The sequence below is a fragment of the Amblyomma americanum genome, chromosome 2 (assembly GCF_052857255.1).
Source record: "Amblyomma americanum isolate KBUSLIRL-KWMA chromosome 2, ASM5285725v1, whole genome shotgun sequence".
NCBI lineage: Eukaryota > Metazoa > Arthropoda > Arachnida > Ixodida > Ixodidae > Amblyomma > Amblyomma americanum.
Window position 1 is genome coordinate 1,273,015 of NC_135498.1, and position 576,716 is coordinate 1,849,730.

Consider the following 576,716-nt stretch of genomic DNA (forward strand, 5'->3'; position numbering starts at 1 on the left):
TCTCCATGCCCGAAAACCGTTTTTATTGGAATTTTATTGCTGATTTTTTGGAGGACTATGGTAGCTGTGCAGTTGTTTTAGATGACTTCCAGCATTTTCACATAAGACTCATCTACACCTGATTCCGCAAGGCCTGCTGACTGCTAAGGCTTCCACTGAGTCAATTGCTTTCTCGTAATCGTTGAAGGCTATATAAAGGGGAAGGGTATATTCTGCGCATTTCCCTACTACCTTATTGATAGTGGGAGTATTGCCTATTGTCGAGTATATTTTATGGAAGGCTGCCTGATCCTTTCGTTGATTGAAGTCTAAGGTGGTACTCACTCTTTTAACGATTAACTTAGTAAATAGCTTGTAGTCAACGGACTGTAAGCTGATAGGCCTGTAATTCTTCGTCCTTCACATCTCGTTTGTTACGGATTAAGATTATATTAGCGTGCGTTCTTCCAAGCCTCTAGTACGCTCTAGGTCTAAGGCATTTCGTATTCAGAGTGGCTAGTTTTTCTAGCAGTCTCCTCTCCGACCTTAAGCCGATCTGCTGTTACCTGGTCCTCACCTGCCGCTTTCCCTCTTTGCATTGCTCTTAAGGCTTTCCTTACTTCCTCTTTCGTTACTGGCGGGATGTCCTATTGCTGTGCGCTACTGCCTCTCTCATTAACGTTTTGACTACATTGGCTAGAATAGACAGAAGCGTAGCCACACGGCTACAAAAAAGGCTATACAGCTTTCTCATAAATTTCCTTGTTAAAGAAAAATTCGTCTTGGTCCGGTGTTCGAGCCCGTAACCACCGCTTCACCAGAGCAGTCGCTCTACCAACTCAGCTAACCGGTACGGCTACCCCCCGGATGGAATAAGTTTGTAACACGGTAGTAATCGCTCATTGGCATCCACCCAAGCGCAGCCATACGGCTCCAAAAGAAAGCTGTACTCCTGGTCTGGAGTAATTGCTTCCCTTTTGCAAATTTGCTCTACCTTGGGGCATTCCGCTAAACATTTGGCTAGTTCCTCTGTAATATTCTTTTAGTCATCGTCCACGCGTGTTTCTGAAACAGCTGCCTCCAGACGGGAAACTTAACGAACGGCCGGTGCAGGAACCAACTTTGTGACGCACCCTTACCTGGCTACCTCTGCCCTCCCTCACCTTGCCCTCAGAAATTTTTCCACGCTAATCCTCTCTCACCCTCACCTAACCGACTGAATCCCTCATTAGGTGAGGGTGAAGACTCCCTCATGAGGGCGTGCACTCGTAAGAGTGTCCATGTCTGCACCCATCCTCATGATTAAAAAAAAAAGAAAAAAGTTTTTTTTTCTCTTACACGTTTCAAGGGGGGCCTTGGTGCCAGGCGGTGCTGACAGCAAAGCGTACGCAGTTTGTATGTGCCTGTCCCGCCCACTGTGGTCGGATAAGAATCATGAACGCAGGGGCATTTCGCCTTCCAACCATCGGCGTCAGCCGATTCTCATGACCTTGCTGACAGGACAGCCCAGGGAGTGGTAGATGAAAGGGGATAATCCCTTCCCTCTATGTTCGGTCATAGACCCCTCTCTGCATTGTGGTGCTGCACACCCCGCCTTTCATTTCATTTTATCCTTAAAGGCACCAAAAATCGTCACGCTAGCAAAGTCGTGAGAATCGGCCTACGCCGTTGGTTGGAGGGGGGTCTTTTGACGGGGAAAACCCGCTGCGTTCTGGAGTTTTATCCGACTATAGCATATTTCAGTCACGTGAAAGGCCACTATACGTCGATGGATTGCTAAATGTTAACTACTGCAAAAACAGTAGGACTTCTTCGCTCAGTGCGAGTCTGGTGGCTTCTAAATTTGGTGGTACGAACTGAAACCAAAGGGCCTGAAGGTGTTAAGCAAACGCTTTTCTTCAATAAAACGTAAACCGCGTACATAACCGGAACAAGTCTTGTACAATTCATCAACTAATTTCTCACTGCCATCACGCTTATGATGTATTCCTCTTTCGGACACTGTGTTTGAATGCAGTTGCGAGCTGCATTTTCAAATGTGCGAGAATTCCATAGTGCTTCATCATTTTTCACGATTTTGTAGATTCCTCTTCCTTAAATTTCACCGGAGAGCATCAGGTCTTGTTTCCATGCATATTCACTCTCAGCATTGCGCACTTACCGTGCTAACAAGTTTGCGTTTCGGATTTTTTTTCTCGTACAAGTTTTGCCGTCAAGTGCCACCTCTCGTTTTCATGTACGGGGGCGAGGACCAATCCAGTGGCAGCTTTTAGCCTCGTCCCATCTCATCAGAGATTGAAAACGAAGCTTGTATCTATCTATGTAGGTTGCTCTTAACGCGACAGGGCGCCGTGGATTGTAATACCCTCGCCTTGTAATACCTCGTAATACCCTCGAGACAATGCGCCTGCATATATTATTCGTAAGCGCGGCCGCCGCAGACTTCCGCACCGCGTCTGCGCCGGTGAGCAACGGGAAACAGCGAGGCAAATATCGACAACCACCACGCGAGTCTCGCAGATTGCATTCAGCGGTGTAGAACGTCGTCTTGCATCCATTCGTTTGCTCGATGTAGCGGAGGAACGTTAAACGTGCTGCCATTTTCAAGTGTTGTTCATTTGTATTGTTCAGGTTCCCTATTTACAAGTGGCGTTCTGCATGCACCGTGTCCCAACGGACACTGAAAAAGGGATAGGTGTTGCTAGGGGGCACGGGAAAGAACTAAAAAGCACAAGTGCTCATAACGCATCACGCAGTTCAAGAGGTTAAGTGATGTGTTCCTGACTATTACTGTCTTGCTTGGGGCACTTGTTCTACAAGGTAGCAAAATGGCCGCGAAATCTGAAGAAGAGGCTTATAACCGGAAAGAATGCTTGACAGTTTGAATGCTGATGAAACGTTTTATGTCCCGAGGCAAATGACGTATACAGATTAGCTTCCCATTTGTGTAGCTGAGGTGGAAGAGGATGGGGATGGAAGACGAGTCCTGGGAACTTGCGTCATCTGCAGCATAATTTGTATTTAGGGTGTACAGGTTTCAAGAATTTTTGGAATAGCATTTAGGCAAAAACAGGAAGGGACGTCTGCTGCAGGGCACAATTTCGTTTCAAACATCACTTTTTTCTCAGTACTCTAGTTGGACACGAGTCGAGAACCAAGCGGCAGATGCCCGGCAATGGAGACCTTGCACTCGATAGGCATCTGCAATGCCACGCTGCCAACTGAAGGATTGCGTCATTATGACAACAGGTCGATGCTGTTGGCTGGGGGGCCTCGTTTGAGGGGCGATTGCTGCCTCCTTCTGACTGCGCCTGACCGCGATCTTGCGGACCCCTACACCTCTATGCGCACACTACTACACATGTCTTTGGGCCGTCTAGCTTCCCTGTATTTGTCTAGAGGTGACTTCACGGGCGCAATGAAGACACATCGAAAAGTATAGTTGTCACTTCTGGTCTTGTGACGTCAATGCCATCGAAACAGTGGTCGAATTTTATGACCGACATTACATTTTTTTCCTGATGAGGTCGCATCAAAAATTCCAAGTTACAGCTTCACAAGCTCGAGCTTACACCAAAAGGAGATTAAATTCAGTGCGTAGAAAAACAAGATAGACACCATTAGGAAAAAAATAAAAGCATTGCCCTAAAAACGAAGCGCAGTAGATAAAAGTGTTAAAATAAAGAGAATAGCAAAGCTGAGCACTCGGAAGGTGCATAATATTGGTCTATAACAAAGAAATAAAGAGGTGGCAAGTTAAGGAGAAAACCAGAAGCAAAATCAAAGCACCTCAGAGAGACTACAGAGGAGAGCCTGCTTGGTAATGAAAACCCGTGCACTTTCACGAGCCGTTCTTTGGGGCGCTTCTTGCTTCTTACCTGGCTATTTTAATTCGCACCCCACTCGCCATCCTTTTAATTAGGAGGAGCCAAAGACGCGCAGAAGAGCCCTTCCCCCCTCCTCCGGCCGGCGTGCATACAAGCGACTCGCAGCAATTAGTAGGAGTCCTCGAGGAGAAACAGGCCGGCCTAATGAAATCTCGAAACGTGAGTGGCTCGCTTATGCTGCTGTGCAGTTGCGAGCGCCAAACCCCGGGCACCTTCCGCTCGAGCGCGCACGTGCGCTGTGTATTTAAGCATCAAATGCTTTCAGCTCCCATTCTTGGCGAATTCAGGCGAACATAGCCCGCGAACTTCGGCGAACCTGGTGTTGAACACTAAGCCTAACTTATCCAGGGATCTCCGAACATCTCCGTCCGGACGTCACCTGTAAATTTTCCCTTTATTTCCGGTTCCCTTTATTCGGAGGGGCCCAAACCTCTCCAAACATGGTGATTTAACGGTGACGAACGCACTGACGATGATGCACATCATGAAGAAATATATTTAGAAAAGTATGCGACGGTAAACTAAGTTGAACAAACTTGATGAGAAAACAACCTCAGACAGAGAAACGCTTACAGAGCCTCACTCTCTGACTGATTAGCAGTTGAAGCAGTTAAAGTCCTAGTCCCTGTCGAAGAACGTGCTAAGCACGGAGCCTCCACCTAGGCTGCTGTTCGGGGCTTTTCTTCCGTTTTTAAAGACTTGGGAAAATAAGTTCGGGCGGCCATTCCCTGATACCTCCCATGCAGCCCCTGAAGGTTGAGCGTCACATCGAACACAGGGCGCTCATAATTAAAAATAAAAACAATATTTCCACACGTGGGTTTCTACCTTCCTCCACCCTCAGGCGCTGGATATTGGCGGCGTACATTTTCCGAGTCCCGCACGGTTGTCAGAGTGTTGCACACGTGAGGCCTTAGAGAAGTTGGCTACTCAGTTACTTTAGCGCCGATTGCCATGTCACAAAAGAAGTCTTGCATACCCTGCTGTTCTTGCAGCTCCTGGAAGGGGGGCCCGCTAGGAGACTGCCGATCGACAGCAGCCATCTTTAGTCACGCGTCGTGTGAGCTCCTTCCTTGATGCTAGCGACGCACCCGCTTTCACTGTGCAAGGGCACCCTACTCACAGCGGCGCCGTTGAGCCGATAATGGCTTCGGAATGCGCCGCTCATTTGGGCATGCCGGCGCTGGCCATGCGGGCGGGTAGCCTCGAGAAAGTTCTGCAGAGTACGGAGGGATATAGCGACCTCGTGCCAACGCAATGAAAACAAACCTAACGAGGCAGTAAATGAGGTGGAACCATACGACCCCGATCAAAAAAAAAAAATTGAGAACGCATTGGTAATCCCAATGAGAACTGAATGCGACAGCGATGAAGATAATGATGATGATCTGTGGCTGTGCACTTCGTATTGGGTGGGCGCAAGACTGTCACCAGGGCAGGGTGCCTCGATGCGCGCCCCCCTCCGCCGCGACGAGAGGGCGCGCGCCATCGAGGTGCCCTACCCGGGGTTGCTTACCCGAGCGTCAAGGGACTTTACGCGGGCATCGAGGCACCCTAAGGCAATCGGGCTGGATGGATGGAAAGTAGGAGCGTCCCCTTTGAAACGGGGCAGTGGTAGTTGCCACCATGCTCAATTTTTTTCCTTTATTTTTGTTTAACTCTGCTGTAAGTTGTTAATAAAATTCGCCATTTTCTTTAAGATACGTCTTCCTACTCTTTAAAACTTATGTCACCTCTCTGCTTTTGTGCCACCAATCCTACAATCCGGTTTTTGCTAATTTCTACCGCAGATTTATTTACATGACTATTGTTATCTCCAAACCGTAAGGTCTCAGGAAGAGTGACTGTGCCTGCATCGACATCGGGATGGATACAATCACATTTTAGAATGAGGTGTTCTATTCCTTCTACAGATTTAACACGCACAGCACACGTGTCATCTTCTTCGTTAAATTTGTTTTTGTAGCTGCTCGTTCTAAGACACCCTGACCTAGCTTCAAAGAGGAGGGCACTGAATCTTGAGTTATCATAGAACGTTTCCTTCCTGATCTGCCTTTTCCAGCATCGATATAGTTCTACACTATGCTTCTTTTCCATAGAATCTATCCAATTTTTACCTTCGATGTTTTTAACGTGTCGTTTAATGCTATTTCTTTCTCCTTCCTCGCCTCTGGCAAACTTACTGGCCAGCTGTCTAGTTCGTTTCCGCCACTGTGTGTCAACGCTCTTCCTGGATCCAGGATCTTGCGCGCCATCTCTTGGTGCTGCGGCGAAATACCACACGTCATGCGGATTTTAGTTGTTCGTATAAGCATAGGCTGCTTTGCTGGCGACAAGAATTGGTGATGGTAGTTGGTCACCTCAATTAACTAGATTTTGTTGCCCGCTCTGTAGCATACTCTACGACGCGAGACGTTCACACAAGGCCTCATTTTGTTTCACTGACATAAAAGGAGAAGTTGATGCCTGATCATGGCGCCGGCTACTCCTTTTCGCATAAATTACTTATTATTATTAATTTATTACTACCGTAAAGACCACATTCGAGAGGTATTACACCAGGGAGTGGGTTGAAGGGCATAACGTTGCTTCGATTGAACATTTCAATAGCGATGGGTCAGTATGGTCGCCATGCAAGTCATTCCAGTCTTTCACAGTGCGTGCAAAAAATAAGACAGATGTGGAGATGTGCGCGGGATAGGTGGGCCTTTCATGGTTCGTGCGGCTGGAGGTGCGATAGGCAGGGATGATAACAGACTCGTGCGGAACATGATAATAGAATTTGGAAGAACATAATAATGCAAGACACTGGGACGGGCTACATAACGTTCAACATAGGACAGCTACAAAACACACAATTCGCAATACAAATAATACAAAGGGCACGCCAGAAGTGCTAACATAAAGTATAAAAGTAAAGGATATTCGCTAATGACACTGAATGAGAATATACTACAAGCAATGATACATCCTGATGCAAGCAAACGGTATAAAGACCACATATACAAGAACAGAAAGAGAAACAACGAGTAGCAACAATAACGATAGCAGATACACCAGTTATATGATAGAAATACTTAAACATGACTGCCAGTGCACTGGAGAGTACGAGCCGAGGCGAAAAATCACAGATTTTACTCAAGCAACATCCAGTATACCTCCCGTGTCCTTGAGAAAAAATTTCAGCGCTGTTATCGCCTCTTTCTGTAGCGCATGCATCGACCATGGACCTGATGCCTTTTTGTTCCTTACTGTTTCTTTGGCAATACGCGGGCACTGCCTACGTGGCAGGACTAAAATAGGCCTCCTCACTGGGTCTCGACCCAACAGGGCGCACCAACAGTGATGTACCAACGCAAACAACATATAATGCATGCATTCAGTAGAACGAACAGTTTTAATCAGCACTTAGAGAGATTCGTAGTAATTGTATCCAGAGTACAATAAGAAGATATGGCACACGTGGAAGACAAAATGTGTTTTACTTGCGGCTCATACAAAATTAATATGAATCTATGAAAATGCGAGACTGAATTGGAGACACGATATAAGGTACAAAAAAGGCAGACCAAGAAGACAAATGAGGATATAGTACACAAAATGAACTTTACGACAAGCCAATTGTTTGTGGCGAAATACAGGACAGAATGCAACAAGAAAACGACAAATAATTTTGACTCGTTGAGGCTAGTGTCTGAAAGAAACTTGTTTGCACGAACTGCAAAACTATATCAAAGAATGGCATAGATGTCAATATAATCACGTGCACTTTTACCGCACAATGAGGAAAATCAATCAGTCAGATTATTTTGCACTAAGAAAGCCCGCATTTTATATTTGAAGCATTTAGCCGTGAAACCACTTTTTGCTGCTTCAATTATGCTTGGATATTCGCTGATAGGAGCATGATTTGATGGTCAGTCTTTTGTTTGCCGTAATCAGTCCGTGGAATGTCAGTAATAATCGAAGTTGTACATAACTAATGACCTGCACTTCTGCTGTGATATTTCTGCTGCTATGCCATAAATCCATAGTATTCGGTTCTAATTTTCTGAAATATGCACACATCCTGTTCACGCCTGTAGACATCGCTGAATGTTGGAATATTATGTCTATGCAATTAATGCCGTGGCAGTCACGCGTTCCTTCCGAGACTTTAGTGTCCGAACTGCCCTCCTTTGCAACCTAGAAAACCTGTCTGTGTCAGTGCAGTTGCTGGTTCCCAATACTAATGCTCAATACCTGAGATGAGAGTGAACCATCGGAAAGTAAGCATGTTCTTTTAGCCACAAGGGTAACAAAAATTGCACCGCATGCAACAAACCAATGGGCTTAGCTATTTTTACACGTCCGTTCTGTGCATGACGTGGCCAGCTCAAGCTAGACTTAAAGGCAACGCCAAGAAGGGAATGATTGCCTACAATTTGCAACGGAAAGCCACCGGAAAATAGATTTATGTTGTATTCTATTGTCTTTATTCTTTGGGTGAAAAAGCATGATAAGTTCTAGCTTTGAACCAAGCGTCAGCAGCACACTCTAGTCCTTGTAAGTTGCTACCAGAAAAGAAAGCGTTTGTATCGCCCGCGTAAAATGTTATCTTACCTCTCTTAGGAATGTTTACAATGTCATTTATATAAACGAGAAAGAGTAACGGGCCTAGAATTGATTCCTGTGGGACACCGGACTTAAAACTTTTGCACGAATTACAGCCGTGTACATATGGCTAACTTTCAAGGTCATGTCCACAAAACGTGTCCGCAGAAAATTTGTTCGCAAAAAACGCACCATGTTATGTCACAAGTAGACGTCATGCCTAGTCACGTGATCGGTGTATATGTCGTGAGAGGAAACTTATGAGTGGTGCAACACGTCGTGATGAAGACGATGACGCTACATCATTAACACTAATTAGCACACATATATTTACGATAATTAACACGCCTACTCAATGAATATAGGCAACGCAAATACTAATTAGTATAATTAGTGAGGCATCGTGAGTGTGACGTGATAACAAGTCACGTGACAACGATGTAGTGTAACGTCATATTAAGTCACGTGACATCACTCCAATGTGGTGTCGTTCCACGTCACGTGACAACGATGTAATGCGACGTCATATCAAATCACGTGACAACAATGTAATGCGACGTCATATCAAGCCTTGTGACAACGATGTAATGTGACATCATACCAAGTCACGTGGCAGATGACTGCAAAGAGCTCAGGCCACGTGACAAGTTAGAGAGACAGAAACAACTTTATTGAGAAAGATTTGTGAATCGTGGGCGACTGCACCTCAGTGTGACCCCCATACAGGGCTGACCTTCAAGGCCCCGTTAACAAGCGCCTTCTGTATTGTCTTCTCCTGCTTCAGCAGCAGTTGATCCCAGCTCCCTTCGGAGGGAGCTGGCAGGGGCGTACGAGGTGGAGGCTTGACCTCATATCCCCATAATATATGGTCTTGGGTTGCCAATTGCTGGCATTTTAGGCAGGCGGGGTTATGCTCCCTGTTCGTAATAAATGATAACCTGTGGGGGCTTAGAATGGATCGAGTCTGGACCCTCCTTGACATCGTGACCTGTGCTGTGCTAAGGTCCGCATGCGGATAAATCCGTCCTCTTATCCGTCTTTATAGTAGTTACGCGTAGTTATGCCATGGTACCTGGTCAGTGCTTCAACTCGGAGGCCCGAGTCTGAGGTGCTGATCTCCCGGTTCGTCAGACCTCGGACTATACGATCTGTCTCCTCGTTCCCCGGATGCCCTGAATGAGCTGGGACCCATGCCAATTCTATTAAATATTGTGCAGTACAACCCGTCTTGCCTACGCCGTCTTTAGCGGAATTCGTAATGCCCGCTTGGAGTCGCTTGGCCTTTCACTGCAGCTGAGGCTGCTTTAAGCACAGCCGCGCTCTTTATTCTTCCTTCCCCGGCATGGAGGAAGAAAAAAAACTAGGAGGGAGCGTGACGTCATAATTTTGAAGCCTAGTCATAAAAAATATAATGGAAAGCATCATGGAAAATAGGCCCTTACGTGACAAGGCAGCGGAAGCTCTTAGCCGGATTTCGGTTTCGGTGTCGCTCTCTCGCTGTGCTGCGTCAGGCTAAAAAGCACTGCGATCCAAGCTGGCTGGCGGTCTGGCAACTGTGGAGGGCCTATTTCCCAAGAGTCAGTGCGCAAAAGGGCCCTCGAGGCGTCAGAGGAGGGTGGCTTGCAGAGGCTGAGCGCGTGACGTCATGCTCCCTCCTAGCTTTTTTCTTCCTCCATGTTCCCCGGTCACTACACAAACTATGAATTTCTGGTAGGTTTGCTTAGCGGCATTACGTATACTGCATGGGGGTTGTAGCCATACTCAACTTTCAACGCATCAGCTCTCGCTGTTCCTCTGCCTCGAAGCATATTCTTAGGAATTGGTTTGACGATTAACTGATGTCGGAAGACGTGGCGTTCGGCCTTCCGATTCCATTGCAGGATTAATGTTGTGTTTGCTTAGTATGCGTCTCCCAGCCTCAGTACGAGAGAGCCTTTCATCTGTGATATGTGTAATGGGCCTTCAGGTCATGTAGGTATTGTAAACGCCTAGCCTGAGAAGTCTTTCAGTGCTGGCAAATTTGGGCAGTCCGAGAGCAGCTTTATACGCCGTACGTATGACACTGTTCACAGATTCCTGCCCGTTAAGACGAAGGTGATCGTATGGGAAGGAGTAAGGGATTTCAGTAACAAGAAAAGCCTGGTTTTGCGTGCGCAAATCCTTCTCCACCCCACAGTGCTTTGTTGCCACTCTCTTAAGGAGTCCGGCAGTTTGGCGCGCGGTCGTCTGTAGTCATTTGATGGCTTCACCATTGTACGTGTTACGCTGAATTAACACACCTAACGCCGTGATAACCGGGACTTCCGGCACAGGATTCCCAGCCACAGTGATGTTTATGCTCTCCGTGCTATCGTTTTGTTCATTTTTCTTTGCTCAGCCTCGAATAATCAGGAGCTCAGATTTCTTAGGCGAGGCCGTTTTGTTGCAAAAATTTAAGCCTGAACATCTGTCGCACTCTGCAGGGCCTCACAAATTTCTCCGTCCGATCCGCTGTTTGCCCAGACCGTGTAAAGTAAGCTATATATGCCCTGATCCCCGCCCCGTAATTCAAGAAGGTGTCGACGAAATCCCAGCGATGGCATCACTGGCTGACCTCAATGTGGTGACAGTATTCCCGACTACATACGCACCAAATTTTTGAGCAACCGTACGTTGTACAGCGTTCTGGGTGAAAGTCGTAGCATTTCTTTTTGCATATAGCGTACACGTTTTAGTGAAGTTGCAGACCGGCTTGCGGCAGGAGTTCGAACCGATGAAAATTGGAAATTATAATAGTTAATAATTGGTTTTTGGGGAAAGGAAAATGGCGCAGTATCTGTCATAATAATAATTGGTTTTTGAGGGAAAGGAAGTGGCGCAGTATCTGTCTCATATATCGTTGGACACCTGAACCGCGCCTTAAGGGAAGGGATAAAAGAGGGAGTGAAAGAAGAAAGGAAGAAGAGGTGCCGTAGTGGAGGGCTCCGGAATAATTTCGACCACCTGGGGATCTTTAACGTGCACTGACATCACACAGCACACGGGCGCCTTAGCGTTTTTCCTTGATAAAAACGCAGCCGCCGCGGTCGGGTTCGAACCCGGGAACTCCGGATCAGTAGTCGAGCGCCCTAACCACTGAGCCACCGCGGCGGGGATCAGTATCTGTTTCATATATCTTTGGACACCTGAACCGCGCCGTAAGGGAAGAGATAAAGGAGGGAGTGAAAGAAGAAAGGAAGAATAGGTGCCCTAGTGGAGGGCTCCGGAATAATTTCGACCACCTGGGGATCTTTAACGTGCACTGACATCGCACAGCACACGGGCGCCTTAGCGTTTTTTCCTCCATAAAAACGCAGCCGCCGCGGTCGGGTTCGAGCCCGGGAACTCCGGATTAGTAGGCGAGCGCCCTAACCACTGAGCCACCGCGGCGGGGCAAAATTGGAAATTGAAAATTGGTTTTTGGGGGAAGGAAATGGCATAGTATCTGTCTCACGTATCGGCGGACACCTGAACCGCGCCGTAAGGGAAGGGGTAAAGGAGGCACTGAGAGAATAAAGGAAGAAACAGGTGCCGTAGGGGAAGGCTCCGGAATAATTTCGACCACCTGGGGATCTTTAACGTTCACTGCGATCGCACAGCACATGGCACGGGCGCCCTTGCGTTACGCCTCCATCGAAACGCGGCCGCCAGAGTCGGGTTCGAGCCCGGGTACTCCGGATCAGTACCTAACCACTGAGCCACCACGGCGATGACATATGCACTTTCAGTTGCATGCTTTAAGGCGCGGTTGAGGTGTCCACCGGGATGTCGAGATGTGAGAGCTACGGCGCCCTTTGCTTTCCTCAAAAAGTATTCCTTTCCTTAAAAGACATCCTTTCGCATTCCTCCACGTAAGCAGGCTTAAGTGCCCTCAGAATTTTTGCAGCACCCCTGATACCAGATAATAGTTTTTTTCAACAGTATGCTGTGTTTTTTGTAATCAAAAGCTTTTCTGAAGTCAAGGAATATGCCGAGTGTAAAAAGACGTTCAATATTTTGGAGAATTTCTTTCACCTGTAAAAGGGCTGCCTTCTTTCTTTTCTTTTTCTTTTTTTATAAACGTATTGTTGTTCAGAAATTGCGTGTCTGACTGAAAAATAGCTTATCAAGCTTGCATGCACTATGCGTTTTGTTATTTTCGAAGCAAAGTGGCAGCACCAATATTGGTCGGTAACCATCTAGGTCATCATACTGGCCACCTTTGTGTATGACTGTTACACGGACAACTTTCAATGCTTTAGGAAAAATACCGCATTCTAACATTTTGACGCATATATGCGTTGGGGGACCAGGGATTTCGTGCGTGGCCTCCTTAGTGCTAAAGGCTTGATATCATCATAGCCAGCAGCCGATCTGTTGTCACGCCATACCAGCGATGCAAGGATCTCATCCTCACACGTGGGTCTAAGAAACAGAGCCAGCTTTGTTATTGATAACATGTGTAGCCTCGGTGAATCGGTGGACGCGGTACGGATTTGGCTGCACCGCCATTTGTGAAATGTTCCTTAAATAAATTGGCCAGGGCTAAATTAGCATAACGTTGGCGATCAGTTTGTAACTGACGAGGCGCACTATTTATGCTAGACTATTTGGAGACTGAAAGGTCTTTTATCAGGGGTGGTCGTCTCTCTTCAGTCGGGTTCTAAAACTGTATGAATTATGCCCTCCAGTTTTTCAGTCTGCAGCTATTCTTCAAAAGCGGCCACGTACGTTGTATGTATTCACCAAGGTCACAGAAACCGGGGCTAAATTATTCACCTGGGCACTCGAAGATTCTCAAAAACGGAATTGCGGCGTGCTGGAATCCCCCGAGCCTAACAAACTCTTGGCCATCATTGTATTCATGATATTGTGCAACTACAAGTTCGCAGGCGCAAAACAGCAGGTTTTCCAGATTGTGTTATCTCCGCAACTTGTGAAAAGCTTTTGCGAGTTGTGAGGGCGAGGTATGTAAATCTAAAAAAAAAACAAGAAAATCGCAAAGTAGCTATAATTCTATACGTATACATAAAATTGCTCACAATTTGAAGAATGTGGCTGGACGTTTTGAGGCGGACATCGCTTTTCGGCGCCACATAAGTTGAGCGGGCTCTGCCGTGCCATCGGGGATCACCGCGAGAGGGCGATTAACTCGATCGCCAGGTATCACACGGGTCAAGGTTAGTAGATTGCGCAGTAGTTTATCAGCTTCCTCCGTCAAGCATTAAAGCCTATATATAGGCCAGACTAGCCGTTGTATTAGCATACGTCTGCGAGGGCCATCTCGGTTTACGGCCAGATTCTAGATATTCCACTTAAAAGTCCACTGCGGCGATTGCGGGAAAGGAAGTTGAAGCGCATACAGAGACAGACAGGTCGGAGTCGAAAGGAAAAGTCGAACGTATGGGCGTATGAGTTGGAGGACCATATTGCGCATGACAAGAGAAAAATATTTTAGTACAACACTGCCATCCATTATTAAAACGCCACCCGACAAATTCTGGAGGCTGGTGAGCCCGAAGTCCTGCTCAACCGACGGATGTGTGCTTGATCGTGACTGTATGCAGGAAGTGAGTGAGTGAGTAAAAACTTTATTGAAAGAAAGTGTAGATTCGTGGTCAGTAAGTGAGGTCCAGACCATGTAGGTCTCGTACCGCACAGGCCCATTCGACAGCCTTGACTTGAGTGCCTCGGTCGTCGCTGACCTTTACTGAAAGCCACGCGTCAGGTGAGGGAGCAGCCATGAGATCTAGGGGTGGGGGATGTGCTTTACAGTCCCAGATTATGTGGTCTAAAGTAGCTTTTGCACCGCAGAAGCGGCAGTTAGGGCTGGAGGTTGTAATAAATATGTGCGAGTACACATTTGGATTGGGGAAAGAGTCGGTTTGTAGTCTTCTCCACGCCACCTGCTGCTCCCTTGACAGGGAGGGGTGCGGCGGCGGGAACTGCCTACGTGCGAGTCTAAAATGGGTGGTGTGGTCGTGATAGGAGGTTAGCGCTTCACCGGTTGCCTCCGGGTTCGGACCGTCTACTGCTCGGCCGGCTTTAACTCGAGCTTGTGCGTTGGCGGCCTCGTTTCCGGTGTTTCCGGCGTGCGCCGGGACCCATACCAGGTCAATGTCTCGGAGGGGGGATGTGTCTTTAACATTTTCTAGGATATTTCTGGCCGTGAGTGAGATGCGGCCTTTGGCAAAGTTCGAAATGGCATATTTGGAATCGCTAACGATGGTTGTAGCGTCCGTAAAGGCGATAGCAGCTGCAATTGCAGCTTCTTCCGCGGTTTCCGCGTTCTTGGTAAATACTGTAGCGGCCATGAGTGGAGTGGCCGGGTCCGGGTCCTGAGGATGAGATACCCCACAGATGGCGAATCTGTGGGGGCTGTCTTGGTAGTTGGCTGCATCGACGTAGATGACGTCTTGAAGACTCTGCAAGCGTCGATGCAGAGCTCTGGCTCTTGCTTCCCGCCGACCCTGTTGGGTTTGCGGGTTCATGTTCTTGGGTAGAGGTAATATTTTTATCTTTTTTTCGGATATGGCTAGGAACGGGGCCTGGATGGTCCGCCATAGGCTCCCCTTCGATGCCAAGTCTGTCCAGGATGATTCTGCCCGCTGCAGTGCTGGAGAGTCGAGCCGTCTGTGTTGTTCGGTGTGCTTCCTTAAGTTCAGAAAAGGTATTGTGTACTCCCAGGGCGAGGAGTTTCTCGTTGGCTGTGAATTTAGGAAGGCCCAACGCCGTTTTGTATGCATGCCGTATTAGGGTATCGATCTTTTGTTCTTCTCCTTTCTTGAGATGGAGATATGGGAAGGCATATGTAATTTTGCTGATGACGAATGCTTGAAGGAGTTTGTATAGGTCGTGCTCCTTCATGCCTCGTCTCTTGTTGGCGATGCGCCTGATCATGCGCGCCACCCGGTGTACTGAGCTTTCGAGTCTCCCCAGTGCTACAGTGTTGCGGGAGGTGTTGGAGATGTGGAGTCCTAAGACCCGTATGTTCTCCACTTCATCTATGTTCTTGCCTTGGATCTTAATGTTGATGGGGATCCTGTCTTCAGGTTTCTTGCTCCGCCGTACGATTAGGAGTTCTGATTTTGGTTGGGAACACTCGAGGCCGGCTCTCCTTGCCTCCAACTCAACCGTTTCAGCCGCTGCTTGGAGAGCTTCTTCAATTTGTCCATCGGAGCCGCGGTTCGTTCAGATAGTTATGTCGTCTGCGTACAGAGTGTGATGGATGTTTTGAATTGCGTTGAGCCTGTCTGGAAGCTTGATTAAAGCCAGATTAAAGAGGAAGGGCGACAAGACTGCTCCTTGTGGTGTCCCTCTGTTACCGAGCCTGATTGGGGTGGATTTCAGTGGTCCAACGGTGATCTCCACCGTTCTATTTTCTAGGAAGGCTTTAACATAATTGTACGCCCGTTCGCCTGGGTTGAGGTCGGCTAGGTGTTTCAGAATGGTATTGTGTGACACGTTGTCGAATGCCTTTTTGAGATCGAGGCTCAATATTGCTCTTGTGTTCTTAATGGAGGGGTCGAGTATGTCACGTGATAGCTGGAGCATGACGTCTTGGGTGGAGAGTCCTCTTCGGAAGCCCACCATGGAGTGTGGCATGAGGTTGTGGTCTTCGGTGTAGTCCCGTAGTCTGTTCAGAACCACGTGCTCCATGAGTTTCCCGAGACAGGATGTGAGGGAAATGGGTCTTAGGTTGTCCACGTTGAGTTTCTTGTTGGGTTTTGGAATAAATGTCACTCGGGCATGTTTCCAGCTGCTGGGAATGATTCCTGTCTCCCAGCATACGTTGAAGTAATCTGTGACTGCAGTGACAGATTTCAGGTCCAGGTTACGGAGGACCTTATTCGTAATCAGATCTGGTCCTGCCGCTGAGGTTGTTCTAAGCTGGAAGATGCAGCTGTTTCCGCGCCTTTAATAACAACTTCAAAAATGTGTTCACAAAAGATCTTCCGCCTTTTAGAGTCTGCGTGTGGTGATAAATGTGGTGATAAATGAACACGGCAGCTTAAATCGGCTGTTGAACCTTGAAGTAGAAATGTCTCTCGGGCCGGACAATATCCCAAATGTTTTCTTGAAGCCTGATGTTGAATGGTGTGCAAAATATTTGCACGTTCTGTACACTAGGTTCCTAAATGAAGCTGTACTATCTGATGGCTGGCGGGATGCCAGGATCAAGCCTTTGCATGATCGAATCTCGTGACAAGATACTCGTCAAGAATTACCGTCTAATTTCACTAACTTCAACAGCTTGTAAAATCTTGGAGCATTCATTCATAAACATATAACTGCTTTTATTGAGGAACATAAGCTACTTACCCGCATGCAGCACAATTTTTGGGCTAGGATTTTCAATAAGTACACAACTTGTCGAAATCATTCATTACTTTGCAGCAGCCATAAACGAGGGTAAACAAACAGACGCATTTTCATGGATTTTCGTAAGGCATTTGATAAAGTTTCACATAAAAAATTGCTGGATAAACTTGGGTACAAAATAACAAACTGCTCGCCTGGATAAGAGGTTATTTGACTCACCGGCATCAATTTGTAGCACTAAATTCAGCCTATTCTGATAAGGTGCCTGTTGATTCTGGCGTCCCCCAGGAATCAGTTTTAGGTCCGCTTTTGTTTTTATTAGATAGAAATGATATTGTTGATCACATTTCCGTTGGTATCAGGCTCTTCGCTGAGGACTGTGTGCTGTACGAAAAAAATTTTTTTTGTTCGTGTACGATCGAAACAGGCTCAATCATGACTTCAATAAGGCAATAACATCTTGTAATGAATAACAAATGAAAATTAACTTTGATAAAACAATCATCTTGAGGATATCTTTAAAAAATAACCCTTTTCTGTACCACTACAATGCTGACAGGGTTGTTCTCTCAGAAAAAAGCGAATACAAATACTTGGCCTCTGGATTACAGACACTCTGTCGTGGAACAAACATGTCGACATTGTCACAGCTAACTGCCTCTGAAAGCTATTCTTCTTAAGACGTTCTGTAAAATTTTCTACACCTGCTGTGCGTTTTCTTGCCCGCAGTGCGATCGTTCGTCGAATCTATGGGATAGCCGTATGGGATCCTTTTACTAACAGAAATATCATTAAATTAGAAAAAAAGTTAAAAAGGGCAGTAAGATTTATTTACAACTCACACGACCGCACTTTGATCACTGAGCTCCTCGAGAGAAGTGGGTTGCCATCCGTGACACAAATGAGCCGAACATGCCACTTAAAGTTTTTCTTTCAGCTTATAAAGATACGCTACAACATTGACACATTGCGGATCCTCCTCACTTTTTCCAGTGGTTGTGCTTCACGACGACGGCACAGCCTGACAATAACACCGCCAGCTACGAGAAATAACTGCTTCAGAACTAAGGAAAAGGAGCAGCGCAAAAGCATGCAACCACACAAGAAGAAAGGACAAGACACAAGCGCTTGTGTCTTGTCCTTTCTTCTTGTGTGGTTGCATGCTTTTGCGCTGCTCCTTTTCCTTGGTTCAAAATGCACCAACTAGCCCACAAAGAAGTTTTACTGAACTGCTTCAAGTTTTCGTTTTTCGCCCGAAATATTAATGAATGGAATAATCTTAGTGACGAGGTTTTATCCCAAGGTCCATTGAGCTTATTTGAGTCGCATTGGTACTTATGTACCGAGTGATTTTATTATGTGATTCGCATTTTGTCTTCTTAAGTCGCAAGTGTCTTTATGTACCGAGTGATTTTATTGTGTGCTCTCATCCTTGCGTTTTGTGCGTTGCGTCGCATTACAGATATTGCTTACCTTAGAATGTAGCGAGTGACCTCATGTGTCTTCAGTTATGTACCACTGCATTTTGTACATTTCGTTTTTGAGGCGAAAGCCTTTATAGGCTCACGACTAGCCAGCGGGGATGTTCGCCGAAAAGTGTCACACTATACATGTAAATCACACTGATGACGTCATCAGTGGTGTTGAAAGATAAGTGGGTTATCAATCAAACGCGGTAAGCGAAGCCCTTGCACAGAACGCTTTGCAAACTTGCTCGCATATAAAAATGACATCGTTCGAGAGGAGTGCTCCCCAGGTGACCTTTCCAGACGCCTCCTGATTGGAGGACGCTTAAGCTTCGTCTTTAAGAGTGGGACACGACAGCGTGTTGCAGCGTTGCCAAGGAATCCACGGAACGCCATTGCCCGTTCGGCGCGACGCCTTTCCTGTTGGAAAGAAAATGACGCCTATCTCACATATCTCGGAGGACACCTGAAGCGCGCCGTAAGGGAAGGGAGATGAAATGAAAATTGGTTTCAAGGAAAGGAAATGACGCCTGGAAGAATGCCGCCTTGTTCAACTTCCCAAACCACTCAGACGGCAAAACTGTAAGGTAGTCCCAGTTCCACAGGCGTCCAGCAGAATGTTTTGTTTGTTTCTATTTTAATCCGTTTCAAAGCAAAAATCGACTCTGCCAAATTAACATATCAAATAGCATGCGCACCGAACACACACACAAAAAAGCTACACCACACTGATGATTGTTCTTTTCTATACCTCAAATATAGCGCTAGCTTTTTGCTGCCGGGTTTTAGGCCCGAATAATACCACAAGTAATTCAGCTCTCCACCGGTGTCGCTATATATACTTCAGGTAATGATGTGTACGCTGCATCCTGATGTCGGTGTCGAGGAAAGCAGCCGTAAACAATGCAAGCGGCAACATATCCGTAGATCACCACAACAGCAGCTCGTGCTTTTTGGTTTTGAGTCTTGAAGTCAACAACGTAGAAAGCATAGATGAGGCTGGGAGAAGCAGAAACAGCACTTGTGCCCATTTCTCCAGTCCTCGTCCTTGCTGTCTGCGCTGCGAATTTCAAGGGGCGTGCAGAGTACTCATTAGAGTTCAAAAAAAATGACGAAGCGAAAAGTTTAGAGGAAGCCTTCACCAGCACAGTATAGGACCTTAACGCGAACTGAGAAATAAATGAGGAGGTATAAAACAAGAGGAGAGAAAAAAAAATATGTGGAAAATAATGGCCAAAAGAACGGTTGGGTTCTTTCTTCGCTGGCAAAACGAGTTGCTTTCACTTTTTTATATTGTAAGAGCAGATGGCGAAGGGGTTAGCAAACATGGGCAAGCAGCTCAAGAAGAGCGCAGGCAGAGGGGACCAGTAGGCGAGGCTTCAGAGGGGCTGTTTAGTTCGCCTTGAGGGACACGACTCAACAGCTCTAACAGACGGGACAGGAAAGAAGTGTGTGTCTTCTCTTAACAAACAACGCAAGTGAAGATGGGCACGAGAGGCACTCCACAAGGGGCAGTACTATTCCCACTTCTCTTCTACATTGCACACCTAAATCTCCCACCCCTTCTCAATCAGGTACAGGGCATACGCCACGCCCTGTACGCTGATGATATAACCATCTGGACAACCACGGGAAGTATGGCAATGATTGAGGAACTACAAACAGCGGCAACAACAGTTCAGAATTATGCACGGGCGTGTGGACTAACGTGCTCTCCCGACAAATCTGAACTCAGTCATCCGTCAACGCAAGAATCAGGAGACCATCGACATCCACGTTGACAACTAAGTTCAGACCCTCAAGATACTGGATCTGTACGTAAATAGCAACGGCAACAACCTCCTCACCCTCCAGAAACTCCGGCTTGTGAGCGAGCAAGTCGCCAGGATAACGACGCGGAAATCAGGGATGCGAGTAGAAGATACTCTGCGACTTGTGCAAGTGTTCGTCGTACGCCGCGTCGTCTACGCAGCACCCTACTTCGGCTTCAAGAAGGTTGACATCAAGAACCTCCACGTCATAATCATAACAGCCAAAAAGGAGGCCCTGGGCCTCCCTCTTGAGACATCGACGGACCGGCTCTTAGGAGTGGGCGTCCACAACACGATAGACGCGATGATAGAGGCACACCTCACGGCGCAGGTGGTACGGCTCTCCACTACTCGGACTGGCCGACAAGTCCTCACTGATTTAAACATCAATTGCCCCCGACAGCTAGACACCAAAAACGACATCCCAGCCTCATGGAGAGGGCAATTCAAGGCAGCTCCACTACCCAGGAATATGCACCCCAATTTTCTCCAGTCAAGACGACAAGCACGAGCCGAAGCTATGAAAAGGCACTACGGCAGGCGCGAGGGCGTCTTCTATGTCGATGCCGCGGGTCCCGAGCAGGGAATGAAAGCTGTCGTGGTTGTGCACCAATACAAAACAATGCACGGCCTAGCACTGGCTAGCCAGGTCATACTGGCTGCAAAAGATGTGGCGATTGCTCTAGCTGCAACACACACAACCTCGGAACACATTCTTGCAGATTCACAGACAGCGTGTCGCAACTACTTCAGGGACAGGATCGCACCGCTAGCAGCTAAAATCCTGTAAGATAGCTACACCCGTGGCTACCAACCTACACACAAATACTCAATATCGGTACCAGGTCAGCAGGGCATCCCAGGGAGCGAAAGCGCACATGCCTCAGACCGAGCATTTCTCCCCCGAGCACCGAGTACGGATGTCGTGGAACCTGCTACGCCACTACTGACATACTTCAGCACTTAAGATTATCCCGTCGGGTCTACCCTCCGCCGGCTAAGGCACTAGACAGAGGGGAGGAACTACACCTCCGAAAGCTACAGACCAACTCTTGCAACAACCCACGAAGACTACAGGCAATAGATCCGGAGTCATTTGACTCACAATGCAAATTCTGCGGTGAGGAGGCGGACCTGCACCATATGGTACGGGCCTGCCAATGAAATCAGGCAACAACTTCATTAAATATTTTCACCACCACCACCACCACTACCACCACCACCACCACCTCCTCTTAGTGAAAGGGTTACTGAAGGGTGTACATTCGATAAAGTCGAGGAAAAATTTAGAAAGGAAGTGCCGATCGAATGAGGCACCATGTCGCCACTTGTTAGCAATTTTCGGGAATTTACCTGACCAGGTTTAGTGCAGGCAGTAATCAGCACTGAAAAAAGCGTCACGGACTATCTTCCTCGGGTACCCGCATGGGAGAGGATGAAGAGGCGTTCTCCATGGCATGCAGAACCACCGAACGCTGACTCTCGAAAGCAGCTGCCACCCTCCAGCACTCATGAACCTTGTCTGCCTTTCCTTTCCGTCTGTGTGCCGTAGCAACGTTTGCGCCGTGCCCATCCCCTGCGGGTGCAATTCAAACTTCTCCGTGGGGGGGGCGGGGGGGGGGGGGGGGGCAAATGACAGCGCCGCACCTGATTAGTCTCCACAGGACAGTCGCTGGCCTTCGAGCAGCTGCGGTCTGGGGCGGAGAACACCGGTCGGCGATTGACCCGCGCTCGAAGGCTGGAGGAGTCCATTCGCTGGCACACGGCTTTCTCGTTGGTCTCGGCGTTCGAGCGGCGGCACAAAGCGGGCCCTCCTTGCGCGTTTATTAGCGAGGATCACGAAGGCCCCTTTTAATCAGACGCTGCTGCTGCCGGAACGGCTCAACATGGGCCGCTTCATTAATCGGCGGCGGTGTCTGAGCTTCCAAAGCGCCTGTTGCGGGAATGATCGGCCGAAGAGGAGGCAGGCCTGCGGCGACGCCCGAGTGACACCGGAAGCGAGCAGCGCCGCCGTAACAACGGGCTCTTTCAGCGGCCCGACTAGTCGGAGTTGCGACCTTCGCTGAGATGCGGCGTGACAGAGCATTCATTTGCGAAATAATGACCATACACGCCTGAGATGCTGTGCATCGGATTTAAAAAGCGCCCCTCCTGCTCGTCATATTTTGCGCCCATATTTCCGTCTCCCGCTGGACCCCTCGGCGCATTCGACGCCCACTCATCGCAAAACAACGCTTTTAGTAAATGCTCGTCCTTAAGCCAAGCGACAGGACTAGAGTCAAAACAACGGGCTGCCTACCAAGGGCCGCCTGGCTGGCGTCTTAACATTCTGAAATTGGTCACTGATCGGGCAGCATAGTGCACGAAATTGCGTGTGTGTGAGTGTTTAGCTGACATTGCAAAGAGTGCACTAATTGACGTGTACTACGGAAATGCGGGAGCGGTAGACATTACCAACTACTCGTGTCGTCCTCCCTTCATCGTCCTCTTTCCCTGCGCTAAATTAATGTCATGAATCCGACCCAATCAGCCCAGCAGGGTGTTCTGTTAAATTGCGAAATACGCGTGTCATTGACCACGCACCGATTTATTTTTATTTTCCTCTATTTTTCATTTCTGGTGTCTTCCTTTTCGGCATCGCCTTTTAGCGCTACAACACCGGTAATGCTCTACTCTACAGTGATAGATTCCTGGCAATCCTAACACGACTCCAGGCGCAGTGGTTATGCGATGCGCCCTGAGATGGCTGGCACCGGTGTGCGACCCAGGTTGCCCTTCCCGGCCAACCTCTCGCACCAATGATTAATTTAACCACGTTGGGCAGTTTGCTCAGAATCCGGTGGCCAGGGCTCCACTTTCTCCGCGTCGTGTCCCCTCCAATACTCACGCATTAATGAAATGTCTGAGCCACTCGCGGCCTGTGTCAACCGCGGCGGAGCCTCTGTTTTTTATTCGGCGGGAAAGAAAAACAGAGCACCCGAGAGAGACTACGCGCGCGGGGACAGAGTCGAGGCACGAACAGCTGCTATATCGACGCTCCTTTTCGTGGCCTGCTTTTTCTGCGTCATAATTGTGCACGCAGTGCGTCCGAATAAATTGTTCGCTCAGTGCTACGGCGAACCGCCGCCGCCGCGTTGCTGTTGTTGATTATGGTGATCTTGATTAGTTGTGAAGAAAACGAATATACTTGAGAGAGGGAAATAAAAACAATAGCGATAGTGTAAATAAATACCGCATGTGTTCGATGTTTAGGGAAGCCCCTAAGGTGAAGTAGACTTTTAATAAGGTGATCATTGCTCATGAGCATCCACCCAAGCGCAGCCATACGGCTACGAAGGAAAGACCTGCCCTGGAAACGCGGTGGGGTCCCGGCACGAAACTTCTTGTGAAGAAAACGAATATACTTGAGAGAGGGAAATAAAAACAATAGCGATAGTGTAAATAAATACCGCATGTGTTCGATGTTTAGGGAAGCCCCTAAGGTGAAGTAGACTTTTAATAAGGTGATCATTGCTCATGAGCATCCACCCAAGCGCAGCCATACGGCTACGAAGGAAAGACCTGCCCTGGAAACGCGGTGGGGTCCCGGCACGAAACTTCGGACCAGGACGAATTTTTCTTCATCTACAAAGTTCGTGTGGAAGCTGTCCAGCTTTCCGTTGTAGCCGCAGTGGTGCGCTCGAGCGAATGGTAACGAATAATTACTACCTTGTTATAAATAAATAAAGACCACTCGGGGGTAATGTTGATTCTGGACGACCAAGTTCGCGTAATTAAGACGGAGAAAGCAAGACCCTCTCAGCTGGCGATTCGGAGTCAGCGGTGGCAACTGAGGCAGCCACGTGCCTGGTAACACCCCGGCTTCAGTATCCAAGGTGTTAAATGGGTAGTTCTTAGATACACCCCTGGCGATCATTGGGGTGCAAGTAAAAACAGTACGGTCGCTTGCCCTCGCGGTGCGACCAGCGATCAGATCGCGTAGTGATTGATAGAATGATGACGGCAAGCATCACTGCCACGAAGTGACCTCCACCGCTGTCCGGTTGATAAGTTCCTGCCGCAGGTTCGTTCCATCACTTTTTGGTGATCGCCATTCAGTCCTTACACCGCGTTCTCGACTCGCCAACTAGCCTAACAGCGCATCGTTATGCGACACAGGTATTCGCGCTGCTGAGTGACAGCCCCTAAGATCTCCACGAGTAGCGATTATTTATTTTGCCAAGTTCTTGCTGTGCATCGCGCTGGGGGTGCGCCGCCCCTTGCATCGAGGCGAGGTGAGCGAGCCCGCTGGAACGAAAAATACGAAATGAAAACAAGAATTCGTGCGCCGAGAAGCTCTGCGGACCGCGTTCACCGCCGCTGTTGCGTACTCGAAAGATTCTCTACGCATGCTTTCTTGCTTCCAGCTTTGTTCCTCTCACACTCGCTGCGATGCGCCTGGACCGTCCGTGGACCCTTTTCCAGTAGCGCGCCGCTTTATCAGCCGTTAGCCGCCTGTGAAAAAGGGATGCCCACGGTATTGGCCATTATAAATCCTTTCACAATTGCCTCTTGCGTTTACTTTGGTAAAGGACAGCGTCTTGCCAGAAAAAGTGTATGTACCACGGCGCAGACATGCCTGTGGCACAGTACAATCTCAGTGCTGCACTTAATCCGCTTAATCCAAGACTAAAAGACCCGCATGGGTAGGGCATTCTTTTATATACGCTGCGGAGAGGACAGAAGCAGAGGACTCCACCGCTTTCTCTTTCTCCGCCTCGTCTTTGTGCTCCGTACCTATGGAGATCGCGCCAAGCCACGTCTGCGCATGCGCAAAGGGTGCTGAGGTAGAAGCGTCGCAATTTCTACTTGCTTGTTGTAGGCTTTGCTGCCTGCCGCTGCCACCACAGAGTTTCTTACTGTTCTGTAGAGGGAAGGTTGGCGGCTCTGCACTTCATCCATGGAGGAAAAAACATTCTCCATCACCACTGCCTCAGTGTTATACTTAAGAGCGTTAGCTACCGAAGCTTCAAGTGTTTGCATCGGTGCGCTAGGCAAACGTAGAGAAGACCAAATCGAAACATCCCCTATAAGGCACAAGCAGCGCCATCTACTTCATGGGTTCTGCACTACTTTTGCGATTTACAACCACTCTCGCTATATTCGGTATATTTGCTCGTTATAGCCCTTAATAAATTTTATAAACGTAAGCATCAAAACACGGCGAATCGTTTACACCACCCGGAACCCCCCGCGACAAGCGGTTCGGCCGTAATCGCCGGCTGAAGGTCTTTGGAATGCACGGTTTGGGGGCGAAAAGGTCATCGGTGCCAATCTCGCACATATTTCGGGCTTCATCGCAATTAGTAATTTTATCCTCAGGGACATGAAGTCATTTTGCAACAATTCTAATATTCTGCGTCAAACAGGTGGCCCCCACATTTTATGCAAATGGTGGTCCCGGGGGGGGGGGGGGGAGGTGGAGAGGGAGGGAGGTGCCCTACTTTGATTGCCGCTATAATAGCACATACTTAACGAATCGAAAAAATTGGTATCACTTAAGGTGCTACGCGCCCACTGTAGCTATGTAATATAGTCTGATCACGCGGTTACTGTTTTGGTCAATTCGACCTTCACGGCAGACAGACGCGTCCTTGACAAACGTAAGAGCTACGCTCCTAAAAAGCTCCTTATACCATAGAAGCCCGAGGCATGGCGAGAAGACGGCGGTTTCGTACTGACATCTGGTGCATTGTTAACTGCGCTACGGATTGGCATTTCTTGGTTGTTCAGTTTCGTTTTCACCGCTGTAGTTTCACTGATGTTTTGTGCGCTTTGTGGTGGTGTAGGCATCCAACTGCGCACGCAATTCATTTGAGATCCGTAGGCTCTCGAAGTGAGCCGAGCTGAGTGTCTGGTGTCTGCCAGGCCGGAAGACCGTTTGCCCCCTTCGCTTGGAGCCATTTGCGCAGCAAACTGGCTTTGTCCAGCAGAAGCCTGCGCATTTTAACGCGTTAAGGGCCCCGTGTCGCAGAAAAGCCGGTGTCGTCGTCGGAGGCGCTGGCCGTGAGCGGAAAATCCCAGGAACATTAATAAATAAAACCGAGTAGGAAATTGGTCGAATTTGGGAGTCGAGCCACGGCCTCCGGAGTGCGAGACGAGCGCGCTAACCACTCCGCCACGCCAGCTTTTTTAGTCTTTTTTGCCTCTTTTGACAGTTTACAACAGATCACAAACATGTTCTGCGCTGCACTCTCAAGCATGAAGAGCGGACATGTGCTTCACTCCCGTCAGAAAATGAAAACTGTTTCAAGGAACACAACTCTCCCATCAACTCGATAACTTCATCTCGAAAGCATAGCTCCTTGTACACTTTACGCTGCTTAAATATGTTTTCTTTGAAGTATTCTCGGACAGACCGCGCATCTTCATCGCAGTGTCGTACAGCCATCCTGCTTCGCCAAATGCTGTGCAGGCCAAGAAGGAAAATTACGTCGTATTTATAAAGATCCGTCTCAAGGTCCAGGAATCGTGTCCCATACGGCGTCAAGGATAAGCCTTTATTGTACGCTGGAGCACGTCCCGAAAGAGCAGCGTATCCTAGCAATTAATAAAGACGTGTTCGATTGACGCACGATGGTTTTGCACGAACAAAGGAGCGTCTAGTGAATACGGTGTTGTCTAAGAAGGGTGTTTTAGAGACATGTACTGTGGTGTATATTAGTAATTATGAGCATGGAAATTAGAAGTCGCAGTGAAGCGAGCAGCAAAGTACGTTTCCGCTACTTTTCCTCTTCGCTTGGCGCGCACGTAGCGCCATCAGGCGGCGCCCACAAAAACCACTCCCTTCTCCTCATCCTCGCAATGTACGCTAGTGCGCTAACAGTAAGCGCGCGACAGCAGCGCCTCCCGCTCGTCTCGTTCGGGCGCAGTGGGGCCGTGCGGGGACGCAGGAATCGCGCGGTTAGCGGCGAACAATGCAGCGCACATCCAAGGCGCGTTCACCACGTAGCTTGCGGCTTGCTGCCCGTTCGTTCGGCGCGGAAGCTATGCTGTCGTTCGTGGCATCTGGTTGGTCAAGAACGATGTGACGACGAACTACGAATGCAACTTGAGTCCCGCGCGTTTCTGCAAGGCGCTTTGTTGCCTTGCCAAGGTCCATGTACAATGAAAAAGCTACATAATGCAAAAAAACAGCGCGAACAAACGGGGACTAGACGAAGAATACACAGGAACAAGCGCTGACTCTCAACTAAAGTTTAATCACAGGAAGCACACTTATAAAAGGAAACAGAAAACGAAAAAAACACAAAATCAGAACGCATGTGTTACTATGTGATGTCCAGATATGCAACCTCACAGTCACGCGTTCTGATTTTGTGTTTTTTTCGTTTTCTGTTTCCTTTTATAAGTGTGCTTCCTGTGATTAAACTTTAGTTGAGAGTCAGCGCTTGTTCCTGTGTATTCTTCGTCTAGTCCCCGTTTGTTCGCGCTGTTTTTTTGCATTATGTATCACCAACTCGCCCGCTTATCTATCCTGTTGAAAAAGCTACATTGGCCGTTAACAAGAACTTCACTCGAGTGAAAAAGGGGCAAACTAGAATTAAGACTAAAGCAGTCGAGTTTTGCAAGCGTTTAGATCTTCAGAAGCTTGCAAGAGATATGACTGTTAGTGAAAGTGGTGCGCTGCGTGTTTTCTTTAGCGTTAAGACACATAAACCGTTTTGTACCATTGTGAACGAAGGTGGCACGTGGCAGCACTGTGTTAGTAAGTTAGTAAGTCGAACAAGCAGCACTGTGCTTGTTCGACTCGTGTAGTGTACAAGTTACCTCTGTCATGTGGTAGGGTGTACACGGGCCAAACTGGCAGATGTGTTAATGACCGCGCACGCGAACATAGCAATTCCCTCAGAAATGCGTCTGATCCAAATAACCTCCCACGTCACTGCAGGAGTTGTAAAGATTGTGTTCCGGCTTTTAACAACACGTCAGTCATCGGAAACGGAAAAACCAAGGAGGAGAGGGAAATCCCGGAGGCCTACCATATCAGGTTGCAAGGCAGTGACACATGCGTCAGTGCACCGTCTTTGCATCTCACTACCAAGGAATTTAGCTTCCTATGCAAAAGTGTGCAAGTTTGACAGGCAAAGTATGTGCTTTTTGTTGTTTGCCAGTTATGGTGCGTGTGTCCACTCCTGGGTTAGTCGCCACTTATGCATTTGCTTTTTTTTAGTTTTTTGTGTGTCTGATACGCATGCGTCTTCTGGTGTCCTAAGTTGGCCGTTTCTCGATTAAACTTCAGTTGTTAGTCTAGCGTTGTCCTGTGTTCTTCTTCTCCTGGTGTGTCGTGCTTTCGCTGGTGAAGTTATGTCTGTTAGTAAATTCCTTTTGAAAGTTTTGAATGTCCTCAATATAAGTGGCCCCTTCCTGGTAAAGAATTCAACTGACATTGTTCGTTTCTTTCAAGATCACAGTGAAGTAGATAGCGCTCGTGTTTGTCCCTGTTCTGTGTGTTCCTGTCCTGGTTGCGCTAAAAATATGTATAATTTGTTCACAAAACCTCTTTGGTCCCATAGCTTGACCGGCTAGTAGCGGGGCCAATTGTTCAATGTACCATAAAGAATTCAAAAAGCGGCTACAATTATGAAAAATAAATACTAAATACAGACACAGAGCATCCATGTACCAATACTCAATAGGGTGACATCAAGTGAATGCATGGTGACCATTGTTCCGATTAACCTGCTTGCTCCCTAAGCAAGAAACGCTTCATGGACACGGAAAAACTGCGTGCTGCTTTCACATCTGTTGGTATGGAATTCCAAATAATATCACAATGAAACTGTTTCAGCCTCCGACCGCAAGCACTTCTGAAAGTTGGTAAGTTAGAGCAGTTGTTCGCAGCAGCCCTTGTACAGTGTGCAGGTAGCGTACAGGGGTTTAATGGGAGAGGGCCATCCTTCGCTAATATTCTATGTATTACGCCAGCGACACTTAACGCACGAACAGAGTCGAGCAGAAGTATATGCACCAGGTGAAGCAATAGTTTCCTGCTATCCGCCCTGTTTGAAAATGTAATAATTCTTATTGCCCTCTTTTGCACGCCACTAACAGATTTCAAGTACGTTTTGTATGTGTTGCCCCATGATGCTATGCAGTAACTCGGATGACTGTGCGCAAAAGCGAAATATAAAATACGCAAGACCATGGCGCCAAAACATTCACGGGGTTTAAGTAACATGTGGCAACCATAAGATAGTTTTGAACAAGTCTTGCTTATATGTGACTGCCAGTTCACATCTGAATCAAACATGACCCTCAGATATTTAAATGTGGCTACTCGCTGTAGCAGAGCAGTTTCTAAAAATAAATTAAGCCTGTCAAAATTGCGCAGTTTCTTCCTTGAGTTAGAAAACATGTATTGAGTTTTTTGTTAGCATTAATAATCAAGTGGTTTCTTTTAAAAAATGAATTAACACGCTGCAGTTCTTCGTTGGTTTTACTTTCCATCGCATCTAAACCGTCACCGACAAATATTACTGCCGTATTATTGGCGTACATTAAAACTTCGGAGTATTGTAAAACGGAGAGAAAATCGTTAACATCGAGTGCGAAAAGAGTGGGCTCGATAACTGAGCCTTGTGGTACCCCAGAGACTAGTGACGGTGTAGTGGTACGGTGTAGTGGGTTGAGGACACTGCACCGCCCATCACTACTCGTTGCTGCTGATCGGAAATGTAGATTTTAAGAAGCTGGTGGATTTTGCATCTGAAGCCATAGTCCTGAAGCTTAGTTAACAGAATATTGTGATTGATGGAATCGAAGGCTTTCCTTACGTCTAGAGCAATGTTATTATCGTGCAGGGCTTTGTTAATTTGTTGCGTCAGTACCAGAACTGCAGTTGATGTAGATCTGTGTGACCGGAAACAATGTTTGTTAGGACATATAATACTATTTTTGGATGCGAATGACGTAATTTGCTCTGAGAGTATTTTTTTCAAGAAGTGTATTAATCACACTCAAGACGGATATCGATCGGTAATACCCCTGTCACACGGGCACTTTCGATCCTCATTGAGCTCGATCTGCATCGAGATTTTCGAGCACGCTCGAAACATCAGTTGCTACACGGGCATTTTCAATGCTCATTGAGAAGTTTCCCTCATGTGTGTTAGGTGGCGCCAAATGTTCCGCCGACAGCCATAACATGGCGATGTCCGGCAACACTGTGCAGTCGGGGGCAGCGGCAGCCAAATCCGTAGCCAAATCTGTACATTGCGTATCTGCGCCAGGTTTTTGTGGCGCACCTCTGCTGCTGTGCGATGCAACCCAAGGGCCCGCAACGCCTCCGCGATTTCTGCATAGACTGCGGCGTTTCTCTTCTGGCGCCGCAAATCATTTAGGCGGTACTGTCAGCAGTCGATGAGAGCGGCTGTCTCGCGCTCGCTCCACAGTTTCCGCTCCGACGAGCAGGAGGACGCCATCTTTGTTTACACTGACGGCGAAGCGTGGAGCGTGATGTCGAGATTACTTTCAAATGTTTGCATATAAGCAGGCGTAGTACCTGAAAAATGTTCTGTATTACATTTTAATCGATCACAACAACAACAATTGTGGTTTGGTTTTGTTAACTTGTGTTTATTTTTATAGCTTCATGAGAGCGAGAGTTCTCGATTGTGCTTGGAACCTCAAGCACTCTTGAGGAATCGGCATCGAGTCAAGCAGGATCGAGCTCGATTGCGCTTGAAAGTGGCCGTGTGACAACCGTCGATCTGCATTGAGTTCGATGAGCATTGACTCAATGAGGATCGAAAGTGCCCGTGTGACAGGGGTATAACTTGAGGCCCCTGAACGGTCTCCATCTTCTTATACGGGCACGACTTTGGCTAACTTAAGTTCAGTCGGGTACACACCGCACTGCTGCCAATGATGAAACATATGCAGAAGGTGGACTGATAAAATATCTATATTGTTTTTATTAACTTATCAAGCCCGGCCGCTCTATTAACGTGTATATTGCTTACTACTGATGCGTTATGAGCCATTTCAATTTCAAACATAACAAGGCTATCAGGAACGGATCTTGAGGGGCGCGTAAGATCCGAATTAAGCATCAGGAAATTGCGCAGCCAAAGCTCTCTCTGCGCCTGCAAAATAGGTGTTGAAGCTGTCCAGCGTGTCTTCAGTTATAACATGAGGCATTACACGTCTTTCAGAGTCAAGGCCAACGGCAGCTTTCGCTTCCTCCTAAACTTGTTGATGTTGCCCTCGGCTTCTCGATGAGCTTGGTATACTAGTACTCCTTTTTTCGTTTCCTCACCAAGGAAGCTGACCTATTTCTAAAACGTTTGAATTGGTTTAGAATGTACTAATTATTTCTATGCTGCTTCCATTGTGGCACCAGCTGTCTTTTTATTTCAATGTTTCCAGAATACTTGGTGACATGCAGGGACGAATTGGATTAGTATATTCGGTTTTGGTAGTGGTGGTGCTCTGTAATACTGCATTTTTAACGGAGCCTATGAAGCTGCTGTGTTCCATACTGACATCCTCATCATACATGGCACGGAAATCTACATGCCTTATTTTGCCCTACAAGTTATAATCAGCCTTTTTAATTCGCCCTCCCACTTAAAGCTTTTGTAATGAGAGGCTCGATTTTGATCGAAACAAAGATGGGGCAAGTGGTCGGCCCCCGGAACAGAAAGCGCACCAGCGCACACACCATTATCAACGCTGCATAGTAGGGCGTGGTCAACAAGGGTACTTGACGTGTTAGAGATACGCGTATAGGCTCTGTTATTACATTGTGTAAGTTAAAAGATTTCAAGAGAAGCGTATATTCATTCAAGGTATCACAAGACAAGTCAATGTTATAGTCTCCGACAACCACAATATGATTACAGTGCAAGCAAGAAACACTCATGAGCACAGACTCAAATTCCTTCAGAGACGTTTTGATCGAAGAGCGTGGCGGGCGGTACGCAACACCAATGACTGATCCTCCTTCAATCTTGGTAAAAAAGTGTTGCTAGGATTCCATTAGCAACAGATGCATCAACTATGACATTGCAAACGATATTCTCTTGTACAAACAAGGAAACTCGGCGCCTTCGGACACGCGAGTACCGTGGTCGCGATAACAGCCGGAAACCCTGCGTCTTGTCAGCCTTCAACCCTGTTTCGCTCACAGCAGTAATGTCAAAAGGAACATCAAGACGCGTTATATAGGTGACCAGGGCATTTAGATTCCTACGCAGACTTGGCATATTGCTGTGTAAGACTCAAAAATAATTACATTCCTGTTCTTTAAGATCTGAAAGGTTGAGCATATTGAAGGATAGATGGATAGGTGCTAAGCACGAGGGCCTACACATTTTTCGCAAGGTCACCTTCAGACTGAATGTGTAGAACCATCGAGTTTTCATATTTTCGCATCAGAATCCGGCCCTGTGATACCCATGCGAACTTGCATTTTTTCGGTGTTTTCGCCTCAGCGACTTTTCTAAACAGTATCTTGTATTCTAAGCAGAGGGGCTCATTTATCTAGATTGCGTCAGTGTCCTTCAAGGCCAGATGACCAGTGTTCAGTCTTGTTTTCTTTGGTGCGGACAAAACTCTGCCTCGGGATGTCCGGCTTGAGAATCTTAACACAACAGCAACACTTGGTTTTTCCTTGTCCTTAAATGACACACGATGGGCCACGTCCAAGCTCTCATCTGAGATTTCTACATTCATGCTCCTTCCGTGCTCCTTAAGTTCAATTATTTCCCCCTTCGCATCAGGCAGGTGTCTGGCTATCGCTTGGTTTTGTTTTACAGTCTCTTGGTTTTGAAGCTTCACCTCTGTTAGCTCTCATCGAGAGCTCTCCACATCTGACATGAATTCTTCAAAGCTCACACTCATGAACTGAAGTCATTCACAGACAACCACTTTGATTTCCGTGCTGGAGATCTTAACTTTGCCGATGTCAGCTTTAATGTGAACAGCAAAGGCGTCAAGCTTAATGGCTAATTCACCTTGACAACCTTTTTGATGCTAGTAGGCGCCTAGTGAGCGAGCGCCTTCACTACTTCGCCAATGCGGCCAGGATGTGCACCAGCCATATAGTTAGGAAAGCCCAGCTATAGGTGATCAGCAGATGACCACAATGGCCACACAAAGATGCAGCACCAGTTACAGGAGATACTTATGGCAGCGGCAGCATCGACATTGCGCGGTATACGTAATCACGAATGTGAAGCGCGAAATGTGTAACCAACCTGAAAAACAGACGAGAGTTGTTAGCCTTCGTCCGTGAGCCGCTGCCGCCGCTGCCAAAGTGAAGAGTTCCACGGTGCGGTCCCAGAAATAATGACATTTTTACGGTAAAAAAAGCTACCATGACGGTATGCCCATCTTATAAGACCGCCCTAATTGATTGATGAATATCTTAAAGCTTATTGCGCTCTGGCAGGTTGTTTAAACTGTGTTAGTCTCGAATCAATACGGTCTTCAAGATAGGCATTGCAACATGCAATATGAAAATAATAATTATCGACATCTATCACTTATCATCTATCGTCTCTCACTTCTCACTTCTTTATTTGTTTAGAATTTCACTATCTCATTGTGCTGTAGGAAGGCAATACGCTGTTATTTACATGCGGGTGCCATAACAGACGTCCATAGCATAGTCAGAATACTCCCACAGTTTTGATAGCCCCAGAAACAACGATTTTTAGATTTTTAGCACGAGTGCCTAAATAACCTTTGTCTTCTAATAATTCTCAGCTTAAAACCTGAAACACAATGCTCATTAGTTCCCACTTACACTTTCCTTTTTTTTTACTGACTGTAAGTTTTTAAACCGTGCTAAAAACTTTGTTGCAACTCCAGCACGATAGTTTCGTATTTTGCACTGCCTATTTGCCGCAGGCAGAGAGGAGTCACAACGACCTCTCCGAGTGTGTTGTTGCGGAGAATAACAACTGAAACAGGCGAAGGAACAAAGTTCGTCGCTGAGTACCTTGTTTTTTTGTTTTTAGCTGCATTCGGCCAGAATTGCAACCAGTGAAGGAAGCTTCAGAGCTGAGCGGAAGAAAAAGAACTGGCCTTCCTTTTTCATCGGCCCGGAAAAATACGTGAGATGGTTCAAAGAGTTTGTTGTGTGCGCAGGTGCGCTCGACTCTGCCAGAATAAGAATGGCAGGCCCTTCCAATTTTCTTCCTCTCTGCTTCTTTATCTGCGTAGATTTGCTGAGACAAGAAATTTCGCAATTTATGTCCCAGAAAGAAAAAAAATAGGAGGGTAAGGAATCCGGTCGACATTGTGCTTTGTACTTCTGCTTATTTGATTTCTGTGATGGGGGGGGGGGGGCAGTTATTTGTGGCGCAGCTATCATTTGAAGCTTCCTTGTTATGTGAAAAAGGCTGTAAGGTTGCAAGAACTCTAACCATTCTCCTCTTCGAAATGTTAGTTACTGCAGAAATCTGACTGGCTTCCAGGGAGCCTTTCATTAAGGACGGAAAAGAAACTCCGCAACAAACCTGTTTCCGTTTAGCGCTTCGCTGCAAACAAGCGAAACCGAAATGTTTGGCAGCGACACTCGACGTGCTTCGTAAAAAGGACTGAGTTACATTTGTTAGCTGACTGAATTGCTGTGGCTAGTCTCACACCTGTTTTCTTTCTTGTGCTTGTAATCCAGTCATGCCTCACGCCCACACTGAGACCTGCGGTTGGTTCAATAGAGTTGTTGAAAGTTAAGCGCTCCAGAATGCAAAAGCGCTACAGTTTGTGTTTTCGTATAGGCTTGGCGAACGCGTGGTTCCCGCCACTGAGCAGAACGACTCGGCGTGCAAATAAAATCACATGTGCAGGATTCGCTTTGAGCCCCTTTGCCAGCGCTATACTGCACCTTGCAAGGGCCCCGCTTGACAGGCACCAGCTTATGGAGCCACCAATACACTGTGAGGGCGATTAACTAGACAACAGAGAGGTCTGGAGAAGGAGGCGGCACCTGAAGATTTTTTCTCTTTAACTTGGGAGCTTGTTGATCGGGGGGCGTGTTTTTGGTTTCTGTTTGTCGCCGCGTCCCCGCCAGACACGAGCCTGCGCAACCTGTTGTGTTTGAACGCAGTGCTAGTGCGCCGTTCACCCTTCGCTCGGGACTCTCCTTCCTGTCTTCGCTTCCCGGACGGGGCGCAACCTGGGTCCGGGGTAGTCATCTTGCGGGGGGTTCGACAACCTGCATGTATAGTAGAAAAATGTCGCACGTTTTCGTGTTATAAATATTCGATTCGAGAGCGGGACGCCGAAACGTTGTTCGCTATACGGTGGCTCCAGGAACACGTGTGATCCGGCAGCAGATGGCGAACCATGGCAACTGCTTTGACGAGCTTCGGACTGTATGTGTCTAGTCACCTAAAGCCCAATCATGCTCCTTTAAGGTGCTCATCTCTGCGCGCAAAGGTCACTGCGTCGCTGGCAAAATTCCAGGCTCCATGATTTCGTTCGTTTTGTCCCTGAGATCTATCGGGCAATGAGAACGGAGACCGATGAGGGAGCCCTTTTTAATCATCAAATCGCACGCCAGTACTGTGTACTGCGAAGCCTATAGCTGAGCCCCCTTGATGGAGGAAAGCCCTCTTCTCAAGCCACTGAGCGGCCTCACCGTTCGGAAATGGCGTGCACGACGACTTCGAGCAGGCCGACTGGGCGGAATACCAGCTGACCGACGCTGCGCACTTCTCGGCAGCACCGCTTTCCTGTGGAGAAAGCACTTCCTGTGTGAAGCCAGCGAGCACGCTGTGACCGGCCAACAATGCCAGCTAAGGATTCGCTTGAGCATAAAAATGGAAATGAAAATTGGCGCTTGAGGAAAGGAAATGGCGCAGTTAATGTCTCACGTACCTCGGTGGACGCCAGAAACGCGCCGTGTACGGAAGGGATAAAAGGGGGGGAGTGAAAGAAGAAAGGAAGAAAAAGGTGCAGTAGTGGAGGTCTGCGGAGTAATTTCGACCACCTGGAGATCTTTAACGTGCACTGACATCGCACAGCACACGACGCCTCCATCGAAACGCGGTCGGGTTCGAACCCAGGAACTCCGGATCAGTAGCCGGGCGCTCTATCCACTGAGCCACCGCAGCGGAGCGCTTGAGCAGGCCCAGTTAGCGGAATTTTCGGAGAGCTTTACTGCAGCCTTGGTGGCTTGCCTGGCATCTGTTCTCGGATTTGTCTGCAATCTTATGACGCTACTCTTTCAATGCAGTTGGATTAAGTATTCGCCTTCCTTCTGGTGCGGAGTAAATGCTATTGCGATTACACGACGCCAGTTAAAGAAGGAAAGAATACGCTTAAACTCGACAGAAGGGAAGGAGGTATTGCGACATAAGCGCTATTATCGGCCTAGGTATAAGCTCACTCAGACTGCGTTCACAAATCCTCTGCTTAGAAAAATTTCTGTCACAATCAGTTCTGTAGTTAAGGTTCACAGCCTGCGGACCGGTCCTGGTATTAACTTTGACAACACCCTTCCCAGAAATGCAAAGAATTTGCCTGCAAATGTTTTAAACGGCCTCATAGAAGAGTATCTGGACAGATTTTCAACAAATACTGCAATTTTCACGCATGGCTCTCGGCTAAAGGAAAAGGCAGCTATTGACATCTATTCCAGGGCTCTTGATTGTAGTTATTCCTTTCGGGCCCCTGATTGTACGACAAGTGGCGCATCGGATCTTCGGCGAATGGAGCAACCGCGAGCAACGCGCCAAGCGCACGGGACGTCGTCTTCCTCCTCACCCTCGTATGAACGCGTAGCAGACGACTACGCGCGTCACGAGCGTCGCCTCTCAATCTGCTACGCAGCAGGCCTATCGCTGTATTCTTAGTAACCGAACCTGTGTAGCCTACACTGTAAACAAGAATCAACACAAATGGGAGTTTAATTAGTCTGCGTCAAAGTTATTTAAATTTCATAGGCGGAAACATTTACTCCATCAATATGGAGTAAAAATGCACTAAATGACCTATTTTTCCCCCCTGCACTCAATAATGGGGCATAAATGAGGATTCTCCTCCTTATAACTCCCATTTTTAAACGCAGTTTCTTGGTATCAAAGCCCCTCAAGTCCCCAATGGAGTAAAAAGAGCAGTATGTTGCGCCATCTGCCCCGCTATATAGCGTCTCGTCTGCTTCTGGTCAGTCGTCTGACAATGGCGGTGAGTGACGACCCCTGGGTTACCGTCGTCGCTGGATCTCTGCTCACTTCTGCTCCCTCACGAGCGCCTGCCACAGTACAAGATATCGGGCTGTCGCCGTTTTGCACTACAGCATGCTACATAATTGAACTGCTCTTGTGAATACTCCAGTGCTCTAACCATACCTGACTTTCATTCGCTAGTGTCGCAACTCCGTTAGAGCCCCCGCTTAGGCCTGATTCTCACAGCTTTTTTAAGTGCGGTTCTCGCGGTGTGTTTCAGCAGATTATAGTGCGTTGCATAAACATGGAACTGTGGTAGAACATAGTTGCAACGCTGAGCTCTTGATTGAGTTGATGAGGTTACCTGTTTTCTCAGTCGTATTGAGAAGTCAAGCCTTGAAGAAGTGAATATTAGCCAAACATTGCCACGAACAACTACCTTCAGGGATGTTTTTATTTTAAACTTATTCTGCTCTGGTTTTTAATCAAATATAGCGTGGTGCATGACCATGACTACTCCGCGACTCCTTTTCAGTTCTGAACTATTGATTCCTATGTTACACCCATTTACCCTCGAACATAGACAACCAAACGAGCTTGTGCAACAAAAGCAGGCGACTCCTGCCGCCTACGCCGCTGCTGGGCTTGCCGACGGAGGAAAGAACGCGTGGCGCGGGGTCACATTAGGGCAGCGCAGTTTCCCTAGCTGGGTTGCAGGCTGCCCCGCAGCTACCTGCCCGTTTCCGCCGCGGGCACTGAGAACTTTAAGAATGAGTCTTAGTGAGGATAAATAAGCATGACACCATATTTGGGATCAATTTCTGTGGCTAGCAAAAATTTCACTCCCATGTACTCCTAAATACCTGACTTGTACAAGGGAGTAAATAAAATACTTTTGGGTGTGCGCTAGAGGTCGAGCCGTTTGCTCCCATTTGAGCGTTTTTTTTTTGTTAAGAGAGTAGACAGGAATCCAACTCCTGACCCTCGGTTTGCGAGTCATACACGCTACCCCCACGCCACGTAGGCACGACTTGGTTAAAGCGGGGCTATATATGTATGTCCTACGGTCTTTCGCATAATTACTGTGACCGTGAACGAGCAAACCGTGTCTGCGTTAGCAAGAGGAACCGCTGTCGCGTCATATCTTTAAAGGTGGAGCGTAAGTGTTGGCCAAATTTTTGTTCGCCGTTTTTGCAGACAGAGGGAATTTCTGATTAATGCTGCCTGTATCAGGCAAGCAACCTCTAAAGGTATCCAACCACAAGCTGCACTGAAGCGTGGACACGAGGAAGCCGAAACAAATGCACTGTGCAACAAAGCAGACGCACGTCAAACACGTCCACTTTCGTGCGGTCCGTGCTGGCGATAACTTGCGATGGGTGGGGTTGACGTCACATTCCGAATTATCGGAGATTTCAGAGGCGGCCGCTTGGTGCGGCCGGTTCTGGATATTCATAAAATAATTACTTTTCACTCATTTCTGTTTCGAAAGAGTGTTGCTCTGACCACTTTCAATGCACCCTGCAGATTTTATTTTGGCCACAAATCGCGGCGGAAAATATCGATGACGAGGGTGTGTGTGTGTGTGTGTGGAGGGGGGGGGGGGGGTGCTCGACAAGGGAGAAAAAGAAGCCGCAAAAGTAAACATAGTTTACAATTTAACAGTACGTAGTGTTGGGCAAGTTGGAATTGATTCATATTGTGGACCAGCGCAAAACGGACTGGTCCACAATATGCATGTTTTACAAGCTAGGAAGCTTTAAAAACAGGGAGACGGGTGCAGGGGGCGCAGGAAGAATAGCAGCACGGACGCGGCCTGAGCTGCAGGGCTAATTGCAAGTGTCTTGATAGGGAAGAAAGTAATTAACTTCTCAAAGAACAGCGATGAAATGCTCAAGGCGTAGTTGATTAAGAATCGGGAGTAAAACAGCAAATGTTGTTAATTAGGGAAACAGCGTGAGGAAGTGCCTTTCAGCCGGCTAATACGACTTCACCACTGGCGCACTGCTCAATTTTCGCTTTTCCTCGCCTTTTCATTATGGCGCTGCCCGTTTCCTTTCTTAATTAGAGGCCGTCCGGATCACAGTGCTTGGAAACGACGAGCAAAACAAGGCGTAGATCAGGGGACGGCGGAGAGAATGTTCAGACGATGTTTCGGGGAACGTGCATAAGCAGGCAATTAAGAGGAGTCGTCCAGAACAAACACGCCGGAGGCTACCGAAATCTCGTAACGTCAGTGGCGAAGCTAGGCTTCTCGCCATGCTGGCGTTCTGTCTTCTTTTTCTTTTCTTTTTGTGTGCGCGCAAAACAAACCTCTCGTGTTGTTTTCAGCAGTGTGTGTTAGGTGTTTGTGCTCGTGTGAGCACGTTTCTTCAGGTTCCCCTTGGGTACGGGACACAAAAAAAGGGCAAGATACTATAACGCGCGTTTCTAATTACCGAGGATTTAATTTTGCCCATACGGTGTTAACACCCACGACAGCGTGAATGGGAAGAAGCCCGAGGATGACATGTCGCTGCTGAGAATCTTGCTTGGCGACACTGTCCGGGCAGGTAACGAGATTTACGCAACAACGGGATAGTACTCAGACCAGAATGGATTAACAGAACTAAACAAATGCAAGCGTACAAGCTCGAACTGTGTACAGCATGGGTAGAGCATATTTCAATGCTATTTATATTATAAGAATCTCTTATTTCTTAATAAGAGATAAGTCCGACGGCCTGTGCGAATTTAAGGTGTTGCCCTTTGGTCTCTGCTCGGTGCCGGCGATGTTCCAGCGAATGGTCGACACTCTCCTCCCTGGCCTTAAGTGGCAAACCTGTTTGAACATGTCCAGTTTATCTCGATGACGGGGTCGTGTTTTCGGAAACCTTTGAGCACCATCTTGAATGCCTACGGGCTGTGTTAAATGCTCTGCGGGCTGCCGACTTAACGCTATAGACAAAAAAATGCCACTTTGGCTACGAACTGAAGTTTCTCGGCCGCGTTCTGAGTGCCGACAATGTCCGGCCCGATCCCGACAAAACTGCTACCGTAGCTGAGTTTCCCGTTCCTACTACAAAGAAAGCGCTAAAATGCTTCTGTGCGCGCCTACTACCGTCGCCTTATCGCCGACTTCTGCCAGATTGCCGAACCCTTGACCCGTTCGCCTGGACTACCGAGCAACAGGAGGGTTTCGCTGACGCCGCCATCGACCCCCACAACAGTCTCTCTATGATTACATAAATGTTTTCACCACCACCCCACCGATATCCACACCGAGGGCCTGGGTGCTGCCCAACTTCAAGATGGCGAGAGATTGCGCATGCGAGCCGCGTCCTGTCTCACGCCGACATCAACAACTACACATCTGAAAAGGAGTGCCTCGCGATCGTGTGGGCAACGGCCTTACCTCTACGGCCGCCATTCCGCACGCGTGACAGACCGCCGTTCCTTGTGCTGGCTGTCCAGTGCCCATCGGGCGCCTGGAGCCTGCGCTTCTGGTAATTTGGATACACAACTGCGACGCAAGTACGAAAATGCCGACATACCCGTCGAGCTAACTGATGACAGCACGGAGGCTGACACTCGTCTCCTTTAAGGGATCAGGGATTCCGACGTAAAGGCAAGGCAGCGAGCTGACGTAGACTTAAAGGGACACTGATGAGAAATTGACGTTGGCTTCTACCGACAGAATACCAGCACTCTTACGGGCAACAAAGCTCTTGTAAGGTACAAAAGAGCACCAACTAAAATATAGGCATCGCCCTCACAGGCCAGTCTTGTAAGTACAAGCGTGATGACAAAATTGGTTTAAGGAATCCACGAATCTCGGAAGCTGACGGACGAAGGTTACGCGGCTGAATATTGAAGTAAGTAATGTTTTCAATCCTCTAGTGAACGTTTACCACGCAAGGAAGAGAGAAAACGGCTACCTGAATTTTGGAAGACAAAGAAAACCGATACTTGGCGGCGCCACAGGCGGCCAGGTGAATTTCAGTACGTTTTGGCACTTCGCGGCTATGCGCTTTGCGTGCCCGCATGATTTAGTTTTTGACACGCTTCGATTCACAAACGCGGAATAAACGAGCAACTCCGAACGCCCCTTCCAAGTGCTAGTTAACTTTCGAAGGGGCCTGCTAAGGTTGGTCAGGTGATCGCCACGATCGATGTAGAACGACGATGGCACGATGGACGATGATCGTATACAAAGCAGGTATGAAGAGCACCTTGCGTCTTCGTACGCTCGCCTGACGAAACGGTGTCGGTTGGGGCAGTCAACTTTGAGCTTTGTGACAGAAATGGTTGATTTGGGACGGAATACAAGATCCAAGGCAGTTAAGGAAAGACAATTTGGAAGCTGCCGAGACGCGGCTCCATTTAATAGCTTCGGTAGTTGTGCGCAGCCGTACTACTGCCCGATTTAATCCGTCCACAGTACACATCGGAAGGTGCGTGCATGTATATAGGTGGACGGTCCCTAAGCCTCCTCAGAGCCAGACCCAGTGGACCCCGTACCTGCGAGAACGCGCAGGGTGTGCGGTTTCGTGTATACTGCTTATTTGTCAAGTGCGGAACCCGTTGAGGCGTCCTGCGTCGGCTTTACTTTCAAGCCACTAACTTTAATTGCGAGTATTCGCCCTTTATTATTCGGCCGTTTCTTGTCGCGAAAAGGTCTTTGGCCTTTTGCAACTGCTGGGAATATCCTCGACGTCGCCTGCGTAGCGTGCAACAGCGCCTTTCATGGCATCACAAACCATTCGGCCCAAAGCCTCGGATAGCCTCTGAAGCGCTCGACAGTCAGTTAGTTATGAAACTTTATTATAGGTACTGGGAGGGATGGGTTCTGTCGACCCCACCAGATGGCTCTCAGTCGGTGCCGAAGGCGACGTCTTGGGCTCTTGCTGTAACCCGTACTTGTACTTCCGGATCAGTGCTGGAAAGCAGGGTCTCCCACTTTTGCGAGCCTATAAGCTTCTGGATTTCTTCGGGCGGTAGATCTGCCCCAAGATCCAAAGGATGGGTTCAGTCGTGGCTCTCTGGCCACATTTCGAGCTATCGCGTTTGAATTCGTCTAGGTTGATGCGTCGCATTTTTGTTGGAGGGTATTGATTTCCAGTTGTCTCCATCTATACTCTTGGGCTTTGGTAAGACTTCTGTTAGGTGGTGGTAGCGTTTGTCTAGCTAGATTAAGAGTATTGGGTGATTGATTCCCGGTAGCTGATGAGGCGTTCCGGGCTCCAGTAGTTGCTTACGGCTCGGCCGATAGGCCCTCGAGCCATATTGTGAGCTGCCTCGTTCCCAGGGTTGCCAGAGTGAGTCGGTACCGAGGTCTGTTCCACGTCCCCCCTTTTTTTCGGGGTAGTTTCGCAGGATTTTGAGAGAGACTTTGAGAGCGCTTATCACACTGTTCGGTCGGTTTTGTTTCAATCCCATGCCGTTTGGGATCAGCTCAGCTCCAGAGCACTTCCAGAGATGCATGACTGAGCTTCTGCAAGACCTGGACGGAATCGTCTGCCATATAGATGACATTCCTATCTGGGGATCTATAGTGCCACAGAACGACCAAAGGCTCCGGGCAACTCCGGAATGTGTTCGGAAAGCTGCGGTCACAATGATCAAAGACAGGAGTCGATTCGGAGTCTCCAAGATATTATTATACGGACACACACTTCGAGGCGGCTGAATTTACCCCGACGACAACATCTTGTAAGCCATCAAGGAAAGGCAGAACTTGGGGTCCTAAAGGGGAATGGCTGAGTCCCCACACTGCGATCCAGCACGAACACTCTCCAGCATGCTTTCGACCAAATAGGACTTGATCTGGGCCAAGCGAGTGCGTTCTCTAACTGACCGTGTACTCTTCAAGCAGAGAAACTCGTCTGACGGCCGACGCCGCATCGTACGGACTAGGAGCAGCGTGAGGGCACAAGCAGGACGACGGACGCATCTCAGCGATCGCCTCGACGGGACACCGAGAGGTAGACAACGAGTGTGTCGCTCTTACTTGTGAGGTCCTTTCAGCTGGGGACGGATCAAAAGCCTATCTTTTCTTTATTTTCAACCAAGTTGGTCGGACTGCATGACTCCAAAAGATGCTTTTGCACCTCATGCGCTACAACTACAACATCGTCTACGCGCAGTCATGGCCAAAAGTTTTCGGGATTCGAGAAAAAAAATAATCTTCTGTTGTCTCTCCAGCCGGCCTATTGGTGTTTATTCCTGTGTATGGAGCAGGCATGTCCCTTCATGTCTGCAGGCGACCTTCTTTTACTGACCGTCCGCGCACCCGCAAGCTTTTGTGTATGTCAGGCAAGGAGCTCAGAGCAACAGGCGCTCTACCGAAGCCTCCTCTGAATTACAAAGAAGCGTACAAACATGCCGAAGAGATACCTCTGCGAAATCGCCTCGGCACTACTTATTTCAAGCTCGTCGTTGGAGAAAGGAGAAATACGCCGATGAAGTCTGCATGAAGTTCCGGACACACGCTAGAGCTGGTTGGCGTCGTGACGCTCTTCGACGCTGAAAGAATGCACGGTGTTGTTCATGTGCGGGTCGCAGCTATTCTTCGCCTGTACTGGCGAGGGCACATGGAGAGTCTGGTGGCCGCCGGCAAAGGTAAACGCCTACGACACAGGAGAACAAGCCGGAAAGGCAACGACTCACGCAGTGGACTTGTTTCAACTCCTGAGCTCCTCTACGCGATCGACACGGCATACCGGAATTGGTTGTGGGTGACGATGGGTTCAAAGGTTCCGTTGCAGACGCTGCGCGTTGATATAACTTCGTGCAGTTTACGGCCAACTACAGATATCCACAAAGCAATGCCCTCGTCAAAGCAGCTGTGAAGATTCTCAAACCTTCCATGAAGAGCACGGGAGACCCTTACTAAACGCAAATGGCCTACGGCGGAACTCTCTTAAGAACGGATACTTGCCAGCAGAGGTGTTGCTAGAAAGAAGACTCAGAACTGCGCTCTCGGAAGTTTCGGAAACACTTCTCCGACATCGCCCCGAGGGGCTGAAGTTACAAGCAGAGATGGGCATCCTCACGAGGGTGTCCTCACCCTCACCTCACGAGGATGTTACTCGGTGAGGTGACAGAGGATGGGCGCATGAAAATTCGTGAGGACGAGGGCGAGGGAGGAAAGACATCATGAGGTGAGGGCGAGGGAGGGAAGGATGCATTGTCTGAGGGCGACGGTGGTGGCCCGAAACGTACTCCGGGCTAACGTTTTTTTGTCAGTGTAGCCCGTTATGAGTTAACGTTTTAAAACGCTAGTTCGGGTGAAGGTTTCCGGGGAAGACGTTTCTGCAGGCTGGAAGTACACGAGGCGACCAGGAAAGGCGGGGAGCCGCACGCCTTCTCCCTCGCCGCGATGTACTACACCGCTGACATTGCTATGCCGGAAAAAGCGCTCTTCTAACTCAAAAAGCCTATTTTTAAAAACTGTGAAAAGACTTCGGTGAAATAGCCTGTATACTGCGCTAACAGGGACGCACTGCAAGGTCGGGCCGTGCGGGTGGCCGCCTGTCCAACGGGAACCGTGGTGCCACAGTCAAAATTTTCATTATCAGCCCCGAGTCTGCCGAATGATCAGAGTCTAGAGTAAAACATAAATTATACCTAGTAAGGCTATTGAATTTGCACGCTTAAGACTTGTTTCCCGGAACCAAGTCCGATTTCATCTTAGGGAGGATTCAAATAACTGCCTGCAGCGCAAAAACTGCTTCTACGAAATTCCACTGTCAAATCAAAGCATGTTGGTGGCAATGGTGTGAAATTTTTTTCATTCATACTGTGAGGAGTTCAGTATAGTCGTATCTTTCTATTTTCGCTGGAATTGCGGTATATGAAAGCGGTTCCGAAATGTGGGGGGCAAAGGCAACCACTGCAGTCTTATGTAAATAAAGCAGCAGCTTAACCACCCTTGTCTGAATCATCTCTCGCTCCGCCTTGTACGAGGTGCTAAAGAAGAAAAAGTTGTACTGCTCTCCAAATAACAGGAACATCTCTTGGTTTATTTCTGTCCCTGTTGAGTCGTGTGACCGTGCACGTAATCTCGCACCTGATTATACGAACCAAGTTTCTTGCAGGCATGGTAGGGGATTGACCCTCAGCGTATGGGTAATGCCTAGACGTGCAAGGAAAAAAAGCACGGGTGGCTTTGCTTGGGATTAACCACGAATTATCGTGCGCTAGTACCATTAGCCCTGGCTTTGCATGGTGTATCTTGACTTTCTATGCTTTTGCTTGACCTGAACTGGCTTACTTCGGTTGATATATCATATGGTGTAAGTTTGCATGATATTGCATCATTTTATACACTTGCTGCGGTAGAATTGGTCAATTCTCTACATGCACAAATCCATTGGTGTCCTGATTACGCTCCTGCCGCAGAGGTGCAGCGGCTAAGCCACGCGCCACTACCTTGCGATGGCAGGTGCTGCCATCGATGGGGCTTATGAGACTCTTGTTGTTCCTGAGGGATCTCTCGCGACTAATTAGTAATTGAACTGCCACGGTGGTCAGTTTGCTCCCAATCCGTTGGGCAGCTTGTGATAACGTAACAACTTCACGTTACCAAGGTGGCTCACGTGCTAGAAGCAGGCTTCGGACAGACAAACAACCGCTTCTCGGAGCAGTGGCAGCACTAAGGGACTAAAATAGGAACCACGGGAATCGTTCACTGCAGACTCGGGAAGTTAGTGATTGCCATTATTCAGCCCAAATGACGTGTTTTAGTGGCCCGTTTGATGTTGAAGTGGCCTGAATATTTTATATTAGCGCGAAAGCTTTACTACGCCAGCCAGCGAGCTATTTCGGCTCGTCGCGCACTTCAGCCGTATGCCGTATGCGGTGGCGGACGAACGACCTTGAGCCGGCGTTACCTAGCAACGCCGCAGCCGCGCTCCAACAGATGGCGCCGTCGTCGACGCCACTGCCATCGCCGCTCGCTCTACCAGATGTGTCCCAGCATTCCTTTTGTTATACGCGGAAGAATGCTGAATAAAGACTTGATTTGATTTGCTCCGCTGGGGTAGAGGGAGAGGTGTCGCCTCGCGGGATATATATATATATATATATATATTAGCAGACAAACAAATGAAATGAGGGGCTCGTTTGACAAACATATTAAGGAAACCAACAATATATATATATATATATATATATATATATATATATATATATATATATATATATATATATATATATATATATGTCCTTCGCCTCAGTGTATTGGTTTGGTTTATGGGGGTTTAACGTCCCAAAGCGACTCGGGCTATTAGAGACGCCGTAGTGAAGGGCTCCGGGAATTTCGACCACCTGGGGTTCTTTAACGTGCCCTGACATCGCACAGTACACGGGCCTCTAGAATTTCGGCCTCAGTGTATTGTAGTCCTTATGGAGAGCGCGAAAGAGACGCAACAACGACAGAACGAAGCTAGGAAGAGACAACGCGTTCAAGAGACGCCAGAAGAACGCGCCGCATGACTCGAGAAGCGTCGTAACGAAGATGCGGCTAGAAGAAATCGTGCCACGTCCTCCTGGAGTGATTCTTCAACTGCGGAAGAGACCGGTTTGAGTTCTCGAGAGCGTCGGAATGAGACGCTGCGTAGACGACGTGCCGAGGAAACGAAGCTTTCGCAATTCAACTAGGGTTAACCAGAGCTAAACCACAGCCAATTTTTATTTTAAGCGACAGCATAAGAGCCTAACATCAGTGGAAAGCCGTCACCGCAGTGGGGAAGACATTAAGAAATAAAAAAAAAACTTCATAGCTAAGGGAGCGGTATCCGAACCCGCGGCTGCGGTAGAAAATCAGTTCTGCCCGCTGCTTCAGACCACTGCACCATGGCCACAGCTTTTTTAAAGCATAATGTTTATGACATTAAAATATATTCTTTTTACATTAACTAAATTATTTAGAAAAGCTTTTAGGAAAATCCACGAAACACATCGCAAAAAGACAGAGCAACAGAGCACTAGTCGCGAGGTAATTGGCGGAGCACATGACCAAGAGGGAATGCCACTGCGATTTAAAGTTGCTCGGTTCATACGCTCCCCTCAGATGAACCATTAATCAGTTGGGAGAAATGTGAGCATCCTGCCTCTATGCACTGCTAAGCAATGTCGTCGTCGTCTTGGGCATGTACCCGCGTCTGCGCCTGTTGAACTGCCAGTCTATCACGCTGTAGTTTGAAAGCATGGTCTTCATCTTCCATCCGTGTGCGTGGAAGCGTCATCAGACGAACATGCAGCAAACCGCACGTGAGGGATTTGAAGCGGTGAAATTCAGAAGACCCAGTGCTATCGCAATGTCATCGGGTAATGAGAATTACGCGACCTACAAACTTTCCTTGTTCTGAGTCTATTGTGTGCTTAGCATTTATTGTAATTGTCGTGGTAAACGCTACTGCATTGTTTTCTAAATACTACTGGCGTACGTTATTTCTCGTTCACAGATACAACGCGCTGTCTCGTTTCAGCAGTGCATATAGATAACAATGAAATGTTATAAGTGCAAGACACATGTATGCATGCAGTGCGTGGCAGAAGTAAAGGCAGAGTGATATTTTGGGGCTCAACTCGTAGCTTTCTCCGTTTCGTCTCACCTATTAGCTCAAACAACGCAGACACACGTACACGCAGACACACAACAATATAAGCATCTAGCCTGTCTTCCAATAATGACTTGAGGGCTTGTCTTATTACTGTTTATGTTTATTACTGTTGTGTTTATTACTCAGTAATGTCGCCAGAAGCTGCCGACTACAAAAAATAACTCGATTTTTAAAACGACTGTTAGTGGGGGTGAGGGAGGGCCGGATAACTTTTCGAAGTGAGGGCGAGGATGAGGGGGGGGGGGGGGGGCATGGATTCAAAAGTGAGGGAGGAAAAGTAAAAATGAGGGCATTTGCCCACCGCTGGTTACGAGCATTCAAAGAAAGCGTTCGACGGAGGCAGCAACAAAACTATGATGTACGTCACGGCCACTACCGCACTTCAAATACCCCACGGATGCCTGGACTGTCGACCTCGCAAGAACAGGTGTAGTTCAGCGAAAGACGGACGAACCGAGCTCGTCATACAAGGTGGACACAGATGGCGTATAAATCCGACGCAACAGGACACAACTGGTTCCTCTGCCGGCCGCCGCTACAGGAAGGGAGCCACCTGTCGGCCGCTTCCATACACTTATGGTGAACTGCGGCATACAGCGAGCACCGTCGACGCGAGATTTTAGCTCAAATTTCGGACGCCTCTACGCAGCCGGTGTGAACGAAGCGCAGCGCCAGCGGCTTTCCTTAAGCAGCGCAAACGGCCGACAGTGTAGCAGGCCTCGTGAGTGCGACATTTTTATGCTGTCGAAAAGGACAATTTTTTTCCTCCTTACTAAGCCGCGGCACCATGTTTATGCGGCCCGCCGGCGAATTCTTTCGAGGAAAAGGTTTTCGTGCATTTCTGGGACCACCCGCGGCCAAGTATTGCTGTTCACAGACACATGTAATGCACACATACACTTACGAATACACAACATCAACGGCATCAAACACACCAATGCACACAAGTTGGCTTCGAACACTGGGCCACAGTGTGAGAGGCGAGCACACTTACCACTGCACCACAAATCGACACACCGAACGATGACGTTATTGGTCTTAAATAAGTACACCGGGGCCAAAAACCATACGAATGTGTGAAATGAAAAAGTACGAAGCCCAGTAGATGCATCTGATCCCATGGAACCTCATCCAGGTGTTGTACACGAACTGCATTGATATCTCGGACAGCATGAACGTGACGGAATAAATATCCGAGGCGTATTTTCTTCCTATACAAACGCGCTCCATGTTGCTGAAAGGTTACTGGCACATCTCTGGCAACAACATACACAAACACAAACAACGCAACAGCGCTGTCAAATATAATAAAATTTTTAGTTTTAAATCAAATCTCTGACAGCATGTTTTCCCCAGGCCAGTAATGACTTAAGTGGGCCTCCCATGTTTGCATCTCCATTCAGTGAAAACACTTGCATATAAAGGGAAGGGAAAAAGAGCAGTTTGGGTGCTGGCATTAATTAGGTCTGTCCTGCGACGTCACATGGTCGCTGCTCCTCCGAACTGCACCAAGAAGCGATTGAGCTAGGTGTCCCGCCAAAATGTCCCCCAGGAAGATCAGGAGCCTCTGATGCTGCTATTTCTGCAATCTGACAAGACAAAATACGAATCAGCACAATTACATCCGCAGTACAGCAGGGGATCGTCGTGGCAACACAACATACATTAAGAGACTGGTATCTATTGCACCGTAATTTTAGACCTACGTTCGCATCAGATCTATTCACTTGCAAAGGAAAACAATACGTTGCATGAATAAAACTGGCAGACAGCTGGCCCTCTCAAGGTTTAATACGCCACGAGAGTTCCACAACAACCTGCCCCCCCCCCCCCCCCCCCCCCCCCCCCCCCACCGTTCTCGAGACTGCGGTCACTCTAAAGCTCACCTGTACCATGCGAACTCAGATGGCACGTACTCCAAAGCGCCGACGACCCGTATGTCCCTTGATGCTCAAGCCCGCATGGCAAAACATTTCATGTCCAAAATATTTATGTTTGCTCAGCAGGTGAACGCCGGAGTTCTCGCTGGCGACAGAACACGACGCAGTTTAAACCCGGACAAAGCCTCTCCTAGCGCAACGCTGTGAAGGATAAAATGCACATAAAATATAATGTCATTAATAAATAAATCACGATGACTAGGTATTGATCAAGTAATGTCTGAAATTTCGGTTACTGCAGCTCCTTTAGGGGCCATCTGACTGTAGGTGTTTAAAAAAATATCCCTTGTTCCCTTTGCAAAATACGCCACGAGCATAAAAAATTGTGCACGTTGATTAACATCTCCTTATCAGTGATGTATTTAAACAGGTATCACTATGCATTGAAAACATATGTTTATCGGGCAGGAGCTTACTGTCGCCGCTTGATAACATGCATGGTTTCATTAAAATCGGATGCCCACGCACCAAGATAACATACTGGAAAGGCACAGGAAGCTTTAAACGCATCTTTATAGCCCATCAATGTACGAAGAGCTTGCTCTAAGTGCAAAAGTCACTATCACCCTTAATTCTTTAGGGTGATAGTGAAAACGCAATAACACGTTCCCCTGTGCGCTTCCTAATTGCTTTCAGAGCACTCTCCCATTGTCGCACAGACAGCTGGTCATCACGGCAGATTACGAAAACTGAGTGCGACTTCGTTGAACGATATCGTTGTAATTTCTGTGAATCCCAGAGGCAGTTTCCTATGAACGCGCTTTGGCTCTGGCAAATACGCAACTACGTGCTTGCGAACACACGAAAAAAAAAAAACACTCACCATCGTGTCTGTGCTGCCGAGCGCTCCTAACAATCCGTGCAGTTTTGCCGGCCGACACGACGACGGTTCGACAGCGTCGCCAGGCCTCACTTCCCCTGAAATTATCGCCACGCCAGGGCCCCTGCCCCGCCTTGATCCACGTGCTGTGTCCCACCCGCGACTAGAGGCTACCGTTTCCTAGGCCTTGTTGGGATTCGGGCAGGGTGGTCGGTCCGGATAAGGGACGAGGAATTCGGAGACGTGGTTACGAAGGAGACACGGAAAATTTTGTGCAACTATTTACATTTGGTACAAGTAAAGAGCAACTGAGACTGCCTCTCAGATACAGGGAGCGTCTTAGGAGAAGGAGAGAGAGAGAGAAAACTTTATTGTCAGGAAGATGGCGATCTTCTTGGGACACTTTTGCCGCTCCGGGTGGCCGCCAGTTAAAGTCTGTCGGCGACCTGCGGCGCTCTTGCCGTGGCGCTTGAAAAATGGGAAGCTGTTCTCGCCAGCCCGGACCTGGGCATTCAGTCCCGGGCTGGCGAGAACAGCTTCGCATTTTTCAAGCGTGGGGGATGTGACTAGATCTGCCGAAGGCGGATCCTCCGTGCAGTCCCACATTATGTGATCTATAAGGTGGCAGGCTCACCGCACAGCTGACAATACGGATTTACCAAATTGGGAAAGATATTGGAACACGTTCACGGGTTTGGTTGCGACCGCGTTTGCAGAAGCCTCCACGTGGTATTACAGCCTGTTCGCGGCTAAGCGAAACGTGTGGAGGAGGCAGGCTCGCTCTAAGCTCCCTGTAATAGTCGGTTATGGCCTGATATGTAACTGGCGTCCCACCCCTGGGGACATCCGGGTCCGAGACCCCCTCACCGGCTCGGCTGACAAAACCTCGAGCATACTCGTGAGCAGCCTCGTTTCCTGGAACACCCGCGTGGGTCGGGACCCATTCCAGAACCACTTCCTTCCTATCCTTTGGCATCTTACGAACAATTTTGTATGCAGTGGAGGAAATACGGCCCCTCCCGAAGTTGCGAATGGCCGTTTTAGAATCACTGAGAATTGTGCTGGTGCCTTTCTGAACGATGCCTAGTGCTATTGCAGCCTCTTCCACTCGGTCCGTGACCACCGTATACGCGCTGCTCACTGCGCTCACAGCGAAAGCACCTTTGCCTGTAATGTTATAATGTGCCGCATCAATGCATACACGGCACTATCAACCCCTCGATACTTTTTGCTTAACGTCTTTGCCCTGGTCCATCCCCGTTTATCGTGACGGTCGGCTTGCATCTTCTTGGGGATAGGTTTGACCCGAATGCGTTCGCGCATCTCTGTAGGCATGATCACCTGGCCTGAAGGGTCCTCGCCCCGTAGCCCGTTGTGCCACTGGCAGTGCGGGCTGGGTAACATTATTTTTCTTTCTTTTTTTCTCTGCCCACACTAATATATGTACGGCTAAGTTTCGCAAAATCTAGAGCCCCGTATCTGTCTGCCTGAGCCGCGCGCTGCTCTTGTTATGCCTCAATGAGCTCTTCAAGGATGTTGTGGACCCCAGGAGAAAGGATTCTCGCGATGGACGTGTTCCTGGGGAGGCCGAGAGCCGCCCTGCGCGCCTGCCTTATCAGGCAGCTCAGCTTTTCACTCTCTGCTCTCTTGGGATCCAGGTGAGGAATGGCCGACTGAAGACGAAAGCCTGAACGAGCCGACATGTGTCGCGCTCTGTCATGCCCTGTCGCCGAGTGGCCACGCGCTTAGTGAGCTTTATGGTCTGCTGGACCGAAGTCGTAAACCTGTTCAGCGTTACTTTGTTGCATCTGTTGGATTGTATAAGCATTGCAAGCACCCGTATCATGTTTACTTGCGAAATTTCGTTGCCTTGGATTTTCAGTTGCATCTGTTCGGCTTCGTTTTGCAGGCCCATCCGATATTACGGATGACCAGCAGTCCAGACTTTTGTGGGGAGCAATCCAGTCCTCCCCAATGGGCGTGGGCGTCTACGACGTCCACCGCCTCTTGTAGGGCCGTCTCGATCTGCCCGTCCGATCCGTGATTCATTCAAATCGTGACGTCATCAGCATATCGGGTATTTCTAATACCCTCTATGCCGTCAAGTTTTCTAGGAAACGTGATCAGTGCAGTGTTAAACAAAAAAAACGATAAAACTGACCCCTGCGGGGTATACCCCGCAGGGGTCAGTTTTATCGTTTTAAGGGTATACCCTTATTTCCCAGTGGTATGTTTTCAGATTTGAGTTTCCCTGTGCTGTCCTGTTACACTAAAAATCTTTTATGTGCGCGTCGCCCTACGTTTAATTTTGAGAGGTTGGCGCGTATCGCCTCGTGCGAGACGTTATCAAACGCTTTCTTCAAATCCAACCCTTGTGGAAATATGGGGGGACAAAGCCTTTCGCACCGCCCGCACTCCCACTCCGCGGATGCAGCGTTCCCGCTCGCTAACCGAGGAGGGGTTCGTGCTCGAGGGACAAAGGGAAGGGACGACACAGCGTTAACACTCATATGCTATTTATTACACTTGCAATTAATACATTGAGCGGGCCAGCTAGCTACAAAACATCAACGAGGCATTCCTCGGAAATAGAAGGCTACGTAAGAAGGACTTCCGACTTACCGGCTGGGGCGCTACTTCGGAGGTATCGGCGGCGAACGTTTGTATGCGCCGATAATGGCGGCCGGGTTTTCCCGTGCGCGCCGCATTCTTGGGGCAAAGCCACTCCCTAGCATTTGCTGGGGAAGTCAACCAGAGCGCGCGTCTGCTGCGCTCGCTTCTCTGCCTGGAACCAGAAGTCCAGCGGCAAGGCACAACGGATCCCCGTGCGCCTGCCGCGGAAGGTGACGGGAGCGTGCGGCTCCAACCGCTCAAGACGCTGGCCGGATCCCGAAGGGCTTCTCTCCGGTTCCGCAGAATTCCGCGTAACCTACGAGGTGGCGCTCCCTTCGCCGTTCCCTTTCCCCCATGAGGGAGACTTCCCTCCTCGCCCAGCCGGGGCTGCCCGTCCCGACGGCCGACGATGAAGATGGGCCGCATCGAAACGGAGGGGGGAAACAGGTTCTCCACACCCTAGGATGGCCCGCGTACCGTGGCCGTTCCCGGGGTCTACGATATCTCTAGAGAGTGGCAGCATTGCGTCCTGCGTGTACAAATGCAGCCTAAATCCGATCATCGCGTGCGGCATGAGGCGATGGATCTCTACAAAGTTCTGCAAACGCGTGAGAAACACGTGCTCCATGACCTTACCCAGGCACGACGTGAGGGATCGATATAGGTCGAAGGTTGTCGATGTTCAGCTTCGTGGCGGGTTTTGGTATGAAAGTGACTCTTGCATGTTTCCATGCTGGTGGGAGGCGCCCTCCTTTCCAGCACTTGTTCATGTAGTCTGTTAGAACCTGAACTGAGTCGTCATCCAGATTTCTGAGGATTTTTTCAGTTACTCCGTCCAGCCCCGCGGCCAAGGACGTCCTAAGTCTCCCCATCACAGCCATCAGTTCCGTGGCAGTGATGTCCGCGTCTGGTGCCTCATTCTCTACCCCAGTATACACCGCGGTTGCGTTCCCACCCTGTGCCGTGTTGAGGTACTTATCCTTCAAGCCCTTAGCAGAAGGAAGTCTCTGAAAGAGGGTACCAAGAAAATTCAAACAGCGCTAGACAACAGGACCAGAAATCAGTTGTAAGTTCCGCGCCGTGTTTGTCTCCTCCTCTTTCCGGTCCTGTTGTCTAGCGCTGTTTGAATTTTTTTGTAACCATGAAACACCAACTCGCCCAATCTGCCGTCCTTCTCGGAGAGAGGGGGCGGCCGCACTCGCTGCTGAGTTTTCCTTGCCTAAATAATCAAAGATGGAGGCTGCATGCGCCTGCCGAGGAAGGAGTGTCCTGAAAAGTGCACTGTGACAATTATAACTCACTCTCTCATTAGGGAATACGCCCGCGTCACGTGTTGAGCTTGTGGGTGAGGAGGATGCCATCTGTGCCGCGCAGACAGCTGAAGGTCCGCCAGTGGCGTTCCCAGGTTTTGCAGGCGGTCGCACGTGTGGTCTGCACTCTTCTTCATCAGTGCAAGGACACGAGCGGTACTGAAACCGCACGCCGGAAACTGCTCCTTGGACGACGGATGGCGCGGCCAAACAGAGGGTGCACTAGCAAAGGTGCGCTGGCTGCTTTCAGAGGAGGCTTGCTGTCGTCGCTGCCGTGGCTATGCCGGGAGAGAGCCCGCGTTGTAATCCACTTATGCTAGAGGGCATCCCGGGCATAATAGCCTACCGGCATCCACGGACCTCCTCTTTCCAGCCTGCAACCAGATGCAGCCCTTCGTCTCCTGCTGGAGTACCTCCTGACAACTGGACTACTGTCCGGACTATAAGCTGCCAGGCATATTCTAGCAGGACTTCTTCGGGCCACTCGGTGCCGGCAGCCACTGCGCGCTGCGATGCAAAATGCCCCCCCCCCCCCCCCCCCTCCCAGATCCGTCATCCCCGCTCCAAGCGGTGCCTCATCAGAAGGGTGGCACACGAAGGCTATCCCCCGATGTAGTCCCAACTAGTTGTAGTTGAAATTATGCATGTCACACACCGTCCATTTGATGTCAAAAGACGAACACAAAGGAGAAGAAGCAATGATCAAAATAAGCCGCATTAATATTGGCATGCTTGATAGGTTTTACGCATACTCTGATTAGCTACGGGACAACCATCCTTTGCATCGCGTTTAAAGCGCGGAGTCTATTCTCATTGGGCTTACTCGAACTTGAAAGAGAATAAAAGAGCTGAGTCCGGGCAGTCTTTGTCTCGGCGACTGTAGAGCGCCCCGTTAAATGAACAGAAACCTGTGAGTGTGTTGAGCGCAGAGGGAAAGAGCATAGACGCCGAGGGCGCATCGGCCGCCTTGCCTCCTTCTTCTCGACGTAGCCCAAGAAGAGCAAAGTGTCGATAACGTCAAGGCTTGGGGGCGACAGAACGGCGGCTTACAGGATGAGCCTCTGGCAACGCTGAGTTGGGAAGCTCAGCTTCTGCTCGTAGACGCTTCTAAGCTGGGTTTTAAGCAGCCCCGGAGTGTGCTTCTTATATCTACGATATTAACCAGGGCGTTGCTAATACTACAGAAACCTGTGGAACGAAGCACTACGTCGCTGTGCAGTGGCAGCGCTGATCCCAATCCCGTTCACGCCAGGAGCGGCAGGTGTGTTGTGGCGCCCGGAGTGACTCTTTCTCGACCACTCGGTGAGCATGAAGGTCTCGGGCCCCGCTGGCATCCCTCCCACAGGGACATAATGCCGCGAGACTTTTCCCTCGTTCTCGCTGCCAGCTCGTGGCTTTATCACTGTGTTGAATACGCGAGCCGCTGCTAACAGTTAGGCGCTCTGCAACTGCCATGGTCACGTCCGGCATTTTCCACGATGTTGCAGGTTGTCGACTCCCGAGTACATTTCTGTTTGCGTGCACAAGCTGGCGCAGTAAACAGTATGCGTCATGCTTTTGTCTGCCCTCTTCGTACTGATGTCAGCCACCACGTGAGAATACGTTCACGGAGTGTAATACGATAGCTTATCGTAAATCACCCATATGGGAAGCTCTTATGGGATAGTGCGCTATTGGCCATGCAGTGTCGCTGTGGAGACCGGGTGTGATACGGGTTCCGCAGCCTCGGTGTAAAGTGTTCAGGCCACAGGGTTTGCTTTTGAGTTCCGAATCTCCGCAAGGGAAGGAAGACAGCTGCTCCTCCGGACTCTTGGGTCTTCGGAGCGGCCGTGACAACAGCGCAAACAAGGCCCGAAGAGTGTGTACGTGACTGCCTCCTCTGACGTGTCGTGTGTGTGGGCGACATGCGAGAAGCAAAGGCGGCGCCGTTGAAAGGGCGAGCGTGGCGTGAGGCGCCAGACGACCCGGCGCAAGGTTGACGGGGCAAACAGCGCGGATCCGAAGCGTTGTCGCCTCAGCGAAAGGTGAGCGCGCGCGGCGCTTCTGATGGGCGCCAACCAAAACAGCAGCCGCTCGCTCCGATTCCTGCGGCGCGTGCGCATAGGCGGTCGTGGTAAACAATGGGACCTTGCTGCAGGACGCCAGTTGCTGTTGGCGACAGCGGCATTTAGAGCCGGCCTGAGATGCACTGCGGGGTGGTGCGAATACGACCGACCCGCGCCGCGCGTCAAAACCCGCCATGCGAAAGTTCCACCTGTTTGGAGAGGTTGCGAGCCTCTGTCCGAGGCCCTCTGAGAAAGCAGTCGAAACATGCCGAGGAGTAGTCTCGAATGCGCATACAGCCAGCTGACTGATTGCGCCGACCTTTTTCACTCGCTCGGGGAAAAGTGCGCGGGAAAAGCGCGATTATGACGTTCCGCTATACTGAACACGCGTGCGAAAAAACAATCTGCTTTGCTCGGGCAGCATTGTTTGTTTGCGTGAACCCCGTGCGGTCAAAATAAATACAGATCCCTCAGCTATGCGTCATGCCTCATGGACAAATGGGCATTTTTGGCACCTAATAAACATGGCACACATGAACTGAGTGTTCAACGAGAGCGCCCGAAACGAAAGCATTCTTCACATGAACCAGTGAATAGGTGAAGTGCTGTTAGTCGCATGCGCGGTTTGCTCCTCAGCACAGCATTACGTACTGCGCCTGTGGCGTTTTACATAACGAGTTATTTTTTGAGGAAAATGGCTCAGTAATTGTTTCACTTCTCGGTGGACACCTCTACCGCGCCGCGAGGGAAGGAAGAGAGGAAAAGTGCCGTATTGGAGCGCAGAGTTTTACGTAACGCGCTACAAGTAATAGGTTACCTGTAATCAATTACATTTTCTTGTAATTATATAATTAATCGATTACTTTTTGAAACGGTAACGTTTCGCGTAATTGCGTCTTTGTGTTATCGCCTGTCCGGACCGTGGAGCGCTGTTCATTGAGAGGTATGCATTGCTTGTTGCGGGTAGATGCTTGCTTGGTGCGCGCCGTGGACAGCAACGTTTCACCAGAAATGTTTTGTAACGCTATAGACTGGAGCACGGGACGGTTGTCAAAATTACAGTCAAGCGCGGCGCTTGAGGAAAGCTTAGAGTGTGATGGATGAATAAAAATTGTTGCCAGCGCGACTGGCCAGCGTGTGCAAAACACCTACGAGCTGCATCCCGTCACCCCTTTCGCTGCACACGTAAGGATTCGTCCATCCATGTTATCCGTGCTGTTGGCCGCCGCCGGCCTGCGGGAACTTCGTTTTGAAAGCTGAGTAAAGGTGGCCTCGACGAGATATGGCTTACATTTCGTTCCGAGAGGCTCGTTCATGAACCCCGCTCACGCGTGCACAAATCTCTCCTTGTAGCATTTGTGCTAGAGAGAGAGAGAGTACGCGTTTTCGATGTCAGCCTTTTACATTACTAAAACGCCAATGCAACTGGGCGCTAATTTGCGCAGACGAATGCAATTCAGCTCGCGCTGTGTTATTTTGGCGGCGCCTGTTGATGAAGACGCTAATTGTTTCAATGAAACAGTTCCTACTTTGAGCACGTTCGCTGCTTTCGTTCATTTTTCTAGCAGCGTTAGGTTAAGGTGCCTGCATGCAAGAACCACCTCTTTACTGCTCTGTTCGGGCTGCACTTGAAGGAAAAACTAAGCGAGTTTGGGACAGTAATTAATCGCAACAATACTGCGTACGTTGTATAAAGCTCACGTCTGCTTTTGAAACGGCGCAGCTCCAGACACTATGTGCTGTAAGAGTTATTCTGGGTAATGAGCGTGGCATGGAAGAGCTGCAACCCGCTTGTTTCTAAAAGCGTGGGCTGATGTATGAGTATGCTGTTGCGTTTTCGTGCTTCAAGTTATGGGCACAATTTGTGGTTAACTGGTTCGCGTCGGCTTGGTAGGTTTTGCATGGCTTGTGCCCGTATGAGTACCGGCGTACGTACGAGGCTTCACGCAGGGTATTTTGAAGCGCGTGTCCAATAGCGGGTATAAGAAAAAACGCTGCAATATTCTCCTCTTGGGATCCCTGTGTAAGAAGCACTCAATGTGCATTTTATGGAGGTGACATTCTCAACAGCTCGTAGCGAGTTAATGCTCATATGTGGCACAATTCTTCGGAGTCTTCTGTTCCAATTAATGTAAAAGGAATGCCATATAGAGATCAGTATTGGCAGTAGGTATTCAGTGTTGAAGTAGAGTGATCCAAGGATTAAGGGTCTTAGTTACAATGTTTTATGAAAACTACTTTGAGTTTGCGATGCATATTTACTGAAATGATGAAACTAGCGCGGTGGCTCAGTGGTTATCGTGTTCATGTGGTGACCTGAAAGATGCAGCTAGGTTTGATCCCGGCCTTTGCGGTTGCATTTTGATAGAGGTCAAATGCTAGTGGCTCGTGTGTAGTATGCGGTGTCAGTGCACGCTAAAAAACCGCAGGTGGTCAAAATTATCCGCATCCTTTCACTACAACGCCTCTCAAAGCCTGAGTCACCTTGGGTCTTTCAACCCCATGAAACCAAAAGATCAAGATTACTTTTCTAGAATGGGATAGCCCGGGTATGCCTTGCGTTGTAAAGCACGTGCAGATGAAGTGATAATTTTTTATTTCCCCTTATATTATTTTTCCCTTTGCGCTGTACAGGTCCACATGCCTGGATGACTGACTATAGCAGAAGTTTTATAGCATTGCCAGGGCACATACCTATGGAATGTCTATAGACAGTCTATAAACCTATGTTTACTGGACTAGTGGACTTCTATAGACAGTCTATAGACATTCGATAAGTACATGGCCTGGCAGTGCTTGACGGTCGCCTCTTATACTTACACTGTATGTAACAAGAAAAGTGCCGCCATTTAACGATGGGACAAGCGTAGCACGATGCGCTGCACTCTTCCCGTGATTAGCCGCTGCAATATACGAGCTCTCCATGTCACGTGAACCAATGGGGCCACCAGAGCAACCTGCCTCTTAACAGAAACACCAGTCTGTTGCGAATGTGTCTTTCTAATGGGAAACCGTAATGCGGCTCACCGGCAACGAAACCCGGCGTCGGCGTTGACCAGCAGCAGTGGTCGCAAAAATTCCAGATGACGTCAGCGTGGTACCAAAAATGAAATTTCTTCTGCGGGGAATGGAACCCCAGCGGGACTGTGAGAACACGAGGTGAGCACGCCACCCACAAAACCGCGTTGCTTGTTGGCTAACAAAGGTGGACCTCGCGTTCTCTTACGACAGTACGTTAATGAGTAGGTGTGCCATTAGTAAGAAAGAGAAAAGAAATTAAAGTGAATAAAAATATCGCAAAAAAATCTTTTTTTTTTTGCATTCAAAGGACCTATGTAATTTTTCGGTGCTCGGTTAAGACCCGTTGCAAATCAGCTCGTCTCTATAAAGATAGGGGCACACTTTGTTCGAATAGTTGCCGTCAGAGTCACCTTCGTCAGCGCTGCACGTACTTCTGCTGGAGACTGTCAGCGGTGGAGTCCGATGGCACTGCGTCGAGTCGCGAAGCTGCGATATTGTTCATGGAACGCCCCGGCGTCCGCCAGGCGCCTAAGTTGTTAGAGCGGCGGCAAAATTTTAGCAACGGCGACCTGCCTGTGACGCGAAGTCGGGACGATAAATCATACCGCGGAAGTCACCTGCTGGCAGCGCAAAAGGACGAAGAAGGGTCTTGAAGGAAGGGCGAAGTTGCTTGCTTGGAAAAATAGACAAGAGAGCAGGAGCGAAAGGGGAGCGAAAGGCTTAAAGCCCGACGCCGGAGGACCGCCCAGGTATAGCTACTCGTCGATCAAAAGTTGTCACTCTTGCTTTCTTTGGTTGGCTGCCAGTAGTGGTGTGGTACGACTAAACGAAGAAGTGGCTCAAGTTCCTTTTTCTTTTTCGTGAGACTATGGACGAGTTCAGATGGAACACCGAGACTTTGCAGACTAAACACAAACCGCCACTACTGCTCAGCAAGCGAATGTAAAGGATTCTGGAAGTGGAAATCGTTTTTTTAAGCGGCGCCGCTCGACTTGTTATAGCCACCTGAAATATTGCCTTCATTTCCCGGCAGAACATTCTGCAGCCGCTCTCTTGAGCGAAGCGCCTGACTGAGCCCAGTCTTCGGCCACTACGTTGCTCGTCTTGGAAAAGCGCACGCAAGCTGTTACGCGGGCGCGAGACTGGATGCGCATGATCGCGTTTTCCTACGGCACGAGGACTTCATTGACGGGAGCAAAGACTTCAGCACCGTCGTATGTCTCAAGAGTTAAAAACATGGGAAGAATTGCACGTCCGCGGTGAGAGTTGTCCCCGAGGTCTGTTCTGCGAGGATATTTCTGGAACTCGGTTTCTTTGTTAGGCGTCGTATGTGGCAACACAGTGGTGGGTTGAGCTCCTCCTGGCATGCCGGGAAGAATGCTGTCCGCCATAAAGAGCCGCCACAAAGGGTCGTGGAGGTGTAATGCCACCACCGACAGCGACGCCGCAGAGGCGAGAGATCTGCTCCTGTTTATAATACCCTTGCTGCAAGGGGCTTTCGAATGCCTTCCCACTGAATGTCATTCGACTTGACTTACGCTGCTAAACCAAGTATTTCAACGGCGTTCGGAATTCAGGCGGCATTTGAGTCGACGGAGCTCCGCGGAGACATTCCACATTTTAGAATGCCTTCCGAGTGTCTACAAAATGTTTCCGAGTGTCTACAAAACAGTTTCCGAGTGTCTACAAAATGTCAAGTAACCCCCCATTGTGCAAAAATTTCCTTTTCCACCATCCACATCTGCAGACAGGACCTTCAGACGCAGTTTAAATAATACCGGTTTCACAGCAGGCTGTACAGGCATTCGTTTCCCGCGTTTCTATATATTTTGCTCCCGCCCAAAAGGGCGCAATGTCAGGTGCACAGGACCAGCCAAGACTGCATCAATGTTTGTGTAAACTCGTCTTCTGGTGACACTGCGTAAACGTTCCATTGGAAATTGGCCACATAAAGAACGGGTTGCTTGGACAATTCGGATCCCACTGGCTGCATGTACTTGTTTTTGCTCCTGCTTCCTTACAAATTATCTTCAAGCCATAAAAATATTTGCACTATTAATTTGCAATTAATCGACACCAAAAATTGGAAAAAGCCATGCCGTATGCTTCTTAGTTTCGGTGATTGTTGGCTTCCCTCGTGTATCTCTTAAAGAGCACTTCTTTTCCCTTTGACGAGACAAACAGTCGACACAACAAACGTGCCAAGCTTACCTGAGAAAAAGAACAGAGGAAAGTATTCTCGTGAGATGAACAACGCTGACGCAAGAATAAGTGCGACAAAGAAAGGCCGCCCCAGCCTACGCGGCGGAAATGGTTCGTTCCATTTGTTTTCTCGTACCGGGGTAATTGGAGAGGTGTGGGAAAGGCTTCTTCCCAGCAGTGGGTGCAGTCAGGCTGATCATGATGAAGCAAGTGAGGCTAAGATTAACGCTGAAAAGATCCTGTGTAGCTTTCCTATGTTCATCCTTGAATAGCGTGAAGCCTGCAGCACATACCGCAATTTGCTGACAAAAATGCAAATTGCATGTGGTTGTGCGAGCGAACACTGACATTTTTGTTTTGTCCCCCATTTTACTGCCATGTTCCGCAATTCCTCCGTCTGCTGTCGCGAGTATGGCTCGCTGTCTATATTTTTTAGTCGGACTCCAAAGTAGTTTGTTCTAGTCGATAACCGAGTCACATTCTCCATATCCGAGGCTTCCTTGCCCAGTCCCCTTGCCAAAACATGAAGTTTTTGCAAATTGACAGCACTTCTACGAACAATTTTTGATCGTATTTACTGCCTGATTAACGATGTGCTTGTGGTCACAGAATATGGCTTTATCATTTATGCCAGCACTCGTACTTCGCATGACTTCAACACAAGTCCATGCCAAAAGGATTAGGTGTTTCAGGAAATTCCACTAATATGCGTTGTGGGGCTAGTGGGTCCATTCTCAGAATTCTTTTTCGCGCACACAATGGCGACACAATGCAGATGCGTCCGTCCTCTCTTCCTCATCTTTATTGTGTTGTCTTTGTGCGCGCAAAAAAAAAACATGCCTTTTTTTTGCGCGCCACTAATTAAAAAGCGCGCCACTAATTAAAAAAGTTGAGGTGCACAGACATCCTTTTGACGCCCACTTAAGTGTTCACGGTCAAAACTCGCTCACGTGCAAACACATCATCACCAAGTACAGGGACCCAACCTAATATATCCTGACAATTAACAAGAGGCATTGGTGAGCCTTCTTGAATTTGACGCGTCCCATTTAATTTTACACGCATCCGCAGCGTCCTGAAGGAACCCGATCAACTAAACTTTGTTCATGCGCAAGTGACGCTGACATCGCTGTTCTTACTGAGACGTGGCTCAGCGCTGAACTTTTAAGCACGGAAATTTTCCAGGGACCGAAGAAATACACTGTACACCGCGACGATCGAGAATCTCGACACGGCGCGGCACAATGATAGCCGTATGAAACAATATTCCCCCTTTTCCTATCTTTGCTATCTGCGATCTCGAAATAGTCTCGATCTGTGCTACCGTCAAGAACAACCGCATGATTTTGGGCTCACGCTACCGCCCTCCGAACGCTCCTGCAGCTTTTGTTGGCAATCTTTATGATGCCATCAATACAGCGGTTTCTCGTTATCCCTAAGCCCCCATTTTTGTCTTCGGCGATGTTAGCTTGCCTGACATCGTCAGGTCGGCCCCTTATCCCTATCTCAAATCAACGTCTTCGCAGCGTAAAGATTTCCTAGATTTATGTTCAGTTTTTCACCTAACACAAGCTATAACGTACTGCAAAAGATATAATGCGCACTCAGGTAACACACTCGATTTAATCCTTTGTACGCACCCGGAATTAGCATTTCCTATCACCTACTTACCTGGCTTCAGTGATCACCCACTTCTGCATTTCGACCTCACCATTTTTCCCCAATGTGGCATTTAAGCGGCTAAACCAGTTCGTGATTACAGAAAGAAAAATTTTGATGCCATAAACTCTAATCTGGCTACTTATTTAGACTCGTACCTTGCAGAATTCGACCAGCGTAGTGTCCAACAAAACTACGACTTCTTTCGCAACAAAATAAATGAACTCACGAATGCGCATGTTCCTTTTTTAAAACATTTCTGATCTAACTGAAATGCACCATGATACACAAACACAGTGAGATGGCCTTGCAACAAAAAGAACGACTTTTCTGTTTAGCGAAGCGTACGAGCAGTGTCGATAGCTGGAAAGCGTACTGGACTGTTGAGGTGCTTTACCCCAAAGCGGTGCGTGATGCTAATGACCTTTTTATTTAAAAAAAAAATAACGCTCTTCCTTCAGTGCTTTAAGACAGTCCGAGATAATTCTGGAATATTGTGGATACACGTGACAATATTGCGATTTTGCATAACAGTGATGAAGGGGAACCCCTGTTGTCACCTGAGTGTGCCTGTGTACTGAACGATGCGTTTTATTCTCTATCAGCTGGAAGTACGCTTGAAACTACTTTAAGCCATAATTTTTCTCCCATGCCGCCCGTTGTCGGCGATTCTGCTGGAATTGTGAAATTATTTAATCCATTAAAAATTTTTTCATAATGTGGCACTGCTAAAATCCATTGAATGTTTTTGAAACAAACAAAAATGTATCCATCTAGTTTTCTTGAAAAATTAATTATTCAAGCACTCGCTCGACCAAGGGATTTTGCCGAGGGAGGGGAAAATCGTCAAGGTGGTTGCTCTTTATAAATCAGGTAGCAAGTCAACTTCTTTAAATTATCGACCCGTATTGCCTGCCAGTGTTCCGTGTAAATTATTGGCGCATATATTAATTCCCACATCTATCATTTTTGAACTCATTTTTTTTTTGCATCTGCTCAACATGGTTTTCGCCCTTCCCACTTGTGCGAAACCCAGGTACTTCATTTAACACACTCATTACATGACATACTTGATTATCAATCAATCAATCAATTTTATTTCTGCCTCAAAAAAGTGACAGAGGAGCTGCAGAAAAAGCTGTCATAGACAGCTTGACTGAGCCGCAGCCCCCATTATACCGGGCAGCAGTGACAGGCAACGAGAAAAAATAACAAAACAAACAAAAGAAAACAATTCAGAGAAAAACACATTAACACCAAAAAAAAAAAAATCTACCACTAGATTGTACATGTGGGCAATTTACATGTTCATCCAAACATCATTGCATAAGTATCTTTCAGCAGTACAACAAAAGCACAATGAATCAAACAATACAAATTAAACAAAACAAAAACACCTCTTAGTGCAGTTTAAAGAAAAAAAAATCATTTTGTAACACAGTCTATGTATAAGCAACGCAGCTCACGATTAGTACAGGTAGACAAGTTGAAATTGGCAGATTTGTATGTGTTTAGAAGAGAAGGAAGTCTATATTGCAGGCGCTGTTTACCGGTATTTATGCGTGGTGTAGGCACCAACCAGGTTTCAGGCTCTCTAAAAGGGTAACTCGCTTCTTTTTCTTTCAAATTTGCCAGACGTCGAATATAATTTATGTTATTTTTGGTTTCAAGTTTAAAACGCACACTCAGTCGATATTGATATAAATCAAAGATTTTGATTATGCCCGTTTCACGAAAGAACGCTTTGCTGGGTGCTCCATAGTCCGCATTAAAGACGTAGCGAAGAAACTTTTTTTGCAGAACATAAATTTTTTGTAATAAAGAATACGTTGCAGTGCCCCATACAAGCTGGCAGTAGTTAATGTGGGCACAGAACAGTGTGTTATAGAGAAGTAGTTTAATTGATTTAGGAAGAATGTATCTAATGCAGCCAATCGTGCCTGTTACCCTGGCTAACTGCCGGACAACATGATTTGTGTGATCTTCCCAAGACATGTGCGAAGAAAATACTGCACCTAGGCATTTGAAGTGATCAACTATTTCTATTTCTCTCGAGTTAAAGGTAATACTATCGTGTGGGGTGATCGGTTTGTTTCTTGGTCGAAATATTACAGCTTTAGTCTTTTTTTCATTCACGCGCATATAGTTTGATTGTGACCATCTTTCCAGTGTGATCATTGTTGTGTTGCACATTTGTATCAGGTCATGAATGTTGCTTCCGGAGAAAAAAATGCTAGTATCATCGGCATATATGATAAACCTGACATTTGGGTTAATGTTCACAATATCATTAAGGTAAATGTTGAAAAGTAGGGGCCCAAGTATGCTTCCCTGTGGGACACCAGAATAAATTTCTTTTATTTCTGAATATGTATTATCTATGTTGACAGTTTGTTTCCTTTTTGACAGGTAAGATTTTATTAGTTCTGCAGCCTGGCCCCGAATTCCGTAGTGCCATAGCTTCTCTAGATGTAACTTATGATTAACCAAGTCAAATGCCTTTGAGAAGTCTATGAATATTCCTATTACGAGCTCTTTGTGTTCAAACTGTGTCAGAATATATTCTTTTTGCTGTAAGAGTGCTAGTTCAGTAGACTTGTTTTTCCGGAATCCGAACTGATATGGTGTGAGCAAGTTGTATTTATCTAAAAATTTATTCAGTCTAGAGTGTAGAATTTTCTCCAATGCTTTAGAGAAAACAGGCAATACAGAGATGGGTCTATAATTACCCAAGTCATTTCGGTCTTCTTTTTTAAATAAAACAGTTATTTTAGCAATCTGCATTTTTTCTGGGAATACTGATGTAGCTAAACAAACATTAAAAATATGTGCCACAGCTGGAGCTATAATATCGGCTACATATTTTATGGGCTTTATCTGGATGTCGTCAATATCTCGACTGCTGCTATTTTTTAGGCTGAGTATGACCGATGCTACTTCATCCGTCGTGACAGGTTCAAGAAATATTGTATTATCGTTATGAAAGTCTAAGTAATCGCATGCATTCCGTGCATACCCATCCGTTTTCTTTTTCGTGAAAAAGTCGTTGAAAGCATTTGCCAGCTCTGTCCCTGAAAGTTCTTTATCATCGATCTTAAGATTCCGCACTTGGCCATGTGACTGGTTACGGTGCAGCAATGAGTTTAAACGGGTCCAAACCACATCATGACGACCCTTCTTGACGTCTAGAAATGCAGAGTAATATTCTGTTCGTGCTGATCGCAATTTCTTTGTTAATTTATTTCTAAATTCTTTAAATAACCTCAAATCTTCAACTGAACGTGTGGTTAGAAATGTTCTATACAGCTTGTTTTTCATTTTTATTTCTTTTCGTAACTCATGGTTGATCCATGGTTTCCGAGTTTTTCGTGCGGCTTTATATGTTGTAGAGGGAAAATACAATTGGTATAGTTGTTTGAAAATACCAAGGAACTTATTATAAACTTCATTAGCATCATTGAGGTGAGCTATGTGGGCCAGGTCAACTTGTTTAAGAGCATCGCGAAAAGCTTTCAGTGTAACACTGGTTATACGCTGGTATCTAATACCTTCTGGCTCTTTCAGTGTAGGGGTTAGCTCATTCATGCACAAGAACACTGGGAGGTGGTCACTGATAGAACATGATAAGGCACCGGTCTCAATTTTTGGATGGGCAAGATTGGTAATGAACAAGTCTAAAGTGGATTGACTTCCTGTTGTAACTCTGGTAGGGACTTCTATTACACTAATGAAACCATTTGAAGCCAAAACAGTCCTAAATTCTCTCGTAGAAAAATTGTTACTGCTCATGTCGATGTTGAAATCGCCTCCAGCAATAAGCGTATAACCTCCATCAGCTACAAAAGACAAAAAGTGTTCATAGAATTTAAGAAAAACGGATAAATCTCCACTGGGTGGGCGGTAACAGACAGAGTAAATACATTTCTTTGCGCATAATGATATTATCTCGTAGTCCGGCGTAACCACACTGTATGGGTTTAACATTTCGCCAGTTACATTTTCATTCAGAAGTAAAGCCACTCCCCCGCCACGCCCAACGGGTCTGTTGAGATAGTAGGTTTTGTAATTGGTCATTCTGAAAACATTGTGCGCGCTGGTGCTCCATGTTTCACTCAGCATTATCACTGAAAACATAAACCGAAATTCGCTAAAAAATTCATCTAGCAAGACCATTTTATTTTTTACTGAGCGTGCGTTAACATGTATAGCTTTAACGGATGCGGATGAGAAAGAGGAAGCGATGTGGTTCAAGTCATGCGGAAGGTGATACGGGCACTGTGCCATTTTTCTTTTCCATTTTCCTTTGGTACTGAGCTTGCGCAGTGCTACGTAAGCTGGTCCAGATCGCTTGCTCCTTTGATATGTATTGCAGTCATTCCTTGATCTTTACGAACGAGAATTTTCCCATTCGTATACCAGACAAAACGATAACCTGTATCTTTTGCCTTCTGCTTCGCATTTCGAAGCAAGTCTCTGTGATACCGTGTCAGGTTTTCCTGAATGACAATGCTCGGTTCATTATCTTTTACTTTGCTCCTAGCGTTCAGCCACGAATCTCTTGTCGTCTGTCTGGTGAAACGAGCGAGTATTCCTTGCGTCTTATCCCGTCGGGCAGGCAGTCTGTGTATTGTTTGAATGTCTGCTGTCGTCAGGGGTGGTACTTCAAGCTTCGGGGCGATGTCATTTAACAAAGTAAGCAGATTTTCATCGGGCAGAGCAGCAATACCGTGTATCTCTAGATTAAGTTTCCTGCTTCGGTATTCAAGATCATTAACATCTTGTTGAAGTTGCGTTTGCACAACTTGCGTCATGTCATCTTTTTCTTCTAGTTCTGCTACTCTTTTCTTCAGTACCTTGATCTCATTGTCCTGGCGGGAAACATGTCTTTCAAATTCATCAAATTTCTTAGACATATGTTGGACAGATTCTTCCATTTCTGCCACCTTTTTTGTTAGCTCTGGCAAGCTCTCAAGTTTCTCTAGTATAGAGGCAAGAGCTAGCTTAACATCTAGTTCTGATTCACTGTCTGCTCTACTACTCGTGTGCGACCCATTTTCCCGGCATGTGAGGCAGCGCCACGCTTTCTTTGAAGCATTGTTTTTTGCTTTAAAAGATTTCTCCGTCACCCCCGCACATTTACCGAAATGGTAAGCGCTTTGGCACTCCGTGCATGTCACACTCGGCACATTGACATGAATAGTTCCCTCGCAGGACGAACACACACTAGACATTTCTTTTCGTAGGCGGACACTTCACCAAACGACATAAAAGCACGCTTCACCAAAATACAATGGCAGCAGTGGCAGCAGCAGCGACAGACACAATGGCATGAACCACAAAAACTATGACAATTCAACGTAGTGCTGCACTAACCTGCAACAAGGGCGAAGCGCGTTACCGATGTAGCCGCGTCGCTGCCGCTGCTGCCAAGTGACCGCTGGTCCGATTGCTTGCGTTTATCTTGCAGGGCCTTCCGGTCGGCGTCTGCGCAGATTGTCCCCGAAGCGTGCCAAACGTCCGATGGTTGAGCTTGATGATGGAAAGGCGTAGCTTTGGCGTAGGCATAAGAAGGCGTACAGCAGAAGCGGTTGCCGGTTCCTAGCAGCAGGATCACTTGAGAACGGGGAGCTCGATCTGCAACAAGGGCGAAGCGCGTTACCGATGTAGCCGCGTCGCTGCCGCTGCTGCCAACTGCCGCTGCCGCTGATGACATACTGCATATTTCTAGATTTTTGCAGGGCGTTTGATAAAGTTCATCATCAGCTATTAATGATTAACCTCCATGCATTGAATCTTGATCCTGCTTTACTAAACTGGTTGGAATATTTTCTCATTAACCGCTCTCAGTACGTTTTAGTAACGGTTGCAATTCTGTCTTAGTCGAAGATACATCAGGCGTGCCCCAAGCCTCCTTTTTATGGACACTTTTGTTTCTAGTATATATTTACTATTTGCCGAGTTGCGTCTCTTCTTGCATGCACTTATATGCTGACGACTGTTGTTTATTGCGAGGCTCGTAATGATGATGACATATTAATACTTCAGTCCGATTTAAATAACATTGCTCTTTGGTGCATAATATGGCATACGGAACTAAACATTAAAAAATTTCAAATAATGCGTGTCTCTCGACAAAGTGAATGTACCTCGGTGTACACGCTCAACAACATTCTGCTTCAGCCCGTGTCATCATACTGACACCTTAGCTTAACCATTTCTTCCACATTGAATTGGAAAGTTCACAATGGCTAAATTACAAGCAGCGCCAACCGCACGTTAGGATACTTGAGACGTAATTTGAGCAAAGTCCCTATATCATTAAAACTTCCTCTATATAAAACTGTCGTCCAACCCAAACTTGAATACGCTGCTGCCATCCGGGATCCATCGTATTAAGAACTATCGTATTAAAAACTCGTCCAACCCTCAGTTCTTCTACAGGCCGTCTGAGAGTCTAATCAAAATACTTCATCTCATGCTATTGAAATGGCTCAAAATAATGCTATTCGATTTTTACTCTCTAATTATAACCGAACAGATCTTTCGGTTATGCTCTCTTTAGGCAGTCATTGTTCACGCTTTTTGGGATGTCAGCTAAGTGCTTATCATTCCCTTCTTTCCCTTTTTCTTATTTATTATTATCTTTATTCGTGTCTTCTTTCCGCTTTTGATTTCTTATTATTGCAGTTATATCCTCTTTTTCTCTGACATATCCAGACTGAAAAATTTTTATCATACAATAAACTCGTACAGTTTGAAAGCACGGACTGATGGGCGAGTTGGTGGTGCATGATATACGTGAAACAGCCCAAGGCCTATGGAGATATCAGAGGAAAGGGAGGAAACGGACGCAACACAGCTCCGAACTAACAACTGACATATATTTGGCACGATTGTGCGTATTGATACATTTTGGCACCAAAATAGAAAAACACCGCAAAGAGCACTCTCATGCGCTCGCATACCAGCGAGACAACACAAGCTAAGGAACAAAGATCAGCTGCGTCGTGAAGTAATCGAGGCCACCGATATCAAGAAGTACGGTGATTCCTGTGTAAGTGCTCCATCGCTATCTTTATCAGAAAAAGTATCTCGCTTCCTGAATTGCACATCTTAGCTTGTGTTGTCTTGTTGATATCCGGGCGCATAAGTGTGCTCTTTGCGGTGTTTTTCTGTTTTGGTGCCAAAATGTATTTATACGCACAATCGTGCCAAATATATGTCAGTTGTTAGTTCGGAGCTGTGTTGTGTCCGTCTCCTAGTTTCCTCTGCTCTCTCCTTAGGCCTTGGGCCTTGCGCTTTTTCACGTATATCATACAACTATCATACAAGCTCATCATACAATTATCATCCAAACTCATACAGTTTGTAATGCAAATACCATACAAATGCCATTCATTTTTAAAAATAATACATTGCCATACAGAGCTCACACAAATCATACAAATTGTACGACATTTGTATGACGAAGCATCTATGAGGTTATTGCATCATACAACTTTTTTCAGCAGGGATATATGACGCTACCTATTCTTATTTTGTATTTTCTGTACTGTACGTCTGCAACTTTTATGTTGTATTTTTTGCTTCTTATAACCTACTCCCCTCTACAATGCTTCGGCTATTGAGGGTATGCGAAACAGATAAATAAATGTACTGCAAGAGTAATGAAAATATCAAATTTGCGCATATTTTTAGGCACATGGTTATAAAGCAGCAAGAGTAAGTTGGGATTGCGGCAATACACGGGATAGCAATGTTGCTGCAGTGTGCTTCAATATTTACTGCAGAATTTTACGCCGTATCCATGGCTATAGAAAAAGTAATAAAAAACATTTAGAACAATATTATTGAAAAGGGGTTTAATTTCCCTGAAAGAACCAGGCACTGAACGGTGTTCTTCTGGCCGTTGGCGGTAGTTCTTTAGAGCCAGCCAGCAGCGCGCGCTCAGCGATAGCACTGCCGCTACCGCGTTGACCTATCTTCGTCGTTACATTATCTACACTGACTACCTGGGTGGGATCAGAGCACTACACTCGAGAAACGGAGTCGAACCCTCAATAGGAAACATAATACATGATGTGATAACAGCTGAAACACATGAAAAAAAAAGTTTTGCCGGCTTCCTAGCCATGTGGGAATCAGCAATAGTGAGAGAGCTGATTGATGCATGTGCTGTAGCAGGCCGAAGTGCAAAAATACTACAAATAAGTATATACACATAAAGATGTCCTAAAATGTATACAGAGAAAACAGAACAAATTGGGAGACTTCGTGCGAAATTGAAGCAAACAATAAATTACACCTTATGAAGCGGATCATCGAATAATGGAAATCGAGTAATGACCAAGAGCACTTCATTGAGATAATTTGATGGCACCTTCGTATTGGACAGACTTATTTAACGCATAGATTCATTCTTAAAAAAAAAGATGAACCTACATGTGAAATATGCGCAGAGGCGGCGACAACAAGCCACATCTTAAAGGGATACTGAGGAGAACTCTATCAGATTTTTTTCGTTAGCCAAATCTGATAGTTTGGCATTTCATGGCTTCGTTGCCGCTTGTCCGGGAGCGAAAGATGCATTTTTTCAAAGAAATTTGGACTCGAAGTTGAAAAAGTTTTTCCCGCCGCTCAGATTCAAACCCGAGAACTCTTATGACGTCGTAGGACGGAGCGACGTCAAACATGACGTAAACGCAGACTTCGTGATTTCTGGTGGCTAGCGGTGCGGTCTAGCAGCTGCCGAAATGAAAGCTACCGCCGCCGCGCGTTTAATGCACCTATCGGGGGTCGCTGCCATCGCTTCGTTTACGTTTGCACCGGCGTCTTGCCAGCGTTACGATGGACCCCGTTCCCGAACCCGACGACGAAGTTCTCGCAAAAACTCCGGCCTGCATTTCAGCGACCTCAGCCCCAGAAAGCGTGCGATGCTTTTGAGGGAGCACGCTTAGGTTAGGCGCCGGCGGGTGGTTTCCTCCTTCCTCAGAGAGCAGCCGTTGAAAACTAAATATCATAACCCCAGTGCGGGGAGTCGCAAGGGGCCACGACAAGGTCGGCGCGTTGCACGCAACGGAGGCTGGCCGGGGCTTTGGGGCCAACGGTTGTGATTCCTTGAACGGCGCGGAAGGGCCAAGTTATTTATTTATTTATTTATTTATTTATTTATTTATTTATTTATTTATTTATTTATTTATTTTGCCACAAAAAACGGGTGGTGCTCAAGGGCGGTCGCGTTTAAAGTTGGCGGCTTGAAACTAAAGCCGGCGCACGACGCTTCAACGGCTTCCGCTGGATCCAACGGGTCCACTGGATCGGGCTCTCTCGCTCACTTGCATGTACCTTCAGATGTTTACTGTGAATTGATTAAATTAGCCGAGAGCTCGAAAAGAACAGCTCCGCCCAACTGCCGAAGGTATTGAATTACGTCACAAAGCGCACCTCACCGCGGAGCCGAATCAGTCTCGCCGTGCCGGCGGCGGCTGGCGCACTCGGCGCGAAATGGAAACACGCTCCAAATCTCCGCCAGTGCGCTCCGAGTGTGCCGAAGCCACCGAACGCGTCGGCGGTCAAGCGCATTTGGAGTATAGAGGGTCTTGCTTTGGCCGACTTGACGTCGCCGTGAAGCGCGCGCGCGCGCGTAACGCCGGAGCATAAACGCGCCTTAACAGAGCCTGCGCTTAACCGCTAACCAACGTATTCGGTGGCCGCATCTATGGGAGCCACTGGAACCCCCCGCCCACTCACTGAATAAAAAAAATCCTGTGCTGAGGCTGGGAATCGAAACAGAGCCTTTGCTGTTTAAGGCGGAGACGCTACCACTCCGCCACGACGGCTCAAGTTGCAACCGTCAATAAAGGCGCATCTAGTGAATGCACTTTTCCGATGCGGAAGTCTCCACGCTTTCGCTAGGTATATCCTGGCCTAACAGAGATAGGCCATCAGCAATTTTTCTTAACAGCCTGGTATACCATGTCTCCCGTCCCTAATAAACGATTTCCGTTCAGTAGTTTGAAGTTGACTGGCACAGCCGGGAATGTTTCGCCGGGCGAGCGTGCGAAGACACAAGTGCTCTTTATACTGCGAGCTGCCTTGTACGATCACCGACCATCGTGCCATCATCGTTTTTCATCGACCGCGGAGATCATGTGACAAGCCTTAACAGGATCCTTCAATGGTTAACCAGCACTTGAAGCGGCACTTGGAGTTCCTCTGCTGTTCGGCGCTTGTAAATCGAGGCGCGTGAAAAACATAACCACGGAGCACGCAAAGCTCATAGACGCGAAGCGCCATAAAAAATCGAAACTCTCCTGGCCGCCTGTGGCGGCGCCAAGCATCGGTTTTCTTTGCTTCCAACATTCAGGTTGTCTTTCGTCTCTCTTCCTTGTGTGATAAAAGTGCACTATCGGTTTCAAAACAAAACTTACTTCCATATTGAACTGCGTAACCTTCTTTTGTCAGCCTCAGAGATTAGTGGCCTCCATGTAGGAAGGAAAATTCCTCCAAGCTGGCGTCTCTTGTCCTATGACGTCGCCACGCTTGTTGTTGCGAGATTGGCCTGTGGTGGCGATACCTGTATTTCGGTTCTCTATATTTTCTACCTTACAAGAGCTTTGTTTTTAGTAAGAGCGGCGTTTTTGTGATCAGGAGCGGGTATTCTATCGATACAAGCCAACTTCAATTTCTCCTCAGTGGCCCTTTAATTTCATGTACGAAACTTGAAAAAACTAAGAAAAAAGAGCTTCGAAAACTGTTATGTTTAACACATCCCATTCCATCCAAACTTAGTCTTAGGGAGAAGGGCATAGGAAGCCCAGTACGGGAGAACGGTGCAGTCGCTCTTCCAGGCCAACTTGAGTCCCTTCGCCTCGCAGGCAAAGCCCCTGCTCGAGCGACACTGCACCGGACGCGAGAGTCATTCTCTTTTCCTCTCACTGCGCGTACACCCAACGCAGCGCATCTCGGAAAAAACCAGCCTCGAGGACCACGTAATAGAAGGGGTTTGTGCGGTGAAGCATGGCGAGGGAGGCCTGCTCCTCCCGCGCTGTCTGAAAACCGTTGGGGAGCGGCGCAGACCCAGCACGGCTAACGGATCGTGCACAAAGGCAACTTGAAAGACAGTGCAGTGCGCATGCATACAGTGAACGTATAATGAAGAACACTTCCTCCAGCCGGCTGGCTAACGGGAAGCCGCATAGCATGGAGGTATCGAGGTACTATTTTCCGGTACATTTTGTATGCCACGGTATTAGGTACCTCTTGACAAATTGAAAGTATCCAAAACACATTCTCAGCGTATTAACGCGAGAGTGTTAAGGAACTCGTGTCGCATAATAGGCGGCGTTGTGTCTTCAGAACCTTCAAATAAAAAGTATTGTGGAGATGGGGGAATCGAACCCATGCACTTCACACTGCGAGGCGAGCACGTGCAGAACACGCTACGAAGGCTTCTTTTTTTATTGCATGGAAATCAAACCCGCTAAGCTTCCAATTGTGCTTTACGTACACGCACACTATTCCGCGACTCAGACACACATTCTCATGCGCGCGTACGCTGCCCTCCACGAGCACACCAAAATGGCCGGGAGACATGTGTCAAGAACCGGCAACCATTCAGTTGGCCGGTCCTGCGCGGCTTAAACCCCCCGCACCAGGGCGCACTGTTCACTGCACAGAGACTTCGATGAACGAGGTGTCGATCCAACACGCGGCTCTTTCACAGGCTCAAAAGTCCAATTGGCCTTAACAGATCGCACGGAATCGCACGGAGCTTGTTTGTTTGTCTACGTTCGTAGATACAGGAATATAGAATTAGAATAAATAGTTCAGAACTTAAAAGGAGTCGCGGAGTTGTTTCCACGGTCAGGCATCACACTATATTTGACTAGATACCAGAGCAGAATAAGTTGAAAATGAAAACACCCCTGAAGGTTATATGGTGTGACTGTGTTTGCTTTCATATTCAGTTCTTTAAGGCTTCGATTTTCACTGAGGAACTGAGGAGTATGACTGAGGAAAAATGCAGCCTCATCAGCTCACTCAAGAGCTCAGCGTTGAAACTATGTTCTATCACCGTTCCATGTTCATGCAACGCATTACATCTGCTGCAACACACCGCGAGAACCACAATGAAAAAAGCTGTGAGAATTAGGCCTAAGCGGAGGCTCTAACGGGGCGGCGACGCTAACAAAAGAAGGTCAGTAAGGTTAGAGCACTGGAGGCTTCTCAAGAGGAGTTAAATTATGTAGCTTACTGTAGCGAAAAACGGCAATCATACCTTGTTTCACGCCCTCCTTTATCCCTTCCCTTACGGCGCGGTTCAGGTGTCCAACGATATATGAGGCAGATACTGCACCATTTGCTTTCCTCAAAAAGAAATTATTATATTATTATTATTATTATTATTATTATTATTATATTATTATTATTATTATTATTATTATTATTATTATTATTATTATTATTATTATTATTATTATTATTATTATTATTATTATTATTATTATTATTATTATTATTATTATTATTATTATTATTATTATTCATACCTTGTACCACGGTAGGTGCCCGTGAAGGCGGAGAAGCGAGCAGGGATCTAGCGACGAGGGTAACCATGGGGTCATCACTCGCCGCCATTATCAGACGACTGACCAGAAACAGACGAGACGCTATAGGTGGCGGGGCGAATGGCGCAAAATGGCGTTTTTTTTTTACTCCTTTGGGGACTTGGGGCGCATTGAGACCAATAAACTCCATTTAAAAATGGGAGTTACAAGAAGAAGAATCCTCGTTTATACTTCATTATTTAGTGCAGGGAGTAAAATAGGTCATTTAGCACATTTTTACTCTATATTCATGGAGTAAATGTTTCCGCATATGAAGTATAAAGGGTGGAGCCAACCATTTAAACCACCATTTGGGTTGATTATATTGTTTACAGTGTAGTCTTGATTCGAAGTAAATAAAATCGGACCTAGTGAATGCGTTGTGGTCTTTGACTTCGTGAAGTGTCTGAGTACTGATGCGTACATGTATAATACCCTGGCAGCGCTGCAACACGCTGTCGCGATTCACTCTAAAAGGCGATGCTTAAGCGTGTTTCAATTTTTAAACCATAATCGATACCCCAAAAAAAGAAGAAAAAGGAGTTGCCGCAGCTTTATTCCGACTTTGAGTCCGAATTGGGGCCGACTTTGGGCCCTCGCTGAGGCACAATGAAAAATCGGAAGAATTAAGAAGAGACGATAGTAGACCCAGTCTTTCTTATTTGTTGGGCAGATTAATTTGCGCTTCTGCACACGCGATGGCAGAACGGACGGCACACCGTTACGTAGAAGCAACGCCCCTTCACCGCTATCTTAAGTTGCGGTCGTTGCGAACAGAATTGGAAGACCTTCGGTTTCATGCTCTGGAACTTACAGAAGATTTGTAGTTTATTTTTTAGCCCGACAAAAGTGCCGCGGTTTCCTACACAGGGCCAATGGAGTCTTCACCGTGGACAACGTGAACTGCATCAGCAAACGCATTTCTTCCGTTTGGTAGCAACGCTAGAAGCCGTAGTTCTGAAGAGGCGGTAGTAAAACTTCCGTTTCTTAATTATACCTCAAGGTCCTCCAGTCGACGTTGCTATGCTTCAACCTTATTTGTTGATAAAAGACACCTTCAGAAATAAGAACAAAATCAAGGCAACGTGTTAGTACGCTCCTGCAGACGTCGCCCCCCCCCCCTTTTTTTTTTTTCATTTGCTTCGCTTAAAGCACGGTCGCATCACGGAGCTCTTTCCGACCGGCGCTTTGAAGGAATGCTCAAGAAGGACTTTGGTTTGGGCTAGTTGGTGCATAGCATAGGACGGCGCGAAAGCAACAAGGACCAAAGGCACACGAACACAACAGGACAGGCGCCAACTTGCAACTGAGGTTTATTCGCCCAAGCCCTTACATTTTATGAAGCACCCGAGCCGTATCGCAGAAGCCTATCACACAGGAATAAGATATTGTGAACAATAATCACAATTCAGGAAGTAGGTGCTACTTCTTACAGACCGTAAGATACATTCATGCATTCATCACTACACTCCTGATAAAAGCAAACAGGCCCCAAGATTATCCAAGCTCAAAACCAACAGGAAAGCATCTCATCCTCTCAACAACATCTTCAAAAAGTAAGGCTGTTACTTGGTACCGTTAAGTAAACAAAAAAGAACATGTAAATGAAGGATTAGCAAAACCTGTTTTGCTTCACCTGATAAATTTTTAGCCCTTTATTTTTTGTTTTCATTCTAGCCTTTAGTCAAGAATGCTCCACTTCAAATGTTTGTTAAACACAGTACTGCGGAAATAACCGTTCGGTTTTCCGGGGCGATTGCACCTTTTAGCACAGGGCAAATGCAACCGGTAAATAGAGCAGTAAAAAGCGAAGAGTATCAGAAGCAGTTTCAAGTTTATTCACATAGTAAAGCGCTCAGAGATAGGTTCCCATGAAACATAAGCTTTAAAAAAGATTTTTCTTTGCTGCTTGTGGAATGTTCCTTCCAACGCCGCCATAGCATTACTCCAACGCTAAAGTTATAACGAAACCAGTTGCGCCGACAGTGGCGCTTCAAAGAAATACGTGTGGGCTGATTCGTTTAAACCGCTTAAAATCCAGTGCGCTATATAAAACAAACTAAATATTCCAGAAACCACACACAAACCTCTTGACTTAGCAAATCATATTACCATCTTATTAATATTGGCGATATCAGCGGCGAATCGAATTATCGTCGATGCAGTATCGAATATCTGCAACATAAGTACGATTTCTGAGGCTATAGGGCAACAATACCGAATATACTTTTTTTTTTTCAAGTATCGTGACCAGCCCTGTCATCGGCATGCTGTGGGCTGCTGGAAGTTCATTGATAGCTTAAGATAGCTTCTTGTTCGGCTAGATGGTAACTGATCATTATAATTTAAAGGCGCCAAAGACCACACACACACGCACGCGCGCGCGAGTAGGTAACGAGACAGCGCCATTCACAACTGGTATATATTACAGAACCCACATATATATATATATAGTCAGCCATGGAGCGCTTGCACAAGGAACATATTCGCGCATCAAGACGTCAGCTCGCTTAACTCCATTGCGCGTCCTGCACTGATGTTACAGCCCCTGGGCCCTGAGACCATGCTGCACGGTGTGTTTGCGGTGGCTGGAGCAAGCTCGTGGCCTGCTTCCTCCCTATAGTATAGTCTCAGACCCAGCGGCCCACGCCCAGCGGTGCTAATGTCAGTGGAAGGCACGCGCTCGAGCGTTCTGACGGTGATACACGATAAACATCGCTCAAGCTTTTTCTCAGCCCTGTACAAAGCTATCGATGTTTCGCTAAGGCACAAACTACCTTTCATGCTGATAAGACAGCTTTTCTTGCTTTTGCATTGCTACTTCTGGCAAGAATCCGCATGTTTGAAAAACATGGCTCACAAGCACATGAAAGGCAGTATCTGGTATTGTATAGTGAATTTGAGCCCTCTTCATTTTGCTCTACGTTTCGTTCATGTTCTCTGATTCGCTCATTAACACAGCGCTCTATTTGTCCCACATAGGAGCGACCGCACGGGAGAAGAATTTCATAAACTACCGCTCCAGTAATCTCGTGAATGGTCGCCCATGCATGGTTCCGCAGCCTCTTTCTTTTTCGACTCGAACCCAAGCGCTTCCGACCTTCAGGGAGCTGTAAAGACGAGCGGGACACCATGCCTGCTCGCAGCCTTCTTCAAGTTGTGCACATACGGCACTGTCCCATCTCTTCTCGAGGGACCTCTGCCCCACCTCACACTGCCCGAGTCTTCATCTTCTGAAAGAGGCTTTCGGCGACCCCTGTCACGAGCGAACCAGGGAACCCGGCTGGAGCCAGCCTGGCCAATTGGTTTTGAAAACTCGGGTCCATCTTGTGAACTCATCACTTCCTTAGCGCAGACTCGAGGCAAAGTGAGGCAATAGCTCTTTCACTAATTTTGAATGCGAGGCGTCAAATGGCAGAAGCCGTTCTTTTGCTTGCGGAGCCTAAGCCCAGCATATCTGATCCTGTGTGTGTGTGTAGTTTTTGGCGCCTTTAAACTGCGGTGTTCATTGCCAGGTTGCCTTATACAGACAGTAGGATTTCGTCGAGGCGCAACTATGGAGCTCCTTTCAGTATATTGCATGCATAAGGGCCTCAAGCTGGGTGAAGTGGTTTCGACCGACGCGCGCGCACCGACGACGCAGGGGTGCGCGCCCCGAAAGCCTTCTGCTGCTGGCACACACAAGGGATGAGGCCAAAGGGGGGGCCTCCTCCGTCTGGCTTGGGTAACAGAAGAAGCCAGGAGGACGGGCTGTCCCTTCCGGGTCTGCGATGCAGTCTCAGGCGCCCAAGAAAGGGTTGCGTGCTGCCGTCTGCTGATGCGGCGAGACAATTTCTCGGGGGCGTTCCGTCTGGCTGCATTCAGGTATGCACGCCATGGACGCGTGCCAAGCGGCGAGGCCTACTTTTGCTTCCTCCAGCTGCTTCGCTCATCTGACGCCCCCTTGCGTCGTAATTACTCCGACGACCTCCTCGCGTCCGTCAATTGCACCAGCCTCCGCGTCGGAAAGAAGAGACTTCTCTCACGATCCGACGTCGGCCGCCTTATGCTGGCCGCCTCAACGATAGGGGCGTTTATCTTGCGCTCGTAATCCCTGCCCTGTAATCCCTGCCCTGTAATCCCGTCTGGTCGCAACGTGCGTACAACACACCAATTGAGCAGGGACGTCAATTTTGTCATCAGGAGCTCGTCTCGTCAGCACGGCCGTGAGCCCAAGAAATGTCAACGTGACTGCGTCCGGCGAATGACTCGCGTGGTCCATCAGAGCACTGCAGTGCAGTGAACGATTTTCATAGCAGGACCGCGTCGTCCGAATCACCTTCTAATTCAGCGCTTTTTCACTTCTTCAGCGCAATACCGTGTGTATGAAACACTTCGCAACATACTCAAGGCCACATTTAGGCAAACGTGCTCGCAGATCTCATACTGAGCCGCCGCCTATTCTCTCCGATATGTAGGCCCTTAAATACTCGATTTTCTTTCCTGTCCCACAAGGTAGAGAGCCCATAATAAACAGAGCCCTGAAATTAATTGTAACTACATTTTTGAGATCTCTTCCGAGCAGAGTGAACTCTTCCAGCTTTAAGAGACTAACGTTCTTCCTACTTCGTGTTCGTCATGTTGCTACCAACAAGACGACCACCAAGCGGGCAGACGCGCAGGACGGAGCGCTCACGCTGCGACCAAAGATTTAAAAATATATTTCGCCCTGTTCTGTCGCTTGTCGCCGGGTAACGTTTGGTGGAGGTGCGGACGTTCTACTCATACAGGCCTGCAACATTATTCATTCGTTGCGATTGCCGCTCTGCTGGCATGCGTGCTCCTAGTGCATTAAAACGACGAAGCAGCGATTATACAGCGGTTTTTTCATGCCTCTTTTCCCTTCCTTAACAACCCAATTCCTTCAACAAACGGCCTTGAGCCTATTTTATAAATAGACAGCTCATTCTTTCATTTCATGCCGCAACTTTTACGTCACAGCCATCGCTCAGCTTTTGAAGCCGAAACGAAAACAACGCGAGAAATTCGATTATACCTTATTTAGCGGTTAGGCGAATATCACGTGGTAATCAGTGTATACTAAAGCAGTAAGCATCGTTCATCATCATCAAATCATCCTGATTACGCCCACTGCAGGGCAAAGGCATCTCCCATATCTCTCCAATTAACCCTGTTCTTCGCCAGCTGCGGTCACCCTATCCACACAAACTTTTTAATCTCATCCGCCCACCTAACTGTCCGGCGCTCACAGCCACGCTTGCGTTGTTTTGGATCCAGACTACCGGACTGAACCGGAAGGAGTTTGTTTATAGGATCAGTAAATATAAAACTGCGCGAAGACGGGACGGGAGAACCTTTGTGTTCCCCTCCCGTCCCGTCTTTTTCGCGCAGCTTCATATTCGCTGAACAGTGCACCTAAAGGGCTAACTCGAAGGACACATCCTCGGCCAGGCCCACGCGCACGGGCGTACGCTGGAGCCTCTCTGCGCATGCGCGAGGCGTGGCGCGCGAGAGGGGCGCAGATATCTGTGCATGTCAGATACCGGCGCCTGCACACACGCGCGCGCGTAGGAAGCCGGGTCCGGTTAGCAGCAGTCGGAGGACCGCGGGGCTCTCGGTGATGCGAAGCTCTTTCAGGTTCCCGGAACTTTTCTTCGCGCTTTAAGGGTGCAAGTTTTCCTCTCAGCGCCTCCCCCCTTTCCTTCATGGCTTGAAATTCCTTGCGTCAGCTCGAGAGGGTGAGCGAGCCTGCACAGGGAACATGAAGATGCATGCCCCTTTCCGACGTCCATCGCGGCGCGGCGCTGGGCGCAGGTTGTGTGGAGAAGAGGAGGAAACGGCTGAACACTTGATACTTTTCTGTAAAGGGCTCTTCACCTTACAGTGGAAAGCAGCGGGGCTGATTTATCCAAGGCATTGGGGTTTAAGGGCAGTGAAGGAAAGATAGATTTGAAGCGGGTAGAAGTAACCAAGTGAACGTTATCTGATTGGTGGCTAAAATCAAGACAAGAGTAAAATTTAACGAGTCAAGGCTAGGTGGCTTGAGCCACCGCCCGATTTAAAGGGTTCAGCCTTATCCATCCTCCCCACGTATGCCGTGGAAATGTTCAACGAGTTGCTGCTTTACACGCCCGCGAGGAAGGCTACCCCATGAGTCCCAGCGCAGCTCCGACGCCTGCTCCGCGCGCGCAATCCTGCGCCGCATCCACGAATGAACCAAATGAACGCTGTTGGAGGGCGCGCGCTAGCCGAGGTGACGACACACGAAGCCATCCCGACGACGTCATGCCCAGGAGCGGCGCTGCGCCGCGTGACGTCACGTACGGTACCGTGACATCACTGAGCGCGAGGCGGCGCGCGCGCGCGAGCCGGAGCGCGTCGGAGCCGGCCGCCCCTCGTCGGCTAGTTGATGTCGACAGCGTGCTCGGGCGCGCGGCAGCTAGCGAGTGCCTGTGCGGGGAGGATTACGCGCCGTGCGAAGACCGCGCTCTCCCGTGATGGTGGTGATGCGTGCTCTCGTGGTGCTCGTGCTCTTCGCGGTGGGCACCGCCGAGGCAGCGCGGCGTCGCACCGGCAGCGGCAAGCCGCCCATCGTCGAGGAGGCCACGCGGAGGAAGCTCAACCGGCAGACGCGTGAGTGGTTCCCAAAGTGCGCGCGTACTTTATAGCGCGAATCCGCGCGCGGCGCACGACGAAGGTCGTGAGCGGCCGGTTTATAATAATAATAATAATAATAATAATAATAATAATAATAATAATAATAATAATAATAATAATAATAATAATAATAATAATAATAATAGTTGTAAGTTTCAAAAATACGCGCGTGCACAAAGCTACGAGCGTATTTTCAGCCCTTTTCAACGAACATGTCGCTTGCTTGTGACAGGGCTGCACTCCGTGTCCCGCTCCATGAGTGAGCGACAGGATTCGTCTTCGTCTTGGATACGTGAAATTCGCGTAGATCCCTTTGCGTTATCAGAGAGGTGTAGCAAGCCGTAAACGTCCAGGGAAGGCTGTCCTGTTGCTGGTCGGCGATGTTAGTCGGCTGCAGCCGCTGATCCGATGCATTCTCTCGTCAGCCAAGGCATGTCCCTGTGAACTGACCGCAGCGATTACATGTGCGGGTGGTTAACCCTCTCATTTCTGCTAAAGTGAAACTTGTCACTTCCTGGGTTCAGCGCAGACAGCTTCATTCATTTCAGACCAGCTGCTCCTGGCTGAATCCTGTTGAAAGCAATTGAGGTGAGCACATAGGGGCATCCATTTACCATGCGGTCGCGCTGTTTGAGCACAGCGCTGGATGACAGCTCACTCAATGAGCGCATCCTCGGGCGCATGTTGAGCGGTCGCTGACACTCTCGCGTTGGCCGCACTCAGCGCACGCCGCGAGTCGGTTGGAGGGGGCGCGGCGTCTCTCTTGTTTTCTCTGCGGCGTCGGTGGCGTCACTCTGGCGGTGCGACGCGGCCACGAAACGGGGTATCGCGTTGCGTCGGCGCCTCGGGAGCGCTGCTAGCGGGCCAAGTGCTTGCGCTGCCGCTCGCCGGGGAGCCGTGTTTATTCCCGGGACGCGTTATGCGCATTTAGCGTGAGACAAAGAAAGCATTCGGCATTGTAAAATAGCCTACCACGGTCATCCACTAGCTCTCATGGAAGTCCGCTCATCAGTGATGAATGACAGGGCCGGTCAAAAGTTCCCAGGCCACGAGGTCTGCTTTTGAGCACCATAGTCACACAGTTAGTATACTTCCCCGAAGCTATAAAATATCTGTGGAGTATCGGTATAACCTCTGAGAACCTTGATAACTTTATCGGCATCTTAGGGGCCAGGATGTATACCGGTGAAGAGCAGACCCTGTGGCCTGGGAACATTTGATCACCCCCCCCCACACACACACACACACGCACGCACGCACGCACACACGCACACACACACACACACACACACACACACACACACACACACACACACACACACACACACACACACACACACACACACACACACACACACACACACACACACACACACACACATGAGCGCCTAGGACAACTGTTGAGTCTTCAGAGTAAGTAAGCCTGGATGGCGCTCTCCTAATGCGCGCAGACTTGCGCAGGTTTGCCAAATCGTCAGCCACACCGGGTGCGTGTGGACTATACTGGTTTTCGCCATCATACGACTCGTCTGACTTGGCCCGTGTCATCGGCTCATGTGAAATGCCGCGATCTGGCGAGTTATGCGCAGAAGCTGGCCGCCGTGCTGTACCAGTTTTGCCACCTTCGCCGCTACGCCCATGCTCTGCCGAACTTGGGCACAGACCGGGAGGAATACCTCGGATTGGGCTCTGGTCTTCATGCTCCACGCTCGCGTCTCTTTGTCGGCTGTGTTGCCGTCTTTTGTCCTAAGAAGATTGGATCGCGGAGCTACTTGGTCTTGAAAATTCTGCCTTCGTTGTCCATCCGGAGTCGTCCCGAATGCGTCTCCCCTCGAGAGGACAGGAAGTGGTGTGGCTGGCCCAGGTCTGCGTACGTGCTTCTTGAGCTCCGCTGCAGCTGGGATCAGGGAGGCGTCCTCTCAGTCGTCGCCCATTAGCACCGTCTTCCAAGGGCGATAAACGATCGTTCACTAGTTCTACCGAGAAGAGTTCTCGAGCATCTTTAGTCTCTCTCCTTCAGGAGACGATTGAATGATCTCGGCTACTGTTTCGGCAAGGCCATTGGCTCGTGGAAATCTTGGGCTGCACACGACGTGCTTGAAATCGTATATTCGGGCAAAGTCGCGAAAGGCACTGAGCTGAATTGCGGACCCCCGTTGATGTATGCACGTCGTGTTGAATGCCATGCCAAGTAAAAATCATTTCGAGCTTCTTGATTACGCTTTCACTTGAGGTCTGCTCCGGACGTTCCACTTGGGGGTAATTTGAGTGCACATCATGGACGACCAGGTAGGAAGCCCCTGAGCGGTGGATTCCAACTCTTTCCCAGGGGAATAGCGCTGCAGGGCTTTTGATGACTCGCTCTTCTGGTTCACGGTAGGCCAAACGGCAGCACGTGCGGCACTTTGAAATCGTGCCGCCTGTCTCTTCCTGCATTCCGGGCATCAGCAGCTGTGCCCTCGCTTTCATTTTGTTTATACCAAAATGCCCTTGATGAAGGCGTTCCAGCATATCCTTTCATCAATATTAGTGCGCAAGCAGTAATCCGATTTCTAGCGACCCGACCAGAATCGTCCGTTGTCTGTTCCCTTGTCTATTCGCAGCTGGCCTAGCTCGAGCGCCCCGTGGATACCGCGGCACTGCCCGCTCTTATGCGTACCACTAATGCGTGCTATCGCACTGATTCGAATGTAGTAAACATTCTCTGTAGTTTTTCCATCAACGTAGGATAACTCTGATTGGAAACGTTTGATTTACCCAAGTCCAAACCTCTTATGACTTCCTTCAGTTCTATGTCGTTCTGCGTTTCTGGCTGCAATGTTTGCTTCGCGTCTTCACTTGCGATGCTTGCCAGTATTTGCGTCCCGTGTACCTTAACGCCTTCCCCTCCCCTTCGCTAGGCGAAACACTGTGGGGAAGCTGCTATCCGGGATAAAGCATCGGACAGCAGCACCTCCTTGCCAGGCACGAACTGCATGTCGTATTCAAATCGCATCAGTCGAAAAAAGAAAAAAAATCCCTGCAAACGAGGCAGCATTTCGGCGATATCCTTTGCTATCGCCAACAACGGCTGATGACCAGTCTCCACCGTTATCTTAGTGCAAACTATGAGCTCGCAAAACCTTTCACACCCAAACGTGATTACAAGCGGCTCTTTTTCTATCTTGTTTCGGCTTACGTGAGTGCCTGTAAAGCGTATGCCACTCCCTTTCAAGCTCTGCTCGACGCATCTGTGCTAATCTTGGTCGGCTTTCGCGGGTCGAAGAGGATGGGTTGTCAGCAAGAGAGACGTAGGCTCTTGCACTCTTTTTTTTATGCTCCTGCCTGATTAAACTCTGCAAGGCTTTTGTCTTTTCCGGCGAACAGGGAATGTACTTCCCGAGGTAATTCACTGCTCCCAAGAACCTTTGCACATAATGCCTTGGACGATGGGTTTGGAAAGTTGACAACACACTGATGAGATTTTCATCCGAATTGATTCCTGCCCGAGTGATGACATCTCCAAGAGATTTGATTTCTTGGGCACCAAATATAGATTTCCCATTGTTCAGGCCTTAAGCGCCGCCCTCAAATGACTGTCGTGCTCAGCCTTTGTTGCGCCCCAGATCAATACGTCGCCTGTGTAAACTCTCACGCCAGGCAGCCTATGCAGTGCTTGAATGATTTTCCTTGGAAGTGTTTCTGATGCGGAGCTTCAGCCAAATGGCAATCTCAGGAACCTGTGCCGCCCGTATGGTGTATACTGAAGGTGCAGATTTTGAACGATTGGTCGTCTGACGGTATCTGATGAGACCCACGGTTGGCGTCAAGTTTGCCGAAATAAGTGGCACCAGTCAACTCTGCTTCGATATCCTCTCTTCTGGGAAGCTGGTACCTCTCGCAATTGAGGTTTTCGTTGATATACCGCGGGTCCATGCAGACGCGAATGCTTCTTTTCGGCAATAGCAATCAACACACGTCTTTCTCAATATCTCGACAAAAACCGTGTCATCTCCAAGCAACAGTACGGATTTCAAAAAAACAAAACAACTGAGGCCTCCTTACTGGAAATCAAAGAAAAGCTAATTGGAAACATAGAAAATAAACTGCTAACAGTTGGCATATTCCTTGATATGAGGAAAGCGTTTGACTCGGTTAACCATAAGATATTGCTTGAAAAAATGCAGTGTTATGGAATACGAGGCGTTCCTTTAACCTTATTTGCTAGCTACCTTGACAACCGATTTCAAACAACTATCATTAACGGTATTTCATCTGGGATTGGTCAGATTGTGTCTGGTGTGCCACAGGGCTCCGTTCTAGGACCAACGTTGTTCTTATTATATATTAATGATATCGTCAACCTTCGTCCAGCAGACAACATTATAATCTATGCAGACGATATTAACGTATTTTTTTCAGGGCAAGATAGTAATATTTTGCAAGCAGCCTCCAATAGTTGGTTATCCCAATTGTCTGTTTGGTTAAAATCAAATAGGCTAGAACTTAATGTCAGGAAAACAAAGTACATACTGTTTAGAGCCAAAAATAAGGAAGTTCCGAACAACTTCCAAGTTCACTTCGAACAAGCTCCTATAACTCGTGTCAGCTCTACAATGTTCCTTGGAGTCATTTTTGAAGAACACTTACTCTGGACAGATCATGTAAACTACGTTTGCACTAAAATGGCTCGCTCTGTTGGTATCCTAAATAAATTTCGCACAATACTGCCTCGAAAATTCAAACTACAAATTTATTTCTCTCTAGTCTTTTCGCATGTACAATATTGTTTGTTGATCTGGGGAACGACTACCTCAACCAATCTTGTGAAAGTACTTACTTTACAAAAAAGAGCTGTACGAGCGATTGATAATTTACATTACAGTGAGAGCACGGGTCCTTCCTTCCTCAACCATAGACTGCTAACCATCACGGCCGCTTACCACAAGAAGCTTGCTGTTTATATCAGAGACCTTATGAAAGGAAACTGGCAGACTTTCGAGAGCGCATATTTAATTGCCCAAACAGCTTACAGTCTAAGGCACCCTCAATACCATGCATCAAAATCCCGTACAAACTATGGGTTCCAAAAACTAACTCACATAATTCCTCATACATTAAACACCTATCCATACTTAACAGAATTGTCAGTACAAAATATGTCCGAGGTCAGATTTAGGAAATCTGTTCATGAATATTTTTGTTATAGCTAGTTGTGGTGTGTTTTTACCTAATCAGTTTTTGTCTTTGTTATGTTTTGCTCTTAGTTTTGTTGTGCTTAGCTCTGTGCATGACTGATTTCTGTTTCGTTGTCAATATATCCGCTGCTTTTCTAGTTTCTGTTACTTATGGAAATTTTGTACCATTGCCAAGTGCCACTTTGTTTTTTTTTACATGGGGAGGGCAGGCCTCTGTCAGGCGCTACTAGGCGCCTTTAGCTTGCTCTCCCTTGTTTGCAGTCTCTGTACTGGCCAAACAAAACCAATAAATGAAATGAAACATACAATCAGCGGGCTCCTCCATTTTCCATCGGTTTCAAAGCGTTCCAGCTCCTCGCGCAGAGAAGCTTGTCTTGCGTGTGGCACATGCACAGCTACAGGCCTCGCGGTTTCCTTCATCTGGATTGAGTAAGGACGCTTGACATATCCGAGTCCCTTAAACAAGTCCGGAAATTCTGCGGGGATCCAATGTTTGAGATTTGACTCACTTGAAATCGACTTAGTGCGAGATACGATACGCTCGCAGGACACGTTGAGTCCGTTTTTTTTTTTTTAAATAAAACAAGTTTGTGGTAACCTTTATGTCCCCAACTGAGGTCGGTAAAGAGGCAGTACCAATGTGCTGAAGGACATTTACTTCCTAGCTGTTAGGTATCGAAACATAAATGATCGTACTCTGCAGCAGTTTGGTAATGAAATAACTTAAACATAGTGGGAAAATGTATCGCTCAGTGATATTGCCGATATAGCAATGAAGCCTTCATCGAAAAGTTTAAAAGTATTTATTTCCTCTGCTTTCCCTACGTAGAAAAATATATGCCGCGAAAGGCCCGCTAGCCATGGGTTAGTGCAGACTGCATAAAAGCAATCAACGACAAAAATCGCCTCTATGAACGCTTCATAACAACAAAAAGCTCTGATGACCTTAAAGCTTTTAAGCGGCACAGAAATAAAACAAATCGAGTGCTCCGCAAAAGCAAGCCGCCTTATTTTGAAACTCTATTTAACGCCGACGCTGTAAAACAGATAGATGTGCTCTGGAAGCGAATAAATTCTTTGATAAATCCCAGCCGAACCAAAGATACCCTTCCGTCTACAATGATAATCGATAAAAAAATCTGTCACGGGTGATGAGTTAGCCACCCTCTTCAACGAGTATCTTATCTCCATCTCAAGCACTACTTATGACACGCATTCAATGGACTTAATGAAATGCAGCACACGTGATAGTGCTTTTAACCACGGCGGAAGTTCAAACTTTTTGTTCCTTGGGAACAGCAGAAGCTGGGATGTTGACGGATTGCAGATAGCTCCGATAAAGCATATGCTTCACATTATAAGCCATATTGAACACATGCAATTAATTGAATATTCGTAGCAGTCATTTTCCCTGAAAGACTTAAGGTCGCTAAAGTTTCGGTTATTTTCAAAGGGGGCGATCGAGGCTGCATATCTAACTACAGGCCAATATCAGTTCTTCCTGTTTTTGTAGCGAAAGCTACATGGGCCACGAACTCGCAGCTTCGCGGTGCTCGCAGCCCCGCCGTGGTCGCACCGCACCACGTGACCAACCGCGTGACGAACCACGTGGCCAGCCACGGACTAACCTGGACTTGCAATCAAGATTAACCAAGCTATGTCTTAGCTTTCGCTACGCATATCCTGGCATAGCCGAGCTAAGCCACTGCCAACTTTTTCCAAGGGCATAGAAAAATTAATTCATGAGAGAATGAGTAGTTTTTTAAACAAACATAACGTCATTACACCTTATCAGTTTGGATTCACAAAAAAAAAACGCTCTATAGAAAGGGCACTGCTCCTCCAGAAAATTAATTTTGAAAGCCTCTGAGCGTAAAGAGTACAATGCTTGCATTATTTATTGATTTTTCAAAGGCATTCGACCGCATTAACCACAGAGCTATTGCTGAAAAACTAGAATATTACGGATTTCACAGTATCTTTTTTATCCTTCTGGAGAGCTACTTGCGGAACCGCCAGCAACAGGTCCAAATTAATGACTTCAAATCTGAACGGTCCTGTGCGGTGTCTCGTAGGACACCATTTTAGGCCCCCTATTTTTAACATCTGCATTAATGACGTAGTTAACATCGACTCAACTAGCCACTTCATAATTTATGCTAATGACACTACCTTGCTTTTTCCCGGCCCGTCTTTACCCGAACTGCAAGTTAAAGCTAATAATGTTCTCGATTTGATACACAACTGGAGCATTTCAAATTTACTGATTCTTAACACCTCCAAAACAAAAGCCGTATTATGTCGTCCTCGCAACTTGAAAATAGATACTGATGTCAACCTCTATATTGGCTCTAATAACATAGAGATAACGTCACAAGTAAAAGGCTTATGCGTCATTTTCCATGATAATATGTGTTGGAACTCGCAGATCACCCTCATTCGTTCCAAACTCGCTCGCACAATCGGCTTGTTGTCGCGACTATGGTTTCTTTTGGCATAAAAAATTAAATTTGTACTCTATAATTCATCGTTTTTTTTTCCACGCTGAGCAACTGTTTTCTGATTTCGTGCACTGCCACGCTAACTAATATGAACATTATTTTTAGGTTACAGAAAAAAGCAATACGTGTCATTAAAAATGGTAACCTTAACGCCCACACAAAACCAATCTTTGATGAATTGCAGCTTCTACCCGTCACCGCATTGCACAATTCAATGCTTACTTCACGCTACCACTGCGGCATATTCAAAAATGACACATACCTCAAAGGTCTTGTCTCATTAACATTGTGAACCAATGTATAAAACACGCGTAGCACTGACCGCTGGGCAGTTCCTCGCACCCGAACAAATTACGGGCGTCAAATGTTAAAATACTGTTTGCCAACTACTCTTAACTCGGAATGTATTTCCTGGCTATGAAAGCAGATTGCACGTCATTTGTTTTTTTTTTCTTTCGTGTTCTCCAGAATTTTCGTATTGTTTTGTGTTCATTCCTAATATAGTGATCATCACTGCAGTTTCAGCCAAGTGTTTGTTAGTAGTGTGTAGGTCTTGTCAAGCCTCCTGAAGGCTTTTTTTCTGCACCCGCAGCATTCCAATGTATTGTACGTTGTGATGTTGAAATAAATTTGTTTTGATTTGATTTAACTTTTTTCCTTCAATCCTGTGAACTTCTTGATATCCGTCAGTGTGGTTTTAAAAAGGGATGCTGCACAAAAGATCACCTAGTTCGTCTTGAAAATACTGTTCGAGAAGCTTTTGTACACAAACAACACTGTCTTGCTGTCTTTTTCGATTTAGAGAAGGCATATGACACAACCTGGATGTTCGGGATTCTTCAGGACTTAGCTGTACTTGGCAATCCATGGCAGAATGTTGACCTGCCTATGGGCTTCCTGTCTAACGGTTAATTTATTGTCCGCCTAGGCTCAACCCTGTCGAGGAATTTTATTTAGGAAAATGGAGTACGTCAGGGGTATATATTTAGCACAACTCTCTTTGTTGTAAATATGAATTCTCAGTAAAATAATCCCAAGGTCCCTTATGTACGCAGTCTGTGTAGACAATCTCAGATAGCTTGAACATCCTTCAACATGTCAACATGCGAAAGACAAATACAGTCAACAATAAACTGGCAACATGGACAGATACAAATGGTTTCCAGTTTTCTCCACAGAAAACAGTGGCCTTTCTTTTCTCACTCAAACGAGGCTTACAAGCAGATCCCACTCTACACATGGACAAAGCAGAGCTGGCTTTAAAAAAACTAACATAAATTTCTAGGCATAACATTTGACGGAAATTTCACTTTCCTGCCTCATCTACACGCACTGAAAAAAACCTCTCGAGCGCCGAAAATACTGAAAGTATTGTCAAGAAAACACTGGGAGACCGATAGGACATGTCTATGGATGTATACCCTAGATTATGGATGTATAGTGTATGGGTCAGCAAGACCATCATACCTTAAACGATTAGATCCAGTGCATAATTTAGGCTAGCGTCTTTCCACTGGTGCACACAGGGCGTCGCCCATAAACAGTCCATGTTGAAACTAACGTACCATCACTTACAGACAGAAGCATGCTCACATGCTCATACATTCTAAAAATCTGTTCCCTACCGAAACATATCTGTAACGAAATAATCACGGAATGCCCATCTAGAACATTCTTTAGCAACAAACCGCAAACTACCAGGCCACTCCTCTTGAGTTTTTAAGAGATTTGCCAGAATCTCGGCGTACTGCACACATTACCCAGCATTGCGCTAAGAAGAGGTCCTCTGCCTCCGTGGTACAATTTTACTGTGATATGCGATTTCACTGTTACACAGTTCCACAAAAAGCAGACTCCACAACAACATATAGTGCAAGAATTAATTCTCAAGAAAAAAAAAATTTGCTGGTGGTTTAGCTCTGGTTAAACCTGGCCGAAAGCGAAAAGCTGCATCTTCCTGGCTACGTTTGTGGTGAGCGACTGGCTGTATCCCTAGATAGCCATACTGACACACACAGTAGTATGAATTAAAGGCGCTTACACAAGACAGTGTATATAGCTTGGGTGATATTTACAACCGTATTATTCCTATTATTATTATTATGCTATTATTGCTGTTGTTATGCTATTATTATTATGCTAGTATTATTATTATGCCAAGGTATGGAAACAAATCCGGTTCCAAATGACGCGCAAACCCTAAGATAATTTCAGAAAGCCAAATTTAAAAAGAAATTGTTTTTTTCTGGGGGGGGGGGGGGGAGGAAATAGCGCAATGTGAGACAGGCGTCATTTGCTTTCCCTAAAAACAACTTTCTTTTTCCTTCCCTTACGGGCGCGGTCTGGGTATCCACCGAGATACGTGTGACAGGCGTAATTTCCTTTCGTTAAAACCAATTTTGATTTCATTTTCCTTCCCATATGGGCGCGGTCCGGCTGTCGGTCTCCACGGCAGGCGTCGCATCGATCACACCTCGCGTTCGGTTGAACGCATCAAAGTGCACCGGCATTTTATGCAGAACCCACTTTCATGACCTGCGCATATGCGATGCCGGCAGACGCTTTCCCGCTTTACCGGAAGTCAAATGTCAAAGGTCGGAGGTCAAAGTCGAGATGGTGTAACAGCTGCTGGTGTCGCTGCTGTAGCTGACGTCATGTGTCGAACCTGACTACCACCAGTTATGCTCATGGTTTGACCTCTACCTACATTCAAGGTGAAACTTGCGGCCCCGCTGATGGTTCGAAAAGCTGGCGTAGTGAAGCTTTTCGCTTAAAAATACAATGGTTTTACAGAATTTTACACTGATGATTCAAAAACGGATGCCTACGTAGGAAGCGTAGCAGTACGAGGGCGTGAGAGGGAAATAAGACTTCCACAGTGTGCGTCTGTTTTCACAGCCGATAGTTACGCCGTGTGCCTAGCCGTAAGAAAAATAGTAAACGAGAACCTCAGAAACAGTATTATTTATACAGACTCCCTGAGTGCACCTACAGCTCTCCAATGCAGAAATGAAATCACTCCGATGCTTGGTGATATCATACATGACATAACAAAAGCCATAGCTCAAGAAGACGACGAAGTTGTTCTGTATCAGAGCGCTGCATTCACGTCTCTGCAGTTTTTTGGTAATTTCTGCTATAATCAGGGAGGCGCCGCTCCCTTTTTGCCACGGCGATGGAAGTGGAGGCTGCTGGGCCTCTATTGGAACCCGGTGGGTCGGCATCCGCCCAGAGGAAGCGCCTGCATCGCCAGAGTGACTCGAGCAGCCAGGGCACTGTTGTGAACTCGGTGCCAAGTGAAGACTCCTCTTCCATGGCCGACGACGGTTTCATACCGGTTGTTGGCAAGAAGGCCAAGCGCAGACTGCGTAGACAAGCCGAATCGTCCTCATCGAGCACGTCAACGGTGGCCTCATCAAGAACGCCAACGATCATCACGACGCGAAGTTCCTCGGCGCATACAGCCTTGTTTGTGCCATTGAACCCAACGGACAACTTGAACCTCCTGAACAGGCAAGCCGTCTCTATTTATCTGGACAGCCTCGTACCGGGAGGCATTAAAGATGTCAGAATAAACCTGTTCAAAAACGTCATTGCCATTGATGTGGTGGAGCGAAGTGCACTAGAGAGTTTAACCGCAATCAGCAAACTCGGCAACATCAGTGTTCGCCCCGTTATTCTCCAGGACAGCGGCACTACGGCTGGCGATATCCACAACGTCGACATCGCCATCAGTGACGCAGATTTACCCATGTTGATCAAGCCGGCAACCAACGGCATTTCCATCATTCAAGTTCAGCGGTTAGGAAGGTCTACATGCATCAAGCTGACCTTCAAGAGTGACTGCATACCATCGTACGTGAAGGTTGGACACTTTCGTCATCCAGTTCGACCTTTTGTGCCTAAGCCCCTTCAATGCAGGTAGTGCATGAGGATCGGCCACGTGAGCGGCGTCTGCATCAACTCCATCGTGTGCCCGCGATGCTCAGAGTCACACAGCGGTGACGTTTGCCGCGCGACTACCTTGAAGTGCGCCAACTGCCACGGCCCTCATGACTCTTCCTCGAAAGACTGCCCCTGTCTAAAGACCGAGCGGGCGGTACTGAAGCAAATGGTGCGAGACCATTCTACGCACAAAGAGGCCGCCGCAAAGGTGCGACGACGTCGTTCGCGCCGCCGTAGGCCGTCAAAGAAAGCAGTCACATTTGAGAAGAACGCCCCAAACGCAACTGCAGCTTGTCCGCCTCCACCAAAAACCGTACCAAATCAAGGGAGCCCGGCGCTTGGTGAGGCTGGACCCGCTGCCTCAGATGCAACTTTGCCACTACGCCTACTGTGTCAGGGATGTTGGCGCACTCAAGGCAGTGTGCAGCGCATATACGACTGATCCGGCCAACAGGCACGATTAAGGCCATGGCCCAGATATGTAAGTGATTGCAATGCTGACGTCACTAATGAATGCCATCCGTGCTCTGCTTTCCAGCCTACGCGCGCCAGCAGCAAATAGCGCACTTCAAGTGCTGGACGCGCTACATCCAGTATTTGCGGCTCTACAGTAGAAGGCATCATGGCTCCTTCGAACCTGTCTTTTCAAAAGAAAGTCAAACAAGCTTTCATTTTCGAATGGAGTGCTCGTGGACTCCAGTCGCGGATTTCCGATTTACGGCACTACGTCTACGAGAATCACTTCCCCATTCTTGTGATTTGTGAACCGAAGACCCCTGCAATTTTGCGAATATCAGCTTATGAGGCATTTGCATCACCCACACGCAACAGATTCAACAAAGTCATCGTCTACATTCGACGTGAACTTACATATGTGCAACATTCAGTTCCTCCGAACGAAGACAATCAGTACGTTTGCCTGAAAGTGAAGAGCCGAGACTTGACGTTTACGCTACTGGCGGTGCGCTTGGCGCCATCAAGTCGTTTCGACGCCAGGAGGTTGAGTGGTCTCATGGCAGCTACACCTGCTCCGTGGGTCATTATGGGTGACTTCAATGCTCATCACACCATGTGGGGAGGCGTTAGGATGGGCGTTAGGGGAAGACAGCTTGTGTCCTTCGCCTCTGACCATGACCTCCAGTGCATTAATGACGGAAGCCCGACCTATATTCGAGGGGTGACTTATAGCAGCTGCTTGGACTTGACTTTCGTTTCACGGTGCCTTACCAACAGCGTCCGGTGGTTTTCGGATGTAGAAACCCATGGCAGCGACCATATCCCAACCTATCTGATTATTACCGGCCATTCCACATATTCCCCAGACACGTGTAGGCAGCGCATTGACTGGACAGTTTTTAAATTGCTTATGGAGGCTGCTTGCACAGAGGGCTTCTCTACTGGTCTTGAACAAAAAATTAAGAAGGTCATGGAACACGCCACCTGCCCCTTTAACCCTGTCGCTGACTACACCGATTTTTACTTCGAATTGCAGCGACTGCGATCACCGACGCACAAAGTCGCGCCTAGACCTAAGAGATGCTAGGCGCATACAGAAGAAGATTCAGCGCAGAATTCAGGCACTGCAAACACAACACTGGAGGACATTTTGCCAAACACTTGATCCACGGAAGGCTTTGTCACGAGTTTGGAGTGCAATTCGGGGTCTTCGCAGGTCCCCTCAACAGCGCCACCCGTTCAAATCCGAAGCGCTCCACCAAAGGCGCAGTGTGGTTGAGGTAGCCGAAGATTTCTGGGCAAGAATAACAGGCCCTCCGAATCCAGGAGCAACGATGCACTGCAACAATATTCCACCCTCACGGGATTCTCGGATGGATGTACTATTCTACATGGAATAACTTGATGCTGCGCTGGCTTGTTGGTAGAAGGTCATCGTCACCAGGGCCCGATGGTGTGACGTACTCCGCACTTGCCAACCTTGGCCAAGAAGCTCGACGGACTCTTTTGGACACTTATAACAAGTCATGGACTGCTGGCATTGTTCCTCATAATTGGAAGACCAGTCGTCTGGTTCCACTTCTTAAACCGGGGAAATCACCGCTCGACCTTTCATCATATCGTCCAATTGCACTCGCCAGCTACGTCGGCAAAGTCATGGAAAGAATGCTGCTCACACGCGTGGAATGGTACTTGGAGCGATATCAGATTTATCCAACCTTCATGTCTGGCTTCCGACAAGGCAGCTCTTCTATCGACAACGTGGTTGACCATGTAACGTCGGTGCAACACAGCAAAAGTTTGAAGATTGACTGTGTCATTGTTTTTGGATATCAAGGGCGCGTACGACAACGCAACGCATCAGGCCATTTTGAACGCAATGGAAGCTGCTGAGATCAAAGGCCGCACGTTCAGCTGGATACGCAGCTATTTATCAGAGAGGTCGTTTTTTGTCCTGACTGCGGACGGACCAACGTCCTTACACCGAAATTCGCGCGGAGTCCCTCAGGGTGGAGTGTTGAGCCCAGTTCTCTTCAACCTTGCTCTCATCGGCCTGGTCGACGTATTGCCACCATCTGCTCAGATCTCTGTAGATGCTGATGATATCTGTATTAGGGCATCAGGGGTGACCCGTCCTCAAGTTCGTGCAATACTTCAAAAGGCGGCATCGATATTGACATCTTCGCTTGCAGGGCCTGAACATTTCGACCGAAAAGTGTTCACTTGTGGCGTTCGCACGCAAAATAATATCACGTTACACCATTCGCATGAATGGCGAAGCCATTCCCTATGAGAGAAACCACAGATTCCTTGGTGTTGTCAACGACAGGAACCTCTCGTGGAGTCCACATATCTACGACATGAGAAAGAGACTAATTGCGATTGTCCACGTCCTCTCCTTCCTCGGGGGAAAGTCCTGGGACGCATCAGTGCGCTCGATGCTACAACTGTACCGTTCCCTATTTCTGGGCTGCATGCGGTACAGTCTTCTGATATTCAGTTCCATTAGAAAGACAAATATCAAGACTCTTCAAAGTGTGCAAGCGCAAGCTCTCCGTGTCTGCCTTGGACTGCCTAAATGTGCATCAACAGCAGCAACTGTTCTTGTTGCCCGGGAACATCCTGTTACTACATACATTGCTGTTGACACCATGATAACACATATTCGGCACCTCACACGGGTTCTCTGTGATCACCTCGCAACACTCTCAATAATTAGGCCGCGTACTGCATTCGCCAAAGTCATTGAAGCCCATCGCGCATATCTTCCATCGGAGTTCACCCGTGCGTCAAGACCGTGCTCACTCTTATGGAGTCATCAGGAACCTCGGGTTCACCTCTATATTCCTGGCATTACGAAGAAAGCTGGTGTATCACTGCCCGCTCTCAAACAACTGACATTGAATCACCTGCATTCTTACCACAGTCACTGCATACATGTTTACACAGATGGATCAGTTCACTCGACCAGTTCTGCGGAGTCGGTGGTGATACCGGCCAGATCCATCTTCATGAAAGTTAAGACGACCTATCCAACATCCTCCACTGGTGCGGAACTCGCAGCCTTACGGGCTGCGGTAGAGTTCATCAGTCAAGAACCTCCACATGACTGGACGGTTTTCACGGACTCTAAAGCAGCCCTGCAAGCTGCGCTACGCCGCGGGTCGCAGGAACAACTTGTTGCTGAGATCCGTCTACTGTACCACGGCACCGTATCCAAAGGTCATGACATCATATTTCAATGGCTGCCAGGACACTGTGGTATTAACGGTAATCACCAGGCCGATGCGGCTGCGCGTTCTGCTCACAACGACGGACTTCCAGTGAGGATCCCAATATCGAGACCTGACGCTGCGTGTGGGCTTCGCCCTTTGGCGCTGGAGCTCACACTTTCAGAGTGGAACACGGGAGAGTTTTGCAACCTCCGCCTCAAGGCACTGGACCCTGGACTGCGCCTTCGTCTTCCACGTAACTTAGCACGTCGCGAATCAACATTGTTATGCCGTTTATGGATCGGTGTTGCTTTTACCAACCACTACGCTTTCCGGATGGGTATGGCCGACAGACCTGCCTGTGAAAGCTGCGGTTGTGAGGAGACCATCGCTCATCTTCTCTGTGAGTGCCGTGCATTTGCGAGTGCAAGACATACACTGTGTTGTGCCCTGGACCGCCTCGATCCTCGCCTATTAACAGAGCAAAAAACATCCTCGGTCCGTGGCCACAGCAGTCGACTGACCTCGAGGCATACAAGGCACTCTTTGCCTACTTGAGTGCGACTGTGTGTGTGTGTGTGTGTTTTATGCCTTTTTCCCCTTCTCTCTTCCTCCTTTTAGTCCCCTAATTCCTCTTCCCCAGTGCAGGGTAGCCAACCGGAACCCCTTTCTGGTTAACATCCCTGCCTTTTCCTCCTCCTCTTTATCTATCTATCTGTAGCTCAAGGACAGAAAAAAACAATTAAGGGGGGCACTTTGTTGACCTAAAGCGCGGTGTCGGGCGCCGCATTTATATTCAGGTGGTCGCATGGCAGCGTGTACTCGGAGAAGCTCCACTGTAGCAGGATCCCGCACTGCCTTTGGCAGTGGATTAATTGAAGACTGCTGTTGCAGCAACGCACAGGGGGGGGGGGGGGGGGGTAGAGTCACAACACCATTCGTGATCTCTTCGGGCGGCGCATGGGCTGTTTTCAGAGGCGTCCTAAAAACTCCGAGCGATTTGTCCAGTGGGCAAGGCGTCGCGTCGAACGGGCGATGACGCTCCGTGGACTCCGTGGCAGCGCTGCAACACGCTGTCGCGTTCCACTCTTAAAGGCGAAGCTTAAGCGTCTTCCAACTTCTGAAGCGAATGCTTCACTATGCTAGGTAAAGCCGATTTCGCCGTGCGTTGCCGGTTGACCTTCAAGTGAGCCAGAGGTCAAGTGTAGCTATAGGCCTTACCATATGTGGTCTACAATGGTGTCGCACCTCTTGACCTTTGGCCTCGACCTTTGACCTTTCGATTCGCCGGTAGAGGGCGGTAGAGCAGTCACGTGACAATTGTGTGATGTCGCCCGATGGAAACTGCCGTTGTGACGTCAGCCTGGGGGGAGGGGGGTGTATATAGGCCGCAGCGTTTATTAGGTGACGAACCTCTCGCGATCACCCACTAAGTGCGACCTGCCAGGGTGGACCCGCTGCCTATCCAATGCGCGGAACACAACGTTACAGACGCCGAGCCGCGTCTACTTTTCCGATACACCACAGGTTTCGTCCTCTAACCAGGTTCAGCAGTAGCTAAACCGCAGGTAATTTTTTCGAACGGATACCCTAGTAACCCCCCCTAACCTCCGTTCCCCTATCCCCACTCCGCAGGAGAGTTGGAATGTTTTGTTGTTTTCCGCGGTGGATCAGCGGTTAGGGTGCTCGGATACAGAGCCGGAGTTCCGGGTTCGAAACCGACCGCGGCGGCTGCGTTTCGATGGAGGCGAAACGCAAAAGCGCCGGTGTGCTGTACGATCTGAGTGCACGTGAAAAATCCCCAGGTAATCATTATCATTCCGGAGCCCTCCACTACGGCAGCTCTTTCTCCCTTTCTCATTTTACTCCCTCTTTTATCCCTTCCCTTACGGCGCGGTTCATATGTCCAACGATATATGAGACAGATACTGCGCCATTTCCTTTCCTGAAAAACCAATTTTAAATTTATTTAATTGAAACAGACTTGAGAGGAAAGATTGAAAGAGGAGACCCTCGTCGCAACAACCGCGTCCGCCGAAGCAATATAGCGCAATTCACGTCCTTGTAATGAGAAATTTGGGAGCGTTAGACCCAGTTGTCGAGACTAGCTCCGGGCATGTCTCGAGGCCTGCAGGAGAGTGCTGGCCTCTGGGAATTCGATAATTATCGATATTTCAGGAAATACGGATGAGCATCATTCGTACTAGAAAGTAACTTGTTTTGTCATTGGCAAAAGAAGCAAAGGTCCTGCGTCGGCGGCAACTGCACTTACACATTGCCCCAATTCTCAGCCAATTCCTCACTGTGGGCATTTGCCGTTTTATGCCTGGAAAACATCGCCACGCACTACCCTCGGCCGAAGGACCTCCCCTGCGGCGCGTGTTGGCCTGTTTCGACGATGAAGCAGCCAGAAGAGACCTCGCGCGTTCCTCTAAGCGTAGGCCTATGAAACGGCTCATTGATATATAGTGTGCAATTCCTCTTACGTGGTTTTTTGAGTCACTTAGCCGCCTGGGGCCGCTTCGGTCATAAAAGGAGGCGGACAGAGGCATGTGGCGTGGGCTTAGAGTGGTGTCGCCGTTGTGGGCCGTTGGCGTTGTGACACGAAACAACACGAGACCAACACTTTGTTGTGTCCTGCAATAGAAGACCAATTTGACCCCAAAATTTATGGGCGCTGTCCTCACTGTGGTGAAGTGTCCGATAACCTCCACATGGTTTGGGCCTGTCAGAAGAATCCTTCCCTCTCCCAAACTCTTCCCGAGAGCTATACGGGAGGCAGCCCTGCTCAACTGTTCGAGGCAGGAGTCTCAAAAGGCTCTATAGTCCAACGGACACGAGCATACGTCCAGCGGGTTCTTGGACTAAGGACTCCACATTTGTAAACGGTCATTAAAACTCTCTTTCTTCACTAAATAAAGTTTTCACCACCACCACCACCATCCCTAGACCCCAGCCCAGGAAGCCACACACCTCTCCCCTCTTGCCGTTCAAATGCGTTGCTTTTTTTCCTTACCCCGTGGTCTGGCCACTGTGCACAGACGACCACAGCGCAGCCCGCTACATATCGATACAACATCCGCAGTAAAAAAAAACAAATTATGGAGCTCGTTCGATCGTTCGCGAAGGGAGGCATGTCTTCACGTTGAATGATGCACCATGCAATTCGCATCTAGAAATTAAGTTGCGTATGTCTATCTCGGGCTTCGTGCAAGGATGGCGATTAATTCAGTGTTGTCGCAAATATGGGCGTGCCATAAACTTTTGACCGTGGGTGTGCGGGCGGAGGCGCGGTCGTAAGTTTTTAGCACTGACTGCTGCTGCAAAAGAGAGCGAGCGAACCACCCTTAACGTAACACAGCAAAACATAACATGACCAAACACTAAATAAAGTAACATGGCATGGCATAAGACATCTTAACCTAAGCAAACGAGGGCCGGTTTCCTCGCACCGCTGCCCCTTTGGCCATCCGGTAGAGCATCGGAAAAATCATTCTCACCACGGGCGCCTCAAATTAATCGGGTTTGGAAGCAGCCGCCTTGCTGCTCCTCTAACTGGGAAGGGGGTAGACGCTTGAGGAGCTACCACGGCGTGAGCAAAGTGATGTATGCCGAATCGGGACGGAAAAGCCAGCTTGGCATTGCGACAAAATATGACGGTGTGCGTAGACCGCCTTCTCTAGGGCCTCTACAACTCACGGCAGCGCATCGGTTCCTTTGAAAATAACACGTTCGCTGTTTCCCAAGGGCTCTCAAGGTGAGCGCTAATCTCAGACAGCAGCGGTAGCCGTTGCATAATGGCTACAGCGGAAGAGAATTCGAGTCAAACAGATCCCATCGCTGGCTGAAGTTCTGTGTACATATTCGTGCAGGGAAATAAAAGCGAGCCCATGTCAAGGGGGCAGCGAAGTGTGGTGGTTGCGTTGAGACCGGCTCATTTTTTATATTCTACGGACTGCGCGAAGAGGCTATAGTGCAGCACGAACAGGCGCCTATTGCACGTACGGTGTAGCGCGTTAAGGCAGCTTTTTAAAGAAGGCGTTTCATATGCATGTAGGCAGCAGCGTGCTCACGCCACCCGGCCTTGGCCGTAACGAATTACAGCCGCGCGTGGTGCTTTCAGTGCTCGCTGCAGCAGAAGCGGCGCGTAAACAAAGCGCGCGCTTATCTTTCGAGCGTTGCTGCAGACCTTTTGTGGCTTCCCTCCTCGCATCGCTGCCGCAGTAGAGCCGTGCAGCGATAGGACAGCTGCCGAGCCCTCAGTGCTGGCACCAACGATTCGTTCTCGTGGATGCTGAGGTGCCAGCAGTGTGCTGTGTCACTCAACTGCTACGGGAGACGTAAGTTGGACTCGTAAGCAGCTCTGGCTTTCATGCGGGCCACAGCGCAGTTTTTTTCTTTTCAGTGAGGCTCCTTGGTGTATAGCCGTGTCTGGCCCAAGGACGGATGACATCACCCGCTGGGCGCCTTCTTGTGTTACTCTTTGCCCTTGGGCTGAGCGTGTGTGCACAGCGCCCTTTCGAGCCGACAAGCCGAATGAAGTCGGCCAAGAGATAGTATTATTTTCCGCCTTTGTCTAGCACGCGTGCCTTTGTCCTCGCTTCTTTGTGCGCCGTCCGCCTCTGCGCAGAGCAGACTACAGCTCGTCTTTAAAAGCACGTCTGCTGTGGCCACGCGCTGGATGGCATCGTTCGTTAAAAAGCAACCCGCTCTAGAGAAAAGAAACCGCACTGTGGCTTACCAATCAGCAACCTCGGAGCATTTCCCACCGGTGAAGCGGCGCAGGCCTGCTACCGTCCCTGCTCATGTGAGCGACGGCGGCTCCGGTTATCACTCTGGCTTACCGCTTCACTCATCGGGGCGCTGTCATACCCCCCTCACCTTCCACACACAAAAGCAGCGGGGCTGCGGGAAAAGAAGGCTCACTTATAATACATCCTCGCGCCTCCCTTTCATCTGCCTTGGTTTATTTAGCTTTGATACTTGAAACGAACACAGCGCAAAGACATTGGCAGTGGCTTAGCTCAGCTGTGACAGGATATATGTAGCGAGAGCTGTAGTTCTCCGCTGGTTACGCATGTTGTCGAGTTTGTTGTGACTAAAATGCTAAGCATTGAAGAAGTGTTCGGTGAGACACATTGTTTATTTATTCCATTGTTTTGACAGAGATAAACACTGCTTGATGATCGGTAAAGTAACGCGCAGTTGTCTCAATGCTGCCTACACAGTATTTAGACTGGTTGCTTTCTCTCAGATACACAAGGTCAATCCTTCCGGTCAAGGATCCGAAGTACCCAGGTTCGAACCCGACCGCGGCGGCTGCGTTTCGATGGAGGCAAAACGCTAAGGCGCCGTGCGCTCTGCGATGTCAGTGCACTTTAAAGATCTCTAGGTGGTTGAAATTATTCCGGAGCCTTCCACTACGGCACCTCTTTCTTCCTTTCTTCTCTCAGTCCCTACTTTATCCCTTCCCTTACGACGCGGTTCAGGTGTCCGCCGATAGAGTGAGACAGATACTGCGCCATTTCTTTTCCCCCAGAACCAAATGTTCATAAAACGCCGGTGCACATTGATGCGTTCAGCGGAACGGTAGGTGGGATCCATGCGCTGCTGCCGTGGAGACCGACACCGCGGACTGCGGCCGTAAGGTTAAATTGGTTTTGGGGGAAAAGAAATGGCGCAGTATCTGTCTCACATATCGGTGGACACCTGAACCGCGCCATAAGGGAAGGGATAAAAAAGGGACCCCGGAAGAAAGAGTGGCGACGAAGCCGCGGCGCACCCACTGCTCCTCTGCGGTTGCCATGGTAACGGCGCATGCACACAACTGGCCTCTCGCGTGTACCGCGAAATGCTCGACTGGTAGCCTAGTGTAGCTCCCGCTACAATACAAATAAAAAAGAAACTACCACAGAAGAGAAAACACGACACAACGAGAGCTTCGGCTGAAAGTTTAATGGCGGACAACTGCATTGAGCTTTCCTTGTCGGTAAAAATCGGCTGGACGGCTCTTTTTGGCTACGCTCAACTTTATTCGGTAGCAGAAGACAAATGTATTGTCGAGAAAATTCCATTCAGAAACGGGACGCCTCTTCCTGCCACTCGCATAAAAATCAGGTCCACCGAAAAGGGAACGCCAGAAAGAAACGCTCTGATTCGCGTGGCTGGCTTCTGGGCCACGATAGCAGCGGCGTGAATAAAGTAAAGAACAAAAGAAATTACATTGCACGCAAAAGAAGGTGTTGGCAGGAATCCAGTGCAATGAAATCACAAAAATAGTACCAAGTATCACAAATTAGTCGCAAGAACTGGACATGATGGGAAGGAAGAAAAATTGGCAGTGGCTTAGCTCCGCTATGCCAGGATATACGTAGCGGGGGGTACGTTTCCCTGGCTGAGGCTGTTGTTGGCACTGTATGTTTAGCAATGAGCTAGAGACATGTCCGCTTGAAATGTCCGGGTCGCAGATGCACTTTCGGAAACTCCAATGGTGCGATCAGTCACACGACAGGCCTTCACATCCTCTTCGGTTGGTTGCCGTTGACTGACGCCTTCCATAGGCTCCATCTCGGCCGCTGTGCAGCGTCTATTACGCTCGGCAGTCTGGCGTCTCCGTTTGGCAAGGCGTTCCTCCCTCTGTTCCGGCGTCTCCTTTGCTCTCTTAGCCTTCTGACGCTCATTCTCTCTTTGTTGAGTAGCCAACTGCCAGGCGACAACCTCATGATCGGAAGAGTTAATGTTCTCTTGTGTATACCGTCGTTTAGCAGCGGCTGGACTCTCCTTCTGTTCATCCATATCAAGCGTTGCGTAACAGCCGTCGATTACATCTCCGCTTTTTATACGCAATGCTGCGCATGCGACGACGCGCGGTTCGGGTGATGAACGCGGTGTGACGTCATACCAAACGGCGGCGTGCTGCGTGGTGTGACGTCATGCCAGATGGCGCCGCGAGCGCGCAAAGCAGAGTAACCGTCTCAGATATCTCGGTGGACACCCGAACTGCGCCGTAAAGGAAAGAATAAAGGGGGAGGGGAACGACAAAGCGCGCGGCGCACCCACTCCTCCCCGGTTGCCATGGTAACGGCGCAGGCGCACAACCGGTCCTCTCCCATGTAACCATGGTAACGGCGCATGCGCTCAACTGGCGTCTCGCCTGTAGCGCGAAATGCTCGACCGGTAGCCTAGTGTAGCTCCCGATACAAAATATCGAGTCTCCAGTGCAGGCATTACAATAAAGCAGAAAACTGTGTTAATGTCAACCTGCTGACACGATTTAAGAGAACTTGAAGATAGCCCAGCTGGTCTACGTTTTCAGGAAGCATTATGGCGCACACAAAAAAACGCAGAAAAGAGGATGGACAGGCGCCTGTCTCTTGTGCTTGTCTGCTGTATGCGCTCCTAGACCAATCGTGTCTGCAAGAATGTTCCAAATAATGCTAATAATGATAATGCTTCCTTATGACGTAGACTCGCTGATAAAAAGGTGACACTTGATATGTACAAAGTACAGAATAGGTGATGAAAACGGTGGATACAATTCTTAAGGCGCTGAGAGAACGCAGTAAATCAGCTTTAAGAAGGAGGCAGGCCGTTATAGGAAAGACTATATATACAAAGGGATGGGATAGAACGATACACCATCTGTGCGCCACAGTTACTTCGCTGTGTAGGCATACAAAACAGCTCCATTCGGCGCAGTGAGTACATCGGTAAGTATCGGTTGCAAGTTCAGCCAAGGTATAAATAAAAACGATATTTTTTTTTCGGTTCCTTGCTTGTAATCTTGAGCGAAGCGTATGCTGTAGAGGTGGAATAAGTTTATTACTAATTCTTTTGTGCGATAGTCCTCAGGGCGATTGAATACCACTCGAAGAGCGTCTCTTTGTAGAGGTCAATGTTTCTGTATGTATGACATGACAAAAATTTAAACGGGAGTAGTGTACTTCGAGGTGGAAGTATATGATGGTCGACACTGTAGGCCGAAGACAAGGCACCTTTTAAGGATGCCTACTTTACATGTTCGTGTAAGAGTAATTTGCTTGCCAAACACGCTACAAGCGTTTTCGAGGTATTGGCAGCTGCAGTGTGGTTTGAGTTGAAACAAATTGATCGGATGTTATTTATGACTTTTACCGTTTGGTAAGAAGATTGCCTGAGTTTCATTTGCATTTACTTTTAAAGAATTACAGTGACTCCAAAGCACAAGCATAGACAGCGTATCATTCACTGTTTCGAACATTGTATCAAGATCGTCTGCAATGATGATGATGGTGATGATGAAGACGATGATTTTTTATGGCGCAAGAGCATCTGAGGCCAAAGAGCGCCATGGCACAAGGTATTTTCGATTTCTCAAGGTGAGGTCAAAGACCGCTTTCCCAAGCATTTCACCCTAAATAAGCCGATCACCAGACCAGGGGAAAGCTTGTGCCCATTGTATCACCGGTGGGTACACGGCGGCACTGGAGATCGAACCCCGCACCTCCCGCATGCGAGGCGGATGCTCAACCACTCACTCGGCCACCGCTGCGGTCCCCATCTGCACTGAACAACAGAGCTGCATCATCAAAAGCTTCCTTTGGTTTATTAATAATATTGCAACGGATCACCCCCCAACGAACGGCCTCACGGAGCGCCTCAACCGCACTCTCACCGATATGCTCAACATGTACATCCCCGCAGGGGGGCGTCTGCAGCCTGCAGGCGTCGCGACGGTGTGTGGCGACACCGCGGGTTCCCGAGCATCCGCAGGGACATCCCCGCAAGGGGATGATGGTGAACAGTGCATCACCACGGACCCGAGCACCCACGTTTCGCCGTGCGTGGCATCGCCGTGTCCGGGGAAAAGGGGATCCTGGTGGTTGAGCCGATGCCGAGCGTTTGGACCCTTAAGGCCCCTCGGCGGAGGCAACACACCACTTTGGCCCCAGCTTCCTGTAGACGGCACCTTCGGCCTGATCCGACCGGGGGAAATCGGCAGGCGCCTTTTCCTATTCTCCACTTCATCTTTCACTTTCCTACCCCTTTCTCACAACTCTCCTGTCTCCCACTCATTTCTTGGTTTTTTCCTTTTTCCTGGCGGCGAGGGTTAACCTTGTGTGGCTGACAAACCTTTGTTACGCCATATTTGGTTATAGTGATGGTGTACAGCTGGCGCAGACAGGGCTTTTTAAAGGCACCTGTCCCGTCCCCATGTAGGGCTCCATGGTGGGTGGCTGCCACCATTGCCGAACAAAGAACACATTCCATGTCTTCTCATTTTTTTCAACCCGATCTCCCTCGAAAAAGAGGGCGCACCGAGACAGATAAATTCTTCAAAAAAAAAACGCTACAAGCTTCCCTCGATTCCACGTTGTTCACAGCGAACACGAGGAACAAACTGCTAGACAAGTGTCACCATTCATTGTTACCAGGACTTTAACAAGTGCCATAGGAGAAGGGTACAAGATCAAAAAACTAGCAAACGGAGACCTTCTTTTAGAAGTTTTATACAACCACCAACAAGAGAAATTGTCAGAAGTGAAGTCATTCGGAGATATACCGGTCACAATCAGCACACACCGATCTTTGAATACTGTTAGGGGAGTTATCTCAGATGATGACCTCAAATATGTAACTGATGAAGAACTTCTGGAAGGTTTGAAGGAGCAAAACGTGACCAACGTGTACAGGATAAAAATGAGACGAGATAATAAAGAAATCCCCACAAAGCACATTGCCCTGACATTTGCATCTAGTATCCTCCCCGACTCCGTAGAAATAGGCTACATAAAGCTCCAACTAAGACAGTACATACCAAACCCACGACGCTGCTTCAAATGCCAACGTTACGGCCACAGCTCTCAGAGTTGCCGGGGCCAACTCACATGTGCTAAATGCTCTTCCCATGAACACGATTCCGTAAACTGTGCAGTTGAACCACACCTATGTGTAAATTGTGAGGGCAGCCATCCTGCATACTCACGCGCATGTCCAGTTTGGAAACAAGAAAAGGAGATTGTCACAATCAAAGTCAAAGAAAACATAACATTTAGGGAAGCGCGAAAGAGGGTAGCTTCAATACACAAACCTACTTTCTCCGATGTGGTGCAAAGGGGCACAGCACCACAGCCGCTTTTGGCTCCCACTCAGGCCACACGCAGTGAGCCTGCGTGTGAGCCTTTGATATTACAGCAAAGTTTGCATTTTTAGCAAAGTTTGCATTTTTAGCAAAGTTTGACAATACGTTGCAAGGCGTTCTTTTTGACAAACGTGTGCAGAATATTTAGATATGTTGATGATTTCCTGATTCTTTTGAATCTTTCACCCAGTGACTCATTGCATGTGGTTGTAAACCAGATTTTGACAGCTTTTAAAGCTTGCTCGAGTGCCCTCAATTTTACATACGAACTACCCGCTAACCACTCGATTAGATTTTCAGAACTTCAATTAACATTTCGTGACGATGGCCATGTTTGCTGGTGCTTCATGCCTAGAACTAAGAAGTCCTTATTACCGTACTCGTCAGCTCATTCCAAGATTGTCAAGAGAGGGATTGCTACGAACTGCTTCCGTAATGCACTGCAAAAGAGTTGCCACCACAGCATGAAGACTAGCTTCGATATCCAGTATGAACGTTTGGAGGCGGCCGGTTTTCCAAAAGAACTTCTGAGGGCAGTGGCCGGAACTCTCTTGCAAAAGATAAAGGTTCGTGACGTCAAAAGGGTTGACCCAAAGACAGTGGGAAAGAGAAATTTTGAAGTCATGCCTTATGTGCATAAAGTCGCCCACACCACCAAAAAGGTCGCCGGAAAGCAGGGCGTCAATGTTGTGTTTTCAGCTCCCTGCAAGCGTTCACGCCTGTGCTCACGTGTTGCACCTGGCAGGACTTATCGGCCGGTTTGTTCGACGCAGCATTAAAACCGCTACGTCAACTGTGCCACAGGTGTTGTTTACAAAATTCCGTTGACCTGCGAAAAAGTGTACATTGGGCAAACAGGCCGATGTATTAATGACAGACTAAGAGAACACCACAACTCTCTGTCCCCTACTGACGGCGCTAACTTGCCTCGACATTGCCGGGAATGCGGTTGCTACCCGCTATTTTCCAATGTTAGTATTGTCGGCAGAGGCAAGGGAAAAGTTGAGCACGAAATCCTCGAAGCGTTCTTCATTAGTATTCAAGGAGATGATTGCACCAGCAGTCCTTCTATCTACCTCATGCAGAAGGAACTAAGCTTCCTTTCGCAACGGCGTTAGATCACAGCTTATCTTTAGATGTCGATTGTTGTTAACTGAGCTGCGCAAACTTTGCCACTTTTCCTGGGAGTCTGTTTTCTTCTATAAAACACAGTTGCTAGTCCAGTCGTCGTGTGTGTGCCTCGTCTCTTCGCTGTGTTCCGTCTTTTGGCTGGTTTTACTCCTGAACATGTACCAACTGACCCAGATTTCAACACTACTACTATTACAGTAGACGTTACACGCAAACAACGCGAAAAACTGAGGACGGAAGGGTGAAAGACGCGAGTTTTTTCATTGAAATACACAGCAGACACCGAACTTCCGGGACATGCCATCCAACTTCCGGTGGCTTCACTTGCGCCCACTTCAGAAAGCGGGAATGCGGCATCCATCCACCTAGTGGAGATCAGTGGTACGCACACGACGCAATTTCCCGGGCCGACCACGCCTGCCAACTGGCGCGATCCCGACTATGCACTAGCATCGCAGGCCTCACAGCAGGCCTTACAGCGTGGTCTCCTGCTCGCCCTCGTCTGGCTTTGGTCGCCATTTCGCCGCGTCGGGCTTTCCCAAAATGCCTCCGTCCCGATATGTAGACCGATACCGTGTGCTCACCTGTGAGATCGTCCTGGCCTTCCCGGAGACCACCTCCCGTGAAGCTCAGCGTGATGTTGTCCACGCCCTAATGTCCACCGCGACGGGGGCCGTGCAGCGGGTAATGTGAACGAAGGCAAGGTGAAAGAAGTGTCTCGGTGGGGCGCGTGCCCTGCTCTGTGCGGGCCCTGCGCTCTCGGTCTGTGCGCTGTGCCCGGTGCGTTCTTGCGTCGGCTTCGCCTTGGGCCACGTAACAATATCATTAATATGTAAAATAAGTAAAACCGGCCTGAAGTGTCACACCGCATGCGACTTGTAGTATCAGTGACGAAATTCCGTTGACCTCTACATACTGACGACGCTAGGAGAGATTCTTGCGGCCATCTTGGCGAGTAACAGGAAACTCTTCAAATGTATGGGGAATGAACACTTGGTTATCGCAGTACCAGATTTACACAGTCATGAAAGTTAAAACCGAAACCGTCTATTGACATTCAAAGGTGATCAGACTTGTTGCACAACAACGTTTGAAAGGGTACGTACTTGCGCGAAGAACATGGCCAGGACGCAACACAGAAACACACACGACATGTACAGAGTATCACTACAACAACGTTGCAACATTTCAATCATTTTAAACGTTTCAAACATGTGCTGTTTTGATGGAGCACCCCCTTCCCGGGTCGTTATAAGGCACTCGGAAGTTACTAGTGACGTCATTCTGCTTGTTTGCCTGCGAAACTTGGAAACAGGTGCAACGCACATCTTAGTCAAACGGCTTAGCAAGAAGCCATCTCAGATGCCAAAGTTGAGAATAAAATTAGTGCATCTACTTCTGAGTGTTCAATGCATTAGCAATTTTTTTGCTCACAATTTTGAGATAAATACATTTCAAGTCTGATTAATGCACGCTCGCTTAGGCTACAAAAATAAGCCGACTTGGTCTCGTTCTAGTTAAGTCAACATTGTATCAAGGTCGCCTAAAGCTCGTGCACCCCAAACACTGTCCCACAATGGAGGAGAAAAGAAAGCTGGTGAGATGCGAACTGGGGTCGAATATAATCGTGGAAGAATGCAGAAGAATTCCTTCGATCCTGGCTGGAGGTGTTGCCATCAAAGTGACATTATTATGCTTCGCTTAGTTATGCCCGCAACACATTCTTTCACGGCGATAGTTGCGTCTGGAGGTCGGAGTACGGTAGCACTATGGCATAACAGAAACCCCGGTGGCGTAATCCCTCCTCTGTTGAATGGGGATGTGAGTCACTGGGGCGACAGCATCCTCGTTTCGCTCTGGGCGGTTTCGCTTCCCCACGACACAGGCCGCAGCTGCGCAGCGAGAAAGGCCGCCCGAGGAGTTTGCGCAATTGACTGCGTCGTCATGTCGCGACGAGACGGCTTGGCAGCAACGCTAGCGCGCCCGTCAATTTCGCCTCACGCGCCATTTCTGCCTGCTTCGACGCTTTTTTCGTTTCCTCGTCCCGGCTGTGAGGACGTCTTTTCCTGCTGCGGGTGGTCGAAATGCGCCGCGCCTTTCCTCCTCACGAGGAGCGTGGTGGCTGTGATCCCTCAGCAGCTGCGATGGCAAGGCGAGAAAAGTGTCACAGTGCGTAGGAGTGTACTCGACATGCACGAAGGGTCGTGTGCTGCTGCGACGGTGTCGGGCGCGGCGGCGTCGCTTCTCGCGTCCGCTGTCATTAATCAAAGCGCCGTGGTGGCAGCGAGGGATACCTGCGTGGCGTTGCGTGTCGATCAAGATCCAAGTTTCTGGTGCAGACAGCAGCAGCGGATGAAGCGGGGCCGCCAAGATTCTTCCTTTCTTTACGGGCACATACGAATGAACACTCAGGGCCGACTTCCTGCTTTGGCATTTTGAAGGGATATCGAGAGAGAGTTTTGAAGCCGAGTTCCTTGGCCCAGTTGGCGCCGGTGTCGTTAAGATTAATCGGTGTTATGAAGCGGATACGAGGGGAAGTTACTATACCAATTACTATTACTTTTTTTTTGCCCCTGAGGCAGCATTTAGAAGCTCCATCAATTCCGGATATGACGCGAAAGCTGCGCGCTGGCCTGGCTTGCCCACCGCCACAACCAGCCCCCGGCGCGCTTTTACCCGCTTCGTTCACCTGTATGCATGCACGCCTCAAAATTCAGCACTCGCACCTGCGCAGTTGTACTGCGACCCACTGGGACCGCGCTAACTGTTAGGGCGCCTGGTAGTATGTGCAGCACCGTAGAGCCGGCAACTGCTTGATGTATTAGCCGCGTATAGTGTATGTTTCGCGCATTACACGCTCCTGTCTTCTGTGCACCTCATCTCGGTCTACTTTCCCTCTCGAAGCCCATAGCCGGCCTTGGCACCGTTTGCGTTGCTATGGAGAGTTATGGGGTGTGTATAATTTCCTTTCTTTTCCTTTCCGACAAAAAGGCTTTACTTTTCTTGTCAGGCTTTGAACAGACGAAAGATGAGATGAACACACCTAGTATAGGTCGCCGGTTCGAATCCGCCTGCCGTGAGCTAGACGCTAACTTAATAAGTTTATGCTGCACGAAACGCGAAATCCTATGCCACCCCCAACACACTGCTGCAAACGGTTCAGCCGCAATGTTCATATGAAGATTCGTAAAGACGTGGAACTGGGGGTACATAGGTCGCCGGTTCGAATCCCTGCCGCAAGCTACGCTCTAACGTAACTAGTACGTTTATGCTGCACGAAACGCTGAATCGTATGGCACCATACGGAAAATTCTGCGGCAAACGGCTGGTTCGCAAGTTTTACACGAATGTCGGGACTATGTAGCCCGACTTTGACGCCTACCAAACAGGGTTATATATCGGGTCGACAAAGTTTTGTCTCCAGTTGTGGTGCCCATGCATTATGCTGTCGTCTGGTATCATTGTATGCCATTATGTAACCACTTCGACTACCATGGCAACCGCTGGGAATCAATGCCGTTGCTACGCTGGCTAGAAGAGTAGGTGTGCCGGCCAATATGCGATGAAGCGTAGTTCCCCCGCTTCATGACAATTCTGGCGCTGCTGTTCTCTGCCCGCCTCGCAGCGGCTGCATTTGGCTTTTTCACTCACCTCAATTTGGCTCACAACGTTACTTTTTGTGTTGACTATCTCTAGGCACTACTCCTGAAGCACATATTCACGATATGGCATTGAAACGCTAAAGGTAGCAGACAGCAGCAGCTACTTAATCGTCTTCTGTTTCCGTCAGCTCTAGCGCAGTGCACTTCGCAACAGACACTGCGGTCGTCGTCACCTCGGCGGCTTTAAAAGGCAAATCTTTAGAGCGGTTGGATACAAGTTTTCACGAGTACGTGGATGCCAACCACTAGGATTCGAGTCCAGAACCTGGACTCACATATGGGGCCGTATTACGGAACTGTCAATTAGCAAAGTTGTCAAAAACTTGTCAGAAAGGTGTCAATTAGCCTCGCTCCTATCGGTCGGTCGTGGCCGGCGGCTATTTTGTTTTTTGCGTCATGGGTGGCTGCCGATTACGTCACGCATATGGCAGAAGTGGTGAAGTTGCACACATAATTATGCAGGCGCTAATTGACAGTTTTCTGTGACAGTCTCGAGGCGGTCAGTTTGACCGTTGCGTTTTTGATAGAAAATGGCGGCGGTGTACGCGGCGATACGACTCAGGCGGCTGCGCTGGCGCGAGCAACGGTGAAGGAGAGCGCACGAAGACACGTTTGATTATGTTTGACTTGCCGGACGAGCTGTTTCGACGGCTTTTTCGACTGGAGAAGCAGACTGTGGAGTGGCTATGCGACGAAGTCGCCGATGAACTGGGAGGAAATTTTCTTGCGAGCGCGCTGTCGGTGTGGCGACAGGTGCTGTGTGCACTGCGCGGTTATTTGCCATGGGCGGCTTTCAAGCTGCCGTTGGTTACGAGGCGCACGTCGGCATCGCACAACCGATGGTAAGCGAATGCGTGCGGCAGTTGTTGGAGGCAATCTGCAAAAGTAGAGCGCAGAAAGGGTTGGTTCCCGCGGCCACCTCTTCGCCACATAAATAAAACACGCTTATGCTGGCAAAGCACTTTATTTTTCCCAGATAATCGCACTTCGTGGTCGTCTTCTGTTTCCCAGGGGAAAAGAAACAGACAACCACACATCACATACTGCAACACCTTACCTTTTGGCATATTTGTCATCGGCACTGTAGCACAACTTCGAACACTTTTTGGTTTGCTTAATAATTTACAGCTTTAAACACAATGCTTTGGCAAAATATAATATTAGTTATTTTGATCGCTGCGTATTTATTAAGTCTTTTTACAAAAATTTAGCAGATGGTCTCTCACCGTGCAAATAGATGCTTTCGGGGCGCCGCCCTGCTGTAATTGGCTGATTCCTCGTTCGTCACGCGGTCACGTCTCTTCGTTTCGTCATTTTGACGTCACTGTCAATTACTTTTGATAAAATTTGTGACAGTTACGTAATACGGTCCCTGGAAACAAACGACAAACTCTAACATTTGTGAGCAGAAATTCAGGATTCCGTGAATCATTATGAGGGAGACGGAGAAGTTGCGCGACCTAGGAGTTGCAAAGCGCAGGGAGCCGAGGCCCAGAAGACTAGATTCGAGGCGGTCGCAGGCGGCGGCCAAAGATCAAGCAGCCGCTCGCGGTCGGGCAGCTGGGCGCCAAGCGAAAGAAGCAGAGGCGGAGCGATGCAAGGAGAAGGCCGCGGAGAAAAGTGCGGAAAAGGTGAGCTGGGCAGCGCGAGTTACCTCGGGTCCGCAGGAACTGAAAAACGAACTGGAAGAGCTTAGGAGAGAAAGTCGCAAACTTAAGGAGGAAATGGAAAATTGAAAAAAGATTAACGAAATTCGATAGTGCGGGGCCTGGCCTTCAAAACTCCGAGCCCGAAAAAAAAGCCTTAAATAAATCAAGGATATGATCATGTAGATAAAATCAGAATTTAGAGAGGGAAGTTTGCAGATGCGCTTTAGCCTGGAGCAAATGCGACTCGACATCCAGCAGATACAGTTCAACCAGAAAAAACTGAGGCCTAAGTACAGTCCCAGAGGTTTTTGAAAAAAATGAGGCCCAAGTACAGTCCCACAGGTTTTTTTGAAAAAAAAAAAAAACTGAAGCCTACGTGCAGTCCTACAGGTCATCTTATGGAAATCAGTTCAGTTTTACAAAAATGGTATTTCATTATCATGCAGTACAGAAGATGGTGCGCTGATACATTGACTGCCTGCTAATCGGATATGATATCCCCCCACGCTTTCTCTTTCGATTTGGACTTTTCCACGCCCGAGAAATTTTGTTTTTCGAAATATGGGTTTGCATTTGCAGTCCCGACAATGCACGGTAAGGTGCCCACTCTTCCCTTCTTTGGCCGAATTGCGGTGCTCTTTCATTAAAACAGCGTCCTATTTGCCCGATGTGTACTTTATTACAGGTAAGAGGAATGCTGTAAACTACATTAATTGTACACTGCGTGAAAAGGAGTTGGTGCTTGATAGCGCGTACCGGCCTTTTATTTTTTACCATCAGTGGAGAAATTTTTGCAAGCTTGCTGGGAGCGGAGAAAAACACATCTACACTGTGTCTTCTTGCTTTAGGTTGTGGTGTAAGGACGTGGTATGGCAACTGTGGTGTAATTGAGGCAATCGTGGCAATTGCGGTGTGAGGACGTAAAATTCTGTCAAAGAACTTCTCTCGAACCGGAGAGCTAGGCTCAATGTCGGAGAAGTATTCACGCGGCTGGGAAGTATAGGGGCACACCGCAGGGGGCAATTCTGTCCCCTTTGTCCTATTAGGACTACCGAGTAGGTTGGAACACGCGATGTGTGCTGACGACATTACGACGTGGACCTCCGGATGGCCAAGTGGTCAAGTTGGAGCATGCAGGAAAGACTAGAACGTGCGGCGGATACCGTGCAAGAATGCGCTAATAGCTGCGGACTCCAATGTGCACCCAACAAATCGGAGTTACTTATGTTTAGGAAGGCAGGAGACTGTGACCCGGTTGTATACTATTTGTGGGAGGGAGCGCAAATTCAAGAGGTGCCACTTGCGAAAATCTTAGGTCTGTTAATAGACGTCAAGGACAACAACGCGGACGTGATTAGGTGATTGCAGGCAACGAATGAGCAAATGGTGAGAATGATTAGTACGGTATCAAAACTACAACCATGGACTTAAAGAAAAAGAAACCATAAAGTTAATATAGGCTTTTATTGTGAGCAGGATAACTTGCGCAGCACCTTGTCTGAAATGGAAGAAAAGTGAGGAGAATAACGTGGACGTCATAATACGCAAATTGTATGAAATAGCACTTGGCATCCCGGTGAGTGCAGGAAGAGAAAGATTACTACAGATGGGCATTCACAATACTGTAGATGAAATTACTGAAGGCCATTCGATATTGCAGAGGATACGGCTGTCAGGAAACAGGACAGGAAGGGACGTACCCGAGTGAGTAGGGCTCCCATGCATTTGATATACGGAGGACAGAGGGGACTTGCGAGATCAGCTTAGAAGCAAGATTGAGGTGCAGCCCATTCCGAGGAATACGCACCCCGAATATCTTAAGAAAAGAAGAAAGGCTAGGGCACACGCCATCAGGAGAATATGCATGGGGCGCGATGGAAGAGACAATTTACGTGGACACGGCAGGACCGGTCAACGGGATATCAACGATAGCATGCACGGATGCGTAAGGGAAATTAGTTAATGCGGCATTAATTGGATGCCAGAGAATCGTCAAGGCTGAGCAAGCGGCGACAGCTTTGGCGATGGTTTCCAGGATGGTCTCGTGTGTAATTATGGACTCCCAGACTGCATGTCGTAACTATACAAGAGGAAGGATTGGTAAACACGCAAACAGAATACTCAGAACAAAAAAAGATACAGACTTTAAATCCGCAGTCATATGGGCTCCAGGACACTCTCTGGATGTTGGAAACGAACGCGCTCTCGCCGCTACCCGCGCTCTATTACCCCGGGTCCCCCAGCATTCGCAGGAACATAATTATTCTGAACCACTATTAAGCTACAGGGATTTACTCCAACATTTGAGATTAACGAGGAAAGTATACGCCGAACCGCAAAATAATCTAAACATGGTGCAAGGGGTCATTTTAAAGAAATTGCGATCCTGTCGCATTCAACTATATGTTTTCAAATTCGTACGATCCGCACTGCGCCTTCTGCTGTGAAGCGGCTGACTTATATATACCATATGGGATGGGCATGCCCGAAAAACCCAGCTACACCAAGAATCAATAACCCAACAACTGAGGACTGGGAGGCGGCGCTGTCCAGCTCACATTCGGACGACCAGCTTTCGCTGGTGAACCGGGCAAGAGCGGCGGCAAAACCCAATGGGCTCCTGGAATGAGGGCCCGTCCAAACATTATATGCATTAAACGTTTCTCTCTCTCTCTCTCCCTCTCTACTACTTTATGGTAAAGATTAAAAAAAGAACCTTATAGCCAGCTTAGAACGGGCCAGGAAGAGGCCTAAATTTTCATTGCCCTCGTGCCATGGCGTCACAAGCTGTTTAGGAAATTCTAGTTGAGCTCCATCTGGCCAAGTAGGTACTGCACTTCGCCTTGTGTGTGAATGCAACCTAGAATAGCGGTTCACCGAACGTACGGGACTGCACACTTGTCATTGAAGCTATTGCTATGCAGCGCAAATGCTATGGGGGAGTGCTATAGCCTGTATTGGGGCCGGCGCTCCCATTCTATCTGTGACCTCGACCACATGCCAGCCTAACTGCGTGAAAATGGGACGCCTCCTACTCCCATCTGCTGCTGCACCTTCGCGACTGCTTGCACGTTCCCTAGTTCGGATAGTGTGACAAAGCGTATGGGCAAGTTTGCCTGACACTTAGCTATTTCCCACGGCGAGGGCTTTCAAAATGATTTGAAATTAGGGGGGGGGGGGGGGGGGGGGAGCGTTGATCCAGGCAGTATGCTTTCGTTCGGGCACAGCCCGAAATGAGTTGTTGAGACTTCCAATTGTCATACTTTACTTTGTTCGTTTACTCATTCGATTCAGTATCGAATTTAAATATTAGGTCATATTCTGTCGATCGTTTCCAATTAGCCTGATCCTTGTTCTTCGGGCAAGTAAGTGCACTAAGCATGCATTTCGTTAAAATACATGAAATACTCACGGTTACATGATGCTGCAGACATTTTCAGAGGAAAACTAGAAAAAATTGCCGCAATATGGCGTTTCATTTTGTGCTGAGGGCAGAGCCTTATAGAGCACAGTACTCAGGGGAAAATTGATACTGCACCTATCACGGTCAAGCTGAACGAGTCGGGTATTCCAATAAACTCTGCTTGCCCGACACTGTAATACGCTCACGTCTGTCTTTATTCCTACCCACAAAGTCATATAGCGCAGTAATATCGATAGTAATATTCAAGTGAATCGGCTCCATACATGCATAGGAAAGGCCGGAGGAAGCGAACCGGGATTTCGCCGGCGGCGCCACCCCTGCGTCATGAAAAAAGTGGCGCGCGCTTTCCCCGCCGGTCGGCACACCCACTCATCCCGGCACACGCTATCGTTGCCATGGGGGCCGCCATCTTGGACTCTGTCCGTGGAATGCGCACAACTCGGAGGCTCGAAACGCGACTAGTAGAGCTAACGCTATAAAACTAGGCGATCGAAAATGGCTCTCCTTCTTCAGTCTTAAGGAAAAGCATGGACAGCGACGAAGTAAACGCCTTTCTAAAAAGCAATGGAAATGCTTAATGGAAATCACCCCCCCCCCCCTCCCCACCGCCCGCACAGGATGCATTTTCGACGGTTCCATTGAAAGCGGCGTTTCGTACTGAGTATTCTGTTTAATATTCTCCAAAGCGCTCTTCAAAAGCTCGGGCGTTCTCTTTTAAACTGCACACCAGCTAACACCGGCCCCTTTTGCCCGGGCGTCCGTCCGCGTTTTTCGCGCGGGTAAATTATGCTTCCTCACTGAAGCTGTGCGAAGCTGCTCGTCTTACTGGCTCGAATGGTAAGCAAATGCGCTGCGTGTGTTTTGTTGCATAAATTACGGGAAAACCCTCGTTGCCATGGAAACGGACTGCTAATGGCCGCCGGACACGACCGAAGCGAACCACGAAAAAACTGTTCCTAATGTTGTTCTTCGCGTCGTGTCTTGCAGAATTCGTGGCTGCAAAATGCAAAGCGGGAGGCGGTTTGTTTCACCCAGCGGCGGCATGCAGTTTACATGCACGCCATGAAAGTACGTCCGTGCGGAAAAAAGAGCGCGTCAGCACTTTCCCAAGCGCCATCATTGCCGGATGAAGCATGCAGTGGAGGACCAGCTCGGCGGAGCCTCTATCTTTCTGATCATTTGAAAAATTAGTCCTTCCCTTTGTACACACTTACGCCATGTTTTGTGGGTCCCAAGTGGTTGAATGCTACCGTTTTCCTGCTTACTAAATTCCGTGCAAAATCTCAACTGGGTCTGACACTTTACCTTACAAGATACGCCTGTTGAAAAATTAAAGGCAACAAAAGAGGAAGTATGTGGAGGTGACAGCATTTATTTACAGCCCGGATCGAGTGTAGACCATATGCACGCATCCTTTGGAAGGACTGCATGACTGTGAACCTTGGGTAATGCCTATCAACGTGGTTGTTCTCCTTAGTCAGCTTGCTTTCCTGCTGTAGCACCGGGCGCCGGATTCTCGCGTGGTTGGCTTTCCTTGCAGCCTACGCGCCGCCCATGCAGTCGCGCGAGCCGAAGCCAACCGCACCGGAGTCCGGCCCCTGGGCTGGAGATCTTCAGAGGCGATTTGAGCGACGCAGCCGCTGGCGTTTATCTCGGAACCGAAAGCATCACAGGGCAGCACGAAGCCATTTGCCAAGACGCTGATGAGAGCGCTGTAATCGCGGCGCATTCGGGCGCACGCTTTCACGTGGTACTTTAAAAAAGAAAATGTCGCCAGCTTTCATTTTTGCTGAATAGAAAGGGCTACGCTAAGGCTACCTCGTCGGAGGCTCCTGGCTCGGGCCATTTACGTCGCGCACGACCACTTTCCTGTTCACATCTCAGCGTGTAAACTCATATTTCAAGAAGCAATGCCAACTAATTATTGAAGTAGGCGATAAAAATATACTAGGCGGCACTTTACGTTACTTCTAACAAAATTCATTCGATTCTAATTCGGAAGAACGTTCTCGTTTTCTTGAAATCCTAATTCCTTCTAGCTGGGAAACCGTGCAATGCGTGAACATTATCCGGTACCCTTGGGAACTGCGTGGCTGCGACGATTCGATAGTCAGCGAACCAGTGGCACGACCTCTAAGGGGGTGCGGTCGCTTTGGACGTAGCCAGAAAATTAGCAGCGAACTCTCTGCAGCACTCTCTGACTCGGTAGGCAGACAAGGGAAGCGAAAGAGCCACCGAAACCAAAGAGCATAGGGGAGTTGTTTTTATTTTATTATCGGTAGTTGGAAATTAATAAAAGCAGATGCAAAAGCAACGACAGGCCACCAGGGGGATCTGAACCCATGACAGGTGAATTTCACGTCCGGTGGACCAACCGAGCTACGGCGGCGGCTGCCGGCCAATCTTTTGCTTTCGGGGGTATTTATGCGTAGTGTAACCGAACCTTGACAGTGTCCACCAGCGCCACCCTCGTCCATAGCGGCGGACGTAGTACGTCCTGTAATACCGCGATTGCCACCTAGGGACGTGAGCGACAGGTGAAGGCGGAAGCTGTGCGAGAACCCCCTTATGGCATCAAGACTGCCAGATTCGAGGCCCTCTACTGAGCAGAGAAAAGAAGGGAAAAGAGGTGCTCTTTATGGCATACATGAAGGATGCCAACAGCCACCGAATCCAGCGCGAAATTCGGAGGTCATAGGTTCGGATCCCATCGGCGACAAGTGGTCGTTTTTTTTCTTCTGCATCTATGAATCCCCCAGTGATGAAAACTATAAATAACAATAAAAAGACATCCCTTGTACTCCTTGGTTTCGGTGACTGTTGACTGACACAGTAACTCACTCAGTCCATCGCTTAATCGCACACTCTCACTATATATATACGTTACGACTGCAACCGTTCGTTGTAGCAGAGGCGCAGCCTTGTTTCATCGGCGACGGGGCTCAATATCTGTCGTCATCGTCGCCCGGTGGGTTGGTGTCTTCTACATCATTCGCAGTCGATGGTAAAGCAGCGCTGTGGAAGGAACAAATGAAACCGCGCTCGGAACAGTCCACGCGGTGAGCCTCAAGCTGAAAAACGAAGGCTCTCGCGAGTGGTTTCGATCCGTGTATGAGCAGCACCTGGCTCACACAACTGGTCACTTTTCATTCCCACAGCTTTTGCAAAGGTACGATCCAGTGATGAGGTCCATTACAGCAAATTTTGACTTATTTTCGGTTTCTTGATTTGGCTCTTTTCGAAAAAAAAAATCTCCATGTACGACCAGATTTCTTGAGAAATGCTCGTTTGTAAAAAATGTTCTTCTGAGCTCAGATCCCAATGTTTACGCCATAAAATAATAGTGCACTGGCTTTGTTAATAATGTTTTGGGTGGGGCTCTTGTCTGATGGCATCGGGCCTATCGACAGAGCTCGCAGCTTAGAGATCTGACCTGGCAGATTACGCGGGTGAGTTCAGCCGCTACACTGGTCTGGTATCGTCCGTGCTGGATTACCCACGGAACCGCCGTATCGAAAGCGACGCTGTTATGTTCCCGGCTGTCAAAAGAATTGGCTTTGCCTGCTCTCAAAGAGCGGCAAGGGAAACATCGATGCTCCTTTTCTTCTATACAGTCCGATAATTTGCGCAGTCCCGTGCGCTCTTTGTCTGCGGAGTTTTAGCCCCGCCCTTTGGCTCCGCCGGACGAGACGTCCTGCGGACACGCATGCGGTGACCTTCTCGTCCCCTTTCGCGACCGCCGACGCGTGTAGCGCGAGCGGCTCTCGTGGGACGGAGCAAAACAAGAGGCGTACGCTGGCCAGATCGGCTTATCTCTCGCGTTCCGTAGTAGAGATCCCGTGCTCAGCCGCGATCGACGTCAGCGGTTTATCTGTTTCTTTCGGCCGGTTGTTATTTTCGCGAGTCTAGCGTCGCCTTTTCGCGCGCTTTGATCCCGAGTTTAAGGGCGCGCTATCTGGAAGACTTGAGTAAGCGCTGACGCCACCTCAGCGCCCCTAGAACAAGCGCGCAAGGAAGCCGACGTAGTAGACGGGAAACTCATGGAGCACGTCGTGCAGACCCGCTTAAACAAATATATGGTAGATCATGATTTCTATCCTGATGCGATGATTGGTTTTCGCCCGCACCTGTCTGCGTGCGACGTAATGTTGCCTTTAAAGCATCAAGTACTGGACAAACAGACGAGAGATACCAGGGTGACAGTCGGACTGGACGTGGCGAAAGCCTTCGATAACGTCAGTCATGCGGCCATCCCGGAAAACCTGCAAGAACTGAATGCAGGAAAAATAATGTACAACTACATCCGTAACTTCCTCACCGGGAGAAAGGCGCACATCACGCTGGCAGAAAGCGTCTTAAAGCATATCATGCTTGACAGCAAGAACACCCCGCAAGGGTCGGTGTTGCCTCCGATGCTTTCAACATTGCCACGACAGGACACCCGAAGAGACTCGAGAAGATAGAAAACCTGGGCCTCAGCCTGTACGCCCTGGATAGACAAGGGCAGCGACGGGCAAATTGAGGAAGCCTTGCAGTGAGCGTGATAGAAGAGTACCTAGAAAGCAAAGCACTGAAATGTTCGGCGGAGAAATCGGAACTGCTAGTGCTAAGGCCCTCCAGACAGCTGCGGAGGGTGGCAGAACCCAACCTCGAAATGTCGGTTGGCGGAGTCAGGATTCCCAGGGTGCAGTCTACACGCATCCTGGGACTCCGACTGTAGGAAAACGAGAGAAACACTGCGACTATTGCGAGGCTGGAGAGCAGCGCTCAGAAGACGTGCACACTTATTCGGAGCATAGCCAGCAAGAACGCCGGCATGAGAGAGGCCAATCCCCTAAGATTGATACAAGGATTTGTAATCAGTCGCATAGTATGTACTGTGCCGTATCTGAAACTGAGCAGAGAAGAGAGCTGGGTGCACTCATCCGCAAGAACACGAGGACAGCACTAGGGTGGCTAGAACTTTTTGAGGTGTGCAAAGCGTCTGCCGGAAGCTGCCCCCAAGACGCACCGATGCCGCGCGGGGGCGCTGAAGACAGCGGCTCCGTCACAGGAGCGTTTGGGGCACAGGAGAGTTCTGGTGGTCGGGGACTCGAATGTAGCGAGGGTTGAGGGAGGCGTTCTGACGGCAGTGAAGGCAGACAGGCGGGTGCAGGTGGAGGCTCAGTCGGGAAAGTGCATGGTGGATGCAATGGCCAGAGCCCGGGAGGTGGTGGTGGGTAGCATGGATGGCGAACACCTTGTGGTCATCCATGCTGGTCTCAATGATGTACTGCAGGGGAGGAGCCAGAATCTTGAGACGCAGTTGGAGGTGGGGATGCGTAGGCTTAGAGAGGCCTCTGAGAGTGTGCATGTGACCATATGCACAATCCCAGAGGTCCAGAGGCAGGCTCGCGAAACGGAAAGGAGGGTCGTGGAGACTAATCGGGTAATTAGGCTATTGAGTCGACGACTAAGATACGAGGTGATGGAGGTCAACAGGGAAGTGTACGAGGTTAGGCCCCACCCTTTTGCACAGGATGGCATCCACTACGGTGGTGCCACTGGCAAGAAGGTGGGTAGTAGGATAGGTCGCCAGGCAACAGCTTTTTTGGGGGGACCCAGAGCTCTGAAGGAACCAGTGTAGAGAAGGAAGAATTAAGATCAAACGGACAATGGAACCATAGGGGAAGAAAGAGACGCAAGCGCCAGGGCCAAGTTAATTCAGATATAGGTTTCATTAACATGCAAGGTGGCAGGAATAGACTGAAATGGGAGGAAATAGAAGAAGAGTTAAGACAGGAGGAATTAATGGTATATGGTTTAGCGGAAACACATCTTAGAGACATGGAGCAACCACCCTGTAACCCAGACTACGCATGGGAATATTGCAATAGAACAGAGGGCAGCAGAAAGGGAGGTGGAATTGGGGCATTCATTCATAAAAGTATGAATTTTCAAAGGGTTAGACTGGGATGCAGGGAACATTTATGGCTAAAAGGAACAGTGGCAGGCAAGCAAACACTCCTTGGCTTTGTATACCTGTGGACAGGGGTTAATGCCAAAGAGGAAAACAGGAAAATGTTAGAATGTATTGCAAGCGACATTGATGAGCTAGGAGGAAAGGGCGAGATAATTATATTAGGCGACATGAATGCACACATAGAAGACCTGGATGGGTACACGGATTCGACAGGAAGCATGCTGCAGGACATGTGTGACAGGCATGATTTAGTTGTATGCAACAGCACCGAGAAGTGTGAAGGGCTCATAACATGGGAGGCGGGGAGTCTGCACTCGACGATAGATTATGCACTAATGTCACAGAGGATGTATAACAGATTAGGGGTAATGAGCATAGATGAAGATGGTTCCAGAAGTCTAGGTAGTGACCACAAGCGTATCAAGTTGAGCTTCAGAAGAAAAAGCAATGTAGGACTGAATCAAGATAAACAATCAGGGGGAAATTTTTACTCAGAAAAGCAATTGGAAGTAGCAGCCAAACAAATCGAGAAAGTAATTTTTGAGGATAGTGAAACAGAATGGACTTATACCAAATTAACTCGATTACTGGAGCTAGAGCTAGCTAAGGTGGGAGTAAAGCTAAAAGGGAAAAGATGCAAACCCAAGAGTTGGTGGGATGAGGAGGTCAAGAGGGCAATAGAAAAGCGCAAGGAAGCATCCAGGGAACACAGATATTCCAAGAAGAGGGGGGAACCAAAACCCGAAGTAGACAGAAAATGGGATACCTTCATAAAGTGTAGAAGGGACGCATCCTATTTGATTAATGAGAAAATTAGAAGAAAGGGTGCCCAATGGATGTCAAAAGTAAATAAAAAGGATAGAAAAGCAGCCCAAAAATTCTGGAAACATCTAAATGCAATGAGTAATAAAACTAGGCTAGAACAAAGGTTTATTGTTACAGATGAGGGTATTCGACTAGAAGGGGATGAAGCAATAAAACACATAGGAACAAGGATGACGGAAAAATTTTCAGCAAAGCACGTGGTACATAATTTATCGAAGGAGGATAGACCGGTTACAGCAATAGCTTCACTTGAGCAAGGAGAGTGGGAAAGGGCAGAGAAGAAGGTTCCTAGTGGCACATCAACAGGACCAGATGGTATCCCGATTATGTTGATAAAGAAGTTAGGACCAAAATCCAAGCAAACATTAATACAGGTAGTGAACAAAACGATAGTGGATGAGAAAGTCCCCGATGAATGGCGATTAAGTAGAATGAACATGATATATAAGGGAAAGGGGGACAAAGCAGACGTAAGTAACTATCGCCCCATAACAGTGACGTCTGTGGTTTACAGGGTGGTGATGCAAATTATAAAGGATAGACTGCAGGCTTGGGTGGAGAACGAGGGGGTGCTAGGGGAACTACAGAATGGGTTCCGGAAACAAAGGAGGTTGGAGGACAATCTATTTTCATTGACACAGTGTATAGAAATTGCGGAAAAGGAACATAGGCCCTTATTGCTAGCATTTCTGGATATTAGGGGAGCCTATGACAACGTTACTCAGGAGCATTTGTGGGACATATTGGGCACATTGGATGTGGAAAATGGAGTAATTAATCTTTTAAAAGATATATATAGAGGTAACAGAGTGCTCATAAAATGGGAAAAAAATGTATCAGGGCCTGTAGAGATACAGCGGGGGCTTAGACAAGGATGTCCTCTGTCCCCTTTGTTGTTCATGTTGTACCTGCAAGGTTTGGAGGCCAAGCTAGAGGGGAGCGGACTAGGTTTCAACCTATCTTTTTTCAAGCAAGGGGAATTGATTAAACAGACATTACCGGGACTAATATATGCGGACGATATAGTGATAATGGCTGACAACAAGGAAGACCTGCAGAAGTTGTTAGACATATGCAGTACAGAGGGAGATAGATTAGGCTTCAAGTATAGTAAGGAAAAATCTGCAGTCATGACATTTAATGAAGAGGGCGGCGAGCATAGAATACAGGAGTTCGTGCTAAAGGTAGTGAATGAGTACAAGTATCTTGGGGTGTGGATAAATAACAGTGTTGAGTATCTGACAGAGCATGAAAAATATGTAATGAATAAAGCTAGTAGGAATGCAGCTGTCATGAAAAATAGGGCACTGTGGAATTACAATAGGTATGAGGTGGTAAGAGGGATCTGGAAAGGGGTGATGGTCCCTAGCCTGACCTTCGGGAATGCGGTCCTGTGTATGAGGCCAGATGTTCAAGCAAGGCTGGAAATTAGGCAACGGGGAGTAGGGAGGTTAGCTTTGGGAGCACATGGCAATACACCAAATCAGGGGGTACAGGGTGATATGGGATGGGCGTCTTTCGAGAGCAGAGAGGCTAGCAGTAAGATAGCATTTGAGGAACGATTGAGAAGGATGGAGGAAAAGCGGTGGGCTAGGAAAGTTTTCAGATACCTGTATATAAAGAATGTTGACACGAAATGGAGAAAGCGAACTAGAAAATTGACAAGCAAATATCTGGACAGCAGTAAGGGGGCAAATCAGCAATTATCGGTTAAGAAAAAGGTTAAAGGAACAGAGAGAGCTTTGTGGAAAACAGGGATGCTGACGAAATCGGCACTAGAAACATACCGGACCTTTAAACAGGAAATTGTCAAAGAAAATATCTATGATAATTGTAGGGGAAGTTCTTTGTTGTTTGAGGCCAGGACTGGAGTTTTGCGGACTAAGACGTATAGAGTCAGGTACCAGGCGATAGACACTTTGTGCATTGCGTGCGGAGAGGAGGAGGAAACGGCTGAACACTTGATACTTTTCTGTAAAGGGCTTCACCCTACAGTGGAAGGCAGCGGGGCTGACTTACCCAAGGCATTGGGGTTTAGGGATAGTGAAGGGAAAGTGGATTTTAAGAGGTTAGAAGTAACCAAGCGAAGGTTATCTGATTGGTGGCTAAAAGCAAGACAGGAGTAAAATTTCACAAGACATGGCTAGGTGGCTTGAGCCACCGCCCGATGTAAAGGGTTCAGCCGTATCCATCCATCCATCCATCCATCCGTCAGAGCGAGCCATCGGAGCATTGCGCGCAGCAAGAAAGCATCGCTCGCGCTGATTGTTGCTTTCCGAAGCAGGTAAAGTTAAGGTGCATGGACCACTAGATGCGTTATTTCTGCCGCGAGATTTGAGAATGCCACAATGAGCAAAAGACAAAAAACAAACTAACTAAGCGTTGGTGTTTCGTGCCTCAAGTGAAGTTTTACTGCTTATAACACGGGTTCACTTTTTTTAAGGAGTAAATCGAAAGGAAGACGAAAGGAAAGAAAAAACCGTGAAGCCATGCGTTCTTTAGCGGGCTTATCATGCTTTTGTGTATCTATCAGCAACGAATGAAACGCGAACAAGAAAACTGAGACGGCAACACAAAAACGGGAAGATATTAGCTCCTGTATTCGAACTACAAGCCAGGTTGAAAAACATTTCTGAAGAAGAGTCTTCACTCCTTCGAAATTAAAATAGTAGGAACTAGTATTTAGCTCCTCCTGGCTAAGAGTGGCGTATCTTGCAGTCTGTGGTTCAATTGTCTTGTTCGCCTTTCATTTCTTGCTGATAGTACGTGGATGAACAACTGAAAATAAGTGTTCTTCCAGAAACGCGTCTTTTTCTTACTGTGCTGTTTTACTGTGGAAGCGCCCTCGTCACAATTCTATGCTTCATGAACTGCACTTCTTGAGAGCGTTTCTTTGAAAAGGGAATTCTCGTTTGCTCAGATTACAACGCATGTAAAAACTCCACGCCGCGGAAAATTAATCCGGAGCTCTCCACTACGGTTTTACTATGGCTTTTCGGCTTCGGCACGTAAAAACCCACTAAATCTTTCACTGTACGAACGTGTATGCGACACAATGTAGTCTTGACATACATTGGTCTAAGGAGCAGAATAAAAAGCATGAAACACTTTCCGAATCTGTTAACCATTTTCCACACAGTAGCAGCGCAAATCTACATGCTTTGTTTAGAGCGTGTGGGCTTCAAATAGAAGCTCGACATGCGTACCTTAGCGAACCCCATCGCAGGAGGCAAGAGAAGGTGCTGACGCAAAACACTCACTTCCCACTTCATGTACTTCAACGTCCCAAAGCGACCGAGGCCATGAGGGACGCCGTAGAGAAGGGCTCCGGAAATTTCATCCACCTGGGCTTCTTTAACGTGCACTGACATCGCACAGTACGGGGGTCTCTCGAATTTCGCCTCCATCGAAATTCGACCGCCACGGCCGGTATCGAACCCGCGTCTTTCGCGTCAGCAGCTGACTGTCATAACCACTCAGCCACCACGGCGGCTGGTGACGCAAAACAAAAATACCACACATTATTGAGGAAGGAAGCCCAGCTGAAAGCAAAAGAATTTACTAAAACTGAAAGGCAAAAAGCAGCGCGAGCGAACCGCTCTAGCGGCGCGGAAAAAGAAGGGAGGGGGGAGGAGCAAACTTCTGGCACTCCTTTTCATGTTACAAACGAACAGCCGAGCGCGTTCTTGAAAAGTGTGTGAACGTATGCGCAGCAGCTTTTCATGCCAGCCCACAAATCGAACCTGATGAGTGCTCCAGTTCCCTTTAAATCAGATCTCCGCAAATTCTACTTTAGAAACAAAAAGCGAAGTGATTCCAGCAACTGGTTGTCGTCTGCTGCGCAAGAAAGCAGTTCTGCTTGGTGAATAATTCTTCAGAACTCGGAGCTCATAACTTCATCGAGTGTACAAACCACCCTCGCGAAGCCATTTTCATCTTCAGCGGCCTCCCAAAAGCAAAGCACAGCGCGCAAATCACGCAATTAAACGCGGTCCGCGTGCTTTCCACCGTGCATGATCAGCGACCGCGCGACGGCGCCTTTAGCATCAGCGCCCCTGGCGGCATCGGTGGGCAGCGGTGCCACTTCCGGCAAGGGAAACGCGCCGCGCTTTTCACACCTGAAACAGTTCTAGCCACCCTAATAGCACTGGCACTGCCGGTCTGCGCGTCCACAGAAAGGGCGAAGAAGTTTGGAGTCTGAAACACACTCGACAAACTCATGGAGGCGGCCTCCATGGCGTAGCATCAAATACCTCTGACAACAAAAACGGGAAGGGGTATACTGGACAAGGTAGGCCTCACAAGCGAGTGCGAACAGGGAAGAAGGGCGGATATTCTCGGTGATATATAGGGGACGCGGTCAAGATTCAGCCACTTCCCAAGAACATGAATCCGGCCTTCCACGAAGGGATATGAAGGGATCGAGCGGAAACCGTGCAAAAGAAGTACGGGGGACGTGGTGTATGCGGACGCAGCCGAGTACCGGCATCGGACGACGGCGGTGGTGGGAGATGAAGACGAGAACATAAAAGCGTGCTGTACTGTCAGGGGCGGATCTATTCCCGCGGCATAGGAGGTTGCGATAGCTCTAGCGGCTGTTCAGAAAGGGAGCAAAGCGATTATTAGTGACTAGAAGAGCGCTGTACACAACTTCAGCACAGGCAGAGTCCCAGCAGAAGCGGTTAGGATTCTGAAGGCAGCAAAAGGGGTAGATATTGCTGTTCTGGACACTCGTACATCCAACACTACGAGGGACTGAAGGAACACACGAGCTTGTCGAGGATTCATTTTTTAGCTGAAGCTCTCCTCCAAAGGAACTGATAGGAACAGAAAAGGATAGGATGCTCATATCGTGAAATCGCGCAGTACTACAGAGTAACTACAACGGAATATCCGCAAGCGGATAATAAACTTAGTAGAAAGGAGGAGACAGCCTGGAGGAAACTCCAGGTCGGGGTATTTCCAAACCCATGGATTTATAGTAAAATACATCCAGGGAAATTCGGTGCTAGATGTAAACACGGTGATGGATGTTCACCGTGAACCTATATATTATGTGTTTCTTTCAATAAAAAATCAGTTGTCAGTAGCGCGTTGTCTTGTCCATCTTTCTTGTGATGGTCTCTTATTTTTGCGCTAACATTTGTACATAGAAATATTTATTGCATGCTTAGAAACGAATATAAAAAGCCGGTTTGAACGGGAGTGGAATTTCAAAAGCTGCTGCTTTCTGAAGGCCCTCTGTCCGCAAACTTTCGTCTCCTGTTTGTGGGCTTGACCACATTGTTACTGAGCTGAGAAAATACAGCCACAGTACGAATCCATCCAGTGACGCCGTACCGCGGCCGAACTGTTTTAGCTGGCACTTGCCATGCTTTGGGCATTCAAGGGGCTATAGGTTTTTGTCATCTTCATCGCTCGAGCTCCCTGCTCGAGAGGCCTGAGCGACCTGATACCTGATATCTGATTTAATATCTGCTGCTGGTCTTTGGACACAAGATATTAGGCTTATTATTTTTGGAATATGGCAGAGTGCTCGACGCACTGTGGCACTGGTCGGCCCGGTATTGCACTGCATCCGGGATCGGCACGGGGCCTATGGACCTATTAGGGCGCGGTGCCTTTTCTTTCCATATTTCCTCTCCTATCCTTTAAGTCTCCTACTTTCAGCACGCGGCAGCGAGCGTAGCTCGGCTTGAGCCAGTAGGCAGTCCCGTGCTCTTTCCTGTTCCTACTTCCTATCAGAAACATCAGTCAGTCAGTCAGTCCCTGCTGTCTTGCACTCTCAGCACGTCTAATTAAACCTGTTCTCTGTGCGACATATTTGGTGGAGCAGCTGGGCAGCGTCCCATGCACTCTGACTACGAGGACACTCTTGACGCGTGTCCTCCACGCGTGGACTCAACACCCGTCCACAACGCGAGCCGCCGTATGCGAGGCCTACAACCGGAGTTCGGCCAACTGACAGCGCCGGTAAGGGCCATGCCATCCACCATGGCTAGCCAGATAACTCAGCATTCTGGGAATGCCCCGCCATTCGTCCTTCACGCACCTCGGTCGGCGCCACCTTTCCACGGGGACAGGTTCGAGGACGTTGAAGACTGGTTGGCGAGCTTTGACCAAGTGGCGGGTTTCAATGAGTGGGACGGCGAGCGCAAATTGCGCAACGTCTACTTTGTGCTGCAGGACTCTGCCAAAACGTGGTTTGAGAACCACGAAGTTTCCTTTACCACCTGGGAAGTTTTTCGTCTAGAGTTGCTAGCGACATTTACTACCAGCGAAAGAAAAGAGAAGGCTGAAATCGCCCTGCACTCGAGATCACAGCAGCCAAACGAGAGCGTCGAGATGTTCATCGAGGACACGACGCGACTGTTCAATCGGGTCGACCCTGTTATGCCCGAGGCCAAGAAGGTACGCCACTTAATGCGCGGCGTAAAAGAGCAGCTGTTTGCCGGACTGGTCCTGATCCGCCAGGAGCAGTGCCAGACTTCACCTAGGAGGCAACTGGTATCGAGCGCTCTCTGCAGAAACGGGGCGCGCACTACGGACGTCAGGTTACTGTAGCAGCCGCTTCCCAGTACAGGCCCACGTCGCTGCCAGCCGAGGAGCTTCGGCAGCTTGTGAGAAGCCTTGTACGCGAGAACTGGCGAAACTTCGCCCTGAAGGTCCACAGCGTCGCTGCAGTAACGGACGTGGTCCGTGATGAAATCCGGCGAGTTGTGCAGCCACCACCCACAGCCGACGCCCTACGTGATGACGTACAGCGACGCACTCCGAAGTCCTGGGCCAGCGGTGCGAGCCTTTTCCCCCGTCACGCCTGTGCCATTTCTGCAGTATTCAGTCGCAGCAGTACCCTCCGTGCCGCAGGAGTCCAGGCCCCCCATGAGTAAAGCACACGTGTGGCGTACGCCAAACAATCGGCCGCTCTGTTACCACTGCAGGGAGCCCGGCCACATCCTCCGCCACTGCCCCTACCGCAGAATGGGCTTAAGAGGGCTTTCACCTGACGCACCTCGACCGCGCTACGATGAACGACCATGGGATATCTAGCTTTACCTGGCTCATAACGTGCCGTCCTCGACCTCGAAGCGACGCCAGTCCCGATCGTCATCCCCAAAGCGGTTGTCTTCGCCCGGCCGCCCGTCGTTATCTGGCCAGTTCAGAGGTACGTCCCCACATCGGGAAAACTGAACACTGCGTCCTCCGGGGGTAGTGACGCTGCTACTGGACCGAGTCAAGAGCCTCCACCCGAAGATTTGCCGCGACGCTTCGACCGACGACGTCCTGACCCGACGACCTCAACGACGGGCTACGACCAACTGGTTTCCGCTGAAATTCCGGTATCCGCCGACAGCCACGATGTTACCGCACTCGTGGATACCGGTGCCGATTTTTTTGTAATGAGAAGTCGGTTAGTCATGGCCCCGAGGAAGCTTCTGAGCCCTTGGTGTAGGCCGCAGATCCAGACAGCTGGCGGCCATGCGGTAACTCCGATTGGTGTCTGCACTTCGCGAATCCAGATCCGCGGTGTTAGTTTCCCTGGTTGCTTTGCTGTGTCACTCGTGTGCTCCAAGGACCTCATTCTCGGTTTGGATTTCCTTAAAGAGTACGGTGCCGTTATCAACCTTCAGGAGCTAATCGTGTCGTTTTTCACCCAAGGCCTTGTCGATGACGTTACCGAGCCACGCAGGGCTAAGTTATGCACCTGTGACAACCTCGTATTGATCCAGTCAAGAGCCAGCATGTTTGTTACCGTAGAGTGCGATAACGGCCCCAGCACTCGTGTCATCGCTGAAAGCAGTATCTCGCTGCTCATGGGTCGGCAAGTCCGTGTAGCTCGCGGAATAATTGAATTGAACAGTGGGCGAGCCGAACTTTTGGTGACCAATTTTGTTTCTGAACCTCAGCGTTTGCCTGGCAAAACAGCTATTGCGTATTTCGAAGAACTTGGTGAATTCGCGGGACAGCACGCGTTGTCCAAAATCCCTGCCTGGAGAGCATTATGGAATCTTTCCGCTACTGTTTTGCCTCGACCTCCAAGGTTAGGCAGAATACGCTCACAAAGCACCACATTATGGTGGACGCAAGCCAGCGACTGTCATGCCTGCCGCCTTATCGGATCTCTTTGAAAGAACGTGACGCCATTCGCCGCCAAGTTCAAGAAATGCTCCAGGACGACGTGATACAGCCGTCGACGAGCCCGTGGGCATCGGCGCGCATCGCCTGCTATTGTAGTGGCGAATAAGATGTGCGCCTATAGTTCTGTGTTGACGTCTAAACAAAGTCGCCAAAAAAGACGTTTAGCCTCTGCCACGCATTGACGACTCCTTGGACCTGCATTGCCACGACACGTACTTCTTTCTCGTCACTAGATTTACGCAGTGGCTATTGGCAAATCGAGGTGGACGAACGCGACCGGGAAAAGACCGCCTTTATTACACCGGATGGTCTGTACAAATTCGGGGTGTTTCCTTTCGGCCTGTGCTCGGCTCCTGCCACCTTCCAGCGGATGATGGACACCGTGCTGGCCGATCTAAAATGGCAGTCCTGCCTCGTGTACCTGGATGACGTCATTTTCTTAGCCACGTTCGAAGAGCACCTGAGGCGCCTGCGCGCTGTGTTCCCAGCAATTCATTCGTCCTGTCTTTCCCTCAAGCCCGAAAAGGGTCACTTCGCTTTCCAGCTGTTCAAGTTTCTGGGCCACATCTTCACCGCTAAGGGAGTGAGCCCTGACTCCGATTAGACAGCCGACGTCGCTGCTTTTCCCGTGCCAACCGACAAGCGAAATGTGCGCCACTTTCTGAGTCTCTGCGCCTATTATCGGCATTTCGTGCAGAACTTCTCCCAGATCTCTGAGCCCCTTACCCGCCTCGCGAAAGATGCCGAACCGTTCTTCTGGGGCCAGGAGCAACAACAGGCCTTCGAAGACCTCCGCATTCGTCTCCAAAGTACGCCCATCCTTGGCCACTTCGACGTGTCAGCTGACACTGAACTGCGCACAGACGCCAGCAACATTGGCCTCATTATGGTCCCTGTGCAGTGGCAGGATAGTCTCGAACGCGTAATCGCATACGCAAGCCGCACCTTGTCACGCTCGGAGGCGAACTATTCCACCACTGAAAAAGAATGCCTGACAATTGTGTGGGCAGTGACCAAATTTCGCCCGTATTTATACGGCCGCCCTTTTAGAGTCATCAGTGATCACAATTCGCTGTGTTGGCTGGCGAACCTCAAAGACCCGTCGGGACGGCTGGAGCGCTGGCGCCTTCGCCTTCGAGAGTTCGATGTCACCATCGTTTATAAGTCCGGTAGGAAGCACAGTGATGCCGACTGTTTGTCTCGTGTTCCTATCGAGGACAACCGAGCTGATGTCGACGACGATTCTGTTTTTCTCGGCGCCATCTCCACGTCCATCCTCACTCAACCCCAAGGAGACGGCAATGAACTACGGCCTCTCATTGAGCATCTTGAAGGAAGCGCTGAGTCGCCCCCGTGAATCTTCTCACGTGGACTATCGTCATTCTGTTTGCGCGATGGCGTTCTGTATAAGAAAAACTACTACCCGACGGAAACTATCTGCTCGTCATAGCTGCGGCCTTACGCGACGAAATCCTGCAGGCGTGCCATGATGACCCATCTTCTGGTCACCTGGGTTTTTCTAGCGTTTTGGCGCGGATACGCCAAAAGTACTACTGGTCCAGGGTTGCTGCAGTTGTCCTGCGTTGCGTAAAACTTGCCGCGAGTGCCAACGTCGCAAGACGCCGCGGGCTAAGCCAGCCAAACTACTGCAGCCTATTGATCCGCCACAAGTCCCCTTCCACCAAATCGGCATGGACTTACTCGGCTCAATTCCGGAGTCCTCGCTGGGTAACTGCTACATTGTGGTCGTCACCGACTACGTCTGCCGGTACTACTGAAGCTCTCCCTCGTGGTACCGCTGACGAAATTGCGAACTTTTTCGTTCAAAACATTGTGCTTCGTCACGGTGCACCCATCATCATCGTTGTAACTGGCAGGGGAACGGCGTTCACCTCGGCCCTTACGCAGGAGGTTATGCGCCTTAGCGGCACAAGTCACCGCAAAACAACCGCTTACCACCCTCAAACGAAACGGACTCACCGAACGGCTCAACAAGACGATCGCCGACATGATTTCCATGTATGTTGACGCAGACCACCGCAACTGGGACGCCATACTCCCTTACGTCACATTTGCATATAATACTGCTCTACTCCATTTCGTTTAGTGCATGGTCGCGAAGCCACAACCATGCTGGACGCCATGCTGCTCCCGACTAGTAGTACCTCATCTGTTATGGGTGCTGCCCAATTCGTTCGTCACGCCGAGGCCGTCCGCCAACTCGCTCGACAGCGCATCCGGCACCAGCAAGCCCACGACGCTCGCCGCTATAACCTCCGCCACAGAGCTGTTCGTTACCAGCCCGGCGAACAAGTCTGGGTTTGGAGCCCAATCAGCATGCGTGGGCGCTCCGAAAAGCTTCTGAGAAGATATTTCGGCACCTACGAGGTACTCCGCCAACTAAGTGAGGTGAACTACAAATTTATCCCCCAAGGAACACTTCACTCCTCTAGAGGGCCGACCTCCGAAGTCGTCCATGTCGCACGGATGAAGCCATACCACGCCCGCTAGCGCTTCAGGCCTGTCAGACACACGCGACGTGCCTTGTGTTCCTGCTTCTCTTCTCATTGCTGCGGCACCGACTCGGTGCCATTCAGAGAGGGGGAGTAATGCCACAGCACGAATCCATCCAGTGGCGCCGTACCGCGGCCGAACTGCTTTAGCTTGGACTTGCCATGCCTTGGGAATTGTAGGGGCTAGAGTATAGTGAACTAGGATACTGGTCTTGTGGCGCGAACGGAGGCGCGCGGCAGCGGCGCGGCTGAAGCAAAACGCGTCTCCTCGCCGAAGGGGGCGCGGCCGCGCCTTTTACTAGCACCGCGCCCCTGCCGCCGTGCTGGCCGGGGAGTAGGAAAGGCTCTCCAATTTCGACCACTTGGGGATCATTAACCACATGTGTTGCAGTACCGTCTGCGACAGTATTCTAGCTCACTATTGGCTAGAGGTTTTTGTCATCTTCCTCGCTCGAGCTCCCCGCTGCCTTGCACGCTCAGCACGTATAATTAAACCTGTTCTGTGTGCTTCAACCGTTTATCAGGGACATTACTTAATCAGTGCCAATGAACTTGCAGCCGCACCCTAACCTATGTTGCCCTAAACCATTTGCCTCGTTTAAAAAGCAGATGCCTGAGGAATACTCTCTCATTCGGGAAGGCGACCGGAAGTCGTCGAGTGTTGCAGGAGGCCTCAAACGATAGCCGCCGCGAATAGCGTTCCAGGACACCGACAGAGGAAGGCTCCGAGGGTGCTGTGCAAGAAGGTGCTTGGGCGCCGATTCCGCTCTTCCCAGTGGCGCCGCTGAGAAATCGGCTACTACCGAAGGAACTCTTTTTTCGCCTCGCTTAAGAAGTGTCTCCATTGTGGTGTCAGACCAAGAGGGGAGCTTTGCTATTCTACCGCAGAGCCTTAATTTTAAATGAAAAAGCGGCTTCAGCTGTGAACAAGCTTTTCAAGAGAACCAGGCTTAAGAAAGAATCTGTGTCCGCTGTACTCACGCACAACTCGGAGAGGCTCGCGTTGTCATTTCGAAATTTGCGTTGAACTGCCAAGACGTCCCATTTCCCTTTCGTTCTGTTGTTTCAGAGGCCAACACGTGGCAATACGCCATAGCTTCCTATTTTCAGAGCCACCTGAATTCGTACTCGATAGTTAATTTCTTAAGAAACCAGAACGCCATACTTTCAATGTTGAGGATCTTTGTTATTCGATACGTCATTCTGAATTGATGGAGTGCATGCGACAAACATGGAGCACCCTAGACAGTGACAAAGTTGTTTTCATAGGAAGATGCGGCGCATGAGTTTTGATACGGTTTTTGAACTGCCGTTTTTCTATTCCGCATCTACTCTGGCATAGTAGTATGGCCAGCACTTCATTCAAGTCAGGTGTATAAAGATCGTCCCAGGCAGCACCTGTGATTAGCAATTTTTTTCAGCGCATGCAAGACAAATTTGCGTGCCCTGCAAGCTATACAAGGTCAGGCACTTCCCACATGCCTGGGTCTCCCTCGCAGCGCATCAACAATCGCCCAGGAATACCCACTGTCGACGTATATAACCCTTGAAACCCTGCGGATCCACATACGGCATCTAACAAGGATTCCGCAGCACCACCTTGTGTCAGTGGCGGTTCAATGACCACGCGCAGCGTTTTCAAAGGTTATAGCAGCCCACCAGTCGTCCATCCCATCACAGTTCACCCCGGCAGCACGGCCTTCCCCTGCGCTGTGGTGTCTGCGGGAGCCATGCATGCGCCTTACAATTCCGGGCATAACGAAAAAATGAACCTATCGACACCGGCCATTAAACAGTTGACACTCGGCCTACTCCACGCCGCATATAGTGACCGCACTCATGTGTATACAGATGGTTCGGTCTCAGGTACAAGTTCAACCTACGCCGTGGTGATTCCTGCGAGACAGACCAGTATTATTCAGCAAACTTCGCATCGGACAACCTCCACCGGGTCAGAAATGGCCGCTCTTCGTGCGGCTGTGCAGTACATCGGTGCGCAAACACCCCACAAATGAGCTGTGTTCTGTGACTCAAAAGCAGCCTTACAGTGTCTTAATTCTGCTTTACGCCATGGCGATTACGATCAGCTCGTAGCTGAATTAAGACATCTCCAACACCAGTCGCAGGAAGAGGGAAATGACATCGTCTTCCAGTGGATACCGGGACACTCTGGCATTGTTGGAAACGATGCAGCTGACGCTGCAGCTCGAGGGGCTCACGGCAGTGCCAACATTGTCCACATACCGTTGACAAGAGCCGACGCAGCAAGACATCTGCGAATGATTGGCCGAAGAGAGCTTTTAGCGTCATGATCCTCTACTAGCAGCTCCGCATGCCGTCTGCACCGCCTAGACCCCTTACTCCGACTCAGTCCTCCGTCCGGCCTCTCCCGCTGCGATGCTACGCTGTTGTGTCGCCTGTGGCTGGGAGTGGCGATCATAAATGATTACTCCCACTTAATGGCAATGGCAGACTCTCCTGCGTGTGAGATGTGTGGGTGCGCCGAAACTATAGAACACCTTCTTTGTAACTGCCCTCGGTTTCAGCGTGAGCGTGCCCTCCTGGCTGCAACGCTGTGCCGTTTAGGTCCTCGGCCCCTTACTGAAGCCAAGATTCTGGGTCCTTGGAGTAAGCCTTCATCGCAGAGGACAGCTTTGAAGGCACTTTTAAAGTTCTTGAACGACTCAGGACTGAGTGCGAGATTGTGAACAATCAGTGTGTGCCCTGTGTACCCTACAAGTAACGGCCAACGGACACGTGGAAAAGTGATCATATTCCTTTGTTCTCTCCCTTTTCTATCTCTCCCACCGTTCCCTTTCCCACGTGTAGGGTAGCATACCGGGCGCTGCCTAGTTAACCTCCCTGCCTTTCCGTGTCTCTCTCTTTCTCTCTTTTCACCTACCTGATAGGTACATCAATGGTAGTTTCCATGGCTGGTTTCTAAAATATTGCTTTTTTTTTGCTAACGAATCCTTTATATTATTCCAGGCACCAGGCTTCAACCTTTACCTTCAGAACATCATTAAGTTGTTCAGAAAAAAATGGAGGCTGTTGAACTTCACCACGGAAATTTGGAAAAACGACAGAATCCAGTTTCTGCACCTCAGCGTATGAGTTCTTCCTAACCACATGTGTTGCAGCACCGTCTGTGATCTGTGAAAGCATTACTAGATTAATACTCAAGCCACTCGAACAAGTTAGGGAAGGTAGCGTAGCGTCATGCGTCGGGTCAGCAGTTTACACTTCATGTGTTCAACTTATCGATGACGCGTCTTTTAGGAGCGAGTGGCAAGGCTGAAAAAACTGGTTATCCTGATAACAATATCCTTATAAAGGAAAGGGCACGGGAGGAGGTTATGAGAATCGGCCAAAGGAAGTTAGAGCAAGAGCTCTTGGTGGTTGTTTTTTTCTAGGGGAGGGGGAGGGGGATGAAGTGGCGGAGTATGTGTCTCACACCTGCGGACACCTGAAATGCGCCGTAAGGGAAGGGATAAAGGAGGGAGTGAAAGAAGAAAGGAAGAAAGAGGTGACGTAGCGGAGGTCTCCGGATTAATTTAGACCACCTGAGGATCCTTAACGTGCACTGACATCGAACAGAACACGGGCGAGTTTGCGTTCCGCCTCCATCGAAACGCTGCCACCGCGGTCGGGTTAGAACCCGAGTACTCTGGTTCAGTAGCCGAGCGCCCTAACCACGAGCCACCGCAGCGGGTACCAAAAGCTCTTTCGCAATGACCCAAATAAGCTGTCTGTTGTGCTGTATGTGAACAGAATGTCCCTTGGACTGAACGGGGCAGCAGGAATCTATGGCATCAGCGCCGTCTTTTCGGGATCTAGTAACTTGAGTAGCATTTATTCGCATCTGCAGAGGAAATCTGGGGCAAATTCGCACGCAATGAATGAAGGTTCTCTGATGAGGCACCGTCCGGCGCCTGTTCCATGCACTGTTCGCATGGTGTACGGGCAGCCACCTTCCTGTCGAGTGTTTGTGTCGGACAGATTAGACGCTGCGTTAACCCTTCGACTCACGTGATACTTGGAATTCGTCCATGGATCTGGCCTTGCGCGTTCGCTCCTCGTGCAAATGCGCCCTTATCGTTTCAGGCACTGTCATTCATTTGTGACATAAAAACCGGCTGGCCAGAGAGAAGCTTTTCGCATTAACCTATCCCTGCCTCAGTCTCCCATCAACTGTTGCTTCCAAAAATGAGCTAGATTTCTTAGGAAGTACCTATATCGCTCATAGTGATGTAAAGGAACTTAACAGTGCTTTCTTGAGCTCGCCAGTGCTGCTCTGTGGTTTCTTTTTTTTTGGGCACGTGAACTGCTTTGTCGGTTAGGCGCAATGCTTGTTGGGGTTCTGTGTTTTCTTGTTTCTCAGTCCGTGATGTATGTATCTGCATTTCCTGTAGTAGAGCTAAGTTGAAATCGGCCTTGTTCCGCCTTGCTGTTGTTCACAGCGAATCCATGCCAACCTACCTCATCTCTAAATATGGGTCTTATGACTCGCAGGAAGAAAATTGTATGGGCTTCTATAGGACCAGCGGTTGAAATACTTCACATTAAACGAACTGCTTTGTAGTGGAGAAACTGCAGGTTTCGAGCAGGCGGGCAGTGCGGCTTACCAGGGCACGTGGAGCGATTGAATGGGTTGAAATGCATGTTACAATCTGAACTATCAGCTATAAATGCAGAACAAGGAGCTGTCGACGCGCAGCACTGCTGCAACCAGCTGATAATTTTTTTTCATTATTCCAGCCGCGAATGCATGACGAAAGAGCGTAACAGTCAAGAAACGGATGGACGAACAGTGCTTTGCCACGCCACTGCTGTAAGGAATTAATCGAGTCGGATACGACATTTATTTCTTTCAAATGCCTCTGAGCAGAAGCTCTGAGCAGAAGACGAGCACGCAGAACAAAGTATAGAGAAGACATCAGAGTTGCTAGGCGCGCACAGACACATGTTCATCGTCATTTGGACAAGCTGGCAATACGGGAAGGGCGATCCTTTTGTGCGAAGCTGGATCCCAGAAAGCCTCTTTCTAAGGTATGGAGCATTGTACGCAGCCTCAGTAGCCACCCCACTAAATCCTTTTGAATGCGTAGCTGTAAACGCGAACATTTCTCGTCTTGATGCAGCGGAGGCTTTCTGTTCTAAGATCACTGCTCGATTAACGGCCATATCGGTGCCATTGCCTCTCCAAAACTTTACCCCTTTACCTAATACTGCCCTCCTCGATGAACCGTTCACTTGGAAGAACTTCTTGCGGCTTTGGCACCTACCAATAAAAATCTTTCCCTGGACCGGACGGTGTAAGCTACACTGCCCTTTCTCACCTGAGAAGTAAGGCCAAGGTTCAGCTGCTCGCAGTTTAGAACACCTCCTGGGAGACCGGCAGCCTTGAAACGTGTTGGAAGCGTGCGAGTGTGATACCTATCCTCAAGCCTGGAAAACCATCAATTGACTTAAACGCTTACCGCCCCATTGCGCTTCTAAGCTGCGTCGGAAAACTGATGGAGAAAATGGAACACTCCCGCCTTACCTGGGACCTGACGAACAGAGGAATTTACCTTTCGGCCATGTCTGATTTCCGAAAAGGACGCAGCAGCATTGACAATGTTATTGCCCTCACAAATTGTGTCAAACGCAGCAAAAGAGAGTGGTCTATGATCATTGCTGTGTTTCTTGGCGTGAAGGAGCCTTTGACAACGTCACATATGAAGCAATTCACTCAGCCTTAAAATCAATTGGCATTGCTGGACGGATGTATAACTGGTTGTGCAATTACCTGCGTGAAAGATCGATTTTCATGTCAACAAGTGAAGGTGACACAGCTCTGCATAAAATATCTCGCGGAGTGCCTCGGGGGGGAGGGGGGGGGGATTTTAATTCCTACCCTTTTCAATATCTCACTTGTTGGCTTGGAAAAATGCTTGCCTCCTACAGTTGAAATATCCCTGTACGCCGATGAGATCTGTATATGGTGTTCCGGACGCAACAGGCGCATTGTGCATGCCCGATTACAGAGGGAAATAAGCTGCATCGAATAGTTTTTAAGTAAGCGCGGTCTCGTCATGTCGCCAGATAAAAGCTCTGCACTGGCATTTTCGAGGCGCGATCTTTCACGCTACGTGCGGAAAGTTGCTGGTACCCCAATACCATACGTTACAAGCCATAAATTCCTAGGGGTGACATTTGACAGGTCACTTTCATAGTCCCCACATGCACAACAGCTTAAAATCAAGCTCTGCTCTTACGCCCCTATCTTTCTACACCTTCATTACTGCGGCTGTATGGTGTGCTCTGTGAAGGCCTCCTACGCTGCAGTCTTCCATCTCTTCAGGGTATCTCACAAACAAATATGAAACTCCTTGAAGCTATGCAAGCTAAGGCCTTGAGAATCTGCCTCGGCCTTCCCAAGAACACCTCCACAGTGGGTACTCTAGCAGAGAGCAGACGTCTATCTGCATCAGTACTGCTAACCCAGGAGTTGCTTCGTGCCCAGATGTGGTTCGTGGCTCGTGTACCTCACCACCCACTTGCAGCGCACTGCATAGAGGAAATTTCTGACCTTTTCCCACCACGCTACCAGCGCCCTGTCACGACCTCCTCCCCACCTTGGAGGTACACAGCATGGCAAATCAAAACAACAGTTGCTGGTGTCAAAAGAAAACAAACACCCCCTGTCCTGCACTTAAATATTTTTCTCTTGAACACATTAATGGATGCTACAGTGCGTACCGTCATATCTACAGTGATGGCTCTCTCACATCCGTCTCATCAGCGATTGGCGTCTGGGTTCCGTCAACGCGCATCACAGTTTCGGCGTTACTCAGTCACCGCACCTCGACTACTGCTACCGAGCTGGCTGCTCTGCGAGCAGCATTCACTTACATTCTCCAACAACCGCCAACAGCGTTGGTTATTTTCAGTGATTCTCGGGCAGCATTACAATCTATAAAGTCATCAGAAAGCCTTCAGGAGCCGATCGTCGATGACTTAAACAGATTCCACTCCGAGGCCTGTGAGCTTGGCCACCGTGTTGTGTTGCAGTGGTTACCCGCTCACTGTGGCCTTGCAGGCAACGATCACGCTGACGGTGCAGCGAGGTCGACGCATGGCGACACCACCTTGCTGCTATCTATACCATTTTCTCGCAGTGATGGCGCTAGGCTTCTAGCTACAAAATCCTGGCAGACGCAGCGCTCTTTGTGGTGTGATCCGCAGCATCAATAGAGACCCCTTCTTCGTATCGACCCCACTAGTGACTTCCGCATGCCACGCAATATAGCTAGACGTGATCAAAATTGCCTCCACCGAATTCGCCTGGACGCTGCCTTCACTAAATTCTATTTACATAAAATTGGTGCATCAAGTAGCCCTCTGTGCCCCACATGTGGTGTACCCGAGGATCTGCCAACTCTTCAACAATCATCGCAACGCACATTTAGGTGCTTTAGGATTCCGACAGGATGGCCCCGTGCACCTGGAGCATGTCCTTGGACCCTGGAGGGACGCGGCTTCGGGCGTGCGCGGGACAGAGGCATTTTTGGTGTTTTTAAAAGTGACGGGTTTGGTGGACATTCTTATACAATTATGCGTGTGTGTGTGTGTGTGTGTGTGTGTGTGTGTATGTGTGTGTGTGTGTGTGTGTGTGTGTGTGTGTGTGTGTGTGTGTGTGTGTGTGTGTGTGTGTGTGTGTGTGTGTGTGTGTGTGTGTGTGTGTGTGTGTGTGTGTGTGTTTGATTTCACAATTCACCCTTTATTTATTTTAAAGCGAAATTTATTGCCCCAGAGCATCAATGATGGGTGAAGGCGCGATTAATGATATAGTAGAGATTAAATGAATGGAAAAAGGTTAGCTGATTTGATGAAGTCCAGTAGAGAACGATGGTACGGTCCCTGCGTCCAGGCAATGTATGAAGAAGGGTTGCTTGGTGAAAGATCTGCTACCATCAGGTGCCGGATCCTTGTAGGCTTGAGAGCTGGGCAGTCCCACAGTAAGTGATGAATGTCGGCCTCAATGTCCTCGTGTTTACATATCGGACACCCTGGCCGAGGAAACAATTCTTGGTACTGGGGCCACTTCTGAGTGATGGCTGGTGTGAGGGCAACCCCGACCCGGATCCTCCTAAGCGCAACCTCCTCTGCACGGGTAAGACCGCGGGGGAGGGTTACCGCACACGGAGGGATGAGAGCACGTTTGCGGCGCCGGAGGAGTTCCTTTCTTGATGAAAGGAGGGTAAAATTGTCCAAATGAAGGAGCCGAGGCTCCTCTACTCTTCTCTGCTCTTCTCTTCTGCCACCCTCACCTGGAATAGCATGCCAGGCCGACAACCAGGCAGACCTCTCCTGTTCCATTAAAGTTCCCCCCTCCTCCTCCTCCTCTTCCTCCTCCGCGGTTTTCAAGCGTCTGTGGAAAGTGAACGGCTACCGGGTTTTTGGCGGCCGGTCCTCGCCATTGGCTGCCGCTGCCTGCCTGCGATATGCGGTGAGGTCCGGTCGCCTTCTAGCCAATGCCCGGGCCGCTTTCCATTGACGCCTGGATTCAGCTGAAAGCTGGAAAGTTTACAGTATGGCCCGAGGAGGGGCAAGATAAGGTTGGCAAAGCGTGCCTCCTGACGAGGCCTGCACCCCGGTTTACTCATCAGGACACCGGTGGCAAAATGGCATCGCGTATGTAGAATTAGAAAAAAATCACTTTACAACAAAACAACAGCATACTTTAGGATAGACAAAATAGAAAACATTGCTGACTTTTTTTTTCAGAGAAAAAGATTTGTTAATCAGTTTTATTGCAGATACCCCACACTAGACAGCGATATACCAGATGACAGTAAGCCAGAGTAAAATATAATTGTTTTTTTAACCTGCTGTGGCAGAAGGCGCTTTATTCGATAAATCACACAAAGATCTGACCTGAAAAGAAGACATTTGTGTCATCGGCATAGAACACAATATTAGTAGTTAGTGGAACGATAACAATGTTGTTGATATATACAATGAACAAAAAGGGTCTCAGCATAGAACCGTGGGGGACGCCAAAGTTTACGAAACAAAATTCAGATGTTACATCATGTACATTTGTGTATTGCCTCCTTGAATTTAAATAACTCTCTAATGGTGTATTGTCAGTGCCACGAATTCCGTATATCTTTAATCTTTTAAGTAATATTGAATGCTTAACTAGATCAAAAGCCTTGCAAAAATCTAGAAAGATTCCAACAGTGTAAAGGATGTTTTCAAAATTCCGAATTAAACAGTTTTAATGTCTAGTAGTGCTGTTTTGGTTGATTACCTTGCTGAAAGCCATACCGCTCTTAACAAATTAAATTTGTAGCTTGCACGAAGCTATTCAGCCGCTTGAAAAGTATACACTCAGCTACTTTCGAAAACAGCGGCAGTACTGAAATGGGGCGGTAATTGTGCGGGTCATTTTTCTTCCGCGCATTGAAGCGCACTACAACACGCGCACCTTTGAGTTTGTCAGGAAAAAGTTCTGTGAGTAACAATGTAGTACAGATATGAACGAGAGGGCCAGCTATACTAGTAACAATACATTTGATCGGAAAAACAGTTATATATATCATCATAAGTCATATAGTCATCACCAGGTGAACAAGGTTTCCTAAGAGCATTGATTATGGATTCGACTTTATCAATTGAAGTCGATGATAGAAATATGGAATCATCACTTCTTGAAAGCATGTATGACTCTACCGTTCTAGTTGCATGCGAATGAACAGCCCCGTGATGAGCTCCAGCTACTTTGAAACGATGGTTGAGTTTATTTGCAAGTGAAACTTCTGCGTAATTAACTCCATTAATTCGTAGTTCCGAGGGTAGACCATTTTTTTATTCCCCATGATTGCATTAATACCTTGCCAAATCAATTTATGGTTACGTGAGACTGCCGAAGACTTGTTTTTATAAAATAGAGACTTGGCCTTCTTTAATTGTGTGTTTAGTGCGTTTCAGAACTTCTTAGGCTCAGTTAAATATCTGGGTTTCTCGTTTCGTGAAAACGAGACATTTTTTTTTCTTTTCTTCAGTTTGTTTCAGGAGGGCGCTTGTAATCCATTCTTTCCCGGCCTTCCTATACATTTCTATACTCATCATAGGGGAGGCTGCATCGTAGTTTTGTTTTTCAATAAACATTTCGTGTGCTTGTGACGAGTACGTTTCATGACATATTTCGTCCAAATTAGTAGACGTCCTCAAATTAACAAATCGGGCCATGTTATTATCATCATAAATTCTCCGTATGCGAACAGGACCAATAATGTTATTTTTCTCTTAAGGAAATGAAAAGATGGGCAGATGATCACTAATGATTGATGAAAAAAAAACACCTGATGTAGTTCTGTTTGCCGGAATGTTTGTAAAACATAAATCACGGAGTATTTCGATATGAGCGCGTGTAAATCTGTGGTATTCTCACAACCATTGCAAACCATCTTTACTTAATGTCACCTTTGACGGAATATATTTCATGAATTTAGTGTTAAATACCTAAGTACAATAATGCGCCACTTACTCAGGTTTGGGAGCTTGAGGAAGGACTCAGTACACCGGAAGAACTTACCCGAATCTCCTTGAGGCGGGCGACACAGAGCCGTTATGGCGATGTGACGAAAAAGTATGCATACCGCTTCAGTCATTGTGTGCACGGGAATAATCTGGCACGATATGAAAATATAAGTGGTTCTGGACATATAGTCGCAACACCACCACGCATTCCGCCTCTAAAAACTGAAATCGGTTGGTAGACGCCAAACTGAATAACATTTGAATTAAACCATGTTTCTGTGAAAGCAATAAAATCTAAATTCAGGTGTAGTTTGCGCAATTCTGCTTCTAGCTCTTGAGTTTTGTTTCTTTTGGCTCTGAGAATTGAAATGAAAAAACTAAGAAGTGTTTCGCGAGTTGTACGCATTACTCTTCAACTTTTCATTGAATGACTCAGAAGTAGAGTATGTTATTTTCAAGCAAGTTCACGGCACAGCCTCACAGCTTGATGCATTTAAACGATTTTATCGACGTCTTCCTCGCAAGCGATCCTGATAACCCGAGCGCCAGGCTGTTTCTGAGCACTTTTCCTTCCCTTGACCAGACAAACTCATGGTTCATTTCTTTAGCTTTCCTTTTAGTGAGCCACATTAGTTTCTTGTTGAAAGCGGTCAGGTCGTCAAACAACCTGACGTCGTTATCACATTCTTTTCGCTTCAGGAACCAGTCTGCCTTAGTAGATCGTTTGACAAAACAGATTAGAGCTACGGGCACCCTGTCTGCTTCGAAAGAAGGATGATCTAGCCCTTCTACGTCGCTTTCTGCAGTGGAGGGCAATTCAAGCTTCCTTGCAAGATCATCTTGAGAAAACGAAGCAGCACAAAAAAAAACGGGGAAAAAATGCAAGATCATTAACTCTGTCTAGCAGCTTTTCACAGGCACTGCATGAATGTCATATTTTGACGTCTACTCTATTGATTTAGGTCGTTCAGTTCTTGGCGCAGTCTTGAATTTCTAGCCTGTCGTGGTTTTCCTCAGTGTTGTCAACTCTCTTGTGAAGGAACATCTTTTTCCCTTTCATGCCTCTCCGATGTTTCTAGCAGTTGGTGTCAGACATGTGTTGTAGGGAGGGTTCGGTTTTCGACACAGTTTCGTTCAAGGTTGTCAAGTCTTCTATATCTGCTGTGGGGTATGCCAATGGTTTACTTATATCACTAAGCTGTTTGCGTAAAGCGACAGGAGTCTTGATTACTCTGAAATCCGCCGGCACTACCGGTGCCGTCGGAACCACGTGACGACGCGGGTGCACAGCAGCCGTCGTTCTGGTTACGCTTGCAGCTTCAGATTTGCGAACACCGCTTGCCACCGAGAAAGATGAGCTGAGGAGCTTCGCACAGCGCCATGCACTCGCCGTTTTCGCCGTCAGCACGCCAATTCTCAAGCAGCTGCCAGGAGCCCCAGCGAGACGAAGGTTTACCCTCGGAATCCTCCAATGCCAGACTGATTTACTCCCAAGCGCCGCGGCATTGCAGTCGAGGAAGCACAAATAGGAAGGGGGAGAGAGAGAGAGGAGCTTCGATGGTGGTGGCTGGAGGCGAATACAACAAATGAATGCGCTCTCGTCCTCCGGCCCTGAGCTGGACCGGAAGAAAAGCCGCTTCAGCAATTTCCTGTTTTCTGTTGGCGAAACGCAAAGAGGAAGAGAAATGTTCGACCTAAGTTCAACAAAAGCAGCGAAGGAAATGAGCTAAGAAATTCCGCGCCGTTGGGCGAGGAGGAGAGGCTGCCATCGGCGGTGCGGAATGAAAGAGTCACTGCGCAGGGGCTCGTTCCTAAAAAGAAGATACTTGTAAATCGTCACCGCGTGGCGTAGGCTGTATATTTCTCGCCGCGGTTGGCGCAGAGCGTAATCCGAGCCCACTCTGCTTAGCTCCTTATTTCCATCTAATTCTTCTACGACACACGCCTGCCTCTGTTAGGGAGAGGAGACATGAATTTTAAATTTTCTGAGTGTGCTTGTTGACCTTGAAGGAGGCCTACGGACCTAGTAATCTTGAAACTGAGCTCAAAGCACGAGTGCACAGCGTTAATTAATAATTGCATAATTACAAATCATTTTGTGCCTGCAGTTTCGGTCTCGGTCGGCGCCGGTTCTGAAGTGCACACCTTGACGTCAGGGCCGACCGTCCAACCTGGACTTGCACAATATTGATGACGTCGGCGTTGCCGACTGTTGTTGCTGCGAACAACCACTGAGTTCGGTGACGTCACAGCAATCACTGGCGCCAGTAGACTTTAACGTCACTCGATGCGGGTGGAAAGATGTCATAAATTGTTTCACTCTCCGACTAGGGGGCATGCCCATGAACATATCACAGGGACGCGTAATTCATTTGTCTGCTGGCAATGGAACAGCATGCGAGGGTGCATTTGCCAGGTTGGTCTTCGCGTACGCCACCTACCACATTTGGCAGGCGGAGGCTTCGCACACATATTCTGGTGACGTCACTTCGCTTTAGCCAGTGCACACCTTCTGGTGTGATGACGTCACGTGCCTCCAGTGGGATTTCTCCGCTCTGGCGACATCACGGTGACGTCACGGCCGCTAGCCAATAGCATTATTCTAAGCGATGCCGGGCGGCTGCCGCCGGCTTTTTGCTTTGCCAAGGCTTCTCTTATCGGAAAAATTGATAGAGAGCGGGTTGGAATAGGCTGTAGTCACACTGATAATTCGGCCAGTATGTGTGGGGAGAATAGCACCGTTGGGCACAGCACGTTGCATCTTCGAGCTGCTAGTCGTCAACTTATTAATGCCTTTCGAGGCTCGGTTTACGCCTCTCTAACTCGAGGCCTGTGTTGACGTGCTGAAATTTCGACGGTCGGAACACCGGGTGCGGTGGAGCATTGCGTCGTGGGGTGGATGACTTGGTCGAACGGCACCGGGACAGTCAAGCACTGACGACGAAGGAACGAGAGCCTTGTGAATGATTGAGCTGACGCTGTGAAAATCAGTGGAGCAAACATATCCGCAGAAAATTCAAACAGTGTCTGAGCATGTCGAAACGCGTGAGGGTGAAGAAGGGAACCAGGAGGGAGTTCACGGGGGGAAGACAGCAACGCACCTCGATGCGACCGGATAGCAGTGTATCTAAACATTGTCGTCACTGCTAACACTACGCTACACCCCCCTCCTCAAAGATGTCAGAATCATCGACCGCGGAAAAGCGCAGATAGAACAGGAAATCCCAGAAGCGACAGTCTGGTCCGCTTTACTGCAAGAGATTACTATTTCATGAGCGGGACATAATTTATCACTTGCAAGGAGGTGACAGCAACTGCACTATGAAATATTTTTTCTCGTTTCTTTTTTGTCGGAGTTGTTGCTTACGCGCGCCTGCGCCGGGCTCTGTTGAGACAATGCTCACCGATTAAAAATAAGTGATGTTTCCAGCGTCCTCCTGTCTTATTCTGAACGCGTCCTTTTCTGCTGCTGTTTTTTTTTCTTTTCCGTAGCCGTGCCTCAGCAGGCTACGCTTCTCCAGTGCAGTGCCGACTCCTCTTGATGGACGGCAAACTCGTAAAGGCCGCCCAATTGAGTGCCACACTGAGCATCAACCGCGCTAGAACAGACAGATTAAGGAGGTGAACGTTTCACGCATATTTAGACAGGCTCAGCGTATGCTGGGTTAAGCGACCGCTTGCATCACCTGCTTTGCCGAGCTCCGTGCTGCATGGGTGCGAGGCCACAACGGAGCGAGCGAAGCGGTGCCCAAGGCTGCGCTTGCCCGAAAAAACAACGCCGGCGCCAAGCAGACCGTTTTGTCGACTGTGCAGACGGCGCTTTCGGAGTTGTGTGCCTTGCAGGCAGGCAGTGTTCTCGCATGCGTGCCCTCAGATGCGAGCGTTGCTCTCGCTGCGACGCCCTTTCAGGTGCGACGAGTCACGCTCGCGGGCGAGTTTTCGTAGTACTTGAGACCAGGGGTCTTATTTAACGTGTGCCGCTTTCGCACATTCCGTCCCCTTGGCCGTGTGCTGTGCAGCCGGGCTAGAAGCGGACTGTTATGGACTGATCCATGTTGAATGACACGACAAAATTTCTTGCGACAAACTTGGCGCGCTCGTATATACGGCTGCCATCTGTCGTTCACAGTTGAATGGAAACATTTTTCTTCAGTGTCCAGCAAGACAGTGGCAGGCAGTGGAAAGAAATGAAACACGGACTGTTGGCGCCATGTAGAATCGGCGGCCGCTGGAATTCGCTGCGCCGTCGGCGGCCGGGAATAGCAGCGGCGGCGGCAGACCTTGCCGCGCTGACCTTGACCGCTGCAGTGGCGGCTGCATCAGAGCAGCAGCACTGCCAAACCCCTGTCTCCGAAATAGCCGGCCAACACACGTTCGCCTCGGGCATTTTACTCTGCAGCTCTGCCAGTGCAAGCGGGGATCGCCGGCGCAGGGCTAAAACGCCGGCCGGCTTCACTTACGGCAGCTCACCTCAGCCCCAATCGTTCGCGGCTGAAATTGTTGCCACGAGTGGCGGTGGAGAAGGGGGCAGTGCCTCTCAGCTCCACAAAGACCGCGCAGGCGTCACTGCAACTACTGCCGCTGATAATCTGGCCGCTGCAGCGTTACAAAAAAGTGATAGACGATCCGACGTAAATGGACTTTCTTCTGGCCTGCATGAGACGACACATCACACACCTTTCTTTACATCCACCTTTATTGCACACTTAATCTTCTTGGTACTTCTTGACTCCCTTTATTCCACGTCTGATCTCCATCGGTTCCTTAGGTGGCTCGCACTGCGACGAAAGGCTGCACGCGCGCCGCTGTATCGCGCAGCTGGTGCACTTACAGCCACCCCCGCCGGGTGGCAGTGCATTCCTCCGTTCACGGGTCTTACCGGGTACTTCTTGTGGCAGCCCTAGCTCCTCTCCTCTACTTTTTCCCCTAATTTTTTTTCACTTTTGCTTCCAGCCTGTAACAGACCCGTCGCCGGGCAAATTTTGGTTGGTTCATGGGGGTTTAACTTCCCAAAGTGACCCGGGATATGAGGGACGCCGTAGTGAACGGGTCTGGAAATTTCCACCACCTGGGATTCTTTGACTTGCGCTGATATCGCACAGTACACGGGCCTGGTAAACTGATTTTCACTCAGAAGGCTGCGCTATTGCTCGTTTAATTATGGCCGATTGCCCGCATTCGTAGTGAAGTCTGATGCTCACGCATGAACCGTGTGACTCGAGCTGCTGTAAGCGAAACGGGCCACCGCTAGAGGTCGACGCCGCATGGGTTGCGCTTTGCCGTTTGCGGGTATGACTATGGTGCACGACCTACTGCATGGTAGGTCACCCCTTGCGTTGCGCCGTGGTGGCTCAGTGGTGATGGTGCTCGGCTGCTGACCCGAGAGACGCTGGTTCGATCCCGGCCGCAGCGGTCGTATTTCGATGTGGGCGAAATCCTAGAGGCCCCCGTGTACTGCGCGATGCCAGTGCACGTTAAAGAACCCCAGGTGGTCGAAATCATCCGGAGCCCTCCTTTGCGATGTCCCCTCATAGCCTCAGTCGCTTTGGGACGTAAAGTCCGATAAACAACAAGGAAGCAAGTGCTGAGCTGTGCTGTTTTTTTCCGTCGTGCTGCTTTTTTGCGGTGCTGTTTTGTAGGGTGCTCTTTTTTTTGTTGCCCCCTCTAACGGTGGGTTCACTAAAAGCGATAGCTGAGGAATGCCGCGAAGAACGCCATGATTTCCTCAATGCGTTGCACGCGTGTTCTACAGCAGGAGTCCTGTTGAATTACTTCTTCGCTGACATATGGAGTATGCTGAACACTTACATGTCAAGCGAATATACGTGTCATTGTTACAGGCCGGCGCATCACATTGAGGGTGGAAGGACCGCCCACAAGGAAGTTATGCGCAAGAAAAACTGCGTGAGCTCTCGAAGCAGACCGCCGTCGTTTCGGGTTTACGGCGGCGGCAGACGCATCCCGTCGCAGGAAGCGTGACCGTCCCAGACTCGTCCGCATGCGGCGCACTACAGTGGCGCCCCTCAGAGCGACAAGGACGGCGCAACCGAAACCGCGCTGGCCGTCTGTAGCTCGAGCGTATGCGGACAGACTCCTTGCATTCGCGCCAAAGGACAACACCGAGTGTGTCGTCTGGCGGCGCTCTCTTCTGAGAAGACTGAATTAATTGCTCTCGCGGTCACGTGCCCGCGATGGGAGGCTTGCCTGGGTTCAGTTTACACAAGGCTGCCGCGGCGGCACGGCGATGCGGACTCTTGGTGGGGCAGCATCGTTTGTGTGTACATCACTGCTGCAGCTTGCGATTCATCGGAATACGCAGCGCTTCTTTGGTGCAGCTTGGCAAGTGTGTCAAACCTCGTGCACCGATTGATGAGACAAACTGGGGCAGGCTTGAAAGGCTCAGAAGGATTAGGTGGCGTTAGGATGAAAATGAGGCAATAAACTTTGATAAGTGCTACATGTAAAGTTCACGAAACAAGTTCTGTTCACGATGAAACGACGGGGCACTGGTCAGCGTAAAGAGTTGTTTTTCAAGCAGAGATCAGGGTTCTTATATACTTACGATCCACGCAGTCTCTCTCTCGGCGTACTTTAAATTCGGTCTCACGACTGCTCATATTTTATATACCGAGCATCGCTCTCGAACCACGTTTTCCTATCGAGCAGAAATGCTCGTTATTGTTTAAGAATTGGTCACAAAAGTGATTTTGCTCTGTGTGGTCCAGTGAGAGACAACTTGGCGTCTCCTTTATGCTTTGCGGTCTCCTTCACTGAAGGGCTGCAAGAGATAGAGTGCGCGTGTGGAGCTGCAATACAACTCAAAAGCTTATAGCAACCAAGAAACGGAGGAACATTCAGTTGCTCACAGAGACGCGGTGGCGTGGTCACACCCTGCTCGACCGATATACATGCGTGCGTCTCACTGCCGTGACGCTTTTGCCTTCATTTTTTTTTTAAATTTTATTCTGTGTCGGCGCCAGCCACTGTTTACACTCTACCCGGGCGCGCAGCGTGTTTCAACCAATGCAGATTTCTTTCAACCAGCTGCCTGCACGTAAATAGCGTCCACGGCGGCTTCACGAAGACAGGTTGAATTGGTGCGCTGTTGGCTTTTGGCCGAGCGTCAAAGCTACCGAAGTCACACTCTAGGAATTTTTACAAATAAATGTTGCAAATTAATTTCAAGGATAGACGGAATTACGGGTGAGTGATTGCGAACCCATGCTGGCGAAGCACATGCGCATAATATTGGCAATGTGTGACGTTATGCGCGAGCGCACGCCTGTAATGTACGCGCTTGTGATTTAGACGTGTGCGAGCGAGTGTGCCATGTGCGTCGTTCTGGACGCTGATCAGTGCAGCCCACTGCACTCTGACACTCCCGTCGTGTCGAACTGTGCGGGCTGGAGAGACACTCCACCGCTGAAGCCTTTTCTTTCTGCCCTGTAGATACCCACGGATCGCAAGGGAGCAGGATTTCACTCAGGGGCGGAAATCATCAGGTCGGCTGACGCTGAGCGCGAGAAAGCAGTTTGCGAGCGGCTAAACATCCTTGGGCACCTCGGGCAGAAGCTTAAAGCCCCCTTCAAAAGTGAGCGCATCCTGCTATAGGCCAAGAAAGCTGTAAGAAACGTTAAAAGCAGCGCAGCGAGCGGTGGAAATGAAATAACGTAGTGGCACAAAAAAGGGATTAGGGAACGACCTCGCGTTAGTAATAGTCCAGTCAAATAGCAACGATCTGGAGATGTGACCGGTGGTTTATTAGTTTCACTGAACGGACGCCAGAGGTAGCGATACAAGAGCTCAGGTTAGTAATTTTGATGTAATAGGCCGCCCGGCCTGGAACGGGGCTCTGGGGGTCAGTGCCTTTGTCTCGTTTAAAGATGTACGGAAGGAGTGATGCTCAAAGACGGCAAATGTTGTAGTGGCGGCCGCGTCTTCGTTTTTCAAATTCCAGCAGACACACTCTCTAATGTTCAAAACTCATGTTCCTATCTGGCGTAGCGCCAATTGACGTTCCAGAGCTTTGAAAGACGTTCCAGAGCTCCAAAGATTGCTGCGGTTCTGATCAAGCTCTGACTAAGGAACGCCATGAATTGCATCGAAATACGCTTGGTTATTGCCCTGAACAAAATTTTTTAGAGCTGAAAACATTCTGAAAGTTTTGATGACCGCAACCTGTGGAACCCGGGGCGATGTCCAGAATGGCGAGAGCGCAGTGCAACGCTGTTGCAGGCTATCAGAGCGCCCTTACAAAAATGGTTTCTGTTGAACAGGAAGCCTAATGTTTCGAAAGGATCTCTATAGCAGTTCTCTGCCTATCGAACCAGCTCATTGAAAAGTTCATTCACCATTTAACGGGACTTGAATGTAAAATTTCGACAAGTACGCCGTCAAGAGGGATTCTATAAAATTGGCTCGGTAAGAGTTCGTAACGAGTCAAATTTTGTAGAGCTTGTTATTAGTCTTCACTATAGCAAAGTGGCTTGCTTGTCTATGATCATGGCTAAGGAATGCAGCGCGACAAAAACGAGGACAGGCGCTGACTACAACGCATTTGTTTAGAGCAATGAGCAGCTTTTTTAGTGCCATCCAAGACCTACGTGAAGACAGCAAGCGTGGGAAAACTATTTCACAAAAAAAAACACATCACTGCACGGAACACCAAGGAAGCACCACGAGGCGACGCCACGTCGGCCCCGAGTCAAACTGGTTGCCAAAGCAGGAGACCAGTGCGTGAGCACTCCGTCAGTTTTGCTTTCAGACAAGGAGCAGAGTTTTTGAGAACGATTGCAATATCGGCTCTGCTTTGTACTTTTTTTTTATCTATGACACAGCTTTCGTATCGTGCTTCGTATTGTTCTTCGACAGGCATCTTTGACACTGCTTTGTTCCGACTTTTCACTCAGTTTTCGCGGTGTTTTTTCCTTTAGTCTTTCTGTTTCGGTGAATTGCCTTGTGTTCCTTAGGCAGCCATAGCCGTTAACTTATCTTTGCTTCCGGTGTCTTTTGGCTCATCCTTGGTTTGTTTATAGTTTTTCCTTTGACTCGTGTCCGACGTTGCGTCGCCTCCTCGTGCTTCCTTGCTGTTCCGTGCAGTGATGTGTATTTTGTGTGAAACAGTTTTCCCACGCTTGCTGTTTTATCAGGTAACGTGGGTCCTGGATGACTTTAAGAAGGAACTTTGTGCTGTGAATAAATGCGTCGATAGTCAGCGCCTGTCCTGTCCACTTCTTCGTTCGTCCTCTTTATTCCTTAACCATGTTCACTATACCAATTCTTTCTGTTGGCGGTAAAAACGGATTCTGTAGAATTGGTGCACTGAGACTTCATAGTGAGTCAAATTTATAGAGCGTGTTTTCTGCCTTCACTGGGTGAACTCGCTCGATACAGGTGCGATAGACATATTTGGACTGTGCACTCTATGAATTATAAGCGTTAATAATGAGTCCATTGGATAATAATATTGCACACCCTTTCTGCAGGTGACATGCAGATGAAGCGTAGTGCGTAAGTTACTACACTTTGTCTTGGGCACATATCACGAAGGTTCGTCCGCATTGAAGCATCGGCGCCGACGCAATGGCGCGAGTTCTCTACAGCCTCGATCCAGAGCGTCTCATTGTCGCTCCGGCTTTGGTTATTGATATAATAGGCTGTCAATGATGCTGACATGACAAATGACCTGATGTCGCTGTGCGTACAGGCTTTGAGTCCTGTGACGCGTCGAAAAACTACGAAACCAGTCTGCGGATCGCCTTCAGGGGAGCAGCTTGCGGTACGAATACATTTGTCAAACGAAATCCTGGCTTTGTAGATCGCATTGTCGGCAAAGGCAATAAAGTCCCGGCACTAAAAAATTGTAATAATTGTGAACTGCAACACTGGCTGCCCCTCGCCCAGCGAAAAGAAGCTTAAATGTGCGGCCAAGTGTTTGTGAAAGCTTCGCGGAAGTCAAACTATCTCCGAAAGCGTTTCTCCGCTGTGACGAGGCGGAGATTGTATCTCTAGTGGACGATAGCCACTTAATAGACCTTTAATGTGGACCACAAAATTAGCAACGCTGGCACGTGGAGGAACACGCGAGGCACAGGGAGGTTGACTGGAAGTCCGAAAAGAAGGACGGGGCATGCTGCGTGATGTATCGAGCGTAAACGGGTACCTTGGTGCATCTTCAAGTGCAAAAAACAACGCGAAAGGAACCAAATTCATACGAGAAAGGAAATGACTAAGGATCCAGCGCCCGTATCGCGCGATTTTTTTCGTGCTTCTGACTTTTTTGCTCCTTTTGTCCAACTGTCTGCTGTCGAGCAATTCAAAGTGTGTTTACAGTTCTAAATGTCGACGTGCATTTTAGTTACGTGGGCCTTGCCCCGCTGACCAATTACAAAGCTACATGAAGCAGTATGCCAGGAATCCGTGCGGTAGAACTGAGTTTGCACCAGCATGTCGAAAATGTCGCTCTTTTTTTCTTTCCATCAAGCCTGCGGAGCGCGTTAGAAGCGTGACTGCAAGTCTTAGGAGAAGATACATACGGGATACACACAGATATCCGCTTCGCCCTGTCGGTGTTCGTGAGTGCGCGCTTCGGCGAAAGCGGAATACGCACGAGAGGCGTTATCTAATCGCGCTTGTTAACGAGGCCAGTCCTTCGCCCAGTTAGATAAGAGGCAGTCTCCCTCGTCGGCAACCTTACCGCGAGCAGCGTTGGACGCTCCTCTGTAGCCTTCGCCTAATCGGCCGAGGCGGGCCCGTATACGCTGACACGCGCGCAGATAGCAGCGATGGTATGCAAGAAACGTCCTGTTTACTGGACCGTGGCTGCGGCGTCAAAGGGGAAATATTACGTCACTGCTTGACGGGACGGAATCGTCGCTCCTGTGATGTCCAGTGCCACTAAACCTACTTTCTGCGATGTGCAAAGAAGGAAGCCAAAAAATGGAACGGTCAAGGCGCGATGACTTGAACCCAGTTCTTTCAGACCGTCAGCAAGACTGCGTAGCCTGTTTGGCAGTCCTCTCTGGGAAGGCAGTGAGCGGCGTCACGTTCCTGCCTCAGATCAGCGATGCCGGACAGCCTGGGGCTGGGCAGTGTGAGGCGAGTACTTCCAGCATGCAGCAGATCCGACAGCGGTTGAACTTTTTGTTCACACTGACATTATTGTGGTTGTTGTTTGGAGGCTGTTCTATCCTCAGTATGGGTAATAAACCTCCATCAGTACAGTGTTGGGTAACTGCCACTCTTGCGTTAATGCTTATTGATCAATATTATACCGAGCTCTCGCTTTTCCGCTGAACCGCGTGCATACGCACTATCAAGTTCCCGGGACGTGTTCTGTTGCAAAAATGTTTATTGTAGCTCTGCTTTCGCGATCCATTCGCGTGGTATTGTGTCTAGCGCGTAGATTATGTACGTACCACACCAGCATACTTCAGGCGACTGGATAAAGAGGCTGCGCCGAAACAATTTTTTTTTTCCGCATAATCGCGTCGCGTGATTTTTTGTTCGCGACGTTATGTAAACCACGTGTAGTGCGTGCCCGCCCTATAAACAGTGTATCGGCATCATATGGCCGACCAACCTTGCTAAGCCCTATGATATATGCAACGCCCTTCGTTCTGGGTAAAAACCCGGCTTTATCCAATTTTTTCACCTCAGGTTTCCTGGAAAAAAAGCGGTAAACATGATTTCTGCCCGAAAATGGAAACTCATATAAATGTAGTTTATCAGTGCACCAAGCGCAGAAACTTGTCGATGCCTTGTACTTATTGCAAAGCGGTTGTTCAATTCTTTGTTGATGGTTTTCGGTATCTTGCTGTGTGTCTTGCCCACGCCATGGGCTAACTTAAGTAGAAGTTGGAAAATTAGGTCTTAAAATTATAAGACATGACCGCAGGTGATGGCCGAACGTCATAGTAGGTATTTGTGTATGAAGCGGTATGCCCACGCTGTTGGTATTGATTGGTTGCTGCAGGTATAGTGTGCTTCGAACGGCCGCTGTGTTGCTGAGCGAACCTTGTCGCAGTGTAGGCAGGTAAGTCTAACGCCAACGCACAAGTGGGCCAAATGGCGATGGTAACGTACGGCGGAGTAATGTGTAAAAAGTCAGAAAGAAGGACTGTCATGTCACTCAATAAAGAAAACACATAATAGTCGTTCAGAGACTCACTGGCATCCGTCCAACCGGGAGGAACTGTTCCAACTGCCAAGTTTCTGTAAAATTTGTTTTGCGTTCTTATGTAGCCGCACGTCTGCGTTTGTGCAGATGCTAATGAATAATTGCTTTTCTTATAACGGAAGCCGGATTTGTACCCGAAGGCGACGAAGTAAACTGAAAGCGCCACACATTTACCTCCCGAATTCCAAAAAAAAAATAGCATTGGTGTTACTACTGTTGAACCTTTTTACAGAGCAAAAGCTGTGGAGTAACGGGCAACTAGGCGCGGCTTGGCGTCTGTAACGTTGAGTGCGTTCCGGACTACTTCGCTACTCGCTTAATTGAAACGCCGCAGCGGTGGACCAGTGGTTATGGTGCTCGGCTGCTGACTCGAAAGACGCGGGTTCGATTCCGGCCGCGGCGGTCGAATATCGATGGAGGCGAAAATCTGTCTGTCTGTTGTTGCCAGGAAGAAAGAAAAGGAAAGTGCACAGGCCTGCCCACTGGCTCAAGCCGAGCCCCAATCGCTACCACGTGCTGATAGTAGAAGAGTTGAAAGATGTGATAGAAAGGATAGTAAAGACGCGCTAAAGACAAGGCCGATCCCGGAGGTAGTGCAATACCGGGCCAACCGATGGCGGGAGTGAAGCATCCTTCAAACTCTCCGCCACATTTCCAGAAATAAGTCCCATTGGACCCGTAACAGATACTCTACGGGGTCCGGACATTCGCGAAATTCTAGAGGCCCGTGTACTGTGCGATGTCAGTGCACGTTAAAGAACTACATACATACATACATACATACATACATACATACATACATACATACATACATACATACATACATACATACATACATACATACATACATACACGCATACATACATACACGCATACATACACGCATACATACACGCATACATACACGCATACATACATACACGCATACATACATACACGCATACATACATACACGCATACATACATACACGCATACATACACGCATACATACACGCATACATACATACACGCATGCATACATACATGCATGCATACATGCATGCATACATGCATGCATACATGCATGCATACATGCATGCATACATGCATGCATACATACATACATACATACATACATACATACATACATGCATGCATGCATGCATACATACATACATACACGTAGTAATTTCACCGAAAACTTACTTCGCTACTCGCTTAGTTGCGATATCTGTAATTTGCATACTCACAATCAAAGTATTCATGCACGGTTCAGCACATATCTCGGAGACGTTTATGAGACATCCGTGCATTCACTAGACGCGCCTTCATTCACTTCCAAGAGTCCAACGTTTCTTTTTCCGTGACCGCTCCCATCCAGTTATCAGAGCATCCTTGCAAACTAACTTTGCGAACCTTCTTCACACCGTAGTGATCTCTTCTAATTTTATCGAACAGCCCATATTATTTGGTTTTATGAAGGTAGTTATTACTTAGTGGGTTTTTCTGGCAGTTCGCTTTTCTTATGAATACTTATTTTGTGTTTCACGTAAAAATTTATACGAAGAATTGATACCTATGCTCTTTGTGCCCCATTTTATCAGTCTCTCTAATTGCATTGGTAATGATGTGCTGACACGATTGCGTAAAATGCCGATTTCGCCTTGTACTAAAATGCTTTTTTTTTAACTTCACGCCGAAGTTTTATCTCTTAAAATATGGCTTCACAAAAAAAGTAGTTTTGTTTCTTTTGTTAATTGTCCCCTATGTGACGCACCTGAAGCCATCGAACACTGCCTTATTGGCTGAAAAGACGCGATATTATATTGGGACGTTCTACAAAGGACACCGAAGAAAGACTTTGTTTTGAATTCTCACAGTGTGCGTTGCCTAATGGCCACCCAAAATGACCACGGATCTTTGACATGATTTCCCTGCTCGGACTGCACAGCCTGTGGAAAACGCGCATATTGGACCGGAATGCTGAGCCTGTCGTCTCCCCCCGCACACATTTCGGGCAGATGGATGCACCAAGCGAAAATCACTTAGGAAGACCGTGACTATCAATCAGACTGGTTCCCGTTGTTGATGTCTTTTCTTGCCATCGTTTTAGTTCAGTTGTGTTAAGACGTGTGTTTTAGTTGTGTTGTGTTGTGGTGTGGCGTGGTGTGCTAATGAGCTAATGCCCATATATGCGGAATTGGTAATTCTCTGTTTTGCACTCATAGATCTCTGGGAGTCGTCACACCACCCCTGGCGCATTGGCGCGGCTGTTATACCAGGTCTTTCAGGGGAGACTTTCAGTAATTCTCAAAAATAGGTTCCAAAATCGACAGCTTTTACTACTCCCCTCCGTAGCTTCTTCGCCGTGTGCGCGAGTTTGACCTTGAACTGAGGAGAAAACACTTGACAGCGACGTCACTCAGCCGCCGCCGCCGAAACCGAACGCTCGCCTTTGCCTAGTCACGTGACCACCATGACGTCACTCAACCGCAGCTACGCCCGAGCCGTGCACTCGCTCTGTATACATAGCCTCCGCTGCCTCTTTGAAACAGCTCTCGACAATTAAGCGGCAGCAGTCGTCATTATGATCCAGGCGAGACGCCTCGCGAACTGTCTGCGTCTCAGGGGTTGCGAAGACGACAGGCCGAATCCGATCATCCGGTGGGGGTAGCTCGCCGAGAGGCTGCCGCACAGAGACGAAGAGAGTAACCAAACCGAATGCTAAGCCTGGTACACCTTGGCTAAACGTCAGTCATTACCACCAAGCGACAACCAAGTCTAGCGAAGCTTTACCAGGTCTAATTTTCAAGCTTTTTCTTTGGTTATAAACATAGGTTTAGCCGGGTTAAACCTGAGCTTCATTTTTTTAGGTAAAAAATATGGCTTTTTCAGCATTGTATTACCTATGCTGGCGGACACCAAAAAACCGCTGAATCGCCTTAAGTAGTATTCTGGTTGACTAATTTTAATAATGAACTTTTTAACTAGTAGACTTAGGCGCCTAGTTGCAATTAGAGATTTGTAGCCGGTTGTTGTTAATAGCCATATCAGTTTTTAAATTTCGAAAGCGCGATTATCCTTGGCGCTGTGGCTGGACAAAATTTGGCGTTTTTACTAGTTACGTGCACTTGAAACGTTGCTTTGCCAGCATGCTTCTCTAAAGCGCATGTATTTTGGCACGTTCTAGGTAAATAATTAAAAAAACAAAAAAGCGGCACGTCTTAAAGGAGCCTCAGCCAAGATCATTAAATGCACATTGCTGTAATCTCGTACTAACCAATGAAGACAACCTCCCGAACATTAACAAAATAAAATAAAACTTGTGCATCGTAGAACAAAGTGACCTCCTTTCCAAACTTTTCTCAACGGTCCTCCAGGTAGCGTACAGAAGGCCCAAAATTTACAGAATCATTCAACAATTAACTCACCAAGGCCTGTCAGTTGCGACCATGCGGAAAAAAGCCGATGCCAAGTTTGTAAACACATGCAAACAGCGCTCGCTAAAAGCAGACATTCAAATTTGAAACGTTTTATCCCGAAACAGTTAAAATGCGATTCCAGAAACGCTGTTTACTTGGTGCAGTGTGGCCGAAGAGACAATTCCTTGCCATTTAGATTTAACAGGGAGCTTGCACGAGCGCCGGCGGCGCTATGCGTTGTGGGAAGTCCGCCATCTTGCCGTCCTAGGCAGCACTCGACGCCGAGCAGCCTGCACCGAGTGCCAACAGTCCGCCAAGCAAACGCGTGGGGCCGCCCCTACGTGTGTGGAAGATTTATTTATTTATTTTATTTATTGTACTAGGCTATGTCGGCGGTTTCGTGCCATCAAAGCGTGTCCGCGAGAATTGCGGGGAACTAGAAAGAGAGGACGTCTAAAAAGTGGTTGTAATCGAAGGATGATGATGTGAGGATGCGGCGCAAAACATTTGGGGACGATCGGATGAATAGTTAATTGCAGCTAAAAATGTGAAAAAATTGGCCGTGGCTAGGACAAAAGCGGCGCCAAATTTTGAAACGCGGAAAGTATAGTACCACGTTACCAAAAGTGTGGGCGGAGCCAACGCGCGGCGCCAGATTTGAAAGTTTGGAACGAAGCGTGGTGGCAAATTAGACAAATTCCACAAATGCTGAGGCAAATAGGAGCACATAGAGGCGACGAGTGCCGAGGAGACGTCAATGCTTTCGCATTACTCCAATGCGCGTTACCGCAGCGATCTCGAATTTTTTACAAATACAGCTAATAGCATTTGAGATTGTGGCAGGAGGGCATAGTTAAGTCAGCGAGAGAGCGGTCTAGTATTAACGAGAACGTTCAACAGCTCAACATGTTGAGAAAAAGCAAAAACGGTACAACGCATATACAACAATCTATGACTCAAACAATGAATTAATGCATGAAATAAAGCTATTGTCGGTAGCATTATACAAAGAATAACAATATGTGGAAGATGGTGCTACTTTTTAGAATATACAGACACGTAAACAAATATTATCAACGCAAAGCCATTGACATAGTATAGTGTAATTATTTTCGCAACACTGAATAGATTAAATAAGATGTTTTAACATATCACAAAAAACTACATAACCATAGGTATAATAACAGAACAGAAACAGTCCGGAGTTAATACCGCCACATGGTGTCAGCATCAATGCTAACTTTTGTCATTTTTGTCATTGGTGTGCTATTAGTAATGGATAGATTAAGGCTGTTCCATTCTCTAATTGCTAATGGGGAAAATGAGTATTTGAAGCAGTCGGTATGCAAATGATACTCACTTAACACATGTGAATGTTTATGACGCGTTGATCTTGCTTTGGAAAGTGAAATGCGTTTAGTAGCGCCTAATTTTTGATGTCGACTAATTAGTTGAAACATTATTTTTAACCGTGTTAGTTTAGCACCAGTCTGAGATGATTTGATTCCTTCTGCTCTCATTATTTCAGTAGGCGAATCAGTTATTTCGTATATGTTAAATATTGATCTGACTGCTTTTTTCTGAACTGCTTCAAGTTTGGTTATATCTTGATTAGTATAAAGAAACCACACGACGTTAGCATGCTCGAGGAGATGTAAATAAGGCACTGTAGGCTAATAGCTCAGTTTCAGAAGGGGCTGATCAGAGGCGTCCTTTAATAAAAAAAGAGACCTTTTATAGCTGTTGAGGTGATTCCTTCCACGTGAACGTTACACGTGAGGTCATGGGTAAATAGTACGCCTACATACTTGTCTTCAGTTATTGCAGTAAGTCATTTATAGTGGACTAAGAGTAGGAGTTATGCTTCTCCCTACAAACTGTCATAATAGCAGATTTAGTAGCGTTAAGTGTCACCTGCCAGTCGGTGCGCCATTGAGTTATAGTTTCAAGTGCATTTATGTTAAGAGCTCCATGATCCTGTATTGTAATAATTTCCCGTTAAATTATGAAATCATCTGCGGACAGTGTTATATTAACGTTAAGATTAGTCTCTAGATCATTTATAAAAATTAGACAGGGAACAGGCGCCAAGACGCAACCCTGGGGTACACCAGACACAACATTTACTGTATTGGAGGCTTGATTATTAATTTGAACAAATTGTGTTCTCTCTGATAACTAGTTGCTAATCTATTTAACTATAGAACCATGAGCTAGTGTCGATTCTTGTTCATTAATTAGTTTAATGTGCGTAACCCGGTCAAATGCCTTCGAAAAATGTAGTATAAGATCGGTTTGTTTTTGTCTGTCTATGCTGTCGGATAAGTTGTGAACTAAATCTAATAACTCTGTTACTGTACAAAGGCCTTGGCAGAATCCGTGCTGAAATGGGGATAGTATGCTTAGGAAAACTTTTATGTGTTCTAGGGTGATGTGTTCAAGTACTTTAGAGGCTGCATAGGTTATGCAGATAGTGACGTCAGTCCTGTTTCCTGTATTGTGTACTGGAATAATTTTGGCTTTTTTCCATTCCTTTGGAAGAGTGCACGTTGACAGGGATTTATTGAAAATTAAGCACAAATACATAGCCATCCACTCAGCGTATCTTTTTAAAAATATATTTTGGATTTTACCTGGCCCTGCTCTCTTTTTTATGTCTAGGTTTAGTTACAGGTTAAGCACCCCACTCTCAGCTGCAGTTAGTGATTCAATGTGCGTCGCCGTTTCTGAGCTCAGTTGATTGACTACATCATTATCGTTAGTAAAAACAGACGCAAAATAATTATCATGGGTAAATAGTACGCCTACATACTTGTCTTCAGTTATTGCAGTAAGTCATTTATAGTGGACTAAGAGTAGGAGTTATGCTTCTCCCTACAAACTGTCATAATAGCAGATTTAGTAGCGTTAAGTGTCACCTGCCAGTCGGTGCGCCATTGAGTTATAGTTTCAAGTGCATTTATGTTAAGAGCTCCATGATCCTGTATTGTAATAATTTCCCGTTAAATTATGAAATCATCTGCGGACAGTGTTATATTAACGTTAAGATTAGTCTCTAGATCATTTATAAAAATTAGACAGGGAACAGGCGCCAAGACGCAACCCTGGGGTACACCAGACACAACATTTACTGTATTGGAGGCTTGATTATTAATTTGAACAAATTGTGTTCTCTCTGATAACTAGTTGCTAATCTATTTAACTATAGAACCATGAGCTAGTGTCGATTCTTGTTCATTAATTAGTTTAATGTGCGTAACCCGGTCAAATGCCTTCGAAAAATGTAGTATAAGATCGGTTTGTTTTTGTCTGTCTATGCTGTCGGATAAGTTGTGAACTAAATCTAATAACTCTGTTACTGTACAAAGGCCTTGGCAGAATCCGTGCTGAAATGGGGATAGTATGCTTAGGAAAACTTTTATGTGTTCTAGGGTGATGTGTTCAAGTACTTTAGAGGCTGCATAGGTTATGCAGATAGTGACGTCAGTCCTGTTTCCTGTATTGTGTACTGGAATAATTTTGGCTTTTTTCCATTCCTTTGGAAGAGTGCACGTTGACAGGGATTTATTGAAAATTAAGCACAAATACATAGCCATCCACTCAGCGTATCTTTTTAAAAATATATTTTGGATTTTACCTGGCCCTGCTCTCTTTTTTATGTCTAGGTTTAGTTACAGGTTAAGCACCCCACTCTCAGCTGCAGTTAGTGATTCAATGTGCGTCGCCGTTCCTGAGCTCAGTTGATTGACTACATCATTATCGTTAGTAAAAACAGACGCAAAATAATTATTCACTTAATTGACCATCTCAAGGCTCTCTTCTTTTGAGGCTGGGTTTTCAGTTTGTCTTTTGGGCTTTAGGTAACACCAAAATTTCGATGGGGACGTTCTTATGAAATAATTGAGTGGTATTAAAGTAGTGCAGTTTAGAAGCCTTTATTGGATGCCTCATGGTCTTCGTTGCAGGGGTAAGATTGGTGCTTGTTTTTGCGCGAGTTTTCAACTGTAGACGTCAGCAGTTTCGTCAGCGACGGGTGCGTCCACGCTGTGGCCGAAAGATGGGGCGCGCTATGAGGAAAAGGCACCATTCACGCTACGCGCGCATGATTGCACCGTGGATGGGGGCCGCCTGTCGACGTCGTCGCAATTCATGAATTTCTAGTTCGGAGAGCTACATTTGTCACTCCGCAGCAAGCAAAGACCAGAGAAGCAGTTGAAGGACATAGCACTCACAAGTGGATGCATACGCAAGCCATGCGTGAAGACGGTCACAGCCGACAGCGTGATCCTCACAACACAGGCAAAGGTTCTTCTCGCTGTTTATGTGGACTATGGTGTGCGCGCACGTCAAAAGCAGTCACTCATAGGCAGCGCTAACACCTGGCTGCCGGCCAGCGATGGGATCGTGCTTTGCGACGGTGATAGCGCGATTTATTTGGGGATTTCAAGGCATAACGCAGGTGCGGCAATGGGTCCCAGTCGGGGCTGCAATCGTCTAAAAGTTTCGGCAGTGGACCTGAAAAATGCAGGCGCGTAACCAAGAATGGTCAGTGTCCGCCGCAATTCTAAACTTTTAAGTGCATTCGAGGCGCTAATGTCTAAAAAACTGCTGATACGCGTCGCCAGGTACCCACATACCTGCCTTGCGACTCGTAGAACGCTGGGGTGCAGTAAATATATCGGCTATCAAACTCGCCGTAGTCGCAGATCGTTTACGCAGATCACACGGAGTGGCGTCAACAGACTTGTTACTTGTCCGGACTGGCGTCGATCTCGCGTCTATTAATTCGAGCGAGCCATTCGCGCAGGCGTCGCTCTGACTGCATACCCGCACTCGTGGCGGAGTATTTATTTATTTATTTTATTATTTATTTATTAATACTGCAATCCCAGGAAGGGATTTTCGCAGGGTGAGCATACAGAAAATAGGTAAGTACAAATATTAAGAAAAAAAAGTACAAAGGCCACAAATTAATAATAAGCAACGAAACACAACAGCAAAAATGAAAGGCTCAATGACGTAACACAACAAAAAAGTACACTAAGGTTTGGGGCATATAAATACACTACTATCAAGTCATCAGTGAACATGGTCAACAGGGAATTAATTAAATGAAGAAAGAGCACCAAAACGATCACAATATTAAATTCAGTTCAAGAATCGGAACCGGGAATGCATGACAGATGACATTATTGTGCACTGAGGTTGCCGATGAATGATGTTACAGATAGCTGTAAGACTTCGTCGTTAGTAAGTTGATTCCACTCCGTTACTGTTCGCGGAAAAAAAGAATATTTAAAGCAGTTATTACGCTGGGTGAAAGGGGTGATTGTAAGATTGTGACGTTGTCTTGTAGAATAACCTGAAGAGAAAGATATTAGTCCATCAATGTTAATTTTAAAATGACCTTTGACCAATTGGTATAAGAACTTTAGTCGAGAAACGCGATTCCTTTCGGTTATAGATATTAAAGCAGCCCTGTTTAAGAGGTCACTTACTGATGTGCGTCCATAGCTATTGTAAACAAAACGTACTGCTTTCTTTTGTATTTTTTCAATTTTATTTACGCTATCCGGAATAACCTCCTGCCTTTCGCTTAGGCTGTTGCAGTTTCCACGCGCTACGCGACCGTGTAGACCTGGCTGTTCGTGTTGCACGTGCGGTGGCTGCGTCGACTGCTGCCCAGGACGGCACGATGGTGGACTACCCAGAGTGCCCAGCGTTGCCAGCGTTCGTGCAAGCTCGCTGTAACCACCGCTCACATGCTCAATCCCTCCCCAGCCTCTCTTTTTCCAACACCTCCGCGAAAAAGGCCATGAGTTCGATAAACTCATAGTAACAGTATTACAAAGCGTCTTCAGAAGCTTATATTTTTTTTTTAAATTTAGAACTCTGCAAGCGTGCATAAACGGAAGCAACGGCACGCTCTCCACTCTTCAGAGGTCAGAGACCTACGAAAATTCCAACTCTAATACACACAGCACCCCTGACTGCATCGTCTTAGCTAATGCCCCTTTTGCATGCCACATCTGGAGAGTTATTAGTCATGTCCACCTGACGTTTAACTCACCTTCCTGTTTCACTTCCTGTTTAACTCACGCCGCTCTCTCATACAGTTCGCAGTCACCGAGACTAGCGGCAAGGTGTTTCCTGCGAAGGCGAAAACAAACTTCACTAATGATGGGTGGCTAGACCTACTTCTGTGTTTACCAATCTATTAACAGCTATGAAAACACTGCAGGCAAGGTGCCGAGCCAGGCAAAGTTATCGCTTTCCTCGGAGGTAGTGCATCCTTGCAGCAGGTCTACTGGAAATCGGTCCATTGAGGAACTAAATTAATGAGGGGGAACTGGGAAAGGCACAACATGTCTGGGATGTTGACATCGCAGCTTCCTGTGGTGATTCGGGCTGCCGACGTGGTGGCCAAGAGAGACGTGAATGTTCCGAGTGGGACCGCGCCGGGGTGCAGGGACAGGGGGTCCAAATTCACTTGCCTCGTGAAAGTTTTGGGTCGTCCAACTTCGTTTCTTGCTTTTTGCGTGTGTGTTTGTGTGCTGTGGGTGCGACGTCCTACCACTCAGAGGTTTGATGTATGTGATACAGAAAGTGGTTTAAATTCTTGTATATTTCTTGCATTTCACAGCGTCGCAAAACCCTTTCTGGAGTTAAAAGTATTTGTCATTAAATAGAAAAATGCAACCAAAACGTTACGTGAGAGAACAGGCCGTTGGGAGTCACTTAATTGGTGCCTCCATGAAATAGCTAAAATAAAAGTCCTCTAACTGTGGAACATTCCTTGCTTATGAATAACAAACTGGCTCTTGATCCTGCACTCTAGTTATCATTTTTAGCTACACGCATCATACGGCACCATCATCCCGGTTCACTCACCACGTACTTTGCTAGAACTGGCACATTTAAAATTTCCTTTTTTTTCCGTGTCCATAAGCGAGTGGAATTCACCGACACGATGAATGTCAGCGCGTAGTCATTCTGCATGCCTTCTTTCTCTTTTGTACTTGTTGACCTTGGATCTGTAATAGCTACATATGTATTTGTTCTGCTTGGATTTGTAACATGGTCTGCAGTATATAATAAATGTTCAGCCACGGCCAGTGTGAAGCGGCGCGCGCCGCCGCTCTTCGAGTCCTGCCGTGACTCGGCAAGAAATGCATCGTGTTTTTGCATGCTTAGAGCTATGCTTCTCTGAGGGGAATACACATAAAGCAAAGCAGTGTCAGTCCTCAGGACGGAGAGCATTAACATCTGTGCGTGGCAAGAATGCGTTCTTCGCGATTCTACCTGACCATTCACATATAGCGGAGGTAAGGGACACGGCTGATTGCATTATCTGGGTCATTCAGACACTTGTTTCTCAACCTGTAGGGCCATTTAATCTGATTAAGTTGAACTGCGCTGCCGGATGTTGCAATGCCGTGGGGACTGCAACAACATCATGGCTGCTCGGAATCGGTGACCAGCCTGAAAGAAATTGAATTTAAATGCAGCAGCGGTGACGCAGAGGCGGTGTGAGGACTTGCAATGCGTTGAAATCTGCAGAAAAAGTAAATGGCTGCGGCTTAGCTCGCCTAGGCCCGGTTAAGCAAGCGAAAGCTTAGCCAACCGAACGATAGGGCCAGTCGAACGTCCCGTACTGCGAGCACCCGCTGCCGTCGTTTCGTCATCAGTTTCCGAAGCTCTCGGCGAAGTCGAAGGCCCATTGCCGCCTCTATGCAAAGCTCGTCGCCGCCGTCTTTCGGCATCCTTCTCCCGGCGTTCAGCTGGCCGAAGTTGCCGTTCCTCACTCTTTTCCGCTTTTACTCATTAGCAAGCCGAACGACATCTGCAGGGCGGTCCGACGCAGCTTTCCGCTTCCGCCACTGGGACCGCGCCCGCTTCCACGCTAGGAGGACAGTATTTCTACGTGCCCGCGGGGCTCTTTCAGTGATGGGCGGACGAGGCAGACCTGTTGTCGTTTAATGCGTGTCTCTGGACGAGAGCCACTGCTGCCAGCAAGCGAGGCGGTGGGTTCGGGGAATGGAGAGCACTGCATCAGAGCAGCAGGGCCATCCTCCGCACTCGGGGTGGAGAAGGAGGGCGGACTGCCGCACGTGGTCGTGCCCGTTTTGATATGCGTAGTTGTGGCTGTCAGCGTCGTTTTCAGTGGACACCTCAGCCGCGCCGTAAGAGGAAGGGGTTGAAACAAGGTATAGAGACAGTTGAGGACTACGAATAAACTCCGTCTACCCGGAGGCGCTTAACATCGCGCACAGCATGGGAGCGTCTTTTCGTCTCCATCGAAGCGGGGCCGTCGCGGCCTGACTAGCATTGCGTACGAAAGCGTGGTGCTCTATGAAATAATCACACCTGATCCATAGCCTTTTTGTGCATCATGGAGACTGCCCCATCCTTCGTGCAACAGTCCAAGTGTCCGCCCAGTGTGAGAATGCTACTGCAGGGTTTTATAGCTACCAATAACCAAGACGCAGACGGGCAGTCTGTGCTTGTCGCTGCTTTAGACGGACGTACGCAGCTTGCGCAGAGAAACGCTCGCGTCCGGACCTACCACGGCCGTTCGTGAAACAATGCTAGGCTATCTGGGTTGGGCGCTGCCCTAGGAGCGACGTCAGTGCCGGAGCTGGCATGCACGTGAAGGGTGGCGCTTTTAGGCGAACGACGCTCCAAGGGTTCGCAGCCACATGGTCTGGGCCTGCCGACACGAAGATATCATAGATCCGACCTCATATCAATGGGAGGCCGCCCTGCTCAACTCTGCATCGGGCAAGCAGCGCAAGCAGTATGATGCTGAAATGGGGCTCCCAGACACGACTCCTCCCGTTTTGGACAAGGCTCGCAAGCGGAGCAGGGTGGTCTGCCGAAGCGACCATAATTTGTTATTTGGGCTATGAGGGACGCTCTTTGACATGAGCTCACATCGAAACACAGCCGCCGGGATCGCGTCTGCCTGTGCGGGTCCTCAATTACGGGCTCGCCGAGTAGAACGCGCCCATTCAAAATCTCAAGTTGATCCACCTGCACTGGTGGTGTAGTTGCCACGCGAACTAAATGATAAATGCCTAAATCATTCGCAAAAGCACATTGCTGCTAGCGCTCATCGTCCGCACTGCCACCCTTGCGAGTCCCCAAGCGCATACTGCATTAAGCGCCGTCAAGTGAGCAGCCCCCATGGAAAAAGAAAAACTGACAAGCTCTTCGGCCAGCTCAGTAATGGACAGCCGAATGCCGAAGATCTAGAAGAGGGGCTTCAAACGAAGTCTCTGAGAAGCGCCATCTTTCGTGGCTGGCTACATTCAGAGGCGTGCGAACGACCATGGCTGCTGGGCTCCACCTTTACTGGCAAAAAAGGCCGAGAGATGGAGCGCAGTGTTGTCGGCATCAACGATGCATTCACTGCTTGAACGGCTAGCAGACGACGCAGTGCCGCTACTGTGCAGCGAGCAGACGGCGGCACGGAAGGCCGGAACCGAGAGCTATAGGCACTGAATTAAGAGCTCGCAGTTGTGCGCAGCGTTGACAAAAGTAATTGGCCGCAATTAAGCAGCGCGCGTTTAATTGGCCGAGGCCGTAAGAGAACGCCTCCGACTGCCGAGGCGGCAACGGCACGCGCTGCCGCCTGTTGCCACGAGGAGTGCACGGAGCGGAGCAGCAGTGAATAATAATAATAATAATTGGTTTTGGGGGGAAAGGAAATGGCGCAGTATCTGTCTCATATATCGTTGGACACCTGAACAGCGCCGTAAGGGAAGGGATAAGAGAGGGAGTGAAAGAAGAAAGGAAGAGAGAGGTGCCGTAGTGGAGGGCTCCGGAATAATTTCGACCACCTGGGGATCTTTAACGTGCACTGACATCGCACAGCACACGGGCGCCTTAGCGTTTTTCCTCCATAAAAACGCAGCCGCCGCGGTCGGGTTCGAACCGGGGAACTCCGGATCAGTAGTCGAGCGCCCTAACCACTGAGCCACCGCGGCGGGGGAGCAGCAGTGAAGCCGAGGCTCTTTTGGGGACTTGCGAGTGCGCGCCCGGGTAATCACGGTAACTGCTGATGCGCCGAGGCTTAAAACTTCTGTCGCATCACATTGGCGCGAAGCTTTCCGATAGCGAGGATCACGATTGCGCGGCTGTTCTCACAGCGAACCTCGTCCTGCTCGCAACCGTGTGTTGGCTGAATTTAGTGCGCAGAAATTAGTTTGACGTGGCTTTCCAGGCTGCATATTTTGTATTGGAGGAAAATATGAGAAATCAGTGCGTGGCAAAGGTGAGATGAATTACAGGCTTAGGAAGTGCTCTAAGAATGGCAGACCGCAAATTGAAACGAAACGAAAAAAAAAAAAAGAACCGTGTTCAAAGCTCGCATTCTGTTTGATGTCTGTCTCCTTCCATTTTCCCCTTTAAACTACAACCTAGTTAAGGCATTCATTTTATGTGGAACTACGCTCTTTGTCAAAAACCTCAGCATCTTCACAACAGAACTTTGTCCAAGGAAGGCCTGTCCGCCAAACAGATGCGGTTCTCGGGAGCATGCGAACAAAGCAGTATTCACTTGTCGGAAGGGGCGTCACCCAGGACTCATCAATATCGTCAGCCCGACTATACCCACTGCAGGGCAAAGGCCTCTCCCATGTCTCTCCAATTAACCGTGTCTTTTGCCAGCGGCGCCCACCCTATGCCTGCAAATTTCCTAATCCCGTCCGCCCAGCTAACCTTCTACCGCCCCCTGACACGCTTGTCTTCTCTTGGAATCCACTCCGTTACCCTTTAGGGCCAGCGGTTATCTTGCCTTCGCATTACATGCCCTGCCCAAGCCTATTTCTTCCTCTTGATTTCGACCAGGATGTCATTAACACGCGTTTGTTCCCTCACCCATTCTGCCCGCTTCCGGTCTCTTAACGTTACACCTATCATTTTCCTTTCCATGGAGTACCGGCAAGGTACCGGCTGTTGTACACTTTTCTTTTGAGGGATATTGGGAACCTGCTATTAATGATCTGAGAGAACCTGCCATATGCGCTCCACCCCATTCTTATCCTTCTAGTTATTTCCCTCTCATGATCCGTATCAGCCGTCACTACCTGCCCTAAGTAGACGTATTCCGTCACAACTTCTAGGCTCTCGCTGCCAATTGTGAACTGCTGTTCCCTTGCTAGACTGTTGAACATTAATTTGGTTTTCTGCATGTTAATTTTTAGACCCACCGTACTGCTTTGTCTGTCTAACTCATTGATCATGATTTGCAGCTCATCTCCTGAGTGACTCAGCAAGGCAAGTCATCAGCCAATCTCAAATTATTTAGGTATTCTCCAGTAATTTTTATCCCCAACTGTTCCCAATTCAGGCCTCGGAATACCTCCTGTAAACATGCGGTGAATAGCATTGGCGAGATCGTGTCTCCTTGCCTGACGCCCTTCCTTATTGGAATTTTATTGCTGACTTTATGGAGGACTATAGTAGCTGTGCAGTTGCTATATATATCTTCCAGTATTTTGACATACGGCTCTTCTGCCCCCTGATTATGCAATGCCTGTACGACTGCTGAGGTTTCCACTGAGTCGAATGCTTTCTCGTCATCAACGAAAGCTATATATAGAGGTTGGTTATATTCTGCGCATTTCTCTATCACCTGATTGCGAGTGTGAATATGATCTATTGTGGAATATCCTTTACGAAAGCCCGCCTGATCATTTGGTTGATTAAAGTCTAAGGTTGCCGTGACTCTATTAGCGATTACCTTAGTAAATACTTTGTAGGCCACGGATAGTAAGCTGATTTGCTTGTAATCTTTCAAGTCCTTGGCGTCTCCCTTCTTATGAATTAAGATAATGTTTGCATTCTTTCAAGCTTCTGGTACAGTCGAGGTCCTAAGGCATTGCGTATACAGGGTGGGTAGTTTTTCTAGCATATTCTCCCCTCCGTCTTTCAGCAGATCTGCTGTTGCTTGATCCTCACCGGCTGCTTTTCCCCTTGGCATTGATCCTAAGGCTTTCTTTATTTCCTCTTTCGTTACTGGCGGGATGACGCATTGCTGTGCGCTACTGTCTCTATCATTAACGTTCTGATTACATTCGCTACTGTATAGATTTGTGGAACTCTTCGGCTACTTTAACTATCTTATCCATATTGCTAATGTCATTGCCCTCCTTGTCTCTTAACGCATACATCTGGTTTTTACCTATGCCTAGTTTCCTATTCACCGCTTTTAGGCTACCTCCGTTCTTTAGAGCTTGCTCGATTCTCTCTATATTAAACTTCCTTATGTGGGCTACCTTGCGCTTATTTATCAACTTCGATAGCTCTGCTAGTTCTATTCTGTCCGTAGGGTTAGACGCCCTCATGCTTTGACGTTTCCTAATGAGATCTTTCGTCTCCTGAGATAACTTTCCGATATCCTGTCGAACCGTCCTACCGCGGTTGGAATTCAGGTAGCAGCATCCCACCGCTGCCACCAGTTGGTATTCAGGTAGCGTGACTGGGCCGGAGAAGAGGCGAGGACGATCGGAGGAAGAAAACTAGGAAAACTTTATACAAGGACTATTTACATTATGTACAAGTACGGGCAACTGAGAGTGCTTCTCAGTAAAGAGAGAGCTTCTTAGGAGTCGGGAGTCTCTGATACCTCTCAAGAAGGGGGCTCTCTTGGCATCAAACCAGCAGCTCCTTAAATACTCTTCGTATTCCCCAGATCCCTAGCTGGGGAATACAGTTCGAAGAATGATGTCCAATCACACGATGGCCCTGATGGTACCACCCACGGCAGGGCAGTCCTGATGCTTCTTTGCAGCTCGGTCGAGGGAAAGGGCACAGGACCCGGTCACGTTGTCGTCCCCGCGGCTTCCAGGTGGCCGCGCACGTGCGTCCGGAGGGCAGCTGCATGACACAGGAATGCTGGCTGTCTCCCCGCAGGTGTCGAAAGATCCTGCACTGGTGACCGGAACGAATACGCTTATGGTCGTCGCTGGCATTCCTGTTGAACACTATCGTTGCTATGCTATCGTCGCTGCTTCCGTCATTCCTGTTCGAACAGGTGGGGACGCTATTGTTGTCGTTCCCTCTGGCAGTCCTGCAGTCACGTCTCTTCGCCGAATTCCACAGCAGGAAGAAAGCGCGATCACAACACCGCCTACTTCTACTGCGCACTCCTTAATGATAGCTGTCAGATTATCGTTCCTTGTGTCAACATTAAGATCGTCTTCCTTAGTTAAAGTAATAATAATAATTGGTTTTTGGTGGAAAGGAAATGGCGCAGTATCTGTCTCATATATCGTTGGACACCTGAACCGCGCCGTAATTTAAGGGATAAAGGAGGGAGGGAAAGAAGAAAGAGAGAATAATATCTGTTTTGCAGCGCTATCCTAAACTTCTTTACTTTCCCTCTTACGGCTAACTCATTAATGGACTTCCTCTTCACTAGCTTCTTCTGTTCCCTCTTGAAGTCTAAGCTAATTCGAGACCTTACCATTCTGTGGTCGCTACAACGCACCTTTCCGAGGACCTCCCCATCCTGCACGATACCAGCGTGAGTGCATAGTATGAAGTGTTTCATTTTTAGACTCACCGTTAGGGCTCTTTCAGGTCCACTTCCTGTTCTCTCGTTTGGGGAACAAGGTATTCATGATCCGTAAATTATTTCTATCTGCGAACTCTGCTAATAGCTCTCCCCTGCTATTCCTAGAACATATCCCATAGTCGCCTACCGCCTGGTCGCCAGCCTGCTTCTTGCCCACTTTCGCATTGAAGTCGCCCATCAGTGCAGTGTACTGTGTTTTTACTTTGTTCATTGCCAATTCCACGTCTTCATAGAAGCTTTCAACAATCTGGTCATCATGACTAGATGTAGACGCGTATGCCTGCACCACCTTCAGCTTGTACCTCTTATTAAGCCTAATTATGATAGCTGCCACATTTTCGTTAATACTGTAGAGCTCCTCTACGTTGCCAGCTATATCCGGATTAATGAGGAATCCCACACCTAGTTCTCGTCTATCCGCTAATCCGCGATAGCACAGTATGTGCCCGTCCTTTAGTACTGTATACGCCTCACCTGTCCCCCTAACTTCACTTAGCCCTATGGCATCCCATTTAATGCTCGCTAGTTCCTCGGACAGCACTGCTAGGCTGGCCTCACTAGATAAGGTTCTAGCGTTAAACGTTGCCAGGTTCAGATTCCAATGGCGTCCTGTCCGGAGCCAGAGATTTTTCGCTCCCTTTGCTGCGTCACAGGTCTCGCCGCCGCCTTCGTCAGTTGCACCGCAGCCGCTGAGGTCCCAGGGCTGAGGGTCAATTGATTTGTTCATTGAAGGTTGTGGCCAAGTACTACACCAGGGTGGCCAGATCCTGTTCTGGTGAGGGAGTGCGTTGTCGGTTCTGGTCACCGAGATCAGGCCGCACCCCAGGCCTGCTTATGCAATTCCATCGACACGCGGAGTTTTCTTTTTTTATTCAAAGCTGGTGGAGAATTTCGCGGCACCGGGATTCGAACCGCGGTCCTCTTGCACGCGAGGCGGACGCTGTACCTCTACGCCATCGCTGCAATCACCCAGGGCTACCAATAAACTTTTTTCCGATGGCCTGCTGACTACCCACTACCCGCAGCTATGGCTAGGTTACCCTGGCGGTATAGGCTGCTGTGTTCATTCGTCGCCATGCTGTTTGTTTCGTGTGCTGTTCTTTCGTGTCCCCCTGCCCAGCCTTGCCGTACTATCACAACACTATAGTGTCTAGGCGATACAGCCAGTGCTGTGAGCAGAACGATGGAGATAACATGTCCGGCATTTTGGGGGAAAAGATTTTTATATTAGAAAATTGTAAGCTACTCTTATGGAAATATTGAAAGCAATGGTACATCCTTGCGATGCGTAACGAAATCTTTAAAGTTTTTCCATCGCTCGCATCGAGGAGTTCATACTGCCATAGAAAACCAATGGGCAAGTTTTTAATGATAACAAGACACATTAATAGCAAAAAAATGAAAGCTTGCCGAGGGGAGATCTGAAGATATATTGCTTGTTATGGTGAAATCTTAAGACGTGAAAAAATTGCATTCATAAACTATTTCCTGTTGAAAAATGCTTTTGTGCAGAATTGCTGGGCACGTAGTGGGGGGGGAGTGGCATCGGGAAGTGTTCGCCGTTTCGCTCCCTGTTCTCGCATTCGCCACAGATATCCGGTAGCATAAATCTCCCAACCTGTGCACCGTGCGACGCCTCACAGCCCTCTCGAGGGCGCTCTGTGGCCGCATTTGCAGTCGGCCATAGCTCCTGCCATGACGTGTTTGTTTCGGCCGGTAACGCGGTCTGTCAACATGTCTGTTTATCCGCACGCGCCGCGAGCTTTTTTCTCTCCTGTTTGCCCTTGAGCTCATTCATGAGGCCGCGCCTGCCTGCCTGGCTGGCCGCCCACCGCAGCTTCCGTAAAGGCGCCTGGCTGGCGTGCCACTTGAAGAAAAGCTCCTACTTATTTACTGGCACGCCTGACTGCGTAGCGTATCATGTCGCGTGACGCATACGACTTGGTTGCGCAGCCTCAAAGGTCTTACTACCTCGCACTAACCATGCAAGTTGCCGTTGGGCTGTGCTGTATCCCGGGGCCACTAGGAGGATCGCGCTCCTCATTGGTTGGTGGCAAGCGCAGCTTCCGTTTTGGACAGGTGGCACCGGGCGAGCAGCCCCATGTTCGATCCGCAGCTCGTGGGACTCAAGCGCAAGCGTCACAAGGCCCGCACGAGAGAGTGAAATCCTATTAAAGCTTTCCGTCTCAGTTTTTCTCTCTCTTCGCTGCGCTATGTTGACTGTGCTTCGGGGCCTGTTTGGTGCTTATTGACATGTCCTAGAATTGAGCGCAGCTGAGCTAGGGCGTTCTATTTTCCAAGACGCAACAACTTGAGCTTTTCAGCTCGAGGCCGGACTGTGCAGTCTCCTTCAGACGCGGCTTCGCTCGGCTAAAATTGAACAGGCTTCTCACACTGCAACGAATCAAACTCCGTTATTCCCATTTAGAGCGCAGCGATGCTCAGGGTTACATCGCATAGTGAAGGAAGGAATGCAAGTAAAAAAAGATAGAAGTAGACTGGATCTCTTGTGAGGCTGCGAGAGCTCTCCATTGCTCGAGCCCGCAACGGAACGCCAGTACTGTAATGCTGTGACACCTGTAAGTATCTGCAGCATAACAATGACAGGCCAGGATAGGGGCAGCTCTTTTTTATTTTGCATGTCCTCATCAAGTGAATGCAAAGAAATAGCGTGCGTGGTGTTGGACCAGGTGGGGCCAATCAAGTGATTTAATTCTAATCCGCCGGCTTAGGGATGTGGGCAACAGAACTGGCCACTGCCTTGATCGCTCTGAAAAGAAAAAAAAGAACGGTATACAGGGAGCATTCTTCATCTCATGTGGCGGTAGTTCCTTATGTCACGTATAAATACGAATGCGTCAATTTCAATGCTTGGTGCGAGCTAAGGGACGGAACCCGGAATACTGTAGACTGCACTGGCACGCTTGCGCGGAGTGAAGGCTGAAGACGGAGTTCGAGGCTCCTGCAGCGGGGAGCGCATGCTTACGCACAGAGCAGTTGAATCTGTCCAGCACGACGTGCCAAGGGCCGCATTGTAGTCCACCTGATGCGGGCCTGGCCGAAGGGCACCAGAGCATTACGGGAGAGAACGGATACGATAAGCACGAAATTTGGCTCAGGTGTTCGGCCTCCGCCAAGGCGCTGACCCTCCCTCCCTGTCGCGTTTGCGCAATCTTTAAAGGGGGAGAATTTAAAGCTGGCTCGTATCGATAGAATACCAGCTCCTAACCACATAAAGTCCACTCTTTCTGAACACTTGTCAGGTAGAAAAGAGCAACAACTAAAATACACCTGGTACGCCGCCGCCGCAGGCCAGTGTCGCAAGTGCAGGCGTCCACACACCTGTCACTCGAGCTGCACACCGGAGAGCATACTTGCGTCATTTACGAGTGGCTCGAAATGAGACGTTATGGTGCTTGCACATTCACATAGATCGTCCTTAGCTCATGTGTTTGAATGCGATGTTTAGCCCGCCGGGAAGCGGTGATTGCCTTACAACACAGCGTGCCGCACTAGACAGGTGTGTGGACGACTGCAAAAGCGCGATGACGAAGGACCCGAAGCCGCAGACGTCAAACGCGCGTCAAGGCTACGCATCATAAATTCTGAATTAATACTTTCGTTTGGGCGAGTTGATTTATTTCGACTGGTAAGGGACGCATTTGCGCGAGGAAGACAGGACACAACAGAAAGGTGCCTGACTAGCTTCTCAAGTATAAAAGTTTTGTTTTGAAATCGCACTTTTATCACTCGAGGAAGACGGAAAAAATACAACGTGAATTTTGCAGGCCAAAATATCCTCTACTTTGTGGCGTAGCAGGCGGCCAGCTCAGATCCGGTGCTTCGCGGCTATGCGCTCTGCGTGCCCACGTAGTTTAGTGTTTCACGAGTGCTCTCCTCGGACGACGTTCTTGTTCCGAGACGAGGAAAGGGGCGAGCCTCCGCGCTAGCGAACGCACCGCTCCTTTTGTAAACGTACCAATATTATGCTGGGCTCCACAACCAGCGCTACGAGGAGTATTATTACAGAATTCAAATATGTCCGTACGTGCCAGTCTCTACTCCTCAGTCTCGACGGTGACAGCTGCCGCACGAGTGCTGTGGCTTGCTGCAGACGCCGCCGACTCCTCGGCGCTCGGACTATCCTGCCAGAACCCCCGCGTCCGCGTTCAAAAGCATCGTAAGTTCCGTGCAGTTCAAAGTGTAGGCCGCGGTTCTTTGCGAGAAATTCGTTGTCGGAATCGGGATCCATCGTAAGGCTGGCACAAGCGTAAACGGAGCGACGGTAGCGACGGCTGATAGAGGCCTTCAATGTCCGGCTTTTCATATCGGCTCCTGCTATAGGCTGCACCGCTCGCCACAGGGTCCACGTTTACGCCAGTTTACGTCACTTTTCAGCCATTTTGGCAGCAGAGAGTACCGAGTTTGAATCAAAGCGGTGGGAAAAAAGATTTTCAACTTGGAATCGAAATCTTTTGCAGTAAATGCATCTTTCGCCCTCGGACAAGCGACAATAAAGCCAAGAAATTCCAAACTATCTGACTCTGCTAAAAAGAGAAAGAATTTGATAGGGTTGTCCCCAGTGTCGCAGTAATTCCGCCTCGGCGTCCAGCACTTCTTCTGGTTATCGGGCGCATTCACGGGCCCCCTTACTTGAACGCCTATTTTGATTCGTGGTGGTAGTGCACGGAGGGAATCCCTCGTCCCGTGGGCACTGATAGGATCGTCTGTGACCGGACCGCCTGGTTATTGATGAAAGCGCGAGAAGGCGTGTTGCATGTTCTCACTCGCGACGAGAAAAATCGGGTGGGAGCACTTTTGAATACTGTGAAGCTAAGGGTGGCACACTATCTCTCAGAGAACGTGGACAGAGAACATAGTAACTCCACTCAACCTGGTTGAATGCGGTGTTTTTTTTATGCATTATGACAAGCACAGTACGTGATACCAACCGCAAAGGCGGCTGCGCTTCACCAAAGTTAAGGAACCTTTCGAGGCAGGCCCTCCTGCGCATCGTGTTGAGGCGGCCGGCTCCTCTGGGGTTCTGCAGCGCTGTGCATGGAAGTGCGTGTCGACGGGAAAGAAGAAGCACTTGTTGATCGCGTGAGGAGGATGCGGGGGCGTCTGCCACTCGTCTGTGGTGTGACAGCACTGCACATTTCCGTCTGCCAGGCCTTCCTGAGCACAGGCTGTGCCTTCTCCCTCCGCTGCACCCTCGTTAAATCACTCTGACGCCGGCGACAGGCGCTGGCGGAGGGCGACGCGGATTGTCAGGGGGGACACGGAGGACGTCTTGAACGCCGCTGTCACTCCCTTCTCTCCAGCATCTGCCACTGGCTACCTGCGCTTCCCCTCTAGGACGAGCCGCTTCTCATGGTTTCGCAGGCTTGCGTGTGCCTAAACCAGAGTTATCCACAGCAGTGCGTGTCCTAAGACTGTCACCGTCTCTTAGGGTATCGAGATAGTGTAATGGCAATTATACGGTATGGAGAGAGTGCGCTGTATCTGCTGAAATATGCCACGACACACTTGTGTGTGTGTGTGTGTGTGTGTGTGTGTGTGTGTGTGTGTGTGTGTGTGTGTGTGTGTGTGTGTGTGTGTGTGCGTGTGTGCGTGTGTGCGTGTGTGTGTGTGTGTGTGTGTGTGTGTGTGTGTGTGTGTGTGTGTGTGTGTGTGTGTGTGTGTGTGTGTGTGTGTGTGTGTGTTGCAGGCTAGGGGACCGGGTAGTCGGAATCTGGTGGTTATCCTGCGTCGACGCGGAGCGTTGACGCGGTAGGCGTCAAGCTTGTAGTCAGGCAACAAAGCAAAGCTTGGTTGTGTCTGCTTTTTCTCCCCGGCCCTGCACCAGCATGACAGTGCCGTACAGTTCGCTTTCAACCCGTTCGGATGCTTCGCAGCAGCATGGCGCAAAAAGAGGACTGACTTTCCCACCCTGCTCGCGACAGTCGCGGACGCCGGACAGTTCGCGGCGCCGCAGGGTTCACTTTTTCTCTCTCCCTCTCCGATTCAGCGCGCATTGGAAGCAAACTGCGGACGAAGAACCCTTGTTTTCTGTGAGGTTTTGTGCGGCCTGCGTGTCGCGTTCCCGAAAGAGCGTTCGCGTCGGCGCCCCCTTTTCTGTCGTCGGCTCCCTTTAGAGTGGAAGAGGAGGAGGGCAAGTTGTTTTTAAGCCAGCGACGACAGCCAGAGGCGCGGCGGCTCTTATTGGGGGTGCTAAAAGCTGGTGTCCACAGACAGAAGCAGCCGAGCGTCGCCTCCACGGAGTGTGTGCGCCAAGGTCAACGACCAGCAGTCGCAGCACGTGGGGCTGCGTCTCCTTGTTTACCACCTCTGGCGATTCGACGCGCTTGCGTCAGGAGGGTTACCTCGCATCGTTATGGCAGCTGTCGTGAGCAGAGGTGGGCAACCTCATGAGGTCTACCTCAACCTCACGCGTAAGTTCGAGGTTGAGTGAGGTCGTCATTCAGTGAGGTCAAAATGTTGAGGTCAAAATGTAGCTTCCAGTGCTGCGCTGTAATGCCCCTTCAGTCCGAGACTACAGGAAGACGCGCCCCTTTGGTCTTGGTCTTCCCGGAAGGAGTGTTACTGTCCCAGCACGCCACTCCCCCCCCCCCCCCCTTCCCCCCCCCCCCCCCTTGCCCCGCTGGCGTAGCTGCCTGCCGGTCGACTCAATCTCCAGGGAGCGCCCAAAGTACGTAACTCACGTTGACCCGCGGTAGCGTTGTTTGATGCCGCAAATAAATAAGTTCAGCCCAACAAGCACGCAATAAATTCGTCGCAGCGCGGATGGCCCCAAGCAAGAATGCTTGGTGTTCATGCTCGTTGCCGGCGCGGACGTCACGGCTCTTGCCTTGCAGTCGAATAAAGGGGATCCTGCTGTACATTACAAGCTGACTTAACAGAAACTGGAGTAGTCGGCACAGCCGAGAGAATGTGATCCAGGTAGTTCCTAACAAGGGCACCTGCTGATTGGATTAAAAAAGCACGAAGCCAGAAAAATATAACACCGTCGAAGCTTTTGATCGGTGACTTCCCCTTTCGAATCTCACACTAATTCTGCATATTCCAGTTTCGTAATGCAAGCAGATGCAAATATAATTTTACTTTTTATCCTTCCGGATACCGTCTCTTTTGGTCTCCGGTTCCTTGTTCCTTCTCGGAAATTCGCTTATTACGCCGAAACACCGCACACGAGGCGAACGCGCCAGCATAGCGGTGTTACAGCGGCGAAAGAATGCAAAACTATAATGAATGTATGGTGATGTGGTAGCTGATTCCTTTTCCCTTTTTTTTAATGAAGATGTGTGAATATAACTGATTACATGTTCGCGATGTGCCGCTGAGTCGCTCTTTCAAAGCTTCTAATATGACTTTTAATGGAAAATGGAAAAAATGGAAAAATATTTCGCTGCGGGGAAATTTGAACGGATAGCCATGGTGCTCTTGACAGAGAGAGCGGTTCACGCTGCCCACTCTAGGCCAGTTGTTTTGATCCGTGCGATTTTAATAGTTGGCACAGTGTTCAAAGACGTAATCTAGCCCTTTCTTTCAAAATGCCGTGGGTTCACCGAGTCATCGAAGAATTCGCAGGATTTCGAAACCATTACCATCGCCATCTAAAGGGAAGTGGCGGAAACGGGGGAGGGTCTTAACCTCCCAAGAACATCAACATCATCACTCTTAATTATTAGCTGCAGTTATTCCTATTTTCCCGCACAATAACTGTGCTCGGTTGCTGGGTAATGTATAATATTTAATCAATATTCTGGCAACCTTTAATTTGGTAGCGGTACATCAGACTTCCCCGGGCTCACAAGGGTGCACTGTTAGCATCATCATCATCGCCATCATCTCGAGAGTCAAAGGCATGTGTCGCTGCATGATCTTTGTACTATGCCACACATGAGAGCTGGCGCGTTTACGTGCTGGACAATCCGAATGTGATTAATGTGGACCGGGTTGTGGGCACTCTTTGTAATGCATCATACGCGCATGTGTAGTAATGTGGGATCCATATGGATCTTGAAATGGGGGTGGAAGGGGGGTGGATGGGGGCCTGGTACGACGAGAAATTACATCGTTGTCACATGAGTGGGTATCATGTCATATTACAGCATCGTCACGTGACTAGGTTTGATGGCACATTACATCGCTGTCACGTGACCTGGCATGGCGTCACACTCACATGAAGCAATCACTAATCATACTAATCAGTCTTAGCCTTACCTAATTATATTAATTAGCATTAATTAATTATGTGACGTCATCATCTTCGTCACGTGACTCGTCGACTCGTGACGCCACATGGCTCAGGTTCTTGCGGACATTTTTTTGCGGATATGACCTTGAAAGTGAGCCATCTAATGCTTTCGCATTAATAAAAGAAGCCGCTCGCTTCTACACAGACATAGATACAACGCGGCTCTGTTGGTGTACTACAGTCGCAGCTTGTTAACTGTTTTCGAAGGCAACATACAGAGGACTGAAAAGAGCATTCTCGCTATGCCGGATAGAACTAAATCGAAATATACTGATATGCGTCTGCATAACCGTCGCATTGGAAACTCCATCGGCGACCAGTTGCTTTACATTGGGTAACTATTGTCAAGCCTGAAAATAGTATCGTGAATACCTCCCCCCTCCTCCCAATTTCTGGTAGATGGCGTAGAAGGGCTGTGTTTGTCAATTGCCGGTTCGTGCGTGAATGAGCGAGAGGCTTCCAATATGAACAAGTATACACGAAGCAGTTGCCGAGTATTGACACATATAAAGTGCTCACCGGCGTACTGGTGGTAACCGCATATGGGACACCCCTGCCCGCAGGCCATATACTCTCGGGGGGTTCATCCCAGATTATAAGCTTCTCCTATTGCGTGCACATCAATAGTGTCTGTACACACCTAATTAAATAATACCATCATCATTCTGGCTTTCCTCTCTCACAGGATTCTCAGAATTGTTTTTAACTGAAAAACTTCTTAATCGCCTTTTGTTTTCTTTTTCGTTTGTTTTCTGAGATCAAGCAGCCGACCTCAACCTCATAATTTGAGGTAGAGGTGAGGTTGCGTGAGGTCAGCAGTGGCCTCAGGAAAAGGGAGGTGAGGGCGTCTAAGGAGACCTTAACCTCAACTGATGAGGTTAAGGTTGAGTGAGGTCGGTAAATTCTTTTTGAGGTTGAGCTGAGGTCCAGATTTTTGAGGTCAAATGCCCACCTCTGGTCGTGAGCGTATTCCCTTCACGAGGGAATATGTCTGGGCGTGTTGGTTCACCGTCGCACAGAAAGCACAGCGCGGTAACAACAGTGGACGAGGCGCTTGTCCTGACCTCGCCTCGTTCGTCCTCTCACCGCGCTGTGATTTCTGTTTGCGAGGTAGGGATGACTGTGCGCCGAAGGCCAGTGATAGCAAATTACCTTTCTATACAGGAAGTATAGTTTCACATCATCGTTTCACTGGTAGTCAGTTATGTCACCAAAAGATTCAGCTTATGACAGCTTCATTTCTGTTTATAATTTTTTAAAGAATCCTCGAACCCATCAGGGACTTTGGTCAAAATGCCGCGCTGCACTAAAAACTGATAACGTACGACCACAGTTCTGGGCCTCCAGGAACAGAGTGGCAGCTTTTCTGCGGTCCTCAAAAAGACGCCAGCTAGTCTAACTATGAGGTTGCTGCTAAAACTTAGGCTATCGTCAACGAGCTGCGTGGGCGTCGGCTTAAGCCGACGCGGTAAACACATCTTTGGGTGCGTGACATAATCTTTAGCAGGCGATTTTAATGACTTCTGAGAAGCAGCGCATCACGATCGCCGCTGCTTTTTTCCTCTGGTCTTTTGCAGCATTTCTGCCTCATAATTTGGAGCCTAGAGCAGAGAAAATGGACCGGTATTGATGGTGTAGAGATGATAACAGAAACTTTCAAGGTGTAAAGTATGTCCTATTCTGTATGTTAAATAATACTGCCACCTGGTGGTTTCAGGTGGCGCCCGAAAGACAACGAAGTTGGAGACTCTCCTGCCCTTCTTCGATCTGGGGCTTGCAGAAGAACTGCTCCAGGTAATGCCGTAGAACAATCCGGTTCGTGAAGAATTGGGAGGACGTGTCAGATCGATAGTCCATTTATTGCCGGCTGACGAAAAACGAAAAGGGCCGTGAGGATACAGACCGATTTGGCCAAACGGTGGTGGTGGTACACAGGCTGCAGGGAACCAACCTGGCCGGAATGGTGGTGTCTTGCGTGGCTGGCCGGTGGTCGAAGTGGACTCTTAAGGGTCGGTGCTGGGGAGCAAGGCTCCGGCTACCCTGGCTGACGTGATGCCCACAGGCAAAAGCTCGGTGTCGTTTGTGTGTGCGACATCGAGAGACCAAAATACCCACCCAGCTGCCTCCACCAGAAATATGTCCGGGCAGTGCACAGAAAGGGCAGACACAGAGGCCCGTGTACTGTGCGATGCCAGTGCACGTTAAAAAATCCCAGGTGGTCGAAATTTCCGGAGCCCTTCACTGCGGCTTCCCCCACAGCCTGAGTCGCTTTGGGACGTTACACCCCCATACACCAAACAGAGTCGAGAGGTGTTCTGCGGCAAGGAGAAGCGCAAGACAGTCTCCAGCTTCGTCGTCTTTCGGGCGCCACCTGAAACTAACAGGTGGCAATGCGGCTGAAGTTTTTGTGCAAGTGCCTGTCGGGCTGCGAAGACAGAACTGGGCGAGCGAGACGGCGAAGAGGCACGCAGACGCAGAGTCTGCGTTTGCGTCTTTTTCCTCCTTGCCGTCCGTGTGCTTTCTCCGCATCTATGATTAAAAGTGGCTGCGTACCATATTCCCCGAAACAAGCGTGTGTTTTACCTCTTTGCAAGGATGAAAAAAAAATTATATTTCAAACTGTCGCCTAGTATTTCTTGTAGCATGCATCTCACAAGTATTAGTAAAACATTTATCTGTAATGTCAACAGTTTTTTTTAAGCACAATCTCCATGGCCATGGATTTGTTGCCGGTGCTGGTACCGAAACTTTAGTAGAAAAGCTGTCCGATTCCCTTCATTCCTGTTTCGATAAAGAGTAAGTGTCATTTGGTCTTTTTCCTGATGTTAAATCACGCTAGTCTCTGTGAAAAACTGTCTCGCTATGGGTTTCGTGGTTCTTTTCGATGTGTTTGAGAAACTGTCTGAGTGATCGCAAGTAGTGCTACTTGCATCTGTGCAAAGCTGGATTATTAATTTGCGTGCATCCATCTTATCACCTATCTTATTTAATCTTTTTGTTTAAGGGCTAGAGAAACACCAAATTTCTCGCCTTTCGTTTTTGCCCTGAACGATGCGTATTGATGCTGTAAGCATAGAAAGCAGTTAAGAAGCATGAGCAGGCGTTATCACGAACGCGCATTATATAATTTATTATTGTATTAGTTGCAGCGAGCCGTTTCGGTTTCTGTTCGTGGCTGCCAGGTTTTTGCGTGATGTCATAAGCAGGAAGACGCGCCAGTGACCTTGTGACGTAGGTACACAAAAATGAGTCAAACGGGCATTTTTAGGTCTGTCTTCGCGTGGTTTTAGAAACGCAGCTTCCCACCGCGACAAAAGCGAAAAAAGAAATTGATCGCCTACGCAGCGTCGCTTTCCCATCCACGTCGTGAGATCGGGATTTCACTTCGGAAGACACGCACTCACAGAACGGAAGAGAGTTCTGGCCCGTCGTCACCACGACGGAAACATCGGCTCCCCAGACCCGTCTGTTGAACAGCGCCACAGAGGCGAGCTTATCGAGCGAGCTTATGCTCCACCTGTAGGCTACGCCTTTTCAATTGACGTTAAAAACCTGTTCTTTTCAATACCCCACGATGCCCTGTTTTGCTCCGTCAGGTCTTGTATTGAAGATAGGGGTGTAATAGCTTTTCAGAATGCCTGCGGTATAACGCTGAACAATTTTATGTCTTTACTTGAGTTTTATCTTGGTTCTACCTTTGTATCTTTTAACGATCAGGTCCTTGTTCAGCGCAAAGGAATTTGCATTGGTTCCTGTGTGGCACCTGTACTGGCTGACATCTTCTTGTCCAGCATTGACTGTGATCTGGTGCGCTATTTTGACGATGAGACAACTCTGAAAATATTTAGGTACGTTGATGACTATTTAGTGTCTCTTAAAGATCGACCTGGAGCGACGCACACTGTGATTGTGGAAGAATTTTTGTCGATTTTCAGACGACATGGGAAGGGTCTGACCTTTACTCACGAGTTACCGGAACATGACAAGCTACAGTTTTTAGATATTAACCTGACTTTAACACCAGATCACGTTTGCTGGATGTACTTACCACGTGCACGGAAAGACCTGTTGCCTTTCAGGTCAGTACATTCCAAGACTGTTAAACGGGCTATCGGGACGTATTGCTTACAGGGCGCCTTGTCTAAGTCTTGCGCTCACCTGATGCACGAGAGCCTCAATAATCAGGTAATTAGGATGACGAAGGCTGGTTTTCCTGCTTCAATCATTGTTGCAGTGGCAGAGAAGCTTCTGCGCAAACTGAAAGATAGGACGTGCCGGGATAGTGGCCGTTCTAAGGAAATGAGGCCAGTGGTTCTACCGTATATCCACAGAATTTCCCACAACTTGAAGAACGTGGCGAAACGCTACGGAGTGCCGGTAGTTTTTACCGCCCCATGCAAGTTGGCCTCATTGTGCCCTCAGGTCATGTCCGGGGGGAAGAGGAAAGCGGACTGCGACAAGCGTCATGCCACTCGTTTTGTCAGGTGCCAGACGGGTGTTGTATACCAGATTCCCCTCACCTGTGGCAGGGTATACATCGGTCAGACAGGCCGATGTCTGAATGAGCGCTTAAGGGAACACCAGCGTTCCATGAAATCAGGGACAGGGTCGAATTTACCCCTGCATTGTGGCGCATGCCCGGATGCTACGCGCAATAACCCTTGCCTGCCTTTGCTGACAGATACAAAAGTTTTGAGGAGGAGCCGTGACCAGGTGGCGCGTGAGTTGGCGGAGGCGTTTTGTATCAAACAGAAGGATAAAGATTGCGTAAGTGACCCTTCTATCAAACTGTATCAGAATGAAGACAAGTTTTTGGTTTCCACATGTGTGTGATGTGACAGTTTGAAACTATTATCAGAATGAAACTGTATCAGAATGAAACTATCAGAATGAAGACAAGTTTTTGGTTTCCACATGTGTGTGATGTGACAGTTTGAAACTATTATCAGAATGAAACTGTATCAGAATGAAACTGTATCAGAATGAAGACAAGTTTTTGGTTTCCACATGTGTGTGATGTGACAGTTTGAAGCTATTATCAGAATGAAACTGTATCAGAATGAAACTGTATCAGAATGAAGACAAGTTTTTGGTTTCCACATGTGTTTGATGTGACAGTTTGAAACTATTTAAGGAGTGTCGTGTTGTCAATAAAGTTAGTCGCGAGTCTGCGCCTGTTGTGTTATCTTCTTGTCCTTGTCTTTTTGTGCGCAGTACCCCCCTCCTTGTATTTACTTATCGCCGCCAAGTCTTTTACCGGCGGCAGCCGGGAAGCGAAGCGTTGGCAATCTGCTGCTCCAACTCCCGCTGCTGCATTGCGTCGTATACCTGAGTGCGGTGTGACCTCATAACCGTCGCGCTAAGCTGGGTTCTGCTGACGCAGGAATTCCCCTCTGGCGCCGGGACCCAAGAGTGGATGAGGAGAAAAAAAAAACGGGGAAGCTGCACACGGGAAGGTGGTGCAGCTAATGTCTGAGTTGAGTTTATTAAAACATTTTAGTTTTCACATTACAGGAAAAACTAAGGACCGGGGAGAAAAGGCTTTAACACGGTCCCCTGACACCTCAACAGTGTTCACAGCGATGCCACATGACTGGAAGCAATCGAAATCAAGGCTTAACAGAAAAAAAAAATCTTCCAACAGAACAAAAAATATTATACACGCATACGTTACGCAACAGTCGTAACAATAACTGAAAACACATAAAATTCGTTCAAACGAAAACCAGTTATTATAAGAAGAAAAAGGCAGATTAAAACGCTTTTAATCTCTAGAGACAGAACTAAAGGTATCAATCAAACAGAGTCCATTGAGGTGATACATAATCACTATAGCAAACAAACAGTACACATCAGACCATCCAGAACCAAAACAAAGCATCAGGTAAATTTCCGCTAAAACTGTGTTTTCTTTTAAAGCGTTAGGCATAAGTTGTTTTATACTATGTAGCCTCTAGTGAGTCCGAATACGTGGTAATATGTAATTAATTCTTCTCAAGAATAAGCTCTCGTTTTTTACGAGATATTCGTTTTCAAAACTGCGAGTATTTTGTTTTCTTTGGGCGTGTATGTATATTGCAAGTTTGTGTAAATAGAGCCTATCGAGATAGAAATGTCTATGTTTCTCAAAGAAATGCCTCGTGCTTTTTTTGTAATTTAGGCTTTCTATAGCTCTAATGACTTTCTTTGGCATGATAGTTAATTTTTTAACGTTAGAAAGCGTTGTTGTCCCCCATATCAAAAGATAGTAAATTAAATGTGATTGTATCATTGCATAATATATATTTAAGATATACTTACGGGGGATTAAATTTTTCACCTTCCACAATGCGCCAACTACGTTCGACAACCTTACTTTTAGATGATCCACGTGTTTGTTCTTCCTCAGACACTCTTCGAAGTGCACACCAAGGGAATTTCATAGTTTCTGTTTGCTGAATACATTCACTGCGGAAGTTGAGTTTATATTCCGACTCAATGGGTGTGTTTCTTGTTCTGAAGATGATATATTTGGTTTTCGGCATATTTAGCTGCAAGTCATTACTAATAAGCCAATTTGATAACTGATCCAGCCAAGTATTTGCGGCGGCTTCTAGTTCATTCAATTTTGATCCAGAGAAAAAAAAGCATTGGTATTGTCAGCATACAAGAAAATGTCTTGGGCTAAAAAGGTATTTTCAATATCATTAGCATATAAAGAAACGAGCCACGCATTTCGGCCGTCAGCAATGCTTGTCTCGCTAGGTTTGCGCCTGCAGCAACTGCGGGTTGTGGGTAACGTGAGTGGGTACACGTTGCCCCCAAAGTCATCCGCGCACTGCTTTTGGCCAGTTCGTCGGTTCACCGTGTGGCGCCCTTATTGCTGCCGCTCGTCGCTTTCGATTCGCGCCCTGCTTTTAAAGACGAGGCAAAGAGAAATTGGAAAGGTCCAGAATTTAGCTGGTTCGTTTGGGGCAGGGATTTGCAGCAGAGGTGCCGTGAGCTTGAAAGAAAGACTGAATTGGGAGCACTTGGAAAACCGTCGAATATTGAAACTCTCTCGTGCAGTTTACCATTTTATGCTGGTATTTAGAAGGCAAAATATGAGCCTCACTATGTCTCAGACGCCGTAGATCATAGGTTCAAGGTACGGGAGATCGCATGCAAACCTGATGTACTTCGATTTTCCTTTATTCCAAGAACAATCTGCGACTGGAACAAATTGCCTTCAACCACTGCTTGCAACATGCCTAATGATGTTTTCTTGTCTATGTTACCATCACCAATTTGAAAATTTTCAGTGACGTGTGGTTTTGTGACTGCTGTGTTTGTTTTTTGTTTTTTCTTCCATTGCGTTGATTCTTGATTTTCTATTGATGAGTTATCCGGCTAACACTTCTTAATCTCTTGCCCTTTTGTATATCCTATCCCACTGTAATGTCTGTTGGCGCTGGGGGTAAATAAATAAATAAATAAAAACCGACAGTGTTAATGGTCTCGTGTAGCAGAAAAGCCGATGTTCTCGTCGGTCGTGAGCGAAAAACCTCGATGGGATCTAAGGATTATTACAATTGAGCTGAAAAGAAAAATCGGGCTTTGGGTGGGAATCAAACCCAGGGCCTTCGGACTTCCAGGTGGGCGCCGTAGGCAGCGAAGGCTCGTTGAATAAAGCGGCGTATAGGTGGATCTGGAGAATGTGTCGCGGTCTCTGACTTAGTGCAGTGTCTTAGAGGCACGTACTGATGCGTACTTGATGCCAGTTAGGAATTGGGTGATTGAGTAGGGACCCGATAACTCTATCCCGCAATACTCTTGAAGGCGGAGCTCAAGCGTCTCCCAAGTTTTCCTTTTCAGGCTGTTGTCCTCGGAGTGCGTGAAAACTGCGATTTTCGCCGCTTTCTCACTAATGCTATCGCCCTTTCTTCCAAGGTCAATTGTTTCGGGCTTCGGTCGATTCGCCCGAATGCTTCGGTTTATTGTCGGTGTAACACCCTGGCAACGTCGACTCATTTCATTTTTAATTTTTCTCTTCTTCATGTTTTTGTATTTTACAAAAAAAAAAGTATTCCTCACTTACGGAATTCGTAGCATGGACCTCTGCCTTCGCCGTTATTCGCGTTGTCTCGAATTGTTCGTCATTTTGACTGCGTACGAAGACAGCGCGGCGACAACCCGCTGCCTGTGCGCGGATCATTTCATTTAACAGCCTCGTTTTCATTTCGCCTGTTTCGCTTTCTCCCTCAAAATATGGGGCTGATACATAGCTGCCCCTTCTCTGCGCCTTCCATTCGTGGAAATATCTGAACGCGACGAAGAAAAAAATAGCGGCGAATATATTTTTGTGCATGATCCCGAAAAAGCATTGGAGCTGACCCCCAATGCTAAATGCGCTCGAATAAAGAAGAAGTGGCCGCCATGTAGAAGGCGGGCACCTTAATAAAGTGACGCGAAAGCATCGCTGCCGGAGACCGGGTCGACGGCATGAAAAGGGGGCTTCCATGGGAACGGGCCCCGATGCCTCTTCTCCTTCCACGCCTGAAAAGAATGCAAAGTCCGGCAGTCGCTCGTGCGTGACACGCTGCTTTTCCGTGTCTGTCGATTCCTCCTCCTCCTTTGCGTCTTCTATTCTGACGCATCCGTACTTTGGAAATCGGTGACTCAGTTTGCCGCTTACTGGAAACTCTCCGCGTAGTGTGCCAACAGCTGGGAAAACTTTTTCGGTGCAAAGAGAGACTACTTGAAAGGCAGAGAAATCGTCGAGATGTGATTTCAGACTTTTTTAATGAGGGCAACAGCTCAGCTACATTTTCCGAGTCGCCTTTCTTGAGTGTGTGAGCGAGCGATCAGCTGATCCCGGGATTGCAGAGCGGCATCGGCAGTTACTGGCTTCTGCCTTACTGAACGTAATTGAAAGGGAGGGTGCGCGCAGCAGTGGCGAAGAACGGATGCGAACGAAGCACAAGTTGGACGTAGTACCACAAGCGCACACCGTACTAGCTCCGACGAAAGCGCAGCTGAGTCGGCGAGCAACGCCGCCAAGTGCATGCATTGGGCTTCTCCCTCTTGTTCGCATTTTTCCCGCTGATTGGACGAGCACGTTCGGATGGCCTTTCTGCTGTTCTTGTTGGTTTGATTCGAGCCAGTCTTGTTGAGTCCTTGGAATCCGCAGGGAGGGCGTAACTCATGCGGGCTCCGGAGGGAAAAAGAGCCGACAACAGCGAACGAAAGAGGTGCCCTCTTTACGCTCGTGCAATCTCCATTTGCGCATGCGCAAGTGCACTCTTGCTGCGCATCTAGTGCGTTTCCTTTTTGCTTAAGCAGGTAACCGGATTCTCTCCGGTTCCAACTGAATCTCTCGATTCGTCTTCGCATTCTCTTTTCTTTGGTGTCTGAGCAGCGGAAGAATGGTAACGCGCTGAACTGTGTTCTTTCTTCTGCATGTGATTGGCTGCTGATACCGAAGGGCCTTAACTGAGGAATGCGTTTTAAATTTCGAGACGCTGTGAACCGTGCGGAAGTGTGGGGCGCTCCAAGCGGAATGTGGCGTCGCCAAAGCGGCATTCCAATGGGAGGGCACGGTGCAGCATTTGGAGGCCATTCCGGAGAAACGCATGATGCAGCGACTTCCCTGAGCATGCTTACAGCACCCACGCGTTTTGTGTTTATTGGGAAGCGTCCCACTCTGCCATCCTTTTCTCGCGCAGCGTTCTTGTCCGTGCACTCCAGTATGGCGGCCTTATGGAGGACATGTGTGGCCGGCCTGGGTAGAGTCGCGCCGCTTTAAAGATTCCGCGATAAACTGGCCCATTCACACCTGCTGCTTTATGTAAACAGAAATCAAACTAATGTCCCCAACGCACAAGTATACTCAAGAAATATAAAGTCCTTCTGGAGAATTGAAAAACTGATTATAGAGGATTTTATTCGGTGTAATAACATTTGCTTACTGAACACTGGTAAACCTATATACCGCTCCCCGATCTCGTGAAAAATGACCTGTATATATATATATATATATATATATATATATATATATATATATATATATATATATATATATATATATATACATATATATATATATATATATATATATATATATATATATATATATATATATATATATATATATATATATATATATATATAGTTCACCCTCTGTGTTTACCGATTTTAAATTGGATGTCGTCGACAACCCATATTGGAGCGATCACCTTCCTGTACTTATTGACCTAACACCTGCACGAGAAGTCATGCCAACAAAACTACGACTTTGGAAGCTGCATTTAGTCGACTGGGGCACTGTTTAGAGAAAAGGGCCAGCCTAGATCAAATAGTTTCGGATAACTGCATTGTATCCGCTGCGCGCCTAGCCTAATCATCTGGATTAGAAAAACAAAGTCACAATGTTCGGTATACAAAATAATAGAAAGAAGCAAAAAGAAACAAAATAAAGCCTGGGGAATTTTTCGTCGATACCCAACACAAGAGAATTTCATAAATTTTAAAAAGACGAGCGCAAGAGCCCGATATATGCATCGCAGTGCCGAGCAAACTTCGCGGCAAAAATGCGCGTCGTCCATTAACAGCTCAACACCTTAAAAACAAATTTGGGAGAATTTTCGAAAGCTGAATGGCAGCTAAACCTAATTCACACTGCCCCTTCTGACAGCCCCTGAGAAACTCCCCATTTCAGAAACTCCCTGTTGAAGAAACTCTGTTTGAGAAATTCCCTGTTGGAGAAACTCCTTGTTAGAGCCTGGTACAGGTATAAAGGAACAAGTGGATGACTTGGGTGAATATTTTTTTTTTTGCAGTTTCCACTTCATCGCACTGCACAGGATCATTTATAGAACACAAAAATACAGCTGAAAAAAAGGGCTGCCGAGAAGGGGTAGTACAAACGAACCTTATAATATTTTAATTACTGTTCACGAAATCCGTACAGTATTGCCCACTGGTAAGCTGACTGCACCTGGCTCTGACGAAATACGTTATCAAATGCTAGCCCACCTCTTAGAAGCTGCGATACAGGCACTTTTAATATTTTGAACGAAGTTTGTATGTGGGGGAAAATACCCAAAGCCTGGAAGAAAGCTATTATTGTTCCATTTAAAAAAAGAATGGCTGTGGTTTAGCTCCGGTTAAACCTGGGGTGACGCGGTAGCTACATATGAATTCACTCTCTCCCCCCCCACTCCCCTACCCCCCCCCCCCCCCCCCACTCGGTTTTGCCTGCGCGCCGCGCAGCCGGCAACTGCTCCGCACCACGTGACCAACTACGTGACCAGCCACGGAGCCGCCACGGAGCTCAGGGGCGGCCACACAGCTCAAGGGGTGCCAAGGTGAAGGCTCAAAATGCTATATATATATAGCGTAATGTAGCAATCGCTACAAAACCGGAAAACCTCCTACCCCTCCTAGTAGTTATAGGCTTATAGCCCTAATCAGCACTCTTGCGAAATCACTTGAAAGTGTCCTGAACATGAGAGTAACTTTTGTCCTTCAATCCCGTGAACTCATCGACATCCATCAATGTGGTTTCAAAAAGTCATGTTCTGCAACCAACCATCTGGTTCGTCTTGAAAAACAACCATCTGTTCGTCTTATGGTAGGGCTCTCTCCCTACCATAAGCTTGCCGTCCCGGTTAGCTCAGTTGGTAGAGCGACTGCTCCGGTGTAGCGGTGGTCCCGGGTTCGAGCCCCGGACCAGGACGAATTTTTCTTAAATTGCGAAGTGTCTGAGAAAGCTGTATAGCTTTCCTTTGTAGCTGTTTGGCAGCGCTTGGGTTGATGTCAATGAGTAATTACTCCCTTATTACAAATTCTACTCAACCTTGGGGGGGATTCCCCTAAAAACATTTGAACAGTCCGAGAAGCTTTTGTACTCAAACAGCACTCTCTTGCTCTCTTTTTCGACTTATATAGAGAAGGCATATGACACAACATGGAGGTTCGGGATTCTTCAAGACCATGTTGTGCTTGGCATCTGTGGCAGGATGTTGCAATGCCCAAAAGACTTCTTTTCTAACCGTTCATTCCATGAAGGCCTATGTTCAATCCTTTCGAGGAATTTCGTTGATGTCAATGGGGTTTCTCAGGGGTGTATTTTAAGCACACAGCTCTTTGTTTAAAGATGAATTCTATTAGCAAACTAATTCCAAGGTCCATTATGTAATGTAGATGATCTGCAGATAGCTCGCACGTCGTGCAGCATATCAACATGCGAAAGACAAATACAGCTAACAATAAACAAACTGCCAACTTGGGCAGACAGGAATTGTTTCCGGTTTTCTGCTCAGAAAAAAAGGGGCCATTCTTTTCTCACTCAAACGAGGCTTACAGACAGACCTCGCACTAAACCTGAATGAAACTGAATTAGAAGTAAAAAATGAACATAAATTTCTTGGCATAACTTACGAAAAAACACTCACTTTCCTACCTCGTATAAACGCACTGAAAAAGAAGGCTTCCTGATCTCTCACCATACTTAATGTCCTTTCACGCAAACATTGGGGTTCTGATAGGGCATGCCTTTTGCAGATTTATCGCTCCTGTTTAGACTACGGTTGCATAATGTGTGGTACAGCAAGGCCGTCATATTTAAAGCGACTGGACCCTAGTGCACAGTTTAAGTATGCGTCTTTCAACTTGTGCATACAGAACGCCATCCATAAATAGTCTGTAGGCAGAAACCAGAGAGCCCCCACTTGCGGACAGAAGAGCAGTGCTCACATGCTCATGCATTCAAAAAATCCGTTCATACGCATTTGTCCGTAAAATTCCGAGACTGAGTTCATTAAAAAAAATGCGTTTAACATTGAAACCATTTGTGTAGCACCCCTTCGAAGTAGTCTCCCTTGAAGTCTATACACAGCTTCCAACGCTTCTTGAGATCTTGTAAACAGTTGGGAAAACGCTTCTTTTGGCAGGTCTGTCAGCTCCTTTGTCGTGGCATCTTGAATGGCCTCCACGCTCCTCATCCAGCGACCTTTTATGGCTCCCTTCACACGAGGGAACAGGAAAAAATAGCAGGGAGAGAGGTCAGGCGAGAATGGCGCATGGGGAAGTACGGTGATGCTGTGCTTGGCGAGAAATTTTGTCACGCTGGGAGCAGTGTGCGGCCTTGCGTTATAGTGGAGAAGGCTCCATAGTCCAGATGCCGATAAGTCATGCCGACGGCATCGCAGTGCATCGCGCATGTGTTGGAGCACGCGGATATAAAACTCCTGATTCACCGTCTGCCCTTGTGGGACGAACTCGTGGTGTATGAGACCTCTGGCATCGGAAAAAAAACTATCAACATCGTCTTTGTTTCGGTCTTCTGTCGCCTCACCTTTCTCGACGCCGGAGAGCTTGTGAACCGCCATTCGGCGCTCTGCCTCTTTTTTTGAGGATAGTATTGAAAATACCATGTTCCGTCTTCAGCAGTGATGCTGTCGACGAATGCAGCATCCTTGTCTGCCTCGGAAAACAAATCAGCGCTCACTGAAGCCCTCGTATCCACCTGGTCCTGTGTGAAGGAGTGCGGCACAAGTCTGGCATTCAGCTTTCGTTTCCCCAACTTCTGACGCAAAATTTGGTGGCATGTTGGCTTACTAATGTCGAGAGCATCTGATAGCTTGCGGACTGTAATGGTGCGGTTTCGCTGTACGATTTCTCTGATCCGAGCCACGTTGTTTTCATTCCGTGAGGTTGAAGGGCGCCTCTGCCTTGTGTCGTCTTCCACTGACGTTCTCCACGAAACGAACCTCTTGTGCCACTCGAAAAGTCGCGCTCGCGATAATGACCCGTTGCCGTAAGCGTCACGAAGGAGCTCATGCGTCTGTGTGGTTGTGTTGCCAAGCTTCACGCAGAATTTTATGTTTACACGCTGTTCAAGGTGGACGTCCATCTCTCCACATTCACTCACAGTAGATTGTGCAGACGACCAGTGACAACTGTATTTTTTTTTACATGTTGTGCCAAGTAGCGGCTGCCACAGCAACTAACATAAATAGATCCGGTTAGCACGAAAAAGATGGCGCTACACGTAAGTACCAACATTTGTTTTGGGGAACCATTTCTAGAGAATAAAATAAATCAGTCTCGAAACTTGACGGACAAAGGTTGTCTCTGGCACCCAGTAGTTATAAAGTGCTCATCTCGAACACTTTACCAACAAGCCCCAAGCAATGAGAGCACTGCTTCTCCGCTTTGAAGAGAAATGGCAAGGATTGCACGAATTGACGCATTGCCTAATATTGGCCGGAAATCTGATCTTCTCTCGCCTTGGTACTGCCTGTTTTGTGTATGGGACTTCACATGAACACCACTTCAGTAAAAAGAAACGCCACATGAACATATATTACAAGAATGTTTAGCACTGAACGAAAGTACAAGGAATACACTGCATCTTCTATGGTCGGATCAAAATCAGCCACTACGTTGGAAGTGCAGTAATGCAAAACAAATGGGAGAAGACAGTAATGCTGCCACAGCGTGCGTCCATTTTCACGGCCTACTCTTACGCAGTCTCTGGGGCTGTAGAAAAAATAATACATGACAATATTTTGAGCAGTATAATTTCCACCGGTTCTTTAAGCATTCTCGGTGCACTTCACCCTGTGAATGCAGTTATGCCAATAATCGGTGATATCATATACAACATAACAAAAGACACAACAAAGGACCAAGAGATAACATTTTGCTGGGTTCTGAGCGACTTCGGAATCAGTGGAAATAAGAAAGCAGGTGTATGTGCTGCACAAGCACGGCACGAAGAAATCAAGAATGTAAGCGTCCCCTAAAGAGATGAAATAAAGCTGGCACGATGTAAGCTGAACGATAAATGGCAATCTAAATGGAATACTGAAGTAAATAGTAAGCTACACGAAACCCTTCATAGGAGAATGGAAGTCATGCTCAAAGCAAGAACGTTTCACTGAAGTCATTTCATGTCAGAGCGTAACGGACGGAAGGACAGACGGAGCATGAGCCATTAAGGGGACACTGAGGAGAAATTGAAGTTGGCTTGCATCGTTAGAATACCAGCTCCTGATCACAAAAACAACACTCTTACTGAAAACAAAGCTCTTGTAAGGTAGAAAATTGCAAGAACCAAAATGCAGGTATCGCCGCAAGAGGCCAATCTCGCAAGTACAAGCGTGATTACGTCATAGGACAAGAGACGCCACCTTGGAGGAATTTTCCTTCCTACATGGAATCCACTAATCTCTGAGGCTGACAAAAGAAGGTTACGCGGTTCAGTATGGAAGTAAGTTTTGTTTTGAAACCGAGAGTGCACTTTTATCACACAGGGAAGAGAGACGAAAGACAACCTGAATGTTGGAAGCAAAGAAAACCGATGCTTGATGGCGCCACAGGCGGCCAGGAGAGTTTCAGTTTGTTATGGCGCTTCGCGTCTATGAGCTTTGCGTGCCCCGTAGTTTTGTTTTTAACGCGCCTCGATTTACAAGCGACGAACAGTAGAGGAACTGCAAGTGCCGCTTCAAGTGCTAGTTAACCTTTGAAGGAGCCTGTTAAGGCTGGTCAGATGATCGCCACGGTCGATGAAAAACTATGATGGCACGATGGTCGGTGATCGTACAAAGCAGTCAGCAGTATAAAGAGCACTTGTGTCTTCGTACGCTTGCCCGGCGAAACGTTCCCGGCTGTGCAAGTCAACAGCGAACTACTTAACGGAAATAGCTTATTAGGGAAGGGAGACAAGATACAAGGCAGTTAAGAAAAAAAAGTTGATGGCCTAGCTCTGTTAGTCCAGGATATGCGAAAGCGCGGAGACTTCTGCATCGGAAGAGTGCATTTACTAGATGTGCATTTATTCACGGTCGATGCTTGAGCCGCCGTGGCGGAATGGTAGCGTCTCTGCCTCAAACGCCGAAGGCCCTGGTTCAGTTCCAACCCTCGGCGCAGATTTTTTTTTTTTTTCAGTGAGTGTGCGGGGGGTATCAGTGGCTCCTATAGCCGCCACCAGAGAATACGTTGGTTAGCGGTTTAGCGCAAGCTCTGTTGAATGCGCGGTTATACTGCGATGTAACGCGCGCGCGTGTGCGCGCGCGGCACGGCGACGTCACGTCGGAAAAACGCGACCATCTACACTCCAGCGGCGCCTGACCGCCGGCGTTTTCGACGGTTTCCAGTGCGTTCCGACGGCTCCCGGCGCCGAATGCAGCAGGCTGCTTTTTGCGCGGGCCGCGCCGGCCGACCGGACCGGTTCCTCCTTTCGTTGAGGCACGGCCGGCCTGGAGGATGGGCCGCGCTGTTTTGCGAATCCACGACAGAGGGCGTGTCGGACGTTCTGCGCATGCGCTTCTCCAGACGCAGCGGCTGCGTCGCGTCGGAGCAGTCGGACTGTAGGCAGGCTAAATTTGCGCCTGGCGCGGCGTTGCTGACTTGACCTGGCCGACCGCCACCGACGCTCGCCCGCGCGCCGAGGACGTCGTAGTATAAGGCGCGTTTATACTCCGGCGTAGCGCGCACGCGCGCACTGCACGGCGACGTCACGTTGGCCAAAGCGAGACCCTCTATACTCCAACTGCGCTTGACCGCTGACACGTTCGGTGGCTTCGGCGCACTGTGACCGCACTGGCGGAGACTTGGAGCACGTCTCTATTTCGCGCCGAGTGCGCCAGCCGCCGGCGGCCTGGCCAGACCGGCTCGACTCCGCGGCGAGGCACGCGCTGTGACCTCATGTGCCTCCTCGGAGCACCGCCACGGCGAAATCGCAAGTTCGCGGCCTGTAAAGCTGTCGCTTTAAAAGAGATTTGGAACCTGCAGAGACCGTGACTCCACTCTCCCCCAACTCGTTTGTTTGCGGCTCCATTCAATAGCTTCGGCAGTTGGGTGGAGCTGTTCTCTTCGAGCTCTCGGCTAATTTAATCCATTCACAGTACACATCTGAAAATACATGCAGGTGGGCGAGAGAAGCCGATCCAGTGGTCCCCGTACCTCCGGAAACACGCGGAACCCGTTGAAGCGTCGTGCATCGGCTTTACTTTCAAGCCGCCAACTTTAAACGCGAGCGCCCTTGAGCACTGTGGGGCTGAATGGGGAGATAAGTACGTTCTCCCCACTCAATCGCGGCTGACACGGTTCAAAGCCTCCCGGACCCCACCCCGTGATCGCGTACGCTACCGAGCGCACGCCGACCACGGCGGGCCTTGCTCTGAGGGAACAAAGGAACGACACATTGGCTGACACAAACAGGCATTTATTGCTACAGCAACAATACCGCAAGCTAGCAACAAGGTACGCTAATGAATCAAGGTCATCCGACTCACCAGCAAGGTTCCGAACGAATGTTCGCCCGCGCTAGGGCAAGGGATATATACTCTGAAGGCCGGTCGGGACGATATACGGGAGCGGGTCTCCCCGTTGCTTCCTCGCCCCGTCGGCGAAGTGCGGAGCCGCGAGCGACACGTCCGCTCGGGCCGACGATCCCAGCCGAAGAGCCCCATCTCCCGCGCGCGGGCTTCAGCAGTCTCCCGCGCCGCGACGCTGGCGCTCTCCCTTGCCAGTTAATGTAACTGGAAAAGGAATGCGTTCATCCTCGGGGTGAGACTGCTGCTGCATGGTGCCTCGCGGGAAAGCAAACAGGGGGCTGCAGAGCAGGTCCCCACAGCACCCATCCGTCTTTTGTGGAAAAAAAATAAACAGCCTGGCCCTTGCAACCGTGAGAAACCTCCTTGACGCCGCCTGCTGCACCGTGCAACAGCGCCTTTCAAGGAATCACAATCCATTTACCCCAAAAGCCTCGGCCAGCCTCCGATGGGCGCGACGTGCCGACCGTGTCCTCGCCCCTCGCGACTCCCCGCACTGGGGTTAATATATTTGATTAGCAACGGCTGCTCACTGGGGAAGGGGGAAACGACCCGCCGGCGCCTAACCTAGACTAGGGCCGGTCTTGACGCGAGCGCGCGCTCCCCTCGAGACCGGCCTTGCCTAGACGTGCTCCCTCAAAAGCATCGCACGCTCTGTGGGGCTTGAGGTCGCTGAAATGCAGGCCGGAGTTTTTGCGTGAACTTCGCTGACGGGTTCAGGAACGGGATCCATCGTAAGACGCCGGTGCAAACGTAAACGAAGCGACGGTAGCGACCCCCGATAGATGCCTTCAACGAGCGGCCGGGGTAGCTTTCGTTTCTGCTGCTGCTAGACCGCACCGCTATCTTCCAGAAATCATGGAGTCTGCGTTTACGTCATGTTTCACGTCACTCCGTCCTGTGACGTCATAAGAGTCGCCGTGACGTCATAATAGTGCGCCGAGTTTGAATGCGAGGGCGGGAAAAGCTTTTTCAACTTCGAATCCAAATTTCTTTGAAATAAATGCATCTTTCGCTCCCGTACAAGCGGCAACAAAGCCATGAAATGCCGAACTGTCAGATTTTGCTAACAAAAAAATTAATAGAGTTCTCCTCACTGTAATTTTAAAGGCTTTCGCCTTAAAATAATTGTTGCCGCGACTTGGTTTCGAATCCACAGCGGCGCGAATAGATCCGCTTCGCTGGTCACTGCACGAGAACATTGTGCTATCGCCGCAGCTGTCACGCCTAGTGTAAAACCGCAACACCTCTGGCGATGTGCATTGCACGCCTTCTTCTTCAACTTCCAACTGTGCGCAAGACACGAAAGGAAAGGAAACACGCTTTCAATCGAGTTTTGTGGGACGTGGCTTTGGTGTTCATTTGCAAAAACCTGTTTTCCCACAATGCTTCGCGGTTAGCAATGCTAAACCTCCAGCATTTTTCTTCTTTTTTTTTTACGCGCATAGGCATCACGCAGCACCCGGGCGAATTCTGGATTTCGCCTGCACCGCGAAGAGTAAGCCGCGCCCGGAGATTCGAACGGATGTCCTCCGGCCCAGAAGCCTAACCTTGCGACCACTGAGTTCAATTCAAATCTGTTCTGTTTATTTGCCAGAACGTTGCAATGACTTCCAATTTCAGATACTGCATCTAGCACGGGACATTTTTGCTCACGCATCACATTGCGACGCTCTGCTGCCGCTGCTCGCGCGGCTCCTGTGCACGCGCGGCGCCGTCAGGGAAACCTCTTCCGCGTGGTGGTTTCGAATCTGGTTCGTTTAGTGGTGCGCGATTTCGGTCATATAAACTTCTTTTTTTTTGGGGGGGGGGGGGGGGGGCTTTTTGGTTACATCTTCTCCTCCTTGGGTAGATAACATACGAGAGGCCTTTACGGTTTTCTCGAGAGCCGTCTGCCAATGGCGTAATTGACGGCCATCTCAAGGGCAGTGCATCCAGTAGAAGACAGTGCCGTTCGTCATGTCGGATTGCTCAGCGGGTTGGTGCAGGAACGATCAGTGCGTGAGCAGTGTAGCCGGGACGACGAACCACTAGTAGTCAATAAATTCGCAAAGAAAAAGCTGATGACTAAAGAAAGTGTGGTATGGCTCCTCCAGCCCATTCACGCAAAATGGACGACGCCAGGGAAGCTGCCGCAGCGCGGCGGCAGTTGAGGCGCACCGTGGGAATTTCGTGCTAAGTGGCTCGGAGGCGAATTAAGGTGTCCCCTGTTTATCCAGTTTGGAAGGTGCGGTAGCAACATTCGGCGCATTTCCCGATTTCGGGTATACAGTCCCGGGCGTATTAGCACGCCTCGCCGATTAAACTCTTGTCACTCTTGTGACACCTTCGCTAATGAACGCGTCAGAAAATTGCAAACACCGAAGCGTGCTCCGTGGTATTCTGGCTGCACCTGTACGTACGTAAGTACATGCGTCCCTGAAGCCTGCTTCGTGGCAAGCAACCCACCTGCCGACCGGGTTGTGGCTAACCTGCCAGGTGTGTACACCTGGCATACCGTCCCCTGGGTGAAGGTTTGAAGGCAACATTCCATCATGGTAAAGGCTTTTAGGCAAAAGAACTTTGCGGTAAATGCCTTTAGGCCAAGGGCCTTTAGGGTGAAGTCCTTCATGATAAATGCCTTCCGGCTGAAGACATTAAGGTCAAAGGGCTTTGGGTTTAGACCTTTAGTGTAAAGGCCTTTTAGGTCAATAAATATTTTGGCATTCACAGCACGTAAGGACCTTAAAGAGACTGAAAGGGGCTCTAATAAAGTTGCGGTATGCCGGAGATGTTAAAGCACAGCGCTTCACGAATATTGTCCAGCAAGGATATTTTTAATTTGCTTTGTACAAGCCGAGTTATCTGTTGTCAGAGTCTGAATTTCAGCATCTTCGCGCATTTCCCTCTCCTCTCGTGACTTTTTGTACGCTGGAAAGTCGACGCTCCTCCGCCGGCCCCACCTCCGGGGGAGAGCTTCCTGACCACCCGGAGCAACGCGGCTTACTGGCCGCTGCCATGGTGGCTGCCTGACGTCTGAAAGAATCTAGCCAATAGCCATCTTTCAACTTGTACACGCATATGAGAGCGACGGAGGAGGGTGCGAGCACGAAAACGTCTCTTGGAAGGGCTCGCCAACTTTCGCGCGTGATTGCGGGTTCTCTGCTGCGTGTAGAAGTGAATTACTGACTCAGGTGTTGATGACAACAGAATGCAGTGATTGAGCGAGTTTGTGTGCTTTCCTCGATAGGTGCTTCAGAACCCTTCTAGGTGCCCATCGTAACTAGTGACACTGCACTAGCGATGCTGAACCGTCTGCTAATTTTTTTCACTGGGGGCCCAGAAGCGACTATGAACGGCCGTCTCAGTTGGCTAAATAAAAGAACAGAATGAAATAAAATAAAATCTATGCGCTGCCAGGTAATCAAACCCCGGCCGCAAGAATGGGAGCCTTGTATATCCGCCTCTATCCCGATGACGCCAGTGGGCAATATAAGTGGGCCTTCTCGTCAAGCGTCCCCAGGGGGCTTGTGCGAGATGGGGCTAGATGGTGTGTGGGGGGTCCAGTCCCAACCAGTTTTTCTTAGTGCTTTTTTTTAGTGTGCTAGCACTTATAGTGGCCATTCCTCGCATTTAGTCGCTGTGTGTTTGTCTGAAGCCTCTTTTGTGACAGGCTGCTCACCTGCCCACCATGTGGTGGGCAACCTGGCCAGGTATATATATACCTATCAAAATGCCCACTGCGTCACATGGCAGCTTATCTAATTGTGACAGGCAGCTCTGGAAGAGCAAGCTTGATCGCAACCCAACCCAAGCAACCAAGTCCCAGCGATGGCAGCACCTGCCATAGAAGGGCAGTGACGCATCCCTTTACCGCTGCACCACTGCCCCAGGAGTGGTAGGAAGAATCCCAGGTGTAGATGAATGGAGATAATGACCAATTCCGCATATATGGACATTAACCCATTATCGCTCTGTGAACAGCTGCCATCCGTGAACACTGGATCCCAGCACCGGAACCGAAGTGATAACCGAACTGCTAGCGCACCTAATTCGCATTTTGCCTAACTACGCAGATCAACCATCTTTTTTTTCTCTCGCCCGTCGGCGCGTCGGATTTGAGAAGGCGATGAAAAGCATCATTATGAATCGCCAATATGATCGCTGTTCATAAAGCTAGTTAAAACATTCTGCGGTGCGGTGATTACTGATGGTATACCTATAGCTCCTAGGCTTTTTCTAACCCCAGTAAATATCGTTTCGTGGTTCCTTTAAAGGTGGCGACAAAGACGACGGAAATAATCAGGGGCCCATATCCGAATTCCGTGATTTTTCGCGAGGTTTAGAGAAAATTACAATTCTACGACGCTTTGTTCTCATCGCATATTAGCTACGGTACTTTGATGCGGGCCACCACCACGCTGGAAAGCATTAACGCTAGTCTGTTTCTAGAAAAAAGAAAAAGCGTTGCGTTACTCTGTCAATGTGCTTCGCGTCTACCCTTGCGAACAATTGTTTTTTGGACACCGGATAACACGCGTTAAAATTTCCGGGAGGCTTTCTTGTTCGAAATGCATTCTCCAGCACAAAAGCCACGCAGCAAAACCACCGTCAGTGGGAAACAACGAGGCAAGCTGCGCGATGGGGAGAGCGTGCATCGAGAACAGTGCTGCTGCATGTGGGCTTCGACCGCACGAACTTCTGCTCGGTGTTTCTTGAGATCGTTGTTAGTGTGCGCACGTTTGCTTGCGTGGATGCATTCGTGTGCAGATGCATGCATATCCAGCCGCCATAGTGGCGTAGGCGCGAGTTCGATCCCGGCCGCGGCGGTCGTATTTCGATGGAGGCGAAACGCTAAAGGCGCCCGTGTGCTGTGCGATGTCAGTGCACGTTCAAGAGCCCCAGGTGGTCGAATTATCCAGACCCTCCACTACGGCGTTCCTCTAAGAGTCACTTTGGGACGTTAAACCCCATAAAGCGTGCAGTCTGTGGCCGTCCGCGGTGGTCAACGTGTGAGTCGAAACAGGTGACGCTCTCTCTTCGCTCGTCTGCTTGCTCTGCTGCAAAAGCAGCAAAACCAGCGAGCGCACAGAGCAACGAAGCCAGGTGGACAGACTGCCGCGGGTCCTGCTCTCGTGTGTGCACGTTCGAATGTAGCGGAGGGTGCGGCAGCGGGCGCTTTTCGCTGCCGCACGTTGTGTCCTTTCTGTTCGAAAGTGGAAGGGAGGGTGGTAACAAAGAAGAGCGCCAGGAGACGCCGGCCGGAAATTGAATCCAGCGGCGCGAAGGCGGCAGATGTTCCTGCCGGCCGACGATGATGGTCGCGGCCTGCCGTTGGTCATGGAAGGAGCGCGGCTGCAGACGGCGACGACACGACGCAGTTGCAGGGTCTCCCATTCCTCCCCTCCTTGTGCGTGTCCAAGAGTATTCGCTTTCCCGCACACGTCTTCCTTCCTTCCTTCCTCCCTCCCTCGCTCCCTTCCTTTCTTCCTTCCTTCCTCCCTCCCTCCCTCCCTCCCTCCCTTCCTTCCTTCCTTCCTTCCTTCCTTCCTTCCTTCCTTCCTTCCTTCCTTCCTTCCTTCCTTCCTTCCTTCCTTCCTTCCTTCCTTCCTTCCTCCCTTCAACTCTGTCTTATTCCGTCGTTCCTTCCCTCGCGGCGCAGTTCCAAGGTGACGCGGGTAGTGCAGCATGCTTAGGGGCACGGCGGCTGGAGGTGCGGAGGTAGTGCCACCTCAAGATTAGTGACAACTAAACGATGACGCCATAATTAAAAACAAACATAACAGCGCACGTCTCGTTAGGCGGAAAAAAGAAACGAACGCCTCCTCTCCATCTACTCCAGCGGAGTACACAGCGCTGGATTAAGGGGGGGGGGGGGGGCTAAGGGTGCTGCAGCCCAGGGCCTCACTTCGGATAGTAGGAGAAGGGGACCCATTTATACTAACCTGCTTAGTATATGGAACCATGGGCAACGGAGCTTCGATCGACATGTATGAAGCGAGAAAACCAGAACGAGCAGACGGGGCCCCCTGCCTAATGTAACAGCATGCGTTTATACTGATCATTTGGAGAGAGCTTGTCGAGCTGCAAAAACAGGAAACCCCGGCGGGGCCCTCTTTCTTACGAAGTGAGGTGCGTTTGCTTGGAAGAGTTTTCGTGCTTGGTTTCCTGTCAGTTTGTCTGTCCAGTGCTGTCTGGAGAGGAGGGGCACGGGGGAAACACCTAAAACATGTAATGTGGCATGAGGACCTAAATCTTCCTTGCCCCTCGTCACCACCACGCCACCCTCCACCTCTCAAATAGTTCCGCCGCTGTCCTCATAAAAAGGATGTGCTGCAGTACCCAACAGAGCCTCCCATTCGACTTTTCTTTACCGTGATGGTAATTTTGGCGGGGGAGGATGAGTCCTATAGCAGATGATGATGAGTCTGATGGCAGAGTCTAGGCAGGAAAGGAAAGAAGACGTCACACGTGCTTTTGTCCACGTGCCATGGGGCATGGAACGTTCACTGTTCGGGCTAGGGTTGTGGAAGAGTGAAGGGGGAAGTTGGAGAGCTGGACACAAAGGCCTGTCTCCAGGGCCCATTCCTGCCTAGTGTGGCTGCACACCCTCGCGCGCGCTCGACGGAAAAAGTAGGTCAGACTGGCTGCCGAACTTTCCAGAAAGAAGTAGAAAAAGATGACTCAGAGGCGACGGAGGGCGCGTAACTTCGCCCACGCTAGGAGTCGCCCTCTCCCCTTCGTTCTCGCGCTCGGCGTCGACGGGGCGAAAGAAAAATCGAGAACCTCCAAGAACAGACGATTGCTCCTAGCTAATAGGAAGACGAGACCGGAACGGGAGAAGGAGGGAGTTTGTACAAGGGACTCTATGCGTATGGGAACGCCTGCTTTGGCGCTAGTAATAGACAGACGCGGCGCGTGTCTATGAAAGGAAGTTGGTCGCGGGCCGGTTAAGCTTGCATAAGCCGCCCGCTGAGGAGCTCCCGGGGGACGCACCACTCTCGGCCAGCCACGGACCATCCAGGCAGCGTGGGCCAGTCATCGGGACGGCCACCGTTGGGCACCTGCGGTCGCGTCGGACTGACGAAGTGCCCGGGCGGTGAACAATTAGCATCCATTCATGCGAAAATGCTCGGTCGGAAGCATCAAAGTGGTGCGTCTAAACAAAAGGCGAAGTTAGAAAGAGAAGAGCGTGAAAAGAAGCTACCAAAGATGACAAAGTACCTACTGAATGCAGCTTCCGCGGAGCAGTATGATCGCTCTACCCAGAGTCCGTGTCAAACTCCCAGTAGTACCGACTGTGCTTCTGTGGAGGGCTTGCCAACACCATCACCACGGTTTCCTGGCAAGAAGCAAGGTTTGACTCATCTTGGTTGTCTGGATCCTGTGAAAACGGTGCAAACCTCGGTCGTCCATATTTCTGAGCAACCAACGCTAACCGAGCCCTGTACTGTTCCTTAGTCAGCAACGTTTATGCTAATTGGCCGGGCCCCTGCCACAGAGCTCCAGGTGTCCGGTCCGCCACGCCCGATTTCTACTACTGCTGATCAACAGGTGCGAAACCTCTCTGATGAGCCTCCTTCTACTGACGAGCGCCAGGAAGCAACACTCCAAGAACCGACTCACTTGTTTCCTGTTTGGCTTCAAATAATCATGTTCCCACCCACAAAGTGTGCCTCGAGAGAACGAATGAGACGGCTTCTCGTTGCGGTAACAAAGAAGTGCAGACAACCCGCAGCAAGAGGTACGTTGCGAGATTCTCCGAAGTAACCCTGCTAAGTGGCCGGACGTTATTACTGACAGCTTTCGGAGTGTATGCCTTGAGAAAGGGCCATTGTATTTTCAAAATCGGGCAGAAAATTTTCTATCTTCCGAAAGGCAATACAAAACTCAGAAAAGCTATATGTCGCCTCATCTTTTCGTGCGAAATGCTGTAAATGGGGAGGCGTACGAGCGACACTGGTTAATGTACTCGTAGTCCAAAGGTTCCGTTTACTGTTTCATGTGCAAACTATTTTCTATTTCTAGCAACCCCACTGCTTTCACCACGCACGGCTTTTCTGATTGGAAAAGAGCAGAAGAATGGTTTACGCACATGAAAATAGCGTCGAGCACCGGAACTACGCGGCAGCATGCCTCGCCCGCCCTAACTCGAGCAGCACAACTGACAAGGAGATGGTTAAGCATCTTGCCCCTGAGACCGCTTACTGGACAGAGGTGTTGAAGAGCGTAGCCGTAGTTAAGCTTCTAGCTGAGCGCAACCTAGCGTTTAGGGGCAGTGAGGAGATTTTTGGTTCACCAAGAAATGGCAATTATATGGGAGTGCTTGAGGCCATTGCCAAGTTTGATCCCTTTCTAGGGGAGCACATCAAACGCTACAGGAACGAAGGAAAAGGTCACCTATCGTATCTGTCAAAAACCATTTGTGATGAATTTATCGAGCATATGACAAAGGCTGTCAAGGAACGTCTCGTTGACGAAGTGAAACGCGCAAAAAACTTCTCTTTAATTGTTGATTTGACTCCAGACCTTACTCACGTTGATCAGCTGTCAGTTGTTTTACGATACTATTTAAATGGGAAAAAAGCCGCCGCGGTGGCGCAGTGGTTATGACGCTCGGCTGCTGACCCGAAAGACGCGGGTTCGATCCCGGCCGCGGCGGTGGAATTTCGATGGAGGCGAAATTCTAGAGGCCCGTGTACTGTGCGATGTCAGTGCACGTTAAAGAATCCCAGGTGGTCGAAATTTCCGGAGCTCTTCACTACGGCGTCTCTCATAGCCTGCATGAGTCGCTTTGGTACGTTAAACACCCATAAACCAAACCGAACCATTTAAATGGGAAAGTGTAAGAACGCTTTCTTGGATTTGTTCCAATCGAATTGCATACCGGCTTGTATCTTTGCGATACCGTGATGTCCCTCTTGACGACCAATGGCATCTCAATTGATAATTGTAGGGGCCAAGCTTATGATAATGCCTGTAATATGTCAGGAAAATACAAAGGACTGCAAGCTCAAATAAAACACCTGAACGAATTGGCAGTCTACGTCCCTTGTGCTGGTCATTCACTGAACTTTGTTGGCGCGTGTAGAGTTGGCAGTTGCCTTGAGGCAGTCAAAATTTTCACTGTAATTCAGAGACTGTATGTGTTCTTTGCTGCCTCACCTAAGTGATGGAGGTATCCTTTGGACAGCATTGGCAAAACTGGCCAGCAGCTTGTTTTGAAAAGTCTCTCTGAGACCAGGTGGTCAAGACACGTTGAATCATGTAAGGCCGATCTGTAAAAATTTCAATGCATTTGTGTTGCCTTGAAGCTATATCAAAGAACGAGGAAGAAAACGGTGACACTAGGAACGAAGCGCACTCGCTCTTGAAGAAAATGACAAAACTAGAGACTGCATTCATGGCGATTTTCTGGAGTGAAATCTTGGAGCGCTTTGACAAAACGAGCGTAGCACTTCAGAAACCAGGCCTAGACATTTCAGCTGCTGTAGACCTGCTGAGCTCTCTAGAAGGCTTTGTTAATTCTTTGCGACGTCTTTGATACGTTCGAAGAGAGAGCACGCACGCTAAGTACCAATCAATGCTATCAGGATCAGGGCAAACGCATCGTTTTGAGTAAACACCCGGACGGAAAAAGCGATAGTGCGCTACAAGGTAGAAAAAAGTTTATCGCAGAGACCTACAATGTTGTACTTGACAGCTCTGCTTTGCGAGTGCGAAAGGCTGCCTTCACTGAACTCTGCGAAAGGTTCGGATTCTTAAAATTGCTGACAGAAGTTGGGAGCGAGGCTTGTCTGGCACAGCAGGCTGAGAAGTTGGTGAAAACCTACAAAAATGATTTGGAGCCAACATTTTCCGCTGAAATCGTTCAGTTTGCGAACTTTCTGCACAACTGTGTGTGCCAGGACACGAGTGTCCTGGGAATAATGAAGTTGCTGCACGAAAGAAAGCTTATTGATGTGTTTCCGAACCGTCCTATTGCTTTGCGAATGTACTTAAGCATACCAGTGGCAAACTGTGAGACCGAACGATCGTTTTCTAAGCTGTCGTTGATAAAAAAAAAACGCATTCGTTCGAGCCTCCTTGACGACAAGGTGAACTCTCCTGCTATCATGTCCATTGAAAGTGACCTCCTCCGCGATCTATCCTTCGGACAGACTATATCTGATTTCGCCAAAGCGAAGGCGCGAAAGATGCCATGTTAAACGAGGACTGTTTGCGCTATACATGAATAGTTCCAATAAGTTCGCTTTGTCGCCTCCCAGCCTCCACGTTACGAATGAAACGCTGAGCAGTGTAATTCAAGATATGCAAATATTCGTTGTTCGTCTCTTGTTTGTTCTTCTTGTGATATTTATCGTGCGTATAAAGAACTGTACTTTCGTTGTTTTTGATAGTGCCACGTTTATTTGGTGTCGTCCTTGCTTGTCTTACCTTTAACGAAAATATTTTCAAATAATGTTTTGTAATTACAGTTGGTAATTTTCATCTGTATTCTAGTGTATTTTTATGTTGTTTGTATTGCATTAAATATTGTATATATCTATTGCATATTTATAGCGTAACGTGCATAATGATTCCTGCAGTCTGATGCTTGAATTTTAATACAGAAAGTTTTGGCTACAACCATGCGTCTCCGCACGGGATTAAACTTAGTGATGCAAACAAAGCCTAGCTTCAGAAGGATCGACATCTGAGCTGTGTTGTCTTTTCTACGTTCTTGTTCGTCTTGAGTGCACTAAACGCTTCCTTATAAAGCCTAGCTTTTGCTGAAAACAGAATGCAGATTAATCACAAAGTGAACATATTCAATTCAATTCAATTCTATTTATTTTCCAGAAAATTCTGGCGGCTGCCTGGACTAAAAGCTGTAGGTATACAGCTTGACGAGGCCCAGGCAGCCGTTACAAGGCATAGAAGCAGACTTTGTTGAGAACATTTACATACACACACAAAAAAACGAACACATAGTCAGGTTACAGTTTTCACAAAAAACAGGACAGCCAGAAAGCACAAAATCATCAATAAATTACAATAGGGAAATACAGAAAACATATTTACATAAGATACAAGGGAGCAGCTGTACTTGGGCGCGAATTATACGTCAGGAATTATTTTTGAAGAAATAATTCACGCAATGCTTTCTTAGTAGGGTTATTTATGTCTTTATATCTATTTAAAATTACTGGAAGATTGTGCTGTAGTGCTTGGAGCTTATAGTCAGTGCGAAAATGGGGAACTAACCAAGTGTCTGTGTTGCGAGTATTAACTGTGTGATCGTTCGGTTTCAGTAGCGCAGTGCCTTCTATCATAGACCTAAAGGATGACGACAGATGAAATGAAAGCAATATTCGGAATTCATACATACTTTGAATTTTTAACACACTGAATGTTTCAAAAGCTTGCCGTGTGTGGCTTAGGTAATCAAGATTGGCAATGTGACGTATACCTTTCTTTTGCAGAAGGTAAATTTTTCTAGGTTGGTCTTAGTTGTTGTCGACCAGACTAATGAGCAATAGCTTATTTGCGAGACAAATAATGCATTATATATTTGTAGCTTTATTTTACCAGGAAGGAACGCGCGGCAACGAGCAATTGCACCTGTTACCAACGAGAGGTTTTTTATTATCTTCTCAACATGCGAATCCTATGTAAGGTGTGAAGAAAATGTTACACCTAGTATGGTGTGTTGGTGTATGTGTTGGTATGTGTTGGTGTTCACAACAGCACGCGTTTCAAGCAAGTTTTGTTGTTTTCCTTGTAATAATAACAATAATAATAATAATCCCGTTGATCGCACTTCGTTCTTTTTAATTTGGTGGAAATAAAATGAAACATGGCATATTTCCAGTAGCGTAGCAGGCGACAGGGGGGGGGGGGGTCAGTATAGGGAAAGGGGGCCTGCATGCGCATTAGCCCAGGGCCCCGATTTTTCTTAATCCGGCCCTGGGAGCGCATCTGGTGGAGCGAGCGACGACGGCAGCAGCGGCGGCTCAAGGTCGTTCGTCGGCCACGGCATACGGCTGAAGTGCGCGACGAGCCGAAATGGCTCGCTGGCTGGCGTAGTGTGGCTTTCGCAACAAAATGCTAAAACACAAACACACAGCACAAAACGCTGGAAGGCACACATTCCATTCCAGTGGGGTTTCCAATAAATTCATTGTCCGTAGCAGGTGGTGCCTTGGTCAAAACACGTTTTCTTGATGGGATTAAAGCCCCTCTATTGTCGCTGGCGCTTTTTTAAGTAACGCCAAACTGTGAAGCGCGCCGCTGCCTTCTTTCCGTATCCGCATATGGTTTTTCAGGTTCCGATTTCCGTTTTGCGTCGGAAGTCGGCGTCCATTTTGTATGTGCTCGCACTGACATCGGGCCCCGTCAAGTCGTCATCCGTCGCACAGTGTAATCGCGGTCGCGCATATCGTTTTGCCGCGACGTTGATCAACCGAATACATGTCTGCGATGCGCCGGTGTTGTCAACGTGGTGCGAAGGCGCACCACGGCATCAGCAAGCAGCGGCTCCGACCCCTGTCTCAGAAATTTCGAAGCTTTTTACACCGTGTAATCATCGCATGTGAACACGAACCGCTGTGCTTCTTTTTCCGACACTCTTTTAAAAAATACCTCCCAAACAGCAATACGGCGATGGATGAAAACAGCAGCTACGCAACGCAGCCACAGACTCGCCCCGTGAACCGAGAAAAAAAATGGCGGCGCTTCCGCCCAAGACCGGAAGTCGGAAACCTATGTGAGGAGTGAGCGCCGTGGGGAAGAGAGGTTGGCGCTACTTAACCTGGTCGGCAGGAAACGTCACGGAGGGGCTTTAGATCGGATAAGTGCTTTCTTTGCTTGAAGGAAGGAATTGCTTCAGACGGACAGTTTCCGGGAAGAGCTGTAACTATTGTCGGAAGGGGGACACCGGTCTTCGAGTAAGGCAAGGCCCTGACGATCATGTCCAGGGAGCACGCCACACCTAGCTTTACCCAGAATCTTTACCACAGACATGTGTATACAGCCTGGCCAAAGGCCTAATGATGATGGGTGGAAAAAAGAGCCGAAGCGCAGGCTTTGCGCCCTTACTTCCTGGTGTACACAGTAGAGGTGCCTCGGGGCGTCGCGTCAACCCAGTGACTCACCCGAGTGTGTGCAGCACAGCTGGAAATGATAGTAAAGGTGACCGGTGCCCAAGAGAGAGGAAATAGAAACGAAATTGTAAATAGTAAAGAACTAATCAAGACTGTAAAATAAACTTGGAAATAAATTAAAAAATGAAAAACAAATAAATAGAAACTCTTGTGGAGTTGCTCCAGTCTTGCGGCTCATGACTAAGAACAGGGAATATCATGTTTTCTGTACGAAACTACGCATTTACATCACGGAAAAAATAGCGCACTAAGGACAACGGACAAGGAAGACCAAACAACACAAGCGCTTTACTCGCAACTGGGCGTTTATTCAAAAAACACAAAAAAAGAAAAAAGGACGATAAAAACCACAAACAAAACAGCCTTCACGCAGGCGCACCAAGTTAAGAATTCATGCAGGCGCGTCAAGATACGAAAACTCTTTCATTCAGGACCACCATTGGGTCAGCAACACACGTGTGCTTATTCTAACGGATGTGATAGGCCTCTGAAACCTCTCTAGTTAGTTGATTTGAGTGCCCAAAGAAGATTGTGGTTTTGATCAAGCAAAGGCTTGCAACCACTGCATTTCGAGCAAGATTGGATGAAGGCGGCTTTTTCAAGGACAAAAAATGCTCGTGCAGGCGAACATTAAGGCAGCGCCCCGTTTGACCAATGTAGGTCCGGCCAAAAGAGAAAGGAATGTTCTACACCACTCCTTTTGCTCATCTGACACAGCGGTTCCCGTGGTTCATAGTGCACCGCTTCCCTTTATCACTCAAGCCGCTGCTGGAGCGCGCGGCAACATTCACACAAATGCTGCTAATTCTTTGGGGGGCAGGAAAGACAACATTAACACCATAACTGTTACCCGCATTTTTTGCTTGATGCGAAAACCTATAAACATTTGGAAGAACTGCAACATTTTTCTTTTTCTTCTCCTCCTCTGAACCCGTAGAAAGTGACCTATTGACATCTTTAACATTTTTAAGCACGTTGCTAGAGGCTAGAGGCAACACATCCTCTGGAAACCCAGTCACTCTTACTCTATTCACTTGCTCACAGAAGCTATCTTTCATTGCCTGAAGGCTCGGCTTGAGCAAATTGAAGAGGATTCTAAGCAGGCGACAGCAATGCCACATTTCACAATTTTTGAATGACTTGGCTTAAAATTTAAGAGTGGTTTCAGTGACCTCGGAGAACACATCCAGCACACATGACCCTGCATAAAACGAAGTTTGATGCCCAGAAATTGCGAGGAATCATTTGCAGGCCTTTCAAAGCTAAACTCCAGTACCCTCTCATTCTTTAAAAATCTTGATAACGTCCACCACCCGCTTTGTAAATTCATATGTGCCAACAAACACCAGATAATCATCGGCATACCTGAAAATTTTTTTCAGAGGCCACTCAGATTCTTTTTAATACAGGAGTCAAGTCGAGATAGCAAGATATCACTGAGGATGGGAGCTGCTTTGGATCCGTAACATACGCCGGTCTTTTGAAGAAACAAACGCCCATTACAGTCAGCAAAGGTAGAAGCAAAATAAAAAGATAGCACTTCTAAAAACGAAGGAACCGAAATACGACCAGCATTAACAAATCGTTGTTCATCGTTCCCCTCAGTAATGCACTCACAAACAAATTTCATCAATATCATGCGGCAGCGAGTATAGCGGTTCTTAACATCAATACTGAATGCAGAAGCTCCTTTCGGATTATGCAACAGCCAAAGAATTCGGCGTCTGATTTGGGTCCGCTAAAGTAAGACCTTTTTAAGTGCTTTAGCAGTAAGCATGAAACGACATGTTGCCAAGTCGACCGCTCAGTGACAATAGCACGGTATGGTATGCCATCCTTATGAGTTTTGGCCGAAAAGAAGACTTCGAGCCTTAGGCCTTCAGCCTTTTTCACACCAGAGCGCAAATGCTCTAGGTTTAAACGTGCCAAAAGTTCCAAAGCGTGTTTCTTTACCTCTGTAACTTTGACTTTAACAGGTCTACAATTTGCTTCCATAGCACTATCGGCCTTTTTCTTGAATAAGTGCTCGCGTAACACAACGAAGTAGCCCTCTTTGTCGGAAACAACTACCCGCTGCTCACTGGATGTCATAAACTCTGCCAAAGGCTTCAAGCAACGTTTGCTCTTTATCCCAACGCCAGATCTTTCGGGGTCGGGGTAGAGAGCCAACGGCCGAGGAGGCGCGTATCTCGCCTCGGAAGGTGTGGCGGCGCAGAGGGCCGACGGAGCACTGTGTGCAGCTTCCTCAAGAGGGTCGGCGACAAGAGGCGCTGTAGTGGGACAGACGCTGCTGCGGCCGAGTCTGGGTTTGTGCGCCGCGGTGAAAGAGCGCTCACCAGACTATCACGAATACGTTTACCGCGGCCCGAGGAGATGCGCCCGGTTCGGGCACACAGTAAGGAAGGCGCTGCCGGACAGACTCTGCAAAATAAGGCTTGACTTTGCTGATGTAGCGATTATTGCGGCAACGCCGGAATAGGAGTCAGTCTACTAGAAAATATAAATAAAAGTACGTGTCTTGCGTTCAGTGGTTGGTGAGACTGTAATGGCCATACTTTCTCATAACTTCCCGGGTGCTGCTTAATATCAGTGAAGTAATTGTCTCCTTCCTTTTGTTCCTTCACAATAGTCGTGCGAATTCACCTGAGTAAACCGCGTGTGACATTCGGGGCACACCGTAGCGAAGACCTCCAGGCTAATTTGAACCACCTTTGTTTATCATTATTATTTTTGCTGTAGACACAATATACAATACGTAGACAAAGTCACAATATACGGGCGTTATCTGATTTGTTCAATATAAGGGCACCGTTGCCTGAAATCGAACCTGCTATCTCGTGTACTGCAGCAGAACGCTGTAGCCACTGAATTAGGGGAGTGTATCCTCCCGCATTTTGGGACGAGTGTCTGCGCTGAAACAAACGAGCGATGTACGGACAGGGAGAGCGAGCAGTGGCATGCCTAGCTGAATGAGTCTATGGTGCGGTCTGTAAGACACGTCAGTGAATTAATACTAACCTCAAAGCGAAAGGTTGGACTACGAACGAAATGGGTGCAATGAAGGAACAAGCTCGCTACAAGCTGAAGCCAAGTCAGAAGCATACAAGAACCGGTGCTTCGGCAGAGCTGCTTGGCTCTTCGATCGTATAGACGCACGCTTGGCGGAGGGCGCAGTTGAGTGCGTGGGGAGGGGGGGGGGGGGAGGAAATCCTAGGGTACAAATACAAGTCGTTAATCCCGCCGTCTCGATGAATGAGCGTTTGTTTCGGCGGTCCGCAGCCTAATCCGTTTCGACCGGCGCGCTCTCTCCGTGCTTTTTGTGGCATGGCGTTCTCCCAACTGCGCCGCTTCATGCCTCGTTTCCGGAGAGAAAGAAACGGAGAAGGGAGGAGCGGCGCATAATGCCGTTGTCGAATTTAGCGGGTTCTTCTCGCCTGGATTAGGTCCCCTGGCTGCCTCCCCTATGTGTTTCTTTTTCCTGGCCCTGGTGTTGACGCTGGGAAAAAAAAAAGTAGAAACAGTGAAGAGAAAGTAGCTTCATCGCGGTTACTTCTGCAACTTGCTTTTTCGTTTTGCCTTTTTCATCGCGTCGTCGTAACGACAACACGAAATTGCTTGTGTGCAGTGAAAACAAAATTACTCGCCGTTTTCTCGCCAGCCGTAGCCGGCTGTTGAGGTTGTTGCATCTCGTCCGCTCTGGATTTTGGCTTCACGAGTGGCGCCATCAATTTTGAAGATGAAAGAGACATCTGCTGCGGCCAAGTGAACAAGCCTGGTGTGGCTAGCGTAGGTTTTAAAGCCCGTTGCTTTTCTGTGTTAGCCATCGGAGAGCACGAAAGCAGCTTAAGGTTTATGCCATTGTGCGTCCTGCACTTTCTTACGCCTCTCGTTTCATTCAAATGCAGACCGTGCCTGGAAAAAGGTTGTCGCTGCTTGGCTTCATTCTGCTGTTGCATCAGGCACAGTGTCCCGTTCGTACTCTCTTACTGTTCAATCCCTTCGGTCCTGCCGTTCTTACATCGGAAGTATCAGCAGTGCAGCTTCAGCGCGCAAAACAAAATGCAGTTAGCATTCGCAACTCTGAATTTAATTTCACTTTTATTAAAGGGAGGTCAGCGCAGCGAGGTATGCAAAGGATCGGAGCAACGTTAAGAGACGGCAAGAAAGCGGAATAGGTGAGATAACAAGTGCGAGTGAGTGAAATTCTAGTCAAAACCGAGAAGAAGAAATGGACGCACGCAGAGCATGTAGTGCAAAGGTTATGGCTTGTGGGGGTTTAACGTCCCAAAGCGACTCAAACTATGCTGGACGCCGTGGTGAAGGGCTCCGGAAATTTCGACCACCTGGGGTTCTTTAACGTACACTGACATCGCACAGCACACGGGCCTCTAGAATTTCGCCTCCATTGAAGTTCGACCGCCGCGGCCGGGATCGAACTCGCGTGTTTCGTAATGCAAAGCGGATTTTACAGGGGCACCATGCAGATTACAAGAGAAGGGAAACGAGCGATGATACTAGGACGTTTTCGTGGTTTAAGATGGCACAAAGTTACGGGAGACTGGGGAAAAACGCAACACAAATTTGCAACTCGCCGCTAATATTCTTTTATTAATAGGTATTATAAAATAAATGCCACCGAGTTATTCCCTGCCGTCCTGGCGTCACGTTCAGCAAATACGAAAAGTCCAGCTGAATATACCCTCGTGAAATTAATGTGTCCCATAACTTTAAAGTTAGGGGGCGCTAGGGAACTAAACGTTGCATTTTGCCCCGCTCTCCCCAGATTGGAAATGTACGGGAGATGGCTTTGTGCTGCAGCGGACGTATCGTTCTCGTTTTGATGATCAATGTTTTCAATGCACCGATGTTGCTGGACCGTAGTCTTCATGGTTTGTGCAAAGAGTGCCGCAAGCGGTGCTCGCTGTCCAGGGTCGCCATAATACTGACCGCAGACTGGCGCGTGGGCCTCAGGTTTGGCTGCTTGCGCGCTGCAGCCAGGCGGCGCGGGTGGTGTTGCTGCCTGACTTAGCTTTGCGTGCGAGCAGCTTTGTTGGGCTCCGCTTCCTCACATCGTCCCGCTCCGCCAGGGAAACGATCCTCGTTGGCGCGAAGCTCCTCTTGCCGCCCGACGAGGAGGAGGAGGAGCATGTGCAAAGGCCCCCTCATTGCTTGAGGCGGTGCGTTTGTTGCGTCTGTGTCCTCCCGCTGTTTGCCGAGCTCGTTAGCCTTGTTTGCTGCAGCGGAGGGGGTAAGGAGGGAAACGTGAGCGTGCGTTTCACCCTCGCTTTCTCCGTCGCTGGCCCATTAAAGGATGCGGGAAGAAAAGAAGGAATAGAAGAGAGAAAACATAAATGGCTCTACTTATACGTGGCTGCCCTGGTCGTCGCTAGGCCTATAGCATTTCACATCGAAGCCGCACCGGACGCCGCTTCGTAAGTCATGCCTACTCTTAGCATCGCTTTACTCATGTAAACAGCGTCATCTCACAACAAAAAAATTTGCTCGATTTCCGCGACGCGCTCGGTAGCGCAGCTATGGACGGCGGGGCAGCGTCAGCTGCGAGGCGGTTGTGGCAAGAAATTTGCTCGTATCACAGTTGTGACTTCTACCAGCAAACCGGTATGGTTTGACGATCCCCAAAAATGATCTATTTTGCACATTTCTGTATGCCAGAATTTATTATTAGGTCAAGAGCAACTTTTATAGCTCATTTTTTACGACGCCGACGGACGGGATCCCGGCTGGCCGGGCATCCTGCAGGCACCGTGTATTTCACGCTCGCACTAGAAAAAGACAAAGCAGCCACCCTATCAGAAAGGCTGCCTGCTATATTCGAGCAACGGCAGCAGCCGAGCTTTGGGCAACGACGCCGCCTGCGGGCGCGCCGATTGATGAACTGCAAGGTTCCCTGGGTGCCCTGGTCGTCGCTATAGGCCTAGCTGGTTTCGCGTCGATGCCGCGGCTGGGGGAGCTTCGGAAGTGGTCAGCGCTGTAAAAGGTACTACTCTCGATCGTCACCCATCTGACTGTCAACCTGTACCATAATAAATTAAAAACATGCTCGATTTCCGCGACCGCCTTCAGCAGCGGAGCTAGCAGACGCCAGGCGAGCCGCGGCCAGCCAGCAAAGCGGATATATGGGATGAAATCTGCTTGTATCACAGTTATCGCTACTTGCAGCAACACGGAATTGGCCAGCGATCCTCAAAAATGATTTCTCACAATCTACCCCAGCGCTTGTTATGAACGTGAACACACAGTACTAGCGCATTTTTCCGACGTCGGCGGCCGGCATCCAAAACGGCAGGCCGGCCCCGAGAAACGCGCCCCTAGACGTCACCACGACGCTGGCGCTCTGAGCATTCTGCCCATTGTCGCGTGCGACCCGTCGTTGACATCGGTTGGAGCTGCTATCGGTCGTTGCTGTGCGGTTGGCAACGGCGCGTTGTGCACCCAACAACGTGCCGAGAGCGCGCGGCACAACCTCTCCCTGCCCCGACCGTGAGCCTCCCGAACCCGCGGTCGTGGACTCGACTCCTCATCTCCGTCGCAAGGGGTGGGTTGGCTCGCAGCCCCCTGCGAAAATCATACCCAATCGTTCTTCACGCCTGGAGAAAGCATTTCCTGCAGGGAGGAACAGGGGGCGCTTCAATACTCGTGCAGCCGCACCGCGCAGTGCGCCACGACAGCTGAGTCGTTCGTATCAAACAGAGAGTCGTCCAGATGGGCTGACCTTGCTCAACTCGATTCCCTGAATCAAGCCCCCGCTGTCGGGTTCATGAATCAACACCCAGATTGGTTCATGTAAGCGAGGCAGTGCCTATGGACTCTCGGGTACGGAGAAGCAGAACCGAAACCGGTGCCAGGTCAGTGACCGATCTGTGGCCACATTCTGTAGCTTAACGGAGTATAATTATGTGTGCAAATCATTGACAAGCTTTTTTTGGCTTTCTAACTTTAGCATAAATCTATTATTTTGGGGCAAACGATTGTCAAAGATAAGTCTGCGTTTCTAAAAGTCTTTAGATGACGCAGTCGAGTAATGCGTATGCCGGCCGACGGCGTCGCATGGTTCTTTTATGAACGCAAAAAGGCTACGATTTCAAACGGGCTTTACTAAATGCAGACTCAATATTACGCCGTACTATTTCGGAGTCGGTATGTCCAATGTTTATGGAAGCAATAAAAATTGCAACCAGGCAGCTTCATTTCCTTTCACAACCCCTTTAATGGCGTATTTTCGAGCTTTTTTAAAGCGTTGAAAAGACATATTTGCTTGGAACTGGCTCATTCCCACTACCTTCTAATGCATCCTGTAGTCATCAATTCTGGTCACATAGCTAAAATTTGTTGGAGGAACTTAGATATCTCTCAACTGCGGGAAGGCGAAAGCCGTTTGCGACTCATTGCACTGATTTGAATTTGCCGCGCTTGAATTCATTTCACGACAGAGGAGAAGAGCATCTGGCGCGAGCGTGGCAGAGATATCACGTGACATCACAAGGTCACGTGCTCCTAAGGTCACGTGACCTAAATAGTAACGCACGCAGGCGAGCTTGAGCCATCAAAGGCTATCACCTTAAAATAATTGACATCCTTAGGCGCCCTGCACTGCTGGTGTTGATTGAAGTCCTGAGAAATTCCTGATCAATAAAAACGTATTAATCCCTTACAGCCACTGAAAAAAATTAGCACTCATTGGACGACGGCGAACTACCGCTGATAGCAAGAGAGGTAAGCTTGTTCCTGTGTATAAATCTGGTAATAAACACTCTCCTTTTAAGTACCGCTCCATGTCTATTGCCATGCAGCATCCCTTGTTATACGTTGGACACTTGCTGTTTTATCATACTTTCACTTTCCTTGTATATGCTACTTTGTCCATAGAGTTTCGAGACTGAGTTTCGAGCCCGCACCGCCATTGGCACAACGGGCTTGCACATCGAAACAGTGAAACCACCTTCCGGCAGCCTCGGCCTATATACCTGATTTTGTAGTCTGTCGTCAGTTTCTGATGAGACTGATTTTATGTAACGCAACGAGTTATTCTGTTGTTTTTGCTTCGTCATGTTCATTTAGTGTTTTCATTGTACAGTTTCTGCGTTACATTTGCAGTTTATTTCATATTTCAGGTGCATTACTCCTTCTGCGTTTGGAATATTGTACTATCTCGAACGCGTTACATTTATTTTCATTTTCCAGCACTTTACTGTTAACTGTGTAGTTTTGCCACTTTTTATCTGCTTTTGTTGATTATTTCTCCACACCCCTCTGTATTCCGCGGATCTTGAGTGTTCCGTGAAAATAAACAAATAACTACCAGTAATCGACATTATTATTGGGAGAGAGGGTGCTCGCAGTTGAGGCGCACACTTAAGAATTGTGGTTAGCAGACTGCCGCCAGAAACTGGGATGGAAAAGCTGCGCCCCTGTTTCTGGTTTGCGAAGCATTCCCCGTCCATGGATTAATTGCAGAGCGAGTGACGTCGGCTCAATGGGCGCTCCGTCCGCTAAAAGAATCCGCGATTTCGTTCGTCCTATGGCTGGGCCTTCGGGAGCACACGGCGTCTTCCTCTGACGTAGATTCCACACACTCTAACACGCTTGCATGGCGGTCGCTACGTTCGCATTCGGCGCCCGTCGCTGCTTGCGGACGCGTGGCATCCACAACTGGTGCGTGGCATCCACTGACTGGTCCGCGGAAGCCATGCTGAACGCCACCGTGAACCAGTCTGACTGGTCCGCGGAAGCCATAGTGAACGCATCCGTGAACCTGCCTCGCTTGTCCGCAGAGACCAGACTGAACTCCACCGTGAACCTGTCTGAATGGTCCGCGCAAGCCATACTGAACGCCTCCGTGAACCTTCAAAAAGTCAGAGTCAAAGAGTTTATTCAGGCAACGTGTGGTACAGTTGCCTAGGGCGCAGACCAAACGGCAAATGGATGCCTGACAAAGATTCTGCTCTCTTCTTGCTCCCAGTAGAGAGCACAAGACATTCAGCACAAGACATTGAAACGAATTATTTCATATTGGACATTTTTGTGCAACAGTTGGGCAAATACTGTGAGAAAAACAGAATAAATACAAAAAGAGTGGCCATACCTGCAATGACAACAGATACATAGTGATGCTATTTTTGAAAGCTTTCAATGATTGACTTTCCTGAATAATACTTACAGCAGGATGGTGATCATTTAAAAAACTGGAAATTCTGTAGCTAAGTTTCTGGGTGCCGTAGTTTAATTGTACGTATTTTTTCCTTATTATAACATATGTGCCGGGTGTTGTAGGTTGTGTGTTTTCGTTAGATACCTGCCTCACTTGTCCCCAGAGGCCAGACTGAGTTCCACCGTGAACCTGTCTGACTGGTACGCAGAAGCCATACTGAACGCCTCCGTGAACCGGTCTGACTGGTCCGCGGAAGCCATACTGAACGCCTCCGTGAACCTACCTCACTTGTCCGCAGAGGCTAGACTTAACTCCACCGTGAACCGGTCTGACTGGTCCGCGGAAGCCATACTGAACGCCTCCGTGAACCTGTCTGACTGGTCCGCGTAGGCCATACTGAACGCCTCCGTGAACCTGCCTCACTTGTCCGCAGAGGCCAGACTGAAATCTACCGTGAACCTGTCTGAATGGTCCGCGGAAGCCATAGTGAACGCCTCCGTGAACCTGCCTCACTTGTCCGCAGAGGCCAGACTGAACTCCACCATGAACCTGTCTTACTGCTCCTCGGAAGCCATACTGAACGCCTCTGTGAACCTGCCTCACTTGTACGCAGAGGCCAGACTGTACTCCACCGTGAACCTGTCTGACAGGTCCGTGGAAGAACCCCTCCGTGAACCTGCCTCACTTGTCCGCAGAGGCCTAGACTGAACTCCACCCTGAACCTGTCTGACTGGTCCGCGTAAGCCATACTGAACGCCTCCGTGAACCTGCCTCACTCGTCTGCAGAGGCCAGACTAAACTACACCGTGAAACTGTCTGACTGGTCCGCGGCAGCCATACTGAACGCCACCGTGAACCTGCCTCACTTGTCCGCAAAGACCAGACTGAACTCCACCGCGAACCTGTTTGATTGGTCCGCGTAAGCCGTACTGAACGCCTCCGTGAATCTGGCTCACTTGTCTGCAGAGGCCAGACTGAACTCCACCGTGAACCTGTTTGACTGGTCCGCGTAAGCCATACTGAACGCCTCCGTGAACCTACCTCACTTGCCCGCAGAGGCCACACTGAACTCCACCTGAACCTGTCTGACTGGTCCGCGTAAGCCATACTGAACGCCTCTGTGAACCTGCCTCACTTGTCCGCAGAGGCCAGACTGAACTCCACCGTGAACGTGTCTGACTGGTCCGCGGAAGCCATACTGAACGCCACCGTGAACCTGTCTCACTTCAGCCAAAGCCACACTGAGCGCCACCGTGAACCTGTCTGACTGGACTGGTCCGCGTAAGCCACCGTGAACCTGCCTCAGTTGTCCGCAAAGGCCAGACTGACGTCACCGTGAACCTGCCTTACTGGTACGCGGAAGCCGTACTGAACGATGCCGCGAACCTGTATACACATCTCCCTAAATGGCACTCAGGGGGAAACACGCTGTTCAGCGGCGGCAGTTGGGGCTGATACATATACCCGTTTGCGTTTAGCGGTAGGCGGTGGCTGCGACGCTCCATCACCGGCTGCAGAGGTGATCGAGAGAGCGATTGCGTAATCTCGGGTGATCGTATGCCACACCCGAGGAGGACGAAGGTTGAGACGCGTTCAAAGGGTGCAGTGCGCCCATGTTCACAGCCTACCGAAAGCCATCGCGGCGGAGCTGCCTATAACGGTGTTTAATCTGAAAGCATTACTTGGCTAAGTTTGCAGTTACGTGTCCGCAGAGAGTGGACGCAAAACATGTCCGCAGCCCTTGCATCATTCAAGGAAGAGTTAGGAGAAGAAGAATGACCCATGTGATTGAGGATGACAAAATGTCGCTGTGCGTCGAATTTCGTTGCTGGGGATTTATTAGTTATTTAATTAGAAAAAAGTTGATTAAATGTTGAAATAGTTTCGTACGTCGATATAGTGGACGTCAAAAGTCGTGGACGTCGATATTGTGGGAAGATACGCAACCAAGCCGGATGAAGGTTCGAAATAGATGAAAAGTGCTTATTTAACATTAATTAAATAATAAAAAGCTAATTAGGGCAAAATGCCGAAACAATACCAAACGGCGTCAACGTTGTCACATCGCGTGACTCAGTGTCGCATGTGTCTTGACGTGGTTGCCGTGATGACTGTCGCCGTGACGTCATGGCGCATCTAGCAACAGCGTGACGTCATGAGAGAGATTGCGGTGGCGCAATGGCAGAGCGGTGGCGCGTTGGGGTGGTGGTCGCGCGATGGAAAAAGAGACTCCGAATGAAGCAAGAGAGGCGACTAACGGGGAAGTGGCGTCAGTGTTTCGCATTCCCTCAATGCGGTTGCCGCAGTGGTCTCTAACGTTTTTTGCTGTAAAAAGATAAAGAACAGTACTTGACCGCCAAGGAGAGCAAAATGTCAAACGGTTATAGCTCTGAGGAATGTCGATTTTAGAAAATGCGTCCGTGACGTGCATGCAGCCCGTATTCTGATTCTTACCATGGTAAGAGTGCCATAGTTTTCTCTATCCGGTCAATTTAATTGCAAGATAATTTCTTCGGTAAGCGAAAAAAATCCTGCTCAGATAAAAAAGAAAGGCGAGAGGAGACAATTTGTGATTAGTGTGTACCTAATATATCACTCTCCACGTGTATCGGTGGTACGCGAATACTTGTCGACATTCCGCGAGCCATTATGAATGGGACTCCTTAATAGCTGCCGACTGCTGTGGCTTGCATAGCGTTGCCCGCTTTCAGTGCGCAGAATTAGCAGTCCTGCGTCATTGAGTATCCTTTCCGTGTTCTTTTCTCGCAGACTGCCAGTTCGGCAACCTGACGTACGAGCTGGAGGAGCGGTGGCGTCCCGACCTCGGCCCTCCGTTCGGCGTGCTCTACTGCGTTCGCTGCGAGTGCACCCCTGTGAGTATGCAGCTTTTTCTGTCCGCACGGTTCGCCCACGTGGCCTGCCTTCGGAAGTGCTACAAGGCGAGAATATTTATTTCCATCGGCGATGGGGGAGGTGAGGCAAAAGGGTGCGGCAGCAGCTTGACAAGTCCCCTACAAAGCAGCAGCAGTACACGCCGCACAGCCCGACACACATTAGAGCCCGACACACATTAGTTCGAAAAAACAGAATGTACAACTTGTAAAATACAGCATTATACACAGAGGAACAGAGGAAAAATAGAACGTAATAAAAAGAAAATAGATTATACAGCTTGTACAAAACAAAATTTTACACACAAGAACGAATTCATTATAAGTAAAGGTACACACACTGAACACATTTCTATACTTTCGAAAGAGAAAAACTAAATGCCAGTCTCTGAGGGGAAAGTAAATTGGTTATGGAATATTTGACAAAGAAGCACTCAAAGCTGTATGCGCACTACAATAAACAAAATGCGAAGAAAAAGGAGCACACAAGGGTAATACAGCCAACAAAGGCAACATTGGTAGGTAGTGCAGATTTAGCAAACCGTTCAGAAGGGTATGTATTCCTGAAAAATTAATTAGGCACATTTTTTTACTATCCGTTAAAATACTTAGAGCACAAAAAGCTAGCGAAAAACAGTACACTGGAGGAACAAAATTTTCATTTCATATGGTTAACACTAAGGATATTAATGTTTCCATTTAATTATATCAGGAATTCGATACTTTAACGTTTCGAGTCAGTAATTAGTCCGGAGAGAATGCTGTTTCGAAAACTCGGGATAGCGTGTGGCGTAACGTGATGGATATTCCATGCTTAATGCGGCTAACCTTGTTAAAATATTGCATTTAACTTTTTTTTCTCTGATTAGCCCAAGGGAAAGATGATAATTGTGTATGTTTTCAATACGTAAAATTGTAAGGTTTTGCATTACTGAGTTGACGTACCAATTTTCAGCAAGGTTTCAGACGGGATTTTCTACAAGTACACATTTAGTTGAAGCTGTGCATGACTTTGCTCAGTCGATTAATCAGGGAAAGCAAACAGACGCAATTTTCATGGATTTCCGCAAAGCATTTGATAATGTGTCATATAAGGAACTAATTCATAAATTAGGTTATTATATTAAAAACGCCCGGATACTTCAACGGGTTACAGCTTACCTCTCAAACAGGTGTCAGTTCGTCACTCTAAACAATATTTCTTCTAGCAGTGTCCGGGTTATGTCTGGCGTCCCCCAGGGATCCGTTTTGGGACCACTCTTATTTCGATTGCTTATTAATGACATTGTGGCAGATCTTTCAGTCCGCCTGAAGCTGTGTGCGGATGACTGTATTTTGTATGAAGTGGTGTCTTCAGATGACGACCGGGTGCGTCGAAATAATGACGTAGCGAAGGAGGTTGCATGGTGCAACAAACAGCAGATGCGCATTAATTTTGAAAAAAAAAACCGTCTTTATGAAAATTACACACAAGAAAATACCTCTTCATTTTGTGTACGGTACTAACAACATATCATTATTAGAGGCGGCAGAGTATAAATATTTAGGCCTAATGATTACTAACAACCTTTCGGGGTCAAAACACACAGATGCTGTCGTAGCAAATTCAATGCGGAAACTCTTTTTCTTGAGGCGCTCACTAAAGTCATCCCCACCCAGTGTTTGTCTGTTGGCGTACAATTCCCTCATTCGTCCGTTACTAGAATATGCTGTAATCATTTGGGACCCTTTCACGGTAACAAACAATCAGAAATTAGAGCGAATGCAGCATAAAGTAGTTAGATTTGTTTTTAACTCATATGGCCGTGCATACTTGAGTGAGCTCGTGAGGCGAAGTGGGTTAACCCCAGTCGTTGAGCGCAATCTTGTTTGTCGATTAAAGTTTCTCTTCCAACTTATAAAGGTTATTATAAGGTTAATACTTCTAATTATTTTGCTTACTCCTTAGTTATAACACGAGACAAAGGCATGCACTAACAATAACCCCTTTGAACGCGGGAAATGACTGCTTTAAATATTCTTTTTTTTTCGAGGACAATTACCGAATGGAATAAACTTAATAGCGAGACTGTTAATCATAATTCTTTACTAATGTTTGAAAAGTGCCAGCAAATGTTATGAATCTGAGTGTGTTCATATGCTTGTATTTTGTTTGTTTTTCCCACCCTGCTATGATCTGTACTAGATCGTAGTATCTATAAATAAATAAATAAAATTAATAAATAAACAATACAGTCGTATTGAGAGTGTGTCATAAATCTAATAATCGTTTGTCGTAATATGTTCAGTTTGTTGATATTAGTTAGGGTAGTTGTACCCCAGACCAGACTACAGTATTGTAAATGAGAGACAGAATTATACAAGAGTAACTAGATGTTCTTGGGGAGGAAATTCATATGTCTGCACAAAATACCATTGATTGAAGCGAGTTTGTTTGAGATATAATGAATGTGTCTGTCTCATGGCATGTTTTTCGTGAAGACCACTCTTAACCTTTTAAATTCGCAAAGAATTTCTATCTCTATATTATTTAAATTCAGAGTTAAGTTGGATGGAATTTATCGTGTCTTAGCAAGAAAAATAATAGCTTTAGTTTTCGAAATACTAATTATTAAGCCGTTCTCCTGTGCCCAAGAAGCTACCTCATTGAGTACCGAGTTGGCTATCAAACAATTAAATGCAGTCGTCGGAAGAAAACAGTATGCTGGTATCATCGGCGTAAATCACGAACTTCGCTCGATCATCAAGACTGGCGATATTGTTTATGTATAAATTAAAAAAAGGGGGACCGAGGGCACTCCTTTGAGGAACTCCAGAATGTGTCTCTATTAAATGTTAGGGGTGGCCATTGACCTCAACAAACTGAGAATGGTGTGAGAGATAGGATTTGATTAATTCCAATGAATTCCACGGAATCTATAATGTTCTAAATTTTTCCAGGAGCACGCTTCTGTTTAGGTAATCAAAGGTTTTTGTGAAATCAATGAACACACCCAACACAAATTTGCGCGCTTCTATATTATGTAATATATATATATATATATATATATATATATATATATATATATATATATATATATATATATATATATATATATATATATATATATATATATATATATATATATATATATATATATATATATAACATAACATTCGGAATTTCGGGAACGCGTACTGAGCGCTCGATAGTGCATCTAACAACGATAGAAGGCGAACCAAAAGAAGTTTTTCTAATCCTTTAGAAAATGCTGGCAGAATTTATATGGGACGGTAAATGTTGAGGTTACTGTGATCTCCTAGAATTATGAACGCACTTCCTCAACTGAAATAGGCTTAAGAAATAAACCATTTGGCATGAGAATCTGTCTGGAAGCTCTGTGCGCCTAGATAGCTGAGGGGTTGGAAGGCTGGCGAAATGATCACTAAATGCGTCGGCTAGGGAAGCCCCATTAAGGATTTGTCCACTTATTAAGTTCTTCCACCGGGCTAGTTCCGTGTGAGCGGCACAGAACTTCATTGAGTTTCCTCCATGTAGATTTACTATTATTACTACCTGCGCTGAAAGTTTTTTCAAGATAGTGTGCTTTAGCTTTCTTAATGTCTTTATTTAGCTTGTTTCGATACTATTTGAATTCTCTCAGTAAGGTGATATGTTTAGTCTGAATGAACCTATGAATAATATCGTTCTCAATTTTTATCCTTGCCAATAGATGGACAGCAATCCATGGCTTTCTTATATTTCTTGATAAGTTAGTAGTCACAAAAGGAAAGTAGGATATTTAAGGGTTCATAAACTTTACAATGAAACAATCATACGCATACGCATACGCATACGGTAACACGTCCCCGACTTACCGAAGGGGAACGCTGTCGCGTGCAGGTTCGAACAAGAGAAGAGAACAAAGAGATCAAACAAAACGAAACGAAGCCGTATTTATAGTTTAAAGGAAAAGGGGCCAATAAGAAAGGGAAACGCCAAGAAAAACACACTCTCAACACGCGTACAACACTACAGAATAAAGGAAGGAGTTCACCAGATGTGGAGCGTGCCAGGTGAAGCGGGGATGCCTTGCAGACAGGGCGTACGCGGGTGGCTGTGGTGCGACGCGCCGCTGGCGATGTGTCGAAGGAAGCAGCGGAAGAGAGCCAGGTGGTGGTAGGAGCGATGAGGAACACAGGGAGACGCCGGTGGTCTTCAGTCAACAGCCCGAAGAACTTGGCAGCAGCAGGAAAAACGTAGCTAGGTCCCGTCGGCGGCTTCACGAAACGCCGGAGGCTTAAAGCACGCTATCCAAGAGTGCCTTTCGGCAACACGGACCCTCAGTCCATCGGCTGCTGCCTCCACGCTTGCAAGGAACGCAGGAGGCTTGCGTCGGTGATCCAAGGGAGGTCACGGCAGCACGGACCGAACGTCTGACGGCTGCGCCCTCCACGCTTGAATGACCCGATATCCGCTGCTCTGTCTTCCTTTACACCTCAGTTTTCTGACACGTCAGCTGTCCGCTCCTCGTGCTCGCCACGGTCGCCGAACGCTCGCGTTAACTGTCGCAGGAACTTGCATCATGCCCTGTTTTCGACAATAAACGCAGTAAAGCTGTTTTGGCTTAGAGCGACAGTCGGAAGCCTTGTGTCCGGGTAGGTTACAAATGAGGCACCTTCCTGACTGCCTATTTGATGGAACATCCTTTTCTCGCGGGATGCCCACCTCGAACGATTTTTTGAACGAAGACAAGTTTCTTTGCCGCTGGGCGTCTAGAAAGTTGTCTGCTGCCTCAGCCATTTTGTCCAGCGTCTTGCACCCTCTTTCTCGAAGGAAAGTCACCAGACGACTATGACAGTTCCTCATGAACTGTTCGGCCGCCACCAAGTCACGTAGATCATTGTACGCTGTGGCCGTTCCCGACATCTCGACCCATCGATCGAACAGAGTGAGCAAGCGTGCTGCGTATTGCGTGCCTGTTTCTTTATCTAGAGGCTTACTTTCACGACACCTTTCGCGATAACCATCTGCTGGGAATCGAAAATGTTGGAGCAGGGCTAGTTTTGCCTTATCATAATCCATTGAATCTGTGGGAGACAAACGACCTAACACACGGAGAGCCTCCCAAGTCAAAAGACATACTGAGCGCTGTAGCTCATTTTTCCTTGGGCCAGCTGTGCCCTTCCGCGATGCGCTCAAAACGTTTGAGGTATGCATTCAAGTCATCCCTGCGATCACCGAAAGGCGAGATCAACTTGTGTGAGCTAACCGCTACTGAGGGCCCAGTGCGGGTTCTCGATTACCCCCACCAGCTTCTGCGACCCTAAACCGAAGCTGCAATCTACGCTCTTCAGCCTCTGCTAGCGTCTTTGCATGCTCGCGTTCAGCTGGGCTGGCACGCGCAGCGCTCCGCTGTCCAGCGCACCACGTTCACAAATCCTCCGAAGATCTTTTGTGCACCTCACAAACTGTTGAAAACATCCGACCAGTCAACGCTCATTATATCTGTGCGGAATGCTTCAAGCTGTGAAGGCAAAATCTGTTTGAACGTAATTTTACGCTGCACTAATTTTTCTTTCTTTTGGAGTTTGACACAAAGAAGAATCGCAGATGGTCACTAATATTCTAAGCTAAGACGCAGGATTTAAGCTTATATGTCTGGTAATTAGTTAGAAAAAGATCAATTAGTGTAGACGAATGCAAGTAACTCTTGTTTGCAAATTGATCATGTTTCTAATACAGTACATTTCCAGCATTATCTTAAATTGTTTTACAGGACTAGCTGAGTCGAAAAAAATTTTAGGTTAAAATCTCTTCCGCGAATGAGACTGAGGCCGTTATCATTCGTGTGTTTCTTAGCTTCCTTGAGAAAACGGACTCAAGGAAGCTAAGAGACATGCCAGTGTTGCCTGCAGGTGGGCGATACACCGTATCAAAAAGCTTGCGGTTCGAGAGAACAGACATAACTTCATGATCGCTAGACGAACGTGTAAATGGAGGTAGTATTTCATAGTTTATATCTTTTCTTATTAACATCATAACACTGCTTCCCTGGTCATACTGTCGGTTAAGAATGCATGGATTATATTCAGGCAAGCAATAAAGATCATCTGTAGTATCGCACCATGTTTCCGTCAACATAAATGCATTGAACTGAGCATTTAATTGGCTCAAAAGGGCCTCTATAGAAGTGCTCTCATTTCTGGCGTACTCCACTTTTGCATGAAACACCTTAAAAGACGAATTTGAATCAGCACCAATAAACTTAGCTGCCTCATTGGGCGGTATGTAACTTTGATTAGGCATATTGAATAAACGAGAAACTGGAATCATTGAGTGATGTGTTTTCAGCCTCTGCTGGAATCTATCTTGTCTAGATCATTTAGCGACTTGATACGCAAAACGCGGTACCCTTCTATGCGATCCGGTCGCCGGGCCGCAGGTTCAGTTCCACTGCCGGTATGTGACGTGCTGCTCATTGACCAAGCTGTTGAACCGGCGCTGGGACGTGCCACTGCACTCGCACGAGCTCCGCTGCTCGGATGGCAGCGTCCAGCAGTCGGTGACGGGCACGCAGAGCCAGGACGACCTCAACAGCCACTGGGTGGCCAAGCGCCAGACAGAAACGAGCTGCTTGCGGGGCGAACCCATCAAATGCGTCGACATCTCGCGCCTGGAGCACTTATTGCCACTGAAGAGAAACCTACACAGCCACCACTTCCCGTCGTCCTTGGCCAACGATCTGAAGAGTGCCAACAGTTGCAGGTCACACCGGTCCCGCTCACGCTCCCCATCCAACCATCTTTCCCTCCCACCTCATACCCTCCTTCCTGTCACCGGGGTTTCCTACTCGGAGTGAAGCCCTATTTAAACCCAGCCAATGACGAACGCTTTGCCCAACGCAAGTCAAGTCCTCTTGCTAGCACCCCGAGGCTTCCCCCTTCGTTGTGCACTCTGTGTAATGGGGAAGCTTACAGACGAAAACTGCTGCATTGCGAAAATGAGAAATGCGCGCTTTTGACACACGAACGTTAGGGTGAAATTTAACCGTGCGGCGTCTACGCGCAGCCCGCTCTCTGTCCTGGCAGGAAGCGAGACGTCACTAAGCTACACATGCCACACGGACCCAACAGCACTGGGACGTATCGAAAGGTCGTAGGCACTGCGGCGAGAAAAGAGTTCCGCACAGCCAATGCTTGTTCAGAGAAAATCCGCCGGACGTCGGGAGGAATCGGGCAGAGGTATACGACAAAAAATGGCGGATAGTTCTTTCCCCGCGCCTGCATCATCCTCTTAGGATGCACTGTTCGTCGCTGCAAACGGCGCAATCGAGTTGTGGCGGCCGGTTCTTGCGCGTGGAGATGTGAACGAAGCTCCGCTTGAGAGGAAATTCGATGGCGGGGCTGCTGAGAGGGGCGAACGTCGCTAGGAGGTTTTCTTCTGCTGCTTGCTGGCTTCGGCTTTTGTGTCTCTAAAGGCGCAAGAAGACGGAAAACGAGCGACGAGAAGAATGAGCGTAAGGGGAGTGGAGGAGAGGTTCAACCTTTTCCTGTCAGAAAGTGACGTGATTTGGTTTTCAAATGGAGACCGCGCCGCCACCGTGCTCCTAGTCTTTTTAGGCCGATATGCTGCCAAGAATCGCGCTCTTCCCTCCCCCTTTCTTCTCTCTCTCTCTCTCCCTCCTCTGCACCCGACGTTTTCAGCAGAGCGCCTCAGTGGCCCTGCCGAAGTTTTGACACAACACCGGCTGTTCGGGAGTATTTCGTCCCCTTTCTTTCTATATTTTTGCTCCCTCGAACGTACGCTACTTCGTTCTATGTCCTCCTTCGAGCGTTCTCTTTCCTCTCTTCTTCGAGCCTTACAGCGCTCATATTCGGTCGTGTGCACCGCGTATCTTTTTGCTTTTAATGCGATAGCGTTAACGGCCGCGTTCACCAGAAGATCTTGTGTCAGCGTTCTGAGCGAAAAATCAGTCGGCCTAATCCGTGCTACGCCTAGTTTATTCCACTGCGGGAATGCATGCGTGCCGTATTTTCGCGATTCTAAGCACCCCCCGAATCTAAGCACCCCCCCTTATTTTCGGAAAAAAATTTCTGAAAAACTTTGCATGCGAATCTAAGCACCCCCCTTTTTGCGCGGAAGAGAGCGTTGCCGAGGCCGCCAAGTGCACTTGCTCTCTCTTTCGTCGAGCCTGTGCAGTCCCGAGGAGGCGCGGCCTGCGCGTTGTTGTTGTTGTGACTGAGAGAAGGATGAAAAGGAAATTGCACGGGCCTGCCTACTGGCTCGAGCCAAGCCACCACCGCGGCCACGTGCAGATAGAGGAGAGTTAAAAGATCAGAGGAAAGATAAAGAGAAAAGATAAGACGCGCGTCATGGGTCCGCCGGAGCGGACGCTGCTGAAAAAACAGATAAGCGGGCGAGGCCGCGGCCGCGCTCGCCGAAGCGAGGACAGAGGCGGCACAGAACGCAAAAAATAACCAAAAACCAGCCGAAAGCAACCGCGATAATTCTGTCAGTAGTAGTAATTATTTATTTATTTATTTATTTATTTTTGAGTAGTGTCGGGTCTGTCAGCCTGTTGTCACATGGGCCTGGTATCGGCGGCGCTCGGCAGGTTTCGCGGGCATCGCGGGCGCGCCTTGCTTTGTCTAGTGTCAGTTGCTTGATAGCCCTAACGCCTAACGTGCCTAACGCCCGTTTCATCGAGATTTCGCCGCGAAAAGAGGGGCCCGGGGGGGGGGGGGGGGTCTAGATTTTTCGAATCTAAGCACCCCCTCTCACTTTGGGCATCGCGATCGTGAAAAAAAGGGGGTGCTTAGAATCGAGTAAATACGGTATGTTCCGTTACCATAAACAAAGTACAGTGTTTGAAGAAACTTACTTTTAATCACGCGTGTGCTTTGGGCTGTCGCGCAGAGCAGCGAGTAACAGCATCTGGTAACTGAAGTAAAACACAGTTCATGCTGGTTAGGTCGACGTATCGTGCTCAGATGTTATCAATGTTCAAGCAGGAGCGCCAGTTTAGCCGAGTACAGAATTTCGAGCAGTCAGTGCACACGCACTCATTGGTTCCGGGAGATGATTTTCGGCCACCTCACGGAGAAGTGGTGCCATCTGGCGCGATTCTTGTTTGAACGGCTTTGCACCGCACAGCGGTGGCAATCCTTGGCGCCGGGGAGCACTCGCTAGAAACTCTCCCAGACTAACAATATGCTTTGCCTTCGCAGTGTCCTTATTGTGGGTAGAAATTAGAAACGTTTGCAGTTAGTACTGCTTCACTTGACGGTATTTGAAGTTATACTTGCAACAACAACGCTCGAGAAGATTTGAAACTTCTCTTAGCCTCACCATTCTCGCGGACAGCTTTTTGTGGCTATGCTGCGGAAGCTGCGGGCGCGCGCCGCCAGCTGTGGATGTACTGTAGCCTTGGCGGACGGAACCGTGACGGACAATAAGAGTGGACAATTTGTTCGTTGAATGCATTCCTGCATTAGAACCACGTGCATGGTTCTGGTCCCCAGAGAGCAACCTAGGAGGCAGGTGAGCCACTTAATTAGGTCACGTGACCTTGCGGCGTCATCGCAATCTACCCACCACTTAGTGGGCAAGCTGTCCAGCTTGACAGGCAGTTGATGTTTCGCTCGGGAAGCGCAACCTGGGTCGCACAAGGCTCACCGCTGGAAGCACCTGCCATCGCAGGGTAGTGGCGCATCGCTTAACCGCTGCACAACTGCGCCAGGAGGGGCATGAGGACTCCCACGGTTTTTTTTTTTTCATTGTTTCCCACACTTGGCCAAAAGGCATAATTTATGCTTATGCTTAATGGAGGCTTAACGTCCCAAAGTGACTCAGGCTATGAGGGACGCCCTAGTGAGGGGCTCCGGAAATTTCGACCACCTGGGGTTCTTTACCGCGCGCTGACATCGCACAGTACACGGGCCTCTAGAATTTCGCCTCTATCGAAATTCGACCGCCGTGGCCGGGATCGAAACCGCGTCTTTCGGGTCAGCAGCCGAGCGCCATAACCACTGAGCACCGCAGCGGCTAAAAAAGGCATAATTTGCGTTGGCTGTAAACTACTGGAAATCATGTGGCGTACTTTCGTGCAGGAACCCAAACAGGCTGCTGCTGTTATTGTTGTCGGACAGCCACTTTGAGAAATCCTTGTCGCCGTTAGTCCCACTTCCTGATCTATGAATGTTAAGCACCTACTGCATATATGGGCATTAACCCACTGAAGGTATCGCGTCATACCCTTAAGGCGGAACCTAAGAGACCCCTCCATTTTTTTGGCTTTCGGCTCGTCTATAGCATAAGCTATTAAAGCAAACATTGAGTCTTTATTTACGTTATGTGTGTTCACTACCACCTAGACATTTGCCGCTCCGTTCCTTGGCTTAAGATCTGTTTAATGCACCCGATGACGTCGTTTTATGCCAATCCGGCTGTCTTTTTTTTTTTTCGCGACGCCGTTTTCGCCTCATCTTTCCCAATTTTAAGGAGACAGTGTGAGCAACAAATTAAAAGAATCGATTAGTACTTTTGTTAATTCCTGATAGGACATTCTTTACTGCATCTTTTCTAGTATCGCTCTTCTTCCTGCGTTGTATATTTTTAAGCGGACGGCCAGGCCATCTTTCATGTGGAGGCAATGTCTTTCCAGCCATTTGAAATACAATGCCATGACAGAAACTGAGTGTTTGCAGTTCAGTAGGAGTAAAAAGATAATTATGAACAATCGTGCAGCTCTTGGGCTCCCTGATAGCATTTCAGTGCCTCATTCGCATCATGTCGGAGCAAAATCCGAAAAATGCCTCTCTACTACCAGATGCACAAGGATGCCAACATTAGATGCTGTGAGACATTAAACGTCGGTAACATAGCAAGAGCCAAGGTTCTAGAGCCATTTCAGTTAAAGTGAACTAATAACTCTCCCCGTCGGCCGAGAGTTGTGGGGCGACAAGTTTCCTCCACTCGCAGTGTAGCATACTAAGTAAAAAAAAAAAAAACGCCCAGGAAACTAAACGATTGGTAAAAAACACAAAGATGAGTTGGATAATAACTGTGGAGGTCGTGCCTGTGAAATAAATCGGTCAGGAACTATTGGCATGGCCATAAATTTTGTATTAAAGTTACCTTTTACTTTGAAACTAATTTATCTCAAACCAAGTTTTTGTTACGACGGCACCGTTATCTTCAAAACGGCACAAAGCTGAAGGCCAAATGTTTGCGTGTAATTTTGTGAGCATATGTGAACATACTGAACCCAAATTACTCATGTGCAATTAGCTGTTTTTATTCTATGTACAGGAACAAAGCCAAAAGTGGCCTTAAGTCTAGTCCTCAATAGAAGAAATTCAAAACAATTAATTCTTCACAGTGTAGCATAGCTTTGGTTCAGTCGGAAAGGCAGAAAGCGACGATAAAAATGACAGAAACAGGCAAGCAGGCGCTATGTGTATTGGTTGTTGAAGAAAGTTTACCCAAACATGCACTGAAATAGATGGGAAACATAAGGCTTACCCTGTCCCCTTAGCTTCCCTCCGCTCTTGCTTCCTTGTACCGGCGCTGTTTTTTCAGGGAACACCTCTCAACCACAAAGTCAGATAAGGCCCAACGTTGATCGACTCCGTCGCACGAGCACATCAGGGGCCCAGCGGCGCTGTCGTCGGTTTATCTATTTCCCTTCGTTCTCTGTACGGCTCTGCGAAAACTGCGCTCGTGGAAGAGGGAGGGAACAAAGCTCATTTCCCTCCCGCGAATGGCGCAGTCAGCCCAGCCGTCTACGAGTGTCGTGTCGCCGTTTCGTTGCTGAGAGAATTATGCCCAAGTGGCTCCTGTCTGATTGACTGGTCCTCCTTACGGTGGCAGTCGTTATATCGTTGGCTGTGCTGCTTCTTTCTTTTTCGCTTAATTTATCTCGGCGTGTTTCATTTTGCGGAGCCGTCTTCTCCAACAGCCTCTGTGCTCATAAGCTGTTCGGCTAATGTTGGCTTGGCATGTTTTTCTCTTCTCCTCTTCCTCTTTTGCGCGTCTCTCTGTCGGCGCCGCCCTTTTTATTTCGACATTCTTTCGGCGCAGACAACATCGCTTTGAAGATTGTCGACCTCGTTCCCCTACCTCTGCAGAGAGAACAGTTTTCCTTTTTCTTTCCTCCTCTTGGTCTTGCATCTGCCCTTTTTTTATGCTGGCAACAGGAATTTGCACTCGCCGAGAAAGCGTAGGGTCCACCTATCAGAATTGAAAAACTGCTGCAGATTGCTATGCGGTTGCTGTTGCTTTGATGCAGCGCTGGCAAAACCGAGGGTTGTTGAATGAAGAGTCTGGAAGGAACTGCGTGCTACTCTTTTCCAGAAATGAAAAACTTGCTTCACTGGCATCTTTGGAACGGTGCGTTCCAAATACGAATATAAACACAAGAAACGCGAACATACCGCGTTTCCGCACTTTCTACAAATGTCATGCTCTTAGCCATAACATATTCCTATGCAACTTAATAAACATACATTGTATTGATGGCCAGACTCTGAACCAGCTGCGGTCGCATTTTGTCCATGTATATTATCTGCTGTTCTTTCCTTTTTGCAAATTTAACCTATACTGATTCCGGGAGGAACATTTCCTACTGATGGTCTTCGTTCGGTCGTGATTAGAGGGCAGTCGTTTTGTCGGGGACCACAAGGTCGCCGCGAAGCTCCAGAAAAAGAGAACCAGCCTGGCAGCAGGCATTGACCGTGGCGTGCTTGCCCACACAGCAGGCGCCGCCCATATTTATTTTCGTCTCTTTCAGTGGCGTAGGTGGACGCTACAGGTTTTTCGTTGCATACCTGATCTGTGCATCGAAAGGGAACAGCACTTAATCATTGGTAGCGAGGTGCCAGAAGTGGTAAGGGTCTACTGAGGGCAGGTAGTGAGACCAGACGGGACCACCAGAATGAAATTACTAGAAGAGTAAGAATCGTGTGGAGCGCATTTGGAAGGTGCTGTCAGATTATGAAAGGCAGTATGTCAATATCGCCAAAGAAAAAAATTCGCGGTGGCTTAACTGTGCTATGCCTAGTATACGTAGCGAAAGGTGCCGCAACGAGCAAGGCTTCTCTTCTTCCACGGCTTGCAGCTGACGGCCGAGCGCATCGCCTCCCGTATTCATTCGACTCCACGCGCATGCGCAGGAAGGCGCATGGCTAGTCGTGGCGTGAACTCGCAGCGGGGGACAAGGCGGAGTCGGCGGCGGCGCACCTGTGTCGAAACTCGCGCTTGCGCAGTGGGAGCAGATGGCCACGACGGGCGAAATCGCTCCGGCTAGCGTAGTGCAGCTTTCGCTACGAAAGTATGTGACAGCTGCATCATATCAGTGCTCACCTATGGGGAAGAAACCTGGAGGCTAACCACAAGGGTTCAACCGAAATTGAGAACAACTCAGCGAGCTATGGAAAGGAAAACGGTAGGTGTAACGTTAAGAGATATGAAGAGAGCAGAGTGGGTAAGGGAACACACGCGGGTTAATGACATCCTTGCCGAAATTAAGAGACAGAAATGGGCATGGACATACATGTATGCCCACGCGCACGAGATGAAGCTTGCGGGGATGAGGTGGCCGCAGCTGGCACAGGACAGGGTTAATTGACAGGTATATATGGGAGACGCCTTTGTCCTGCAGTGAACGTAATTAGGCTGCTGCTGCTGCTGCTGCTGCTGCTGCTGCTGCTGCTGCTGCTGCTGCTGCTGATGATGATGATGATGATGGTACTGATGATGATGATGATGATGATGATGATGATGATGATGATGATGATGATGATGATGATGATGATACGTGTATGCGTGAGTGTGTGCGTAGATAAAAGGGGAGGTGTGCCTTTGCTCGCAGCCTGCGTTTTGATCCCTCTCTATTACATTTAGGAGAAAGAGTCTTTGCGATGCGCCAGCCCGGGAACGCAGTGCCTGTGGTGAGAGCGTGGCTAGATAGAGAACATAAGGTTCCTCTGCTAGTAGATGGTAACAACTTCAGGCCTGTAGTTTGCGGCGGTTCTTCTCTGGGCTCACTATTTTGCATATTTGGCGTCGGTGAATGCTGCCTACGATAGCAGAGCCGACGATATCTGCTGCTTTAACAACTTTTTCTCTTTTTTTTGCGAGCTGATTCTTCACTTTTTGCGGTAGATTTGTGCGTTGTATAGACTGCCGTGGGCCAGCTAAAGGAAGAACGGGGAAGGAATGAGAAAGATTGCTCTAGTTTTCTCGTTTGAAATGCAGTGAAGCGTTTAATAGCGGGTATAAAACAGTAAAAACCGGAATTGTTGTTTCATCGTTGTTTTCTGGTTTGTCCAAATCATGTGACGATTTGATTAATAAGAGCTTCAACGAACAGGCTAAAAGATTAAGAGAAGCAGGTTACCCCAATGATGCCATCTTGTTGGGCTGCAACGAGATAGCCAAAAAACTTAAAAGACTTGGCTGCTGTGCCTCGGTCAGACAGAGTGAAGGAAAGGAATAAGGTTGCAGTTCTCCCGTACGTACACCGCCTTTCGCATAACCTGAAAAAGGTGGCGAACAGTTATAAAATAGGGGTTGTCTTTTCAGCTCCTTAAAGACTTAGAAGGATGTGTGCTATGGGGGAAAGAAAGGCTGAAAAGAAAATGAATCCCAAAGTACCTGTGGAATTACACATAAAACTAAGTATGTTCCATGCTCTGAAGGAGTTGTTTATAAAATTCCTTTTTCCTGCGAACTAGTATACATTGACCAGACGGGTTTTTGTATTAACACGCGCCTAACTGGACATGCTAATGCCTTGGAGGCTAATAAATCTACCAATCTAGTCGGTCATGTTTCAGACTGCAAATCTTGCTTCCCTACTTTTCATCACAGTGATGTATTGTACAGTTACCCAACACAGTTAACCAGGGAGAATATGGAGGCTTTCTACATAAAGAAAAAGACTAAATTGTGCGTTAGCAGCCCGTCGGTATGCCTGCATGACAGTGAGGTTCGTTTCCTCGATTCCACATAGCTACACTTCTATTTGCTTCGCTATCTTGTTTGTTTGCCCTCTTTATATTCCTTGCTTCCTGTGACTAAACCTTCAGTTGTGAATTTTCTTTCCTTGTTGTCCTCGTTTTTTTTGCGCTATTTTCGCTTAAATAAAATACTCGTCTAGAGAGGTGAGCAAAAATTTGACTTGAGCGAGCTTCGAACGTGCATTCTTTACCGCCAACAGCCCGAGCACACGGGTTCAGCCTCCAGGCTGAATACACCGGAGGTTGTCTCCTTGAAGGCCGCCTTTTCGTCCTTGCGCACGGGTCGAACAGTGAGGCGCACGGTCGCATCCGGCCGGGCCGACCAAGCTGGTCAACTTTCGGGCGCACGAGAGGTTGGTCTCATCGCAGCTATTGACAGCTGTCCCGTTACGTGCCCGTCCCGCCTCCTGAAGGATGGCCGCCCGCGAAGCGGAGTCCGAAACCAGGCATAGTCTATACCGAGAAACATGACACTGGCCGCATGCAACTATGTTTCCAGCGACTTCCAACTTCGCCGTGTGGAACGGCGGCGAGCGCCAGTTTCGCCCCAGTTGTTTTGTCGCCGCTTGCGCTGAGCTGACCGAGTGGCCTACGCAAGACATGCACAGTGGCGGTGTCGCCGAGTGTTCATTTGGAGCCGTTTGGGATTGTTAGAGTTGTTTTTTGTTCGCGCGAAGATCTTCACTAAGTGCAGTGAGAAGCAGCTCCCCAGGGTGAATTCCCAGTGCGCACAGTAAGCTTCGCAGCTCTGTGACAAGTGCGAGTGTAGTGAAAGTGGTTGCTCTTGGAACGAGTTAGTAAAATCGCCTGCGAATATATATTACCTTTGTGAGGGTCACCACGCACGCCTTGTTTTCCGAATGTTGAAATGAACTTCGAGCTGCTCTGCTATATGGTCGCATTCGTATCGATGGCTGCCGTGATCCCGAGCGCAAGTATTCGTTCCTGCGACGTAACAGTCACCGATATTGATCGTGGTTCGCGTGTGTACTGTCTTGGAGAACCCCAGTCAGTGACCTTTCTGAAGGCTGTGTTTTGTGTATGCGAAACGATCTTGGCTGCACGGCCGTTGAGCTGTTTTCTGCCGGGAATACAGAAGCGTTATTGAAGAAGAAAGACTGACGGGCCAGTTCGTGCTTTCGATTCACTGCCTGAAACATGGAAACTAGCGCTAAAACAACACAAGCGTCGCCACCGTTCTGCGACATTGTGCTCCATGATGTGCATTTTGCGATTATGGGGGGGCCGGATTACGGTAGTGCCCCGTGAGCTATGACAGGGGGAGGGGGGGGGGGGAGGATAGAGACTGTACTCATTGAATCGGCATCTGATCCCATATTTATTGTTGTTTTCACTGCACTGCTGTTGCCGAACTGCTCGACAACTCGGCTTTATTGGTGCCGAACAGTTGTTAAGCAGCGCTTCCTCGGTAACCTGCACCAGCCAGTTTGAGACATTGTCGTGCCAACACATATATGAAGAAAGCATGAGTCAGTGAAGCCGAGAACAGTGTAGGGAAGCGTTTCAATTAAAAACAACAAACAAGCATTCTCTTATGCTCTCCTTGGTTTCAATGACTGTTGGCTCTTTTTCATACGCACAGTCTAGGATATTTACGCTGTAACATTTCTTCAGCATCACCTGCTAAGTTAGTGGATTTCAAAAATCCAGTGAAAATTTAGCTGTGGAATGCTAACGCCATATATAACTCAATTCTAACTTTGCTGAAGTCCTCGGTTCAGTTCAAAACCAAGCTGCTTGTTTTATTCTCTGAGCGTTCTTGAAGGTCCAGTGTTGCAGCACATGTCAAATTCTAAAATTTCTTCAATGCGGTTGGAAGCTGCAGGTTTTTCTACTCTGTACAACCGCACAACCAAATCATCCGTTGCAACTCATGGCTTCTCCTACACCAGCCGCACTTCCGCTGCTATGTCTCAGCTCATGCTACTGCATTTCAGCATCAGTTTTTGTCCACATAAGGGTGGAATGGTCTTCGTCCTGGTCTTTCACCCAGCTTTGCTTACTGACCCCAAAGTGGTCACTGCAGAAGCCCATCAAGTAAATTGTGAGCCGCGTAGCTCCTACTTGGTACACCGTTTCAGAGCTTGCCCCTTCAAGTTTTGTCATTTACGGCAGTTGAAGTTAAACAAATGCTAAAATCAATTGGCCTTATAAAATGCTTATTCTTTTACCCACCACGGCAAACCAATGCAGTCCTATCTGCATAACCTGTCCGTTGAGTATTTTCCTAATAATCCGTATCAAGCAATATCAAATTAGATTTACATAACAGTTGCGTTGTGGTCAACTTGCACTTTATGCACAGTCTGTCTCTGTATACCTTTATTCATACACTGTACATTCAGCTTGACAGCCATTACGAGCCCATATGTGTCAGTATTTCCTTTGTGCTTGTCTCCTACCCTGTGTCAGGCGAAGCAACGCGGAGACTTCCATTATGTGAAGAGGTTAAAATGCTAGGTGCTCATGTTACGCATGTGATTTTTGTGTGCGTGTCATTTGGTCGTGATCGTAATCTGAAATGGCCTGCCAGATATCTTACGGCGCTAGCATTTAAAGCGTTCATAAAAGAATGCCTTGTTTTCCTCTGTGATGAGACTAAATTACACATACAGTTCTGTTGTCCGGAGTGGAGTCAGATTACAGCTACTGTGCCATCTTACACTGACGGCAGTAGAACGCACCGAAAAGCACAAACCTGTACTCAATACTAAATTATTCATAGAGTTCCTGCTTTCCTTACATTAGTAACATGAATTGTTTTCATGTAAGGTCCTCAAGAGGATTATCATTTTGGTGCACAAATTTGTCAGAGGGAGCCACAACACAAGACTCTTGACTCCCTAATTACATGCAGCTATTCTAGCTAGCATGGTTTAAATTTACATAGACTGCCTATATGAAGCAGGAAAGTAGGCATAGCCGAGGCTAAAGACTTTCAAGCAATTTAGGTTAAAGACAGTTCTTTTTTTAACGTAAGCTGTGCCTAAAGAGAACTTTGACAGTTTAAAAACCAACTGGAAAGAAATTAGCTTTCTTTTGCTGAAGATGTTGCTAATAAGCAAGAGACAGCACGTTCCAAAATTTTATATGTAACAAGCGGTGCAGGCATTGCTACTTTTATCTGCTGCTTTGGGAACCGGAATCAACGTTACGATTCCTTTTTTTTTCTCTGGTAAGAAAAAAGTCTGAAAGATCACTGTACGAGAGGACATATGCATGTATGTCCCACACACACTTAATTGTATATTTTTTATTTCATTGTGTTTAGGGACAGCATAGTTTTGATCCTGTAAATATATTTCTACTAATTCTGCTTGAGATAACCGCTATGCATGGTCAATGTGTCTTGTTTTTCTGAATATACGAAGTATTCTTTCCCAGCATCAGCCAGGAGTCGTGCTGCTGGCCAGTTTACTAACTCCCGCGTCATGTTATGTTTATACTGAAGGTGGCATGTATAGCCTTTTACTCAGTACTAAGCAGCCACTTTGTTCTACAGTCACATAGGTTGTAGAATTATTTGGAGTTAGACAACATGCTAGCTTGTTTCTGCATGTGTCAACCATTGGTTGGCTTTTAGCACACCTCTCCAGGCTTGCTTGCACTAAAGCATTCCGGCTTGTGCAATTTTCATTGCAATATGAGCTCAGATATGAGCTCAGGCTGCTAAAATAAAACTGGTGGCCCGTTGTCACTGTACAAAAATAAAAAAGTGCATTTTAGCACAGAGGTACGTGGCTTGACCCCTTTAATTGCCACCACACTGTGCTATTTGTATTTTGTCTGTCTTTATGGACTCAAGAACATTTGAGAAAATGATGCGAATTTCACGGTTTCAATTACAAACGATTGAATAGTGCTGCTAACCTAGTTTGTTCTAGTCCCGTGGCGTTGCCTCCTAGATTTCGCGATACGTCGTTGTTTTGAATTCGTTATGGTACGTTTGGGGAGAGCGCATCAATGGGGGCGCTCTTCAAATATAAGGGGGCAAAAATCCCAGCGGTTTTTGAGACTGGCCGACTAGTCATCGAACGAGTTGTACACGAACGTGGTGTGGTGCCTTTTTCAGTTTCTGGAATAGAAATACCGCAAATGTTAATCGTTGGCCGCGACCGTGCTTCAGGTAAAGCGCGCCAGCGGTGTTTATTTATTTACTTACTTTATTTACAAATCATACAGGCTCTTTTCGGGCCCAAACAGGACTGGTTACAATGATATTAGCAAAAACTAAACAGTAGTTAAGGGCACTTGGGAAACAGCAGCGCAGGAATATACTGGGATGTGTGAAAAATGCTTAGGTGTAAATGAAAAGACAATGATAAAGATCAACATCAATGGCACTTGCAAATCGCTTCAAATCTCCATGTTTTGAATACGCTCCACAAAAGTGTCAAGACTACAACACTTCACTGCCACAGCCGGCAAAAAATTCCAAAGGGCGATCGCACATGGGAACAAAGATTATTTATATGAATTAATATGACTATTTGGTTGCAGTACTGTTTTGTTGTGGTAAGTGCGTGCAGAATACCTCAATGGTTCGTGAAGAAACACCGATCGGGATATCTTTAAATGGTGATGATAAAAATGATATATAAATTTCAGCCTGGAAATTGATATGCGCTGTGCCAGCGTTTCAAAGCTCGCCTATTATGTAGGCTAATAACGCTGGACTGGCGTAAGATGAGAATATGAAACGCAGTGCTAAATTCTGAATACGTTTTATCATGTTAACATATTTCTGATGAGGACTCCAGCTTAAATAAGCGTATTTTATTGTTGGCCTAAGAAGTGTTCTATAAGCATGAAATTTGATCTCAGAGGGAGCTTTACGCAACTTTCTCCGCAGAAAGCATATGCCTTCGACAGATGGTTTGTAAGTGAGGATTCCAGCTAAGGTTATTTGTGATTATTACACCTAAACACTTAACTGATCGCATTTCACGTGATGGTGGACGGTGTGCACAAGATACCGACGGCTACGCGAAACCGGGGTGGCCAGCCTAAAATACTGCCGCCGCAAACTTCACGCCATGGTTACGGCAGTGTAACCCAAAATTGCGCTACAGGTGGAGGCATCGCAACTGCTTAGCAGCAGGGCTGCCGGCTTTCCGATCGTACTTCTGAGAGGGCCGGCTTAGCCCGGAGCCCTTTCGCATCGTGCGTCGCCAGTAGCGACCAATCTCTGCACCGCAGCTGTCTTCGACATTTGTCACCGGCTTCACTGCACTTTTCCCCCGTCGCGGTGGCCGACTAGCTTTGGCTTTCGGCTGCTTATTCCAAGGTCGCGCTTTGGATCCCGACTGCGGCGGCCGTATCCCGGTGGAGGTGAAGTACAACAATCTGCTCGTGTGCTGTGCGTTGTCAGCGCTTGTTGAAGAAGTTAGACAACCCATGGTGGTCAAAATTATTCTGGAATCATCCACTGTGGCGTCCCTCATGGCCTGAGTTTGAAATCGCACAAGAACCCATACCGCAAGTTGAACTCCGAATTCTTTGCTTGCACACACAAGCGGATGGCAAAGCCCACTGGACGGTAAAAAATTCCTACACCGTCACTATCCAACTCACTCACATGTTGCGAAGAGTGAGCTCTGGCGGCCACGAGTTCCGACCTACTCCGCATGCATCACTCACAGGCGAATCCATGCCCTCTACCCTACCACAAACTCGCCCTACTGCAGAAGGCAAACAAACTGGCACTGGGCCTCCCACCACATGCTCCAACTGAGCGCTTGATGCGACTGGGAGCATACGAAAAGAAATCCCTCAAGCCCACCCAAATGTTAGCCCTCTGTGACGTCCCCGTTCCGTCAAGCGTAAAGATCCTCTCTGATATGCCGCAACAAATGCGCGACTGCACTGGCACTGCACCCCTGCCCGCTGGTAACTTGGCCCCCGGAGACAGAACAGCCATTTTGCTTAAGCGACGATGCGCCACCCACGCAGACATCCGCGGCGCGCATATGCAGTCACTGCCCTCTCACCCGCTCACAACTTTATCCATAGAAGACATCACCTGATTAGAAATATATACGCGACCGCACTAGCCACAACAACGCTCACAGCTGACTTCCTCTTGATCATGGCAAGACTTCGAAGCCAACAAAATCGCCCCAGCCGCACCCCAACTCCTCATGCGGCTCCCACTTGATCTGCATGTCAAACTCATCTGGACGACATTCGTTAGGTTGGGGCGACCTGAATAGAATAAAAAATAATAAGCCCCTGCCTGCACCACTGCCGTACAACAGGCTTAATCCAATCTGAAGATAAATGAAAAGGCCCGAAGGCAATCAGTGCACATAGGGCACAAACCGGTGCCCGTCGGGCACTCCAGCAAACTCAGTGATGCATAAACTCCCGCCAGTTTTGTATAGCGCATTTGAAGAGCGCCTCGACTACCACAGGGCCCCAGTATCCCCCTGCTTAACCGGCTCTCTGCCGAGAGGACGATGTCACATGCTTGAATTCGAACGCGAGATTTCGAAGGAGGCGAAACGCAAAAGGCGCCAGTGTGCTGTCAATGCACGTTGGTCATCACCAGGTGGTCGAAATTATTCTCTTTCTTGTTTCACTCCCCCTTCCCTCACAGCGCAGTTGAGGTGTTCACCGAGACAATTAGTTTATTTCCTCAAAACCAATTTTCTTTCAGTGCGCTAGCTGATTTCGCCAAATGTTTGTCAGGTGCCACCCGCCTAAGGGGCAGGTGGGCCACCTAGGTCACGTGACCTTGTGACATCATCACAACCTGCCTATTGGATGTGATCAAACTGAACAATGTGGCAGGTGGCAGTTAAATTAATAATCAGTCGCGAAAGGTTGCTCGGGAAAAGCAACCCGGGTCTCACAAGCCTCTCCGGTGGAAGCACCTGCTATCGCAGGGCGGTGGCTTAACCCCTGCACCTCTGCGCCATGACGAGTGGTATGGGGACTGTCAGCGACGTTTGATCGTTTAGCAGAGAATGACCGATGAGAGAATGAAAACCGAGATGTTAGCGCACGTAATTCGCATTTGGCCTAACCACGCTTAACGGTCCATTTTTTTCTCTCATGGCGCCTTCCACAAACTCACACTTTCCTCCAACGCCAGATGCCATCTCAGTTCTACCAGCAACCACCCATACTGTACCATTGCACCTGGACCCGCCCATACAGCTCACACTTCCGACTACTCCCTCGACCTCGCACCCCAACGGACGGCCACTCGGCAGCGCCAGCCTCGAGAGCCAGCAATAGCCGAGTGCGCTCCACGAGGAGCGTGTGCCCATGGGGTGCAGCGCCTCCTTCTGCCAAAAAAGTATTCAGCAGCAACACTTGTTTGCCGGACACAGCGCAAGAATCAATGGAGGACGACAGGACAGAGCGCTGAACAACTTTTATTTCGAAAACAGACGAAGCCGTATTTAAGAGGGGCACATCAGGCCACACCAAGGCAAAAAGGACAGCAGGGAACAAACAACAAAAACAACTGAAAAGACAAAAACCCCGCTGTAACAAAAAAAAACGTGGCTCAAGCAAAACAAAAGTCATGACCACAGGCCAACTGAAATCTTAACAGGGTGAAGCTCTGAAAAAGGATAAGGAAAGTTTTTTTTTTTTGCAGCAGGGTTTTTGCCTTTTTTGTTGTTGTTTGTTCCCTGCAGTCCCTTTTGCCTTAGCCTGATATGCCCCTCTTAAACACGGCTTCGTCTATTTTCGAAACAAAGTGGAGCTCTCCGTCCTGTCGCTGTCCTCGTGTTCCGTTCATTCTTGCGCTCTGTCCTGCACACTCCGCAGCAACAGCATCGGGATGTTAAAACCCCACAATCCACATCGTACGCCTGTCGGGACACACTATCGCCTTCCGCAGGCAGTTGGTTGGTTGGTTGAACAGAGCGTTGCTATATCGGGATTTTCACCGAAGATGTTCTGCAGTTCTTAAGAAACGATTTTTTGAATTACACGAGCGCTTTTTCGGTATAGCATTGTCAGCAATGTAGCGCATTAGAATACAGAAAAGTCGTGCTAACTAGTAGGCTGGTTAACTAGTATTGAGTAGCTAACTTTTTAACTATTGCTGTTAGTCTCCTTATTTATTCAGAGGCATGTAGCCCAAGTCATACCCATATCAGTTTTTTTTTTCCACCCCCTTGTGCCATGCGCACAACCCACTCTTGATTCTCCCACTTCACCTCCTTTCTTGCATATACCTGGCTTCGCTCCGCTCCTTTCATTGAAGTTGTGAGTCAGCGATTCGTTGTGTCTCCCCCTCGTCCCAACGTTCACGCTGGCCCTCTCAAATGGGATCGCACCAACTAGCCCGGAAAACTGCCTTATGTAGTTTTTAGAATTTGGCAGCCGCTGTTACCCGCGACGCTGTGGCTGGCCCAAGCTTTGTCTACTTCGCGCCAAAATACACGCTCTTTTGAGAAGCTTGCAGGCAAAGCAACCCCACCAGTGCAACTAATCCGTCGAAATGACCAACATTTGTTGGGCCATAGCGCTGAGGGTAACTGCGATTTCGAAACTCTAAAAAGTTATATGCTTGGTTTAGGTTTGGCTTTTGGCGTCTTAGCGTCCCAAAGCGACTCATACTATGAGGGAGGCCGTAGTGAAGGGCTCCGGAAATTCGACCACCTGGGGTTCCTTAACGTGCACTGACATCGCGCAGCACACGGGCCTCTAGAATTTTGCCTCCACCGAAATTCCACCGCCGCGCCTGGGATCGAACCCGCGTCTTTCGAGTACCATAACCACTGAGCCACCGCGGCGGAGCAAAAACCGTAATACGGATATTACGGTGGGCTTTTCAATGCACGCCTCTAAATTAATAAGGAGACTAGCAGTACTAGTAAAAATGTTAACTGTTACTACCCTATTAGTTAGACAGCCTACTAATTAGCAGGTCTTGGCTGTATGCTGAAGCGCGACACCGCTTCACAGGCGATTCTTCGCATGCGCAGACTTGCCTGAGGTGCCACCTGCCCGGGCGTTCTGCCACTAGGGGCGAGCGGCACACTATGTTAGAAGTCACTGTTTAGCATAGCGTGTACTGTGTTATGCTTAATAAAATGCATGGCGGTCCCATTCATGCCATGATGCGGCAAACACTGGGAAAATCACCCAAGATTTCCTGACTAATTAATGCGACGCTCAAGATTTCAGCGTTCGAGAGAATGCGGGACTGTACCAGTGGCTGCGACGCTATTAAACATTGCAAGGAAAACGTATTGCATCTGATCCGTCGCAACTGAGAAAAAGCAAGCGCAGTACCGTCGGCGATGCCCTAATCATGGCCACATTAAGAGAGCCACCTTCGCCCGACTCTGCTCCCCGAGGGAGCACGTATACTCAACTGACTGCGGGCTCGACTTCCTGCGCCACTACTGCCAGACTGTAGTCTTGGTTGGACCCGGTGCTACTGAGCCGGAGTGCCTGGGGTCCAACCCAGCCGCGGCGCCCGCATTCTGATGGAGGCGAGGCCGGTGCAATATCAGTGCACGCCAAAGTTCCGCAGGTGGTCGAGATTATTCCGGAGCCATCCACTACGGCACCTCTTTCACTCCATCCCTTCTCCGGCTGGGCTGCCCACCGAGATGTTAGACATTGGCCGCGCGTTTACTTTTCTCGAACCAATGCTTTAGTCGCGGTAACCTGGAGAAATGAGGCCTCCCGGTATACACGAAGGCGCGAAATTCAATTGCACGACCGCCGCCGTAAAAGGCGTGCGCGTCAGGCCACCTCTGGTGTGTCTGAGATGTGGCTGTCGTCTCTCGAATTCAAAGCGACTTTTTATTGCCTGGAAACGAACTTCTTATGTCTGTATATTTTCTTGAACCGGCATCACGTAAAAAGCGTACCCTTCGTGCTTCACATTGCAACCGCATACTTTATACAGACTACAAATGTGAATATATGATAACTATTGAAATTGTAGGAAATTCATTTTCCTAGTTGTGCTCTTCTTTATTCCACGTTTTTTAATTTGATTACAAGTTGATTTGTGTGTATTTATAGATTTATAGTCCATAGAGATGCTTGCAATGAATGTGCCTACTTTTTATATAACCAAAAATGTGTGTTTTTCTTCATGTTTCTCGCTCAAGTGTCTGCTTTTATTGAATGTAAATGAGGAAATTAGTCAAGCTATCTGTTCATCTTTCTTCCCCCACCTCCTCCATCACCGTGATGGAAAGAAAAGGTCATGATTATTTCCATATTTATTAAATATACGCGCCAAGGAGGTGATTGTATCGTTGCCCCCTTTGCATGGCCCCCCGTTCTCGCGGTGCGCTTATTGCTGCGTTCTGAAGCTTAATCTTGGTGTGTTCTCTCTCCCTCTTATGAAATTTCACGCTCGATGCTTCGCCGTGCCCACGCCAGTCAAATTTAACCGCCTAGGCATTCTTCACATCGGCCAGCGCCGTTGTCGATACGGGGTGGGGTGTGCGTGCGTGCGTATGCGTGCATGTGTAGTATATTATTTATACAGTGCGATGAGTGCAGTCGGAAGACCAAAATGCGAGCGCTGAAAGATATAGGTCGAGGGGATTTTTTTGCGGAGAGAGTGGGTTGCGCATATAGCAGCCAGTGCCGCCATTTGACCGAGGCAGGAGGGAAACAAGCGTTTCGGTGAGCTATTACAAAGAAAGAAAGAAGAAGTTTAAAAGCGGCGGCCGTGAGGAAATATCTGGAGGAGGCAAGAACGAAGAAAACTCGCCCATGAAGGTGAACAACGCGCTGCGGTGATGGGCGTGCGTTAGGGAGCAGCCGTGTAGTAGGCAAGGGGGGGGGGGGGGGGGGGGGGGGGGGGGGCTGCAAAAATAGAATGCCCAGGAATGCACGCTGACCTTCGCAGAGGGTAAGAGAGGCCGAAGAGAACCATTTACTTCAATTCGGCTCGGCCAGCTGACGGGCACGCGGCGTCGTAACGAAATTACGAAGAGCGGAAACAAAAGAGAAGGCAGTGGGGTGCCGATGATTGACGCCCTTCACGGCTAAGCGCCCGTGCTACGCGGGGAGGCCATCTTATTGAGACTACTTGGCGCCTATACCTTTTGTAGAGGATATTTTCACTCTATGTGCTTTATGCGCGTCGACGAAATTCAACCCAGATGTTATTGCGATTTCGGGAAAAGTGTGCGTGTTCGTCTCCATGGCTGCACTACTTGTTAGCGAAGGCGCGTGTCCGGAGATTGCATACTCATGGTGCGGCACATATGCGAAAGTAATGAGTGGGAAGCGTCGACTGTGTGCGAAACTCTGACACTGCGAACTTGTTTTCCTCACGCTGCGAATGCTCGAGTACGTTGATTTTGTTGCCCATTTGTTTTTCTGTGTGAAGCTGCATCTTAACCTGCTCATGCAGGCTCATTGACGAATTTTCACAATACCATTTTTTTTCCTTTTTCTTTTCTTTGTGAAACAGTTAATGAGATTTAATACAGCATTTTTGATTCCTGAATGCGCATTATGGGAGCTCGCTGGCAGTGGATTAATGCCTCCTCAGTATAGGCATTTAATGTATTTTCCATCCGCAGTGACGTCATCAGCTTCTTAACGCGCTCGGAGGTCTCTTGTTAGCTAAATCTTCAGTCTGCTCGCGCTCAACCAATCAGAGGAGTTGGACAAAATGCGTCAAGATTCTCGCCAGCGACGGCGGGGCTGCAGCACCGACACGCGTGACGACGACTGGTCGAAAGAAGTGCGTCAACGAGTTTGTGCTCGGAGATGGAAAGAGCAGAGACCGTGAAGAGAGAAGGGGGGCGACCACTTTCCCCGGAGCTCTTGTTTGTTTCGGCTTCGGTAGTTAAACAACGCAGACATCCCAGCCGCGACGGGAGGGACAAGCGAGCTGAATTCACCGGCTGGAAACGAGACGGCCTGTTCTGGAAGCGCTTATTGCCGCCTCTGGCTCGCCGGTAAACACCTACAACGCAGCCCGAACGCCTAATGAGTTGCATAATTAATTAATGGCGCACATGCCGCCCGTTCGTCTTCCGTGGCGTCCCCGTTGTGTGAATGCCGCCTTGTCCAATCACTCGCCGGAGTGCGCCGGCAGTTCTCCGCAGGCCGGTTCTGATTAGAGCAAAAATGGGAACCGAGGTAAGCGTACGCGTTCAGCACGGCTGCAGCATTAGTAGCGCTCAGCGCGGTGCGCGAGGAACCACATGTGGACACCAATGTGGCTGTGTTCTCCGAGTACTGCGCTGTGCTCTCAACTTTCCTTCTGCCTGTCTGCAGGACTTCAGACTTGTCGACAAACTCTCAAGCCTCTTTGTATTCCCTATTGATGTGCATTCGCCTTGCACATTTTTTTCCCTGTTTGTATGAAGAATGGACTTGTTTTCAGAATTTGAAACCGTCTTGCATTCCCCTTTCATATGTATTGATCTAGTTCAATGGCAGTATTGTTTGCTCGTTTTTTCTTTATTTCATACAAGTTTTCCCCGGCCCTTCTCCTAGCGCCTTTTTCTCCCAAATCCGTTCCGCAACACACAGTAGCATGTCAGCGCATTTCATACTTGGCCGGCTGAAATGTCCGGTTTTCATTAAAGGAGTTGCCTTGAAGCGCTGTATTTCGTCTCCTGAGATCGCTTGCCGGTATCCTGTCGACCCATCCTACCGCCTACTTCTACTGCGCACTCCGTAATCATAGCTGTCAGATTATCGTTCATTGTATGAACAGTAAGATCGTCTGCCTCACTTAAATCCGAATATCTGTTCTGCAACGATATCATGAATTCCTCTACTTTCCCTCTAACCGCTAACTCGTTAATGCGCTTCCTCCTCGCCGGTTTTTTGCGTTCCATCTTTATGTGAAGGCTGATTCGAGACCTTACCACCCTGTGGTCGCTACAGCGCACATTTTCCGAGGACTGCCACAACCTGCACAATGCTGCAGGATGAGCGCATAGGATTAAGTCGATTTCATTTTTAGTCTCACCATTGGGGCTCTTTTAGGTCCACTTCTTGTTCTTTCGTTTGTAGAAGAAGGTATTTATGATAAGTAAGTTACCTCTATCTGCAAACTCTGCTAATAACTTTAGCACCTATCCCACAGTCGCCTACCGCCTGGTCGCCAGCCTGCTTCTTGCCCACCTTTGCATTGAAGTCGCTTTTACTTTGCCTTCTTTGCCGCAGAAGCTTTCAACGGTCCGGTCATCATGGCACCTACACGTAGTGTCGGGGACAGAAGTCTCTGGACCACGATTTCCTCAAACGAAGCCTATAGCTCTACTATTAGCTCTCGGCTGGACACCGCACTTATGGAGATGAAAGAACGAAACTTTGACTTCCACCGCCACAAGTGTCGTCTCCAGCCGCCATCTAATAGCAGAGCTATCGGCTTCGTTTGAGGAACACGTGGTCCAGAGACTTTTGACCCTGGCGGTACCCGTACGAAAAAGAGCAGACGATATATAGCATCCTCGCGCTGCCGCTGTAGCCCATCCCACTGAAGAAGTTAACGGCGGGTACAGCGGTTTTAAGTCCTGGGCGTTTGACTGCCACGCAGCCTCGGTGATTATGCGCTGGGAGCGCTCGACGAAGCACAGAACATGCCACCTTGGCCACCAGATCCGTAACACGTGTCCCTGATGAGGAAGTCCATGCGGGGATGGCAGCGAGGCATAAATCTTGAGGCGGTGTGTCAGCAGCCGAGCGCGGTACCAACTTGATGAGCGGCCTTGTAGTCCATGCAGGTGCCGCGCTGCCCAGAAGCTGCGCGAAAAAGAATAGCCGATGTGTATAGCATCCTCGCGCTGCCGCTGCAGCCTGTTACCGAAAAAATCCGGCGTCTGTATTGTAGACGTCGCCGTCCTCGGCGTTGCGAGCGAAAAATCACGAGGATGACTCCGGCAGGTGGTGACCTGAGAGCAACGTAGGATGCAGGTAGGTCACCTAGGTCACGTGACCTTGCGGCGCCATCACAACCTGCCCAGCGGATAGTGAGGAAACTGGCAACCGTGGCAGGTGGCATTTGAATTAATGACTGGCCACTCGGAAGAGCAGCGTGGGTCTCACAAGGCCCACCGCTGGGAGCACCTGCCATGGCTGGGCGGTTGCGCATCGCTTAACCACTGCACCACTGCGCCAGGAGGGGTACGAGGACTCCCAGGAATCTCTGAATGTAAAGCAGAGAGTGGCCTTCTGCTTATATGGGAATAAGCCCATCACGCTATCTCGTCATGCCCTTGAGGCGAATCCTAAGTGACCCAGCAATTATTTTTAGCGCGATCATTTTTCGGAAAATGGGAACCCATAAAAAAATCTCTTGTTCGGATTTGGTGGCAGCCTCCCAGCCCGGAGCACAACATGGAGACGGGATAAAAACTTGAAAAAAAAGTGTTGCCGATTTCATGTCTTCATAGAACGATCTGGTCATTATGACTGTATGTTGGGCGTAGGCCTGCACCACCTTCAGCTTGTGCGTCTTTTTGAGTTTAATTACTATCGCTGCCGCCATCTCGTTAATACTATAGAGCTCCTGTATTTTGCCAGCTATATCCAGATTGATGAGGAATCCCACACCTAGCTTTTGTCTATCCGCTAATCCGCGATAGCACATTATATGCCCGGTGTTTAGTACTCTGTAAGCCTGATCTGTCCCCCTAATCTCACTAAGTCCTATGGCAACCCATTTACTTCATCTGGTTTCTCGAGCAGCACTATTTGGCTAGCCTCACTAGATAAGGTTCTAGCGTCAAACGTTGCCAGGATCAGGTTCCAAGGGCGTCCTGTCCGGAGCCAGAGATTCTTAGCACCCTCCGCTGCGTCACAGGTCTGACCGCCGCCTTGGTCAGTTGCTCCGCAGCCGCTGGGGACTGAGGGCCAAGGGTTAATCGGTTTGTTCATGGAAGGTCGCGGCCAAGTACTACACCATGATGGCCAAATCCTGCTGTGGTGAGTGAGTGCGTTGTCGGTTCTGGTCATTGATATCAGGCCGCACCCCAGGCCTGGATATGCAATTCCATCGACACGCGGAATTTTTTTTTTCTTTATTCAGTCCAGATGGAGAATAGCGCGAACCCGGGATTGGAAGCCAGGTCCCCTTGCACGCGAGACGGATTCTCTACCTCTTCGCTATCGCTGCCTCATACTGCTAAACAGTGTAGCAAACCGGAAAGCGCAGCAGCTGCCATTGCTACGAGGAGTTGGTGGAACGAACGTCACGCTCGCGAGACCCGCCGTGGACAAGACCCGGCCGTGATATTCTCCGAGTAAGTCGCCCATCTGCGGCGTAGCTATCTAGACCACGGAGCGACGGCCGCCTCGCAGGGGCGAACATTCCTCAACTGCTGCCTCTGACGAGGCCCGTGCTGTAGAACGGCCGCTTTGGAACGAGAGCGTCAGCGCAAAGAAGCCGCCGATTGTTTGCCCGGCCTACTTTAGTAAGTTTATTTTCTCCATTAAGTGCTCTGTGGCAGGAAGAACGCTTTCATAAATTCGGCCGTGGCAATTTTGCACTGTGACTGAGTAGAACCCTGAGATGGTTTTGGTGGTCATATTCTAGTGAGACTGATTTGTAAGGGCGCTCTCTGTCAGCATTCGAATAAGTTTAAGAGCTCTGAATGGACACTATAATCTGCAAATAATTTGTGAAAATTGCTGGTGGCAGTATCAATAGCTCGGAACCGACTGGGGCGACAACTCACTGCGCATTTTTCGCCGCTCTTTTCTCGATGACAATGCCGGGCGTGCTCAGGTGGCGCAGGAGGGGTGCAGGCCCGGCCTGTTTACTTAGTTTTTTTTTTCTGTCACGTCGGCGTCTATAAGCTGAGGGAGGAAGATAATTTGAAAGCACCGAGGTCTGCGGTGTTAATGTAGTTAGCTTCCAAATAATTGCGATGCGGTCACTACTAGTGGAGCACTGATCGCTTGTGCGCTTTTCCTAACCTCATTTCATGGTCCCTTTAAGGGAGGCCCCAATCTCTGAGAGCGAGCGGGTTTGGAATGTGAGGTTCTTTGATGCAGAGCTGGTCGATTTACCTTTGTTTCTTTTGAATCTATAAATTTTCGTTATTTCTGTACAAAACAGCATTGCAATAAAACGTAATGCTACATGTTATGATGAATTTACAGCACAATGTGTGATGCACGTTTCAGAGCAGGCCATAACTTTTCCATTGCGTCACTATTTTAGCTCGAACGCACTACTTCACGGAGTCAAACACAACCAAGAATCTTGTGGCGTCCCCGACCACCTTGAGGGTGCAGGAATGCAATAAATATTGCCTCGTCTGGGGTTCGAACCCGCGGCGGCGCGAACAGATCAGCTTCGCACTGCACGCGAGCACTATGGTATAGCCGCAGCTGATCACGCATCGGGTTAAACTGCAGCACTCTCGCGCTGATAATAATAATAATAATAATAATAATAATAATAATAATAATAATAATAATAATAATAATAATAATAATAATAATAATAATGACCTCGGGCTTTATGGCACATACCCACGGCGAGGGATCGGCCAGGCTGAATTGCGGATACAAACGAGCTCATGGACAAGGACTCCCGCGCTGTGCATTGCATATCGTCATCTTCATCAACTTGCATCTGTGGCACGAACCGATCAGATTAGCTTCACCTCGATCAGAGCTTAACCTGAGTCTAGTATTGTCGCCAGGCGTGCCGACAGCCCAGAAAAGCAAAACCATGAGCCAGTCAGGCTAAAGACATGCTCTCGCACGTCCGCATGGTTAAACTGCTTTGTAATCCTACCACTCTTTTGTTGCTGGTATTAGTACGAACATCAGAGCAGAGTCAGAATCAAAAATAAGTGCACATTTAGAACGGCTTGTAACGCTTATAATTTGCTGAAATAACATGATCCTCACTAATGGACATTTTCGCGCGTGTTCAACCACACGAAAGGTCCTCGTTCGCATTGTTTCACCGCGACGCTGGGGTGGGCACTCACTCTGCGGTACGAGATGGAGGACACTCCTCTTGGCCAAGTTCAGGATGCAAAGTTTGTAGAGCGTGAATTAATGTGATTTTATACGAAAAGGGCGGAACCTCAAGATATGGGTTGGTACATGAAGAGGGACGTGTACCGAGCTCGGCGGGCACTCGCTAGCGCCCCGTTTCAAAAGGGACGCTCTTATCATCCATCCATCATCTACCATCGTTGTCTCCTGTGCGCTCGAGGAGGCTGTGCGTTTTCAGCTGCCTTTGTGTCGAGTGCATGCATTGTCGGATATAGCTGAGATCTCTGTGCCGAGGCTGCGGCCGGGCGCATTTCGCTACGGCGAGGCGCAGCGGCGGCGTTGACGCCGAAATAGACGGCGCCCGCGGTCGTGCGCTACGGGGACAGCGCAAAAATAACGCCGCCGAGCCAGCGCGGTCTTGCGCGTGCCTGCGTACGCGTTGACGCCGCAGGCCGTCCCCTTTTGTTGGTACACTTCGCGTGCGACATCGCTACGGCCGCTTTCCTCGCCGACAGAGTTCGCGCGAGGCTGCAGTGAGCGCATCTCTCGCTTTCACGGGCCCATACTATAGCTGCCGCCGTGCCTCGACCGACCGCATGAGTGAACCAAACGCTCGCTGTCGAGTTCAGCTTGGGGCTGTCTCTTCGTTTCTCCTTTCGATACAAATGGGCCTGAGCTGCGCTTTCACTGCCGGATGGAAGGACGAGAGCGTCGCAGGGTTATCGTGTATGCGGAAGCGGACCTCGAGTTAAAACTTAAGCACACTGTCCAGTTTTTTTTTTTCGAAAGCTCAACGGTGCATGCAGAGCCTGCACGCGACTCATCTGTTAGGGAAGCGGTTCAAACCACTCTTCACCACGGAGTCATGTTGCGCTAGAGAGGAAATCCCAAAGCACAAAGAGCTGCCGCGAGAGAAACAAAGATAATAGGAGGTTGGTCTCACGACTACAATAACCACTAACTCCTCAAATATAAGAACCGAATTATAAATTAGCTCGTGGGGTCTAATCGGGACGGATACTTAGCGAAACACACCGATACCTGGGACATCGGCAGGCGACAAAGCAGGGAAGGAATGAGGAGCAGCCTCATAGAGAAATGACGTGGCATAAAAATGGAGGGATTAATACGAGGAATGGCCTCGGATTCCGGGACCCTTAAACTACTTTCCTGGCTACGTCCATAGTGTAAATAAAGGAACGGACGTATTGTTACTCCTAGCCGCCACGGTGGCAGTGTGGTTATGGCGCTCGACTGCTGGCCCGAATGACGCGGGTTCGATCCCGGCCGCGGCAGTCGAATTTCGATGGAGGCGAAATTCTAGAGGCCCGTGTACTGTGCGACGTCAGTGCACGGTAAAGAACCCCAGACGGTCGAAATTGCCGGAGTCCTTCACTACGGCGTCTCTCATCGCCTGAATCGCTTTGGGACGTTAAACCCCCATAAACCATGAACGTATTGTTACTTCCTGTGCGCGAAGCTGTTTTGCACGGGGAGTGAAGTGAGGTCGTATTGGAAGCCAGGGAATAATTTTGGACCACTTGGTGGTCCAAAACTGTATCATGAGCCGCTATGCCCGGCGCATGATACAGACTGTAAACATGTAAACTCTGCTAGTCTATGATCGGAAAGGTATATCAGTATTCCGAGAACCCCACCTCCGAACATATTTATCCAAGTGAAATGAAAGTGTCAGCTGCCATGGATGCCGGCAGCGTGCCGGTTGAATGCTCACTACAAAAGCTAAGCCTGCCGGCAAAATGAACTAACATCCACGCACACTCAACGAATAAAAAACCGGGCTCTAGACAGGGCACCGAATCAAGATATTTGGCGTTCGAGACGGGGACGCTTCCACTCCGCCGCAACGGTTTTTTTTTTCTTTACTGCATGGAAATAGTGCTGAAAAGAAAGATCTAAGCATGCTTAAGCCACAAAACACGGATCGACGCTTGAGCATGAATAAAGGCGCGTCTAGTGAATGCACGGGTTTCTTGGAAACGCATTTTCGAGATCTGTACTGAGGCGTTCGCGAGTAATTATGAGCAAGTACAATACACATGTCGGAATTAAGCGAGTACGATGCTTTTGCGGTAAACTTCCTCCATGCTTGGCGTGCAGTCGTAGCGCCATCTTGTGGCACCCATTGCCATCCCACTTCGCCATGCACGGCGCTCGCCCGGCAGATGGCGCGCTCGTCGGCGACCTTTTTGCGTCGGAGTAGTTTCGTTCTTTCTTTGATGGAACCGCAGCCGTTTACGAACGCTTGTGTGGAGCAGCGTCTGTGTTATGAGGTGCCTCCTAGAGCCCAATCCGTCGTTATGGGCTAGGTTTAGATGCTCTGCATCTTCGGCTATGCCGAGGAGGGCAGATTTCCCTGTCACTTCCATCTTATTTTCCACTCTGTTTAATATGCTGTAAATTTTGTAAATCTGTATATAAACTTCAGTTCTGTTTCCCGTCACTTCCGGCGGTTGCCAGTCGTCATTAAGGCGTTACCGACGGGGCACCTCCGGTGAAAGGAGAAGTACCTGCAATAACTTTACTGGGACAGCAGTGAGTCAGGTGAGCGGACTAGATGAGGAAATTTTCAGGGCTATTACTAGTCACAGAAGCACTGTAGGCACGGCTCAGATAACCGAAAATTGAGCGGGGAAGATGGGAAGTCGTATCGCGTGGCGGCGCCAGTAAGTGGCTATAACAAGGCGGCCATGGCTGGGATTAGGCAGGGATGCAATTTTATAATACGCGGCCTCCGCGATAAGTGTTTCGCCATGGTTCTAGGAGAGGAAGGAGTGCTTTGGCGACTCAAACTGGGCGAGTGTGCCTCGATGCTTCGTTCTCTAGAGAGAGAGAGGAGGGCTCAAGTAAGTGCCGACGTCCTTTCTGCGTCCTGCCTCTGGTGCGTACTTTACCGCGTTTCTCTTCCTCTTCTCATCTCGCTTCTGAACGGCACTCCGCGCTCAGAGTTTTCTCTGCCGCCGACACAAAGGAGCCGACAGGTTCAACGCACTTCTCCGGGAACGAACGGCGCTAAGCCGCGGACCTCGATATCCCGCCGCAGACAAGCGAAGCAATGTGCCACACCCTGCTGTCGTATGCAGCCGTCCATGCCTGTACTACGTTCTCGCTCCGAAAGGCAGCGTTCAGGTCTCTCACATGAATACTTGCCGGGCCCCTGTTCAGGCACGGAAGAGCTCCTCGAAGCCTCACTTGCGCGCATTCCTGCTTCCTTTGGGTTTCTGAAGGTTCTTAACGTCATGCGCTATCTCTTCCTTCCGTTGTGAGGAATTTAATGAGACTTTTAAGGGTGTAGCTGTATATGATTCGAATTAGATTTTTGCTGTGTTACGTAGGCTAACTCGTAAAACAAACGCACAGCAATATCACATGTCTTCATACTCTTGCTATTGCCACCTATCGCGTTCTCACTGCAATCCACCCAGCTATAGCAAGCACCTTATCTTATGTTTAAATGTGCCGAAACCGAAGGAAAAAAAAAAGGAATGCAAACACGACGCTTTTCTGCACCTAAAGCCGTTTTTCCGCGTTCAGTCGTCTAAGTGACGGCTTGGAAGTACTTGCTCACCGTGTTTGTTGCTTTTTTTTTCTCGAAAAGGGTCTATGGCAGTACTGCGGAGTCCCCCGCCTTGTCCCACTAGACAAGAGCAAGGTAGTACTCACAGAAATTACCGGCCACTCCATCGAGGACTTTGGAGCTACCAGACTTCTGAGTAGGCTTCTTGTGCAGTGAGAGCTACGCTGGGGCTACCAGTCGAGCATTTCGCGGTACATGGGAGAGGCCAGTTGTGCGCATGCGCCGTTAGCAACCGGAGAGGAGCAAAGTGCGGCGTGCTCTTCGCCGTCGCCGCGGCCAAGCGACCGCTCCACCATCGAAGCCGAGTGTGACGTCACGCGGATGAGCAGCTGTGCGCATGCGCCGAAACCATGGTAACCAGACAGACCCCACAGCTGCGCCGCACGCCCTCTATCACCCGAACCCCGCGTCGCATGCGCAGGATTGCGTATAAAAGGCGGAGATGTAGTGGGCGTCTGTATCACAACGTTTGACATGCATGCTAAACAGCGCTAAGGCTAAGCCGCTGCGAAACAGCGGCAAGGTAACGGCAGTATAGACGAGAGAAGATTAACTCTTCCGATCTTGAGGTCTTCGCCTGGCACTTGGCTTGAATCAAATAAGAACGCTGAAGTCTGTGTGTACGTGAAACAAGGTATCACCGCTGTCAGATATCTCCCTTCGGTTGCGGTGAATTAATGGTGAAGCCTGCTGTGTCCGGCTTCCGGAAAGCGGCATTATCAGCCAAGGACTTTAAGTGGCACCGGGAACATCTGTCAAGCAGACGATTTATGAGGTTGCCACGTGTATACCAGCCTACGGCACGGTTTCACAGTTGTGTGTGACTTTGGGTGATTACAATAGGAAACAGGACTCTCTTAGTTAGTGTATTAAAAAAAAGTTTGACTTTAATTTAGCTTCGGACCCTTACGTCTAGACTACACAATGGGGAACTTCTATAGACTTCTGTATACTAAAGAGGCTCTACCAAATCGAAATACTGTGTCGACAAAATTGAGACCGCTGCATGCAGCTTCACAGATCATCGGGCAGTCTTCGTCTCTGTCAAGCAAAATGAATAAAAGATGTGTATACCCAATGCCTCTCTTTGCTAAACATACAGTGACCCCAACAAGCTCAGCCAGGGAAACCCACCTCTCGCTACGTATATCCTGGCATAGCCGAGCTAAGCCACTGCCAATCTTTTTTTTTTTTGCACGCTTCCAACACTCTCAAGAAGGCAGCGCCCTCTCTATTCAACTGTTGCCTTGTCAGCCATCTTGTGCATGGACGCTAGAGGGTCGTACTTCTCCAGCATCGGTTCGAAGCGGTGCGCCCTTTAAGTTCAAGAGCAAGGCAATTGCTCTTTTAGAGGAACTGAACGCTGATAAAGCAGGTGTCGGGAACCCACAAAGATGCTTGTCCGTTCAGGGCCATTTTAACACAGAGAGGAATTTGGCAGGGCCAAGTCAGCAGGTTCCTGCAAACCCACCTGAAAAACCTAAAGCCAGAAGACCGTGTTTCAAAAATGACGGATCTGACCATTTGATTGAAGTACCGCCCTGTGCTGTCGCCTGCCTCTGTCCCGTCCTGTTTTGCGGTTTTGCTCCTGACGATGTCCTACCAACTGGCCTACAAGCCCGTCCTTCTAAGTAACTAATTTCTGATAATTAACTTTTTAACTATTACAGGTAGGCATCTGGTGGTCATTAGAGATTTGAAGCAGGCCGTTAGTAATTAGAGATTTGAAACAGGCCGTTAGTAATACCTATATAAGTTTTTATAATTTGCAAAAACGCGATCGCCCTCGGCGGTGTGGCCCAACAAATTTTGGCTACATGGTGTCAAAATAAATGCGCTTTCTAAAAGCATGCAGGCAAAGCAACCCCTCCAGTGCACGTATGAAGTCGAATAAGCCAAAACTTGTCGAGCCACAGTGTTAAGGGAAATCGAGTTTTCGAAATTCTAAACAAATGATATGAGTGTTACTAACGACCGGATACATATCTCTAATTGCATCCAGGTGTCTGCTGCAACAGTTCAAAAGTTAATTATCAAAAATTTGTTTAGCGCCTAACTAGTGAACATTATTCGCCTGCTATCTTTACACACACACACACACACACACACACACACACACACACACACACACACACACACACACACACACACACACACACACACACACACACACACACACACACACACACACACACACACACACACACACACACACACACACACACACACACACACACACACACACGCACGCACGCACGCACGCACGCACGCACGCACGCACGCACGCACGCACACTGACAACACCATTTTTTGCCGTTTTTCGTGGAAAATTGCAACTAAGAACAATTGTCCGAATCGGTTGCATGGGCGTGGAGCATCCGCCTCGCATTTGGGAGGTTCTGGGTTCGATCTCCAGTGCCGCCAGTTAACCACCGGTTTTCGTATGGGCGCAAGATTTGCCCATCCCTGGTGCTTGGCTCTTCTGGGGTAAATGCTTGGAAAAGGGCCTTTGGTCCTGTCACCCCTTCCTCGATGGAAAATCTACAGGGACCGAAATCCACCCTGTGCTTGTAAAGCCCACACCTTCTATGACTGCTGCTGTGCGCCAGCGGTTCAAGGTTCGACGAGGATTGTGCGTTCTGTCGAAAGCACTGCAAGCGACAGCCTCGCTCTCAGAGGGGGAGGCGTCGTCGCCGAGACACCGTGGCGCTGCGGTCACCACCTTCTCTGCGGGCGCGGAAGAGCTGCTTTGTCCTCACGAAGGATTATTATTGTTTGTAGCGCTAAATTTGTCACACGGCATCAAGGGCCTTAGCAGTAAGACGCCGTCTGTTGCGCGCTGGAGTCGTGCACACCTGAACTGTAAGACGGTACAGTGCAGCGGTGTGACCTGTGGCGATTTCGCCGTCTCCCTTGTCCGACACAGAGATGCACAGCAAACCACTGCTGCTCACGGAGGAGGAGAGGCCGTTGCGCTAAGGCGTGAGCGTGACAGTGCATTGCTCGCGTTCGAGCCGCGTTGTCCGAAGGGCGCCACCTTCAGCAGGCTGCGAGGTCGTTCGAAACTCGACTTTGCCCGCCAGGGGCCGCAGCGCTGTTTACGGAGATTCTAAGAAATCGCGTGCCAGGCCGGGGGACGCTTGCACCCAATTTTACCGATAGGGGTCCGCTGGTGGATATGTGCCTAAGCACACTTATAGGGGCGGGAAAACTCCCCTCTTGATAATTTAAACAAGATTTCGGATGTTTGGAATCGCTTTGCCGTCTTCACGGTATGATCTTTGTTCCCGAGTGGCGGATCGACTTTAAGTGAAAGCTTTTTGGCGCTCTGTTTCGTTTTCTTAGCCAGAAGGTGGAAGTCAAATTTTTTGGCTCTTGATGGTGGTCCGAGCGAGCTGTTCCTAAACATGCCGCTGTACTTTTTTTCCCTTTATTGGAGCAAGAGAAATCGACACTAGCGAGCATGCTGCTGTTATTGTATGCACTTGAGCCTTATAAACGATATCCGTTCACATAATTACATCGGGATCACGAAAGGCACGTGGTGTAAAAGCGAGCTGCATGATGTAGCACAAATAGGCCACGGATGGTAATGAACGGTTCAAACTTTTCATCTATTAAGTGAACACCAAGAATTCAGTGCAAAAGCAACCGTGTAGGAGGCTTATTCTTGGCGCCTCCTGTTTGCTTTGAGTGTCCCTTCTGCAACTCATGCGGCTCGTGAACATTTTTGCGATCTGAGTTGTGTAGTTGTATAAGGGCTTGCATCTATTTGTATGTCATAGTAAGAAGGTCTGCCCTGTCTGCTTTGTTTGTTTTGCATTTCGCATCAGGTTGTGATTTAACTGTTGACGTAGAGTACGACTACGGTTAAGGGGGCACGATAACTAGAGCATATGTTGGTGCACAGCTCTCTGCTGTTTGCTTTTTAATGTCGCAGCATTTTAAAACGACGTCAAAACAGGTTACAGTACCGACAAAAGCAGAAAATGGCTCGTACCATCACGTCATGACAGCAACTGTGCGACGTCCCCACTTTTAGTTAAAACGGCGGAATAGGGCGACGTGCTTCCGCGACAACGGTCGCTGTTGGATCATCCTCTCCTTTCAATGCGACAGCATTGGAGGGCCATGAAGACGAAAACTGTCGTGTCGGCGTCCGTGTCATTATTTAGGGGCGGTTGCCTCTCTTCACCTTCCACCTGTCAACCGTCCCCCTCTCGCTCTGCCCCCCTGCACGTCTCCACTCGTAGGGAAGGGAAGATGCCGGACAGCAGCAGGCCTACGTGTGAATTATGCAGCCCCTCGTGGAGCCGTCTGTGCAAAAATGACGATTGTGGGAGATATTGCTTCTCCCATTGCTCGGGAAGAACAACCTGGGCCTTACAAGCCCCGCCGGTGGCAGCCGCCTGCCAGTGCGGTGGAAAACATTTATTAACCATCAACTAGTTGCAGAGAGGCCAATGGTATTGGCCCCTTCCCCTCAGCATACTCGGCGGAGCCCCTATTCCGGGGCCCCAATGCGAAGCAACTCGAAGGTACAAGGCGCAGGAGTGGACAGGACGGACGAAGAACGAACGTGGACAAGGCGCTGACTAATAATAATAATAATTGGTTTTGGGGGAAAGGAAATGGCGCAGTATCTGTCTCATATATCGTTGGACACCTGAACCGCGCCGTAAGGGAAGGGATAAAGGAGGGAGTGAAAGAAGAAAGGAAGAAGAGGTGCCGTAGTGGAGGGCTCCGGAATAATTTCGACCACCTGGGGATCTTTAACGTGCACTGACATCGCACACCACACGGGCGCCTTAGCGTTTTTCCTCCATAAAAACGCAGCCGCCGCAGTCGGGTTCGAACCCGGGAACTCCGGATCAGTAGTCGAGCGCCCTAACCACTGAGCCACCGCGGCGGGGCAGGCGCTGACTGCCAATGTAGTTTATTGCACGAGCTCGCCTTTTCTAGCTAGGTGCAAGGAAAGGAGCAAACAAACAAAATACAGCCATGACTGTGACGACAGCTGTGTCGATATCAATTCACACTCTCGGCCAAATACACAAGTTGTGAAAGATATGGAGCGGGTGCTCCCACATTCCTCACCTGCTTTTATGATTAGGAAGGCTTCAGTTATTTCTCTGGTGTCATTTCCTTCAAGCTTACTAACGACACGTGCATCGGAAAACTTGGGACTACAATCTTTGCACCCCCTGCAGGGCAGCGGCAAGGTGGCCTTTTATGGCTACTTTTCGTACGTCGTTAAGATGCTCAAGCAGGTGTTCGTTAAAACATCTTTCAGTTTGATATATTCTTTGCCGCAAGACAAAGGAATACTGTACACAACCCCTACCCCACAAGGTACAAAGGGTTCACGGTATTTTGTGCAGCAGCGCTTAGGTGTTGCCTCTTCAGAGTTTACCTTCGCGCACAGTCTAGCGAGCTTCACAGGTGCAGGGAACAAATTCTGGAAACTAATAATAATAATAATAAAAAAACGGCCGTGGCTTCGCTTGGTTAAGCCTGGTGATTGCGAAGCAATAGCGTCTGTTGAATTCACGCGTTGCCGTCTCAAACTCCTTTACTCTTCTCGCATGTTCTTGACGTCGTTCTACTGCAATGTGTCCTTCGGTTTGAGTCGGGCCAGCCTTGGTGAGAGATTTCTCCTGTCTTTTCTTCGAACGCTCTTGTCTCTGCTGGGGTGTTTCTTCTGCACGCTGTTTTCTTCGCTTTTCGTTTTCCTTCTCTCGAAACGCACGTTCCTTCTCGAGCCGCTGTTCCGGGGTTTCTTGGACACGCCTCTGCCGTTTAGTCGCGTTCCAGCGTTCTGAACTAGTAGAAGGAGACTCACTGTCGGGCATAATTTCTTCCTTTGCTTCTGCTGTTTCCACAGAGGAGGTTGCACGTTGTCGCCGAGCTGCATACTGGGCACGCCGCTTAGAAAGTCGTTCTTCTTCCATCTCCGTAGCTCGCTGATGCTTCCTCTTTGCATTCTGCCGAGCTGCCTTGTTCGTAGGCACCATCGTAACATCTGGCTGTATGACTGCCTTGGCGAGAGGAGCGGAGCTGGTTTATACAGCTGGTGTGACGTCACTCTGACCGTAGCGCCCCTGGTGAGAGGAGCGGGAGTTAGGCCGCCGTTGGTGGCTACCGCCTCGCCTCGCGACGGCGTGAGATGGGGCCCCGTTTTTACACAGCTGGTGTGACGTCACTCTAGGTAACGTGGTGTGACGTCACGCAGCGAGGTCACGCTAAAGGTCAATGGTGCCTATACCACCGCCTCGCCACGGAACGGGCTGAAGTGCGACCTAAAGTAGTATTGCTTTGCAATAAAATAATTGGTTTTTCGGGGAAGGAAATGGCGCAGTATTTGTCTCATGTATCGTTGGACACGTGAACCGCACCGTAAGAGAAGGGATAAAGGAGGGAGTGAAGGAAGAAAGGAAGAAAGAGGCGCCGTAGTGGAGGGCTCCTGAATAATTTCGACCACCTGGGGATCTTTAACGTGCACTGACATCGCACAGCACACGGGGGCCTTAGCGTTTTGCCTCCATAAAAACGCAGCCGCCGCGGTCGGGTTCGAACTCGGGAACTCCGGATCAGTAGCCGAGCGCCCTAACCACTTAGTGAAAACAAATTGCAGAAAGGGGGGGGGGAGGAAGCATTGCCCCCTGGATAAATTTTGAGGGAGCGACCCCGCCCCCTTGTTCCGGAGTTGCTTGCTGCTCATAATTGTGATACAATCTGAACTGGAATGGATTGACGAGTGAAAGAAGAATGCTATCGGCGTTTCTTACGCATCAATCCAATTGATCGCACCTAACTTTATGGCTAAAGCGAACGCGGAATTCCCATCTCGTCGAAATCTTGCGCCTGTCAGATGCTTTTACGGCGTGTTCAAAACTCATGCAACAACTGCGACTGCGATGGGCCGCGGAAAAATTCCCTGCGAACGGAATTTGTTCTCTTTTTCTTCCCTAGTAACCTCGACAGCCGCCTGAAAGTGCACTTTGTGGACTCATCCGCAGTTTCGTCGCTGGAAAGTTACGTAATGAGGTGAGCACAGCTGGCCACCACCTTTGCTGGCGTAGCGAGGGCAGAGCGAGACCCACTGCTGTCCCAAAGTCTCGCGGCAGCTTTCTATGCTGGCGTTCGCGGCCTTTGTTTCGTCTTCAGCGATAAATCTAATTCTGCGCGGCCGGTTTCCGAGGAGGAAAGAAGACCGCTGTAGATCGCATGCATATACCTAGGTGCGCAGATTTTGAGAAGTTCTAAAATGCTAAAAAGTCAGAAAAGGATTCTCCGAAACCGCGAAGAACGTGCCGCAGGCTGCTGCTCAGAGATAGCAGGGGCTGCTGCATCTGCGCCGCCGGCAGAGATTTATAGAACGGCGCGGCGGAAACAAGGAAACACAAAGCCAGGAGGAGGACTAGGAGCGAGCGCCCGCGTGCAGGGCGCGGATGGGTGAGACCGCTGTCGGCGTCCTCCGCTTGTGCGGTTTTTCTTTTGTTCCTGCTTTGCTTTCCGCCCTGCCTCAATCCTCGAAACCCTCCTCCTCCTCCTCCTCCTCCTCCTCCTCCTCCTCCTTCTGAAGACTAGAATTTCTCCTTGTGCATCGTCACACTTTAACCCCCGGACGGCTTTTAGCGCGGCTACTGAGCGGGAGTACCCGGGTTCGAACGCGACCGTGGTGGCCGCGTTTCGATGGAGGTGAAACGCAAAAGGCGAACGTGTCCTGTGCTGCGATGTCATTGCGCGGTAAAGATCCCCATGTCGTCGAAATTTGCTATTCCGGAGCCCTCCACTACGGCACCTCTCTCTTGCTTTCTTCTCTTTGTCCTCTTTCGTCAATTCCCTTACGGCGCGGTTCGGGAGTCACCGAGAATTCCTCAAAAACTAATAATTGCTCGCTGTGCACCCTCTGAGGTGGGGGCGATGGCTACGGCGTTTTAATGCTCGCGAACACGAGATGGATGGATGGATGGATGGATGGATGGATGGATGGATGGATGGATGGATGGACGGACGGACGGACGGACGGACGGACGGACGGACGGACGGACGGACGGACGGACGGATTGACGGACGGATTGATGGATGGATGGATGGATGGATGGATGGATGGATGGATGGATGGATGGATGGATGGATGGATGGATGGATGGATGGACGGACGGACGGACGGACGGACGGACGGACGGGTTTTTTGTTGATGGATGAATTTATTTATTTATTTATTTATTTATTTATTTATGTATCCAAGATACCCCTAAAAGCCCTGCTTCAAGGGTATTACATAGGGGGGGGGGGGGGGGGGGGTGCTGTCAGTGTATAAAACGTGTACAATGAACATCATTACCGAGAAAAGGAACAATAGACAGGCTAGGTATAACATGGAAAATAATTAAGCACCAGAGAGTAAATAAATAACCAGGCGATAGAAAAAATACAACGCAAATTAGAAGTTTGAAGGGGCCATGACATGGTCGTCCTTCATACTGAAGTTTTGTGCTTCAATAACTAATACAAGAGCTTATGATTCAGTTTCCGAAATTTGGCTGCCTTGTACGCGCTGTATATTCCAAAAAAAGCGATCGAAATTGAGAACGGGGAACTCCTCCCACCGGCAGCGACCGCCATATTGAATGCTCTCGTGACATCACTAGCACATGCACGGAGCAACGTCGTCTGCTGTCGTTGCTGCAATTTCCGCAGTGAGGCCCCTTCCCCCCTGCACTTTCGCGGGCGATCGAAGTAGCAGTCGTCCCCCATATATGAGGGACTGGTGCCGCAAAAGCGTTAGTAACAGTAACGCGGTTGTCCTTCGGTATAGTTAGGGTCCGGTCACACTAGGCCGATGCGACGGCGATCGACGGTCGGTGGGCTGATCGGTACGCAAATGCCGTCGCTGACGCACTGGTCTGTCACGCTAGACCGACGACGACGCCAGCACGATCAACGATCACGTATCGTAGTAACGTTAAAGAGTCAGCTTAGTGGGAACCAGAAGAGAGTGGTAGGGGACTAGTTGGTATGACATTCTATAAACTTAAGAATTTTAAAACTTATTGGGCCTCATGCTAGCCACGGCGACATACGCGATGTGCGTGCACCAGCGAAGATGTGCTTTCATTCGGTGCCTGCGCATAGAACCGATCGGCGAGGCAAGCGACACGGGCAGAAAACGCCGCACGACGGTGCCGCTCGCCGCCGTCGCCTAGGCTTGTGCGGCCGAGCGAGAGCTTCACGCCCGGGGAATAGACGGCCCGGGGAATAGACGGCCCGAAAAACTGCGCTTGTGTACCTTATCCGTATCGAAAAAAGCGAAACGAGCGGTTGCATTTCATATCTTCAAACTTTCTTACTAATCAGCGGGGAACTCTTTCCAGATCCTTGAATTTCGCTCGACGGTGGACCACTGGCCCCTTTCGTGACGAGGCCTAGCGAGTACGCAGGATTCGTGTGTGCGATTTCGGCGATTGCGGAGAGCGAATTCGCAAGTTTTAGCGCCTGCAAATAGCTGTCGAGCGCAGTTTTCGCTACAGTGCCCTCAAAGCGACAACTGCCTACATCGCAGGGCGCGAGTATAATAAGCGGGAAGTGTCGGTACGTGACCCGGGCTTCACAGAATGTGCTGAAGGCAGCCGGCAGCAGCCGTCGGCGTCGACTATGGACAGCAAATCTGGTTGTTTTCATTAATTCAAGTAATCTCTGAACGTATTTTTAGCTAAAGCGATTAAAAATCTTATATTGATGACATAAGAGGAAGCATATACAAATAGCGGGAAGCGCCGGTCCTACGCGAAGCGTTTCCCAAGCAGGCGGTATATAGCATCACCGACGCTTATTGCAGTGCTATCATATAGTATGTAAATAGAGTAAAACTACAATTTGTGAGCAACACCACGTAAAATTTATGATAAGGAGAACACACCTTGCGTTTTATGCCACGCAAACGAGCAGTACTGTTTGCGCACAGCTATGTAAACAACACCAGCGCGGGGCTGCAGTTGTCGTAATCGTCGCACTCCTGCGGCACAATGCGCACGCATAGCAAAATGCTGTACTATTATTTCGAAGCACTCATTTAGACGGCGGCGACTATTCATCGGTGCGAACAGTGAAAGCATTCGAGTCACGTAGGGTTTTGCAAGCGGCTTGCTTCCTGTAAAAGGGTTCTATACGAACCGAAGGGAATGTATGTTCGACTTACAAATGCACACATGCAGCGGGGAAGTCTTCTCATTCGGCACTTTTTCCTCCTCCTTTCGTGCTTCAAGGTTACTCTAGTTCCACCTTGTGGTAATTTTAGTTGAATTATCGAGCCGATGAATAGCGGACAAGAAATTGGTAGCCAGCTACAAAACGCCGCGGCTTTCACGGCGCACATCGGTGAAGGCATGCACGGCACGTGCCGTTTTTCACATACGGGAGCACTTGACTGCTCAAAAGAAACCACACTCATAACATAAAAATAACATGTTTCTGAGCGTAAATAATAAAGCAGGGGCCCATCGATTTCTGTTTCCTCAATAATCACAAAACGGGCGCCACGAGCAAGTCCACTTTCTCAAGGATCACTCAGCTCGCGTACTAAGCTGAAGGCTTCCGAAAAGAGAACACGGAAAGTGCTTTTTATTTCGATAAGCCAAAAAAGATAACTTTTCGAGCAACCGCCGTCTACGGTGTGCATGCAAGCACCTCAACAGCGCGCAGCAGATGACGCGGGGCGGGCATGCCCCTGTGACGTCAGTGATCAGAGGTTTCCAGACCAGCAGGCAGTTCACAGAAGAAACGGAAAAAAACTCGTTTTAAAAATATTTACCGCACAGAATCAACTGAAACTTGTGGGAACTTTAAGTTAACGTGTTGAGAATTAAATGCGATAAGCAGGGTATGCGTGAAAATAGGCTGTCATGGCCCCTTTAAAGGAAACTGTTAGGCATAACGTAGATGGAAAATACGACACTGTACATATTAGGCGCGAAAAGAACAGAAGTAATCGCATAAGTACAGGAACTGTAAAACAAAACATTTCAAACATTTCAAATGCCGACGTCGCTGCGGATGGGAGCAAGAGATGTGGAGGCGTTAGATTCAATGGCTATGTGCGCTGGTAAATTGTTCCGCTCTATATGATAGTGATGACTTCGCAACTGCCGATGAACGACACGTGATGCGTTTAACTTTGTGCAGATGGTCGAGCCGCGGAAGGAAGGCTGATGGTGACTGGAAAAAATCGTGGTGAAGCGATGGATGTTGATACAGTTTATACAAAATGTGGCTCTAATCTACGCTGGGAAGGCGGTTGGACAGCGAAGCTGTAAAACAACACCCAATTACCCACTGCGACTTCACTTGAAAATTCACACACGTGAAACCAGAGGCAGGTGAAATGTACTTGAGCTGTATGCTGTATCCCTGATTTCAAAGGAGATATGCTGTTTGCATTCAATTTTTTAGCCTGGCGTTTTTCGCTCACGACAACGACACGAAAACGCAACCGTAGTCTTTACCGGGAAACACACCCGGGGGGAAGGAACGTGCTTCGCATTGCTTGCAGGCGGCGTTATCATACATTATGCGGTTGCACATCCCACGAGGACTTCGAATGACATCAACCCCTTTCGAAGCAGCTGCAAACCTAATGTTTACCGGGACGCGTAGTTGCAATTGTCGGCACCGCGCGTCGGAAATATTCCTTCCCTTACGGTGCGGTTTAGCTGTCGGATCCCTCCGAGATATGTGAGAAAGGAGTCATTTCCTCTCCTTAAAACTAACTTTAATTTCATTTTCCTTCCCTAACGGCGCGGTTCGGGTGTACACCAAGGTATGTGCTACAGGCGTCATTTCCTTTCCTTAAATTGTCCAATGGGCCAGGTGTCGCGCCGAACGGACGATGGCGTTACGTGTACCCCTTGGCAACGCGCTGTCGCGTCCCGCTCCTAAAGGGGCTCTGAAACACCTTGCGAGGAAAGCACATCAACTCGCTTAATCACTGCATTTTGTTGTCATGAAAACCTGGGCCAAATAGTACACTTCTACACGCAGCAGAGGACCCACAATCAGGCGTGAAAGTTCACGAGCCCTTCCCAGCGACTTTTGCATGCTCGCACCCTCCTCCGTCGCTCGCATCTACGTATACATGTTGAGAGGTGGCTACTGGTTAGGTTCAGACGTCAGGACATAGAGAAACATGCTTACGTAAAGAGCGGACTCTCCCGTAGGGCCCTGCGGCCTAGCTACTACACTGCCGCCAGCGCCCCGAGCGGGTGGTCAGACCGCTGATTTCATCCTCCGAGATTTTGGGCGAGTGCTTCAGCTCTGTTTCAGTTTCGGTTTCGATAGCAATGCTTTCGATTCTTATTTACCTTTGGCTATTAAAGTATTCAACTACATCGTCTAAGTGGAGCACAAGTGCTTTAATACTTCATTTCTAAGCATGTCATTACATATAGACGTAATAAACTCTCGGATCGCAGACTTTTACTGGAAATATCACCAAGCTTCTCGAATAACCTACGCAAGCTGAATTAGTTCATGCAGGTTGGAATAATGCAATCAGAGCTGTTTCTACTTTAATTTTGTGCCGTCATTGAGCCGCCTCTTTCAGTCGCGGACAGAGAAGGGAGTGGTTTCACACAGAGTTTATTTTTTCTTGTTTACAATTTGAACGGTACAGAAAAAAAATAGTGGATCACACACATTTTATAAAATACATCATAATACAAAGAGCAACAAGAAAGAAGGTGTGGTAAAGCCGGTGGCACCATGTCACGAACAGAAAAATATTGCACATACGTTCTGCGGGTTTGTCATCCAAAACATCACCCGTGCGAACAACGCAACAGGAGTTGTCAACAGCTAGACACAAGTAAGGGGTTAAAAAGGCACGTATAGCGCGCTGGATTCCTGCACATCAGCAGCTTTGAGCGATAGGTTCATAGGCTGTTCAGAAATACAAGCAAAACATATTCAAAACATAATTGTAACGCAATAGTAAGCATGCACTGTTCGTAAAATGTGATTAGTGCGATTCTTTGGTCAAGGTCTACACACCACGCAAAAAAGAATCCACATTCGTGCTGCACGCTCTTGTTCTAAAACGAGACAAATAAATGGCAAACAACAACAACGTAAATCGTCTCTTCGAAAAACGCTGCAGTTGCCTTCAAAAACAATGAAAAAATACAACTTTCTACAAGCATTGTCCTACATGTAGACAATTAAGTCCGTATTTTTACTAATTATCGAACCATGCAAAGGGAAGGAAAGACGTAGTGAATGATCAGCGCAATAACGAAATTCGCGATGGATATATGTAAGCGAACCCTTTGTTCTACTGGCAGCGATGAGGAACAATGAGACATCAGGCTTTAAATTTGTTCAGCTGTCTGCCAGACACTGATTTCTCGAAGCGAATGCTGTCTAAGTTTCTATTGATGAAACGTACATGCCAGAGAAGGCTAATTCTATATATTTTACTGAGAAACGTACGTTTCAATCGCCGGGATTTCATCGAGTGGGCTGTGTGGTAATCATAAATCGTAGCTAGAAAAAGAGAATTCAAAGCTTCATTGGCCGGGCGATTATGTCAAGCGTTTAAATACACGAGAAGCGCACACTGAAAATTGCCTTCAGCGAGCGGACAATCCGAGTATCCTGTAGGCTGAACAGTAGGAATAGCCGTTTTCTTCAGCGAAGTCATCGCGGGGTCCATGAAGTCATCTGTTTGGTTCTTATTTTCTTTTCGTTAAAAGAGAAATACAGGTTACCAGTTATAATGACATGATTAGAAAGTCTGTCCAGATGATTTAAGTCGGAGCAGATGTCTCGATTGGCTGTCAACACAAGGTCGAGAATATTAGCAGTGCTAGTTGTAGATCGCCTAGGCACATGAACGAGATGCGTTAATGAAAAATCAAGACAGGAGTGCAGAAAAGCATGAGCTTCAGTGCCACTCGGAGGGCGGCTAATGAGAGCCAGTGAATGCTGGGGAAGTTTAAATCGCCGAAGATGATCACGGATAAGAGCGCGGCTAAGCGAACGGTTAACCGTGTTATCCGTGTACGTGTTTTCGTTCCTTTTTATTGTCGTCTTGTAGTAACTTTGCAGCGCCAAAAAATGCGTATGAATGTTAACCAACTAGCCCGAGCCCAAGCTTTACTCTACGAGAACATCCTCTACCGGCGCGATACGTGGCCTGACGGCGCTGAGCTCTTGCTCGTGGTCTCTCAACACCTGCATTGCAGCGTTCTTGAACAATTCCATGATGTTCCCACGAAAGGTCATCTTAGCGTATCCCTCACGTACGACTGCGTGCGCCGCCGCGTCTCTTGGCCAGGTCTCTACCGCTCTGGCCGGCGCTATGTGGCCGCTTGCGAGCTCTGCCAACGCCGGAAGACGTCCTCGGTTCTCCCTCCAGGACACCTTCAGCCCCATTCCTATCCCGATACACCCGCGTTTTCCCGTGTCGGCCTGAACTTGCTTGGCCCTTTTCCGGTGACTGGCATGGGGAACAAATGGATCGCCGTCGCGACGGAATACTCGACGCGTTAGCGCCAACTCCAAGGGCCCTTCCTGGGCGTACGCGCTCAGCGTCGGCGCTCTTCGCGTATGCCAAACTGCTCTGCGCATGCGCACTGCAGAAGACGCCAGCGAGCTTCGGAAGAGGGGTCCGGTTTGTAGCAATGGGAGTTTCGCGAGGCCCTCGGTCACGACTCTTTTTTTCATGGCTTGAAGCTCTTTCAGGTTTCCCGGACTTTTCTTCGCGGTTTAAGTTGCCCTTTCATCGCACCCCCACGCTTCTCTTCACAGCTTGAAATTCCCTCCGTCGGCTCGAGAGGGGAAGCGAGCCAGCGCCAGGAACATGGAGATACATGCCACTTTTCGACGCCCGTTCCGGCGTACGCCAAGAGCGCCGACGCTGGACGCGTACGCCCAGGAAGGGCCCTTGGAGTTGGCACTTTACGCTATCCCCACCAACTGCGCCAGTGATGTCGCTGACTTCGTACTCCACCACGGTGCTCCCCATCACCGATCGCGGCCGGTGCTTTCCCTTCCAAGTGGCCGCCGAACTGCTGCGTCTGTCGTCAACTCGCCACGGCCTACCACCCACAGACGAACGGCCTGATTGAACGTCTGAACCGCACGTGATTTCGATGCATATCTCTGACCTTCACCGTGACTGGGATATTAGCCTCCCGTTTGTGACATTCGCGTACAATTCCGCACGTCACGGCACAGCAAGTTCCTCTCCTTCTTCCGTTCGGCAGCGATCCTTGGCCGCCCTTCGACAGTGTACTGCCCGCCACCGCCTCCACGAGTACTTGTGCTCGGTGGTCATCGCCCGGCCCGACGCCGCCCGTCTTGTCGCCCGCCAGCGGTTGTCGGCGCCCCAGTTAACTCAGAAACGCCGTCACGACTGTCGCCGACGCGACGTCACCTACTCTCCCGACTCCCTTGTCTTGCTGTGGGTCCCGTCCCGCCGAGTGGGCCTGTGTGAAAAACTTCTGCCGTGATATACAGGTCCTATACGTCGTCCTATACGTGACCGCGGGGACGTACGCCATTACCCCGCTGCATCCACCGTCCACCGTGCCCGCCCGCTACACCCTGCACCGACATCGCACGTGTGTCATGCATCAAGCCTTGCAACTCGCACTCTTCCTTTTCCTCTGTAGTGCGGCGCACTGTGCTTTTGCCGCAAGGGGGGGGGGGGGGGGGAGGGAGTGCTACGGACGCTGCCAGGTACGCGCTTGTGTGCTCTTCGGCTGTCCCGATTCTCTGCCTAGCAGATTTTACCTCCGCTGCGTACAGCCATTGCGCAACAATATGACCTCATTCCGCGACCAGACTAGATCTTGCGGTACCTCAGATTTCAAATAAAAATGCACTAAACACTCGCACATCGGGCCACAGTTGTTTTGTTTGTTTCAAATTTGCGCCCGCTGTGCTGTGCTGTGCTGCATCGGCGCCCGCTTTTCGCCTTTCTTGTCTTTCGCTGTCCTCCCACTTGGCTTGAATCGTCGTCCTGTCCCGTTCGTAACGGCTGTGCCCCATTTTGTCTCGCGCGCAATACTTGGCGGATAAAGCGAAACCTACGCAGTCGCCAAGAGAACGTATATTTGCATACGCAAGCGAGGAGGGCACCACGCGCACATGCGCTCCAAGAACTCTGGCTTGCTGGAACTCCGTGCGCGCATGCGCGGTCCTTTTTTAACTCGCCGGGGAGAATCCCCGCCTCACTCAGTCCTGCATTCCGGGGACGCGCTTAAGCGGCTTGAGCGTGAGCTCCCTGAACGCACCACGCGGTGTCTCCAAAGAAAGTGTTCGCCTCCGCCGGGTCCGTGAGACAAAGGTGGTTATTTTCCGCCTCGCTATAAAGACCGGTTACGGGGATGGCGGTCTCCTTTTTCCCTAATGGCGGTCGGTGCAGGAAAGGAATCGCGTTAGAGCGGAAACTCCAAATTTCGTCACTGTGGCTGCAACCGGTAGCTTCGCCAGGACATAGCATTTAGGCAGCCGCTTCTTAGAGGTGCCGGTCTTTGACACATTCTCCTGAGCACTCGTCGCGAACTAACGGGAAAGCGAGTAAGATAAAAATTAGAAGAAATCGTTAATTTCGAACTCGGCCAATGTCATCAGCATCCGTAGGTGGCGCCGTATGACTTCGAGCTGCAAAGCGGGAGCTCAATTAACGTTATCGCATAATACGTCTGCAGCACCAGACGGGCTGGGCGCATGCCCACCGAAAGTTTTTTTCTTTTTTCTGGCTCGATTGTGAGAGTTTTATTTTGGCGCAATAGGCGATTGCACTGGCCTCATTTTTTCAGTCGTCTGCCAAGTTTCTCGCCCATAAGGACAACTGCCCTGGCGTGAAAGCCTCGAGTTTGTTCCTGAATAAAAAATAAAAGCTCTTTAGTGGAATGTTCGGCGTCGCATTTGCTGTTTGTTGACTAGGAGCAAGTTCCTCGGCTTACGTTGTGCTTAATTCCAAAACAGCTGCTCCTTAACACTGACGTTTATCATTTCGTCCGCGTTGATTTTTTTTTTCTAAATAATACTGCGGTTTGTTCATTTTCAGTCGTCTGCCAAGTTTCTCGCTTATAAGGACAGCTACACTTGCCTGAAATGCTGCCGTTTGTTCCTGACTAAAAAGCAAAAGCAGTTTCGTGAAATGTTCGGCGTCACGTTGCCGTTTATAGATGAAGAGATAGTTCCCCAGTTTACGTTGGGTTTAGTTTCTAAACAGTTTTCGTAAACCGCGAATGTTTTTTTTTTCTTTTGCGTTCATCTCTTCTAAATAATACCGCTGTTCGTTTGTTTATTCGCTTCGCTTCTTTGATTGTTTATTTTCTTTAAAGAGTGAAATGCCTCCGCGAGAAAGGCAACGTAGAGAAAAAAAACTATTCAATATGAACTAAACCGCGCCGTCTTTAATTCGTGTATTAGTGCCCTCGCCTTAACAACATTCTCGGCTTTTTTCCAGCACTGCACTTCGTTCAGGACAGTGGCTGGGAAATGTTCTCGCAGAAGTTTTTGAGCGTCACAAAAAAAGCCACCACTCGATAATTATCTCAGATTATTCCACGATAGTTTTCCTCCTGGTTCCAAATGCCATCTTTATTTTTTTTTGTTGTTATGCTGGTGCCTTGACATTGTGGAGTTAGAGCAGCGCATTTATTTATCAATAAGAGTGCAGTGTGAGCAGTCACGGGTCTGCGGCTGGTGGTATTTTGAAGGAACTCACGCGGCGTCTCGCTCCCCCCTCTGACTGTGACGCGACGAGGAGAGGAAGCGCAGTGGTCTTTTTATCGAAGTTGCGTTCGTGCAAACTGCATCATATAATCATTTCTCGAACCGTATACCTTGAAATCATTGGGGACAGAATTAAACAGGACGAAAAATGATCGGAACCAACGCAGAAACTCTTTTCAAAGATGGATAGATGCAGAGAGGGGGGAAAGGCATGGATGTTAACCAGCGAGGCTTCTGGTTGGCTACCCTGTACTGGGGGAAGGGAATGAGGGGATCAAAAAGGGAAGAGAGAAGGAGCGGGAAACACAAGGTCTGTTCGATTCGGCCTGCGCGGCGTGAACCAGTTCACTTCAGTTCAGAAAAAGTTCCGCGTTCATGCAGCCCCAGTTCAGCAGTGCAGACCTAGCCGGACACTAGCGACGATCAGAAACGAACGTCAAAGTGCAGATGTCGTGCAAGCCTTCTGCTTTTGCCGCGCTGGCTGCGCTTGGATGTTGCGTCGTCCCACGGTCTTTCGTTGTTTACCTCTCCCGTTTACTGCGTGGAAGAAAACAAAATAAACGGTGGCTTACTGCCTACCGTCATGCAAGCGGCTATAGACCTGGTGGACCTCGAAAGCGAAGAAGAGGAGTTCGACGACTTAGTTGTGACGATTGCAATGAAGCTGGTGAGGCTGGACAGGAACCGTGAGCCGCGGTACTGCGAGGACGTTGCGAGTCGGTATTTTGACTTCGAGTTCAAGCGTCTTTTCCGCCTCTCACGAAGCACGTTTGACGCTCTCGTGGCGTCGTTTAGACAATCGCCGTTTTTCCCGCACCCCATAGGAGGCCGTCCGCAAATGAGCCCAGAAAAAAACATGCCTCGTCGTTTTCGGTTACCTGGGCACACAGTGTAGCATGTATTCATTAGCCGACCGCTTTGATGTTTCAGTGTCATCGGTGCATGCCTGCGTCGAAAGAGCGCTGGATTTTTTAAACAGCATCAGCTCCTCCGTCATCGTTTGGCCGAACCGTCAACAGCAAGAACGCAGCAAGGCTGGCTTTGTGGCGAAATCTGGTGGCAAGGGACCATGTAACACAATCGGCTGCCTGGACGGCTGCCACATTGAGATCAACAAGCATGATGTGTCACCGCAGTCTTACTACAATCGGAAGAAGTGGCCGTCAGTGATTCTTCAGGGCATTTGTGATGACAGAAATAGGTTAATTTATGTCGTTATCGGGTTCCCGGGCTCGGCCCACGACGCCAGGGTGCTTCGAGAGAGTCCATTTTTCGAAGATGCCGACGACAAATTCTCCTGGTCGTCGATCACAACCCGCAAGGCGTCTGCATCCATGGCGGCTGCACACACAATCGGCTGCACGATTTCGGCACTGGCTGCCAAGGAGGTGAAGAGTTTTCGTGAACCTTTCCTGAACTAGACCTGCACGACGTCGGCACTTTTTTGAAACGAACGACGTAGTGCAGAGGGCGCCATCTTGCACTGATGAAACGAATGGCAAAGTGCAGCACGAAGAGAACTAGTTCAGGGAGTGCAGGTGAATCGAACAGACCTACAGTCACAATCTGTCAATCAAGGTAGTCTCTCGTAAAAAAAAAGAAAAACACAGTGCCTTGTAAGCCTTGGTGGCAGTCGACTGTTGTGGCCACGGTTCAAGGCGGTCCACAGCACAACGCAGCGTACGTCTTTCGTTCACAAAGACAGGGCACTCACGCAGGAGATGACGGATTGTCCACGTGGCTTTGGCACCGGTTTTTGTCATTTTTTATGTGTTATAACACTGGCGCTGTTTTTCTCAAGGTTGAGGGGGGGGGGGGGGGGGGTGCAACCATGCGTGCCGCCCTTACTGGGGTGGAAAATGTGTAAATGACTGCGTGGTGGTAGCCGATAGAAATTTAGATGTCCGCTGACACCGGCCGGTTTTTGTTTTCTAACTGACGCTGGACTCCCGTCGTTCACGAAGTGCATGCGTTGCGGCGCTCGTGTAGGCAGCAGCCATAAGTGAACAACACAGTTGAAGTCACTGTGATTGAACCCCCGTGCACGGCGTTCAATCGGCTCGATTGTGGCTCGGCTAGAGCCAGTGAGCAGGCCTGTGCACTTTACTTTTCTTCCTTCCTGGCAACAACAGACAGACAGAGTGGGGGCAAGAGCGAGTCTCGTCTTCTTCCATTCTTCCCCTCAGTGAAGGCGACAAGCGTACCCGGTGATCGCATTTTCCAGCCCACGCCTTTTTTTCACCGCTTCCAATTTACCCGTGACCGCTGCTGGGTAGGGCAGAATCGTGAATTTCTTGCAGTGAAGAGCTGGGCCCAGCGCCTGCCAGCTGCGTGTTGCACTGTCGGCACACAGAACAGCGGCGATTTGGGCTTTTCGGTAGGACGTAATGGCAATGGAAATGTCACAGAAATACGGCGGCTTAAGCGAAGACCCGACGGGCCCTCGTCCTGAGCGTGTCTCCGCTTTCGTCCCCGTATTTTCGAGCCATTTCCTTTGCGACACTCGCATTCCGCTCGCATGTTCAGTTGTCTGCGTCTTACACTGATGCACCACCGCTGCTTTTCTTAAGCTCAGTTACCCCGTTTTGGGCTTCATGTTACCATTGTGATGAGGTGTTCAACTCAACAGGTGTGCCCTCACAAGAACATCTACCATCGCATATATGCATTTGATGGTTTGATGAATGTTGCGTATTCGCGTTTTTCGCTAGGGGGCAGCTAAAACCGAATTTGTCACTTATCGTACGTCCTCCTGTTCAAAAAACAGTGCTCACTCTGCTCGCTTCTCCGGTTCTTGTTTCTCGTCTAGCTGTAATCGAATAGCTGAACTTGCCTTGTTTGGAAACTGAAGTGTATGAGATCAGCCGACAGCAATTGGGGAATAGCTTCTTTTTTTTTTTGCACTGGAAGCTTCCGCACATTAAGCTTTCTGACCCCATGTACGAACGGAAGCTTTACAGTCTGCGTCGAAAGTATAAAGCCCAAGAGGTTTCCTGCTCAGCCCTGCAGCATGGCTCCTCTTGCATATTCAGCGTCCCTGATCTCACAAAGGCCAGGGGCATACTAGACCCTAGGACGGCCAAATGTGCTTGAGAGCCCCGCTATATTGCTATTTTTGGCATAGACTGTTAGTGGGTGTTTACGGGAAACTAGGCTTACGAGAAAAGGCACCCCTCGGTGCAGTTCACTGGCAATTGCGTGGGTGCACTTATGCGCCGCGCCTGGAAGTGCCCGTCGGCTCCGGGCTCTGACCAGCAGCCGGCTCGAAAGTAGCCACCTCTACTAATTTAGAAATAGAATACCTTCGTTCCCTGGAAATCTCATATTTTGCGACGTCAAGGTCACCTCGTCAGCGCTGCCTGCTTAACCGTGGCTGCCTCATTCGCGTTTTTTCTTCCGGTTTATTTTTCTGCGCCCTTTACTCCGTTGAGTCACGAAACAGACCTCTGGCTCGGCTGCTGGCAGCCGTCTGAAGGACGCGGACATGATTAGTTGAGAGGATAAGCCGGTTAATTAGTAAATAACGTATACCAATCAGTCTCGCCGACGCAATATTGTTAGGTTCTGTGGAACCATGAACGAAGGAAGACGAATCGTCGTACCCTCTCCCGGAGCGAGCGAGCAACAGTGGCTGCTGCGAGGCAGCTCTTATGTGTCCTCAGTCTGGAGCGGGATCTTTGCTAAGCGGCAGCTACGATGGTTGCAACACCTTTTGACAGCCATTCGGAACTCCGCGCAGCAACTACGGAGCCTATAGTTCTAACCTGGGAACAGCGGTCTTTTCAGATCATGTGGCGGTTCTAACCGGTGCCATCCACCCTGGAACTTTTGGTCATTCCTGCGACGTTTCTGCGCCTTTCAGGCATCGTAGTGCACAAATGTGAACATTGCGAAGCTTTTTGTGGGAGTTTGCTGCACCTCCAAACGATTTCTTTGGTTTCGAACGAGTTTAGCGCTCGTAAAAGCGAAGCAAGGGCGCCTTTAGTGCGAAAGCACTGTATACTTCACGAAATCTAACCGACTCGCCGAATTTATTTGAACGTTGACCTTGAAGGTGACCTTGTCCAAAACCTAGCATATCAGCTGCCCACGCAGAAATAAAATAAAAATGATTTTGCTTAACTCGTGCATTTGTTTTGTCCAAGTGTACTTCCTTAGCCGCACGTTTTTTATGCTGTCCGTGTGCTAGGGGGTCAGGGCTCCTCAAGCTGTTTCGCACAGCTTTTACCTGCCCTCCTCGTAACTTTTTTGTTGCGGAATAAATTTGATTTATTGAGTGATTGAAAAATTGCAGGGGACACTTAAGCTCCGCCTCGAGGATGTGACGCGATATACACTTAATGAATTAATGCTCGGGTATGCGGATTATTGGTCATTCTCAACACTACATTTATATGTCCTTGGGAGTCCTCGTACCACACCTCGAGCAATGGCGCAGCGGTTAAATGGTGCGCCACTGCAATGCGATGGCCAGTGCTGTGCTGCCACCGGTGGCTCTTGTGCGACCGAAGTTGCTCTTCCCGAGCAGCCTGTCGCAGTCAACCAATAATTTAACTGCCGCCTCCCAGAGTGGTTAGTTTGCTCACAATCCGGTGGGTAGGTGGTCACGTGACCTACGTTGCTTCTCCGGGGATGGCCACCCTGTATATCGCTTACTACGCCGACGCGGGATTTTCTGCATTGCGGGGCCTCTTGTAACGCTGCCGTATTAACGTTGCCGCAACTGGGTTTCGAGCCCGCGGTGACGCGAACAGAGCAGCTTCGCCGGCCACTGCGCGAGCGCACTGTGCCATCCCCGCAACCGATCACGCTTGTTGTTAAACTGTACCACACCCTCGCGCTGTGCATTGGACATCGTCGTCTTCATCAGCTGCTACTGGTACCGAACCAGTACCGTCGCCAGACGTGCCGACGACCCAGCAGAGCAAAACTATGAGCCAACCACGCTAAACGCATGATTTCACACGTCTACTCGGTTTCAAGAGTGTTTGCTGTTAAAAAAAAACACGAAGACAACGAGGACGGACGCGCGTCCTTGTCTTCACTCTCTGTTTTTTTTTTGTTGCTCAGTACCCATGTTTAAGTACTCGGTTTAGCTACGTTAAAACCGTACCACTTTATTTTATGTTCCCCAGTGAACGCAGTAATTGATATTCCTCAAAAGAGGGAGCTTTAAGGTAAACCTTTGGCATACTCTTGTAAAAAGGTTTTTTCACCCGTAGAGATATCGTCTTTTTTTTTCTGCTGGTCTATAGCGTCGTTCGCATGTTCCAAAAGTAATACATGATCCCTCGATCCGTTCAGTGCTCGTCTGGCAAACCACAATTTGCAAACATGGCGACACATTGTACCAGACTTTGCGTGTGTCAAAAAATAGCCGTTACTTAAGTAGGTTCTCTTTTTGCGTTGGAAACCGGAATATACAGGGTGTTTCACCTAACACTTTACACCATTTTTCTAGGCTTTTTTCAGTTAAGAGGAACGTTTCTTTCGGCATAGCATTGTCAGCGGTGTAGTACATCATAATGCAGCTAAACGTGCTAATTATCAGGCTGGTTCGCTGATATTCAATTGTTAATGTTTTAACTGTTGCTGTTAGGCTCCTCAATTTAGAGAGGTGTGTAGCCCACCGTAAGTAAAATCCTTATCAGTTTTTTTTAATTTCGAAAACGCGGCTACCCTCGGCGATGTGGGCCAACAATGTGTGGCTACATTGCGCCAAAATACATGCGCTTTCGAGAGGCATAACTCGTCGAAAGAGCTAAACTTTATTGCGTCACTACGCCGAGTGTAACCACGTTTTCGAAACTAGAAAAAAACAGATAAACACATTACTTACGGTAGGCTACATGCCTCACCATAATTAAGGAGCCTGGCAGTAATAGTTAAAAAGTAAAATATTCATTTTAGTTAACAAGATTGCTAGTTAGCACGTCTTAGCTGTTTTTCTATGTACTATATTTGTGACAGTGCTATGTGAAAAAAGCGCTCTTCTAATTCAAAAATCCATTTTTTAGGCGAAACAGCCTGTATAGTTGGCTTCCTCGAGGCCTGCACGCGGTGCTTGGGCGGAGAAGAAATGTCCCCGAGAGAAACGGCGAGAGGGTCGACGTCAGGTGCTCGCTCCTTGAAGCAGTGGGTCGCCAGTCTGGGTTGTCGCAAGCAGCGCGTTCGGGAAGAAATGCTTCCATCCACGGGGGGCGACGCTGGCCGTGACACAATGGAGCCGCTGGCTGTTGGTCCCCTCCGCGCACTTCGTCGCACATACGCCCGCTGTTCGAGAAAGTAAAAGAGGTGACGGTTTTCGACAGACAGCAAGGTTATTCGACTAAGATCACAAATAGAGCATGCATATTATAATTTCCGCCTTATTAGTGTTTTATATAAATGAAGCTGGGCGGGGCCGGTTGCAGCTCAGAAGTGACAGCGTAAGAATCTGGGTGTGTCGTTAGCCTGGTTGGATACGTAGCTCACGTACCCCTGGGGCTAGAGAGGAGACTGGTCACAACATAAAACAGAGTGCATAAAAATGAAGTAAAACTTTACACAAACAAGTTTTTCTCATCCATACACAGTTGGCTAAATTATTTCGAAATAGTTGGTAATCATCGACTGATGATTTCAGGGGGAGGGTGGTTCCATCCTCGTGATATAAGAATAAATGTCTAAAAAAGTTCTTGGCTTACACCTGTCGATACCGACTTTGTGAATGCGATCAGTGTGATCGGCCTGGTAGAGTGGTTCAGTAGTTAGTTCGCTGTGAAGTATACGGCATCGCGGAAGAAGTTGGGAAATGCAGTAAAGCGCGAAATTTTGCGACGAGAGAGTAAACACGGAAGCGAGAGGCTGTATGTCGCGGCTGTTCGGTTCTAATTAGAATGGCACGAACGACTGTGTGGGATGAGTGTGCCGTATATGATAATTACATTGTGCGGTGAAAGCCTAAGTATTAGTGTGTAAGCAATAATCCGATGGGTGCCAACCCCGAGCATAATGGTCCGTTGTCTGTTCCGTGATTTTCGCAGAATGTACCATCCACCTACTGGCAAATCTCTTTCTAAACTCTAGCAGGTAATATGAAGGCAACTCCAGAAGATGCTCTAGCCAATCCATATAAATGGTCCATCGTTTATTCCGGATCGTACTCTCCAATATGCAGATTGTGTGGCCGTCCCATGGCCCGTATAGCTCATCTATTACATAAATGCCCTGAGGACTCAGCTCCCACAGGCCTCTGCAGCCAAGCCGGTGGCCAGCTCGGACTCTCGAACCCGAAAAAAGACCGTGCATCGGGCTTTTCAAGTCGCAGCATGCCACTTCACAGATCCTCAAGGTCAAGGCGAAGGATAGGAAGAGAAACTCGACATCCCGCGAGCATCTGACAATTAATTGAGCGCTGACGAAATAAAGTTTTATCATAATCATCATCATCGCAGCTGGCCTAGCGCGAGCGCGCCCGCTCATAATCATATTCTGCATAGCAGAAATCCATGCTTCGCTGCTGATTGCAATTTATTTGACAGACGATTTCGTAATGTAGGTATGAAAACAGCGAGGGCCTTTATCACAAGGGCGGCTAGGGGTACGCACGTGTTTGTAATGAGTAGCGTTAAGCTTCATCAGCCTTTCTATGCACCATGGAAAACTGCGTTGAGCTCAGTTTGTAAGTACTCTTTGTGACAGGGATTAGTGGTTTTATCATATACCACACAGACGTCTGCAAAAAAAGTAATATATTGGACATTGCATTGTTCGGAAGGCCATTAATATACTTCGGAAACAAAATAGGCCCCATCGCATAACTTTGAGGTGCAACGGAAGTGACGAAAATAGGAGGCGGTCGAAACCATTAACTGAGACATATTGTCTACGGCTAGAGAGAGAACGGTTAATCCAGCCTATTACAAGGTTATCAACATTAAGAGCACCAAGTTTATGTAGCAGTAAGTCTGAGAAACAGCGTCAAGGGCCTTAACGAAGCCCTAAAGAAACGATTTAAGGCTGGGATTCTCAACGCGAAAGAAGACATTAGTGAAAGATTCAGTTCTGTTTCGCACAAGAAAGTTTTGCTGAAGCCGTGTTGACAAGGGCTAAAAAAAGTTCTGAAAAGCAACAAGGTTGGGTTCAATAAGTTTGCAGTGCACACTTGTTATTAAGATGGGCCGATAGTTGAGACACCTGATTTATGCAAAGAGACCGCCTTCTTTACGGTCCAATGGAACAACGCTGCAAGGACTGTACACAGGAGAGAGATAAAGAGGCAGAGGGAAGGTACCCTTCAAGCAGAGGATACGTCTTACTACGTACTCTTCAAGCAGAGGATACGTCTTACTACGTACTAATTTTTCTCTTTCTTATCTGGATAGATTGCGTCGTGTGCTGTAAGCACGCGGGGCTTACTGTCCATCCCGGTACCTCCTCGCAATGCTACCGCGGCTGCGATGAGTGCACAGGCAACGTTCTGACGCTGCGGAATGTAGCGCCAGGATTATTTAAGCACGCGGGAATATGGGATAGCATTCTCTAAAGTGCACACGCGCCAAACGCTGTTTCACATCGAGCCTTAACGTACGCTTACGTCACATACTCCGTGTCCCGAGTTTTGCGTGCGCCACTCTTGCGTGCTCTAAAACATCGTTTCCAAAATTGCGGTGCACTTCGAAGCAGGATCCCTCGTCTCGGACTGACTGACTTGGTCATTGCTGTTGCCGTTCTCAGTACGTTCATGAATGGGACGCCACGGTTTCGCTTCGTCTCATCTCGCCTATGGCAACACGAATTAGCGATAAGTCTGCTGTGTTATTTATGTAGAATTATGATTCTGCCGCTTGTGGTCCTACTGAGAAGCGTCGGTTTGTTGACAAAAAACTGTGGCTGTGGCTCAACTCACCTGAGCCAGGATGTTAAGCATGGTTTAGCTTTGGTTCATCTTTATTGTTTCAAGATTTCAGCGAGAGCGAACCACGTGATCACGTGCCGCAAGTGCAAGAGCGAGCGGCGGACGTGCTGCCAAGCGCAAGAGCGAACCACGTGACACATCACGTGCCACAAGTCGCGAGGAGAAGCGGCAGACAGCGCAGCGGCGGACGTGACTGCGCAGCTGCTGCGTCGATGAAGAAGTAGGAGGCAGCTGCCACGCGCGATTTTTCACATAAGGCGCGCCTCCCGTGAGAGGTCAAGGCTCAGCATGCGAGGAGTAGAGCTTTTCTCTCTAAAATGCTTGTTGTTTAACAACCAGATGACACCACTAGGCTGAGCTTATTTTTCTCCTTTCCATACGCTGAACTAAGAGTGCTAATGTGACAAATGGCCTAACCTCCCTTAAAATCGCTTGCGTTTAGCGTACGTGAGCGTGCTTACGTTTATGGTACTTAGACGCGTCGACTTGAGCTCCTTTTTAACCTCATCTATCGACACCTTGAGCTGACGACACTCAGACGAGTAGGCGAGAAGGAACACATTTGACGTGCTCTCCTGATTGGCTGAGAAAGTCTGCAAGTTGCTTATGGGATGGAGTATACCTATAGGCCGGAGGAGAGCTTGTGTGGAGGATGAGATGTAGCTGCTATTTCTCCGACCGCAGGACGATGGAAAGTGTGATTTTTTTTCTCGTGATACTGCTGAGCACTTCGCCATGGCGTACCTCGTAGCCTGCAGCCTTTCTTTTCGGCAGGTGACCAAATTAGTAATAAATAAATAATATTTATGCTGCCTGCTGCCATGCGTTTATTATCTTGTTGCTTCCTTTTAATCCGCGCATTTTGAGTCACCCCTAAGGCAACTATCACCACGAAAGATGGAGGGGGGGACCCACGTTCCACACTGTCCAGGTCCAGGCCATCGCGGAAAGTGAGCAAGGACTGCTGGAGTGCACAAGGACGATGCGAGGGGGGGGGGGGGTGCTTCCTGGCTGCTGCTTCCCCCCAAAGAGCGCAGGCACCCCACCCGACCAATAGCAGCCTGCGGCGACGGCGTCAGCCTCCGAAGAGGCGCAGAATTTATAGCATAACTCGGTGGCCCGTTAGCAGGAGACAGCGACCAAGCCGGGGGGGAGAGAGTGTTGGTTTGAACGGGGCGAGCCAGCGGCCGCGAAACCACGTTGTTTAGTGCCGCGCGCAGCAGTGCTTCTTTCCGCCGAGCTGCGAGAGCTCCGCCACTGGTGTCGGAGCAGCGGCAGTGCAGTCCGCCTAAAAAGAACGGCAACAGCAGCAGTACTACGTGTGCGCCGACACGCTGGCGGCGGCAGGGCACGTCACCGGCGAATTTCTCACGCGCTGGGTGGCGCGGTCGCCCCCGTGGCGGCCGCCGGAGTCGGGAGAGAGGGAGGGGGCGAGATGCCAGCGCATAGTTAATAGAGGCGCTTTTCCCTTCCTTTGCCACCTCTGGCCTTTGCTCCGTTCTGCTGCTGCTGCGCGTGTGGGACGGCTGCCTTCTTTGTCGCCGACCGCTTCTCTGTTTCCTTTGATCGCGCGGCGCCTCGGTCGCATTCCTTCCTTTTGTCCCCGCGCCGTGCAGGTGACGCAGCCTGGTAAACAGAGGAGGCAAAAGTGCCTTCCTCTCGCGGCTTCTCTTCTCCAAAGCGCGCCGACTGTCCTGGCATAGAAGGCGCACACCTGCGAAGTCATGGCGTCATCGCTCGGGCAGGGCTGGGATAACGTGATGTTCCCAGTCTAATTTTCCACTGTTCTTTCGTCTCCATGCTGCCTCCACTCAACCGATTCCTCTGCTATCGCTGACAAGGTGTGCACGCGATGCAGAACGGCTCAGAGCCGAAGCAAATCACTTTGTGTGCTTATAAAGAGGCTTCGCAGCCGACTGCTGGAGCCGGGCAGTCCCCTTGGCCGTTTCAGAAGGCGCAGAAAGGAGGGCGAGAACTGCACGCGACGGGCACGCACGGCTTCTACGCACCGTGTATTGGGCTGAACCTTGTCGTAAACCTGCAGGCGTGACGCGACATTCGCAGCACCTCCGGTGTGACCCGGTCTGAAGTTACCCGTTTTGCGAGGGCTTGTCATGTGGAGACAGGGCTTCCCCCGTTGAAGCTCACGGATTGGGCTTGCCTGAGAGTAACCCATTCCAGTGCATATCAGAGCTGGCAAATTCAGTCTGAAACGGAATTTGCCGCATCAATACGCCGCCGGAATGAGTCCACTGGCCATCATCGGCACGCTGACCGGATTTGGTGAATCGAAAGGATTTCATGGCAGACTCCGCGCATTGGCATTTCGGCGTGCAGCGATGCCAACTATTTCGCAACGGAGGTGGTGCAGGCTGAGCTATATACCCTGCAGAACACTCGATGGAAAAAAAGAATAGGAAAACCTCAAACGCGTTCGGCGTAGAGTGTGCTTGCGCCATTCTAGAGGAAGTGACGTCTTATACACAAGCAGGAACGCGTCCCTCGCCATTATGCACACATTTTGGCGTCTGGAAAGGGCGACTGCTGCGCGTAACCGTATTGCTCGCTGTACTGGCGTCACGGCGCCCAGAGCAAGTGATGGCACGAGTGCCCAGCACTTTAAAGAGCACCTTCTTTGCTGAAGTTCTTTTCTGATCCTCTAATCACTAGCGAAGAGACTGTTTCAGCGGCAACCTGCAGGACTCAGATGCTGCCAATGGGTCCACTTGGTAACAGGGCATGCCAGAGCAGAATGAACGTTTATTGATAGTAGCGGTTCGTTTTTATAGAGCCTTCCCGAAGCAGGCACGTGTCGGTGTCATCGGCAGCACACTACAACACTCCAAATTTTTGCTCTCCATTTTTGAAGTTTATTTTTTCAGTAAATATATTTCGTTCTGCGTGTATGTGCAGAGGAGAAAAGGCGAAAAAAAAAAAAGCAGTAATACTACCACTACAGTGATCATTGCGCTTACTCGTTCTAGAAGGAGTCGGTGACGAGGGGAAGAGTGCCGCTATTGCACCTCCGTTATTCTCTGATTTCGAAATATGAGCCGTTCTAGTCTCGCTGAATATGGACGAATTCTGACGAGTTCGCAGAAACGCGCGTCGCTGACCCGGATTCCTCCAGCGAGAGCTCTCCGGACGTGAGCGCGCGCGTACAGTGGCTGCGCAGAATCTGAATCGAAAGAGTTCTATGCCACGTCTTATGGAAAGCGGGCGTAAACTATCAGGAATGTCATACAATGACATAGTTAGTACCAATTCTTTTTAAGCACCCATCCATTTATTTTTGTCATTTGGAAGCAAAGCATAGGTCGCCTGTAACCTTCTCGGGCGCTTTCAAAAGTTGCCTGTCGTCATGTTCAGTGCGCTGGGCACTTTTCATTGCTTGTTTCACGCGAAAATGTGCATCTGTTTTCTCAAAATTCTCTTCACTTTTTATAATTTTTCTTAGTCTTGCGTTTGTATTGGCTGTTGTATAAATTTTTTCTTTCATGCATTTCTTGAGCAGTGTACGGTGGCTAAATGCGCGTATTCCGCAACTCGAAACGCGATCCGGGCTTACGTATTTAATTAGCAGCCTCGATTTGTGGCGGAAGTATGGGCAATACGACCTTTCTGCCACAAGCTGAACGTCGTTTTCCCGAGCGTCAATATATCAGAAAAGCAAAACGTGAAGCAGCAGCGATTATCCAAACTAAACTGAAAGAGAAAAAAAATATATAACATTCCGCTTACGCAGTAAATAGCCGCAAAGCTCGAGCAAGTGTCATTTTTATGGGAGCCGCCGCGGTGGCTGAGTGGTTATGGCGCTCGGCTGCCGGCCCTAAAGACGCGGGTTCGATCCCGGCCGCGGCGGTCGAATTTCGATGGAGGCGGAATTCTAGAGGCCCGTGTGCTGTGCGATGTCAGTGCACGTGAAAGAACCCCAGGTGGTCGAAATTTCCGGAGTCCTTCACTACGGCGTCCCTCATAGCCTGAGTCGCTTTGGGACGTTAAACCCCCATAAACCAAACCATTTTTATGGGAGGCATTGTCAGTGCGAAAAAATAAATATTTTAAAGGATAACAATTTAATGAACTCAGAAGCGAAGATAAAAAGTCGCAAGCACAGGCGAAGACAATCGCGCGAAAAAGAGCACTCGGGTCAAAGCAGTAGAAAAAAATCCTTGCGCCAAATAATGCGACTCGCGAGTAATAGGTGCCGTATGCACGCAATTCGAAAGCTGTGCCAGCCTTTCGCAGTGTTCGCTACCAAGAGTAGATTGGAAGAGCTCGTAAGTGCCCTTCATAATGATCTTGCGTACAAAATTATGACGATAACTCTGCGACTGTCTCGAAAGGTTCCGTTCCGACCACTGGTCGCCGTCAAATCCTCAATAGACGTGATTGCGCCCGGCATGCGTATATATTCAATCTAGTTTTAGAATCCGTTTTATTCCCAAGCAAGAGGAAGATGGCAAAGGTCTTCCTCACCTTTAAAGGTGGCGGCAAAGACGACGCATATAATCAGAGGCCCATATCCAACCTCGGTGTTTTTTTCGCAAGGTTTAGAGAAAATAATTACAAAATTACAAGTCTACGACGCTTTGTTCTCATCGCATATTAGCTGCTGTACTTTGGTGTGGGACACCACCACGCTGCAAAGCATTAACGCTAGTCTGTTTCTATGTTTCTAGAAAAAAGAAACAAATGACAGTGGCTTAGCTCAGCTATTCCAGGATATACGCAGCGAGAGCTGCAGTTCCCCCTGGTCTAATCGCGTGGTCAGTTATACGACGAGCCTTTACATCCTTTTCTTCAATTGTTGTTGGTGATGATGTTGTTGCCATTGCTTCATCTTGATTTTCTTGCGAAGGAACCATGCGAGCTGCTATGCGCCGCATGTTACGCTCCGCCTCTTGGCGTCTCTGCTTGGCAAGACGTCCTTCTCTTTGCTCAGGCGTCTCCACCGCTCGTTTAGCCATCTGATGTTCATTCTTTCTCTGTAGAGCGGCCAAGTGCCAGGCGATGACTTCTGGGTCCAAAGAATTGATCTTCTCCTGACGATCTTCTCATGATCTTCTCCTGACGAGTCTCCTTTTCGTCACCCATACGAAGTGATTGTGATACACCGAGTCGTATCACCTCAGCTTTTATGCACACAGCCGCACATACGCAGTTTATCCACACGACCCCACACGCGGCCACGGCGGTTGCTGACCTCTGACGTCATGCGCCACGCACGTGCTGCCCTTTTCCGGTTCCGCGCATGCGCATTCACACGCGGCGCCGGCGGGCGTAGTCGGGCCGGCGCGGCTCCTCGGGCGGCGGCAGCGTCGAACTCTGACGTCATGAGCCGCGCAACTGCTGCTCCTCTCTGGTTTCGCGCATGCGCACTATCGGCCTCCCAGGCTCACGGCGAAATGCTCGACTGGGTAGCGTAGTGTAGCTCTCGCTACAAAAGCGTTGCGTTACTTTGCCAACGTGCTTTACGCCTATCCTTAAGCGAACAATTGTTTTCTGGATACCGAATAATACGTGTTAAGGCGGAACCGCACGGCGCGATTTCAGGCGCGATTGACGCGCGGATGGTGGGACGCGCGCGTCATTTTGACGCGTGCCCAGTATGATCCGTCACGAAATCGCGCCGCCGCGTGCTCCTACTCGGAGGAGAAAAAAACGCCTCGCGCGGCGCGTCCGGGGTGCGTCCGCCAATCAGATTTCAAGTAAGTCACGTGGTATTTGGTCACGTGGCATTTTTGGTTTTTGGTTTTGCCACTAGATGGCCCTACTCTCTGCGCATCTCGACGGAACCTCTTCGGCGCATTTTTTTTTTCGCTCTGCAGAACCGGCGCGCACGTGAAAAACACGTGCTACTGTTTCGTGCGCGCATCGTGTTCATCGAAAATGGAGAAAGCAGTCTTCAACAAGGCCCTTATCACGGAAGTGGAGAGGCGTCGCGTCCTGTGGGATATACGCGACCGCCTCTTCTGCTCTGTAGTAAGCGCCCGACACTTCATTTTCGATGTCGAGTTGTAAACAAGCAGCGGCCTCTTGGCATGCAGAAAGTACATAGTCGCAGTTTCGCACACACTTTTCCTGCTTGAAATTAAGCTTGATAAATGTACTTGGGAAAAAAAATGTCGTTGTGTAATTACAATTAGATTATTTCTATTGCAGTGTTGTGTAAGTTTAAGGGCATATTACATATGCGGTAGCAGGGACAATTCATGTCGTTGGGAGTTACGTTGTCTGGCAACCCGGAAAACGCGCCGCGAAGGCGCCGCTTCCCTTTTTCGTGCGGGTGCTCGCGCGTTGACTGCAACGCGGGCGTCCACCGCGCGTCGCGTTTTTCGCTCGCGGAAAACGCGCCATGCGGTTCCGCCTTTAGAATTATTTGTACATTCGGTCTTATTTATTTTTCTTCTCCAGTAATATGGAAGAAATGCTTTTGAATCCGTATCGAAATTTACAGCGCACAGTAGTGATTGCCATACGCGCTCAGCGGCGATAAGTGATGAACGCCTTGACGCACTGCCTACGTGTGGCAGTGACTAAAAAACAGTCTATACCTTATTTACTAAATGTATTTACTCAATAAAGCGCTGAATGGACGGCTGCAACCCGAAAACAGATACCCGATTTCTTTTTGTCTAACTGACGACTGCCTTTAATATTCTCTTGTTAAAAAAAATGACGCTGTGTAATGATTTTTGTCCTTTGATTCCGATCCTGATGACTGTGCGAAAAAATTTCACTATTTTTTTATGTGGAATGGCAAATAACTGCGCTACTCTGTACACTGGTGCCTTGTTCGGGCCCAAGGCACAGCGGTTAGGTGGTAACCACATGGAAGCTATGGTTACGCGGTGCACGTCACTTATTTTGTCTGAAGAGCGGCAGACTGCGACAAGCCATACGTCCATGCGCGCCCAGAAATGAATGGGTTGCATTTGTGCACAATGCTGCAGTTGTGAGGGAGGCACTGGGGGGGGGGGGGGGGGGGGGGGGGGGGGGCTCCGCATTGACTTCGGCCTCCTTTTGCTACTTGAAGAGCGGGCTACCAGCTTTTCGTCGGGGCCGCTGCTCACCTTGGCGTGGGGTGGCTGCATGAGGCTGCTGTCGCTGGCCTGTCTGTCTCTCGACTCATCCGGCTTCGGCACTATACTGCCGCCGAGCGCAGGGACAAAAGGGGACGAAGACTCTAGCGAGTGCTATGTGCCATAGTGCTGTATACCAGTTGGCAGTTAGCGACTCTTGTGTTTCGTCCACGTTTTCTTGCACGGTGCACATTTCTCCACCTGTATGCTAACTACAACACGTGGCACGACAGCGCTTGGTGTGAGGCGCCGGGAAACGAAGCTGCTCACTATGCAGCTTCGTGAGCACTATGCGAAAGTTTTTTTCTCTGCTGGCTGCCATTGGGACGGATAGGTCCGCCTCAGGTCTGGCGCTCTTTCTAGACGACGCTGCCCTGAGTTTTCCAGAAGGAGGTAAAGGCAGATCATTGACATCCTCGACGTCATGAGCGACAACAGACCTTCAAAACAATCAGCACATCTGGCGGCTCGTGAGAATGCTGTGGCTTAATGGTGCGCTAAGCGAGTGAAATGACCTTCGAGCTTCGAAGATTGGGACCTGTCCCATGCGGTCTTGCTTTTGCTATTGCGGTCTTGCTTTTACTTGCTTGCATTCGACGGGGCTTTAACTCTGAAATGCCTGCCTTTTCTTCCCGCTTTTTTATCCTCTTCTTCTCTCCTGTACGGGTTCAGTCGCCCTGCGTGCAAGAATCACTATAGAAGGAAATTCCTTAGCGGTGCACGCCGCACCTACGAGTGATGAAGAAAGCACGCGGCGCGTGGAAAGGGGGGCAGCTGCCTGTTCCTCAACTCTGGTTGTGTCGTCGTCGGCGTCCGCAGAGAGGAGGTGAGCGCAAGGGGAGAGGGAGGGAGGGAGGGGAGAAGTCTCTCGTCATTGGTAGCCTGCAGGCGCCTGGCAGCGCAAGTCTCTTTAACAATTGGTTATAAGTGTGGCTATTTAAAGGCTCAAATTGGGCTAGTTGGGGGCTCGAATACAAAGGCATATTATCTAGCGTGAACAAGCGTAGACAAAGAACGGGGAAACGTCAGCACGAACGCTAGTCCTGACTTCACATCGTTTATAAGTTAAGGAAAGGCGATAGCACCTCACAGTGAACACCTGGGGGAGGGGAGGAAGGTGGGAGTGAAGCAAGATAGAGGTGCCGTAGCCGAGGGCTTCGTAATAATTTCGGCCACGTGGGATCGCAAGCAGACGGGTGCTTTCCTGCATTGACACGCGGCCAGTGTTGAAAGGGATGGAATCTAAGGGGGAGGAGAGAAAGAGGCGGCTACTTCAGCGTCAAGACCGCGCAGAGAGAGAGAAACTTTATTTTGCAGAGGAATTTGGGTCTCCCAGGCCCGCTGGGTCCCCGCATGACCCCGCCACAGTGAAACATTCATGCCTAAAAGGTCCATGACTGTGGCAGCGCGGCTGGCGACGATCTTCTGGCTTGCTGGGTCCATGGAGCGTAGTGAGGTCTCCCAGTCTTCCCATGTTTGAATGGCACCGGCCTGCCGGATGGAGGCGAAGCCGGATAGGCCAGGAGGTTATGAGTCAGGTTTGCCTTCTGAGCATTGCGCAGAGGGCGGGGAGGTGGGATGGATCGGCATTGAGAGAGGAGAGGGGGGTAGGTATAGACCCCGCTTGCAGACGGCGCCATACGTGTTGCTCTCTGGTAGTGAGGGAAGAGTCGGAGGTGCGTTTATTTGCCTTTCGGCGCGAGCATTCGCAATGAGTATAGAGGAGGTACACCAGGATCCTTTGGGAAACAACCATTAGGCCCGCCTGTGCCCGGTTTCTAGACCTCTGGCTAAAGAATCGGCCGCCTCATTGCCGGGTTTTCTAGAGTGCGCGGACACCGAGATGAGCTCAGTGCTGCAGGAGGAGGGGGTTCTACAGTTTCTGAATCACTGAGTATAGGGGTGGCACTGGAGCTGCCGAGCGCAAGCGCTATAGCTATTTCTTCTGCTTCCTCTGGGATTGTTCCCTGGGGTAATTATTTTATAATTGGAGGGATGTGTGGGGTGTACGCAACCGCTGCGACTCCGTGCTGGTCGCATGCAGCATCGTCCTGCTCATCGCTGCATCGTTCATGAAGGGCCGCTTGCCCTGCCTTCCCGTCGCTCGCGGTTCGGTCGGGGAGCATGCCACGAGGGAGTGTCGAATGCGTAGCCTTCGATGAATCTTTTTGGGGAGAGCTTTTAGGAACTTATGATTAGCGGGGATGCAAATTTGAAGTTTAGAGAGTATATGCCTGCCGGTAGGGGTCCTGGCTAGGCGCAGATATTGGGCTTGTAAATGCACTTCGGTTAATTGTTCTATGCTGTTATGCACACTTAACTCTGCCGGTCGTTCGTTGTTGGTGGTTTTGGGCAGGCAGACGCTGCCTTAGTAGCTTGTCTGATTATAGTGTTTATTATTTGGGTTTCTGTTACATTGAGTTCGAGGTATGGTGTAGAATACAGTACTCTACTCATAGTATAGGTTTGTGGCACTCGCATAGTATCCGCTTCCCTTAGTGCGTGAGCTTTACCTGTGACTCTACGTATTAACTGCGCAGTGGCTGCTAGCTTGGTCGTTAAACGTTTGATGGTTTTAGTATTTTTCCCATCTTCTTGGAGGTAGAGGCGCAGGATTCTAATGGTCCGCACCCTTGGGGCCTGCTTACCCTGTACGCAGATTCTGGTTTGAGTGTGGTACGTTCTACCCTGTGGCGGGATCAAGACGAGTTGAGATGTTTCTGGCGAGCAGGTGAGGCCTACCTTGGTGACGGCTTCCTGTATTACCGTTGCGGATGTTTGAGGTGCGTCTTCGATTTGGGCGTCAGATCCATATGTAGTCCCCAAGGTGATATCATGCGCATACACGGTATGGTCAAGATGGGGGATGTGCTGCAGCTTCCGCGAAAGCGGAATAAGTACTGCGTTAAAAAGGAAAGGTGACAGCGCGGAGCCTTGCGGGGTGCCTATGTTCGCTAATGTGTAGCGGCATGTAAAAGGCTGTGTACGCTCATGCTTGCCGTTCGGTTTTGCAGAAAAGCCAAGTCCGGGTTTTCTTGACATTCCCAAACTGCAATCGCGATCCGGCATATGAGCGCTCAGAGGCAACCCTTCATAGCCACAGTCCCCTCGACCAGAAATCGCTGGATGAGAGAGTCCGGATTACAATGGCGACCAACGGGTTCTGCTACTGAATCCACACAGTATTTATGCTCTTATTAAATGTTTTTCCTCCTCGTCCTGCAGCAAAGCCCTTCATGACATTTAGGATGGCCTCGTGCTTTACATTATCGAAGACCTTCTTCAGGTCAGCTGCCAGCACTGCTTTTAGTGAGTGTTGGTATAAGGGGGTCCATAATAGCTGTTGAACCATGACATCTTGAGTGGATAGGCCAGATCGGAAGCTGATCATTGAGTGGGGCTATCTTCCATGTGGGCGTGCAGTCTAACCAGAATGACTAGCACAAATAATTTGCCTAGGCTCGAGGTAAGGGAGATTTGGCGCATATTTTCTGCGGTGACTGGTTTGTTAGGTTCAGGTATAAGGATAACCCTTCATTGTGTCCACTCCTCTGGCATTGTGCCGCTCTGCCAATGCTTGTTGAAGATATCGGTAAGTTCTTGTAGGGAATGGTCACCTAGGTTCCTGAGGGTGGTATTTGTTATCCAATCTTCGCCTGGCGCTGTGTTCCGGAGTCTATGAAGTGCTGCTCGGACTCCTATTGCTATGTCCCTGTTCAGATCAATATTTGGGGGCCCGGCGAAATCCGGTAGAGGAGTAGGAGTGCCTGGTGAGGTATGTAGGCTCTTTAAGTTCTGCAGGAGTGCCTGTGTGTCATAATTATGGTTGCATGTTAGTCCAGTGACGAGATTCCTATTATGATAGGATCAATTAGATGTTTTCAAAGATGCCATACTCGGGAGGTACTCAGGTTGCCTCAGGCCCTCGCATATCTGCTGCCAATTTTGTCGACAATGTTGATGGCTGTATTCTTAAATTTGGTTTGCAAGCTCAGATATGTTGCTTTGGAGCATTCTGTAGCGTTTTTGCAAGGCATATCGTTTCATGAGACTTTTATGTGCTTCTATCATGTGGGCCAATTTCACATCCATAACTGGGACTTGTTCCTGGATACATTCCTTCGCGCACAACTAGTCTTCGAGGACCTGTGGTGCCCCCGTTTGCGCATCCCTCGGCCCTGCTTATTCTTTTGTTTCCCGCTTTTTTTCTAAAGCTATCCCAGTTTATTAGTGTGTGCTCTGTTCTCTTTCGGGACGCTTGTGGACCACAGAGTCGAACTTCAATAATACAGTGATCACTTCCTGAAGTATGTGTGGTTCTATTTCATTCCAAATTCTGGATCTGTCTGCCCATCGTAAGATCGGGAGTTTTGTCCATCATTCCTGTTGTACCTCGTCTTGTGGGATAATCAAAATTGTCCTATACCGCGAGCTGCGACTGTTAAGTTTGTGTCATCAAAACCTCACCTGTGCCAGACGTTGTCTGGTATCCCCAATCGATGCGTGCGCAAAGTCCCTGGCCACTGTGATCGGTGTCTTATTGGCCGCAGTGGCGATTTGAGCTATTAGGTTAGCGCAGCGCGAGGCTGGCATATTGGGAGGTTATAGATATTGCCGGTAAGTAAGAAGTCCTGTTGAATATCAACTGAGGCAACTTCAAGGACTGCGTTTTGGGCTATGTGTGGAAATGTAGGTTGCGTTTGCCGCATGATTCTCCTAATAAAGTTGGACACGAATGGAGCACTATCATTTGGAGAGTGATAAGCAGTATATGCAGGTAGCGATATGCTAGTTTTTAAGTCCTGTAACAAAATTATGTCCGTTGGGTGCGCCTCGTTTAATATGAGTTGGATTAGCGCTTCTCGCTTACTGCGTATGCTGCGACAGTTCCAGTGCCAGAGTTTTAAAAGAGGATGAGGAGTCTTAGAATTCGATGAATCACCTAGCATGTTTCTGCGCAGCAGTTTTTGAACTGGGGGGAGGATGGGTGACTTGGGGTAGTGGAGGGAGAAGTCTGCATTTGAGAGGTAGCCTCCGCCATCATTGTGCCTAATTGTTACCGGAGCTGGGTACAGAAGGTGTCGAGTTTCCTGTCAAATTTTGAAGCGTTCGTCAACGAAGCAATCCATTCGAGCCTCCAGCGTTCGGAGTCAAGCCTGAAGTGCTTGGAGGTGATTTTCTAAGAATTTTTGAAATTCATCACGCATCTGTGTTGGAAATCTTCTAGTTTTGCTGAAAATTTTGCCTCAACCTTTGCTTGAAACTAAGCTCAACTGCTTTGTCTGATGGCTCCAGCTCAGCTGTTTTGCCTGATAACGCAGGGACCTCTAAACTCTTCTTTCCTGTGGAAGGGGGACTCTGAGCGTTTAGTGGTAAAGGGGGGTGGGCGTCAGAGTTGGGTGACGGCCTGTCGCAAGCCCCTTACCGAAGGCGGTCCACCTCCTCGTCTCAGGTGTCTGGCTTGCAGATCACTCGTTCTGCGCTTCTCGTATGCCTTCGGTGGCGCTGATGGATCCAATCTAGGGAAATCATCTAGGTCTAGCGGTGGTCTTCCGGTAGTTCCGCTGCTTGCTTGTGGCTTCGTTTTTTGCGGTCCTTGCTTTGCTCTGCACCATCCCGTTCCTGTAAGGTGCTCTCCGCCGCACAGGCCGCATCGGGGTGCACACTGACGACTTTTCTCTTCTCCGTGATTGGCGCCACATCCTGGACATCTTGGTTGTTGCGGTCTGGCACACGCATCATATCTGTGTCCTGGGACGCGACAGTTCGTGCAGGCCTCTGGTGTAGCCCTATATGGCGAGAAAAGGGGGACGCACCCGTAGTCAATGATTCTACGGGGGATGGGACCCTGGGTAAATGTTATCAGGATGGACATGGATTTCCCCACCCGTCTTGCAAGTATAAAGCGTGCTTCTGGATTCCTCGTTCGCAGACCTTGCAGGAGCTCCTCTGCCGTTTCATCCCAAAAAAGAACGCGATTCGAGAGAGAGAGAGAAAAACTTTATTGTCCAGAGGAAATCGGGGCATGCTCCTGGGTCCCCGCACGACCCCACTTCACTCAAGTGTTTATGTCCCTAAGGTCCATAACACTGGCAGCCCGGCCTGTGGCGATGGTCTGCACGGCCGGGTCCTCTGAGTGCAGCAGGGTCTCCCATTCCTCCCAGGTCTTGAGGTCCTCTAGGCCGCGCGGGGGAGGGTCCGCCGGGCAGAGGGAGAGGATGTGGAGGGAGGAGGCGAAGGGTTCTGGGCACAAGGTGCAGGCAGGAGTGGGGAAGGAGGGATGATAGTGGGTTAGGGTCAGGGGTGAGGAGAGTGTGTGTGTCTGTAGTTTGCGCCAGAGTGTTGCGTGTTTGTTATCTAGGGAGGGGTGGGGCGGGGGGTAGAGCTGGCGCGAGGCTCTGTAGGCCTGCGTCATCTCGCTGAACGAGTGCATTCGCTCCCTAGCGAATCCCCGATCCGAGGCCACCTGAGCCCAGTTTAAAGAACCGCGGGCTAAAAGGTTGGCGGCCTCGTTTCCGGGATTCCCGGAGTGCGCAGGCACCCATATAAGCTCTACATGGCGGGGTGGGGGTGCATCGGGCGAGTCCAGTATGCGAAAAGCAGGGACGTGGACTCGGCCTCGCGCAAAATTTAGAATTGCAGTTTTTGAGTCTGTTAAAATATACCGGGCTTCCGTGCGGGTGATGGCAATTGCAATGGCGGCTTCCTCTGCAGCCTCTGGGGCGGTGTCTCGGGGGAGAGGTAGTGTGAGGAGGGCGGATGAAGAGGAGTCCACCACGGCTGCGGTTGCTTCGTCACCCGTGCAGGCGGCGTCCACCCATACGGCGTCCGCCTCGGAGCCGTATACTCGGTGGAGTGCCTTCGCACGGGCTCTGCGGCGTTGCTCATGGTGGGAAGGGTGCATATTTTTTGGCAGTGGCTTGATGACCAGCTCTCGGTGAAGGGATCGAGGAATGGGGAGGAGGGTTGGGTCGTTGGCCGGTATTCTGATTCCGAGAGAGTCCAGGATATACCGGCCTGTGGAGGTTTGTGTAAGCCTTATGTATTGGGCCTGTCGATCGTGTTGTGGACGGGTGCACAGCAGCAGGAAGCGCGCCACAAATAGGGATAACCAATTCTCGCCCTTCTCGTTGGCCGCTCATCATTTAATCGTCATTTATTTCACCCTTAAATACCCTTATAAGGGCATTACATACGGAGGGGGGGGGGAAATTAAATACAATGTACAGAGAAATATGCAATGGTAACAAAGTATAATCCAAGATAACACAATACAATAGAATGTAATATAAGAGATATGGTGTCAGTGATGCAATGCAGTGCTAGTCAGTGCAGAGTGGCAAATAAGCTATAGGAGGGAGGTACAATAAGATAAAAGATTTACTGCGTTGGATACAGGTATTCAATGTTGTTTATTGGCTGAAAAGGTCTACTAACGCCTGTTTAAAATTAGCAAGGTCGCGTTGTTGACAGTGTTGTAAGTACGTGGTTGGACTTTTCTATTGCAGTTGGCAAAAAAGGTTTATCGAACTCTCTTGTTGATCTATGTAAACGCTGATGGCTCAGGGAGTTAAACAGGCGACGTGATGTTCAGATAGGGGCTAGAAATAATGTCTATATAAATTATGAAAGAGGCATAGTTCTGCGATCTTTCGGCGGTGCTCAGGTGGTTGAAGGTGGTTGAAGAATTAATTCATACTTGACAGCGCAAAAAAACGAGGACAAAAGCGAACGAGGAGACACAACACAGTATGAATCCACACCAACTAGCCCAACTTTCTGTTCTTATTAAGAATTAATCCCGACTGCTCCTCCAGGGCGCACCGAACTGTGCGCTGTCGGTGGGCGCCGCGTGCGGCCCAAGTTGTCACCTGCCGAACAGACGTCTGGCTGAGTTGTGTCGCCTTCATCTCCTGACAGGCGGCGCGGTCCTGCTCCCTTTCGGAGCAGCGCCTTATTTGTCTGCGGCAGAGCTTCAACGTGCTCGCTCTGCCTTCGGAAGGCGTGCTTCCTGCCTGCACCATCTTGCCTTGTCTTCAAGCAGATTGAAGAACGCGGCCAAAGAAGCAGCACGCCGCTTGGCTCCACTTCTCCTGTGGTTCGTAGACGAGCAAATGGGAGTCAGCGGTGTTCGCTGGAATATTTTCATTGAGAAGAGAGCGTTCTCTTTCTCTTCAGAATAATGGTAGCAGTGGTAACCTGCGCCGTTTTAGTGTTGGAACGCATCGCGGCTTTCGATGTGAATAAAATAAAAATTTTACTCTGAACGTCATCTAAGATATTAATGTCACTTGACGGACCTCTTCCGAAGAGGTCCAAGGATGTCGGGAGGCACTCGGCTGTTCTCTGCTCTGTTTTGGCAGCTCTCGGTGAAAGTGAGAAAAAAAGACAGGTGACGGAATTACCGCTCCACGCAGTAAAACAGTGCACCCCTCCGTCAATGCTTTTACTAATCTGTTAGGCAAGCAGAAGCTGTTTGACTTGCTCATTTCAGTTTTCCTTAGTGGGCACTGAGCCAGCTTCATTCAATTGTTCACCTGAGTAATATGGATTTTCTGGCTTTTTCCAGCCGTACGCGCTTTTCTCGCAGCAAACCACACATTTTTGTTTTCCCGTGAGAAAATTAAATTAAAAAACTTTCCCGCGGCTCGATCTGAACTTAAGAAGTCTACAACGAAAAGGATTCCGTGGTCATCGTTTTGAATACAGTGGCGGGGTAGCCTAGCCTCCAGTATCCGCGAAAAGAGAAGAAAAAGGCTATGCTGACAGAGCGCACTCTACCTGCCAAACCGGTCGGCCATTTCGTTTCTTTGTGTGGCTTATAAAAGCTCCGTCTTTTGTGCAAGCGGCATTTATGTGAATGGAATTATGAATACAGGCCGACTTTAATTTCTCCTCACTGCTCCTCCACGGTGGTCATAAAGCGGCTTAGTGTGCGTACGAAATGGCATTGTTACCTGCTGCCTTACTATTTCCGATTAAAACTGGAAATAAAAAGAACACTCCTCGGGTCCTACTATATTGTTAGCTAAGAAGACAGCAGTAAATGGTAAGCCGACAATTCATTCTTTCATATCTATATTGGAAGCACGCAATCAGGCGCGCCTCAAGTTAAAAGGAGGAGGAGGGACTTTAATGGAACAGGAGAGGCCTGCCTGGTTGTCGGCCTGGCATGCTACTCCAGGTGAGGGTGAAAAAAGAGAAGATTAGAGAAGAGGATCGTGAAAAAAAGAGAAGAGAAAAAGGAAGGGTGAATGGTGAAATCAAGCACACTCACGCACTCACAAACACACCCACACCCATGACTGTAAAAGGATGTCCGCCAAACCCGTGTCTCTTAGAAACACTAAAAATGCTTTCGTCCCGTGCACTCTCGAAGCCGTGTCCCTCCAGGGTCTAAGGACATGCTCCAGGTGCACGGGGCCATCCTGTCGGAGTCCTAAAGCAGTTATAAGTGCCTTGCGATTATTGTTGAAGAGTTGGCAGCGGGACATCAAATGTGGAAGATCTTCGGGCACACCACATGTGGGGCACAGAGGGCTACTTGATGCACCAATTTTATGTAAATAGAATTTAGTGAAGGCAGCGTCCAGGCGAATTCGGTGGAGGCAATTTCGATCACGTCTAGCTATATTGCGTGGCATGCGGAGGTCACAAGTGGGGTCGATACGAAGAAGGGGTCTCTATTGATGCTGCGGATCACACCACAAAGAGCGTTGCGTCTGCCAGGATTTTGTAGTTAGAAGCCTCGCGCCATCACTGCGAGAAAATGGTATAGGTAGGAGCAACGTGGTGTACCCATGCGTCGACCTCGCTGCACCGTCAGCGTGATCGTTGCCTGCAAGGCCGCAGTGAGCGGGTAACCACTGCAACACAACACGGTGGCCAAGCTCACAGTCCTCGGAGTGGAATCTAAGTCATCGACGATCGGCTCTTGAAGGCTTTCTGATCACTTTATAGATTGTAATGCTGCCCGAGAATCACTGAAAATAACCCACGCTGTTGGCGGTATTTGGAGAATGTAAGTCAATGCTGCTCGCAGAGCAGCCAGCTCGGTAGCAGCAGTGGAGATGCGGTTGTCTTGATTTGCCATGCTGTCGCCTTAAGTTAGTCCACACATAACCGAAGGCGGCACCACCGACAGAACGAAATAACCGAGACCGAGTTTTCAGGAACAGAGCATTGGTCAACCGCGGCTTTCCTGCATCAAGAGGACGTGCATCACATTTCTCGTCGAGAGCTTGCGGGTGGTTTCAGTTAACTGATGTAATTACGGCCTAAGCTTTTCCGGAGCGTTGACAAGTACGACACGAGCCTTGGGGAAAGGCAGCTAGGTTGCGACTGCCTTGCCAGAGAGCCTTCGGCATCACTGCGACCATGTTTCCAACGATGTCTTCTTTGAAAGTCACAAAGGGAGTAAAAATCCTGCGAAATGCAGGAGGTTTTTTTTTTTAGGGGGGGGGGGGGGGAGGGGGTAAGCGGTGATACCCAAGTCATGGCTTGTATGTTGAACAAACTTTGTGCATGGTCCACTGCGGCCGGTGCTCGGATGTCAGCACTGTACTGATGATGGCTCTTCCTGTCTTTTTGTCCGGGTCTTACCTGGTGGCGCTGCGGTGCTCTTGCTTTTTTTCACTTACAGGCTTTCGTTTTTCAGTGAAACAGCTGTTTCACTGGAAATCATGTCAGACCAACGTGCCCATCAGTTATTGTTGTACAGGCTTTCTTTATCGCGCGGCGCGACGCACTCCAGAATGTCGTTACGGCCCCTGCTCCCCATCGTGCAGGCTTCGCCGGGCTCGTTGATCTGCGTAGGCCTCCCTCGGCGCTCAGCGAGTTGTGTGCGTGGTAAGCCTTCTTGCACGATGGCTTGGCCGAGATATTCCAGACAGCCGTGTCTTGTGAGCGGGCATACGCGAGGAGCGTCTCTCTCTCCGGCAGATGTAGCGCGCCTCTTCCGAGTGGGGTTAGCGCGGATGGCATTCTCCCCATGCGAGGGCCACCGGATTGCGCTTCACGTTCGCTATTCGAGTGTGCAGAGGGGTCGCTGGAGAACTTTTTTCTGGCTCGGCGAACACGTTCTCTAAATGCACGATTTGGAGATCCACTGCGCGGTTCCTCTCTTCCACTTGAAGTGAGGTCGCTCTCCATTCGCTCCACAAGCAGCCGGAGTATCTCTTGGTGTCCTCGGAGGATTTAATTTCTTTTGTCTGTTTTTGCTGAGGCATGCGCTTGATGCCTTGAAACTTAGCGCTGCGGAGGTGCAATTTAGCAAGATTGAAAATTATACAAACTGAATCAGCAAATATAACAATGCTTTTCTTTGGTTTTTGGAATGTTCAACTGCTATTGCATACATTTATAGGTTTCACGCTGGACAACTAGATCTCTACATACAATAACAGAGTGGTAGAGTAGCCGCACTACCTGCTGATGCTGATGTAAACACATTGGCCTGTGTGTTTTTTACAAAGACTTTACACGCACGCATAGACATGCATACAATTAGGTTGTTAAGCTGAATGTAAATGTGACTGTTGAACTTTATTATAAAATCTCACCGATAAATTGGAACCCTCAGCAATTGCCTTAACTTTTGAAAAAACTGCTGTGCACACAAAATAAAGTTGAATGGCGCAAGGGAGCGAACACAGGTAGACACAGAGACGCTCTTTCTGTCTCTGTGTCTTCCTGTGTTCGTTCGCTTGCGCCATTCAACTTTATGATGAACCAACTAGCCCAACAGCAAGTACTTCTGTGGGCACAAATCAGATGTATAAGAGGTTGCTTACGAAATTTAGGGAGTATTTTTCGACTGTCCTGAAGTGCAGTGTTTTCCTTTACGCGATATATTAAAGCGGAGGGGGGCGGGGGGATCTTCGCGACCTCAGCTGCATCATACGAGCGATCGCATAAAAGACCGGCGCTGTTAAGCAGTGCAGATCACACTTTCCGCAACGGTAGCATCACCTCCCACCGTGGTGCCGGTGTTGCCTTGCGCAGTCTGCTTACGGCTTTCGCCGATGATTGTGCGCGTGCCGGCCGGCGGCATAAACGAGTTGTGCTGTAAACTCGGCGAGACTGGAGGCCAGCTCGTGTTTGTGCAAGCATGCAAGAGGGTAAACCTTGTTCTGGGGGCCCTCGCGGACCGGCCTCTCCCCCTGGCTTAATTGCCTGCGCGGGCAGTAAAAGTCAGAGACGAGGAACCTCCTGCGGGGCTTCGAGAAGCCCAGTCTCTGTGCACGCCGTTTTTCCTGCGCTTGTAGCGCACGTTGGCTGCGGAAGCAGTGAAACGAAGGAGCCTGTTTACATTAACGGTGTGCTGTGCGAGGAGTGTGCAACCAGCGTTAGCTTGCGTCACGTTATTGTCTGCAACCTTTATCAACGTGCATGTGTGGAGCAGCGAGTGACTCACAGTACCGTCAAGGGTAAATTGCTCAGGCACCGTTTCCGACGCATCTTGCTCGTAATAATACACAGTGATGCAAACACCGGTGCTCCTCTTGGGCTCCACGAAGCTTTTTAGGGCTTATGAAGTAAACCGCGATATTCAGGAAACTCGCGACGGGCCTGCCGAAACGTCGAACAGAGCTGGACCCCCTTTCCTAGCCAATGTAATCGACCTAAACTGCATACGGTATACGGACCCCGCACATCGTTACCTTATGTGGGCCCCTGCTCATCAGGGGTTGGCAGGAAACGAGGCAGCAGACGCAGCCGCCCGCGCGCTCTCTCACCGGGCTGTTTTCTGCCCGCCATCCGACCAGGAACCCGATTTTAATCCGGTCTATACCTTCAAACGTGTTACATTATACTATCAAGATAGTCAGCGGATCGTTCTCTGCCTTCTCACCAATACATTGCTGTGCCCGGAAGCCGTAAAGCATTTTGACCCCTCCTTTAAAGGCAGCTACGCGCTCTGTACAGCGGTGTCTTCGGACACATGTCACATGGTGTGGGCCTGCGCCTCCAACCCGGCTATCCCCCCCATCCCCAACCTAAACCAGGGAGGAATGGGAGGCGACCCTGCTCGGCTGCCACGACTTACAGGCCCAACAAGCCTTAGTCGGGCGCCCCCGGGCGGCGCTCAGCCACCGCCACTGGGGTCCCAAAAAAGGGACCTCCACCTAGTGCTTGTAAGGACCGGCTCCTTACGGGCTGATCCAAACATGCCTCCTGTGTCCTGTATATCCATTAAATGTTTTCACCACCACCATCACCACCACCGCGCGTTTCATTGCCTTATAACTGATCAGTCTTTTTTGTTTTTGTACTGCGTGAGAGGGGGTTGGCTACTATAGAAACTCGCTATAGCTTCCATTTAGCTCCAGGAAGTTCCTGTGAGGTAGTTGCAATGCTCGGTTTGCGTATTTCCGCGACTCTATGAAGTTAGCAAACAGATTAACGTCGGATAAATTGGTATCTCTCTGTACTGGGAGCAAACCTGGCTCGGGTGCGGAGTCAGTCTAGCTACTTTGTGACAGCGTGCGAATGAAATGAGTGTCTTCAAATGGAGTGTGAGCGGTTAATTGGCACAGGTTTGCTGCAAATGATGTTTACTGCTCTATAGATGAAGCGCTTCACATCGGGTGGCGGCGACCCGTTTCGTATAGCGAAACGATTGAACCAGAAAACGCGCGATGCGATGTGTGCGCTTTCGGCGTGCGTTGTAAAGATGTTCTTTCATTTGCTGGCGGCGGCTGCGCACATGTATAGAACGCGAGGAGGAAGGCGACGCCACCTCGCCGAGGGTTTTAGTGGGCGCCAACGTCAGGGTGTCAAGGCCTTCGTTCATGCTGTCGGCATGGCCGGCGCTTGCCGCGTCTGTGCCACTCACCCATTTGCGGAATGCGGCGGGCTGCCGCTATTCCGCCATCCCTCTCCGCACCGACGGGGTCACTTCTATGCGCATAGTAAACACGCCAGGAGGTAATGTAATCCTGCCTTCTACGCTACTGACGAATGAAAAAAATCACTTCATACGTGTCTCCTCTGTCGTAGTTGTGATAAAAATGAGATAAATACCTTGGCTTAATTATATCATCTTGTCTTAATCTCACGTAAATCTCATTATGGCATCACCTGTACAAAATGACATTAAATTACTTTCCTACATTTATTTTGTCAGACGCATACTTGAATAAGCAAATTCCGCCTGCTTTCCGTTTACAAATGAACTAAAAACTGGAGGGAGTTCAGAGGAAAGCTGTAAGAGTTACCTCTAACGAATACAGACTAACTGGCGCACCCACAAAGCTGCCGCCGCGGTGGCCAGTGGTTATGGTGCTCGGCTGCTCAGCCGAAACACGAGAGTTGGATCCCTGCCGCGGCGGTCGAATTTCGATGGAGGCCAAATTCTTGTGACCCGTGTACTGTACGATGTCAGTGCTCGTTGGAGAACCCCAGGTGATCGAAATTTCCAGAGCCGGTCACTACGACGTCCCTCATAGTCTGAGTCGCTTTGGGACGTTAAACCCCCATAGACTATGAACGCCCACAAAACTAATAAACAGCATTGGAATACTCAAGCTACAAAGCCGCGCTACGCTCGCATGAAACAAACTACTGTATCAAGTAATTCATTACATGATGAATGCAGATAGTTCACGGTGTATTTCAAAATTAAATACAAGAGTAACACGACATAAGAATTGGTAGTCGTCGCTTGAAGAAAATCGATTTAACACAGACCGTTTTAGGTACTCCTTTCTTTCCGTTAGCAATTATAAAGAATGGAATTAACTACCATCATGTATAGCTAGATCATCTTTAGAAAATTTTTTTAGTAATATGAAGCGCGCCTACTGACTGTGCAATGTGCATTATAAACACAATTTCGGCTGCTCCAGTCCTCCATCCTATATAAATGTGCTTTCAAGTGTATTATGTGTCATGTTGTGTTTTAGGCATTTTTTTCCTTTTTACTCTCATGTTGTTAACAACCGGTTATTTTCAATGCGTTGACTGAACTATCTGTGTTCACATACTGTAGCGCTGCAGTATATGATATTCTTTCTTTGTTGTACATTGAAAATGTTGTGCCCTTCCCCGATGATCCCGATTACGATTGGCAGTATTTTCGAATAAATAAATAAACAGAAGTAAATAAAAATAATTGGACGCCGTACATAGGGTAGTGGAGCACATGTGTCCAACAAAGTTCTCGAGACACGGAAACTACAAAAAAGTGTAATTACTGGCTTGCCTAAGCAATTAGCCACGAGTTGAAGAGTCTGCTTTGCACTTCACTGCGCACCATGCACAGTGTAACTATTCAATGCCTGGTTCGTCCGCAGAAACTCTGAACAAGGGCATTTTCAAAGCGAAGCTGTTTATTGAGGCGTTTTTTTTTTCATATATCGTAAGGTTCCACAACAAGAATCAGTACCTGCCCTTGGCAGGCTTGCATTTTTTTGCTATCGTCAAACACGCTCCTCATTGGTTTTCTATGGCAGTCTCATCTACTCGATTCGAGCGATGGACAAATTTTTAGAGAAAGACTTTCTTGCGCATCGCAAGAATGGACCATTGCCTACAACAGTTCCGCAAGAGCACCATATACTGCGCAGTTGACTCACAGTTGTAATTGATGTCCACGAATCCTGGAGTTGGCCCTTAAAGGCAGCAAGGAAATTCAACTTTGTCATCGTTTCGATGTTCCGAAAACTTTTGTGGGCGCTTGAAAGATGCTGGGCGACAGGTGAGGCAGAACGAAAAGAAGCAGACACCCGAAAACTGTCGGAAAAGGAAGAAAAACATTTTTTGAGAGCCGTCGTGCGGACTAGTGTCGATCATATTTTTATCGCTGCGAAGGCCAAAGCACATGCGCTATGGCACTGTCGTCACATACACTCCTTTATCTGCAACTAGTACTCAGATGTCGGGAATTAGAATACCTTCAAGGAATATTACTCTGGCGGGAAATCTTGTCGAAAAGGAGAAAGCCTGTTATGAAAAGCGTGACTTCTTTACGTCTGCACGCTCACACTGTAAAGACTTTATTTGGAAGGGCCTCTGTTTGTCGGGAGAACCAAAGAGTGAAGGGGGAGGGTGTATGTTACTGTGAGCACGTTGCTTCACGCTGAAAAGTTTTGGAGGGCTACTATGAGTTTGGCTTTGTCATCGTCCTTGGGAGAGGTGCAGCCCTTGAGCTAAGCGCTGATGTTGCTGCTCGTTGATGTTTCTTGTATGGTTAGCGTCGTGAACTGCGTCAGTGGTGAGAGCGTGTTAACTGATGTATCTCTCCAGTGCAGTGGTGGATATTGTGAGGTCTACCATAAATTACACGTTAACGACGCAGCCAAGCCAGAAGAGGACAGACTGCTGTATGGAATACGAGTCACTGCCTCACGCCCCGTGGTCGCGCAGTGACTAATGGATACGTCGCACTTGCTCAGACGCGACCGACCGCCCTGTCCCCGGGCTGATTAAGTGCCCCCTTAGACCTCCTAGAGGGCGGCACAGAGCACCCTCGCTCCCATTTGCGGAGGAACAGACGCATTCAGCGCCCGTGTATGCATGGCGCCGAGTGCACGCTGTACGCGCTTCCGCTTTCGTCCTCCTTGGCGCGCTGCTGCTATTAAAAACACGCGGTGTGCCGTGCTTGTGTTGCGGCTATGGAAAAGATGATAGGGCGAGTGCGGCGCAACGCTGAAAGAGAGAGCGGCGATTTCAGATGAAACACGTTCCTATTCCCCGTGGCCTGTGGTTTGGATCATGCTTCTGGTACATCCGTGCATTAGCTAGCATAAATATTAAACATGCGTCATTCATGAGTGCAGCAATGGAGAGTTGAACGAGAGAGGGAGAGCGCGTTTCTTACAGGAATGGTGCAGTTAGTAATTAGTAATTTGTCTTTGAGTAAGTTTTCCGAATAGCCTAAAGGTGCTTGAAAACATGTTTAGGATTAGTGCACGCCGTCAGTGGTTCATTAATCCGTTACTCTGCCGTCACTCTGGCGCTTTTATGCCGTCACTTTGGCACGTGAAAGCATGGTAGTTGCCATAATGAGCGATTCACGAGAAACGAATACCGACTCTACTTTGTGCAGCAAGTGCAATTCCAGGGGATGCGCACTCGCAGTGTTGCCTCAATTTCAATGAAAAAGCAACCGAGCCCAGGAAAAAGTGAGGCATCGGGAGTGCACTCCCCACGAACTTGGAGGTCGGGAAGGTGGGCTGTACAAGTTTGGTGATTTTTACCATTATCGCCCCACATTACTGGCCATTATTTCGTGATAAACTATCAGCACATTCTCTTTGTAGAGTTTCTTGAATATTTTATTCCGCACAACAAGCATTTCGCAAGAATTTCTCGTCTGAAATCCAGCTTTCTTGCTTCAACCACGCTACATATTAGATCACCGGTCACATGCATACTTTTAATTTCTTGCAGCTTTCGAAGCCATTCTAACAATGTGCGTGCGCCAGGAGCTACTTTTAAAATTCAGGAAATATATTTAGATTCTAAGCTTATTCCCTCCCAGAAATTCGTTGTTTCTTACCGTTGCTGCTATAACCATGAATCTTCACTTAGCACTGTTCATTCCGGTGTGCCACGTGGCTCCAATTTAGGTTCCCTTTCTGTTTGTAATGTATGCAGCCGAGCCCACTTACGGCGGCCGCATATTGCGAACGAGGGAGGTGCTAGCCACCATCAAAATATGTATCAGTGCAATGACATTGCGTCTCAGGTGCGACAAACACCTGCACAGCTCGGTTGCTCCGGACGAGAAGGCGCTGTAAACGCGGCCCGCGCGCATTCGAAAACCTCCGCTTCTTGCACGAGAGGAGAGCGACGAGCGTCTCCTGGCCATTTCGACTTCCCACGGAAACAACGCGGCGACCCAGAACAGCAGAAGCTACCAACATAGATAAAAAAGAAATTCGGAACGTAGGCGGAATGCGGACAAAACTTTTTAATATATGCGGCCGCCAGAGACGTACGCCTGGTGAAAAATGCAGTAAATTTCCTTCGCGTTAGCGGCTTTCTGTGAACGAGCATGAAGGGCAACGACCGGTGGTCGCCGTATGTCATCGGGAAGACTCGCAAGGCGCAGTGCTTTGGAAGCGACGCTCCGCTACGCTGCACGCACGACACAGAGGCCTGCATGATGCGTGACTTTTTTTTTTTTGAATCCACTAGGCATGAGTTTAGAGGGAGCATGTAGATGGCAGGCGACTTGATCGTCGAGTGACATTTGATCATGACATGGCGGAAAAAAATAAAGTCCTTCCCATGCTCGACAGCCACGCAGTGCGCCATTTGCATGCCTTCCCTCTGTGGGAGAAAAATACACCGGGGATAACGTCCGGCGAGGTGGATCCCTGGAGGATCAGGATAACCGTTCCAGACCGAGCCAACGCTAGAAAGACTGTTCCAGTGAAAGTGATAACGAAATAAGGATAACGAAACACACCAGAAATGAGTTATCATGAGATTAGTTCACCGATCTGTGGCGTTCAGTCCGGCAAGGGTGCAACTGTGGCATCGGCGTGGGCAGCGCTGCAGACGACTGACGTGTAGTCCAGGCGGTAGTCGCGGCTGTCCGCTCATGGAGACGCGGCGGGGTCGAGGATCGCCGCAGGCCTGACCTTGCGACGGCAGTCAGCATGCTGAGCGCGAAGCCCCCGAAGGAAGCGGTGGCTATCCCCAAGCCTGGTCGCGCCAGGGAGGAGACGGCCGCCCAGTACCGGTCACCCGGGAACGGCAGAAGGCCCTGAACACGGGGCGGCAGACATGTGGAGCCTGCAGCGCCGTTATGATCCCCGGGCAAGTGGCAGTGCCCACCGGCCGATGCAGCAGGAGGGGGACGGCAGGCCCCCAGTTGCGCTAAGAGACGGCTTCCCGAGTGTGGTCGCCCGAGTTCCCAGCAGTCGAATGTCCGCAATCCTGCCCGTTCTCCTCTCGTGCCTCGCTTATCGCGCCGTTGTTGCTGCCTTAGTGGCACGGCACATACCCGCGACGGGGGATCAGTCAGGAGTGCCGAAGGAGGAGGGTAAACTGGTGCCAAGCTGGTGGTTGTGCTTTGAGTACTAAGACAGGGATTAATTAACGAAAAAAACGGGAGACAAGATTAGAGAGCTAAATACTTCAAAATTATTGAAAGATCTTTTAAATGTAGAAATTTATAGCCGCCGCGCTGCATGTTTCAGAGCCGCTAGTAATGCAGGGGCCGCCAGGTCTTCCCATCCTCACTGCGGCGATCACGCTCTTCTGCCACCGAAAGCGACGAGCAAGACCAGCCACTTGACGCTGGCGCGTAGTATCCGGGCTAAAGCGTGCAGTCGGCGGCGCGTCAGCAGCGCAAATGACCAACATGGTGCCGCCACATCCGGTTTCGGATTCCCGTGGTCCCCGCCGTGGATGGAACTGTCTGGAGAGTGCCTCAAGAACTGCGCCGTTTGGGGATCCAGGGATGATGGAAGACGTTGTCTAACATAATGTTATCGGGTGCATGTTGATTTGTGCATGGCAACGCGTCGCTGCCATGCAACTGTCCCGACCTGATGTCGTATTGAATGAATTCGTTGGGGTGGATTATGACTCGCGAGAACGTTTTTGCGGGCTAGTTGGCGCATTTCTGAAATTTGTTTTTTAGCGCAGAATCTTGTAACCCTCCTCTTGAGATGGTGGGATATCAGTTGAATGGATATGTCGTGTATGAAGTGTTTTATTTCACTTCGTTGACAAGAGGAGCTGCTGTGTAAAAGCGAGGGATCTGTCAATAAAAACCGAGTTGTTAGCGCTCTTTCCCGTCATGTGCGTTCCTTCCTGTGGTGTCTTTCTGCGCTAAAAAACGAATTCTAGTGGATGATGACGTCGACGTTGGAAAGCCCACTGACGAAAAAAAATTGGCAGTGGCTTAGCTCCGCTATGCCAGGATATACGTAGCGGGAGGTACGTTTCCCTGGCTGAGCTTGTTGTCGGCAGCGTATGTTCAGCAAGGAGAGACATGTCCGCTTGAAATGTCCGGGTCGCAGAAACACTTTCGGAAACTCCAATGGTGTTGATCGGTCACACGACGGGCCTTCAAATCCTCTTCGGTTGTTTCCCGTTGACAGACGCCTCCCATAGGCTCTATCACGGGGGCTATGAGGCGCCTATTACGCTCGGCAGTGGCGTCTCTGTTTGGCAAGGCGTTCCTCCCTCAGTTCGGGCGTCTCCGCTGCTCTCTTCGCCTTCTGACGCTCATTCTCTCTGTTGAGTAGCCAACTGCCAGGCGACAACCTCATGATCGGAAGAGTTAATGTTCTCTTGTGTATACCGTCGTTTAGCAGCGGCTGGACTCTCCTTCTGTGCATCCATATCAAGCGTTGCGTAACAGCCGTCGATTACATCACCGCTTTTTATACGCAATGCTGCGCATGCCACGACGTGCTGTTGGGGTGTTGAACTCGGTGTGACGTCATACAAAACGGTGGCCGCGGTGAGCCGAGCGGTGTGACGTCATGCCAGATGGCGCCGCGAGCACGCAAAGCACAGCAACCGTCTCACATATCTCGGTGGACACCCGAACCGCGCCGTAAAGGAAAGTATCGACAAAGACGGGAGGGAAACCACGAAGCGCGCGGCGCACCCACTCCTCCTCCCCGCTTGCCATGGTAACGGCGCAAGCGCACAACTGGCCTCCCGCATGTACCATGTTCACATACCTCGGTGGACACCCGAACTGCGCAGTAAAGGAAAGGATAAAGGGGGAGGGAAACGACAAAGCGCGCGGCACACGGGCTCCTCCTCCCCAGTTGCCATGGTTACGGCGCATGCGCAAAACTTTCCTCCCGCATGTACCATGGTAGCGCATGCGCACAACAGGCGTCTCGCTTGTACTGCGAAATGCTCGCCTGGTATCCTAGTGTAGCTCCCGCTACAATAATAATAATCCGCAAAGTGCGACAACCCTCGCATTGTCTGAAATCTGATGAGGACGATGACGAAGGGGCCCACCGAAAACCTGCTACCGTGAACGCTTCCACGGCGATTAGTTACAGGTGCATCACGTGCTTGGACCAGCTTTTTGGCTGGAAAGGTATAAAAGCGAGGAGCATGTCACTGCGCTGGAAAGCTTGGAAAGCGCCGTAATAGGGTCTTGTTTGAATAAGTACACGTGCATATTCACACTGTCCGACTTTCTGTTTTTGGCTGTAACATGGGAGGCCCACTTACTACGAACCTCGGATACAACGAACGTGCAATCGTGCGACCATCAGGTTCGTTATAAGTGGGCTGTACTGTATTAACAGCCTACCAGAGTGTCTTCTAATATTCACGTGTTTGCTTGCGGCTATGTTATTTTCCCTGAGATTAACGACGGTAAGTAGGCAATTATGTTACAAACTGATATTTTTTATTTATGTACAGAACACTGCAGACCCTAAAATGGGTCCAAGCAGGAGAAGAAAAAAAATACATGATAAAAACGCAGAAGATTACGTCGCAGAAAACCAACGTATGGGTAATAAGACATAGTAAAGAACACGACACAACAACTCAGCAACTCTCAATAACTAATTTTGTCAATGGCACTCATGCTCTTTAGTGGCTCAGGCGGGAGTCCATTCCTTGGATTTATTGTGCGAGGAAAAAATTGAGTATTTGAAAGCATTGATTCTAGCGCTGTACGGTGTTAGTGATTCCATGTGACGAGGTCTTGTTAGTCGCGTTGTGATCGGCTTAATAAATCAATGAGGGCTCATGAAGAGTTTGCTATTTTTTAGTAAGAAAAGAAATTCGTCAGATTTTTTTTTCGTTTTCGCAATGTCTCTGAGTGAATAGATCGATATTTTTTAAACATGAATCGCACAGATTTTCGCTGGAAACGTAACTCCGTGATGTTATGTTTCGTGTAAGGGTTCTAGACAGTGCATGTGTACTCAAGCTTCGGTCTGATGACGGTTGTGTAGGCTGAATGCTTTTCACTAGAAAGGCCAACTCTTAATCTATGCCTAAGGAAGCAACGTTTCGGAAAGGATGACGTACATGAGTTGGTTATATGCTTATTCCAGGTAAGACTATTGGTTACGGTAAAACCTAAGTATTTGTATTCGTTAACTTCCTCAAGCGGATGATTTGGAAGGGCGTACAGAATGTTTTCTTTATTGGTCACTTTCATAAAGACTGTTTTATCATTGTTAAGCTTCATCTCCCCTCGACTGCACCATGAGTGAATGTTCTGACGGTTAAAATTAAGAATGACTTGGGCTTCGTAGGATCTGATTTCATGAAACAAAACACAATAATCGGCAAAAAAACCTAATTTTCACTGGTCAATTTTATTCACGTAGCTCCAAAACAATAATGGTCCCAGTACACTTCCTTGCGGCACGCCAGAAGTGATCGGAAGGCAGTTTGAACAGTGGGCGTCAATACAGATGAACTGTGCTTGGTTAGAAAGGTAAGCAAGAACCCCGTTAGTAATGAAAGAAGGAAGGCCGATAGATTGAAGCTTATGCATTAGTTTGGCGTTCGAAACAAGGCCAAAGGCTTTCTTAAAATCTAGAAAACAACGTCCGTCTACCCTGATTTGTTTAGAATCTCAGCAAAACTATGAACTATAGAAGTCAATGGAGTGACGATCGAAAAGCCCTTTCTAAATCCATGTTGATGTGTCGATAGAATGTCTTGTCATTTAAAAAGGTAGTTATATTAGTGGCTGCAATGTGTTCGATAAGTTTACAATAACAAGGTGTATGTGGCATTGTACAGAAATTTGGAACATATGAGGCCATACCTTTTTTTAGTATTGGCACAATCCACGCAAAACACCAGTTCAAAGAAACACTGCCAGTTGATAGACCTGCTGAAAATTGTGACCAGAAATTTGGACACTATTTCACTATAATAGCGCAAGAACATATCTGGAATCCCGTCAGTATCACGACACACTTTTATTTTCAGATTCAATAACATTGAAAACACACCTGCAAGAGATATATCGCTTGGTTCGGGAGGACATCATACTTTAGTCTGACTTAAGGGGCAGTGTGATTCCTAGAGGCCACTGTATAAATATCTATTAAAATGTTCAGAAATACTTGTTCTATCAGGGGTAAGAACGCCGTTGTGCAGAATTTCGTCGACAGGTTCGTTTTTCCTACACAAGTGCTTCCAAAACTTCTACGGAGAACTCTGAATTAAGTTTGGCAGCGTGTGCTCAGAGTAACAACGTTTTGATTGACCCACAACCTGACGCAGTGCACCTTGTGCAGATTCAATGGCGTTTTGGAAGTCATGGGCTCGTTTTAATCGCTTTAGTTTTCGTGTTGATGCGAGGTTTTACATGTAATCCAGGGATTAATTTTTCGTGTTTTCTTTTCTTTGTTGGGAATAAAATTTTTAATGCTATTCAAAAAGTTCGATAAGCTAGTAGATACTGACACTTGCATTCAATGTCCAATAAGGTACCTGAGAATCATTTATTGAGAAAGGCATTTTTACTTGCCTAGGCAGAGATGGTTATTTTTGTTTATCAGTAAGCATTACGGGTGACGGAATGGCTTCGATCAGTAAGGTCACACGTTGAAATAAAATTTTGTTTATGGGAACGGCACTACTACCCTTTCAAAATCACACAAAGCCCCAATGCAATGACAGAAAATTAGCCAGCGTTTCAACAGCATTATTATATTTGAAAAATTGAGTTTTAACTTATTTGAAAAATAAGAGTGCTAAATTATTACGCCATCTCTTGTAAAAATTATCCTGCCTACGAGACGGGGCATTCACCTGCCTAGTTGCTGTGTCGCTGTATATGCAAACTGCCTAGCCTTTCCGCGAGCAAGAACTCAATAATAAGGTACCCATGTGGGCTAGTTGGTGTATTTCAGACATTTCAGAACCTTGGCGTCTGGTATAGGGTGAACACGGCCCAACCTGGCAGATGTGTTAATGACAGGGCACCCGAACATAACAGTTCCCTGAAAATCCAAATATTCTCCCACGTCACTGCAGGAGCTCTAAAAACTGTGTTCCGGCTTTTAACAACATGTCAGTCATCGGAAAAGGTAAAAACAAGGAGGAAAGGGAAATCCTGGAGGCCTACCTTATTAGGTTGCAAGGCAGTGACACATGCGCCAGTGCACCGTCTTTGCATCTCACTAACAAGGAGTTTAATTTCCTAAACAGAAGTGTGCGTGTGCAAGTTTGATAGGCAAATTATGCGTGTGCCTTTTGTTGTTTGCCAGATATGGAGCGTGTATCCACTGCTTGGTGAATTGCCACATATGTATTTTTTTTTTAGTGAGTCTGACACGCATGCGTCTTAAGGTGACCTAGGTTGGCCGTTTCTCGATTAAACTTCAGTTGTTAGCCCAGCGTTTTCCTGTGTTCTTTCTTCTTCTCCTGGTGTCTCTGGCTTTCGCTGGCGAAGTTATGTCAAGAACACATGGCATGCCCGGATATTTGGTCCGTCCCGAATATTCGAAATACGTATGACACTGGGCCTCAGAATCGAAAAGGAATATTTGTGGTGTAATTCTGGGTTCGTATTTGAAATTTTTGAATAGTCTAAAAGCCGCGGCAACAAGGGGTTAATGGAGTGCAACCCTACTAATTGCAAGGCGTTGCATGTTTCCCACACTAACCTCTCCGCGCCATTACATGTGGGCGCAAAATGAGATACGCTTACCGTACCTCGAGTTATCCTCTTCGAAACTTGCTCGCCGCATTTGCTTTCCTCGTATTTAAAGTTCATTCGTCAGTAATTGAGTAGAACGCATCACCGTGGGACACATGTCTAGACAGCCTGATCACATCACTCGAGCATGTTCCTAATAGCGCTGCGCATTGGATCCTTCGTAACCTCACACGGAAAGTTATCGTAGATTTTCATTAGCGCTCGAAAGACGGCGCAGACAAGTGGGCAGCACAACGCTCAACTTATAATCGGATCTTATTCAGGAAAAAACGCGTCTGCTGCCAAAATACAGGCACGCGCACACATTTTGTGTAGCGCCTGCCTCTTTTCCACATGTAAAGGTTATTGAAGACGTTCAAGTTATTTTTATTGAGCGTTGAACATACATGAGTAAATTACGTGAGCTTACGTCACTGTAGAAAATTCGTGAAAAGTGTCTATTTAAACGGTGTAACATCATTCTGATGCTAAACTGACCGTAATCGCTGTAAATAAGAGCGTGTTTTCAATTACCCCCGTGCATGCTAGTAAAGTTCGCCCTCTTCGAACATGATTATATGACACTAAACGCGTGGAATATATTGTGGCAATAAGCGCGTTGGTCTCCGTCTTGAGACATTATTGGTTTGCGCTGGCCGGGCGATGGCGCCGGAGTTTTGTCGAGGCTTCACGTGTTAGGAAAGAGCGCCAGTCGGCCTTCACGTAAAACGCACCGTGCATCGTCATTCGCGCAATCTTTCGGAATTCCAAAAACATTAATACGCTCGACGTCTGTGCGCGCCGCCGGCGTGGAGGTTTCCTCAGGGTAGTTTGAACCGCACGTTCGCCTGAGTTGTTTATGTCGTCGGCAGTGATTGGCGCGCAACTTTCGGCATCTGTTACGCCATGCTGCTCTTTCCGAGAAGGCGACGCCAGTGCGTCGACTCAGCCCCCTCTCTTCGCTTCATTGCGGCCGCAGGTGCACCGCAAGAAGCGGGTCGTGGCGCGGGTGCGCTGCGAGAACATCAAGAACGACTGCCCCAAGCCCACCTGCGACGAGCCCGTGCTGCTCCCCGAGCGATGCTGCAAGACGTGCCCCGGCGAAGGTGAGTGCGCCGCGGACACACCCCTCTCGCGTCGTTTTCTGACGCCATAGCAGCGGCGCTTGCTGGTTTCGGTGGCTTGCTTTATTTCTGTTCCGTCTGCCCCACTGACACTGCAAGCATTACAAAAAACTGGAGGACGGTTACGCTTCCCCTTTAACAAGGGCAATGAATTAGTGGAGATGAAAGGTCGCCATTGATGAACTTAAAATACCGTGAGAATGCTTTTACTGATGCGACACTGATGAAATGTTATGAGCGCGAAGAAGAGACGAAGCTTTCACATGAACTGACTGAAAGTTATTGTGCGCAAAGATTGATTTTGGAGATATTGCACGATATTGCAAATTATTTTATTCTTCACTCAATCGGTCACCGTACATGACAGCCGCAGCGCGCATATCTCACCGCACCAGTCATCCCCTACAAGTTGCCCGGTCCCCATCGCACACTGCCACTTTTTCTGCTTGATCCTTTTTTCGAGCAGCAAACGTCTGGAACGGCCTACCCCGTGCCATCGTCAACATCGCTTCATCGTATACTTTTCAAGAACATGTAAACGATCGCCTTCAGTGCTAAATAATTTAAGCTGTTTGTATGCTCATTTGAATAAAATTCCACCCCTTATGTTATACCGCCGAAAAAAGGGGGAATTTAATGTAATAAACTGCACTCATCTCAGCTGAACAGATAGACATGTACATGCGCATCGATGACATCTCCTTCACAAGGCTTCGAGAATTTCTCGTCGAACAAGCTGGTGCATCTGGCCCAGCGAGCGCTGCTTAACAACTGCTCAACGCGGGCAAAGTCGAGCTTGCGAGTAGCTCTGCAACAATAGCATTGCGAACGCCTCGATACTGGATCATAGGGCTACCTCCCCGCTTTGTATGCGCAGGGACTTCGCTCTGCAGCTTACAACAGAATGAATGAATGAATGAATGAATGAATGAATGAATGAATGAATGAATGAATGAATGAATGAATGAATGAATGAGCTGTTTATTTAGAAAGGGAGGCTCAAGGCCGTTTGTTGGGAAATTGGGTTGTTATGGAAGGGAAAAATAGGGGTCTATTGATACATGAAGGGACGGCATGGGTGGTGTAGCCACGCTTTACACTGCTTTTTAGAGGCCACTTATCTTAGCATATTTTCCAATACCTTCCCGGATGCCGTTCGCTCCGGCTCTGGTGAATGCACGAAATTCCTCTCCATCGGTGGGAAAACCATGCTTGGCGACGAGGTCGTCGCGGAACTCTGAACAGTGCCAAACTAGGTGGTACAGGCCAGCACGACACATACAGCCACAGTGCGGGCACTTGACTACGTCAGTATTGCCCCCTTGATGCCAGCGAGGGCCGGTAAGCCATTTACGGATGATGTGTGGCGTGTAGGCGGCATCGGCGGTGATCTTATTAATCAAGATCTGCTCATGCCGTGTGTGAGCAGCTGCGGTATCAAGGTAACCCGGTGGTGTAAGAAAAGGCGCCGGCGGCCATCCCTGCACAGCCCGGCGCCGTGACTCACAGCCGTAGACCTCAAGTTGAGCCTCCCTCTTGCATCCTTCAGAACGTCCTTCTCTCCTCCCTTCTGCCACCGGAGGAGCCCAGCCGGCTCCGAAACACGTGTGCCGGGTTTCAAGTTTTACAAGTTTTGGGCCTCGCAGTTACAAGTAATCGAGCCTAACCAGACGGGCACTTTGTGGCAATGTTTATTTCTGATTCAGTATTGTAGGGCGAAGTAAACTTGGTGCGTCCTAGCAGCGACACGGATCAAACAGGGCCACGGTGCGGGCTGAGAAAAAAAGTTCCTCAAAGCATATTTGTTTATTTGTTGATGTCTTGTATAGCTGCATTTTTTTTTCATGCCAAAAATAAAATTACAGACAAAAATTATTTTTGTTTTGGTCTGCTGCCTGGAACGTCTTTAAAAAGAAAGAATCCCGGCGCCAAATTCTTTCCAGGGAGTTGTTCGTTGGCGCGCAATGAGAAAAAGCTTAACGACACCACTTGCAGAGTGAGTTCAGTGAGCTTCACTCACAGAGCAATGTCCAAGTAAATTCGGACGCGCGCGCCTGGGCCGCGCTGAGGGAGAGGCAGTTAAATGGCACTTTTCTGTAATTGCAAGTTGCAGTGGAAGACCGCTCTCTCAGGGTCTAAAGTGCCAAGTCAAGCAGCGCTCTTGTGTCGTTCTTCGCGAAGCGTTCGAACGCTTGACGCACGGCCCATTTGCACGAGTGCGTTCGTCTAAGGTATACCCCGCCACTGTCTTGGCCTGTTTCAGTTATCCGCACGCCGTCGGTTCTTCGCATCTGCTCGGCCTTGTGTTACCGCTTGGGACTGAACCTTTTCAGCCTCATAAGAACCGCCGGAAATGGACATATATTCGATTGCTGGATGGGCGGCCGTTTGTCCCAAGATCTTCTTCGATAGGGTACCTTCACCTTCCAAAACAGCATTTTTACCGCCATTGGGAAAGAACATACTCGTTTAGACCACTTCGGGTCTTTTAACATAATTACCATACAATAACAGGCACTTTTGCTTTTTGGCTCAATTGAAACGTGTCCAGTGCAGCCATGAATTCAACCTGCGAAATGGTGCTGAAAAAAACAACATAAGAATTAACTGTCATCCTAAGGGCGCAAGGAGGTTTCAATCTTTTGCCATCGTGGACCTTAAAAATGACTGATTAAAACTCCAGATCCAGAGCAAAGTAGTTTATTACGCTTGTATGCAGCTGCTTTCATTTAACTCTTGGAATTTAGGAGCTTCTCCATAAATGCCAGCTGCTTGCGATATTTAGCAAGTTATTGACTCTACAGCCTGCGCTTTTCACCCCTGTATCGAAGCGTCTGTATACCACTCGAAAAAGAGCGCTTGCTAACTCCAGCGGCGTTTTTTGCTTGGCGTCCTTGTCCGCTCTTTTTGCGTGTCGCCTTCCCAAGCTACAAGGACGGCTCGTTGTTTAAAAGCGGGGCTTCTCGAAGTGCGACGGTGTTTACCAAACAGAACGGGGGAAGCCGGGGATCTGACAGCTACTTTTCTCTCATTCTGTCACGTTGAAAAATGGACACGCGGCGTGGTTCCTTCAGCCGCTCTATTTTTGCCTCGCTCGTTTGTCGGGCGAAAAAAGAGCAGCGAAAGCCGTTTCAACGGTGCCGACAAGGGGACGAACCGATGATGGGCTGCGGCCTGACACAGAGAAAACTTTATTGCTCGCTTCGGGTCACTAGTTGCTGCTCGGGCTTCGCTGCAGTATGTGAACTGATGCAAAATCGGTAGTTCACGCAGCTTTCCTAATTGAAATGAAGATAACAGATCTCGCCCAGCCACTGTGTCAAAAATGCAACCACCTCATCAAGTCGTTTTTGCTTTTGTTCGATTGCGTATGCAACAAGTAAGACTACAGGTTGCCCCGACGGTTTGTAGCTCCTCCTCGATCAGTTTTTGTATCCTTAACTTGTGTATTCATTTCCGAATAAAAAGTGAAACCGCAGAGGCATTATGCCAACGGGTCCAGCCCGAGGACGTGCGGTACCGAGCATGACGGCGCGGTCAGTGAAGCCACTGAAAACGTTGGTGCGGCAGTGCTATGGCAGAAGAAGCAGAGGTGTCCCGCTTCCGCCGCTGCCCCCCTCGTTAGCTGCCGGAGTGTCGTTCGACGGGAGGCCCCGCTAGACACTTGGCGGTGTTGCGCAAGTGTTTTTAAAGCTGCATGTTTGCGGTGGCCGCTTGGGGGCTTTCGCGAGCGAGCTTTATATATGAGGACAGAAGCTCAGCCCAAAGCGCAGGCAGAGCAGCACGACGCAGATCCATCGACCGCTCCTCGCGGGCGCGCTTACCGCTCCAACTATTTTTTGTTCGGAATACGGGATTTATTGCTGCGCAAACTGGATGTTCCTATATACCAATCGGTTAAATGTGGTGGCATAGAAGGACTGCGCTGTCACCGCAGGGGAGGAGTGCAACGCCAAGATAGAAACAACGTCGCCCGAACTTGGCTTTGGAAAACAGCCGGCGACATCGTCTCTTTTCTTCTTTATCTTTCCCAACTAAGCTTCGTCCACGAGAACGCGCTAATCTCTCTATACAGTTCCTCCTGAGTGTCGCGCGAAAGCTGTCCATTCTGCAGAAGACGCATTGGGGAGTGAAGGGTGTCGCAACGGCCTCCCCGTTCCCTAGCCGGTGGACCCTCGTGGTGGACAGCGCCGTCAAGGCCACTTGTTCACCCCGGGGAAGGGCAAACGGCGGGGAGCATTTTACGCGCTTTTCAGCTGAGCATAAGCTGTGACCTTCTTTTTACTACATGTAACAGACTGCGCCGTTAGCATACTTGCTTCGCGCTGGCGAGATGTGACGCTAAGGGCCTGAAGGTGAATGTCTGTCACGCTTTTTCTTCCCGCTTCTCCTTCTCCTCAGCTGTGTTCAACATGCCGCTCCTAAACCGTCAGCGCGTGCCCACACCCCTCGCGTCACGCCTGTCAAAGTGGTCGAGGCCAATGAAAACTTGCTGCGGGGCTAGCCGGTGCATCTCGCGAGACAAACCCAAGAACGAGCGCCTGTGTTCGTTTGTCTTGCGCAGCGCCGACTTCGTCCCGGTCAGGGCTGCCGGTTGTGCACACCGCGCCCAGGCGTATCCTCTGCTGTTGGTAACGCGTCGGAAACAATGCCGGTGGTTTATCGAGGCTGCCTCCCACGCGAGTGCGTCTCCGTTGTCGTTAGTCCAGAATGCGCGCCGCCGCTCCGGCGTCAGCCCCAGCGTGGAGGGTGGCGCTGCTCTGGACTGTGTCCCCTCGACGCCAGGCGGAACAACCGCAACGACGGACAAGCGGCCGTCTTCATCTCGGTGGCCTAACTGAGAGCAGCTGCTTCGTGCGACAGCGAAAACGCTCGGGGAAGAAGGTGGACTCCACGCGTGTCTCAAACGCCGTTTGTTTCGGTGGCGGAGCTCTGTATATTATTATTATTATTATTATTATTATTATTATTATTATTATTATTATTATTATTATTATTATTATTATTATTAGCCTCATTTATTCGAACAGCCGTAGAGTAGGCGACATACTAAATACTTGGGCGTTGTTCTAAGCCCCGTTTTTTTTCCAAGCTTTGGCCGGAGTAGGTTTTCTTGCAAACGTGAAGGGAAATTTTAATGTGCTGCTTCTGATGCGTAGTATGTCAACCTCTCGCGCTTAGTTGGCAGATTTTTTTTTGCAAATACGCCATGCAGTACAGCTGCACGACACGCTTGGATAGAGAGAAGAGAGAGGGTGTAAACCAGAAAATCCTCCGCGCCAAGGGCAAAGACATATGCGCCGATATTAAGGCCAGGGAGATACGAGGACCAAAATTGAAATGAAATTAGAAAGGTCCTCGCGCGCTTAGTGAAGTGCAGTAAAGTGTCAAACACAGGAACTAATGTCATTTCACACTGCTACGTGTCTAACCTCTGAGTAGAGCATTTTGTGTTTGCTCTATTACAGTATGTGACCGAGTCTTGAAGGTAATCGCCAAACGAGTCACTGAAGGTGAAATGGCTCATCGAGAAGGGAGATTTCCATGGGGATCTCAAGCTCGGCCAGGCGAGGTTTCGATGAGTGGATTGATGGAAAATAGGATAGATAGATAGATAAATAGATAGATAGATAGATAGATAGATAGATAGATAGATAGATAGATAGATAGATAGATAGATAGATAGATAGATAGATAGATAGATAGATAGATAGATAGATAGATAGATAGATAGATAGATAGATAGATAGATAGATAGATAGATGGATGGATGGATGGATGGATGGATGGATGGATGGATGGATGGATGGATGGATGGATGGATGGATGGATGGATGGATGGATGGATGGATGGTGGATGGATGGATGGATGGATGGATGGATGGATGGATGGATGGATGGATGGATGGATGGATGGATGGATGGATGGGTGGGTGGGTGGGTGGGTGGGTGGATGGATGGATGGATGGATGGATGGATGGATGGATGGATGGATGGATGGATGGATGGATGGATGGATGGAAAATAGGATAGATAGATAGATGGATGGATGGATGGATGGATGGATGGATGGATGGATGGATGGATGGATGGATGGATGGATGGATGGATGGATGGATGGATGGATGGATGGATAGGTAGATGGATGGATGGATGGATGGATAGGTAGATGGATGGATGGATAGGTAGATGGATGGATGGATGGATGGACGGACGGACGGACGGACGGACGGACGGATGGATGGATAAAGAGGAGGAGGGAAAGGCAGGGATGTTAACCAGAAAGGGGTTCCGGTTGGCTACCCTGCACTGGGGAAGAGGGATTAGGGGGCTAAAAGGAGGAAGAGAGAAAGGGAAAAAGGCATAACACACACACACACGCACAACGCTGTCACAATTTGTCACTCAATCCAGTCGCTCTCAAGTAGGCACAGAGTGCCTTGTATGCCTTGACGGCAGTCGACTGCTGTGGCCACGGACCGAGGATCTTTTGCTCTGTTAATGGGCGAGGATCGAGGCGGTCCAGGGCACAACACAGTGTATGTCTTGCGCTCGCAAATGCAGGGCACTAACAGAGAAGATGAGCGATGGTCTCCTCACAACCGCAGCTTTCACAGGCAGGACTGTCGGCCATCCCCATCCGGAAAGCATAGTGGTTGGTAAAAGCAACGCCGATCCATAAACGGCATAACAATGTTGCGTCGCGACGTGCTAAGTTACGTGGAAGACGAAGGCGCAGTCCAGGGTCCAGTGCCTTGAGGCGGAGGAAAATAGGAGCTTCCTGTTTGCAAAAGGGGGTGGCAGTTGAGACCATGCTCTGCTTTTCTTCATTTGCACTTATTTCAGCAACCTGTCAGACTTAACAGTGTTATCTATAAATCCGTCATTTTTTTAAAAAAATCATGTGTCTTAATTCTGAACTTTAAACCTTAGGTCACCTTCCTGCTTTTGAGCCACTAATGTTCCAATCGCTTTTTGCTTTTTCACAAAGTTCGTGCCTGCCCTGTCCTTCTTTAACTTTTGCAGCCGAGGTAGCCAACGCGCCTCTGCTTTTCGCAAACATGTCGCCGCGCGGCCGCGACGATTTTCACCTCCCGCGTGGGCGGCTAACTCCTCGCGACGCTGGAGGGTCAGTCAAGGCCATTCCGCCCCCTTCCTGTATTGTCGCCTGAACGCAAAGCGCTTTTGTAGGAACGGGGAGCTGTTGGTTGAATGCCACGGCACCCTTCGCAGACGATCCTCGTTGACAACGGGCTCTCGCTCCTGTTCCTGCATCACTTGTTTGTGTTTTTTTTCCTTTGAGTATCTGCGTTGTGTTTGTACTACCACGGCCGGACTCGAGGGGGCGCGCACGCTCTTTCAGAGCTCTCCTCGAGACCGGCCGTGGTACTACGCGGCGCCCTCCAATACGGCATCAAGCGCGTGTTGGGGGGCGCGACGAACGGTCGTGGGGCCCGTGCTCCAGATGGCCGTGTGTACGAAAACGGCGGTGGCAAGAATGTGCCCGGCTGTTCGATTTTGTCTTCTTAAGGGGACATGGTTTGTTTGTTTAATTTTGTTGTCTGGTAATGTTGAGGCAAATCCCGGACGCGATAGGATTGAGCTTGTGTTGCAGAACATGCAGACTTTGCAGGAGTCCATTGACAATGTCTCGACATCGCGGTCATCCCTGGAAAAAACTGTGACGACTAGGCTCACTGAGCTAAACGATATGTTCAGGGTCATTGCGCAACACACGGAAGAAATTGCACAGTTACTGTCAGAGGTTTCTTCCCTCAAGAAGGTAATCACAAATCAACAAAAGAAGATCAATGAGGGTAGAAGTGGGCGCAGAAACCTTGTAATTTTCGGCATTCCTGAAACCGAAAAGGAGGACACTAGCAGCTTGAGAGAGCAGGTTCTGGACGATACATAACAGGAAAAACTCGGTGTCGTGGCAAAAACTGTCGAAAGAATATACAGAAGGGGGGCAAACCATGGCGACAAGCCAAGACTGGTAATTCTTAACTTTTTTGATTTTAATGAAAAAATGGAGATACTACGCAACTGACATAAGCTGAAGAACACAGACTATTCGATCAACCACGACTAAAGTAAAGCGACACTAACTAAACGCTCCAGCGCGTGGAAGATTGGCAAGCCAAAATGATTACATTGAACTAGGATCGCCTACGCGTGGATGACACCTTTTATGTGTGGGACGAATCCACCTCGCAGGCAGTTCAACTATTCCTAACTAAAGCAGGCGACGAACCACGTTGACGCAAACTTGGTGAGTTGCGCGTTATGTTGGTTAATGCAAGAAGTCTTGTTAATGAGTCAGGTAACTTAGAAGACATTATTTTTTTTATATGGGCCTCGCATCATAGCGGTCACGGAAACGTGGCTTTCATATAGTATTTCAGATTATGAAATCATTCCACCATTCCACAAAGTGATCATACGTGAAAGGGAAGGGCGAGGAGGAGGCTTAGCTGTTACTGCAAAAAAATGATTTGCATTTAGTTCAGCTGGAAGGAATCCCAGGTCATGAAAGCGTATGGTGCACAGTCAACTATCAGAATCTTTCGGTATTGCTCGGCGTGGTTTACCGTCCTTCAAAACTTCAAAAAGCGCTGTGTCGTTTATGGAATCAATGGTCGCGTACTTAGAGCGCACACTCAAACCTAATGACCAGCTAGTGCTCACTGGAGACTTTAACTTACCGGGCATAGATTGGAAACAACTGGCGGTTTCGGTACCCGAAGATACTGATAGCGCCAGCGTTCTCCTTGACACCATATTTTTTCATGACCTCAAGAAGATTGTAAGTGCTCCAACACGCATCACTGAAACAACCCAGTCGGCTCATGACCTTGTGTTTCTCAAAGAAATTTTCAGATGATTACGCAGTCTGTACTACTCAAGCAATTTAGGACCACAGGCTCGTGCATGTAAATGCGAAAACAGATCGAAAAAAGCCCAGGCATTTTCGCCAAGCGTTTCGTGCTTTCCAGCTGCAGACGACGAATCCATTCTTGATAACCTTCACCTCTTCTTTTCTGATTTTGAGGGTGGCAGATATGTCTCGCAGCGTTGGGATCAGTTCAAAAGTTTAATTACGTCTTGCATTAATAGGTTTCTTCTATTACTTTGCAAAACGGTAAAGCGTCGCAATCCGTGGATTAACCAGGAGATTGTTCAAATAAAACGCCGTATTGCGCGAAAACGAAAAACTAAGGCAAACGCCGCCACCGAACTGGCTATATTTAAGGACGAATTGCTGAGTAAGTTACGGAACGCACGCGGTAAATTTTATGAACAGACCCTAACAAATGTCTTAAAAGAATCCCCCCAAATGTTTGGCGCGTCCTGTCAGAAACAAAGGGAAGTGTGTAGTACTTCCCAGCATGCCTGTGCTCGATCGAGCACCGATTGTGTACAAACTTCAAACATTGTCCGCCTGCCGTCGCAATTCCCGAACTAGCGTTTAGTCCTAAATATTAAAGGTAAATCCTCTCAGGGCACTGACGACATACCGAACGCATTTATTTCTTAAACGATACTACGAAATGCTATATCATTACCTGTTTATTATTTTCGACGCATCTCTTAAACAAAGTGCATTACCAACCGACTAGTTAACAGCTAAAGCAATTCCAATATTCAAATCCGGAGGCAAATTAAATGCTGCTAATTATTCACGAACCCATTTATTATGCACTTGCTGTAAAATACTGAAGCACGTTATAGCCGACCGCATATCTCATCGCCTAGAACTAAGAGGCTTTTTCGCCGCCTATGAGCATGGCTTTCGAAAGAACGCGTCCACCGTTACGCAGCTTTTGTCTGTCATTCACGACTGTGCTTCAGCCCTTGACAGTGGAGAACAAACTGATGCCATATTTCTTGATCTGCCGAAAGCTTTCGACCGCGTGGTGGACACTTTGTTGGCCGACAGAGTAAGAAAAGCGGGGGTTTCTGACAATTTGATTAGCTGGTTGCAGGCATGCCTAAGCAATAGGACGCAATTTGTGGAATTTTCGCGGATGGTATCTGCTGTTCCCAATGTGTTGACCGGAGTGCCACAGGGATCTGTGCTTGGTCCCTTGTTATTTTTAATTTATATCTATAGCATTGCCGACAACCTCGATGATAGAATAAGGGTCAAATTGTTTTCAGATCGCTGTGCAGTGTGCAGTGTTATAAACAGTGCTTCACAACAAACATTGTTGACTGAAAATATCTGTAAAGTTGCGGACTTTTGTGACGAGAGCGGTATGAAGATTAATTTTACTAAAACTGTCTCTATGTCAATAAAAAGAAAAAAAAGCTCTTTCTTCACAATTATCATATACAGGACCAGTTTATTCAGTCTGTTTCAGCTGTCAAATATTCAGCACTAACTATTACAGACAAACTTAAATGGGACACGCATATTGAACATTTGCACTAAAGCATTCAATAAGCTTTGTTTTCTTAGCCGAAAATTAAAAGCAAAGCTTGAGGCATACTGCTCTCCAATAAGACCTGTTCTCGAGTATGCTTCTAGAGTATGGGACCGTTGTTATAACAAGGACATTGCTAAATTGGAGCGCATCCAACGCCTTTCTGCAAGATTTATTTTCTCTGAATATCGGTCAACGTCATCTGTTACCGCTATGCTGAGCCAGCTCAACTTGGAGCCCCTTCACGTACGCCGTCAAGTTTCCAGGTTAAAATTCTTCTATTTGCTCTGTCACATCAAATCCGGATGGTCACGTGACTCCTATATTTTTGCAGCGGCCCATAGATCAAGTCGATTGAACCCTCCAAGGTGATACGCCCTTATTTCGCCAGACTATATCAGAATTCATATTTTCCCCTTACGACCCTCCAGTGGAACTGTTTACCAGCATTGATTGCCGAATCATCACATGTGAAAATCTTTGCCTAATTGTTAATGCAACACTTTTAACCCTCTCTTGCTTGGGCAGAGCTGCTGCCCGCAGTATTTGAAAATAAAATAAGATAATAACAATAAGAAACGTCGAGGAGAATGGGAAAAGCTTGCACGGTAGCGAAGCTGCATCGTCAAAGGCGGGAAGAGGCTGTGCGCAGCTTTTCACCATGGGGAGGTGAGCACGCACTTAGCACTGGCAGTCGTGGCATCTTCTGATGGCCCGTCTGGCCAGTAAACAAGCAGTAACTCTTCAAAATAATATCCCATCGGGACATTTTGGACCTCCCAGGAAGTATTTTTCGAATACATCTCAGGAACGTACCCCACACCTTCGGTGTGATAGGCAAAGCCCAGATAGGAACAACATTTCGTGATTTCTCGGCGCGGTTTGATGCGCAGCTCTCTGTTTATAATAAACTCTTACACGTCTGCAACCAAAAAAAACCCACTAGACAGGCGAATCTGTCAAAATGTTTAGTTTTCAGCCTTCTTTTTAACACGCGGTCATTTATTGCTCACGTGAATGTTGCATCATGCTGCACAAACAAGTGCTATATCTTTGTGAATGCGTGCAGTATGCGGAAATGAGGATAGACAGCATACGCGTGTGTGCGATCTATTTCACAGTGTAGCGCTGAGAGAATGGAATGCTATATTTGTTGAGCAAAAACGTCTAAGTGTAGATATGGCATGTGAAGACGCCCAATTTGGCCTAATGCTGTAGCATTTTTCTATTAATAAAAGCGCAACCTAGGCTGCGATGTCAGAGATCTGCACGAGGAAGTCTAATGTCTATAAAAGCTTATGGAAGGGCAAAAACCATGTGAACAACAGTTTTGGAAGCCAGAAGCAAAGCCATAAAATTGGAGCACTCTGCAACTAAGCTGATTTAGAGCACATAGCCTTGTCACAATAAACAGCGTTTATGAAAAACACTTTTTCTTCCCCCGCCCGCCATTTATCTGCATTATTTTTGTCAGAATAGACACCACCCCGTGTAAAATTCGTATATTTTGCTCGATGGCACAAGTGACATGTGACGCATGCAGTTATGCGAATTCTTTCGCAAATAAAACGTTCCCATGCACTCAAGCACATGTACGCCTCCTCTGTTTAGCAGAACGTGATACGTGAAAACCTCGAAAAGGAATCAAAAAGTTCACGTGTGGCAGGGAAGCACGTTTCCTGAGGTCAAAGTCATTTCTGTGAACTAATCTCTTTGTACTGCTTTTTTATTTTTCTTTGCAGACTACGCCGACTTGGAGGAGGGCTTGGCGTTGCGCAAGCTAGAACTGGATGATGAAGACAGAAACTCTAAAGGTAAGCTTTGTGTGGTTCCACTATGACGCGGACATGGCGGGGAGTCGTCCTGTTAGGCCGCAACAACGATCACGCAGCCTGGCAAATCGATCTATCGAACGATAAATGATTTATTTAACAAACAAAAAGTCAAATAACTAATTATTTATTAATCAGTTATTAAGTTTGGTTATCACTCAATCAATCAACCTATCACTCAAAATGTGCTGTTCTTCACACGTTCTTACACTAAAAGGGAGCTCTTTTTCTGGAGGAAATTGAGGAGCTTTGCAGGTACTCTAGTAGCAGTACTAAGGTCCCTAGAAATAAATACTTGCTAGTCTGGCGTCCCCGGCGGCGGCGGGGGCTGCTGCTGAATGACCGCCGCGGTGGCGCTGCGAGCAACCGGTGTGCCTTGCCAGCCACGGCGTCTGCGGTAGACTTACACATGCGATTGCAGTGCTTTTTTATTATTTCAGCTTAGCCGTGGTTTTTCAATGCGCAGTTCAGTCATCGGCGTAGCGACGCAAACGATTTTTTTTTTTTTGCGAACAAATTTTTCTGCGCGTACTTCAGAGTCGAAGGCGAAACGAACCCGCTTATTTTTACACCCTATTCTCCTTTCTGAATACTGCTGCCATGCCGTATCATATACCGTATTCTGAGGAATTTAAATAAAAATATCTTTGCATCAAGAACATTACCCACGATTCTAAACCCCATGACCGTGTGTGCGCGCAACACAGCGCTATTGACAGCGGCATTTTCATTCATGCTATTGATCCGATCTGAATTTCTACTGACTCTGAAGCTAGAAAGACTGAACGCTGGAAACTTCTGGATGCACGCGCAATTAAAACATGTAAGATGAGAACCTGAGTCCTGTAAATCATGTGCTTTAGGCAAACTGCAGGAACGCATTCCTTAGTGCTTAAGCAACCGAGTTACAGAAGTAATGAACACAAGCATGCATTTTAAGTAGTTCTTCGAATCCCGTGCTTGGTAAAATGGCATTATTAGCCTATGCTATTTAGGTCACACGACCTGTCAGGGAAAATATACCCAAGGATCAGTAATGTATAGCACAAAATAAAAATCATTGTTAAACACATTTATTTCCATCACTTTGCACTCAGACTGCCCACATTTTTGCTTGCACCTCCTCCTGGCATCTTCTCATCTTAAACAGCTTCGGCTGCTCTTTCTTGGCAGCCCTCTCAACATTGATTGACTTCATGTAGAAGCGCAGGCGAAGCAGAATATAGAATTGGATTATGCCATTAACAATTTCACGTCCATGTTTCACACAGGCCAGAGGCGGAAAATGTACGTGTGTTAAAAAATCAGCAACTTATTCAGACTAAAATAAGTGGTGCAGCTGTCTTCAAGGACGGTGATAATAATGTTCTTCAAGAGGCCAGACGGATACATTAAGCCAGCATTATCAAATTTTGCAGTGAAAGCTGCAACCCGATCACTTCCTGTATAGCCACCGTTTTTTCAGTCGTCAAGGCTGACGCACAGTCTATGCACTAGCTTTTTTTCAGTGCTTTTCTAGCGCGAGATATAATAAATTACCATCTCGTGGCTTTTTCCTGCCACACAGGCACAGTCGTCAGAGGTAATACTTGTACGTGGAGCACGAGAGGCCAATGCAGTTTTTGCATCATGAGCGCTCCTTTAGGCTGTCGAGTACAGGCAGTGTACTCTCGCTGCACGGCTGTTTCTTAGGCACCGAAACTAAGGAAGTGGCCACTTCTGGAGCACAGTTTCCCGATGGTGGTAGTTTCGCAAGATTGTAGAATGTGAGTGCATTAACAGTAACCAAAAACTGAGCGTCATTCAGGTGGTCATAGATCCTGATGATTGCCGAACATTGCTAAATACGCTTTCAAGTCTGTTTTGGCTCAAGTTTGCAGTCATCACATACTTAAAAACAAATGTACTGAGATATCAAACTAAACTAATTGTGCTCTGAATTAAAACACGGAGTCCCTCTGCTGTCCTGTTGCTCAAAAACCCGCCGATTGTGGCCTTTGCATGAATTTCCCACTTTGTGAGGTGTTCAAGAAACTCCTTTAAAAATGCGAAGTTTGGTGACTGCGGGTATAACGGTGCTTTTGGCACACGCGCAGTCATTATCCTGATAAACTTATTCATTCTTTTTACAAAAGATTCAGTGCCTTCCACGAAGTCATAAGAGCGTCATAACTGGGTGCGATAAATAAAAAGACCTCTAATTATATCATCACCAAATAGCTGGAATGCTGGAGCAACTCCCATTTTCTAAAAAAAATTGGGATTCAGTTACATGCTGGTGATCTTCGGCATGGCTTTAAGCAAAACACTCTGGCTGTCCATTTCCCAAGCTTCTCGGATCGGTTTGAGCGTGCACCCGACCCTCAGGTGCGTTAAACCATTTGCCTACAAATGCATTTCGTCCATTTTTAACTAGATAGTGGAAATCCGAGATAGTGCAGATGGCGCATTGAGCTGGCCACGTTGTCTAGACATGACGCGATCACACATCCTTATGAACACACACACCAACACACACGCGAGTCAGCGTTCATAAATTCGGCAAAAAAGACCACCAGTATTAAAGGCTCGTGACCAAGAAGCAGCGCGCACCACTTCCGCAGCCACGGCACGGCCGCCCCTGAAGGCACGACGTTCCGAATGTGTGCAGCGCCCCCCGCGCATTCATCCGAGGCGCGGCCAACGGGTTCCGTAGAGAGCTCCGCGCGAACGGCAGACTAGCAAGTATTTGTAGGGACCCTAGCAGTACTGTGAGCATGAAGTCTCTCAGTGACAAGCGTGGTTTGCATTCTGTATTTATTTAATTATTTCTGAAGATATTCATTGTAGAATAGTTTAACATTTCATCCTAACGCGTTCTAATTTCTCTTCTTACTATTTCACGGAGTTGTCAGTTTTGTCGCTTCTTTTCTTTTTTTTTACTCCTGTGAAGGACGACGGCATGATTTTTTTTTATCGACGTCGTTGTGTTTCGGTCATCGCATGCGAATCCGTTCAAGTATACGGACCTCACAAACAAACTTTGGCCACGCCTCCCGCGCCATGAGATAGCAGACCGCACAGGGAAACTTTGCCACTCTTCTCGCGTCTCTGACATGCACGTATAAGACTGACCATGTGACTAAAGGAATGTATTCCATCTTATGTCCGGGTAATGTGAGAAATAAAATAAATTTAGCAATCGGAAGAGCTTTAAGCAGGAGTGATAAACAATGGTAAACCTTTCTCTCACACCTTCTGACTCAGTGTCGTAAGCGTTCCGTAAGGCTATAGTTGCCGGCGTGTTCTTGCCCAAGAAGCTCCAGTCCTTTGAATAAAAGAGCACGCACAGGGATACACATCTGCGCACCAGTGACCAGCAGACAAGCGGAGCGGAAGCTGGCCATTCGTGCTGTGTGTCGTCTGGTAAGCACAGCGGCGGATACCTGCCCCGAGGGGGGCACCGCGAAATCTGCTCCGCGTCGGAACAGAAATACTCGTGACAGTATACTGCGTGTCCGGGTTGTACGCACTTTGCGCGGCGACACGGCAGCTGCCTCTGGCTGGCTAAGTGGCCTCGCGTAGCTGTCACACTGACTCCCGCCGCCGCCGAGTCCCAGGGGGGAAGAAACACCAGCGGCAGCTTCCATTAGCGCCGTGCCGCGTCGGCTGGCTGAAGGGCGGCCGAGACGTTGCCGGGGCGCGCATTTCTCGAGCGACGGATATCCATGTTTTAACTCGTAAAAGGCGCTGTTGTCCAGAAAATCCGGTGTAGGCGTCGGCCTTGTGAGGGAAAAATCACGGGCATGGCTCTGACAGGCGGTCCCCAGAGAGCAACCTAGGAGGGCCTCCTGGGTCGCGTGACCTTGCGGCGTCATCACAACCTGCCCACCGGATAGTGTGCAAACTGCCCACCGTCGCAGGTGACAGCTAAATTAATCATTGGCCGCTCGGGAAGAGCAGAAAGTTGGGCAAGTTCCTTCGTCCGGGTTTTCTTTCCAGCCTCGACGTTCAGGAAGAGCAGCCTGGGTCGCACAGGGTCCGCTGTTACGCTGTAGCGTCACACCCTCAAGGCGGAGGTTGAATGTCCCCCCCCCTCCAGTTTTTCTCCTCGCGCTCTCCTGTAGCTGGATTCCGCCTGGTTTTCGGGGCTTGCTGCTTTCCTTTTCTCCGTATTGCTGTTGTTGTTGTTCTTGTGCTGAAGAAGATAATGGCGCGTACCCACTGCAGGGGATTCGGCAGTACACAGGCGGCGACTGACGGATGCTCAAAGCATTCAAAAATAAAATGAAGATGTAAAGAAAATAAAAAAAAGGAATGGAGATTTTTTTTTGACCTTCGTTTGCTTCGCGTTTTTATTTTTTGCCAGGTAACGGCCAGGGTCTGCCACTTTGAGTTTCATTATACTGCAGGTTATTGGTGAAAATAAAACCCATACTAAAGAACAAATTAACTGGATTCACGCATACAGTGTGTTCATGTCAGTCATGCACATTTAATCTACGAAAATGGACATTCAGACATTCCACAACCGTCAGTTTTACGGCAGCTCTTTTTTCTGGTCTTCATAAATGAAACTGTCAGTGACATACGCCTCAAGATCAAGCTTTTCTCCAAAGGACTGCATTTTGTACCATGGAATGCGCAATTCAAATAATCAGCAGTTTTAAGCAGCTCGTTTTCCAGAATATAAACCTGTTGCTTGAATTCGCAGATGACTGTTAATATCAAACAGTGTTGCAATCATTAAAACGAAGCCATTAACATTTATATACATCGAAAACACCCATTGTTTGCCTCTCGTGTTCAGTTACGAGTACTTGGAAGTTATAATGGCATCAGGTCTTAAATGGAACAGCTGACTAGTGTTGCGTGGTTCATGCGAAGGAGCAGACAAGTTTCCAGGGGCGAAGCAACGTTTATTCCCGCATGTTCGTCGGTGCGTGGCTGGTCGAGATAAGCCCCCGCGCTGGTTTCCGCGCACGCCTTTTATTTGTTTTGCGCTCCTGCGCACTACGACTGCGGTGATAAGCCGGGCACCACACTGACCATAGCGATATGTGGTCAAGGATAAAAAAAAGAAAACATGCCAAACTACGCTGCTGTAACTTGAAGCAGGAGCTGAAGACAAGATTTGGAAGGACTTGTCGGCCCAAGCGACATTCTTTCATTTAAAGAAAAGGCGAAAGGAGAAAGTAAATGGACGAGAATTTTAAATGTAGGTGTATGAGGCCAAATCGATGCCAAGCTCCCTTTGCCCAGACGCGAAAGCGGGAGAGTTGTATTAAAAGGATAACATTGAGACGACCATCAAAACTCGGCTGACTGTGAAGTCGTGGTTGAAGATTGCAGCGAAATTTGTGGTGAAGATTATCTTCGTATCCAGCAAGCAGCTGCCCTTGGAGGCAGCGGTGAAGAGTAGGCGTGAGAAGCAGGCGGGAATTAAAACAAAGCAACAAAACACGAGCAAGGAATAAAGAATGAATCATAGCAAAAATTCACGAGAAAATTTATTTATTTTACAAGTACTGCCAGCCTCCTTACCGGGTCTTAGGCAGGAGCCCGCTTTTAAAACAGTCTAACAAAGCAGCAAACAAGGTTCCAGCCACTGAAGATTATAATGATGTAAAACTACAGATTAAACAACCTAGAAATATTTTTCCATAGTAATATTTCTACAGAAAAAGGTAGGACCGGAAAGTTAGTATATGATGAGACTGGTGGACAATCAACAATGTTGATGGGCAACGCGTTGTATTCAGAAACCGTGCGAGCGAAAAAAAGAACTCGCCCGCTGCGGTGGCTCAATGTTTAGGGCACTGAGCCGGAGTACCCGGGTTCGATACCGGCGGCCGCGTTTCCATGGAGGCGAAATGCAAAAAGGCGCCCGTGTGCTGTGGTGGTGGTGAAAACTTTAATAGATGCAGTGGAGTTTAGGACACGCAGGTCCTGGGGCCCCGCACGACCCGACTGCACTCAAACGTTCATGTCCCGGAGGCTCATGACGCTGGCAGCCTGCCTGTGGCGATGGCTTGCTTGGCCGGGTCCTCGGAGTGCAGTAGGGTCTCCCAAGCCTCCCAAGTGGTAAGGTACTCCAGGCCCCGCGGGGAGGATCCGCCGGGCAGAGGAAAATGATATGATCGAGAGTGGCTTTGGGGTGGTGCTATAGAGGGTACAAGAGCGGTTTGTGTGGATTTGGTGATAGCGCGAGCGTATATAAGGGGAGGGTAAGGTGCGTGTTTGGAGCCGCCTCCAAAGTGTCTGGTGATAATTGTGGAGCGAGTGATGGGGTGGGGGGTACAACCGACGCTCGGCTTTGCAGGCCTGCGTCAGATCACTGAATGAATGCATGCGCCCCCGTGAGAACCCTAGATCGGGGGCCGATCGGAGCGAGCGCGCCCAGACGAAGATAAAGATTGGGGGCCGCCGGCAGTGTTCCTTTGGTTCTCTCCGACTCGGTGTGGTTTCTTTTTGGCGTGACCGTCGTCCCGTTGGATATTTTGGTGGCAGCGGTGAGATGGCGCTCACCCGCGCTCGGAAACAGGCTGCGGAAGGGGCCGAGGATGGCGACCAAGCTCCGGCTGACGCGGCACACGGCGCGGCGGACGGCGCCGCTGCTCTCGGGCGTTCCGACGGCCTGCCCCTTTCCCCGGCTCTGGAGGCCGCCTTTGAGCGCCTCAACCAGCGACTGGACCGGCTGTTCGGGCGGCTGGAGAAGGTGGAGCAAGAAAATGGCGTCTGCAGCGATGAGGTAGCGCCGGACCAAGATGGCTGCACGTGGCGACGAGCGTGAGCGTGAGAGGATGGTGCGTCGGCCGGGAGGTGGAGGCGAATTGAATGCCTGTGACTGTTCCCCTGCCGCGCCCGGTTGTCCCGCAAACGGCCGTAGTGTCGATGCAGCCTGCTTGAAGGTCGCCGTGGGGTCGGTTGTCCCGCACCATGTTATGCTTGCTGCCGCGCTCACCGGAGTGAACCCAGCCGGTGTGGGACGTTCTTCGGCGACTGCAGGCGCCTTCATCCAGCTCACAAACTTTGAAGTCAGCGAACAGTTCGACCGCTTCCTTTCTTCGAGCGCACGTTGCGTCACTCCAGGTAAACCTGAATCAAATGCCAATATGCCGTCTCCATCCGAAGAAGAATGGCGCGATCACAAGTTGTCACAAATGTGTCGGTCCAGACTGTAAACATGGAAGCGATCTCACCTGCAACGGTAAATCTAGAAGAGGGCAAGCCTGGAGATGCGCCTCCAGAAGCGAACACGGAACACCATGAGCAGATAGAAGAGGCGAAGGCCAACAGTGCCGTCGAAGCCGAAAAGCTGGCTAAGCTTGAGGTGAACGGCTTACTGGAACCGCTGTCTGAAGGCGAGCGGAAGCCCTCACCGTTGTCGTACGCGGAAGAACCACATACAAGCAGCTCCGCCATCTACCTGGACAGTTTGGCATCAAACGGGACCACAACGACATCACTGAGTGGTGATGCCTACCGCGAATCAAACTATGCTCCTGAGAACCTTCGCCCGGAATGCCGAGTGGCTCATCTGGAAGTGCTCTATGCTTTCTCAATAATTGCAGCGCCACTAGCAGTTTCGCAAGGAGTCCAGCGCAAAGCGTCGACGCCCCGCTGCTCTGGAGTCTGCGGCCATTGCCGTGGGACGACACTTGAGGCGGCCGTACTTTCCGGCTGGCCTCCCTGGACTCGAACAACCTGGACCATCGCACTGCGTAGCGCTAGACTTACTTTCTCTCCCCCCCCCCCCCCCCCGTGGAAAATTGTTACGGGAATAAACGCCCAGGGCACGGCGTAAGCCGACCAAGTGTCCTGGGGGAAGAAGATGAGGCGCGGAGGAGCGAGCGCGCGCAGACGAAGATAAAGGTTGGGGCCGCTGGCGGTGTTCCTTTGGCTCTATCCGACTTGGTGTCCTTTCCTTTGGGCGGGACCGTCGTCCCGTTGCAATATATACCCCCCGCGAGGTGACACCTCCTCTCCCTCTACCCCAGCGGAGCACATCTGGTGGAGCGAGCGGCGACGGCAGCGGCGTCGACGGCGGCGCCATCTGTTGGAGCGCGGCTGCGGCGTTGCTAGGCAACGGCGGCTCAAGGTCGTTCGTCGGCCACTGCATACGGCATACAGCTGAAGTGCGCGACGAGCCCAAATGGCTCGCTGGCTGGCGTAGTGTGGCTTTCGCAACAAAACTTGAAAGCGCTCTTTGGTTCTTCAACGGCTTTCTTGGCAATCGTGGCCCATTGTCAGGTGCTGATTAACAGAACAGTCGGCACTAAGTCGTACGACAATTTCAGAAGCATCGCCCTAGAACAACGCGAGAGGCAGAACAGTCAAAGTTGCGCCTCACCGAGAGAGTGCTAAGTATACGTGCCTCGGCAAAACCGGGAGGTTAAAAGCAGCAATGTAAGAAGCTCTTAACTGAAAAGTGGCAACAAATAAATCGTCCAAGAAAACTATTCTAGCTGGTGTTTCTGCCGAAGGTGACATGCTTTTACAGTCTGGTCTGCGTTGCTTCGACCTTCTAATTCGCACATTGTCGAGGGTATTTACATTTTGGTCGATGCACTAATTAGAAGTGTGGCCGGCACAGGTTCGAAGCGAAGAGGCGAACAGCGGAGCAGAAAGTTGGAACGAACGGGCACCGAAGGAGAGCGCGTGTGTGCGTGCGTAGGATTGGTGCTTCTGTTCGTGGCGGATCCTATAACGAGTGCATGCGCTGGCCCAGTGAAATGAAGCGGAGGGCAAACAGGCCCGGCTAATGAAATCTCGTAACCCGAGCGGCGACTGGGATCACATTTTGCCCTTTCGTGTGTGTTCTTAGGTGTGCCTGGTAGGCAAAACATTAACGTCGATTGGGTGTGTGTGTGCGCTCGGCTGTGTCTTCGCGAGTGGACGTGCTGCACCAGATTTTTTTTTTTTCGAATTCGGCTGTAATTCTCTGATGGCAGCTTCGCGAACGTGATTAGTGGAACAGCAGCAGTGCAGCCGAGCGCCCTACTCCAGCCGCTTGCGCTCGGCGCATTCTAAAACAGGCCTTCTCACTTCGGCGGTGTCGAGAAGATTCCAAATTACGTTTTGGGCCAGCGAGCCCAGTAACACGTGAGCCTCTTGGTGTCTTCAGGCAGTGCCCCTGGAAGAAAAAGCGGTATACACCAGCATGCTCGCACAGTGGTTAGTAAGGGCTGACCAAATGGTGCGTCATTGTTTCTGTTCAATTTCGGCGATACTTGGCTGCGCGCTCTTTGCGATACTTTTGAAATTTAAGGCAAGTTTGTCTTTTTTACTCATTTTTCCAGTTGACAGTGCAGTACTGGCACGTTGCATGTGACACATTAATATATTAGGTGGAAGGCCGCTGCTTTATGCACGCTCCAAACACGAATTACCCTTATATGGGAGAAAAGGATGTAAGCTGTCCTTTAGCCCATTCTCTATTAGGGGCAGGGTAGGCAAGCCTTAGGATAGATTTCGATCACTAAAAATGCGGAATACTTAAGGTTGGCAACGGGAACAAATTTCCTCTTCGAATGTGCCAACTTGTAGCACTCAGAAAAATATCAAACAAGGTCCCAGTCTAATCTCTTTGCTGACCCCAGGACGGTTGACGCCGCTTTCAAAAGCCTCCTTCCGTTGCTAACTGCATCGGGTTGCTCTGCTGTATGATGGGAATAGGCCTCCGTTACAACAGGAAATATTCTGTTTTTTGTGGTCGACATGTACTTCTAGACTTGGACAGTATACCCGGACGTAACAGAGAGTGCGCTAGGGGACAGCTTTTTTACTCCACTATAGGCTATAGTATAACATTTCATAATCTCTTCACGATATGCTTTCTGCCGGCAGCAGCGGACGTGGAGCGGGTTTTAAAATTAGTGCATATGTGAACTGACGAATATCGGTCGGTTCGTTCCGGGTTCAGCTTCGCTTTCGTATCTTTTTGACCCCGATTCTTATCATGTAGTCTCCATTCGTTCCTTTTCCTGCCATACATCAGAACATTCGCGCCTTTTCTTTCACCACTACTCGTACCTCAAATGCCTGAATCCCACTTCGGAGGACCGACTTTTGATGGAAACGTTGGCTTCTTTCTGCGCGGGGAAGCTGCGTGGTATCGACAGTACCACATAGGACCACTGTATTTGCTGAGAAACAGAATTGCTCAGCGATTATTTACATATTTTGGTTGTCTTGCTATATAGCCGCGGTTTACTCACTGTTGCGGGCAACTTCTCCAAAAATGAAGGAATCTCGGCGGTGCAATCTTTCCGGTGGTTTATTTGTGAGGCAACTTTTTTGTTTGCGCGGAATGAGAGAAAGCTGTTCTGTAGACTGACTTTAATCAGTGTCACACACTGTGCTATGTCCAAGTAACTTCTTTCGCGCACACCTGGCCGCGTTGAACGATACAAGAGAACAATTTTGAAAAGAAAAGCTGCAAAATTAAGCAGCGGCGTTCTTAATGGAGCGTCGTGACACCTGACACACGGCTCATTTGCACGAGTGCGTGTTCGCCCGAGATGTGGATGCTTGGGCTGTCTCAGTTGTCGGGGAGCACACGCCGTCAGATCTACGCTTCGCATCTGCTCGGTCTTGCGTTACCGCTTACGACTGGACATGCGAAGCCTGATAAGAACCGCTGGACCCCCATTGCTTTGCTGCTCGACGTGCTCCGGATCCCGGCCGCGAGGGGAGCGCGTCGGCTCTGCTCCGATCCCGTCGTGCTCGCTTGCACCGATGGCGATGCGGCTCGGCCCACGAACGGGCGTATAAGAGCTGCGCTCTAAAACGTTTCGACACGCGACTGCACGTTCGTGATGGGTAACGGTATTACGTGGAGTTGATGGCCAGATTGCATCGGAATACGGACAAAGGAAGCTTGCCTTGGCATCTACTGCATTCAATCCTCGCTCCACTCTCTTTAGTTTCCGCAGAAACAAACTGAAGGAAGAAAGCGGCGACCACATTGCGACCAGCTGTAGCGATAACGCGGTCTTTCAAGGCTGGCTCTCATGCTGCCAGCCATTGAGCGAACAGCGGAGTGGCGCAGCGATGCTTTTCGCAAGGTTGCGTTTCACTTGTGTCGCTCCAGAGCGTTTACTGCCGCTGCGAATCTCAGTGTTGCTGGCAAAGAATACGAGCTCGCGGTTGATTTCGGTGGTTTTGGAACCGTCAACATGAACAATGTTCATGGGTTATTTTTCCGACATCGCTCTAATTTTGTTAAGAAATAAAGAACTCTTGTTTTCTAAATATCAAAAACTACTTATTTTGATGCCGACGATATCATTTCTTTCAAGTTCGTACGTGCGGTGTGACCGGCAGCGTTGCGAAATTCTGAAGGCATTTGCAAACATGGACGCCTGCGCAACCGGAGGGGCAGACGATGAGGTCGTCCGGAATGAATTTATGCGAAACATTTGACTCGTCCTACACCCATCTCCCCTTGCTAGGGGAATACTGCCTGCTCAAGAAAAAGAAAGCGTTGCTGGAGCTCCCAATGCCGCGGCGCTGATGGGTGAGGCCCATCTGGGAGAACCGAATGCTACGCCGCAGTGAGTTCTACGTAGTAGTTTTGCCTCATACTGGTGCCTTAAACTGCAAATGTTTTTCTACAGATGCCACTGCCCATGGGCCGCGACAGTGAGTACCTACAAAAGTAATATAAAACGTCCCCAAGAAAGTTTGAGCAACTACAGGCCCTTGTTGAGGGGCCACTCACAAAGCAATATGTTAAACGGGAGCCGGTACCAGCACCAGCAAGGCTTGCCATGACTCTGAGGTACTAGAAACGCGTTCCACTGGTGACTCCTTGACCAGTGCGTGCGAGCGGATATTGCCTTTGCGATTCCTTGTGGGTACTTGTCACACCGGGAATGCACATTCAGAATGTTGCCATGCCGTTCCGAGTGGGCATCTCCACAGTGAATTGTATCATCTGCGATACCTGCAACGTTCTGTGGGAAGTCCTCCAGCCGATTTGTCTCAAGGTCTAAAGCGCGAACAACATCGAAGTGCGGCGGTTTGAGTAACTTCGAGGGGGTGCGCAATGTCTTCGTATGTTAGAAGCAGCGGAGTTCACTCCGGCGTGTGCATCGGGGCGCTCTTCAGTGTCGCTACTCATGTGTTCAGAAGGAAGCGTGAAAGAAAACTTCCAAACACAAGTGCAGGTGAAATTACCATGGTATGTACTGCAAGAGACTACGGATCAACCAAGGCGGCGCGCCACTTCATTCTCATCATCCGTGTTTATTTATTACATGCTAATAAAAGATGGATGAAAAAATTCCAAAGACGATTACGATACACCCTACGCGAATTTTTAACGCAGCCCTGCTTCGGCGGCGCGAACGGCAGGGTCCTCTCGAAGGCGCCGCCTTGCCACTGCTTCGGCACCGCTGACTTCTGGCTCTTCTCGGTGCGGGCGCTGAGCCTGTGCTCGGGCAGCTCATTTAACAGCAGCGTGCCACTTTGGCGCCATCTATGAGCGAGCGGAGGCAGTATGTACTTTCGTTCTGTGGTCTCGAGGGGAGCATGCGCGATCCTGCCCTCTCCTTCGCTCCCTTCGCGCTGGGTTACGCCGACGGCGACACGGCTCGACCCACGGACGGGAGCTGCGCTCTACAAAGCCGGCGGAGACACATCAGACTGCTTATGTGTGGGAAGGCATAAGGCCGCCCGCTCACTTGATGAACACTGTCGCCGTGCTGCGGCGGGATGTAAGCCGATGCCACGCAGAACGTGGCCGCCGCACCCCTTCTGATCTGCGCTCTAACTTCGTGAAGGTAGTCGCCGCCGTATCGTTGGCCGCGCTTCGCACCAAGGGTATGACGTGATAGCCAATGGGTGCATATGCAGAATTCGTCTTTCTGTACTCAAAGGGCCTCAGAAAGGGGCTCTCGGTAAACTTGCGGTATATCTGGGATGCTAAAGGACGCTGCTTCACAATATCCTCCAGCAAGAATTTTTTCTAATGCGTTTTGTGGAAGATGAGTTTTATGCAGTCAAAATTTGAACTGCGTCTTCGCGCCTTTTCCTCTTTTTCGCGCGCCAAAATGGCGGCGCTCCTCTGCCGGCCCCACCAATTCGGCCCCTCCCCTACCTCCTCCGTCTTCCGGTGCGCGCGGAGTGGCCGCGGCCGTGGTAGCTGCGTGACGTCAGAAAGAATCTGGCGCGGTGAACCAATGATAACTCCTGGCTGCTGACGAAACCTGCACGGCGTGATGTCGTCTGCCAGGTTTTGCGGGAAATCTCGGCACCGCGGGTCGCCGCGAGAAGAGAAAGCGGGGATTTTTAAAACTCTACTGTAAATTTTCCGCTCGCTTTTGAGGTCTCGTACTCGGCATGGACGCTGCGTGGCCTGTACTCCACATAGTGCAACCGTTTGAAAGCCAAGCTAGAACACCCTTTTCTGTCCTTCAACATTCTGGAAGCCCTCGTCCTCCCTGGTGCAGCGGTTAAGCGGTGCGCCACTGCACTCGCATGGAGGTGCCGCCACCGCTGGAATTTTTGCAATCCAGATTGCTCGTGTGAAGTTGCATGATTACGCCGTCTTTTATGGCTACCATCGAGTGTTAACACGAAGTGGGGCAAGCAAGGCTTACGCCTTAAAATAGTGAGTAGACTGTCACGTCCAGCTTTATGTGATGTGTGCTTTGTATGGCGCTCTGCAGTAATCCACCTTAAATCATGAGCGTGAAATCAACGCTACTAAAACATCAAACAAATCGATTACGTTACTGTATTTGTTCAGTTACTTTTCATTGGTTGTAATTGACCACAGAGATCAGCTAGATATGGGATAAATTAAATGTAATTGTAATCGTTTATTTGTTCTGTGTAATGTGCACAAGACTGGTTAATTTTACACAGCTATTTCCTTCGACCTTTCGCGAGCGCCAAAGCTCGTTAGGTCAGCTACCTGAGAAGACAGTCAGAGGCCGGAGCTCAGACATTTCTTCAGGTGATTTTCGCACTACAGTGCAATGCGAGCTGTTACGAAGTTTGGTTTTAAGCCAGGTTCCGTGGTAACTGGAACCTTAAATTAATCCTCTTGAAAAAACACAGGTTAGCTTCCGCTGGTTTCCGGGCCCAGTTGAACGAATGCCTTTTGTCCGTTTTGTTACGAATCCGCACTTAGAAAAAAAATTATAGGGCTGCTTAACGATTACGCAACGAAAGGAATGCCATAGTATTTAGGTTCGCGATTTTGCCGTCTTCGTTGCAGTTCTGTTGCCTTTCCTGCGAGTAAATTTTTTACCATTCGAATCATTCATTTTGCGTAGACAAAAACACAAACAACCACTTCGGAGAGTCGGCGACATGCGGCCTGCATATCCGTGAGCCCCTGGCAGACGGACGCTCAGCGCCCCACCGCCTCACGTACTGTTTGTGTTTGCGTGATGCTATGTTGAACTGTATTTCGTCGGACCAAGTGGTTTCTATGAATTGGTGAAAAGGAGTAGCCGGAGTCGTGTGCGGCGCCAACCTCTCCTTTCTGGTTCATCTAAATAAAAAAAATATATACCATCATTTTCCGCAAGGAGCCCATCAAGCCACTTTCCCGCTATTTTCACATCAGGCCTTCTATTCCTACCAAAACCGGTTGAAATTAGATTTCCCCGCTTTTTCACATCACGCCAACTTTTTGCGCCAAAACTGAAATCCATCCACTAGCCAACTTAAACCATGTTAGGTGGGCCAACTGCCAAATTTTGGAGGATAAGCCAACCGGCAAATTTATTGGACACTAGAAATTATTTATTTCAGCATAAAATTGTACAACAACATACGCAAACAACTGCTGGGCCCATAGCCGAAGCTAGTTTAGGCCCATATGGTATATACATGCGTATGTGTAGCAGCGATCGAGACAGAGTCGAACAATTGCACACTGTTTACAAATCAATCAGAATGACAGGAAATATACATCGATGAAGAATTAGCACATTTCGACTGCAAAAACAATAACAACATGGACGCAGTGCAACATACCTAACTAATCAATGAAAGATACCTTTTTATGGAAAATACAAAACGTTATTGGCAGCCTTCGCCTGTATTGGTACGGTGTTTCATATCTTTGTACCGTGATACTAAATTAGCCCTTGACCGTATGTGTTTCGGGTAACTGGTAAATTAAAGTTTGTCAGTGGCATTTCCAGTGTTGCGTGTAGGAATCACAAACAATCTGAACGGTAATGAGTGATTGTGACGTATTATGTTATTTATTAATATTGCAATTTTAATTTCGGATGACAGTGTGAAAGGAAGTATTTTCAAGATGCAAAATAAGGGATTGGTGGATTCAAACGGACCAGAATACGTGATAATCCGCTCCGCTGTCTTTTGTAGCCGTACAATTGGATCCAAATAAGTTTTAAATGTGGAAGACCATGATTCGCAACAGTATAGATATGAGAATGAAAAATATAGAAGTAAATATTTTTTAATACCAAGGTATCGAAACGTGCCCTCTCCTTTAATAGACCGTAGCACGCTGACTGTAGATTAGAACACAAGTTATCAATGTCCGGCCTGCAGTTCAAATTACTGTCTAGCGTAACGCGCAAATGTTTAACGGTGTTCACCGGCTCCAGAGAGCCATCATCGGGGTAAGCCAGGTGCCAAATTTTGGGGGTGGGTCAACTGGTAAATTTTGGCAGTTGCCCAATTGCCATATTTTGGGGGAATTCGGAATTTCAAAATGGACAGGGCTCTCTGATTGGTTCCTGTTGGTTCACGTGACCCTGATGAAGTCGTCTCACAAATGACTAATCAGGGCATTTCGCTACAGAGTAAGCGGGTGGGTTCTGCAAGACACCAACCTAAATGCTATCGCATAAAAAACGTAAGTAAGCAACGCTTAAATTAAAAAAAATAATTCAGGCTATCTCGTCCTCGAGAACAGATGTAAGCATGAAATGCACTGCCGGAAAGGCGTATCCAATTATAGGGCTGCTCGCAGATACTGACAGCCGCACTGGAGCCTCGGGGGGTGGGGAGGGGGGGGGGGGGGGTGGAGTCCCACATCAGCCACTTTTTCTTCCTAAGCTTTCCTTCGCGAGCTACAGCGCGCTCGGCTTTCTTTTGCACTTTTTTATGTGTGGCGACCGGAGCTGGTTATTGGCTGTGCTGCTGGGTAGGTCCATGAGACCTGTGCCGCTAGCGCACACATTACCATTGACGACGGCCACTCGCGCGGTCTTGTCGCCTCGCTGACCAAATGCCACCAGGACGATGCGTGCGCCTCTTGAGCGGCATGGCAGAGCCCTGGCCTTTGCCACCACGGCGCCAGGAAGACGATGCTGATGACGTATGTGCTGCTCCGCGTGTGCACCGGGGGCGGTTGAACGGAAAGTGGCGACAATGCTCGCAGAGGTTCGGCTCCCTGTTCTCTTCCGTTCTGGCGCCAAGGCCACCAGCGGCACGCACACGATGGGAGCTTATTCGTGATTATAATCAATTACGCTAACCGTAATAAAATGAACGCAAATAGGTTAAATTAACTGAGCACATCCACTTTACGGGAAGTGCAAATGATTCGTTTACTCATAGTCAACACTAGTGCTGGTCACGATACTTCAAAAAAGTGTCCACGATACTGGTTCCTGACACCTTCAAAATTTTTGATTTCCGATACCGATACAAGATACCGAACCAAATTCATTTCCAATGCAGATACTCGATACTGTATCGCCGATGCTTCGATACACAACTGAAATCTCCAATGTTAATAAAGCTGGTAATATGATTTGCAAAGTTAAGAAATTTCTCCTTGTTTTCAGGAAGTTTTAGTGTATTTGGTACAGCGCACTGCATTTGAAAAGGTTGGAACGGATCCGGCCGCACGGATTTCTGCAATCTTTCCACAGTCGACGCAGCCGCTTTCGCTAACACTTTATAGCATTGGAATGAAGCCATGGTGGCGTTAAATGATCGCTTCCGTACGCAGCCTAACAAAGTCGTTTTTTTTAAATTTTGTGTTCTTCATGCGAGCCGGACTCTTAGCACTCGACTATACACATACGAATGAGCTTGAAGCTGTTTCTGATGCTCTTCATTTATTGCTCCAGTTTTTACCGGTTGCCTCGGCCCTGTGCTCATACGTGCAATCGCCGTGCGCTCGAGAAGACCAAACAGTTATTTCGCCAGCACTACGTTTAACAGACGTTTGAAGTTTAACATACCTCGTTAAAGGCTGAAAGGAAAACAGCAAAGAATAAAAGGGATATAAAGTTTTATTAGGCAAAGCATAGCTTGCTAATTTCTCTTGTCTAGAAGTTTTTTTACATAATGGAAGTGGACAACATTCCCTCAAAGTGTAAGTGTCGTGCGTTGCGGCCGTGCATTAAGCAGATGAAATGAAATAGAGCCTCTGCATACAGGAGCGCACGAGCACGTGGCCATTTTGTGTTCTATGAAGATGACAGCGAAAAGGGTCCCGTTCACCGCAGAAACCGCCGTAGTTGGCGTCGGCGTGTCAGGAAAATCAGGATTGGTCGATAGGGTCGCGGCGTCGCAACCACACGACCTCGCGCGGATAATTAAAACGCCCCACTACGATCACAATACTGAAATATGTCTGTAACGAATGCACAGCTACCGTAGTCCTTCGTAAAGCCAGCAATAAAATTCTAATGAGGAAGGGTGTCTGGCAGAAAGACACGATCTCGCCAATGCTATTCACCGCCTGTTTACAGGAGGTATTCCGAGGCCTGAATTGGGAACAGTCAGGGATAAGAGTTAATGGAGAATACCTAATAATCTGCGATTCGCTGATGACATTGCCTTGCTGAGCCACTCAGGAGGTGAACTGCAAATCATGATCAATGAGTTAGGCAGAGCACGACGGCGGGTCTAAAAGTAAACATGCAGAAAACCAAAGTAATGTTCAACAGTTCAGCAAGGGAACAGCAGTACACAATTGGCAGCGAAGGGCTGGAAGTGATAAAGGAGTGCGTCTACTTAGGGCGGATAAAATGAGCGCTGATCCGGGTCCTGTGAGTGAAATGTCTATAGCAGTAGCACGGTGGCTTGGGCCAGTTGGTTGCTATCCAAAATGCAGACAAGATTCTCAGAATAAATAAAACACACAGAGGACCAGGAACGGTCATGTCGTGTTTGTTCCTGGTCCTCGGTGTGCGTTTTATTTATACTGCGAATTTTGTCTGCGTTATGGAGATAACTGGAGAATAAGAACGGGGTGGAGCGCGTATGTCAGGTTCTTTCAGATCATGAATAGCAGTTTACCAATATCCCTCAATAGAAAAGTATACAACAGCTGCATCATACCGGTACTCACCTACGGGGCAGAAACGTCGAGGCTAACGAAAATGGTTCAGCTTAAGTTAGGGCAACGCATTGAGCTGCGGAAAGAAAAATGTTAGGTGTAACGTTAAGAGACCGGAAGCGGGCTGAGGGGTGAGGGAACGAACGCGTGTTAATGACATCCTAGTCGAAATCAAGAGGAAGAAATGGGCTTGGGCAGGGCATGTAAGGCCAAGGCAAGTAAATTCCGAGAGAAAGCAAGCGTAGCTGTCGGGAGCAAAAGGTAAGGTGGGCGGGTGAGATTAAGAAGTTTGCAGGCATAGGGTGGGCGCAGGTGGCAAAGGACAGTGTTAATTAGAGAGGTATGGAAGAGGCCTTCGCCCTGCAGTGGGCGTAGTCGGGCTGATGATGACAACGATCACACAGTAAAACAATGATGGCGTCACTACAGAATTTCTCATTGGCCTATTTGGGGTCGTGACGGCCCCTTCAGTCGTGAGCCGGGCGCGCTGCCCCTCAACCACTGAAGAAACTTCTTTAAGAGCGTTAGCTCTTGAGTTGAGGGCTCTTTCTTCGATGTGTTTCATGGTTAAATTGGCCATGACGGCAGAGATGAGGGCTCCCATTGGCGTTCCTTTCACTTGCCTGTAAAATTCTTCGTTTGACGAGAACTATGTCTTTGATAGGCACAGCTGCCCCAGGGACTTCGCTCTGCAACACAAAGAAGAAAAGTCGCCACTGACCGCCTTCCCACAGTGCGACAATGTGACTCACAGCCTTAAACCCTTCCCCACGCCTTTCGAATCACAGTTTTTCTTCCTTTGGCCTCCTCCTTCCCTCCATGCATACTTAAAGAGGCTAGCTACTGCCACCAGTCACCCCTGATGCAGGAGCCGAGCCGGCTTTGAAACGTTGGGTTTCAAATTAATTTTTTTTTTTGGTTGGAGATGTGTAGACAGGCAAATGTGTCAAAATTTTTAGTTTCCAGTCTATCCGAGCGAGAAGCCACCTGGAAGGTGGCTTTCACGGGAAGATCCCGGAGGGCAGCGTTACCGGCTACGGTAACCGTCTCTCAATTTTTTTCAGATGTGTTAAATTTCGAAATAGCACTACAATTTCATCATCGCAGTCTTTGTCCTTCATCACATCATGGATTTTTAAACGCTCGTTCGGTTCGGATGACATTGGGGGGGGGGGGGGCTTTTAATAAATAAAATTGAAAATTGAGAAAAGAGTACAACAAACAAATAATAATATTAAGAACAGCGTCCATGCCTGCTCAGTGATATGCAAAGAGTACGCTGAAGGGACCCAATCGGCGCTATCGCGTGATAAGATTGAGGCGGAGATTAAGCGCCTGCGGAATTTCAATCAACGGATAAGAGTGAAGCAAAGCCACGTCGACTGGAGTATCCTTGAGGTATAGTTAAAAAACTCAAGTTTCACAAGCGCATCTTGAGAACTTGTTGCAGTGTTGCTCCTCAAAATGAAAGGAATGCGTCAGATGATGCATTTCACGCTGCCAGCGCTGATGACCCCGTTGGCCCGCATGCGGAAGAGCGCGTGAACTTTGTAGTGCTTACAATGTAAACAACAAATGTTCTGCAAGCTCGTAAGGATGAAGGCGAAAGTATTGCATTTCTATTGGCAGCCACCGCATCTTGAATTAGCCGTGAAGTGGTGTTGTTTACACCATGCCGCTGAGCCTGCCCGTCATGTGTGTCGTCTGTTTACCCCACAAGGAAGACAGACGACTGACTGGGCCGACGGCAGTGACATCGTCTCTTCCTAATTGTGCCAGGCTCTTTTTCGGAGTGCGCTGCCGGATGAGCGAGCACCGCCGCCCCAAAGAATGACTCGCAGCAGCGTCAGAATCTGCGGCGCACTTCTCTTTTGAGTACCGAATGTCTTTAAAATACTCGACACTAAACATGACTTGCGATTCCGATGTCTCGGACACTTTTATTTTTTGGCAAGCCACGCCTAATACCGATACACAAAATGTAGCGAACAATAGTATCTGCCCATACCCTGTCTACACGAGGAAAAGACTCGAAGGCCAGGTGCCTTTTGTAGCGCGTGTTTGGTCTAGCGCAGACTAATTACTTCCTGAGAATATGCACCGTGTTAGCGCGCCTCATTCATAACTCTCCCCGTTGCGCCAACGTCGAGCAACGGTGACTCGTCGCCCTAATTACCCAGAGTGGCCCCCGTGGCTTGCTGGGTCCATCACAGCGCGTTTCGGCCATTAAGAGCGGGTTTCGCGGAAGTGCAGCGTTGCATGCATGTTTGAGCAAAGCGACCGGTGGTGGCTGGCTTGTGCTCTCCTTGATGGCGTGACATGGTGTATCCTTGGCGCGCCTTGGCGTAAGGGTCCACTGAAAGCCTGGCCAGAAACTCACAAACTCTAAAACTGTGGCTAGTGGCGACATTAGGGCTTTCCCTTTCGGGGCCTGCATTGGCAAGGCCGAGCACATATCTCTCGGAGTGCGCTGGCCGCGAGGATTGATTGAAAACACGTTTATTGCAGTGCAGTGTGTGTGCAGTCTTCATGAGCGACTTGCTGCGCTGGCGGCTTTTTACGCCAGGAAATAATATATGTACCACGTTAGCTTGATAGCGGACCTAAGGCAAATTGCGTTAGCGTGCCGTGCCCACTGAGAGATTAGTATAGCTTTCCGAAAACATTAAAAACGATCTAGATTACATGGAGGCGGTTTCAAAATGATCTCCACAGCGGCTAATTCACCACAAGAGTATACACCGGTGTCTTTTACAGCCTGTTGATCCAGCAACGCTCATTGTCTCCAGCAAAATACCCAAAAAATTGTGTGAAATAATCAACGTAAAACTGTGGCGCATCTGGTTATCGAAACGCTAAGTGCAAACCGCTCGAGGAAGAATATTTTCTGCAGGATTTTATATTGCATGATATGCTGAAAATAATTATATATATATAATAATATTTACTGTGCTAAAATTGTTGAATACATAAAACACCTTGGAAAAGCTCGCACCCTATCTTTGTGGCGTTCCTGGGAGTTGCAGAGGGTTACGGCGCAGCGGGAGGCCACATTAGTCTTCATCGCGTCGTCATCTAGGGCGTATCTCAGAAATTCAGCAGAACTGGGGCTTAAACATTGCCTTCGAAGCAAGTCCATGATAGCGAAAGGCAACAACACCAGTTGTTACCGCTAAATCTGCCGACTGGAATCTCAAGGACTGCTTGTTTGGCAGAAGCGGCCGGCTCTCGCTTGGAAGGACGCTGCCATGTTTTTAAGGCGCAAGCGTTTATTGGCTCATGATTGGTGTGGACGGAAGTTGTAGACGGATGTTTGTGGACGGAAGTTGTGCACTCGAACTGTCAATCATAAGTTGTATGGTAAATAAAATAAAATATAAGAGCTGATTAACCAACAGTTAATAAACAACATATAATAATGAAATTAAAAACAAATCCGGAAAAATAAAAACAAAATTAAAATACAAATAAATTATAAAAATAAAAGAAATAAAATTTTGATAAAGTAAAATAAAAAAGAAGAAACAAAACAAGAACCAGAACAACGAAATTAAACAAATAAAAAAATGAAAAATGGAGGGAGAAAGAGAGGACAGGGAAAGGCTTTCCCATTTACGCTCATAAGCAGACGTAAGTGCAATCCTGAAATTTTTACGCTGAGTGCGCAAAAGCCGGAACTGCCGCACTGCTAACTTCTGAAAATTCTGTTTGCACGCCAGCTTTTTTCCCCTTTCGCGTTCTGCGCATGCGCACTTTAGAGCCGCTATTCCGCTAAGCTCGCAATCACGCAAGGCCTGTTTTACTAAAACTCTCTACTATCTCAGTAGCAGATTTTTTAAACTGTCACGTCTAATGTGCATCCCTTAGTTGTGGACAGGTTTCTGGCACAACTGACAGCTCTCGTTCATGCTCACTCACGCTCGCCGTCCCTCTCTGCTTTTGTTCCCCGTTTTCCTGTTTGAGGCTCTCTTCTATTTCTTACCTACACGTCCGACTGTCTGCTGATGGCTTCTGAATCTACCACAAAATAAATAAGTCACCTGACGCCATCCTTCAAAAAGATTTTGCACGTGCCGAACAGTGGTGTAGCTCTCGGCTGACGTCACTAGATAGTAGTACAGCGTTTCATCTTACTTTCCATCGCCGGCGCAAAAATGGGGCCTTGTCGTGGAACAGAGCCCGTCATAGCTTTTTCTCCCGGTGTGCTCTGCCTCTTGCTCCGGCGAAATGAAGACTAAAGCCTTGTGCGTATGGAATGAACTGAGAAGTTTATTTTGTTACGAATGATCCTTGACTCATCACTGAATCAACTGCATGATGTAAAGTGAATATTCCTTGAGTGTTTGCATGGCTCAAGCGGTACGTGCGTTCAAAAAATATTTGATTCCCATTGTCATCGAATAATGAAACAACCTTTCCGAACACGTTGTTACTGATGCTAATTGTCCCAGTTTCAGACAGCGACGGATTGACCAGTTAAGCCCACAATTAAAATTTCCGCTCGTGCTCTGTCCTCAGTTACTGTGCACTGCAATCCGATTAGCCTTAATTGCCACCTTACTTCGGGTTTGGGGTGTGTGGTTGTGGTTTCATAGTTTTTCCCCATCTTCTTTTTCCTCTACTGCGGTAAATGTTGCTTGAGCTCGATCTGAACCATGGGTAGAAGCGCTGCTTGAGACGAACATTTTCAACCCTCCGAGGGAATTATCTGCACGATCGAAGGTGACGCATTGTCCGAGCAGAGGAGGGTGACCGATGTCAGAGCGCTCCTTTGTTGCTCCGCTGTTTCGACAGAAAGTGGTCGTAAGCTGCTGGTGCGATTAGCATTGCGAGAAGAATTCTAGAAGGAGGCCATCGAGACAGCAGCGGCCGATGTCGAGGGAAGAAAGGAGCAAGTGTGCGCACGCTGCTCGAAGGGCCCACCACGAGGCGACGCCACAAAGCCGCGCTCTGTAGACGACGGGCGAGACGAGGCAGCGCAGAGGCCGCCGACAGAGGTCCGCTCTTGCGTAACGCGGGACACGCCTGCGCAAGGTCGGCGCGTGTAATGATCAGAACCCGGCCTTGGCACAGCTCCGGCGGCAGATGCAAATGCGCCGAGCGGCAGAGTGGTCTGCTACGCCAGCAGTGTGTACATGCTCGGCAAAGAGGCGGTTATATCTCGCCTCTTCAAGTTAAAGGATAGATGAAAGCGTAAATTATTTAAAAGCGCCGCTTTTATCTGGATAGGCTGTCCAGGCTAGTCTCCTTCACCACCCATGAAGGGGACCTCTGCTATAGGCGTGCCTGGCGGAGAGCCGCACCTCTTAAGTGCCAGCTGCCAAGAAAGGCGTCCGGCACAGAGCTCTTTGTCGCCTAGGCGTCCCGGCTGCCCGGTCAGCTTCCATTATGCCACGCATAAGTTTGGTGTGCCCCCTGGTTCAATATTATACACTGCTTGTAGCCGTTAATTGCAACTCTTGACACATTGCTATGATCTCTAGAGGACTTGAGTCGCATTCCCTTACAAAAATGACTTTTGAGCTTCAGTTGACGTCTTGTTGACCTCTTGATGAATCAACTGGAAACCAACATGAACCCAATGTATGTTGAGCCAACTCAACATCTGATGAGCAAAATTTTGGTTGGTTACACTCAGCATAGTTCATATTCGAGAATTCAAGTTTATTTTCAGCTTTAACAGCTTTTGCAGAGCATACAAATCGTAAATTTTGGCCCGTTGGTGCATTAGCCGAAACAAGGAAATGGACTCCTTTCAGAAATTATTCGATAGGGCAAGTACTCCTCTGCATTGCATATTTCTGTAGATTAGGGGTACGATCTCACATAAATAACAAGTTACGCGAAAGCCGAATATGTTGTCATAGTAATAAGTACTGTGGAACATGACAATGCTCTGTGCCAACATGTGGCATTGTCTAACTGTTCATAATGAGCGGGTTCCTCGAATAGAGAAAATATCTTGCCTCTTTCATATGTAGTTCTCTGTTTTAGAAATCCTGTGGAAGCCCGCCCATTAGTATTTTTCTAGCTAACTGCAATTCAGGTAATGTAATGGCAAGCCTTGAATACTTTAATTTAGTTAAGCTAAGTCTGCGCCAATAGGACTAGGACAAGAGTCAAAGAAACGATTACAACATCCCGCGTGCGCTGGCGTAGTGCTCGTTTCCTTGCCTCTTCTCCATGTTCTACCCGCCCAGTCTTACGTTTCCTCGAAATGAACAAACTAGCTCGCAAGAACGTTCCACTGTAACTTTAATTTTGATTTCGTCTTTCCTTTTGGAGGCTCTGTGAGCAGCAGATTACCAGGGGTTGGCTGATAAAGACGATGATGTGAAAAACAATGTCTTCTATGGTCGCCAGGGAAATCAAGCCGATCACGCATGCTCTACTTCAACGATTTCTCTTAGCATCTTCTGCATCACAATAGCAAGGGACCAAAGCGAGCAGGCTGTTGACCATAGCCATGCCGATTTTAACAAATTTTTTGTTGAATGTAGTCAACACATTAATTGTTGAGAAATCTGTGTTGAATTTATGTTGAATTGTTGCAGTCGTGTCTAATCTTAAATAAACGAAATCAGGATTAACTGTAACATGCGTCGTCTAAACAGAACCTTATCACATTATGCATATTAAGAAAGCATTCAGCACCTGGTCTTGCACAGAAAAAGGTGCCAGTGGTGCAATATGCTCTTGCAGACATACATCCTTCGGAAAATTTGTACGTGCGCTCATAAAAAGGGCGATTAATTAGTGCTTTGTTTCTGTTGTTTATGAATGAATCAAGGCCTTCAACTAACAGAACGTCGCATGTGATGTTTATTGCTTCTAGTACATATAAAATAAATAAAGAGTAACAGTAATAACTGATATAACTTTGCTGATCGGCAGGCCACTACCTGCGCAGATAAGGACACCCCTGTGTAGGAGTATATAAGGGTGAAGCTCAGGTGGCGCTTTAGATGAAAAAGTTGTGAACTCTTGGTCAGCCCCTGTTATAGCCTCGTGTGCAATTCGGTTTCATGCTCTCTATCTGGTGGTTGTATAGGCGAGAGTGTATTTATGTATATATAAGTGTATATATGCACCCACGTGTGATTGTGCGTATGTGTGTAGCGCTACATTACTGGTGCTGTCAGCATCACGTGAACATGAAATTGCAACAATAAATATGAATATGCCGCCGAAAATTGCATCGGTAGTTGGTCATCTGGTGCAATGCGAATCTATTCCTAGGAATACCTTTTTCTGTGCAAGAACAGGTGCTGAATGCTTTCTTAATATGCATAATGTGATAAGGTTCTGTTTAGACGACGCATGTCACAGGTAATCCTGATTTCCTAGGAATACCTTTTTTTTTACCACAGCCGAGATTCAAAATGATTTGTTGAATCACCCCCGTAATTTCAACATGAATTCAACATGAAAGCAATGCAGAAATCGTGTTGAGCATACTCAACTCTAGCACGGTGGCCACTTTTCTGTTGACATTCTACGCTGCCTCAACAATCGACGAACCTAAGCCCTTCCTGGTCTCAACATGAATTCAAGATAGTCTGTTGAGCACGCTCATAAGAACGTCAACGCGACCTCAACGAGCATTTTTGTAAGGGTTAACTGCGTTGGCATCAACCAGTAAAAAACGAACGTAATAGCGTTGCACCCCCGTCAGAGAAAGTTCACGTCCATTCTTTCCGTACACTTTAAAAATTGTTAGCGACTCCAACTTTGCATTTAATCTTCATGGTTCCTCCTTCATTGAGAAAATTCAGTCCCGAATAAGAGCTGCCTTCAAACATCACCTTTTCTAAATGCAGATGTACAGCGTTCTCATACACCATAATATTGACTATTACATCACTTCCTGGCGTACCACAGGTGAAACTCACCTTTCTAGATTTAACGTATGCAGCTGGGCTAATTGCAGTTTTCTAACACTGAGTCATCTTTCCAGCGCAGGGAATACGCTGCCAAAGGGAGAGTATACGCCAAGGACTTGAGCGGAATTTTGTTCCCCCGTGGGGATCCTTGTATATTTGTATGCACTAGGCGGCGCTAGAGACAGCAAGTGCATGAGTCCATTTCGGGACCAGGACGGATGGTTATCCAATTATTGTCGTCCTGTTCCGGAAGTGAGCACGTGTGCTTGGCGTCTCCAGCGCCTCCCGTTTATATATAAAGATTTAGACGTCTCGGTAGGGGAACGAAATTCGATGGAAGTCCGGAGCCCGTAGTGTCTGCTTCCCTTCTGCCCGTGCGTTTTCAGTGCGAGAGCATTACTGCGAGCAAGAATCCTGTCTTGTCGCGTGCTCCGCACTAACCCGAGCAGCTCGGAGGAGCGTAGCGCCAGCCGTAGCCAATGGGAGAGTGGGTCGCGAGTTGTTGCTCGGGAAGAGCAACATGCACGGGTCGCACAATCCCTACGGGTGACTGCGATAGAAACAAGTCACCCACCAGTGCAGTGGCGCGTCGCTTAACCGCTGGGCCGGAAGTGGCGTGAGCACGGTGTCGAACCGGGAGCGAACCTGAACCCGAAGCCGGAGCCCAACACGTATTTTTGCCCCGAACCGAACCGAACTCATAGTTTAACGCGATGGCGTTAAAAGCCCCCGTTCTTCAAAAAATCCGACGTCGGCTTTGTCGCCGCCGGCGGTGTGAGCGAAAAATCACGAGCATGGCTCCGGCAGGTGGTCCCCAGAGATCAACCTAGGAGGCCACATGGGCCACACAGCCTTGCGGCGTCATCACAACCTTCCCACTGGATAGTGAGCAAAGTGTCCACAATGGCAGGTGGCAGTTAAAACAATGATTGGTCGCTCGGAAAGAGCAACCTGGTCCAATAAAGGCCCAGCGCTGTGGGGAGAGTACCTGCCATCGCATGGCAGTGGCGCATCGCTTAACCGCTGCAACACTGCGCCAGGAGGGGTATGAGGACTGTCGGGGATCTGCGAATGTAAAGCAGACAATGAGCTTGCGCGTATGTGAGAGTTAACCTCTTGCGCTATCCCGTCATACAATTAAGGCGGTGCTTTAGTGTCCCCTCCAATTTTTTTTCCCTATCTTGGAACTGGACCCGGTTCGGAACGATTCAAAGAAACCTTTTCAAACTGGTTGTGGACTAGGCTGAGCCACATTTGTCTCGCAACGCGGAGTACTTTTTTTTTGTTTTCATACGAAATGAGGTGCTACCACGTAGATTGAGGCAGCGAAAGCTCAGGGCGAAAATCGCCCCGCGTGCACAACAACAAATCTGTGGGAAGTCTGGTGTCTAGGAAAGTAACTGAGCTGGCGCTTCTGCATGTGCGTTCGGCAATACTAAAGCATATTTTACGCCATACTGATGTGAAATCTTGAGCTTATTAGATTCACGTGTTTGCAGACAGTTTCAATACGAATTGTCAGCGCTGCTTTAACTCATGAAGCACCGAGTGAAAACAGCGTTCTTTTATTTGTGTCTTGTGTCGTATAATATATAAAACAGCTGCAACAACCCAACTACATAGTGCAGCATTTACTTTCGGGGGCAGTCGTTATCGCCGAAAGTGGATACAAAATAAGACCCGCCGCGATGGTTCAGTGCCTGTGGCGCTCGGCTGCTGATCCAGAGGTCGCGGGTTCGACCCTGGCCGTGGCGGCTCCATTTCGATTGTGACGAAATGCAAAAACGTGTGCTGTGCGAGGCCAGCGCACGTTGAAGAATCCTAGGTGGCGTAAGTTAATCTCGAGCCCACTAGTAACAACGTTACTAGAACAAGCCAGTTTCGCTGCTCCGCCAAAAATCTGACCCTGGTGGCGGTCACGCGAACTAACGGCGCTGCAGTCGTCTTGCTTCCGGCGCCCAGCGTATCGTCTGCTACACGCGGAGAGCAAAGACTGCGCGCATATGTGATTTATATGCCATCTATGGAGCGAAGCAGGCAAGTCACGATAATAATTTGCTGAGGTTAACTCAAGTGCTACGAAAATCCTATGGTGTTCTTTTTTATATGTGCATTGTCTTGCGAACACTTTGAGGTGGTCGCCTTCGTGACGGCCAAAGAGAAGCAAATTTTTCTTTTTTTTTTCTGATGAGACAATCTCTCATTGTGTTTAGAAAGGGGACTTGAACGATAGAAGAATAAATGAGCGAAATAATCTCATGTGCTCCGTTTGGTGGTTTTACAAATATAAATAGCGGCAGAGCACTTTATCCGAGTAGGTTTACCCTAAACTTACTTCCTTCATTGATTTCGATTGCGCTTTTCTTTCCGGCGCTTGCGAACATTTGCACGACACATTTTCTTTCTTGCGAATATCTGGACTAGAGGAGCAGAGTGTGAAAATGCGGTCTGGGATGGGGTACTGCAGCCGCAGAGGTGGGTGTGCTGGCTCACGTGCATTGCTGGCCGGCACAGCGCGCGGTAACAATCAAGGCTTAAGAGACCGGCTGAGTCAGTCCTTGGGCTACGGCGAAGAGCGAGTGTCGAGGAGAAGGATATTCGGTCATGGCTGGTTTACCGCGAGCGTTTCAAGCTCCCCTCGAAAGCACTATTGCGTGAAATTAAAATAATTTTCCTTGCAACTTGAACAGGTGGGGACATAAGTAAACGGAGCACGCTATTCCGCCTGAAGTGCAATTACGCCTTCTCTATTGGGAATGAAGAAACATTGTTTGTCCATGGGAAAGTGCACAAAATTAACGTCCATCATGCATGTACCGTAGCTGGCAATTGCAGTTAGAAAGAAACTCGATCGCTAAAGAGGTTCCAGGGCACGCTCCGTTTACATTTGTCCGCACCTCCTAGGGCTGTACTACTACCACGTTTTTTCGATAGTGCTACTCAATACGCGTTCACTCGAAACGCCAGCGCTGTGTCGTTATATCTTCCTCAGTCCTTGTCCTAAGGTGCGCTGTTTTTTTCAAATAACAGCGTGTATCTATAGCTTCCTATGGGAGCGTTTAATATTGTATCAAACCCGCAGACTGGTGAGCTGGGCGGGTCGGTACATGATTGCAGAAAGAAAACCAGCGCTAAAGACGGAGACACAGAACAGGAACACAGGACGACAGTGGACTATCTACTGCATTTATTTCACAAACGATCACATTTATACCCATTCAGTATCAAACCAAGCTTGCGCGCACATGACAGATTTACAAGAAAAGGTAGATTGCAGCATCACTGACAAACATCAGGACCTCAATCATTATACGACACGTTACGTTAAGGAGTTCAAAAATCTATTTTCTTTATCTAATAGACTAACCGTCGTGTCACTTACACACCGATCTGCTTGTGTAACGATAAGGTATGCCTCTAGAATTTCGCGTTGACTCTTAGTTTTACCGCGTCCAAAAATTGAAGCCTTCTTGAAGAGCGGAGTGCATTTGAGCTTCCTGCAATGTTTAGGCAAATTCGCCCCGTCATCTGTGGAAAGCGACCTTTCATGTTCTCTGAGCCGAGTGTTAAGACAGCGGCCAGTCTGCCCAATGTACATATTTCAGCAGGATAAAGGTATGCAGTACACTATCTGGGTTGCACAGGTGGCGTATTTTAATTCATGATTGATTGTGCACTGTGAAATTTAACTTTTCCTATCGTCAATTCTTCTGCACAAACTGGCCAGTTTTCGCGGGGCTGAGAAGACTACATCGACACCGTGCCTACTCGCGTCCTTCTTTATATTGTGTGAAAGTGCGTGCATGTAGGGCATAACCTCACACTTTCTTTTCTCCTTCCTTTCTTCCATCACCTTAGGTTTGGCTTACATTTTTTTAGAAGATTTTCAGACACGCCTTTGATCACATGCTTAGGAATGCATGCTTCTGTTAGTCTTTGCTCTTGCTGCAGACAGCTTGCTTGTACAGTATGGAAGCAGCTTTTTTCTAGCGCGTTACTGAGGCATAAGGTTGCAATAGCCCTTTTGGTGAGTTTCGAGTGGCAGGAGCTGTAAGGAAGGAAAGAGCATTCCACGTGCTTATGATGAAATACTCAGGAAAGGACCGAAGTACTGCCTATATATATATATATATATATATATATATATATATATATATATATATATATATATATATATATATATATATATATATATATATATATATATGTGTGTGTGTGTGTGTGTGTGTGTGTGTGTGTGTGTGTGTGTGTGTGTGTGTGTGTGTGTGTGTGTGTGTGTGTGTGTGTGTGTGTGTGTGTGTGTGTGTGTGTGTGTGTGTGTGTGTGTGTGTGTGTGTGTGTGTGTGTGTGTTCCACACGCTTGCGGGTGCGGCTTCGTCACGCAGTTCTCGAACTGTTGAATATTGAATTCCCTGTCCGGCGGCTTATATCCGCATCTCGCTGTCGCACTTCGGGTTCTCGGTGTCCGAGACTAGCGGCTTATGCTTGTTGGTGTTCTAGTTGGCATTCTTTTCTAAAACGCTTGGGCGACGGCACAAGTGGAGTATTCACAGCCCGCCTCGGCTGCGTTGAAAGAAATGTTTTTAGCACCAGTTCTCAACAAACAACGGAAAAATTGTTTGGAAACCACGGTGAGCTCGAAGCAGAACATGGTGGAAAAAAAGGCTGAACGTGAAGCATAATTTTTCCGAAACATTCCACAAAATTTCATGAAAGCGTCGTCTGCAAAAAAAGAAGCGGTGCGATATGATGCAACAAATCTGCATTAGCAGTATTGATTGCACTTACATTTCGATTTTACACTTTTCGCCTCCTCTTTCGTCTTATAATAATAAGTGGTTTTTGGGGAAAGGAAATGGCGCAGTATCTGTCTCATATATCGTTGGACACCTGAACCGCGCAGTAAGGGAAGGGATAAAGGAGGGAATGAAATAGGAAAGGAAGAAGAGGTGCCGTAGTGGAGGGCTCCGGAATAATTTCGACCACCTGGGGATCTTTAACGTGCACTGACATCGCACAGCACACGGGCGCCTTAGCGTTTTTCCTCCATAAAAACGCAGCCGCCGCGGTCGGGTTCGAACCCGGCCGCGGCGGCTGCGTTTCCGTATTCGAATTAGATTTCACCGTAGCCAGCGTGTCGGATGAGGCTTCTGGAGGCGGACGCCATCTTGAGTTTGTAGGTGGGTAGGTCGGAGACTTATTTTTACCGGTGGGCGCCCGCAGGTTCTTTCGTTTTCTTTATTGCGACAGTATGCCTGCTGGCATAAAGCATTATTTACAAATATAGGTACACACTGGACTCTCGAAGGAAGTCCAGTAACGTCTGGTGGTGCGGTCCAAAAATCCATTCTTCTACATCCGGTGGACGGCCTGGGGCGGTCCACAACGGAACAGGTGTCTCTGCCGGATAGCACGCGACGAGGGGCAGGTCCAAAGCAAGTGTTCAGTGTCCTCCTCGCAGGCATAAGATATTATTTACAAATATAGGTACACACTGGACTCTCGAAGGAAGTCCAGTAACGTCCAGTGGCGCTGTCCAAAAATCCATTCTACATCCGGTGGACGGCCTGGGGGCGGTCCACAACGGAACAGGTGTCTCTGCCGGATAGCACGCGAAGAGGGGCAGGTCCAAAACAAGTGTTCAGTGTCCTCCTCGCAGGCATAAGATATTATTTAAAAATATAGGTACACACTGGACTCTCGAAGGAAGTCCAGTAACGTCCGGTGGTGCGGTCCAAAAATCCATTCTTCTACATCCGGTGGACGGCCTGGGGCGGTCCACAACGGAACAGGTGTCTCTGCCGGATAGCACGCGAAGAGGGGCAGGTCCAAAACAAGTGTTCAGTGTCCTCCTCGCAGGCATAAGATATTATTTAAAAATATAGGTACACACTGGACTCTCGAAGGAAGTCCAGTAACGTCTGGTGGTGCGGTCCAAAAATCCATTCTTCTACATCCGGTGGACGGCCTGGGGCGGTCCACAACGGAACAGGTGTCTCTGCCGGATAGCACGCGAAGAGGGGCAGGTCCAAAGCAAGTGTTCAGTGTCCTCCTCGCAGGCATAAGATATTATTTACAAATATAGGTACACACTGGACTCTCGAAGGAAGTCCAGTAACGTCCAGTGGCGCTGTCCAAAAATCCATTCTACATCCGGTGGACGGCCTGGGGGCGGTCCACAACGGAACAGGTGTCTGCCGGATAGCACGCGAAGAGGGGCAGGTCCAAAGCAAGTGTTCAGTGTCCTCCTCGCAGGCATAAGATATTATTTACAAATATAGGTACACACTGGACTCTCGAAGGAAGTCCAGTAACGTCCAGTGGCGCTGTCCAAAAATCCATTCTACATCCGGTGGACGGCCTGGGGCGGTCCACAACGGAACAGGTGTCTCTGCCGGATAGCACGCGAAGAGGGGCAGGTCCAAAGCAAGTGTTCAGTGTCCTCCTCGCAGGCATAAGATATTATTTACAAATATAGGTACACACTGGACTCTCGAAGGAAGTCCAGTAACGTCCAGTGGCGCTGTCCAAAAATCCATTCTACATCCGGTGGACGGCCTGGGGCGGTCCACAACGGAACAGGTGTCTCTGCCGGATAGCACGCGAAGAGGGGCAGGTCCAAAGCAAGTGTTCAGTGTCCTCCTCGCAGGCATAAGATATTATTTAAAAATATAGGTACACACTGGACTCTCGAAGGAAGTCCAGTAACGTCTGGTGGTGCGGTCCAAAAATCCATTCTTCTACATCCGGTGGACGGCCTGGGGCGGTCCACAACGGAACAGGTGTCTCTGCCGGATAGCACGCGACGAGGGGCAGGTCCAAAGCAAGTGTTCAGTGTCCTCCTCGCAGGCATAAGATATTATTTACAAATATAGGTACACACTGGACTCTCGAAGGAAGTCCAGTAACGTCCAGTGGCGCTGTCCAAAAATCCATTCTACATCCGGTGGACGGCCTGGGGGCGGTCCACAACGGAACAGGTGTCTCTGCCGGATAGCACGCGAAGAGGGGCAGGTCCAAAACAAGTGTTCAGTGTCCTCCTCGCAGGCATAAGATATTATTTAAAAATATAGGTACACACTGGACTCTCGAAGGAAGTCCAGTAACGTCCGGTGGTGCGGTCCAAAAATCCATTCTTCTACATCCGGTGGACGGCCTGGGGCGGTCCACAACGGAACAGGTGTCTCTGCCGGATAGCACGCGAAGAGGGGCAGGTCCAAAACAAGTGTTCAGTGTCCTCCTCGCAGGCATAAGATATTATTTAAAAATATAGGTACACACTGGACTCTCGAAGGAAGTCCAGTAACGTCTGGTGGTGCGGTCCAAAAATCCATTCTTCTACATCTGGTGGACGGCCTGGGGCGGTCCACAACGGAACAGGTGTCTCTGCCGGATAGCACGCGAAGAGGGGCAGGTCCAAAGCAAGTGTTCAGTGTCCTCCTCGCAGGCATAAGATATTATTTACAAATATAGGTACACACTGGACTCTCGAAGGAAGTCCAGTAACGTCCAGTGGCGCTGTCCAAAAATCCATTCTTCTACATCCGGTGGACGGCCTGGGGCGGTCCACAACGGAACAGGTGTCTCTGCCGGATAGCACGCCAAGAGGGGCAGGTCCAAAGCAAGTGTTCAGTGTCCTCCTCGCAGGCATAAGATATTATTTACAAATATAGGTACACACTGGACTCTCGAAGGAAGTCCAGTAACGTCCAGTGGCGCTGTCCAAAAATCCATTCTACATCCGGTGGACGGCCTGGGGGCGGTCCACAACGGAACAGGTGTCTCTGCCGGATAGCACGCGAAGAGGGGCAGGTCCAAAACAAGTGTTCAGTGTCCTCCTCGCAGGCATAAGATATTATTTAAAAATATAGGTACACACTGGACTCTCGAAGGAAGTCCAGTAACGTCCGGTGGTGCGGTCCAAAAATCCATTCTTCTACATCCGGTGGACGGCCTGGGGCGGTCCACAACGGAACAGGTGTCTCTGCCGGATAGCACGCGAAGAGGGGCAGGTCCAAAGCAAGTGTTCAGTGTCCTCCTCGCAGGCATAAGACATTATTTACAAATATAGGTACACACTGGACTCTCGAAGGAAGTCCAGTAACGTCCAGTGGCGCTGTCCAAAAATCCATTCTACATCCGGTGGACGGCCTGGGGGCGGTCCACAACGGAACAGGTGTCTCTGCCGGATAGCACGCGAAGAGGGGCAGGTCCAAAACAAGTGTTCAGTGTCCTCCTCGCAGGCATAAGATATTATTTAAAAATATAGGTACACACTGGACTCTCGAAGGAAGTCCAGTAACGTCCGGTGGTGCGGTCCAAAAATCCATTCTTCTACATCCGGTGGACGGCCTGGGGCGGTCCACAACGGAACAGGTGTCTCTGCCGGATAGCACGCGAAGAGGGGCAGGTCCAAAGCAAGTGTTCAGTGTCCTCCTCGCAGGCATAAGATATTATTTACAAATATAGGTACACACTGGACTCTCGAAGGAAGTCCAGTAACGTCCAGTGGCGCTGTCCAAAAATCCATTCTTCTACATCCGGTGGACGGCCTGGGGCGGTCCACAACGGAACAGGTGTCTCTGCCGGATAGCGCGCCAAGAGGGGCAGGTCCAAAGCAAGTGTTCAGTGTCCTCCTCGCAGGCATAAGATATTATTTACAAATATAGGTACACACTGGACTCTCGAAGGAAGTCCAGTAACGTCCAGTGGCGCTGTCCAAAAATCCATTCTACATCCGGTGGACGGCCTGGGGGCGGTCCACAACGGAACAGGTGTCTCTGCCGGATAGCACGCGAAGAGGGGCAGGTCCAAAACAAGTGTTCAGTGTCCTCCTCGCAGGCATAAGATATTATTTAAAAATATAGGTACACACTGGACTCTCGAAGGAAGTCCAGTAACGTCCGGTGGTGCGGTCCAAAAATCCATTCTTCTACATCCGGTGGACGGCCTGGGGCGGTCCACAACGGAACAGGTGTCTCTGCCGGATAGCACGCGAAGAGGGGCAGGTCCAAAGCAAGTGTTCAGTGTCCTCCTCGCAGGCATAAGACATTATTTACAAATATAGGTACACACTGGACTCTCGAAGGAAGTCCAGTAACGTCCAGTGGCGCTGTCCAAAAATCCATTCTACATCCGGTGGACGGCCTGGGGGCGGTCCACAACGGAACAGGTGTCTCTGCCGGATAGCACGCGAAGAGGGGCAGGTCCAAAACAAGTGTTCAGTGTCCTCCTCGCAGGCATAAGATATTATTTAAAAATATAGGTACACACTGGACTCTCGAAGGAAGTCCAGTAACGTCCGGTGGTGCGGTCCAAAAATCCATTCTTCTACATCCGGTGGACGGCCTGGGGGCGGTCCACAACGGAACAGGTGTCTCTGCCGGATAGCACGCGAAGAGGGGCAGGTCCAAAGCAAGTGTTCAGTGTCCTCCTCGCAGGCATAAGATATTATTTAAAAATATAGGTACACACTGGACTCTCGAAGGAAGTCCAGTAACGTCCGGTGGTGCGGTCCAAAAATCCATTCTTCTACATCCGGTGGACGGCCTGGGGCGGTCCACAACGGAACAGGTGTCTCTGCCGGATAGCACGCGAAGAGGGGCAGGTCCAAAGCAAGTGTTCAGTGTCCTCCTCGCAGGCATAAGATATTATTTACAAATATAGGTACACACTGGACTCTCGAAGGAAGTCCAGTAACGTCCAGTGGCGCTGTCCAAAAATCCATTCTACATCCGGTGGACGGCCTGGGGCGGTCCACAACGGAACAGGTGTCTCTGCCGGATAGCACGCGAAGAGGGGCAGGTCCAAAGCAAGTGTTCAGTGTCCGCCTCGCAGGCATAAGATATTATTTACAAATATAGGTACACACTGGACTCTCGAAGGAAGTCCAGTAACGTGCGGTGGTGCGGTCCAGAAATCCATTCTTCTACATCCGGTGGACGGCCTGGGGGCGGTCCACAACGGAACAGGTGTTTCTGCCGGGTAGCACGCGAAGAGGGACAGGTCCAAAGCAAGTGTTCAGTGTTCTCCTCGCAGGCATAAGGTATTATTTACAAATATAGATACACACTGGACTCCCGAAGGAAGTCCAGTAACATCCGGTGGTGCGGTCCAAAAATTCATTCTTCTAGATCCGGTGGACGGCCTGGGGGCGGTCCACACCAGAAAAGGTGTTTCTCCGGATAGCACGCGAAGAGGAGCAAGTCCAAAGCAAGTGTTTAATGTCCGCCTCGCAGGCAGGTGCGGGACAGAAGGGGCAGGATACTGTGCCGGCCACGACCAGGTTACCGCTGGGGCGACACGGGGGCGTAACGTTCGGGGCAAGACCTCTTCCCAGCGCCAGGGAGGTCGGTGCCACACGGTGGGAGAAGTTCTCGCTTGGCGCGCAGCTTTTACCCGTGCGCCTAATTATCGCATGGAGTTGTTTTGTTGTGAACGGGGCACCGGTCGGTCTACTGGCGACGAAAGAGTGCTTTCTTTCGTTTATACCGTAGCATGTTCTAAGGCGCGTGGAAATCATACGAACATACAAGGCCGCGTTCCCAGCATTTAGGATTTACATGACACTACTTCTAATTATGATACACCTAAATGGTCCGCGTAGAGAGAAGAATGCTAAGTTGTCATTCTCGAATGGTGACGTTAGTACTCTTTATGATGCACGGAGTTTAACGTCCCAAAGGGAATCAGGCTTTGATGGACGCCGTAATGAAGGGCTCAAGATAATTTCGACCACCTGGAGTTTTTTAACGTGCACTGACATCGCACAGCACACGGGCCTCTAGCATTTCGCCCCCCTCGCGATTCGACGACCGCCGATGCCGGGATCGAACCCGCGTCTTTCGGGCCAGCACGGCGGCTGACGTTAGTAAGGTTAGTGTAATAGTATGGGCAACGTGAGCATGTTGAACTCTTTTCCTTGCATGATGTGCACCATTCAAGGAAAAGAGCTACTTGTCGCTTCATGAATCTAATTATTTGCAATAAAACGGCAGCGGGCAGGCATTGCCGAAATTGAAGCGTGTCCTCGCATGAAAATGGCGGGCAGAGGATGCCATAAGACACCCGAAAACAAGTGTGAGCCCTGCTAGCGGCGTTCACCGCTCGTAGTTTTGAGGCGAGGGGTATTTTTCGTTTCGAGCCGCTTCATCTTTTATCCACCATCGCTGCTTGCCAGCCGATTTATTATGGGCTGCAAACTAACAGAAACTGTCGGGTAAAGACTGTAGCGAGATATCGGCGGTTAAGCTGATTAAATGCAGCGCTATCTGGCAACGTACTGCGCGCGTTAGCAGACACCTGCTCGGTCGAAACTATGCCAGTGCTTCACTTGTATTCCTGAAGTATGATCACGTCGGCCAGTGCAGACTGCCACACGGTGGCGCGTTTATTCGGCGTATCCTGTAAAAATCAACAACTGCAAAGTTTCCTGCTTACCACGAATCAACACAATACACAGTGCTAGAGGATTTTATTTTCCCAGGATACGCCGTACGTCGTTAACTCGAGCCCGCTCACTTCGACCGCAATTATTAAGTTCAAAGCACCAACCACTCTTATGATTCCAAGAAACTAAAAAGGCGCCAACAAACCTCCAAAACTCGCGCTCAAGGTGTCCCCGCCCCACCGCTCCCCTTTTGCCTGCCGCGAGCCCGCTAGCGACTGCAGTGCCACCTCGTTTGTTTGCAAACATGCATAGCGAATAATAAAAACGATGTCGAACAGGTGATTTTAGGAAAGTATGGTTAGAAAGCTCTTGGTTTTTAGGGAGAGCCAGTGTTCCCGCGCGGCTCTTGTTGGATTGGGGGTGTGCTCGCACATTTCCATACATGTAGTAGAGGGTTGGGGGCTGTGCAAAAGAGAAGTTTTGGAGGCGTGCCGGTGGGGTAACTGTCAAGTCAGTTTTGGGGCGGCGGAAAAGTGCCTTTCTGTAGGTGCCGATACCGGACAGCTTCCTCTCTTAATAGTGTGCGGGAAGGTAGAGGGCGCATGCGGCGCCCCCGTGCATATTCTAGGTAGGAAAAATTCGCTATGGACGCACGCCTCAGAGGTGGCCTATTACTCGCCCAACGGAGACACCAAAACCCTCTGAAGCTGGAGGATTTTGGTTGATCCAAAATCCAACTGCGTTTCTTTTTATGCCTCTCTTCAGATGGATTCTAGCGTACACACAACCGATTTACGTTATTCCTGACTTAATTTGATATTGCGTCGTAAGGCAATTTTTTTCTTCATTTTTTTTGCTACATAAGCAGTGAATAAATCGTGATGTTATTCACGCCAGGCGAAAAGCCCAGAGTCTGAGAAAATCTTAAAAATAAAATCCAATATCAAAGGAAGTTCTAGTCACTCCGTTGCAATCAGTAATACGAAACCAAAAATAAAAGTCGCCAAAGCGAGCTATTTTTCTTGCAAACTTACGAGCTTCCTCAAATCGTATGCGCGGAATTTCAGGCAATAGCTAAGCCCCCCCCCCCCCCCCCCCAATAAAAAAAAATCAGAATACGAAGGTAATGAGTCCTGGCGAAAGCAAATCCAGAGTCAACTGGCTGAATAATTACTTTCAGTCACTGCTGACGACGGAGACTAGCTACCGCACCCATAAGTTCCCAACATGCGCCCTGTTCAGTGGGAGAGGCTGTCGTCTCGGTAGAATTGGATACCAAAGAGGCCCCGGCAACGTACCCAACACATTTTTAACAAAATATCCAGAATTGGTTGCGAAACACCTATTCCTCATATTGAACAAATCTGTATCCTCATCTTCGCTCGCAGCATATTGAAAACTTCCAAGAATAATTCCTATCCACAAATCTGGAGATGCAGATCAAGACTGTAAATTTAGGCCCATTTTACTAACAAGTACCGCATGTAAACTACGGGAACACATTATACTGAAACATATGACAACCTTCCTCGAAAGTGAACAAATTATATCGCCGTTTCAGCACTGATTTCGCTAAAAACTCTAGGCTTATCTAAATCATTCGATCGTGTATAACATGACAAACTAAATCTAAAGTTGGAATCTATACTAAGCAAGAACCATTCATTGACTGTATCAAAAGCTACTTAACTAATCGATCACAGTTTGTTGAATTTAACCATGAAAAGTACACCATAGCTGAAGTCAAGTTCGATGAACCTCGGAGCGGCGTTCCCGCGCCTATTTCATTCGTAATCTTCATCAGTTATTAACCTGCTAGCATATCTGTTTATATGAGGCTTTTTGCTGATGATTCAGTACTGGACCATGAAATTAATTTGCCAGACCAAGTAACACTTAACAATGCATTGGAATCGGTATCTGAATGGCAAAGTGGCAAATGAGTCTTCAGTAGAAAAACCAGCCCTCTTAAGAATTACCAGGAAACATAATGTATCAGCGTTTTCATACATACTAAACAATATCACGCCTCCCGCAGTTTCAGAGCACAAATGCTTCGGTTTAATTACATCAACTGTTCTTAATTGAGACTTTCACGTGAACTTCATCACGTAAGCAGCACTGAAATGACTTTTCTTTCTCAGGAGGCGTCTCCAAGACGCGGCATCAGATATTAAGTTACTTTCGTATAATACTTTTGCCAGATACGTACTTGAATATGTGAATTTAGCCGGATTCCGTTTACAGATAAACTGATAAAGAAACAGGAGGAAGTTCAATGGAAAGCTGTAACATTTATATATAACAAATACAGACAAACTGACTCATCCACAAAACTAATAAACAACGTTTGAATAATCACATTAAAAACCGTGCCTGGCTTGCACGGCAGACACTAGTTCCTAACAACTCATCAACTAATTCGCAGCATGCTGAACATAGATTCGGGGAAACTGTCCGCAGGGGAAACTTCATACACCGACGAATCCCTTTCTTCCGTGTAGCGAGGGCGCGGTGCGAAAACGCAGAGTCACTACTCTTGTGCTAAATAAAGAAGCAGAAAGTGCTCTCTTTCGGAGCACTTGATGCAAGCTTCTGCCGTGCAGTGAGCAGCGTATGCCAAGTGGCGTTCTTCTGAGAATTCTCACCTTTCTTTCATCTTTATTCGTGTGCAGAGTTCTCCGCCCTGCTGACGGGTCGGGGCTCGTACCCCACCGTGGCCACCGCGGTTGCGGCCGTTGGGTACCTGACCTACGTCAAGAAGGACCTGCACATCGGAGTCTACCACAACAGGTACGGCGCGCGTTAGCGGGAAGAGGTGCTCCCCTGTGGGCATCGCGCGGTCACTGCGTGAGTTTGAGTGCAGAAAGCCTGCAGGATGTTTACCACCGTATAACGAGAGGATCAGCGACAACTGTTTGCCCTGGTGAACATAATACTGTTTGTTTATTAGTGTTTGCCTTCTCTGGTAGAATGTGCGCGTGGCGTCACTCGTGTTGTCACTGTGTTCGGACCACTCAGCGTGTCATTTTGCCATGGCGCATCGCACTTAAGTCAGGCGCGACGTCACCGCATGCTGACCAATCAGTGTGGCGCGGTGCACGTGCTTACCCATCCCTCTTCCTTTCCTCTCCTCCTTCGTGTGACGCCAACGACGCCGCAGAACCGGGAAGTAGCAGCTAGCATGTTGGAAGATGTGTTCTCAGGAGACACACACAGAGGTTATCGAGTCTCTCTGGAAGCTCATTTGGGGCCTGTCTTCTGCGGTTGCTCTATCCCTTGGCGCTTCTATGCTCGGACATAGCAATGGGAATGTTTGCTCTGACGTTCAAAATTTTCTTCTAGAAACAAAACGCCTACCATCATAAGCTTTCGTACTGCCCTTTAACCCTTATTTGGGTATTTTCTTTTTGCTATTCCTGCATGTTTCTTTTTCCTCTTTCTTTCTTGTACTCACTCCCTTGCATACATTTAAGCTTGTTAGACCCCCAAACCACCCTCAACCACCGCTGTCACGAAAACTGAGTTGTCCAATTTTCCAGGTCATCCTATGTTTGCCGCATGCAATGGGCGATACAAGTAGTCACCGCCTGGTTATGGCCAATTCCCCTTATGGGTATGTGCCATTTCGGGAGGGAAAGAACAACAACGACGACCGTGCTTGTCGCTCGCCGACTGTCCCTGGCCTGTTGAACCGGCTAGGACGCCTCGGCTGTGAGATTGCAGCTGTAACATTGTGGTGCCGGGTAACGATCAGAGCTACAAATGGCACAGCTGCAGCTGGAGCCTCGCCGGAGCCTTCGCCTTGCCGGCCTGGAACCGTTGACCGGCATCATCGCAAGCATCGGCCCAATATTGCAAACTGATGGTCATTTGTAGAACCGTTCTTTGCTAATGGATTTTCAATATTGGCCGATATCCTGTGCGATTTCCACAGTAGCCTTAGTGGATACGGGTGCAACTATCTCTATTATGAGAACCTGCTATAGGCCGCAAAGTTATGTTACTTTGGGACCGCAGTGTTAACTTCAAGGCGCGGGCGATGAGTTGTTGTGCCCTCCGGGGATATGCAGTGCTGTGGTGCACCTCGGCGGAGTTTGCAGTGCTTCCGGGATGTACGCGTGATGTTATCCTAGGTACTGACTTTTTGCGAATGTGTGGCGCAACTGTCGACTGTCGCTCTGGGGAACTCTGTGTTGACGGTTCCCCTCCGTCTGAACTCTTAGAGGAGCCGCCAGCTCGAGAAGATGTGTTTTGCGTTTGTGAGGGTACCAGTGTGCCTCCGCTATCTATAATGTGCATCCCAGTTTCATGCTCCAGCCGTGCTTCCCATACCTTTGAGGCCACAGTGGTGCCTCTGTATTCTAGCTGCGCCAAGAAACTCAGTCTTGTTCCGCATTGCCTGGTGTCGGTGTTCCAGGGCAGGGCACAATTGTGGGCCATCAAGTATTCTTCGCAGCCTGTGGATTTGCATGTTCACAAGAAGATCGCCACGTGTAACCAAGGTCGTCCTACTTCGGTGGCTTTGGTTGCTGATGCACCACACAAATTTGCTGCTGCTACATACTCTGACTGACAACTGCGTCGGATGATTAACAAATCACTGAGCAGTGCCAAGCGTGATGCCTTGGAAGCCTTGCTAGTCAAATACTCCCCCATCTTTGACTCTTCGGAGCGCAGTGGTTCACGTATGTAGCGTTCCCATGTCACGTACCCGACGGCATCCGATTGACACCGGACACTCATAACCCATTCGACAGTAGCCCTATAGAGTGTCACCACCAGAACGTCAGCTCATCAATGAATAAGTTCGGGATATGTTGCAAAAGGGTGTCATACAAGAGTCGTGCAGTCCTTGGGCCGCCCCTGTCATTCTGGGCAAAACGAAAGATGGCACATGGCGCTTTTGCGTGCACTATTGCGCCTGAATGCTGTAACAAAGAATGACATGCACCCACTTCCCCGGATTGATGATGCCATAGACTGCCTGTTCTCTGCATCGTACTCATCATCCGCCGATCTAAGGTCGGGCTATTGGCAGATCCCTCTGCACCCTGAGGACAAAGAGAAAACTGCTTTTACCACACCGGACCGTCCTTTCGAATTTAACGTAATACTTTTTGGACTCTGCAATGCTCCTGCAACTTTCGAGAGATTTATGGACGCGATCCTAAGGGGCTTGAAATGGCATATTTGTATGTGCTACCTCGGTGATGTGATTTTTGGCCGGACATTCAGTGAGCACAACGACCGCCTCAGCATTGTACTTGACTGCCTGACACGTGCTGGTCTGGTGCTTAATTCGAAAAAAATGTCGCTTCAGTGAACGCCAGACATTGGTGCTCGGGCTCCTCGTCGACCGTGAAGGTGTCCGGTCTGACTCCTAAAATACCGCGGCCGTTGCATCGTTTCTAACACCTCAGACTACAAAAGAACTTGGAAGCTTCGGACTTTTTTTTTCTATTTTCGCCGCTTGGTTCCCTGTTTTGCTGACATCGCTGGCCCCTCTAACAGTCCTTCTGCACGCTCCCTACGAGTGGAGTGGAATCTGAGTGCGATTCTTCTTTTCACCAGGTTAAGTTTCTCCTCACATCGCATCAATTTCTACGCCATATCAGTCCTTCTGCCCCAACAGAAGTGCGTAGGTATGCCAGTGGTGCGACCACTGATGCCGTGCTGATTCAACGTTAAGGCGACAAGGAACACGTCATTGCTTACGCCAGTCGCTCCTTAAGCAAATCTCAACGTAACTATGCCATTACTGAACAGGAGTGCCTCTTGGTAGTTTTTGCCGTTCAGCGGTTTCGCTGCTACCTATGTGAACGACCTTTCAGTGTGGTTACCGACCACGAATCCGTCTGTAGGCTTATCAACCTCCGTGACCCATCTGGCCGTCTTGCACGGTGGGTAATCCTTTCGCAAGAGTTTGATTGCACCGTCTCGGACAAGAGTGGATGCCGACACGCTGACACGGACTGCGTCTCCCGGTGGTCGCTTTCCACGACTTTGACCACTACATCGCTTCCGTAGAATCCACGATGCCCGTACATTCCACGAGGTGCAGCGGAAGGACCAGCACCTCGAGCCATTCTTTACCGCTGCGGAGGCCCCCTACAATTTCCTGTACATTCTGTGTACGAGATGGTCTTCTGTACAAGAAGGTCTGTTCTGCTACTGGTCTCCGCTTCCTTCTGGTGGTGCCTGACAGCCTACTCTCCTCTCTTTCGCATGTCATGCATGACGAGCCCACTTCGGTACACCTGACCGCATCCACGGATGCGTGATACCACTGAGAAGCATGTGGCTAGCTGTGTACAGAGTGCGAGTCACAAACGCCCCACCGGTATTCCTCCTGGTCTTTTCCACCCTGTGACGCCCCCCAGATCTCCTTTTGAGAAGATCGGAGCAGTCCCCTTGGGTCCTTTTCCCGCTGGAATGTCGCCTGTACAGATTACGACACTCGTTACTATGAGACAGCTGCTCACCCCTCAGCATATCAAGTCTTTCTGCTGCATTCTGTGATCCTACGCCATGGGCCCCGTGATCAGCGACCGTGGCCGCCAGTTCGACCGTGCTCCCCGCCCACCGATTTTCCCTGGCCTGTTGAAACGGCTATCACGCCTCGGCTGTGAGATTGCAGCCGTAACAATATTCTGTGTGCAACTTGTGGTTAAACTGCATTTGACAGTCAGCTCTGTGTGGTCGTCGCCCCTTTCCGAGATTGTCCCTTGTCCTTTATTGGGGCTATAAGATTTAAAAAGACTCCAGACCTGTACGGTGCCACCGGTGCCCAAGTTATCCAGATTGCTAATTGCATTGCTGTGCTTGCTTTTGGTGCATTCGTCTTATTTTTTGGCAATGTGCAATTTTCTTTTTCTCTGCTCACTTTTTACTGCCACATTTATTTAGAACCTGCTAATTCCGCTCTATATTATATTTCCTTATATTAGTTGCATTGCGCTAACTTGTTTGGTTTATTGGGCTAACGTCCCAAATTGACTCAGGCTACGAGGGACGCCGTAGTGGAGGGCTCCGGATAATTTCAACCACATGAGGATCTTTAACATGCATGGCCATCGCAGAGTACACGAGCCTTTAGCATTTCGCCTCCATAGTAATGCGACGGCCGCGGTCGGGATCCAACCTGCTTCTTTCGGGCCAGCAGCCAAGCGCCTTGATCGCTGGGGGGAGGCACATTCCGAAGCACGAGTCGTGCGCACCACGTGACCCTTACTGCTGGGGCTGTCTTTTTTGTTTGTTTCTACTTTTATTTTCGAGCAGGCAGTGCCATTTCTTGCAAAGGTTTCCAAATTGTCGTAGCGGATGGTGGACCGGATTTTGTCGCAAAGGGAAGTGGTCGGCGCACTCGCATTAAGTTCCAAGGCCGTACTGGATCGGGCCGGTTTCAAGCCTTTCTTATCACTCTCCTGTCGCTAGTTTGGCTTCGTTATTTTTCTTTTTCTTTTTTTTGGTAGAACTGATCTTTACTGCTTTAGCCTATATTGGAATTACACAACGAGCTTGCTGCTGTTCGTGTCGTCATCCAGTATGCAAGCTCCTAATTTATAGTTGTCGCCAGGCACATAGCAAGAAATGTTTTTCGGGAGGGGCCCAAGGTAACTTTTGTATCTAGCAGGGTGGGGGGTGGCGCGAAGCGGATGCTGGGCGGTACAGCTTTCAATTAGAGTATTGCAAAGAGATTCGGGAGGGAGGGTTGAGATGGTATCGAGAGGGGCCTCCTCATTCTCCCCTTGAGATACGTGCCTGATATATGCAAATGTACAGGGTTGGTCGAAAGTTTCAAGGCCACAGGGTCTGCTTTTCATCGCTACATCTGGCACTTAATATGCCGATAAAGCTATCAAGGTTCTCACAGGTTAGAGCGATACTTCTACTGCCCTCTACGAGACACACACTGAGCTTCGGAGAAGTCGTAACTGCCCGAATATACTGCTCAAAAGCAGACCCCGAGGCCTGGGAACTTTTGACCGACCCCGTACATACGTATATGGCGAAGTTTGCGCTTCATTGAAAGATACATTTTATAAGGCGTAAGCTTTACTTGCTCCATTGAGCGAAAACCCGTCTCTCTCTCTCTCTCTCTATCTGTGTGTGTGTCGGGAGGGAGGGGGAGGGGGGGCGTTATGCCAGATGTCGCGCCAAGCAAGGTGTTAAGTGTAACAAGTACTCGACCTTCGATAGTAGTTTGTCTTTGGCATGTGCAAAATACTTGAGCAGGCGTGGATGACTCTTACCATTAGGTTGTGTAGAACACACCACGATTTCGCCATGTTCAGGAACGGCACTCGCGTTTCAAAAAAAAAAAAGCCTTCTAAAAATTCAGAGACAAGGACAAATTAGAGGTCTGTTCTGAGAAATTGGCAAAATTAGGAAACATTTTGTTTTAAACATGCGAATCTACTGATGTATTTATGAGAACGTACTTATCTTTTCTCCAATAAGAACAGCGTAACGTCCGTTTCTAACCTGGTTCTGAAAGCAGGTCTTGCATCCACTTCAGAAATATCTCGCTTGGGCTTCTTGTTCGAAATACTAAACTGTCATTTCCAGAGCAATACATCCGAGTATATGGCACTTTCGTCTGGTTACGCAACGAGAAATAGCAATAACTTTACTTACGTTTCAATGCAAGAACGATGTGTTTAAATATTCCTTCTTTCCGCGTACTGTGGTAGATTGGAATGAACTCGATGAATCTGTTGTATCCTTTGAAAGGGGGGTTTTTGCATAAATAAAACAGGGGAAGGAGTTCACGGCGGGCGACACAAAACGGCGAGCAGAAGGGCGCGCAGCGCAGAAGACGGCCAGTCCAACCGAAGCGTGCAGGGCTCCGTCTTTCAGCGGCGCTTCGTCAGTGATCTGCCTGGGCGGCATCAGGCGCGGCCGTCATGGTTCGCTACACCTTTAATGATTTTTAGGAATTTGTTGCTGATATTGTAGCGTGATTTGTTGTAGTAAACTTTTTACGATGGTGTTAACACCGTCACAGAGTTGTCAGAATGTTTGTTGGCACTGTTGTGACTGCTGGTTTCTCTTTTTTTTGCTATTGTTGTTTCTGTTATGTAAATCCCACTCTGCCACAACTCCTTCAAAAGGAGTTAGCAGTGCTGTAAACAAAATAAAAATATGGAAGAGAAGCGGTCTCCGTTGCAGTGGCTCTTCATGTCATTTTCATCATCAGGCGACGCGAAGTTTCTAGACGAAGTAACGGCGATCTGCTTTTCTCCGCAGTTGTGCTGCCCGTGCGGTAATGTCAGCATCGTCGCTCGAATAAATTCTGGCACGGTCGGCGTTCTCAAACCTAATTTCCTCACTTACGCAATGACTCCAGCTGTGTGTATATATTCCCGCACTTTTCTGCTGCTCTGAAATTCTCTTCTCGGTACTTCGCAGTCCCGATCCCGTCACCAGCATCCTGATCACCAACGAAGAGGGCTACATCGTCCAGGAGCACGAAGTGGCCAACAGCAGGAACACCTTCTCCGCCGACAACAGCAGCACGCAGGTTGGTGTGCTTCCTCTTACCCTTATCGACGGTTGCATCCGAGGAGGAGCCGTTTTTCGACCCGCCTTCGCACGGGAGCCGCTGTGCGCTTTCCATGCCATGAAATCGATATTGGACGGGTCGCCACTTCCTGCAAGTTCGTGGCGTCTTCTTTCTTCAGTTGGCGCGTGAAGGCGTTCGATAGTGAAAACGGGTTATCGACTTGCTAGCCTGGACACCGCCCTGGTGGAAAGCGGAGAATCGTGTAAGGGGAGCCGGGCCAATTTCTTCGCCCAGGGCGGCGCAAAGGCCAGCGACGCGAAAGAGATTACCCATACCACGGCGTATCTTTAGTGTGGCACTGCGACTGCGACTCCCTTAATGCCAGTGTAACTGATAAGAGGGGTGGTGTAGTTCGAGCCAACACAGGTAAAAAAAAATCAAGATGTTAAGAGTAGGTTCGCTGCATTACTTGTTCATAGGTCTGCTAGACACGTACGGCATCGCCCTCGCTTCATAGCGACCACAGTGCCCAAGGCATTAGTAATCTGAGAATTACACCTGAGGTAATGTTCCGTGCACGACGGCCATACACCGATGACTGTTCTTACAGCTCTATTCGCAGCGTTTGGCGCCATTCAGGAGCCCTGTTTTTACGCGGTTCATTTAATGTTACACTCTTGTTCCCCGCTGCCACTTGTCAGCTCTTCCTCTGTGTAGTGGAGGCGGTAGAAGACGTTGCTCGTGAGTCATGACGTCCCAGGCGGCTGTTACCAACGGTTGGGGCAAAAAAATTGGAACTGAGAAACAAATGTTGTCCACTACAAGTTCTCGGATCAAAGGCTTCAAAAATTATTTATTAATTGAGCTTTGTACAAGCGACCAAATGTGAAAATCCTGAGCAGTTTTTGTTCCTTTTATTTTTCTGCTTGCTTTCTTGCTTCTGCCATTCTCCCCAATCACCGCCAGCTCACAGGGTGCTTAATGGCGATAAGGAAAAATAGTCGTCGTAATAATTTTTAATCATCACTGAACAGGTCTCCGATGGTCAGGTTTTTTCCTGGTTACTTTGCATACACTAACATAAGTCTCTCGCTCTGTATCTCGAGATGCAAAGAAAACATTACAAAATAACCACCAGAGCCTCGAAACTTGCGCAGAGTCAACGTTGCGTGTATCAGCCTGAACAGCGTCTTCAAGAGCGGATCTGTGCTGAGAAGGCACAAAACCGCCCGCCGGAAAGAACGCGAGAACAACCGAGTGTTACGTGGCGTAACATTTCTTTCGGGACAGCAGCAATGACGCTTATGAAAGAAAGCGCACGTACTTCACGAGGCATTCAAAAGTCGGCAACCCGACTCTCTGCTCCTTAATCTTCGTCAATATACAGGCTGCTGGCACACGCTGGACCTGCCTCCTGCAGGATGAGCTTCGTTCAGGCAAAATCGAGACACGTTCACATGCACTGCAGGCGATACAATACAATAATACAATCCAATGTTTATTCAACATCTCGGGGATGTTTGGAGCACGGGCAAAAAGCCAGAGGAAGGCTTGACTAAGGCCCGTACCCCAATACATGGCAAGCAGTGTGCAGTGGTTAAAAATAAAGAATAAAAAATGGGTGCGATAGGAGAATACAAACACAAGTCAAACATGAGCATACATGAAAATAAAGTGCATTCTAATGAAATTATTAGTTTGCATGGTGAAGCGTATATATGTTTGCCCATGCGTGGTGAATGTCCGTAGCGCCTCTCAGCGGTCGCTCGCGCAAGACCGAGAGACGGTAAGAATCTGCAGGAGGACAGGAAAGGAGGAGACCAAAGGCAGAGAAGAGAGACTTTGTAGATAGTACAGGCGTCTAGTCGTCTGCCAACAGTTTCAAGTGCCCTGCTTTCACCAACGTGCTGAGGGTGCTCGCAAACATTAGAAAAATTTGTTTCTGTGGTATTGCAGTGCAAACATCCGGGCTTGTTTCAACTCCAGTTCTTGCCGCCGCGGTGGCTCATTGGTGATGGCGCTCGGCTACTGACCCGAAAGACGCGGGCTCGATCCCGGCCGCGGCGGTCGCATTTCGATCCCGGCGAAATGCTAGACGCCCGTCTACTGTGCGATGTCAGTGCACGTTAAGGAACCGCAGGTGGTCGAGCTTTTCCGGAGCCCTCCACTGCGGTGTCCCTCAGAGCCTCAGCCGCTTTTGTTCGTTAAAACGCATGAACCAAACCCTCACCGAATTCGCCTCGTGGCCCGCAGGTGTGCGCCGTGTGGAGCAAGGTGCCCAAGGTGTACCGGCGGCTGCTGCAGAAGGAGAAGCTGCACATGGCTCTGGTCACCGTAGCGCACCCCAACGGACTGGTCGCCGGCAGAATCACGCAGGCCACCAGGCTGGAACCCGGTGCGTGGGCGTTTTCATAGGCTCTCTTCCTTCAGTAATGGATCGGTGGGGAAGAAGAAAGAAAGAGACGGGACGATAGCTCGCACCTTTCGCGGTTTTGCGGCTTCTCTTTCGCATATCTGATGGATCACTGCTAGTCGCTTAGTGCAGTGAACGCTAGTTAAAATGGGGTAGGTTTGTGAAAAGCACCGGCCTATTCAAATGACGGAGCCATTGCTGCTTCCTTTACGACCCTCAGGTAGCCTAGTGCGCTCCCCGTTGCGAACAGCGGATCCGCACTTCCCGAGCACCGGCAGCATTGGCTTTTGAGGAAAGGAAATGGCGCATTACGGTCGAGCCCACTTATAACGATCCGGACGGTCACGCGGATTATGTTCATTATATCCGATGTTCGTAGTGAGTGGACTCTCCGTATAACAGCCAAAATTACCAAGGCCGCCAAAAGTGGCGTTTATTTCTTATAGAACCGCGCCTACTTGTGCAAATTAGAGCCTGCCGCCCGCGGCTCTCTTCAAGCTACCCAGGGCGGTGTTTTAATCCTAGCCGAGACCCTTATCGCTGGCCACTGTCAAATTTATGGTCGGGATAAAACTAACAACGAAATAATAGGAAACAACATTCAAAACATTTAGTAGAATATGAAACACAACATTTAGGTATTTTTTTCAACAAGCAATTCGAGACTGGAATTATTTGCCTGACCAAATTGGTAATTGCTCACCTTGTGGAAATAGGGGGGGGGGACAGCCTCCCCCCCCCCCCCCCCCCCCCGCACTCCCACTCCGTGCTCGAGGTTCGTGCTCGAGGGAACAAAGGGAAGGGACGACGAAGCGTGAACACTCATATGCTATTTATTACACTTGCAAATAATACACAGAGCGGGCCAGCTGCCTACAAAACATCAACAAGGCATTCTTCTGAAATAGAAGGCTACGTAAGAATGGCTTCCGACTTACCGGCTGGGGCAGGGGCTACAATGACTAAAAATTAACATAAATAGGCTTCTAGTACTGAAAAATAAATTTTGTTCGATTAATCGCCAACATTGATAACATGACTACCACCAAACACGCCTTCCAAGCACATAACATTGTCCGGGTTGATCTTTCGTATAATTTTAAGTTATTGCAAAAAAAATGTATTTTTCCGCAGCATCAATTGTCAGTTTTTACTCTACCCTAGCATCTTTGGACACGCGTCGTGCTAACATGCATAAAAGAAGTACTAACTTATGGAGCATACCCGTTTTCGCGCCCATTAGAAATTACAAATGTCTTATAATCTGCCCCATGTTTTAAACACATATCCACATGCAATGGGATATACAAAAGCTGAGCTGCGGAAATATTTTGTTCAAATGTCATTCTATGTCTCCTCTTGTTGATTGTTGAACGTTTGCTTAAGTGTTAATGTATTTTTTTTTCACCATATGTATGACCATTTTAGTGTTCTAATTTTTTTAACATTATTCGAGCCAGTGTATATATGTGTCGAGTGTTTTTCTTCATTTGACCTGCTACTGTATGTGTAACTGGTTTTGAAAATTTCCTGTACCGCTCGTGTGCTGCTTGTACGGGTTTCCTGGGCACAATCAAGCTTCCCAAGCAGCTTTTAGCCAGGAAACCCTCTAGGTGAACCGGGAAAATAAACTTATTGACTATTGACTTCGGAGGTATCGGCGGTGAACGTTTGTATGCCGGGTCTTCCCGTGCGCGCCGCATTGTTGGGGCAAAGCCATCCCCGAGCATTTGCTGGGGAAGGTGACGAGAGCGCGCGTTTGCTGCGCTCACTTCGCTGCCTGGAACCAGAAGTCCAGCGGCAAGGCACATCGGATCTCAGTGCGCCTGCCGCGGACGGTGATAAAGACTCTCTCCGGCTCCGCGGAATTCCGCGTAACCTTCGACGTGGCGCTTCCGTAGCTGCATCCGCCTCCCCCATGAGGGAAACTTCCCTCTTTGCACAGCCGGTGCTGTCCTGACGCACGAAGATGAAGATGGTCGGCCGCGTGGAAACGGAAGGGGAACAGGTTTTCAACGACCTCTTCAATATTCAACTTCAGGAGGAGTTTACGGCACCTCCTCGTGCGCTATAACCGAGCGATGCGGCTAGAGTTGTTCGTTGTATCTGCGATGAATTGCCATTGTCCTTATGCACATTTTAACAGTAGCGCCGCAACCGTATGTAATAAGCGAGCGTTCGTTATATCTGCGGGCATTATAAGTGGGCTGGACTGTAATTCCCTCATGTATCTCGGTGGACACCCGAACCGCGCCGTAAGGGCGAGGAGGCAGGTGGGAGTGAAAGAATAAAGAGAGAAAGAGGTGCCGTAGTGGAGGGCTTTAGAATAATTTCGACCACTCGGGAATCTTTAATGTGCACTCACATCGCACATCACACGGGCGACTTTTTGCGTTTCTCCTCCATCGAAAGGCGGCCGCCGCGGCCGTGTTCGAACTCGGGAACTCTGGCTCAGAAGCCGAGATATGCAAATACATTCTGATGTCGCAGTATGTACGCTTTCATCGGAACACCGGACAGTGGGAAAGTTTTCGTCATCTCGATATATCTAGTGTAACGCCGATTTGGTTACGTCTTTGTTCTCGTTTCCATCATGTGCTTTGCGTGGCTGAGCAGAAGGGAAAAAAAGCCGCAGTGCGATGGCTTGACGGCGCTTCCTTCCGCTGAAATACTTAGACACACAGCGGTGACCGTGTTTCTTCTGCAAGCCACGCACTGCGACCTGGACGGCGTCGCTAAGTTAACCGATTAAAATGTCGCTTTGAAAGAGCTACCACAGAGCGAACTGGCGTGAGTTGAACAATGTTTATTAAGTGGAGCTGGCACAAAGGCCTATACTCACGGGAGAGTGGGACTAGGTCAGTTCACATGCAAACTCCCAGAGGGAGACCAGCATGGGGCAGGCCAAAGCGCCGTTGCTCCGTGCAGTCCGAATACAGAATATGATGGTGTAACTTTTGAGGTGTTTTCTGCTAATGTCATGTCCGACTTGATGTGATTTCCATTAGGCGGGACCGTCGTCGCGTTGCAATATATATCCCCCCCCCCCCGGCGAGGCGACACCTTCTCTCCCTCTACCCCAGCGGAGCACATCTGGTGGAGCGAGCGGCAACTGCAGCGGCGTCGACGGCGGCGCCATCTGTTGGAGCGCTGCTGCGGCGTTGCTAGGCAACGGCGGCTCAAGGTCGTTCGTCGGCCACTGCATACGGCATACGGCTCCCTACATACGGCATACGGCGCGACGATAATAATAATAATAATAATTGGTTTTTTGGGGAAAGGAAATGGCGCAGTATCTGTCTCATATATCTTTGGACACCTGAACCGCGCCGTAAGGGAAGGGATAAAGGAGGGAGTGAAAGAAGAAAGGAAGAATAGGTGCCGTAGTGGAGGGCTCCGGAATAATTTCGACCACCTGGGGATCTTTAACGTGCACTGACATCGCACAGCACACGGGCGCCTTAGCGTTTTTCCTCCATAAAAACGCAGCCGCCGCGGTCGGGTTCGAACCCGGAAACTCCGGATCAGTAGTCGAGCGCCCTAACCACTGAGCCACCGCGGCGGGGCACGGCGCGACGAGCCGAACAGGCTCTCTGGCCGGCGTAGTAAACTTTCGCTTGAAAAGGCGACTGTGTGCTGTGCGATGTCAGTGCTGGTTGAAGATCCCCAGGTGGTCGAATTTATTCCAGAGCACTCTACTACGGCATCTCTTTCTCTCTTTCGGCGTTCACTCCGACCCTCCTCCCTTTCCCTACGCCGCGATTCGGGTGTTTATCGAGATGTGAAATAGTTATTTTAATTTAGCTTACGGGGGTTTAACGTCCCAAAGTGGCTCAGGCTATCAGGGTCGCCGTAGTGGAGGGCTCCAGTAATTTCGACCACGTGGGGTCCTTTAACGTGCACTGACATCGCACAGTACACGGGCCTCTAAAATTTCGCCTCCATCGAAATTCAACCACCGCGGCTGGGATCGAACCCTTGTCTTTTGAAGCAGCAGCCGAGCGCCATTACCACTGAGCCACCGCGGCGGCGCAGATTTGAGACAGTTACTGTGCCAATTCCTTTCGTCAAAAACGAATTTTTAATTTCAAATTGCGACGATTCTGGGAGTCCTCTTTTGTATTCTTTAAATAGTGTACAAAGCTCTCCCCTATTCTTCCTTGCTATAGCTCCCCTCTATATGCTTCTCGCTATCCTCTCCCTTTTACCTCCGCCGGCTGCAGCTGCCGGCAACATTCTTTTGAAACGTAAGCTTCGCTACGCTAGGTAAAGCCGATTTCGCCGTGCGCTGCCGGTTGACCTTCAAGTGAGCCAGAGGTCAAGTTTGGCTATAGGCGACACTTGACGCATGGTCCACCATGGTGTCGCACCACTTTTTCCTTTGACCTTTCGATTCACTGGTAGAGCGTGGTAGAATAGGCCGCTGCGCTCATTGGGTGAGCAGCCTCTCGCGTTCAACCATTCATTTAACTGCTACCCTCCAGGGTGGCAGGGTGAGCGCGCTGCCTATCCAGTGGGCGGAACGCACTCACTGTTACAGACGCCAAGGTGTGTCTACTTGCCCGATACACCACAGCTTTCCCTCTGTCAGCAATAGTTAAACCGCAGCTAACTTTTCCTTCATTTTTTTTAATAACCCACTGCCACCACCACCACCCTTGGAGAGTATTTAAGGCGTTTGAGGGCTTCTCGGCTTTCGATGTATATGCTCACTCGCCCTCCGGGTCCTCGCATTCCACATAGTGCTTATTTTGGGGACTGCGTCCAAGACCGCTGACAGCTCAATTTGAGCGGAGCTGGGTGTGTGGCCGCATTCATGCGTAATCTTGCGGTTACCATGAAACGACAGCATACAGAAAGTGCTGCGCCGTTTGTCGAGGGGTCCCAGGCCGCATCTCTGAACACTGCTTTTTCTTTTTGGTCCGAGCGGGATGCTGCCAATTCTCGTTCGTCTCGGCGCTCTTGTTCGTTGGATTAGAGAGTCAGCGGTTTGCCATAATCATTTGGAAGTCCGCCATAAAGTCAGCAATAAAATTCCAATAAGGGAGGGCGTGAGGCAGGGAGACACGATCTCGCCAGTGCTATTCACCGCCTGTTTACTGGAGGTATTCCGAGGCCTGAATTGGGAACAGTTGGGGATAAGAGTTAATGGAGAATGCCTAAGTAATCTGCGATTCGCTGATGACATTGCCTTGCTAAATCACTAAGGAGATGAACTGCGAGGAATGATCATGAGTTAGGCGGAGAATAACGGTGGGTTTAAAAATATAATATTCAGAAAACCAAAGTAATGTTCAACAGCCAAGCTAAGAAAAAGCAGTTCACAATTGGTAGCGAGGGGCTGGAAGTGGCAGGGGAATACGTCTACTTAGGGCAAAATGGGACCGATAATCCTCATTATGAGAGGGAAATAACTAGAATGATAAGAATGGGGCGGAGCGCATTTGGCAGGTGCTCTCGGATCATGAATAGCACGTTACCAATGTCCCTGGAGAGAAAAGTGTACAACAGCTGTATCCTAACGGTACTCACCTAGTGGGCAGAAACGTGGAGGCTAACGAAAAGGGTTCAGCTTAAGTTAAGGAGAACGCATCGAGCCATGGAAAGAAATATGATAGGTGTAACGTTGAGAGACCGGAAGCAGGCCGAGTGGGCTAGGGAACAAACGCTGGTTAATAGCATCCTAGTCGAAATCAAGAGGAAGAAATGGGCTTGGGCAGGGCATGTGATTCGAAGGCAAGACAACCGCTGGTCTGTAAGGGTAACGATGAGGATTCCATAGAACGGCTGTATGGGCAAGTTGGTATGGATTCATTGCTAGGGAGCAAAGCGCAACGACGACAGAAAAGAGAGGACACACAACAAGGCGCTGGACTATGAACTCTGAGCACCACAGTGGCGGGCCAGTATGAACAACTACTACAACTTTACAAAGATATTAATGACATGGAAAAATATAGCAGGCTGCAGAACCTAGAAATGCAGGGCTTCTCTCTTAAGCAAGGTGAGCAGGTGTCTGCGGCGCTAAAGAACTTAACAGAGAAGTTGAAAATTGAGCTAATTGATTGAGATATCGAAGCAGCTCATTGTTTCTCGCAGAAAAAAAATGGAAAGAAAAACAATTCTGCTGGTGAGACTCACGTCTGTCACTGCAAAAGAAAAATTGATGAGTCATCGAAGCCAGATGACGCCCCTAGCCGAAAAGAGGGAGTTACTTGAAGTGTACTTTAACATGAACCTCCCCACGTCGAACAGGAAACTGCTTTGGGAGGCTAAGCAGGAAGGCAAGGCAAATAATTTAACATTTGTTTGGGTCAAACATGGAAAGATTCTCTTCTATTTCACAAATGCATGATTCTACCGATTTAGGTAAACTAGTTTGAATCATGAACTCTGCCTTCGCCCGGTGCGCCCGTATTGGCGAATTTGGTAACTTAGTCTCGCCAAAGGAAGACACATTCAGTGTACTTCATGTAAACATATTTAGCTTGCGAAAACATTGGAATTAATTTTTGGCTCTTGTTGACAACACTAAGAATACTATTGATGCATTCGTATATACCGAAATTAACATCCCTTCCACACTTCTCTCCTCTTTTTTCATTACCCAGCTATTCTAGTTTCTCTTTCACAGTGTCCGCTCGGATAGGCGACGGAATTCTTGTTTTTGTTCACAGCGGATAGAATGCCTACCCTTTACAGTCAAAATTTTGCATTACTGAGTGCGTTGCATTGCAGATATAATTCTCAAGTGCGAATGTTGCTCTTCCAGGAATCCCACAATGTGAAAGAATTTCTCTCTGAGCTCGACAATTTTTTGTTCTCACAGTTGCCAAATCATACTGTATGCCTCATTCTAGACCTAAACATTGACACCTTCTCCCCGGCACGTTCATCTGTTTGCGAATACTTTAATGCCTTGGCAAAGCATGGGATTGAACCTACGATAAATGACTACACAAGAGAAGAATACCTGGAAAAACATTTCGTAGCTTCTTGTATTGATCACATCAATATAAGTACTCCGTTTGCCCAGTCCTTCTCTTCGGTAATACAAACTTTCAAATCACTACTTTTGTAGGTTGTCATATCCTTTTTTCTCATTTAAAGAAACCACACCCTAATGAGAAGCGAATTTCATATACTTACACTGCCACATTAGATAACGTTATAGCGACTTTAACTGGGTGTCTTTCCTCAAGCAAATTCATTCTTTTAACGTGTACGATGATTTGTACATGTTCTCAGCTCCATAACTGCCTCATCACAAAAGATCAAAGTGATCAAAAACGCAACCCAAATCTTCCGTGGTTAACACGTGACATTCTAAAGGCCATTGTAGAAAAATACGCCCTTTGGACACGTTGCAAGTGTAATCCCAATAACACACACCTCAAGGACAATTCCAGGTTGCTTGGAAATAAAGTTACTGCCATGATTCGAGCCTCGAAAAGTAACTACTTCAATACGGCTTTTCATAGCGTCCGGCGCTCTTCAGGTAAAACTTGGTTAACTATTACCGTATTTACTCGCATAATAGGCGCACTCGCGTAATAGGCGCACCCCCCGTTTGGTCGCGAAAAATCAGATTTTTTTATTTTCGTGCATAATAGGCGCACCCCGAACTTGGCGATGTGCTCAATACCGTATTTACAGTGCAACACACAGCCGTTTAAAAACAAAAAAGGGCGCATCAACGGGCGACAAACAGTCCTTCCATCAACTACCGATACCCCCCGAACTGCCGCTCTGAAAATGCACACTTTTCGCTACCTTCGCTGAGGCAGCTCGGAAAAATCACGAGACTCTCGGAGGCCACGTATAGGTACTAGGTCGGAGGCGAATCGACACAAGCGATAGTGCCATCGTCATCAACGGGCCGCTATCCAATCCAATCCAATCACCATCACGGAAAGCCACTGCAAAGAAACACTACTTTCCGCCATTTTCCAAGGGCGTGCAGTTAGTTGGTGCGGTTGTGTTGCTCACAATGGGGAAGTACGCGAGCTACACGGCTGCATTCAAACTAAAAGCTGTGCAGTATATGCACTTGAAAACGGAAACCGTGCTGCAAGCAGACATTTTAGTGTCGGGGAAACCAGCATTCGCTACTGGCGAGATCAGCGGGAAAAACTGCAGGCCACCAACAAGTCACGACGGACCTTCCGCGGTGCAAAATCCAGAAAGTATCCTCAAGTGGAGCAGGAACTCGTTCATGCCATACGGGAACTGCGACAGGACTGTTGTGCTGTGTTCCTCGAAACAGTGCAGACTGAGGCGCGCAGAATTGCCCGAGCGCAGGGCATCGAGGCCATGGATTTCAAGGCAAGCTCCGGATGGACAACGCGCTTTTTGCGACGCCATGGATTCGCCCTGAGAAGGCGGACATCGTTGTGCCAGCGCTTGCCCTCGGCATACGAGGACAAGGTAGTGGAGTTTCACCGTTTTGTTACATGGCTCCGGCAGCAAAAAGAACTTCATTTTATAACAGATTGGGAACGCACACCAGACCCCGCTCTGTTTCGACATGCTAAGAAACACGTCTGTGGAGGAGAAAGGTGCACGAAGTGTGCTTATTAGAACATCTGGCGCAGAAAAGCTAAGATTTACTGTAATGTTGGCAGTGACTGCGGACGGTCGCAAACTGCCGCCTTACGTTATTTTTAAAGTAAGACTCTTCCAATAGGAAATTTCGGTGGACCAATCCACGTCAGGGTCCAGGAGAAAGGCTGTAGGAATGAAGGATTGATGGTGGATTGGATTAAGACAGCCTGGGGCCGGCGGCCTGGCGCTCTGCTGTATCCGGACATGCTCGTATTCGACAGTTTTCGCGGGCGCCTCGTGGAAAGTGTACGAGAGAAGGTGAAGGAGCTGCGCACGGATATTGCCGTGATTCTGGGCGGCCTCACATCGGTACTGCAGCCTTTGTACGTATCCTTACATAAGCCTTTCAAGGACAACGTTCGAAGGCTGTACACTAACTGGATGGCTGGGGGACAGCATCAACTAACTCCTGGTGGCAAAATTAAGACGCCGACTGTAGAAATGTGCGGATCTATCGTGGAAGCCTGGCGAGAGATCTCCGATGACGTCATCAGGAAGAGCTTCAAGAAGACTGGGATTTCCAACGCATTGGATGTGTGCGAAGGCAACATGCTGTGGCATTCGGATAGAGAAAGCGATCGCGAGTCCCCACTCAGCGGTGATGAGAGTGTGCTCTCGGACTCCGAATAGCGGATGGAGAGGATGTGACATGTCTGTAAATAAATTTTACGTGTGTGTGCAGTCAACGTCTCTTGCCTGTTCAATGAAAGTAGGTACCTTTCAGTTTTACTTTTATGCTGCATTTATTAGTACATGCTGTGGAAGTAGCCATTTTCTTGGCATATGTTCAAATTTAAAGTGCGAGAATGCGAGTTAAAAAATTTTCGGAAGTTTTACCCCGCGTAATAGGCGCACGCTGAACTTCGAGCCGGATTTTCTGAGAAAAAAGTGCGCCTATTATGCGAGTAAATACAGTAAGTACCTTCTTGGAAGAAACCCAAAGCGATCAATTGGCGAATCAGTTGCTAGATCCCTCAAAAGACTTGCCCTCTGCGGCCTTTGAGTTTAATGCGTTTTTCTCTAAGGTCTCTGGGAAGTTTCCTTTATCCCACTATAAGGTTCCACGGTCCTTAGATTGCAGAGCTTCTTCAGCTTTTCTCCTCTCTATTACACCCTAGGATCTTCACAGCATAATCTTTAGCTTCAGTTCCAAGAAAGCTGCAGGTATTGATAATATCAAAATGAGTGACCGCCAACGTAATTTTACGATATTGCAATCGGTACTTCTTTTCATGTTGAACAGCTTTATTACTTACTGTTTCATTACACACTTTTTAAAGTTGCCATATTTAAACCATTGCATTACAGTGACCCGTTAAAAAGGCTATTTAAAATTATAGGCTTATTTCAATTCTACGTGCGATTGCGCAGATTCTCACAGAGCACCTATTCCGAGTTGCGTACAGTTTTGTTCTCACGAATAATATCCCATCAGAGGCACAGTTTGGTTTAATTAAAAGTAAAGGAGCTAGTTTGTTGTTCGAAAGTTTTTCTGACAACATTTACTCATGTTTTGATGATAACGTGTTCGCATGTGGTCTGTTTTTGAACGCCAGCAAAGCTTTGTAATGTGTTCGCCATGACCTACTGCTAAAGAAACTTGATGTCATCGGATATAGGGGTCCTTTTAATGATTTGCTGAAACATTATTTTTTTGTTGAAATAGGCGGGCATTGAAGTGCAGAGCCATACTTATGAACAGGTGTTCCACAGGGCTCTGTTTTATCGCCTTTGCTTTTCAATATATTTTTTAAATAACTTATCAAATGCTGCAGCAAAATGTTACATTAATCAATACACGAATGACACGCTATTGTTGTCAACAAAAGCTTCGCTGGCTCTGGCCATGGATGCTCTTAGGACGGACATGGTGCATTTTATGAACTGGTTATTAAATAATTCTATTTCAATTAATCAGCAAAAAACTAGACACGTCCGTTTTAATAATCCCCATAAAAAGCTTCCCTTTATTCAGCCATTGTTTTTTCATTCTTCACATTGTCTTAATTGTTGTTGCATTCCTATTAATTTTTCAAATAGTATCAAATACCTCGGCATACTTTTTAACAGAGAGATTTCTTGGAATAGTCATCTTACCTTGGTATGTAACAAGCTTCGTGGTTTATCTTGTGCACTACTATACAATGCTCGATATTTATTACCCTTTCAGACTCGGAAGCTTATTGCGCATTGCCTTATTTATGGTATCTTCAGATATGGAGTCACTGTGTTTTATCACTGCTCGAAAACTTGGCGAATGAAGTAAATGCAATACTAAAGAGCATTCTTCGATCCGTGGCATACAACATGAACGTATCACCTGACTACAATTTATTTTAGTGTTTACAAGTGCCCTTTTTTGATGCCCTCTTTCATCATGTAGTTATTCGTGCTCACTTTTGGGAAAGCGATTTCTTGGTTCTTTTCACACCTATTCGTTCTTTTGTCATCACCCTCGTTTTACGGTTCTTCGCTGCTACACACCCGCCGCGGTGGCTCAGTGGTTAGGGCGCTCGACTACTGATCCGGAGTTCCCGGGTTCGAACCCGACCATGGCCGCTGCGTTTTTATGGAGGAAAAACGCTAAGGCGCCCGTGTGCTGTGCGATGTCAGTGCACGTTAAAGATCCCCAGGTGGTCGAAATTATTCCGGAGCCCTCCACTACGGCACCTATTTCTTCCTTTATTCTTTCCCTCCCTCCCTTATCCCTTCCCTTACGGCGCGGTTCAGGTGTCCAACAAGATATGAGACAGATACTGCGCCATTTCCTTTCCTCAAAAACCAATTATTATAATAATAATTATTATTATTATTATTATTCGCTGCTACACACATTATGGCCACTTCACTCGTAATTATTATATACCCAAAATTTTTTCATTATTTGCCTGATTCTATCTTTTCAGTTTCTTCGCTGTCACAATTGAAACATTCCTCAGAAACCCTTGTGTCGGTAACTTAGACTGTTTCATTGTTCTTGTTTACTTTTGGTATTAAGTTTATTCTTCTTTGCTTGTTTTGTCACGCCTGTTTTGCAATATCTTCGTCACTAGCCGACTGCCGGGTACTGCCCTACAAGCGTTTACGGCTTGGGCAGACCTGTCTTAAAAATCGTAAACATGTTTTCTGCAAAATACAGGAGTTATTATTACCTGAGGTTTATTCGGAGAGAAACTTCTTTTAAACATCGCTGTTCTACACGTCAAGGGGTTACACAACACGTGGCAACGGTCAAGCACTTCTTTTAAATGCCACTGTTCTGAATGCCAAGGGGTCATGCGACATGTGACAATGGTCAATCGAGATTTCACGAAAGCTGTCAATAGATGCGAGTTCCTTCTATGCAAGGTCAAGGTCATGTTGCTAACGCACGAGTCTCCTGCTTTTCTTATCTGAAACGCTGCTGCGAGCTCTCTTTGGGGAGCTTGTGGATTAGTTTGTGCTAATGCGCAGAAGAGGGTTCGGGACTCCTTCCTTGCTGACCAGAAGGTCAGACGCCGAAGGGCGATCAGAGGAATCATATAAGTATGGAAGTGTGCCATCGTCGTTGGTGGACATGGAGGAAAAAAAAGGAATTAAAATTTTCAGCACGTATTTGGGTAATTCGTTCATCCTCAGCTTTATGTTGTTTCTTTGTGGGGTTTACCAAAAATTTGCTAGGTGAATCACAAAGAAAATTTTTCGGTGGTCCACGGAGCTTCTTTACACATTTTTACCCATGTCTGGATATAGCCTTCAAACAGTTCCCAACGCTCTTTGAGGGAGGAGCTCGGAACGTGGCGGTTGGCTTCTCCCCGCTTTTTTTCTCCTTGCCCCGGCTACGACTACCGCAGCGTGCCTCAACGCTCGCACGGGCTCAGTGGCGTCTCGCTGCAGCAGCTCTCATTAAATCGGAATTCCCGGCGTTCGGCCGCATTCGCTCTCATTGCAGTGCTATTTCTTTTGTTTCACACGCCGTTTTCCTGACGGTGCTTTAACTTTTCTTCATTTTTCTAATAGGCACTTCGCAAACGGGCGCATTTGGCATTCTCTGCTCTAGGAAATAAAATAAAAATAACAATCCGCCAAGGTGCGATGTGCGCAGAAAAGAAAAGAGAAATTAACGAACGATTGGCGCGACGGAGTGAACGTCAAGAGGCACGCAAGCGCGCGTTGCCAAGGTGCATTTGAGTTCGCCCAAAAGGTTTGGCTGCTCGAAAAGTAGTCGTGCAGTATTAGCGGCGGTCCTCTTTTCCATGGTTTTTTTCTCACCGAATCGCGGCGACTGCAGAGCGTAAGCTGCAATTTTGACATGCCATAAAGGCTCTATTGCGCGGCAATTTTTCCGACGCGTTTGCTGTGGATTTTGCTTCGATAACGCTTTGGGGTGGGTAGTACGGTAATTTGCGAGTAAAGCTAATTCTGACAAATTCTCAGTGCGGGTAAATGTCGTGGACGTGAATAAGGGGGCAATTCTACGGCACGGTGCGTTACGCGAGCCTCCTGCGGAGACGTGATGTGAGTCCGGGGTCCTCGTCAGAGTTCTTCAATGCGCAGCCGCCACGCACGCGCTCTGCAGACGATCGGAGGCTGCATACAAATTACATGTAGGCATCAGTGCGTCCGCTTACCTAATTCGGCCTGGAAGCCGTTAGCTGTTCGGAGAGGGCAAATGGAAGGGAATGAGCATGCAAAGCTGTTCGCTCGCCAGGGGCGGTATGTCGTTTGTGTCACTGATGATTACGCGAGGAGACGAATAGATGTGAAAAGGGCAAGGGATTTGGATGGGCGAGGGGCCCCCTGTCTTCGGAGGCCTGTTAACAAATTCAGATCAAAACCATTGACGATGTCATTACATGAGGTGAAAAATAGATGGAACTCTGCAAAATAAATTTGGTTGTTGTGGGAAGGAAATGACGCAGTATCTGTCTCACATCTCGGCGGACGCCTGAACCGCGCCGTAAGGGAAGGGATAGAGGAGGGACTGAGAAAAGAAAGGAAGAAAAAGGCACCGTAGTGGAGGACTCCGGAATAATTTCGACCACCTGAGAATCTTTATCGTGCACCGACATCGCATACCACATGGGCGCCTTTTGCGTTTCGCCTCCATCGAAACGCGGCTCCCGCGGTCGCGTTCGAACCCTGGTACCCTGGCTCATGTGTTCGGCTTAATAAATAAATCAAGGCTCATGGAGAGTTTGTTATTCTTGAGTAAGAAATTAAGTTTGAATCTTTGAATTTTTCTTCGTGTTTGCAATGTCTGCATGTTGTGTTGTGCCATAAGAGTGGTTGGAGAGTCAGTATAGAACGAAGATGAATAGTACAGGTTTTCGCTGGATCGTTTCCAGTGCCTCGATATTATGTTTTTTGTAAGGGTTCCAGACGCCATGCGTACTCAAGTTTCGGTCTGATGATGGATGTGTAGGCTAAAAGCTTTACTCTAGATGGGGCACCTTTTAATCTATGCCTAAGGAAGCAAGGTTTCCGAAAGGATAACGTACATATGTTGGTTGTATTCGTTAACTTCCTCAAGCGGATGATTTGGAAGGGCATACGGAAATCATAGGCTATTTTGTTTATTGGTCACTTTCATAAGCACTGTTTTATCATTGTTAAGCTTCATCTCCCATCGGCTGCACCATGAGTGAATGTTCTGAAGGTTAGAATTAAGAATGACTTGGTCTTCGTAGGATCTGATTTCATGGAACAAAACACAATCATCGGCAAAAAGCCTAATTTGCAACAGAAACAGGACAATTCCAATTCCAGTTAAAATTCCAACTAACAAGGTAATTATCAGAAATAATTTAACCATGTTACTACCTACAACAATTCAAGGCTTTCAGGTGTCCGCCAATACTGGTAATACTGTGCCGCAAAAGCGATATTTTTCCCCAAAGAGCCTGTTTTTGGAAATTAGTCTTCCCTGCAGCACTCTGTCTCAGTGGAGGTGAAGTAGAAAAATTTCCTTGTGCTATGCGATCTCGCCCCGCCGCGGTGGCTCAGTGGTTAGGGCGCTCGACTACTGATCCGGAGTTCCCGGGTTCGAACCCGACCGCGGCGGCTGCGTTTTTATGGAGGAAAAACGCTAAGGCGCCCGTGTGCTGTGCGATGTCAGTGCACGTTAAAGATCCCCAGGTGGTCGAAATTATTCCGGAGCCCTCCACTCCGGACCTATTTGTTCCTCTCTTCTTTCACTCCCTCCTTTATCCCTTCCCTTACGGCGCGGTTCAGGTGTCCAACGATATATGAGACAGATACTGCGCCATTTCCTTTCCACCAAAAACCAATTATTATTATTATTATTATGCGATCTCAGCGCACTGTAAAGAAGCCGAGTTGGTATAAATTAAACTGGAGCGTTCCATTACGCCATATGGCCAATGTGTCGCTTCGGGACATATGAGGCCACTTTGAAGATGGCGCAGTACACGTCCTGAGGTACATTGAAAGCTTGCTACAGCGTATATGGAAATGCTGCAGAAAAGCAGGGGGAGAAGATAGCGTGCATTCGCACGAGCCGAAGCAAGAAAGACTGAAAGGGGGCTGAGCTACAAATATGGTGGATTTAAAACTTCTGCATTGCTTTGTGGCATCTGTAGGCATTCCATATCTTTTCGTTCGGGATTTCGAGACTCGCCTTTCTGCAGTTCTCTCTTGCGCAAATATGCGTAACTTTCTTCCTGTAAAAGATTTTTAAATAATAGTTTGTAGCCTTATATTTATATATCTAGCTGTGCAGTGTACGACAGTAAGTAAAAACGTCCAATAATTTTTTTATTCTTGCATTTTTCTCGAAAGCTACATATATAACTGTTTTTTGTCATTCAATTATTATACACTGACAATTTATACGATAACTATTTTGATTGATTGCACACTTTGAATTTTTATGCTTATAAACGCAGAAAGAATTCTCCTTGAAATGTACTAAATTAAAGTTGTTACTGTTGACGTCAGATGCATATTTACTACATTTTTAAAAATAAATTCATGCCTCTTTCACCTCTTTTAACATTTTGATTACAATGAAACTATGTCGCTTTTAAAACAGATGGCTATTTTAGTGCGCTAGTACCTATAGTGGCCATTCCCAGCAATTAGCCGTCCGTCCGCCCGTCCGGCGGGGGGGGGGGGGGGGGGGGGTTGGGGGGGGGGGCGGGGCGGGGCGGATGTGAAGCTTTAAAGGCACTTCATTTGCATAGCCGCAACTAATTAATAAACAACTCTTGCTTTGTACTTTTCGTTTCGTCCCCTTGCTGTCGGGGCCCCCCATATGGCCTGCAGTACGCTCATTGTTTGCACGGCAGATTTTGGCGCCCTGAATAGTGCTTATTTCTTCCCTTCATTCGTCATGTGTGCGTTCAGCCGACGGGAGCTTTTGTGCTGGACAACCTTACATGTAAGGAGCAAAGCAAGGCGCCCGAAGGTTATGCAATTAACCTTCAATACAAATAGCTGTCACCATCTTGCCGCGTCGGCGTGACCATTAACATAATTGTTCGCACAACTTCCAGCAAAGGCTGTTCAGGTGTTGGTGATATGTTTCGGAGAATCCCGCAAGGTGGAGTATATTTGTAAGAAGGGAGTAATTACTCATTGGCATCCACTCAAGCGCAGCCACACGGGTACAAACGAAACCTTTGGAAGCTGTTCACCCTCCTTTGTAGCTGCTTGGGTGTATGACGATGTGTAATTACTGCCTTTTTATCAAAGGCTGTTTCCACCCTGTCCGGTCATCGTGGCCCGGTTCTTCACTGTCGCTGATGACTTGCGCGTAATTTTACATGATAACATGTTCGAGTCCCATATTGCTCCTGTAAATGTTCGCTGCTGGCGCGTGTGCTTCATTTCTTGACAAAGGTGTCTACGTTGACTTAGCGTCAGTGATGATGGGTATCGAGGTTACGTGGTTTGAGACCCACCGCGGACATGCAGTAAGATATTTTACGGGCTAATATAATGGTGCCAAAGATGCTTCTGTAAGCGCTCCTTCTTGTGTCCCACCAGGGCGGAATGGGCCAGGTATTTTTTTTTTCTGAAGGAAAAAGAAAAGCTGCTCTACGCAGGTCTAATTTTCGCATCTAACCTCATATCTATATTCTAACGAAATAAGATGTGCTTAGTTGCGATAAAAGAGGCCGTCGTGCCTCTCTCGAGGCACCTGCAGGTGGCGCCTTGCGCTGCTAGCCACCTTCCGGCTGCCCATTCCGGCGCTCTCGCCGTGGCAGGTGCTAACAGAGGGAGACGCCACGGTGCGTGTCCCGCCACTTGCAACGATGCGGTACCGACCAGCGGGCGTCGAAGAGCAGCCGGAATAGTCTCAATGAGAGCAGTTGATGCCGTCTCCCTCTGTGGTTTATCGCATGCTTTACGTAGTTTTACTTTTATCCCTTTTGCTCTCCTTACAGATGTGACTCGCACATTTAGTTGAGTATCGTGCACCCTTGTGCCGGAGAAAAAAGTGCTGGCCGTCTTCTTTCCTTCCTTCGCTCAGCGGAGGCGTGTGCGCCGATGCCCGTGCGTCCTCCCATGGAGCGAGGAGATATAAAAAAAAGGGGAAACGTAAAACATCGCGAACAGCGTGAAGAAGCGTGTGTCCCCGCCGTCGTCCCGCTGGCACAATATTGGCTCGCTCCGGCTATTTCGCGCCGCTGTCTCGGTGAATGTGTACCGTCTGCCTCTTCCTTGGCCGTCACTGCCGTTGGTTGCTGGCGCGCTTGAGCAAGGCAGGTGCAGCTCCCCCTGAGCACCATCCTCTCCATTTGTTCTTTATCCGTCGCGTTCGCTAGGCACGTACGTGATGCGCAGGAGACGGCTACTTAACCAGTTGTAAGTCCAGCGCCGTCTTGTCTGCGTACGCTCTGCTCGTATTCTCTTCTCTGCTCATTTTTCCCGCGTGCACTTGAACGACCAGAGAGCGTGCCCGACAACGTGCCCTTAAAGCTCGACATATTCCCGTACGCTTTCGCGGTTGACGAACGGCATGTTTCCTAGTTCGCCATTCCTGTCTGCGTCTTTATCATTGATTTACATGCACATTGAGACACAAGGCAGTGAGATTTTTTTTTAATTCGGCTTACCATTCGCGTCGTACAGTAGTTGCTTCTACACCGTAGGCGTTGGACTGTCTGTAGCTAGCTATCTATGTGAGTGAGTACATTAATTTATGCCCAAATCGTTGGCCCTAGTTTCTGTTCCCCGGTGCAAATTTAGTGCTCCCAGCGCGCCTTCAAATGTCGACAAAGTGTTGGTGGCTCTAATACAGCATTTGCGATGGCGTATCTGCCTTAGAGGCCGCACACTGGGAACTTAAACTTTGGCGTTTGGTGGGAATTTGCAGAACTTGAAGCTAATAGCAGGCTATTGTCGTAAGAGATTCTAGAAGAGAAGATAAGAAATTGCGCGCCGTTTCCTGTCGAATGATTTCGCTTTAGGCCTGGATATCTCACAGTAGGGACGGCTCCGAGATGGAAAAATCAGCGAAAAACTCTGGGAAGCTACTCTGATTAGGGTGAACTATATAGGTTTAATTTTCTTCGTCGCAGCTTGGCGAAACTTTGGTATTATTTCAATTACGCGCAAGTAAATACTCCCAATTTAATATTGACGGAATTCAAGGCACCCGTCTTGATGATGTACCTCGTCTGACTTGTAATGAGCGGTGCTTCCTGTTTCATGTTGGAGCATGTTCCGGACTTTCTGAAGATACATTTAAACGTGAAAGGCAGACGTTCAAGAAAGGCTGGAAATGCAGCACTTGCAAAGGGGGCAAATCGCAGAATATAAGTAGGACAGCGGATCAGACTGAGAGATATTCAAATAGTACTGTTAGACATGAGTACCCAGCTTAACTCTCTCCTGTGTTTACAGGGGAAAAAAATGGATGAAATAAAGAAGAAGTCAATTCAGTTTATTTCTACTGAGTCCAAGAAGTTTGTAGAACGTTTTACTGCCCAGGAAACGGAGACAAAGCGGCTGAAAGAGCGAGTGTTCAACCTGGAAAAGAACAGTGACCCCAAGGAACTGGCTGAGATGAAGTCTGATATTAACGGTCTGGAATGGCGTAGTACACGCCTCAGTCTCGAGTACCATGCTATCGTTCAGAGTGAAAAGGAAGATTTACTAGCGAAGGTCATTGACATGGGCTCAAAACTGCACCGTGTTCCGCTTGCTCCTCAAGACGTTTTTGCTATTCACAGGTTGCCCCCAAAAATAGGCATGGCGCCGGGAGTTGTAGTGCGTTTCCGCGATCAGGAGATGAGAACTGCCGCAAAGCGCGCGCTGACGCCTCAGATTAGCAATGTGCATATCGCTGAAGACACGACGAAACGAACGCTCAAAATTCTTTCCTTCGTGAGCGCAAAGCATACTGACTATTAATTCGCTTGGCATGCAAACTAAGAAGTCCTGATGAGGCTATAGCAAGGGGATAACGCTGGCGCCATTCGGTCTGAAAGTGACCTTACCGCGCTAACATCTGAACTGCAGCATCAAAAAATGCATTACTGCGAGCTATTACTTCCGCATCAACGTAGCCACTGTTCAGAACTGATTGGTAATTTTTGGGCGTTACAGCTGAAGCTTAGGTTGATCCGAAATAAATGTTGCAACCTTTGGTACTTCCTTGAAGAACCTGAAACTAACTTTGATGTTATTTTATTAGCCTAAACGTGGGATGTTAATGGCGCAGATTTTCTTGTAGTTCCTAGCTATGAACTCTTCTTTCTAAATCGTTCTTGACGAGGAGGAGAGGTTGTAATCTATGCTAAACTGATCTTAAAGCTAAATTGTGTCCGTAATTATCGGTGATAACTACCAACTACGAAGTGGTTACTGTGAAACCCAATCATGTTTATTTCAGTCGTCTATTGAACACCACCTGGGATTCTCCACAATTCTATAATTTCCTCGATAGTTTTCTGGAGTCTAACTGCAGGTAGTAACGACCTTGTATTATGGGTGGTGAATTTCATTTTAACATTACTGAATCATCTCGCCCTACTTGCGAATTTGAAGAAAAAATCACATCTGAGGCCTTCTTGAATGTAATTACCAGGCCTACAAGGCTTACTCAAACATCATCAAGTGTTCTTGATCTATTTATAGTTGAAATTGCCTGCCCTCTAAAATGTGCTGGGTCTATTGTATCAGATGTTTTAGTTATAAATTTATTACAAGCTACTAATCTCATGTACGAGGATGTTGCAGGATTTGGCTAAGAAGACACATACTAAAAGACATACTAAAATATATATGAGAATGCGGAATGTACATATAAAGAATCTGTAAGCTCTGAGGAGGCACTGGGAAACATAAAGCCAATAGTAGTACGAGCAACTAAAAAACTTCACAGTCTGAGACTACATGAAGAAACAAGGATAACAGTAGTCGCGACTCGCGACAGACACATTTCATAATAGGGATACAAAAATACAAGAAACACACAGCCATAGAAGCGAAACTAAAAAGCGAAACGAGCATTATATACGTTTCTGTCGAGAGTAGACAACTGCCAAGCGAAGGCATAGAGATGTTGTGGAGAACCTGTTTCCCCTCTCCATTTCGACGCGGCCCATCTTCGTCGTCGGACATCAGTACAGCACCGGCTGGGCGAGGAGGGAAGTCTCCCCCATGGGGGAAGCGAAAGCAGCGACGGGAGCGCCACCTCGTAGGTTACGCGGATTTCCGCGGAGCCGTTCAGTGTCTCTTCGGGATTCGGCCAGCGCCATGAGCGGTTACAGCCGCACGCGCTGGTCTTCTTCCGCGCCAGCAGGTGCACGCAAATCCGCCGTGCCTTGCCGCTGGACTTCCGGTTCCAGGCAGCGAAGCGAGCGCAGCAAACGCGCGCTCTCGTCACCTTCCCCAGCAAATGCTCGGGGATGGCTTTGCCCCAAGAATGCGGCGCGCACGGGAAAACCCGGCCGTCATTGTCGGCGCATACAAATGTTCGCCGCCGATACCTCCGAAGTCGCGCCACTTCTCCAGCGGGTAAGTCGGAAGTCCTTCTTACGCAGCCTTCTATTTCCGAGGAATGCCTCGTTGATGTTTTGTAGCTAGCTGACCTGCACTGTGTATTATTTGCAGGTGTAATAAATACCATATGAGTGTTCATGCATTGTTGTCCCTTCCCTAGCTCGAACCCCTCCGCGGTTAGCGAGCGGGAACACTGCATCCGCGGAGTGGGAGTGCGGGGGGGAGGGGGGGGGGGGCAGGTTGTCCGCGCAGATTTCCACAGGGTGAGCAATTACCCGTTTGGTCAGGCAAAGAATTCCAGCCTCGAATTGCTTGTTGAAAAAAAAAAACATAAATATTGTGTGTTTCATATTCTACTAAATGTTTTGAATGTTGCTTTCTATTATTTCGTTTGTAGAAACTGATAAGTATTGCTTAGAGCCAATATTTAGGGCTCCAGACAAAAAAAAGTAATAAATAAATTTTAGGCGGATATTCTTTGCTCGAATACATTCCTTGTTTATTGTTTTCATTTCAATTTCAAGAAATGAGGAGGCTGAGATAAAAGCCGCGACCAAGCGGCTTGACAGTCCTAAGCCCCCTCTACACAGGAGCAGCTTAAAGGAGCGGCAAACAGTCACACGTTTACAAGTAAAAATGCACGATCAATTGACGAAGCATATTACATGAGAATATCGTGCCTTCAACAAAATATAAGTCAAAAATAAAAACAAATGAAAAGGAAAAATATACAATTTTAAAGTGCACAGAAGTTCACATCTAGCACTTATTACACTCTGCACCGATGACAGTGTGCAAAATCGCGCAGCGGATGCACTATTATTCGGCAGTGGGGCATGGTATTGGGGAGACACACCATGATTGTGAAGGGCTTAGTTTGAGTGTGTTAATAACCTCGCTGTGGAGGGTGTCAAGCAAGCTTGGGAGTGTACTTTTTAATATTTGTGAACCATAGTTGGTCCCATTAATGGTGGGAAGGCCAGTCTGCGTTACAAGTTCAAATGGGGAATCGTGGCGGCGATTTTTATTTTTTTTTAAATCTGATAGTCTTCTGTCGTACGTCTTCCAGTTTAGATATCAAATAATTTATGTGAGAGAACCAGCATAGTATGTTACATTCAATTACTTATCATACCAGGGATGCGTATGCAAGCAATTTGGTTTCAGGTGAGGCGAACTGAAGGAACGTCTTAGCGAGCAGAGAGCGGCAAATCACTTCTTTGTTATATGTTATACCTGTTTGTCCCACCTGGGCCTGAAGAGATAATTGTTCCGAGGTATTTGTACTCGGGAACAACCTTTAATATCGTGCCTCTATATTTGTAATGTATCTTCAGTGTTAGTTTTTTTTTCCTTGGCATTGTCATCGCAACTGAGTTTTCTCAATTCAATATCATCTGCCAATCTTCGCTCCAAGGTCATGATGATAAATCCCGGCGCTCACAAACAACGACACAGAGGGGACACAACGCTTACTCGCAACTAGAAGAATTTTTATTCAGGCGCTTATATATATATATACACACACAAACACCAAAACAAACCCAGAGCAATCGCACGCCACAAGCCGACCGATGAGCAGGGAAAAACTTAACACGCGGTTTTCAGTCGCTCTTTCAAAAAACTTATCTCCCCATCAGACAAGCCAACTGAGGGCAGAATCGTCTTTTCTTGGGCTAGTTGGTTTTTCATGCTGTAGGTGTTTGCAGCGCACACGAAACACGGACGGACAGAAAATGGAACGAAACACCTGTATGCCCCGTTTCCGCGATATGATAGGCTTCAACTATCTCCCGCGTTACAAAAATGTTTGTAGTTGCGAGTAAGCGCTGTGTCCCCTCTGTGTCGTTTGTGAGCGCCTGGATTTATCATCATGAACGTATACCAACTAGCTCAGTTTTCTGCCCTGTCGCTCCAAGTTCCTATTTTGGCAACCACATTATTTAACTGAAGTTGATGTTCTCGGCTGCAAATTTGTTTATAAATAATACAGTCATCGGCAAACATGCGGACTTTGACATCTGTGTCATTAGTTATATCGTTTATGTAGACTAAAAACAATATGGGTGCTAGTACTGTGCCTTGCGGAACTCCTGATGTTGCTTCTATCTTTTCTGAAGTGTAGCCATTGGACTGAATAAACTGTCAGCTGTCTGAAAGATAAGCTATTATCCAGCTAGTGATTAGCTTAGTACCGAGAATGTTTCGATCTTTGAAGAGCAGCTTGGGATGGGACACATGGTCGAAGGCTTTTGAGAGGTCAAGAAACAACATGCCAGTCTGCCTACGCTTATCGATCACAGATTCTAAGTCATGGATGGTTTCCACCAACTTTGAGATAATCTTTTTCGATGTTCCTGCCGTTTTTTGTTAAGGAATATTTTCTCTTCTATGTAGATTATGATGTGCTTGAGTATGATATGTTCCAGAATTTTACATGGAGGTAAGGGAAATTGGCCAGTAATATGCGGGGTTGTTAGTGTCTCCAGATTTATGAATGGCAATTTATTTCGCAACTTTCCATTCCGTAGGTACGTTGGAATTAGCCAGTGACTTCTTGTATATTAGAAGCACGTATTTGGACACCCATTTAGCATATCGTTTAAAAAATTGATTACGGATATTATTGGGGCCACTATAGTGATCATTGCGCTGTTTTTGTATCACTGTCCAATTTATCGCAGGTGGCAAAATGTGATCATGTAGTGTTCACCTTTCAGTGTATCACTAACAAAAAACCTTGCACCTTTAGAATTTGCGGTCGAATTTCGATGGACGCGAGATTCTAGAGGCCCGTGTGCTGTGCGATGTCAGTGCACGTAAAAGAACCCCGGGTGGTCGAAATTTCCGGAGCCTTTCACTACGGCGTCTCTCATGTCTGAGTCGCTTTGGGACGTTAAACCACCAGAAACCAAACCAAACGTTTAAAAAATTTCTGCAGTAGACTGGGAGCCAGATTTCAATGTCTGTGCTCGCGATGAATCCGATAATGTCTTTATTAATAACGCCTTTATGAAGGGAAAGCAAGGAATACCAGTACGGAAATTCGAAAGCCATGCCCATATACGTGAACATGACGAAACGCAACCCTGACGACCTTGCTGTGTAAAAAACATATCGATAAACCTAACCAAATAGTTAAGAAATCTGCCAATGCTCCTTATCAAGCTCACTTGCTTGAAAACAATAATAAAAGTAATCGCAAGATTTCCAGGAAAAATTCAAACATTTTCCTGAAGAAAAATAGAAGCAACAAATTAGGATAGGGTAGTATAAATGGAAAACTTATATCGGGTGCCTGTCTTTCTGAAGAATTCAACACCTATGAGTAATTTGCTCCCTTATCACAAGGTTTAAACCTCGTGGAAGTTCTGCTGCAGCAACCAATTTCTTAACATACAGAATCCGAGAGTCACTTGCATTTCATGCAACAGACCCTGAACAAGTTTTTTTCTATTCTATTCAATCTTAATTCATCCCTTAGCGTGGATTAGGATGGTCTTCAAATTAAACTCCTTTAATTTGTGGCAGATATAATGGCCTCATGCTTAGCGCATATATTTAACACTTCGCTCTCATTAGCCACTTTTCCGAAATGAATGAGTTGTGCTAATGTTTCTGTTGTTTTAAAAAGAAGGGAAAATAACAACCTGTCTAACTGTCGCCGATTTCCGACCTTCCTATGTTTTCGAAAGTTTAAAAACAGTAATTTTCAAATGCACTTAAAGTTTTTAATAACCATGCCACAATAACGGATCTTCAATTCGGATTTTGTAAAAGTACATCTGCTGAATCAGTCTTATTACAGTAGAAAAAAATAATACTAAAAAATATATCCCGGCCGCGGCGGTCGAATTTCGATGGAGGCGAAATTCTAGAGGCCCGTGTGCTGTGCGATGTCAGTGCACGTTAAAGAACCCCAGGTGGTCGAAATTTCCGGAGCCCTTCACTACGGCGTCCCTCATAGCCTGAGTCGCTTTGGGACGTTAAAACCCCATAAACAATTTAAAAAAACATAAAAAATATTGAAAGAAAAGAACCTAGCTCTCGGAATTTCTGTCGACTTTACTAAAGCATTTGGTTTTCTCGATCACTGTATATTTCTCTGGAAATTAGAAATCTGTTAATAAATTAGAATATGGTGCTCACGGTGCCTCCCTTAACTTATTTCGCACATATCTAGCAGAACGTCAGCTGGCAACTGTTGTTGACGGACACATATCCAGCTTCCAACTGGCTCACTGTGGCGTCCTTCAGGGCAGCCTTCTTGGACCCTTCCTTTTTAATGGCTATATTTATGATATAATCTATAGAGCAGATGGCATAAAATACATCTTATACTCTGACGATGCGTCTTTTAAAGCAACACATTTTCATGTTTAATTTTTTTGACGTCTCATTTGTGCTGACCTGTAAGAGTTGTTTGGGCCTTGTCAAGCTGTTTGACTACAACATTTAGCCCAGGCAACCCACCAGAAATTCTCGTAAATAAAGGTCAGTAATCAATGTTTTCCTCAATAGCCCGTCTCCGGAAGACTATCAGAGGTAATACTTTTCTTGCATCACCGAACGAATGGCCTGAATCAAACGGCTTAACAAGTAACACTAAGAAATCTAAAGCGGTTTTCTTTCGGCCAGTTAATTTTTCAGTTGTTACTAGCAATCTACTCCTACTCAACAATGGTGAGATTGAAACTGTTGAAACATTTAAGTCCCTTGGCGTCGTTGTTGACGCATGCATGATATGGAGTGATTGTGTAAACCATAGGAGTAAAGTGCAAAAACTATCAATGTCAGTCGGTTTTCTGGCAAGATGTCGGTACCAATTTTCCTCTCGTCTAAAACTGTTTCTTTACAATGCAGTCGTGCAATCGCTCTTGAACTACTGCCATCTGTCATGGTCAACAACATCGAATGGTAATGCTTACAAATTATTAGGCATGCAAAAGAGAGGAAGTCGGCTTGTTGCTGGAGCTAGTTACGATGAGCACACACGACAGTTTTTTCTTGAATATAAAATTATACCTGTTGATTGTCTCCTATACTGTTCTAAGTTTTTCAGCCCATAGTCTCTGATTTCCTCAGTGCTTTTCTCGAACTTATTAGCGCTTAAGCTGGAAAGTGTTACGCGAGGCTCCGATAAATGGGCCCTTGCGCGCTCGAACTAATTATGGCAAACAAGCATTGCACTTCTGAATACCACATACACAATGAAAATGAAACAAAATATGAAAGTGGCATTTATTCTCTTTTTCTTAGAGAATTTAAGTTCGTTTTGTTTCATTTCTCTCTCCCCGAAGAGTATATTTTGTTTGAAAGGCCCCATAGACGCTCAAGGTGCTAAACTGCAACTTTTCATCCTGGGTCTATCTGTAAGGGTTAAAAAATAGGTCTCATACTTTAATGTTGTGTATTTCTTTGGTTACTCTCAATCCATGTATTTTGAAACAGCTATTTATAACTTAAAGATAACATTTTGTCAATGTCCCACAGGTTGTGCGTGTATCGGTGCTGCGCCTTGTAAAGGAAAGCTCTAGGGTTCCTGAAGAAAAAAAAAATGTGGCCATCGAACGTGTGAGCACTTTGCAAAACTTCCACAGCGTGAGGATGGGACGCAAACGGCCCGTACGCAGCGCAGTTGCCGTATCGTACTTCCGAAGCTTCTCTCCCCACCTTCCAGCAGCGTTGTGCCAAGGGGAGAAGCTCGCTGCGTGTGGGAAACACATGACCTGGCTGCTTGCAATACGAATTCGCGTTAGCTGGGCTCGCTCGCGGCCGCCCGGAGCTCTCGCAATTGGCCAATATTTCAGGGAAGAGGCGGCGCTCTGCTCGTGGGCTGTTTGTGAAGCTCCGGCTTCTGGCGCGCGAACAAGCTCGTTCGTTTCCCAAAGCGATTCCTTCCACCTTTTTGTGCGTCTCTGCCTCTCCTCTTTTTTCGATGCTTCCATAAAGCGGAGCTTCCCCTTTGTTTCGCGCAGTGGTCGCCGAAAATGCAGGCCGATTCATCCATTTCGTGTAAACGGTTGAACCATTTCTCATGCGTTTCAGGCTCGCACAAACTGTCTGACTTTTATTTTCGTAACGACAGCATTTCGCTCTTCTTTCCAGACTGCTCCTTATTTTGTCTGAGCTCTGCATATTTTTCCTTTTCCTAAGCTCGAAGTTATGTGGTTTTTGTGAGGCTTGCAAACACAGCTGCCTTCACTTTGCCGACCCGTTTCGTTTTATGAAATGATTTCGCCATCCACCCAATCGTTCGTTATCGCTTTCGTATGCTCTTCCCTCTTTACGGGAATCTCGCCTTCTCTTACAACGTCCTGACTTTGCTCTCCAGAATGCTTCTTCGCATTTCTCCGTTTTGGTGGTAATGCTCATCCTCGCACACATCTTTTTCCTGCCACTTGGCCTCGCTCAAAAACCAGAGGTGTTACTCACTCATCCCCGCAGTCCCTCTCTTGTGATTTAGCGTATACGCATTCCAGTAGTTGGGAAACGCAGAAGGGGCCGGCGGCAGAGGATAAGAAGGCCCGCGGGTTAAATGGTGGGGCAGAGTGAACGCAAATGGACAGATAGACGGGGCATGCATTTGCCCTGTCAGAGTGCTCAACAAGAGTTTCTAGAAAACAACAAGATGGAGAAGATGAACGAGCAGTGCACGCCCTCGCACTGCCTTCCTCCGTCCCGTCCCGTAGCGCAGTTTCAACACGATAGCGTCAAAGGCCTCGAGGTGGTTCACTAACTGGACCCTGAATGGACGTCGTAGTACGTAACAGCGCTGATTGCGGTTTCCATTTTTTTAATAAATGCGTAAGCATTACTTGCCTCATGCGTGGCGTGGGCAGAAAGTGTCCACTTACGGTGGACACTTACCTGAGCCTACCTGAGTTACTCGCTAACTCGGTTACTCTGCAGTATTGTTTACTAGGAAGCGCAAAAAACGGACTAGGGACGGAGTAGGGGACACAAAAACACGTTCACGAGCGCTACTACCATCTGTTTCTTCATGATGTAGTACAGGGGATGTATAAAAACAATGTCGAGCATGCGCGTAGAGAAGGCACAAAGACCGCACATCAGTCAAGCGCACAAGTTAATCAAAAAACGAATCTATAAAAGCACATTCAGATGAACATACATGTACAGACGTGTCACTGACACAACGTTCGGACAGCTTTCTGATATAATAAGCCTCTAAAACGAGCCTAGCTTTATCATCACCGCTCTTGCCAAGAATCGTGGTCTCCTCCAATCTTGCCCTACACGTGCATGAAGCAAGGTGCCGCACGATATTAGCACTAGTATCATTATTTTCTATGATTCTGGCATGCTTCCGTAGCCGGTCATGAATACAGCGGCCACTTTGGCCAACGTATGAAGCCCCACATGAGAGGGGAATGCTGTTGGCCAAGCAGGACAGAGCGCGCTCTGTCCTGTTGGTTTCTTCCTCGTCCCTTGTTTTTTTTTTTTTGCGCGGTTTCAAGATGCACTCTACTAATTGGGCGAGTTGGTTGCTAGAATCCGACACAGTGGCTGGCGCATACAGAAGGCAGGTAGGAATAGCGTGTGTCCTGTCTGCCTACCTTCTGTGTGAATCTTGTTCGTGCGCTAGGCACTATATCGTGCTCGGGTAAGTTCGTAGGGGCTCCGCGCAAGCTGCGTGAGAAGTTGCTCAGGACGGGCAATTTGGGTCGCGCAATCCCTGCGGGTGGCTGTCACAGGAACAGCCACCTGCCAGTGCAGGGGAGCATCGCTTAACCGCTTCGCCACTACGCTCGTAGCGGTATGAGGACTCGCCGTCCAGTCCAGTACAAATAGGTATTATTTTTGCGCGAAGCCAGTCAGTAGGGAGCGTGGCAGTTCAAAAATACATTTGGGATACTATATGGGCCGGATGATTTTTTTATTGTCAACCTGCGAAAGCAGGTTTAGCACGCCTTTCTCAGCTATTGTTATCTCGGGCATCAAGGAATCAGAAGTTGCCTCAGGCATGCTTACCGCATTAGTTCGTGTGAAAACAGATTGGACGTATTTGTTGAATGGATTGGCTATTTTGTGTTCGCCCTGGACGACTACTCCAGCAATTTATAATATCCTGGTGTGATCTTTTGGCTCCTCCAAATAGCGCCGGAGCTTCTGGGGTTGAGTTTTCAAGAATTTTAAAATCAATCGAAGGTTCCCTCAATAACAGATGGCTACATGTCGTCCATAGGGGCAAACAATCTGGATTGGTTAAAGGTACTTCGGGTGCTCCAAAAGGCTCAGTATTATTGCCGTTATTATTCTTAATTCTTTCATTTTCAGCTCATACTGCGTAATATACAGGCCAGTCAGTAAGACGGTGGCATGCAAACGCTTCAACAAGATTTTCATTTTCAAAAATTATATAAAGCGCACTTAGGACAACAGACAAGGGAGACCAAACAACACAAGCGCTTACTCGCAACTGCGCGTTTATTCGAGAAACGCGCAGTTGCGAGTAAGCGCTTGTGTTGTTTGGTCTCCCTTGTCTGTTGTCCTAAGTGCGCTTTATATAATTTTTGAAAATGAAAAACCAACTAGCTCAGATGTCAATTCTGCTTAAGATTTTGATTGTATGACCTTACGGTGTAAAACATGGCAACTAGGCTTAAACGCAGATGAAAGCTACCGCGTCACATTCAGAAAAAGGAAGCGCATACTGAACACGAGGTGCGCAGTTGGTAATCAGAGAGAGATAAGGAGGAAGAGGGAAGGTAAAGATGTTAACCAGAAGGGTGTTGTGGTTGGCTGCGGTGCACTGGGGGAGAGGAATGATGGGATTGAGAAGGGAAAGAGAAGGGGCGAGGGGCACAGTGAGACTTTGTCCCTCAAGCCAATCGCACTCATGAAGCAAAACAGTGCCTTGTAGGCCTTCAGGACCGTGAATCGCTAGGGCCACGGTCCCAAGATCTTGTCTGTTAAAGGGCGAGGGTCGAGGCGGTCGTCAAAGCAGATCGCTCACACAGGAGATCTGCAATAGTCTCTCCACGTCTTTCACAAGCAGGGCTGTCGCCCATCCAAATCCAGAACGTGTGTTCCTTCGTAAATGCAACGCCGTGCCAAACACGGCAAAGCAATGTTGCTTCACGACGCGGTATATGGTAGGGAAGAAGGCGCACTTCAGGATCCAATGCCCTGAGGCGACAATCGAAAAACTGGCCAGTGTTCTACGCAGAAAGTGTGAACTCCATTGCCAACCTGTGTAGCTCACACGTTGCGTCAACTTTTGATGTGGGAATACAGACTTGAAGTCCGTCATTGTGTGCAGCCTCGTCCGCGAGGTGGTTCACTTTGACACCGCAGTGTCCCGGCAGCCATTGAAAAATAACATCATGACCTTTCGATATTGCGCAGCGGTACACCTCGCAAATTAATGCAACCAATTGTTTATGCGACCCACGACGTGGAGCAGCTTGTAGGCCCCGAAGGGCTGCTTTTGAATCAGTGAAAAGTGACCAATAATGTGGAGATTCCTGGCTGATGAACTCAACTGCAGCCCAAAGGGCAGCTAATGCCGCACCAGTTGAGGAAGTGTGGTGGATCATCTTCACCTTCATCAAGATGGACTTCCCCGGGGTCACCACAGACTGCGCGGAACTGGTTAACTGAGCCATCAGTGCAGATATGGATGCGGTAACTGTGGTGATAACTCAGATGTTTTAACGCGATCTGTTTGAGAGCAGCCAGTGATGTACCAAATGTGAATAACTGCGTAGAGACAAGGGACAGAGGAAGCAGACGGGACCGGCGCTGACTAACAACGGCGGTTTATTAGAAACAAAAAAATAATAGCTGCGGTTCAACTACTGTTGAACCTAGTTAGAGAGCGAAAGCTGTGGTCTATCAGGTAAGTACACGCGGCTTGGCCTCTAACGTTGAGTGGTGGTGGTGGTGGTGGTGAAAACTTTAATTTAGTGGAATAGAGTTTGGGAGCCACACACTGGCCCTGCTACAAGGTGGTGGTGGTGGAAACATTTATTATTAATAGAGATAGGTGTTGTGGGTCGTGACCTGAAGGGTCACGCCCTTACAAACCCTAGGTGGGATGGCTGGTCAGGCACCCCATTGGTGGTTGCCGCAGCCCGGGCGCGCTGCGTTAAGGCCCTTTGGGCATCGAGGGTGCAGCAGCCGGACAGGGTCGCCTCCCAGTCCTCTCGAGTGGGGCTCGGGATAGGGGATAGGGATGGGTTCTGATGGCAGGCCCCACCATGTGGTAGGTGTCAGACACCTCCACATAGCGCGAGCATCGCCCGTCGAATTGAGTATTGAAATGCTTTATAGTTGCCGGGCACAGCATCGTATTAGTGAGCAGGCGCAGGAGTGCCCGCTCGTTGGCCTTCCTAGAGTTTGGTGCGTGGATTTGTAATAATCGCATATTTCTTTAAAAGTGTAAACCGGATTGAAATCGGAGTCCTGGTCAGCGTCGGGTCCCGTGGGGAATGGCCGGAGAGAGAGCGCGCGGGCGTCGTCGTCGGCTGCTTCGTTTCCGTGGAGGCCTTGGTGACCTGGAGCCCAAACGAGAGATCGGCTTCAGTTTTGGTTGATGCGATAAGCCAGGGGAGTAGCCCATCCTTGCTCGACGTTTCGACAAGCCCTTCGCGAGTCGGTGAGTATGTATTCGGAGGAGGAGTCGGAGGCTGCCAGGGCAATGGCAACCTCTAATGCGTGAATTACTGACTGGGCCTTGAAGGTAAAGGCATCTACTGTTTTGCCCTCGTGGACGACCATGGCCGTGTACCACCCCCTGGCGTCCGGGCTGGAGACGTCCCCGTAGAGGACTCCTGGTTTGCTCCCAAAATGGCGGTCGAAGGTTCCGCCCGCGCCAGGCGCCTGCTATTATGGTCATCTTTGGGCATATTGGTGGGTAGAGGCCGCACATGGAGGGCGCGTCTCCAGTGTACGGGAAGGCGGCATATCTCCTCTGTGAAGTGGATGTGCTGGATGTGAATACGGGCTAGAATACGGCGACCCGACCCTGTCTTTGTGAGACTGGTGTATTGGTCGTTGAGGTGGGCCTCCCGAAGCTGCCTGAAAGTGTTCACCACTCCCACTGCCATGAGGCGGCTGGTAGAGGTAGAGACCGGGAGGTCCAGCGCTCGTTTCATGATTTTGTGGACGATGAACTCGAGGGCATCCTCTTCCTGTTTCCGCAAGTGGAGGTAGGGACTCGAATACACGATTCGACTGGTCAGGACTGCGTTCGCCAGCCACAAGGCGTATTTGCATCGTAACCCACCGCGCTTGCTGGAAACCCGGTGGGCCATGCGGCCCACCTGGTCCTCCATCTGCATGCCGGAGCTTGGCGAATGTTGTGTCGCAGCGTCGCTGGTTGTGTATAAGGAGTCCGAGGAATTGATTTCCTTGGATTCGTGAATGGGACCGCTTTGCAAGGAGAGATTGATTTTTGTCGAGCATGTGCGCAAGGGGTGCAGATGCACGAATTCCGATTTCTGCGGGGAGCATTTCAGACCACAGTTTCGGGCATAGCGGTTCACTATGCTGGCGGCCTTTTTCAGGCTGGTATCCATGTCCCCTAGGCGTCCTTGCGTAGCCCAAAGGGTGATGTCGTCGGCGTAGAGCGCGTGCTGAACCCCCTCGACCGCATCCAGCAGGGCAGGTAGGCGCATCATGGCTATGTTGAATAGCAGAGGGGATCACACCGCGCCTTGTGGAGTCCCCCTCGTGCCGAGCAGGAAAGGTCCAAGCTCTTGGTCCTGTATTCGGATGCAGGACAGTCTTTCGGTAAGAAATTGTTTCACGTAATTGAGGGTATTGGTGCCGCAGTGAGTTTGACTCAGGTGTGTGAGTACGACCTCGTTAGTTACGTTGTCGAACGCTCCTTCCAGGTCGAGCGCGAGGACAATTTTGTTGTTTTGGGGGTGTGTGATGGGGTTCAAGATTTTGCGGTCGAGTTGGAGCAGGACATCTTGTGCGGATCTGTGTGGTCGAAATACGAACATGGTGTCCGCGAAGGTGTTGTGCTTTTCGAGGTATTCGGACAGCCGATCCCGCACCATCGTCTCTATCAATTTGCCCCCACACGAGGTGAGAGAGATGGGGCAGAGGTTGTCCGTGTCGATCGGTTTCCCGGCCTTCGGGATGAAGGTGACAAGGGCTACATGGTCGGCGTCCCTAGTCCGGGACTCCGAACGACGAGACCCCGTCTCGTGCCCGTTTTACCAGAGCCCTTTGGGACTCAAGCGAAGAGCAATTGAGGAGGGCAGTCTACCAAGCCTCTCGGGAAGGGGTAGGGGAAGGTGGGAGGTAGGGATTTTGAGTACATTCCCTCACCATGTGGAAGATATCACAGCTCTCCCCACAATGCGGGTATCGCCCATCCGTGTTAGGATCATAATGTTTGATGATTGCAGGACAGAGTACAGTACCTGTCTGCAGGCGCCTTAAAGTTCGCTCCTAACGTTGAGTGCGTGCCGCACACTGGATAGGCAACGCGCCCACCCTGCCAGGTGGCGGTTAGATTAATGGCCGATCGCGAGAGGTTGGTGACCCACGTACCTCAAAGCGCGAATCAGGTGTCTACTGCCCCAGGGAGCCAGTTATGCGCGTTCTTTTCCTCAAAATCATCGGAGTCTAGAGCGCTGTCAACGCTAACGCCAATGAACAGAAACAACGCCAGCGGTCTATAGCTTAAGTGCCGTGTTCTACAACTTTGTGAATGCCAACGCATGCAGCGCACATCTGTCACTACCGCCACGTAGCTTAAAGCGCGACTGAGGTGTCCACCGTCCCGGGAGGCCAGTTATGCGCTTTTAAAGCGAAAGCTTTACTGGCCTCGAACTTGCGATTTCGCCGTGGCGGTGCTACTAGGAGGCACATGATGTCACAACGCGCGCCTCGCCGCGGAGCCGAACCGGTCTGGCCGGGGGCCGGCGGCGGCTGAAGCACTTGGCGCGAAATAGAGACGTGCTCCAAGTCTCCGCCAGTGCGGTCAGAGTGCGCCGAAGCTTCCGAACGCGTCGGCGGTCAACCGCAGTTGGAGTATAGAGGGCCGACGTGACGTCGCCGTGCAGCGCGCGCGCGCGCGTTACGCTGGAGTAGTAACGCGGCTTAAGAGAGCCTGCGCTTAACCGCTAACCAACGTATTCGGTGGCGGCATATATGGCAGCCACTGAAACCCCCCGCACACTCACTAAATAAAAAATAAAACATGTGCCGAGGCTCGGAATCGAACCAGGGTCTTTCGCGTTTGAGGCGGAGACGCTACCGGTCCGCCACGACGGCTCAAGCTTTAACCATGAATAAAGGCGCATCTAGTGAATCCACATTTCCGATGCAGAAGTCTCCGCACTTTCGCTACGTATGTCCTGGCATAACATAGCTAGGCCATCAGCAGTTTTCTTTTGTTTCGAAGCAAATTGGATTAGTTTTTAAAATTGGTTCTGAAGAAAAGAAATGGCGCAGTAACTGTCTCACATTTATTCATCGTATTAAAAACCAGCGCTAAAAAACACAGTGGACGAGACTGGTAGCGCTGGTTTTTGATACGATGGATCCCCACCAACTCGCCCAATCCTCAGTTCTTCACATTTATTGGTAGACACCCGAACCGGTTTTGAAGAAAGGAAATGGCGTAGTAACTGTATCACATACATCGGTGGACAGCCAAACAGCGCCGTAAGGGGTTTTACCTCTGGCTCAATTGAAGGTCAAAACCGCAAGCATCGCGAAATGGTTACAAGGTAGCGTATTGAAGCTTTCGCTTATAATTATAATTGGTTTTGGGGGAAAGGAAATGGCGCAGTATCTGTCTCATATATCGTTGGACACCTGAACCGCGCCGTAAGAGAAGGATAAAGGAGGGAGTGAAAGAAGAAAGGAAGAGAGAGGTACCGTAGTGGAGGGCTCCGGGCCGGTCCTGTCTGCTTCCTCTGTCCCTTGTCTCCGCGCTGCTATTCAAAGTCAGTATGTGCCAACTAGCTCAACTCGCCGTTGTAATAATTTACCTGCCTTCTTCGTAATTCCATGAATAGAAAGGTGCACCAGAAGTTTTGTGTAGGCTCCATAAGGGTGAGCATGGTATTGACGGAGGGCTGAATTGCGATGGAAGACAGGCGCGGTGAGCATCAATGGCTGTAACGAATGCAGGACGTGGCATAATTACCAGAAGAAAGGCGCGATGATGACAGGGAACCCATGTGGGGAGGTGCCGAATATGGTCCCTCAAGGTGTCAACAGCAATATATGCAGTAATTGGATGTTCCCGGGCGACGACAGCAATCGCTTCTGTAGAAGCACATTTAGGCAGTTCAAGACAGATACGGCGGTCTTGCGCTTGCACACTTTGTAGAGTCCGGACGCTTGTCTTTCTAATGCTTCTAAGTATTGGAAAGCTGTACCGTAGGTAGCCTAGGATTAGTGAACGGTACAGTTGTAGCATCGAGTTCACTGATACGAAACAGGACTTCCCCCTGAGGAAGGAGAGGACATGGACAATCCCTATCAGTTTATCTCTCATGTTGTGTAGATGAGGGCTCCAAGAGAGATTCCTGTCAATGACTACATCAATTAAGTGATGGCTTCTCTCATAGGGGACAGCTTTGCCATTGATTCAAATGGCGTAACGCGACATTGTTTTGCGTGTAAACGCCAAAGGTCAACAATTCTCGGTCGAAATATTGACGCCCTGCAGACGAAGGTAACACGTCAGTATAGATGCCGCCTTCTGAAGTCTCACACGAACGTAGGGATGAGTCAAACTTGAAGCCCAAAAACTGCTATCGTCTGCATAGATGGACATCTGAGCAGATTGTGGCAACATGTCGACAAGGCCGACGGGAGCTAGGTTCAAGAGAGTTGGTTTCAGCACCCCACCCTGTGGGACTCCGCGCGAAGTTCGATGTAAAGATGTTGGTCTGACCTCAGTCTGGACAAAGAGCGACCTGCCCAATAAATAACTGCGTACCCAGCTGTACATGCGGCCTTCGATCTCAGCAGCTTCCAAGTCGTCCAAAATGGCCTGATCTGTTACGCTGTCGCAAGCGCCCTTGATATCTGAAAACAACGCACCGGTCAAGCTTTTCAAACTTCATTGGCGCTGGACAGGCGTTACGGGCTCAACAACATTATCAATACAGGAGCAGCGTCCGCATCGAAATCGAAACCCGGGCATAAATTTTGGATATATTTCGTATCGCACCAGACACCATTCCACGCATGTTAGCAACATTCTTTCAATCACTTTGCTGACGCAGCGCGCAAGTGCAGTCGGACGGTGTGATGTAAAGTCGAGTGTTGATCTCCAAGGTTTTAGAAGTGGACCCAGACGACCATTCATTAGTAACTGTGCCTTCACTCCATGACTTGTTATAAGCAGCCTAAGGAAGCCGTCGGGCCTCTTTGCCAAGGTTGGCAAGTGCGGGGTACATCGCACCATCGGGCCCTGACGATGATCACCTTCTGCGACAAGCAAGCGCAGCGTCAAGTTTCTCCATGGAGATGCATCTTTGAACCCCGAGAGGGTGTAATATCGCGGCGCCTTTGGTGGAGCGCGACGGACTTGAACGGGTGACGCTGTTGAGGGGGCGTGCGAAGGCCACGAACGACATTCCAAGCGCGTGACAAAGGCTTCCGGGGATCGAGCGTTCCGCAAAATGACCTCCAGCGTTGTGCCTGCAGAACTTTCATTCTGCGCTTCTTCCGTATGCGCCTTTTTCTTTTTCAGAAGTTGTTTCTTTCAATCAGCGTATTAACAACAGCACAAAAAATCTGCTAAAATGCTTTTCCTCGTCATTCGATCGTCGTAGCGCTCCTTAAATGCTGAAAATGGTGTTGTGCCGCCCAATAGTAGCACCGCACTTAGAATACACGTCCAGCTTGTGGTACCCCATAAAAGATGCCTCGTCGATAAAACTGAGGATATACAGAACCGTGCGGGGAGGTTTATAACAAAAGAATATTTCTTAGAAGCTGGTGTCACACAAATAAAGGCAAGTTTCGGAATCAAACCTCTCGACAGATGGCAGGAGGCAAACCGGCTAAAACTAATGCACGCGATTTACTCAACTCGAATAGACAAATCTAAAACACATCAAGAGATCTGCATTACTTCTCAGGTCGGAGGGATCACAGCAGTAGAAGTACGAAAAAATTGATGTCGTATAAATTACATTCAATTATCTTTGAGGAAAAGTAGCGCTCAATCAGAGAGGACAAAACGAGGAGGGCACCACCGTCATGACAAATTAAGTCGCCCAAACAGCTACCCTTATTAACCCTGATTGTGTTGTGACTTTGGTTTTGTCTTGTTTTTATTAATTATGTTTTTACTTACCTGATTTTCGTCGTGGCCTGCACTCTGTACTTTGGCTCTGATTGTTACTGAGACCATGAGTATATACTTTGACTTTGGTTTTCTTTGTTTTTTCGTCGTGGCCTGCACTGTGCACTTTTTGTTATTGTTACTGAGACCATGAATATACTGTGGCTTGGGCTTTTCTCATTTTTTTTTCATCGTTGCCTGCGCTTCGTGCTTTGTCTGTTTGCCTTTCACTGTGACTTTCACGATGGTGCGCTTTTTGCTTCCTCTTCTTTTGTGTCTTTTTTTTGTTTTTGCTGCTGTGATTTTTTCCTTAAATTGTTTAGTTTTCTTTGGAGCATTTAGTAGCTCCTTTTCATTTATCTTGAGTTGCCGTTAAGCCTGGCAAAGCGTTGCTTGTCCGCGCTTCCTCTCTCTCTCTTTCTTTTATTTTTTTACACTTTCTGAGAGGAACAATAAAAGGGTAAAGAGGGTGTATGCTTGCTGCAATGATCCATAATTTCTAATTAATAGAGCTGTTCTTGCACTGTGCTAATGTTATGGCATGTATAACGTTTCAAACTCGCGAATTCTTCGTTTTATAGTCACCATGTCTTCAGCTTTTTCTGTTTGCCTGCTTAAGATTTTATCATAACCAACCCTTACATATAACCCTCAGAGATTACGAGAGAGGATTTGACTCATTCGAAATCTTAGCCGTCATCCAGGCATTGCGGAATCAGGGTCAGGGTGTAGAAAGGCCTTATGTTAAAGTAACAGAATATATATATATATATATATATATATATATATATATATATATATATATATATATATATATATATATATATATATATATATATATATATATATATATATATATATATATAATGGCTGCACAGCTACCATAGTCCTCCCTAAAGTCAGCAATAAAATTCCAATAAGGAAGGGTGTCAGGCAAGGAGACGCTATCTCGCCAATGCTATTCATCGCCTCTTTACAAATGGTATTCAGAGTCTTCTATTGGGAACAGTTAGGAATGAGAGTTAATGGAGAACACCTAAGTAATCTGCGATTCACTGATGACATTGTCTTGTTAAGTAACTCAGGAGGCGAACTGCAAAACATGATCAATGAGTTAGACGGGCATAGCAAAACGGTGGGTCTAAAAATTAGCATGCAGAAAACCAAAGTATCTTCAACAGCCTCGCAAGGGAACAGCCATTTACAATTCGTAGCGAGGCTCTGGAAGTGGTCAGGGGATATGTCAACTTAGGGCACGTAGTGACCGCAGATCTAGATCACGAGATGGAAACAAATAGAAGAATAAGAATGAGGTGGAGTGCATTTAGCCGGTTCTGTCAGATCATGAGTGGCAGTTTACCAATATTCCTCAAGAGAAAAACTATATAACAGCTGTATACTACCGGTACTCACTGTGGAGGCTAAAGAAAAGGGTTCAACTTAAGTTAAGGAGAGCGCAGCGAAGTACTAAAACAGAAATGATGAGTGTAGCATTAAGAGCCAGGAAGAGAGCAGAATGGGTCAGGGAGCAAGCGCGCTGTAATGCCATCCTTGAGAAATAAAAAGGAAGAAATGGGCTTAATTGAGCAGGGCACGTAAAGGGAAGGCAACATAATCGATGATCCTTAAGGGTAACGGGCTGGGTTCCAAGGGAAGGGAAGCTCAGCATTTGGCGGCAGAAAGTTAGGCGGGGGGAGGAGGTTAAGTAGTCTGCGGGGATAGGGTGGCCGCAGCTTGCACTATCCACTTTTTATCCACTTTATCCACTCTCGCGTTGTAATGCTTCGGCGCTGCGGGGTATGCTGTCAAATAAATTCGGGGTTGTCCGTCTGTGTACTCGGTTGATGCGTTTGCTTTCCTCCCTGTTGTTAATTTTTCCTTGCCGACTGTTGCAGAGGTGTTCAGCTCGCTCATGGTTCCCGAGTCCGGGGTGAGAGAGACGCTTGGAGGAGGAGGTGTCGCCGCCATTTCGCCGTCCAGGACTGACATACACGTCACGGTCATGTTCAACGGAATATTCTCGCCCACAGGTGGGTGTGTCTGTCTTCACGCAATTCTGCCCGACGCTACAACACGGCAGCCTCAGTGAACAGAGTGGTTCAACTCAGCCCGGGGCCGCATTTCGTAGCGGGCCCGAGCCGGCACGTAGCATTGCTCGAATCGTGGTAACTGCTGCAGCTCCTTACTGCTGCGTGTGGCTTTCACCCTGTTACACTGCTGCAAGCGGTGCCGCGTTCGGAATGATATCTAAGATGCCCAGCTGTAGGGAATAAAGAGGCATTTAACTGCGATTGAAGCGATCACCTTCCACCCGCACCTGCAGCAGTGTTTCGTCCCGCAGACGCAAGAGACGTGGTGGTCAAGCTGAGCCTCCTGGCGGCTGACGCATCCGCTCCGATTGCCGGCTCGGAAGTGGTGCTGCCAAAGATCCACGTGGTGGGTATACGCAACGGTGGTGGGCGGAGGAGGTGGAGTCCTCTTCTTCTCCTTCTCCTCTGGTTGCAGTCGCTGAACGTGGCCAGCGTGAAGCTGAGTCTGTCTGCGGAGCAGCAGCGGCTGCTCGTGGCCGGCAAGCTGCGCATGCGCCTCACGTCGCCCGACGGACAGCGACACATCGAGGGGCCCGTCGTCGTCCGGCCGACATGCAACAGTGGGGTCCCGATTTCATTAAAATTCGAACCATAACCTGTAAACGAAAAAAAAGTGGAATACTTATACCTAGGTCCCCTGTGTTCACTGTCATCGAACATTTATGCATCGGTGTCTGCCGCGTATCTTTTCTGAAGCGTGGGGTCGCAAAAATGAAGAAAACGAACAGTGGCAGCGTAGCCCTTACAGTGCAACCGCTTTCTCTTCTGTGCCTTTTCTCAGGCATTCTCTGGTGTCCGCCCGGACCAGCCTTCGCAAGCGAAATGTCCCTTTTTCCTCTGCTTACAGGGAAACACGCGAGGTTGGCCAGACGCCCGTGTGTAATGCGATGCCAGTGCGCGTTAGAGACCCTCAGGTGGCGCAGATCTGGAGACATTTGCTATGCTGTCTCTCACAGAGCATGTGCAGCTTTACGACGCTAAACCACAGTTATCATGACACACCGTTATCGTGGAAATATTTCTACAGAGCCTCAAGCAACCAGATCTGATCTTCGCAACCATTCTTTTCCGCAACGAGGAATGAGGTCACTTGGAAGGAGTTCACTGTTGGGCAACCTGGGGGCTTTAAAGTACACCCTAAGTGAGAGGATGAATTGTCGTGATTTTCAACGAACAGGTTGTTCTTTCGTGACCATTTCTTCATTTACGATGGCCGGATGTAGCGATATTAAGCGCCTTCTAGCCGGGGATGCGAAGCGGTTGACATACCCGCACCTTACGAACTTCCGGGTGGTAATATATGATAGACTTACAAGTAATGGCGTTACAAACTTTCTTGCTTCTTTATGCTCTCTCCCGTGATCCGTTGGTTTGTTGAACTTTCGAGTCCGGATTTAGCTCGAACGCTGATGTTCTCACAATTCCTTGTGCAACGGGCTGGACCTGAAAGATGGCGGTTTGTAGCTTTTCATTCGTTCTCCAGTTTTTCAGGCTGTGCTGACAGCGGAAACGTCCAACTCTGGCTTTGCTGTGTTGAACGTAAACCAGGATGGATCAATATCTTACCAGGTAAAATATACCAGCTTTGTGTCATTGAATTAGCGGTGTGACCATATCGACAAAACTGGACAGACCCGTCTTTTTTACTTACACGTCTTTGCACAGATGCATGCACTTTCTGATTGCCAAACCCTTTCGTGTTCACTTGGTCTGTTGACGCCCTAATGTGAGTACTAAAAATGAAAATGAAGCGTATGTTTTGTGTACCTATGCTAATTATCATACCTGCCTATTCCACTGTTCTTTTATTGTCCGTTTAGTAGCAAAGCTCACGGTGTTTCCATTTTCTGGTCGGCGTAGGCCGATGCCGGATAAGTTTCCTTGTGGCTGGAGAGCCGAGTTGTAGTGACCCTGTTGAAGTTGTATTTCATCGATCATTTCTCTGTTAAAAAATAAAAAAGCAAAATGACCGTCATTAATATCTCTGTGACTAAGAAGCTACTGAATATAAGCTACGCGCGTTCCTTGTACTTCTGTTTCTTTTGGCAAGTGTGGCGACGACTGTGGTACGAAGTGCTTACTTATATTTCTCGCAGTTACAGCAAGTACAGTAGGCGGCATTGCGCAAAGGGCTTCTAAATGCAGCTTGAAGGGACACCCATGGCCACGCACTCGATGTCCGCACAGAAGTCACGACCGCATACCGCAACCGCATTTCACAAGCAGCGTTCAGTTTTGAGTTGCTTGTTTACTGCAAGAGAGCAAGCTGGGCACGCGGTGACCAGGAAAACATTGCATAAAATGTAATGTGTGCTGGTTTTCAGTGCTGGTGGCACATCCGTGTGACTTCAAAAACGTTACGCCAGTTTTCTATTGAGGAGTCGAAGATATTGATAGATACCTCGTTGGAGAGATATAAATGTGAATATTTCTGAAGAGACTCGTTGCATGTGGACGAAGCTAAGTACGACTGAAACAGAGTCAATCTTGTGTTGCAAGAAAACAAATCGTATCTGAACGGGCTCTTTCATTTCTCTCGCCTGCTGATCTATGAAAGTATTGAAACGCGACCCTGCCCCATGCGCAGGCGTACGCGTCGGGCCTGGACAGTGCGCCCATGGTGGTCGTCCTGGAGACGGACAGCCCGGCCGACAACGAGGTGCGCACCATGGCGGCCTCCTACAACCCGCCATTCGCCTACCACTGGGTGAGTGGAGGGGCTCGTCTTCGTGCCCCTGGGACGCGTTTGAGCACCAGCATCGCGCTGAACACCCCGAATGACTCACCTTGAGTGCATGGAGCGAGCGTGCTGGAATTAAGCATTGGAGCATAAGATGTACTGATGGTTTGAAACACGGATGCGGTCATTCTAAATTTCGCTACTGTTTTCTAAGAATTTCATACCAACCGTGCAGATGCTGTTCTCATAACTCATGCATAAAATATTGTGAATTTTTATATTAGCCAAGATTCCTGGAGAGCACAATTCTGATCTTGTTCTTTTTTTTTTTAATCACGGCCTATCTCCCGCTAAACAGAGACCACGAAACAGGCGCAGGCTCATCAAAGTGTGGCATGTGATGCCACAGCTTATTGTTACAGCTACTTTTTAACAGTTCTCTCAACAGACTGCCACCGGCACACAACACGTTCATCGTTTTATTTTCTGTTGACGCTGCGGGTCAAGTTACCTTGCACGCGAGCAAGTTGTTCCCTAAATGTTGTGATTCTACAACGCTCGTGCTTATAGGCGGCGAGGTAGGCGCACTGTGTGGAAAGCCAGTCCGTCCACACAGCCGACGGGCGCCGAGCACGCTTGTCGGCATTTTCGCCGCCCAGTTTTTTCGCTGCATCTGGAAAAGACATTCACCGTGAGTCCCGTCGCCTCGAGTTTTACGCCAGCCTTTCTGTACGTTTTTTACGCCAGCTTGTGTACCGATCTGGGACGCTATTCAATGATCAAGTTTTTATTGTCGTGCATTGTCTTGCGCCCAGTACTTTTCAGTACGAAACTAAATCATGAAGCCAAAGTTAATCCTCTAAAATGTCTTTACAAATCCGAAGCGAAACTCAATGCATGAGAGAACCGTACAACCTAAAAGAAAAGGGTAAAAGCGACTTCAATAGTTTTCTGCACTTGCGTGAAAGTCCAGTGAAGATGCTCTACGGAGTTTTCGAGCTCAGTCACGTCGGATGAATCCTTCGCTCTCTGTTAAGCGCCGAACCAGATAGGGGCTTGACAAGCATGATACTGTTTCACAAAGGAGCAAAAGGCAAGGCTTCATATGTGAACCTTTCGATAAGTTAATAAGAGCGCATATTGATTCAAGGAATCCTTATGTGGAAAAGCAGACTGAACATACTGGTACTTGCATCATGTCTGTTTCGCCACAACAAGATTTCACTGAAGCATGCTGGCCGTGCTTTCCACAAGAGCACCGTATGTGATCGTTGCCTCTGTCCGATAGCTATTTTTATCGTATTTGTTGCTGAAATGAAAGGCGCCCTGAACAACTGTATTTTCTGAGCCATGCGAGGGCTCTACCTCCTACCGCCCATGCCTTCCCGTAGTGTTGCCCATTGTGCGAGCACGTTCGCCAGTCGTAAAAAAACAAAACAAAACAGTGAGAGCCTTGAATTCTGCAGCTTTTGCCCCGAGGTGTGCCCTAGTCACTTTCTGTGCTGCTTCGTGGAGCAAGCATCCGAGCAATATATTTTAAGCGGAGAGGAAGGTGCATGCAGTCGCTGTCCGTGTCTCGGTGAAACTGATTTTCTTAGTAAGGTGTGGGTGCGGGGTAGTTGGTAATGCATTGTAAGACGAAAAGCGCAAAAAAAAAGCACACGGACGCAATGAAAGACGAAGGACAAGCGCTTGTTCTTCGTCTTTCTTTGCGTCCGTGATTTTCTTCTTTTTCATTCCTGTGTGGTTGCGCTAGTGGTAGAATATGGGCTTCTTAACATTACTCCAATGAAACCACCTATAGGCAGGATCGTCATCTTGGGGGTGCCTTGTGGCGAAAGAATTTCTTTTGTTTTTGTCACCACCGCATAGAGCAGGGCACACAAACATAGCAGAGGAGGAAGGCCTGCCAGCAAGGCAACAACGGTGACTGGCTCCGGCCTTGCGCAGCTTAGCTTGAGATCGCCCCGCTTCCGCAAACGATGACAAAAAACCTGCCATTTTTTAAGCGCATCAGCAAGGGCAGAGGGCGGTTGCAACGATCCCTCTCGCTTAACAGTACCAGCGAACTGCTCTGCTCGCCAACGATGTCCGCTGGAAAAGGGAACGGAGCAGAAGGACGGCGACAGCGCAGTGCCGGTGGCTTCCGCCAAGTTAACCGCGACCAGCTACCTTCCGTACTTCGCCGCCACGAGAGAACAAAGAAAAACTGGCAGGAGAACACCGGGTGTTTCGTCCACGGCGTTGTGCAATTTCTAAAATGGGCGTATTTACTTACAAGAGCACATTTTTAGGAACAGCATTGTCAGCAGCGTAGTGCATCAGAATACAGCTAAAGCGCGCTATAACTAAGCTGGTTAACTAATATTGAGTAGTTGAGTTTTTAAATATTAACGTTAGTATATTTACCGAGGGGCGTAGCCCACCGTAAGTAATATCCATATCAGTTTTTAGAATTTCCAAAACGAAATTACCCTCGGCGCGGTGGCGTAACAAGTTGTGGAGAAGGTTCTTCTCTGTGCCCAATATTTGAGCTTAATAAACTGGCGTCGTTCATTCTACTCATGGCTGTCCGCGTCTGCTGTTCAGAAACTCCTGCATTGCAAGCGAGGTGATGCCTTTGGGAGCGCTCGTCTTGAGTCTTCTCTACTGCGTCCTGCCATTTCGGGCTGGTTTGAAACATACACGAGAGCGGCGGCACCAAGAAGTAAAAGAAATAAACGTGAGGTTTTTTTGATGTCATTTATTATAGCAATTGCGTACTATGCAGGAAACAATGATTAGACACAAAATTTGCCCCCAACCCCGCCCGCTCTGCGCACGCCTACGCTGATTAGCGCTGCACTTTTGTCGTCTTTCTTATATTATATAAAAAAGTAAAATGGTCTGAAAAAAGAATCGGAACATTCCGGAGCCGGCCCTTTGCACACTGCGCTCGCCGATATCTGTCCGGAGGTTGTTTCAGGTAAAGATTCGTGCTCCTGTCACCTTCCTTCCCCAAAAGCCTTCGTTATCAGCGCATTATCAGCGGGCTGTGCTGCCGCTGCGCATGGCTCGTGGGCGTCGTTCTGAAAGGATCCCTGTATTAGCGACGTAATTGGCAACTGTTAACAGTGTAGCTTCCAGACTTCCCGCGACAGTGATGCTAATGAGCTCTCGCCTCCCGCATTCAGTGTGCGATCCCTGTCTCCTTCGCTCCCTGATCCCCGTGTCGGAAACTGTAACTGGCTAGCCCCTGGATTCTCTGTATTTTCGGTCCCTCTATCTCTCACTTGCATAAACGCGCAACTGAGAAAAAAAGAAAGCCACTCGAAGGTGCTGGTGAACTGTTGGCTGGCCGCGGAAAGCGCTTGGGAGATTTCTTGCCGTCTTCGTTGAGGCAGGGCGCTGTTCTGCTGATGTCTTTTTCCCTGCCGCCAGATCTAACGAATGTGTTTGTTGAATTTTTTTCGCTGATATGATTTTAGGAACCGAAGATCCGCAGCAGAATATGCGACACCACATGCAGTCGGAATAATTCTGATCTCCTAAAGTAGCTTAACCTGCACCCAAATAGCAGCACACGAGCGTTGCACATTTCGCCGCCCGGTTTTGAGCAGCGACCTCGGAACGGCATTTGTTCACAACACGACTGCCGTGTCGGCGCTCCTTGTCGTCGGGGCTTGGTCCCGTGTATTTCTTTGTTCCGATCTTCTGGAATAAAACCTCAGTTCGGAGATTGGGCTTAACGTCTCTGCTTGCCTCTCCCGAACACTTCTCTGTCTGCCCAAGCAGCGCATGCAGCCTTTGAAATGTCCAAAGAGCCCAATCCCAAGCACTTCTCTCTCGAAGGCGACGTTGCAGCTGATCGGAGAAGCGCCGTTCTCCCACAGCGTGGCATTCCGACGACGGCTGCCGTGGCCCCGCCAAGCAGCGCGTGGTCAGCGCTGCCTCTCTTCGTTTCCTGAGCACGTCCGCGACACGGCGTTGGTTCCCACTTCTGCGCAGACGCGACGAAGAGGCTGAGCACGGGCTGCTGCTTCCAATCCGCTTAGGAAAGGAAGCGCAGGAGGAGGATTTGGTACTAAGCTTTTTCTGCGGAACAAACCTGCCTGCACTGGCATGGCAGCTTGACGCTTGCTTGTCTGCTGGTCTCCAGTTAATCCAACTGCGTACTGCTTTGTGAGCAGCGTCCTATCCCGCATACTGATTATTCACTTCTATAGCTTCTGATCTCTTAGAGGGGATGGATTTGTGTGCGGTGAAAACACCGTGTTGTTTATTTTTTTTCAGTAGAAGTTGTTCACATAGTGGTACTTTGCAGTGTTTGTTGTTCGCTCATATGGCTTACTGCGATCTTGAAGCCTGTCAAGGCAGTTAAAGGCAAGTCATGTTTTTGAAGCGAAAGCTTCACTACGCTAGGTAAAGCCAATCTCGCCGTGCGTTGCCGGTTGACCTTCAAGTGAACGAGTTGTCAAGTGTGGCTATAGGCCAAATGTGTCCACCATGGTGTCGCACCACTTGAACCTTTGGCCGTGACCTTTGATCTTTCCATTCGCCGGTAGAGGGCGGTATAATAGTCACGTGACAATCGCGTGATGTCGCGCGATTGAAACTGCCGCTGTGACGTCGGTCTGCGGTGCATATTGTTTTTCGTTATATTAACCAGTTCTCTCTGTAACACCTGACCGGCCCTGAGAATAATAAAATGAAATGAAATTAAATATAAAGGCTGAGCGTTCATTGGGTGACCAACCTCTCGCGTTGACCCATTAATTTAACTGCCACCTGCCAGGGTGGCAGGGTGGGCGCGCTGCATATCCAGTGTGCGGAACGCACTCAACGGTACAGACGCCAAACCGCGTCTAGTTGCCAGCACAGCTTTCCCTCTCTAATCAGGTTCAGCAGTATATAAACCACAGTCACTTTTTTTGTTTCTCCTGATTGCTTTCCACCAAATGGCAATAAATATATCCTACACCAACAACAAGGATATGCCGGTCATTATAATTGCTTACAGGGCTCCGCAGTGGTGCAAGAAAGAGTAGAGATCCTTACTCTTAAGTAGCGCACCGATAGTGAGAGGATGTACTTACTCAGCGTCTCTCTCGCTGCCAAAGCACAGCGAATTGCTCTTTTTTTCGTTTTCTTGCGGTGTTTTCGAGATTTGATCTCACCGCTTGCTTGGCGAGAACATAACGTGACATTTGTCACCTAGCAGAGTGAATGTGCCCGTCCTCTTTCTTGACAGACGAACGGCACTTTCACTCGTGGCACGAGCCAGGTGCTGGAGATGCTGCTCACCGACGACCTGACCTTCAAGGTGCTCTCGGAAGGCCAGAGTGAGCTGCGCGGACGGGTCAAGCAGCGCCTCTACTCGGACGCCTTCCTGAGTGGTGAGCAGTGCACGCCGCCTGGCCGGCGATGCTTGCGCGTCAGGCCTTAGTCTGTGGCTTCTCGAAACTCGCCGCGAGAGCAGCGGTGATGTTACTCTGCCAAGGCAGTTATACTGGCACACATTTAAAGAGGCAGATGAAATGGGACGGAGAAGCAATAGAGCGCGTGCTTCCAGCGCAGCAGTTGTTTGCCCCAGTTTAAGAGTAAATACCAGCACGAAGCCCTCGCGAGAAACTGGCTCATGATAAAGCAGCCGCTGCAACGTCTGTTTAAGCATGGCTGAGGTCTCCATCAGGGTGCAGAGGCTGACGACGCTTTGAAGTTGTTAGCCTGCCTAAGGAAACACTCAGAGCGCCGTCATCTCACAACGCTAAAATCACCCTAAGCAAGGAGCTGCCGGTACTGTTAGGAGGACGTTCACGTGCGCGCGTGTGTGATGCAACCGATGCGCAAGAGCAGCGCGTCCTCGCGCAGAGGCGCCCGTGCTGCTCGTGCCCGAGGGCAACAGCTCTGCGGCGGGCCAGGCCTGGCTATCGGTGGACAAGTCGTGCCGACTGCACTACTCGGTCTTCGTCTCGGGCCTCGACCCGGCCGAGAGGCGCCTGCTCGAGCTGCTCGAGATTGCGCCCGCCTTCGACACCAGGCCCAGCGCGCGCAGCGTCCAGCGGGTGCTCCAGCGGATCACCGGAGACGAGGTGGGCCTCGAACCGGCGCAAGTGCTGAGGGTTGTTGTTGATATAAGTGTCGTGTCTCACGCGACTATAATTTTAGTGCGTTTGACTGCGAGCACTGTTTCGTTTAGGCTGAGTTGGGAAACTTTTTATGGACAGTCATTATTGTTTACTAGTGGCAGTTCTGTCTCGATCTGTGAACATGCACCGTCTCTGCCAAGAGCAACGGAGCAGCCGCGACGACTGCGGGCTCTCGGCCGAGCGGTGGCGCTGCGGTCCCCGGCTGCGAGTACATGTAAACTGGGTGACGTAAGCCCGCGCTGTCGCCCTCCTTCCTTGGATGATAACAAGGAAGCAGGCAGCATGCGCGGCGAGCCATTTCGTGCCTCTGCAGTGCTGCCACACTGCGAAGGCTTACGCCAGCCAGTTTACACTCGCAGCCCGGGAGCAGCGGCCGTCATTCGGCTGCAAGCCCGTTCCGGCCGTTGGCGTGGCTGCTTGGTTACTTTTGGCAAAGACGGTATATATTCCGTTGTTCGAGTGAAGCATGTGGCGTGACACAAATGTTGCAACAGTGACGCAACGCTCAACTGCAGCCGTTCTGGAAAGAGTGGCCTTTGCTTAAAACCAGCGGCGGAGAAGAACACAGGAAAGAAACATACAGACGTGGAGGATCCTGGCATGCACCATCTAGCTCAACAATCCACCATATGAGAGTGGCCTTTCGTCGAGGCTCAACTCAAGTTACGAGAAACACTTCGCTTGCCCAAGTTGGAAATGTAAAATATTCACCTGCACCCCGCACCCTGGCCGGAATATGCACTTCCAAAAGGAGCCCGAGTTGAAAAGTTTGCATAGGAGAGCAACACTTCCTGCCTGCGGCAGCAGCCTTGTTTGAACATTGAAACTGGCTTGAAAAAATCATTCGTACAAATGCTTATAATTTTCGCGTTTTTCAACCGAAATAAAGAAAAGTAATTTATTCATATTTCTCTTGCACTGTGTTCGCGATGAGCCTGCATCTTCTGAGGACAGCTTAGATCTACGACAAATATCTGATTGCACCACATGTACTAATATGAGTGCTGTGTGCACTTCAGGCTTGAACATGCCACCTTGGATGGAGCGCGTGTCCAGTGCGGTGAACGGGGAAAGCCCTATGTTCTCTGCTTTTTGCAGCTGGAGGACACGTTGGATGAGCCCAGTGTGGCGACTCTGCACCGACTCAACAGTGGATCCTCGTACCTGCTGGTCACCTCCAAGTCTGGAAAGTCCAAGCAAGTTGAGCTGAGAGGACACATCAGAGATGTGAGTCCATTCGGAAGTTCTTTTGTTTACTTCTTATTCTTAACCCGCAACGCCACTTGGGCATTATAGCCGGGGGCCCAAAACATCATAAAACAAGCACACAGTTCTGTGGGAAACCACATCTTCTGTTAACATGTTTTAGTCGTTTATGGTATGCAGAAAAAGATTTGTGTTTAACAAATGTTGCGTCGTTTGTGTGGACCAACCTTCAATTTCTGGTCATTTTGAGAAGAAACATTATGCGGTTGCTGTAAGTGCTTTGAGGCATTCATTCCTGTTTGACTGTGAGAAATGCTAAAGAACAATACAGGTCACCTTTTGCGGCGCTCCAGCATCAGTAGAGTTCTCTTTTTATATTAGTACTGCTGAGAAACCGCGCACAGAAACCCCCCGGCAGCTGCTAGCAGAAAGCTGCATGAAGAGCCGATCTGGTTTGATAAAAGCGAGTTGTGCAGATTACGAATATGAAATGCTTGTGCGCCTGACGACACCGGTTCTTGACGAAATATAATCGAAATTTACCCATTAAGCTGCTCGTCAAAGCGGGCTTTACAGCAAGCGTTGTGTCATTGCGGCAAAACACTTTTTTGCATCTGAAGGGGAGGGGAATGGGCTTGTGTGATAAAAACTAAATTGCTCTTGTATTCTTTGCCGCTGTGACGTCCGTTTCTTGTTTAGACAGAGACGAACGGACGGACGGACAGACGTTCCTTTCAGCTGCAGCATTCAGGAAAACAAACATTCTTTAGAGTGGGCAGTAAAAAAATTGTTCATATTGGCTGCCGTACATTCTTCATTGATATTGAGTACGGTGTTGTGCCTCTTTTGTCAGATCCGCATCCCGGAGACCTGCTTGCCCGAGCTAGCCCAGGGTGGAGGCAGTTCCGGTTCCGGTGGCATGGCTGTTCCCGGCTACTCGAGCGACACAGGCGCGGAGAACAACGAAATCTACCGCATCGAGTCCAACCACAAATGCTACTATGACGGCGAGGTGTTCGACGACGGGGCCCAGTGGACGGCACGCCACGAGGCATGCGTCATGTGTTCCTGCCAGGCACGTAGTACTTCGTGATACCATCGAGTTGACCTGGCTTCCTTTTTCTGCTGTGTGGCTGAGAGTACCTTATAAAGTACGAGTCCTACAATGCTTGCTCAGTAGTAAAGAGCTACAGTTGTCGTGATGTGGTACCTTGTATTATATGGGAAAAAGTGCTGTCATTGGCACCTGTAGTTGCTACTAAAATGTCTGAACTGTGGAAGAGAAAATGGAGCATCAATGGCCTGACAGGCAGACAGGTCAACCACGTGAGCTCACTTTTGAAGAGTGGGGGTACTGTTGGCCCACAGCTTCAGCAAAGCCTAACATAATTCACCATGTACACTGTAGGGTAGAACTCTAAATGTTTCCTTTGTTAGCCAGCCTCGGGGAATTTTTTACTCTCGTTTCTCACGGTATTCATTCTCTGCTGTCTACCTTGCAGAGGGGCCGTCTGGTGTGTGACCCCGTCGTATGCCCTGCCGTGCAATGCTCAAAAGCCGTGACACTCCCAGGGGAATGCTGCCCGTCTTGTCAAGGTGAGTGCACTTTGGTTTGTGCAACCAATATAACAGCACCTTTAAAAAATTTTCTTTGCCTGTGAATATTTAAACTGTGCTTCGCTGCATTATAATTCATATAATTTTCAGAAAACTAAAGCAGTTTCCTTAAGTTTTCAAGATGAAATTCACAGGATATTTTCAATCTCTGGATGTTGTAGTGCGTATTCTGTGATGATAAAACCTGCGCATTCTAATCTATCGGTTTTCCAGCAGCCAGACCTTGCACTTATGCTTTGTCTTGGGGCAATGCAGACGAATCTGGTGGTCTGGGCGCTACCTTCGCACCTGGTGTGACCCACTCGCCGCATGGCTGCTTCCTCGAGGGAGATAAAAAATTTCACCTGGCCGGATCTAAATGGCACCCATACATCCCGCCTTTTGGGTTCAGCCGCTGCGCTGTCTGCACTTGTCAGGTTAAGTCTTGTTTCAGAGGAGTTTGTACTCTGCTTTGCGAAGTTATGAAATTCCAGAGCAGCCCTTGACTAAAATTTATTATTTTTTTCTCTCTACACTGGCGGCTTGCAGGAGGTCACCAGTTTGGTTCCTACCAAATGCACATGGTTGTCTTTTGTTCTAGGCTCTTGAAAATTATTTTCTATCTAAAACAATTTCTGAATTAGTTTCTGTCTGTGGTCAAGAAGACTGTAATAAAAGAACTAAGATTCTCTAGTTATTTAATTACTTATGCCGCCTTTCGTAAACATATACTAATGAGCCTCTCACCATGCAGACCAACCTGAGTGCTAATGAAAACTACTGGGGAAAAATATAAGCTCTATTTTGTCACTCATGGGAAGCATGTAGACCTGTTGATTCTAGTCACTGCATGAATTTTTTCAGCCAGATAAATTGCAGTGCTTTTTATGAGTTGTACATTTTAGTTCTTCTAATAATCATTTCCCTTACAGCCCACTACACTCACAGTGGAGTGTCGTCGCATCACTTGTCCGCCACTCAGCTGCCCAGACAAGGATGCCTATCGAGAAAATGCTCTTTCCTGCTGCAAGAAGTGTCCAAGTGTGTTCTCATAATACTTCTAAATAAGTATGCTCAGCATAATACACCACTGCAGTTGCACCTTAGCCAAACATTAAGTATAAAGGGACATTGTGTGCTTTAATTCGAATTGTCCCAATGCAAATTATCTTGATTTCAGAAGAAAACAAAATGCCATGAATGTTATGTTTAAAGCGTTTGGCGTGCTGTACTTAAACACAAGGGCTTAGTGAATATCTTGGTTCCTTTTGTACTTTGGCAAAGAGGATCAGTGAAATACCACTTGAATGGACTCGATCTTCATTACAGGGGGACCTTCAGGAACTTTAATAGCATGTTCGTTGAAATGAAGGTTTGCTGTACTGAAACGGCTGCATTCTATATTGTTTTGATGACTTAAAGTAAATAATGAGCGCTGAACTATTTCTCAGACAATTACTTTAATGTGCCGAAATCTTCCAGTATCTGTTGTACATGGAACTTTTTCAAAAATGAAGGAACTTTCAGCTGAACTCTGTTATTCGATATTGCCTTTGAAAGCATTATACACTCTTCCACCAAAAAACAAAAGCCCTAGTGCTGGTACACAAAATGTGAGGGCCATCTGGCTAGAACTATGCAAACGATTTAAGGAAAGTGCTCCTGGCGACAGGCACGGCTACAGCTCTGGCTGGAAGGCACCTGCGTTACTATACAAACCTAAAACAGATACAGCATCCCAGAGTTTCACAAGCGTAAGTATGGCACCATGAAGGCTTGGAAGCTCGGCTGTTGACAATTGCGGTGTGTGCAGTTGTGGACGCAGGGTACATATCTGCGGAAGTGATGCATTCTGACTAAGAAGTGGCACTTGTACTAAGTATTTTCCAACTTTCCCCTGAAATGAAAGTTGCAGTGTGCTGAAATTGGTTGAATCAAAACCCATTTGTGCTGCATACAATAGCATTTCAGTAGGGAGTTTCAGAATGGTTTGTGCATTGGCGAAATTCATGTATGTGGTCTGTCACTGTGTAAAGCAAAAGCTAAACATACCTCCACGCAAATGTTATTTAGAGGTGGAAAGTTGGCTGACATGTAGTCTTTACTTTTGTTCCATTATAAAAAAATTGACTTAGCAGTAGTACTTGTCCCAGAGAAAGCACTTTCATCATGTATGGTTGCATCAACAGTTTATGCTTGATTTTATGTCTATATTAGAATGAACAGTTTTCACAATGAATATATAATTGGTCAGGGGACAATAGCCATTCTCGCTTTGGCAATGTAATCATTCTAGCTGTCATAGTCTTCTCACTCTTATTCTGCATCATTGCATTTTCTCTTAGATGTTATTCCAGTGAAATCTCAGGATGGCAGTGCTGCGACACAGCTTCATGACCAAGGCGTGAAAAAGACGCCAATGGACATCTTATCAAGTGGTGGTAAGTAAAACACCGCCTCAGTAGACACACCAATGGCTTTAATAGCACAAATTGTTCAATAACTATTTGATCCCCTGTACAGGAGTTCTATGTTGCTATTTGTACCTTCATTTTCTATGCAGGATGTCAATTTCAGCTCCAAGTTTTTCATAATGGAGAAGAATGGCACCCAACAGTGCAGCCTTTTGGCGAAATGAAATGTATACGATGCCACTGCAAGGTATGCTCCTTTCATGGAAGAACATTATTCCAAAGCCCAGAAAATTAAATGTGTGACCATCATATGGTGCTTCTTTTGGGATTCTTAAACTAATGACTAATAATATGAAATTTATTTTTTCTGTTCTTCACTTGTTTACAGGCTTTCATGCATATAATTTATGTGCATATCAATGCTGTTCTCAAGAAGCCAAAAAACTTCTTCAAGCATCAGTTAGCTCTGCCATTATAACCATTCCAGTGAAATGAGCCGCAGGATGCTGCCAAATCTCATCAAGCACATTTTTGTATTTAAATGACTTGAAAGTGCAGAGTGCAGAATGTGCCCACCACATAAGCAGCTTAAAAGACCAATGCTGGGAAAGGCTTTTCTCTTTGACTTTGTGTATGCCCTAGATTTCTGATGGAATCCAGAAGCATGTTATTTTTGGCTAGGAAAACATTGAAGCACAGCACCAATTTAAGTTTGAGCATTACAATAACTTCAATTTGTGCACCAGTATGCAAGTAGTGCTGCTCAGTTCCAATGTAGCACATATGATGCTGCTGCCCCTACAAACTGGAATTTGCCTGCTCAAAGATGTCAATGCTGGATACACTGATGGATTTACTGCTACCTTAAAAAAAAGCGAGTGCGCAGCTTATTTTGATCATGATGTGCAATGAGTCAGTGTTTACAGGATTATTTTAAAAAGCTAATGTTTTTGTTACTTTTAACAGGATGGCAAATCTCGCTGTCGAAGACAGCGATGTCCCAAGCTGTCATGTCCAATAAAGTTCCAGAAAGAAGATGAGTGCTGTCCACGCTGCGCCGATAACGGTACCATATTCCAAATTTGTCCAACTGCGTCATTCAAGAGAAGTACAGGGTAATTCATTATGCTTGTGAGGTGCACACGTGTTAGTTAATCATTCATAACTTATATAATTATATCAATTATGAGTTTATTAAATCATTTATATTTCGTACAGAGTGGCATAAATGGTGAGTCATACCTATCCTTCAAATCAAAAATAAATTTGTTTTCCTGTTTAACCTTACAAATAAGTAACTCGTGCCAGGCTTATGTTCCGCTTTTTACAGAAACCAGGTACGAAACTTCACTAAATACCACTCATCAGTAATTTGCGAGCCGTATAAATACTAGTCTACCTTAAAGTGCATCGTCCTTCGCAGAGCACTGCCAATTCAGTTTTACTGAGCAGTTACCGCGCCATGTAGGGGCGTGCATAGCTGCCGCCGTCATCATCTTTATTTCTTTTATTGATTTCCATTTTACATAAAGGAGGGGGCCGAGGTAAAAGCTGCGACAGTGCAGCTTAATTGAGAGGCCCTCGAGCCCCTTTACACGTGGTAGCATGGAGAAAGAAGCACAACATACCAAGCACAGCATACACAGGTCACAGGTTCTGGAAAAACAGTCATCCAGATATTCTTGAGAGATAAGAAGGAAAGGTCTGTTACAACACACCACATAATCGCTCGTAAGTATATGAAGAAGGGAATTGCACTAAAAAAGACATGGACGAGAAAAGACAAGGACGGGCGCAAACTCGCGACTGATTTTATTCAGAAAGAACACAAATATATATATACCTAGATTCTTATCCAATCATTGGCTAAGCGCACATGCCAGGAACGTTTTCTCTTTCTTATACAAATTGATACTAGAATCGCTTACGCATTCATCACCTGACTTATTAATGAAAAAAGCCTCTGCGAGTTCACGTGCTACCTGGTTACGACTGCGCCTTAAGATTTTTGTTCTAGTCAGCAAAGGCTGGCATGCTTTATCAGGCGTAGCCAAAGGGCATGCGCCGCAATGTAAGGGCAAATTTGACCCCTGACATGTGGAAAAGTTTACATCAGCCAGACGGGCCGTTGTATAAATGAACGACTAAGGGAACATAAGCTTTCTATGGTTAACGGAAAAGGGTCAAATTTGGCCTTACATTGCGGCGCATGCCCTTTGGCTACGCCTGATAAAGCATGCCAGCCTTTGCTGGCTAGAACAAAAATCTTAAGGCGCAGTCGTAACCAGGTAGCACGTGAACTCGCAGAGGCTTTTTTCATTGATAAGTCAGGTGATGAATGCGTAAGCGATTCTAGTATCAATTTGTATAAGAAAGAGAAAACGTTCCTGGCATGTGCGCTTAGGCAATGATTGGATAAGAATCTAGGTATATATATATTTGTGTTCTTTCTGAATAAAATCAGTTGCGAGTTTGCGCCCGTCCTTGTCTTTTCTCGTCCATGTCTTTTTTAGCACAATTCCCTTCTTTAAGTATGTGCGTCCGACTCGCCCAACAACGTGCTCTCCTAAGTATATGAACTCAAGGAAGTCTTAAAATATGAGGGCCTCATATTTTCGATATTGATGTCAATTTCATTAAGAAAATTTAATAACCATGGTAAATTGTTCTCAATCATATGTTTACTGTAAGTTGTCCTGTCTCTTTTTACCTCCCACTTTTCAAAGTCGCGTGTAGTATGAGTGGGTATGTTTAGATGCAAATTAACGTTGCCAAATAATGTAGAATTATGTTTCTTTCTACTAAAACAGAATTCACGGAAGAGTCTATATGTGTAAATATCTCGGATTTTTTTACGTTTTATCTCTCAAAGAGAGAATCACTATGTTCAGTGTAAGATGCATTTAGAATAATGCGTAAAGCCCTTTTCTGCATGGTGAAAATATTATTAAGATTTGATTGAGTTGTTTTACCTCATACCAAAGAGCCATAATATGTGAGACAAACAGTGCATTATATAGTAGTAGTTTAACATCAGTAGGAAATACATAGATATTGTGGTTTAACAAACCAGCTGTAGTGCTGAGCTTCTTCAAGACTAAATTTGTGTGCTCATTCATTGTAAGTGATTCGAGAAGATTACACTGAGAATTTTAAATGTATTCACAACTTCAATATGTATAGACTCGTGCATTACACTATGGCTGTCTGGAATTTCTCTACCCTGAGTACGAAAAATTATTGCTTTGGGTTTATTGCAGTTTACTTGCAGATCGTTGTTTTAGACCAAACAGAAAGCCTATCAAGAAGTTCATTTGCCATTCTAATCAAATCTGCGTAGCTGGGGGTGATAGAAAAATACTCATGTCATCAGCATACATTAGAAATTTTGTTTCTTGGTAAATACATACTAGATGATTAATGTAAAGGTTAAAAAGTAATGGCGAGTGCTTAGTTCCCTGTGGTACACCTGAAATTAGTTCCCTAGTTTGCGACCTGACTTCATTTACGGGGACAAATTGGTGCCGGCTTTTTAAATAAGAGGATAATAACACAAGAGGTGTGCCCCTGATACTATACGATTCTAGTTTACTGAAAAGGATATTGTGAATGATGTCGAAAGCCTGCATGCATAATCAACAAATATACCAATAGTCAGCAATTATTTCCAAAGTTTCTTGATAGGTACTGTTTCTGAGCTAAAAGTGCCAGTTCTGTTGAATTCAACAAGGTTGAGGACTGGGCGAGTTGGTAAGTATTCATTTTAAACCAGCCAGAAGACGCGACACAAAGGAAGAAGCAAACAAGACGAGGCTGGACTAACAACTGAAGTTTTATTGAAAGGAAGAAAACAACGAAGACTCGCACTGAGATGCGCGCGCACATAAGCCGTATCAGTGAAAGGGCACACAAAAAAATTTTTCAATGTCAGGGTCTTACTAACAAGTTATCTAAAAAGGCAAATTCCTTAGCGTGAAGGTTTACCGACGGCTTAGCCACACACGTGTCCTTAGCCTTAGCAATGTAGAAGGTTTCAACTATCTCGCGACAGATTTGTTTTTCATTTCTATAAACTACAGTAGTGTCGCTGAAGTCAGGCGTGCAAAGAGACAGATCATCGTCCGATTTGCATTCTCGAGATTGCACGTGCAACGCCAGATTAGAGTTCGCCTTCCCACCCAGAGAGTTAGAATGCTCCGTCAGGCGCACATTTAGACATCTGCCCGTCTGCCCGTAGTAGCATCGACCACAAGGCAGCGGAACGCGATACACCACATTCTTTCTGCAAGGGGCGAGCCGTGTCTTATGTGACACTGTGCATCGCGAACGATCACTTGATGTTTTATCAAGCCTCCTTTTTACGCTGGCGCCAGCGTAAAAAGGAGGCTTGATAAAACATCAAGTGATCGTTCGCGATGCACAGTGTCACATAAGACACGGCTCGCCCCTTGCAGAAAGAATGTGGTGTATCGCGTTCCGCTGCCTTGTGGTCGATGCTACTACGGGCAGACGGGCAGATGTCTAAATGTGCGCCTGACGGAGCATTCTAACTCTCTGGGTGGGAAGGCGAACTCTAATCTGGCGTTGCACGTGCAATCTCGAGAATGCAAATCGGACGATGATCTGTCTCTTTGCACGCCTGACTTCAGCGACACTACTGTAGTTTATAGAAATGAAAAACAAATCTGTCGCGAGATAGTTGAAGCCTTCTACATTGCTAAGGCTAAGGACACGTGTGTGGCTAAGCCGTCGGTAAACCTTCACGCTAAGGAATTTGCCATTTTAGATAACTTGTTAGTAAGACCCTGACATTGAAAAATTTTTTTGTGTGCCCTTTCACTGATACGGCTTATGTGCGCGCGCATCTCAGTGCGAGTCTTCGTTGTTTTCTTCCTTTCAATAAAACTTCAGTTGTTAGTCCAGCCTCGTCTTGTTTGCTTCTTCCTTTGTGTCGCGTCTTCTGGCTGGTTTAAAATGAGTTCTGTTGACTTGCGTTTTTGATAGCCATAGTGTGCTTCAGTCATGAGATGATGTTTGCTACAAATTGACAACATCCGAGTGAGGATGATTTTCTCTAGTCCCTTTGAAAAAACTGGGAGGATCGATATTGGATGGTAGTTTTTTTATCTTCTGCCTGACACCTTTCTTAAAAATGGTGGTTACTCTTGCTGTTTTCATTCTTCGTGAGCATGTCCCATCGGTGACGGTGGCTTTGCAGCACATGCTTTATAATGACTGAGTGTCGCAACAAATGGCAGGAAAGGGCGTAAACACACACGGGATGAGCAGCACCTAATGGATGAACTCGAAGCGCGCACTGTTGCAGGCGAGAGTCGTGCGGGACCTCCGCGGCGGACGGGACGGAAGCGCAAGAGCCGGGGCGGGGCGCCGTGGAACTGAGGCCGCACCCACCCGGTGCTGCCCACGGCTGGCACCTCCACACTTACCACTAGCGAGCCAGCAGGCACGGCTAAACCCTGGCAGCTGTACATTCCACCAACTACCACCTCCGGGTTAAGCGCCGCCCGAAGGTGACGTCATCACGCCTCCTGACGACTTGCTGCCGCTGCGTCAGTTCCCAGTTGAGATGCCGACCAGAGTCAGTGCTGCCACCCATCGGCGGCTTTTGACTCTTCTTTCGACGCCTGGCGTGTTCGACGAATCGAAAGCCGAGAAAAGTATTCTGACGAGACTCACCTACGGCGAGGGTCATTGCGTGTCCGCCAGCTGTGGTGCCGCGTCGGCTGAGAAGACAGCTGCGGTGGACACGGCCGCGAGCATTGCCGAGAAACGCTGCGCGTGAGCTTGAACGACGGCACAACACGGCTCTACGAGTGGGAAATACTAGCGTAGGCGTGTTCTAACTCTTCCTGCCTGCTCGCACCCGGCGTCTGCGGCGAAGTTCGTCTGCCGTTCGAAATATGCGACGAGTGCCGGTGTCCCCTCTCGGTCTCCGTCTCTGCCTGTGCCAAGAAACCGTTCGGTGCGCATGTGAGGCTCGTAGTTCACGTGCTGTGTAGAACAAATGGCGGAATTACTGCTGTAGGCCCAAGTAGTAGCGGCACCTGTTTCAACACACGCGAGGGAAAAATTCTCTCTTCAACATGTTTGTCGATGTGTCTGAATTTTTCAAACCTCGACGCAATCAATAGACTACCGCTACTGTGGCTACATCAACATCTCATCACTGGACAAAATGTGTGATTGCTGCTGCTTGTCAGGGTCCCGATACTTTGTAGTATTTATGCTTTTTATGTTTGCAACGTCGTAAAGATGTGCCTAGAATTGAGTTGTGAGCTGCTTTTTCAAGGAGGCGTTTTGTTCTAAATTAAATTTGGAGCATTTTAACCCCTAGAAACTGCTTTTTGCTGTGTAGGGCACTAGCTACGGCAGTGTTTGACTGCGAATGCAAAGACACAGTGCTGCAAAATAACATCATTTTGTCCTCGGCTACGGGTTGACATTCAAGAGCACCACGTCATGTAATTTTGCAGTTCTCATAAATGCATGCTCGCTTCTTTTTACTCTGTAAGCAGAGAAGGGGCACAAAAGTTGTCTGCCTACCTTAATGATTGTACAAACGCTGCCTTTAAATATAACTCCACATAGAACATACGCGATGCAGTTCATAAGGCTCCCTGTTTGTATGTATTTGCCAGGTCTGAAATAGGAAGCTTACTTCGTGATGTCCGTTCGAACAGTTTTTACTTGCGCTAGTTTTTGCGGCAAAAGCCGGCGACAATAATAATGTTGAGTTCTGCGCTGATTGTTTATTGATAAATGCATTAATTTAACTTATGTTGGCGAGCTTATCCCTTTCATCTCGTATGAGAAGCGGAGTCTGCAGAAGCCATGTTCTTATCAGACTCAACAAGAGTTGTCTCTAAATTCTCTCGCTGCAGCTCTATGTTCAATCTGTGCAGTTGTCAAGTGACATGATTTGTTTGTTGGCTTTCCTCTTTATTTCGGGGCTTTCTAACACTCATGCGTCCCGGTGAAGCTTGCGTGGCGTTACGCAAAAATTCATGTTACATAGAATTATTCCATTCGTTTTCGCTCAAAATAATTGTCCAATTATCGCGCTACAAGATTCGCACCTATGAAAAGGTTTTCTTTATTAATGCGATGGCGTTAACTGTGCATTTCCTGCTTTCTCCTGCGTTTCCCACATGTGATTGCGCAAAGCTGTATACTTGCATCGCCAGAACGCTGATGCAAGATGCAAGAACGCTGACGCATCGCCAGAACGCTGATGCGGAAAAACACTGGCCTTGCGATATGAGCACCAAAGCCACCGACGTGGCAATGGTTGGCGATAGTGTATATACTGAGCTACTTCCCACGTGACCCTCGGTGAGATACCGGTTATGAGCTGTGCAGTTGTTGCTGCCTTAGTGACATGGCACATACCCGCGACCGGCGTTTGGACAGTGTGCAGTGAGGAGAGCTGTGAGAAGAGGGTAAGCTGGTGCCAAGCTAATGGTTGTGCTTTGGGTAGTAAGACAAAGATTAAACATCACAGAATTGAATACATCAAATTAAGGGCCAGCGTGCGGAAAAAGCGAACGTCGTCGTCTTTGTTCATGGCTGAACCAGGAAGGCGGCGGACCCTCGCATAAATGGTTTAGTGAAAGTGAACGGAGCAGCTGGTTGGAAGACACCCGGGCAGCGAGTTTCCAAGCTTCAACCGAATAGACAGTGAAACCAAATATGCTGTGCTAATTCAGTGTCCTGAAATCGAGCATGTGGCCCGCGGTTTCGATGATGTGCCTTCCAAGAATTCCAGCCGCACTAAGGGGAATATATCGGCAGCAAGCAAAGTTCCCTGGGGACATTTTAAAAGCTACGCACATTGAAGGCGCTTGCTCTTAGCGACACCGATGTCAGCGGTGCAAATTTTGTTATCAGAATTTTTTTCTTCAGGTGAACTTGAACTAATCAATAAATACTGCAGTACTCTGAAGTGTTTATTATTTACCGCAGAAACTACAAGAAAATGCGTCTATATACAACTTAGAAGCAGACAAAAAAAAATAAAACGCATACACATGGCCAAGTTTCACTGCTTGCTATTTCGTCAAGAACTTGCAAATTCGTAAAATCTGGCAGCATCTTTCATGAGCAGGTGTTGATACTCCAAGATATTTTTGCAGCAAATAGCTTACTTTGGCCACCATGCCTGCAGTATTCCACTGACCGAGTGACGTTATGAGTTAACAGACAGCGCCGAGGGGCAGGGGTCTTGGTGGGGGGTTGAGTATATATCAGGGCTGAGTTTAGTGTTCACCGCCTGTTTAGATATTCAGAGGCCTGGACTGGGAACAGTTGGGGATAAGAGTTAAAGAAGGATACCTTAGTAATCTGCGATTCGCTACTGACATAGCCCTGCTGATTCACTCAGGACATGAACTGCAAAGCATGATTAGTGAGCTTATAGGAAAAGCAGAACTGTCGGTTTAAAAGTGCAGAAAACTTAAGTACTTAATTTTTGAACAGTCTCGGAAGGGAACAGCAATTTACAATTGGTAGCGAGGTGCTGGAAGTGGTAAGGGAATACGTCTACTTAGAGCATGTAGTGACCGCAGATCCCAATCACAAGAGCGAAATAACTAGAAGAATAACATTGGGGGGGGGGGGGGGGGATGCATTTGGCAGATTCCCTGAGATTGTGAATTTCAGTTTACGAATATCCCTCAAGCGACAAGTATATGATAGCTGTATCTTATCGGTGCTTGCCTATGGGGCAGGGACGTGGAGGATAATGAAAAGGGTTCAACTTCAGGACAACGCAGCGAGCTACGGAAAATAAAATGATACGCTTAACGTTAAGAAACAGGAAGAGGGCAGAGTGGGTCAGAGAACAAGCGTGGTCTAATGACAACGTAAGAGAAATCAATAGGAAGAAATGGGCTTGAGCAGGGCATGTATTGCGAAGGCAAAATAACCGATGATATAAAGGGTAACGGAATGGATTCCAAGGTAAGGGAAGCATAGCATGGGGCAGCAGAAAGTTAGGTGGACGGATGAGATTAAGAAGTTAGTGGGGACAAGGTGGCCGCAGCTGGTACAGTACAGGGTTAAGTGGAGGGATATGGGAGAAGCCTTTGCCCTGCAGTGGGCGTAGTCGGGCTGAGGATGAGTATGAGGAGCGAGCGAAGTCACGTGGCTTCGAACGATTCACTGACTCTTCGCGTCCAGTGTGCAGCTTTGGCAGCGTTCGCTTCGTGCCAGGAATGAGTGTTGCATTTGTGTGCGATATAATAAATGAAAAGTTCCCAAAAATGTCACCAAGACGTGCCCTCGCCTGTGAGGAAACTCAAGAACGCCATCCTTCACGCGATGAGAAAGCACGCCAACATTAGCCTTGCTGGTACGTGCGTTGGATTTCAGTGATCCATGGGCATTCACGGATAATTGAGCGGGATAAGGCAGCTTTTCGCTTGCTTAGATATTTATCTCTGATGATTTGTGCATGATTTTTTCCTCACTGCATTGTTTACATTTCCTTTGGTGCAATATTTTTATTGCCATCAATGTATCAACTTTGGCTTATTGACCTTGGGAAGAACCATTAAATCACCATTCTACATTATTTTTCAGTGTGTGATTTATGCTCCATCTCAACACTTGCAGTACTATGGAAGCTACAGATCTGGTCAACCAATCAGGAGAGCGGAGACGTCTTAAAAAGGGTGTTCCTTCGCGCCTCGTCGTCTGCTTGCCTGCTCAGAATGTTGCAGAAACGGCACGAATGGGTACAGGAACTAAACAATGCAGGCTACAAATCAGAAGTACACGCCACAAATAGCATCACCTCGACGGTGGCGACAAAAATTGGAGGAGTCACTTAAGCTCCGCCTGAAGGGTATGACTGGATAGCATAGGGGTTAATTCCCAAATATGCGGAGCGTCATTCTCTATTTGCATACATAAAACCCTGAGAGCCTTCATGCCTCTTTTGGTGCTGCGGTTGAGCGATGCGCCACCGTCCTGCGATGGCAGGGGCTCCCAGCGGTGGTCTTTGTGCGACCCAAGTTGATCATCCCGAACGTCCAACCATTAATTTATCTGAGAAATCGGTCTGCAGTTGGAGACGGTATTCCCTGAGCCACTTTTATGGATCGGAACTATGTTAGCAACTTTCCATTCTTGAGGTAAAGGTGAACTGAATGATTTTTAAAATATCATGACTGGGTAATCGGCAATCATGTCGGAATAAGACTTTAAAAATTATAAAGGCATGTCAGCAGGTCCATCTGCAGCGGGGACATTCATATTCGCAAATAATTTCAGACCACTGCACGTCACATTAAATTCAGCCATAGGTTCTAACACAACGCCCTTAGCAACCGGAAGTTCAAAACATGATGTTTTGAAAGCAGACTGGAAATAAATATTGAAGCAGCAGGCCTTGTCACAGTTATCAGTAATTAGTACATTGCCATTGTTTAGACTCAGGATACCAGTTGATTCTCTAACTTTTGTTTCTAAACACTTTCACATTTTTTTTGGGGTTGTTCTTCAACTTAGGACCTTGTTCCAAGAAATATTTATCTTTTGCAACCCTGTTCTTAATTTTATGCCTTTTCCAACACAACATAACAATTTAGGTATTCTATAATTACGATGCTTCCTGCAAATATGTAGGAGGCAATGCCTCATATTAAACAATCGCCTGACCTCCGGAGTAACCCAAGGTTTATCTCTGCGTCTTTTTGCCGTTTGTAAATTATTTCTTCAAGGTTACATCTAAATGTATCCCCACAAGCTATTATAATCTAAGGACTGATTTAAATGGCTGAATACAGGAAAAAATTGGCAAGCTCATCTGATAGTGAAGTGTAATCGCCCTTATCAAAAAGTAAACGCTCCTCGGCCGATCGTGTGAACATGAAAACGGCGTGATTTGAACATGGGCACTGACGCAGTCGTGGTCGCTAATACCCGGAATGACAGACTGCAATGTGTTTGACGTTCAGTGGTTGGTGAGTAAGCCTGTCCTTTGTATTTAAGAGTGCATCGCTGTAATTAAATTACACGAACCGTGGCCAGCACCCTCGAGGCCGCAGCCGCGACAGTGAATCGCGAGTTTCATGCATTTTTGGCACGTTGTCGGCTGTCGGTCATTGTACACATATTGTCCGTTCTAGCCAACGAAGGAGCGGCCGCATGACAATGGTACAGAGCAAAAAACATCTGTTAAATAACACAACAAAACAAGATTTACTGTTTTGGGTGCTGAAATATTCTCGAAGAAAAAAAACAAATTCCTTCCTTTAGAAGACCAGTTTTTCAGTTAACGCTATAGGTACCCTTTTCTTTGAATTTAACAGAAAATATTTACGCGAGGAACATGATTGTTGTTGAATATACGAGAAATTCCGGATGCTGGGGATACTTTATTATTAACATCTGTTTTTAGAATCTGCTTACCTTGATAAATCATTTCATGAAGAGCTCTGCAGATGATATGTTTCGATACACGGCTATGGCAGCAAGACACGTGTTCACTGACCTGAGGAGAGTCTGTGTAGAGTTGGTATGGAAAGATACATTATAGCATACGGTACGCACCGCAGCGAATTTCAGATTAATTTCCGTAACCTCGGCCTTTTTTTCCGCAGCACGGACAACGGTCAGCCCATGGGAGAGTTTGCGCTTCGCCTCCATCAGAATGTGGTCTGTGCAGCCAGGATTCGTTTCCGCGTGATTGGGGTTCAGAAACCGAATGTTACGCCTACAAGCGGACAAGCGCCGAGAGTTGACGCATAAAGCGTCGTCGACGTATAAGCGCCATTTTCCGAGCTACATGAAACGAACCGTGAGCTTTCGCCCGCACTGCATAGAGCATACGAGAGCAAGCCGTCCACTTATGCCCCACTGCGGTGGCTTAGTGGTTAGGGTGCTCAACTACTGAGCCCGAGGACGCGGGCTCGATCCCGGTCGAGGCAGCTGTGCTTTGAGAGAGGCAAAATGCAAGGCGCCCGTGTACTGTGCGATGACAGTGCACTGCAAAATGCAAAAAAGACCAGGTGGTCGAAAATTCCGGAGGCCTCCGCTATACGGCATCCCTCATAACTGATCTCGCTTTGGGACATTAAACCACATATATAAGTCAACTAAGCCATTCATTTCCGTCCTTGCAACGTCGGTTCCTGAGCACGCGAGAACATTACAAATGTGGAAGCTGTCGTCGCGCGCGTGACGTAAATCATGCCCAACGGAGCTGGCGCGACACTGCAACGGCGTGCTGCGCACTTTAGAGAGTGGGGTCAAAGAGACAAGACTTTGCCTACGGCCCCTAGAGATCTTAGGGGCCGCGTCAAGGGTCCCATACAGTCCTTGTACTATGGGACCCTCACCTGTGTAATTCACACGATGTAACAGTTTTCGCAGGAATGAACATTAATTTCATTTGAAAAGCCCATCAGCATCTGCCTTCAAAGCAGAGGTTATGCAGCCGAATGGAAGTGTCCCGTTATTCGGCATATTCGAAGCGCACCCGTCACCACAAGTATCCTACGTATGCTCAGCATCGTAGCTGCAATGCTCATGTGAAATGTGCCAGGGCCTCATCTTTCAATGCGCATGCAAGGACTGAGGGTGATGAAGCATGATTGGCGGCGGAGTACACGCGCACATATGTGAAACTACATGTCACTGCACCTGTCAGCGGGAGTCTCGGTAACATATGCAACATCTGTTGCACGCATACAGAGTATTATTCAATAGTAGAGAGAGACTTCAAGCAGCTTGTTGTGGTCTAACGGGTCGACTGACTCTTGGGATACCAAATGTCTTCGGAGTGCAGCCTGTTTCGCATTACTGGGCTGGGAACCCAGCCATACTCGCAGCGTGCACTCAAGCCGATCGGTGGCCACAGGCGCCATGTGACCTTTGCGCCGCTGCACTGCAGGGGGTGCAAAGATTGTAGTCCCAGGTTTTCCGATGCACGTGTCGTTAGTAAGCTTGAAGGAAATGACACCAGAGAAATAGCTGAAGCCTTCCTAATCATAAAGCAGGTGAGGAATGTGGGAGCACCCGCTCCGTAACTTTGACAAGAAAAAAAGAGCTTGTGTATCTATCTGGCAGAGTGTGTCAATTGATATCGACACAGCTGTCGTCACAGTCATGGGTGTATTTTGTTTGTTTGCTTCTTTCCTTGCACCTTGCTATAAAAGATGAGCTCGTGCAATAAACTACAATTGCAGTGAGCGCCTTATCCACGTTTCTTCTTCGTTCGTCCTGCCTACTAGTCCTGCGCCTTGCATTTTCGAGTCATGCACCAACTCGCACAATAGTCAATTCTTCTGAGCTTCATTTCTAGCTTCATTCTGCTTACGGCCAGGACCAAGCCACGTTAGCTCGCAGGGGGCAGTGCCTTGTCTTGCATAGTGGACAATGTTCGCGGATGCTTTGGCCGCTGAAATTTCTGTGAATACCGCAACTCGTCGCCCAACAGTCGATTATTCTGAGCTTCATTTCTGGCTTCATTCTGCTTACGGCCAGGACCAAGCCACGTTAGCTTGCAAGGGCAGTGCCTTGTCTTGCATAGTGGACAATGTTCGCGGATGCTTTGGCCGCTGAAATTTCTGTGAATACCGCAACTCGTCGCCCAACAGTCGATTATTCTGAGCTTCATTTCTGGCTTCATTCTGCTTACGGCCAGGACCAAGCCACGTTAGCTTGCAAGGGGCAGTGCCTTGTCTTGCATAGTGGACAATGTTCGCGGATGCTTTGGCCGCTGAAATTTCTGTGAATACCGCAACTCGTCGCCCAACAGTCGATTATTCTGAGCTTCATTTCTGGCTTCATTCTGCTTACGGCCAGGACCAAGCCACGTTAGCTTGCAAGGGGCAGTGCCTTGTCTTGCATAGTGGACAATGTTCGCGGATGCTTTGGCCGCTGAAATTTCTGTGAATACCGCAACTCGTCGCCCAACAGTCGATTATTCTGAGCTTCATTTCTGGCTTCATTCTGCTTACGGCCAGGACCAAGCCACGTTAGCTTGCAAGGGGCAGTGCCTTGTCTTGCATAGTGGACAATGTTCGCGGATGCTTTGGCCGCTGAAATTTCTGTGAATACCGCAACTCGTCGCCCAACAGTCGATTATTCTGAGCTTCATTTCTGGCTTCATTCTGCTTACGGCCAGGACCAAGCCACGTTAGCTTGCAAGGGGCAGTGCCTTGTCTTGCATAGTGGACAATGTTCGCGGATGCTTTGGCCGCTGAAATTTCTGTGAATACCGCAACTCGTCGCCCAACAGTCGATTATTCTGAGCTTCATTTCTGGCTTCATTCTGCTTACGGCCAGGACCAAGCCACGTTAGCTTGCAAGGGGCAGTGCCTTGTCTTGCATAGTGGACAATGTTCGCGGATGCTTTGGCCGCTGAAATTTCTGTGAATACCGCAACTCGTCGCCCAACAGTCGATTATTCTGAGCTTCATTTCTGGCTTCATTCTGCTTACGGCCAGGACCAAGCCACGTTAGCTTGCAAGGGGCAGTGCCTTGTCTTGCATAGTGGACAATGTTCGCGGATGCTTTGGCCGCTGAAATTTCTGTGAATACCGCAACTCGTCGCCCAACAGTCGATTATTCTGAGCTTCATTTCTGGCTTCATTCTGCTTACGGCCAGGACCAAGCCACGTTAGCTTGCAAGGGGCAGTGCCTTGTCTTGCATAGTGGACAATGTTCGCGGATGCTTTGGCCGCTGAAATTTCTGTGAATACCGCAACTCGTCGCCCAACAGTCGATTATTCTGAGCTTCATTTCTGGCTTCATTCTGCTTACGGCCAGGACCAAGCCACGTTAGCTCGCAAAGGGTAGTTCCTTTTCTTGCATAGTGGACAATATTCGCGGATGCTTTGGCCACTGCAATTCCTGTGAATACCGCAACTCGTCGCCCAACAGTCGATTATTCTGAGCTTCATTTCTGGCTTCATTCTGCTTACGGCCAGGACCAAGCCACGTTAGCTCGCAAAGGGTAGTTCCTTTTCTTGCATAGTGGACAATATTCGCGGATGCTTTGGCCACTGCAATTCCTGTGAATACCGCAACTCGTCGCCCAACAGTCGATTATTCTGAGCTTCATTTCTGGCTTCATTCTGCTTACGGCCAGGACCAAGCCACGTTAGCTCGCAAAGGGTAGTTCCTTTTCTTGCATAGTGGACAATATTCGCGGATGCTTTGGCCACTGCAATTCCTGTGAATACCGCAACTCGTCGCCCAACAGTTGATTATTCTGAGCTTCATTTCTGGCTTCATTCTGCTTACGGCCAGGACCAAGCCACGTTAGCTCGCAAAGGGTAGTTCCTTTTCTTGCATAGTGAACAATGTTCACGGATGCTTTGGCCACTGCGATTCCTGTGAATATCGCAACTCGTCGCCCAACAGTTGATTATTCTGAGCTTCATTTCTGGCTTCATTCTGCTTACGGCCAGGACCAAGCCACGTTAGCTCGCAAAGGGTAGTTCCTTTTCTTGCATAGTGGACAATATTCGCGGATGCTTTGGCCACTGCAATTCCTGTGAATACCGCAAATCGTCGCCCAACAGTCGATTATTCTGAGCTTCATTTCTGGCTTCATTCTGCTTACGGCCAGGACCAAGCCACGTTAGCTCGCAAAGGGTAGTTCCTTTTCTTGCATAGTGGACAATATTCGCGGATGCTTTGGCCACTGCAATTCCTGTGAATACCGCAACTCGTCGCCCAACAGTCGATTATTCTGAGCTTCATTTCTGGCTTCATTCTGCTTACGGCCAGGACCAAGCCACGTTAGCTCGCAAAGGGTAGTTCCTTTTCTTGCATAGTGGACAATATTCGCGGATGCTTTGGTCACTGCAATTCCTGTGAATACCGCAACTCGTCGCCCAACAGTCGATTATTCTGAGCTTCATTTCTGGCTTCATTCTGCTTACGGCCAGGACCAAGCCACGTTAGCTCGCAAAGGGTAGTTCCTTTTCTTGCATAGTGGACAATATTCGCGGATGCTTTGGCCACTGCAATTCCTGTGAATACCGCAACTCGTCGCCCAACAGTCGATTATTCTGAGCTTCATTTCTGGCTTCATTCTGCTTACGGCCAGGACCAAGCCACGTTAGCTCGCAAAGGGTAGTTCCTTTTCTTGCATAGTGAACAATGTTCACGGATGCTTTGGCCACTGCGATTCCTGTGAATATCGCAACTCGTCGCCCAACAGTTGATTATTCTGAGCTTCATTTCTGGCTTCATTCTGCTTACGGCCAGGACCAAGCCACGTTAGCTCGCAAAGGGTAGTTCCTTTTCTTGCATAGTGGACAATATTCGCGGATGCTTTGGCCACTGCAATTCCTGTGAATACCGCAACTCGTCGCCCAACAGTCGATTATTCTGAGCTTCATTTCTGGCTTCATTCTGCTTACGGCCAGGACCAAGCCACGTTAGCTCGCAAAGGGTAGTTCCTTTTCTTGCATAGTGGACAATGTTCGCGGATGCTTTGGCCACTGCAATTCCTGTGAATACCGCAACTCGTCGCCCAACAGTCGATTATTCTGAGCTTCATTTCTGGCTTTATTCTGCTTACGGCCAGGACCAAGCCACGTTAGCTCGCAAAGGGTAGTTCCTTTTCTTGCATAGTGGACAATATTCGCGGATGCTTTGGCCACTGCAATTCCTGTGAATACCGCAACTCGTCGCCCAACAGTCGATTATTCTGAGCTTCATTTCTGGCTTCATTCTGCTTACGGCCAGGACCAAGCCACGTTAGCTCGCAAAGGGTAGTTCCTTGTCTTGCAAAGTGGACAATGTTCGCGGATGCTTTGGCCACTGCAATTCCTGTGAATACCGCAACTCGTCGCCCAACAGTCGATTATTCTGAGCTTCATTTCTGGCTTTATTCTGCTTACGGCCAGGACCAAGCCACGTTAGCTCGCAAAGGGCAGTTCCTTGTCGTGCATAGTGGACATTGTTCGCGGATGCTTTGGCCACTGCAATTCCTGTGAATACCGCAACTCGTCGCCCAACAGTTGATTATTCTGAGCTTCATTTCTGGCTTCATTCTGCTTACGGCCAGGACCAAGCCACGTTAGCTCGCAAAGGGTAGTTCCTTTTCTTGCATAGTGAACAATGTTCACGGATGCTTTGGCCACTGCGATTCCTGTGAATATCGCAACTCGTCGCCCAAGAGTTGATTATTCTGAGCTTCATTTCTGGCTTCATTCTGCTTACGGCCAGGACCAAGCCACGTTAGCTCGCAAAGGGTAGTTCCTTTTCTTGCATAGTGGACAATATTCGCGGATGCTTTGGCCACTGCAATTCCTGTGAATACCGTAACTCGTCGCCCAACAGTCGATTATTCTGAGCTTCATTTCTGGCTTCATTCTGCTTACGGCCAGGACCAAGCCACGTTAGCTCGCAAAGGGTAGTTCCTTTTCTTGCATAGTGGACAATATTCGCGGATGCTTTGGCCACTGCAATTCCTGTGAATACCGCAACTCGTCGCCCAACAGTCGATTATTCTGAGCTTCATTTCTGGCTTTATTCTGCTTACGGCCAGGACCAAGCCACGTTAGCTCGCAAAGGGCAGTTCCTTGTCGTGCATAGTGGACATTGTTCGCGGATGCTTTGGCCACTGCAATTCCTGTGAATACCGCAACTCGTCGCCCAACAGTCGATTATTCTGAGCTTCATTTCTGGCTTCATTCTGCTTACGGCCAGGACCAAGCCACGTTAGCTCGCAAAGGGCAGTTCCTTGTCGTGCATAGTGGACATTGTTCGCGGATGCTTTGGCCACTGCAATTCCTGTGAATACCGCAACTCGTCGCCCAACAGTCGATTATTCTGAGCTTCATTTCTGGCTTCATTCTGCTTACGGCCAGGACCAAGCCACGTTAGCTCGCAAAGGGCAGTTCCTTGTCGTGCATAGTGGACATTGTTCGCGGATGCTTTGGCCACTGCAATTCCTGTGAATACCGCAACTCGTCGCCCAACAGTCGATTATTCTGAGCTTCATTTCTGGCTTCATTCTGCTTACGGCCAGGACCAAGCCACGTTAGCTCGCAAAGGGCAGTTCCTTGTCGTGCATAGTGGACAATGTTCGCGGATGCTTTGGCCACTGCAATTCCTGTGAATACCGCAACTCTTCGCCCAACAGTCGACTTTTCTGAGCTTCACTTCTGGCTTCATTCTGTTTACTGCCAGGACCAAGCCACGTTAGCTCGCAAAGGGCAGTTCCTTGTCGTGCATAGTGGACAATGTTCGCGGATGCTTTGGCCACTGCAATTCCTGTGAATACCGCAACTCTTCGCCCAACAGTCGACTTTTCTGAGCTTCACTTCTGGCTTCATTCTGTTTACTGCCAGGACCAAGCCACGTTAGCTCGCAAAGGGCAGTTCCTTGTCGTGCATAGTGGACAATGTTCGCGGATGCTTTGGCCACTGCAATTCCTGTGAATACCGCAACTCTTCGCCCAACAGTCGACTTTTCTGAGCTTCACTTCTGGCTTCATTCTGTTTACTGCCAGGACCAAGCCACGTTAGCTCGCAAAGGGCAGTTCCTTGTCGTGCATAGTGGACAATGTTCGCGGATGCTTTGGCCACTGCAATTCCTGTGAATACCGCAACTCTTCGCCCAACAGTCGACTTTTCTGAGCTTCACTTCTGGCTTCATTCTGTTTACTGCCAGGACCAAGCCACGTTAGCTCGCAAAGGGCAGTTCCTTGTCGTGCATAGTGGACAATGTTCGCGGATGCTTTGGCCACTGCAATTTCTGTGAATACCGCAACTCGTCGCCCAACAGTCGACTTTTCTGAGCTTCACTTCTGGCTTCATTCTGTTTACTGCCAGGACCAAGCCACGTTAGCTTGCAAGGGGCAGTTCCTTGTCTTGCATAGTGGACAATGTTCGCGGATGCTTTGGCCACTGCAATTCCTGTGAATACCGCAACTCGTCGCCCAACAGTCGATTATTCTGAGCTTCATTTCTGGCTTCATTCTGCTTACGGCCAGGACCAAGCCACGTTAGCTCGCAAAGGGCAGTTCCTTGTCGTGCATAGTGGACAATATTCGCGGATGCTTTGGCCACTGCAATTCCTGTGAATACCGCAACTCGTCGCCCAACAGTCGATTATTCTGAGCTTCATTTCTGGCTTCATTCTGCTTACGGCCAGGACCAAGCCACGTTAGCTCGCAAAGGGTAGTTCCTTGTCGTGCATAGTGGACAATATTCGCGGATGCTTTGGCCACTGCAATTCCTGTGAATACCGCAACTCGTCGCCCAACAGTCGATTATTCTGAGCTTCATTTCTGGCTTCATTCTGCTTACGGCCAGGACCAAGCCACGTTAGCTCGCAAAGGGCAGTTCCTTGTCGTGCATAGTGGACAATGTTCGCGGATGCTTTGGCCACTGCAATTCCTGTGAATACCGCAACTCGTCGCCCAACAGTCGATTATTCTGAGCTTCATTTCTGGCTTCATTCTGCTTACGGCCAGGACCAAGCCACGTTAGCTCGCAAAGGGCAGTTCCTTGTCGTGCATAGTGGACAATATTCGCGGATGCTTTGGCCACTGCAATTCCTGTGAATACCGCAACTCGTCGCCCAACAGTCGATTATTCTGAGCTTCATTTCTGGCTTCATTCTGTTTACTGCCAGGACCAAGCCACGTTAGCTCGCAAAGGGCAGTTCCTTGTCGTGCATAGTGGACAATGTTCGCGGATGCTTTGGCCACTGCAATTCCTGTGAATACCGCAACTCTTCGCCCAACAGTCGACTTTTCTGAGCTTCACTTCTGGCTTCATTCTGTTTACTGCCAGGACCAAGCCACGTTAGCTCGCAAAGGGCAGTTCCTTGTCGTGCATAGTGGACAATGTTCGCGGATGCTTTGGCCACTGCAATTCCTGTGAATACCGCAACTCGTCGCCCAACAGTCGACTTTTCTGAGCTTCACTTCTGGCTTCATTCTGTTTACTGCCAGGACCAAGCCACGTTAGCTTGCAAGGGGCAGTTCCTTGTCTTGCATAGTGGACAATGTTCGCGGATGCTTTGGCCACTGCAATTCCTGTGAATACCGCAACTCGTCGCCCAACAGTCGATTATTCTGAGCTTCATTTCTGGCTTCATTCTGCTTACGGCCAGGACCAAGCCACGTTAGCTCGCAAAGGGCAGTTCCTTGTCGTGCATAGTGGACAATATTCGCGGATGCTTTGGCCACTGCAATTCCTGTGAATACCGCAACTCGTCGCCCAACAGTCGATTATTCTGAGCTTCATTTCTGGCTTCATTCTGCTTACGGCCAGGACCAAGCCACGTTAGCTCGCAAAGGGCAGTTCCTTGTCGTGCATAGTGGACAATATTCGCGGATGCTTTGGCCACTGCAATTCCTGTGAATACCGCAACTCGTCGCCCAACAGTCGATTATTCTGAGCTTCATTTCTGGCTTCATTCTGCTTACGGCCAGGACCAAGCCACGTTAGCTCGCAAAGGGCAGTTCCTTGTCGTGCATAGTGGACAATATTCGCGGATGCTTTGGCCACTGCAATTCCTGTGAATACCGCAACTCGTCGCCCAACAGTCGATTATTCTGAGCTTCATTTCTGGCTTCATTCTGCTTACGGCCAGGACCAAGCCACGTTAGCTCGCAAAGGGCAGTTCCTTGTCGTGCATAGTGGACAATATTCGCGGATGCTTTGGCCACTGCAATTCCTGTGAATACCGCAACTCGTCGCCCAACAGTCGATTATTCTGAGCTTCATTTCTGGCTTCATTCTGCTTACGGCCAGGACCAAGCCACGTTAGCTCGCAAAGGGCAGTTCCTTGTCGTGCATAGTGGACAATATTCGCGGATGCTTTGGCCACTGCAATTCCTGTGAATACCGCAACTCGTCGCCCAACAGTCGATTATTCTGAGCTTCATTTTTGGCTTCATTCTGCTTACGGCCAGGACCAAGCCGCGTTAGCTCGCAACGGGGAGTTCCTTGTCTTGCATAGCGGGCAATGTATGTTCGTGGATGCTTTGGCCACTGCAATCCTTGTGAATACCGGCACTCGTTGAAGGACCGCAGTGAACGAGCTTTCCTGCTGCCACTGTATGCGGTCATGAGTCATGTGTAACAGTCAGGGAGCGGACAGCTGTCGTAGGGCCTGAAGTAGTGCTGTGTTTCGACTGACGGTGGCTGAAACGTAGTCAGCACTCACTGAATGACTGGGAAAGGATACTGGTGGACTCTAATGAAAAAAATAAGGACGTGAGTAGTTTTGGAATCACTCCTTGAGATTCTACTTAGGCTTACGGCCGACTAAGCTCTGTTAGCTCGCAAGTGTAATTGTTTCGCATTGCTGGTTATGTGCGAATGCCTCGGCCGCTGCAACATTAGTAAGTTTCACAGCTCTTGGTGAGGCTTAATTGAAAGGAGCCTTCCTACTCCGCCTGCATGCGATGATGAGCTAGGTCTCCCTTTTTGCAGCGGTCATGTGCAACAGTCGGGGATTAGATCATAATCCTGGTATGTGAAATTGTGTTGTGTTTGGGCAGACAGTAGCTCGAACGTCGCCTGTACTCGCTGAATGGATATGAAGGGCAGCTGGTGAACTGTAAAGGATGGAAGGACGACATATTTTGTTTAATAATCGAGGCTTTTAGATCCATGTATGCGAAAACTCAAGGGTCATTTACCCGGAATGTCCCGGAAGTTGCACTCCACCATCTCCGATTTCTTCGAAAAATTCGCGGACACTAATCTAAATGTGCGCAATAAAAGCCTAAAAATTTTTTAGGCTTTTATGACAGGTTTCTCGCCTAAAAGGCGAGAAACCAGGCACTGCTAAATAATTATTTAAAAAAATGTAGAATGTTTACAAAACTTGCCACAATTTTTTCCATGATATTTGAGAAGTCGAGCTAAGGAAGATATCGCAGGACAATCGACGGGTGGCATGCGATAAGCGAAATCGTTTCGTTCACGACGTTCAAACGGACCCGCTTTGGTGCGGGGCAGCCAATAAGAGAAGGAAAAGGAGGGTATTCAGCGCGTGGACCAGGAGGAAGGGACGGCAATGCAGGCGTAACACAAGTGCTGCATTTGTGTCCGAATATGATCGCGCGCCTCGGGGCGTGCGTACCACTGCGGCGTGTAACGCGAGACACGCTAGCGGTGCGCTGCCCACTCGCATGAAAGGGCTTCGCCTGCATAGAGGCTTATCCTCTACAGTTGCGGTTGGGTCTCTGTTAAAGACGGAGGTTCAGTTTTAATTGCATGCATGAACCAGACCCCTCTCTCTGCATTCCATCTGGCTATATGTTGTCGTGCTCTGCGGTGAAGATGCGTTATGAGGCAATGCAACTTGCAGCGCGACAGCTCCACTTCCAAAATTCTTTTCTCGCTTTAAACAAAAATTACGTAGGTGAAAATTTCAGAAATGAAAGGCAATAAACTTTTCTACTTAAACTGAAATTGTTTGTACTTTTATCTGGAACAACTCAGGGTGAAATTAACTGGTTGTTAGGGCTCAAATGCACTTTTTTGCGATTTTAATAACCTTATTTGCCTTTTTTTACTCGCTGCCATCTTCTGTAACATTTTTATAGGTAATAGACATCTATGGAACGAAACCGCCAATGTTCAAATTTCGTAGAACTAGTTTATGTTTTTTTTAATTGACAAAGTTGTACATCTTCAAACTATCTTAGTTTTTAAAAATATTTAAGCCATACAAAACGGTATGCTCTGAATCACATCAAAAGCCAGAATATGCGCAAATTTTTTTCAGCACTTTGTGGGCTGTTTCGTAAAACTTAATTTTTTTATTAAATATTGAGCAGCGCCTGGTTTCTCGCGTTTTCGAAATGTTCAAATGCGCTCACCTCACTTATAATTTCGTATACACGTATTAGAATTAGTTTCCATGAATTTTTTTAACAAACAGGAGATGGTCTAGCGCAACGTCTGGGATGTTTGACGTGGAAGAACCTTTAAGCGAAGGCGGCCAGCGACGGGTGGCGCCGTCGGGCGAAGCGTTTTGCGCGTGTCGCATGGCTCGTCAGTCGGATCTGCAGCCACAGAAAATTTAGCCTGTCTCCCAAAATTTCCCCAATCGGACTGTCGCTGACCGTTTCCAGTTTTTCACATAGCTCCACTCATTAGATCTGTCTTCGCCTTGACAAGTGCACCTGGTCGAATATTCCGGAGCCCTCTCGAAGGCGTCCCTCAATGACGATGTCGCTTTGGGGAAGTTGAACCATATGGACCAAACTAAAGTCATGTATGCTTCGAGTTTTAGGGGGCAAAATATGCATAGTGAACGCTTATTAACGCGGTCTGTAACAGATACCTTTCTTTTAATGCGCTGTCATGTAATAGCTTTCAACATGAATAGGTTACTGCGTGAGCGCGCGGAGCCAAGTTTCGGCGGCGAGTGCGCATTTCCTGCCTGAGTACTGCGGCGCGTATTCCGTGGACATCGCGCAGCAGGTGCATAGATACACTTTGCTTTAGCTGCCGATTTACGTAGGAACGTGTCCGCCCTTCATCTGACAAAGCGTGCATGAGCAAATTAATGAATAATTTCGGGACTAGCACTTAATTTTCGCCTAGCAGCAGCTCGCGCCACGCGCATGATATCTCGCTTCGGGTATACCCAAACTCGTGATTACTAGCTCCTTTTGTAGGCGCGACAAGTGAGTCAGTGAGCAAATATCGAACTAACTGCCGCCTGATCATCACACGGATCTCCACACGCAGGCAGCGGTGGTATTCCGAGTAACCGAAAATGAAGCAGCGGCACGTATGATAGCGAAGGCCCCACTGCAACAGCGTGGACTTTGTAAACAGGCAGTGTGGTTGCACCCTGGCCTATACACGCAGACAGTCACTAAGCGCTCGCCCAGTGGTGCATCTTCATTTGCATTTCTAGATTCAAATACTTTAATTTCAACAACATCAGGGATGTTAGGCCGTTTATTGCGCCGTTTATTCCGCATGGGGCATCCTATTTTACGTTAGCTATGAGCGGAAGACCTTGTTTTGGAATTTGGTGGGTTCAGTTTTACTGTTGTGCATCACAGTAATTGTTGGGGCATCCGACCATTCAAGTGCGAATAACACTACTTCAACCCAATCAAGTAATCGAGATCATTCAGTTGTTGCAGAGCCTAGGGTTATACAAGGCAAGTGAGCTTGCAGAACAGCTAATTTTTTTTATAATTTATTTTTCCCCATCACTAAGGGTTAGTTTTTCTCTCCAATAGGCCTTTGCCTTTGTTAAGGACTCTGTCTGGCGCTGCCATCACGGGCCATAAATGATTGCAAAATTTATGATATTGCGATTTTAGATGCGTCGGTACTATATTGATCCTCGCTTCTTTTCTACAGTGGGAACCTTATCCAGGGCGGCTACACATGCTCACTTAGTGGCCACGGCAGAGAATGGTTTTTGTTTCGGAACCAGTCTAAGATAACCTTGTGTGGTGTTCCTGGTTAACAGAAACTCATTGCGACCACTTCACAAACCAGGTCAGCCGTTTTAAACATTTTTCCCCAGCTTTTATTAGATGCCTGCTAAGCTTGTTTGCTTCTTCAGATACCAACAGTCAGGGTTCAAAGCCCTTTTGCTCGGAACGACCACTTATAATAATAGGTTTTTGCGGAAAGGAAATGACGCAGTATCTGTCTCATATATCGTTGGACACCTGAACCGCGCCGTAAGGGAAGGGATAAAGGAGGGAGTGAAAGAAGACAGGAAGAAGGAGGTGCCGTAGTGGAGGGCTCCGGAATAATTTCGACCACCTGGGGATCTTTAACTTGCTGTGACATCGCACAGCACATAGGTGCCTTAGCGTTTTTCCTCCATAAAAACGCAGCCGCCGCGGTCGGGTTCGAACCCGGGAACTCCGGATCAGTAGTCGAGCACCCTAACCACTACCACTTCTGAGTACGAATTTAATGAAGCTGAGGTGCTAGCTCCGAAATACTTTTTCCACTCACTTTTAGTAGCACAAATTGCAAGTGTTTTTAATTTTTATTGCGACTAGCTGCAGATAGTAAATTTGATGGCAGTTTTCTTCAAATTTTCACTTTCTGCACTTAGTCTCGTTGTGTGTAAATGAGTGGCAAATTATATAAAATGTGACAGTTTTACAGTAAACCTACTCTGCTTTAGGAAACCAGGAAAGGAGACTTCTGTATGTAGCTTTTTTTTTTACGAAGCTGCCCACCGTACGTCAGCAGCAGCCAAAGATTTATAATAAAATGTACGAAATGAAGCGCCCTCCATGAATTATGATATGAAACATTTTTCATAGTTCAGAATTCCATGCTCATTTCTGTAGCATTATAAATTCGTTGCTGTTCCAAAGGTTGAGTCCACTCCAGTGCCCCGTAACCTGCAGGATGGCATATAAGTGCAGCATATGCCAAGCAGCTGCCAAAACTTTGCCTCAGTTCTTGAAGCTTGCGTCACTACACAAAAATGAAAGCATTCTTCACATTCTCTGCTCTTCCACCGACTACTGCAGAGAATTCCGGAAAGTAAGCTCCTTGAACAGCCATATATTTAGATCTCACAAGCGTGATGATATTCGGGCGGCTGGAATAACTTGCTAACCGGAGCGGTGGCCAAGTGGTTGAGCATCCACCACGCATGCGGGACGTGCAGGGTTCGATCCCCAGTGCCGCCGGGTACCCACCGGTGATACAGTGGGTACACGCCTTCCCCTGGTCCGGTGCACGGCTTTGTTAGGGCTTTGTTTTTGACCCCAGCTTAAATAGAAGAAAAATACCTTGTTCCATGGCGCTCTATGGCCATAGATGCCCTTGCGCCATAAAAATCCATAATCATCATCGTAATAACTTGCAGGACCGTCTCGCTGGTCTGCACAATCGAAACATGTACAAGGACGTGCCGAGATGTCAAGTCCTTATTGAGTCACCTAAAGGGGCACATAACTGAAGGGAAGAAAGTTTCATGCTCGTTTTTAGCTTTTCACGAATGTTTGAAAACAAGTCGAAATTTTTCTCCCATATTTCTCGATGTCACAGGCATGCTTTTCAGCCACGTGTATGCGAGTCTTACTTAGAGGGCATCTCTGCAGAAAGACACAAGGAAGCACAAATTAATCTTGAAACGGAGACTCGTAGTGTTGGCTTGGAGACATGTGCACCCGAGGAACAACATACTGAGGACTGCCACTGAGAGGTTGATGGAAGCAAAGAGACGCACCAAGATTCTCTGTCCTGATATTCTTTCGGACGTTTCTGTCTGAGTCTTCATTTGTAGAGGTTGGTGCCCTCGATAGCAACAACCTCGACCACATGTCCAATGCATGAAGGAGAAAGATGAGAGATGCTGGCTTGAATGGGGATTTCATTGAGCTGGCAGTCAACAGTATGCCTGAAAATGTTATCAGCCTGCACAGCAGTAGTGAAGTTTTTCAGGGCACTTACGCTCGCAGAGAGTATATTCAGAGGAAATTCAGTTATGTGCAACCAGTAACCGCGGGTCTTGAAAAAAAATAATCAAGATGCCCATTTTCTTTATTTTCCAATACTTTAAACGATAAAATTGTTACTAAGGAATCTCAGTTCAAGATCAGTGCATGAATGTGGGAGTTCATGAGCCAGGCGTCTAAGGATTTCACTGATGGGAACGTGTAAGTCAATACCGCTGTTTCAGAATCAGCCCTCTACTTTACGTTTGATTCTTTTACAAGGTGCTTTGAAAGTGGTAAATCCTTTAGGTTCGGCAAAGAAGCACAAACTTTCAGCTTTATGTGCTGCTTGGAAACCTACTCTCTGGAAGAAGACATAAAAGAATCCAGCGTTCATCTTAACCGACAAACGAGGCCACATGGAGAGGTAACATTTTTTATGCTGTCCTTGGTTTTAGTGACTTCTGGCATCTTTCATACATGCACTGAAACAAGCCGCTCATTTCCAACTCTGTGCATTCATGCAAAATGCAAGTAGCATGCCACTTGTCGCAGATTATTGACCACTAGTGAGATTTTCGTGAGGCTTTTCGCTTCATTTTAACAGTGTAGCAAGCCATACTTTGAGCATTTTTCTTGATTTGTTCAGTCAATGTTTGGAACAGCATCTAAGCTTTGGGAGTACACGTTATTAGCCTGGTAGCATTTCTTGGCACACCAATCCCGTCTCTTCTTTCGTTTCCTTAACGACAATCAACCCAGACAGAAGCACAGTGGTACGACGAACGTCAAAGAAGCAGTATTCTTCGTCTGCAAAAGTGGCTGCCTTGGCGAATGCCGTGGATGACTACAAATCCTAAGCTCTCAAAAAAGTGTAAAATTTTGAAGTTCGAACCATTAACTTCAACTGCATGAATGAATATAAAGTGCTCTGGTTATAGTGCTAGAACAATGCATGCGTCATTGGGGATGCACACTGCTGCTTTTGCAGATTATGGCACACGGAGTACAAGTATCCGTCAAGTGTAAGTCAGAATATCTGCCAGGTTAAGGAGGGAGCAAAGCCAATTTTTCTTAAATCTGGTATTGCACAGTTCTGTTAAGGCAAGGTTAAAACAAAGTATTTCTGCAAAATGACAACCAATATATCAACAGAAAAATTATGCGCGATTACAAAATTTATTTTTTCTCGGTGCTAGGCAGAGAAAATGTGTGTGAAAGTAAAGAAAGAGCATCAACAGAAAAATTGTGTGCGATTACAAAGTAGCCCGTTATTTTAACAAAAAAATCTCTGTAGAACTACAGAAAAGCAATAACAGAGAATATATGCAAAATTATTACGAAATAGAAAACAGAAAATATACAAGAACAGGTTTGTTATGTCAGTAATTTTGCCATGCATTTCCTTTTTTCCTCGTACAAAATATTTTTTCAGTGTATCCTGAAGACGATTCTCTCCATACACTCGATATAGATGTTCGCGTGCTGTGTCTAACAAGCTACATTTCGATTCCCCGATGGGTTCGTTAGCCTGCATAGCCTACTAAATTTGTGGGGTGCTGAAAGAACGACATTTACTTTGGCCCTCCTAGCAATTTCCATCAGATGGTGAAGCAATGAGGGGATGTATGCAAGGCTGCCACTTCTTTTTCCCTCTTTTTCTTCAACCACCTTATCGTGGTGGTCCTTTTGCTATCCGAGGATGCCCTCAGCCACGGCACAAAGAAGATGGGGTGGATAGCCGCTCGACATTAGTCGATGAATTTGCATGAAAAAACTTTGGTCAATCTGGTGCGGGCATAATTTTCTTAGGGCATTCCAAGAGCGGCTGAGAGAAGCAGCTTTTATGTGTTGTGTGCTCCGCCTGGCCATTGCAGGTTGTCTATAGGCCATTGTAAACAGGACTTATAATGAGCCGAAATGAAAACATATCATATTAAACAGCTGCGCAGAGACAGTCACGTCAGTACAAAAGAAAGAGCAAGCAGGTACTGCCTTGCGAGGCTGAGCACGTTGTGAGGTTTCAATCTGAGTGGTGCGACATAGGAAAACCAAGCGGCCGCCATCTTGCGCCTCAGTCTACTGGGGCGGGAGTTCGCACAGAGGATCGCCCGTTTTTGCTGTGTGCGAGCGACTGTGCTTTGAGTCAAGCGCCTGATCGCGCGAGTAGTCGCCTCCAGCAAATGTATCGGGACAGAGAGACTTTGCATCGGTTAACACTGTGCCCCACCAGCAAACACTCGGCGACGGAAGGAAAAGTGTGCCTATAATGGTCGTAGGTACCGCAGAAGACCTCCCGGGAGAGTGTATTATAGAACAGTGTGTGTATACAGAAATCAGGGTCCGTCAAGTCGCTCAGAAGCAGCTTTTTCCCCGCCGTCCTGCTGTAATTGCGTGAAGGCGAAATAAATATTGTCATAAAATATATTATTAAACAGATTATCTATTGTTTTCTTAGCGGCCCCTTCATAAGAGACACGGCGCGCAATTTTTTCAGATGCCGACGATACTGAACCGAGACCGGCATCACGACAGCCATGTACAGCACCAACCGTGATGGTTTCACTTCCTTCAGTCCAACCAGTTAGTCTACCTGCAAAGGGGCCCCCAGAGGGAGAAGCGCGGGCCAAGCCACCGAGCCGCGAACCCAAGGCGATTTCGTTCCGGTTATGCGGTGGAATAGGCGTCATCATGCACATAATACCCACTTCTCCTGCGAAGCAGCGGAGCGAGCTCCGTGCGCCTCCTCGTCTCCTCTGCTTCGGCGCTGTTTCCCTGCCCGCTGCGCATTGACAACCAGTCGTTTCGACGCGGTGATTTATTATGCATGTAGCCGCTGCCGACCTGGGCAATTCCCCGGCGGAAACGGGTGTTCTCGACAGCAGCCACCATCCCGGGCTTCCGCGGGCTTTTATTTGCGCGGGCGATCTTTGTGGCTCAGGGAGCGCACAGAGCGCTGCTGTGGGCCCGTGCGGATGGGAAGCGGATGGGATGCTGAAGCATCCGCGGCCCATCAGAGCAGAAAGGAGCCAGCCATGCACTGGCGCTTCCACGGAGGCGGGGCTTTCATCTTCTGTCGTGCCAGGCACTGAGTGAGCGATGCTGAATTACCACTCGCTTGTTTTTTCAACTAACCAGTGACGGGCGTAACGAAAGTTTAAAGCTCTGTTTAATACAAATTCGGTCAAGGCCGAATGGTACAGCTAAGACACATCCTGGCCAATCGGCACGCAGCTCTTATTGTCTGGATTCATTTGTCGCTCGTGCATGAAAGCATCAAGGCGTTCTCTACGCATAGCGAGGGTGTTCAGTACTGCTCTGGCCACGACTGTTGAAGGAACGGGTCCTCTGAGAGCTTACACCCGGACTGGCATCCGTGTGAGCTCTCAGTGCAGACGCCGGGGTGCATGGCCGCACAGGTCCACGGAGTCGCGTCTCAATCTTGGGGCGACTGCTGATTGCCCGAGGCGGCGGTGATCGCGGACTCAGCCGAGTTTGCCACGTGTGAAATTTCCAGCTTAACGGCAAGATTCTGTTGCCAAAATTGCTACGCCAGCTGTCGAGAGCACACCCCGAGGCTACCGTGAACGTGCACGTGGGTATAGTTAGCATACCATGGGGTCCAGACGGGGGCCTTCCACAGTAGCACAACCAATGGAGTCCTTACATCACTTTTGAAAGCCAGAGATGATCTTGAATAGATTGATGCCATATGCGTTGATTTTGCCAGTCTTCGATAAAGTTCCTCGTTCCAAATTACTTTTCAAACTCCTCAAGGCTGCTATAAATGGTGACGTCCTAAAATGGATTCAAGAATACCCGCAAGCCAGCGGTACGTGTTCATGGTTGGAATCTGGCATATTCTGGGGCACCGCAGGGCTTTGCGCTGAGGCTTGCGCAGTTCATGGTTTATATTAGTGATGTATTAGCTGCTATTGAACCTTCAGCAAAGATAAGGCTCGGTAGATAATTGCTTAATTTATGCAGCAGTAACTTGTATAGCCCGTAACATTTAAATAAAGAAAAAACCTTCAGGCACTTCAGGCATAAACTGGAAATTTAAATTAATTTCAGCAAGAAAATTCACACGTCTGTAAAATTTACAGGATTGCACTTACCTCTGCTTAACAGCGGAAATGCGAAAGCCTTTCTTCTTCTTTTGCCTCTAGTTTTCATTAATATTTAATGTTTATTATCTTAATTTTATGTTGTTATTTGTATTTGTGTTCATTTTTAATTTTTTGTTTTCTATTCTTGATTTTTCTATATTATTTTTATACTAAGTAAGCATTATCACTCATTTGCATCGTTTTTCATCGAATCAGTCGCACAAAACATACCTCAAACACAACATTTATTTTCATTAATTCAATTTAATCACTGATTACAGTTCATCAACCAAGCTTTTCCCTATTTCAAGATCTACTCACGCGCTACCTAACAAAATCAAACTTTTGGCATTTATCTCCCCATGCGGACAAAATTTGCGGACACTTTTTGCTGACGCGACATAAACATATATAATGCTTTCGCATTAATTAAAAAATAAAAAGGACATACTTTTGGTTCAGCGTAACATAGAAGACCGTGTTCAGTAGCTTGGAATTTCTGTTTCTCATGACTGAAATTAGCACAGTGATGAAGAAAGCGCGTTCAGACTCACGTGATAAGCTGCGTTTAAGTGTGACGTTAGGGTGGGCAAGGAGAAGCGTCAAATTGTTGGCTTATCTCTTTGCGGCTCGGCACCTTCGACTTTGCTCCCGAGTGTTGTGCATTTTTTGCAAAGTATCTAGAGCCGTTATCACCAATTCAGTCATGCCGCCTACACTGACTGAGTTCACACATTTATGTACTCTTTTTTTTTTTCCTGACGGGAATTGAAGCGTGGAATGCCTTAGGGTGAAGTTGTGATTCTCTAAAAGCTGACGTTTTTGCTGAAAAAGTTTTTTCATGCGCAAAAAAAAAAGACTTTTTTGCTCATAAAAATAATGTATGTTGACTATTATTGGATTGTTTCGATATTTCCATTTTGTTCCTGTTCTTGTTTTTTGTTCGTGATGTTTTATCTCTACATGCGACTTGACCTACTCCTGTATAAGCCTGAAAAGCTTACAGTATTAATAAATAAAACAAAAACTTAGGTGACCTTCGATGGGTCGTTTGAATGCGTTAGCATTTTCTGCTGCTGCTGATTCTGTTGTAGCTAATTCATGTGTGTACGCGGAGTCTGTCATTCTATACAATCACGGATCGCTTGCAGCCCTCGTGCCGCTCTCGGCGCAGTCGTGCAGCGGTTGAGCGGTGCGCCACTGCCCAAGCAGTTGGCTTGTTTGATCGCAGCCACCTAGTGCTCTTCCCCAGTCCCAGGGCGCTCGGGCAGGTAGCAACCCGCGCCCTTCAGTTTGTGACAAAACTGCCGACCGTGGCAGCAGATTATTGCTTCCGAGATGTTGCTCTTGCAAAGCGACGTCAGTCTTCTTGCCGATGGAAGCCGCAGCGCTAAAAGAACGCGGACAAGAAGGAACACAAGAGGGGCGCTAAACTCTCGACTGGCAGGTCGTTACGGCTACGAGGATGGCTGTATCGTACTGAGCTCGTCGACGGAAAAAAGGCTCCAGTGTAGGAGAAATGCGTCGACATACGCGCTAAAAGAACGAAGAAAAGAAGACAAATGGTTTCCGTCACTTAGGTAGGCACCAACTAGCCCCGAAAAAAGTCCTTATTCGACGTATTTCTTCTACATTTTTGGCTCTTTTCTATGTCGACGAACTCACCAGGATCCATCCATCACCCTGGTTAGCCTTGTGGCCGTAACGACCTGCCTGCCAGTTAAGACTCACAGCGCCCATCCTGTCTTGTGTGTTCCTTCTTAGCCAGACTGGAAGCTTGGGCGAGTTGGCGATGGTTCACTTGCCACTTAGCGCTAAACAGACAGGGACACAATGAGACAAAGCTGACGGGCGCTGACTTACAACTGAACTTTTATTGCATGAGACGAGCCAATATAAGCACTTTCTTAACCGCGAAGAGGAGATATAAAACCACTGAAATAAAGGAAACACTCAAACAACGCTATCGTCGACCAACAATTACGGATTAGCAGACAAGAAATGCATTTCTTTGTCAGATAAAAAACACTGAGGCAGCACTGACGCACGTATCTTCTTTTTGCGATAGTATATTGAAAGCCTCTATAATTTTATAATTTCCCTCGTGAGCTGATCTTTGTGGCAATCAATGACAAGAGGGCTTTTGAAATCCGGATAACAACCAGGACAGTTCTTTGTTTTGCCATCTTTTTCTTTTGCGTTGATGTGGCCAGCAAGATGCCCTTTGACACCATTCCTGACATCGTTATGTTCTCGCAACCTGTCATTGAAGCTTCTTGTCTGACTGCCCTATGTACTTCTGGCCGCATTTCAACGGAATAGAATAGAATATGCTTTTCACACGTGACATAGCGGTCCTTATGCTTCTTTTTACAATTTACGGCTTTTTTAGGGCGAGGGTTCACGCGATTACACAAGTTCGATAAATTCTCAGGAGCAGAGAACACCAACTGCACTTTCCCACGGCTCATTATCCTGTTTAGATTGTGGGAAAGGGTGTGAAATTTTGGAGTAACAGTCACTTTTTGTTTGTTTTTCTTTCATTCTTATGAATAGGCTCAGTAGGTTCGTCCTTTCCGTACTGAGATATTTTATGCTTCAGCAGTTTCTGAGCGACAGAAACCAGAAGACAAAGCGGGTAACCTCCTCAATTTAGCCTGCTGCACTGATTAAGAAAACTAGACGCCGTACAATGTGTGCAAGACTTTTTGAGCGCGTTGGAGAGGCACAAGTTAGCGATGGCACGGTTCACTATTTTTGAATGAGCCGAGTGGTGCGGAAGGACCGGTTTTTTGCACCGTGGTTCATAGGACCAGCAGGTGTGACGTGATTGGAGGTGCAGTTTTATGTCCGGGAATTGGACAGATAGGTTTCGTGCAATAACAGTTCAGTCGTAAGTTACCGCCCGCCCTGTTTCGTCTCCCTGTGTCCCCGTCTGTTTAGCGCTATTTGGCAACTGTACCCTTTTGTCTTCGTTATTTTCACGCCATGATTTCCGTCACTTACATATGCACCATCTAGCCCAGTCAGAAGTCCTTATTCAATGTATTTCACCCACGTTGGGCTCTTTTCTATGTCGATGAACTCACCAGGGTCCATCACCTTGTGGCCGTAACAACCTGCCAGTTAAGACTTCAGCGGCCATCCTGTCTTGTGTGTTCCTTCTTGACTTCCTTTTTTCCCGTTATGGTTTCCGCACTTAGACATGAACCAACTAGCCTTCATGTATTCAGAATGGAGCGCCGACGAAAGGTTGTTGTTAATACGAAGACGTTTCGGCTTCCGTACAGAAGATTGACAAGCCCAGGCAAAAGTTTTTTTATTTGCATGAATAATAAAGGAGAAGTTGGTGCCGCATAGCGGCTCCGGCTACTACTTTTCACCAATTCATAGAAACCACTTGGTCCAACGATATACAGTTCAATAAACACAAATACCAACAGTACACAACATATAAAACAAAAGTACAAACGCCAGGAAAAGTAATATTAAGGAGCGAACATAAACGCTGTGAATGTTAACAGAGCAGTAAACATTACAATATACATAAGATATATGTAAAAACAAGGACAGAAGTACAAAAAATAAGCTTATTTGCAGTATACACAGCAAAAGTAAACAACGCTTTCGAAGCACTCATTCACACACACAAAAAAAAACAAAATAGGTTTTTTTACAGCCAACACACCAAGACCAAACAACAAAGATATTGAAGCACTCGCTGACAGAGGGGTAAGAGCTTTAACATTGACCAAACCAATTCTACTAAACTAGTATTTCCCAAGGCTTTTGTAGTTCACACGTCGGACACGGGCCTCAGAGCTTTTGTAGAACTAATGGTCTTTTGTCTAGAGCGCGCTCAAGTCTCTCTTGAATCGCAACCTGATGTCATTCACTCGACAGTCTAATAAACGGTGCGTCACATCTTCATTTTCTTGGCCACATGCACGCCGTGGGCTGTCTGCACGGCCAATTCTAAGAAGAAAGTGCTTCGTGTAGGCCGTTCCTAAACGCAAGTGGTGAAGGAGCGTTTATAAGCTTCTGCTGATAGATAATGGAGTATTAAACCGCATCAATGAATTGATGATACGCAAATCAGAACCTGTATGTTTTGGCTCAAAGCACACCTTTTTGTCCATTTTATTGCGCATGGACTTCAAAAACGGCGGAATGCGCCTGTCAATAACGGAAGGCCAGAAGTGAGGGCATTGGAGTGTGCTTGCCTATCCACTGCATCCGCCTCGGTGCTTCCAGGAATAAAGCAATGTTCGGGTATCCACTCGAAAACTATAATATGCTGTTTTTTGGTAGCCTTGGAAAATTCTTTAAGAACTTCGTATACCGGGCTAGCTTCCCATGATATGGATCTAGCGTTGTCAAGAGATTTCAGTGCGGATTGGGAGCCGCTAAAGATTACCAACATACACGGATCTCACACCGACGAGATGAACTGCAGAGCCCAATAACCAGCGTAAATCTCAGCAGTCGTTGATTCTGTCGCGTGAGCCAGTTTACATACCCGTCGCTCATTAAGGTGCGGAATAACAAGTGCGGACCCTGACGAACTTTGAGGACGGGAACCATCAGTATACACATGAATGTAACCGGGATACCGCATGTGTATCTGGTAAAGTGCTAACTGCTGAGCAGCGAATATGATCCTGTCACGCATCCTGATTATCCGTTCGATAGACAACTGTATTAAGGGGTAGCTAAAAGCCATAGGGGATTTTCTTTGTCTGATTTCCAAAATTCATAACTTGGAAGAAGCTGGCGGTGGTATTGAAACACTTGATGCATATAGCCTCCATCTCGTTCATGAAGCGAGGATGCTAATGGGTGCCTTTCATACTTGGTTATCTGGCGGGCAATGTGCCTGCAGGTCTCTGTTGTTCATAACGCTTCAAGCGGAAACTGCCGCGCATCAGCAATTACCAGAGCGCTGGAAGTTGCTTGAGTAACTACCAAAACACACACGGAGACCTCAAGCCAACAGTCGTTGCAGGTCTTCCTCCGAAGTTCGCGAGAGGCCGTGAAGAATCGGCGAGGAAGAGTGCATTGTGAACTCTGAGGAGAGACGGCGAAGAGCAGCCCCAAGGCGTACCTGCAAGCCTGCGAAGCGCGTTCACAACAGTGTTCGCCTGGTACTCGATAGATTTTATATGAGAAGCCCAAGAGAGTTGTCTTTCAAGAACTACACCCAGAAAACGATGCTGCTTAACAGACGCTAAAGGTTGACCGTTGAGGAAGAGTCGGAAATCCCTTAGATTTTTTCGAGTAAACGGCAGAACGACTGTTTTTCGCGTGGGAGAGCACCATCCCTCTCTCCTTTACAAAGCATTCAATGGTATTCAGGCCTTCTTGCAAGGTAGACTGGATGAGGCCTGCAGTTTTGCCAGAAGCTCAAATGCAGACATCATCGGCGTATAGAAAACAGTGTAGACCAGAAGGGAGCTTTCGCGGCAAATCACGCAGTTAAAAAGAAAAGGGTTTATCACGCTGCCCTGAGGAACTCCTTGGATGTTCTGTGCTTTTTCCTTCACTCGTCTGCGTGAATATTTTCCTACCATCTAAAAAGTGGGATATCCAACGTAGCGGTCTTCCACTCAAACCGAGGTCTAGTGAACTTGAGAGGACATGAATATGACTTACAGTATCATCGAATGCACGCTTGATATCCAAAAATAGTGCGATGGCGATATTGCCTTTTGGTACGCTCATGCTCTATATATGTTACTAGGTTCAGAATTATATCCATATTGCATATATGTCTACGATATCCAGTCATGAACTCAGAAAACACTCCTGTTTCATCACACCACCACTGAAGCCTGGCTTCAATCAACTTCTCCATCACTTTGCATAAGAAGCTGGACAGGCTGACCGGGGGCGAAAGGCGTCGAGAAGCAAAGGGGATTTGCAGGGCTTTAAAACAGCAATGACACACGCAATATTTCATGACGTGTATGAAGAAAAAGGAACGCCGACCAAAAGGTTGTTGTTTAAAACGAAGACGTTTCGGCTTCCATACGGAAGCCTTGATCACTGGGCGGAAAGCCCAAAGCACAAATCTTAAGTACGTCGCAGTAATCGCCCCAAGCATCTTGCATACGTAGACGGGACATTGCCTGCGTTGTGGTTAAGGGTTTTGTCTGTAGTTTGGATTATCAGGGATTCCAGATATCGACGTGACAGCCAATTTTTTTCTCTTGCGATGACTGATGCTTCCTCCCAAGCTATATTGTGCGTCGCGGCTTCCACGTGTTCCGCAAGTGCATTAGATGCAATCTTTTTGTTTTTTTCTTCATACATGAATCTTCTACCCGACCAGACGAGTTTTCGTCAGACTTTAGATTTCACTACGCTACGACGGTCGTATGGCCAACCTTTTATCACTCAAGTGCGCCAGTACGTTTCGCTATCCATGCGACTCTCTGCTTTCAAAGCCCATCTGGATTTTAACCTCATATGCAAGGCTAGGAGCCTCATTCCGAGATCCCTCCGTCTGCTGCGACCTGTTGACACGGCCTTTGGCCACAGCATGGTATCAAGAGTGGAATGGCAACTGCTTCAAGCCAGGATCCTAGATTGTAAAGCCTCTATCAGGCACCTGCAGAACGAAGTCTTCTTTGCTCGTCGCCGCCTCGAGCACCAGTATCCGGCCGACTTCGGCAGCATCCAGTTACATGCTAACTACAAGGTGAGCCTCCAGTCCCAAAAACGAGAGTTTTCCCACCAAAAGAAGTTATCAAGGCTGCTGCCTCGCGAAAAAGTGTTTGCGCCTGGCCCGTCCACTTGGACAGTCCACAACCTGTCTTCTTACAGGCCTACTCGAGCAGACCTCGCCGTACTTAAGCTCGGGTTGAACTTTAACACGAGACCTGCGCCGGACGCAAGAAAAATCGTCTGTGCTGTCGAACGCGCTATAGGTCAGGTAGATAACAACCGCCGAGATGAGGCCCGAACTCGTGCAGTCAGCATCCTTGCCAAGCTTCCGCGACATCCTCCGACCCCCCTTCTTTCCGAGGAGCGTGATGCCATCAAAAGCCTGCGTAAAAGCACGGACATTATTATACTTCCCGCTGACAAAGGCAACGCTACCGTCATCTTGGACAGCAACGACTACGTTGATAAAATGACTGGCCTTCTGCAGGACGACAGTACGTACTTGCCGTTGAAGCGGGGCCCTACGCTCAAGGTAGAAAAAAACTTGCAGATTCTTTTGACTGACGTCTTCCGATTTGTTCCACCGGACCAAAAGTCACTTTATTTCAAGCTCCTCTGCCACAATGGGTCAGCTCCCGCCTTGTATGGTCTCCCGAAGATCCATAAGCCAAACGTCCCGATGCGACCAATAGTTGACTTTACGCGGTCGCCCTTATACCGCTTGTCGGGCTATTTACACAAGGCTTTTGCGCCACTCGTTGGAAAGGGCTCGACTTTCATACGCGACTCTTTCGATTTTATTGAAAAAGTACGTGATTTCACGGTGGAGGACGACGAGGTCATGGTGTCCTTTGTTGTGAAATCGCTGTTCACCAGCGTACCCGTGGATCTGGCTGTGGAGGTGTGCCGCTCAGCGCTGCAGAATGACGACGGATTGTGTGAAAGAACCCCTATCGAAGCATCGGATCCTCTGCAGCTGTTGCAGTTCTGCCTTGAGAACACTTACTTTGTTTTCCGGGGTACAGTCTATAGACAAGTTCATGGCACTGCAATGGGCGCATCTATATCGGTGACAACCGCAAACCTTACCATGGAAGCAATAGAAGCTCGCGCACTGGCTACCTTCGAACCGCCCAAAGGTTTTTGTGCGTTACGTCGACGATTGTTTCTGTATTATCAAAAAGAATGCGTTAGGTCCTTTCACAGATCACATCAATAGCATGGAAGATTCCATTCAATTCACTGTAGAGGAGGAGGCTGCACGCCGTCTTCCTTTTCTGGGACGTTTTGGTGGAACGCCGTGGAAACCGCCTTTCTTTCAAAGTTTATAGAAAAGAAACCCACACAGGCTGGTATCTTCATTTTAATTCTGTCCACCCGGTTTTCCACAAACGCTCCGTCGTGGCTTCCCTCGTACGACGTGCCAAAAACATCTGCCCAAGGCCAGAAGATCGGGCTGCTGACCTAAGCCAAGTGCGCCGAGAATTGAGTGAATGCGGCTACCCCAAGCACTTCGTGGATTCTGTTCTTCAACGGCCTTCACGCCCATCAGAACCAGTTGGTCCTCCTTGCCGAGCCCGAGCCGCTATCCCATATGTGCCGGGCGTAAGCGAGTCTTTGGCTCGCGTTCTGCGCACTTACGGTGTGCACGTCGCTCACGTTCCTGCGTGCAAGCTGAGGCATGAGCTGGTGGCCGCCAAAGACAAGATAAAGAAAGAGAAGTTTCCTGGCGTCATCTATAAAATTCCCTGCGCAGACTGCGACTATTGCTATATCGGCGAGAGCGGGAATTTCGAAAGGGGATTGAGGAACCACAACAACGACGTCAGGAACAAAAAGATTGCATCTAATGCACTTGCGGAACACGTGGAAGCCGCGACGCACAATATAGCTTGGGAAGAAGCATCAGTCATCACAAGAGAAAAGAATTGGCTGTCACGTCGATATCTGGAATCCCTGATAATCCAACCTACACACAAAACCCTTAACCACAACGCAGGCAATCTCCCGCCTACGTACGCAAGATGCTTGGGGCGATTACTGCGACGTACTTAAGCTTTGTGCTTTGGGCTTTCCGCCCAGTGATCAAGGCTTCCGTATTGAAGCCGAAACGTCTTCGTTTTAAACAACAACCTTTTGGTCGGCGTTCCTTTTTCTTCATACATAAATCTTCTACCCGACCAGACGAGTTTTCGTCAGACTTTAGATTTCAATATTTCATGACTGGGGAACAAACCTATTGATCTACACATTGTTAAATATCCCCAAAAGTACTGCGACGCCCTTAGGCCCAAGGTTTTGAAGCATCCCATAAGAAATGGCATCAGGCCCAGCAGCAGCCTTTGGACGGCACAACGCAAAGGCACCTTTAAGTTCTTCGATAGTGAATACAGAATCCAAATAGGTATGTTTCCCATTGAATCAAGCACTAACTTTTTGCTCCACATATGTAGCTGAGTTTTTAAATTCCTCGCAGACTAATGAAACACCAGGACGAGAAGTAAGCTGACAAAGCTCGTCAGCCAGGTCGGGCAGACTTCTTCAGCGCGGACGCATACGATGCAGATTTCGAAGTTTGATGTTTGTGGCTGCACTGGATTCTGGCGAACTGGATTCACTGCATCCAGATTTGGAGGAGGCACGTTTTTACGAGGAGACCTGGCGTAAATATTTAATGATGCTAGAGGTTTGAAGCAGCTATGTTTTGGGGACAACCCGAGGAAGAAGCAGAATGATTACCACCACAGTTCGCGCACTTCGGTCGCAAGATCGATTTGCATTGGGTGTGCTTGTGGCTCTCCGAACAAATCATGTATCGGCGCGAAGTGCGGCAGTTCTTTGCCTTGTGGCCGAATCGCTGATAGTTGAAGCAGCGGAGTGCTGCTCAAAGGTGCTCTTGCACAGGATGACTAGTGAAGTCCAAGAACACCCACTCTGGCATTGGGCGGTCTTCCTTGAATGTGCGAATGACTGAGTATAGGGGACGGGATTCCACCGCTCCATCCTCTCGACGCCGATACATGGTCTGTCGGCGTGCCGAAATCACTTAGGCAACCCTCAGAAATTCTAGAAGTTGCCTATCGCTGTACTGAAGAGGGACGTGGTGGATTTTGCCAAAGTTTCTTGTGTAGGACTCGGGAAAAGAAGGATTGACACCAAATCCAGCCACTTGAGATAGCAATAAGAGGTGCTTAGCTGGTGCTAAGGAAGTAACACATACAGAGAAGCGGCCATCTTTATTTACCCTGAAGGACGTAACTTTCTCCTTTGTGGCAGAAACATTTGCTGACGAAACTCTCTTTGGGTTCACTTGCCAAAAGCTTCGGACCTCTCGAGTCGAACGGAACACTACAGGAATCCCATCCGGTCGCTTTTTGTTGCAGGACACCAGCGTAAACGGGGCTTCATCACACTGCATATCCTCCGGCTCGCACTGCACATCGTGTAAGGTGACGTCGCTATAATTGGAAATTTACTGGAGGCGAAGTTTTTTTGCTCTCCACTTCCTCTTCTTCATCCTCTGCTGTAGGATGCGTTGTCATAGCTCCCGCTCCATCAAACACCAGTAATGGTGGCTTCAGAATGTTGTTCATCACATGATGGCCAGCTGGCACTTGACTGCATCCACGAATGGCATTAATTATGCCCAGGATACCTCTCGAAACATGAGGCTGGGGAGACGGGGGGTTAGGTGTTGGTCCTCAACCACCGCGGTAGCTGCGGACACGAAAAATAAAAAAAGAGCGCACTCAGTACCTTGATTTCGACTTACCGGAATCCCACTGGAACTCCTGCTGGCCACACGAGGGCCAGTGGGCTCACGAAACGAAGGACAGCCACAAAATGCAAAAAATTGTCGGAACGTAGCGGAACAGCGACCTAAAAGGGGAGCACCTCTTCTTCTTCTTCTTGAAGTCTTTATTCAACGTATTTCCCCTACACTGGGTTCTTTTCTATATCGACGAACTTAGTAGGATGAAGTCGTCACTCTGGTTATCCTGGTTACCGTAACGACCTGCCAGTCGAGACTTCAGCGCCCGTCCTGTCTTTTGTGTTCCTTCTTGTGTTCGCTCTTTTATCACTATGATTTCCGTCACATTGATACGCACCAACGAGCTCGGACAACAAACAGTCCTTTTCTGAGTCTCCTTGAGACCCTTCTAATGTTGGTCTCGGTGGTTGTGCCCCAATGCGGTCACTTAACCTTTTGTGGATCGCCAAGCCCTTGGTCGCTCCTCTCGGGACCGCTGCGCTGTTCCCCGCCCCTCTGGCTGCCTGTTCACCGGACATCACGCCAGAATGGACGCTCGTGTTCTACGTAGACCAATGTGCCATCTTTTCGACGTCACCGCCTCGCCTGATCATGCGCCGACCTCAGCGTTACACTGGACCCTCGACAGACAAGCAGGCTGTGCCGCAACGCAGTCACTTAACCCTTTCTGCCTCACCATGCAGGTTAGTATGCCATGTCGTCATTACGCTGAAAAATCTAGTGACCATTTTCTGATACAGGAGCCAAGCCAGCAGTGTTGCCTTACCATTTATGTCGGCCGACATAGATACTAACCCCGGCCCTCCTCTCGACGCTGTAGTTGCGGCACTTCGAAAATTGTCCACCTGCCAGTGGACATTAATCGTGGAAGTTATGCTTTAAAAGGCAGTTACTAACAACGTATAGACTTATTTCTTACCTAAGCAAAGGCAACAGTGAGCTTGACGGTCATTACCAAACCATACAGTCGCTACGCACAGAGATAGCACAAATAAGCACTGACACCGCTCAGGCGACTCGCCAGGTCTGTGACCTCGAGGATCGTATTAGCGATGCAGAAAACCAATAGCATCGAAACAATCTCATATTTTACAACATTCAGCACCCTGACACATCTGAAACGTTTTCTCACTCAGAAAAACTCATAATTCGCCGTTGCGCCGATCTCTTGGAAGGCTATACTTCTTGTTTAGCTGTTTTCCGTCAGCCGTCGTCCACGCGTGTTCTGGAATCAGCTGCGCCCCAGATGAAAGGCCAGGCCAGGCGCCGCCTTCGCGACCCACCCACACCTTCGGCTCGTGCTTCTCCCTTACCCTCGCTCCCCTACTGCGGCCGTCCCTCACCCTCCAACAAGTAAAATTGCCGAAGCCCTGATCATTCACCAGCGAGGGTGGCACAACGTATACTTGCAATTAGCATTTGGAGCTGTTTTATCTCTCTCAATACACACCTTCTCCTACTGGTGTGGCAAAGCAATGTCCCTTTTTAGCCTTCACTGGAGCTTTTCTTTGCTTTCACTTTTACTTATTTTACACTTGCCAGAATGAAAGGATCAGTTTAAAGTAGCAGCGCTGTATATATATATATATATATATATATATATATATATATATATATATATATATATATATATATATATATATATATATATATATATATATATATATATATTTCTTTGCTTTCACTTTTACTTATTTTACACTTGCCAGAATGAAAGGATCAGTTTAAAGTAGCAGCGCGGCTACTTTAAACTGATCCTTTCATTCTGGCAAGTGTAAAATAAGTAAAAGTGAAAGCAAAGAAATATATATATATATATACACACAGCGCTGCTACTTTAAACTGATCCTTTCATTCTGGCAAGTGTAAAATAAGTAAAAGTGAAAGCAAAGAAAAGCTCCAGTGAAGGCTGGAAAGCAGCAGAAAAAACAACCATGCCGCCGGTGCGATCCGAACCCACGACCTCCGAATATCGCATCCGGTGCTCTACCAACTGAGCTACGGCGACGGCTGTCCAGTCTGCTGCTTTCGTTAATATATATATATATATATATATATTGTAGCGCGATGGCGGACTCGTTCAGATAAATCCACAGGAGGACGCAAGAGACCAGGAGAAACACGACCGACCGCGGTAATTCTTCATCGCTCTCTCTCGCTCGCGCTCCGCACCTCCTCTTCGCCCATGCAGGGCACTCAGACGGCGGTAGGCTGTCTGCCAGACGCTCTATCCCGTTACGATATATATATATATATAAATATATATATATATATATATATATATATATATATATATATATATATATATATATATATATATATATATATATATATATATATATATATATATATATATATATATATATATATATATATATGATATTTCGAATTCTACCAATATTTCGCTTATTACAGACAATAAATGCCTGAAATGATTACTGAAACACTTTTGTTCAAGTGCAAGCTAAAATTGAACGCGTGTCGCACCAGGCGCAATCTGTCCACGGGAACCAGACACACCGAAAGCTCCCCTCCCAACGCTCAGCCGTCGTGGTGGTTTGCTTGTGCAGCGAATCAAGATCATCAGCCTGACTACGGCCACTGCAGGACAAGGGCCTCTCCCATGTATCTCCAATTAACCCTGTCCATTGCCAGCTGCGGCCACCCTATCCAAGCAAACTTCTTAATCTCACCGCCCACCTAACTTTCTTCCGCCCCCGGATACGCTTGCCTTCTCTTGGAATCCGCTCCGTTACCCTTAAGAGCCAGCGGTTGTCTTGCTTTCGCATTACATGCCCGTCCAAGCCTGTTTCTTGCTCTTGATTTCGACTAGGATGTCATTAACCCGCGTTTGTTCCCTCAACCACTCTGTCCTCTTCCGATCCCTTAACGTTAAACCTATCATTTTTCTTTCCATGGCTCGCTGCGTTGTGCTTAACTTGAGCTGAATCCTTTTCGTTAGCCTCCACGTTTCTTCCCCGTAGGTGAGTACTGGTAAGGTACAGCTGTTGTATACTTATGTTTTGAGGGATACTGGTAAATAGCCACTCATGATCTGAGCGAACCTGCCATATGCGCTCCTCCCCATTCTTATTCTTCCAGGTATCTCCCTCTCATGATCCGGATCAGCGGTCACACTACCTGTCCTAAGTAAACGTATTCGCTTAAGCGAAAATAGCGCAAAAGACGAGGACAAGGAAAGAAAACAACAGGACCAGCGCTATATTCGCTTGCCAATTCCAGCACCTCGCTACTTATTGTGAACTGCTGTTTCCTTGCTAGAGTGTTGAACATTACTTTGGTTTTCTGCATGTCAATTTTTAGACCCACCGCTCTGCTCTAACAAAATAAAATATATAATATAATATAATACGCAATATAATTTGATAGCAAGTGCTGTCGAGTGACGTGACTGAAAGGACTCGTGCAGACATCAGGCGACATGCGATACCACAATGGTACACCTCCTGGACCCAGCCCAGACAAGAGAAAGCGACAGCGCCAACACTGGTGCCGTATCTTTCTTGCCTCGCCCTGTTCGACCGCTCTTTCTTCAAAGCGGCAAGGAACGCATTTGGCTCCCGTCTTTTCTGTTCCGTTTGGATCAAGGGCAGCTCCGAGGGTGCAACGTGAAGACGCAGGTGCCGCACTGCTTGTTCGCTCGTTAGCGTCCAGACGGCGCCTCAGCGCTGACGACCTCAAGACGGCGGACGCTGCACCCGCTGTGCGGCGCCTTCTTCCACTTTATGTGCCGTCGATTCAACAGTCCAGGCTAAGCGCGCCTTCAAGCGACCTGGCGTGTTCCCCTCCGCTGTTTATTTTCCCGGAGCTAGGAAATGCGTTGTCACCGTTGTCCGGGTTCGGCCCGCGACGATCGGTCGCTACTTCTTCCCCAAGGATGGCCTCCGGACATCAGCGTGTTGTTCTGCTCGGGCCTGCAGGCTACGGCGTTCACTTCGGCGCCTATACTGAGGAATTCATTCCCGCTTTGCTGGCGGCAGGTGCTTCTCAAATATATATATATATATATATATATATATATATAATATATATATATATATATATATATATATATATATATATATATATATATATATATATATATATATTTATATATATATATATATATATATATATATATATATATATATATATATATATATATATATATATATATATATAGCTCAGTTGGTAAGAGCACCGGACGCGATATTCGGAGATCGTGGGTTCGGATCCCACCGGCGGCATGGTTGTTTTTTCTGCTGCTTTATAAGTAATTTCCTTTAAACCGATTGATTGGCACTACAAATTAAAAAAAAATTAAAAACATTCCTCTATGCACCTTGGTTTCGGTGACTGTTGGCTTCCTTAATATGTTTGTCAAACGAGCCCCTTATTTCCTTTACCTTGTCTGTTATATATATTATATATATATATATATATATATATATATATATATATATATATATATATATATTTATATATATATATATATATATATATATATATATATATATATATATATATATATATATATATATATATATATATATATATATATTAGCAGACAAGGTAAAGGAAATGAGGGGCCCGTTTGACAAACTTATAAAGGGAGCCAACAGTCACCGAAACCAAGGTGCATAGGGGAACGTTATTTTTTTTTAATGTGTTGTGCTGATCAGTGGGATAATATTACTTAGATTAATAAATCGCTTAAAGAAAAGTACTTATAAAGCAGCAGAAAAAACTGTTGGCTCCCTTTATATATATATATATATATATATATATATATATATATATATATATATATATATATATATATATATATATATATATATATATATATATATATATATATATATACATATATATATATATACTGTCAACGTCGTCGTCGTTCAGCGCACCGCCACTTCTTCGTTCATGATTCGTCCACTTGTAACAATATATATATATATATATATATATATATATATATATATATATATATATATATATATATATATATATATATATATATATATATATATATATATATATATATATATATATATATATATATATAATATTTGATTAATAGTAATATATACAAAGTTCAAGAAACACGTTATACTATTTTTCTCATCACGAGAAACCTATGCCGTAAGCGGGTAATGAAGAAAACGACTTTTTACGCGCTGTTTCCTAACTTCGCTGTTTTTAGTTACTCGACTTCAGACGTTCAGATCAGCATTGCAACTGAGTCCTCGTGCCTAGACGGTCACATGCATGCAGCGTCGCTGCTCCTACTTCATTGGGAATTCAGCGCAAACAATTTTACCCGCTATATTGCGTCTCCCCTATGACGAAATTATGCTACGAATACTTATCTATTATTTGTGTAGGTCGTCGCCACACGCAATGCGGCGAATGACAAGGGCCGCAATCTTCCTTGCATCGTAAGGAAGAATAGCGCTACAGACGAGGGCAAAGAAGGAATCAGACAGGACCTGCGCTTTTCTTGGTTCTCGACTGTAGCGTTGCTCTTTTTTATGGCGCAAGGAAAGCAACAAGGCTAACTTTCCGCCCTCGCGTTATTTTCCGCTCGGTCTTCGTCGGTTTAGTCTCGTGAAAGATACCTGGTGCTCGGCCCAACGAGAAAATAAATTTCACGCATGAGGGTGAAGTGTGCTCCGCTCGTCTGTTTTTTGTATCCACCTATGACACTAATGGAAATGCGACAAGCATACGCCACTAAATGAGTTAGAATATGTGCACACAGGTATTATATGCTAGACTGAATGAAGCGCTGAAATTAGGTAAGGGTGATCGCCAAACGAACACTCAGGGTCTTCAGTATGGCGAGTTTGCTCGCGATCAGTAGCGATCGAGATTCGCCGGCATCGTTTTGTGCGCTGTCGTGGTTTCCCCGCCCGAATATTGTCCTCGGCCTCCCAGTTCCTCGGGGCCTCTCGCTTAAGGCTTCGCTTTCAGATCCGCACTCGAACCGCGAGCGAGGCCTCTGGAGCCAGCCTGGGCACCGCGTAACACAATCGCCACTGAGAGGCTTACAATAGTCGAAAGTTTTGCCAGAGTTATCCGCTAGACTCCTGTTTTTTTTTATTTAAACGTCAGCGCGCCTTATAGGCAAGCTGCGGAGGCTACTTTCGGAATGTAGCCTGCGATATCTGTTCAGCTAGCGCATACACTGCAGCCCAGAGGTTGATGTGAACCTGTCGGAGATATGCGAAATTGGTTCCTGTTAAGGCAACATTGTTCCCGGCTAGACCGGCCCGCCATATATAGTTACGGCGACCGTTCGGAACGTCCTTATTAACGTTATTAACGTGCATCACGCAACCCGTCATGCACAATCACACCGGCATCCAGCTCTCGCTTTGCCTACACATCAAAATTCCGGGACACACTTACACGTGCATCGACTAAAGGCAGCCAGGCGGGATGTCGATCCTGCGCAGCATATACCCCCCGCACCATAGCACACTGCTCTCCGAACAGAGATTTCGATGACCATGGCTGCTCTGTGTAGCGATCTGTCATGTGGCTCTTCCATTGTCTAAACAGTCCCATGAGCACTAAAAGATCACTCGGAATCTTTGAACTTTCCATTGTAGACAAAAATCTTAAAGTATATGGCGGAATCTCAATGTGCTTTATGGCAGTCTATTGCAGAATGCCCCCCCCCCCCCCCCTAAAAAAACCGGCATCACGACAAAACACAAAGCAATGATCAATAGTTTCTGGCTGCTGACACGAGTGACAGTTCGCAGACCATGGCGCAAAAGTTCCTTTTTCACAAAGCCATGGCAGACCATGGCACAAAAGTCCCTTTTTCATGAAGCCACGTTTTGGCAGGTAAAGTGGACGTGTGCAGCTTAAAAAAGAAAGTCTTTGCCGCTGCTTGAACACACATCCGTTGCACCCGCTTTAATACTGTTGTCTAGAAAGGAGAGGCAAGGCTGTCAATACATCGGTACAGAAAACAACGTCTCAATCAGAGTTTTTGTCATTTGTCTTCTGGGTAGACTAGCAATTATATAGAAAATGTGTCATCGACTTCTTTGAGAAAACCCCACGAAGGCCTCTCACTCCTATGACCAGTGGGCTCAAACAGAATAGTCAAATGAGCACTTAATCGTCTGTTAAGCACAGCTAGGAGGAAGGGATGATTTGCTGTTTTAAAAAGAAAAACCTCGAATCAAGCTGATCAACAAACAAATGCTCTAGAGGGAGAAACACCTTGTCTCAACGCATTTGCTCCCATTGAGGCCACCACATAAAAGTCGCAAAAATTATATGCATTGCCTGTACCTTCTTCCTTACACAATGCAACACCTTCATGACATAGATAAGCTTCGGAACTAAGATGCTGCAAACTTGTGCTCGTGCAAATACAGACAGCTCGCCGCCCACTCAAGCCTGGGTTTATCGACTAAGTAATGAGATCTGAGAATCCCAGTGAGGCCCACTATTACGATACTGATGCTAGAGAACCCCCCAATACTGTAAATCTTCGGAGTCCCATTTGATGCCGCCAAAAAGCTAGGTTTTGTACCTCAGTGACCTACCCAGAATCCCTTTGATTTATCAAGATGAAGAGACGCACCCGAACTATCACAGAACTCCTCAATTACACGCAAAACCTCGACCACACTCTTTTTATCAAAACATAAAAGAGCAACGCCATCAGCATAAGCCAAAATCTTAATTCCACATTGCGACAGTTAGAATCTACGAATTTCTTTGTTCTTGATGATACTACTACATAGGGGCTCAAGATATAAAACGAATAACAAAGGCGATTGTGGGCAGCCCTGTCGGACAGATGTTTTGAGTGGAATGAATTTGGTAACATTTTGATTAACAATCAGTCTTGTAGTGGCCGCTTTATAACATAGTTCTATGTCTTTAAGCAAGAAATCACCAATATTTGCACTCTAATACAGCAAACGAAAAATCAAAACAAAACTTATCAAAAACTTTTGTCAAATCAATCTTATTTAATAACAGCCACTTGACTGACCTCATCTCACACTGTCTCAAACACGGAACGTGCGATATGGATATGGTTTTAAATACTACGGCCTTTGATTCCGCACACTTGGTGTGGCCTTAATAAATCTAAAGCCATGACCTGCAGTCGAGAAAAAAGAACCTTCGCAAATATCTTATAATCGACGTTGCTCAAGGATATCGGACGATACTCTTCAACAGTTTTCAACCGATCTGCGTCTGTGCTTTTCGGGATTAGTTTGGTGTGACCTGCGTAGAACGTGGGAGTTAAAATGCCCATTTCATAAGCCACACTGAAAACTTTCAACAAGGCAAGTGCTAATCTAAGCACAAAATCTTTATAGAACTCACTAGTTAGACAGTCCGAACCAGGGAAATTCGCACCCTGTAGAGAAGAAATGACCTATTTGACCTCATCTACGAAGACTCGTTGGTTCGAACACAAAGTGGACCTGTTGAATGCGTTGTGATCTTTGACTTCGTGAAGTGTCTTTGTGTACTGATTCGTACAGGAGTAAAAACAAAAGAGCTACTACTGGGGCTAGTTGGAAATGCATTCTTGAAGCAAGAGTACAGGAGTAATTATGAGTATGCGATTTGTCAAACGGGCAAGGCGTCGTGCCGAGCTGGCGATGATGTTCTGTGGACTCCCTGGCAGCGCTGAAACACTGTCGCGTTCCACGGTCGCGTTCCATGGCCCCGCTCGGTGGTGAACAGGGGCTTGAGACCCAGATGCTTGTGCTGCTCAACTTGAAAGATGTGAGCATCCGGAAATTAGTGCGCGAAGACCGAAATGTACTTCTCGAAATTGTCGGCGTCACACTCAGTGGTGCCATGCGGAAGCCATGAAAGATATTCGGCGTCTGCGTGCATGCCATCGACCACTCTTGTGCACTACAGCGTAGTTCTACTCTTGTAGGCGACGGGCTCAACGCGTGAGGTGACCACAACGATTTCGAAGGTTGACCAGCCAGCAGAAAGAGTGATTGATGGTCAGTAACGACGATGAATGGACGGCCGTACAAGTATGCGCGAAACTGCTGGACAGCTAAAATAATTGCAAGACATTACTGTTCGTTGGCCGTGTAGTTCCGCTCCCTCTTGCTAAGGGAACGGCTCGAATATGCAGTACATACTCCTTGTCGCAGTGTTGCGCCAGAACAGCACCAAGCCCTCATCCCTTGCATCTGTGTGAACCCCGGTTGGCGCGGAATGATCAAAATGCCGGAGGATCGGATGCGACGTCAAGAGGAACTTCAGCTGACGAAAGGAGGCGGCGGTTTCCAGTCACCTTTGTGTAGAACGCGCGTTCACGGGTAGGCGACGTGTATAAAAAGCGGAAATAAGAGCACTGCTGAGCTCTTTGAAGTTCTGTGGTGGTTTAATTACTGAACGGCCGCCGTGTTATGGGGATCAGGCCGCACGGCCGGTTCGTCGGTGAGACGTCTGAGCAACAACGGTTGACGTTTGCCAAATCGGCAGTTCTTCGAACTGAAGACTAGACCAGTGTGATGCAGTCCAAGACACCAGCAAAGCGTTTTTATGCTCATTACAGCCCATCCCAAAGTTGAGAACGTTACCAAAGTAGCGCATAAACATTTCCCATTTTAAGCAGCGCAAGACCGTATCGTCCTCCTTCTGCAGAAAGCAGCATCCGAGTAGTTCCCATGTCAACGCACCAACCGGTTAGGCCGACGACTGCAACGTACTACTACCACTAAAACACGAAATCCAGGAACGGGAGCTAACGGCTGTGGCTGTAAAAGACCACCCGGCCAAACAAAGGCCGCTTCTCTTTTATCCTCAAGCTGCACCGAAATCTGCCAATAGCTAGATATTCGATCGATACATGAAAAGTAGGAAGCGGCAGAAAGGCAGCCTACAACGTTGAAGTTTATTATAACAGATGGTTGTGCAAAGAATGAATCAGTATTATACAGAAAGAGGTCCGCAAGTCAATACTGTATTGGGACCTCTATTGCATAGGAAAAATAAAATAGAGGAAGTGGGACATTTGTCAGTAACAAAGCTGATAAAATAACTCATTAACTCAAAATGTCAAGAAGGAAAATAGCATGCATAAGGAAGGGGCACAAATATCGTAACAAATAAATATGTTCGTTAAGCTAAAGGAGGCAATATTGAAGACACGGTTGAAACACACAATACGTGATTAAAGGAGAGAACGGGAGAAGTTTTAGCAGGAGGGCTATAGGCAATAATATGCACTTAACAAGCGAATTATACAATACTATAGCACTATGGGATGATTGCAAATGCATTGCCTGAAGTATTTCCTGAAAGCTGATAGAGAGCGCGATGGTTTAATACAGAGGGGAAGTTCGTTCCATATTTTAATCATGGTGAAACCGATCGTTTGTTTGCTATAATTGATACGAATATGTTTCGAAGTAAAGGTTATTTGCGCTGGGAAATCGAGTGGCGCTTGGGTTGCTTAGATGGTCCCTTCAGGAAATGTAGAGAAGACTGGAGTTGTTTATGAGTCGGTACTCTCTGACGCCAATGAGGCTTTTTGATGTCAGCTCATTTATCGGCATGACGTTTAGGGAGCGATAGAGTAGGGCCGTGTGAGCGTTGTATACTTCTTTTGATACTTAATGAGCGATAGGTGGGAATGATATGAAAGTCTCCATGTAGCAATGCAATAATTGATATGGCTATGAATAAAAGAATAGTAAAGCTTGATAAGTGTGGATTGTTGGAAATAATGTCGGTCTTTTCAAGAGCACTCTGATGCCGAAGGCCGATTTCTTTTTCATAGGTTGGATATGGAACCTAAATTTTAAAAAAGGTCGAGTTCGATGCCGAAAAATGTGAGCATTATGGGATGAGAATTGAGTTGTAAAGGACGAGCAATACAGCGGTGTTTGATTGGTGAACTGAAGATCATAAATTTGGTTTGAATGGATTGATAAGCAATATGTTGAAACAACACTACTAGTTTACATTTTCTAGATCGTGTTTCAGTTGTGCGACTAATTGACATGCTTGTCCAAGAGACTTAAATATTGTTGTGTCGTCAGTGTAAAGCAGGCACTCTGTAAGATGTGGAAGACAAAAAGGGAGGTCATTAACATGGATTAAAAATATTCATATCTGGTTACAGGCGCGAAAAAAGACCAACACAAGGCAGAAAGACGGGACGGAGTGTTTTTATTTTTTTGCGCGTGTAACCAAAGATGAAGTTACCAACTTGCCCAGAAAGACGTTCTTTTAAGGATTTAAAAATAGCAGTGGCCCAAGAAAGAAGCCTTGAGGGACTCCGATGTTAACTCGTTTAGTATCAGAAAATATGCATGATAGGCAAACTGTTTGTTGGCAGTTGCGTAAATAACTACGGAACGACTGCAATGTTTGCCGATTAATTCCATAAGAAAGCAGTGTAATAAAAAGAATATCATGATAAATAGAGTCAAATGCTTTGTGAATTCAATGAATACTGACCCTACCAGTTTTCCTTTATCAATTCGATTCTTTATTTTGTCTACGAGCGCAATGAGGGCAAGGTTAGCTGAATAGCCGCGCCGGAAACCAAATTGTTGCTTTGATTGTAAATGGTATTTGTCTAAAAAAAATGGGGGGGGGGGGGGAGTTCTGAACGCGCTTTTCTATTAGTTTCTCGACAACCTTGTCAAAAAAGGGGATTATAGCTATGGGCCTGCAGTTCGATGACAAGATTTTATCACCCTTTTTGAAACCGGGAAATATTTTACTATGTTTTAATTCCTGGGGAAAGATGCCTGAACTGAATATCGCGTTTACGATATGTGGAAACGCATATTCAATAATGTCAGTAATGGCTTTAATGCGCCTGCCATGAATTTTATTGAGACTGCAGGACTTGTAACATAAAAGTTAAGAACTGTGGCACGAATTTCGGCTAGTGACGTTGGAGACAGAAAAAATGAACTTCAGGTAAATCAATGCAAATTTGGCAGACCACTTGTTGAGTAATCAATAATAGCTATAGCTTGTGCCATGGCTGGCGCTCCTTGGCCACAGATGCCCTTGCGCCATAGAAATACATCATCATCATCATCATCATCATCATCATCATCATCATTATCACTAAATGCAGGACTCGGTAATTCTATCCACACGTGTCCGCAGTCAAAGAGGTTTAAATTTAGGTCAAGCCTTCTTTTGTACTGTATGCAGGAGAGGACGAAAATGCCGGATCCAGAATGACTTGAAGAGTTACGATGAAAGTATTCCGCACTGTATGAAGGGAAGTCGTATAGATATTGATCTGAATAGCTAAGCCATGTTTCGGAGAGAAAGGAGAGAATTTAATTCGCTGAAGTGTTTACGAGGACTGCGCGCATTGAAGTGAATAATGAACCGATAGGAAAAAGATGTGAAGCACAAAAAAAATAGCTCGAAAAGCAAAGTGGAAAGGGGAGAAATACACAGGACAAGCCCTGCCCTGTGGCTTCAGCTCTTGTCCTGTGTTTTTCTCTCCTTTCGTCTCCGTTTTTCGCGCTGTTATTTTTGAATATGTATATCACCAGCTCGCCCGCCCAGCCAATGTCTATGTCAGCCACAGCGGTAGGCCTGATTCTTCCCGAATCCGAAATACTTTGTTCTCATCAGACTTTCACTCTTTGATCTGGTAATCATCGGTCGATAAAAATTTCCATTATTTTCCTTCTTCAGGCTGAGTGCTTCTGCGAATAGCTTCTTGTTTTCAGACGTCAGGTGGTCATTTATGCAGATGTGATTAAATGAAGTGCCACGAACACCGATGTCATTTGTTTGCAAACGTGCTTTGCGGCCTTCGCTTACAAATTCTGCCTTCTTGGCACGCAACAAAAACTTTTCGATTATGTTCGGATCCCCAGATTTTGCTGGTACGGGGTCAACAATGTCTACGTCGCTCACTGATACAGTCAATCTTTCGCGGATGGCTTGAATGATGGAAATTCAGTCCTCAACTTGAGTGCGAGGAATCCCTTTCAGTTCAAGGATATTTTTCCGCGAGCAGTGTTCCAGTTCTCTGACACGGCTTTCAAGTTTGGTGTCCAGTGCGCACAAAGCCTCATTGGCACTTTGAAGTTTCTCTTGCTCAGTTTTCCTTGATTCAATTGTGTCGTTTAAGAAAGCGACACTTGTCTGAAGATTAATTATTTCTTTTTTTAGGTAGCTGACAACACAACTTAGGTCACAGTCTAATCAGCTTATTAGGTTTGTAGCAATTTCAGTGACATTTACCAGTTTTTCTCCAATGGCACTCTGAAGTGCCTCGAGCCGTTTAGCGAGCTAAGCATAGGTTGTCATGGTGAGCAAATCAGCATGCAGTCAGTGTGAAATCAGTGGCAGCAGCAGTGCGGAAAGAGAAAATCGAAATAGGCGCAAGTATAGCAAAAGATACCACACCTGCAAACAAGGTGCAATCATTCAGACGAGTTGCCGCCTCCGCGACTGCTGCTGCCAATGAAGGGGACGGTGAAAGTAGCAGGTATTTAAGGCTGGCGGTCGGATGCGTCGGTGAAGTCGGCGCAGGTTTCGTCATGGCTTCAACAGGTGGCTGATAGCACGTGTAGATGACCAGGCATGTAAAGTGAATATTTCAGCAGTTTGCACTATCGATGGTAGAGGTTTTTCTCTGTAAACTCACACAGTACTCTGTCAGTTGATGGTCCGGTAGAATAAGCGGTCCGCCTGCAAACAAGGTGCAATCATTCAGACGAGTTGCCGCCTCCGCGACTGCTGCTGCCAATGAAGGGGACGGTGAAAGTAGCAGGTATTTAAGGCTGGCGGTCGGATGCGTCGGTGAAGTCGGCGCAGTTTCGTCATGGCTTCAACAGGTGGCTGATAGCACGTGTAGATGACCAGGCATGTAAAGTGAATATTTCAGCAGTTTGCACTATCGATGGTAGAAGGTTGTTCTCTGTAAACTCACACAGTACTCTGTCAGTTGATGGTCCGGTAGAATAAGCGGTCCGCCTGCAAACAAGGTGCAATCATTTCAGACGAGTTGCCGCCTCCGCGACTGCTGCTGCCAATGAAGGGGACGGTGAAAGTAGCAGGTATTTAAGGCTGGCGGTCGGATGCGTCGGTGAAGTCGGGCGCAGGTTTCGTCATGGCTTCAACAGGTGGCTGATAGCACGTGTAGATGACCAGGCATGTAAAGTGAATATTTCAGCAGTTTGCACTATCGATGGTAGAGGTTGTTCTCTGTAACTCACACAGTACTCTGTCAGTTGATGTCCGGTAGAATAAGCGGTCCGCCTGCAAACAAGGTGCAATCATTCAGACGAGTTGCCGCCTCCGCGACTGCTGCTGCCAATGAAGGGGACGGTGAAAGTAGCAGGTATTTAAGGCTGGCGGTCGGATGCGTCGGTGAAGGAGCAGGTTTCGTCATGGCTTCAACAGGTGGCTGATAGCACGTGTAGATGACCAGGCATGTAAAGTGAATATTTCAGCAGTTTGCACTATCGATGGTAGAGGTTGTTCTCTGTAAACTCACCACAGTACTACTCTGTCAGTTGATGGTCCGGTAGAATAAGCGGTCCCGCCTGCAAACAAGGTGCAATCATTCAGACGAGTTGCCGCCTCCGACGACTGCTGCTGCCAATGAAGGGGACGGTGAAAGTAGCAGGTATTTAAGGCTGGCGGTCGGATGCGTCGGTGAAGTCGGCGCAGGTTTCGTCATGGCTTCAACAGGTGGCTGATAAGCACGTGTAGATGACCAGGCATGTAAAGTGAATATTTCAGCAGTTTGCACTATCGATGGTAGAGGTTGTTCTCTGTAAACTCACACAGTACTCTGTCAGTTGATGGTCCGGTAGAATAAGCGGTCCGCCTGCAAACAAGGTGCAATCATTCAGACGAGTTGCCGCCTCACGCGACTGCTGCTGCCAATGAAGGGGACGGTGAAAGTAGCAGGTATTTAAGGCTGGCGGTCGGATGCGTCGGTGAAGGCGCAGGTTTCGTCATGGCTTCAACAGGTGCTGATAGCACGTGTAGATGACCAGGCATGTAAAGTGAATATTTCAGCAGTTTGCACTATCGATGGTAGAGGTTTTTCTCTGTAAACTCACACAGTTACTCTGTCAGTTGATGGTCCGGTAGAATAAGCGGTCCGCCTGCAAACCAAGGTGCAATCATTCAGACGAGTTGCGCCTCCGCGACTGCTGCTGCCAATGAAGGGGACGGTGAAAGTAGCAGGTATTTAAGGCTGGCGGTCGGATGCGTCGGTGAAGTCGGCGCAGGTTTCGTCATGGCTTCAACAGGTGGCTGATAGCCACGTGTAGATGACCAGGCATGTAAAGTGAATATTTCAGCAGTTTGCACTATCGATGGTAGAGGTTTTTCTCTGTAAACTCACACAGTACTCTGTCAGTTGATGGTCGGTAGAATAAGCGGTCCGCCTGCAAACAAGTGCAATCATTCAGACGAGTTGCCGCCTCCGCGACTGCTGCTGCCAATGAAGGGGACGGTGAAAGTAGCAGGTATTAAGGCTGGCGGTCGGATGCGTCGGTAAGTCGGCGCAGGTTTCGTCATGGCTTCAACAGGTGGCTGATAGCACGTGTAGATGACCAGGCATGTAAAGTGAATATTTCAGCAGTTTGGCACTATCGATGGTAGAGGTTGTTCTCTGTAAACTCACACAGTACTCTGTCAGTTGATGGTCCGGTAGAATAAGCGGTCCGCCTGCAAACAAGGTGCAATCATTCAGACGAGTTGCCGCCTCCGCGACTGCTGCTGCCAATGAAGGGGACGGTGAAAGTAGCAGGTATTTAAGGCTGGCGGTCGGATGCGTCGGTGAAGTCGGCGCAGGTTTCGTCATGGCTTCAACAGGTGGCTGATCGCACGTGTAGATGACCAGGCATGTTAAAGTGAATCTTCAGCAGTTTTGCACTATCGATGGTAGAGGTTGTTCTCTGTAAACTCACACAGTACTCTGTCAGCTTGATGGTCCCGTAGAATAAGCGGTCCAGCCTGCAAACAAGGTGCAATCATTCAGACGAGTTGCCGCCTCCGCGACTGCTGCTGCCAATGAAGGGGACGGTGAAAGTTAGCAGGTATTAAGGCTGGCGGTCGGATGCGTCGTGTGAAGTCGGCGCAGGTTCGTCATGGCTTCAACAGGTGGCTGATAGCACGTGTAGATGACCAGGCATGTGAAGTGAATATTTCAGCAGTTTGCACTATCGATGGTAGAGGTTGTTCTCTGTAAACTCACACAGTACTCTGTCAGTTGATGGTCCGTAGAATAAGCGGTCCGCCTGCCAAACAAGGTGCAATCATACGAGTTGCCGCCTCCGCGACTGCTGCTGCCAATGAAGGGGACGGTGAAAGTAGCAGGTATTTAAGGCTGGCGGTCGGATGCGTCGGTGAAGTCGGCGCAGGTTTCGTCATGGCTTCAGCAGGTGGCTGATAGCACGTGTAGATGACCAGGCATGTAAAGTGAATATTTCAGCAGTTTGCACTATCGATGGTAGAGGTTGTTCTCTGTAAACTCACACAGTACTCTGTCAGTTGATGGTCCGGTAGAATAAGCGGTCCGCCTGCAAACAAGGTGCAATCGTTCAGACGAGTTGCCGCCTCCGCGACCGCTGCTGCCAATGAAGGGGCGTCGTCTTTACGTGGTAGCGATTATCCGTCCTTTTCAGTGATAGCATTCAGACGGCGGTAATCAGCGCAACGGAGCCACGCGCGGTCGTTTTTACGCACCAGAATTACTGGAACCGGCCTAGGGATCTTCAATTACACACTTGTGGAGAGCGTATCCTGAACTTGTACGTTCATAACCTTGAATTCTGGTGGTGACACACCGACATGTTGCCTCCTGACCTTGGACGCCTGCATTTCTGTGCATGACAGCTCAGTGTAGTCACACATTTAATGCAAAACCATTTCTTGTCTCACGACTGGCGTCACCGGAAGCTGCGGACGGAGGTTGTGGACGGAGCATGTTCACACGAACTGAATAAGAATAATGAAAATAAAACGGCGGCGTAGGTGAGAATCGAACCCGGGCCTCAGGCGCCACTCCGGCGCAAACTACCACTCCGCCACTACGGTTATTTTCTTCTTTATTGGATGGAAATAGTGCCGAAAAGAAAAGTCTGTGCACGCTTACACCACAAAACGCCAGGCCACCTTACTCCCGCATGACCCTCTCCTTCCAAAACATCAAAAGTCTGTTAGGCACCCATATGAATCCAGAAAGGGGAACCAGCTCGGCGGCTCTTGCAGGGCAGCATATACTCCCCGCACCAAAGCGCATTGTTCACGAAACAGATTCTAACGACCGTGATGATTCAGCGCGGTTGTCCATCATGCGGCTCTTTCAGAGACTAAATAGTTCCAGCAACATAAATAGATCATATGGCACAGCACTGTTTTTCTCCATAGGCAATAAACAGATATTGTATGGTGTGATGTCGATGTTCTTCTGAATTGGTCGTTGTTAAACGTTCGAAGATGAATGAAGGCGAGTCTAGTGAATGCGCAGGTGTCTTTGAAACGTATCTTCGAGGTAGGTATTGAGGTGTACATGAGTAATTATGAGCGCCTAAATTACAGATTAACCTTTCTGGTAAATTTCCTCAGTGCTTGGGGTGCAGTGTCATGCGGTGTCCACTGAACCCCCCCCCCCCCCCACAATGTACGGCGCTGGTCCAGCGAGATGGCGGACGCGCATGAGGAGAAAGAACGCGCAGTAAGAGAGATGGTTTTCGCGTTACTGCACTTAAGCAGACTTAAGTGCACCCCTGGAATTTTTTATGTGTTTGGAGAGCCTGGTAATAGCCAGTACATATTGACTTCACAGCGCGAAACACAAAAGGACGAAGGCACGAAACAACAAGAACGGGTGCCTGTCCTTGTCTGTTTCGCGCTGTGAAGTTAACATGAATGGTCACCAAGTGCCCCAAACGAGAATTCTTAGTCAGTACATTGGTGCAGGCTTCCCCATTCTGTGCAGAGCACTCGCAAAGAGCAGCGAGCATGCCTTCAGGTCCAACTCTCAGGGAGAGCTGCACACTGTAGGGGCTGCAGCCCGTTTATTTGGGCTGCTGAAACGTCGCACACGTGCATACACAACTCCAGATCTGCATATAACAAAGCATTCACGAAAACACAGTAAGCCTAGCATGCAAAACTACGCGATCGGATAGACACACATAGATAGTGTTGAAGCAAATTCCTTCTGTAAACTGCTTTTCTTGAAGCGCTCACTAAAATCATCCACGCCTTGTGTTCCATTTAAAGTGACACAGTTCCCTTGCTTTTCCTGTCTTCCTAATCTATCTTAATGAAAATAACTACTGTTCCAAACGTTAGCCATCGGACCTCTGCATTCCACGTTGATGAATGGCCGAAACCTTAGTTTTATGTTGAAGGTAGACTGGCTGCGTACACTCACTTGATACATCGAGTGCTCCAGCTACATGGCTAACGCTTTTCTTTTCACTGCTAGAATGGCATCACCTTAGGCCTCTTGTCGACTGAATCCCCTGGTTCGCCCGAATCCCATCTGGACGTCCTGGAAGACATGCAGCTTCAACCTCCAGCAACCTTACTTGACCCAGACGAGCCCGTTCGCTCCACTGGCTGACTTGCAGGAAGACATCCACCCGGCAGCCAAGCCGGACACTATTTACACGAACGTTTGTCAAACATTTCTCCCTGTACAAACATTTGTCAGCCCGTCGCTGCTGTCTTCTTGCACCTCGCAGCTAAACGAGTAGTGCAGTCTTCCCTTTTTGTTGACACTGAAATAAAGTGACTAGACTTTCGTGTACCTAGAATCGCACCTGAAGGTGAGAAAAGCGCGCTTTGTAACGGCGCAGGGGGCATAGGTCATCGCTGCCATAGCTTCGCCCGGGGGAAGGGCAGCAAAACCGGGAGGTCCTGGTTAATGCTTTCCCAGTTCCTCGTATCGGTCATTGTGTCGTCTGGCCACTCACTGAGGGACCAAAGACAGGCGGCTCCATCAACAGGCAGCGTCGATCGTCTGTTTCCGTGTGCCTGACACTCACAAAGACGTAAGCAGTGACGGCCAGACGGTATTATTAGCTCGCAAGATTGCCGAAAGAAATGCAGAGAACGATATGATGACGCATCAGCCTTCAGCTCAACTCCACCAGAAACAAGCGAGGCGGTTCAGAGATATTGCCGACAAAGCGCTCCTCTCTTTCATGTCGCTGTTGTCTTTGCCTGGCATGCGAGAACCGACAAAGATCCTTGCTGTATTACGTGATGCAGTTCGCTGCCTTGTTCGTATTTGCCGCGCATGCACACCTGGTCCCTTTTTGTGGGACTAGCTGGAACATACTTGTAGCCGAAGAAAGCGCCAAATGTAGGCACTTTTGAAAACCATATATAGAGCAGAACTTCTCTATTTTTTTTTGGCACGCGAGCATTGACCATGTGGCTCTTGTAGATGTGGATATTTTCCTAAAATTTGATCTGAGTTTGCAAGCATGTGTTTCACCCCTCCGAGAACCTGCGTGAAAAAAAAAATCATTTGGAAAGAACATCCACCTATACTGTATTTTCCAGCTCCTTGCGGGCAAAGGGGGAGGCGATTTACATTTACAATGAAGAGTACAAATATTGAGATGAATTGCAAATATGTGCTAAGAAAACACTAACAAGCGGGAAAGAGTTGTTTTGAAAACGGCGCACAGATGAAGTTCGGTAGGCTGCAAGAAGATAAGGACAGAGAGCAGACACACGAAATACGATGACAAAGAAAAAATTCGGCCGTGGTTCAACTCGGCTGAACCCGGTTAGTTGAAGAGCAAGGTCGGTTATGCTTGGTTACACGCTGTTATTCATGGTTACGCACGGTTTCGTCCTCGTTCGTTTGGTGTCGCAACAACATAGACCCTTACCAACTTGCCCAATTTTCTACCCTTTCGATTAAACTTTATTGAATACCACGATTTTCATCATGAATGCCTCAGTACATAACTCGAAGATACGATTATAAGAAACCTGTGCATACTGTAGACGCGCGCCACCTGCTGGACCATCGCCGTACATTGCATGTTGGGGTTTCAGTGGATGCCGCATGATGGGGCTACGTATGAAAATTCACGAAGGAATTCACCGGAAACGTACTTTGCTACTCGCTTAATTGGGATATCTGTAATTTTCATGCTCATAATTATATTATTGATGCACGTCTCAGTACATATCTCGAAGATACGTTTCTGAGACCCTTGTGCATGAACTAGAGGCGTCTTCATTCACTTGCAAGAGTCGACAGCTCCCATCGAATTATCAGAGCATCCCTGCCAACTAACTTTGTGAACCTTCTTCCGAACTTTGTGGTCGCTTCTAATTTTATCGAGCGGCCCATATTATATAATTTTATGAAGGAATTTTATGACTCAGCGCGTTTTCTGGCAGTTCCCTTTTCTTATGAGTACTGATTCTCTGTTTCACGTAAAATTTATAAAAAGGATTGGTATCTGTACTCTTTCCGCCTCCATTGTATCGCTCTCTCTACTCTACTGTATTTGTCATGATGTGCTGAGGTGAGTGCGTAAAATGCCGATTTGCCTTGTTCTAAAAAGTTTTTCTTTTAACTTCACGCCTAATTGTTCTACCTCTTAAAATATGGCCTCACAAAAAAAAGTAATTTTGTTTCTTCTGTTAATTGTCGCCTATGTGCTACATCTGAAACCATCGAACACTGCTTTATTGGCTGAAAAGACGCGATATTATATTAGGACATTCTACAAAGGACACCGAAGAAAGACTTCGTTTTGATTCTCACAGTGTGTGTTACCTAATGCCTCCCAACATGACCACGAACCCTTTGACATGATTTCCCTGCTCGGACTGCACAGCCTGCGAAAACGCGCCTTTTGAACCGGAATGCTGAGCTGTCTTCTCCCCCCGCACACATTTTGGCCAGGTTTTGCACCAGCTGAAAGACACTTTCGGTGAGTATCAACCGTACCGGTTCCCGTTATTGATACCTTGCCACCGTTTTAGTTCAGCTGAGTTAAGACGGGAGTTTAGTTGTGTTGTGAGGTGCGATTGCTTTAACTGGCTTGACTAATGGCTCACTACTTTGTAAATAAGGTATATAGCTTTTTGCTGCATATAAACGCGTGTAATAAATACCATACAGGAAAAAAAAAAGTCGTGACAGAGTAGAAGCGGCCCCGCTTCGCGTGCCGCCGGCATGAGTAGCGGTGCTCCCACCTACACCACAGTTTTCTTTTTTTTATTAATTGAGGCCGCTTCAAGGTCATATCTGCGCCGTAACATGACCTTCAAGGTTTGTACGCGAGGGGCGGAGCTTTCGCTCCAGAACGCCGTCCCTATGCTTTGGATATTGCCACGGACTAGAAGACCACAAAGTGGGCAGTGGCGCTGCACGGAGCGGTCGCGCTAGGCCCGCCACCATTAAATTAATGCCATAACCATTCATCATGTCGTGCAGCTTTCATCGGTTTGCCGTCACGTAACATTTGGTGGAGGTTCTGGGCATGGGTACCCTAATCATCCCGGAGCTTCGCAGCCTGCTGTCCGCCGAAGCCTTCTTCTGTACAGTGCTGGTGGCTTCACAATTCCCGGCCCTCCGTAAACGACCCGCCTTTGCCGCTCTTCCCCCGCCCAGCTATCACTTCGACGACGCCACGACTCCAACCTTCTTTTTATGAATACATTTCAATACACCCACCCAACAATGGTGTGATAAATACTCATCATGTTAGTCGCTGTATAAAGCCTATTTATTAAAAAATTAGTGGCGGCCTTCCCTGAAACACACGGTATATATCCTGACCTCCGGAATGTGGCAGCAGCCTCGTCCAGGATGGGCTGAACATAGGAAAGAGTGAACGGATGAGCAATGCAAACGACGACGCCTTCGTTTCCAAATCCTCTAGAATTTCCTCCACCCCCCCCAAAAAAACAAAACAAAACAAAACAAACAAGTAAAATAGAACACTCCGCGCACGAAGGAATTTCGCGGTTTCATTTTCCTGTCTTTTTTACTTGTCGCTGCCTCAAAACTTTCCCATTCCTCGAAAACACACAGTACTAGGAAAGCAATCGAGAAAGGCGAAGGCGCGAAAAGGCAAGTGCCTTGCGCATATGGCTTGGTATACACGCGACAGAAGCACTCGCATATGTAATGCGCATGCAAATCTGGATTTGAAACTCATCTGACGGACCAAGCGCGTACCGTCGCAATAGCAAGAAAACAAAGTAGTGAAAGAGCAACGATAACGCATGCGAAATACGAACAGCAGCATTCTTTGCCGGGGAAAAGTTTCGAGGAACGAGAAAGGAAAGCAGTGCAGAGCGCGGTTTCGCAGCGCGGAAAAATGGTGAAGATGAGCTCTCTCGCTGTTTTTGGGTCAACATGAAACCGCTCGCTGGGGCGTAACGCTGCACGGTGTCCTTATTTCCGTGGCTCGCAGTTCATACTTGCCCGCGTTTATGCTCCCTTCCTTCCTTGTTGCGCTACTCCTGCCCTTTCTCTCCTCCGCCTCCTTGTTGTCCTCTCCCATTATTTCCTCAGTACCAGTGACTTTTGTTGTTTTTTTCTTTTGTAACTTTTTTCTCCCTTTTCGTGACGTCCGCCTTTCCAGCAGCGTCTAGTGCACTCTTCATTCGGGATTCAGAAAGCAATCCAAGTTGAAATCATGTCTGCGTTACGACAGCGACCGCCGTTATCAGCTGCAGCTTTTTTTCGTTCCGCAGTGACAGTCTTTTCGTCAGCTTCCGTAAGTTCAAACAAACCAACAGGCCTAATTTTCCATGCTAGCTCACGTAACGCCTTACGCAGAGTGAAGGCCGACTTTCAGTGTTTCCCAGTTTCACAGCTTTCTCACTGCCTGAGATATTACATCCTTGAAGGTGACACACTCATATCGCGTGCTCGCCGACGCATGCTCATCTCAGGAAATAAGTGAGTATACTAGCGTAACTCCATGAGGCATAAAAAGCGTTTCCTTGTTCGCTTTGATCTCTCAGCTTGTGGAAATGAACACATATATGAAAAATGCAGCGCAGTGGAACCGGGAATTGTTTAAATGAATGCGGCAGTGGTGCAAGTATAAAAATGCTTACACCACTATAGCACGTGCAGTTTGCAAGAAGAATATAAAGGGGGATCCTCCGACGCGGTGGCTCAGTGCCTTTCGCGCTCGGCTCCTGATGAGCAAGACAGTGGGTCTGATCCCGGCCGCCGTGGCGATATTTCGATAGAGGCGAAATACAAAAACGCCCGTGCTCTGGGCGTTGCCAGGGAATGGTAAAGAACCCCTTGGTATAAATTAATTCGGACTTCTCGACTACCGTCCCTCTAAGCCTGAGCCGCTTGGGTTGTTAAACCCCACAATCTTATTAAGCGGGGACATTTGAATCGCGTTGAAGTGTTCGTGGCTGGTGAATGTGGTGCGTGTATTTCGCAACAGTTCAATGCACTTGTCGCATATTTTATTTCAGCTTCATTTGTGTCTTCACTCTTGAGACTTGGAATGAGCGCGCTGCGTGCATTGTTTCCGCACCGGGTCACACAGATGCAAATGCATCACGGAACTGAAAAAATTGGAGGATGCTTAAGCTTTGCCTTCAAGAGTGGAATGCGACAGCTTGTTGCAGTGTTGCCTGGGAGTCCGCGGAACGCCATCGTCTTGTCCGTTCGACAAACAGGAGGCCTCTGACAACAACACAGGCGCTGCTCCACACTAGCACTCGTTCCGTCGCACCTGTTCAAAGACGAACGACACTACTCCGACGCAGAAACGTCGCCTACGCCCACGCCATCTGTCGGGCCCAGCGCCGTGCATGGCGAAGGGGATTTCAGCGGGTGCAACGCCATGGCGCTACGCGACTGCTCGTTAAGCAAGGAGGAAATTTACCGGAAACGCCAACTAACCAAGGCACTGTTTGTGACAGCGCGAAGACGGGACGAGAGAAAAAAAAAACACAACACAAGCGCTGTCGTTCCGTCTTCGCGCTGTCAGCCACATGATAATGAATCAAAAAAGCATAACTCACCACTATTATAAGGATGACAGGTGCCCAGTGTGCGTGGGATAGACGAGACGCCTCGAGCGACCGCGGCGGCTGCGTTTTTATGGAGGAAAAACGCTAAGGCGCCCGTGTGCTGTGCGATGTCAGCGCACGTTAAAGATCCCCAGGAGGTCGAAAGTATTCCGGAGCCCTCCACTACGGCACCACTTTCTTCCTTTCTTCTTTCACTCCCTCCCGCCGCGGTGGCTCAGTGGTTAGGGCGCTCGACTACTGATCCGGAGTTCCCGGGTTCGAACCCGACCGCGGCGGCTGCGTTTTTATGGAGGAAAAACGCTAAGGCGCCCGTGTGCTGTGCGATGTCAGTGCACGTTAAAGATCCCCAGGTGGTCGAAATTATTCCGGAGCCCTCCACTACGGCACCTCTCTCTTCCTTTCTTCTTTCACTCCTTCCTTTATCCCTTCCCTTACGGCGCGGTTCAGGTGTCCAACGATATACGAGACAGATACTGCGCCATTTCCTTTCCCCAAAAACCAATTATTATTATTATTATTATTATTATTCGCTATTATAACCAAGGTACGCCTTGCGTTAAAGCACATGCGTAGAAGACATTAGTAGAATTTTTTTTTCAGTTGCCCTTATACTATTTTTTCTTACCGCTGTAGAGATCATCTGCATGCCCTGGAAAATGGACTGCAGAAAACGGGCCGCAAGAATGCTTTTGAGGAAACTAGCCGAATGGTTACTTTCTATTTTTAATAGTATAATGTGGTGCATTTCTTATTGAGCATATATTCCATGGCCAGCCTGAACAGCTTTAAAATAAGCTAAACTAAAATATATTGGTCTTCATGGTATTTGTGAAAGCTGTTTGGCAACCTATTTCTTAGCGGTTCAATTCAATTCAATTTCAATTTGATTTATTTTCCCATTTACACATGGTGAGGGTCGAGGGAGAAAAGCCAGGAATTGTGGCGTGACATGCCCCTCGGCCCCTACATTGCAGAGCAGCAGGCAACATGCAAATGACGTACACAACGTCGCCGAATGCAAACAATGGTTGTCAAGAACGGTTGGCGCATCATTAGAAAAACAATTAGGAATGAAGCGTACACAAAAAAATGATAACAAGAAAGCAACATAAAAAAATTACTGTATAGAAAAACAGGTCTTGGGTTATTCAAATCTGGTCAACACTTTATGGAACGAAAGAGATGAAGCAGTGAAAGCATGGTGAAATCTAAAAAGTAGCACATACGTCCTGTACATCTTTGCGGCATGCTCGTGATACATCAACTTTTGCAGCATGAAACTTATTTAAGAGACGGGACAACGTGTTTGCTAGGCTATATGTACCATATATTGTGTGGCATGTTGGAATATGCCACAATTCGCTGCGTCTGCTAGGCTAAACTTGTACATTTAGCGAAAGGTGTGCCGTGTCGCGCTAGTAGCTCACATTTGGTTTTATGTCCTTCTTATATCGTTCAGCCAGCCTAACATTATACATTTCAGATACTTTTAAAGCATTTAACTAGCGGAATAAGTCGCATGTGGTGATATCACAACCGACGTTTAGTACTTACTGCACGTAGAGCCTTCTTCTGTAAAACGTAAATCTTATTTTTATTGGTACCTGTAGTTGTTCCCCACACCAAGTGCGCATAGTTTACTTAGGACATAAAGAGCGAATTATAGAGAAGTTTAACTTTGCATGGAAGCAAGTAACGATGCCGGTTAATGGTACCTGTGACACGAGAAAGCTTACTGATGACAGCGCTAACATGATTGTCCCAGCTTAGCTGGCTGTTGAAATGTACCCCTAATATCTTAATATTGTCTACAACCTCTATCGTTTCCAAACAAGATCGCATGGTAGAATAATGTTCATATTTTTTACTTGAATATAATATCCCTGGCTTTAGTGACATTAATTTTGAACTGATTATTACGGGACCATTCATGGAGTGTACTTAGTGTCCTATTTGCCTCGTTTATTACATCTTCACATACGCTTGATGAGAAGAACAGTGAGACGTCATCTGCATACTTAACACACTTCGCATGCAGGCATTGATTAACGATATCATTTATATATAAGTTAAAAAGAAGCGGTCCAAGGATACTTCCCTGAGGTACGCCAGCAGTTACTTTTTTACTGAGGATCGACAGCTAATAATACTTACAAACTGAAAGCGATGTGCAAGATAGGACGCAAGAAGCGCATGAAGACTACCCCCAAAAGCCGTAGGCAGTATCAACGTAGACAGTCAATAGAAAATGCTCTACTGCGGGTTTAGTTGATAGCGATCTAAGACTGCCTATAAACAAAAGTCTACTAAAAGTGCAACGCCATAAATCTATGGAATATCTATGGACAGTCTATAGACGCGTTTTGTCGACGAGTGGACTTTTGCCTATAAACTTTCTACAGACCGAAGCCTACTAATAGTGTCTGGCCATAAATGTATAGCTTTTCTACAGCCTAGTCTAGAGGCCGATAGACTGTGCACAGAAATTCCTGCAAGAGTCGCTCCAAGCACAGACACGCGGATACCGCTTCTGCCTTCCGAGAAGCGCAAAAATAAGAGAGCGCGCGTGTGTAAGCTGAACAAAGAGCTTCCTTGGCAGGAATATAAATCTCCGAGGGCGCCAGAGAACGCGGCACAACTGAGGAGGATTGCACGAGTGTTGCTGCTCATGCTTCCCTGCTCTTGTTACGTCCACTTGTTTGCCTGCCGATGACTGCTTGATCGAAGCGCCGGCAAAAAAGAAAAGCAGCTGCGGAGAACGAACAAACGCCATAGCGTCAGCGTGGAAAGCGGCGCCCAGCCCAGGGGCGAGAAGCCGGCAGATGCGGCAGGGACGCCTCTGCGGAGCAGGCCGGGTCTCTCGGCGCCGCAGCGCAGCGAGCCGCTTAAGGTGGCGTGTAAATGTCGGCTGCTCAGTGGCCGCCCATTTTCCCTTCCTGCATCGGGGTCTTCCCGGTTCGAGCGCAGTGTCTCTCGTTAACGCCTGCGCTTGTCTCGCGCGGTTGTCTTGTATAGGTGACCAAAAAGACAGCTCTGAGGAGTTCCCCTGGGCGGCCGGAAATCGCTCGTGATCGCATTTGGGAATTCAGCCTCCTTTCTTGTTCTTGATTTGTGCCTAATTACACTCGCGTTCGTCCAGGAGCTGTTTTGCCAACTGAGCGACACTTGCTAAAAAAGTATTTTCGCACGCTTCGATGTGAGAGCGAAAGATGTTTTCGCCCAAGTGTATGCCATTTGTTTCCACTCTATGGGGACTTATTCGGCAACGACGTTGTAGTTCTATACCAGGAGTTTCAGGAGGCACGCCACTAATATTTAAAAATACCCTTTTTGATGTATAAAGACAGGAAGGAAAGGAGTGAATAATTTAGCTGGTGAGATTATTAATTTCTGACAAATCACTTTCTAACTCTTACAGTTTGTAGGCTGGTTGCAATTAAAGATTTGTAGCCTGCCGGTAGTAATATCCAAACAAGACTTTAGACCCGGGCACTCCGGCTACTGAGCCGGAGTGCCCGGGTCCGATCTCGACCGCGGCTGCCGCGTTTCGATAGAGGCGAAACGCAAATTCGCCCCGTGTGCTGTGCGATATCAGGACACGTTGCACGTTAAAGATCAAAATCAGTATACGTTAAAGATCAATGAAAAATTAAAACTGGTTTTTTGGGGAAAGGAAATGGCGCAGCATCTGTCTCACATCTGTGTGGACACCTGAACCGCGCCGTAAGAGAAGGGAAAAAGGAGGGAGTGAAAGAAGAAAGGAAGGAAGAAGTGCCGTAGTGGTGGGCTCCGGAATGATTTCAACCACCTGGGAATCTTTACTGTGCTCTGACATCGCAGAGCACACGAGCACCTTTTCGTTTCGCCTCCATCGAAACGCTGCCGCCGCGGTCTGCTTCGAACCCGGGTACTACGGACCAGTAGCCGAGCACCCTATAGCCATTGAGCCACCGCGGCGAAAGATGCATTATTTCTAATAGATTTGGATTCGAAGTTGAAAAACTTTTTCCCGCTGCTAACACCCGGGACTCTCTTATGACGGCACAGGAGTCACGTAAAGGGGCGGAAACGGAAACGAGGACTCCGCGGTTGCTGGCAGCGAGCGCTGCGCTCTCGCCTAGCGGCAGCGGAAATGAAAACTGCTGTCTGCCGGACGTTGAAGTCTTTTCAGCCGCCGTCGCTTCGTTCACGTTTGCCCCAACGTTACGATGCATCCCGATTCCAACAATGAAGACTCGCAAAGAACTGCGGCCTGCATTCAGCGACTTCAACCCCACAGAGTGCGCGATGTTTTTGAGAGCTGAGGTGGCGGGTATGGCAAGAAAGTCCCAGCAGCGAGAAGCCGGCAGCGTTGCTGTCACCGCCGAGCCACCGTCATGACTGATGTCTAGCGACTGGTACTTGCAGGCATATTTAAATTCCGTAATGGGTTCATCGCCTATATAGCTTGTGCCTTTTGGTCTTGAATAAAGAGTTGCAAGTCTAAGCTCCAGCTGTGTTTGTCGTTTTCGTTCCTCTTTCACCAGTCCTGACCCATCCGCGCAGTCCTGCCTTTTTTCTGCAATGAACCAAGCCCGCAGGAACGTTCTACTGCAATAATAGTCCCCGTAGGGCTGGTTATGCAGCATTGCTTCTTGGTACGTTGACCAAGCGCCTAGCGGTACGCACGCTAACGTGCAAGCGTGTTGAACATTGGCTGTACTCAGCTCTATTTGCTTGTCGCAGTTGCGTGCCATTGCACGAACTTCGTCCTAGAAGCACTTAGAGTTTCTCTGCTGCTCCGCCGTTGTAAATCGATGCGCATAACGAAACCATGCGGGCACGCACAACGCGTAGCTGCGAACCACCCCAAACAATATCGAAACCCAGCCGGCCGCCAATTGCAGGTTTTCTTTGACTTCCAACATTCAGGTTGCCTTCTTTCCGTTTTCCTCGTGTAATAAAAGTGCTCTGGTGGCTTCAAAACAAAACTTATATGCTACAATATCGGCCAAACACGTAACCTTCATGCACGTTTGTCAGCGTCAGATATCAGTGATCCTTTTCGCCTGTGGCGGCGATACCTGAATTTTAGTTCTTGCTGTGTTCTACCTTACAAGAGCTTTGTTTTTAGAAATAGCGGTGTTCTTGTGTTTAAGAACCGGCATTCGATCGACACAAGCGAACTTATCGGTGTTCCTTTAATATTCCCTCGTAAGGGGGCACAACAGAAGAAGTGGGTTTTTATGCAAAGAAAAACGCCTCGTGATAAATAATCATTGAACAAAATGGGCGATTAGAAGTTGCAAAAAAGAAGATTGGCGCGCGATAGCAGTGATGTCACGGGAGAGTCAGTTTCAGTCTGTGGGGGTCCGGAACAAAACGAAATCAGAGTGGTTCGAGCTCGTGTGTGGGCAACTTGAAACGGATAGCTGGTGCGGTGAGATATGCGCGCTGCTGCAGTGACTTATGGTGCTTGATTAAGGGAAGAAAAGAAATTGTCATACAAGGACAGGCTGGCAATGCGGCGTCGACTAGGGAGCCTTTACAAGCCGGATTCAGATTTTAAGAATGAAATGCTGCCGTCATACAAGTATAGGGAGTGAATGCATCTCGAGCCCATTCTAATGGTTCGATTAGATATGACTGACGAGAGTTCCAAAAGGGCAACGTGTATTCAAGTTTGGGCCTAACAAGTGCCTTGTACGTGAGCAATTTAATATGTTTGGCTTCGTTTGGTTTGACGTCCCAAAGAACTCAGGCTTTGAGGGACGACGTAGTGGAAGGCTCCGGACAATTTCGAACGCCTGGGGTTCTTTAACGGGCACTGACATCGCACAGCATACGGGCGCCTTTTGTGTTTCGCCTCCATCGAAATGCGACCGCTCCGGGTTCACAAAAGTCGTTTCAAAAAACCTACAGTTTCATTAGATGGGGTGATATTGTCCACGCCAAGACAAGCCGTGAGGAAGCAGGAAAGAGAAAAGGGCTATGACCGCAGAAGAAGGACATTTTGTGACATTTAGGGTCATCATCGAACCGCTGCACCGATGAACGTTTTTAGATTACTTCAGTTTGCAAGCTCCCCTCCAGCCGCGCGCGAGGAAGCGGCACCTTTTGGTTTCCACTCACCACGCGGCGATGCGGTCGCGGTCGGCTAGGGTGCCTGGATACCCGCTCGCCTCCGCTTTCGGGGTGGGGACACCCTTTGTACTACCCCGCGCCGCCGTTTCCCTCTCGCAGCGACATGTTGGGCCTCACGCGTCAGTTGCGTGCAGTGCGCTATGCGTCTGGCACGGTTTCTGTGCAGTCGCCACGCTACTGATCTGGAAATAGACAGTGCATGTTTGTTTCACTCGTGGTAGTAGTGTTTTTGCAGTTTTGAGAGTATTTTATGCATGATGCATTCGCTCTGACTACACGACAAACGAAGAGTTATGACGGACTGCTGTGTTTTTAAGTCAACGGCTGCACTTTAAAAGGACAGAAGTTATTTGGTTTTCCTTGATAGGATAATATGGACTATATTAGGGTCACCGAATTCCATATAATTATGCTGCCTTTGTTGTTTTGAACGTAAAGACTGTTCCCAAGGCCCCAAGTTTCCCTTGTATACAAGCAGCGCGGAGCATGCATGTACTGGCAAATATAATATTTTTGCGTAGTCAGCATTCACTTTCCAACATTTTCTGAAGTGCCTTTGTCTTGTTGCTGCACCGTATGTGAAAAACGTCGCGTAATAATGTCAAATTTCTCTTCCACGTAATCTGTCACCTCACATGCTCTGGAGTAGAAAGTTGAGGACACGTATGAAGCCAAATGGCCATATTTTCTGAACTGCTTTCCTTAGTGGCTTGTACCGCAACGAAACAATGGATGTGTTTCCCTTTGGATAGTGTTGACTACACGCAGACTGATGATGCGATGCGATGACATCTTCCTAATTCGTAGTGATTAAGTCGCTTTATTCGAAGACAAATTTTGCTAAACAATTTCTGTTTCCTTTCTCATCATAAAGAAAAATCATCAAAAGCGACTGATGCAAAAAGAGGCCTCACAAAATCAGCCCCTGATAATTATTTTTTTTTTCAATACCATTGTCCCTGCAAGGGTAAACTAAGAAAGAGGAGCCGGAGCAACAAAGGAAAAAAATGAAAATTGGTTTTTAAGGAAAGGAAATGGCGCAGTAATTGTCTCACATATCTGCCGTAAGCGAAGGGAGGAAGATGGGAGTAAAAGAAGAGAGAAAGAGATGCCGTAGTGGAGGCCTCCCCAATAATTTCGACCACCTGGGGACGTTTAACATTCACTGACATCGCACAGCACACGGGCACCTTTGCGTTTCGCCCATCTCTGCTGCTGCTGTCATCGAAAGAGGAAAAAAAAGCAATATATAGGATATGGTTGCCTAGAAACACGCGTGACGAATTTTACTGACGTGGCTGCGTGAGGGCAATGAAAAGATCCCTTTCTTCAGAAGTTGTGGTTTTTTAAATGTGATACGAAAAGGAAGGAAAATAAACCGTTACTGGAGAAAAAAAAGCCGCCTTGCGTTCGCGTCACGCAGCCACGGCTAATTTGCTTACTGACGCACAGAAGATAGGTTTGGCGCCAGGATATTCGTAGTGAGCTGGCGCAAAGAAAGAGAGAAGAGAGCCTTCCTGCCTTCGTGGCAACAAATAATAAACTGAACAAAAAGCTGCGACGAGAGCTTCACATACTCGCCTACCCGCAAGAGCGCATAAATAATACGGCTGCCTTATCGCGAAACGCCTTTGTGATCAGGTTGTGAAGCCAAAGCCGCTCGGCAACTTTTGATGGCCTGGCAGGTTTTAGCACTCGCCTTTCAGCTTTCTTGGCCTACGTCATCAGTGCAAGCGCTTGTGGTCTGGTGGTCAAAACATGCGACTTTTGACAGCGTGGTGCAGAACGTGCGATATGTACCGAGGCGGCTGTAATCGGGAGAAGAAAGGCCGCGACGCGTAACGACGACGACGTGCTTCTAATCGGAAGAAGAAAGGCGGCGGAGAACGCACAAATCTTGCAAAACCGAGGCTAAAACTGGCCACACCCCTTTGCTTCAAGTGAGCTCGTAGCGTTTGTGATGCAGCAGTCAGAGACCAAGTTATGGGGGTCTGTTGTTTTCCCAGGTGTTCTGCCCGTACTATTGAAATGCACCGGCTATTTGGCTTTGCTCGTGACAGCGCGCGCCGAAAAAATTGCCAGTCGCGGGTCAAACCAGACTGCGTGAACAACAGTAAACCTCAAAGTATGAGAGGTAAGGCATGCGAAACGCTTGTTTTCCAGAACAAATTCTGCTCGGGATGGAGGAATAATGCCCTACTTATCTTTGCATCCTCATAACTATTTAAATTAGCAGCCATGAAACGCACCTTCTCTTATTGATTTCATAGCGAACGAAAAGCTGCCTGAATGGCAGTCTTTGGCCAATATGCAACTGCAGCTCGAAATAAGTAATCTTGATTGTTGGAAATGTAATTGAAATGGGGAGTATTCGGGTCAGAAGGTTGCACTGCAATAGGCTACGCAAGTTGTAAGAAAGCTGTTATGAAGGAACGCTGCGCATAATAAACGCTACAGAAGAGAGCCAACACGCATGAGTGCACCGACTGTTCATAAGGCGCGACTTTATCGGCAGGTTAGCTGCGAAAGATGGTCTACTTTAGAGCAACTACCTCAGATTCACTGTTTACACTATCTCTGGTATACCACTCTGTCAAGGTAGAACACCAAATTTTCTGAACTCCTCGCGGCAGCTGCAGTTTTTTGTTTTTTTTTTTCGACGCGGCGCGCCGCCGCATTGGGCTCAATGTAACTGAACGGGAGAGTGAGACCCAACATGGCCCCGCCGGGAGCGGTGTCTTCACCTTGAAAGCGGCGCAGCCCCATCGAGGCACCCTATGTCAGCCCGAAGAGCGCGCGCGATGGGCAGCATTCGCCGCGGAATCTCTTCAGCCGAACTTTGTGAACTAACACGCAGAATTCAAATTTGCTGGCTCTTTTTTTTTAGAAGTAAGTAACAAACTTTAGCCTCATGGATAATGAGTGGTTTGGCTTCAATGCGAGAAACTGCGATCGTTTACCTCCTTCGAGGTAAATCAACGCTTCACGTTTGCGACACGTATCCTGGATATTTTAGTGTTTGTTGGCGCCACACTACCATTATTTCTTAAGAGTGCAAACTATCAACTGAGCTGTTCAGGGGCCGAGCCCCTAAATACAGAACAATCCCGCGCATGTGCGCAAGGTAGATTCACGACAAGCCCTGAGACCCGTGTGCACTCATCATACCCTAAAGGACAGAGCTCAAAACTGCCAAGTCGTTATTGCACAACCCCACTGACGCATCACTCACACAATTGCTGTCGTTCTTTATAAAAAACGCTTCCAAAATTTCGCGTGCAGTCATACTACTGCCCCTGCCAAGAATCTTTATCCCATGAAGACATGGTACACATTTGCAATCTCTGCAATGTACAGGAACATTGTTCATGACTATGTTACTATGAAAACAAGACTATGTGTTCTTCGCTTTTGTGTCGTGGTTTAGCGCAATATAACATGGCTTCTGTAGACGCTTTCTTTGGTTGTCCTCCAACTGAAGTGACTGCCCTTTCCATTTGAGTGCGCCAATTTCTTCCGCGCGCTTCCTATTCGTCTGTCGCCGGGCCGAAGACGAGGAAGTACGCCGCAAAAACACGTGCCTTCACCTGTGCAACCCCTCCCCCCATTACGTCCGTCTCTGAAACGACGAGTTATGCCACTTTTCTAACGTCGCAATAATACCTGCTTTAGCGCCTGCTCGCTCCCGAAAATAAAGTTGCTTCCTCCGTTCATTCCTCCGTCTTTCCTCTTCGCGTTGCACGAGCGCTTGTGTCATCTCCTCGTAAATCGGATGTCGTGGCCGTTTTATTCCCTCATACTCCATTCTATTTCACGCCTTTTCTGCAGTAGGAATGCAATACCGTCTTCCCCGCTCCTCAACCTTCGCCTCTTCAGTTTCCACCCGCACAGAGGACACTTCCTTTAACCCTAATTTTCCCTTCCTCGCTTTTATTCCAAGGTTTTGCTCTTCACTGATGGCACGACAAGAATGAAATTTCCTCCTAACGATTCTGAGCTCGAAGCTGCCGCTGCGTGAATTTGCGCACGTACGTCATGGTTCCTCCATCGGTCACCATTTCTTCATGGGCTTCAGTCTGTGCACCTTTTCTGCAGTGCTGGCTTTCTTTTAACCCTCCCCACTTCCGCACACAATTCGAGTAGAAAAGCGACTGCTCTCCTGTGGTCGCATCGATTTGCCCGGAATCCTCCGAGCCGTACTTTTATTACTGCCTTTCGTCGGTGTCGCTTGTTTGATACCTTGCGTATTGTACGGCGTTTTTATTGCCTTTTCAACCATAAAGTCTTTTTCATCTTTTTCTTTTTCATAATATCTTTTTCAGCCATAACGTTTTTCTGGTGCTGGCAGCCACGCGTTTTAGTCTGCCTTATAGCCATCACATTTTCTTTTCTGTCGTGACCCCAGAAATCTGCGTGATTTAAGCATCCTGCGGACAACTGAAACCAACACTTTTCGCCGTTCACCATGACCGCATGCAGTGATGATCGTGCTAACTACTCCGCTTTGTGTGCGCAGCATAGACATGTCCGTCCGACCGACACATAATCGGGCCTGCTCCTCCCTGCATTATGAGGTGGTGATCGGGCGGTCTCTCTCCGCGTGCTGCTCGCGCCCTCGAGAGTGCGAGTCCGATAGCTGCAACGTGAGCCGTTCATCGGTGAACAGCGATGAGCGAACCGTGCTAAACCTAAAGGCGGGCAAGCGTTTCCAGGGGGCTTCCCCCTCCTGAGAGCCGCGTGTGTTGCCAACAGCTAGAATAGCGTTATGACCAACTTTATTTCTCGTCGCCGTGATGGCAGGCTATAGGACTAAAGGCGCAAGAAGGCCACACTCAGTCACAACCGCGGCTGCATTTGTCTCGAAAGCGCACATGCAGAAGGTCGCTTGAATCGCTAAGGCCCTTCGAACAAAACTGTAATAATAGAAATGATTGCAATTTTTAGCCAATTTGGTATGAACAAGGAACATGATTCGGTATACATTCGCCTTTACACAGAAGCAGTCTACATACGCACACCCGTATGGAGAGGCATCAGCACACAGGAGAAACAAAATTACTGCCCTTGACCATGCTACTTCAAGCAGTATCTCCTCATTCTCAGCATCTTCTCACCACATGGCAAGTCAGCGCGATTACAGGGCATTTCCTGGACCCATCCACTGCAGCGCCCAAAGCAAGTCTGTTTTCCTCCTCCACGCTGCGAACGCCCAGTTGGCCTGTGCCACGAAGCGGCGTTTGCACCCCATCAAAGTCTTGCTTTACAGTCCTCCTATGATCCGTATGTCGCAGTACCGCTTCACAGGTACTAACAGCAGCAAATGAAACGTCAACTAGAAAACTAGAATGCCAACACAAAAACGCAAACGTATTAGTTCCGAGATGGAGCATACAAATGAGGCTGATTAACGATTCTTCTAAAGGGCAGTTTTCGCGCCTTCGAAGTGAAATTACCCAGTGCTAGCACTGAGCGTCCCCCGCCTAATATCGTCTCATTTTGCTGTTCGTGTACGGATTATCTTGGCCGCGTTTCACTTGTTTCTGATAGCACAGAGTCAATAAACTGGCCACCTTGGGAATTTTAAGCCATTTGCAAGGTTGTCTTGGACCTAACATAACCTAATCCAGATTCTATACTCTGGCGCCTTGGGAATCCCAAGGCATTTGCAACGTGGTATTGTACCTAACCTATCTTAAGCTAACCCAGCTTTACTTTGGGCAACTTGGGAATCCCAAGCCATTTGCATGGTATTCTTGCACGAAACCTAACCCAACCCAATCTAACCTAACCCAGTTTCTATACCCTGGGCACCTTGGGAAAGGTTGCCTTGGACCTAACCTAACCTAACCAAATCCAGCTTTACTCTGGGCACATTGGGAATACTAAGCCATTTGGAAGGTATTGTTGAACCTAACCTAACCTACCCTAAACAACCCAACTCAGCCTAACCTAACATAATCCATCCTAACCTAACCTAATCTAACCCAACCTAACCAAAGTTAAGCTAAACCTAACCTAACTTAACCCAAACCCACTGAACCTAATGCAACCTAACCCAACCCAACCCAGCCCAACCTAACCTAACCTAACCTAACCTAACCCAACTTGGTAGCCTTGCTCATGTATGGGTGTCGTAGTGTTACTTTGACTGAACTTGGCCCAATCTGGGAGTCGGGCTTGTGTCTGGGTCCACGCTGAAGGATGGGTCCTGATCGTGGCGTTGAGGAGGCAGTGGCCACTGCCGAGGGTCGCTGCCGAGAGAGTCACGGAGTTGCCTGTACGAGTGGGGTGGACTGGGTCAGTGTTGAGAGTCAGTCCCAGGGTTGACGCAAGCTCCGCCAACTTGCGTCCCCGCTTCTCTCCACGGCGGTAACCCTGCATCCGACTGGGAGCGCTAAAATTGCCCACAATCAGGAGGCGGTCCCGACCTGCAAGGCGGGGGTTAGTCGTGACGTGTTGAGCGATCATAGAGGGGATAGCCTCCATGGCTCGGCGGCGCATGGGTTGTTCTGAGAGGCCTCCTAGAGACTCCGAGCGATGATGCGATCGCCATCGCCGGATGACGCCATCGCCCGAGCGAGCGATGGTGTTCCGTGGACTCCCTGGCAGAGCTGCAACACGCTTTGGCATTCCACTTTTAAAAGCGAAGCTTAAGCATCCTCCAGTTTTTGTATGCATTGGATAAGCATGAACAGACTGCCATCTAGACACCTACTCCTTCTGAACCAATTCTGAAGTTATCCGAGTGTCTTATTACTCTCTACCCATGACTGCATTTTCAATTTCACCGCCTGCTCTGCCAGCCTTTATATAACAGTTGTTATCAGAATCGCTCTGAAGGATTTTATGTGCATCCTACCTCATTTCCTTTTATGAATCAAGTTGATTTTGCACTGTCTCCAGCTGTGCAGAATCTTCTTATTTGTTATGACTGTCTCCAATGCTTATAAAAACGTTTCCTTGGATCTTGAACCATGTCCATTAATCAGCTTGTTCAGAATTTCGAGTGTCCCTGCGTATGTGCATTTAGGAATATTTGCTTCCGCCTTTTTCCAGTAAGACCGCTCAGTTTTTAGCTGCTTTCTATTATGCTGTCCTGTATTGCTTGTTCATTTGGGGAGATGATTGCCATATCGTCGCTCTTAAATGACTCAGCTTATAAATTGTGTAATGTATTACACAGCGTCGTCTCCCTCTGAACATTTTCCCTCAGCATCTTCAATCTGCTTCTGCTTTCTTTGATTCATTTTACCTAGCCAGCTTATATTGCGGTTGACTAGAAGACGACTAGCTGTGCAGTGGCGCGGGCGGTAGCGCTCGCGTTGGGCCGTCAGCGACATTAAAACCATGCCATCACCATCATTCATGTTTCACCTTTATCGGAATGCCATCACGTAATTCTCATGCAATATTTCATTCAGTGCAGTTAACACAAGTCACAAACATTCACTCCCACTACAGACGCGACGAAATTAACAGAATTTAGTGCGTAAGCCGCCGCAGTGGCTCAGTGGTTGTAACGCTTGGCTACTGACCCAAAAGACGCGGATTCGATCCCGGCCGTGGCGGCCAAATTTCGATGGAGGCGAAATTCTAGAAGCCCGCGATGTACTAGGCGATGTCAGTGTGCGTAAAAGAACCCAAGGTGGTCGAAATTTCCGTAGCCCTTCACTACGGCATCCCTCATAGCCTGAGTCACTTTGGGACGTTAAACACCCATAAACCATAAACAAGAGTTCAGTGGAATTAACACAAATCACAATAATTCAGTCCCACTGCAGCTGCGAGGAAACTAAAAAAAAAATCAGTACGGAACACGCGCTTTCTTACGAACCACGAAGCGATCATCCAAAAGCCACGTCTTACACCTCCGGCTCAGACGTTATCAGACACCTTTGTGGCTGCTGTGGTCGCAGTACCAAAGCGACTGGAACCCCCCGCCGTTGCAATGTGATGCCAGTGGAGCAGTGACTCCTCCTACTCTCTGCGCTCAGTGCCTTTCAGCCAGTCGAGTGGGTGCTTGCCGCTCTGCCATCGGCGGAGTAATACGCAGTAATACGCCGAAAATGTGTGGTTTGCTCGCGAACCAAACACCACTTGCAACAAAACGCGATGGCGTCCTATAGATCACAAGGAAAAGTGTAGATCCTTGGATGTCGCGGGACTGCAAAACGGGGGAATGGGGGCAAGCACTGCACCTCCGGGAAAGGAGAATCGTGATCGCCAGTGCGTCACAAGGAAAGAAGCGAAGCGCGCGCTTCCGCCGGAGCAGGCGGTGGGGCGCACCAATTCGTGGCAGCAGTCTCGCCAAAGCAAAGAGCCCTCCGGCACTTTATTTCCGCGGGCTTAATTTGCGGCCATGTTGTCTGCGACTGAAACCACCTATTCATGGAAACACACCAAATATGCGCTTAAACGAAGTTTTCCAGAACATACTTCAGTTTATTAAGGCCGCGCCTAATTTACGGCCACATAAGCCTCATTTGTGCGCTACGTTGGCTTGAGGTCGCAGTAGCGCTCCGAACTCTGCAGAGCTTTTTCCAGGCTCCCGCCAGCAATGACTCGCGCAGGCATACCCAAAAGAGCGGCGCACACAGAAGTTATTATCCGCTTAACGGCGCCCTTGTGACGGGGTTGTCCTTCTTGCACAATGAAAGCGGGTCCGTCGCTATAGCATGAAGGAAGGAGTTGGAACGACGCGTAACCTAAGCTGGTTGTTAATATTAACAACGATCTTCGTCCGAGCGGCCCCGCTGCCTCCTCCCGTAGCACGCAAGGCTAGCCGTTCTTGTGTGGCTTCCTCGCGACCCCCACTCCACGGCGGCTTCCCCCATCACGCCACAGCCACTGGCGCTAACGTAGCTAATCAGATAACGAGCCTGGCTGTTGGGAGTCTCATGTCCGCAAACATGCCGGCAACAAGGACGGCCTCGTTGAAAAGAAATATGCGCGTCAATATATCCAGCCTGGGGAAGAAATAGCTGCATGTCAGAGGCAAGAGCAGCCGGCAGCGAAGTCGAAAGGGAGAAAGCGGTGTCCGTCCGTTACGCTCTTCGGCAACATCCAGCAAAACAAGAAAAAAGAACCTTCGTGCACGGTGAGATTCGAACCACCATCCTCCTGTTCCGCAGCAGAGCGTGCTAACGACTACGCAATTCCCGCCAACGCATATGTAGTTCTCGTCTAGGACGCTGGAGAGTGTTTGCGGAAATGCGTTGATCAGTCGGATGCCTCCCAAACGCCCTCCAGTGTCTCCAGCATTTCAGATTCACAAACAAATCTGTACTTAATCACCAGCTTAACCAGACATGACTGACACAAGCAGAAACACCGCGCTAAAGGCTTTCGCCTCACCGCACTTTGGGTCAACAAAGTGCCCCCCCCCCCCCTGAATTTTTTTTCTGTTCTATGTTTGTTTTTATCACGATGTTTCTGAGTTCGAGGTTGCATCCAATCCTCAAGGGCCGTATGCGAATTTAATTGGTTTATTCAAGCCTGGGGCCGGTCTCAGAGAGTGGCCGTTCGAACTTCTTCGTTTGCGAAGAACTTTAAAGATGCAAGAAAAAGCATCGAACAACAATCTCCGTGCCCAGCACGGACTTTCACGGAGGCTTTAACTACTAATCATCCGATGAGTTAAGCTCTGTAAAGTTTGCCCAGCGAGATCGTTGCAGTTTCTAATTGTGTGCATGACTTCACTCGTTTAACGTTGTTGCCTGAAGTTTTCTAAATACATATTCTTCACCATCTGCATCATCGACTGTCACTTCATATAAAAGGAACGAACCATCTTAAGTGTACTGCCTTTGAAAGTTGCGAATACGCGAAACAAAATTCGCAGTCTGTCTTATCGTCAAGAGTAAGTGCAAGCATTGAATGCGCTGCAGGAAAGGCGTAGCACATTCTAGGAGAGCTGGCCATCTTCGACTTGGTCTCTGTGGCTGCTTTCGCGCCTTGAGGGACCCGCGCCATCATCCGCTTCTCTTCGGAGTGAACAGCGCGCTCGGCTTTCCTCGCCGCACCATCTTCAGCATCGAGAATGCTACTGTGCTTATACGCTGGTGCAGAGAAGCGCTCCGCTGATCGGCAGCAGCGAATAGGAAATTAGGGAAGGCGGCCGCAGGCGGGAAAAGAGGCTGGAAAAGAAACGCCCCAGGCGCCTGTCGCAAACTTGTTGGAAGAACAAGGCTACCACATATACGCGTTGCCATAAAGTGTGCTGCACTTGTCCTACACAAAGAATTTCATGCTTGCACCCACAGTGGGGTAAAAAAATTTTTGTGCTTGTGTAATGCAGGTGTTCTTTCAGACCATCCGTTTGGTAGCCTGTTCCTGGCGTAAATAATTCTCCATATTGGTTCCTTTTTAAGAGCGTCAGCTCTTACTCATTACGTTTCGAGATTTTGTGGAGTCTGCTACCACCCTTGATCACAACGCCATCTGTGGAAGCAACTACTCAAGTTTCGAGATTTCGTGAGGTCTCCTACTACCCTGAGATCAAAGCGTCATCTGTGGCTGCAACTAAAAAACAGCGCATCTCGCATTGAGACATGTAGCGCCATCTATATTAGCATTGTATAGCCAACCACCTGAAGCGTGCCAATGATGACGTCACAGTCCAATATGATGGATAGAGGTGGAACTACGTGAGTATGACGTCAGGGGACGAAATCGCGGTGTCTCGAATTCAAGATGGCGGTCATTAAAATTCGTTGTGCCCTCTCATCCCTTTCCTCTCCCCTCACCAAAAAGTATCCTAAAACGGGTAGGAAAGCTGTCCCGTTACGGGACCGCTATACATGTATACATTCGTTCCGCTATATATACTCCGACAGCAATGGGCACCCATCCGGGGACAGTTGTATACCGAATTTGGTAGGCAAATAAAACCCTATGGGTTGTGGTATAGAAATAAACCCACAATTAAGTAATAGGTAAACATATTGTATACATGCAATTACTAATTGAGCGTTACCACATCGCACCGCAAGCCGAATTCTAGGCCCACCTTGACCCCCACAACGAAGCAAATTCCGTTCAAACTCGACAATGGGTAGACGTGCATCGTAATTTCTCTGATAGATGGTGCTAGGTGGCGATCGTTCTGCTAGGCGGCGTGCGTGCACGCGTAGCCGAGCATGGTGGCAATCCACCCCGTTTCAAAGGGTATTGCATTCTGTTTCTCCAGACGAGCGGCGCGTTCTTCTTCGCTTTCTTCATCTAGTAAACCAAACAGCTAACGCTCGTTACTTGAACGTCTTTCAGACGGTGGCGGCCTTTTTTTTTAGTTTAGTGCGAAGCCACTACTTGAAGGGGTCAAACCCAACCAAGAGTGTTATGTGAAGCCTCTAAATCGGAGGCGCTCGGATTAGTTCGTAGGGGTTTCGAGCAAGCAACAGCCAATGGCAGGAAGTTCGGAGAATCGTCGCGGCAGCTGCCGCCGAGTGGAGAGAAGGTGTGAAGATGAAGAGCGAGAAACGTGGTTCCCTGCATGCACATGCAAGAAAGAGGCGAAGAATTAACGCATGCTTTCGCACGTCTACTCCTTTAACCACACTACAGCCCTACCAATTGTTTGTGCGTGTTAGGGAACCTTCATACTCATGATCTCTGCAATGCCAGTGGACGTCGACCAGGTGGTCGAAACTAATACGGAGCCTTCCACTGGGGCATCTCTCGTAGCCCACATGTCGCTGATCCCACTTTCGCGAGATCGAATCCTGGCCTCGGTGGCCGCATTTGGAGGGGGAAAATGAAAAAAAAAAAGAAATTTCACGTCTGATCAATGCGGCAGAGTATGCGTTAGCATTAGTGTTCTCTCCGCGGACGGCTGAAGGGTTCACGTGCGGGTGGCGCGATACTGTCCATCAATCACCTTCCGACACGCCGTACCTCTGCTCCTGCTCCATTCTCCCGGTCTAGTCCAGTGTGACACGTCGCCCTCTCTACCTGGACTCTGATTGGCGACCGCGTTGTCCCTCTCGCCGCCCCTCTTTCCTCTTCCACTGTCCCTCTCTCTCTCTCCACTTTGTCTCCAGCCCACCGAGTGTTCACAGGCCAACCAACAGGGACGCCGGACACTTTGCGATATTAGTGGGTTTTTAGGAAAGGATATTGCGCAATAACTGTCTCACTTCTCGGTGGACACCTCTGCCGCATTGTATGAGAAGGCAGGAAGGCGGGAATGAAGGAAGGGAGAGAGAAAGAAGTACCGGTGTGGAGCGCTCCGGAATAATTTCGACCACCTGCTGACATCGCACAGCACACGGGTGCCTTTCGAAACGCGGCCGCCGCGGTCGGGTTCGTACATGGGTTCTCTGGATCAGTAGCCGAGCGCACTAACCATTCAGTCACCGCGGCTGGTTTTTGCAATAATGGGTGGCCTAGTTCTAACGCACTGCAGCCCGTGTACACTGCGATATCAGCGCACATTAAAGGACTCCAGTGCCAAAAAGTCATCTCAAGCCCTTAGCTCCGGCGCACTTCATAGACCATGTGCCGCCTCGGGACGTTGAACACTACGTACCAAGACCAATACCATTCCTTACATCATGCCGCACATAACCACACAGCACTACGCGGAACTCTACCATCCTTCCCCGTGTTGACAATACTATTGAGGCATCCATGTTGATCAATTTGCGGAGTCTATTACGACGTCTCTAGCAGTGTTATCTTCACCGTTTGTTCTTCATTTATCGGTTTCGGTTTCACAGTATATTCTTTCTGCGGACTTCCTTCCATTTTCCTCCAGTTCCATTTTGAGACCACGATTTGCATTTATGCCTCGCATTTTTATTTCCGTGCATCCCGACCTTACCTAAAAAACGCGCGGCATCGCGGCCGGTTTTTATCTTTTTGGGGAGGTTGTTTTTTACGCTCGATACTTTTGCTTGTCTATACGCTACGTCAGACATCACCCAGACGCTGTTTTCGACTCCTGGGTTTCCTATAGAAACGAGGCAGCTACACTGCGCAGACCACGCGATGTCCTAAGCTTTGGTCGCTTTGGTTCGTACATTTCTTCCTGCTTGTTTGTCTTGTGACAGAGCCAAACCAGTCTGCAGCGCTTGTTATGCTGACTTGCCCGTTCCATAAACAGTTACAAAACGTGGCCACCAGCGGCTGCTCTGCGGAAAAGGATAATGCAGTACACGCAGCGGAGCCGAGGCACCGCGGCTGCTTTCGCCTTTTCCCCGTGTCTGGGAGGACGGCGTGAGTGGAAATCGAAAACGGAGCTTCCTCGAGGGAGTTGTACCCCCGTGCCACGCCAGATAAGAAAAAAGACGAAGCAACGCAGCGGCAAATGTAAAAAAGAGGAGAGAGGCCACACGTGAAACGTGGAAGACTGAAAATAAGAATACTATGCTAGACAAGTAAGAGTGATATCTCCCAGCAGGCTGATTCCGGAGTTCGTGGCGGCGGTTTGTGTGTCGCGTAGTATATTGCAATAAGGAGCTCTTAGAACGTCCCGCGGATTTAGAGAGGAGGGAAAGCAAGCTGCGGAAGCTGAGGGCGCGGACCACGGTGGTGTCTTTTTGGCCTTGTTTGTTCTGGAGCTGGCAAAAGCGCAGCTCTCGGAGTCTGAATGTGGCGCCTGATAAGCCCAGTGAACCAGAGAGGAGACGTCGCAGCACTGCGCCTGTGCAACGGAATGTACACCGGCATAAAGGATCCCACAAATGAAGCGTGGACAGCAGGAACAGTGCATCGCTTAGCAATGCGACAAAGACGCGTGGGCATCCATGTGATTCATGCGGCGGATTCTGCGTTCCTCCCGGACTGAGTAGACGGGTTCAGACCGTGATCCATTCCATCGACCACCATGTCACAGCTCCACTCTCCCGATTCAGTCCAGCAATCAGTGTGACACGCCGTACCTTCTCGGCGACCGTGGCGTCCCTCTCGCCACCCGTCAAATCCCACCTCCCTTCCACTTTTCCTCATTCTTCCCCTCTCGCTGAAAGTAGAAAGGGCGAGATGGCTCTCTCCAGTTTGTCGCCTGAAAAACGAGGCTTCACACGCCATCGCCGGACAGATTCCACGTTCGAATGCTAACGCATTAAAGGCAAGGTTTTGTCAAAAACTACGCAAAATATGAAGACAGCATAGCTATCTCGGCCACCGTTGTCGCTGTCCCTGTAAATACCTGCAGATGTATTCTTCGCGTAAGTATATAATAATTTATTCCGCAGCTCCCGTACTTCGAACGATGCCCAGCCCATGCCCCTTTGTACTACCTTATTAGTCCGGCAAAACCGCCTGGTCCGTCAGGTGGCCAATAGGGCTTCAGGCACGGAATTTGCCAAGTGGAAAACCTCTGCTCAAAAACGAGGTGACGCTCTATTCGAGAAAACTTTGCCTATCGCTATTAGTTGATGGAAAAGGAAATGGTTTTCTTGTCTTCCACAAGGACATGTTTGGGAGAAAAGCAGCTGAAGCTCTTCATACAGCGCGATAAGGTTTCTCTTTCGAAGCTGAAATCTGTGGCTAAGAAAGTTCGCAAATGTTTGAAGCGTGACAGACTTGCTAAGTGCATAGATGCAGCTTATAAGAGTAGCTTGCACACATTTCTCACAGCGATGAGGAAGAAAATTGGCATCCCAATGAGGGTAATAGTCACTGAAAATAAGACCCGCCAGGAACCTTTGGGGGTCTTCCTATAAACTGAACTCAAGGTTTTGGTGCCAGAGGACCCTTCTTGAAGGAGTCCCGTCAAGTGTTAGAGTTTCTCAAATGACACAGTGGTACCTTCTTGCAATTTTCGGTCGACAATAATGGCCTTTATTATTCTCTATGACATTACGAGCTCTTCACGTCTGTTCACGACTGCATAGACACGCTTAAGTGTGCAATGTTCCAGAATTTATGTGGTATCTCGTTATAGGTGGCCTCTTGGAATTGTTGACTGTTTACATTAATTACACTCTTTCAACGTTTGGTGACAACTTTTATTCAGAAAAAATGGTGTATGCATTAGGTCTTGCATTGTTCTAATCCTAAATGGTATTTACCTCGCCCATCACGACCATCTGCTAGATTATCGTCTTGTTCCGCCTGTTGTCAAAATGGTTTTCCAGTTTGTCGATAATTACCTCATCCTTATGGACAGTGATGAGCGCTCTTTTGAAACTGCAGTTTGCAATGTGCTCTCGTCTTTAGAGCAGCGCCTGTCTCGTCTAGTGTTGGCTCACGAGCTACCTGAGAGCGGGGTACAACGCTTCCTACATTTAAGATTATTAATACTAGCTGATAACCACTTGCACTGGCTGTACGAACCGAAAGGTGGCTCTGTTATCCTGCAAGTCTGCTCATTCCAAGACTGTAAAAAGGAGCTTTGTGAACTTATATTTCATCAACGCGTTAACAAAGTCCTGCGTTCACTCTGCGGGACCCAGTTTTCAAGAGCAGCGCCCCCGGCTCCCAGAGTACTTTCAGTAGCAGGTTGCCCTAGCTTTCATGAATATAAAAGCAAGAAAAAGAAAAGAGTGTCGCTGATGCCGCTACCCCTGCACTGTTTCTCGCCGGCTCACTAAGATAGGACAACGGGAACATGTCAAGGTTTGTTTTGTTCTTTTTCGGCTCCTGACAAGCTGTTCAAGCTGTGGCACAAAGTTGACAATCCTGCAGTGCGTAAGCCAGGTTGCACAATCTAGCATCAATCCCCGTTTGAGACAAACAAGATTGAATTGTGTGCAAATTCCCCTGAGCTGTCGCTTAGCGTAGCAGTGAAAACTGCGTATTGTCTCAATAAAGGATTAATGGAGGATTTCAACAAATTTACCGAACTTTGACTGGGGCCTCTGGAAAGGTATTGCTTAAAGTGTCTACAAGTTCCTGAAAGCCACTGTCGTATTAATGAGCTGATCTTGATAATTACACATTAGATTACAGAACGCATTCAAAGTTTTGGATTCGGAAAACACATTTGAAGCCATATGGCTTTAACAAAAGGAGAAATATATTAGCGTAACCAAGTTTTATTCGAGTAGTAAGTCTGGACGTGTTTTCTTCTTGTGGCTTTTATAGGTTCTCACGGTTTGTCGATTTCTCCCTTTTGAACTATTTAGTCGCCCTTTTGCTCCACATTGTCTTTTAAATTGTGTTTTATTTTCGTTTATACTGATTATCGCATATCAGTTGTCCTAAGTTGCTTTTGTACTTCTCCCTATGCCGTATATGAGAACGCTGTAATTTGCCACGTTTTCTCCCCCACCCATCCTTTCTGTATACGAGTTGCCTCTTTTTGCAATTAAACGCTCGATTGTAGCCAGCGCGCTAGTGTTCTTCCTTTATCTGGCTCTTACCTCGAAGGATGCTCTGTTTTCTGTTTGTGCTACTCACAAGAGTCTTAGAGGACGCTTTTTAGCACGATTTCGTGGCGCAGCCCATGCAGGTAGCACTGGAGGCATACAGTGCAAAGCACAAACGCTGCGGCGCTGTGCTGTGGACTGCTTTTGTGAACACTTTCTGAGAACAGCGAAATCCTCCGACTGTGGCCACATCGTGTCTCAGCCCTGGACACATACCAAACATTGTTTCCTTTCGTTTATTTTTTTTTTTGAACTCACAGTACAGGAGCCAAGAGCAAAACACGCCTTGAGGCGTCCTTGGCTCCTTTACGCAGTGAAAAAAAAAATGTGCACCCTTAAGACGTAGCATTAATGACTGCTGCCTTTTCACGCCCTCATTTATTCTAGTTTTTTCTTATAAGGCGTTCGCGCAGTACGCTGGCATCTTTAATACGCCCATGCAGCCTTCAAAGGTGCACGGGTGCAAGGTTGTTGCAGCTTCTTTGGGTGCAAAGTGCGGAAGGGTGTACGGTTGCTCGTTGACTTTTTGAACGACTCCGGAGTAGTTCAGTCGGGCGTATTTTTAAAATGATGTAGCTATTCGAGCTTTCCATTATATAAAAGCTGCGGCTTTGATGCGTGCACTGCGATTTGTGCCTCGATAATATGATAATAAGGTAAATTATCATAGCTCCAGTGCTAAGCATCACTAACCGCAAATAGGGGTTCGCTGAAATGACACATATAAATATGGCGAAAATATGCGCGTCATGGGCATGTATTTCTCGCCGCTGTGGTCTTATGTGTTGAACTCTATGTCACCGCAGTAGCTTTGTATGGCTCACTCCAGAGACGCTTATATCTGTTTATGTTCCTTTGGCAAAAATACATGTCACATGCTAGCATCGTGTTAATGTGAGAGCGGGTTTGCTGAAGTTTGGCCTCCCTTAGATAGCGATTTTTTATTTTTGAATATAATAAAAAAATCATACCGCGGACATCATGCAGAGATCACAAATGGGACTCCGCAGCAAACAGATTCAGACTCGCTGTGAGAGACACATCTCGGCATCATAAATATTGTTGGCAATGCCGTAACTCTAGTGCAAAGTTAAACAGGCCGTCGGCAGCTTATCGTAGAGAATGTTTAGCTTCCCCCCAAGAGTGCACGCAAAAAAAAAAGCCAGTGTCTTTTAAAATCATCAAAGCCTATGAAACAGTAAAGCACTCGAAAAAAGGGTGCAATTGGAACGATCACACCCTTACTGTACCGGTGTAACAACCGTACTTTGCGCTCTTTTGGGAAGGTGCATTAGTGCGAGTTATAGACATGGGAATGCATCCTTAAGGGTGAAAATTTACAGTGTAGTCGGCACTGACAGCAGCGAAGAACACGCGAAAAACACGGCAAGACAATGCAGTAAGACGCAACTAGCTCCTTCACGCATGAAACAAAATATGCAACGAAAATGAAAACGGATTAGGGATCTAAAACACTGTCCGTTGTTAGAGGCACTGAGGAGAGCTTTTCTATGCACAGTTCATAGTACGCACGCTTGTCAGCATATGCAGGGCACTCAAGCAGGATATGCTCCACAGTTTAAATCGAGCCGCAGTTGTCACAAAGCGGACTATTCATTTGACTGAAACTGTATCGCAAGCCGTTTGTAAATGCAGCGTTAAGTCGAAGTGGGTGATCAAGTGATTCCAGGTGGCGAGGAATTCTGGGCGGGAGTCTTGACCTGAGGTGTGGGTCGAATATGGCGGCAGATTATGACTTGGCAGCGAGCATGCCCTTACCGAAACCGCCTCTGTCCTTCTCCTATTTTCATCAGCATCATCATCATCAGCCTGACTACACCCACTGCAGGGCAAAGGCCTCTCCCATGTCTCTCCAGTTAACCCTATCCTTTGCCAGCTGCATCCACCCTTTGCCTGTTCTCCTATTTTATATTTCCTCTTTTCTCCGGTGCAAGGTAGCCGGCCGGAACAGCCTTCTCGCTAACTTCAGTAACGTTTGTTGCTGGACTAGTTGGATATGCATGTTACATGTTACATTTCACGAAGCAAGGCGCTACAAACCACACGAGACAAGACAGGCGCCTGTATCGTTGTCCTATCTTGTCTCGTGTGGTTTGCTGCGCCTTAGTTCTTGAAGTGTTCTGGCTATCCTCCCTGCCATTTTTCTAAAACTCCTTTTCTTTCTCTGTAACTGGTAGACATATTGAATATTTTCTCTTTTATTCCTATTTGCACCCTCCACGTGTATGAAGCGTATTTATCGCTGTGGATACGATAATAAATAAATAAATAAATAAATAAATAAATAAATAAATAAATAAATAAATAAATAAATAAATAAATAAATAAATAAATAAATAAATAAATAAACTAAACATTATAGGATCGTTTTTGAATAACAATTCAAGTTTAAGAGGAAGGTAGTTCGCTGAACAGCCCCAAACCTATGCACCACCTTGCTTTATTTCGTCCGCGTGTGTTTTAGGCATTCATTGCAATCATTTGCTTTTCTTTTTTTTTTGTTCCTCTCATCACCTATAGCTTTTTTTTTCAAACATTGCAGCTTCCAAACGTGGGTTCTGCCACGATATTCTGCCGATTACGTTGTATTCGTGTTCGAGCGAAAATTTTAGAATTTCTCAGTGATTCATTCAGACGATGAGAGTAGAGTGCTAGCTAGGCGTTTGCTCGCTGCATTCTTTCCAACGTTATTAGTTATTTCTGTACTTTGATTTCTCGGTCGCTTCGAGCTCGCAAACTAGGTACTTCTCTCCTCTCTTCCATAAGCGATTCCGCGACGACTGGCCAATGGTGCTGGAACATTGCAGCGCTCGTTTCCCGGGTGCACAGCGTACTCTGTCGGCGCACGCATGCTTAGAGCCAGCCGTCGCTGTAAAAGAGCGCAGCGTGGAAGCGACGACGTCCCTCGCTTGAGATGACTGCGTGCACGCTGCATTAACGTTCTGCCCTCGTTGCTACTCTGTGTTCCGCCCGAAACAGCCTCCTTTCCTCTCCTCAGCCTTCCCGGGCAGCTCGTTCGGGAACTAACATGGGCAGCCGGCGGTCGAACGTGTTTCACTGCTCCCTGCGACGTATACTTCGGCAAGCCCATCCTGACGTTCTCTAGCAACAGCAGGGACGCGTTCTGTTCGCGACGCGGTCCGTTGTCTGCGCGAGCCCAAACAGCCCCTCGGGGAGGTGGCTTCTGACCCCTCTCGCTGGCTTTGCCTTGTCCGCTGCGTATACGGACCGTTGCTCCGCACCAAGGGAAACCGTCCACAAGGGGGCCACCTATCAGATCAGACCACACACGCGGCTTTCTGTGCGTTTGGCTTTCCCAATTGCTTCCTCGTTTTATCCCCCCTTTCCAACATGAATGTTTGCGCACTTCTTTGTAGGGAAGCTGTTCGCGCCAAGTAAGGAGGTTCAGAATGAAATGTGCGAGGCGGAACACTGCTTATTGATGTTACGAGGTGTTCAAAGTGCCCAGATGATGAAAGTGATCTAGTGTGTAGAACTGTTTTCGTTTATTTATGTTCACCTAGCTTCGCTACCTATGTAAAGGCTGAAGACGCTACAACCTCGCCATATCGCCGGCAAAAACAAATTCGTAAGACCCAACACGAATGGCACATTTACCTCGAGGCCCCGGGAAGCTTAATCTTGCCCCAGAGAATTACTTCCTCACTGTGCCAAATTAGACCTTTCTGAACCGGTCGTTTAAACACATGTCAAGTCGGAGAGAACTGATTTAGCTCGCAATAAAGAAAAATTATTTCAGACTAGCAGCGTCCAGATTTCTTAAAGGCACCAAATGTTGCGCCCCTAAAAACCTTGTTATGGGCTTCCTCTGTATGTAAGGTCATCGGCGGTCATTCGGATGCGACCTACGCTTAAAATATGCTTTAATTCAGCTCCAAACAGTCCTTAAACGCTCTTTCCAACGATCGAGACCCATCGCTAGCCCTATAGTTTGTGAAATAAAGCTGTGGGAACGATATCAGTGAACAGTAGTGACATCACAGCACAGTAACGTGACGTACTATGAACGGCGACGCGCGACGTCGACCAAGTGCTGCACCGGCTTAGTACTAAGCGGTCGGTGTGCTGATCGGCAGTACGCCGTTGCTGACGCACCAGCAGGCACCAGCATCGGCGGCCGAGCGAAACCTTCACGTCGATGAGACGATTATCATAGTTGCTCTTGTCTACGCCGAACATGCTTGTAGATAAACCAATTTAAATTCAAGTACTGGACACACTGGAAAAAGCGTCACAACGACTCAGAAACGCCGGTCCTACGCGGCGTCAACAACCTGGCTATAAAACATTCCCCATGCTGGCGCTCACTTTTTTCGGCGGTTATTAGTTATCGCACTGCGTAAACAAGTAAACGCACAGCCGGCGCAAAAGAGAAGAGATTGTTTAACCTAAGGAGAACGCAGCTTTCAATTCATGCTGACCTAACGAGCAATTGCTACCTCTATACAGATGCAGATATGTAAACAAAAATTGGCGCCGAGATGCAGTCGTCGTTACGGGCGCATTCCTGGGGGAGTTACGTACTCCTGCGGTAAATGCTTAATCCAGTACAATTGTCTGGAGGCATTTATTTTGCTAATACACGAACAGTTTGCTAAACAGGCAGCAAGTATCGTAATCGTCAGCGACGGGACCGTGAGCAGTCTCGCAGAGCGGCTGCGCGGGCGCAGTGATGAGAAGGCAGAGACGGCTATTTGTCGGCGTACCCACAGTGAGGCATCGTGCCGCTGTAATGTGACCAGGGGATCGGCCAACTTATGCGCTGTCAGCTACGGGCACCTGACATAGACGTGAGCCGATGTTCGGCGTCGGCGTAATCTGGCAAAGCTAAATACAACGCAGAAGCCGCACTGGCATACGCCGTGTGATGGGCCGAAGCGAGCCGCTTGGCTTCGTCCTTCTCTCGCTTGGCTTTCCTCAGCGTGTCCCGGTACCGACCGGCATTTCGAAAGGCGCTGTTATGCACAGCATGTGTAAGAGAGCAGAGGACGCAGCAATCAATGGGACACCACTTTTGGGGCCCGCGCAGGGTTGCTGCTGTTCCCCGAGAGTGACGCCGTAGCACACCCCGGCGCTCAGAAACTGAAACCGGAATCGCTCAGTATAAATAATGCCAAAATAAATTATTTACCCCGCATATATGAATTGTGCAGCCTTTCCTGGGTCAGTACGCAACGTTTGAAACAAAGAACACGCCAACCCAAAATTTGGTGCGAGTTGAGTTGAGGTGTTGAATGCTACAGGTGGGGTTAGCCTTGCTTATTCTGCCGGCAATTGCTCCACCGTAGAGTCCCTTCTATATTAACATTGTCCTAAAGCCTGTCGCATCTGCCCCACTATGCGCACAGTCACTTATTATAGCACATAATCCACTCCCGCAGTCACCATCTATGCACCCAATCTCTCCACACAGTCCACATCACAGTCCACTCCAGAAGTCACCATCTATGTACATATTCAGTCAAAGTAGAACATAGGCCATTGTAGTGCCACAATTCATACACACGTTCACTCACAGTACAACGTAGTCTACTCCGGAAGACACCATCTACGCACACATTCAATCACAGTACGCATAGTCCGTTCCTGCTGTCACCATTTAGAAACAAGATCCGTGTCCTGCAGAAATGTAAAAGAAGGCGTGCAGCCTCCCTTCTGCATGTCTGGTTTCCATTCCGGTAGACAATGTCCTGAACGGTACTGTGACGGGTTCCTGTCTTCTTGAAGGAAGCAAACATCACATACCTTTGCGCGTTGTACTCGGGGCAGGTGTCTCCGCCCGTTTAAAAGCGTAGCTCGAGAGACAGACTTTCCAACGCCGTAAGCGAATCTCGCAGCAGCACGCCCGCAAACAACGGCAGTATGCGCACGGCTTAAGATGATCGATGGCGTCAGTTCTTACTGAGACAACTTGTGCGATAATTTCAGTGTAGGGTCTCGACGCAGTCTTCGCAGCTGTGCCGCTCCAACGAGCCATGAGCAGAGCGATGCTAACGTATACACTCTGTTTACAAATCACAGAATTCCATTGGCGGCGGTTTCACTGAAAACCTCACGCCGTTGTTCCCTCTCAATTAATAAACGCATCTTAGAATGGAAGCAGAGTTTGCTCGAAAGGCGCTTCTGCGAGGATCGGGTGTATCGCTTTAAGAAATCTTGAGGAATCAACATTACTCGTCGAGAACTAATAATAATATAATAATTGGTTTTTGGTGGAAAGGAAATGGCGCAGTATCTGTCTCATATATCGTTGGACACCTGAACCGCGCCGTAAGGGAAGGAATAAAGGAGGGGGTGAAAGAAGAGAGGAACAAATAGGTCCGTAGTGGAGGGCTCCGGAATAATTTCGACCACCTGGGGATCTTTAACGTGCACTGACATCGCACAGCACTCGGGCGCCTTAGCGTTTTTCCTCCATAAAAACGCAGCCGCCGCGGTCGGGTTCGAACCCGGGAACTCCGGATCAGTAGTCGAGCGCCCTAACCACTGAGCCACCGCGGCGGGGCGTCGAGAACTCGAGATTCAGGATTTCTCAAAATTTTATTGTATTGCAGGAAAAAGTGAAGCAGGAGTGCGAAATATCGTACGATTACCTCGTGGAAGCATATCGCACTCTGCTGTCACATTTGCAGTGCTTAGGTCTGCCTCGCTTGTCTGAGTGAGAGGAAGACCGCATCGTGCTCCCGGTCCTCAACCACAGGACTTACGGAGCAACCGGCTCGTGAGAGGCACATCGTAGCCACTCGACTGAGCTCCAGTCATATATTTCAGAGCTGATATACCTGGCCGGTAGGGGCCTTGAGGAGACGACCGGCTAAGGGAAGCACTAAGTGCTTATGCTGCGGCTGATAACCGGCGAACTTGTGCCTCATTCACTTTAGCTTAGCCAATTCGCAGTATTGGTCGATATTTCAGGGTCCGCCAGGCTGTTTCTCGATATCCGGCTTCTGGCGCGCAAACGTACATGAAATCGCGTTCGACTCTTCTCCCGCTTATTCTACTCGCTAAGTCTGTTTGCCTTCAGCGCTTACCGTATTTCTTCCGCTTCCATTTCCTCTATTCGACTTCTGGTTTGCTTTGCACGCTCTTCACTAGCTTCGATGAAAATTTCACAAGAGCTGCTGTCGGATAATCATCTATAAGGCAAGTTATATTGCACAAAAGAGAAGCGCAGGACAAGCGCAAGCTATCACCTGAATAGTTCAGGGCCGAGTCCCTAAATATAGAGCAATTCCGCGCATGTGCGCAAGGTATACATTCACGACAAGCCCTGAGACCCATGTGCACTCATCATACCCTAAAAGACAGAGCTCAAAAATGCCAACTCGTTATTGCACAACCCCACAGACGCATCCCGCACACAATGGCTATCGTTCTTTATAAAAAACGCTTGCAAAATTTCGCGTGCAGTCACACTAGTACTGCCCCTGCCAAGAATCTTTATCCCATGAAGACATGGTAGACATTTGCAATCTCTGCAATTACAGGAACATTGTTCATGACTATGTCACTGTGAAAACAAGACTATGTGTTCTTCGCTTTTGTGTCGTGGTTTAGCGCAATATAACATGGCTTCTGTAGACGCTTTCTTTGGTTGTCCGCCAACTGAAGTGACTGCCCTTTCCATTTGAGTGCGCCAATTTCTTCCGCGCGCTTCCTATTCGTCTGTCGCCGGGCCGAAGACGAGGAAGTACGCCGCAAAAACACGTGCCTTCACCTGTGCAACCCCTCCCCCCATTACGTCCGTCTCTGAAACGACGAGTTATGCCACTTTTCTAACGTCGCAATAATACCTGCTTTAGCGCCTGCTCGCTCCCGAAAATAAAGTTGCTTCCTCCGTTCATTCCTCCGTCTTTCCTCTTCGCGTTGCACGAGCGCTTGTGTCATCTCCTCGTAAATCGGATGTCGTGGCCGTTTTATTCCCTCATACTCCATTCTATTTCACGCCTTTTCTGCAGTAGGAATGCAATACCGTCTTCCCCGCTCCTCAACCTTCGCCTCTTCAGTTTCCACCCGCACAGAGGACACTTCCTTTAACCCTAATTTTCCCTTCCTCGCTTTTATTCCAAGGTTTTGCTCTTCACTGATGGCACGACAAGAATGAAATTTCCTCCTAACGATTCTGAGCTCGAAGCTGCCGCTGCGTGAATTTGCGCACGTACGTCATGGTTCCTCCATCGGTCACCATTTCTTCATGGGCTTCAGTCTGTGCACCTTTTCTGCAGTGCTGGCTTTCTTTTAACCCTCCCCACTTCCGCACACAATTCGAGTAGAAAAGCGACTGCTCTCCTGTGGTCGCATCGATTTGCCCGGAATCCTCCGAGCCGTACTTTTATTACTGCCTTTCGTCGGTGTCGCTTGTTTGATACCTTGCGTATTGTACGGCGTTTTTATTGCCTTTTCAACCATAAAGTCTTTTTCATCTTTTTCTTTTTCATAATATCTTTTTCAGCCATAACGTTTTTCTTGTGCTGGCAGCCACGCGTTTTAGTCTGCCTTATCGCCATCACATTTTCTTTTCTGCCGTGACCCCAGAAATCTGCGTGATTTAAGCATCCTGCGGACAACTGAAACCAACACTTTTCGCCGTTCACCATGACCGCATGCAGTGATGATCGTGCTAACTACTCCGCTTTGTGTGCGCAGCATAGACATGTCCGTCCGACCGACACATAATCGGGCCTGCTCCTCCCTGCATTATGAGGCGTTGATCGGGCGGTCTCTCTCCGCGTGCTGCTCGCGCCCTCGAGAGTGCGAGTCCGATAGCTGCAACGTGAGCCGTTCATCGGTGAACAGCGATGAGCGAACCGTGCTAAACCTAAAGGCGGGCAAGCGTTTCCAGGGGGCTTCCCCCTCCTGAGAGCCGCGTGTGTTGCCAACAGCTAGAATAGCGTTATGACCAACTTTATTTCTCGTCGCCGTGATGGCAGGCTATAGGACTAAAGGCGCAAGAAGGCCACACTCAGTCACAACCGCGGCTGCATTTGTCTCGAAAGCGCACATGCAGAAGGTCGCTTGAATCGCTAAGGCCCTTCGAACAAAACTGTAATAATAGAAATGATTGCAATTTTTAGCCAATTTGGTATGAACAAGGAACATGATTCGGTATACATTCGCCTTTACACAGAAGCAGTCTACATACGCACACCCGTATGGAGAGGCATCAGCACACAGGAGAAACAAAATTACTGCCCTTGACCATGCTACTTCAAGCAGTATCTCCTCATTCTCAGCATCTTCTCACCACATGGCAAGTCAGCGCGATTACAGGGCATTTCCTGGACCCATCCACTGCAGCGCCCAAAGCAAGTCTGTTTTCCTCCTCCACGCTGCGAACGCCCAGTTGGCCTGTGCCACGAAGCGGCGTTTGCACCCCATCAAAGTCTTGCTTTACAGTCCTCCTATGATCCGTATGTCGCAGTACCGCTTCACAGGTACTAACAGCAGCAAATGAAACGTCAACTAGAAAACTAGAATGCCAACACAAAAACGCAAACGTATTAGTTCCGAGATGGAGCATACAAATGAGGCTGATTAACGATTCTTCTAAAGGGCAGTTTTCGCGCCTTCGAAGTGAAATTACCCAGTGCTAGCACTGAGCGTCCCCCGCCTAATATCGTCTCATTTTGCTGTTCGTGTACGGATTATCTTGACCGCGTTTCACTTGTTTCTGATAGCAGTGTGCAAAGAAAAATAGCAGATATCTGTCGCTTAATTAGTATAAAACGAAAAATTCTAGCGCTTTCGGGATACAATTACGTGTGCCCACTAAACGCAGCGCTTTTGCGGTACTTGCTAGGAGGTGAATGGATGCGCGGTGCCATGGACTACGTAGTGATCAAATTACTTCTGTCTTTCTTCAAACAGAGTTCACTCCGTCAAAATTCCTCCAGTTCCCAGTCCATAAACCTGACATATTTACATCGGCGCGCAATCAGCAACGCGGCACGAATAGCAACAATTTTTTCTATAATTAATTTTTATTGGGAGTATACCAAAATATCGGCGCCCAAATTTGTGTATAGTAGCACCATACGATGACATCTTGCCAGAACCACAATATAGCAAGAAAGTTAAGAAAGGAACGACATTCCGCAATTTTCAGAATAGCAATCAATACAATGTGGACAAACAAAACAAATCAGCCCCGTATCTCATCGCACAGAACGTGTTGTCGAACTTGCAAAGGAACAAATCGCTGTTGGGCGCGAAAAGCCAGACCTTTCCCATTTTCGTTACCGACGACTTGGTTTGCGCCTAGTCCGCAAACTGTAAAAGTGCTGAAGCGATCAAGAAGTTTATCTGCCAAAATTACGTTGACCCGCACACATTGCACCGAATTGAAAAGAAATATTACTCACACCCGTCCGTCTGAGCGCCGGAGGTCTCGTGGAGTTGTTTCCAGCACTTGGGCGATAGCTGTGCCGCTGTCGACTCTTCCTTCCTGCACGGCGCGAACAAACCAACAAACAAACAGTGCCTGCGCGCAGAGCAGCCCGCGCTGCAAAAAGAGGACACCCCCCCCCAAGCGAGGAAACGAAACGCAGGCCCTTAGGGCCAGCCTAACTTTTAAGCATCAAATGCTTTTTGCTCCCGTTGTCGGCGACATTGAGGTGACGTGGAGTCAAAACTATATCAAAACCGACCGCCAAAATCCGGGCACCAATTTCTCGTCATCCGGGAGCCGAAACGGGATCATCCGTGCACCGAACGAGGCTTAACGAGACGAGTTCTATAAGTCCTCGTACTGGACCCGCCTGTATACAAACGCTACGCTGCTCGAACGAGTAGGGCTCGTTTCACATGCTCCGACTAGAAGAAAAATAGTCGGCCTAGTCGGTCACGCCGCAATGCGAGTTTAGGTCAATGCCTCCACATGCAACGCCTACCCAGCGAATTCGATCCGAGGTATACACGCAAGATTGCCTGATGTTTGCATAGGCAACCCATGATTAAACGTGACAGAAACGCTACACGCAACCTGTTGATGATGTTATGACAAGCGTATTGTTATATGCAAGGCAATATTTGGTATGTTTCGATTAGAATGGTCAGTTTTGCTTCCGCCGCGGCAACAGCTCCCACGTGACCGCATGGCGCACGCCGTCTCGGCGCCCCCCACAGGTCAGTCGCAGAGCGAACACACCTACGCTGCGACTGAATTCCAGCCGGACGGCGCTCGATTGCAAGCTGTCCGCGGCTAGACTGACGGCCCTCCCTAGTCGCAGGCCGACCGAATTCGCAGCGTCGCAGGCGAAAATCGCAGGCATGTGAAAGCATGGAAGGCCAACTGAAACGTCTAAGCGAAGCGGCATTCCAGGACGCCCTCATTTCCAGCGTTGGCTTCAAGCTTTGGAGATAACTTCGTCAATCAGGGCAGCCGAAGAAGTTGCAAGAAAAAAGTGATAGAGAAGAGAGCGTCGTGGTCGTATGTTCACGGGATCAGCCATGCGTTGAAGATAATAGTAAGCGGGCTGCAGTAAATCTGATCCTAACCGCGCAAAAGAACCTGAATATGCTAGCAAAAGGGTGAATGATGAAGATTCAAAACCAGCGTGTTATAATAAGCGACATGACAAAAATTTCACCACATGTGACAGAGATACTGAAGCGTTGTATGAAATCCGACTGTCGTGCAGAGCGTCTTATGTATAGGTAAAACAGGGCGCTGCGTCAGTGGCCGCTTAAGAGAACATGCCGCTGCTATCAAGGCTGGACAGGGCAGCACGTTGGCGAAACAATGTCTGACTGTCAACTCATTCCGCACCTCGGACGTTGCGAGATTCAGAAGTGATGTAATCACCAGCACAAGCGCCAGCTTAACGAAGCCTATACGTCACAGAAAAGAAATGCGCAACATGCGCACGCACCCCTTCGAAGACACTGACAACCACAGAAATTGGTTATCTTGGAAACCCATGACGGTAGGAAGTGAAAAACGGACTCGTCCTTGCCTTCACATTGTTTTATTTTACAGTGATAGCGGTTAGGCGCCCTTCCCTGGCTTGCGTTAATGATATCCACCCACCAGGTGGATATCGGATGGTTGTTTGGAACAGCCGCCTGCCAGTGCAGGCGTGCATCACTTGACCACTGCACCAGCGCGATATAAGGTCACCGTGTCTTTTCTAACTAAAAATATCCCCAAAAATAAATGCCTACACAGCTTTCGCTGAATATCACGCGACATAGTCGTAACCGTCCTGTGTTTTTTATTATTACTTTTTATTTTATTCTTCTGGTGTTTATTGCGAGCAAGAAAATAAATTATCAGTTGTTAGTCAGCGCTGTGTGTGTGCGTGTCTCCCATTCTCGGTCCTGTCTTCCGCGCGCTGTTTTTTGTTGAAATTCGTCATATATCTCTTGGACGCAGGGACCGCACCACCGTTCACTCCTCGATTTCATTAGCTAAGCCAACCTTTTTTCATTCATTTCGCTATCCTTTTCTTTCGGGCTTTTATGCCCCGAGGCAATAAATATAGCATTAAAAATTGTATACGCTTCTGAAGAGAGTATTTTGAATAAGCACGATTTGTATTTTGTTAATGTTTCATCTCAATTGGTACATAATTTGAATACAAAATATTTAGTTCCTCTCCAGTTATAGCCAAACAAGCATTACGCTGGAGGATAATTTGAATCAGGAATTCATTCTATTCCTTCATGTTTATTTTGTCGGTAATTTGAATAAACAATGTTCAGTATTTATCGAGTAGCAACACAGGCATTACATTTGGAGCAACCTGGGTGTTCTCTGTAATGCTCTCGGGCTCCTTCTAAAATCAGCTTCAAATAAAATGCACTACGCTACGTAGGTGGGACTGGCTGCAGCATGTGGGATTCATAGTGGCCGGGCCCCATACCAAGCAGGCGGTGCATGGTACGAAGTGATGAGTCGAGAGAGAGAGAGAGAGAGAAATAGGAAAGCAGTACCACTACAGAGAAAAACGCAGGAAGAGCAAACAATAGTTATTTTATTTCATCATTTATAATATTCTTATAGATATGTCCGACATCTTTGTCTCACTTAGTCGCCTTCTGCAGCCTTGAGTCTACAAACATGAAACTTTGGAAATCAACGCCATTCACACGCTAAAATCAACTCCGCTAACACGACAACAGAATGGGAAAAATGATGAGGCAAGCATTGGCGAACGATTCTACAATATGGGCATTCAACAAAGGCGTAACGACAACCCGTACTCTCTGGCACACGTGCAAAAGGAAGGCAATCTCCACGAATCAAAACATTCGCCACATTTGAGATAAGGCGCAGCAGCGCTCCATCAAACGCACGTCGCACCACGCGCGAGGCTACTGAGCCAGGGCTGTGCTTCTGCCTAAGAGAGGACTCTGCACGGGTGGTTGTGCAGCATGCAGTGCACTTCGAGCAAGGCCGCATTAGGTCACGAGGAGAGGTGAGTCCGTGCTGCTCAACAAGGGCGCCAGTTAGGTGCCCCACCTGGCAACACTGCCTCTTTAGCACTCCCGTTTCGGGTGCACCACGAAGCTATAGACGCAACACGTTAGAGAGTTACTCCGGCTGATCACGCGCAGTGGCCCCGCCTGGCCGCACCCTTATTGTCACTGCGCGTGCGCAGCCGGCGTCTACGCTAGTACGTCCCCGGTATGCGGAGCGAAAATTCGGATGCGTTCCTCTCTCACAATCAAGAACAACCTCCGAAGGAATCCTTTCTTCACTCTTGCGTATCATCGGGGCTCAGCGTTTGACGGCATGCAAACATGGGCTGCTGATAGTCAGATCTGAATCAACGAATGCTCACCGCGATAATAGTAGAAACAAAATGATATAAATAAATAAGCAAGAATAACGATCAAGTGAAGCCACCAAGTCCGCGTTGAAACGAGGCGGTGAAAGCGATTGCAGGGGACGCGACCTAACCGCTGGTTAACGCCGCGGTACATAAGCGTTTCTGCGACAGCCATATTGCTGACTGCTTCTGGCACCTATGCTTCAGCCGACAGTCCGTCTAGAGAAAAAAGGTGTTCCCTGGCGTACGTGAGCATGCGCCCTATTCACACACACTTAATAGAGTGTTCCTCAGGCCCTCGCTGTGTTCAATGTCACATTGCAATTTAGGCTTGCTACCGACAGTTTCGAGGCGTTCTTATAATTATCACTTCGCTCAGTAATGTTCTTCTGTTCCTTAATATATAACTGTTCACGTTGAAACATACCATGATGAAAATTAAAATTCATAAAAATTACCTGAAAATGAGGGACAATTCAATGCAAGTGCCAACCCACCAATTCTCTTCAGCGTACTGATTTTTTCTGGATACATCGCACCGCAAAAAGATTTACCCAGGTAGTAAGGTCTAGAACAAAAGTTTGTCGAAATACGAAAATTGCGTAAACAACGCAAGCAAGGAGCAGCAAGAAGGTGGCCACTACACTATGTTCAACAGAATTCACCATGCCACTGACGAAACAAGTCACATAAGATCATTTCTTAAATGTGTGCTAAACAAAAAAATAAACAGCAAAACGAGTGGCGTCGAACATAGTACGCTGAGATACTTTTACCACGTTATTTCAGTAGAAGTCACGTTCTATGTTTCGCGCGAACTTTAGCGATGCCAATAGACATTGTGCACCACCCATGAAATGATATTAAAAAAAAACGCTGCGCCAACCGGCGTGCAAAGGTTACGAAAACTTAATCCTTAAGCCGCCAAAATTAACTGCTTCCGAACACATGGTTGCAAAGCAAAGATGCAGTGTTCAGAAAATATCTAAGGAAATCATTATGTTTATTCTAAGCTTGATGTAAAGCTGGCAAATGATACATTTACCAATAACATTTTTATTCATGCATTTAGCCCTAAGCACTGGTCTCATATTTTGGCAACGTTGATTTCATGAATGCAGCCATAAACTTGGAAGGATGTGAAAAAAGAGCGCAACCGATATATTCAAACCTCAGATCATAAGAAGTAAGAATGAAATTCCCTGCATTGTTATTACATGAACCCAAACTATAACTTCACAATGAGCATGGATGCTCAATAATGAAACGCAGCAGCTTCGTTCATGAACCGTTTCAATTTAGTTTATTCATTACTGCGACCCTTATTCCGCAGCAGAACGAAAACTAGACCGACTGGCAGACAGTGAGACTGCCAAACAAAATATGATATTTTCAGGGCCATGGTCCAAGAAAATGCGATATTTTTCCACTAATGAGGTCGACTGTTTGTGTATTTGATGTCGCAGCTTTCTGAGCAATGGTTTTTGAAGTGCTAGTATCATAAATAGATCAAAAGTGGCAGATGTAATAACTGAGTATAACTACACTCCTTGAATATAAGACTGAGAACAACATAATTAGGAATTAAACAGTACTGAAATGGTAGCTACAAGCCGTGCCTGTCGAAAAAAAACCGTCTCTTTTATGCAATTACTCAAATGAAATATTGTGAAATCTCACGATTAATGCGATGCGCCATTTGGACACACTGCTGATGATTGATAAGTTGCACTAGAGAACTTTGGCGAAGCGAAATAAGCATTCGTTTCTTCGTCGCACCTTGTGTCAAAAGCACTGGCAACCCCGAACAGGCCGAAGCCAAAAAGAGACGACGCCCCTCACTTTGTCACTTTTCAGGAGCCACTACACGTCACTCAATTGCACCGTTACCGTCGAGCGCGAAGAAGCTCCCATGTCTCCGAGGCGTCAAAGAGGCGTTTGACACAGAGAGATACCGCGCGAGATAAGCAGCACACGTTTCCGCCGCACTTTTCACATGGCAGACGAGGTTCGTGCACATGGAAGCTTTGGCTCTACTGTCGTCCACAGATGCGCAGGCACGGACGCGAGTATTCTCCACTGGGACGTGGACCAAGCTCCGCCACACTGCACAGCGTCTTGGAGCACAGAAAGACGGAAAGCAGCCGCGCCAACTGTCCCTCGAAGCAATGCGACACGCAGCACCGCAAGAGAGAAGCGCGCTTTTCTACTGAAGGAGGGATGCTTCTGTTTAGTCTTTTCTGGCCGTGCTCTGCCGATCACGCTTGACATGATCGCCCCGGGGAGGCGTGATGCGTCAACCTCGGCCGGCAGTCCCTGGACGGCAATCCCGGAGGTGGTACTGGGTGGAATGTAAAGCTGCCAGGGTACGGCCGCGCCAGCTGGCTCGGTAGTGACAAGAGTGGAGGAAGAACGGGCCAGTCGTGGGCAGCACCGCATGGGGGTATAGGCTCAGTTCCATGGCGTCCCACCCCGGCTTTTGCGCTTCCGTTCAGTCCGTCGCGGGGATCTGTCTCCCGCACGGCTTTCACCTGCAGTGGTGTTGATGAAACGGCAGTTCAAGATCGATTGCTGGTCCTTTCTAACAGATTCAAGAGCTAAAACTGTTGGAGGGTGTTATGCCATGGAGGTGGTCTCGTAGCGCTCGCCACCCGTTTCGGAGTCTTCGCTAGCGCCAAGAGAGCTGGCAGCGCTCAGTCACGAAACGGGAGGCGAGCGCTACGAGACCACCTCCATGGCAGACACCTCCATGGCATAGAAGCTCGTCTTCGTGGCGCATTGTCTGGCGGCGGGGGTGCTATTGTGCCCGAGCATGCATTCCGCTGGCATCCGTGGAAACCAGCGCCGTGCGCCCGCCATCGTGCAGAGCAAGCCCGGACTCTCCGACATGTCGCGGCTTGCAGCATGATTCAGCCAGGCATGCCCAGCGGAATCTCCCTCCCCCCTCTCTCCTCGCTATCGCCGGCTCGAGACTCAACCGACGCTACGCCGGCAGCCCTTTCCTGGCTGCAAACTTTGAACGGCTGAGCCCCTCTCGTCCATTCGTCAAATTCAAACAGGGGCCAGTGGCGTGAGCTGATTGGAAGGTTTGAACGGCTAGCTGCTGCAACGGCCACCGGAGGCTATAAAAACCGAGCCGCGCCGGAGAGCAGCAGACGGGAATGAGACTAATTAAGATATCGAGCGAGCCCGCTCTGCTCTCGGCGCCTGTGCCGACAATGTAACACCCTTGTTTTTTCTTTATACATAAATGTTTCTTTGACTCACCGCCGCCTTGACCGTTTCCTCGCTCAGCTCTGCGCAACAGTGGAAGTAGGCTGGGAGCCCCAATCCTAACAAGGGACATCCGCGACCATAAGCGTCCACCGACCAGAGTCATCGCCTTTCGCCCCCCGAATTCGCAGGTGTCTCTCCTGGGACAACTGCGAAGGTGATGACGCTATCACCACTGCATCCATTGTTGTCGTCAGCCCAAAGATTGCGTAGGGTTTAGGCCTTAACGGCTGTGCGCTTCTTCTGCGGTGATCGCTGGGATCGCCTCGGCGGCATCACCTATGCGTACGCTAGGGCGAGCTAAGTATAGCCTCAGCGGCATCCACAGCGTAGCCGTTCACCTCGCCATAATTTTTGCGGCTATTAGGCGAAGGGCTGAAAACACTCAACGCGCACCGTATTACAGTCCTAGAGCGGAAAATACCTCCCGTCACGGTTGTTTCTGCAACGCTCGCGCGCTTACACCGTCATGCACGCTATTTTATAGCGCAATTGCCTCATTTTTACGATTCATTCCTCCTCAAGGTGACGCTGTAACGGCTCACAAGCTTTGGCCACGCCGCGTGCGGCTTGATAACTCACCCATGGTCAATAGTTTATGATTAAAATCATTACCATGTGGCAACTGGCAATTCAGGTTGCTCAAAGCCACACGCAGAAAAAGTTATATTATTGTTTTAACCTGGAGCTGGAAAGGGAACACTGTGGGCCTAGGCTTTTACACCAAGTGATAAGTTATCAAGTGATCAAAGCACGAAGTACGAGCAGTCATACGGACTAATATGAACAAAACCTTGCATTATCATTGGTGGTGTATCAGATTAAGAACTTTATTAGCATTTTTGAGAGTGATTACGCAAAGAAAATCCAATAAAAAAAGTAATTATTAAGCAAATGATACTCTTCCTTAAATGTCCTCCTTGAAAATAGCCATTAATGAGGGTTGAGAGTATGAATAAATAAAAACAGTAGTGCTTGTAACCTCACTACCGCTCAAGCGTTTCTTTTTTTTTCTTTAGTTATTCCTTATAGAAACCTAAAGCACTGTTGAGAACTATAGTATGGGGTTTGTTATTGAAAAGAAAATAACACAAAAAGAGCATCAGCTGTCATCCTAAGATATAATAAGCCCTCAGTGTCATTATGCTATCATGTACATTGCATACATATCTAACATAAATCTGCAATATGTGGACAGCGTAAGGGCAGGCTCAACACTTTCCTAGTCATTTTTTGTTGATAGCAGCAATCGCTTGTATTCTGTTTGCAATTTCAGTATACCATGAATCTTATTATGAAGTGAAAATCTCAAGCTAATCTAGTTGGTTTGACATTGCTTCTAGAAGTGAATAGCGCAAAGATGGGAAAGACAACACACCACAAGCGGCTACTCACAACTGGATGCTTATTAAGATGAAAGACATCGATGGAATAAAAAACCACTCAGTGTGCATACCCAGGCGTTACAAAAACAACAAACCGAAAAACATATGAATAACACAACCCTTAGGCGACATGCCGGTAAAAGTACCCAAACTTCTTGTCATGCAGCATAACAGAAGACTTACTAACGCACCGATGTCCAAATTTTCCAATCAGGAACGCTTCCACAATTACGCGAGATGGCTTATCTCGCAACTTGTCGACAATGCGTATCTTGAAATCTTTGGGAGCAGTCATGCTTCACGCCACAGTTACGACAGTGTTCAACCTATGCAGAACCGGACCCATTTTTCATGCACTATTCGTGATGAGTTTGCTCTTATAAAAGTTTTTTGTGCTGTTCGGCTCAAAATGCTTATTATAAAACTGATGCAGATCAAAAAGCAATTCAAAGGTTCGTACCATTCTCAGCGCAGCGCGGACAGCACTCGTCTTCCTTCTGGAACTTTATAGGGCATGAGAGCTTCACACATCGTTGCCTCCGGCACCTGGATTTGCCATCCTGTTACCGGAATAGGAATACGGAATTTATGAAAGAAAAAAATGCACCCTACAGATGACATTAAACCCCAAATGATTTGCTCGCAGCTATAAATTCCTGTACACTTTTCTGCCAGATCGAATTCAAAGTCATAGCATGCGGAGTCATGCAGCTTTAGATGGCATGAGTTATCTGCTGAAGTTCTTTTGCTAGAGGCAATATGCGCTCGGCAGATTTTGGGGCATGTGCTGTGATGAAAAGCACAAAAAATGAATAAATATTTACCATGTTCAACATTCTCGGACAAAAATTTTGAAAATTGGAAAATTCTAAGACACTGTGACAGAAATATTGAAGGTAATGGACTGTTCTTTTTGTAGCGAGAGCTACACTGGACTACCAGTCGAGCATTTCGCGGTGGCTCGGAGAGGACAGTTGTGCGCATGCGCCGTTACCACGGCAACCGGAGATGAGCAGCAGATGCGGCGTGCGCTCCGCCGTCGCCGCGGCCGCGCGCCCGCTCCACCGTCGGAGCCGCGCGCTTCGTCGCCGCCTCGCCGCACGCCGCTCTATCAACCGAACCGCGCGTTGCATGCGCAGCATTGCTTATAAAAGGCGGAGATGTAATGGGCGGCTGTATCACAGCGTTTTACATGCATGTAGAGAAGGAGAGTCCAGCCGCTGCTAAACGGCGGTATAGACAAGAGAAGATCAACTCTTCCGATCCTGAGGTTGTCGCCTGGCACTTGGCTACTCAACAAAGAGAGAATGAGCGTCATAAGGCGAAGAGAGCAGCGGAGACGCCCGAAGAGAGAGAGGAACGCCTTGCCAAACGGAGATGCCAGACTGCCGAGCGTAATAGACGGTGCACAGCCGCCGAGATGGAGCCCAATGTCTCTGATTGCTTAACATACAGTGACCACAACAAGCTCAGCCAGGGAAACGTACCTCTCGCTACGTATATCCTGGCACAGCCGAGATAAGCCACTACAATTTTTAGATAAGTAGCAAAACCTTTCTTTTAAACTGTTTCAATCGATCACATTGAAAAGTTGACTGCCATAGAAAACCATTGGGGAACGCTGTTGACGAGCGTAAAAACGTTAATAGAAAAAAATACTAGACTGCCAACAGGTGATCCGCAGATATTTTACTTATTATAGTGAAATTTTAAATTATATGAAAAAATTGCATTCGTAAATGGTTACCCGTTCAAAAATACCTTTGTCCAGAATTGTTGGGTATGGGAAGGAATGTGCATGTGATTGCCTTATTTTCTTCCCAGCTAGATCCCATCATTCAAAAAGCATGCACGAAATTCAATAACTGATAAAATTGATTGGATGGTATGTTTGGCATACAAGGAGCTTACTTTACAATGGCATCGAATGCATTTCATTTCACCAAATGGCTGGACGGTTGGATGCCATTCCTCTCCATTGTGAAATACTTGCAGCTGAAATTGACATCCTGTAAAGATAGAAAGTAATTTTCGAGTACGCGGCATTGAATAATACTCTGATATTGACAACGTGACTAAACGCTGGACTATGCCAAACTATTACTCTTTCTCTTCTTTCCTTATAAATGCAGAAAAGCAGCAATATAAAGGTACATAAAAATGAGACCTCTACTAAGAGCTTCGTATAGCACCTTCTTTTTTCTAGTAATGCAGTAGTTTGTCATTAAATTAGAATAAGTTCTTTGCCATTGGCTGAGTTGAGCAAAAAAAAAAAGAACCAAGAATGCTTATTGGGCACGGTAAATAATAATAATAATAATAATTGGTTTTGGGGGAAAGAAATGACGCAGTATCTGTCTCATATATCGTTGGACACCTGAACCGCGCCGTAAGGGAAGGGATGAAGGAGGGAGTGAAAAAAGAAAGGAAACTAATTGGATATAAAATGAAGGAAATGAAACCCTTAGTATATATATGCACTCAATATGTTTTCGGGGAAAGCATTTACACTTCAGAATGGTGCTTGCTCTGCACCATATGCTAATGAAAAAAGAATCCATTTGTGATTACAAGCACTCTACATACTTAATTTAATAATAATAATAATAATAATAATTGGTTTTTGGTGGAAAGGAAATGGCGCAGTATCTGTCTCATATATCGTTGGACACCTGAACCGCGCCGTAAGGGAAGGGATAGAGGAGGGAGTGAAAGAAGAGAGGAACAAATAGGTCCGTAGTGCAGGGCTCCGAAATAATTTCGACCACCTGGGGATCTTTAACGTGCACTGACATCGCACAGCACACGGGCGCCTTACCGTTTTTCCTCCATAAAAACGCAGCCGCCGCGGTCGGGTTCGAACCCGGGAACTCCGGATCAGTAGTCGAGCGCCCTAACCACTGAGCCACCGCGGCGGGGCACTTAATTTAAAGGAAATGGCAAATCAATGATAAAGCCTACAATTTTTATGCCTTTGGAACTTTGCCATAGTAGCACATGGAGAAGCTTGGAATAATTTTTATATTGCACTAGGAGCTCACCTCCGCTTGACAATATATCCTTGGTTGTCTTCTTTGAGCCTTGGTCATGAAGCTGTGTTCGAACATCCCCATCTTGCGGCTTCATTGGGATGACATCTGACAAAGGAGACAAATGAATGTTAAAGGGAAGTTAAGATTTAGTGGCGACTTGAAATCAGTGTACAAAAAACAATATAGATGACACCCATATCCACAAGGCTAAAAAAGTATACCCAGCACAATGAGTACTTTGGGCACCTGCACTTTGAGGTTGTAGGTATTTCCCACAATTACTTGGTATTCAACATAACAAGATTTGTTTATTACGTTATTGAAAACGTCTAATCTCATTATTAGTAGAGTGAATGCTGCAGAACGCTTTGAATTAAATGTGCTATCAACAATAAATTATCATTTACTGAAATCTAAATATCACAGCGTCGTTTTCCAGTTAAAACGTTTTATACATATCCTTTTGACTATATGACTAAACGAATTTATTCAAGCTAGCATGGGCATTTCACTACATTAACAATGCAAGCCTTGTATTATTTTTAAACTTAACAATAAGGTTGAGTACAAACGTAAATAATACGTCAAAATATTATTTCGCACTGAGATTATGGAGCACGCACTTGGACATTTCTTGCAGCAGGAGAGAGCATTTTCACGGTAGGAATCCTTCTCAGGGCAGCTCAGCGGTGGACAGGTGATGCGCCGGCATTCCACTGTCAGCGTGGTGGGCTGCGCGGAGGCAACAAAAGGGCTCAAGGCTCGGCACCTAATATTGGACTGAATCCCAAGCCATTGCAACGAAAGCAACGGTTTAAATCAATACTTACACTAGTTGTCGCTTTCAGTGCAGTATGATTTCGAACTCTCATAACGGCGGCAATTTATTTACCACAGTGAAGAAAATATTGTCCGAGTATTGCTGACATTTTTCTCAGTATTCGGTACCTGACAGGTGCAGACAGCGCAGCGGCTGAACCCGAAGGGCGGGATGTACGGGTGCCACTTGGAGCCGACCAGGTGGAGCTTCTTGTCCCCCTCGAGGAAGCACCCGTGCGGCGAGCGGGCCTCGCTAGGCGCGAATGTCGCGTTCAGGCCACCCGACTCGTCTGCGTGGAAGGCGGCGACAGCATAAACGACAGCAGCCTACATGTAGTGTGCCAAATACGTCAAATATAACACAAGCCCCCATTTGCGGAAACAGTAGCTTGTATTCCTAATCCTTCTGGCAGGTGAAACGCATGCCATTGAGGGCAACCAGTCCAGATGTATATATAGGCGGCCATGTGTAACTTCCACCTGGTTATACAAGAAAATACGGTTACTACACAGTTAACAGGTGTTTGCCATCTGCAACGGCGGAAGGTTCTGGTGACGTAAAAGGTCACGTGACACAGGTGGCAGGTGGACCACCTGCTTTTCTGCGCATAACACCGCCGCCGCCGATGACGACATCACCGAATTTACTGCAGAACGGGAGACGCGACTATAGCGGTAGTGCATGCACAGAACGACTGTAATAAACACTCTGTCTGCAATGCGTCACTCATGCCATGTAAACTTGATGTACCAGTCAAACAACATAGCAATAACAAAGCATAGCCACAATAAACAAGCAAAACAATGTTCACACAGTGCTAGCGCAGATAATTCGCAATTTGGCCGAACTACTCAAATCGACCGTCGTTTCCCCCCCCCCCCCCCCCCTCAAAAGAGAAATATGTTCTAGATTAGCCGGCGAGAAAAAGAACGTCCTGCACGACGGGAGAAAACACGAATGATGAGAAATTTTGCGACAATGGAAAAGCTTAATTTATTCTTTAAAGCAAATTCATCTCACCTTGGCACGTAGGGCAACATTCCCCTGGGAGAATCACAGCATTTGAGCATTGCACGGCAGGGCATACGACGGGGTCACATACTAGACGGCCTCTCTGCAATGTACGCAGCAGAGAAATAATACTGTAAGAAAGACGAGAGTAATATTCCTCTGAAATTTGCTATCAAGGGCAAAATTCAGAGCCGCTGTGCAATCTGCAGTTACTGCGACGAGGACACTTTTTCGTAGGCAATCAAGCAAAACGGAGAATGCGACAAAACTGCAATACATAAAGTTGTCGCGGTCTAAACCGCAAGGACTTTTGATTATTTGGTAGAAATGACACTCCAGTTCGGTTAATTCTTTTTGACCGCACGCAAGTTGACAGCGTTACCGCATGGGGAAGCTGCTCAACGACAGCAGCCGTTCTGCAGCACACAAGTAGCACTGCGTTTCTGACTAAAGAAGTGAACTACCCACCGTTTTCTACAGTTCTAGCGGTGGAAATGAGGACGGTCTTCTGGTAGCAGATTTTATAGAAGAAATTACAAATTATAGCAGAAATTTTAAGTTTTGGAACTGGAAAAATAGCATTCGTAGCAGAAGTTTCCAGTATTGTAGGATATAGAAACGGCGTTTTGAGAAAAAATTTAGCTCTTCCGAAAGTAAACGAGGCCCGCCGCCAGAATTTCACTTCTCGAAATTTCAGATGGTGATCACAGTTATGCAAAAATGTATATACTTATACTAAAGCGCTGCCTGTATGACACTTATTTGCCTAAGAAAGCCCTAAATGATGAAATGGAAAAAAAATGTTGCCAAACAAAATGACCTTTTTATTTAGAATGACAAAAGTGAGGTATTCAAAAACTGCAGAAAATGCAAAATGACAACATTCTTGACACTAAACTGCAGCGTTTACTTCTTGCCTTTGTAGAATGGTTGAATAAATGTCAGCAACGGTGTAAAAAGCCTCAGCGCCGCCATGGTGCATGAGAGCGAGGCAAGCGAGCATAAGCGAGTCGACCGCGGTGTGCATGCCCCGCGTCAGATTGCCTCTTGTCTCGGAAACTACAGCCGCTGTGTGTCGATTAGCCTTGATTACAGTCTACCAGGGACGGACTGCTCTTCGGCGTGGCACTCGCAGCGATGTCACCGTCGCTCATTTCCCCCATTACGGGATGGCAAGACGATCTGACGGTGATTCCGCCGCTCTCGCACCAGAGCGTCCGGGAGTTTCGCGAGAGCAGGTCGTGCACAGAGCGTATCCACAGCCTCCACGTAGAATCACTCGCCAATGTGGCTGCTCTAATGACAAGCAGCAGCCAGAGCAGGTAAGGCTGCCGCTCTTTGCGCCGTCGACTCTATAGTAATCAATTACTGTGTGCCGATAACATGTCAGCGCCTGTAATGCTGTGCTGATAGACCATAACTCAGTGGGTAAACACCTGTGTACCGTTAACCAGTAAGAGCATGTAATTTGTCGTGCTGACTGACTCCTTGATAACGCAGCTCGCATGCTGAAAACAGCGCAGAAGCTGGCGCGTTGTGTAGTCTGCGTTCTAAGTCCCTTCTTTTTAAGCCTCTTCAGTTCTTAAAAATGCTCAAACTTGCCCAAATTTCTCTCTAATGGTAATTAGCATGCGCCGTTTTCTTAAGTAATGTCCATCAGCAAAATCATGAAACTGTATTTGTGGCTCCTAGTGAAGCGCAAAGTCTCAAGCGCGTAAAACACCTGATCGACAACTCAATGAAAGCATCCATAAACAGGTAATCTTTATTTACAACGGCGCTTCGAGAGGCCTGGGAAGCTGCCCTGCGCGGCTGCTCCGAACTCCATGCCCAACAGGCATTGGTAGCTAGAGCCCGAGCCGCTGCGGAAGCTACAGGGATCCCGGACTAGGGCTCCCTCCTAGTGTTTGTAAGGGACGGGCCCTTCCGGCTCACCCCATCGACCTCTCACTGTAAATAGAAATAAAAGTTTTCCTCCTCCTCCTTCGCCTTCCTGAAAGTAAACTCACCGGACGGTTACGACTATGTAACGCGAGATTCAGCGACAGCTGTGTAGGCGTTTAGTTTTGGTGATATTTTGAGGTCCAAAAGATACAGTGCCCTGATATCGAACTTGTGTCGCGGTCAATTAAGTGATGCACCCCTGCACTGGCAGGCGCCTGTTCATAACAGAGCCATCCGTAGGCTACGCGACCCAGGTTGCCCGTGATATAAGGTGAGTGCGTTAATGACCGGCGGGTGCGTTGATGATATCCACCCGGTGGGTGGATAACGCACCCGCCGGTTACGCCGACGACGACGACACGCAAGCCAGGGACGGGAGCCTAGCAACAGCGCCTATAACAGCTATCGACGGAAAATGCGCCACCGCACTCTGTAATCACCTGATTGCTGCGGTGGTGTCCTTTTAGTTTCCTCGCAGCCTTAGATTGTCTTAATGCAAACGCTCATGGCAAAGCAGCTTGGTGCAACTGCCGGTAACCATTTTCCACATTAACGACTAAGTGCAGCGAGCCCATTCTGGTCGCTTTTGACCCACAAAGAAGTGCTCCTTCATTCCTTCTGATGGCCACAATCAATTTGCAAATGTCCGGGATTCTGTGGTAGGAGACCTGAAAATAAAATTAATTTTACAATGTGCCTTGACATGGTTCGAAAACCCAGGAGTGCCGACACGTCCCCTTTTTGCCTCAGCTGCATTTTATGTCATGTAACACACAGAAAGCTATTGTGCTCGAAATGTTTTAGGGGCAGCCTAGTGCAAATCAGTACTGCTCAGAAGCTTGATCTCAACATCACGGACGTGAGGATGCCCCTCCACTGCGTCGAGCTGTGGCGGAAACCAGATATGAGAATGGTTTCGTTGTTTGTAGAGCAAACCAACATCGCGTCATTTTTGTTGGCCCGACCCCCTCTAACCTCTATTTACAACGCACTCCAACCTTTAAACCCATTAATTAGACGAGCGTTAACATATGTAAAGAATAACTATTCGCACGCTAATAAATATTTTTCATCACCGCCTCTTGAACTTGTGCCTCAAGTCATTCACTGCACGGTATTTGCATGAAGACTGTTGCTTCAGCTGCGGTGGTTGATGAAACTAAACAAAAGCACACGTAAGGCGTAAGCCGTACCTAGCGAGCGGCAAATCTCCTCAGTTCGACATGGTTTTACCGGCCGCCCGCATGCGGTTGCAATCAGCACTCGTTTCTACCCTCACGCATGTTTGATCGGCGTCAACGACTATGCGTGCACATGGACATAGTCTGAATGCGATCGGCAATCTGAGCTCGTATCGCTGACGAGCGTGCACTATGAACGCGGAGATATGAAAAGAGAGCACTGGCTTTTCATCCAGATTTGTCGAAGCGTCCGCACTGCGAACACAGCGGCAAATAGCAGTTCACTGGCATGGTTTCAGGTCATTAAATGCTGCCGGCTGATCCGAAACAAACACCAAAGTCCAGAAAACACGAATGCACTGCTCAACAAGCGGCAGGCAAGCGAGCAAGGCCGACCTACGCCCGCGCGACCCGTTCCTGCACAATGGCGGGTGCAACGAGCTTTGTGTAGCTGTGCATAGATGGCGCTGCTACGGATGCCATTTTGCGACTCGTCGTTCGGGTGACTGCAGCAAAAACAAGGCAAGTGCAAGCGAATTGACGTTCTAAGAGGCTATCGAAGGGGCATTGCCGGTGAAACGCAATGAGATGGCTCGTCCAACGGACGACGAGCCGCAGCTTGGGCCAGAAGATGAGTGGGACCACCGTTTTTATTGTGCCTTGCAACGCCTGGAGGCAAGCGCCGGCACATGAACGATGCCTCAAACGCGGCGCTACCAACGAGGCACAGCCCGCTTAACATTCACGTATGCATCCGTTCAACTGCACTGTAAACCCCGCGATGGGCCCACAATGCTGTCGCATTTCAACTAGACTCAGCGCTGCGATTCCGGCAGCCCCCTTTTTTTTCGTCTCACCACATCAAGAACGCTTGACTACCGTCAGCCTGTAGTTTTGACAGTTACAATTCCGCATAGAGATTTTCGGCCTGCTTTATGTGGTTAACAACTGCGGCGGTCATATTTACAAGCGTTCTCTCAGAAGAGCGCCAATAAGGTGCAGTACAAGAAACACTGGGGCAAAGTTTCCAAACGACGCTCCGCGTGTTCCAGTGCCGCAATGAGGCGAACGCACAGAACCGCAGAAGCGAAAATGAAACCACGCCGCAAGACAGCGCTGTACGAGATGCAGCTGAGCGGGATTGCTCCGAGGCCTTTAGTGCAAAAGCACTATTGCGGGGGTTCAGAGCCGAGAAAAATCGTATCTTGTATGCGCACCACGGGAGCATAGAAAAAAGAAGCAGAAAATAAAAAGAAAAACAAGAAAAAACAGACACCCCCATAGTTGAGTGTGCCGAAATCGACAGTGGCCACCAAATTTGGCCCAACCCCTAAAGTTGACCTGTGCCGATTTCGACCAAAATTGCTGTGCAACCTAGCTCGAGTGTGCCCAACACGATGGTGCCCCAATTTGGCCCATCCACCGTGAAATGTGGCCCACTCCACCCCCAAAATTGACCTCTGCCGATCTGGGCCAAAATTGGTGCGCAACCTAACTAGAGTGAGCCCGACACAACGGTGGCCCCAAAACTTGCCCTCCCCCTCCACTTCCCGAAATTTTACCTCGGCCGATTCGGACCAAAATTGGCGTCCAAACTAATTTTAGGGTGCCCAACACAATGGTGGCCACCAAATTTGGCCCATCCACCCCCAAAAATTGCCAATCAGGCAAGTATCGTGTAACGAAAGTAATTAAGCCAAGTTAAAACATAACAAGCCCGAAAGCTCGTGCTTTGCACTGAATGGAATGCTGTAAACATTCTCTGTCATTATTAACAGTACATCTTGCTGGGCTAGTTGGTGAAGCATTGTCTAACAAAAGGTAAAAACAATGATAACTTTAACAGAAACCACACAGAAAGACGGAAGGGACGGTTTTTTTTTTTGCCATATCGGTATTGCGCATGCGTTTACGTTTTTCGGCCTATATATATGCAACATGTGGCATTTAATAAACACAGCGCGTGGGTAGTGGGGTGTCTTTACGGGGCTAGGAACTAGGGGCTCTCGCACGTGTGGCGGGGGCTCCTTGTCACCGGGGGTATCTGCTGCTAAACCGTCGTCATTTCTACAGATGACGCGGTTGTTGCGACACGCGTCCTTTCATTTTTTCCTCCCATGTCTCTTTTAACTCTCCTACTGTCTGCACGTGGCAGAGATTGTGGCTCGAGCCCGTGCACTTTCCTTTTCATTCTTCCTGCATTTACACCACCACCAACAACAACAACATAAACACAGTTGGAGTCAGCGCCCGTCCTGTCCGTGTTAAATATAGCGCTGTTTTAACCATTTGTCTGTCAGTTTTTGTTTCCGTGATCAGCCTTTTAATGTCCGATGCGGCTCACCAGAGGCAGTTCCTAGATTTTAGTCGGGGAAAGTCGTTCACGGTGAAAGCGGGAGCCGTGAATACGTTCCGCCCCTTCGCCTGCATCGCAGGCAGTCTCGTACCGCAGTGTTGGAAAACGACAGCAGCAGCATTGGCGCCTGTTCGCTTTCTTCGTCGACGTGCGTGCTCACGGGCACTCTTCGACCGCGTCACTGAATGACACTATGACGTTCGCGTGTCGCTCCATTCGTTTTCTCACCACAGCTCCCCAGAAGTTTTTGTGCAAAGCCTACAAGCTCCGCGCATGCGCTTTTTGCGCGTACTGGCCACCGTTTCCATGAAACTGCGATTGCAGAAAGCGTCTGAAATTTTGAATGTTCGCGTACCCCACTTCCCGTGGAACTGTCATCGAAAGTGCGCGTAGCCAATAATGTTTGAAAGCCTGGGTTTTTCACGAACGCGCGAGCCAACCGCATAAACCTAGAACTCTGCGGCCAAAAACTGCCGTTGCAATGCAACAAAGTTTCACCCTATATATGAGGTCGTATGTTTTGGCCTCTGAGCTCTGATAACGAAACTGCCGACGGATACGTACCAGCGTAGTGAGTAGGCAACGGGAGCTGGAGTGTAACATCCAGTTTCGGTTCGTTCTCGCAGAAGTTCCTCAGTGACCTTTTGGCACAAATGTTGGGCAGAAGTAAGCAAAATTTGGGCTTTGTAGCAGCATGTAGCAAAATACTGAACTGAATTGAATTGGCGCAGCAGTTCCACCACTGAAGTCTGGGCTAGCACTGTTAGTTCCTCCTATCTCGCAGTCTGCAAAGTTTCCGAGCATATATTGTGTTAAAGGTGAGCATCTCCATCGCTGGTATAATCACCCGAAGTACGTGCCTGGCAGGAGCACATGACGCATGCCTCGTGGCGTGCCGTCCACTGGGCCCCGTCGTCGAACACCTCGCCGTCGTAGTAGCACTTGTGGTTGGACTCGATGCGGTAGATCTCGTTGTTCTCCGCGCCCGTGTCGCTCGAGTAGCCGGGAACAGCCACGCCACCGGAACTGCCTCCGCCTTGGGCTAGCTCGGGCAAGCAGGTCTCCGGGATGCGGATCTAACGGCGGGTATGCCGCGCAAAGCTTTTGTTACCACAGGCTAAGTAAGTGGGGGTCAGTCGGCGAACACAAATATAACCCTTCACAAAACAATAAAGCCACACTGAAAAAACAATGCTCGAACTTTGAGCTGCGTCATCCGCTTTCAACCTCAGTCGCTCATTGCTTGAGAACCCGAGTTCAATCCCGGTGGTGGCCGTGTTGCGATGGAGACGAAACGCAAAACGCGCCCGTGTGTGCAGTGCGATGTCAGCGCACGTTAACAATCCTCAGGTGGTCGAAATTATTTCGGAGCCCTCCACTATGACATACCTTTACCTCTTTCTTTTATCGCTCCTCTCCTCCGTGCTTCTCCCCACGGCGCGGTTGAGGTGTCCGCCGAGAAGTGACAGTAACTGCGCACTTTGCTTTCCTAAATAAATGGGTGGGGTTCACCGTGGCTTGAATCTGGTTATACGGGCGAAACCTCTGTTAAGCATGGTCTCCCATGTCTTAAATCAAATGCCAGGGTCAAGGTCAAAGCCAGTACTTAATGGTCATAGTCATATGATCGCGTGGCCATACTACCACAGCTTAGGCCATACCACCACGCAGTTAAGCTCGGTTTAACCTTGTGAGACATTGAAGGTCGTTGTCTCATCCACATCGAAATCGGAAACGTACCCCGAGCACTACAGCTCTCGCTCTAAAAAGAAGCAATTTCCGTTTTCATCGGCTCTCAATTCACAAGTTGGTAAATATGGCAAATACTTCACCTCGGGAAAATATAGCATGCGGTAAGGCCCATTTTGGCAAACAAGAAAATAAGTAGCAAAAACAGAAAGGAAAACGAGATCATCGCAGCCGCCCGGCAACACCGACTTGTCTCCGCCCTGTCCCGAATAGGGAGGGGAAGGAGAAAAGGATGGAGGAGGGGATAAGCGGCGAGGAGGAGAATGAGGTCGCGGAGAGAGAAAAGTAGCGACACTCAAAACAAATCTTTATATCTCTTCAAAATGAAAAAAAGGGGGCGACGGAAAAAAGCTGCACTTGAGTAGCCCGAAGAAGCCCAGCCCCTCTGAATGCAGTTCAGCAGCATTAATAAATATATACAAAAAAGAACACTCAGCGAGGTGTCAATTTCAGCTCAGAAATGAGGCATGGAGATGGAAATGTCTGGTTGTCACATATGTGAGGAAAAAAAAGTACGCGGTTAACAAAACATAGTGTACATAAAAAACGACACGATCACTACAAAGTAAGAAACGAAGTCACCTGTACAATATAAAGAAACGGAAAGAAATATTAATCAGACAGGTGGGTTTAACGTAGCAAGAGACAATGAATGGAAATGAAAACATTGGTTATCTACCAGAAACCGGATGAAATATTTGGTTCTTGAGGAAAGGGAATGGCACACTATAATAATAATAATAATTGGTTTTTGGGAAAGGAAATGGCGCAGTATCTGTCTCATATATCGTTGGACACCTGAACCGAGCCGTAAGGAAAGGGAAAAAGGAGGGAATGACAGAAGAAAGGAAGAAAGAGGTGTCGTAGTGGAGGGCTCCGGAATAATTTCGACCACCTGGGGATCTTTAACATTGTCAGGTGCACAAAAGATACTCGGAGGATTTGTGAACGCTGCACGTGTGAAGGGTGTGTGCGAGGCTACGGCGACAGGGAGCGTGGCGAGCACGAGGAGCGGAGAGCTGACGAGTCAGAAAACCGAGGTGTGAAGGGAGACAGCGCAGTGGAGATCGTTTCATTCAAGCGTGGAGGTGGCAGCCGTCGGACGTTGGGTCCGTGCTGCCGTGGACCTCCCTTGGATCACCGACGCAAGCCTCCTGCGTTCATTGCAAGTGTGGAGGTGGCAGCCGATGGACTGAGGGTCCGTGCTGCCTAAAGGCACCCTTGGATAGCCTGCTTTAAGCCTCGCGTTTCGTGACACCGTCAACGGGACCTGGCTATAGATTTTTCCTGCTACTGCCAAGTTCTTCGGGCTCCTGACGGGAGACCACCGGCGTCTCCCTACATGCGTTCCTCTCCGCTTCTAATACCACCTGGCTCCCTTCCGCCGCTTCCTTCGACGCAGCGCCAGCGACGCGTCGCGCCACAACCACCCGCGTCCGCCCTGTCTTCAAGGCATCCCCGCTTCACCTGGCACGCTCAGTACCTGGCGAACTCTTTCCTTTTATTCTGTAGTGTTGTACGCGTGTTGAGAGTGTGTTTTTCTTGGCGTTTCCCTTTCTTATTGGCCCCTTTTCCTTTAAACTATAAATACGGCTTCGTTTTGTTCAGTTTGATCTCTTTGTTCTCTTCTTTTGTTCGAACCTGCACGCGATAGCGTTCCCCTTCGGAAAGTCGGGGACGCGCTACCAATTCGCGACAAACGTGCGCTGACATCGCACAGCACACAGGTGCCTTAGCGTTTCGCCTCCAACGAAACGCGGCCGCCGCGGTCGGGTTCGAACCCGGGTACTCAGGATCAGTAGCCGAGCACGCTAACCCCTGAGCCATGGCGGCGGATGCATTGCGATGAAATTTTGTGAAAAGTGAGCGTGCACATTCTGTGCTGCCGTCCATATCAACGCGAATAAGAGCGTACAGGAGGGCGGCAATGCGGTACGATAACGACTGATTCCCATAGGTAGTCCGGCGAAAACGCTCAATCCATGAATTGTTTCGCGTGGTGTTATAATTTTTTGGGGGGGAAAGGAAATGGCACAGTATCTGTCTCATACATCGGCGGACACCTGAACCACGCCGAAAGGGAAGGCATAAAGGAGGGAGTGAAAGAAGAGGTGCCGTAGTGGAGGGCTCCGGAATAATTTCGACCACTTGGGGATCTTTAACGTGCACTGACATCGATCGCACAGCACACGGGCGCCTTAGCGTTTTGCCTCCATAAAAACGCAGCCGCCGCGGTCGGGTTCGAACCCGGAAACTCCGGATCAGTAGCCGAGCGCCCTAATCCGCCTGGTGTTATGGAAATGATTACGAGTGGCATTACTTAAATTATTCCACCTTGCCGCCCGGTGTTATGGAAATGATTACAAGTGGCAAGGTGGAATAATTTAAGAAAATAGTGATTCTGCTTGAGAACAGCAGCCTTGTATTGGCACATAAGGCGGAATTAGTATATGGATTCAACACAAAGTATACCATAGGATGCGAGTAATCGGACGTATGATCCCGGTACGAGATATTTGCAATGGCTCTGATTGCGCTTTTCTGATATGTTGTTAATTTATGAATGTTGTCTTTAGATGTGGTGGCCCACACAAGGTGATAATTGAGTGTGGATAAAAATAAGGCGCTATATGTCATTCTTTTTGCGTTTGTTGGTGGTGTATGTCGCTTCCTGTTTAATATTCCCGCAATTCTATTTGGTTTGCAGCAAACGTGGTCAACCTGCTTATAGCAGGTAAGGTTTTCCAAGAAAAAGAGCCCCAGCAATTTAATTTTGCGTTTGTAGTTGAATTTCATCATGTGCTAGGAATAGCTTTTCTGTGATAGCGACCACAGTGTTTCTTGAGCTAATTCTTGAGCGAAATAATAATGCTTGCGTCCTTTATGCATTTATTCTGAGAAGGTTATTTTCACGCAATGCTTAGTCGACTACAAAGATAGATTTGCCATGCATATCATTTGATCTGTATTATCTTCGTTAATGAATAGTGCAGTATCATCTGCATATTCGGTCCATTCGATCTCCTTTATAATCAGAAAAATACCTTTTATACAAAGGAAAAATAGCAAGGGGCTGAGAACACTCTCTTGAGGGACAACGGAAGTAAGTTTTTTGGCGCTAGAATTTTTGGTTTGATTTATGGTTTATATGGAAGTCTAACGTCCCAAAGCGATTCAGGCTATGAGGGAAGCCGTAGTGAAGGGCTCCGAAAATTTCGAGCACCTAGGGTTCATTAACGTGCACTGACATCGCACAGTACACGGACATCCAGAATTTCGCCTTCATCGAAATTCGACCGCCACGGCCGGGACTGAAACCGCGTCTTTCGGGTCAGCAGCCGAGGACCATAACCACTGATCCGCCTTTGTTATTGTGACTAACATACTGAGATCTGTGTTCAAGATATATTTATGAGCGATCATTAGAATTTCCACGTATGCCATAACGCTGAAGTTTCCTCCACAGTGCCTTTTTGCGTCTCGATTATACACGGCCACTAGGTGCGAACGCTGCGCACGGCACGCTTTGGTGGCCGAAGCACGTTCTTCATATTGGCTAGCCCCAGTGAGCGCTCCTACGCGTGCGCGCACTAATCGTTTGAGGATTGAAAAAAAGCGCCATGTGAGTGACCTCTGTAAACTTTTCGTCTGCGCAATGAATGTGTCGTCGGGCGGATAATTAGGAAGCGTGACAAGATGATATTCGCTATTCAGCAGATAGCACTTTACCAGATATACATGTGGTATCCCGGTCACGTTCATGTGTATACTGACTGCTCCAGTTTTCAAAATTCATCACCGTCCACACTTGTTATTCCGCACCTGAATGAGCGGCAGGTATGTAAACTGGCTCACACGACAGAATAAACGACTGCTGAGATTTACGCTGGTTATTGGGCTCTGCAGTTCATCTCGTCGGTGCGAGATCCGCGCATGTTGGTAAATTTTAGCGGCTCCCAATCCGCACTGAAATCTCTTGACAACGCTATATCCATACCATGGAAAGCTAGACCGGTATACGAAGTTCTGAAAGAATTTTCCAAGGCTACCAAAAAGCAGCATATTATAGTTTTCGAGTGGATACCCGGAAATTGCTTTATTCCTGGAAACACCGAGGCGGATGCAGCGGCTAGGCAAGCACACTCCAATGACCTCACTTCTGGCCTTCCGTTATCGACAGGCGCATTCCGCCGTTTTTTTAAGTCCATGCGCAATAAAATGAACGAAAAGGTGTGGTTTGAGCCAAAACATACAGGTTCTGATCTGCGTTTCATCAGTTCGTTGATGCGGTTTAATACTCCATTATCTATCAGCAGAAGCTTAGAAACGCTCCTTCACCATTTGCGTTTAGGGACGGGCTACACGAAGCACTTCTTAGAATTGGCCGCGCAGACAGCCCACGGTGTGCTTCTGGCCAAGAAAATGAGGATGTGGCTCACCTATTATTAGACTGCCGAATGTACGACAACCTGAGGTGGCATGTGAAGAGAGACTTGAGTGCGCTCTTGACAAAAGACCATTAGTTCCACAAAAGCTCTAAGGCCCGTGGCCGACGTGTGAACTCCAAAAGAGGGAACTTGTGCGTTGAAATCATTCCTTGAGGACTGCGACATCCTTTGGGAATACTAGTTTAGTAGAAATGGAGCCAATGCTAGAGCTCTTACGTCTCTGTAAGTGAGCGCTTCAATATCTTTGTTATTTGCTTTTGCTGTGTTTGCTCAAACAAACCAATTTTTGCTTTAGTGAATGAGTGCTACAATCGCATTATTTACTTTTCCTGTGTATACTGCAAGTAAGGTTGTTTTTTGCGCTTCTGTCTGTTTATTCATATCTCTTATGTATATTGCATTGTGTACTGTCCTCTTAGCGTTCACAGCGTTTATGTTCGCTCATAAAAGTTACTTCTCCTGACGCTTGTATAATAATGCCACAGGTGGTGCGTGGAAGAGTATGCGCTGGCTAGCAGCCGAATTCTGTCTGCCAGTGAACTGTCGCCCTGTCTTCGGTGACAATATGTTGCGCATTGTTTGTGTTTGTGTTATGTTAAACTGTGTATCGTCGGACCAAACAGGTTGCTATGAATTCGTGAAAAAGGAGTAGCCGGAGCCGCTATGCGGCACCATCCTCTCCTTTCTTGTTCATGTAAATAAAAAAAAAAGCTTCCAAGAGAGAGCCCTTGCGATAAGAGCGCTCACTGTGGCCGCTGCTGAGCGTGTGTGCCACAGAACGCATTCTCTTTTCAGTTTCAAGATTTTCGCTCTCTACGGACTCAGGACACTGTGTTATATGACACAAGTATTCATGTACAATTTGTAGGTGATAAATACATTTCAGCGCTGACCCCAACACCATTTCTTGGGAATGTGGTCAATGGCTATCGGTCAACTGCAGCGCTAATACCGCGATTTCTGAATTTGTTTCGGGACAGATAATGTTTGCGATAATTGAGGATGGTATACAGGGTGCTCAAATTAGGCTTCAAGGATTTTTAAATACTACGAAGAGCAGTACGCACGAGTTTTTGTAAATTGAATATGCGGTCAGGCGGACACAAAGTGTCAGCAAAATTATCGTAGACACAGTAATTAACTAAAATCTATTAATTCACTGCAGATAGCATGCACGTTTACATTGAAAACAGAGAGAGTGGAATGGGAAAACAATTCATCTTGTGTAATTTTCGCAGCGTACCTGTGTCTTCAGATATGCACAGATAAATTTCCAGCCCTATCCGTGTAATTACGCATTCAAGATCGCGGCACTCGGCATGAAGCTCCACCGTGAGGTGACGCTGCTATTGTACACGGCGTTTCGCCTATACTCGGGGAGGGCTTTCTGCAGTGTGGCTATGCATTGGAAACTACGAGCGCTCCCCGCCAGCTTAAACGCCTATCTCGCTCCCTCGTGAGCACGTGATAAGAGCGCGCTTGTGAAAGCCTTGCACCTCGACCTTGCAGATCTCTTCCAACTGCATAGCCACAGAAAGCTGTTCCCGAGTATAAAAGGAATGTGGAGTTATAGGCGACGAGAGAGAGAGAGAGAGAGAGAGAGAGAGAGAGAGAGAGAGAGAGAGAGAGAGAGAGAGAGAGAGAGAGAGAGAGAGAGAGAGAAACTTTGTTTGGGTGCTTTCAAGGGCTTGGCGTCTCGAGGCCTCCGTCGTCTTCACTGCGCTGGAGACTTGAGGCCTCTTCTTAAGCAAGGTTGGGCCCCTATTCCAGGGCTCCACTGAGCCTAGCTACCTCACTTGCGTGCTGCACTAAAGCCCTTTGGGCCGTGAGCTCGCAGCTGGTGAGCCGACTCTCCCATTGCTCCGCACTCGGGTTACTGTGTTGGTGGAATGTTTGGTTGCGTTTACATTCCCATGTGATGTGGTAGAGTGTGGGTGTGGCCCCGCACCAGGGGTAGGTATCTCTGTACTGCGTCGGGTACATTTTGTTTAGGATGTATAAATTTGGGAAGGAGTTTGTTTGCAGTCGGCGCCAAAACGTTGCTTCCTCTTTCGTCAGGGCTTTATGCGGTGGGGGGTACTTAGCTCTCGTCCCCTTGCGTAGGTTTACGATGTCTGTATATCCTCCCTCACACGCGTGTGGGCGATACTCCAGGGCATGCGACTGCCCGGCTCGGAACGTGGTTTCTCGAGCTAGGCTGTCTGCCCTTTCGTTGCCCTCTATGCCTGCATGGGCCGGAATCCGGATTAACTTGTGTGTAATGTCTCTCCTGGCGAGCTTGACCCCGCCGAGGATTTTTAGGGCGGTTCTGCTTATCCTGCCCCTTGTGTAATTCCTGCACGCCTCCTTTGGGTCTGTTAGGATGTTTAGAGGCCTGCCTGTCCTGTAACCTTCTGCTGCCGCCAGCGCCACGGCAATTTCCTCGGCCTCTGCGGTACTGGCGATTTTCGCCGTCGCGCATGTGATTAGGTTTCCTGTGCAATCTACAACCACCGCTGTGGCCGCGCGGTCCTCTCCTCGCGGGTATGTGGCGGCATCCGTGTATACTGTATTGCTCAGTCGCGCTAGTGTGTTTTCCACATGTTCAGCACGCGCCTGTCTCCTGCGCTCGTGGAGGTTAGGGTCCATGTTCTTGGGTAGCGGCCTAACGTTTATTGTTTTTCTTAGGTTGTCGGGTACGTCTGCGTATCTTTCTGCGTATCCGCTCGTATCCCTAGTCAGGAGCGCTCTCCCTGCAGCAGTGCTTCTGAGTCTGATCTTCTGCGTTTCGAGCAAGGCTGCATAGCCACAGAAAGCTGTTCCCGAGTTTAAAAGGAATGTGGAGTTATAGGCGACGGGAATAAATTTTCGCTCTTGGGCAGCACTGCTGTGTCGCTGCGCTTGACTGCATGCGGAGTCTAAAGCGGCACCACGTCTTACCAACCACTTAAAATCACTTTTAAAAAATCACTTTAAAAAAAAACGCTCGCTCAACTCCGCTGGCGCAGTGATTCCTGGGTTTCGCAGACCAAGAACGAAAAGCTGTCAGAATGATCTGCACCTCTACATTCTTGTCAGGCCATACGCAGGAGCTGCGCCACGCTCGGGATGAAACTCATGCTCAGTGCAGCGGTATCGCATGCGTAACTTACACTGCTTCGGCTCAGCATTTAGACGTGCATATCTGAGGACACAGACGCGTTACTAAGGCTGCACAGAACAGAATAGACTTTGAATGTCACTACCTTTAAGTTTCCATTATATACATGCGCGCTAGTTGCAGCGAATGAAAAGTTAATTAATTAATGAATTGTAGTTTTCTACTCAGGTTACGATGACAATTTTCCCTACTGTGAACGTCTAACCTCACTAATCTTTCACAATAATGGCTTTTGTGTACTCAATATGAAAATTGGTTTTAATAATAATAATAATAATAATAATAATTGGTTTTGGGGGAAAGTAAATGGCGCAGTATCTGTCTCATATATCGTTTGCCACCAGAACCGCACCGTAATGGAAGGGATAAGGCAGGGAGTGAAAGAAGAAAGGGGTGCCGTAGTGGAGGGCTCCGGAATAATTTTGTTCACATGGGGATCTTTGACGTGCACTGACATCGCACAGCACACGGGCGCCTTAGCGTTTTGCCTCCATAAAAATGCAGCCGCCGCGGTCGGGTTCGAACCCGGGAACTCCGGATGAGTAGCCGAGCGCCCTAACCACTGAGCCACCGCGGCGGGTAATAATTGGTTTTTGGGGAAAGGAAATGACGCGTTATCTGTCTCATATAACGGCGGACACCTGAACCGCGCCGTAAAGGAAAAGGGATAAAGGAGGGAGTGAAAGAAGAAAGGAACAAAGAGGTGCCGTCGTGGAGGGCTCCGGAATAATTTCGACCACCAGGGGATCTTTAACGTGCACTGACATAGCGGTGGTGAAAAACTTTATAAAGTAGTGCAAGCCTTAATTGTTACATCCTAGTGATGGGATTGCTCTTGGATGCGTGTCGTGGCCGGAAGGTGATGCTTCTCAGCGACTTCCAAAGCCCAGTCCACTAGCTGCCGTTGGGCAGCCGGGTCAGAACTGGACACCGCAGCCTCCCATCGCTCGAGGTCTGTGAGTTGCCAATCGGCTGGTGGAAGGAGCTCAGAGCAAGAATAAAGAATGTGTGCAAAATCCGCTTTCGGAGCGCCGCAGAGGGTGCATACTGGCGTGAACAGTCCCGGGTGAACCAGGGCTAAGTGGGCAGGAAGAGGAAGGTGCGGGATTGTATCTGTCGCCACGTCGCCTGCTGCAATTTAGTGAGAGACCTGTGCGGAGGGGGATACGTTAGCCGTTGCTCACGGTAGTGTAGAGTGATCTCGTGATACGCGACCATTCGATCTCGAGCGTCTCCCCAGGCGTCGGCCGCTCCTGCTCGGCTGACGAAACCTCGAGCTAAAGAATGAGCCGCCTCTTTACCTGGGTGGCCGGCGTGGGCCGGGACCCAGAAAAGCTGAATAGGTCGGGTAGGGGCGGGAGATCGGCTTAGAAGCCGGAAAGCGGGTTCGGAGATGCGGCATTTCGCAAAGTTACGGACCGCGGTCTTTCAGTCGCTGAAAATGTGGGTCGCCGATGTAGTAGCGATGGCTAAGGCTACGGCTGCCTCCTCCGCTTCCGCAGGAGTGGAGGCAATGACAGTGCCTGCCGTAATAGGGGTGTACGAATTGGACACTACCGCCAGGGCAAAGGCGGAAGAGGAGGTGTAAGAGGCTGCGTCGACGTAGACGCTCTCCGGCTGTGCGCCATAGTGTTTGTGTAGGGCTGCAGCCCGAGTAGCACGACGAGCCGCGTGATGCTCAGGATGCATGCATGTTCTTGGGAAGAGGGTGAACGGTGATGAGGTCCCTCCACGGGTAATGTCGGCACCATTGAAGAGCCACTACAAGCGGGGGCAGATGTGGTGACCTCCTATGGCTGCACTGACATCACACAGCACACGGGCGCCTTTGCGTTTCGCCTCCATCGAAACGTGCCGCCGCGGTCGGGTGTGTACTGCTCTTGGCGTTTTTTTTTTTTTGCAATACGCAAAAGCTTAATTTAGAGCTCCCTGTATACTGTGCCTTAGCTGCACATGGGTACTGAGAGGCGCCGTAGCGGAGGGCTAGTTTCAACAAGAGGCCGCCGCGGTGGCTGAGTGGTTATGGCGCTCGGCTGCTGGCCTGAAAGACGCGGGTTCGATCCCGGCCGCGGCGGTCGAATTTCGATGGAGGCGAAATTCTAGAGGCCCGTGTACTGTGCGATGTCAGTGCACGTTAACGAACCCCAGGTGGTCGAAATTTCCGGAGCCCTTCACTACGGCGTCCCTCATAGCCTGAGTCGCTTTGGGACGTTAAACCCTCATAAACCAAATCAGTTTCAACAAGAATTCATTTCAGCTTTCAGTCGGTTTAAGATCACCTGCTTCGCCCTACTAAAAAATGCTTCGTGGTTGAAATGTTGTTAGCGGCTGTGCCAACATTCAAGCAGCATAAAGCTCATTGTAACAGTTATGACCGTATACAGTCAGCGGTTCTACTAATGCACCGAAAATTGAGGCTAAAACATTAGCTGTGGTTTAACTACTGCTGAACCTGGTTAGAGAGCGAAAGCTACGGTGCATCGGGCAACTATAGACGCGGCTTGGCGTCTGTAAAGTTAAGTGCCTTCCGGACAACTTCGCTACTCGCTTATTGGAACATCTGTATTCCACACACTCATAATTAAATCATTCATGAACGCCTCAGTACATCGCTAGAAGATACGTTTCTAAGACCTCTCTGCATTCTAGGGTGCCTCGATGCGCGCGCCCCCGCTAGTGCATTCACTAGACGCACGCCATCTGCTGGATTATCGCCGTACATTGCGTTTTGGGGTTTCAGTGGGTGCCGAATGATGGGGCTACGAATGCATGCCGTGCACGAAGGAAATTCACCGGAAACGTACTTCGCTACTCGCTTAATTGGGATATCTTAATTTACATGCTAATAATTAAATTATTGATGCCCGCCTCAGTACATATCTCGAAAATACGTTTCTGAGACCCTTGTGCATTCACTAGACGCGCCTTCATTCCCTTCAAAGAGACGAATAGTCCTCCAGGTCTTGCACTGCGCTAGAAGTTACATCCAGCGTTTTCACCGACTATTTGCGACATTTATTTGGGCATCCAATTTCGAGCCGATGAGACGCGATAATCTTTTCGTGCAGGAGGATTGGTGTTAGTTCGCCTGAATGTGAGACAGTTGCCCGTCTCATCTTTTTTCTTGATTGTTCCCATCCGATCATTAGAACATTCTAGCAGATTAATTTCATGACCCTGTTTCCAATATTAGTGGCTTCTTGAAATTTTACTGAGCGCCCCTCTTCACTGGGCTTTATGCATAAAGTTTGTGCTTCTGTGGAATTCTTGACAGTACGACTTTCTAACGAGTACTTATTTTCTATTTCGCGTAACAGTCTGTACAGGGATTTGATAACGATGCTCTTTTTGCCGCCACTGTATCGTTCTGTGTACTTTGGCCACAAGGGCACGATATGTTAATGCGAGTGTGCAAGGTGCCGATCCGTCCTTGCACGTTCTCTACAAATTACGCACCGAAACTCTACCTGTTAACACGTGGCTCCATAGGAAAAACATTTTCGTGCCTTCTATTGAGTGCTGTCTGTGCAGTGTACCTGAAACCATTCAACAATGTTTTATTAACTGCAAGGATGCCATTTTGTTTTGGCATGTGTTGAAGACGACGACAAAGAAACCTTTTGTTTTAGATTCCTACAGTGTTCGTTACCTTGCGGCTACTCAACGTGATTACGAAGCCTAAGACATGTTTTCCTCGTTGGACTTCATAGCCTGTGGAAAACGCGCATGCTGGACCGCAACGCTCAGACTCTTTTTTCAGCCAGAAGCCATTTCAGTCGAACGATGCTCCAATTCAGGGACATGTATGATGAGACGGACTTTCTACCGGACTGGCTTTGCGCTGTTGATGCGGTATCTATTTTTGCCGCCCTTTTAGCTGTGACATTTTCTGACTAGCTAGTGCAGTGCCGTCACTAGCTGCGTGCTTTGTAAATAATCGTATATATCCCCTTTCCGTAGATACATAACCACGTGTAGTAAATGCCATGCGGAAAAAATAAAAATAGAAATAAAGAAACAGCCGTGGCGGATTGGAAGCGGGGCCGTCTCGCATGCCGGGGTTCGATTTCCACCTAGAGCACAGTCTTGTTGTTTTTTTACTAATTGAGACAGCATCAAGGTCATATCTGCGCCGTAACATGACCTTCAAGGTTTGTACGCGAGAAGTGGTGCTTTCGCTCCAAAAGCGGCTTGTTTCCCCGCACCACTGGCGCTGAATTAAGGAGCATTAACACTGCCTACGCGTCACTCACAGGCGCTTTCGAAACTAAGCAGCGTTACTGTTTTCCACTGTGATATAAACTGCGAGGAAAAGAAATGCCGTATGTAAAGCTGCGCAAACGTGGCGTTGAACAACCGCTTTGCGAGCTTTAGACCAAATTCCCCAACAGTGCTTCTGCGCGAAGTCCGTACAATCCCATACAAAAAAGTCCTATGGGCGTCTATGGAAAGAGCTATGTCCGTCTATGGCCTTTTATGAATGTTTATAAGCACCCATAGAGGTGCTTATTGCCAGCTATTGGAAAATCTATGCCACTAAAGTTATAGGTTTGGAACCATACAATTCTCTTAAGCTCTCTATAGAAAAATATATCAGCCTGTATAGACAGCTATAGAAAGAAATAGGAAAGGTCTATAGCTATTTGGGCCAAAATTCTATAGCCGGCCATAGGACATTTTTGTATGGGATAGCGCTTCTAGTGCAGGTGCGTTTCACTCACGTCTCTGATGTGTCCTCTCAGCTCAACCTGCTTGAACTTCCCAGATTTAGCCGTAACCAGCAAATACGATGATCCGCCGCTTAGTCGATGCAGCGTCGCCGCACTTGGTTCGTCCAGAGTGTCTTCTAGCTGCACGTATGGAGATGGCGAAGAGATTATAGCCTTTACTCTTCGTAGGAAAGCACGTGACGCAGATGAAGAAGCGACGTAAACAGATAAAAAGTTAGAAAGGAATGAGACAGCAGCAGAAAAACAAGTTGACATGGGTGTGTGAACTGGTATGAAAATTAGCGGCATCAGATAAAAAAAAAGCAGAACGTTGTTACGTCGGACTGATATTCACATTCGTATTCTTATGAGAAGAACAGCAGAAGCTTCTCAGCATTTTATAATAGTCCGCTGCCAACTGCCTTAAACGCATCGTATCACATGCGATCAGTTTGATAAGAGGCTGCAACTCATTACAAAACTTGGCTCGAATGGCGCGCACTTGCGCCGGTTCGAGGCCCACCTCGTCTCCGGTGATCCGCTGGAGCACCCGCTGGACGCTGCGCGCGCTGGGCCGGGTGTCGAAGGCGGGCGCAATCTCGAGCAGCTCGAGCAGGCGCCTCTCGGCCGGGTCGAGGCCCGAGACGAAGACCGAGTAGTGCAGTCGGCACGACTTGTCCACCGACAGCCAGGCCTGGCCCGCCGCAGAGCTGTTGCCCTCGGGCACGAGCAGCACGGGCGCCTCTGCGCGAGGACGCGCTGCTCTTGCGCATCGGTTGCATCACACACGCGCGCACGTGAACGTCCTCCCAACAGTACCGGCAGCTCCTTGCTTTGGGTGATTTTAGCGTTGTGAGATGACGGCGCTCTGAGTGTTTCCTTAGGCAGGCTAACAACTTCAAAGCCTCGTCAGCCTCTGCACCCTGATGGAGACCTCAGCCGTGCTTAAACAGACGTTGCAGCGCCTGTTTTATCATGAGCCAGTTTCTCGCGAGGGCTTCGTGCTGGTATTTACTCTTAAACTGGGGCAAACAACTGCTGCGCTGGAAGCACGCGCTCTATTGCTTCTCCGTCCCATTTCATCTGCCTCTTTAAATGTGTGCCAGTATAACTGCTTTCGCAGAGTAACATCACCGCTGCTCTCGCGGCGAGTTTCGAGAAGCCACAGACTAAGGCCTGACGCGCAAGCATCGCCGACCAGGCGGCGTGCACTGCTCACCACTCAGGAAGGCGTCCGAGTAGAGGCGCTGCTTGACCCGTCCGCGCAGCTCACTCTGGCCTTCCGAGAGCACCTTGAAGGTCAGGTCGTCGGTGAGCAGCATCTCCAGCACCTGGCTCGTGCCACGAGTGAAAGTGCCGTTCGTCTTCCGCGAGGAGAAAAAATAAAACGTTTGTGATGCGCAGCTTAGGTGATCAGCTGACAGGGATTGGAATTTCCCACAACCATGATAGAAAATTAAAAAAAAATGGGATCCTCGCGAACGATTTGGGAAACTGCGCGGAGCGTAAGTCCATTCACACTGGATGACAATATGAACAAGGGTCGCGATGCGAAAGGCCTAAGCGGCGTAGAGACGAGACATTAGCCGGTTACAGAGAGAGAGAGAAACATTCAATGAAAAGGCGGAGAATTTAGTCGACGTTTAAAAATCGCTGGCATGCTGCTCTGCGCGGGGAATGTGGGAGGTAAAAACGGAAAGAGAGCGGTGCGGGAAAGATAAAATTAAAGGAAAGAAAGGAGAACACAAAATGCGGCCATTAAATGCCTGCTACGGTGCATCGGCGAGTAATTTTGTTACATATGCAATGATAAAGTGTGCACTGTCCGAAAAATGGGCTAACAAAGTTCACGACGGGAAGAACGTACGAGGATAACATGCGAGGTGAAATTAGAGGTTGTCGATATGTTCAATATCCTTTAAATATGCAAACAAAAAGTTCACTGCATGTCTTTGTTGCCTAGGGCAGACTAAGGGACCTAAAACACTATCCATTGTTAGAGGCACTGGGCAGTTCTTCTCCGTGCAATGTTCATAGAGAGCACGCTCGTCAGCGTACGCAGCGCACTCAAGCAGGATATGTTCCACAGTTTCGATCGAGCCGCAGTTGTCACAAAGCGGAATGTTCATTTGACCAATGCGGTATCGCAAGCTGTTTGTAAATGCAGAGCTCAGGCGAAGTCGTTGACAAAGTGTTTCCTGGGCTCATGCAGCGACGAAAGTAGCGCAGCGCTCGTGGCACAGAGTGCATCAGCTGAAGTGCTGCCTTTTCATTGCATTTCTAGGTCGAGATGTTCTTTCCGGGGCGGTGTCGTGAAGGTTGAGGGGCGCTCTTTCATCTCCGGGCTTACTGGAAGCGCGAGCTGTTGAACTCCGGGGATAGTTTACGGCGCCTCTTCGTTCGCTTTAACCAAGTGGTGCGGCCATAGTTGTTTGTTGTATGTGCGGCGAACTGCCATTGCCCCTATGCATAGTTTGATGGTAGCACCGCACCCATTCAGAATAAGCGTTCGTTACATCTGCGATCGTTATAAGTGGGCTCGACTATTTTACGGCTGAAGACGCACACTTGCAGTGCATTCGTACTGCCAAGCGCGCATTTGTTCAAACTGACCAGCTGAAGATTTTAACCCATAATTAGAGAAGGTTGTGGCAAGTACTAACCCTCATCAGGTTGCTACTAACCCCCACGCACACACACAAAAAGAGCGAGGTTCACAGCCGGTTATATTCTTCGTTATCACCACTCGTAACTGATTTGAACTACCAATACTAGCAAAGACAACAAGCAAGCACATATGAGATACTATGAAAATGGCAACGGCTACCGCCACTGCGCATGCGCGGATGATCGCGACGAGGCAGCTGGCCGGGACCTCAGGCCAATTTGCTCATATGCACCGGCAACATGCGGTAGAAGTGGCGGTTTATGCCATGCTGACAGGACCTAATGCCTATTTTAACGCGACAGCGTTAAGGATCTCGTGTCGCAGAAAAGCCGGTGTCGTCGGCGGCGTTGGCCGTGGGCGAAAAATGGCGCATCTCGGTGGACACCTGAACAGCGCTGTAAGGGAAGACATTTCTTCCTTTACGGCGCGGTATGGGCGTCTAGCAAAAATTGGGAGACAGGCGTCATTTCCTTTCCTTAAAACCAGTCCATCGGTTCGGGTGTCCGCCGAGATATGTGAGACAGGCGTCCTTTCCTTAAATTGTCCAACAGGTCACGGCGGTCGATGGCCTTCCGTGCACTCCTTGACAACGCTGCAACATGCTGTCGCGTCCACTCTTAAAGACGAAGCTTAAGCGTCCTCAAAATTTTTCATAAGGTGCCCGAAGCATGCAATTTCCCTTTGAAATGCCAGAGAACGGGACTTTAAAATATCTGGACCCCAAACTACGCTTCACATTTTGGATCTATCGAGTGTTTCAGCGAAGCTTGCCGCTAATTATTAAAATCATGGTTTTCGAGGCATACATACGGCCTTTGAAGCATAGTAATATCAGTTCATTTGAACCATAGTAATATCAGTGGTGAACCATGTTTACCAGTACGCTGAAAAACTACTTTATAATAGTAAACCTTTAACTAGAACATTTCTTTACGAGGTTTAACGTCCCGAAGCGACTAGGCTACGAGGGACGTCGTAGTGGAGAGCTCCGGATAATTTAGACCACCCGGGGTTCTTTAATGTGCACTGACGACGCACAGTACACGGGCCTCTAACGTTTCGCCTCCATGGAAACGCAACCGGCGCGGACAGGATCAAACCTGCGTCTTTCGGGTCAGAAACCGCGCACCATAACCATTGAGCCACCGCGGCGGCCCTGAAACTAACTTTTACATTTAAACCACGGTTACATGGCAGCGAGAAAGTCGGAGCGGAGCGAGTTGGCGCAGTGGCCGCTGCGATAAGGCACTGTTTACATGGGAGCGCGCAGAAGCTTTCCAGATGGTGACGCCGCCTCGTGTCGCAGCTGGGAGCTATGCCGATGCAGCTTGACACCTTCCGCTTCCGGCGTTGGCTTTTTCGGAAACGCCATACGCACTTACAACTCTTTCTATTCCTGTCCACCGCAACCACAATGCACCCCTCGCTTCGTTGCGATGCGCTTTCGGGTTTACATGCAAGGCGAGACTCGATCCGCCCGCAGCTGGCGCAGGTAAAGTCCCCATGCTTTAGGCGCAGCCGCGACTCCGTTACGACACGCGAGGAAAACCTTGTTGCTATTAGAAATTTGCACCTGGCCGTTAGTAATAGCCATATAAGTGTTTAAAATTTCGAAAACTCGATAACCTTCTCGGCGCTGTTACTCGACCAATTTTTACCACCTCGAGCGCCTTTCGAAGATCACGCGTCTGAGGAGCGCGAAGAGAAACGCCCACCGGCACAAGTCACTCTGCGGTGCGCGTGACCACCTCCATTCCCGCCTGGGCTGGAGCATCGAGACGCAGTGGGTGCGGTGCTACTAATCAGTTTCCGATGTGTGAGGCGTCCCTTTGCGAGACGCACAAGTCTGAGCATATTCAGACGTTATGGTGGGCAAACTGCTTTCGAAGCGTCTCCGGTCGCGCTGTGCGATCGCACTAAGGCTCTCCACTCACCCAGTGGTAGGCGAATGGCGGGTTGTAGGAGGCCGCCATGGTGCGCACCTCGTTATCAGCCGGGCTGTCCGTCTCCAGGACGACCACCATGGGCGCACTGTCCAGGCCCGACGCGTACGCCTGCGCATGGGGCAATAGTACACGACAATAAAAGCGTACGTACCCGTAAGCACAAGAACGTGAAATGACATTACTCTGTTTCCTTCTTTCCGGTGCTTTCTACGCGTTCGTTAGTCTGTGAAAATCGCTTTCAAGTCTCGCTTACCACTGCCGCGTCCTGCATTGCGCAGTTATTTCTTTTCTCAGTTGCTTTGGACAGTGCGGCTAAAATCATCGATGTTTTCTTTTATGTGATGACCGGCGCACCTATGACAGAAACTGGCCCAAAGCGCTACAGGGGAAAAAGTTATAGTAGCAACTGTTAGGATCGAGAGGCTCTCCAGTTTGTCCCGCCAACAGCGCACACTGCCACCAGGTGGCCCCACGTAGAGCCTAAACACAAGGAGGTTAAGGTTTGCACACGCACCCTGGGATCTATTCGGAACGATGCTGGTGAACGGTGTCTCGACCCTCTGTCCCGTGACAATGCGCAAATGAATTTTAAAAAAAAGTGCGGAAAAAGAAAAATACGGCGCATGCCAACGCTCTTTCTGTCACACCCATGTTTACACCTTACGTGGGCGTTAAGTTGTCGGCCAGGGTCCAAGGCTCCGCCGTAGCTTTGATCTGCCACGGCTGCTATAGCTATGCCAGGGCGCAGGCGGAGGCGGGGTGGAAGCGAAACACACGCTAGCGATTACACCCGTTCGAGTCAAGAAGTGTCCACGAAAGACTGGTAGGCTATTTTTCCACTGTACCGACGTAAAATCAGGACAGCGTGATAGTGGAGGTATGGAAAAACTACCACCGGCACGATTGTCTCCGTTGTCACCATCGTTTATTCATGAATACACCCGCTGAGAACACTCACGCTCTGCCTATCAATAATGCGTAACAGTTCCACTCTTGCTACCCAGCAATCTGAATAAACGTTCCTCCACAGAGTTGTCAGTTTACGCAGACTCGATGGTGTTCCAACATTTCCACAACCTGTGGCAGTGAGGTGGAGAGCAAAGTGCGGCCAATATTTGACCCTGTCTCTGCTCAGATTTCAGGATATCCGTGCACTTTACTCGCACTCTAGTTTCCCTACTGTGTCGCAGGTGAGAATGAAAGCAGCGTTTTCCGCTCAAGAAAGAACGTTGAGCGTGCAGACTTACCTGGTAAGATATCGACCCGTCATGGTTGACGTTCAGCACAGCGAAACCAGAATTCGCTGTTTCTGCCGTCAGTACGGCTTGAAATACTGCAGTGAAAAATGTAAAGATAAATAAAAAAGCATGTAAACTTCCAACGAGAGGGAAAGACACGTGCCAGAATTGGCGTCGAAGCTTCTGGCAGTTCAAGGCACGCAGTCGTAGCTATAGCGGCTTTGCGATAGCAAATAAAGTGACAGGGAAGGAGAGACATACTAGCACTGAAGAGCTATGCTGCATCACGCACGCGACATTCGGTATGCATGTAAACCCTCTGCCATAAACCCAGCTTTATCCCACATGCGACGTTTTCGCGCATGTGGTTACCTATTGTGAGCGTCAAAGTACATCAGGAGCGACCAGTATTAGAGAACTCCATCCACAAAGCACTCAATTTGAAGACAAGACGACTGAAAGCAGGAATTGCAAAAAGTTGCGGCCTTTTTAAGAAGCGGCGTTTTCGCGCATGTGGTTACCTATTGTGAGCGTCAAAGTACATCAGGAGCGACCAGTATTAGAGAACTCCATCCACAAAGCACTCAATTTGAAGACAAGACGACTGAAAGCAGGAATTGCAAAAAGTTGCGGCCTTTTAAAGAAGCGGCGTTTTCGCGCATGTGGTTACCTATTGTGAGCGTCAAAGTACATCAGGAGCGACCAGTATTAGAGAACTCCATCCACAAAGCACTCAATTTGAAGACAAGACGACTGAAAGCAGGAATTGCAAAAAGTTGCGGCCTTTTTAAGAAGCGGCGTTTTCGCGCATGCGGTTACCTATTGTGAGCGTCAAAGTACATCTGGAGCGACCAGTATTAGAGAACTCCATCCACAAAGCACTCAATTTGAAGACAAGACGACTGAAAGCAGGAATTGCAAAAAGTTGCGGCCTTTTAAAGAAGCGGCGTTTTCGCGCATGTGGTTACCTATTGTGAGCGTCAAAGTACATCTGGAGCGACCAGTATTAGAGAACTCCATCCACAAAGCACTCAATTTGAAGACAAGACGACTGAAAGCAGGAATTGCAAAAAGTTGCGGCCTTTTAAAGAAGCGGCGTTTTCGCGCATGTGGTTACCTATTGTGAGCGTCAAAGTACATCAGGAGCGACCAGTATTAGAGAACTCCATCCACAAAGCACTCAATTTGAAGACAAGACGACTGAAAGCAGGAATTGCAAAAAGTTGCGGCCTTTTTAAGAAGCGGCGTTTTCGCGCATGTGGTTACCTATTGTGAGCGTCAAAGTACATCAGGAGCGACCAGTATTAGAGAACTCCATCCACAAAGCACTCAATTTGAAGACAAGACGACTGAAAGCAGGAATTGCAAAAAGTTGCGGCCTTTTTAAGAAGCGGCGTTTTCGCGCATGTGGTTACCTATTGTGAGCGTCAAAGTACATCTGGAGCGACCAGTATTAGAGAACTCCATCCACAAAGCACTCAATTTGAAGACAAGACGACTGAAAGCAGGAATTGCAAAAAGTTGCGGCCTTTTTAAGAAGCGGCGTTTTCGCGCATGTGGTTACCTATTGTGAGCGTCAAAGTACATCTGGAGCGACCAGTATTAGAGAACTCCATCCACAAAGCACTCAATTTGAAGACAAGACGACTGAAAGCAGGAATTGCAAAAAGTTGCGGCCTTTTTAAGAAGCGGCGTTTTCGCGCATGTGGTTACCTATTGTGAGCGTCAAAGTACATCTGGAGCGACCAGTATTAGAGAACTCCATCCACAAAGCACTCAATTTGAAGACAAGACGACTGAAAGCAGGAATTGCAAAAAGTTGCGGCCTTTTTAAGAAGCGGCGTTTTCGCGCATGTGGTTACCTATTGTGAGCGTCAAAGTACATCTGGAGCGACCAGTATTAGAGAACTCCATCCACAAAGCACTCAATTTGAAGACAAGACGACTGAAAGCAGGAATTGCAAAAAGTTGCGGCCTTTTTAAGAAGCGGCGTTTTCGCGCATGTGGTTACCTATTGTGAGCGTCAAAGTACATCTGGAGCGACCAGTATTAGAGAACTCCATCCACAAAGCACTCAATTTGAAGACAAGACGACTGAAAGCAGGAATTGCAAAAAGTTGCGGCCTTTTTAAGAAGCGGCGTTTTCGCGCATGTGGTTACCTATTGTGAGCGTCAAAGTACATCAGGAGCGACCAGTATTAGAGAACTCCATCCACAAAGCACTCAATTTGAAGACAAGACGACTGAAAGCAGGAATTGCAAAAAGTTGCGGCCTTTTAAAGAAGCGGCGTTTTCGCGCATGTGGTTACCTATTGTGAGCGTCAAAGTACATCTGGAGCGACCAGTATTAGAGAACTCCATCCACAAAGCACTCAATTTGAAGACAAGACGACTGAAAGCAGGAATTGCAAAAAGTTGCGGCCTTTTTAAGAAGCGGCGTTTTCGCGCATGTGGTTACCTATTGTGAGCGTCAAAGTACATCAGGAGCGACCAGTATTAGAGAACTCCATCCACAAAGCACTCAATTTGAAGACAAGACGACTGAAAGCAGGAATTGCAAAAAGTTGCGGCCTTTTAAAGAAGCGGCGTTTTCGCGCATGTGGTTACCTATTGTGAGCGTCAAAGTACATCAGGAGCGACCAGTATTAGAGAACTCCATCCACAAAGCACTCAATTTGAAGACAAGACGACTGAAAGCAGGAATTGCAAAAAGTTGCGGCCTTTTTAAGAAGCGACGTTTTCGCGCATGCGGTTACCTATTGTGAGCGTCAAAGTACATCAGGAGCGATCAGTATTAGAGAACTCCATCCACAAAGCACTCAATTTGAAGACAAGACGACTGAAAGCAGGAATTGCAAAAAGTTGCGGCCTTTTTAAGAAGCGACGTTTTCGCGCATGCGGTTACCTATTGTGAGCGTCAAAGTACATCAGGAGCGACCAGTATTAGAGAACTCCATCCACAAAGCACTCAATTTGAAGACAAGACGACTGAAAGCAGGAATTGCAAAAAGTTGCGGCCTTTTTAAGAAGCGACGTTTTCGCGCATGCGGTTACCTATTGTGAGCGTCAAAGTACATCAGGAGCGATCAGTATTAGAGAACTCCATCCACAAAGCACTCAATTTGAAGACAAGACGACTGAAAGCAGGAATTGCAAAAAGTTGCGGCCTTTTAAAGAAGCGGCGTTTTCGCGCATGCGGTTACCTATTGTGAGCGTCAAAGTACATCAGGAGCGACCAGTATTAGAGAACTCCATCCACAAAGCACTCAATTTGAAGACAAGACGACTGAAAGCAGGAATTGCAAAAAGTTGCGGCCTTTTTAAGAAGCGACGTTTTCGCGCATGCGGTTACCTATTGTGAGCGTCAAAGTACATCAGGAGCGATCAGTATTAGAGAACTCCATCCACAAAGCACTCAATTTGAAGACAAGACGACTGAAAGCAGGAATTGCAAAAAGGTGCTGCCTTTTTAAGAAGCGGCGTTTTCGCGCATGCGGTTACCTATTGTGAGCGTCAAAGTACATCTGGAGCGACCAGTATTAGAGAACTCCATCCACAAAGCACTCAATTTGAAGACAAGACGACTGAAAGCAGGAATTGCAAAAAGTTGCGGCCTTTTTAAGAAGCGACGTTTTCGCGCATGTGGTTACCTATTGTGAGCGTCAAAGTACATCAGGAGCGACCAGTATTAGAGAACTCCATCCACAAAGCACTGAATTTGAAGACAAGACGACTGAAAGCAGGAATTGCAAAAAGTTGCGGCCTTTTTAAGAAGCGACGTTTTCGCGCATGTGGTTACCTATTGTGAGCGTCAAAGTACATCAGGAGCGACCAGTATTAGAGAACTCCATCCACAAAGCACTCAATTTGAAGACAAGACGACTGAAACCAGGAATTGCAAAAAGGTGCTGCCTTTTTAAGAAGCGGCGTTTTCGCGCATGCGGTTACCTATTGTGAGCGTCAAAGTACATCTGGAGCGACCAGTATTAGAGAACTCCATCCACAAAGCACTCAATTTGAAGACAAGACGACTGAAAGCAGGAATTTCAAAAAGTTGCGGCCTTTTTAAGAAGCGACGTTTTCGCGCATGTGGTTACCTATTGTGAGCGTCAAAGTACATCAGGAGCGACCAGTATTAGAGAACTCCATCCACAAAGCACTCAATTTGAAGGCAAGACGACTGAAAGCAGGAATTTCAAAAAGTAGCGGCCTTTTTAAGAAGCGGCGTTTTCGCGCATGTGGTTACCTATTGTGAGCGTCAAAGTACATCAGGAGCGACCAGTATTAGAGAACTCCATCCACAAAGCACTCAATTTGAAGGCAAGACGACCGAAAGCAGGAATTGCAAAAAGTTGCGGCCTTTTAAAGAAGCGGCGTTTTCGCGCATGTGGTTACCTATTGTGAGCGTCAAAGTACATCAGGAGCGACCAGTATTAGAGAACTCCATCCACAAAGCACTCAATTTGAAGGCAAGACGACTGAAAGCAGGAATTGCAAAAAGGTGCGGCCTTTTAAAGAAGCGGCGTTTTCGCGCATGTGGTTACCTATTGTGAGCGTCAAAGTACATCAGGAGCGACCAGTATTAGAGAACTCCATCCACAAAGCACTCAATTTGAAGGCAAGACGACTGAAAGCAGGAATTGCAAAAAGTTGCGGCCTTTTAAAGAAGCGGCGTTTTCGCGCATGTGGTTACCTATTGTGAGCGTCAAAGTACATCAGGAGCGGCCAGTATTAGAGAACTCCATCCACAAAGCACTCAATTTGAAGGCAAGACGACTGAAAGCAGGAATTGCAAAAAGTTGCGGCCTTTTAAAGAAGCGACGTTTTCGCGCATGTGGTTACCTATTGTGAGCGTCAAAGTACATCAGGAGCGACCAGTATTAGAGAACTCCATCCACAAAGCACTCAATTTGAAGGCAAGACGACTGAAAGCAGGAATTGCAAAAAGTTGCGGCCTTTTAAAGAAGCGGCGTTTTCGCGCATGTGGTTACCTATTGTGAGCGTCAAAGTACATCAGGAGCGACCAGTATTAGAGAACTC

At 48.2% G+C, this 576,716-nt stretch overlaps 2 protein-coding genes and 1 non-coding gene across 9 annotated transcripts in view; 2 read left to right on the forward strand and 1 right to left on the reverse strand.

Annotated features, from left to right (window-relative positions):
• The first annotated feature begins 82,402 nt into the window (after window positions 1-82,402).
• Window positions 82,403-445,153, forward strand: sog (chordin short gastrulation). Of its 6 annotated transcripts, none has more exons than XM_077652790.1 (24): window positions 82,413-82,672; window positions 185,085-185,161; window positions 225,730-225,833; window positions 320,721-320,847; window positions 333,035-333,106; window positions 373,346-373,463; window positions 380,085-380,196; window positions 382,432-382,573; window positions 421,343-421,477; window positions 421,789-421,883; window positions 421,953-422,097; window positions 423,021-423,106; window positions 424,125-424,244; window positions 429,448-429,592; window positions 430,068-430,288; window positions 431,444-431,572; window positions 432,405-432,626; window positions 433,054-433,147; window positions 433,424-433,584; window positions 434,080-434,188; window positions 435,493-435,588; window positions 435,711-435,808; window positions 436,528-436,627; window positions 440,888-445,153. In XM_077652790.1, the coding sequence occupies exons 1-24, from the start codon at window positions 82,449-82,451 to the stop codon at window positions 440,959-440,961; spliced, it is 3,006 nt and encodes a 1,001-aa protein (XP_077508916.1). In that variant the 5' UTR covers window positions 82,413-82,448; the 3' UTR covers window positions 440,962-445,153. The 6 variants fall into 6 exon arrangements, with proteins under 6 accessions (XP_077508917.1, XP_077508916.1, XP_077508920.1 ...); XM_077652793.1 differs by lacking the exon at window positions 82,413-82,672 and adding an exon at window positions 156,881-157,042; XM_077652791.1 differs by lacking the exon at window positions 185,085-185,161 and having other exon boundaries at window positions 82,403-82,672.
• On the forward strand, window positions 194,989-195,062 carry TRNAT-GGU (transfer RNA threonine (anticodon GGU)). Its single transcript has one exon. It is a non-coding gene; the product is annotated as a tRNA-Thr (tRNA).
• A 90,794-nt stretch (window positions 445,154-535,947) lies between the features above and the next one.
• LOC144120427 (dorsal-ventral patterning protein Sog-like) overlaps window positions 535,948-576,716 on the reverse strand; it is a 287,843-nt gene continuing 247,074 nt past the window's right edge. For both annotated transcript variants that reach the window (XM_077652796.1, XM_077652797.1), the window contains 13 exons: window positions 571,686-571,771; window positions 570,427-570,546; window positions 567,044-567,188; window positions 566,348-566,568; window positions 565,837-565,965; window positions 552,640-552,855; window positions 546,308-546,401; window positions 545,416-545,576; window positions 545,091-545,199; window positions 544,477-544,572; window positions 543,347-543,444; window positions 541,896-541,995; window positions 535,948-539,308 (listed from right to left, as the gene is read on the reverse strand). In XM_077652796.1, coding sequence (XP_077508922.1) covers window positions 539,229-539,308; window positions 541,896-541,995; window positions 543,347-543,444; window positions 544,477-544,572; window positions 545,091-545,199; window positions 545,416-545,576; window positions 546,308-546,401; window positions 552,640-552,855; window positions 565,837-565,965; window positions 566,348-566,568; window positions 567,044-567,188; window positions 570,427-570,546; window positions 571,686-571,771 — 1,655 coding nt within the window. In that variant the 3' untranslated portion in view covers window positions 535,948-539,228. The remainder of the gene's footprint in view (window positions 539,309-541,895; window positions 541,996-543,346; window positions 543,445-544,476; window positions 544,573-545,090; window positions 545,200-545,415; window positions 545,577-546,307; window positions 546,402-552,639; window positions 552,856-565,836; window positions 565,966-566,347; window positions 566,569-567,043; window positions 567,189-570,426; window positions 570,547-571,685; window positions 571,772-576,716) is intronic.

Bases quoted from the DNA above. Each gene is read 5' to 3' on its own strand.
- sog (XM_077652790.1), top strand. From the start codon at position 82,449: ATGTCGACAGCGTGCTCGGGCGCGCGGCAGCTAGCGAGTGCCTGTGCG. The intron at 424,245-429,447 runs GTGAGTGGAGGG...CTTTCTTGACAG, and splicing joins CGCCATTCGCCTACCACTGG to ACGAACGGCACTTTCACTCG. The intron at 436,628-440,887 runs GTACCATATTCC...GCACTGTTGCAG, and splicing joins TCCACGCTGCGCCGATAACG to GCGAGAGTCGTGCGGGACCT.